The 576,716-nt window shown below is 37.2% G+C and overlaps 1 protein-coding gene across 18 annotated transcripts; it reads right to left on the reverse strand.

Moving 5' to 3' along the window:
• Positions 1-10,493: 10,493 nt before the first annotated feature.
• LOC108719201 (receptor-type tyrosine-protein phosphatase mu) lies at positions 10,494-480,930 on the reverse strand. Of its 18 annotated transcripts, none has more exons than XM_041566367.1 (36): positions 480,470-480,930; positions 350,347-350,469; positions 325,802-326,073; positions 303,235-303,313; positions 301,005-301,120; positions 285,887-286,064; positions 278,377-278,670; positions 238,171-238,479; positions 233,468-233,577; positions 229,586-229,787; positions 224,142-224,244; positions 188,480-188,753; positions 186,601-186,637; positions 179,338-179,412; positions 172,421-172,553; positions 165,887-165,916; positions 116,643-116,794; positions 112,177-112,251; positions 111,965-111,991; positions 105,666-105,743; positions 105,015-105,026; positions 104,176-104,360; positions 87,130-87,217; positions 83,417-83,493; positions 70,855-70,891; positions 44,544-44,641; positions 37,215-37,331; positions 34,645-34,799; positions 33,808-33,943; positions 33,040-33,189; positions 31,934-32,107; positions 30,342-30,473; positions 27,912-28,037; positions 26,616-26,779; positions 20,603-20,738; positions 10,494-11,247 (listed from the first exon to the last, which is right to left on the reverse strand). In XM_041566367.1, exons 1-36 carry the CDS (start codon positions 480,543-480,545, stop codon positions 11,194-11,196), a joined length of 4,584 nt encoding a protein of 1,527 aa, XP_041422301.1. In that variant the 5' UTR covers positions 480,546-480,930; the 3' UTR covers positions 10,494-11,193. The 18 variants fall into 18 exon arrangements, with proteins under 18 accessions (XP_041422301.1, XP_041422300.1, XP_041422303.1 ...); XM_041566366.1 differs by having other exon boundaries at positions 34,645-34,802; XM_041566369.1 differs by lacking the exon at positions 179,338-179,412 and having other exon boundaries at positions 34,645-34,802.
• Between the last annotated feature and the right edge of the window lie 95,786 nt (positions 480,931-576,716).

A 576,716-nucleotide genomic window follows, 5' to 3' on the forward strand; every position in this document is an offset into this window, starting at 1 on the left:
TTGAATTCGAATTTACCATTTGAACCTTAATAAATCTACCTCTTAAAGTTAACAATGCAGTTCCTTACATCTGATAAGCAGGGCACAGACTGGTTGAATTACCCATAGTGCTTTTTACAGTTAATTCCTAAAATGTACGGCACTTTCAATTAATCAAACCTGTACTTTAGGCATTTCCATGTTATCTGTGCCTTTCTTGCACAATGGGCGATTTCCTATTCACTATTTTTGAACAGAAACATCCCAAGGTTGAGTTGTTCCTTTGTTTCCTATAACCAATAAGAAGAAGATGACTCATGCCTTTTATAAAATGAGACCTGAATAATGTATAACTAGGCAAGTGTAAGGCCCATCATTTACACTCTAATACTATTGTGGAAATATATTGCCCTTTGAATGTATTATACGGCAAATCATAAATTTCAGAAATGTACATTTTTAAAAGATTCTCCACCATTAGCAATAGTGTATTGAATACATGAATCTATCAATGCAGCCGCTGTTCGGCATTTATCAGACTACTAACCATTTTCCAGCGGGCTTATTTTCTCTATCAGGTACACCTTGCAAAATATCATTTTTCAAACTTTCATTACATTGTAAATTATGTTCACATAGTGTATATTACAATTTTCATAGCTCCCAAGTTCAATTCTTCAAGAGACTTAGCAGTATTTAGGAAAGTGTGTTTAAGATTCATTGTTATTCAGCATGTGCCGGCTTCTGGTTTGAAGCAGAACATATTTATTGGTAATGCAATTGATTGTCATCTCATCCTGTAACAAATGTGACGGACCCTGCATTTCATTCAGAGGAGCTCAGCCATGCTCAAATGTATTAAAAGAGAACTTTAGATGCTTATAAGTTAACAGCTTTTTCCTGGTTTTTATATCACATGTGGTACTCTTAGTTATTATACAACCAGAAAGTCGCAAGGCAACCCATTTGATATTGTACTTTAAATTTGCTGTATTTCCATGATTTCAGCTCAACATGGGACACAGCTGTTGAAAGACTGGGAAAAAGCCAAAGTATGTTTACAATGTATGTTTTCCACAAATATTTGACTGATATGATAAATATTTGACTTATGAATGATAAATTCGAATGCAATGTGCCAGTTACTAACGTGTACAAGTGAGTGTAACATTTTGACTCTTTATGAGGCCTTATGCAGCCACACCTTGGACATATATACAGTAGAACCCCTCCATTTTATGTTATTCTGGGGACCAGGAAAAAATGGTGCAAAATTTGGTAAAATGTAAAATCAGACATATGTTGGTGGGACCACAAAAAAAACTGTTTAAAAAGAGGAAAAACCTCGAGGCCTATTTATTAAAGGTCGAATTTTAGGGGGGTATTTACTAAACTCCGAATGAAAAAATCATGAAAAATTAGTTTTTTTTTCTATAAAATCAGACTTTTTAAAAAAAAATCAAAATTTTTTTGGAATTTATTAAACCCAGAAGATGGAAAATTCAGAATCTGAAAATCCAGCATCTCAGACCTGTCGAGGTTGCATATAAGTCAATGGGAGGAGTCACAACGATTTCTTGATGTGCACTGGGTTACCTGCAATACTCTGAAGTTTTCAGAGTTTTCAGGTGGAAAATCAGGAAAATTTGTGAAAACCGGATGACAAAATCTGAAAAAATTGTGAAAATCTGATTTTTTTCGCTCAAAGCAAATTTTCATGAAAATGTAATAATAAATAAGCGTAAATGACCAGAGCGAATTTGATCAGAGTTTTTACCAGAAAATATTAAGATCAATTTGGACTTTGATAAATAACCCCCTACGTGTTTAAATGTTTTTGAAACCATGACTAAACTCTAAAACCACGAATATCATGATATTTATTAAAAGATCCAGAAAAAAAAATACTAATAGAAAATTACCCTGAACAATCTGGAAAAAAAATACAAATACCTCTAAAAATTTGAGCTTTTTGGACAATCAATTCCTGATGAAAAAAATTCAGAAAACCTCTAAAAGTCTGAATTGGTTTAAAAGGGTGCAAAAGGATCAGCGCAGCTCCCATTGACTTCTATAGAACCTTGACTACTTTTACCTGGCAAAGATTTGCATTAATACGAATCTTTAGTGGAAAAAAAAATCAAAATTAGATGGTAAATGTGCCCCTCAGTGTGTTATTTATCAATGTTCGAATTCAAAGTTTTGCCACAATTCAAATTTATTATACAAAAACTCACAAATTCGAATTATATTTTAAAAACTTGAAAATCTCAAATTAAAAAAATGGCTTGAATTTTGTCCTAGGAAAACTCCCATTGACTTCTAAATGAACTTGCAATCTTTTAGATGCTGAAATTTTACATTCAAGTTCTTTTTTGCTTAATAAATACCAACATAGATTCAACATAAATTCATTGCAATTTTTCAGTAGTTTTAAAATGTTCTAAAAAACAATATTAGCCTAGAACAGTGGAGCAGAAATCTAATTAGTATACCAGAAAAGAAGACCAGAAAGCATTGTTGTAAATGGAGTCATGTTTGGAGGAAAGCTAACTTCTACTACATTCCTTCAAAGTCAGGACCAGCTTTCAATTGCAATTACATTTTCAAACAACTTAAAAAAAAGATCCTTTTTAAAGAATGAATATCGCAAATTTGCTTGGAGTCACTTTTACTTTATAATTGTATTTCTGGATTTACATCCTATATAAGTATGAACCTACCAAGAAACATATCACAGTGTATTTTACCTATTCTTTATATAGCCTTCAAACACACGTAATGGACTACTGTGAGCTGCACTGTCTGTTAGTTGTACCCCGATAAGAAGAAGCATCAACTTGTTCTAAGAAAATGTAGTGATAATCTGACTTTCCATTGTGAGTCTAGTTTAATTTTACTTTACTGCTATATAAAGTTAATCTACAATCGAATCAATGAAAGATGTATGTTCTACTCCTGGCCTATTTGATGTCTCAGTAGATGACCATATAGGACCAATTTATGATATGTTAATTGCATTGTTTTATCCATTTGCTCCCTGCCTCTGCTCATGGGCATTAAAATACTTTCCTAAACTTGATGTTATACATTAATTTCCCAAGTAACTAGAATATCTGCCCCGACAGGGCTTGAATATTCCATTCAAACAGCAAATGTCTAATAAAGCAACACTGGTAACATTCATTGATTTATATTATCCATTAGACTAATTGCTTTTATTTCCCATTCAGACTCCTAAATGTTTGAACATATTACTAGATCACATACATACTCACTGTCTTCAAAGTAAACTCTATTCTTTCCATTTAAATTCATATTAAATTCTCATTAGTTGTTGTTCCTGTTTCAGGACCTTGGTCCATAGGGAACACTGCCCCCCATTGACTTTGTCATAAAAAGCCCTGTGCTTTGCAGGAAGTAGGGAAGATGTACTGTTTTTAAAGTAGATTTTTAAGCACTTTCTGTCCCCCAAAGGTACAATATTAGAATATGTTGCTACTTAAAGACCAGAAAGTATATTAAGAGCACTTTACCCAAATATTCCCAAAACAATTTAAATTTTCAAGGTAAGAGATAAAAATATCTGGCTATGACCTTGAATGTTTGTGGTTTAAATGGGGACTGGTGAAAAAGTGGGCATGGCCAATTTGTTTTAAGGCTGCTACTCATCTTTGGATTTGGATCTTTGGATTGGTCTGCGTTTGGTATCACTGGGATTGACTGGCAATGTTCAGTCCAAGCAGTGTGCTTTTTTTAATAAAATGGTATTTAAGGAAATTAAAGGAGAAGGAGCACATCACCCCAACCTCCAGCCCCCCCCCCCCCCGACCAAGGGGCATATTTATCAAGGGTCAAATTTCAATTTGAAAAAACTTAGAAATTTGAATTCAAACAGACCAAACGAAATTAGGTTGAAGTTTTTTTTGGCCGAATAGGTCCGTTTTCAGCCAAATTAGAATAGTATGAATCGAAGTAATATCGCATATGATCGTATTCGAATGGAAGTTTTTTCCAAAAAAATCCTTCGATTTTTCAGAGTCCTCCAGTTGACTCCAAACAGGTTCTAGGAGGTCCACCATAGGCTAAAACAGCAATTCGGCAGGTCTTAGATGGCGAATGGTCGGTCTAATTTTTAAATAGACAGTACATGATTCGATATTCGAATTTTCACATTTTTTTCAAATTCATATCGAATTTGGACCATTCCCTAGTCGAAGTACATAAAAAAAAATTGCTCGAAATTTTAATTTTTTTCATTGGAAAAGTCACCTCAACCTTTGATAAATCTGCCCCAAATGTATTTGCTTTAAAAATGGAGAGTTACAAAGCAGGGTTGGCAGGCGCCATATTGAGCTGCTTGAAATACTCTTCTGTTGAACTTCTGGCAAGGCGCATGCTCAGTTGATGCCAGGTCTGAATTGGCATTTATTCACTGTCCCACTGTCTTCCTCACCCCAGATGCATCTTCTGTTCAAAGGAAAAATCAAAGATTACTATGCGTTCCACAGTGGAATGCATGGCCATCTTTTATTTTTTACAGGCAGATTTTTCACAAGCAGGCAGACAGAGAATGTGCTTAGCAGTGCGGAGCTCAAGGAAAGAAGAACATGTCACTACTGGTATTCTGCTTGTGCAGGTAAAGTGTAGGTAATGTTTTCAATCTATCCTCTGGCATGTGTTGAATTGAATGCTCATTGACTTTTTTCCAGTGATCTTACTGGACTTAATGGAATGTTAATTGGCCATTTTTTTGTAATGTTACTGGTTACTATGTGAAATACCTAGCATTTTACTGAGCCGCATGTAATAACAAACATGCATTCTGACATTGTGATTAGTTCATTATTGCGTTAGTAGCCTGCTGTCACAAGCAACCCATAGTGGACATATGATACCCGCCAATTATTTGAGTGTAAGTGCAGTGATTGACTTTTGGTTTATAGAAGAATATTTCAGATATCTGTATAGACCAGAATACATGAGATACAGTATTTGGTTTGTATGCTTTTCAACTGCCAGGAGGGTCAGTTATTTGATGCAAATAACTTCTGGTATTAATAAAACCAAAGAATGTCTAAAGAGTGCCAAAACAGATAAAATAGAGGTTGGGAAAGTGGCAACACTTTACAAAAATATTGAAATTGTTAAGATTATGATTCCCTGCTGTTTCATCTGAAACTGATGCTAATGTATCATTTTAGCAATAGCATATGACCTTTTAATGCCTTTTGGAGACAGCTGCCATTTATTGGTCAGTGGGCTAAGATCCAGATGGAGCTCTCTGTTTCATATACTGTTAATCAGTGACGGGCCAGGTCTGTCAGTTGCCCCAGGCAACCCAGTTGGCCATTGGCAACTATGTCCCCGCCGCAGCTGTGCGCAAAGGCGCCCAACCGAGGACTCGCGTGCGTAACCGCGCGCAACCGATGACGCGCATGCACAATCATGCGTAACCGAGGACGCGTGTGCGTAACCGTGCGTAACCAAGGACTCGCGTGCGTAACCGTGCGCAACAGAGGATGCGCATGCGTAATCATGCGTAAGCGAGGACGCGCGTGCGTAACCGTGCGCAACAGAGGACGCGCGTGCGCAACGGCGCGCAGCCAAGGGCGCGCGTGTGTGGTCGTGCACAAGGCACTTCGACTTCACAGAGCGAAACTACTTTTCAATTTCCGGACTAGGGGTAGGCTGCATATATAGTAAGTGCCTGGCGCCCCGGAGCTTTGCACCCTTGGCACTTGCCTCTTGTGCCAACCCCTAGTTCCGGCCCTGTTGTAAATGGAACACATTTCTGGTGGAAAAAATGCCCTTTTGCTTTCCAGCACACAGTAATGTAGTCAAATGTAAAGTTTAGTCTATGTCTATGTTGCTATAAGGCCAGTGACTTCAGAAAATACTCCATTCAGCATTTAAATTCTGCATCATTTCTAAATATTTTTGCTTTTACAATGGGGTAGAAATCATCACTCCTACACCTAAAACTCTTGATTCCCAAAATGCCTTACCCACTTTTGTGACTCCTTCTCTCATGTTTTTTAATGACAGAACATGCAAAGCATCTAGTCCCCCAGAGAACACTGTCCTAATGTTTTGCCTATGCACAACAAAGTACATCATTCAGGGAAAGGGTGTAATTTTGGACCTCATTGCCACCCATACGAATGGGCTCCAGCCCCCACTCCAGCCAATGTTAATTTGGGGGTACAGGGGATTTTGTTACTTGAATTATACTTAAATGTATTTTTTGATAAAAGCTTTGACTAATAAAATAATGGTTAAGATGAAACACCCGTCTTTCCAGCATAACTAAATGAGAATACTTTCTTAAATGCCAAGCTGTACAATTCTCCCCTGAAATTAGCTCTGTAGGAGGCATTAATCTTTTGAAAGAGAAATTAAGATATCATATGTGGTGACCTCTGTTGTCTTGAAATAAATTTGACAGTGTCTTCAGAGAATGATACATTTGTCACTAAGGCAATGGTTACCAAGACAGGGCAAATTTAATATAAATGCAAATAACTTTGCAGATCAGTGTCCTATTTTGAACTTTAGAAATATATGTATTTCATTGATAAATACCACATTTCATTCACAATAACATTTACTTGCATGGTGCCCAAGCCTCTGAAATCATCTTGATTTGTGACATCAGTCTTGATTTCTGTGATTGTATCCACTACAGGCTGCGTCTGCTGAATATCTGCAGACCTTTACTGATTTGTAATGTGGTGTTTAAAGGTGTTCAGCTTTCCTCCAACCTAGGAGGTCACCAAACTAGCAAATTCAATTCAGTGAGAAAAAGTTATCTCACGGTTTAACACGTGAAAACTCATGAACGAGATTCAATTTGAGATGGAATTAAATTTAGAAAAACTTATCTCACTGTTTACAATGTGAAAAAAATCAATTGAATTCTATGGGAAAAAAACTGGAAGTAAACTAGGAGAAAGTTTTTTTCTCCTCTTGTCCATGAGTTTTCATGTGATAAGCCAAGAGATACCTTTTTCTCTCTGAACTGAATCTGGTCAATTGTGTCTCAAAACAAATTCCAATGAACTGAGAGCTCAGCACAAAGCAAGGCAGATGCTCTTACTGCCAGAGCAATGATAATAATGATATCATAGTAAGTTTGTCTTGGGGTATCTGTTATATCTTATTCTAGGGTGGCTGTTGTGCTATTCAGTGCTGGCAGTCACCTTCCACTTTATGCTGTGGGCCACTGTGCCAATTAATGATATGAGTTTCTATACCATTTTATGCTCTTATTGATTTACAGTATTTAATACTTGGGTTATTTAATCATTATACTGTACTGTTTTATTGTAGCCATTTAATTCTATCCATCTATCCATTTAATTCTATCCATTACTGGGCCATTTAATTTTGGGGGATTCTGTACAATTTTATGTATATTATATATGTTTTGTAATATGTAATAAATGCACTATACAAGAATAATAAAAAAAAGCTCTTTATAGATGTTCTCAGTGAATGGACTGCTTTGAGAAAATCGAAAAATCGTTTTGGGGGTCGTAGAAAATTAAAAGTTGAGTAATCAGCCTATGGAGTATTTTGAATCAGTATATTATGAAATTCTGCCACTGCATCTCATTTTATTATGGTTTATAGATGATATTTTAATGGGATTCTTCTCCAAAAATTTGTAAAGGAATCTACATTTATTAATAACAGCTGTAGATGGATCTCTCTTAAAAAAAAGGCAGTGCCTCCACTGCTATGAGTTTTGCAGCTTCTGTAGTTTAAGATGGAGAACTCTGCTGAGGTATCTTCTTGTAATGTGTGAGGATGGGAAGGCGTATTATAGATGATCCCACTCCATGAATGCACTGGTTAACAAAGGAGGCTTTCCATTTCTTGTGGAGATTCCCCACAATAATGATTAATACTTATATAATACTCATTATGCATATTGGATTCAATGGAAACTGGGAAATATGGTCTAGGTTACTTTTGTAAGGGTGACTGGGCCTTTTTGATCACAGTAAATACAGTTCCTCTTTTCTTGCCCATTGCTTTAGGTAGTTTAAGGCCTATGGCTAGGATGTTGATGCATAAACTCAAGACAATAAGTATAAAAGACTATTCTCAACCACCTAGGTGTTTTTTTTCCAAAAGTCCTAGTGTACATATCTGTGCATTACTGTTAAATGCACCCTGTGAATTTCACATGCATTCAAATCCATTGTCCTTTATTGTTTCTGAAAGTGATACGTGGGATTATTTATTGGTGATTGTCTAGTAGGAAATAATAAGGCATATTTACTTACACCTCAGGGTGCCAAGTGCAATTTTCCAGTGCAAAAATATTGCACACAATTCCAGCATCTGGGGCATTGATAGGCATGTAGTATCATTTATACAAACCCATTGACCATGGGGTGAGGTTTGCGGGAAGTAATGGCTCCTGTCCCTCCTGGTCACACTTGGAATGCGATTAAAGAAAATTAAACCCTCCTTGGTCCCTTGCTCCTGTTTTATATCATTTACACCATGACCCCTTTGTGCATAGACTGAAGAAAGTTGGGGACTAAGAGCACGGTTAGGGTTGATATATGGTCCAATTCTTGGGTTTATACCTTTTGCATGAATTAAATGACTTCAGCATTCGCTTGCTGACGATTCAGTAGCATCATTGCAGTCTTACCTCAGCCACAGTGTCAGACTGGGACACCAGGGGCCCACCCAAAGACCTTAGACCAGGGGCCCATCATAAAACCTTAGACCAGGGGCCCACTCTCTCTACTAGTACTATTATTCTTCCTCTCCTCGCCCAACCTCTATTCTCCTAGTCTGTTTTCTTTATACTATAATAGATTATTCATCTATTTAGCCTCTTTGTTCTCATAGAAATAGGGAATGGCCATGAAATAGGCCAAAAGTATAGCAGCATGAGGGCCCACTGACAGGTGGGCCAACTGGGAGTTTTCCTGGTATCCCGTTGGGCCAGTCCGACACTGCTCAGCCATCTGTATTTGCAAAGACAAGGCCTAACATATTGAACTGAAAACAAATTCCTCTGTAAGGTTCATATTTTGGCCAAAAATGTTCTCATTGGACTCAATTGGCCCCATTATCCTGTGGATATCCACTACAAGAGAACAGTTTCCATCCCTTTATCTGTGTGTATACTTACCATGAAGGTATTCTAAATATGCCACAAATATATATACTGTATAGCATGTCATTTATAGCTAAATGAGAGCAGAGAAAGCTTGAAGAAGGCATTTAGTGAAGCAGGGAAATCATAGCTGAGTAAATATAAACTTCACCTCTGCTTATGCTGAACATTATGTAACAATACAGAGGGAAATGCATTTTTCTGCACCAGAATCAGATGATGAATTATACTTTGGTCCCAATGACCTTATAAGAGATTTCCTTAGCCCCAACTTCTTAGTGGATGAGAATCAAATGACCTCTTTATTTGACTTTTTGCCATAGCAAAATACCCAGCCATGGTCCACTCTACTTGAATTTTGAATGCACACTCAATAACCTGAAAATGTGTGCCCAGGCCCCTGTAGACAGCCTCAACCAGAGGGCAGTACAAAAAGGAAGGCATCTTCCACTTGAGTGTACAATGGGTTGTCTGGATTCTGGTTTGTATTATCACAAAAAAATCTTATTTTACACCTGCTAATTCAGTTCTGAACACCATGTCACTTTTTTGAATGAGGAAGTCACATGTCAAAGGGAAGGTGCAGTCCCAAAAGGGTGGTGATGAGTATCAAATACAATAGTCAATGGGTGTTGTAAAAGGTCACACCAGTGTACATGCACGATCTTTAAATTTGGTTGTTTAGTAAATAAAGCCCAGTGCCTGCATGGAGTTCACATTAACTCTCAAGATGATGTACCAATTTGCTTTTCACAATGTTTTTCTCATTATTCATTGATTTGTTTTCCTGCAGTGCTTAGAGCCTGTCCCATCATCAAGATGTTTGCCTAAAAAGAAAGACCCTTAAGGCTAACATGTTATAGAATAATAAATGTGTAAGTATTTATTTATCTCACTGTAGATCACTTGAGGTGAAAGACAGGGTTTATTTGACACAAGCTCCATGGGTTGACGAAGAGTCAGAACCCAGAACGAAGGAATCACAGAGTTTTTATAGACTTGGGAACGTATTACATGAGAACATTCGATTATGGGAGTTAGAAATGGGAATGCATAGAGATATTTCTTCACAGCACATCAAAAGAATAAACTGCTCTTACAGTTAAACAGGTGGCTCTGCCCTCAAGGCCAGGGTAGTAGTAACCAAGGCTAGCTTGAAAACAGAATCCATCCAAGACAGGGGGGTTCACGGGAGAATCTGCATAAAAAGAATTGTATTCTCTATCAAAAGTAACCAAATGCTTTCACTGCCAATGACAGTACCCTAGTCGCTCAGCCCTAGAGAGGATTCAAATATTCCCCAAATATTCCCAGCCTCCTTCTTCTGAAGCAGCAGTGTAAAAAAATGATTGTCAATTTCACGCACATAAAAAATATTCAAAGTTTAATAAATAAACTGTTTCCTATAATATACAACGTAAACACATGAGCAAATTTTGGATAGGCTTTTTATTTATCCTGCACTTTTTTTTGCAAATTAATTATCTTAGTTCCTCTGAAATAATACAAATAAAGTAATTGTAATAAAAAAGGTGGCCTGTTAAAATGCAGTTTGAAACAGATAAAATACATATATCATGATTCGTTTAGACCATATCAGGGTACAAATATAACCAAACTTTTGTCATAGTGCTGGACTGCATTTTTTTTCACAGAACAAAATGTAACACTACTGCAGTTATGACAACAACAAAAAAACAAACAAACCGACAACTGAAGAGTACAAATTCCTTCAGAAGAACGTAATTGTGCTCTTTCTTTTGCCACCTGAATATGCTGCTCCTCTCTGGCTTCTTGCTATTTCTGGATATGGAATCCATAAACTTCAAGATGCATCCGGGTCAGAAAAGAAAAAGCAGCATGACTGTGGGAAAAAGGCAGTGCAAGCAGTTTCCAAAACACTTCTCTTCAGCTCCTAAAAGAGCCAATTATACAAAAGCAAAATAAGCAGAACACTGAAGTCTCATTTTATATACACAAAAATCAAGGAACAATTTGCATTGTTCCGCACAGAGATGGAGGTGAAAGTTTTTTTTACCAAATGATTTTTATTGGTATCATCAGTGCATTCATCCAGAATTTAAATATTCCAGCGCCACTTCATAGCAGAACTTGTATTGATCCTGCAAGACACAAAAGAAGAAAAGATATCCTGATTAGAAGTCTAGCTTCACATTTTAGCAGCAGGAGGAACTCTGCTTATTTCTGTCCTCATATAACAGTCAGTTCTACTATTGAAATGCAAATGATTTTGCTTTAAATAACAGGGCCCTCTGTCTCTTATACGGGTTTGGATTAGTAAGTAATACAAGTATAGGATCCATTATCCGGAAACCTTTTATCCAGAAAGCTCTCAATTATGGGAAGGCCATCTCATATAGACTCCATCTAAATCAAACCATTCGAATTTTCAAAAAAGATTTTCTTTTTTGTTGAAATAATAAAAGAGTACGTTGTACTTGATCCCAACTAAGATATAAGAAATCCATATCAGCAGCAAAAGAATCCTATTATTTAATGTTATATAATGTTATATTGTTTAGCAGATTTGTCATGGAAATATCTCTTATTTGGAAAACCCAAGGTCCCAAGCATTCTGGTTAAAAGGTCCCATACCTGTATTCATAATAGTTCACTCTTGTTGTATGGAAGAGCAGAATATGTCACTTTATGAAATACAAATAAGAGTAAAAGAGGATAGATAATAGGGGTCATTCATGACCACTGGGGGTGCAAGTTGAAGAGCACTAAGGGTTGCAACAGGAGCAAGAGCCTAACACAGGTAGCGCTCCTAGAAATAACCCAGGGGGCCCTTGCCCTCCTGGGCCCTGCTTACCCGATTGTGGCCGCAACAAGATAAAATATGGTATGTGGGGGATGGTGGGGTGGAGTGGGTTGGAGGTTCCAGAGGTGAAGGGGGAATGTGGCTTGGGTGGGGGTGTACGAGCCCCTGAGGAGGCAGCTCCAGTGGGCCCTGAACCCCCTAGTTCGAAGCTAGGAGCCATAAACATGTCTCTGCACGCTAAAACGGAGCTATTAGCTGGAATGTTAATGTATGTCTTATTGCTTAATGATGTTCAGCAAACCTATTTTCAGAGTTCCTGCAACAAGTCCAATGACCAAAAAATAAATGATCTGCTCATGCTGGAATGTTTCCTTACTCTGCAATTTTTTCTGCAGTAAGTAAGCACCATCATCAGAATATTTATATTCTTATTATAGCTGGAATAGGATAGTATACAGGTGTTATTATATTCACTTCATGTTCTGAACTCATATGGACTAAGCCTTATGACTACACTTTTCATTTAGGAATGCACTCTGATGCAATAACATTGCTGATTGTTTCATTCTATTTTTGGCTGATGAGGCTGTTCAGCAGGTGTATGAGGTTCTCAGCCAACCAGGCACTGGATTGGGAAACACACAATTCTGAGTGGAAAGTCAGAACTTCAGAGTTATGAAAATGCTTGATTTCAGGTCTGACTGGCTTTGAAAATATTCAAATGCAATGGCTACAGATTGCCATAAAAGTGGTGCCTCCTTGTCTCTTTTGGATCTTCAGCCTGATTATACAGCAATCGTTTTATAGCAAGCTTTAGGCTTAAGAAAATGGGATTTTTTTTAATGTTTAGGCACATATGGTCCAACCCCTAAAACTGCCACCCTAGGAACAGTCTCTTGGGTGCCTATATAGAAAATATAACTTTACATACCCAACGTTTTTTACTTTTACACTTACTTTAAATAAGGTACAAAGTATTTAACATCCTATATTGATACTATGGATGTGACAGATGCTAGCCATTAATTTGCTGCAATACAAATCCACCAAGAACATATGATTATAAACACATTTTAAGGACATTTTTTTGTCTGGCAGAGAAGCCTTAAAGGACAAGGAAAGTCTAAAATAGAATAAGGCTAGAAATGTTGTATTTTGTATACTAAACATAAGCATGAACTTACTGTACCAGAAGACTAATCAAACAAATGATTTATGCTTTCAAAGTCGGCCACAGGGGTCTGTCATCTTGTAACTTTGTTAAACATCTTTGCCTGACCCTGACCCTGCACGTGCTCAGTGTGGTCTGGGCTGCTTAGGGATTGTCCTAAACAAAGCTGCTTGAATTTTGCATGGCTGGGAAGTAAGGCGGGGGCTCCCCCTGCTGTTCATAAGTAGGATTGTTTCCCTGTTCAGCAGTTAGGGACCATCTGACAATTCCTATCCACAGCAGTAAATGAAGGGAGAATTTCTTATAAAAACGGTACACATTTTTTAAAGTATATTGGAGATGGGTTTCTTTTTCATTAAAGAAAGTAAAAATGGGATTTTATTTTTTTGCCTTTGCTTGTCCTTTAATTCATCTGGAAAAAGAAATGAGTTGCAGCTCTGTGTAGCTGCAAAGTGGCAAAATCCAATTATAACACATTGCACAGAACACAGTGATACAGTAACAGGACCAAGCTGCCTTGTTGTGTCACTTTTATGTGATTTTCATTTTTGTGTGTCTGTGTGTCAGGTATGATGGAGTTTATAATTGTATAGGATTCAATTGATGTTTACAACATATAACATTTTTTAGTTTTCCTTTAATATATGAGTTTACAATCTCGTTCCAGAGAAATCAATTTCAGCATATACCGATTCATCCATATTTTGCAGTGCAATTTATTTTTTGATTTTCTTCTGCAGGTAAAAAAATACCGAACAGTATTTGATGGTTCCCATCTTGCTGGGAAAATCTAAAACTGAACATATTCATGTAGAACTAAATTTCCAATAAAATAAACTTCTTATCTTTAAGTTATCCTTCTGAAAAGGCTGGATCAGGACATATACGTATATAGATACATATTGATATAGATATATATATATATATATATATATTGTATATTTGCCTCTAAAATGTTTGGGGGTGTGCACATCTATCTATTTTTTTATTATACAGAGCAGTGGCCAGCTCCATGTTGTAGCTCCCACTATTCCTAACTCAGGTGAACTCCATGGTGTCCAATATTTAGGCAACCATTTGACAGTTTTAATGTTGTTTATTAAAGTTGCAGGCAAAACTCAACCCCAGCATTAGACCCACCAGGGCTGCCATCTCCCAGGGCCCCACACTCCCCTGGGCCCCCCACCCCAGTCGTGAGGTCACTGTCATGTCAAGAATACCCGATGATACCCAACGCTGCAACCCCCCACCACCATGTATAACTTGTAAACTCTGATGTGGCTGTGATCAGGAGGGGAGGTCTGAGGGGAGCAGGTCTGGGTTGGCAGGGCCCACAAGGGCTGGAGCCCACCATGTTCTTTCCCGGTGTCCTGCTGGCCCATTTTGACACTGCTTAGCACTCACTGAAATGCATAGTGAGAATTCTTAATGAATTCGATGAAAGTGAATGTAGGACTGGCCATGCCAGAGATGACTTGGACATAGCTGACCAGCTTGAATATTTTTCAATTTATGGACAAATAAATCCCTGTTTTGTTTAAAAGGGAGCATATACGAAAAGAAGTGTGCAGAGGAAATCTTTTTCTGTCTATATACATATACATACAGGTGGGGCCATCTTTATATAGACAATGAGCTCTGATGACCATGGTACTACAATTTAAATCAATTCTGTGACATGTGTTGTATGTTAGAGTAAGGAGATGCTAATCTCCTCTTGAGATAATTCCCATAAAGGAAGGCCCTTGCTAGGGAGCCAGTCCTAGATTGGAGATTGTGGTTCCTACCCAGATAGAGATGCCTTGGGTGGGTGAGGGGTTTCTGCAGGACATCCCTATAGAAGGGGGTGAAAAGACATCTTTGGTAGTGAATTGGCGAATTTCTCCCGTTTCGCCGGAAAATTTGCGAATTTACAGTTCCTACGCTGGCGACAATTCTGACGCCCATTTAAAGGAGACGGAAAGGTTAAAACTAAGTAAGCCTTATCAGAAAGGTCCATCTAAATATACCAATAAACCCCCAAAGTAGTGCTGCTCTGAGTTCCCTGTCAAAAGAAACACTGCATTTCTTTCCTTCTATTATGTTCACATGGGCTTCTGTATCAGACTTCCTGCCTTCAGCTTAAACCTCATTGCCCTGGGCAAGAGCATGCTCAGTTTGCTCCTCTTCCCCCCCCTTCTACTGCAATCTGAGCCCAGAGCAGGGAGAAACGCAGGCAGGAAGTGATGTCACACCACAATAATACTGCAGCTCCTATCCTAAACAAACAGAGAGTTTCTAGAGCTTTTTACTCAGGTATGGTAAAACATTCAACAGAATAAATATAGCATTCTAGCTTGCACTATTGCAGCTAATCTATTGGCAATAAAATGCCTCCATAGCTTTCCCTCTCCTTTAAGTCAATGGGCGCCTAGAATTGTCGCTGGCGTCGGAATAGCTGCAGGCATCAGAATTTTCGCATGTGTCAAATATATTTTGCAGCAATTTCGCAAATTTATTCACTGGCTGCGAAACGAGGAAATTCGCTGCAAATTCGCACCTGGTGAATAAATACGCCTATCACTAATCTTTGGTCTACACCAAGTTGACAGAAGAGTTGTAGTGTTTAGTTCTCGGGGTGCATTTAGGTAGAAACAGTGCTCAACCTGTTGCCATTCCTCCCCTGCACTCCTACAGGGTGTAAGTGATCACTAGCATAGAGTGCACCTGTATTCTCCTCCACTAAAACAGCACAAAGCACTATAAGGAATTGAGCTTCTTCTGTAGTGAGGTGCAATTTCTAAGAGCAGCATCCATAATTTGACAACAGAATGGTTGATGAAGCCTTTGTTTGGGTTGGTGTAGCATTCTCACTTAAATGGAATGTTCAAATACATTTAGATAACCTTGTGTCCTTAATGGAAATGACCCTGCATCTCTAAGTTCTAGCTTGATACAATTAAAATAATCAATATGAAAAAAAAGTTAAAATATGTAAAGGTAAAAATAATAAAACAAAAACTCTGTACACCAGAATGTTTATCCTGAAATTAAGGATGACAAACAGGTGGCAGATTCAGGGATGCATTGTATTACAGTGAATCAGCCATTGTCTGCCGGGCTAGCTATTAGAATCTGAATGACTACATTAGTGGAGAACTGCCAAGAAATTAAAACACTCTGGTACTTGACAGTACTGTTGCTGCCTGTTCCTTTCTAGTTTTAAAGTTTGAGCAAAAAAAAAAAAACCTTAAAAATTGGCACATGATAATGGAATACAAAATATCTATTCTTTACAGAAGTAGATATTGAAAATGTGTATTTACATGAGAAAAAAATGATTTTCTTTCAGGCTGGCGACTGTACGGCTGCTGGATTATTATATTGAAATAATTGCATCCTCATTTAGACAAACTAATGATCTTGGCTTTTTGTTCCAAACAATACTATTTAATTTCCTGCATTAAGGTACTGGATTAAGCTCTGTCATAGAAGGTCAATTTAACACTGAAGCAAACAACAGGCCTGTTATAGCAGACTGGCTAAATGTACTTGAACAAATGATAACTATAATGATTTAGAGTAATGGGATTATAATGAATATAGCATGGTGTGCGGTAGGATATTACATATGCAGAGCCAGAGCTTACAGTCTAGTGATGAAACACTGGGAAGGGCACAGAGGCAAGACTTTCATTTCTCCTTAGTGAATGGAGTGACTTTTTAAAGTATCTACCACTTTAGATAAAATAAAACAACATTTATTTTGTGTTTCTTCAATGGAAGCACAGGGTAAACGTTTGCACAAACACACATTTTATACTGATCTATAAGAAAACTTATTCCAGTTACAGGTATAGGACCCTGTTATCCAGAATGCTCAGAACCTGGGGTGTTCAGGTTTAGGGGTCTTTCTGTAATTTGGATCAACATACCTTCTAATCTACTAAAAAATCATTTAAACATTCATTAAATCTAAAAGGATTGTTTTGGCCCAATAAAGATTAAAGGAACAGTAACATCAAAAAATTTAATTGTTTAATGTAATACAAATATAATGCAGTGTTACCCTGCACTGGTAAAACTGGTGTGTTTGCTTCAGAAACACTACTATTGTTTATATAAATAAGCTGCTGTGTAGCAATGGGGGCAGCCATTCAAAGGAGAAAAGACTCAGGTTATACAGCAGATAAACTCTGTAGAACATAATGGTATTATCTGTTATCCACAATTTAACCTGGGCCATAAAGCCTTTTTTCAATTTCCGCCAATGCTACACAGCAGCTTGTTTATATGAACTATAGTAGTGTTTCTGAAGCAAACACATCAGTTTTACCAGTGCAGGGAAACACTACATGATATTTTCATTACTTTAAAACAGTTTCATCATTTGCGCTCCTCTTCAGAAAAGCCGACAGGGCGACGATCCATCGTGCAGCGCTCTATTTCTCCTCCCTAGCTTTCTCCTATAGAAGGCAGGGAGGAGAAATCAAGCTCTGCACGATGGCTCAGCGCCCTGTCGCCTTTTCTGAAGAGGAGCGCAAGCAGAGTTTCAGTAAGTTATTTTAATAAAGACTTTGCGATTTTAAAGTTACATATGTCTTGGTGGTTTTTTTTCATTCTATACAAACTAACTTTTCTTTTTTTTTTAAATTGACGTTACTGGTCCTTTAAGTATATCTTAGTTGGGATGCAGAACAAGGTATTGTTTTCTCTAGGAATGCATCTAATCCACTAGATTAGTATTCGGCTGCATCCCGAATCCTTTGTGAAAGATTCGGCTGAATACCGAACCAAACTCTAATTTGAATATGTAAATGAGGTAAACAAGGGGAGGAAGAGAACCGTATGTGCAGCATGATTTCATTGTTTGTTTGATGAAAAGATTTTTGGGATTCTCATTTGGCTTAGCCAGGCACTTGAATTCAGACAAATCCAAATCCTGTTGAAAAAGGCTGAATCTTGGACGAATCCTAAACCGAATCCGGGATAAGGTGCATCCCTACTCTTCTCATTACAGAGAAAAAGGAAATCCTTTTTAAAAATGTTAATTATTTGATTAAAATGGAGTCTAAGGGAGACAGCCATCCTGTAATTTGGAGCTTTCTGTATAACGGATCCCACACCTGTATTAAATCAGATTTATCTCTGTGGGTTCTCAAGTTATTCTTAGTGTTTGTCTTTTATTAGTGGCACACTATTGTCCCAAACTTACTAGGGGTAATTTGCAATTTAAAAAGAAACACGGCCTTGCTTGTTTATGGGCAGAGACACGCGCTCAGATTTGGGGAGTTTAGTCTCACCAGCGACAAATCTCCTCTTCTTTGGGGGGGCGAATCTCCCCGAACTGCCTCCCGCTGGCTAGAATGTAAATCGCTGGCAGGATGGCAATCCGTGCGCTTCGTTTACCAAATTTGCCTGACTTCGGAAAACAAATCGATCCGAGTGCCATCCCACCCGTGAGTCAGATTCTAGCCGGTGGGAGGCAGTTGGAGGAGATTAGCCCCGAAGAAGAGGCGGGCGATTAAATCTCCCCGAATCTGAGTGGCCGCAGGTCTCTGCCCTCTGTTTCAAAGCACAAAGACCCAAGGCTACTGCCACAAACTAACTGTGTTTAGTGATACTGTATTTATAAGGAGCAGGCCTAGAGCAGCCCCAAAATACAGCCCTGACACCGGACATCCAAAGTCATTATTCTGTATGAGAGTTAGCAATGCTTACTCAGGGCGGCTTATATAGTAAGGGATTCTCTTGCACCTGAATACAGTGACTTTGACAAAACACAGAACCATCCTCATGACATTAAAACTTTCAAATGGGGTGCCAGTATACTATAGGATTAGCCAGTGTATGGCCACCTAAAGGCTATGATAGACTCATGCATCACTGGCAGAAATTTACATTTAATTGATATTTTCTGCTTTTCTGCCTTTGTTTATTTTCATTACCTTTGCTACACTTGACCTAGTGACTCCCTTGGTGAATGAATTGCATCGCTCATTGGAAATGATTTCCTTATTGATCTTCATTTCTGTCAATATTCACCTGTATCCTTTCTAATTATTTTGTTTTTATTTCTGTCTTGCCTTGCCTGCTTAAAAGGCATTTAGGTCCAAGATCTCAGACTTGTTATGTTCAGACCCACCTTTGCTGTCCAGAATTTTAACACCTGTCCTTTAACATTCACAGATACAGGTATGGGATCTGGTATGTGGATTACTTGGGACCTGGCATTTTCCAAATAGCAGGTCTTTCCCTAATAAGGAAAGCCACGCTCCCTTCTCAGGATAATAAAAGCATTCAATTATTATGAACAGCAAATAAAAAAGCAAATAATTCAAACATGAATAATTAAATAAGGCACTATAAGAAATGACTGTGAGGTATTACAGAGCATTCAGTATAATAGGTTTATGGGCAGTATAGAAGTATGGGACATGTTATCCAGAATGCTCAGAACCTGAGGTTTTCAGGACAACAGATCTTTCTGTAATTTGGATCTTCATACCTTAAGTCAACTAGAAAATGATGTAAACATTAAATAAACCAAATAGGCTGATTTTGCCTCCAATAGGGATTAATTATATCTTTGTTAGAATCAAGTACAAGTTACTTTTTTATTATTACAGAGAAAAAGGAAATCACTTTTAAAAATTTGGATTGATCTGATAAAATAGAGCCGATGGGAGTGAGCTTCCTGTAGATCGGAGCTTTCTGGATAATGGGTTTCCAGATAACGGATCCCATACCTGTATTCCACACCTGTATATATTATAACAGTAATTCCCCTATGTATATCCACAACTGTAAAAATTCGGTTTACTAAGGTCCTTGTTGGTTCTGCTTTGGAAAATGACCAGGTAACAGAACAAACTGTATTAAAACCATAGTATAATTCCATTAACCTTTTTTTTTAATTTAGTGGGGTCCATGGTCAGAGGAAAAAGAGCTACAAAAAGAAAATTGATTCCTTTAGTTAATAATCTCTGAGGACTTCTTTATCCACAAGCAATTTTAATTTTCAGTAATATGATCCCATTAAACGAGTGACAAACAGTCTCTTAGCCGTGGTAATGGAGCATTTTTTAAGACTGCATGATACAAAGAAATGGCTCTGCGTGATACAGAGGACTGATTTAAATAAAAATAAATGTCGCCTGGCTGCTGCTCACCTTTCTGATTGCAATTACAGAACACAGAGAGTGTTGATTTCCCTTTTACCCAACAACATCCTCATCGCCGTCAACCACTTTGCCACAATAGTGCCTTTTTATATGTAATAACATTACGGGATCAGGAATAATAGTTTGGTAGGACTGAAATAATTTTATAGTGATTAAGAACTATTTTTAAAAAAATAAAAAGTTACATTGACAATAATCCTGCTGCCAGTAAGTTCCATTGAATTCAAACAGGCACTCGGATGTTGCTTTTAGCCTGAATATTTTTGATTGCTTTGTAAAGCATTTTTCTTCTATTCATGACTGGAAGCTGTTATGATAACAAAGCATGAATAATTTTTTAGAGAATTAGAAAGTCATACCAAAAGATCCACCATGTTAGGTTTATTGTTCCTTAGAGTCTTCACAGCATGGAACACATCAACTGCCCTCTGGTGGTGAAGCATTTCGCATACAATACTGATTGCACAGAATGTACCACTGCGGCCTCCTCCGTTTCTATTAAAAAAAAAAAAAAGCAAAATTTGGACTTTTCACTCTGTATCTTTCAGAGGGGCATCAATTAAAAGCCACACAAACAAAATAATTGACTTTACATTTTTTTATTAGTTGATGCTACCTCTGTAATTACAAAAGTATTAATCAGCCATACCAAGAACAATATCAGGATTTAGTCTGAACAATGAATGCTAGAACATATTCTTACCCATAAACTCTTTTAACAAAAACATGTATTGCTGGTGTTATTAACTTGGTTTAGGCTTGGATGTACATTCTGGGCAGGATTCATTCCTATGATAAACACATATCTTCTAATTCCATTCCAAATTTCCCCATAGACTTCAATGTGTTTTCATAAAATAAACCATAACCAAAACATAAATTATTCTCAATCTGGCCCTAAATGTCCAAAATTATGTGGACACCTGTCTATACAACTACCTGTCTATACAACTACTCAACTACTCAATTGTTAGAAATGAAGTAGGTCCTCACTTCGCTGTTAAAACAGTCTTTAACCTCTGCTCTTCTGATAAGGCTTTCCACTTGAAGCAGGAACATAGTCAGTGGGATTTACCTCCATTTCTATGTAAGATGTTGGGGAGTTATGCTTGGGTTGAGGTCAGGACTCTGTGCAAGTCAAATTATTTCACCCCATCTCAGCACAGCCATCCTGTATGGATCTTGCCATAAGGAAAATTATGGTGTCAAAACAGTATAGAGCCCCAACTGTTGCCACAAACTAGGAAACAACTGTCAAGAGTGTAAATCTGTTTTGTAAAGGCCACTTTGTCAGCAATGATCAGTGTGTTGTGACACACACAGGGAGCCAGTGTCAGACTGGGAGGTGGATGGCTGATGGGTCTCACCATGGAGACAGCCAGCTCGGTTAGTGGGGTACAGTAGGTTGTCGGCAGTGTTCAGTGGGCCCACATGGAGGGTGGTAGTGGTGGTCCCAACACAGTAGCGATCAGTCAGGGGGCCCTATAGAGTAGAGAACAGTTGGGGGACTCAGCACAATAGTGATCAGTCAAGGGCCTTGCACAATAGCAATCAGTCAGTGGGGCCTGCAGGACTGAGGCTCACCAGGTTTTTTCCTGGTTTTGCAGGGAGCATAGGGCAGGCAGAGTATGGCACCCATGTGTAGCATAGGGCTGGCAGAGTATGGCACACACAGGGAGCATAGGGCAGGCAGAGTATGGCATACACAAGATGCATAGGGCAGGCAGAGTATGGCACACACGTGTAGCATAGGGCTGGCAGAGTACGGCACACACAGGGAGCATAGGGCAGGCAGGGTATGAACCACAAAGGTAGCATAGGCAGGATCAGACTGGGCCGGCAGGACAACAGGAAAAAAAACGGTCTGGATCCGCACCCCAATTGTTCGATTGGCCTCTTCTTCGTGCCTCAAAAGTCCGAAGTACATAGTGCACTCCTGTGCGGTGGGGATGCGGCGAGGCCGGAGGGGGGGGGGGCACTGGACAGCAGCCCCTGTGGGCCCCGGGCCCCCCAGCCTGACCCTGAGCATAGGACAGGCATAGTATGGCACACAGGCAGTTTAGGGCAGGCAGAGTATGGCACACAAAGAGAACATAGAAAAGGCAGAGTATGGCACACACAGGGAGCATAGGGCAGGCAGAATATGACACACACAGGCAGTATAGGGAAGGCAGAGTATGGCACACACAGGGAAATAGGAAAGGCAAAATACAGCAGGAGACAGGGAAAACTATCAGGATCACTCTAAGATGAACAGTTCATACTGTACTACATGAAGTGACACAATGCTGCTGCCCCTCCAGCAGTTTATATGAGATGTGAACAGTTGAACAATGTGGGTACTTTCAGTCTGGTTCTGAGTGTGAACATTATAGCACTTTATGGGTGTGAACAATAGAGGTGTCACAAGAGTGAACAATGCAGGGGGGAATTACAAGTGTGCGCAATGCAGGAGATTACAGTCTGAATTTGAGTGTGAACAATGCAGGGGTTAATCTCAGTATTGATACTTTTTAAAGATTACACAAGGTAATCAGTCACAGCAAGCAGACTTTTATGTAGGGGCCACAGAAGGGAAGGGGGTCGTGGGCCAGATGCAGTTGGACAGCACTGTGTTAGACCATTCTTTTAGTTTAGATAAACTATTAGAAATGTCACATATACTCTAGGGTAGCATGACCTGGGTTACAGACTTACTTTCAGGAGCAGAAAAAAAAAATCAAACTATTAAAAACAAAGGATCAGAAATACCGGGAAATAAAATGGATTTAGAAATTAAATCCAAAATATTTTTTGGTGGTGAGGGGGGATGCGTCAGGAAATAATTATGTATTATCTAAGCTTTGCCTAAATATAATACAGTGGGCGGGGTTTTCATTATTCAAGTCAATGATCAGATGGCACCATGGGCCCCATGCTGAGCCTTCAATCTAAGAACATGTCCATGACCCACAGCAGTTATCTGCCCTATCTGCCCAGAATCTGAATATGCCCATACAAAAGTAAAGTAGCTGCCATTTTGGTTAAGAAAGGTCAAATTGAATGTAGGTGTCTGCTTTTCTTTCTTAATCATATTTTCTATAATATGCTATGATATTCACATAATATGCCAAAATTACATAATGCACCACTGTCTGCATTCAGACCCCACCCATAACAGACCTCTCAATAATAAAAGTGAATGCCGAGCCATTGCCCAGTAATACTGTACATATTATGATTACCTTAATCATCCAAAGCAAAACCTTGGTAGAATAACTGTAGTGAAATTTTGGGGCAGATTTGTCAAATAGTAAAGTTCAATATCATCCCCATGTATTAACACTTAACTGTCAGAAATAGTTTCCTGGAAGACACAAAAGTGTTTCAACGAACCAAAACATTTATAAAAAAAAAAGTGTCAGAATGTTTTTGGCTGTCTTCAGTGTGTTAGAGCTCAGCAGCAGTGCTCAAATTTAACACCCCACAATTAAATTGAACACTTTTCTCATCAACACTGAACCCTTCCAAAATGAAAATTAAATTAAGTATAAATAAAAATACCTGGTGTTTTTTTTCACCCTCTGATAAATATTGCTACCGCATGGTAAAAAATACAGGCCGATAATAAATCCGTCTCAGTGATTTTAACAATGGAATTTAAATATGAATGTTAAGTAAAAAAAAGCAGGTCAAACATCAGTCCTGGCTCTGTGGCTGTGGATTTTAAATTTAAAGCCTTTTTGAAAAGGTTATTTCAGTCATCCTCAGCACACCAGAACATTCTTCAATCTAACTGCAATGTTAGGCACTTACATGAAGGATTTCAGGAATGTTCACTGTTCATTCCAATGCTTTCAATACAACTGAAAGGTCATATTTGACCGTAAGGGATACAAACTTGATGGAGCCTTCTCAAATTTAACATCACTTCTATAATCCAAGAGATTTACTCGGATTAATGGAAGATGCTGAGAAAGCTCTCTCCTTGTCAGGCCGAATGTGTGTGCATATTCATCTCAGATTATATTTTTATGAAATAATTAGCAGCAGCGACCAATCTATTGCATAAAGAGATGGCACATGAATGGGACCTGGAGTTTTCTGGATATGGGATCCTTCCCATAGAACTGTTTGCATTAATTATATCTTAGTTAGAATCAAGTACAAGGTACTGTTTTGTTATTACAGAGAAAAGGGAGATATGTTTTAAAAATTTGAATTACTTGATTATTAATAAATACACACTCCAACTGTGGTTGGGATGCAAGTCCTTATACACTAGCAATAACACAAACATCTCCTGCCTATAGCTGTTAGGGTTTACATGACAGGCTGGACATGCCTAATGCTGCTTAGCAATTTTTTATGTATTTTGTAAATGCACAGGTTCAGTTGAAAGAAGGAACAGACATGAAAAATACGGTATGAAGGAAGATAATGAAAGGGACAGGCAGAACCTTGCAGATGGGAATGGGCATGAGAGAGGGAACAGACGTGAAACGGATGTGCTGGAGGGAGCAACGGGGTAAGGAATGGGAAGGAATGAACAAATGTGAAATGGAAGGGATGGAGGAAGCAGAGGTGAAAGGAATAGGAAGAAAGGAACATATGTGAAATGGAAGGGATGGAGGGAGCAGCAGTGGAAGGAATGGGAATGAGGGAACACATGAAATGGAAGGGAGAGAGGAAGCAGAGGTGAAAGGGACCTGCAGAAGGCATTATAGGGTAATGAAGAAGCATGAGGGAACAGAGGTGCATAGTGAGACCGACCTGACTGCAGGGACTATAGGTGGAACTTGATATCAGTAGTTACTGAAATAGCCCAGATGGAAGAACTAACTGCACTAGCCAATAATAAGTATTTTTATAAATACCCATTGTTATTATTAGGATAGTGATCTATATGGTTGAAATAAGGAAAAGATGGAATTAAAAGTGAATTGAATAAAATGCAACATATCAACTGCTCATTGACATCTAATATAACTGATAATTAAAGTAGGGGGTACGTTATCAACTATACTGTATATTGAACACACTAGGGTAGGGTTGCTTCCTGTACACTGCCCAGTTTGAAGGGGCTGTCTGGTTCAAATCTTTCTGCCCAGTTTTCAACATTCTGGAAATCATACAGAAATCAACATAATTGTGTCCTAGTGATGCATTACCTCTGCCCCCAATGTCATAGTCCTGCCCCTTATGTCATCACATCTGCCCCCAATGACATAGCTCTCTCCCTCATATCATCACACCTGCCCCTGATGTCATCAACCCCCAGAACTGTACAAGGTGAAATGAACCAAAAAAATATCTTTGGAGACTTTTAATATATAGTTATATTAAGGTAAATATGCAGAAGAGGAATGCTCTGTTAAAGGGGCAGCATACCCCTTTTCAGCACAAATTCAGTGAATATGGCTTGTGCTTTTAGAAATGAATTAATGATCTTTCAAACCCTTATGTGTTCTGTGTGTTTGAGCAAAGGGTACTGAATGTGTCAAAAGTACCCCAAATACACAAAGCCACGAGTTACACATAGAGATTAGCAGGTTTTAGTTTCTACCAAGCACATTTGCCCTTTAAGGCAGCCATAGTTGACACAATACAAGAGAATGAAGTAAGAAAATTTTAATATCCATGGTTATGCACAAACACTGTCAAATTTAGGACTACCCCTAGAAGTCCTAATGTTATTATTTTCTGATGCATGTAGAATAATGAAATTAAAATCAAAAAGGCTGGCAGTTGTCTAAAGCATTTTCTCCTGTGTTTGTACAAAACCCAGATGGAGTTTATTGCAGAGATAGGTTGGACTGTTACTGTTTTCCAAATAAAGGTAATTTCAAACAGATTCAACTGATTTTTGCAATCTGTAACTATATTGTAACTACAATGTATAACTTCCCCATCTCATTACTGGAGTGAACCCTTTAGTGATGGGAACACCAATAGTTTGAAGAACCTGAAAATTGCTTGAAAATTGATGTATTTTTACAAGCAGTGGACTTTTCTTTCTATGGTTACGAGATAATTGTAAGGCCACAGTGCACCATATAACAGCAATGAATTATTGAAGTTATACAGCTCAGCAATGTTTTCAGCCATTTATCAAGTCCTAGCTTGATAAGATAAATAGCTTCTTGCTTGATGGCTTGATATATTGCCAGTAATGCAATAAAAAGTCACTTTATTATATCCACACACTTTCCTCCATTCTCATGTAACTTTTTTAACAGAAATTGTAGAATCCAATTACTCCTGTATTTTTGGAATAAATAAACCCCCATTGCTGAAGAATTAAGTCCTTTCCCTGAAGAGGAAGCTTTAGCAAGTTTCGATCTCTTTATTTAACTGAATGATTGTTCCCAGCATGTTAAATGAATTACTTACAAGCAGTGAACAACAGTTCGACCTTCTCCACCATTGTACTCTTCCTGCCATTTGTCCACTTGCCGTATAAGTTTGAGGAAAGACCTTTTTGACACTGGGGTGTCCCTGTACATAGGCCAGCCTAGGAACTGGAACTGCTGCACCATACGGTATCCATCCTGTGGCTAAAAACAAAATCAGAAAAGCAATATAGTTTGCCATTGATGTATGAAGTCTTGAATGATTCAAAATTTATATTTGAACTTTAAGTATCTGTGTTTATTATTCATAAGCCCAGCTGGCTGGCCATGGCAGTCATAGTTGTCCTGTACTTACAGGTTTTTTTTTTTTATTAAAGTCAGAATGCAAACATTTAAAAAAAATCTAGTTTTTTTTTTATTATAAAATCTGAATATTTAGTGGGGAAAAAACCCTCAAACTTTTTGAGATTTATTATCCCCCGAGGATGGAAAAAGTTCAAATCAGAAAATCCTCCATCTCAGACCTACCGAGGTTGTGTATAAGTCAATGGGAGAGGTCCCTATCCTATTTGGAAGTTTATGTGGTCTGCTCTGGAATTAGCCTGAAAATCCAACTATTTCGGGCTTTACGGGGAAAAAATCCCAAAAATTCAGACTTTTCCGAAGAAAGTCCAAAAAAAAACGGAGCAATTTGCGTTAAAAATCCAAAAAAAACGCACGGTTCAGATTTTCACTTGTTTTATCGAGTTTTCATCCGATTATATTGTGCTTTTTTAATAATAATTAAGGTCAAATCGTGGATTCTAGTTTGCTTTGCTTTTTATAAATAAAATTATCAGAAAAATTCAGATTTTGATAAATAACCCCTTAGTGTCCAAGCCTACCAATTCATGTCTGATGGGGGTCTACTTGACTATGATGTTCTGATTTCTACACTACCTGTCCGCAACCTCATAAGGCTACAGTAGTGCCTACACTAACTGACTAGGGAGGGGTGTCAGACCAACATTACCACCACTGTCATACTAGGAACCTCAAGCTTGTCAACTAGCAAAGGAGAGTACAGTGATCAATAGTCATTATTGGTCAGTCTCAGCTCTATCTTCTGTATGGCTTTCCTCTTGTACAACCAACAATAAGGAGGGAGTAGGAGATGGCCATCCAAATGTCAGGATTCTTTAAAAGAGTAAATGCTTTAGGGTGACATAATAAATATTGACCTAAACACATATACAAACCTAAACTCATATACAAACCTTAGATCCAGACTTAGACACAATATACTGATACTATGGGCCATGGGTAATAACAAGGTTAAGTAGAATGTCATCCTTACTCTTGAGGCATTGTAGATTCTAAATATTCGACTTATGATGTCCTCTTCTAAGTCTGCAGATACAAACTCCACTTGGATGGGACCATGTCGATGTACTCCATTTTCTGGCCAGTACTGAGGACACAACTGCAATAAACACATTTAATATAGCATGCAAAGCATAAAGATATATTCTTACCATTACGAATATATTAGCTGTTTTAATTGATACAGTGATACCCGCAGCATGCTTTGTCTCTGTTATATAACAGTATAAAATAGACAAGGTACTACAGACTTTCTGTATTACTTATTAATGTAGTAATTTCACTTTTCATACCTTTTAAACACACACACACTATTTTTAAAAAACGTACTATTTTTTTTTTTTTGTAACTTATAATTTTATTAAAGAAAGAGCAGAAAAAAAAAATACAGTCGTACATGTAAAATGCATTGATCATCAACATAGTCAAGGATAAGCATATATCATGTCATACCAAAGAATAGTCAACATCTTCATAAAACAGAGTAACTGTGTGTACAGCTAATAAAAAACGTACTATTATACACTATATACGTCACTATATCATTCAGTAGAATTAGGTTTGTTAAAGGAAAACTATACCCCCCAAATAATGTAGGTCTTAAATTGCATAAAACAACTCATATGTGCAACCCTGCTTCATGTAAATAAACCATTTTCATAATAATATACTTTTCTAGTAGTATGTGCCATTGGGTAATCCTAAATAGAAAATTGCCATTTTAAGAAATGAGGGCCACCTTATTTCCGGATACTAGGATTCACGGTGCACACAAACAAACTAAACAAACCATACATGCTAGGTCACATGAGCCAATTAACATACAGAGTTCTGTCTTTTGCTTACACACTTCTTTATGTTACAAATAGGGTCAGATTTATCAAGGGTCGAATTCATCAACTCGAAATTCCAATAAATAAAAGAACAACCAAAATTTATTAAAAAAAAAAAAATAGAATTTTTTAAATTGTCCAAATCTAATTTGTTGAATTCGATTCAAAGTATTTTTAAAAAAATAATTAGGTTTTTCAAAAGTCCACCAAATGACTAAAACAGCAATTCGGCAGGTTTTGGATGGCGAATAGTCAAAGTCGAATTTTTAAAGAGACAGTACATGATACATTTTAACATTCGAGTTTTTGATTTTTTGTACAAATTCGAATCGAGTTTGGACTATTCCCTAGTCAAAGTAGACTAAAATTAGCTCGAAATCGAATTTGAAAATGTAATAATGTCGCCTTATAACTTTTCAGCTACAGTCGACCCATCAATTTATGTTTTCCAGGGGACCAAAAAAACCCCCATAAAATCTGGGAAACCGTAAAATGGAAGGAAAGTAAAATCAGGGTTTGACATTAAAAAAAATGTAAATAAATAAATACATTTAAAACAAGTTGGTAAATTTTCCCATTGAAATGCGTTAGAACAGCCTCATGCAATCTGGGAATACTGGAATTTGACTGCATGTGCTGATAATTCAAACAAAGAACATTAATGCACTTGAGGGGTGGTCCTCATTCAGGTTATATTTTAGTATGTTATAGAATGGCCTATTCTTAGCAACTTTTCAAATAGTCTTTATTGTTATTGTTACTTTGTATTACTCATCTTTCTATTTGTTCCTCTATTTGTATTCCTGTTTCTCTTTCAAACCACTGCCTGGTTGCTATGTTAAATTGGACCTTAGCAACCAGATAGTTGCTGAAATAACAAAGTGGAGAGCTGCTGGACAAAAAGCTAAACAATTAAAAAAATTATAAAAATTGAAGACCAATTGCAAACTGTCTCAGAAAAGCACTCTCTTCTTCATACTTAGGGGCTGATTCACTAAGGGTCGAATATCGAGGGTTAATTAACCCTCGATATTCGACTGGGAATTGAAATCCTTCGACTTCGAATTTCGAAGTTGAATGATTTAGCACAGATAGTACGATCGTACGATCGAAGGATTATTCCTTCGATCGAACAATAAAATCCTTCGAATCGAACGATTCTAAGGATTTAAATCTAACGATCGAAGGAATATCCTTCAATCAAAAAAAGTTAGGCAAGCCTATGGGGACCTTCCCCATAGGCTAACATTGACTTCGGTAGCTTTTAGATGGCGAACTAGGGGGTCGAAGTTTTTTTTAAAGAGACAGTACTTCGACTATCGAATGGTCGAATAGTCGAACGATTTTTACTTCGAATCCTTCGATTCGAAGTCGTAGTCGAAGGTCGAAGTAGCCCATTCGATGGTCGAAGTAGCCCAAAAAAACTTCGAAATTCGAAGTTTTTTTTACTTCGAATCCTTCACTTGAAGTTAGTGAATCGGCCTCCTAAAGTTAATTTAAAGGCGAACAACCCCTTTGCAATAGAAGTAAAGCAATACATGAAATCGTTTTCCTTTAATGTGCAGACTCACCTGTGCCGGATCTACATCATTAAGCATTACTATGGATGTGCAGTGATAGTCAAGGACCAGTCTCCAGAAGTCCTTCACTGTGTTTGGCAAGGGATGTTGTGTGACTATGAAGGCAGATGGCTGCACATAGCTCTGAGGAAATAAAAAATGAATTGTAAGGATTTGGAGGAAATTGGAAAAGGCAGCAAAGATATTTAGGAGCAGAATGACAAAATTGAAAACATTGTTAGGATTAAAAAACGCCCGAAGATGTCTTCTAAGACATTCTGAATAAATGTCACCTATGAGCCTTTCTACGGTATCAGACTTCAGAGACTGCAATTCTACTCCACAGAAAATATCTTTGTCACTTTGGAACATTTAATAAAATACAGTATGTTCTTTTCTGCAGAACTAGAAGAGAAACTGAATTGTCAGGTCCTTATTGTACTCCACAGATATTGTCTTTTATTCCTCGCAAAGGCATTTGGTATTTTGTATTTCTCACACCTTAAAAATAAGGCCTAGGTTAATTGCTAGCATATAAAAATGCAACCTATTATCAGGCTCTCTAACTTAGTTCTTAAGCAAGTGACAAAACAAATGACGTTTGTGTTAAGGGACATGGACCCCTTTATATGATTAGTATAGTCTGCTCAGTGCTGTTCTCTGTAAAGAATAAGTTATTATTATTGAACTGTGGCTAATGCCATAAGCCAGATGAAGCTTTACAAGAAGAAGCACTTTTTAAATAATGAGCATAAATTTCCTATTTAGTAAAGTATAGGGCCAGTAACAGGGACCTTCAGTTTTGTCTCTTCTTCCTACCAGTGCTTTGGGGTAAAAGGTATTAAACCCCCAGAAGAAACAGGAGTTTGCAAGGGGTGGTTCACCTTTATTTTAACTTTTAGTATGCTATAGAATTCCGAGCAACTTTTCACTTGGTCTGTTATGTTTTTTTAATTATTTGCCTGACTCATTCCAGCTTTTAAATGGGGGTCGCTGCTTTTTATTACTCATCTTTCTATTTGGGCCCTCTCTTATTTATATTCCAGTCTCATATTCAAATCAGTGCATGGATGCTAGGGTCATTTGGAAATAGCAATCTGCAGAGCTGCTGAATAAAAAGCTAAATAAAGCAATAAAAAATCAAAACCAGTTATAAATTGTCTCAGAATATCACTCCCTACATCATACTAAGTTATCTCAAAGGTGAACAACTCCTTTAAATGATGTTTTTTCACAAGTCAGCTGAGGATCAAGGACTTCAGCCCTCTATATAGGACATGCCCAACAGGTAAATGGAAAACCTCTGTTTCCACGACAGTTGTTGTTTTGGTCATTTAATATTGGGCTGTGGGTTCCTTACTGTCATTACCCCATCAAAGTTGGGTTCTGTGGGTTTTGGTTGTAGTTTAAGACCTGCTAATTGTTCCACAAAGACTATATGGTATTTCAGAAAATGAAATACTTTGTCATGCTTGTTATTGATTACAGATTCACCCTGGTGACATTTTGTGCCGGAGGCTGTTTTATTAACAAGGTTTCTCATTTTGTTGAATTACAGATTATTGTCTCGTCATCATGAACCAGGAATGATAAAACAATCTTACATCCATCAGTGCTGCATTGATGTAGTTACTGCTCTCTCCATCGATTGTAATGAGAAATGGGAGACATCTATCTGGCGGTAATACATCCATGCAACGGTTCTTCTCGTGATTTCTGGGTAAGAGGGCTATACTGCAGTCTTCCACTCTCAAAGTTGGAGTCACCATATTTAATGTCTAAAAACAACAACAACAACAACAAAGTTACAGTTATTAATAAGGACCCAAAATTAGCTGCTTTAGCAGTAATAATGCAAAAACATATAATTCAAGAACAGGATAAAGCACATACAAAATCTTGTAGAAGTTATCTGCTGATCTCTTCATCTATTAAAGTAAAGAATAACATTTTTATGTGTAGGGGGTAAAGTTTTGCCAATCTTAATTTCTTTAGTCCTGTGCTGCTGCAGCTAGATTGGGCCTATATTAAAGTTGAGAGGGGAGTAGACTCCTGGGCATTATTTAACTAGCCAGATGTATTATGTTTACCCTAGGTTATATAAAGGGAAGAACACATGTGCTCAGTCTCATTTGGTTCCTCCATCTGCTGGAGGAGGTGTGGTATACTCCATAGGCCTGGCATAGAAGTAGGTTCCAGTAGGAGAAGTGCTAGGTTAGATTTGTAATAGTTCACTCTAGGAGTGAGAAGTAGGATCAGGATAGTCAGTAGAGCAGTTAAGAGGCTCCAACAAAGAGTCTAGAAAGGTTTAGTTACCTGCGGTATCAATGATTAAAGTGGTAAGGCTCAGGGATAGAGAGATCCTTGGAGTGAGGGACCACTGTGAGCTTTGCCTAGCGCTGGGGATTGTTCACCAAGGCAGGCAATACTACATGTTGGGAATGCTACATCTGTTATTGTGTAAGTATTTTAAAGTCTATATTAAATCATCTAAATTCAGATTCTTAGATACTGTATCTCAGTGCATTCTTTGTCATTATCTATCATTCTGCCAAAAACTATTCAAACAACAAGACTCTCTTAGACTCAATATTAGCAGCTCCATGAATTTGGTATAGAACGCTGAATAATAAGTAATATCAAAAGTGTTAATGCTTTACATTTCCATTGTAAATAATGTTCATGTAATATGGATTGCTGTAGCACTTACCCTAAATTCTTCTTTAATTTGGCTAGAATTAGTCTGTGGGTCCACTTTGTTCATTTCATAATAAACAGATCTGACCTGAGATGCCAAGATTGCTGTATCTCCACAAAGACAAGCTTCCAAAATGGCATCATGAATGAACACATACTGCTCCTGCAGAATTAAAGAAATATTCATCATGCCTGATCAGTTAGAAATAATTTCTGCCTCATTAGTATGAGATAAAAAGGCATCTTGCTATACAATGCTGTACTGTGGGATTCTGTGGGGCTGCATAAGAAGTAGGTAGCAGCCCATGGGTGTCCTCTTGAACATGAGATAAGGAATGCTTTGTGACATAGGGAATTAGGGTGCCCTGTATCTACCACATGCCTATACCCACCCCCTCTTGGATATAGAGCTGCCTAATGCACTCTATTCAAGGGGCAAGTCACAAGTCTCTGCATTCCAAAAAGGAGAGCAGAGACCTGTATTAATACAGAAAATGTTGAACACAGTGAAGTGCAAATAAATGCCAGCTAGTGACCTTTTGTGCACTTTACACACTTTGTTCTTTATTTTAAATGATGCCTTATTGGGGATGTCCTTCGCTTAATTCTAAGATTTCTGAATTTTGGTTTTCCAGATTAGAGATCCCATACCTGTAATAGCCTTGAATTGAAAAGCAGAGACTGAATAACATAACTAAATCAATCTCTAAATACTAATATATGCAGATTGACAGTTTCAGTTATTTTGCTTTAAGAAATTGAGTTGAACTCAGAACAGTACCTCAGTCTGTACCATATTAACTCTACGGGAACGCAGTTCCCTGACGCAGTTGTAGATATCTACCACGCCTTCTCTTTCTGCCATATCCAGCATGATGTCAATGACAATAAAGCAGCCAGTCCTTCCTGCCCCCGCACTGGAATCAAAGAAAACTGTTATTACAGAGGGAAGGGGACATTTGACATTTCATTCAAATAAATGTTGCAATATATATATATCCATGTATTTTATTCTATAAGATGACTCTGTATGAGTGCCCTCTATAGTCCTGTTCTTGATCCACACCCCTTTGATTCTTGTAAATAAATATACTTTAAAATTGGGACATTGCACAGCAAGCTGCCGATTTGGGTCCTTTAGACTGATTCGGCAGTTTATCTGCCCTTGCATGGTGCCTCTGATGATCGATATCTGGCCAAAAATTGGGCAGATGTTGATCGAACAGGTTTGATTTTCACATTGATCAAGGACCACATCAACTAACTGATGCAGTCCTCAATCAGATTGTATAATCTGTGCCTATTCCAGTCATTGTAATCTGATTGCTTGGCCCTAGGGCCTGCGTTTGGTGGACATATTGAAGGGAAAATCCACCTGTTTTGCGACCTCACCAGATGAGCAAATCTTATCGTGTATGACCTTAACTCATTTACAAATATCTTCAAAACCCATTAAATATTTTTTTGGGTTCAATTTCAAGTGTAATGAACAACACTGCATAAACATCCAGGTACAGCATTACGGTATATACATTTTATGAACAAGCTTTTTCCTTATTAAGTAGCAACATCTGTGTTGCTAAGTATTCTGAGTTCTGAGAAAGAGTAATGTAATTACCTGCAGTGCACAACCAATGGACCAGAATTGGGTGGATTCTTTGATTTAACTTGTCGTACAAATCCCAGAAGCCCTGTTGCATGATATGGTACTCCATGGTCTGGCCAACCTGTGAAGTGGAACTGGCGAATTTCTCGGATTTCATGGACGCCTTTCTGCTTAGGGAACACATACAATAATAATAAAAATAATTATAAAAACCAAATAGAAAATGGTTATTGTTAAGAAATAGTGAAAGTCGAAATTAGTGAAACGGCGAAAAATGTGAAACGTATTGAAGTCAACGGGCGGCAAATTAATTTAGCTGCGCGTCATTTTTGAATTTTTATATGAGCGACTATTAGGTCCAAATGCTAAAAGTCAATGGGCATCAAAATAATTTTGATGTAAGACAATTTTTCACGGGTGAATTGTCGCTGCAGTTTTACGAATTAATTCGTTTCCGAGAAAATGTGGAAATTTCTGTCTGCCGAATTTATTCACCCATCACTATAAAGAAAGGCTAAAACCTTTGTTTTGCTGCCTAGAATATTTGAAAGTTAATACTCATATATACAAATAGAAATCATAAAAAGATTATGGTTATCCAGAAATAGTACCATTTTGGTAACAGCGACCAATCAAGAATTAAGTTTACATAATGAACGATGAATCAATGTTGCCTGATTTATGTAAGTTCCTGCACTAAGAAAGTCTGCACCATATTTATTATTACATCTTACTGGGGGTGACTCCAGAAACAAGCAAACAAGTGTTGCTTTGTAACAGAAAATAAATTATAGAAATGTGCACAAGTTATGGATACAGATAATTGCACATCCATGCACATGTGAACTTATTCTTGAGCAGCATGTGTGGTCTGGACTCCTGGTCTCTTTGCATTCTTTAAAACATTAATAAGTTACATTATTTTTTCATTTATTCATAGGGAGTTGTCACAGAGCACGTACTGGAAGTACAATCCACATATTGAAGCTTAAATACTGTTAAATAAATAAAGCTTGTTCCAGCCAAAAAGGAACATATGAATATCAACTAAAATCTCACTGTCTCTGGCAATATCTTGCTCCCTGCCAAAAAGACAATATTCCAGGAAGCCATCATAAATCTCAGCAAATAAGACATCTTAATATATTACTATTATATATAATCAGATTGGATGGAGCTCCATCTGTTTAACAGATGAACTGAAACTAGGCAGCATTTAATAAGCAACATCTCCAACTGGAATCCTTCACACGTCTCTAATCAATACAAACATATGCTACTCAAGGCAATTTGCAAACTTGTGAAGGTTGTACTTTCTGCTAAAGTTTATTTTTAAGTTGGAATAGTCTGTTAGGTGTTTGATGAACGTCAAGATAAAACGTCGTCACTTGAAAAGAAGTAACAACTGATTGGTTACTCAAATGCTCAAGAAAAACCAACCTGTTTCAGAGGTGCAAGTAAAGGTGAGCAGACAGAGCTTTAGTAAGGACTTAGTAAGGATGTTATGTTTTTGAAATGTACTTTATGTATTGACTACATTGTAAATCTAATCTTGTTACAATTAACAGAACAGGGTGCATTTCAATCCGTTAGTGGAGTGATCTGTAATTGTGAGTGGCAGAGCCCACGACCAGAAGCAGATTTGAGCAACAGATGGTCTTGCTGATGGGCCTTCTGCTTAAACACAATCTTTCTAAGTTCTTGCCACATACCATTTCAATTCTAGCATTTAGCTTTGTCACCAAACTGTGATTAGTTGAGGACAGTGAGATCTATACCTGTAGTTCATAAGAGCTCTAAGTTTGCAGGCTGTCCCTGAGACACCCCAATCCATTTGATTCATAAACATTTAAAAGTTCCATGTTGCCACATTATCAGATTTTTCCATATACTGTGGATTCTGAATCCTTTTCACAAATGTTCGCAAAAGTTCTTTTGACAGAGAAGCTATAAATAGTATATTGTGGATACTATGCCAGGAAAGGTTCCTATTCCTTATTTATGTTGACTATAGGCTCAGCAGGCTCTAATCTGCTGCTTCTTTCAATAAACCAAGATGATCCTGTTTGTGCTTATGCACTAGGAAGTGTCATCACATATTCAGCCTATAATAACATTGACTGCAATTCTAATTCTGAAGCAGTGCATTTGATTTCAGCCAAGTAAAACTCATACTTTGTAAGGGTTTAGGGCAATCTATTAAAGTGTATGTTCATTTATTCCCTGTCTATCATGTGGATGTTAACCTTCCTGCAGCCAACGATCTTCCTATACCCAGTTAGTTCACTTGCTAGCAGACATGAGATGAGCAACCACCAAGCCCAGACAGACCACTGCAGCACATCTTCCATTTTTTGTTTTTGTTACCTACCAAGAAACCATCTGCTGTTCAAGTGGAATTTATCAGACACGTAGTATGATTAAAATGAGATTTGATTGAATTCAAATGAGATCAAGCGTATTTGATGTTTAAATGGGTGCTATGTAACTTGATATAACAATAAAAGACAAGTTCTCAATTATCTTTAACATCAGACAGAGTTGGAGAAAACAAGTGAAATTCCAGACATTTGATGTCATACCTTTTCCACAGCAAATGTTCTTATTACGTATTCTGCAAGCAGTTCAGTTTCAATAAGAGTCACTTTAATGTCTTTATAGATTTCGGTATCATCTGGCCAATATTTACAGCACTTCACCTGTTTCAGGAAAGACAAGGCAGCAAATAAAAATTGTGTGAAACTTCCCATAAAAACCGATCACTTAGAAGAGCCAAATTGTATCTGGGAGCCATGGGGTTAATAGCAAAGATAATACAATATCTTTTTACCCTGCCAGGAAATTCAGCATTAGGGGTAAAAATAAAAGAGTTATTTTTAGAATAACCTATTAAAATACCTGTCCTGGGCCCATATAAGTTATAGCCACCTCAATCCTGCATCACAAAATTTGTATGTGTATAACAGTTTTTTTGGGAACTATACAGATTTCAAGGGAAAACAAGGGAAGAGTTCTCACCTAACCACTTTTGCAATTTACATGAATTTACATGAATTATTTTTTCCTAGTTTTAAAGATATTGTCAGTTTTTACACTGTTAAAATAATAAAACTGAAAAACAGCACCACCTGATGGTCAGTTCTGCTAAATGGCATGGCAGTTAGTAGAAATAAAAAAAAGGAAAGGAAACTCTTGAGATATTGATTTGGTTATAAGAGCCTATAATATGCTGTAAATTATATTTTTATAAATCGTGCTTAGTGATGTCATCATTTATACTTTGTGCTTAGTGATGTATGTTTTATAAAAAATAATGTCCCCCCTAGATAAAAATTGAGCATATTGGAAATCATGTCTGAATTCCATTACTTGCATAAAAGTTCTTGGGCTTTGGCCTCAAGCTTATAGTCATGGAACTTCTCCGTCACTTATAATATCCTTATATTTTACAAATATAATATCCTTATATTTTACAACAGGGGGTAAATTATTCACCATATGAACAGGCCAGGAGATGTTGTCATTTAGGCAATAGGTAAATTGATTTCAGTGTTTAAGGAATACACTCTCTTGTTTGGGCATAAGTCCCAATGTACTAAAATAAAAATAAAACTAATATAAGTGACACAGGAGATTCCCAAATAGGCTACATTTAAAAATGAATATACAAATTATGGGAAAAACATTTCAAGCAGCAACTAGGGTCATTTTGTTGGTAATCTAGTTAGTACATCTGTAGGTGCAGTTAAACCAGTTTTTCTCATATTATAAATGTGTCAGTAGTACAACTGCAGTCATCATGGTTATTATATATCCAAAGCACCCATGTAATTCCCAAAAACAAGTGCCACTGAAAGCAGCTTCTCTGTAAAATGATTCAGCAACACGCTGATCACCCCAGCAAGCAGCTGATTCTGTATTTTCTCTGAAAATGATTTCTTCAGCAGTTGCTTTATTGAGCATCTATTCTTGTTTAATTAAAACACAGTGCGGTAATTCCCACCGCAGTCTAATGGGAAGACCCACGAGTTTCAATTGTCACTGTATGAACGTGATCTACATATCTGCCATTCATTTACGAGCGCAGCCTATTTTTTGTGTGTTGGTGTTGTTGTGTTCAGCTATTAGCTATAAAATAAAATCTGTTTGGAGAATGTAAGAAGGAGCAGCTGCACAAGAGCAAGGGACAAATTGGACCTACAACAAAGCTGTCTGGGAAGATATCTCGCCAAGTGGGGACTTTTAAGTGTTGGCACCATACAATATGGCTGCGCATATTATCCTCATTTCTTCTTTTGGCTAACATATAGCAATGATTACTGTTTTGCATTATGGAACCATATGGTGCTATAAGGTATTAACAAATTGTGCAAGAAAATATGCATGCAATATACCAATTCATTTTTTCAAAAATGCAGATAACTAAATAATATAAATGAAACAAACAAAGTTACAGCAGTTTGATTTACTCTATCATTCATTTTCTTTATATTAGTATAGTGGTGTACAGGGAGTTTGAGATGCAGTGGTACAACATCAACACAGGACCGTATTAGCTCATAACATTCTTTAAAAGGGATATAGTTATGAGATCACGAACGTGGACACAGACCTGGAGATAATTTTACAGCTCTTTCCTCGCTATCTCAGCGGAGGGGTAGCTGTTTAACTGTAAATTACATTGTGCATCTGAAAAGAGCACAGATTTGCATAATAAATTTATTTCCTACAACTCTAAACTCTACACCAAGGGGCATATTTATTAACATTGGAGACAAACATCACCGGTAATGTTGCTCATAGCAATTACAGTCACCTACGAGTCAGAAAACAAAAGCAAAGGTCTGATTGGTTGCTATGGGCAACATCACCGGTGATGGTTAAATACTCCCCTTGATGTTTTTTTCATTCTTTGGATGAATTCCCCCTTTAACTTGATGCAGCATTATTCTAAAATAATCTAGAGTTATATGGGGTGCCGTTTGTCCCAAATACATTCTGTATACAAAACTATCCCTAATACACAGAATTAATGTATCTCATGGTATATAAGTATTTGTGACCATACACAGATAAAAAAATATACAAAAGACTTATTTCTATTAGGGATGCACCGAATCCACTATTTTGAATTCGGCCGAACTCCCGAATCCTTAGTGAAAGATTCAGCCTAATACCGAACCAAATCCGAATCCTAATTTGCATATGCCCAGGAGATATAGGGGCCCCATGAGACCCTAATTCATATACAGTTTCAATAAATAACTAAGAGTGAGTTCAGAATTTTTGTGCTGCTGAACTCCATCTGCCAGTGGGTCATTCAGCTGTCTTACTGAGCCACATATGCCAGATTAATCAGTATGGGAAACAATGACACATGGGTAGTCTCTGCTCACTCACAAACTGTTACACTGCTTTTGACAAAGTTGCCATAGTGATAAAATATGGTTTAATGGATTGGTATATAATCTGGTATATGTGGCTATACAAAACTTATAAATGAGAGTTTGTCAGACATTATTGAAGGGATATTAGACCAATTATAATGATGAATTAAGCTGCTGTGTGATGTCTGATAAACTGGCTGGTAGTGGATTAAATGATTCTGCTGTGTTAGTTCAAGCAAAACAGCCAGACAAGCACGGGAACTTCTGGACTCAGTGGTGTAACTGGATATTACTGGGCCCCACAGCAAATTATTTTCCAGGCCCCCAAAATGTTTAGAGGTTGACTTGTTTTACCAATATTTATGGAAACTGTATATGAATTAGGGGCTCATGGGGCCCGTATACCTCCTGGTCCCCCCTATAGCCGCAGGGTCTGCTTCCTCTGTAGTTACACCCCTGCATCTGGTACATTTATTACAACATGGCAGGTAGGTGTGGCCTGTCCCATTATTGCTCTCAGCTTAGACAGGAAGAGGGAAACAGGAACAGTAGTGAATCATAAGATAATGGCAAAAATGGCCACACAAGCCCGTTACTACAATAAGAATAGCCATATCACCTAAAATTATCATATTTTTGTTTTGCATACTTTTCTTTCTCTACAATCATTATAAGTGCAGCATTATATTTCTCAGCCATTTGTAAACATTATGAACCTGTAGGGGCAAATCCACTAAGGCGCGAAGCGCCGAACGCTATCGTTAATTCGCTAGCGTTTGGCATTTTCGCTACTGCGCAAATTCACTAACGAACGCTGGCGTAGTTTCGCTAGTGTTACTTCGCAACCTTACGCCAGGCGAATCTTCGCTAGCGACGAAACTACGCAAATTCACTAACTTGCGCAGTGTAGTGAACGCTACCTTTTATGCTAGACTTCCTTCGCCACCTCAGACCTGGCGAAGCGCAATAGAGTAGATAGGGATTGTTTAAAAAAAAGTCAACATTTTTTCTAAGTCCCAAAAAACGCTGGCGTGTTTTCTACATGATGGCTGATAGGCTGAAAAAGATCGAAAATTTTTTGGGGCTCCCCTTCCTCCCCCCTACATTTCCTGACTCATGGCAACTTACCTAGACAGTGGGCACATGTGTAGGGCAAAATAAAATTTTTATTTGCAGATTTGAAGGTTTTCTAGGCATTTGTAGTGCAGATACGTGTTCCTCCATTGAAATTTGAATTCCGCGCCGTATGCAAATTAGCCTTCGCTAGCGCAACTTCGCTTTATATAGCGAAACAACGCTAGCGCAACTTACACTACCCCTGTGCGCAACTTCGGATTTTAGTGAATTTGCGAAGCACTGGCGAAACTACGCCTGGCGAAGTGCGGTCGAAGCGCGGCGAAGTTGCGCCTGGCCAACTTCGCATCTTAGTGAATTTGCCCCGTAGTGTTTAACAGCAGTCCTTTTAGGAAATGTTTGTTACTATGCAGCAGAGGGGACATTAGAGAGCGCTCTCTATAGCAGGTCAGATACTATGCCTTAGGGATGATGCAGCCATGTGGAGCAGAGCTGGCAACTTCTCATCTTGTTTGTTATATGGCAATAAGCTTTGTTCTTATTGGTTCAGGAATGTGATTGACAGTATTGCTTCACAGAATGGATATTTTATCTGTTTTGTGAAACTGAGCTTTCATTTTGTGGAAAGAATGAATCCTGTACTATAAAATCACAAATATCTATTTTGTTATTCAAATCTAGCATGACATGCACTAGTTACTTACACTATTATATATTATTTCCACGTTTTTTTTAAATAATTTATTCTGTAAATTACTTTGCACATAAGTGTGTCTGTTACATGGAGATTATACATTTGTGAGACAGATTGCTTGTTAAAATGTACAGAATAGAGTTTGTGATATAATGACATCCTTTTGTGCACTAACCAGATTTTGTTTTCATTCTTTAATAGAAATAAGTCTTTTGTAAAAATTTTTTATCTGTGTATGGTCACAAATACTTATATACCATAACAGACATTAATTCTGTGTATTGGGGATAGTTTTGTATACAGAATGTATTAGGGACAAACGGCACCCCATAGAGTTAGTCTTCATCTTCTGCTTTTTGTGGTTTTTGAATTTTTTTTACATTATTTGTCTGCAAATCTCATGCTCAGAATGTAAACTGCTATCTGAAAGTAGAGGTTTAATTACCAGAGACGACCTAAAAAAAAAACCAGGCAGGCAACCATAAACAAGATTAATAATTAATCTGAAACCTGAATGAATTTGTTTTGTGGTTGTATGCAGCATCCATACAACATTTCCAGCAGCAGGATTTAAAATAGGTAGAATAGGAATGCTAACAAAAAAAAAACATACAAAGTATTTTATGAAGGCTAATTGAAATGTTTATTAGAATATGTCCATCTAAAACATACTAGATAAGGTTCCATTTAACTGTAAAAAACACTCCCTACCACACAGAACACATTTATCCTGAAGAGGAAGCTTTCAGGATGCATTTTATGTAACCCCCAATAAGCACAGGAATGGCCTATCTTGGGTGGGCTTCCTTTAGATATACATTTTATATGTGAATGTAGTCTAAATCATTTATGGGGGTTATTTATCATGGTCCGAATTTATCTCAGTATTTCTAATATCAAACTTCGAGCAAATCCGAACTCCTGAATAGACCTTATTTATGAAGAAAAAAGCCCCAAAAAATAGGGTCGGGCACACTTTGGAGCTTTCCCTAAAAACTCCAAATTGTTCGGTGTTTTCTGCAAAAACTAAAAAAAAATTCTGAGTTTTCTGCCCCTAAACCCTGAAATCATCGGATATCGATACGGACATCAGTGCAGACACTGGAACCTTCCCCATTGACTTATACAGGACCTTGAGTGTTTTTAGATGCTGGGGTTTCGGATTCAGAGTTTTTAGACCATCGGACTTTAATAAATCTCGTAGTTTTTTTTTTTTCTCCGAAAACTATGAATTATTCGGAGTTCGGATATTCGGAGCTTGTTAAATAACCCCCATACTGTATAAAATCAGATGAAAGGGCTCATAAGGACACTAGAAACAAAATGTGAGCAGTCATTTCGCCAACACTTGGAATTCAGTTGTAGCAGTGCAAGAGACGCCTTTAGCAAGAATGAATTGATTTTACCAGCCATCATGAAGGCTGTGCAAGGCAAGGTAAGTGTGGGTTAATGCTGGAAATGCTTCATTAAAGTTGTTAATAAACAGTCACAGTCTAATGAGGCCTTTTCAAAACTGACATAACATGTTTAGGAATCATTAGCTTAAATTAACAGTGCAGAGGCTCCTTTGAGAGTCATGCAGATAACATTGCATGGTTGATGACAGATGGGTTAGCAGAACATTACAAAAGGCATTAATACGGCCTAAACATGAAAGTTGGGAAATAAATAAAACAAATGCATTAGCAAATTTTAAACCAGTAGTTATAAGTCAGGCAAGCTAGCTTAGATTTTTTTAGGGGGCATTCACTTGCCAATTGAAAAGAAAACCAAGAGCAACTGTCCCTGTAGATGCCAGCAAACTGACAGGGGTCCCTTGTAGCAACATACAGGGATATACAAGACCTGTCATTGTAACAATTGCTTCAGACAGTGACAGGCAGTGGCAGCGGTACTTTGCCGCAGGGAAAATCTAAGGCACCCGGAACCAGTGCTTATTTGTTTAAGGGGAATCTGTAAATTAAACCCTATAGACAGCTAAAATAGGGATATTCAGTCTGTAGCCTTCCTCTGTTTCTGAACTACAGTTCCCAGCATCCATCTAGTAGGAGCAAAGAGGGAAATGTCTATGCTAAAAAGAAACAGCATTGTTTTTGTTGTTTAAAGTGAAACAGGTATGGGATTTGTTATTTGGAAGCCCTTTAAGCAAAAGGTCATCTCCTTCATGAATCCATCTTCATCTCTTGCATGAATCCATATTGGTGGCAAAATCATATTGGTTTTATTTAATGCTTAAATGATTTTTCAGACTTAAGATATGGAGATCCAAATTATGTAAAGATCCCTAATCTGGAAAACCCCATATATATTTCATATATATTAAAGAAGAAGGAAAGGCATATTTAATTGGAGGTGCCAATTTAATTGTGGGTTCTTCCAGCGAGCACCACAGAAGATCAGCATCCTTCTTCTTCTTTCTTCAAATTTTCTGGGGCAAATGCATGTGCAGTAGAATGAAATAGCCAACTTCTTTGTCAAAGTTCGGCCTTTCGCGCTGCTGCAAATACATGCCCGCGCAAAGAAAAAAGAAGCTGGAAGCCAATCACTGGAAGAACCCCGGACCAGTGCAGCTTTCTGCTGATAGGAGCACTGGCCCAGGGTGTGAGGTAAGTATATACAATCACTTGGAGGTGCCTAACTTTTTTAATGTCTTTTTTTACATAGTGGTAACCATCATTCCTACTCCTTCTTCAGTCTGTTTGTATGTTTCACTATGTCATCTCTTATTTAGTTTTACAAATAAAAATATTGCTTACCCTGCCCACTTCAACCAGGTTGGTCACCATGACTATACTGGCTGTGTTTTCATGCCATACCATCCTCCAGAAATCATATACTGTTTCTTGCATTGGGCCTGCAAATGTATAAAAATATAGTAAATTATTCCATTAATCTAGAAAAACATAAATTGAACATTTGGATTTCTGTAGTTCACTTTGTTTAATATCACCCTTAGAGCAAGTAATTCTGAAGTTCAAAGAAGAGCAATGTAAGACTAAGTACAGGTTAAATTTATAAAGTGTATCATGCCTGTTTTATTACAAACAATAGTACTGATTTGTTTCCATTCAAGTTTACACATAGGGGATTATTTACTAAAATCCGAATTCATCAATTTTTTTTTTATTAAACAAAGCTAAACTCCCATCCACGATCTTTATCATTACAATAACTCGAAAATATTGGATCATGGAAAAACTCGATAAAATCGAGGGAAAACCAGAATCGTATGATTTTTTTCAGACTTTATTCCCAAATTATTATTTTTTTTCAGGTTATCGCCCAAAACCCCCAAATTTTTCAGATTATCAGGCTAAACCCAGCACAGACCACAATATCTTCAAATTGGGATAGGGACATCTGCCATTGACTTATAGGAGAAGGAAAGCTACGGAGGCATTTTATTGCCAAATGATTAGCTGCAATAGTGCAAGCTTGAATGCTATATTTATTCTGTAGAATGTTTTACCATACCTGAGTAAAAAGCTCTAGAAACTCTCTGTTTGTTTAGGATAGGAGCTGCAGTATTAACATGGTGTGACATCACTTCCTGCCTGAGTCTCTCCCTGCTCTGGGCTCAGATTACAGCAGAGAAGGGAGGGGTGGGGGGAAGGCAGGAAGTCTGATACAGAAGCCCATGAGTACACAATAGAAGGAAAGAAATGCAGTGTTTCTTTTGACAGGGGACTCAGAGCAGCACTACTTTGGGGGTTTACTGGTATATTTAGATGGACCTTTCTGATAAGGCTTACTTAGTTTTAACCTTTCCTTCTCCTTTAAACATGACCTCGACAGGTTTGAGATGCTGGGTTTTTGGATTCTGGCTTTTTGCAACATCAGGGTATAATATATCTCGAAAAATTTTAATACTTCCCCAACCCGACAGGAAAAAATCGAGGTTTAGTAAATAACCCCCATAGATTGCAACATTTCCTTTTGAATATAGACTCATGGCAGTTGGATGCATGAAAGCCTAAAAGTTGTAGGGAAATTAATCTGCATTTCTCTGTGACACAGACAATGATAAGCTTTATCAAGTTCACTTATTACTTTCCCCTGTCTTCTTAAGTATACTAAATGATCAGTCAGTCAAGTGGAAGGTAATTATGGTGAAAATTGTCCGTGTTCAATGAGTACAGTTGCAATTTAACTATAATTCTTATTCATTTGGTTAAGGGGGATAATTCTACAGCATGTTATGCCTTAAACATGATTAAAAAGTCTATAAGGTGGCGTATGTCTCAAGGAGACTGAACTGTAGCACTCACAAAATGTCCATGAGTTGAGCAGTAGTGTGTCACTCTGCAACAATCTAGGTCTCCACCAAAAATGTCATTGTTCAGTATCCTTCTTGATATAAAAGTTCAATGCAGACCTCCCCCAGGACAATAGTTCCAGAAATTTTTCATTTTAAGCACAATATATCTCTTCAGCTTTTGATGAGCTGCAACAGTAACTCGCTTCACCAACCAGATATAGAGCTATTATTATTTATTGATTTGAAACCATTTTCCCCACTGTTTTCCATTTCCCATGTAAATACTGTACTACATCGTAAAAATTAGAATGGTTTTACCCGGAGAAAGTTGAAAATATAGGATTGGTCAGTTTTTAACCCAATGTAACCATGAAACATCTCATAAGGTTATTCTGTATGTGTGGCTCCTACCAAATGGTCCAGCTTTATTTAAAAGGGTGAACAAAATTAACTTTACAACTACTTTAGAGCAAAACTATTATACCTTCTCATTTAGTATCCAGAATAAATAAATAAACAGAACCACAACATTTGCATGAGTTGACATTTCCATCTAGAAATGAATGTACATCCTTATGCTACCTTGAGGAGTGCTACACTTTCTGGTGAATAAGTGATAAAAATTACAATTTTACCAGTGGGCCCCAGGGTTCTGTGACTAGGTCCTATTACTAGGTCCTATTACTTTTATTTATAAGGGGAAGGAGCACATGACTCACTCTCTTTTATAACAAAGAGACAAATGGGACATGGGGTGGATTGACGATTGAGCAGGGGCCCGTGGACAAGGTAAAAGTGCAGGTAGCCAGCGTTTGCCATAGCACACCCATATGAGTTGTGAGATAGACAGAGCAGTATAGTAAGAGCAGTAAGTAGTGTAGAGTCAGTACTCTCTGGCCTAGTGTAAGGACCACAGCTGGAAAGGTTTTTATTCCTGATAGGCCTCCACAAGGGAAGACCCATGTTACTGAGGTGTACTCAGAAAAGAACCTCACTTTAATTACCGTTATTTAATAAAATTATCTCTATGGTTAAGAACAGCTGGTATCTAAGTTTAAGGGCTTGACCAACACCCCTGCGAGGGTCCAGCTGAGAAAGAGTGTTGCAATTTAATGGAACTGGCTGGTAAGGGACCATTTGCCTATATCCTGTCAATATGATGCTAGTTAAATAATCAATCACACTTTTTGTTATCAAGCACCATCTGTTCTACACTGTATGCACAAAGACCTCATTTCAGTTTGCTAAGATAAAAGATTTCTTTTCTTAGGCATTATTAGACTTGAATTATGGTCACTTTGCTAAGTTACAAAACCAATAGGAGCCTACTGTTGCCATCAGCTCAACTGTTTCTAAGATGTCTCATTTTTTTCGCTTCTAGAGCAAATCTGTGCCCTATACAGTCATAAATGATGTTGAGTAAATCACTCCGTTTATATCACTATATCACTTTTGTGTAGCTTTATGCTCCTTATTGTTTAACAAACAGACAAGTTTGCAGTCACCTTCATACCTCAGCAACTTCGACAGACATTGATAAGGCACCTACAGCCACCATGACACTGATTTCTCAAATGCTATTGACTTTTTATGATTACATTTCAAGACAAGCTAATGTACATTTCCATCAAACTCCAGTTTGACTGCAATTCCCTTCACTCTAGAATTGGTCTTTGTAAGAGAATGAAACTTAAACTGAATGGTTGTCAAGGCTAATCAATGAGGGCGGAAAGAGAACTGTAATAGACACAATGCATCATATTATGAGCTCTGTATTTTGGGCAAATGAGTAGCTAGGCCAAAACTGTTCTTGACAAATGTTAAAACTTTAAGAACAGTGTTTTAAAGGTTATTTGTATTTTAGCAGCATCATAGAAAGGTTTATTTATGCTTTTGTAGTTTGTCTTATAACTTAAATTACATTTAGATGGGAGGACAGAAGATAAAAGGCAGTTCTGTGAAATGTACATTTAATTTAAAGTTTTTAAAAGGAGAACGTTCTCCTTCATTTATAAAGGTAAAGAGTGATTGAAAATTATGTTATTTAAATGTAAACTTTCTTAAAATTATTGGTATGCCATTCCTCAACTCAATTTCCTTAGGAAAGTGATTGTCAAACCTTTTTATTTCAAGCCCCACTTAAAGGTCTAACCTTTGGCCAGGGCCCCCCCCCCAAGGGTATTAAACGAGTACAGATATAGGAAGATATAGGTTTATCAGTCATCCATTTAGCCAATTGTATCCAAATCTCACCCTAACGATCTGTCAAGCTGGGCTTTCAGGTGTATCTAGAAAAGCAAATGGCCTTCAAGCTGAGCCCCCTTAGGTTAGCCTGCCCTACAGTTTAGGGACTTCACTCCTAGGATGACTTATTTATTTCCAAACATTCTACTTTTAGTGGGAAAGCCCACAACGATCTTAGGAAGTGTGCAGCATCCCATCATCCTAAAGTTCACCTTAGCAACTCAGGTTTCCACATTTCCAGAAAGAAATATTGCCCTTTCATGTAAGGTAAAATGTTTGCCTATTGCAATGAATTGAGACACTTTATTACTTCAATACATGTATGTGATTGGTTATCCAGAAACCTATTATACAGGAAGGTCTAAATTACGGAAAAAACATCTCCCAAAGATTCATTTTATACCAAATTATGCAAAACGTGAAAAATTATGTCCTTTTTAATAAAACAATACCTTGTACTTGATCCAAACTAAGATATAATTGATCCTTATTGAAAGCAAAGCATGTTGGGTTTATTTATTGTTTCTACATGATTTTCTATGCGCCGAAGCGCCTAACGCTAGCGTCAATTCGCTAGCGTCGGGCATTTTTGTTACTTCGCAAATTCACTAACGGACGCTGGCATAACTTCGCTAGTGTAACTTCGCACCCTTACCCCTGGCGAATTTGCGCAACGGACGTAACTACGCAAATTCACTAATGCGCACATTGTTCTGAACGCTACCTTTTACGCTAAACTTCCTTCGCCACCTCAGACCAGGCGAAGCGCAATAGAGTAGATAGGGATTTCTTCAAAAAAAGTTAACATTTTTTCTAAGTCCCAAAAAAAGCTGGCGTTTTTTCTATATTATGGGTGATAGGCTGAAAAAGATCTACAATTTTTTTGGTGCTCCCCTCCTTCCCCCCTACATTTCCTAACTCATGGCAACTTAACTACAGTGGGCACATGTGTAGGGCAAAATAAAAATTTTATTTGATGTTTTGAAGGTTTCCCAGGCATTTGTAGTGCTGCTACATATTCCTCCATTGAAATTTGAGTTTGGCGCCGTATGCAAATTAACCATCGCTAGCTGCGCTTCGCTTAGTGAATCAATGCTAGTGTAACTTCGCAACCTTACGCTACGCTTCGGATTTTAGTGAATTTGCGAAGCGCTGCGAAACTACGCCTGGCGAAGTGCGGCGAAAGTTACGCCTGGCGCAACTACGAATCTTAGTGAATGTCCCACAAGGTATGAAGATCCAAATTACAGAAAGAAAAACCCATGGTCTTGAGCATTCTGGATTCAGGTTCTATACCTGTACATTACACACAGCTGGTCACACAAGAGTCAATTGTGCTGTTATTCACAAACTGGTATTGTGAAAAAACCAAAACTCACTTTTCTGTGCCCCAATCAGTTAAAAGGTTTTTCATTAAAATATTATTGAATCTCAGCCGCTAATATGCTGCCTAAATGTTAAAAATTCTCATATAGGCTGTCATGTGCAGTATAAAAAACATAAAGCCTCTACAAGAAGAATCATGAAACATCAGAGCAATATGTCATTCTGAGAGGCTTAAAATTGAACTGTAAAATAGGATGAATATCCTGTAGCAGCACATTTCGAAGAATGGACACACTGGATTCAGCCTTAAGGCACGAGTGTGGTAACAGAGCAGATCAGATTAGCACCAACAGGAGGGGAACACAAGTGGCTACTGAAAAAAACTTATCGGAATTTTGTAATGAACACAATAAATCAAGCATCACTCTGTTCTGGCCGTATCCAGGTTCAGAGCAACACACAACAGACTGTGAAAAAGCAGCTAATGGGAGGCTTCAGTTTTAAACTTGGAAGTTTTTGGTTAATTCTTGTGCCCACAACAATGCAATAGAAATGCCCATGTATATTAGCAATGGAAAATATTCACATTATAGGGCTCAATGTGGATATACAGTAAGGACAGAATCTGTCTGATTATTATTTGTCTGTACAAAAGCCAATAACATTAATCATGAACAGTGATGAGCAAAATCTTTCGCAGTATTTCTCCCGCAAAAATGACGTCCATATACTCACACCACATCAAGAAAAGCCCATAGACTCCAATGAATTTTGGCGAATTTTGACCATTTCGCAAATATTTGGTGAAGCTGAACGGGTCAGATTAAACCATCACTAATTCATAAACAGTATGACTTTTTTTACATAATATTATTTAGCTCAACTGTATAAGATACTGTACAGATAAGATCTATCTCCTCTAAATATCTGTCGGGAATTGAATAAATTATGTAATTAAATATGCCTAGACAGTAATTAGGTACAATATGTTTATGTTGATGTACCAATACACAATCAGATAATCATTGCTGATTCAGTCTCCCCACTAAATTGGACCAAACTAATCAATATCATACTGTTTCTGTAGTACTGTATATTTTATCTTAAATTAGGATTTTGTATTTGTTCGCTTATCTTCGTTAAATATAAAAATAAAAAAAGACTGGACCTGACAATGACCACAGTGGACCATGTATGTGGGCCATGACCAACTCTACTGATGAAGACCTTGTGTCATCCAGTTATAGGCCTACCTTCCTACAAACACTTGTCAAACAATTGCTAAATAAGCAGAGCAAATATTTTTTTCTCTAAGCAACACTACCCTTTTGTAAGGCCTGGTCTGAAGCAGACTTTTTTTAAATTATGCTCCTTCAGTTGTTGTTGAAACAGAACTCTTAAGTTGAAGATGGTCCACAAGAAGGCAGAAGCACCACAAGTTGGCCAATATTGAAATAAAATGTTACTCTTGCCCTTGTGCTCTTATACCTCCTATCTACCTGACTTTCTGTAGGAGGTCCAGGCCAGACACCTCTCTTTGCACAGCCCTTTTCACCACGATTCTAGAATCTAAAAAGCTGGAGAGCTTGGCTGGTCACCAAATCTTGAAATGTACAACAGATATATCTACATACCGCCATTGTACATGCATGGGCAGGGCTACCATCAGAAATCACGGGGCCCCATACGGCAACATTTTCTGGACCCCCCTGGTCCCCGCCCACCCCAGATCCTGCCCCCAAGCCTCACCCCCTAAAAAACATGTGTGGTCAGGGCCCCCCCATAAGTTAAAAAATAATAATTGGTAGTCAGGGACCCCCCCATAAGTTAAAAAAATCATTGGTGGTCAGGGACCCCCCTATAAGTTAAAAAAAAATCTTAATGATCAGGGCCCCCCAATAAATTAAAAAAAACAGTGATGACAGAGAGCCCCCATAAAATTTTTACTAAAACTTAGGTGGTCAGGGGCCCCCGTAGAATATAATAAAAAAAATCATTGGTGGCCAGGGGTTCAATAAACTAAAAAAAAACAAAAACTTTAAGTTCCCCCCTCCCTGCTCTCAGTGAGCTGCAGAATCGGGTAGGGTGGGCGGAGCTATAGTGCTTAGTAGTCCCGGTAGATCTACACATGGATTGGATAGGCTTATCCAATCACCATGCGCTCTAGGGAAACTACCAATAATTTAGAAGTTGGGGAGGGGAAAGACGTGTAGAAGAAGCTTCGCCCTCCCCACACGATTCGGCAGCTTCCTGAAAGCAGTGGGGGCCCGGCTACAGCGTGAGTACAGTGGCCAGGCCCCGCTAAGACCTAAAAATCACGGGGTCCCGGACAACTCTCCCCCTAGTCCCCCCCTGACGGCGGCCCTGTGCATGGGAATTACTTTTAATGTAATGTGTTAAATGCCTACAGACCCAAACTTACATTTACGCTAAATTCCCTTAAAATTTACCACTATGTGAGGTTCACTATTCCCCAAAGCCATAGTTGCACACATAAGGAACATATTAATGCTTGTGCTTCTAATTTGAGAGAAAACAACTGAAGGAAGTTATATAACAGGGGAACTGCCATCAAGAGGAGAAATAGGAGGACAGTTCCGGAACTGTAATAACACAGAGAAAAATTATGCAAAAGATGGCTTTTGTTAAATCTGCCACGTTTATTGAGTCAGTCCAAGGCATGGGAACCTACAATTTAAATTAAGAGGACAAGGAGGAATAAAAGAGAATGTATGCCAGTATGTACAGTATGTGCATTTTGCCTACTAATTATCCAAAAGAGTCGCTTTTAAGCCCCCCCATTTCTCTTGCAGAGAAACGGCTTTTCTTTCTGTCATATTTACAATTTCAGAACAATGCTGCAAACAACAGGCAAATCATATATACCAATTTCAATCACAAGAAAGAATATCTCTATAACCATACACCACTCCTTATGGGTCTTTTCATTGTAAAGACTGCCTAGAACTGCAATTACACTCAAAGCGATGTGCGTCAATCTGTTTCACACAAAAAAAAGAAAAAACATTGGGATCAAATCAATTGTTGTGCAGAAAGCATTGCTTTTTATTTAAACTGCCCTAGATCATGCAATCTGCGCTGGCTGTTAGACGAGTGTTGAGTATTTGTAAGGCTAAATAAAGGTCTTGCTACTTTATAAAAGCATATGTATTCCCTCAGTGGCTTTTCTTTTCAAGCATTTCTTGAACCATTCACACTGACTATTCTCACATTCCGGCTTGTCATTGGAATAAGTGATTACAGCATCGTTTGTCTTCTGTGTGAATTAAAATGCAATAAAGTCTCAAGGCCAGCGTAGGATTTACAGCTCATGCAAGTCCTGGTTCCAGCAGGCTTCTAATTCAAGCATTATAGGGAGCAATATGATTATAGATAAAATATTTCAGCGATGACACATATTTAATTCCAATATATGTAATATTCTAGCTTGGAGAGCTTGTTCCAATCTTGCTGCACTGAATGTTAAGTTTTGCACTAAATCTTTCTCATTTCACTTCACTTTTAAATTTTACATAAGCAAACTGCTGCTAAGGCTAATCATGCCTGGATTTGTTTATTAGATTATTTGTGCATTATTATTACAGATTAATGGGAAACAGAAAAATATGAAAACTTGTTTTTTTTAACATAGCAACAAGATTTGTAATAATTGATTGCAACAGGTCATTCATACATTGCCTTCTATATAATATAAACAAAAGCTTAAAAAATGCCTGCTCCATTGACAACTAACTAGAGAGGCCCCTTTCAGGGGAATCAGAAGCAGTGCAAAGCTGAATACACAAGATGTTTCCACACTTAGGGGCCTCTTCATAAAATTATTTTGTGAAATTATATGGGGAAAATTGTGGGTTATAACGGTGCAAAATGAACAGAAAATGTATAAAGCTGTGTGTTTGTGACTTTACTAGTAATGAGCGAATTTATTCGCCAGCCATGGATTTGCGGCAAAATTCCAAATTTCACCATGTGCAAATTTTTTTTGCAAAACTGCAGAGAAAATTCTCTTCAGAAAAATTTGCAGAAAAAAATTCCCATAAGAAAAAAAAACCCATTAACTTTAATGCATTATGACAAAAATCCGCCATAAGAAAAAACGCCAATGACTTTAATGCATTAGGACAAAAAAAGTCACCATAAGAAAAAACGCCAATGACTTTAATGTATTAGGACAGAAAAAGTTGCCATTAAAAAAAACGCCAATGACTTTAACGCATTAGGTCAAAAAAAGTCGCCATAAGAAAAAACGCCCATTGACTTGAATGCATTTGGACAAAAAAAAGTCTCCATAATGTAATGCATTTGGAGCGAGAAAATTTGTTGCGCACAAAAACGCCCATTGACTTCAATGTGTTTCACAAAATTTTCCCCATTTCGCAAATTTTTGCAGAAGCGAAACGGAACAGATTCGCTCATCACTAGACATTACAACTTGCTTTCATACCTTGTGGCAAAGTCCCTAAAAGAGTAGTTAACGATAACTTTCAGTTAGAATGACATTCTGAAACAATTTGCAATTGGTTTTCATTTTATATTGTTTGTAGTTTCTGAACAATTTCACTCTGGGTTCAGCAGCTCTCCAGTTTGGAATTTCAGCCACTCTCTCTGGTCACTAGGGTTTACTTTATCCTAGTTACCAGGTAGAGGTTAAAATGAGAGACTGGAATATGAATAGAAGAAAGTCAGTACAGAAAGATAAATGTTAAAAAGTAACAATCTTAATAAAACTGTAGTGTCAGCAGGCAATAGTTTATTTCTCTGCCAGGGTCAGTATAAGTTCAGCATAAGCTCATATCTCATGTTTTCCTGTTAGCTAAGTTATCCATGATTGTGAGAGTCAGACTGTGCCAACAGAACACTTGGAAAAAATCTGGTGGACTCCATTGACCAGACTTGTTCCCTGGGTGCTGCCCCCCTACCATCCCCCAGCCTTGTTCCCTGGGTGCAGCACCCTTACCATCCCCCAGCCTTGTTCCCTGGGTGCTGCACCCTTACCATCCCCCAGCCTTGATCATGGCTGCAACAAGATAAACTAAATTATGCAGGCAGAGGGTATACCTCCCAACTGTCCAGTTTTCAGCGGGACAGTCCCAATTTTGACAGCTCATCCCGCAGTCACGGGTTCGTACTGTAAAATCCCAATTTTCTCTGCACTGAACAGATAAAAAAAGATACAATGTTTCAAACTTAATTGGCTTTTGGCAGAGAGCCCAGAACAGCCAGGAGGTGCAGATAAGATACTTTGTAACAATTTTGAGATACGCAAATAAGTAATTGTAACAAGATAACAGGTCCCTTGGGAAATGTTAGACTCACAGCTTAAAGGGCAATTCACCTTTCATTAGCAAAACTTGAAAAAACCCACAGGAATATGTTGAAACTTTCATAACCTGGCAAATTTTGTAAAATGAACACCCCCTAATTTTGTAATCAGGGGGTGTGGGCAAAAATGGGCGTGGTCAAAAAATTAGCCGTGCCATTTGCTGCAAATTTTTTATCCCTCTTTTTATTTCCAAGGTATGGGAGGTATGGAGGAGGGGGGGTTTGATGCTGGAGGCCCAGGGACGTGGTGGAACCCCTGTCCCTGCAATACATAGTGGCTATAATACGTTAACAATTTAAGAAAATCAGATTTGAAAATAAAAAAAAAAACGTTTTTCATACTATTGAATTAATAGTGCAAAACTTCCTTTAATTGATCAATATTAAGATTAAGTCCTTTGCAAGAATTAGGAAGGAAAGTAAAGCAGAATAAAAAAATGAAATAATAAAGAAAAAGCGAGAAATTATTGAATCCATGACCACGGCTACTTTTCCTGAGATAGCCTGATATCTCTGCCAGCCTGTTCTGTTCTACACTGTATTAGCAATTCAAAGCTTTCTGTACTCATCTGTTTTATAACTACAGGCAAAATGTGCACACATTCAAAAGACACAGGGGTGTCAGAACTTGGCAAATTCCGGCTTTAAAAAATGTGAAGGTAAAATTTCATTTTAATCAAAGGATTTTGAGCCACAGCTTGTGGTGTGCAGTACATTTAATATGAAGGTAAACACATATAATATTGATGCATATGTCCCCAATACAGTATCTATATATAAATGTAATAAATATATATCTAAAGTAATTACAGCAGATAGAATGCGTATTCTGCTTCTGCCAGACAGAAAAATATCAAAACAGAGTTAAATATATCATTGTCCTGCACATTTAATAATGATTTTTGACAAATAGGAATCTTTTTGTCCCTTTTTGAAATATAAATGGTCTATATTCCATTGTCTAATATTTTTTCCTACTGCAAAAACTCCAATCTGTTCCTCAGTAGCGCTTTGCATATTGCTGACTAATGCTGAAATCAGCCAATTAGAGCTGCTCGGAAAAAAAAGTCAGGTTTGGGCAAAAAAATTGTAAAGTATGGAAGTAAATATTGATTTAAAAATACTGGTATGTGATTTCCAGAATGCTCGAGATCTGGAATTTTCCCAATAACAGATCTTTTTGTAATTTGGATCTCCATACATTAAGGGGCAGATTTACTAAGCCCGAGTGAATGGTTCGAATGTCAAAAAGTTCGAATTTTGAAGTAAATTTTTGGGTACATCGAATAGGCTATATTTGACCATTCGAACGATTCAAAGTAAAAATCGTTCAACTATTTGACCATTCGAAAATCGAAGTACTGTCTCTTTAAAAAAACCTTCGACTTCATACTTCGCCAAATTAAAGCTACCGAAGTGCAATGTTAGCCTATGTGGACCTACGTTTTTTTGGGTCGAATAGAAATCCTTCGATCGATCACTAAAAATCTTTCTAATCGATTTGAACAATTTCTATTCGACCGTCCGATAGAATACGCTAAAAGTCCTTCGATTTCGACTATCGAGGGTCGAATTTCGAAGTTTTTTTAACTTTGAAATTCGACCCTTAGTAAATCTGACCCTAAGGGGCCGATTCACTAAATTCGAGTGAAGGATTCGAAGTAAAAAAACTTCGAATTTCGAAGTATTTTTTGGGCTACTTCGACCATCGAATGGGCTACTTCGACCTACGACTACAACTTCGAATCGAAGGATTCGAACTAAAAATCGTTCGACTATTCGACCATTCGACCATTCGATAGTCGAAGTACTGTCTCTTTGAAAAAAACTTCGACCCCCTAGTTCGGCAGCTAAAAGCTACCGAAGTCAATGTTAGCCTATGGGGAAGGTCCCCCATAGGCTTTCCTAAGTTTTTTTGATCGAAGGATATTCCTTCGATCGTTGGATTAAAATCCTTCGAATTGTTCGGTTCGAAGGATTTAATCGTTCGATCGAAGGAATAATCCTTCGATCGTACGATCGCAGTATTTGCGCTAAATCCTAGTCGAATATCGAGGGTTAATTAACCCTCGATATTCGACCCTTAATGAATCAGCCCCTTTGTCTACTAGAAAATCATGTAAACACTAAACAAACCCAATAGGTTGGTTTTGCTTCCAATAAGGATTAATTATATTTTAGTTGGATTAATTACAAGGTACTGTTTCTTTATTTCAGAGAAAAAGGAAATCATTTTTAAAAATTTGGATAATTTGGATAAAATGGAGTCTAACGGAGATGGCCTTTCCGCAATTCAGAGTTTTCTAGATAAGGGGTTTTTGGATATCAGATCCCATACCTGTATTTATGAAACAGGTTTATTAAACATTGGCTACAATTCAGAGGATTTTTTTAAAACACATTCGGGGGAATGTAATAAAAGTCGGTAATGGAAAAACTATTCGCAATGCGAAAAGTTATGTCTTTGTGCGAACAAATTTTGCTTTGTGCGAATTTATTATAGCTTGTGCGAAACCGGAAACTGTTTAGCAACCACTTCCGATAGTGGAAGACCGTTTGCGAATTTTATAGTTTGCGCTAATTCACAGTCAATGTAATAACTGAAAAAGTGGTTATGTTTGCTCCACAAGATTATGACACCTTCAAGCACTTCTTAATAGTGATGGGCGGATTCATTTGCCAGGCGGGAATTTGCGGCGAATTCCCGTAATTCGCGAAACCGCCACAAAAATTCAACAGCGTAAAAAAAAAGGACAACGGACGCCGCCGCATTTTCGCCAGCAAATTTTTCGACATTTTGAGAATTTCGTGGGAAATTTGTGAAGTTTTTCAGCAAAACGCACCAAATTCACCCATCACTACGTCTTAAGAGTGCGCAATTACAATTCGCAATGCAATAACAGTTTAAGGAACAATATTACATTGCGAGATGTGGATTTTTATTGGTGCGAATTGTTTTATGCTTTGCGACTTTAATTACATTCCCCCGATTGTGTCCCCTTTAACACTGGACTGTGGTTGAAGGTTTTCATTATGCTTTACTTTTGCAAACTCTTCATATTGGGGTATATTCTGGGACAATAACTAATGTGTCAGAGGAGTGCCGACCTCTTGAAGTCCTTAAAGCGAATATATTTTGTAAAAAAAACAAGAATGTGTCAGTTCATTATACTGCTCTAAATATAAAAAATTAATGTGCCAAAAAAAAAGTTGTGTTCGGGGCAGCTTTTTTGAAAACTCTACTGGTCCATCTGCCAGTTCCACCTCCTGCTGGAACGGAAACCTGTTATCCAAGCTCCGAAATATGGGAAGGCCATTTTCCATAGACTCAAGAATGTGTCAGTTCATTATACTGCTCTAAATATAAAAAATTAATGTGCCAAAAAAAAGTTGTGTTCGGGGCAGCTTTTTTGAAAACTCTACTGGTCCATCTGCCAGTTCCACCTCCTGCTGGAACGGAAACCTGTTATCCAAGCTCCGAAATATGGGAAGGCCATTTTCCATAGACTCAATTTTAATAAAATAATTCACATTTTTAAAAATGGATTTCCGTTTTCTCACTAATAATAAAACAGTACCTTGTACTTGATTCCCAACTAAGATATAATTAATCCTTATTAACAACACTGCAAAACAATTCTGTTGGGCTTCATGCATGTTAAGTAGTGATGAGTGAATCTGTCCTGGTTCGCTTTGTCAAAAAATTAGCAAAACTGCAAAAAAATTAACGAAACGGTAAAAAATGCGCATTGAAGTCAATGGGTGTCAAAATTTATTTTACGCATGACAATTTTTTATGTGCACAACAATTTTTCTCACTCAAAATGCATTAAAGTCAATGGGAATTTTTTCTTGTCGCAACTATTTTTGTCTCTGCAACTTTTTTGTCTAAATACTTTAAAGGTAAAGGGTGTGTTTTCTTATGGCAACCTTTTGGTCTCTGCGACATTTTGGTCGCTGCAAATTTTTTCGTGGCAAATTTTTGCAACAGGTTCACAAACAATATTTGCAGTTTCACAGAGAATCCATGGCTGGCGAAAAAATTTACTCATCACTAATGTTAATCAGACTGACGGTATGGAGATCCAAATTACATAAAGACCATTTATCTGGAAAACCCCAGGTCCTGAGCATTCAGGATAACAGGTCACATACCTGTATCTTGAATGACGCATCTGATTATTTTCATTATACTATTAACAGCCAAGTGAGTAAGGTCTGGATTCTTTAAAGCAGGGATCCCCAACCTTTTGAACCTGTGAGCAACATTCAGAAGTAAAAGGAGTTGGGGAGCAACACTAGCATGAAATATGTTCTCGGGGTGCCAAATAAGTGCTGTGATTGGCCATTTGGTAGCCCCTATGTAGATTATCAACCTACATTGAGACTCTGTTTGGCAGTGCACCTGGTTTTTTTACACCCAAAACTTGCCTTCAAGCCTGGAATTCAAAAATAATCACCTGCTTTGAGGCCACTGGGAGCAACATCCAAGGGGTTGGAGAGCAACATGTTGCTCACGAGCTACTGGTTGGGGATCACTGCTTTATAGGCTATGGTTCCTTTGTGCAGGACTACAGTTTGATTCCCCTCTGTCTCAGGGCAACATTCAAATGAAACATATTTGTAAATGCATTAGTTTGATTATTTTTGTTTAACAAGTATCTCTATAAAGGCAAGATCTATTTAAAAGCACCACCTGGACAATACATGAAATGCGCATTCCCAACTGGCAACCCTGAGCTAGATGTCTCTAATGATTAAATGGAGTAACAACGAATAAAAGCTAAATCAGTAATTCCTAATAGTAGTATCTTGTTTTTAGCATAGCCATAGTATGACAAGGATTAAAAAGTAAAACAATAATAACCCATAACTAGCACAAGGGACATCACAAGTGCAAGCTAAATAAAAAATAGCAAAGTGAGCTTATAAGCAGTGCTCCATCCGTGGACCTTTATTTTGCCATGACAGCATGAAAAGTGAAGTAAAGTAGATAAGTGGCCGGCTATTTCACAGCTGATAAGACGTGACCATTGTTGCGGAGAAGATGACCTGAATTTAATGTTTCTTCACCTGCCCTTTTTAGATTTTTACTTCCATAAACTATTCCACTTGCATTACATGCTCTCGCATCATTCAGCTACTGACTCATCACTGTTTTCTGCCAACTCTGACCCACCCTTTCCCTTGGTAGAAGCAGAGCACTCCCCTAGCACTAAAAACAGTCCCAAGCAGTTTACAACTATTAATTCAATACAGCGCCACAGTTTCAGAAATGGGAACGGAGGAAATGCTTTTATTTATTTTTTTAATGTTCTTACACAATGGGAAATAATATCTGCAGATAGAACTAGAGCTGTTTGGTCACGACCTTTAGAGTGCCCAGCATTTTGCTGAATATGTCTTTTTAACTACCAGATATCTTTGAGCAACAATTTCTCTTAGTAGACTCCAGTAATCCGTGTCTATCTGTAGCCACAAAATGACTGCTGTGCTCTGTGCCAGTGTATGCTTTATGGAAGTGCTATTATTTGCTTTTATCTGTATATCTAACTATCCAGTCCTCACACTAGTCCCCAGCAACAATGAGCCTCTATCCCTTGGTATTAAATAGCTATTATTAAACACTGTTCATCCTCAGTATCCCTCCAACAATGCCATTTAACAATGAACATGCTGCAGAGACTAAGCACTGATTCAACCGCATAAAGGCATTTCCCTTTAGAAAACTGGACATTATTAAAAGTCCATTTTAGAATGAACCGGCTCACTCCAGTGCCAGAACTTGAGCAATTGTCCCCAGGACACAAAAGAGTTTGCCCTCCAGTAATCATCCCCAAGATACTAGCTACTCTAAGCAATAGCTACTGTATATTCCTGCTGGGTGAAATGTATAGCCCATTATTAAGTAGCATTATGTTACTGTATTTTCCCCTTAAATGGAAAATAAAGTATGATCGCATTGCTTACTATGTTGCTTTTGGAATATTTTCCTTTATACATGAATGGGGACTGACTTTTTTATACAACTAGGGGCAGATTTATCAAGGGTCAAATTTCGAGGGTTGAAAAACCCTCGAATTCGACCCTCGAAGTAAAATCATTTGAATTCGAATATCAAATTCGAAGGATGTTAGCGCAAAAGGTTCGATCAAACGATTTTAAGCGATCGATCGAAGGATTTTTATTTGACCAAAAAAAAAGTGCTGTGGAAGGTCACCATAGGCTAACATTGGACTTGGTTACTTTAATTTGGCGAAGTATGAAGTTGAAGTTTTTTTAAAAAGGAGAGTACTTCTATTATCGAATGGTCGAATAGTCGAACAATTTTTACTTCGAATGGTTCGAATCATTTGATTCAATCGAATTCGATCGAATTTGACCAATTCGATGGTCAAAGTACCCAAAAAATTACTTCGAAATTGGAATATTTTTTGATTCGAACTATTCACTCAAGCTTAGTAAAGAGTAGAGTTTGTAAAGGAGGAGTGGTGCAGGGTTCCACCCATTGGGAAAAGACACCAAAAGCTGCACTTCAAAATCAGTGAGCTCCCATTTGCTTCCATGTAAGCAAATAATTCACATTTTTAAAAATCATTTCATTTTTCTCTCTAATAATAAAACAGTACCCTGTACTTGATCCCAGCAAAATAATTCTGTCGGGTTTAACTAGACTTAAGGTATAGAAATACAAATTACAGAAGGATCACTTTTCTGGAAAACCCCATGTCACAAAAGGTCTGATACCTGTATTCTATTCTACTACATTTCCAAAAGGGGTCTCCTATGCTCAGCATTCCAATGGCCTTCTAGAAACATTAGTTTTGATAGCTTGCCTTACCCACATGCATATTTATTATATATTTGGTTCAACACATGTTGTACCAACACATGTTTAGTTTATGCATAGTGAGTTGGCAGTATTACCCCAAGTGGCAAGATAAAACCTCAACATTGTTTATATTTAATTATGTGTCAGTGAATAAATAGAATTCTGAATTGTCCTTGGGAAATGAATCATCAGCACATTGTAGGGTAGGGTTTCTAATAATTTCTTTAGAAATGTTTGCCCAAAAAGTTAAAAATATGTCATATCATTAACAACAGGGTAAGACTTATTCATCTGCAAACATATCATTTATAAGGATTTCTGCAATGGCTGTGTATCAATTACGTTGATAAAGAGAGAGCCATTCCCAGGTGAGACCTGCTTGCTGTTGTGGGGGCTAAAGGCCAAATGACACCTTTGAAAAATGACTCAACAGTATTGCTGAATGTCAGAAGTTTCATAAAAGTTTTTTTTTTTTCAGAACAACAGATAAAACCCCCTCAGTTCAGATATGTCACATTACTGGGGTTATTTACTAAACTATGAATGCAAAAATCATGAAAAATTTGTGGATTTTTTTTTTATATAAAATCTGACTCAGAATCTGAAAATCTGGCATCTCAGACCGTTTGAGGTTGCATATAAATCAATGGGAGAAGTCCCAATGATTTTTTGATGTGCGCTGGGTTTCGTGCAATACCCCGAAGATTTCAGAGTTTTTGGGTGATTTCATCAGAGTTTATAGCTTATTTTAGACAGACAAGTCATTCATAGCTTTATATGGATGAATAATTCCCCACTGCACTTGTCGTTATGATCCCTGGCCCATTCAGTTTTCTAAATAAACCTTTGGTAGAGGTGAAAATCACTGAGGAACTCATCTGTAGAACATATGCACTTAATATTCCCACAGATAATAATCACCTCTAAAACCTACAATTCATTTTAGGCATTTTTTGTCAGGGTTGGGGGGGGAAATTTCAAAACTTATAATAACTTCTAAATGTGTTAAATGTATCTAAGCCCATTTAAATAATCTTAAACATATAAATTGCAAGTAACTGGCAAAATCCACAATATCTTCCTTGCACCATGTAGAAATGGAATTGGCATAATTATTAAACTAAAACAGGATGCCATTTAGCTCTGTGCTGAACCTACATCAATGTAGGTTGATGCTTGTGGAGCTGGAAACTGAGCAAGCTTGTCATTCCTTAGGTGAACGTCAGTTGCATTTGTAGGTGTAACTTGCAAAGGGATTCCTGGAAGTAACATCTCCTCAACGCAGACTCCTTTGTATCTGGGCACCCTGTGCTTTGTACCTTATGAAAGTATAATGTAGCATGAAATTACTTTTTGAATGGAAGCAATTTTGTACTTTGCACTGTACCTTGAATGGGCCCGCAGAATGTTGTGATTGAGCGTTGCCAGTATTTCCAAGGATTTCTTTGGGTTGTGTTCATTATATAATAAACGTTAAACTGATTGTGTGCGTTTCCACTGTGACTTAAAAGATAAGATGCAATAACTGGTTCCTTGTTAAATATGGGGGCAGATTTTTTATGCATTAGCATGCACTTACCATGCTATTTAAAGAAGCCACTCTTAGGGGGTTATTTATTAAAGGTCATATTGTGAAATCTCAAAAAAAATCGAGTTCTTTTCACTAAAACTTGAATTGAGGGGGGAAAAACGCAATTTATTTGAGATGTATTATATACCCTAATGCTGCAAAAAGTCAGTATTCGAAAATTACCCATCTTTAACCTATTGCGGTCCTGTATAAGTTAATGGGAGAGGCCTATCCCAATTAGAAATTATCATGGTCTGCTATCATGGTCAGGTTTTGGGGAAAAATCTAGAAAAAATCTAGCGATTCGGGAAAAACTAGAAAAATTGGTACGATTTTCGAGTTTTTTAAATAAAAAGCTACAGAAGCTAAAATCAGCCATGGGAGTTTGGTCATTTTTAATGTTTATGTCCTGTGGGATTGCCACTTAACTTCTGAGAATGACCTATTGGTCTGCCTTGCCATTAAAATATTGCTTTCTAAATTAATTTCTTTAATGCATTGCTAAAACTATAAATATATGACACAATCATACAGTACACAATACACATCGGACATTTTAACAAGTTTGACATTTTGGTTTACATATTTTTTCCAGCCTTCTTAAGGTATATGGAGGTTACGGGTTGACAAGTGTCTCTGTATGATGACAAATTATAGTTATTTTATATAGCATTAGATTGTGTTGTTATTTAGTTTCTAAAGCACACTATCGGTCATACAGTATATTGGAGATGACTGCTAGAAAGTTACTAGAAAGTGAGATATTTTTTGCATATGTAGATTTTCTGGTGCCACCACAAAAATCCTCCTGGCACTGGAGCACACCACCATAGTCTAATCAAGCAAGCAAGATTCCTATTCTCACATCAAAAGTGCCCGTATAAATTATTTAAACTTTTCTAAAATGGTGTTTGGTCATCAAAGTGTTTGTGTCTTCATATATATTGCCCTACCCTGTTGTTCTCTAACAAGTTCCAGCAACGTATATGCCACTACAGAGCTAAACAAAAACACCTTAACTGCAACATAATTTATCTTTTCCATTGACTAAAATGCATTAATTTTGGCATTTTTTCTAATTTTTCATCAAAACAAAATGGGTCAATTTCGCTCATTGCTCATGTAGGTGTTAGTTAAAATAAAAGAATATAATGGATTGAATTATATGATAAGTTTTAAACAATCCCTCAATTAAATCTTTGATCCCCTGCCCAAATATTACGACTAATAAGGCAATGGGAAGCATTTGCAGTCACATGATAAACACTGGAAGGGGGGAGTAAATCATTTAGAAACGTTTTACTTGCTCTGTCATTTTAAACTGGTATATACATTTGAAGCAATCACAAAGATGCCATTCTAGTTTGATTCAAAACATGAGATAATATAATTGGTCCCATGTTAAATTCAGTATACATATCAATCAATAGATCTATATGAAGCTTTTATTCCAATGAGTAAGCGTTATTTAGAGAAGTGACTACTCTTCACTTGCCTCTTGAGACTGCAACTCTACCCTAGAGCTTGACCTATTGGTTTGGCTTTGAATCATACGTTTGTAACATTAATTTGATATAGCTGTGGAACGTAGGAATCAAATACAGTCTGCTTGGATCCTGAGCAGATGTTGGATTATCAGTTTAGTATCTTTAGCGCATGTGGCTTGGCAACTTATCTAGTTGTTTCATCTTAACCAGTGTCCACCAACAGCATCTAAAGGCTATTTATAAGCAAAAAAATCCAAAAACCTGTTAAAGGAACAGTGACATCAAAAAATGAAAGTGTTTTAAAGTAATACCAATATAATGCAGCACTGTCCTGCACTGGTAAAATTGCTTCAGAAACACTACTATTGTTTACATAAAAAAGATGCTGTGTAGCAATAGGGGCAGCCATTCAAATAAGAAATGGCTCAGGTTACACAGCAGATAAGCTCTGTAGAACATAATGTTATCTGTTATCCACTATTCAACCTGTGCCATAAAGCCTTTTTTCAATTTCCACAATTGCTACACAGCAGCTTGTTTATATGAACTATAGTAGTGTTTCTGAAGCAAACAGATCCATTTTACCAAGGCAAGGCAACAGTACATGATATTTTCATTACTATAAAACACTTTCATTTTTTGGTGTTACTGTTTGTTTAAGGTTGCCTCAAGATGTTGGGAAGCTAACCTCTTTTAGAAAAGAAATATCATTGTGTGTTGCCCAGTAGCCACTTGGTCTTCTGCCCATGTTATTATACCCATGGTACAGTGCCATATCTTTGACTGCAAATACCATCTGCCGCTAATAAACTGTGTTAAAATACAACATATAAGTAATGAAGAGCACAACATTCCATATGTTTATAAAAACAGGAAAACTATTTTGAAATATTTCCAAGAAATACAAGAAAAACATGTGTTATATGGGGTTACAGCATACAGCTGCAATTTAAAATCAGGATTGGGAATTTTGAAGGTTACATGTACAATAGCCTGTGCTGTTGTAGAGTATCACTTTTCTAGATGAGTCTTATAAAAGCTTAAAAATTCACTTATAATGCTGTTCAGTATATGTCAAGTAAATACAGTAAAAACCATACAGCAATTTTCCAAAAATCAAGCAAATGTGCTCAAACCATATTTGTTGTCTATTACAAAATCATTACACTTGCCACGTCTTGGCTGCCTTCAATTACATTTGCTAATTAACACTTGATAGCTCGCATGCAGCTGAAGAAGACTATGTGAACAATTAAATCTCAATCATTCTAATTCTGCAGAGCTTAAAAAACTGACTGCTCAAATGTGATTTTCATGCAAAGAATAATTATCTTTTTTGGCTCGTGCAGATTGCTTAAAGATGGATGCGTGGCATTTCCAAAGTAGTAACATCAAGTTAAACAGAGATATATTATTATGAAATGTTTTCTTTCTTTCTCGGTGGAAATTAAGCTTTGCTGGAGACACATAAAGCCGTCAGAACATTGAATTTTGTTGCCACATGAGCACAGGGAAGTTGAACTGAGAACAGAATCCTAAGGTGCAAATTACTCTGCATACAAAGTGTACCGGAATCACTAGTGCGTGAAAAGGTTTAACAAATGTGATTTATACCAACCAGATATCAATATACACGCAAGGTATGATGTAAAAAGTTCAACTTATTCATTGATGAAAGGGGCATCATTATTATTTCCAGATGTGCTGCCTAAATAAATGCTCCTGATTATTTAAAGCACTTTTTTTTCAATTTGATTCACCCTGGACATGCTCTGTGCTGCTGTCACTTACTGAGCTTAGGGACTCACAATATACAGTACACATAGAATAGAAATGTCACAATATAAGGCCGATTAGTAATTAATACAGATAATGACTACATGGCAGCACAGAAACCAGTGCAATTAGCATCAGAATTTAATAATCAGCCCTGTAGCATCAGCTTATATTACAGACCAACCTCATTTTCTGCTTGATCATTTGTGACGACCCCTAAGCTTAGCTTCTCAACAGCTGCTCAGAGCCCACTGAGCATGTGAGTGTCACAGACACTTTCCAAGATGGTGACCCCCTGTGACAAGTTTGAAGTCCTGGATCATTGCTGCTATTGACAAGCTGAAACTTTAGGCTGGTGCAATAGGTTCAGTATATAAAATATGCTATCTTAAGCCACATTCATTTTTAGGGTTTAGTTCTCCTTTAAAGGGAGTTATTCTGGAAAGAAAAAATTCAATAATATGTATAAAGTCTAATTCAAGCCACATTAGTTGCATGTATGTAGTGCAAATTGCACCATACTGCTCTGATCATGTAAAACAAATATTATATCATCATTATATAGTGAATTAAGTAAAATATAAGGATTTTATAAGTTACTGAGGAGTTCTATGACCACTTAAAAACTCAAGGCCGAAGGCCGAAGCACCTTTATAAGGATATAATTTACAGGATATTCATGGCTCTTGTGTATTATATCTAATAACTTCTTATTTCTAAATGCATTGCATGATCTATGTTCATGATGCAATATCACATTCAGTTTATTTGATGGACTCTGAATTGGTCTACAATCAGGTAGTCAATGTCAGCAGTGTTAACTAGACTGGAGAACAGCTGCTTTATACTTGCTACTAGTTGGTTTTATTGTTTTCTGTGGGGGATATTAGACTGCTTATCCAAAAGCCAATGGCAAGTAGCAGCTCCTTATCCCTCTACGTCATATAATATTTATAATCCTGATCTGGCAATCTATTGTTAGCCACATAGCCATGGAAATGTGTTACAATGAAACTGGATCATGCAGCAAAAAAGAAGTTGATAATGAAAATGTCTACATTTTATATCTAAATTTTATCCAAATCTCAGAATAGTCCCCTTTTGAACAGAGGAGCTTCACAACAATACATATAGAAAATAAAAAATGGCAAAACAAGGTAAAAATACCTATTCATGAATTATGCAAATAAGCAATGCTCTTGCAGTTCTATACAGCTCATTAGCAACACAAAGTGACAGGCGCATTAAAATATGTGACTGAAATAAGACAGAGAAAAGATATATGGCAATACAATATGCAGCATCATCGAATGTTCCAAGCTCTTTCTTAATTTGGTGCTTTTAGATTTAAGCACATGTTTTTTTAATAAACTAAAAATGTTTTAAGATAATGAATACAGAGGTACTATTTATCTTGGCTTTTAAAGGACTGGTTAACCTTTCAGTTAACTTATAGAACACAGATGGCTAACTCTAAGCAACTTTTCAATTGGTCTTCATTTTTTATTCTTAATAGTTTTTGCATCATTTTCCTTCTTCTTCTCACTCTCATAAGAGGGGTCACTGTCCCCTCTAAAAAGAAAATGTTCTGTGAGGCTACAAATGTATTGTTATGGCTACATTATATCTTTGGATTTTTATTTTTCAAAAACTCCATTTTTTTTAGATTTATTATACACCGAAATTGGAAATACTGTAGCTCGAATCAGCTAACACCTGCCGAGGTCATATAGAAGTCAATGGCAGAGGTCCCTTATCTGAAGACTTTAATAGCCTTTATTGTGTTGGGTTTTCTCGGTGGGTTTCACTCAAAAGCTTGATTAATTTAGAGCGATTCAAGGTCTTTTTCTTCGAAAACTCGATTGATTCGAGTTTTCAGGGATTTCACCCCAAATTCACTCATTTGAGTTTTTTCTTAAATCAGAAAACATTCGAGTTATAAGTTCATTCAAGGTATAAAAAATCCTCACAAACCTCTAAAACTCGACCTTTAAATAAACCCCTAAGTTAGTACAGTAATTTTGTTAAATGTCGATACCCTCGCCAATTAACTTTTGACTAGACTAGGACACTACAGGGCAGATTTATCAAGGGTCGAATTTCGAGGGTTTAGAAACCCTCGAATTCGACCCTCGAAGTAAAATCCTTCGAATTTGAATATCGATTCGAACGATTTTAAGCGATCAATCGAAGGATTTTTATTCAACCAAAAAAACGTAGAAAAGTGCTGGGGAAGGTCCCTGTAGGCTAACATTGGACTTCGGTAGCTTTAATCTGGCGAAGTATGAAGTCAAAGTTTTTTTTTTAAAGAGACAGAACTTCGATTATCAAATGGTCGAACGATTTTTACTTCAAATCGCCCCTACAAGTTAACATGATACTGACTCATGTAAACTAATTGGGTTATTGAAAAAAAAAGTCAGCTCACAGGATTATATTTCTAACATAAAATAAGACACTGTATATATATATACTTAGTTTGAAAATAATAGGTAGAGTTGAAAAACACTAAAAAAAAAGAGAGAATGCTATACCTACAGGCAGAAATATTAGATGGAGTGATCTATAAAATAAGCCTTGATATTTTATTATTTCATTTTTGCTTCCAAGTGGAAAGTATATGGCCCAAATGCCAAAGGAATCCGTGCAAATTGGGTTGGTCTAGGTTCTTGATGAACATTTGCCCTGGAAAAATGCATGCCTGACTTTCCATTGACTGGCTTGTTTGGTAGCCATTAATGACAGTGCATGTGGTTATTTGGCAAGCATTTCTATTTTCACACAAGTCAGAAGGCTACATCACGTTTTTCATGGTTTATCTTTCCTGCAGGCATACTGATGCTTTCATATTATGGAGCAATCTAAGAATAATCCTCTCCTGCAGTGATAGGATAATCACATTTTATACATTTTCAATCTTGCTGCCTCTTCTTAGCAATGACTGCGTTCTGTCAACATCCCTGCATACAGTAAATAATCCTCTTGCACTCTGGGTATCGCTTTCTGCCAAAATGAAATTATAAACATGCCAGCGGAGACATCACTTTGAAATATACTTTACTTAATAAAGTGTGCGTTTTAAATTCAAAAGTGCAAGTACATAAAATCTGCGTTAATATGCGGCAGAACATGAATGTTTTAACTTGTGACCTCCCAGTAGCCGTTAGACAGCAACTCTCATTACCCAATAGCTAAGCAACCAAAGACATGAAGGTCTGTCAAAGTATCTCCATTACTGACATGGTTGTTCACTTTCAACTGCAATTCAAAATAATTGACAATCCATTTTAAAAGCCTTTAAACAACACTGGTTTGATTTAGACATATCTCAAAATGAAAATATTGATACAGATATGGGACCTGTTGCTCGGGACTTGGGGGTTTTCTGGATAACGGATCTTTCTGTAGTTTGGATCTTCATACCGTAAGTCTACTAGAAAATCATTTAAACATTAAATAAACCCAATAGGCTGGTTTTGCGTCCAATAAGGATTAATTATATATTAGTTTAGCTCAAGTACAAGGTACTGTTTTATTATTACACAGAAAATGGGTCTATGGGAGGCGGCCTTTCCGTAATTCGGAGATTTGTGGATAATGGGTTTCTAGATATTGGATCCCATATCTGTACATGCATTTTATACAATAATCACTAATGTATAAAAAAAGCAAACACACTTATGTTGAAGTGACGCTCAGGGCATCATCACTAACAACGAAAAAGACCATGGTGCTATTTCCATGCAGAAGGCTAATTTGGAATCAACTGTTATAGGAATTATATATAGGAATGTACAGTACTTGTGTATAAGCATACTGTACATCTGAAGGTAGGTTGGGGGTTGGGTGCAAATTAAGAAGAGCTCACGAGTTACTGAAACTATTATAAAAGATGAATCTTTGTAATACTAAGGATTTAGCTTCTTGAAAAGATGAATTGATAAATGGCAGGGCATGATTTAGATTCAAAACATCTACTTATATATATGGGGTGGCATTGATTACAACTGACATCACTCTGCAGATCAGGGGTGTCTTTATGAACTGTATGAATTGGGAGAGCTCAAATGCATGTACCTATGCACCTCAAAAGTGGTCAATTCCTCCACCGTTTTATAGCAACTGAAGAAGAGAGTAGAATCCATTGTTGCAGGGTGCAGATAGGGTAATATTTCAGCGGAATCATTAACACTTTCAATGCTGGTAGGATAGGATAGAATAATTGACTTACCTTGGGTAGCAATATAGTAATTTGGCCTATGATAACCCTAAAACCAGAAAAAAAGTGAAACAGAATCAGCAAGATATATTCTGTAAGTATAACCCTTGTATCCCCCAACAATTATTTGTATCACATTCAACTCGTTCCGGTGGCACACATTGCTATCTGACATCATGAGACAATCTAAAGTGGAATTACAGAGCTGCAGGCGAATGGATTTCTCATCTTTAGAGGCTTAGAGAAGCTTAGGAAGTGAGAAAATTGGGAAAAAGGTATCAGCTAGAAAAAAAGACACCGGAACATGACACAATTGAACCCAATTTGTTAAACTAGACACAACAGCAGTGAAATCTTTGAGGAATCAGAGCATTAGACACTAATACAGCTAATAAGCAAGGATCAGTCGATTGGATGGATTGCTTAAATGTAACCATCTACCTACAGATGTCATTGGTTCTTGTAGTTGAGCAACAGGTAGTGGATGACTATAGTAAGAGCAATCTGAATTTCCCTTACAATAGCTCATCATGTCACTTCATTTAACACAGTTGTGCTGTGAACTGTGTGATGTCGAAATAAAGTTTTCTCTATCTGTAGTTGGAGATCCCTGGCCTAAAGCCCAGGTTATCAAGGCATCATTAAACAGGAGCTGTAGCCAATAATAGGAATAGAATGTAAAAGTCAGCTTTTTGCAGGAAGATTGATGATGCTAAATCTCTGTGTGACTCATGGAAGATCAGGAAGAGCTGACAAGTCGGCAGCCACAGAAGAACTTGTCGTAGCGGGAGACACTAGAGGGAGAGAGACTGTGCATTCTCTGTCGGTTTCATGCTTCCCTCTCGCTCTGTGAGATCTCAGCCAAGCAATGGGGACATGAGAGGAATGTTAAGTGTTCAGCATCCTTTAGAGACACAACACACTGCTAATTTTTGTATTCTTAAAAGCGATTCACCACCTGCTGTCCTAAAGATACCCGCTCATTTGTAGTACGAAGCTTTGCTGCTAATTAACCACATGCAGTATATCAATATGCAAACTAATGCACACAAATATTAATAACTCTGGAACAAATAAAGTAAGTAGTCCCACGTGAACACAGGAAAAAAGGCATCTGATTTGAGAGCCAAAAACAATAGCTAAATATGATAAACTATATCCAGTAGCCCAAATCTACATACTATGACTTATTTTCAGAATAACTGCAGTGTGTAAGATACACAATTTGCATGCAATCTACAATGGCTTTTACCCAAGATGCAGCATTATGTCCCAGAATTCCAGTTGCAATTCATGTGCAATATACTAACGAGGATGCAAATTAGCATTGTGACCATGTTTAAGGGCTCTTACAGATGAGCGTTTTTACCTGCGCTCCCCTGCGTTCCGTTTTTCTGCGTTCAGCCGCAGGGGAGCGCAGGGATAGACGCATTACATTTTTTCCAATGGGGCTGTACTCACACAGGCGCGTGTAGGCGCCGAACGCAGGAAAAATGCAGCATGTTGCGTCTCAACCTGCGTTCGGCGCCTACACGCGTCTGTGTGAGTAAGAGCCCTTAGTATGGATGTGAATTAAATAAGATCTCACAGTGATGCACATGGTAGATGTGTGGTTGAGTATATAGGTGCAAAATGCACCTAGTGTATATGCCCAACTTGCTTCTGTGACCTGTACTTTTAACCTCGTGACTCATGTACAGTATGCAGTGAAATGGAAGTAACCAACATTTTGGTGCAAGTACAGGTATGAGACCTGTTATCCAGAATACTCGATACCTGGGGGTTTTCCGGATAATGGATATTTTTGTAATTTGGATCTCCATATCTTAAGTCTACTATAAAATCATGTAAACATTAAATAAACCCAATAGGCTGGTTTTGCTTCCAATAAGGATTAATTATATCTTAATTTGGATCAAGTACAAGCTTCTGTTTTATTCTATTGGAAACACCCTTTCCGTAATTTGAAGCTTTCTAGATAATGGGTTTCCAGATAACGGATCCCATACCTGTACAGGAAAGATTGGAATAGGGCACTATTTGATGGAATTATGAGTTCATGCTAGTGATTGTAAATGATTCCTGTTGTTTGGCCAGATTCAGTTCAATGACAAAATATTATCTCATGGTTTATCAGGTGAAAGCTTCATGGAAGTCTATAGGAATATCTGCAATATTGAATTAAGAGGAAGAGTTGTCTTCTAGAATTGAATCTGGGACTATTGATGGACGATTTTGTCCCGTTCCTCTGAAATATGTACGCATTGCCCATGTAATTCGCAAATTGATGTTAAATACGCAAAACAGTTTTCATGCGGGCCTCATGACGCTGGACACAATTCCGACGCTGGCGACAATTTAACACACATTAAAATCAATGGGCGTGCTTTAAATGTCGGAATTGTCGCGGCATTGGAAATTGTCGCCGGCATCAAAAAAAAGTTGCAGGGAGTTTTTGCACCAATTTCGCTAATTTATTCGCCGACGATGAAAGACGGAAGTTTCACACCTGGCAAATAAATGTGCCCATCACTATCTGGAACCACTTGGTAAAGTACAAACTATTACAAACCATTAGGGTCACATTTACCATTTAGTCACGCAAGGCCCTTGTCTAGAGCAAGAGCTTTAAATTTGCTGAAAAAAATCCCTCCCCCGCTGGAAACTTGCAGATTAATTCTACAGAGCTTGGGAGGGTACAGGTATGGGATCCATTATCTGGAAACCCATTATCCAGAAAGCTCCGAATTATGGAATGTCCGTCTACCAAAGACTCCATTATATCCAAATAATCCAGATTTTTAAAAATGATTTTCTTTTTGTCTGCAATTATAAAACAGTACATTGTACTTGATCCAAACTAAGATATAATTAATCCTTATTGGAGGGAAACCAGCCTATTGGGTTTATTTCATTTTTAAATGATTTTCTTGTAGACTTAATGTATTAAGATCCAAATTACGAACAGATGAATATAAGCTAATTGTAGGCTCTGCTTTATAAAGGTGTAATGTGTGCATATAAGAAAATGCGATGTAAAAATTACAGTTAAATATATGGATGTTTGGCTGTATAATAATGATGTGCCTTAAACCTTCCCTTCAGGGGCGTAACTATAGAGGAAGCAGACCCTGCGGCTGCAGGGGGGCCCAGGAGGTATAGGGGCCTGTGAGGTCCTAATTGATATATAATTTAAATAAATATAGGTAAAACTGGTCAACCTGGGAACCTGAGAAATAATCTGCTGTGGGGCCCAGTAATATCTAGTTACGCCACTGCTTCCCTTTTTCTTTTCTGTACCCCCTCCTTTATTTTTTTACTGAAAAAGCTTCAATAAAAATTTATGATTTAAAAAAAAAAAATCCAAATTACTGAAAGTATCCGGAAAGTCCAAGTTCCCGAGCATTCTGGATTACAGGTCTCATACCTGTACCTGAATGTCTGTGCTGTCAGATACACAGTAGGATACCAATATGTGCACATGTTCCAATTGGACTGCATGGTGATATGCTGAGCTTTGGTGTCTAGGCACCAGACTATAATACAGGGCTGCAAACTATATATTATATTGTTTAACAATTTAACATAGATATTAAGGGCTCTTACTCACTGGCGTTCTGACTTGCGCAGGAATAGACGCATGTCATTATTTCAAATGGGGTTGTACTCACTCAGGTGCGTGTAGGCGCCGAACGCAGGAAAAATGCAGCATGTTGCGTCTCAACCTGCGTTCGGCGCCTACACGCGCCTGAGTGAGTACAGCCCCATTTGAAATAATGACATGCGTCTATTCCTGCGCTCCCCTGCGGCTAAACGCCAAAAAACGGAACGCAGGGGAGCGCAGGTCAGAACGCCAGTGAGTAAGAGCCCTTAATATATATTCATCAGGGATGTGCAACCTCAAACTGACAGCTCTAGGTGGAGGCCCTAACTTTCCTGGCTGCCAGGGGCCCGTCTCATTATGCACATTCTGATCGATGTGAGGCTCCACAATAGATGCATGCAGGCACTTAAACAGCCATCATAAAGATGTTTACAGCAATGAAAAAAAGAATTGCATTAATTACAGCTCTCCTTATCATGAGGCTTTCCAAAATTACTCCAAAAGTGTGAAAATGAAAAACCGATCCAACAATTAAACATAATTGAAACAAGTACAAATTAGCTTAGGGGCTGTGTGCACAAGTGATGTGCCTGGAATACTTTGTGAGCATTCAATGACTGCACGTGCATTTTAACAGACTGCAATTAAGCTGCTGCTGGTTTTTTTTTTTTAAAGGATCCTGTTTGCTGAGAAAGAAGTCATGGGATACACCAGGCATAGCTCGTGTGCTATATCATTTTGTATGAGCTCCATCAAATGTGAAATGTTTTATGATTCTGCATCGCAATTTAAATGTGCATCTGAAAAACAATAATGCAAACTTAGGGGCAGATTTATGAAGGGTCAAAGTAAATTTGAGGGAATTTTCGAAGTAAAGAAATTCGAAATTCAAAGTAATTTTTTAGATACTTCGACCATCGAATAGGATACTACGACTTCGAATTTACTTTGAATTCGGTTTGAAGTAAAAATCGTTTGAATATTCGACCATTCGACCAATCTATGTACTGTCTCTTTAAAAAAACTTTGACTTCAATACTTTGCCAAATGAAACCTGCCGAAGTGCTATGTTAGCCTATGGGGACCTTCTACATAATTTTTCTAAGTTTTTGGAAGTCAAAGTAAAATCGTTCGATCATATGATAAAATAGTTCAAATCATTCAATTCGAAGGATTTAATCGTTCGATCAAACTATTTTACTTTGACCGTAGAATACCCAAATTCAATGGAAAAAAAAAGTTTGAATTCGATATCCAAATTCGAAGTATTTTAATTGAATGGTCGAATTTCGAAGTATTTTTTACTTTGGAATACGACGACCCTTGATAAATCTGCCCCTTGATATTGCTCTACTACTTTTGTCTACATAACTGAATTCTGTTCTAAAAAAATGACCATGATGATATTTAAAGGGGTTGTTCACCTTTGAATTAATTTTTGGTATGATGTAGAGAGTGATATTCTGAGACAATTTGCAATTGGCTATAATTTTTTATTATTTGTGGTTTTTGAGTTATTTAGCTTTTCATAGCTTTGCATCCAGCAGCTCTCCAGTTGGCAATTTCAGCAATCTGGTTGCTAGGGTCCAAATTAACCTAGCAACCAAGCATTGATTTGAATAAGAGAATAAAATATAAATAGGGGAGGGCCTGAATAGAAAGATGAGTAATAAAAAGTAGCAATAACAAAACATTTGTAGCTTTATAGAGCATTTGTTTTTTAGATGGGGGCCAGTGACCCTTATTTGAAAGCTGGAGGAAGGTGGAAAATAATTCAAAAAATAAAAAAATGAAGGCGAATAAAAAAAAGTCTAGGGGCAGATTTATCAAGGGTCAAATTTCGAGGTTAAAAATACTTTGAAATTCGACCATCGAATTGAAATACTTCTACTTCGAATATCAAATTCGAAGTTTTTTTCAGCGAATTTGAGTATCCTGCGGTCGAAGTAAAATCGAATCGGACAATTCGAAGGATTTCAGCGATTGATCGAATGATTTTACTTCAACTTCCAAAAACTTTGGAAAATGCTCTAGAAGGTTCCCATAGACTAACATAGCACTTGGACAGGTTTAATTTGGTAAATTATTGAAATCAAAGTTTTTTTTAAAGAGACAGTACTTTGATTATCGAATGGTCGAATATTTGAACAATTTTACTTCGAGCACATTTACTAAGGGTCGAATATCGAATTAAAAGGATTTACCGCAAATCCTACGATCGATTGAAGGAAAAATGAAATGAAATTCGAAGGATTTTTCCTCAATCAAAAAAACTGATGGGGAAGGTCCCCATAGGCTAACATTGTACCTTGATAGGTTTAAACTGCTGCAGTATGTAGTCGAAGTTTTTTTTAAAGAGACAGTACTTCGACTATCGAATGGTCGAATAGTTGAACGATTTTTAGTTCGAACCGAAGTCGTAGTCGAAGGTCGTAGTAGCCTATTCGATGGTCGAAGTACCCAAAAAAATACTTCGAAATTCAAAGTTTTTTTACTTTGAATCCTTCACTCGAGCTTAGTAAATGTGCCCCGTAGTATCCTATTCGATGGTCGAAGTATCCAAAAAATTACTAATTTTTTTACTTCGAAAATTCCCTCTAATTCACTTCGACCCTTGATAAATCTGCCCCCTAGAATTGGCCATTCTATAATATAAAAAGTGTAAAGGTGAACCACCCCTTTAAATTACTTTGAGAAACTAGTTTTTCATATGATATGTGTAGATTATCTTAAATAATAGCTAAAGAAGTTTTTTGAAGCTTTTGAGCAAACCGTGGGCCATAAAAATTCATTTGAGGGCCAGATCCAGCCTTTAAATCCTCCATTTAAATAATGCTCTGGTAAAACATTTCAGGGGCTGTAAATCAACAACACTTGCTCTTTCGTTCTGTATATAACCAGGAGCTTAATCTAAAATGTCAAAAGAATAAAATGTAAAGTGCAATATCCTATGACTCCTTTTTACTAAGTAGCTGAAAGAAATCTGAATATTTATATCTCTAGAGCATCAGAGCAGCTTTTAGTATGGTTTCCTGCAGTTAAGAGTCAGACAATATACTGGGATTGCTGGTTATCTTGCTCTACCCCATCTAGCCAAGAAGTAGAAAAATATTTCAGTCTAAAAAGTCAGTTCCTTTTTGTTTTTTTTACCTGAGATGAATAAATATGGTTGCCATATCAAAGAGAGTTGCTTGGCACTTTGTCAGAGAAACCAATGAGGTGTGCAGCATGTCTTTGATCTTTTCATGCAGAGCATTTCTACTGGACTTCAGTTTAAAGGTAATGACACATGCAATGGTTTTGCTATATTTGTTTTTATTGTTTGTGGGTGTCATAAGCAGAATAAGGGTAAACTTTATTTGAAGGTAATAATCAGTGATTTCAACAGTTTGAAGTTCCAAGATCAGACATCTCAAAGAACTCTTGCTCCAGTGTATTGGAAATTAAGTTTATGCTTAAGATACGTTGTACAGTGGATCAGTAATCAGTTCAGAAGAATGGTGAAGTGATTTCTTTATGACCATTTAATAAGCAAGTAAAGTTAATGGCTAATCAGACCAAGAACATGGGAATATTAAAAAGTTCCTAGCATTAAAATGCTATGTTGGCCGTTCCCTAATTAAAAGTAAATGGTTGTTCCAGTTCATGACTTTTACTTCCAGGTTTCTATTAGTGTGTTGCGCCTACACAACCTACTGATTTGGATTCACATAGGGTCCATTGGCATGCCAGAACAGGGTTTTCCAGATAAGGGATCCCTCTTTAATTTGAATCCTTATGACTTAAATCTGCTAAAAATCATTTAAACGTTAAATAAAACTAATAGGATTGTTTTGCCTCCAATAAGGAGGCATTACATCTTAGCTGGGATCACATACAAAGTACTGTTTTATTATTACAGACAAAAAAAGAAATCATGTTCTAACATTTTCATTATTTGTTCAAAATGGAGTCTATGGAAGATGGCCTTCCTGTAATTCAGAGCTTTCTGGATAATGGATCCCATATCTGTAGTGGCAAGAAAAACTTGCATTGCACCTGCATTGGGAAAACTCTTGCAAGTTGCAGCACAAAGTTTTAGAAAGCACCTGCCATTACAATGGAATAATGGTGGGAAATGCTGCACAGTGGGTGAAAAATTATATTTTTGTACCTATCACAGTGTATTTGAATTCATACATGACAAAGTGTTATTTTTTCAACTTTATATGCTTTAAATGTGAAAAAAACACAAGTCATAACTGTACAGAAAACTTTACACAAAACTTCCTATACCATCTTTGTTTAAAAGCTATAGCAATGCTATGGACCAATTTTTATTTGCACATGCTGTGTAAAAATTGCTTTGTATATATCATTTTAACAGTGCCTAGTTTGAAAGCATCCTTTAAATACCACACAGCATTAAAACATTTAGAGACAACATAACAATGGTATGGTAATTATATAATGATTCTGTGGGGACTACTACATTTTCTTTCAATATTTGATTTGCCAAGTACATATTATCCTGAGCTCCTGCAGAATTATAATATAGCCAAACTAAGCCATCATTGCTACAGTTTTAATTCTTGCATAATAATCATAGAAATCACTGCCGGTTTTAAAATTAGAGAAATAAAACCTGTCCTGAAATAAAATCTTAATAACTTGCTTATAAAATAAATACACAAATAAATGGCATGTATTCTAATAATGCACTCATCTAATAGGAAATAGAGGATTGATGCATAATTCTTCATGTAGTGCCAAAATTATTATAATGAGCAATGAGTTATAGGCAGCTTTAACAAACTTTATGTAAATGGACGCCACAGTGTCTTCAGGCTAAATTCAGTACAGGTATGGGATCTGTTATCCGGAAACCCATTATCTAGAAAGCTCTGAATTAAGGAAAGGCTGTATCCCATAGAATCTATTTTATCCAAATAATTCACATTTTAAATAATGATTTCCTTTTTCTCTGTAATAATAAAACAGTAGCTTGTACTTGATCCAAACTTAGATATAATTAATCCTTATTGGAAGCAGAACCAGCCTATTGGGGTTATTTAGGGGCAGATTTATCAAGGGTCAATTTTGAAGTGGAAAAAAATTCGACCATCGAATTGGATAACTTCAACTTCGAATGTCGAAGTTTTTTTATCGAATTTGGCCGTTTTTGGTCGAACTAAAAACGTTGATCGTACAATGAAGTCCTTCGAATCGAACAATGAAGTCCTTCGAATCGAACAATGAAATCCTTCTAATCGAACGATTTTCATCGATCGATCGCACGAACGATTTTCCTTCGACTTCTAAAGACTTAGCCAAATGTTGGCTATGGGTTCTAGGAGGTCCCCATACGCTAACATAGCAATTCGGCAGGTTTAAGATGGCGAAGTGTCGAAGTTGAACTTTTTTAAAGAGATAGAATTTCGATTTTCGAAGTCGAACTTTTTTATTTCGAATCAAAGTCGAATTTAGGCCTATTCGATGGACGAAGTACCCAAAAATTAGTTCAAAATTCGAACTTTTTAAATTTGCAAATTTACTTCGACCCTTAGTAAATCTGCCCCTTAATGGTACATGATATTCTAGCAGACTAATATATGAAGATCCAAATTACAGAAAGATACCTTATCAGGAAAGCCCCAGGTCCCATACCCCAGGTCCCATAGCTGTATAGTGCAAAGGGATTATACATTTAAATTAAGGAAAATATGATATTTTTGGAAAAGTTGGTTTTGTTCATATCCTTTAAAGTAAGCTGATGATATCACCCCCAGTTACCATGAACACAGAGAGTAAGGGTCACTCATATGTATGCAGATACATTTTTCTAACAGATTATTTAATTTTCCTAAGTGTTACTGATTAAATGAGTGATGTGATCATTTTATACACAGGAGACTATTATAATTTAATCTGTATATTTTTACTTGGATGTATTAATTTTTATTGTATTGTTTTTTTATATTTGGTTTCTTGACCCTAAACTCTAGGGTCTTTACAGCTGGGAGGGCAGGGGAAACATATATCTCTTATACTCTTTGGCTTGTCTTTATACTAGCCTGTATAACAACATAGAGCTCAGGTCACTCAGTAGCTGGATAGACCAGTGTTTCAGAACTGTTCCTGATTTGCTCTTCTGTGCTTATCCAGAAAATATGCATTGGGGGGTGAATCAGTTTGGAAACCAGTGGGTTGTCCCTCAGAGAGACTAGCCAATGAATGTTAATAGACACTATAGGACTAATTTATAAGCACTGGGCGAATTTTCACCTGAACAGTATGTTATTGTAAATAATCAGCCCAGGGTTTGGGGAAAGGCTGCAATGGGCTAGGGTGGCAGAATTTTAGGGGCTGAATGCCACCCTACTGCATCACAATGGGTTCAGAAACACTGGGGACATGCAGGAGATTTGCTAGCTCTTTAAATCTCCTCTGCACCAATCCCCAATCCCCATGCTCCAGACCCAACGAGATAAGACTTGCACATGCGTACGTGCACATATGAATGGAGGAGGTGGGAAGGGAGGAAGGGGGGTCGATGACTGGTCCTGGCCAAGAGCACCCTGTGTATAAATCTGGCCCTGCAAATAATCATTAACCTGTTTTAGATAGTTGTAAGTAGAAAAAAGAATCTAACATCTGATTGGTTGCCATGTGTTACGGTCATGGTACAAATTTGCTTTTTTGTTTATATATGACCTCAAGCCATGAAACAACCATGTGTCATAGAAATATCCCTGTTGTACATTATATGTCAAAATAGTGGATAAATACTGTAAGTCACTGTGTAAAATTAAATAGTTGAAGATAACACAATAAACACATTGGCACTCATGGGTGTCCACAGAAAAGTTTCCAGTGGGGGGAAATTTGGCCAATATAGCATCCCACTGAAAAGGAATCCTTTCATGATAATGCAGTAGATAACCTAAATAACACTTACCTTGGAGTGAGAAATGTAAAGAAAACGGTTTGTGTTGTTGGGATTTAAATTTACAAACAATTTCTTGGAACTAGCTGGAGAAGTCAGGGTGGGGGAATTGAATCCTTGTTCCCTTCTGCAGACACCCATTTTACTGTTATCCAACATACTAATACATGTGTAGGAGCCCTTATCTACAAACCGGTCATCCAGAAAACTCCAAATTATAAGAAGGGCATCTCCTATAGATTCCTTTTTAAGCAAATCATTTTAATACTGTTTTATTACTACAGAGAAAAGGAGTTATTTTATTAAAATGATGTCTATGTGAGATGGCCTTCCTGAATTTCAGAGCTTCCTGTTTAACGACTTTTTGGATAACAGATCCTATACCTGCACATCTCATTTATGTAAAAACTTATCTTTTCCCTATAATGTGAATTTTTATGAAAAACCAGAACTGGATATCTTAATGCATCAGAATTATTAATAACTGCCTGATGAATTAAAATACCCAATAAATGTATACACATTCTACAACACATTATTTTCAATTACACTTTAAAAAGCTTATCCACAAACGAATCCTATGTAAAATGGCTCATTCTAATGTAAAACATTAAGTTAACATGATGCAGTATGAACAAAGGAGTGCTATTCAATAATTAAATGCATATTGCATATTTAATGAAATGGCTTACTTGCATTAAAAGCACTGGTTAACAGCTGCACTCTCCTTTGAAGGGAACTTAAAAGTGCAGAAATGACAAGAGATTGCAAATCACAGCACTAGAAATTGAATAGTTTTGTCACATTAATATGCAAGCAGCTTTCTGTTTAATGAATCATTATGGCAAACTGTTGACAGGAAAAGGAAATAACATTTACTTGATCCACTGAATCATCAGGAGTCAAATAAACTTAAAACATTTGTGCTCCTAAAATCGTCTGCAACTTGTTCATAAAGATATCTAACACTGATTCACCCAGTGTGCTCATTGGTTTGTATCTGTACAATGACAAGCAACTGTCAGACGCCAAGCTGTAGAGGAACTTCAACTTATGTTATCGCCCTGCAGGCTGTGTTGGCAGGGAGACGGTAGAATTGCAACAACTGGAACAGAGAAGTTTGTCTATCCCTGCATGGAATGTGATACTGCCATCAAAGAAGCCACTCCTTTCATTACAAACAATAGTATCAGTGTTTAGATCTATATTTATATGAGTTTAGAGTTGATTGGGTTGTCCTGGTGCTCTCAGAGAAAACTCTGACACAGTCAAGATAACCCTGCCTTCGTTTTAAGGAATGGGAGATGTTCTATCTGTGGTAGATGTGGTGGAGACAGTGACCTTTTGGGAACACTAGCTTTTTCCAGTCACTACCAGCATCTGCTGTTGGCAAAGTCTTTCCCATCCTTCTAAACAGGGATGGATCAAAGGTAGGTAGCAAAGGTACTTGCCTCAGATGCAAAATAAGTAGTAACCATTTGCCGGGAAAAATTGTTGAGAATAGGAGCCATTGCTAAGTAAGCAGTGGTGGGGGAGAGGGCCAGTAGTTAATAAGTGCCAGGGAAGGGGCACATGGCTATGAGGTCAATCAATTCCGTTTGTTCTAAACATACTTTTGCCTATTGTTTTAATCAGGAAAAATCTTTAATTATTATTTCCTCAGGGCAAGTGGAGCTTTTCTATGTTTGGTCCTTGCTTGGTCGATATTTAGATTACCAGAACACAGATAATCCTGCATAATGGACTCCCCATAACATAACATAAAGGGGAAGGGAAGGTGTTGTATATTGATAATCTTATTATCTGACTCACAAGAACCAAACATGGAGTAGCTTAAATTTTCCAGGTTTCCTGTTTAACTCAAAAATCACATTTTTTTCTTGATTAAAACAAGAAGCATATAGAATTTTTAGCACAATCCCTATTCATTGAACTCATGTTGAACATGCCCCTTTCTTTAGCTAGAAGGAAACACATTTTATGACAACATGCATTTAAATACAAACAGCTAAGTGTGCAAAGTCTGCTTCAAGAAGTGTACATACGTCAACAAAGTTTCCATTGATATAGTCTGAGCTGGCTTCTTCTTCAGTGCTTTGGAGTCTCACACGAGAATGGTCATCTGAAACACAGTTGAGTTTGCAAAATTTAATAAAAAGGGCAGCTTATGTTAAATACAATGTATTTTAGTGCAAGCTAAATCAGAGGTAATTATAAACTGTTAAGTATTTAAAGTTTGGTCTGATGTAGTATTTAAAAGCCCTGAAGATGGGTATCAACAGTCACGCAATAGTTAGATTATGTTAACACAGTAGGGGGCATTTACTATTCCCTGGAATAAGAACAGAGGTCAGAAGAACAAGAACTTTAAGGGGCATACTAAAAACACTAAGGGGCATAGAGGATATCTCTGCAGTTAGAGAACACTTTCCCAATGGGATTTCCTGGTTACACTTGAAAGGTCAGCAATTAGGGTAAATACCATCCTATACATTTTTTTAACAATGGCCAATGTTTTCCTATACGTTATCTATAACGTTGTTAGGACCTAAGGGCACCCAACCATAGGCTTTACCATCAATGGTTTGGCTTGAACTTAAAGGGATACTGTCATGGGAAAAAACATTTTTTCAAAATATATCAGTTAATAGTGCTGCTCCAGCAGAATTCTGCACTGAAATCCATTTCTCAAAAGAACAGATTTTTTTATATTCAATTTTGAAATTTGACATGGGGCTAGACATATTGTCAATTTCCCAGCTGCCCCAAGTCATGTGACTTGTGCTCTGATAAACTTCAATCACTCTTTACTGCTGTACTGCAAGTTGGAGTAATTCACCCCCTCCCTTTTCCCCCCAGCAGCCAAACAAAAGAACAATAGGAAGGTAACCAGATAACAGCTCCCTAACACAAGATAACAGCTGCCTGGTAGATGTAACAACAGCACTCAATAGTAAAAACCCATGTCCCACTGAGACACATTCAGTTACAATGAAAAGGAAAAACAGCCGCCTGCCAGAAAGCATTTCTCTCCTAAAGTGCAGGCACAAGTCATATGACTGGGGGCAGCTGGGAAATTGACAAAATGTCTAGCCCCATGTCAGATTTCAAAATTGAATATAAAAAAATCTGTTTGCTCTTTTGAGAAATGGATTTCAGTGCAGAATTCTGCTTGAGTAGCTCTATTAACTGATGCGTTTTGAAAAAAACATGTTTTCCCATGACAGTATCCCTTTAAAGATTCTGACAGCTACTGAGTTAAAGGGAGAGTGAAAGTATTTTCCTATGCACGTAGCAACTAACTGTAATGTAAATACCTGTAAGCACAGGAAAAAGAAATTAGTCTAATGCACAGATGGAAATTCCCAATCCCAACCCTACTAGGCGTTTGATCAAAGCTTCCCTCACATGTCACTTGAAATAGGATGAATTATTTAGTATTAACATGTATGCGATCTGTGTGCCCTTAATGTTTTTAAAACATGTTTAATTCAAATAAAGTAGAAGGTTTTAAAATCACACAAATGAAGACTGTTGTATTCTAACTAAATTAGCAACATCCTTGGCTGCTGTGTATGCCACAAACAAAATTTAGCTTTGGCAGCTTCTTTGTACTGGTGTCATGATTGATAAGGGTGCATAGTTCTCCATTAAATATTGTTTAAATGTTATGTAACTGTCACATGAACTCACTTGGGAAACAGAATGTAAACTAGAAGTTGGCAATATTGCACAGCAAAAGCCTTACTTAAAAAAAAACAAATCAATATATAAGACTACTTCCTGGTAAATCCCTATTAGAACAGAAGCTCTTCATGGTGTTGTAAACAAAATTATTCTTGTGACTAAAGTTGAGTTCAGGAGCTTTGTTGGCGAAAATTTAAAAATGTTTGTGTAAACAAGTAAAAGAAAATTGTATTAAATGTGTATTCTAAATCTCCATTCCACAAAGATTTCATTTGCAAATTTAGATGTAAATCCAACAAGGAAACAGTAAAACAATTGTGATTGCTCTTCATCAGTAGTCCAATTACAGAGAAATTGAGAAGGGAATTAGCTAAATCATAACTGCATGAAATCCCAAAAGATTTGTCTGCTTGCTGATTATTACAAAATGCACCTTTCTGGAACCAATTTGGGATAGCACCTCTTTTCTTTGCTTAAAAAAATAAAAAGCTAATTAAATGTAATTCCGTTGACAAAGGTGGCATCAGAAGCCTGACTGAAATATCTCATAGTGACAATGCACAGCAAACTAAACAGTCTTATTTGTATTTATCAGCAGCATTCCTATAAGGCAGTGATCCCCAAACTCATGAGCAACATGTTGCTCACCAACCTATTGGAAGTTGCTCCCAATGGCTTCAAATCGGGTACTTAATTTGAATTCCAACTAAGTTTAATTGCATAAAAATCAGAACTTTCTGTAGGCTGTCAGTCTACATAGAGACCACCAACAGCCAATCACAGCCCATATTTGGCACCCAAGGAACTTTTTGCATACTTATGTTGTTCTCCAACCTTTTTTACATCTGAAAGTTTCTCAAGTGTTAAAAAGGTTCAGGAACCCTGCTATAAAGTGCTTCCTGAATGGTTTATTGCATCAAATCCTCATTCAGTTAATGGCCAATCATTAGGTGGGGTGGCTGCAAAAAAGTCATAATTATTTGTCCAAATATACTCAAGTTTAAGAGTGAAATGTGACCAATGAGGCAATAGCCCAGACTGCTAATTAGAGGAATGTATGTATATATATATATATATATATATATACACACACCGTAAAACTCCGCACACTTCGTTATGTAATCATTCACCGGGGGCTGTGTATAGATTGCCAAATCCATAAAGTATGGCATCTTGAGAAAGGTTCTAAACTATGAACCGAAACGTTGATGTAATGTTAATTACCTTTTCTAAAAAAATTATGACGAAAGAAACGGTGTGCGATTTCTATATATATATATATATATATATATATATATATATATATATATATATCAGTTTAGCTTGTATATGATCTGACGTGTTGGAATTCCCATGCTATTTAGTGAAAATTGTTTCAGCCAATGAAAAATATCAAATAAACAATAAAGACAATATAAAGCTGCCCATGCCTGCTATTTCATTCACTGCACCTTAGGTGTGTTTGTTATGGATTCAGAAAGCATTCCGCTGGTGCTTTACTTGACTTACTGGAGATTTTTTTCCTTAACTGATTATCTGCAGAAAGCTGGAAATTAGCTCAATGTGCAAGCTGGGGGTATAGCCGACTGCAAAAGGCAGCTGTTTTAAAAATACACCTGCTCTTTGGGCTTCGATGATTTATTTAACAGGTGAAAAATATGTAACCTTTTCTACTTGAACGATCTACTGATGTTTCACATTTATAAAGGTTATGAATTTGCCTGTGTAAATGAAATCTTTAATTTCAAGCTTAAATCTCTCAGAGACGAAAGTTCTCAACCTAAGATAAATGTGTGGATAATTATTCGCTGTTCAGTACATTTGTAGACAGCAAAATTAGCAGCAATAGCTCCGCAGAGGCCAAGTGCATTCTGCATCCGGATTTAAAAGGGTTAATCTGGATCTAATTTGCAGGCTTCAGTATTCATTATGCAAACACAATGTTGCTTGTGGGATTTAAACCATAATTGTCCTCCAAATGCATGCTGAAAGAATTTCATGGTCAATTTTATCTTAGTAGCTACTGTAAAAGAATGTTATGTAGAGCCACTATCATACTGTCAACACTTACAGGCAATGATATTCCCATATCTGTTCTTCATTCTGTTCTCATCTTTCTTTGCCGACTCCCATGGTGCCGACTGTCCTTCAAAGAAAGTCTGAAAAAAGGATAGATAGACTAAACGATGTGGCACATAGAAAAAGAGAGCACTAATTTCAAGGTTGCAAGCAAATTGTTGTGACTTCTTTGTTTTAAATAATAGAAAGAGATGATTGGTTAGCAGTTGATCTTCCACTTGTCTTCCATATGCGCTAAACTTAACGGTAGAATCTTTTAAAAGAAGAATCAAACAATAACTATTAGTTGATAATTTCACTTTGGGGCAGCCAAGAAGCTTCTTCTTTTCTTCAACAATAATGGGTTTTAATATTTCATTGCCCTTAAATACCCCTTAGGGCCCATACACAGAGCCCTTATGTCTGTACCAATGGAAGGTGCAAGCTGTTCTCTATGCCTATGTGCAGAACAAAACTCACACATGAACATGTGAAAATAACAGTGGACGAGGTTCTGTTCTATTACACCTTGCCCCTTCAGTTGTTGTTGAAGTACAATCCTGACTAATTAAGGGCAGCTATAAAGGGCATACTGGACAAAATTCCCTAGAGAATCTTGTACATTCTTCCTGTGACTCAGGCTACCCCCATGCATAACACATATCCATGTATAGATCGCTATACAATCAGTGTCTAAGAATAACAATTATAATTGATGATAAAACTGCACATTTTTAATGGAAACACTTGAAAAGTCTTATAGTAGAGAACTTAACACACAAAATCAGAAATCCGGATCCTAATTTACATATGCAAATTAGGGGCAGGGAGGGAAATTGCGTGACCTTTTGTCTCAAAACAAGGAAGTACAATTTTCCCCTTCCCATCCCTAATTTGCATATGCAAATTAGGATTCGATTTTGGTTCGGTATTCAGCTGAATCTTTCGCGAAGAAAAAGGGGCAGATCTATCAAGGGTTGAACTGAAAATTCGAATTTTTAAATTCGAATTTTGAGTTTATTTTGTGTAGTTCGACTAGGGAATAGTCCAAATTTGATTTGAGTTAAAAAAAAAAAAATCAAAATTCGAATTTCGAAATTTATCATGTACTCTCCCTTGAATTCCTTGAATTCAAATTTGACTATTCGCCATCTAAAACCTGCCGAATTGGTGTTATAGTCTATGGAGTCGTTTGTTGGACTTTTTTTTTGTGAACAAACTCAAATCAAATTCGATTCAAATTCAAGTCAAGTTTGCAGGTTGATCCTATTAATCCGAATGTAAAATATTCAAATTTTTTAATAAATTTCTATTGGTAATTTTTTTGGAGTTTTTTTAAACTCCCATAAACTCTAAATTTGACCCTTGATAACTATGCCCCTTAGTATGGAGATTCAAATTATGGAAAGACTTTTTTTCTAGACAGTGGCTGCAGTGAGTGCTAATGCAACTGACATGCAATTGGCATCTATTAGATAAAATATACTTGTAAAACAAGTACAGTATTAATCAACATAATGTATTTTGTACTTGGCCCATGGCAAATGCTCATTACACACTTAGGGGCTGATTCACTAACTTCGAGTGAAGGATTCGAAGTAAAAAAACTTCGAATTTCGAAGGTTTTTTTGGGCTACTTCGACCTTCGACTACGACTTCGAATCGAAGGATTTGAACTAAAAATCGTTTGACTATTCGACCATTCGATAGTCGAAGTATAGTCTCTTTAAAAAAAACTTCGACCCCCTACTTCGGCAGCTAAAAGCTACCGAAGTCAATGTTAGCCTATGGGGAAGGTCCCCATAGGCTTGCCTACCTTTTTTTGATCGAAGGATATTCCTTCCATCGTTGGATTTAAATCCTTCGAATCGTTCGGTTCGAAGGAATTTATCGTTCGATCGAAGGAATTATCCTTCGATCATACGATCGCAGAATTTGCGCTAAATCCTTCGACTTCGATATTCGAAGTCGAAGGATTTCAATTCCTAGTCGAATATCGAGGGTTAATTAACCCTCGATATTCGACCCATAGTGAATCAGCCCCTTAGTAAACCTAGACTTGAATGCCAAGTTTCTTCCGCAGTAAAATCAAAGGAATCTAGGGTGGCTAAATGCAAGGGCTTCATCAAGATTCACACTTTGCTAATAGTCTTGAGATGAGGCCAAAACCTCGGTACATTATGTGAAACACCTTAACGGTTTATGTTCCATATGGGTATTACACTGTACACCCAGGGAGCCATATGCACATTCATGCTCCAACTACAAATATTTAAACCTCTTTCTCGTCAGTAGTAATAAATTGGCTTAATCCAAGAGTTAAAAAGATCGGAACTGACAAGATAGTCTTAGTTGATTTAAGAAAAAAAAGCCAACTACCACTATTAACATATAATCTTATCATACCAAAGATTTATATCTCCAATCTGTGAATGTGTATTAAACAAAGGAGTCCATTTATCCTGTTGGACTGTGAGAATACACATGGTATCTACTAAACACGGCAGTAAACTAAAGACCCTGTCTATGTGCAAGTAAACAGACAAGAATTATAGTTTGTCTCATGAAGCTGGCAATGAGCATGAATGCTTAATTATTCAAATGGCATAAATACGATCTATATGAAAATAAAGGCTGTATTTATAATTAACAACGGGTGCATTATAATTACATTCAAAGGCATTTGCATAATTTAAGATGCTACAGAATGAAGAAAGGTTTTTCATGTCCGCTTAATGGGAAATAATAAAATATACAACAATTGAAGAGGTTACTTAAAGTGACGCCTAATTTTTTTCTCACTCACTGCTCTTAACAATGTTAAAATGAAGAAGTGGTTAGATAAATAAAAAGCCACAACACAGACCAGACTGTACAGGAATCAAATCTGTAAATACATAATTATATCCTTTTTTCTGCATATACAGAGAGATTTTTTTTTCGGTTTGTTGGTATGGGTTCCGTTATCCGGAAACCCAATATCCAAAAAGCTCTGAATTAAGCAAAGAGTCTCCCAAAGACTCTATTTTATCGAAATATATAAATACATTTTTAAAAAAACTATTGATTTTCTCTGTAATAAAAACATATTGATGTGGTTTCCATGAGAACAAACATCACCAACTTTAATTCTCCAAGGGATTCCTTGCTGAATTTCCCGAGAAACGGTCGGAAAATTTGCGAAACCCGCATTTTGACACCTGTGTCAGTTTCGACATCCGCGTTAAAGTCAATGGGCGTCCAAATATTGTTGACTTGCGACAGTTTTGACGTGAGCGACTATTCCGATGCACGTCCATATTTTGTTGACGCTGCAGATTTTTGCTGGTGAATTTTTGCTGCATTTCCGCAAATTTATTCACCCATCACTAATATTTATATATTACAGGTATGGGACCTGTTATCTGGAATTCTTGTACCTTGGGGTTTCCCAATAAGGGATCTTTCCATAATTTGAATCTACTAAAAATAATAGAAACATTAATTAAACCCAACAGCATTGTTTTGCTTCCAGTAAGGATTAATGATATCTTAGTTGGGATCAAGTACAAGCTACTGTTATTATTACAGAGAAAAAGGAAATTGCTTTTTAAAGTTTGAATCATTTAATTAAAATGGAGTCTATAGGAGATGGCCATCCCCTAACTTGGAGCTTTCTGGACAATAGGTTTTCAAATAATGGATCTTATACCTGTAATATTTATTAAAAGTGGGTAATTCAATGATGAGAGTATCCTTATAAAATAAAATGGTTCTCTATAAAATGGTATAGTCTTGCCTAATTAGATTTACACTATACCAATGCTCATTTTTTTTTGAAGTGATTAGTTTAGTAAGTGATGTATTTTACACTTTTCGAATTCATTTTGAAAGGTAATTTTACCTGAGAGAGAAATCAAGTTTTATTCCTTCATAACAACACTTGGAGGTAAAATTCATGACTGTGATTGAAGATAGATGACAGTTAAGATGGTTTATATGCAAAATTCAGCACAGGTTTCATATAACCTCAAATGCTTTCTTCTCAAATTGGAAATAATAATCTCTGTAATCTTATATTACACATATCCTATTTTGCTCAGCTCAGTACACTGAGGCCCTTCCTCACACATAAACAATGGGATATGGGATGACTTTGACGTAGTTGGCCAGCTTAAATATATTGCAATATATGGACAAACAATCCCTGTTTTGTTTAAAGGGTAAGGCATTTTTCAGTAGCAGTATGCACAAAATGTCGCTGTCTTAAATATATTGATAATGGGTTTTTTGTGGTCACACCCTCATTGCACCCCCGCCTAATGTTTTTAAAAACTAGTGGTGAGCACAACTTTCCCTTGTTTGTTATAGTTTATACAGGAGCAGTGACCAGCTCCATGTTGTAGCTCCCACCCTTCCCAGTTATAGTCAGGTGATCCCACTGGTGTCTAATAAAAGGGCAGCCAAGTAAAGGGATACTGTCATGGGAAAAAATGTTTTTTTCAAAATGAATCAGTTAATAGTGCTGCTCCAGTAGAATTCTGCACTGAAATCCATTTCTCAAAAGAGCAAACAGATTTTTTTATATTCAATTTTGAAATCTGACATGGGGCTAGACATTTTGTCAATTTCCCAGCTGCCCCTGGTCATGTGACTTGTGCCTGCACTTTAGCAGAGAAATGCTTTCTGGCAGGCTGCTGTTTTTCCTTCTCAATGTAACTGAATGTGTCTCAGTGGGACATGGGTTTTTACTATTGAGTGCTGTTCTTAGATCTACCAGGCAGCTGTTATCTTGTGTTAGGGAGCTGCTATCTGGTTACCTTCCCATTGTTCTTTTGTTTGGCTGCTGGGGGAGAAAAGGGAGGGGGTGATATCACTCCAACTTGCAGTACAGCAGTAAAGAGCGATTGAAGTTCATCAGAGCACAAGTCACATGACTTGGGGCAGCTGGGAAATTGACAATATGTCTAGCCCCATGTCAGATTTCAAAATTGAATATAAAAAAATCTGTTTGCTCTTTTGAGAAATGGATTTCAGTGCAGAATTCTGCTGGAGCAGGACTATTAACTGATTTATTTTGAAAAAATGTTTTTTTCCCATGACAGTATCCCTTTAAACCATAGAATTCTTAATGAATCAGATGAAAATTGAGCATAGGACTGGCCAGATATGGGATGACTTTGACGTAGTTGGCCAGCTTAAATATATTGCAATATATGGACAAACAATCCCTGTTTTGTTTAAAGGGTAAGGCATTTTTCAGTAGCAGTATGCACAAAATGTCTCTGTCTTAAATATATTGATAATGGGTTGAGTGCAGAGGAATCTTGTATTTGCCTTCCTCACACATGACATACTGTAGGCTAATATTGTTTTTTTTTTATAGAAACAGAGAAAGGGGCACATGTATAGTCACTTATTTTACCCTTAAGCCTTCAATAAAGTTGTCTATAAAAAATAGCTTCCCTATAAAGGGTGCATGCATCAGCTGCAGCTTAAAAGAATATATTTATAGGAGCAGATGTTTGCCTCATTAGGTCACCCATTTCAAATAACTTTTGTGAATTTGAAGCTCAAAATTATTTACCCTCATAAGTAGGTGGAACAGGTCAATGATACTTGATATCAAACAGCAGGCCTATTTACTGCTGCTTTATTGAAGTCTAAAACCCTGGGCAAATGCCTGTTTTGCAGTTTGCTAAGATGGCCCTGATTCCATGTGTTCATCTGGTATAGTGTGTATTTAGATTAGTATTTAGATTTTTTTCCAGAATAACCTATAATACAGTTAGGGATCCATTATCCGGAAACCCTTTATCCAGAAAGCTCGGAATTATGGAAAGGCCGTCTCTCATTTTATCTCTATAATCCAAATTTTTAAAAATGATTTCCGTTATCTCTGTAATAATAAAAAGGGTCCTTGTACTCGATCCAAACTGAGATACTGTATAATTAATAGACGCAAAACCAGCCTATTGGGTTTATTTAATGTTTACATGATTTTCTAGTAAACTTAAGGTATGAAGATCCAAATTACGGAAAGATCCATTATCCGGAAAACCCCAGGTCCCGAGCATTCTGGATAACATGTCCCATACCTGTACTAACAGTGATCCTCATTACTGTTTTATCTTTGTACACAAGTATTTGGAATTCTGCTTTTGACTTATTTTTCACAAGTGAACTGCATACAGAAAAAAAAAATCAAATGGTGCCAGGGTAAGAATATATCTTCAACTCCTGGCAAACTTTTGCTTTGACAGTTTTGTCTCTAATCCTACCTTATCTCTATTCCACTACAATGGTCCATGCAAGATCAAAAGACAAAAAAAGCAAAAGTAAATCATTTATTCTGTAAATGCCTGGGGCTTAATTCATTAGTGCTTAGAAATATCTCCTTAGATTCAGCTCCGCTTCCTTAAAGAATGATAATGGAACAGGTGTTTTAAGCTCACTTGCAGTGAACACTTCAATCATTGACAAAAGGAATATCACGATAATTATGACAAAGGAGTCATATCCTTATTTGTTCAATTCTACATATAAATCCAATGGGGCAAATTCCCTAACCGGTGAAAATTCAGCAGCGACGGCTTCGCAGCCATCACAACACTTCGCCAGGCGTAAATTCCCTAGGACAACACTAATTTACTAAAGTACGAAGTTGCGTCCAGGGCGTCAAACACTGGTAAATTTTTGCTAGCATTACTTTGGCAACCAAATCGAAGATGCGCTAGCGTTGCCTAATTTGCATACAGCGGGAAATGATAAAGTTACATGGACGTATATGTTGCAGCAAATACATTACATTACACAAGTCCAGGGAACCTTAATAAATAAAATAGAGTTGTTATAATGTCCTACACATGAGCCCACTGTATAGTTTATGTTCCATATGTTAGAAAATTGAGGGGGGAACTCGGTTACCCAAAAAGTTTTTACGGACCTTTGTTGGCTATCACTCTGCGCCTGTTAGGAAATCGGTGTAATTCCGAAAGGACGCCACGCTGGCGAATTTTCATTAGCGTTAATCACTTCTTCTTTTATGGAATCTGCCCCTATATTCCTATTCCCCTCATCAACAGAAAACTTCTGCCATTTTAAAGACACTAGACCTTACTTTGCAGAACAATGTGTTATATTAACTATCTATAAATTATTGACATTAGCACTTTAACAAATATACACTACTCTGATGAAGCCCACGCCACAGAACAAACAAACGGGATTTATACTTGTAGCACATGATGAATTAAAACAAAGATCTATTCCTATAATCTTCTTCAAAGGGCGTTCATCCTTTAAAAAACGATATCACCCAATTGTTTACATGAATACTAAGTAAAATGATGTTCTTGTGTTCATATTCTTCAAAGAAGCAAGGCATTAATCACATAACTAGATGGATCAAAGGTTGAGATCTCTCTGCATTCTGACTGACCAACTGTCAACACCATTACCCCTTAAAAGGGAAAATATATCTTCCCTTTCTAACATGAGATAATTCAAAAGGTATATGGACACTATCTATTTTGTTTCTTACACAGACTTAAGGGAAACCATGATGATGTGCCTCTGCTTGCAGGGACATTTTTCTTCACCTATAGGACATCTCCCTCTCCTTAAGCTGGCCATACACGGAGAGATCCGCTCGTTTGGCGATGTCACCAAATGAGCGGATCTCTCCCTGATATGCCCACCTTGAGGTGAGCAATATCAGGCTGATCCGATCATGGGCCCTAGGGCCCAACGATCGGATCCTAACGAATGGGAACGGGTGGTCCCATCCGATCGAGATCTGGCCGACTTTCGGCCAGATCACGATCGGGGAAGCCCCTCGGGGGGCCCCATACACAGGCCAATAACCTGCCGACTCGGTCTGTCGGCAGCTTTTATCAGCCCGTGTATGGCCACCTTAAGTCCTCTGTGAAATTTTGTATTCTGGGACTTGAAGCCTCTCTATGTTCCACAGTGGGTGGTTTACAGGTTCTCTGGAAAGCATTGGGAATTCACGTTCCATAATCCATCACTTCATATTGGAAGATAGTGAGGGTGGGGTTGCTTTACTCTGCCAGCCAAAAGAAGGTTGAAAATGGTTCTTGAATGTCATATTTTTTTATTTTTGGAAGGGGGTTATATTTTCCTGTTAGGGATAAAGCATATTTAGCGATGCTTTGGACTACTGAACAATATTCTTGCTATAGAGTAAATGACAGCACCATGGTTCTTGAGGTTTTATGTAAAATTACTCAGAGATGATTCACTAATATTACCATGCAACATTTAAAACAAAGTATTTAAGCACTATTTAGAAAAGGAGATTTCATTATTAATGGGAATAGTTTATTGTCTACCAACCAATGGCTTTTAGTGACGGTCAAATATAGATTCTGAGCAGGACAGGGATCCCTTTCATCTTATCTCTTTAACAGAGATAAACTTGACGACTGTGATATTCTACTTTATGGCACAAGTAGCCATTTATACGATATATATTAATAAATGCATGCATACATGCATACAAGTAATTACAAAATAATGAAGTAAGTAAATGTTAATTTATAAAACCTTATGTTATGCTAGGATTGGGCTCACTCTGCTGCTCATAAATAATATAACAGCAATTAATGGCTTTTCTGAAAACAGATTAATCAGATCCATTTTATCTGACCCCAATCTCACATTCCTTAGCCAAAACAGAGAAGATGCCAATCCTCTGCGTTTTCGCATGCATTTTCAACCTGCAATTTAAATTTAGGAATACATAATTCAAATTAATTTGCTCAGCATTCTTATAGTTAATCATTTAGTGCTATTACCACACACAATTAATAGTTTTACATTTTTTATCATCTTAGATTTTTAATTTTTTTTTTAAAAAGGTTTTTATTTTGCATTTTATAACAAGAAACAAACAGACATTATATCATGCGTGGTTTCGTCTTTTTGTAGTTATGACAGTACAGCATAAGCATTTAGTATGTTTGAGTCCTGTTTTTAACAAGTTCAACCAGCCATTAAAAGTGGGGGATTGGGGAGACATCCAATTCAGGAGGATACATTTCCTGGCATAGAATAGTAATGTACGGAAAAGTATTCTTCTGACCGTCCTCGGGGTGACGTCATCTATCACACATAGAATGCATACCTGAGGGGGCGTACCACTCCTTCCCTAACCAAGTCCCCAAGTGTACGTAAACCCCATTGTGGCCATATTTTGTACTCCGCTATGTGCTGCAGATGCGGGAGGAAGGAATTCCCCCATAGAGGTAACTGAGGCGACAGGAGAGGTGATGCTAGGTGGCAAACTTTGAGTGCTGCCATCCACGCTTTGTATGGGGTGATTATAACTGAGTGGGTTACGTGTAGATCAGGAGATTTGCGAAATGTGATATATGAAAGTGACTCTGTTGAGCTTGCCAAAGTGGATTAAACCACCAATGTATATAGTAGATCTGAGCTGCTAATGAATAAAAATACCAATTTGGGAGTCCCAATCCCCCTTCGGCAACAGAAGCCCCCAGTTTGGCTCTAGCAAACCTAGGGGGCTTGTTTGCCCAGAGAAACGGTTTGGGCGGTATCAAGAGAGGCAAAGAAGGAGCGGGGGTGGGAACAGGAGAATTGTGAAAGATGTAGAGGAATTTAGGGAGAAATATAATTTTTAGAAGATTGATTCTGCCCCAGATAGAGATAGGTAGGTTAGCGCACACTTTCAGTTTATCTTTCATAGTGGAAAGGATCGGTTCAAGATTCGAGGGTATATAGGCATCTAAATTCCTATGTACCACAATGTCAAGGTATTTGAACGAGTCCACCCAGACTAGCGGGGTGGGAGGAAATAAGTCGGGGTTGATATTGGTGTCAATTGATTTTTCCCAATTGATTTTTAGCCCTGAGAATCTTAGATGTAATTTAATCAATATTTTATTATGGTCATGTAATTTGAAAACAACCCTGTTTTCAAAAAAAACCTTGGGACACTGTGTACAACGTAAATGAAAGGTGAATGGGATGCTTTGCAAATCATCTAAATTATATTATATTTAATTGCAAATATTACATAGACAACATAGCAAATGTTAAAACTGAGAAACTTTACTGTTTTCTGAAAAATATATGCCAGCAACACATTTCAAAAAAGCTGGTGCAACAAAAGTTGCGTAATGCATAAAAAACCCAGTTGAAGATCTCAACAATTGGCAATAGGTCAGAAACATGATTGGGTATAAAAAGAGTGGATTTCAGAGAGAAGGGAAGATAGAGAGGGATACACCACTCAATGACTGCAAGTAAAACATTCTTCAATGTAAAATGTAAGAATTTGGGGATTTCCTCACTTACAGTAGATAAGATCATTAAAATATTTGAAGAATCAGGAGAAATCTCTGTACACAAAGGGCAAGCCAATAATGGATGGCTGCAATCTTTGAATCCTCGGGCAGTCCTGCATTTCAAACAGACTCTATTCTGTAGGGGAAATTTCTGCATGGGCTCAGGAATACTTGACAACTAGGAAGGCACTATTAATGCTGAATGATAAATACAGGTTTAGGAGCAACAGATGCTGTAATCCAGAGTACTACTTTTTAAGGGAAGGTCTTGGTTTTTTCAGCAAGACCAAGTCAAACCTCACTCTACACCTATTACAACAGCTTGGCTCCATAGTAAAATAATGGCCTGTCTGCAGTCCAGAACTTTCACCCACTGAAAACATTTGTTACTTTAAGAAATGTAAAATGCTACAAAGGAGACCCCAAACTGAAAAGCTGAAATCCTGGTAAGAATGGGACAGCATTTCTCTTTCAAAGCTACAGCAACTGCTCTCCTCAGTTCCCAAATGTTTACAGAGTGTTATTAAAAGAAGAGGTGATGCAACCCAGTAGGAAACATTGTACTATTTGCAGTTACATATATGATTTAACTGATTTGCAAATTATTGCATTCCTTTTTACTTTATTTCTCACCCTTTTAAAAACAAAATTATATTTTTGTAGTGATCTGTAATGTTGTTCCATCCATTACTGTGAAAATGTTAAATGTTCATTTTAATAGCCACTGGGGGGAGTAATAGGAAACTTTATGGACACAGATATAAAGGGGAGGAGCAGAGAACATCTAGGAATATAGCTGACTTCTACCCTGTAGTCTGGCATCTATTTGTGCAATCTTCTAGTTCTGCAACACCCTGCACTGGGTTAGCACATGATCATACTGTTGAGGTGTCTGAATGCAATTGTACATTTGCATACCTCCCAACTGTCCAGTTTTCCGCGGGACAGTCTCGATTTTGACAGCTTAAAATGCATTCCTAGATTGTTATTGAAATCTCCTGCACTGAAGTGCCAGAAAAAAGATACAACGTTTCAAAAACTTTTAGCAGGTAGCCCAGAATAAGTGTCAGGTGCACTTCGATACATTTGTAACAATTTTAAAGTTTAAATTTTAACAAGTTAAGCAAAGAAGCAATTGTAATAATTTAAGATACGCAGGTCTCTTGGGGAAACTGTGACTTGCAGCTTAAAGGGCATTTCACCTTCATTAGCAAAACTGTAATAACACATAAAAACCTCAGAAATGTGTTCAAACTTTCATAACCTGCCAAATTTTCTAAAATGAACATGGTAATTAGGAAGTGTGGCCACAAAATGGGCAAATATTTTTGTCCCTCTTTCTATTTCCAAAATGTTGGGAGGTATGCATTTAAACAACATTTTGAAAAAAAAAGTAATTTTCATTTTTGAGCAATTTAATGTAACAGCAGCATGTTACAAACTGGAAATAACTGTTATGCTGGCCTATTTACATCACATACTATCACTGTGCCTGCTACTCCCTTCTGAGCTGCTTATTTGTATTGCTGGATAAAGGACAGTGCAATAGGTAGGACTGTGTGGGTGGAAATCTTCAGGCACTAGCAAGTAGCATTATTATTTTTTTTTTTGTAACTTCTCTTTATTAGAGGATATCAGTGAAAAACAGAATAACACAGTACACATGTATTAGACCTTATACACACTCTGAAAAGTAAGGTCACCATAGTAAGTAGATACAGTATTCTGTAGTTCAAGGTGCAGATACACTCATAAGAAGAGACCTCTATTGGCATTAACAACAAAAATAGAAAGAATAATGTAAGAAAAGAAAAAGAAAGTAGATCCAAAAAAAAGGCATTCAGATAAAAAAGTATAAAATTATACAAATATAATTAGAGCCTAACCCAGACAGCATTCAGTCACAATGTAGTATTGAAGGGTCAAGACCAGAAGTGAATACAGATATCATAATATAGTGACAATATCACAGGGTGGAAGTTTGCCCTTGCCTGTAGGATAGCCATGGTGACCAGATTTCCTCATATTTTGACATTCTGTGTTCATTACGAGCCGCCATGTGTTCCATAGCCGCTCTAACATCAACAGCAGCAATAAGTTGTTCTAATTGGATGGGGCCCCCTGGCTTCCAATATCTAGCTATTAAAGTCGTGGCAGAGTTAAATAAATGAAAGAGCAATTTCTTAGTAGGTCTGGGGATTTGATCTGGAAACAGCAGTAGGAGTGCCACCTGTGGCTCAAAAGGAATAATTATGTGGAGGTCTTTAGATATTAAACGGAATACCGACTTCCATAATTGTTGGGAGAGTGTACAGTCCCACCATAAATGTAGTAAGGTTCCAGTGTCCCCACAGTTTCTCCAACATAACTGCGAGTGAGTAGGCGATATCTTGTGTAGTCGCATTGGGGTCATATGCCATCTGTATAGCAATTTCTTATAAGATTCAATATGGTTCGTACACCTGGTTGTCCCAGATAATATCTGCATTGCTTCGTGCCACTGATCCACAGTGAAGGATAAGTTTAGGTCTCGTTCCCATTTTAACATGTAGGGATATTTGTAGTCCGGAGGGTCCATGACCAAAAGTTTGTAGGCGTTAGAAAGAGTTCCTCTTGAGGACCATCCTGAGGCCGTAAGTCGCTCAAAGTTGGATTGTAGCGGGCAACTTTTATAGTTAGGTATGTGTGATAGCAACAGGTGTGTTATTCTCGTGTGGGTATATCTATCAGTGTCTGCAAGTTGGTATTTAGTCTGGAGTTCTTGAAATGGCATGTATTTGGTTATACTATAAAAATCTCTAACTAGATGCAGTCCTTTAGTCGCCCACGATTGTATAGGTAAGTCCTGCAAAAAAAATTGAAGACTCAATAATGGAGTCCTGGGAGAGATAACTTTACCAGGGTCCAACTTTGCTCTTTCCTTGTCCCAAGTTCTCATTATCAACTCAGTCGTGGGCAGGGCTAAAGTTCGCTTAGGCCTAAGATTCGGTGGAGTCCACAATAGAAGGGGGATAGTAGTAGCGAGTGATTCTGCTGTTTCCAGATCTAATCATTGTCTGCAAAAGGCTGGACTATGCATTTTCATGGCCGTGTCCAGTAATGCCGCTCTGTAATAGCTATTGATATTTGGAAGCCCCAATCCCCCCGCTGCAGCCGGTTGTTGTAATACTTTAGCCGCAGTACGCGGTTTCTTTCCTGCCCATATGAACACATTCATCTGTTTTTGCAATGATTTAATATAGTACGAAGGGAGGGCAATCTGTATAGTCCGAAAGAAATACAACATTTTTGGTAGGATAGACATTTTGGCAGCATTTATTCTACCCACCCAAGAAATGTACAGAGGTGTCCACTTAGAGTAGCTCTCTTGAATAGACTTCTGGAGAGGGACATAGTTATACTTGAATAGCAGTTCAGGGTCTTTAGTAAGAGCAATTCCTAAATACTTAAGGTAAGTGTCTCTCCATTCAAATGAGTAATTACTTTGGAGTTGGTGCTTTACCTGCGTAGGGATATTAATGGGTAATGCCTGAGTTTTTTGGGAGTTTATTTTATACCAGGATATTAAATAAAAGGAATGTAGCTCACGCAGGACATTAGGTAGAGTGATATGTGGATTGGTCAAGGTTAATATAATATCATCTGCGAACAGACCGATGGTGTGACATCCAGACAGTGTGGGGACCCCTCGAATGTCTTGATTTTGCCGTATCTTGATGGCTAAAGGCTCTACCATTAAGGCAAAGATTAAAGGGGACAACGGACACCCCTGTCTAGTGCCGTTAGAAACAGTGAAGGCGTCTGACAGAATCCCCGAAGCTAAGACCTTAGCAGACGGGTTAGAATAAAGCAGAGTTATGGCTCTCAAATAATTTTGCCCTAGACCAAATTTAGTGAGGGTGTTCATCATGTATCCCCAGTGGATCCTGTCAAACGCCTTCTCCGCATCAAGTGAGAGGATTAAAGCTGGAATCTTTCCCCTTTTAATTATATGTAGGAGGTTATGAAGCCGTCTGGTATTGTCCGGAGCCTGTCGTCCAGGCACAAATCCCACCTGATCGTATTGTATAAGATACGGTAAAACTTTATTCAGACGGAGTGCTAGGATTTTGGAATAAAGTTTGAGGTCTGTATTCAACAGGGCATAGGCCTGTAGTTTTGACATTGATCTGGTGCTTTACCTGGTTTGGGAATGGTGGAGATATGTGCCTGGAGAAATTCTGGTTTAATTTGACCTGTGTCCATAATAGACCGAAATAAACGCAATAAATGGGGAGTTAGAATGTCAGCGTAAACTTTATAGTAGGAATTAGTGTAGCCGTCTGGCCCCGGGGCTTTACCGAGCTTTAATAATTTTATAGAGTGGGTGACTTCCTCTTTGGTGATAGGGGCGTTAAGTTGTTCACATTGAATCTCCGAGGGCCGTGGGATCGGTAAAGAATCCAAATACGTTAGTATTGCATCCCGTGTGGGTTGGGGTTCTTCCCGTGAGTGGGATAAATTATACAGAGAGGAGTAATAAGAGGCAAAATGATTGGCTATTTTACGTGGATCCGTAATTTTATGCTGTTGGTCCTTTAAAAATTGTATTCTGGTGTGGGCTTGTCTTTGTCTTAATTGGGAAGCCAGTAATTTGTCAGCTTTATTACTTTTCGTGTAGTAGAAATGTTTGAGGAGCTTTAACCGAAATTCCGTTTTGATAAGGAGCAATTTTTGTAACTCCGCTTTTTGTGTTTGAATTTTGTTGGCCAATTCTAAGGTGGGTTGAGAATAATAAGCATGTTCTAAATCTGTAATGACCTGCTGAATCATGCGAATTTTGCCGTCTCGCTGCTTCCGAAGGTTGGCAGCTTGAGATATAATTTCTCCCCTCATTGTAGCTTTATGAGCAAGCCATATTGTTTGACAATCAACATCTGGAGTCACATTTGTCTGAAAATACGAGTTCAGAGAAGATTTTAGGTGTTCCGAAATGTCCGGGTGGGTTAAAAGGGAGTCATTCAACCTCCAAGGAGTTAGAGTTCTCCTAGAAGGAAAAAATCCTATATCAATTCCAAGTGGAGCATGGTCGGACCAGGACTGGATTCCTATCCAAGATTTAGTGGTTTGTGCCGTGGTCTGGGGATCTAGGAGAAAAAGATCAATTCTCGTGTGGGTTAAAAATCTGGGGGAGTGATACATAAAATCCTTTTCTAACGGATGCTGAGCTCTCCATACATCAATAAGGGCGAAACTATGAAGCAGGTCCCTGAATTTTTTGGCTTGTGTCAATTGTTGCCTATTTACAGATTGGGAGGTAGTTCTATAGATATCTATAGAGGGGTCCGGGGCAAGGTTAAAGTCCCATGCCACAACACATTTGCCCTTCCTAAATTGCAGAAGATGTGTCAGTGTTTTACGTAGGAATTGCAACTGGTTTTCATTAGGGGCATAGATGTTAATCAGTGTGTACAATTGGTTATCAAGCAAGCAAACTATCAGTAAGTATCTCCCCAAGGGATCAGCCACCATGCAAAGTAGCATTATTTTCAGAACTACAATCCCACTTTCATGTTGGTTTCAAAGCCCTGACAATCAGCAACCTGATTTTACAAGTAACTGATTATTATTTTATTGGCAAGTTAAATGATACACTGCAATCCTCAATTCCACTCCTCCTATTCCAACTCGTTACTGGTTAGTCACAGGAGTGTCACAGTGAGTTTGATAACCTCACACCTGTCAACTGATAAGGCCTACCCAACCATCTCCATCCAAAGCAGAGGCATAGCTAAAGGGGTTAGACTGTCTCAATCACAAATGGGCCCTGAAAAACACAGTGTGGAATGTCCAGGGCATATGTTCGAGGGATGTAGGGTGGATGGGGTATAAAGTGGGAATAGAGATTTTAATTTGGGGAAGCAAGGTGTGAGTCCCATCACTTGCTTTCAGATACAGAAACACTGACACCTAAGGAGCAACACAATCGGATGACAAAAAATACAAAAAAGTCAAATAGAGAGACCTGCAGACATCACAATCATTGCATATAAGAAGGTCAGTGTTTATGGAGAAAGGGCCACACTATCTCCTCAGAACTTTGATGTCCCTGTAATAATACAAAAGGATCACTGTAACTCTGACCCTTAAATCTTGGTTTGCATGCAATATTCCTTGCATCCAATAGATCTTCATTGAAAACTAGGACTTACCCTTGCAAAACAAACAGGTATACAGGTGTATGCTGTTCTTTTTTTTACATAAACATATGTTTTCATACCCTTAGTCATTTACCTACGTTTCAGGTTTGTGAAACAAGTGGTTGTATCTTTACTGTATATTTTCTTACTTAAAGTGGTATTTTGCAGACACCTCTGTAAAACAGATTATTTGTTATTTACTATTTATTTTGGTAGCACAAAGGCAACGTGACTACCATACCATAAAACTAGTTGTCCAATGAATAAGCAAAGAACAATACAGAAAAAATAAAAATTACGTTTTATACATCTTCAAAGTTCATAACCTGTCAGTTGGAAATGAGATGAAAGGTGGTGGTGTCAAGTCTTCAAACCTGTTATGTAGCTGTGTAGCTAAAGCTAAAATATTAATAATGAATGTTCAAAATAAAATATTGAAAGTTCTATTTGGAAATTGCAGGAGATGAAAAAGACATTTGAAGTTCCTATTGCATTATACCTTTCGCGGCAGCTGTCTCTCTACTGCCAGCATACTGTGCTCTGCTTTCAGGTCCCTCATATCATACTCACTTCATATTCTTCTTTGAATCCATAGCCTTCAGCGCATTTCATCTGTGTGATGTGCTGCAGTAAGTCAGCTACACGGATGGCTGGATGAAGCTGCCCTGTTTGGTATGGAATATCAACTGGATCCCGCTTCTTGTACGTGTGAGGCTGGGCTAGACTGCTTGTTTCACTGTTCGTGTGGTTTTCGTCTATATGAAATCAAAATGAGCAGCAGGTTATATATATATATATATATATATGAGTCATTAAAGCGTAAGTGAATCAAACATAAATGAAAAAAGGAACTGGTTTGGGCATAAAATAACAGAGAAGAAGAAAAAATGGAAAACTGAATGAAAATAAAAAATTGTGATTATTATTCAAAACAATGCATCTTAGGGAATTATTTCAAATCAGGAATTATTTTAAGAAGGTATAGCTTTCTACTGGAAAAGAAACCTTTCCACGGCCAGTGAGGAACAAATGAACAATTCTTGACTTTTTTTGTGAACAAACCATCTAATACAAATATGATAGGTGGAAAAACACAGCGGATATTTAGGTTACATGCAGTACTTTGCACAGGGAATGAAGATTATGGTTTATGATGTAAGTTCAATCAATTGCACGCAGAGAACCAGAACTGGACAGTTTACAGCAAATGCTAAACAGGATACAAAATGGAACAAAAATGACATGCAAACCAAGACAAAACTGAACCAACAGAGCTTGCGGAAACTAGTGTGACACCCATAATCCTTCACTCTTTTAGAGAGCTTAAATAATGCATTGGGTGCAAGTCTTACTAGACCTCCCCCCCTCCCCACAGATTGCCTCTTCAGAGGGTGAGAAGGGAAACTTACCATTAATTGGCACTTTTAAGAAGATACAAATCAGGAGGGAAAAGAGTAGGAAAAAAATGAGACAGGGCATAACAATTAAAATGTATTCATTATCAACACTGTGGCTCCTGATTGAGGTCAAAATCAAAAAAAGAGAGGCCAGGCTACACAATCAAATGTAAACAAAGGCAGTGTGTTTCTGATTGGTCATAAAGTTAGATGTATTTCAGAACACGTGTCCACTAATAATCTGCCAAGTATATATATTGAAAATTTAGTTTTAATGGGAAAATATTACAATTTGATTGCTTATTATTGTATATAGCAGTGCAAGTGAGAACTGTTTAACAAGCTCTATACTATTTCATACTATCTGTACTATTTGATAATATTTTATGTACTCAAGACTTACACATTACAGTTCTAATGTATTTTGAATTATCAAAGAAGATGATAATATGGTTTAAAGACAACTTCAGATAAAGTCTTATCAAGGGATTCCATGCACATTCGTGTAAAGTGAAAATCTAGATCTATGAAGCGTTAATTAAGTTTATATGCTATGTAGTAAAAGCTCAAGACACAAAGGACAAAAATACATCATGTAATTTTATCTGTTTATTTTTAATTGTCAAATGATCCATCAAATATTTGTATCACAGTATATCCAACCTAACTCCATATCCTCATGAGATTCTGGTCCAGTCCTGGTTTTCAAACTCCCATTCTGGTCCTGGTATTCCAGATTTTCTACAGAAAATTAAAAATGCCATGACCAGAATGCATCGAAAAACAGAACATTCCAATAAAAAAATAAAAAATAAAATAAGTAACATAAAAATGGATCCCCAGAAAACCCTTCTATACAAAATGTTAACAATTAAAGTACATTTTAAAATGTATAAAAATCAAAAAATCAGTGGAAATATTCAGAAATAAGTAACATGCAACATTTGAAATAAATGTCTAACATCTGCACATAAATTATATACATAAATAACATTATTTTACATTGATAAATATTGAAAGTCAGTATAGAAAAATATTAAATTCAGAGCCTTTTCCGTCATTGAAAATGTGGCTTATCAGGGCCTTGCCCATTTGTGGTTATCCATCCAACCGATACAATTATGGGATACAATTTGCTTATTTTGAAATCTCTCTTATTTAACCATATTTTCAGGAGATAGCATCTTTTTTAAAAATTATTTAATACTTTGATAACATTAGCACTTCAGATGTCTTTTTCTGCTATGAAGAATATTAATTACAATACAAAAATATGGTATATTAGTATAGAAAATATGAAAAGCAACTGTGCACATATGTCTTCATCTGTACAATGCCATAAAAGAAACTAGATACTACAATAAAAAGGAAAATATTGTAAAAATATTGTAATAGAATACAACCACTAGCAGACGATGGCCCTGCCCCTTAGCGCTTTGGGACGATGTGGGAGCCATTACAGAAAATGTAACAACATCAACCATACATGCCAAAACAGAGTAACTATAGACCCTGATTAAGTAATATGGGGCACCTGTATATTAAAGATTACCTGTTACCTTAGAAATAATTCCAAATCTTATTTTATTATGTCAGTCAATCAAAATAAACTTTACTTACATTATATACATGTTTAAACCCTTGTTTCCTTCATTCTTTTCAAATCCACAAGTAGAGCTATATGGATACTGTTATCAAGGCAAGCTCTGCATTATCTCCAAATCTAATGTCTGTGCCAGAAAGAAGGAGTTGATGCACATGCCCATACACAGGCTATGCATTTATAGACAGTGGGGTGGAAGGGGGCATGTGAGGAGGGCAGTGACATCTAGGAAGTGCAGAAATGAAAGTGAAAGTAAGGACTGTGCCTAGGGTTGCAACCGGCCTTCCTATATATTTATCTTTTTTCCCCCTTTAATAACATTGGAATAAACCATAATTTTTAGTAGCCGGGCCGGTAAAATACCGGCCAGATGACAAGCCTAACGGTGGCTGAGGCATAAAGGCAGGAAAGGCAATATATGATTGACAGGTGAAATGTTTAAATGAGTTTATAACAGTTGTGGAAGTTTTAATTTAAAAAATCGTTTTATGTTTAATTTGAAAAGGACTTTTAGGGGCAGATGTATTAAGGGTCGAATATCGAGGGTTAATTAATCCTTCGACTTTGAATATCGAAGTTGAAGTAGAAGTCTTCGAATCGAACGATTCTAAGGATTTTAATCCATCGATCGAAGGATTATCCTTCGATCAGAAAAAACTTGGAACTTCCCCATAGGCTAACATTGACTTCAGTAGCTTTTAGGTGACGAACTAGGGGGTCGAAGTTTTTTCTTAAAGAGACAGTACTTTGACTATCGAATGGTCGAACGATTTTTAGTTCGAATCATTCGATTCAAAGTCGAAGGTCGTAGTCAAAGGTCGAAGTAGCCAATTCCATGGTCGAAGTAGCCAAAAAAAACATTCGAAAATCGAACTATTTTTCCTCTATTCTCACTCGAACTGTGAGAATGTGAATGGGCCCTAACTATACAGCTTTGTATGTTTGGATGAAAGGTTCATTTTAATATATCCTAGCTACTGTACATCAAGAAATTAATAAGATAGAACTCGTCTCAATGAGAACACTGTGAACCTTTTAAAGCAGATTATGTCCTACCAATTCTCCCAGAGAAAAATGTTTGGTGTGGATTTTTGGTAACAATATTTGGCCAATCAGTAGAACTCAGAGAAATGGCATGTGGGGGTTTTTTGAGTTTGCCTTTAAGGAATGTGTATGACCATAGCTAAGGGACATATAGGTGATTATCCCATCATAATCATAGCTGGCTATTCTGAAAAGCCTTCTTTCAGCACTGTCTCAGTAACTATTCCTTGAGAAAGGTCAAGACAAAATGCCAAAGTCCAATGAGGGAGTATTATTACCCATAGTTCTTTTCCAGCAGTATTTCCCAATATGGACAGATCACTTATAAATACATAACTTCATAATTTGCATTTGAGTCACCTGGCAACAAAAGGGGTCACTCTAAGACTGATTAAAGTAAAATAAAGCATGAACATTTTGGGGTATAACAATCCTTTTGGCTTAAGCTAGACTGCCATTTTATATACACAGAATTATGCATGGGTTTTAATGAACACATAAGGCAAGGGATCAAAGAACAGATGCTGTTTTTAATAGCAATTATATGGCAAAATTGCATACGGCTACATTTTATTTCAATATAATAAGAAACATTAGTTTGAGTATTTGGATCCCTTTTAAAATGGTAGCAAGGAAATTATGTAACTGGTTCTGTGGGAGTTTATAGTATGAAATATCATCAGCTCTAAAGACTTTGTATAACCCAATATCTTCTTAGGGCTAGTCCACACGGGGAGATAGCCACGCGTTTGCGGTCGCGGCGACAAAGCGCCGCGCCAGTCGCCGCGACCGGCGCAGGCGACAGTTTTGTATGGGCGCCTATGTAAAAACGCCTGTGCTAACCACACGAGGCGATGCGCTTTTCAACAGTCGCCTGAAAAAGCCTGGCGAGGCATTTTCAGGCGACTGTTGAAAAGCGCATCGCCTCGTGTGGTTAGCACAGGCGTTTTTACATAGGCGCCCATACAAAACTGTCGCCTGCGCCGGTCGCGGCGACTGGCGCGGCGCTTTGTCGCCGCGACCGCAAACGCGTGGCTATCTCCCCGTGTGCAATAGCCCTTATATTCTATAATCTTATCTGAACCTCTCCACTGCAGTGAGGAAGCTTCTTATGACTCTCTTAATCAACATTTATGGCAATCTTATTTTCAATGTGTTCAATAATGAACAGTGATAAAAGGGGGACTAAATAAAACCTGTGGTTTCATCTAAAAGCTTTACTATAATCCTTAAATTAAATCTCAAAAATGTACAGTACAGTTTATCTGTGGCTCTTCATTCCACAAGGGTTACTCCTATGTCTGCTTGATATGGAAAACTCATGTACAAACAATAATGGCATGGTTGAATTAAGAGAATGTGAAGAACAATATTTATTTTTCAGTGTTTTCTTATTTGTAACGGACATGGCATAAAAGCAAATTTGTTTAAAATGGCTAAATAGGAGCCTAATTCTATAATAATTTATATATAATAATTCTGTTAAAAATAGAATCAAAATACAAAGACTTTCTTTGCTATTTAAACATTTTGTTCCTTAAAGGGTCACTATACCTTATTTTCTATTTTCATATTTGAAATGAAAAATATTAGACATTGAATGCATATTTATTTACCTTTTGTTAAAAGCCCCATTTCTCCTATTCCCAATTTTTACTTTAGACTGCCTGAACAGTCAAAACCTCTCAGACTGACTACCATAGCATACGTGCCAACATTTTAAAATGTTTTAGGTCCCTACTTAGTACCTGCTTGCGGATACTATCCCAGCAAATCCCAGACAGTTAGCATAGATTGCTAAAAAAGAGTATATAATATCTGTGTTTCTTGTAGTTTAAGGAATATGTTTAATCCTTTAAAGGGGCAGTTTACCTTTACCTTCACTTTTAGTATGTTATACAATGAGAAATTCTTAGCCACTTTTCAACTGATCTTCATTTTGTTATAGTTGTTATAGTTTTTTAATTATTAACCTTTCTTTTATGACTCATTCCCGATTTCAAATGGGGCTACAATTTTATATTTATTGCTACATTTCTTACATCTTTCTATTTAAGCCTTTCCTATTCATATTCCAGTCTTTAAGGGTAGGACTACATGGAGGTTTTCGGCGCGATCCGGCATTCTGCGACAAAATTCCAGCATCAAATTGCATGCAACGGAAATAAGGTAAGTGAATGCATTGTCGGATTAAGTCGCAGCGTTGATCCGACGCGACGTGACTGTCAGAGGCAGACGATGCACGTTGCAACTCTATCCGACATTTCTATCTCTTACCTTATTTCCGTCGCATGTGATTTGACGCTGAAAACATCCGTGTAGTCCTACCCTTACTACCACAACTGCTTGGTTACTAGGCTGATTTGGACCCTAGAAACCAGATAATAAAATATGAAGTCCAATTGCTTCATACTTAATTTAAAGATGAACAACCCATTTAATTGATGATGAATAGACAAGACAAGAAGAAAGATTGTCCATGGGGGAGTCAGCCAGGGACTGGGAAATGACAGGGCCAGGAAGTTATTGTTAAATGTTGGATGTAGTGTTTTCAATGGCCCTACACTTTATGGATGTTAATGTTCATATATTGGTTATTCTCGTTAATTCTTTTAATAAAAAAACTGTGCTCTTTTGTCACAAAAAATGTATGTAGTCCAGTGTGTTATTTTAATAAAGGGGGGGGGGAGACATTTGGTATTGTTGGGAGGGGCCTCAACTTGACTGCCAAGTAAAATGATAACGCAGTGCTTAACATGATTATAATTAGGGGTATTTAAAAGCAATGTATCAATATCAATTTAAATTGATAACAAAACTCCTTGAATTTATGGAGCAAGTAAATATTATTTTATAAAAGCAACACCAAGAACAGAAAGTATAAAAATTCACTCAATGTATATGTAATTCAGTCCAGGGCCAGCACTTCCGTATATCAAATAAACAATATACAAGAAAAAAACCCAATATGAACAGGTACTGTATGGGAACTCTTATTCTGAAACCCATTATCCAGAAAGCTCTGAATAGCTCTAAAAGCTTTCAAAATGATTTCCTGTTTCCCTACAGTAATAAAACAGTACCTTATACTTGATGGTAACTAAGCCACATGAATCCATATTGGTGGCAAAATAATCCTGTTGGTTTTATTTCATGTTTATTATTTTTTTTAGTAAAGCGATTAGCTCTTTTGCAATGTCACTAACTGCACCAACAAACACCCACATAGGTCTTTTATAGTGTGATTTTAAAATGAGGTTATTTCTAAATATTTATTTACAAGAAAGGTGTTTTGGGCCACAAATAACATTGTCCCAGCTACAATGACACATTTAAGAAGGTTCTTCATAGCAGAAACTCATGCTATTCCCTTACCATCTAAATGGAATTATTCAATTATATATGCCAACTTGGTTACATAGTATTTTGCTAGTTTTTACAATTTTTAAAGTCCTGATGGCAAAAAAACTAGACAGAAAATCAATCTGTTAAATACATATTCAGCTACACAGCTATAAATGGTGTCAGGTTCATACTCAATAAAATATTCCATCAGTTGTGCCAGAGGGGTGAGATTACCTCAGTTACACATAGGTAGTTTATAGTCAAATATAGTGTATTTCCAACAGACTGTATTCTGTATTTTTGTTTGTTTTGTTTTTACATTTTATATATTATGAATGCATCTCCATTGAAGACCAAACGTGAATAATATTAGAAAATATAATAATTTTCAATGAGGAAGAAAGCACTCATTATGTAATGCTTTTGTCATATGAATTGTATTTATCACACACACTATTATGCAAGTTTAAAAGGGAAAAAAAAAACATCATTCCTTTAACTCTTTCACCCATACCATTAGGGCACAGAGAGCTCCCCCCATTCTACAGAGACGGTTCTGGAATTCTCTGGCCAACACACATTTAGCTTGCAAATTAAAAGACAGCATTATGAAGTTTAGACACACGTATTTACACACAAATAATTTGAAGATACTATTTTTGTATTGTGACATGCAATCACAGTGCAAACAACCACCCCACAAACAGTTTTTAGAATACGGTTCTGAGGACAATAGTGGCCAAATGCTCGGTAAAGTTATGCAACTCCCACCAAAATACAAAACAATCCCAGTAGCACCAGTTAATGAACATGGCAATACGTTCTTCAATAATTGTCATCTCTTAGCATGTATAAGACTACAGTCACTGTTTTGTGAAGAACACAGGATGAATGGGGGAAGTTTCTTCGGCTATCACTGACTATTCTATTCATTTGTACAGTAAACTTTTATGAAGGGAAATGATCTCACCTAAGATTGCAGTTGGCACAAATGGATCTGCCATGCATCATTAGCAGGTCCCATCAGAAAAAAGACAAAGAGAGAGAACATAAAAGATAAATGACACAAGCATTTCACAACTTGCTCTATTGTTAACTCTACATATAATACTTTAGGCATGTCATTTAAACACATGTGATCTCATCGGTAGGCCACATACATATGAGTAGGAATTAACTGACCTGGATAGTAGGAGTTGGGCACTGTTGTACTTAGTGTATTCGTTTTCATTGTGAAGGAGGATGGTGAAGATACAGCTGTAAATGAAACAAAACATGGAATTGGGTTTGCAATTAAAGACTGTATTTGTAAAGACTGAGATTATGTTGGGGGGGGGGAAGCCAAGTTGAAAATATTGCACAGAATGCACATTCCAGAATTCTCCATTCCACCTGTAGAATATATTGCTTCCATTACAATAAAGGATTGCACCAAGTACAATAAAAATGAAATAAATAAAGCCAAGCTATGTACACTAAAAATACAATTTTGACGGTACAAACACTCTAAAACAATTATTTTTGCCCAAGGCAATATACTAAAAAACTATGCCTTGTTAATACACTACACTGCTGCATGGTGGGGGCCCCATCCTTTCCAACATAAATAACACTTACACATGCATAGTTTTGCTTGTCGGATATATCAAGAATAGATGACAAAAAAAACCTGCAAACAGATTACACTACACATATTCTTGAAGTATTGGCACTTTTGCAAATAAAGTGCCCCATCATCCCATCATATATTCACAAGCGGTCAGGCGGAATTGAAGAAAATTGTTCATTGTGAACTATGATTTGTAGCAGTCACATTTTCCATTTTTTAATGCATCACTAATCTAGAATATTTTTGGCAGATGGGTGGGCAAGATGCAAGTGGGCAAGATGCAAGTTGGCAGGCAACCCGCCTACATTGTCTGCACAGTGCCTCAGAAGACAGGAGTTGTGTAGCTGAAGTATGGCTAGATCTATGGCAGTCTATCAGAACATTTTATATTGCCACAACAATTTACCCAGACCTAATCAACCCTATTTGTGACTCGTTAACACTCCAACACTTTGCATGTCTCTACTTAACAATTAATGCATTTAATGAATGCAAGTATTAGCAATTAATGAGCCTTACTGTATTTGTCTTATTTATCTAATGGAGCAATGCACTAAGATGTCACTAACTCAGCTGGTAGTTTAGCTGCCACTGGATAGTCTTCTCCATCATCTCCTACCCTATTATGCCGTCAACTCATCTTACACCCTAATGTGCCATGAACACCACTCATCATGTAACTGGGGCCATTTCCATTCAGACATAGCCAAAGATTGCATATATACTGTACATGCTTTCATAAAACAATGCAAGAATTACTCATATTGAGGCCCTATAAGTAGTATTGATGAAATTAGCGATGACCGGCACTCCATGAATACTTGGCTGCATTGTCTAAGTGCTCTTAGTACCAATATTGAAGGAAAATAAGACTTATCTGTTGTCTTAAATAAGTTTGGAAGAGCCAGTTGCTCGATCAAAACATTGTAAATGAGTGACAGAAGCATTTTAAGCACTGCGTATCTTGACAGCGCTATATAAATAAATGATGATAAATGATGATGATTTTCCATGCGCAGAAGCAAGGCAGGAATGTGTTAAGGATATCATGAAAAGAATAGTGTTAGTCTAGATTAAATGGTTTTTGTATACGTTTTAAACAATGCAGCCAGAGGCCAATGTGTAGAAGTGGAACAAGTTTACTGGTATTCACCACAATTGTTTTGACAAGTATTTTGAGAAGTGAGTGTAAACAGTAGTGATGTCACTCGCAAAGGACAAAACAAAACATGCCCAGTTGCAACAATTTGTCTACTGAAATAATGTAAAATTATGGACTATATAAATGGAAGATGTCTTGGGCATTGCATATTTTGCACTACTAAATAACTGTTGCTGCTGGGATTTTGAGCAGCTCCGGTGCTGTGTGCAGAGGATTGCCATAATAGGAGTCCAATCTGACACAACTAAAAGGGATGGTACCTAGATTAGAAGTTCTAAACCCATTAAAACCTTTAGGTACAATTTTGATTGTTACTATTATTACACAGACTATTATTGTTCCTATGTTATATAGTATATCTGTATTCATTCTGCAATAAAAAGCCCTGTAACAGCCTATAAGACATAGAGGGCATCTCTATAACAAGGAGGTGGCAATGACGTGATATCAATAGTGGAATAAAAGACACTGCATTATGATCACACCACTTTGAAAATGAATTTAATGCCTGCTCTTTAAAAGGAATATACCCACTGACCTGACATACCCCTGGTTCACTGGTTCTCTGGCTATTGTAAATTATGAAGATAACCCCTGCTCCTTGCAAGATTATGTCTTATCTGCTACAACTAATGTAGTCTTCCTTTGATTCTGATTCACTTGTCAGTCTCTATAATTTAATTATGTCCTCTGCCATTGACTTTTATGTTCCTTTATAAACCCAGTGAAGTCATGATCATTACCCCATGATAGGCTTAATCTTCAAGCACAGTTCCTGTACTCTCTCCTCAATCTCCAAGATTTTTATGGAGGAAATCCTGTACATAACTAACTTTCTCCCCTATAAACTTCTCCTGAGTCTAAATCCTGCCCTCTTCCAGGCTAAGCAAGATAACTATGGTACATCCATACACATTTACAAATCACATCCATTATGCTTTTATTCCAAAATTAACCATGTACCTACTAGCTGGATGGCTTTATATGACAAACCGAAACATATATATTTAGAAAATATGTGGCAATTACTTAAAGCCCTTTCCTGGCTGTCAGGAAATGTTTCCCTGACAGTCAGGGGAGTGTTGATAAATTTGGGAAACCTTCAGGATTCAACAGCCTGACAAATGATAAATCTGCCATGTAAATTCCATCCACTGGCAGGTTGCCATCTCTCTGGGCATTAACTCAATCTCAGTCTTCCTAAACCAGTTCCCAACTTCATAGATTTCTGTGATCTTGTAGCTGAATCTGAAATTGCTCATCTTCTCTTGTCCTTGTTCTCTTGTGTCTATGTTCCACTTATTACTTAAACACTGTGTTTCTCCCACTATACCAGCTCTTATTCAATTCAAGGGCCTTTGGGAGAATTCATGCATTTATTTGGCAGTAAATATATTTGCAGACAATATACAGATATATTCAGACAACAAGGTAGATATTCAGACCAGGATCTTTAACTACCTCCTAGCTATCCCATCATGGATGGAGCAATGTCATTTTAAACCGAACCTCTACTAAAATGCAACTAAAAGTCTTTGCACACAACACACAGCTGATTCTTCCCCTTTTATTGACTGTCTGTACATTTATATCTCAAGTATCTAATAAAGCACTTATTCATACCCTTTCCTATCCTGTTTATACTATTACAAACTGCCACTAAATGGTTTCCCAGTGCTTCCTCCTACATTCTGCCTTATACTCTGCATCTTATATTCTCCTGCTCTCAGCTACATCTGTTTATCTCCATGTTCCTTCCTGTGTAAATCATACCCTTCCTTGATCCATATGGAACAAGTAAGGAACTCACACAGTCTCTTTAAAACTATTTCTACCTCTTGGAGTACTAGAACAATATCTGGTCCAGTCTATACACTGATAAGCCAATGCCCAGCCATCATGAATATAATTATTTATTTAATTATTAATTGTGCCAGCAAATTACCTCCCTCCTCCTGCATCTCTCAAAATCTGGCATTAATCTGTGCAACTGTTTATATTTAGTATGGCAATGCATATTACCTTCTGTTTGTTCTACTGCATTGTAAAACTTTTACAGCACAACATATAAAAGTATCCATCTATAAAGATATACATACATACTAGCCATTCTTCATTAAGAAGAATCCCTTGCACCTGACAGGCTTTTCTCAATGCTCCACACATTATTTACATACTGTTCTTGGCATTCATCCACAAATAACTATAGTGCAGAATGAAAACAACTGAGCTCAGGCATGCTCACAAATGCCCACAGTTGCATACTTTTATGAACACAGTAAATAGTTCATAAACGGTGGAATTGGGCTGCACACCATTATTCTCCCTGTTTCTTGACTGAGGCAGCTAAGCATAATATCCTGTTTGCGGATGACAACTTTGCTGCTTCAGGCCAAACTTTAAAAAGCACAGACTAAAGGCAATCATGCATTGTTTACTTTCTGAAATATATATATATATTCAAGATTAAATCAAATAAAGGCTAACAATAAAGGAAGTGTCACATATTTCTAAGGCTTTATAAAGGCAAATGCCACCAAAGTTGAGAAGAATTATTCAGTCTCTGTGATGGAATAAAAGTGCTTCTAGCTCCCAGCTGTATTCTGTGGCATGACAAAGAAGAAAGGAAAGCTTGTTCTGGCTATTTAGAGAATGCATTGGCTGCATCAGTAGCTGCTCATTACAATATGCAATGTGATTTAAAGCACAGCACGGTACACACTGATTTTTCGTAAGTGACTACTTTGTCCATTAAATTGATTGGTTAATGAGATGGAAAAATCTTTAAAGTCACTCTGAGTCACTTCGAATGCTTCTTCCACCACACATTAGTAAAAAGAAAACAGAGGGCTGAGTCTTAAATCATTTTGAACTTACATCTGCCATTTAGATTGTGTGTGTCCATGAAGGAAAAAGCTTCATCACAGTTGGTGCCTTGCTCAGTATAGCTTTTATCCATTGAATTCACCATCACTGTCATTTCCTGCCGCGTATTGCTCAAAGTTTCTTTCCGCTTCTTTGCTAATTTCCTTAAGCAGAAAAAGACAACAAATATCAGGCATGTCACAAACCCATATTTTCTGAATAATAAATGATTTCTCCATACAAATGTCTGACATTGATGATTTCTATTGTACAAAACAATATTTTGTGTACCAATATTTGGACCATGAAACAGAAAAAACTTATAGAATGCTTATAAGTTTTATTTTATTTTTATGATTGGACATTATTGGCATGATGAGCATGTATATATATATATATACATATAACTTCCTACTAAACACTCTCACCCAAAAAGATAGAGGAGGTCTCCATAATATAAAGAGACTATGTAGGAATGGGCAGTGAACTGCTTCTTAGTTTCATCTCCAGCAAAATGTCATATATGGAAGACAAAAAAAAGGGGTTGTGGGTGCACTCCTGAGGATACATTATATGTTTAAATACAACGGATGAGCTACTGACCTGGCCAGTTAATCAAAGCACATTCCTTGGTCCCATATCAAAGTAATTCAATAAAATATGCAAGTGCATGTATTTTAAACTGAAGCATGGCCAAATCAGATGGATATCCCAAAAATCAACCTATGATTGGCCAGCTTGAGACTTTTTGGATAATTTTTTGCTTTAAATATTTTTTTTCATACAATGATAGCATTTAGATTCTACAATAAGGTGCAGATTTTTTTAATATTCAAGTTTTTACTACCATTCACCATAATAAAAAAAGATAAGCTTGATTGTGATTCATGAAATTTAGGGGTTGTGGAAGCACTCTTAAGGCTAAATCCAGGTATATTTAAGTATAAGGGAAGTGCTACTTACAATGCACTTCCCTGGGCCCCTGTCTCATAAGTAATTCAGTATAAATGCAAGTGCATGTGTTTACAAAACAGGGGTTTTTAGTTACAAAGTTATGATCATAAAGTTGAAAAGCCACCATACCACATCAAGGTAAACCCCATATGGCGGTCCCTAACTTATTTATCTCAGGTCATAGTATAAAAAGGCTTGGTTCTCTGCATAATAGCATTACCTGTATTCAATGTGTGTTGAATATTGGTTTCAGTCTGAAGGCTAAATCCTCCCCCGCCCATAAGGGCTTTTAAGAGAGAGAGATTGCACAAACCAACGCCCATATTTAAAAGCATAGGACCACCATTAGTATAAAGGGGGTGGGTATGGGGTGCTATTAAAAACCACAGGAAGCTAAGCCACAGCTTCAGGGCTAATACAATATACGAAATTTAGGGGTTGTGGAAGCACTCTTAAGGCTAAATCCAGTTGATTGTGATTCATGATTCAAATGGAAAATTGAAGATTTTAGATGCCACAGAAGTCAATGAGAGGTGTATCTTCAGCATGCAAGCAAGTTCATGTTTCTATTTTTAGAAATTTATGAGAAAATGCAAATTTATTTGCGATGGAGTTTTTATTTTTTACCAGAGACTGCAGTTTAGTTTTGTTTTATCTAGCTCAAAAGGAAATTTTTAAATCAATATTTGTGCAGTTGTAAAAAAAATGCTTGTGTTGTGCGAATGTTAGCAATTTCTTTTGCAATTGTGCAAATTAGACTACATCTGCCCCTAAGAATTTTGCTCAGGAAGTAACACATTTCCTCACTGGAACTGTTCACACGAACGCTAGAATTGCATATTGCCTCCATTTCCAAGTATCTTTCCTATTTTCTACTAGCTGAAATTAATCTACTGCTGAAATGGAATCATCTGAGTGCTCTTTGTAAAATATAATAAAGGCTTTATATCTTCGTCAATGATTAATTTCTCCAGGAACTGTTAAATTAGAGCAAATACATGATATATGTGGGAGTTCTCAGCTGTAATTATCAATCTGTTATACTCTTCATATCATTAACTGTTTGCCAACTCTTTCATTGAAACGTATCCATAATCTACTTCTCTGGAATAAAAACAATTTATCTGTACTATGTCAAGTTGCTGTCACTATAACTAGGATTAGACTGAATCCAGGATGTCACACCTGAATGACAGTTGTTTAAAAACACAACCAGCCACCTTTTTATGTGACGGCTGGGCAGATGTGCCATACTCACTGTGTTTTCCATTTTGTGCAGCCGTACAATATCCAATGCAATCCTTGCAATTTGCCACTGCTCCCTTTTGGATCAGTGGAATGGCTTAAATGGGGTTTATAATGAAAATATAAGGCACCACATTGAGTCTGTCATTATATCAATAGTAGGCTAGATCTGAGTAAAAGTGGCCCTCTCATTGCTTATTTCATGAATAAAAGGCATTTCTTTGAGCAAAGAGCTATTTAAAGGAATATTATACCCCCAAATGAATACTTGATACAGTTTATATCAAATTAAGTGGCATATTAAAGAATCTTGCCATACCGATATATGTATATTTAAGTAAATATTGACCTTTTTCATCTCTTGCCTTGAACCACCATTTCTTGATGGTCTCTGTGCTTTCTCAGAGATCACCTGACCAGACATACTACAACTGTAACTGTAACAGGAAGAAGTGTGGAAGCAAAACACAGAACTCTGTCTGTTAATTGGCTCATGTGACCTAACAAGTATAGTTTGCTTGGTATGTTTGTGTGCATGGTGAATCATACAATCCCACGGGGCTGTCCTTATTTTTTAAAATGGCAATTTTCTTTTTATGACCACCCGATGGCACATACTACTAAAAAAGTATATTATTATGAAAATAGTTTATTTACATGAAGTAGGGTTTTACATATGAGCTGTTTTAAGCAATATATCTTTATAGAGACCTACATTGTTTGAGGGGTATAGTTTTCCTTTAAACTGAGTATCAGAAGGGCCTGTATCTTACATGTAATGTATGGCTGTTAAAATAAATGTCACTAACTGTACCTATTTCATCATTAGGAAACTGTAGCCTCCTGTGACAAATTATCCCACATGGAAGTCTTTTTATTCCGCTCCTTTGTACTGTTGACACAGATTATGCTATCATACAATTAAAAATGGTACAGCTACATTTACCACTCCCTGTGATGTGATGCTGTGTAATGTATTGCAGGTCTCTATGACTTGGAGGGGGTTAGTCTGTTGTTTATTCAAAGAAATGAGCAGAAGTTAATAGACAGTTATAAACTAATTGTCTGTGTCTGTAGTAGTATCTCCCCATTCATCTAGCTAATTCCGTTTAGCTCTGCCAGTCTTCCATATGGTGCAGAACCCCACTGATAAAACAGCCTTACAGTGAAGTGAAAGGAAAAGTCTAGCACCAGGAAGCTAATAGTTTAACTCTTCTTCTAGATGTGTTTGACAATACTGATATTAGCACCATTGTGTTGCTTTGTGAGTCATTTGCAATTATAGTAAGATATTTTTCCAAATCTGAGGGTGTCTGTTGTATAACAATCACTCTTTTCCAGATAAGCACTATTAACGCTTTGGCAAAACTTCAACATTATAGTTTATAGAATAATATAGATATTTAGAAGCAATACGTTGATAGCAGACAAAAGACATATCATATTCAATTAATGGTCAGACTCAATATATCTGCACAAGATCTTCTGGGTGCATTAAGGGCAATGTCACATGTGGCGTTTTTAAAAATGCGTGGTCGTGCATAAATACGCCAATGAAACCAGGCACGAATGATAATATGTGTTTTTCAGCCTGTAGTGTTCTTTTCCCAATAAGCACTTCTGTTTTTTCTCATTCCCCACAATGCCACTCCACAATTCCAGAATTTTAGTAAAGTTTTGCGAAAAAAAGCAAAGTGTAAAACAATTTACATGCAGAATGTAGCTGTGCTGCTCTTCAATATGCAACATAATTATGTCACATAAATACGTATATGCGAAATCCATCTTGCGACAGTTTGCTCGCAATGTTGAAAATATGCAGTGTATAGTTCAGCAAAGAGTATTTCCAAACCTGTGGATCCCATAGAGTTCAATAATATGGGGTTTCTTTGGCGTATTGGCGTTTCTGCTAAAAATTGCAAATACTGGCATCTTGTATCAAATGTTGGCACACAAGCGCCCTGTGGGAATTGCTATAGTGCATATTCCATTGTTTTCAATAGGGCTTCGTTTTGTGCGTATTTACACTTGGCTATACGTTTTTAAAAATGCAACGTAAAAACACCACGTCTGACCCTGCCCTAAGGTCAAGTCCTACTCACTCACTAAAATGAGTTTTAAACATCCTACAGCATCTCTAGCTTAATGCTAACTCATAGGGTTCTATTTTATCTTTCTGCCTTACCATTGACTAAGCCTTTCTACAATCTGTTGGGTGTGCAAAGTAGTTGGTTGGTTCGCTGTAAAAGTAGTAGCCATTTCTGCTTTCTAGGGGGAGCAAGAAATCCACTTGGACCTTACGTGATTTGGAAGTTGCCTAACGCTGGAAGTTTTAATAGATCCATATAAGCCTTTTATTATATATATCAAGTTGAACAAATGTAATTAGAAAGCTGTCGTTTTTGTATAATAATCATACACACATGAATATATTAGGAATACAAATGTAGCTGATTTGATCTCTGTTACACCCCTTTTCCAACTAAAAGGAATGGTAAACCATAAACATCAAATGCACATAAGGTAATGGTTTACTCCATCTCTACTGTATCTACATAGTGCTAGCCAATATTTAACTCAACAAAAGTATTTTTTACAGACAGAAAGTTTTGCATAAACTTGGTAAGTACCAAATCTACAAGTACAGTAAATGTGAAACCTATTATTTCTCAATATTACAGGTTTGTTTGTACTGATAAAGATACATCATTATTGCAAAGGAAATAATAGAGGCTAATATACACATTACTTCCTATGCTCACTAATAGAATAGAATAGAGCGTAGACTGATGAGGATGATGGCAGAACTAGTTAAGAAGAAAATGAATAATGGAATCATGGTATCTCAGTAAGACAACCAATGTTCTTAAAGTTGTTTTTCTTTGCTACATACCACCTACATACCACAAGAACTATGTTTTTTCTTTAACTTTAGATCATGATCATTCCTACCTAAAAGTATACTGCTGGTCATTTTGGGAGATTGGAAAAGTTAATAAAGATTTATAAAGTATAAATAAATACATTATTATTGTTGTTGCTCTCTCTCTCTCTCTTTGTAGCACATGCTGTGTGGCAACCCACTGACTTACTTGACTCCTTCAGAAGACTTCATTAGTCACTGCCAGCTTCAATCTGCTTTAGTTATGTTACACTTGGATCCCAGAGGAAAGAAGCTCTCCTCAGTGATTGCAAGCTACACTAAAGATAAACTGGCTCATTTTACAACACATCAGACCAGCACGTCTATTCTCCCAACAGCATCTCAAAACACAGGAAAATCTATAAATGCTATTAACCTTGCCAAGGTATTAAGTGAAAGAGATGTATTCTTGCACGGCAAGGAGCAGTTCCAGAAATGGCTGTCTAGTTCTTGGTATACATAATTTACATAGGTAAAGAGTAACATGCTACAATAAAACTGATACAAACATGCACCTAAACTTAGTGGCTGGATAATAATAATACCAGGTTTTAGTATTAAACTTCTCTTTTTGAGATACAAATGGTTTAGTTAGATATGCTTCTCTAACCTAACATTTTTTTTCCACTGAAAACAACCCAACCATACTGTTTGTCAGTAGTGACTTGAAAATTGCTGAACCATTCTGGAATCAGGCAGTTAGAGCAGATGAAATCTGTCAGTGACTCACAGCATGAGTGTGTCGTTTGTAGCCAGAAAAAAATGGTAGGCTGAGGATCTCACAAATAAATCATTAAATACACGAGCAACTGTAAGAAGAATAATACAAAGTCAATGGATTTCTAAAACATCCACTCATAGTTACTAGAATTTTATAATTTCAATGGTTCTCTTTTGCTTCCAGTTAAGTTACTACAAGGTATACTTTCTAAATTTCTCTTATAGTATCAAAAATAAAGAGTTAATTTAATAGTAGAATGTCAGTGTTTTTCTATGAAAAAGGTCACTCTTCTTCACAGAACATGACTACCGGTTGATACCATGCTGCAGCTTGCAGAAATTAAACAAAAGCCAAATTAAATGACATCTGGTCTCTTCTGAATCCTGTTCACACAATGCCATAGCTTGCTCCAAAAATATCAAGATCAGTTTTCATAAAAACAATAGAAGACACGTATGTCATTTACAACAAATGTGCAGTGTGCAAAATGCAATTTTAGACATTAATCACGTGTTTTTTTTCCACATAATATAAAAATGTTCTCATATCTTCAGCATAATTGCCACCATGCACTGAGTCAACATGGACACATGTCCATGTTGAACTTGCATTTTGATTCAAATTGTGTGCAACTTTAGAGCGGAGGTTGAATAACGTCTGCAGAGCACAGATGGTGCAAATGGTGTTCCACCCAGAGGCAGTGATGGAAGATATAAATAAGCGACCTCTCAAGGGGAGTATGTTGGTTGTAAGACTGGAAAAGTTAAAACATGACAAAGTGTAATTCGGCCACCTAACAGGTTTGTGCCCTATCCGACCCTCTCACATGGGCAGTCAAGTTGCACTGGTCTGATCTGCCATGAAAACTCATACAGCAATGGATAAGGAAGTCATTAAAGACCCATATCACTTCAGTCCAGTCAATGATTTCTCCATGGCCAATGAAAGGCCTCAAGTAAAAAGATTTTTATCTCAGACAAAAAAAAACACAACCCTGTAAGATAAAACAACAGTCATAAAGGGCATTTGATAAGCTTATTTTAAACAACTACTATCTAGAATTAAAAAAAACATAGAATCATTAGACATTAATTTTGATTTAATAGCATTCTATTGTCAGATGCTACACATTTAATTTTCCCTACCATTCACCATGTGGCAGATTCCACATCAGTGATAAATTTACAGCTACCATGATGGCCCTAAAGCATGGGTCCAATTTTCCCCATGTGAAGCCTCATTAATATATGACATCTCTGTCTCCATTTGTCTTAGTATATTCTTAGTGTTCCCTCAGTGGAGAACATATTTTATCCCTCAAGCTAGTGAGATTTTCTAATTGGCAAGCAAATTACTTGAACTTGAATTATTTAGGAAGGTTGTATTTCATTTAGAAAAAAGGAAAATACTGCTATGTAGCCAAGAACTAGTTATATTAGGTACTAGGTACCAATATATAAGATAGCTAGAAAGATTTTACATTTTAAATCTAAATTGGGCCCTTAGTAGTGAACATCATGTTATCTCATTTAATGGTTGTTGCAAAAAATCTAATTTACACTGGGGCATTAAAGATTTTACATTTCAGAAAAGCAAATTTTAGTTCCTTAAAGGGATAATGTCATGGGAAATGACCTTTTAGGTTACCTATACTAGTCACGGGAAAACTTGCCTTTTTCAATTGCATCGGTTAATAATGCTGCGTCATCAGAATTCTGGTTTTCCTGCTTTGGCGCTATTCTCATGTCTACCACTAGTTGGGGCTAACAATGCAAGCAAATCCTTCAGCATTGGTGTCAGGTAGCTGCTATTGGGTTAGCTACACCAATATTACAGCTAAATAAAATACATTTGTTGGTTAAAGAATTACATTTTAAATGGTTCAGTGAATGATTTGCAATGTAAAGAGTGTAATTTAGAAATAAAACGTAAACCATAAAAATCATGTCACAATCCCTTTAAGATCAACACTTCAGAGCATAGATTGGGGTGGTTTCCGCTAAATAAACAGAACAGAAAGTTGTCTCAAAAGTTGTTTAAACAAAAAGTTGTTTAAAAAGATATTAAACAATTCCTGTTCTCAGTTGACTCCCTTAAAAAGTAAATGCAGGAGTGTTAGGCGTAAGTTAGTTAATAGGAAAGAAGTGGAAGGCATTTAAAACTACAAGTCAGAGGGGACAGAGCTACATGGGGAGGCACATTTATCAAGGGTCGAATTATAAATTCATGTGAGTTTTTTTCAACTCACATGAATTCGATTGTACAGTACTTGAAATTGAATATTTAAAACTCGGATGAACTTTACAGACTCGAAAACTTGAATAGAATTCGACCAAACTCGATTCGAGTTTTTTCTCTGAAAAAAACTCGAAATGTCAGGAAGGCTACAAACATCACCAAATTGATCCCTGGACCTCTCCCCTTGACTTATATAGTAATTCTGCAGGTTTCAGGTGGCAAATAGTCAAATGCAAATTCTTAGAGGCCAGAGTATGATAAATCTCGGAAATTTAATTTGAATTTTCAATCAAGTGAGTGTCTGACAGAAGATTTGGTACATAAAGGTTTACTCAAAAATAATGTGAACAAGGCACCAGGGCCAAATGGAATACACCCGTATGTAATTAGAGAGCTTAGTTCCGTTTTAACAAGGTCTCTATTTCTGATTTTCTCAGACTTTTTATAATGAAGTAATGATTATAGAAATTAAAGGTTGATGGAGATGTGTCTTTCTTTCATTAATTAAAAGACACAAATTATTCTTGCAAGGAAAATTCTGATCCTGCAGCTACTTATCTGTCTCCACCCAAGTGCCACTTTTCCAGTGTAAACAAATCCATTGTTCCACAAATCAATGCCCTTTATTTATTACTTTATTTGCCTTACTAGACACTGAATAAATGCTGCCCAGAGCTGCAAATGATACTATCCACAATAACCCTCACATTAGGAGGAATCACCACAGTTTCATGTAGAATAACTAGGCCAAGTTCATAACCTTACATTTTTCAACATTGAACCTCATTTACACCCAGTCCCTAAATGTATTCAAGTCAGTTTATTCCACAAAGTCAAAATGACGTTCATGGAGCAATTCAGTATCTTCAGCAGAAACAGAGACAGTACCTTACCAACTGTATGGCAATTACGTTTGCAGGGCCAACTTATCACGAGATAAATCTGTATGAGTATTTTTATCAGGGCTTAATGGTTCGAATCGGTGTTAGCACTTAGCACTGATGCTAAGCTGACAAGAGCACTGATATCCATTTAAAGCAAATGAAATTGTTGAACAGATACCGATAAACTGACGCATGTATCCACTCCGACAAATGTGGAGTTAAATTGGGATCCATTTTCTATTCCACTTTCTCATATGCAGCTGGCAGCTTACACAGCTGTCATGTTCTCATATAGACAGAGGCCTCTCTACATCTTCCACGATTTACCAAGATGGCTTCCAGTCCTGTACAGGTCTGCCAGTATAGATTACCTTCTCTCCAATGTATGTCACATCTAAACAGCTAAACGTTTCTTAGAATTGCCTAAGTGGTGGAGGACACCTTTAACCAGAAGCTATATATCATTTGTGAATGAATGTCTGTACATAGTAGGTAGAACATATTTTAACCAAACTCCAATTAAATATATGTGATTACCGTAGGCTAATTGTACTTGACAAAATATTCCACTAATTAGAAGTGTGCATAAAGTATATTATACATTTAGAATGTTGTAGGATGCAAATGTAGAATTCCATTGTCCATAAAACTTATATTCATGCAATTAATTTGCATTATTATTTGTATTATCTCCTCTCTATACTTGGAATGCCAGGCCTAGTTTGACTCCCAGTCCAGACCTGATCTAATGGAGTATAATCAAGAGTTAAAATGTGTCGGTACCTTGTCTAGTGCAGTAGGTTAATTGGTGAAAGAGCTTCTTTTACGTTAGCTATAATAAAGATTAATTCCTCCATTGAAAATGGCAGAATAGAGAGAGATAGAACACATAGTGATAAGACAGGCAGGTCATTGCAACAGCCACTATCTGTTGAGTTAATTAGCACAATATTATTCCTCAGACTGAGAAGATAAACGCAAACATTTTAAGTGCTTATGCCACTGAACGGCACATCTTTTAATGAGATGAGTCAGATAAGTTGCCTAGTATATCTTCCATTATTAAAACCATATGTTGCAAAATTAAGAATGACATGGCAAGAATCTTTATGGATTCAGGCAATACCATATCCTGTATAAGGGAAATCAATATTGTATTTATTAGCTTGTTAGTTCTTTGCTGAAGGAAACATTAAATGAAAAAAAATAATAATGGGAAGTGACAAAAATATTAGTAGGATCAAATACCTTTTCTGAAAGCCTCGTATTATTTTTTCCCTTTACCTTATTTAAGAAAAAGCATACTCTTTTTTAGCTTCATTATATAATGAGTCAAAGCAAGGTTGAAGCTTTTTCGAAGTGTCCACGGCCAACTGAATTTACAAAATCGCAAACCGCTAGTCATAGAAACAACCAATCAAAAGATTAACATGCTCACATTTATTTCAACATCTATACAATATCACCCTTCTCCTGATCCCAATTTTCTCTATTCACCAGGCCACTCCACAACCCTTCCACAGCCCTGAATCATTTCTCTACAACAGGCCCACTCTTCTGTCCATAATGCTGCCAGTGCACCTATACCTTTCCTTGTCCTCTTCCTTGTCCAATTCCATAATGCTAACAAACTCATTAAAATCTCTACTCTGATCCCCGTCTCATCCACAGCAACATATAAACATTATAACATTGCCCTCCCTCCAGTTCTTTACTCAAACACACCATTTTCATTCTCTGTTCTCCTTCCATAGCTACTCCATCCCATTGTTCCTAGTTTGTGTGAAAGTCCCGGGCCTGCAATCCCAAATAGAGCTGAGCTAAATAACCCTATCCATCCATGTTCTGATATAAATGTTGAATGCTGAAATGTAGCAATATAAGTGACAATGATCTACAGAGAGTGATAGGAGATTAAGTGAAATAATTTGTAACTGCTGGGTGAGTAAGAACTGTTGGGCGAGTAAGGAGGGTGAAAGATATTGGGAAAAAGTCATGGAGTAATGTGGTTTACAAAATCTATGTTAAACTTCTAACCAGAAAGCTTGAGGCAGTTGTGAGATGTATCACTAAATAAGTGAACTCGATCACATGAACATATTATTTACTAAAGGAACGCTATATCCCCAGAATGAATACTTAGACAACTGATATGGATAACTGGAATATATATCTAAGTAAATATTGCCCTTTTACACCTCTTCCTTTAAGCCACCATTTCTTGATGGTCTATGTGCCGCATCAGAGATCACCTGACCAGAAATAATGCAGATGCAAATTTAACAGGAGGTTTGGAAGCAGAAAGATCCTATTTAGGGCTGCCCAATGGCACATGCCGCTATAAATGATCATTTATTTAAATAAAGCAGGGTTTTACATATGAACTGTTTATATTTATAACGACTTGTTTGAGGGTACCGTTTTCTACTTAAAGGAAAACTGTACCCTCAAACACGGCGTTATACATATAAACAGTCCATATTTAAAACCCTGTTTTATTTAAAGAAATGATCATTTACAATTAGGGGCCAATTCATTAACTTCGAGTGAAGGATACGAAGTAAAAAAACTTCGAATTTTGAAGTGTTTTTTTGGCTACTTCGACCATCGAATGGGCTACTTCGACCTTCGACTACGACTTCGAATCAAATGATTCGAACTAAAAATCGTTCGACTATTCGACCATTCGATAGTCAAAGTACTGTCTCTTTAAGAAAAAACTTCGACCCCTCCCTAGTTCGCCACCTAAAAGCTACCGAACCCAATGTTAGCCTATGGGGAAGGTCCCCATAGGCTTGGCTAAGTTTTTTTGGTCGAAGGATAATCCTTCTATCGTTGGATTGAAATCCTTCGAATCGTTCGATTCGAAGGATTTAATCGTTCGGTCGAACGATTATTCCTTCGATCGTTCGATCGCAGTATTTGCGCAAAATCCTTCGACTTCGATATTCGAAGTTGAAGGATTTTCATTCCCAGTCGAATATTGAGGGTTAATTAACCCTCGATATTCGACCCTTGATGAATTTGCCCCTTAATGTCTCTGCTCATCTGTTCCATGTAAGTTGTTCTTCCTATTACAGTAAAACTAACACAGGTTTACAGGTGGTTATTGTACCTTTTTCAGATTTCTATTCATTAAAATTTTTTTAGAAAGCTTTAAATGATTTCAGGGTACAATTTTTCGTTACTCTTAGTGCTGGTGTGTCTTCAAACTAATGCTACCATTTATATATATTTATTTGCTACCATTTATATATATAGCCACTATAGTATTTTACTAAACAACTACAGGGATTTGGAAAAGAAAACAAGCCTATTTCACTTTAAATGTCAAGATGCAATTCACCTCAGCATGCTATTCAGTACATACAAAGAAATGGATGAATGCCTCCAAAAATGTTGAGAGGGCCTACCAATCAAAGATGTCAGATTTAGGTAGATTGCTATTGACAAAACTGTAAAGAACAGTAAGAGGTGGGCTGTAATGATAGTTATTCTGCTAGGGGGGTAGAAACTGAACAGCAAAGAAAAGTCACAAAGGCAGGAATAAACAGTTACACAACAAAGCCAATTGTAACAGCAGTTTAAAATAAGACAAAGGAGTCTGAAATCACCTCAACAGAGAAAAGCTACTTTCATTTCACTTCCAGCAAAGAAGATGATTCATTTTGAGTATATCAAAAACAGCTCATGCACGGTTTTATTACAGTTTGTCATTAAGTTTTGATACCATGAGCTGACATAGACAGCTTATTCCAAGGTTATAATGTAGAGCAGATGTTGGTGCTTCCCTCTGGCAATTGTTTTAGTTGACCTTCTCTACCTAATATTAATCCTCTAACGTGCATAGGAATCAGTGCCCACAGGGACATCACAAGAGGTGGACCAGCCGCGTAGATTCAGTTCAAGACTGAGGACATCTGATAATGATATTTAACTACTGTATAAGTTAAGTTGGATGTTTAATAATAGGAATCTGGTTGTAGGATAGACACCATTGTTTTCTAAATAAAGCTATGTTTAATAAACGCTGAACAGTAAATCGATTGACCCCATATTCCATGGAATACTGGACTCCCCTCAATGGGCTTACTTTTTTTGTACAAAATTTCTTTCTGATGAAGTGTCAAGTCTTTTTACACGAAACACGTTAGATGTAAATCCCCTCCTCTGTAACTTTTAAAGCGCAAGAATAAAGGCGAAAAATTGATATTAAATATGCCAGACTCCTGAATGCCTTGATCAGCACTCCGCAGCGGTAAATGTGATTGGGGTAAGTGCCCTGCATTGAAGAAAACACCAAAACATACCGTCTACACTTGTGTCTGTAGAGCGTGATATGAATGGCATCTGCCTGTTATGTGAACCTGGAGAGAATTTTGGCCCCAAAATTTTAAGTGCTCAATTACGGGTCGAAAATAGTGATGTATAGGTTGACCTGAAACCAGTGTGTTGGGAGTGGGTCAGACTGGAGATGTACACTTCTCAACTGTTACTGAAGATTGCCTGTCTTTTAACCAGAGGTGTACACAAAAGTAGAGTACAGAGCAAGAAGACACAGGTTAGGGTTGGGTGTGGGTCGAACAATGACAGGATTTTGAGGGTTAGGTGTGGGTGTGGCTTAGGGTCGGGTGTGGGTTGAGTTTTTCCTAATCTGCACATCACAAGTAAAAATTTGCCTATGGGAGTAGCTACAGGTGGATGCCATTTATGTCACTCACTGCAGGCATGGGAGGATTTGGGTGATTTTGGTAAGTGACATTGGATAAATAAGGGAGTTAGAGCATCAATTAGTGACGTACAGTGGTTGCGTGGCCCGCAGGTTTGAATATATATACAGAAACAAGAGAAAATGGAGGAAAGGAGTTTTGAGGTTTAATTTGCAGTCAACCCCTCCTCCCTCCCTTATGCAAACCAGTTCGGGCAGAGCTATAAAGTCTAATATGAGTAAATGGCTAGTGAAACATTTAAAACTTCACCTTTAATGGTATCGATTAAAACTAATAATCAAAACATTGGGCCATGCCTACACAGCAAACCAAAGAAAAGAAAATTACTACAGACTCACTGCTCCACATTCCTGTGGGCAGTGCAGGACCTTTGCCTTAAAAACATGAAGGTGGAAGATGAAGGAATCGTCAGGCAAATATTGCTTAATGCTAGAGTGTGCCCGAGTGTGCATACAAGTTTGCACTAGTAGCTATGGGTTATACAGGTAAGTGCCCTTTTCCCTTTCAGCCAGCCCCACCCCCCTGTGCCCTATTCTGCCTGTCTACGCGGGGAGCGGACAGGGGCTAGGTCCCCCACCGTCCACCTATGCTGCCCTACGCGTTTCTCTGTGACAACATCTTCTTCAGGGGCAATGTCAAGTGACATTGGACTTAGAAGTTGTCCAGATGTGTCTCCACATTGTATATAAATGGTTATTGTTCAACTAAAAAGCTGAGTTGGCAAGGAATACCAAAAATGCAACTGCAAATTGTTTTTACGCCATACAAAAATCCATGTAAAGTTCTGGTAGCAATTAGGGGAAATTGTGGAATAGTTCCTGTACTTCACCAAGCAAAAACTTATCTCACAGTAGTTCTCAAAGATCAGTGCTGTTTGTATTCGGCAAATGAAAATATTTTTTTAATTGTTTTCAATGTCCCCATAATACAATGATCATTACTCTGAACTGCAAACCCCTGCATGCTATTGGTGAATATACATTTTAGTTCATATTTCATGCAACACAAGGCACATTGTTTTAATAAATGCAAACAGAAAATTTGCCTATGAATTATAAGAAAGAAAAAACACAATAATTATACAAAAGTTCTGCTGTTTATTCCTGTCAATTATAATTGTTAGAAAACTTTTCCAGTGGATGCGAGAACTTCCAGTATGCCACATTTCTTTTTGAAAAGAAAAAAAAAACTGGTAGAAGTGAAAAATATAAGCCTGTAAATTTTCTTGCAGAGAAAATTTCTTCCTGACAATCTTCTTAAAATTTTGCAGATGCTAGGACTTTTAGAGCTTAGTCTGTAAACTTTATAGCATCAAACATTCATAGGCTCTTGTTAATAAGCCTCAATTGAAAAATAAGAATCATCATTTCTACCTGTTTTTTTTATAAATGACGTCTGATTAAAACATAATGAACAGAGAGTCCCTTAATATTATTTAAGAGAAAATATAATGGAAAGTGTAGAAGTAAACTGCACATGCCAAAAAAGATAGCCAATCATTTTCAGTATACTACAGTGGCGTAACTACAGGGGGAGCAGGGAGTGCGATTGGGCCAGGGCCCGCACCCCCTCAGGCCCCCCCGGCAGCTCGCGCACCATTGTGTTTTTGCCTAAATGCGGCTGTAAATGCAGCCGTTTCCGGGTGTACGGAGGGGGCGGGGCCCAGCTGCACGTCCCGCGCCAGGGCCCGCCCCCCTCTAGTTATGCTGCTGGTATAATAAATAAATAATAATTCAGACTTATGTATAACATATTGTTTGTTATCAATGTCATGCCAAAATTAATATGTGACATATAGATGAATGGGATGTTATAATGAATGCATCATTAAAGGGATACTGTCATGGAAAAAAAAAAATTCTAAATGAATCAGTTAATAATGCTGCTCCAGCAGAATTCTTCACTGAAATCCGTTTCTCAAAAGAGCAAACAGATTTTTTTATATTCAATTTTGAAATCTGACATGGGGCTCGACATATTGTCAATTTCCCAGCTGCCCCAAGTCATGTGACTTGTGCTCTGATAAACTTCAATCACTCTTTACTGCTGTTTCGCTCCAAATTACTGATGCAATGAGGCTGTGGTTTGACTGACTTCTAGCAAAATTAATAGGAGAGGGCCTTACCAGAAAGAGAAGTAATAAAATAAAATTGTAGCCTCACAGAGATTTGGAAAAAGAGCTAGAACTATTAAAAAGTTGGAAAACATGAAGGTAAATACTTTATATGAAGTATGAAAAAGAATAGGTCATTGTATAATATCATTGTATAATATGCTTAAAGTTAACTTAAAGGTGAACTACACCTTTAAGGTTCTGCTGAGAAGGTATATTATATCTTTACAATGGAAGTTCGCCAGTCTGAATCTGGAGAAAATGTACTTGTGCTCTTGGAATGTGAATTGGAGATTTTTCACTGGAGAAAGTTCACCTGGAGAAGAGAGGTGAATTTACACCAATGCAAAGAGGATTTTCGTCACTGCGAAGTTAAAGGAGAACTAATGCATAACTAAAGAAGTAGCTAGAAATGTTGTACATTATGTGTAGTACGTTAATGTGTTGTACATTTGTGCTTCTGTACCAGCCCAAGGCAACCACAGCCCTTTAGCAGTAAAGATCTGATGCCCCAGTAGCTCCCCATCTTTCTGCTGATTCACTGCACATGCTCTGTGCTGCTGTCACTTACTGAGCTTAGGGACCCACTCACAATAAACAGTACACATAGAATAGAAATGTCACAATATAAGGCTGATTAGTAATTAATACAGATAATTACTACATGGCAGCACAGAAACCAGTGCAACTAGCATCAGAATTAGGGTTGCCACCTTTTCTGGAAAAAAATACCGGCCTTCCTATATATTTATCTTTTTTTCCTATTAATAACATTGGGCTCAAGCATAATTTTTACTGGCCAGGACGGTAAAATACCGGCCAGGTGGCAACCCTAAACAGAATTTTATTCAGCCCTGTAGCATCAGCTTCTATTACAGGCCAACCTAATTTTCTGCATAATAATTTGCGACAACCCCTAAGTTTAGCTTCTCAACAGCTGCTCAGAGCCCACTGAGCATGTGAGTGTCACAGACACTTTCCAAGATGGTGACCCCCTGTGACAAGTTTGAAGTCCTGGATCATTGCTGCTATTGACAAGCTGAAACTTTAGGCTGGTGCAATAAGTTCAGTATATAAAATATGGCATTTTAAACCATATTAATTTTTAGGGTTTAGTTCTCCTTTAATTCTCCAAAACTTGGTGTATTCTCCTTTTAGTAAATTACCAATGTTGGCAATGTGGAAATCTTCATTTTTGGTGAAAATACACCAAATTTTCACCTTCACCCTTTAGTAAATGTGCCCCAGAGTGTGCCAGTGCATTATACTTTTTTAAATATAGAAAGAATGTGGTTAAAAAAGTAGTGTTTTTACACTGAACAATCCCTTTAAACACTTGACTAGTAAGTGCTACCTGCTACAGGTTAGTGCATGGGCAAACTGGGTGTCTTTAATTACCAAGCATGGAAACACAGTGAAATTAAAAATGTTGCCATTGCAATTTTTTCTCGATAATGCAGCGAAAGCTTTATGTGAAAAAAACACCAGAGAAAAATGAGGTTAGAAAAAAACATGTCCATTGACTTAAGTGCGTAGGATTTTATAAGGCTGATATGAATAAGCCGGAAACATATCAAAATGCAACAACACATAGCAACACATCACAAAAATGAATATTGTCTTTAGATTCAAAACGCAAAATACAGAGAAAGGGAATACATATTAATACTTAGAACCTATAAATACTGTTACCAAGGGTACAAACATAACAGTTCAAGCTTGTGAATCTCTGTGACCACAAGTGCACAATATACTGTATGTTGCTCTTTCATACACTTCCATAACTAATTGCTAATTATGTGCATCAATGATTGCAACATAGGTTCTAAATTAGAAGGTTGATGTTGCACTAAATTAATATGAAAACATTATTTTTAACTAATTTGATTAATATTCAAATAATGTATTATTATAATATTTAAACTATTTTAAAAGGACTCTTGTACTGTATAGTGGGCATTTTAGTATTAGGTATGGGATCCATTATCCGGAAACCCATTTCCAAATTATGGGAAGGCCATCTCCCATATACTCCATTTTAAACAAATCATTCAGATTCTATTTATTAAAACAGTACCTTGTACTTGCTCCAAACTAAGATATAATTCATCCTTACAGGAGGTAAATCAATCCTGTTGGGTTTAATGTATGTTTAAATTACTTTTTAGTAGATTTAAGGTATATAGATCTAAATTACGGAAAGATCCCTTTTCCAGAAAACCCCTGACGCCGAACATTCTGGATAACAGGTTCCATACCTTTACTACTTTAGACTAAAATGAAGATATCTAGAAGTCACAAATAATGTGCCAGATATCTTCAGGGAATCATAACCAGCACTATGTAAAAAATATGATGTGAAATGTGATAAGTCAAATATGAGAAAGTCCAACCACCCTGCTGCCCCAACTCATGTTACTAGTACTTTCATAATAGTTTCAAGAAAATAAAGGGAGTGTGCGCATAGTGTGCGCATAAATATTCGCAATTTGCGATTTTTGACATATTTAAAAAGCTCTTATAGACATTCGCATTGTGAAAAAAAAAATCGCCATTCCGTTTGCACCACACTTATTCAGCTTTATAAATATAACCATGCACAGGGCAAATATATTCACTTTCTGAACCAATCTGCCGTGCGCGAAGCTTATAAATGACCCCCAGTGGGTGTAATTTATAAGGTTTGCTCGTCGTATATTATTTGCAAATGGTTGTATTGCCCATGCTTTTTCCTGAACGCTAATATATTGCTCTTTCCGATTTTTGTGAACTCACATTGGGAATAAATTTTCGCAAATGAGATGGGTGGTTGCGTAAGTGCGCCCACTGTGCGAGGTTGCTGTGCGTGAAAATAGCGTTGACAGTAACTTAAATTTGCAATTTGCAAAACTGATTATTTTCTCCACCACCAAAGTTGTGGCATAATTCAAACGCAGAGTGTGCACATAAATATTCGCAGTTTGCGATTTTTGACATATTTAAAAAGCTCTTATAGACGTTCGCATTGTGAAAAAAATTTCACAATTCTTTTTGCACACTCTTAGGGCTCTTACAGACGAGCATTTTTACCTGCGCTCCCCTGCGTTCCGTTTTTCTGCGTTCAGCCGCAGGGGAGCGCAGGGATAGACACATTACATTTTTTCCAATGGGGCTGTACTCACACAGGTGCGTGTAGGCGCCGAACGCAGTAAAAATGCAGTATGTTGCGTCTCAACCTGCGTTCGGCGCCTACACGCGCCTATGTGAGTACAGCCCCATTGGAAAAAATGTAATGCGTCTATCCCTGCGCTCCCCTGCGGCTGAACGCAGAAAAACGGAACGCAGGGGAGCACAGGTAAAAACGCTCGTCTGTAAGAGCCCTTATTCAGCTATATAAATGTGCAGGGCAAATATATTCACTGTGCAAACCAATCTGCCCGAAGTTTATAAATGACCTCCAGTGAATGCAAATCGTAGGAGTAACCAGGATATTATTTTATCTTTCAGACAAGTCAAGCATTAACAATATGGAGACTGTGCAATAATATTATTAAAAAAAACAACAGAACCTTGACTATTAACCAAAGCTGACTTGAAGGAACAATTTCTAAAATCCTGTTAGCCAGTGATTAATTAGAAGTTAATTGTTTCTGAAGTGCTAGCATGGATAGCAGCCCTTTTTCATTACTGAAGTTCATTTGTATTTTAAAGGGATCAATGCAGTTTCCATATTTCTTGACAGGACACTAAATATATTTGTGACAATCAAAATGAACAATTAAAAATAGAACTTAGGAGACAGGAGGTTCTTTTTTATTAGGAAAAAACGAATGCTTTTCATTAGAATCCAATCAGCGATAAAGTATATGTTCAAATATATCTTCTACATTGCTTCAGTGTAGAAGCATATTCTTACATATATACAGGTATGGGACATATTATGCGGAATGCCCAGGGCCTGGCGTTATCCGGATAACAGATCTTTTTGTAATTTGATCTTCATACCTTAAGTCTACTAAAAAATCTTTTAAATATTACATAAACCCAATAGTCTGGCTTTGCTTCCAATACTTATTATTATTTCTAAGTTGGGATCAAGTACAAGGTACTGTTTTATTTATTACAGAAAATTGAATTATTTGATTACAATGGAGTTTATAAGTGATGGCTTTGCAGTAATTTGGAACTTTCCACATAACGGATTCTGTATGTATACAGAACAAGCACAAGCTATCCAAATATTATCCACTTCCGGGTGTTGTGTCAAGGTTGAATTGTAGAAGTAAGCTGTAACGACACGGTTCTTTTCTTTCACGGTCAATAGACATTGAAATAAAAGAACCGGAGTGTGTGTCATTACAGCTTACTTTTTTTGCCATTTTGCGGGAAATTCGCTAATTTTTAGACGTAGTGAAACTCCACCAATTCGCCCATCACTAATTACTGTTTATAACATTTCAGAAAGCAATCTATCCTTTCTCAAAGTGATAAGATGTCTGACTTTCGGACAGATATCGATCAGGGAAGCCCATTGGTCTGTCGGTAGCTTTTATCGGCCCAGGTATGGCCAACTTTAGGTGGTATTAATGACCACAAGAAGGCTTAGAAGATCATTGTGTTATGCCTCTTGCATGACCTGTCAATTCAAAGTGTACCAACAGCTAAAGAACTAGTACAGTAACTTTAGTACATCAAAGTGGGGAGACCCAATTATTAAAGGTCGAATTTTAGTGGTATTAACATTTTTTGAAACCGCAATTAAACTTTGTTTCTCTTAAACCACAAATGCCATGAAAGTTATTAAACATCCGAATAAAAAAAGTACGAACGGAAAAACCACTGAATGATGTGTTAAAAATACGAATATCCTTATACCTCTAAAAATTGAAGTTTTCAGACAATTACTAGTGAAAAACTTCGGAATGGTTAAAAAAAAAGGTGCAATAGGATCAGCACAGCTCCCATTGACTTCTATGGGACCGCGACTGCTTTTACTTGCCGAAGTTTTGTATTACAGTTTTTAGAGTTTTATAGAAATAAATTAATTTTTCAAGGAAAATACAATTCAGGAAAAAAATTTAAATCCGAATGTTAGTAAATAGGCCCCTTAGAGTCATAAATATGTCTTATTGTGTATGTGTATCATGCACATATGTGAGGAAAATAAGCTTTGATAAGCAGGTGGGTATTGTTTTATCTTTGGGGGGTAAAAAACATACCTTTTTGCCTATTTTGCATAAATTCTGCCCTATCTGAAGTAGGGATGCACCGAATCCAGGATTCGGTTCGGGATTCGGCCAGGATTCGGCCTTTTTCAGCAGGATTCAGATTCGACCGAATCCTTCTGCCCGGCCGAACCGAATTCGAACCCTAATTTGCATATGCAAATTAGGAGTGGGGAGGGAAATCGCTTTTTGTCACAAAACAAGGAAGTACAATTTTTTTCCCCTTCCCACCCTTAATTTGCATATGCAAATTAGGGTTCGGATTCGGTTCGGTATTCGGCCGAATCTTTCACAAAGGATTCGGGGGTTTGGTCGAATCCAAAATAATGGATTCGGTGCAACCCTAATCTGAAGCATACAGTACATACGTCACCTATATTAAAATGTAATCTGTTTATTTAATAGTAATATACCGAATGATCAATGATACATAAAAAAAAGTAAAGCGCTATTTCTGATATGATTTTAGTTTGATTTGTATTATAAATAGCAGTGATTGAATGAGCAACTTATGCCATGAAACTGTTTTCAATCATATGATTTTTTTCAAAGTAGTCTAGATATTCTGAAGCCATTTTGCAATTTTTATATCAGGTTACAGCATACGTCTTTTGCAGTTCTCCCCGAGCAATCAAAGGAAAGTAATTTGTTTCTATGTGGTCTCGCCGGAACTAACAAGTAACAATCAAGCAAGAAAAATGTTGAATCAGACAGTGGGAGGCGCAGCACTAAGCATGGGGTTTAACTGCTTAGTATGGAATTGTGAAGTACATCTACACTGACAGGTATAACAAAAAGTGTAGAAAAATATGCAGATTTGAGTATGTAACAACTGCATTACGTTGCCTGCAATTGTTCTAAGCGGTATACAGTTGCTAAACATCATTCTGTATAACAATTGCAAGGGAACCATGTGTTCTACATTGTATCTGAACATCTCTTATCAATTCTGGTATTAAATATTCTGAGAATCTGAATACGGGCAAACTGGTTTCATGAGGCTAAGGTGACATGAAGAAAATGTTCTGTAATTTATGCGAGAAGTCAGAAAATACATCCCAATATAGGAGCACAAGGTCTTATGCCAGTTTTGGTGTGGGTCTAAATGCAAAATATTCTCAAATGCAAATTTGTGTTTCAGTAAACAGTGACTGATCGTAAGAAGAAGGTTCTTTGATTATTTAAAAGATATCTCACTCTCTCAACTCAAAGGGTGCCCTGTGATGATTCTGAGACGTTCTGATCTAGATTAATTAGATCATGTTGTCTTAAGCTATCTTATATTTTGCCTGTATATATTTTATTGTCATAGAAACTGTGTTTTATTGGATAAGTGGTCTTTCAGTAACATGTATCACCGTGCCTTAATGCTGGGGTCTCCAACATTTTTTCCACTGAGCCACATTGAGATAAAAAAGCAAGCAACACAAGCATAAAAATGTTCCTGTGTGGTGCAAAAAAAAGTGCTGTGATTGGCCATTTGTTAACTGTCAGACAACAGGAGGCTTTGTTTGGCAGTACACCTGGTTTTTATGCAACCAAAACTTGTCTCTAAATCAGAAATTCAAAAATAAACACCTGCTTTAATGCCACTGGGAGCAGCATCCGATGGGTTGGTGAGCAACATGTTGCTTATGTCTTTGTTTTCAATAAATTTTTATTATTTTTCCAAAAAGAAAAAAAGAAAAGAAGTTGTCGTTTGTTACAGACAAAAGAATATCAGAAAATGATAGACATGTACATCTTATAGCATGTTACAATACATAATGAACAGATGGAACATGTATTATATTAATTCATATAATATGTAACAATTGACCAGTATGTTCAACACAAAAATCAAGCTCAAATCATACATATTGATTAATAACAAAAGGGAAAATAACTGAAGCGAGAAGGTGGTTTACTACATCATCATATCTTTCCCGTTGGTGGCGTAACAGAACAACTAGACGTTATATCTGGATGGTCAGAGTGTCCATGTTGCTTATGTCTTAAAGGAGAATTCAACCGTAAAGTTAAAAAAAAAAACATTCCCCCCTACCCCTACAATTCCAGACCCCCCTCCCTCCTCCCTCCAGACTAAGTGTTACCCCGGGCAAATTACCCTAATGTTTTACTTGCCCCTCAGTGCAGATTCAGGCATCGGAGTTTACAGGCGCCATCTTCAGACACTTCTGGTCTATGTAGGGTAGGGAGTAGGGTTTTTTTAACTTTAGGTTGAATTCTCCTTTAAAGCTACATAAACCATTTGAACACCAATTGCAATGTACTGTTTTATTACAGCACAGCTAAAAGCTAATTGGTCAAGAAGTTGATTTACACTGGCCTTTATAGGGGGAATGGCACTGTTGGAGCTTCTCTACAACACAATGTCTGAAAATATCCCTAAGTTTTCTGCAAGGAGGAATGGGTTGTCACTTTACTAATAACAGCAATCATGCATTTTCTATAGTCTATTAAAAGAATCATGCACAGAAGCCACTTTGATCAATGCCATTTCTTAACAGCTTTAGCCTCCATGCTGTTCACTTCAGGAAAGCTAGTGCATTATTTATCATTATTTGCTTTTTCCAGAATCTGCATTAATTATGCCACCATGTGATTATGACAGCAAACTGCCCTAGCCAAAATAACTCGAGCCACAATAATGAAACAATTTACATACAAATACTGTCAGGCTGGAGATAAATGGCACTGACCTATATTTCTAATGGAAAGTGATTCTGGATTTACTAATTCACAAAGAGGCGCCAAGATTGCCTTTCCTCCAAAGTCTGTCTCAAAAACAAATGCTCGCCTTTATTTGCAATCAATTTGATTCTGTTCCTTTCAAATAGCTACATATAACCTTAATTAAAACCTCAAGTTAGCAGGCATGCTGTGGAAGCAAAGTCTTGTTTTTGAAAAGCAACAGTAAAAGTTTACTTGGCATAAAAATAGACTTGAACAATATTGTTCTGAAACTTGCCATCGTCTCCTTTTTGAAAATGCAAGTCTGATTTTAATGATGTAATGTTTACCATTAAAATGGCTGGGAGGGATAACAGGAAGGCACAGTTGGATCATCAGACTATTGAAATGGGGGGATTCATCCTATGGTCGAAGAATTTATTATCCACTCATTCCGCTCTGTACCATTTATTATTTTTGCATTGTTGATAGATCCAGAAACCTGATATCCAGAAAGCTTCAAAATATAGGACAACCATCTCCCATAGACTCCATTGTTATAATGAAACAGTACCTTAAACTTGATGGTAATTAAGATACCATAAATACATTTCAGTGGCAAATATATATATATCTTGACAAAGGCTCTAGACAGCAGCCGAAACGTTCATTAACATGATTAATATGGAATAAAAATTTGAATTTTTAAAAATCCCAGGAGTGCTTTATCCGATCCTACATTTTTATGTATATTAAATATACAACAGTTTATGTCTTTCCTATTTTATTGCACCTATTACTATACTGATAAAAAAAATCTTTGTTCTCATTCTCCAGAATTTAACTGAATTGAATCACCAAGATTAGATGACAACGCCCTCATCTAGAAGTATGCCTCATTCTGGATGTCTGCTTAGTACTTTGTCTTTTCTCTCTACATTTGCATTTTACATTTCATTATAATCTCCTGTACAAATTACCTTGTTTTTCATTATGGTACTGACTTTTTTTTACTTCCCTTTAGCGATCAGAAATGTTTGCATTACCTAATCTAAAATCAGAGGATTGCCCACACTCATGCGTTGTTTATTGTCTATGTAACAAATGGGTTGTTACTCATCCGTTATAAATTATTTTAACTGAGCCTTTTTCTATGTCTGAGCACTGACAAAGACAAACTGTCTCCTGTTAAGAATTTATGTATTCTTAAATAGCAAAGTAATAAGAATGAATTTTCATTTGAGAATTCCAGAATATTCATCAATTCTTAATCAAGACCCATATATCAGTGTCATTATATAAGCCTAGAAAGAACTCCGGGCCATGCAAAATCTGGAATCCCAGTGTTAATATATATTCTGGAATTTGCTGCTCTGTGAGTGTAAAAATGCATTCAATGGATTATTATAATACAAGTGGATTGCAGATCCAGCACAAAGCACAGCGTGCACCACTCTCAGGCATATGGAAAACCTGTAATGAATGGCTGCCATAAATGACTTGAAAGCTAGAAGCATAACAAGAGGTGCAAAGCTTTAGTAGAAGTTCTCTTAAACAATGACGTGTTTACATGTAATGACTTTGCCTAAAGTTGCATGACAACAACTGCACTTGCAGGTCATAAATTACCCCTTTTATCTCTAGCACTTATGTAGGTGAGCATTCATGGAAAAGTGATCAAAATCTGGTCTATTTTAAGACTGTGATGCATAAATACGGAAGTGATTATGACACTGCATTTTAAATGAGCAAACTATGCCAATATAAGGGCTTTTCTGCATGAGTGCTTGTGAGTGGATGAGTGCTATGTTGTTTTAACTATTTATATCTGTAACATTTTACTAAGCAGTTTATGGTCTTGAAAATGGTCTTAGATACAGACCGAAACGTCGACCTGCTTTTTTAAATGTACTAAATAAAATGTAAGTTTTTTAACTTTTTGATGGAACACCTGTGTGCATCCTAATTTTTGGATTTTCTATATATATATATATATATATATATATATATATAAACAGCAAAAAGGGTCCGCACTCTCAGGTCTTAAAAATGTAAAAAAGTTTTATTGTTAATGCCAGACTAACGTTTCGGCCTCCTCCGAGGCCTTTCTCAAAGGGAAAAGGCCTCGGAGGAGGCCGAAACGTTAGTCTGGCATTAACAATAAAACTTTTTTACATTTTTAAGACCTGAGAGTGCGGACCCTTTTTGCTGTTTGTACATTGAAAGTTTGGACACTGCACCCAGGCAATTTAAACCATTTATCGAGAGTGCTGGCTTTTCCGTTGACTATATATATATATATATATATATATATATATATATATATATATATATATATATATATATATATATATATATATATATATATATAAAAAGACAGAGTGGGTCTCTCGCACACCTTCAAAAAATCAAATACCAGGTGCTGCTGCCATGTCAAATATTCAGAAATCCATCCATAGAGAGCAGCGCACACTGGAATTTTTTAAAAAGATTTAATTTATTTATCAAATATTAAAAATGTATATTACATGTATCGACGTTTCGGTCCTGGTCTGGGACCGTTCTCAAGATACCACATGTGTATAAGACTAGGGTATTTATACCCTCCTCTTTCCCCAAACAGGAAGTGAAATCACCAACACACATCACAAATGACATAGGAAATGGCAAACAATTTGTAAAGTGCTGTTCATTCATAATTCGCAACAAAGTTGCTCATCTGTCTCACCTTACTTTTAGGGACAGTGATAAAGAAACATATTTACACATTTGTATCAAATCGCACCTCGTGTTGCTGAAACAGCTATCAAACATTGTAGTATTTGTCATTCTAATGTCATATCAACAAAAAAGCAAAAAACATGGCAAAGTCGTATTGATTATAAATATCATCTCTGGTTAAGAAAACAGGTCAGGGACAACTGTTCATTAAGACCGTTTGGTGCCATAGTATTCAGTTTTTTTATCCAAAAACATTCTCTTTGCAAGAGTAGTTTAGACCTATCTCCACCTCTCCGAGGAGGGGGTATATGGTCGATGCCAATATATTTAAAAGTAGGTAACCGATGTCCCATCTCCAAAAAATGTTTGGCAACAGGTTTAGTAGTACAGTTGTCCCTGAAAGCCGTGCTAATGGCCGAACGATGGCCATCCATCCGGAGCCTCAGAGTCAGATCAGTCTTGCCCACATATGAAAGACCGCACGGACAGGTAATTAAGTAAATAACGTGAGTTGTAGTGCAAGTAATATGTGATCTGATAGCAAAGCGTCTCCCCGTGTGGGGGTGTGTGAAGCTATGACTCGGACTCATATACCGACAGGATGTGCAGGTTGGACATCTAAAGCATCCCATCTTCCTGTTGGCCAACCATCCCTTCTGTACCTGTTGATAACTCAAAATAGGATCAGTCTTAACTAAGAGATTGTGCAAGTTCACACCTTTCTTATAAGCCATCAGAGGGGGACTGTTGATAACTGATTTCAATCCATTGTCAGCCTGTAAGATATTCCAATTTCGATGTACCACTTTTTTGATTTGTCCAGAAACCCCAGAGAAATGTGAGGAAAAGACAACCCTATTGACAACTGGATCTTTCTTAGCACTTACCAATACCTTCCTTTTGGCCTTAAAGAGAGCCTGTTTGAGCAATCTACGGGGATACCCCCTAACCAGAAATCTGTCCTCCATTTCTTTAAGTTGGACAGCTCTGGTGTCATCAGATGAATTGTTTCGTAAAACTCTACAAAATTGCGAAATAGGGAGAGAGATTTTCATGGTTTCAGGATGTTGACTATTAAACTGTAACAAAGTATTGCGATCAGTGACTTTTCTATACAAGGAATATTCAAACTTGTCCCCATTACGCCTGATTTTCACATCCAAAAATTGTACACTATCAGAGCTGGTGGTGGCCGTAAATTTCACAGGTCCGCACAAAGAATTTAAATGGGTAACCATGGACATGAAGGATACTTCACTGCCCTTCCAAAATATCAATATATCGTCTATATAGCGTCTGAAAAATAAAAGACTGGTCCCATAGTCAGGCATGATGTTGTTTTGCTCAAATTGATGCATAAAAAGATTAGCATATGCAGGTGCCATGGCAGCACCCATTGCGGTACCTGACACCTGCATATAAAAATTGTGTTCGAATCTGAAATAGTTTAATGTAAGGCACATGTGTAGTAGCTGCATAACACATTCAATATTTGGTCCTGTGTATGGATCATATTGTATAATTGATCGCCGGACAGCCTCCTCCCCCAAACCATGGGGAATGCAAGTGTATAAATTAACAACGTCCATACTGGCCAACGTGATGGTTTCGTCCGGATCAACCCTGAAAACATCTATAAGACTTAATAAATGTGGGGTATCCCTCAAATAAGTAGGGGTGGCTTGGACTATAGGTTGCAATACATTGTCTATAAATATCCCGACAGGGTGGAGGAGACTGTCTCTACTAGAAACGATCGGACGTCCAGGGGGAGCTACAGCATTTTTATGCACCTTGGGCAAGGTGTATAAAACCGGACACTTTGGAAAATCCATGGTTAAAAAAGATCTAAGCTCCTCAGATATATAACCGCTCTCAAAAGAGAATTTAATGTATTGATCCACCTGTTTTTTAAATTGATTCACAGGATCCCCATTGAGTAACCTATACACATGACCATCAGAGAGTTGTCGTGCAATTTCATTGCGGTAATCCACATAATTGAGTAATACAATACCCCCGCCTTTATCAGCGGGGCGTATCACAATATTATTATCACTAGACAAGGATTTGATAGCCGCATTTTCAGCTTTAGTTAAGTTACTCGAGGATACCTGTGAAGCGATTATCGGTCCCACCTCATTATCAACACTTTGCTTAAACAGTCTAATAGCCTGATTGGTCACTGGCGGATTGAATAAACTCTTTAGTTTCAAATTAGTCATGGGAGCTACAGACGAACAATCCCTATAAATATCCTTCAAACTTAACAATCTGCAAAATTTGAAAAAGTCAATGTCCCAGTCGAACTGTTTCTGGGCAGAAGTCGGAACAAAAGTCAGACCCTTCTTTAGGAGGCTGATTTCCCCCTCAGATAAAGAATGTTGGGACAGGTTAAAAATTGGAATTTCTAGATCTTGCGATTTTTTCCTTTTTTGGCCTCTCCTCGTACGGCACTTCTTGTATTGCCCCGTCCTATAGGTGGTCTGCCCGAATCCACCGGGGTATTGGCCAAAACAGGAGGATCATCATGCATATCAATCGCTTCCCGTGTAGTAGATATAGAATGTACATTACCCACTGCTGTTTCATCCGGTTCGCTTTTGAAATTCAACATGGAGTAGCAGCGCAGTCTGCCGAGACGCGTGAACCTTTCACTCGCGCTAGGATGCAGGTGGAGAAATATAAACAGGAGCTATTACGCTTCAAGAGGGAGAAGCTTCGTCGCATGAACGAAGACTATACCGGCTTTCGAGTTTATCGGTGGCTTACAGGTGAGAAGGACGGGGCCTTTGGAAGCCAGCGTCCACGATGGCGCAAACGAGTTAAACTTACACGTCCTTTAAACTCCGTTGATGCCAGTTCAGGCGACTCCGAACCGAACGAAACAGCAGTGGGTAATGTACATTCTATATCTACTACACGGGAAGCGATTGATATGCATGATGATCCTCCTTTTTTGGCCAATACCCCGGTGGATTCGGGCAGACGACCTATAGGACGGGGCAATACAAGAAGTGCCGTACGAGGAGAGGCCAAAAAAGGAAAAAATCGCAAGATCTAGAAATTCCAATTTTTAACCTGTCCCAACATTCTTTATCTGAGGGGGAAATCAGCCTCCTAAAGAAGGGTCTGACTTTTGTTCCGACTTCTGCCCAGAAACAGTTCGACTGGGACATTGACTTTTTCAAATTTTGCAGATTGTTAAGTGTGAAGGATATTTATAGGGATTGTTCGTCTGTAGCTCCCATGACTAATTTGAAACTAAAGAGTTTATTCAATCCGCCAGTGACCAATCAGGCTATTAGACTGTTTAAGCAAAGTGTTGATAATGAGGTGGGACCGATAATCGCTTCACAGGTATCCTCGAGTAACTTAACTAAAGCTGAAAATGCGGCTATCAAATCCTTGTCTAGTGATAATAATATTGTGATACGCCCCGCTGATAAAGGCGGGGGTATTGTATTACTCAATTATGTGGATTACCGCAATGAAATTGCACGACAACTCTCTGATGGTCATGTGTATAGGTTACTCAATGGGGATCCTGTGAATCAATTTAAAAAACAGGTGGATCAATACATTAAATTCTCTTTTGAGAGCGGTTATATATCTGAGGAGCTTAGATCTTTTTTAACCATGGATTTTCCAAAGTGTCCGGTTTTATACACCTTGCCCAAGGTGCATAAAAATCCTGTAGCTCCCCCTGGACGTCCGATCGTTTCTAGTAGAGACAGTCTCCTCCACCCTGTCGGGATATTTATAGACAATGTATTGCAACCTATAGTCCAAGCCACCCCTACTTATTTGAGGGATACCCCACATTTATTAAGTCTTATAGATGTTTTCAGGGTTGATCCGGACGAAACCATCACGTTGGCCAGTATGGACGTTGTTAATTTATACACTTGCATTCCCCATGGTTTGGGGGAGGAGGCTGTCCGGCGATCAATTATACAATATGATCCATACACAGGACCAAATATTGAATGTGTTATGCAGCTACTACACATGTGCCTTACATTAAACTATTTCAGATTCGAACACAATTTTTATATGCAGGTGTCAGGTACCGCAATGGGTGCTGCCATGGCACCTGCATATGCTAATCTTTTTATGCATCAATTTGAGCAAAACAACATCATGCCTGACTATGGGACCAGTCTTTTATTTTTCAGACGCTATATAGACGATATATTGATATTTTGGAAGGGCAGTGAAGTACTGTATCCTTCATGTCCATGGTTACCCATTTAAATTCTTTGTGCGGACCTGTGAAATTTACGGCCACCACCAGCTCTGATAGTGTACAATTTTTGGATGTGAAAATCAGGCGTAATGGGGACAAGTTTGAATATTCCTTGTATAGAAAAGTCACTGATCGCAATACTTTGTTACAGTTTAATAGTCAACATCCTGAAACCATGAAAATCTCTCTCCCTATTTCGCAATTTTGTAGAGTTTTACGAAACAATTCATCTGATGACACCAGAGCTGTCCAACTTAAAGAAATGGAGGACAGATTTCTGGTTAGGGGGTATCCCCGTAGATTGCTCAAACAGGCTCTCTTTAAGGCCAAAAGGAAGGTATTGGTAAGTGCTAAGAAAGATCCAGTTGTCAATAGGGTTGTCTTTTCCTCACATTTCTCTGGGGTTTCTGGACAAATCAAAAAAGTGGTACATCGAAATTGGAATATCTTACAGGCTGACAATGGATTGAAATCAGTTATCAACAGTCCCCCTCTGATGGCTTATAAGAAAGGTGTGAACTTGCACAATCTCTTAGTTAAGACTGATCCTATTTTGAGTTATCAACAGGTACAGAAGGGATGGTTGGCCAACAGGAAGATGGGATGCTTTAGATGTCCAACCTGCACATCCTGTCGGTATATGAGTCCGAGTCATAGCTTCACACACCCCCACACGGGGAGACGCTTTGCTATCAGATCACATATTACTTGCACTACAACTCACGTTATTTACTTAATTACCTGTCCGTGCGGTCTTTCATATGTGGGCAAGACTGATCTGACTCTGAGGCTCCGGATGGATGGCCATCGTTCGGCCATTAGCACGGCTTTCAGGGACAACTGTACTACTAAACCTGTTGCCAAACATTTTTTGGAGATGGGACATCGGTTACCTACTTTTAAATATATTGGCATCGACCATATACCCCCTCCTCGGAGAGGTGGAGATAGGTCTAAACTACTCTTGCAAAGAGAATGTTTTTGGATAAAAAAACTGAATACTATGGCACCAAACGGTCTTAATGAACAGTTGTCCCTGACCTGTTTTCTTAACCAGAGATGATATTTATAATCAATACGACTTTGCCATGTTTTTTGCTTTTTTGCTTTTTTGTTGATATGACATTAGAATGACAAATACTACAATGTTTGATAGCTGTTTCAGCAACACGAGGTGTGATTTGATACAAATGTGTAAATATGTTTCTTTATCACTGTCCCTAAAAGTAAGGTGAGACAGATTTCCTATGTCATTTGTGATGTGTGTTGGTGATTTCACTTCCTGTTTGGGGAAAGAGGAGGGTATAAATACCCTAGTCTTATACACATGTGGTATCTTGAGAACGGTCCCAGACCAGGACCGAAACGTCGATACATGTAATATACATTTTTAATATTTGATAAATAAATTAAATCTTTTTAAAAAATTCCAGTGTGCGCTGCTCTCTATGGATGGATTTCTATATATATATATATATATATATATATATATATATATATATATATATATATATATATATATATATATATATATATATATATATATATATATATATATATATATATAAATAAAATTGGGATTTTTTTCACAGGGTTAAATACAGAAGGCAAATGCAACGGCTAAAAAGCCATTTAACAAATATACTTCTCTGCATATTACAGTTACAAGCAAGGAATGACGTAGCAAACAAAACCATTATGTTCTGATAAAAAGGTTAGCCTTGAGGTTACAAATAAAAAATGTCCATTTAAGGCATTCAAGTTAGCTGGGTCAGCTGAAACTTCTATTGGGTACTAGGAGGCAACAGAGCATACAAAAAAGCATGTGTTCATTGAAAATGAAAAATGCATGGCAAGAGTAAAACAAATCTAGGTATAAACAAAATGGAAATATCTCAGGGCCCTACTTAGTTAAGAAGGATTTAGGTTTTTTACAGATAACAGACTTTGCAGCATTAGGCAATGTCAGTCAGTGTATTCTAAAGCAAATAAAGTACTTGCTTAAATAAAAAAGGGTATGACTTGAGCAAATAAAAAAATAATGTTGCCTGGATTATTGCCTTAATGAGGGGCTTCTTGGTCAGGAAAAAACTCCATTTGGAGGCCCATTTATTTAGAGGTTTAATTTTAGTGGTATTAGAGCTTTTTGAAACCATTATTAAACTCTATTTCTCTAAAACCACGAATGCCATGAAAGTTATTATTGAAAGATCCAAAGAAAAAAGTACAAATGGAAAGAACACTAAGGGGGTTATTTAGAAAAATCCAAATGTTAAAATCTCAAAAAATTTGAGTTTGTATTTTACTAGAAAGTTGGATTTTTAGAGGAAAAAAAACTCGATTTTTTGGAGATTTATTATCCCCTGGAATGACGGAGCAAAAAAAAGCCAGAATCCGAAAATCCACCATCTCAGAACTGTCTAGGTCCTGTATAAGTCAATAGGAGAAGCACCTATCTCAATTTGAAGTTTTCGTAGTCTGATCAGGGATTAGCCCAAAAATCTGACTTTTTCAGGCAAAAACTTGAAAAATTCAAGCAATTTGTGTTATTTTATTAATAAATAAGCTACAATTGGGTACGGATATCTTTAAAACCTCTAAAATTTCTATTTTTTTCAGACAAAATCTGAAAACCTCTAAAAGTCTAAATGGCTAAAAAAAATCCAATAGGATCAGTGCAGCTCCCCCTGACTTCTATAGGACCTTGGGGCACATGTATAGTGCAAAATAAATAGGGCAAAATAACAACAACTTTATGAAGTTTTCCCAGGCTTGTGTAGTGTAATATATTTGCTGCTACATATACGTCCATTGTACTTTAACTTGGCGCCGTATGCAAATTAGGCATCGCTAGCGCAACTTCACTTTCCTTGACGAATTAACTCTAGCGCAACTTCGCTACCTTTCACCTCCCTGGTCGCAACTTCGGATTTTAGTGAATTTGAGCAACCCTGGCGAAACTACACCTGGCAAAGTACGGCGAAGCCGTCACTACGGCATTTTTAGAGGAAAAGGCGATTTGTGAAAAAAAAGAAATCTGAATGGTAGTAAATTGGCCACTTTATTTGTTAATTTGTGCTAGGGGATCATTCGTATGGGTTGAAAGGGATGAACAGCTGCCTTTATTTAAGCCCAAATTAAATATGTTATTGTGTAACTATGACTAATCATGGAGTGCAAACAGTTGCTCCGCTAGGGTTAGGCATACATTCATTGGTTCAAAATACATGAGGAAATTTGGAATTGAGTTAGGAGATTCATTTTTCATTGAACTATACAGGCAGTCCTAGGGTTACATACGAGATAGGGTCTGTATGTTTGTTCTTAATGAATTTGTATAATAGTTGAAACATATACATTTACTTATTAAATACAAGATAGATGTTTGTCTTAACATATTATTTATTTTTACCTTTCTGTGCTCTGCAGTAGACAACACACACCAGAGTGGAATGGGGCAGGTGGTTTATTAAAGATAAATGTTAATAAAAGTCTAGAAAACCACAGTATGTTACTTAGCCACTGTTTGTAAGTGTGAGTTGTATGTAAGTTGTTTGTATGCTATAAGTGCCATATTTTTAGGCATGGTCTGGATCTTCGTCCATTTCTTTAACCAGATTATTGGGTTACATCAAACTTTACAGTTCAACCGCTCTCTCAGTTCAAATCTGTTTGCTAATAACTCTCAGCATTCACCGGACCATCACACATTTCAGGCACCCAATGCGACCGTGGGAGCTTTTCCACTAGATATAGTTTATTATAGTTATTTAATAAATACGATTCATTCCAATGTACTGTTAAATACTAATATTGACAAAATAGGCGTAATCGTGAAACTATGTCTTCCATAATTACATATGGTGTGCCTTAAATGCCTCAAGCTCTCATTTGTGCACAGCTATTTTACTATATCACCTCTAGATTGCAAGCTCACATGAGAGGCTCTCCAGTTGCTGCAATCTATTTCTATGTATTTGTTGTTGCTACTTTTAGAGTGTGCTGTGGAAAAATGTGGGGCATTAAATAATTGATAACTTTATACTAAGCCAAATACTATCGCAATGTAATACAGACAGCGATCAAAATAAGGTTTAACAATAAAAATATGAAGCAAGATATTGTAAAAAAAAAAAAAATCCCATAGAGCTGAAAAGAAAAATGTAGTATGGGAGACAATGAATAATTGAAAAGAAGACAATGTAAACACAGAATAATAATGAATTTAATAAAAATAAACTTTTTTTAACCCACTTCAAGGATCCCAATGATGGGATAGGATATAAATATTTAACAGCACTGAAAGGCCCTAAACATGCAGTGAATTGGAAATGCTGCTATCAAACAAATGAATCTTCAGGGAGCAATACTTAGTATGAGCTAAAGAAGGAGTCCCTACACACTAAACAAACAAAAAAGCAGCAAAACAACTACAAAAGAATTATTGAAATGTATTCATAATTATAATACCTAATCACGTACACGCCCAAAATCTCTACTATCCAAATACCTTGTAGCATTTAACAGACAGAATAAAATAACTATCAACATAACTTGAAGGAAAGTAATAAAAAGTTCCAAGCTCTGCTAGTGTTATTTGTCCACCCATCCAAAGAAAACATGCTCATACCATAATATGTAGCTAATTTAAAATTAGCAGTAGTAATGAGCGAATCTGACCCCTTTCACTTTGCTGAAAATTCACCAAAATGCATTGAAGTCTGTGGGTAACTGTGTGCATTTTATTTTTGGTATTCAGTTATAGACATGCCTTACTACTAAGGTATTTCTTGATGTACTATGCAAATTAGGAGTTGGATTCTAACAATACAGCATTCTATCATTTTGAGACAAGTGCTGTGAATTTAAAAATAAGGGTCATTCGAAATTAAACCAGCCAATAAAATGCTTTGTTTGTGTGGGTGCCAGTAAAACAAGAGGCTGTGTTAAACCCCATATTGTCTGAATGTCGAGCTTTAAGGGCTCAAATTAATTTTTAAAATGTGTTTTAGGCCTAATTTACTTTAGCATGTGGAAGAACCATATGAGCAGTTCATAAAGAGGGTCAAAGTAGTGCCTCTAAGAGTATTCCTTTAAACAGAGGAACAAAGTTGACTACACTTCACTTATAGCAACCAATCATCAGGTAGCATTTACTGGCCATCTGTTTAATAACAAACATCTTATTGGTTGCTATGGGTTTCTGCTGCTGTGCAAATGTTGTGCCATTTACTACATATGCGGGGATTGAGCCCTGTTCTTAAATACATCTTTGCCTGTAGTATCTAATGAATAAAGTGAAATAAGGAGCCTCAGCCTCAGTCTGAAAAAATATAAATTGCCCCTTTTCTTTAACATAAGGTTCCAGTAGAAAAGTTCCCATTATATCCCAGTTCTGCAACATTACCAAGGATATGTTAATATTAAGGGTCATGTTACCTCTGTAGAAATGGGCCTAAAACAGTGAGAGTAGGACATGCTGGTGATGGTTGGAAAGCTTTTCCTTTATTGATTGTCATAATTCACTACCCTATTTTATAAACCTATATTTGACTTGTACATAGTTATATATCTTGCTAGCTTACACTCTAACCCCCATATGCAATTAAAGGGGAAGGAAACCTCCTCGGCGCTAACCCCCCACCCCCCCTCCCGTGTATTGCCCCCCCTCCCTCCTCCCCCCTGGCCTACCCCTCCCGCTGGGCAAATGCCCCTAACTTGTTACTTACCCTTCTGCGCAGGTCCAGTCCAGGGAGTTCACAGGCGACATCTTCTTCCACGCGATCTTCTTCCTCCTTTGACCGGCGCATGTGCAGTATGATCATTTCGCCGGTACGATCTACTGCGCATGCGCGTGACTTTTGGTGCATGCGCAGTAGATCCGTACCGGCGAAATGCTCCTACTGCGCATGCGCCAAAACGCCGGTCAAAGGAGGAAGAAGATCGCGTGGAAGAAGATGTCGCCTGTGAACTCCCTGGACTGGACCTGCGCAGAAGGGTAAGTAACAAGTTAGGGGCATTTGCCCAGCGGGAGGGGTAGGCCAGGGGGGAGGAGGGAGGGGGGGCAATACATGGGAGGGGGGAGGGGGGTTAGCGCCGACGAGGTTTCCTGCCCCTTTAAAGACACTAAGTTTGCCCAGGTGCAGTAACCCATAGCAACCAATAGAATCTTTGCCTTGAAACAGGTGACCGGTAAATGCTACCTGCTAATTGGTTGTTATGGGTTAATGCTCCTGGGCACACTTAGTGGGGCTCATTTATAAACTCTGCGCAGGGCAGATTGGTCAGCACAGTCAATATATTTGTCCTGCACATGGTTATATTTATAAAGCTGAATAAGAGTGTGCAAACAGTATTTCAATATTTTTTTCACACGCGAATGTCTATAAGAGCTTTTTAAATATGGCAAAAATCACAAATTGCGAATATTATGTGCATTTCTATGTACAAGAATGTGTAAGAATGAAAAACTCCTAGCTTTTGCACTTTGTTGTTTCATGGTTCAGGATTACATTTTTGTTTCAAAGTAAATCTTACAAGAATTTCTCCATGCAGAAAAAAGGTAGAACTATTTTAAATGGCCAATCCCAGTAAAGGGATAGCGCCTTTGCGTATTCACGTATGGAATCAATTTCACAGTTCTATAACACATCACTCAGAGTATTAACAATGATAGATGTCCCCCTAAATATTCTAATGACCGGGAGAGCTCCAGAGTAAAGAGGTGAAAGGTTAACTACCAAGGCATGAAAAAACTTAGTGTTCAGGCAAGATGTGGAAAAAATAAATTTCAGGCAATAATGAAACATGTTTATATATTGTCCAATGGGACATCTAAAACTTGCTACTACTGAAATCACCACCAGCCTGAATTGTGTAAAAGAGTAAATACCAAGGATCTGATTCAATATTGAAAAACGAATAAATGAAGACATGAAGAGAAACAAGATAGCAAAACAAGGCAAACAAGATTTAGGGAGGAATGAAGGCAGATGTTTCTATAAAGCAGATTAACTGTAATCTAGAAAGAACAATTCTCTTTAGGTAAATAATAATACTCAGGTCTGGATATCATTAGGTGCACAGGGGATTAAGGATTAGAGAGTTTCATTAAAATACTTAGCCATGCTAATACAATGCTAATACTGTACTTAGCAATTCATTAATATTATACTGTCTATGTTATCCAAGGCTAGTAACTTCAAATATTTTATATCTAAAAATTATTATTTTTACTTCAAAAAAGCATGCTAATGTATTAGTAGCCTAAAATACTAAATATGGCTATCTGTACTACGGACAGAAGAGCAACTATCATAGTTACATAGTTACATAGTTCAATCGGGTTGAAAAAAGACAAAGTCCATCAAGTCCAACCCCTCCAAATGAAAACCCAGCATCCATACACACACCCCTCACTACTTTCATACAAATTCTATATACCATACCTATATTAACTATAGAGTTTAGTATCACAATAGCCTTTGATATTATGTCTTTCCAAAAAATCATCCAAGCCATTCTTAAATGCATTAACTGAATCAGCCATCACAACATCACCCGGCAGTGCATTCCACAACCTCACTGACCTGACTGTGAAGAACCCCCTACGTTGCTTCAAATGAAAGTTCTTTTCTTCTAGTCTAAAGGGGTTGAGTTAGGTTGAGAAGGGCTAAATGGTGCAAAAGAGCAAGACATGCAGTGACATTGTTCTTAAAACAGAGGGAATTCACATGCCTCATGTTATATGCATAGAATTGCCTTAAAACCAAAAATGAGAGGCCTTAACCTTCAATCAGAGGTGTAAATATACAGGAAGCAGACCCTGTGGCTGCAGGGGGCCCAGAAGATATAGGGGCCCCATGAGGCCCTAATTCATATACAGTTTCAATAAATATTGGTAAAACAAGTCAACCTCTAAACATTTTGGCGGCCTAAAAAAATAATTTGCTGTGGGCCCAGTAATATCTAGTTATGCCACTGACTTCAATTATTGAATTAAAGCCAGTTGATCCATGAAATGACTCCTTAATGTGCCACTAGCATATCCCACTAGCATATCTCAGCTCATTACACCCTTTAAATACTTATGAATATACTGTCTCTGATGGTCTCTATTGATTGGGCTAAAGCTAAAGTTGTAATGCGGCAGTTAGCAAAACAGTCATTTAAAAAAATCACGGATGCCAATGTTAATAATATATAAATTACTGATGCTACTTATCTTGAAAAGGGGTACATCTCTTAAGTATTGATTTAAAAAGCCTTTTTGTCCAGGGTTTGGTTGCGAAGAAATATGACACAAGGTGCAGAGCTCAATGTTGGTGGGCACAGCGTAGCCCTGTTCTTGCTGCCTGCCATACAACTAATTTACAATCACAACCACAGTTGTAGTCGCATAAACAGTGGGTGCAGTTATGAACTGATGTCATTCATTAAAGGTACTTGCATACAATGGCGCTACTTGAACTTCCCAACAGTTAAGGTGGCCATAGACGTAGCAATTACGTTCTTTCTTGTAAAAGATCTTTCCAAGAAAGATTGTTAGTTTCAATACACACACATGTAGAGCTGAATCATCATATATAAAGGTAGAAACAATAGAATTCCAACTGTATCTGATGATTCAGCACAACAATGGCCGATGTGTGGATGACTTCAAAATCTCTGTCCATCCCGATCGATGAGCCGACTGATATCCAAGTTTTCTGCTATCGGTCGGCTCTTTTCCCACCATACATGAATCGAATATCGTACGAAAATTTGCTTCGTATGATATTATCTGTGCATCTTAGGCCAACTTTAGTAGCATATTCAGGTCTGGCGCTGCCCTAGGCACTGGACCTGCAGGTATCCCACATGACAACCTTAAATTTATCGGGTCGGGTTTTTTGGGGCAAAAACTCTCATTTTTCATGGAAAAAAAACCTCAGATTTTTCGAGATTTATTATACCATGATACTGCAAAAAGCCTGAATCTGAAAATCCGCTATCTCAGACCTGTCGTAGTCCTGTATACTGTAAGTCAATGGTAGAGGCACCTCAATTTGAAGTTATTGTGGTCTGCGCTGGGTTTAACCCAAAAATTTGAAAAAATCAAGCAAAAGGGAAAAAAGCCCAGAAAATTTGATTACATTAATCCAATTAATTTGGGTTATTTTATCAATAAATAAGTCAAGCATGGGAGTTTACTATTAGAATCAAATTGGGAGCAGAATCAATATATATTACTGGTAAGCATGCCGGAGACCTCTAGTGACCAAACAGAGGTAAAACCATAAACTCAATAATTTCTCCAAGGCATGCTAGTAGGTAAAAAAATATATTTTATTCACATCAATAGTTAAAAGACATGGATAGTATCCCCTCTAACGCGTTTCATGCTTACCCAGCACTTAGTCATAGGCAGAATCCAACTAGTCTCTCTTGCTCTGTTCCTTAAGTACTAGCACATGTAGTCCCTCCCCTTAGTAAAACCAATCACAAGCATATGTTACAATTGCCATATATCATCCAATGGACTACTGGCTTTGTTCAGATACAATGATCAATAAATAAGTCAAGCATGGGAGTTTAGTCATGGTTTTTTAATAAAATATGAGATAAATTTGGATTTTGTTAAAACCTCCTCAGTGATGTCATGGTAGTGATGGTAGATGGACCCCCACCTCTGCTACTGGATTTAACAGGAAAGCATCTGCAGCAGGGGAAGTAGGGTTTTTACTCTGGAAAGTTTTTTTTTACCATATAAGCATCTAAGCTGCCGCCATAGGCACAGGCCCTATATGGTAAATAGGCCTCTGTCTAAAGTTGTGCTTGGTAACACTCTACAGAACCTATAGACACATGCAACCCTGCAGCTACACCACAAACTTGACAGTAATTCTAGAGTTCCCTTTATGAGCTGTGTCAAAAGGTTCAGCAGATTTCTAAAGAATCGCTTTTACACAAAGTGCAGGAAATTGCACAAATCTGGCCAATTTGTACCATGTTTTGACACATTAGCCTCAATTGCGTCAGATGCAACTCCACCGTGCGATTGCAATTACATTGGAATTGTGGGGGAAAATGCTGCTTTGTGGGAAAAAAATCATGCTGCATTGTCGAAAATTGCATCCTGCTGCAAGTTGACTAATAATGTGTTTGGGGCTGTTGGGCTGTTATATTGTCCTTTTTATGTGTCATCACCATCATAACAAGCTCATGTGGCAACCACACATAGACCTTAGACAAAACGGGCATGGAACGATCTGCTTGTCCAAGTGTGGCCAGTAAAAATAAAAATGTAACTCTATTTTTATGGCAATTCAGTGCTCTAACTGTTTTTCCTGTAATATGAAAAGCAAACATAAACTCGGGTCCCTGTCTGAGCCTTAATATTTGTTTATAAGGAACATTAAATTCCTTTCTCGCAGTAACCAGCTTCATCAGGCAGCCAACTTACTTGGTTCAATATTTCATTAAACTTCACTGAGAAAGCATAACTCAATCTATTTAAAAAACGGCAGGCTTTAAAAAAATAAAATCTAAATTGCCACACAAGCAATGCATGTATTATACTACACAGGTAGCTAGATGAATGGCTCTTTGAATCGTTTCTGAAATCAGCTGGGAAAAATATTCATTTAAAAGCATACCTATTCTTTGTTTTAGGAGACTGCCTGATTTGGTATATACATTGATGATCACTAAAAGTTGTAAACAGCTATTCTAATACTAATGTTATAAGGAAAATTGTAGATGTATGGAAGAATGATACAATTTGAGCATATAATCTTTATTCTACAGTTTTTTTTTGGGTTGGCTATAAAATCAGCCTATGCATAATAATGTAATGTGACTGGTATGCTAAGCATTTTGAAGAATGTGATTGCAAAAATGTTTACAATGTCATTAACAACTAAATACATGTTCCCATCATAGTGTTTGAAAAGAAAGCAGTTTGAAGGCAGTAGAGGGATAGTGTAAGGTAAAGTGCTCTACATAGTGTTTCCAATACACTATAATATGACGTAAATGCCATAAGTATAGAAACATTATAGCTAAATGAATAAAAATGGTGTCACTATTGAGATGCTGCTTTGGATGACTTTTGATGACTCAATTTATCAATAATGGGTCTTTATAAGCCTGTTCCCTGCAACTCACAGTTGATTGATCATCAAAGCTTCTGAGCCTCATTTAGTATATATTTCTGCGATTCCTATGTCCCTACCTGATACATACCTGATTCCTTGTTCCCTGCCCGGTTCTTTGTTTCTGTTCCCCAGTCCTCATCCATTGCCTGATTCACTTCCCTGTGGATTCCCTTGTTTGACTGGCGACTTGTTCCTTGACTTTGCTTACCTGCCATCTATCCAGACCCTCTGCCTGTCTTTCTCCAGCCCTAATCATCCAGCCTGTTACGGGACTCTGCTTTTGCCTGACTCTAGCCTCAACACAGGCCTGTATTTGGACTACTGTTTTTTGATTTGCACTTCTTTCAATTTTGTTATTTACCTTATCTGCCCATTAAAGCTATTTTCACCTAAAAATGTCTTCCAGTTATTACCTAGCCAGTAATGGGTGTAACCCAGGTTACTGAGCATACAGGCTCCTACCTGCCAGTCACTCACCAATGGCCAGACCTGACATCCTTATACACGGCAATAGATGCCAATTTTGGACAATCTAAGGTCAAGAGGAAAAATAGTAGAGAGAATACCAGAAATCTCCCTGCGAGCCACTACCCTAAAATTAGTTTCTGTTTTTGTGTTGATCATGCTGTCATCCATAGATTGATAGATTAATTGATCCAGTGGTTTTGCTTGTCTACACAACCAAATCCAGAAAATAAAAGCTGTAAAAATGATAAAACATCCAATTCCACTTTGATTCCAATTGCATCTATGACCATTAATTTTGAATGAGCTGTAGGGTGCAACTGAGTCAAGAGAAAAAACACAAGAAGGGCCTTTGAAAGAATGACAATTAATAGGGTTAATTTTCTTGCTTGAGTCTCTGCGCCTAGGAGCTTGTGCCACATACATCTAAGCTGGCTAACCAACAAACTGGCATGCCATGCAAATGAAAAGAAGAGTGTAGACACCTTTGTGAAATGTTGTACCCTGCAGTAAAAGAGCACACAATTTTTCTCTCAAAACCCTTTCAAATGCACTTCCAAGTTATTACTGTACCTCTGCTCAGGTAGAAGCTGCAAATGTTCTTTAAGATTACTATAATATATTTTTTTTGCAGACGCCAAAAAAACTTCTATCTTTTTCTACATTTCTTTTGCTACTTGGCCTACTTTTAAGTCAGCTGAAATAATGTCTCTGGTCTAATTTCAACATTGCCGCTGACATTTTTATACTTTACCTGCTGATGTATGACAAAATTGTTTTCACAAAGAATATGTAATATATTTATGGTGTCTTTTAAAGGACATTTCAGCAGTCTTAAGAGCTTCTGTAAGAGCATGTGTGCTTCTATTGTACAGAAATGTTTATGTTTGCCATGGGTGTTTTCACTCCATTAAGCTAGAAATGGTACCCAAGACTGCAAGCAACTCATAGAAAATAGAAAAATAGACGCTATTATTTTTAAGTGAATTTCACAAGTTTAGTTCCCTGTACATGAGAAAATATTACTTTAAGTGCAGCAAATATGAATTTTACAGCTTTATTTTTAAAAAAAAGATTTATTTGTTTCCATTTCTGCATCAAGGGAAATTTCACATACGGCCATTTAACACATTTTATAGATCCTCAAGAGGGCACACTCATCTCATTAGGCCTAAGGCTGAGGAAGCTGGGAATAAAGAAATCACCCTTAGTGGGAAATACTTTCAGTATTTTTGTCAATGGAAACTGGTCAAAATATGGTATATTTTCTTTTTGTTCAGCATTATTTACCATTGATACTTTTTTATTTGGATCTATTAATAACAGTCATGACATTCATAGCTTTAGAGAAAGTGAGTTTAGTTGGGTCCAAAAACCTCTAAAACCACTAAAATTCGAACCTTAATAAATAGGCCTCCACTATTTAAAGTTTGACCTAAATTATGAAAGAGGTTCATCAAGTGAAACACAGTTGTCTCTCTTTATAGCTTACTTTCTCTTTTTGCTTCTCTACTATCATTGTCAAAAGTGTCGTAAATCAATATTATATTTATTATCATAATATATAATAGTATTATAATTTTATAATAATATATATTATATATATAATTATATATTAATATATAATAAATAATTATATTATATATATATATATTTGACCTTCGGATTGCAAAAATGTCATGATAATCACAATGTGTTGGGTAACAACAAGAGGGACTGAATTAGCATTTCTATGGATGATTCGCCATAGATGGACAGATAAAAGATGCTATCCCCTCCCAACCAAGTTAGTATCTTATAAACTCATGTATGGTGACCTCAGATGAGCCTGCCCAACTGATATGTGGCTGAAAATTAATTCAGGCAATGACTGCATCAGTTGTGGTACTCTCTTGTTGTATCTTTATAGGCCCTGATGATCTGCTAGTTGCAGTAACTAGAGGGGGGCTGACCCTGGCGCGGGACATGCAGCCGGCCCCGCCCCCCTCCGTACGCCCGGAAACACTGAAGAAGTCAGTGGCATGCAAGCTGCCGGGGGGTCCTGAGGGGGTGCGGGCCCTGGCCAAATCGCACCCCCTGCTCCCCCGGTAGTTACGCCAGTGGCTAGTTGGTATGGGGTGACCAAATAAATATGCACATGTAATTAAGTTCTGAATGCCCATACTGCAGAGCTATGATGAGCAAAACGGACTGTTTTAGGGAGTGTTACAATGGTGATGAGTTTTTAGTAAAATGTTTTAGTAAATGTTCCCTACATTTAAGTAGACCCAACAGCCTAAATCAGTAAATCTTATAACTGCATGAAATGATAATTAAACTAGAATAACAAATAACAATCTTAATGTGAAGGCAGGTAGGGATTTTATAAATACGAAAGGTTCTACGAAAATACAATACTTCCACATTCATTGCCTATGCTTTTAATCTAGTAAAATAGAAGGAGAAAATTACTTTGGTATATTTTTATACAGTTCTTAAAATGTGGTTTATGATGTAATTAGAATAAATCAAGAAGAGCCTTGGGTTTAAAGATTGTAATACGAAAACAGAAAATGTGTGTCTGAAAGAATAGTGAGAACGGTCTCAAAGTAATTTCTACATAAATTAGAATGATACTGAAATTCACTGACGTTATCAAGGCTCTGCTCTCCCCCAGTCCAAAGTAATTACATTGAGATCAAATAAACGAAACAAAAGTGTAAAATATACCGGCTGTTTATTAGTAAATAAGTTAAGCTTGCATGGATTTACATAAACAAGAATTTCCATGCTACAATTTTTTCATCCCCAGTCACTTCTGACAACTTAAAAAAAAGATTCAGAGGAACTGATAGCAACTAAGGAAATGCAGATATGACTACCAGTACTGCATAATTATGTATTTAACCAGATGCATCCAATCACAGCATTGTATGAATATCCGACTGCAACTAAGCTGCCTGTCTGTATATATTAGAGAACCTGCAGCTGCATCTAACATCATTGAATTAGGATAACACAGTAGGTGGTTCGAATAAAAATTGGAAGGAGTCAGGGCAGTACTGACTTCAAACACTACTACGCATGCACCATCTCTTACTCGTGCATTTGCATAGCTTTAATCCTACTGGCTTGATGTTGTGCTGCCTGACTCTGCTTAGCTTTACTCTTGCTACTTTGCATAAGTGTAGTGAAGGGAATGTTTAACAACTGCCTCCTCAACAGATATTCTACTGAACCCAATAATTGGATAGGCATAGGTAAATATTACAAAAATGCAAGATTTTGTAATATGAATCAACACTACAAAATGATCATTCTGGCAGGGGCCTAACAAGAGCGTACTGGGTCCCCCGGCTGAAAAATTTTCAGAGGGCCTGGCACGCATAGGTGATCCCGATTGCGCCTGCCTGCAACCCCCTTGCATGCTCGCTCTTCTTAAAAGAAGAAAGCGGTGGAGAATTTGAGCGCTATGGAGGAAAAAGACCCTGCGATCTGGGCACACCTCTTCCCTGCCCCCCCCCCCACAACCTGCTGGGTCCTCTATAGTTATGCCAGTGCATCATGGGAAAACTTTTTTTAAAAAATGAATCAGTTAATATTGCTACTACAGCGGACTTATGATCTGAAATCTGCTTTTCAAAAGAGCCAACTGATTTTTTTTAATAATTAATTTTGAAATCTGACATGGGGCTACACATTTTGTTAGTTTCCCAGGTGCCCCCAGTCACATGTTCTTCAGTCACTCTTTACTGCTGCACTGCCCCCCCCAGCAGCCCATCAGCAGAACAATGGGAAGGTAACCAGATACCAGCACCCTGGCACATAAAATGTAAGAACAGCACTCAATAGAAAACATGGCCAGGCAAAATGAACTGAGATGGCTGCTTACACACCAATATTACAACTAAAAAAAATACACTTGTTGGGTTAGGAATTACATTTTACATGAGTGAATTATTTGCAGTATAAACAGTGTAATTTAGAAATAAAAACTACACCATAGAAATCATGACAGAATCGGTTTAAAAACGAAAAGGTAGTAGACCCTTACTTTTTCCTATACTTCAATCGATAGGATAAATAGGGTTTGCAGTGAATATATGTATTATCTACATTTTATGTTAGTACTTCATCTACAGGATTTATAATTAATAGTAATTAACACTGCATATGTTGTAGTGTACATTTGAAGTTTAATGATGCGTTCTTGATCAAAGCAACTTTAAATCAAACCAAACACTTGATAGGCACTGCCTTCTCTAAGGTATTCTTAAAAGGTTTTAAAGTCATCCAGTCATGACATGTTCTAAACTCCCAAATGCATGTTGCAAAGAAGAATTTGCCCTTTAATAAAATCCATAGGTGTTTTGGGAATACTGTGTATGCAATCCAGCTACACTGTGGTCCAGGACAGCTGCATAAATGCACCAATGAGGAAAATGGCTTTGCATCTTGGTTGCACCAACATCTGAGGATTACTGAAAAGTGACTTTCTTTTATACTGTGTGGCTTACATTGACTAGTTGTTTTGAGAAAATCTAAAGGCATTAAGGTTTAGCATTATAATTTTTACAGCCAATTCAAGCAGTTGGATCAAAAATCTTCTACAGTTTATTGTTTGGAAGTAGAAATTAAAAGGATAATTTTGGTGACCCATAGAAATGTAAGTTACACATTGAGAAAGGGCCTTTGCAGCCCGAAACATGTCGTGTGGACATAAAATAAAAACTTATTTGCAGTTATTCTGCCTGCTGTATGTTTTCCCACCTTCTCTGATACTAATAGCCTTCTAATCAAAGATTAACAACTGACAGTGTGCACCTTCCACTGAATGTAAGTTAGGCTCATGATATACTGTATCTAATGGAAGGCAAGGGATACCATTCTCTTGGCTCTTTAAAGTTAAGAGAATTACAAATATGTTCATGTATACCCTTCCCTACTATATAAACTTTAGGTACATCAAGAACTGGAGCGACCAACTTGCTATTGACAAGGGCTCATTTCCTTTACAGTTTACAAGTCTAAAAACACATTACAAATTGCCCTGATATAAGAATATGCATTACAATTAAATGTTAGTACTCCCAGAACATTTTTTTTATATATCCAATATGTTTGATTGCTATCACTAGCACAACCTCCGGTGGCCCAATATATAAATGGATTTTAAAAAATGCCAATGTCTGGCTTCATCATTAGTAATAATAAGTTGTTATTTGTGCTACTTATTTCAATTGTGCAATATAGAAAAAATCAGATAGCATTAAAAGGGCAAAAAAATTGAATCTAGGTGCTGATATTGATAGACAAACAATTATAACCTGCAATAGAAGTTAGCACACTATCAGGACTTATCAAAGATAGGGATGAAGAAGCTAGACCAGCATTGTAATATTATAGGAGTATATATATTACTATACATTTTTGCTATCTAAATATGTGATATTTTCCTGTACAGCCTATTCTACCTATAGTTTATTCAGTTAAAGCTAGAGAAAGTTTAGCAGACAAGTTGCAAAATCAGGGCCACTTCAAATAAATGCAAGTTACCAGGCTGAGTTAAAAAGAATCAGCACAACCCTTGTAGATTGATTTTACATATTTTGTTCACATGATCTCATACGAGGAGTTAAGGCAGCACATTGGAATATAAAGGAGCAAATAAGGAGTGTGGCTAAAGCAATTGCAATGCATAGCCACCAAACCTTTTTATCTTTATAGATACAAGTGCAGCTACACATTTATAAACAGAAGACAATGATATGTTTGGTGTTAAAATAGTAATACGGGCACACTGTAGTAATTATGCTAATTTCCAAACGAGATCATTCTCCAGTAACACCTACGGAAATAAGTGGCAATTGTGTTGCAGGCATTAAAGATGAATAATTCACAGCTTCAAGCATGTAAATCTTAGAAAAATGTTCTTTTTTTACACACGGTGCATTAATTTGAATTCATTTGAGCACAGGATTAAATAATAGAGAAACTACTGAACTGGTGAACATGGAAATGAATCATGTAAATAATACACACTCTCCTTGAGATCTACCGATGAACTGCGTGAAATGCACATGTACATTCATACGCTTCCATAGAGCCATTAGTACGGACTGTTAATGAAATGCTCAGTGGTAATCTGATGCTATAATTGCCAGAGAGAACAACGTTTACATCTACCATTAATTCTCCTTTGTTTTCTAGTTAAATGTTCCTAGTGTAATGCTTGACATATTTTTACTGGGAGCTGATTTTAATCTTGCACATTTCCACAAGGCCACTCTCTTTGGTTTATGTCTCAGATGACAGCATATGTTTTGGACAGCAGACATAAGTCAAGATGAGAGTTTCGGATTCATCTTGATCCTTGCTATGATTAATTCAATCATCTGAACAGCTCAGATCTGCTTGGCACATTGAATCAGTGCTCAGATCAGAATACACCATTGTCATACAATGAAAATGGTCCCAGTCAAAATTATTTTCGCTCAACTGGGACATAAAACCTAATCTCTGGGACCTTAAAAAATAATAGAAGCAAATCCTATAATAAGGGAATTTTCATTTATTATGGTAAATGTAGCAGCACTGGCATTATCTTCATTAAACAATGAAATATATATATATATATTATATATATATATATATATATATATATATATATATATATATATATATATATATATATATATATATATATATATATAAATTAGAGCAGGGCTTTTTCAAGACTACTACTCCCAGTAATCCACCTCCCCAGAATGCTGCGAGTTGTTATTCTGCAGGAGCATACAATGTTCCCTATGCTTGATTTAAGCCTTTTTATATTTTATTGTAACATTCCATTTTTGTGACAGAAGAGGCATAAAATAAAGGCTATTATTACTTGCACACAATTCACTCAAATCCAGCATGAAAGTAAACATACAGACGGGCATTACTGGCATTCAATACTCATGCATGGAAAATATGGCAGAAAGCATGTTACTACTTAGGCACAAAGAATTACTTACAGGTAGTAAGTGTAGGAGTTATAGCTTCTTCTGTCATGATGAAGCAAGGGTTTAGGCAGTGGTAGAAAAAAGATGAAATGGAAGGAAAGAAAAGCCAGATATTAATGTATGAAAAATCAAGATGAACGAGAACAGATCAGGTGGCATGAATGACAGATTCGGAAAGCAAATTACTTCTAAGACATAACATGCACCACATCACATTAATGACCATATACAGTACATTGACAATGTAATGGTTACAGCTTTCCATCAAAGGGGAAAAGGTCCTAAAGATTTGCTTTCTATTACACACTAATATCAAGTGTATCAAGTTAATGGCTGTGGCATTGTCTCATCCTATATTTTAGGTTAGGGTCACAATGACAATGGACCTATTGTAGCTAGCAAAGAGGGGAGACAGTTGTAAATCAATAAGCATTAAAGTCAGTGAAAGATAAATAACTCATGACTTTGTGCGCAAATATTGGAAGAGAACATGCACCACTGACCTAACACTTATGAGTATCACTATAGTGACATGTTAAATATCCTTTTTTCATAGTCAATGGGATTTCCTGTAGGTTTGACCAATGGTACTACTGCTATTCATAAGTGTGACCGTCTACAATTTGAGCAATAACGATGTAGGGGCGAATTCACTAAAGCGCGAATCAGCTAACGCTAGCGCAAATTCGTCAGTGTGACGTCATTTTGTTACTTTGCCTATTTACTAACGGGTATTCAGGTTACTTACATGTGGTTGGTTTGCATCTACCCTCGTGGTGGCCTCCCGCCGACTGGACTCCGCTCCAGACACAATGATAACGTCCAAAGTGATAATAGATAGACGGGAGCCTTTAACAACCACGGGTAGTGTTTGAATAAAAAAAGTCTTTATTGCCAAGCATCTTTAAAAGCACAAACAGGTATCTTCCTGGAGCTCTTTAACTAAACCATGACGTGTCTAGTCACTAACAGGTGCTGGCTGAATTCGCTAGAGAAATCGACCAACTCTAGCGCTACTTTGCACCATTACGCCTGGCGAATTTGCGCTATGGCGAAGGGACGTAACTACGCTAATTCACTAACTTGCGCATTTTACTGAACGTTACCTCTTGCGCTAGACTTGCCTTCGTCAGCTCAGACCAGACAAAGTGCAATAGAGTAGATAGGACTTGCTTCAAATGAAGTTGAAATTTTTTCTAAGTCCCAAAAAACGCTGGCGTCTTTTACTTTTTGAGGGTGATAGGCTGAAAAAGATCGTAAATTTTTTTGGGGTACCCTCCTTCCCCTACATTTCCTAACATATGGCACCTAAACTATACAGTGGGCACATGTGTAGGGAAAAATAACAACTTTATTTTATTTTATGAAGCTTTCCCAGGCTTGTGTATTGTAATGTATTTGCTGCTACATATACGACCATTGTACTTTAAGTTAGCGCCGTATGCAAATTAGGCATCGCTATCTTAACTTTGCTTTGCTTGATGAATTAACGCTAGCGCAACTTCGCTACCTTTTGCCTCCTTGAGTGCAACTTCGGATTTTAGTGAATAGTGATGAGCGAATTTCTCCCGTTTCGCTTTTCCGAAAAGTTAGCGAATTTCCCGCAAAAAATCGTGAAATTTGAAGGTTTTCACTAAAAAAAATAGTGAAATTTGAAGGATTTCACAAAAAAATTATGAATGTTAAGGATTTCACTCAAAAATCGTGAAATTTAAAGGCTTTCACTCAAAAATCGTGAAATTTGAAGGTTTTCACTAAAAAAATCGTGAAATTTGAAGGATTTCACTTAAAAATCGTGAAATTTGAAGGATTTCATGCAAAAATCGTGAAATTTTAATGTTTTCACTAAAAAACGTTGAAATTCGAACATTTCCATGAAAAAATCATGAAAATTGAATATTGACGCAGGAAAATTTTCACGGGAGATTCGCAAATTTTTTCGATGGCGGCGAAACGCGGAAATTTGCTGCAAATTCGTGCCATTAGTGAATTAGTGGCGCCCTGGCGAAACTATTTTCGGCGCTTCATGAATTTGCCCCGTAGTGTTTAAACCAACTATGACTCCAATAAAATGGGAAGAGATCTGCAATACTATCTCATATTTGCCAGTATGGGTGTAATAAACAATAAAATGCTGGAGAAAAACAGAACCTATTTGCACTCTACAATGCCAAGGCTGCCAATGTGTAGAGAAATCCTTTGGGGGCTGGTTCACTAGATTAATATTCAGGGGATGCTTCTACAGAAGTGCAACCCATTGTGCACAAGTGAGGAATTTTATTCTCAATATTCAGGGCAAATTGTTTTATATACAGGTAAAAAGTGTTACTTTGTACTAGAGCTATGCTCAAAGTACCTGATGCTCCATTAATAAAAGAGTGCCACTGAGTTTTGTCAAATACAGAATTGACAGAACTCCTAAAATTCTCAGATGCCAAATTTCCATTCTTGAATTTACAATAAGTTTTCTGTTTATGTGTAACTGTTACAGTCCAAGCATAGGTTGCAGTCTGGCCTAAAACGTTATCTTATGTGCTTATATCAGTCAAGGGACTGAGATGAGGAAATTCTAATATTTTTATAATTAAGTTTACCATAAATGGATTTCAGTTGATGCACTGGTTCTTTTAAATAAACTAAAGGTGCTCACAGGGAGATCATATTGACCCTTTACTATATAACAAACTACTAGATAATAGGATCTGTAAATGACAACAATTTAAATTCATTGGTCCCTGAGGATTAATATCATACCTAGATTAAGGCCATAATTGCATGTTTTGTGCCAATGCGAGTTTAGGGAAAAACATGCACCAATGGACCCATATCATCATTCAGGCTGGTCTATGTGGCCTTGTAATTGTGGGATTCGATGGGTGGACTAAAATCCTTTATAAAAACACAAGGCAAATGCATGCCAATGATTCAATCACAGAATATTTGTCCCACAATTACTAGGGGACAACCAATGTGTTTAACGTGTCCCTACCAATGTGTTTAATGTGTCCCTACCCTAGCACCAGTCAGACCTCCCCATTAGTTCTTCCACCGCTCCATTGAATGGGTTTTGCCAAATACCAGCCAAACAGGCATGACTTTTTCTAATCTTTTTTTTCTTCCTTAGGATTCTAATGAATCTCAGTCTTGCTAATGAAATTTTGGATTTGAAATGCTGAAAAAAATGTTTCCATTAATAATCAGCATTGTAAAAGAAAATGCACGGGTTTAACTGGAAATACTAAGGAAAAGAGCAAACAGTTCTAATTAATACCTTTTCATGTTGAAATGTATTTTATCTCTTTCCATGACAATAACTATATGACAGTTTCAAAGCATGTATTGATGCCAAGTTTATCCTTATGCTATAGTTGGCTAAATAATTTGGTTGGCTGCTTTTGGTGCCTGTCTTCAAAAGCAGAGATGGCTTTAGATCTGCCATTTACTAAACAAGCCCACAGCTTTAAGCTGCTTTGAATGTTGAGTGCCAAATCCATCTCAACAATTTAAAAACACGCACACTGGATTATTATTTTCAACACTGCTGCTGTTTTTTTCATATGAAGTGCATGTTCAGTATTTGTTAGTAGCAATAAATGATAAATATATCAGCTTTTTTTACTGCAACTAAAAGAGATGAGAAATTATGCAAAATATCTAAACAGAAGGGAAATAAATTGATCTAGTTGAATAAATATGAATGCCTTGGTCCCTACAGTCTATCTACCCTGTTATTTTTGCCACAATAATTGATTTATATCCTGTATTTAGCCCTAAACCCAGCTGTCAGGTTTTTTTTCTTTCTACTAACTAATTTTTTAAATTTTCCACTTTCCTGTTTTCCTGACATTCACCTGTTGTAGTTATATGAGATAAATTGCATCAATCAAATCTACACAGCCAACATGAAAATGAAAAGGTCAGCAAAGCAATTCAAGTTAGAAAATGCTATTCCTCTAATTAGTACAAATGCTTTTGCAATATATGTATGAAAATATAGTAATTCAGGATGCTATATTAAATATCATTTATCAAAACAACTTGTTTGGGGGGGAGGATTATATTAAGTGCTACATAAATGGTAATTGAGATAAATAGGTGTAGGAAAACTGATGAAAAAGCACATAACGCACACCGGAAAGATTTATCATAGAGTTCAAAGCAACATGTAATGTACTAAACAGATTTTATTCTTAGGATATGGATTAAATGTCTTAATTGAAATAACTTAATACAGATGAAAAGTCTGCAAAAAATGTAACCTTTTGTTTGCCCATCAGCATATTCATGTAAGATGTAAAATATTAAAGAAGATATAACCAGCCATTGATTAAAAGTAGGTGTAACACTAGGCACAATGATGGGCGCAATACTATATAGGACTCCTAGAATGTTACACCCCAAATTCATTGCTCTTGTTGTATAGACTTATTGTGTTTATTTTGAAAATAGCAGGGCTGTTTATACCTATATTTGATAAATCACTGCACTCCACACTAACATAAATGCAATTGTGTTTATTGGGAGTGCATTTATAAAAAATGTCATAGTGCCACAAAAAATCAGCTGTGCTCCATCTGTAGGGTATGTGGTACTGCCTATCCATGTATAACCATCAAAGAGGTGTAGAAGAATGTAGCAATAAAAACTATCGGACAAATTATAAAACAAAGCCTTTGTTCAAGCAAACAAGCAAACACAACTGATCATGTAAGTATTGTAAATTAATATAGTGAATGTTCTTGGCACAGACTTTGATCAAGGAATGACTGAAGCTTCAAGAGCTTTTCAATTATAAACACAACTGCGCCACAACTGGGAAAATATGGTGACTTTACATTTATTAGATATACCTCCATATTTATCTATATTTATTTGGTACATGCCTTTGCAGTCAGTGGCTCTCCTAGATGACATAGTTTCCTTAAAAATAGAAAAGTTGCAGCACAAATTAAGTAAAAAAGTCCTACTAGGAAGATAAGAAGCCAAGATTTTCTGGAGCAGAATCTTTTCCCACATTAGTCCCATGCCAAGTGTATCTATAACATAACTGTAGATTACAGGTCAATGGCCAGGGGATGCAAGGCACAGGAGAGTAATTTTATTGCCACAGGCAACCATTTACTGCACCTTGCAACAGATTTATATTCTGGCAGAGCAGAACTAATTTAGTGCACCAGATACAAGGGCAGTTTTGCACGTAGTGCTCTTGTAGTTCTGTGTGGGGCAACAATAAATGAATCCAATGATGTTCCATTGCGAGGAAAAAAGATAATTTTTATATACTTTGTACCCTATAGATGACTTCCATAATCTTGAAATGGCTGAGAACACCAATCTTTGCTTCTTGAAAAGGCTAATTTTCAATTGACCTGAGCCAAGTGTAACCCAGAAGGCGCAAGAATGCAGAGGATGAGTCAAAACGACTCCCCAACCATTAACAGTACTGTAATAGAATAGCTTTTCACAATTCATCTTCCCTGCCTCTGCCTCCTGCAATGGACCATAACACTCCTGTTATGGATTAGAACATGAACTCCCCAACTCCACCCTGTAATTTATCAATACTTTTCTTCTCCCTGGGATATCTTCCCTGTAAAACTTCTCTTTCCTGCAATAGTTTAACCTTCTCTTCCTCAACAGCCAATTGTAATTAGCTTGCACATGTTTTTTACTGATTGGCTTCAGTAAAGAGATTCAAGAAGCAAAGTAGGAGCAGCAAGCACTGCACTTCTCGAATGTATGTAAAATATTTTTACTGTTAAAAAAATATATTTAAAAATAATAACTTTGCCATGGGTGAAAACTGAGGCCATTAAAGCATGCTTCAAGCTGTCATTCAGTCATATTGAGCTGGAGTCTTAGGTCCCATTTACCCCTATTCCAAAAATATACAGGAACGTTAAAGACAAAGATAAGATAAAACTGAGAATAGTTTGTCTCTGTGTGTGATAGGGCCCTTAGTGATCTACTGACACTTATCAATGTAAAGAACTGCAAAATATGTTAATACTATATAAATAGTCTAATAATAATAATGCTCCAAAGGTCAGCCATCTATATTCAGGTCAAAGCACAACATATGTTTACTGTTTTGAATTAACATATGAAAACACAAAGTTCAACTTATTTAGCAAATTCCTATAATGTTCATTGAGAAGTTAAAGACACATCTGATACAGGAAAAACTGACATACAGAACATCATCAAACGCCAAAATCACTGTTTTTGTACTTCATTAAATGCCAGCTTGTGGCCCTGACCAAGATAGAGCAATATATAAGCAACAGCAGGATATAGTTCTCTGTTAAGAGAAATTTGTGAAATTAAGCTTGACATGTAGTCCTATATGAATCTGTCTGGCCACCATATTGTTTTCCTCTGGCCATTGTTTCATAGTTTGCTTAGCTCATAATTCACTTTATGCTGCTTTTACTACATTTGACTCTTTTCAAAGTTTATTGAGATTAGATGATTCTGTATGTGTGCTTGGCCTTGATTCTACAGTTCTGCATTGTAAGTGTTCAAAGGTCAACACCCCTCACTCACCTCTTCTTCATGACTAAGACGACTCCAAGGAATATTATGACAAACAGGAGGATTCCCGCTATTCCTCCAGTGATTTTGACTGTGTGGTCAGATTGGCTTTCTGGTTCTGCATCCGGTTTGCTTGTTGCCGCTCCTAAAGGGTAAATGACACACATATAAGAAAAAAAGCACACATCTCTTAAAATGTCTATCTTTTCATACTTAAATAGCCACCACGCACATTTCCGATATATTTAACAATGGCCTCCATGTTAAACAGTAAAGTTCTACCACATTTAAGCCCTATCTATAAGATACCACTTATATTAAAAAGCTTTTATGTGCAATGACAGAAAAGTGATTACACTTATTTTTCTTCAAATCTATGTAAGGTATAGTAAGTGGTTGTGTATAAAACATACATAATTTAACCATTTTAAGAGTACTGTATGATATATCTTCCAGTACATTTCATTATTCTCTGTTCTTTCTTTTGTAATGGGAACAAATCCTTGCTCACAACATAATAACTACCCTATGCCTTTACCCAAACTTGATTTGCTGCAGTGTTATCCTTAATTATGTTTCTTAAGTGAAGCAGTAATTCCATAACATATTAACTCAAACACCTGGAAAACTCTGATAAGCTCATTCACCATGCATTTTACTAGCGATTGTTTTTCAACACAATAGCCTATTTTTTGCCTTTGGAAATTTAAATCTAGGTCACATCTGGTAGTCAAAAGACTCCTTCTAAGCAATTTATTCACAAAGTGGGAAGCAGCTGATGATCACACCATTGGCACCCACATTTAATATCTGTTTAAATGAGATAACTGGTGCCTTGCAGCAGCAACTGTCTTAGCTCCCTGAGATTCCTTATTTTTCTAATGCTCTGTTTATAATGTTTACTGTATAATGTGATGGAATGTCAAATCGATGTCTGATGAAATATCCATTTCCTCCCCTAAATGAGTTCAAGATGAAGAATATACGAAACTCAATGTTCAATTCACTAAACCCAATCCCTCCTCGGACCTGTTTTATTCCTACGCTTCCAATTTTTTTTAATCAGAATGTGACAGTACTCATCATGTGGGATGCCATTAAGCAGACAGATGGTTTCAGAAACACGATTTTATTTTGAAAATCCCAATTACCTCTTTTTAGTGCCTTTCCATGCTTCCTACCAACAACCTTATATCATAAACATAAACATGGATTAAGCTCTATAACCAAAATGTTACTATTTAACAAGTGAAGTGCAGTTTGTATAGTTATACAAAACTTAATTTCCATTTGTTTTCTATTTATCTGTCTAGCTATCTCTACTACAGTGTACCATTTGACCATTCTATCATTACTCTTCAAATCTCAAAGGCTACCCACACATGGAAGACATTTTTGGATGCCTAACTGATGGTCCCACAGGCTATTTGCTTGACAACTTTATTATTTGAAGATAAATGTGAATGTCCAAAATGAACAGAACTAACTGAATGGACCACTGACTAGTTGGACAGATAGCTATGAAGAACAGGGTTATATATATTTTCAGACAAGCCAAAAACACCATACCAATGCTAGCCCAGTTGTCCATCAGGCCAGACAATTAAGTATCTTACCAGAGAAACCACTTGATTCAGTTCACATTGCATTGTATTTATTAATATAGCACTACAGTTAATTAAACAAAACAATGATAATAGATGTAAATGCACATGGAATTGTAGCTGGAATAGGTCTCTGTCCTGATGAATGTAAATCTATGATGAAGAGGAGGCAAGCAAGAAAAAAAAGGATGGGGACTTCCATTATGACAGGGAGGAGAGTGGTTTAGAAGCAGGTAATTTAGATAAAGAGGTAGCAGCAAAAAAGATGGATATGGGAGACCGGGTATGTACACGTACTGAGCATAACAGAATTTCTCCTGAAGCTATAGTAACCATATGAGAAATTGGTGCTTGACAGCCAAACTAAAAACTGAAGGTGGAATCCCTATTTATATAATAGTATTAAATCAAACTTTCCCCTTAAGCAATAAGCTCACCCTTCTTCATTAAAGAAGGCTCTTCTTTTCTAATTTCTCTCCAAAACTGTGCACCAACAACACACGTAGAGCTTTATGGCTTTGTGGTGACATCAAACATGTTTCGACAAAGAAGCCCAAGTTGCACTTCAGTGTTCTGCTGTGCACTGACAAGAGTTTGTGCTATGAAATGTATCATGTTGTGCCATAAATATGATCATGCAACTAAGTCTCTATTGATAAATACTTTTCTCACTAATGTATAGTTTTTGTAAGCATAGCAAATCAATTGTTTCTGTGAGCTAAATCCAAGTTTAATATTTCCTCACTTTGCACAATAAAATAGTAGGCAGTTAATATCATCTACTGACACAAATATCTGTCAAAGGCAGTATGTTTCCTGTTAGATAGAATAATATGTGGCTCTTCTTCAGAGGACTATGCCAGACAAAACCTCCCATGTGCTACTGCCCTGAACAACTACAGATAAATGTAAGTTATGAAGAACAACCATGAATAACTGCGTGCTTGACTCACTACTGTACTAATGGATATAAAAGGCAGGTCTATATTTTGATGTTAGTTTATTTGTCAATTGGCAGTTTTATTTTGATGAAGCCTAATCTGTTGTTGTTGCTAGTTTGTGGCATTTAATGCTCTTCATTGGTTTACCCACTAAATGCCCTATGCTTTGTCATGATGTAAAATAAGACTTTTTGTAAAATAAGTCTTGACTACAGTAGATATTTGTTGTGTCATTGTTTTAGCATTAGCACACCTCTGTCATGTTCTATACCATTAATCAAGATCCTTACCACTCTCAGCACTCTTTCTCCTCTTCAGCCCTAGCTATCTCAGTTTCATCACAATCAATACTTGTCATGACCTATCTGATATTAGTTCTGTCTATTCCTTCTCTGCCAACTTACTCTATTGCAGTTTGATCAAGTCTTTCAAAATCTTAGTCCCTACTCCCTTTTTGATCTTCCATAAAAGCTGAAGAAAATCCAAGACCTGCTACACCCTCCAGTTTTGGTAAAGTATATATTCCAAGTCTAGGGAGCAATAAACTTTCTTAAGGAAACACGTTAACAGAAAACTTTTGTTTGAGAGTATACAATGGGTTTCTTGATTACATATTCAAAAGAGTGTTTGTTATAAGTATGAAGTGTTTTGCAGTTATTAGATAACAATTTCATGGTTCAAACAATAAAAGAGAAAATATGTTTTATCCCTACTTGGCTAGTATTTGTTTACAGTGAGACAGTAAGTGGCATTTTGTAGAAGTCACCTTCAAGTTATGAAAAACATACTCGATTGCCTGTAATAAAAGCCATCTGTCCCACAGCTAGAAAAAAAATAAGAAGACTCAAAATGCACCTATAGAGTAACCCTGCATGATTTGTTACTGTACTTATAATGGATCCAGCAACTATAATACTCTTCGAATGCAACACCTCTAAGCACAGTTTAGAGCCATAATCTATATTTACTGTCTTTTTCCTTGTTGATAAGAAACACACTCTTTCTTGCTCTAAAATCTTCAAGTTGTCTTTTCACCTCCTTTACTACTGAAATGCTATGATTTAAAAATGTAATTGTTTAGCCCTGAGGAAATATCTGTGAGGCCTTAGGTAATAATCATACTACATAAAGTACAAATGACAACAGTAAAAAAAAAAATTAAAGATCTTTCTGGACTCGGGAGATTAGGGGCAAAATTCAAAAAGGAAAAGGCCATGTAAGGGTTTCTGATATAACTTTCGTTTATCATTGGGAGGCGGCTTTACTTATCATTGGGTAAGCAGGATGCTGTTATTATACAGTATATATTAGAACAGTATGAGGAATCATTGTTTAACTGGGAGATCAGGAGCAGGTAGGAAAGTAACAAAGAAATCGAATGATGCTGGAAACTAAGAAAACAGCAGCTGAGTAATAAAGTAATCAAAATCATTTTAGAAGCAATCTCATGCAAAATATGCCCATGTCCTATATATTATCATATCAAAACCATTCACCCTTTGTTGTGACTGTTTCATTAACAGGCATTAACAGGGGCTTATCTGTGCACTGGTATGTAATTATATACCTCACTAGAATCAACATTCCCTGTTTAGGTCAAGAAATAACAAAAAACATTATGCCTATGTGCAGCACATGTCCTAATTATTGAACACATGTTGAGCAAGGGCGTTAACGCTAGTTTTCTTAAGAGGAAGCTTTTGATAATTGGAGTGATTTTTTATTATTGTGCTTAGCCAAAATCAGTAAAATGGTGCCATTATTGTGTGTATATAAACAACGCTATGATCAACAGCCTCCCCATGGTGTGGGATCATATATGTATCCTGATACAGGTAAATCCATCTTTATAGCTGTTGTACTGTACCAAAAATGTTACACTGTAAGATGATGTTATCAATTCAGGAAAAAGAATACATTGAAATGCATTATACATTTGTAAATTGCTGAAAATGTGTGGGATAGAACAGTGGAAATTGACTGTTGAGAATATGTGTAGAAATGCTATGGTGCAAATGAGTGGCAAAGCATATACGAAATGTGTGGGACAGATTGGAGAGAGATTCTGTAAAAGTGCAATTTTGAAACATAATAAAAGCGCCTTTACATTTTAATCAAGACTGAAACAACCACAAAATAGACACAACAAAAGGTTGGCATATTCAAAGTGCAATCAACACAACAAGCACATCTTTGAGCTGGCAACACTTTTGTCATCATTCATTTACTGGCTGCCAATTTGTTTCCTTTTAAGGGGAACTGTAGAAAAATTTAATTAAAACTAAATTTCTTTTTAACAGGAAATTATCATGCTTTATTTTATATATATTTTAATATTATATATTTTTTTAATTTGCAGTCCTTTTAAAGATAATGAGAGAATTAGCCCCTTCATCCTCAGCAGGCACATTTTAACACACAGCAGAAGGGTTTGGGTAAAGCCTCTAGCTACAACCAAAATAGGCAATGGTGTCAAACAACCAAAGAAGCAGAACGAAAAAGGACCTGACAGATTTTTAGACACATATTTATTAAATAAAGAAAAATAGTAAAAACCCCTTCTCTCCACCGCTTACCCCAATGTTAGCATTGCTCACTGATCAACTGCTGGAAGCAACTATTATTCCATTCACATTTATTTGCTTCCAGCAGTTGATAAGTGAGCAACACTAACATTGGGGTAAGCGGTGGAGAGAAGGGGTTTTCTTTATTTAATAAATCTCAGTTGAGTAAATAATACCTCTTCATCTCCAGGAAGTGAAATTTTAATAAGTGAATAAGGGTCCTGTATCCTCTTTCCTTTCAAGATTTACAGACACGTTTATGTTCATTTACACTGAATTTCAATCTTTAAGGATATGACAACTTCAGGGGAGGCGACGGCCCCAGTCAGGTATTTAATTCAGCAAAGATCAGTTAGCAATATTAGCAGTAGATTACCCCTTACAGACTGGTATTACAGTGCCACATCATCACAAGATAGTAAAAGTACTTCCTGGAACTACATGCACCCAAATAAAAAATACATTACGTATAGAGAGCTGAAAGTGGTTGGGTAGATGCATTATTTCTAATAACAAATGTGCATAGTTCTCTACCTCAAAGGTCTGTGCAACCCAGTCCTACATTTCCTAGCCAAATTCAACATAAATAAAACTAAATCATTATATTATAGTATATGTATAACATAAATATGTAACATAAAGTAGTCCTTAAGGGGAATGCAGTAGCATCACCAGCATGAGAACCAATACATAATCATGATCTCCCAATACCTGTTTTACTTTCTACGTTTTGCACTTGTACTGATTTGTAACTAAAGCTCACTGACGATATAAATTAAATTAACTGTTGAATCTTGGGAAATGCTGAGACAGTTAAATTCCAAGAATCCGGATATTTTTCCATATCATATCACATACAGTGACCAACTCCCAAATTATTTGTCACTGTCCAAACACGTTGTCTGCAAAAGGCAGATAATGAATTGTTTTCACAAGAAATATATTTCTTGCGTTCTGTGAGCTCTGCAATGGAAATATGTCCAAAATGCAGACTGATTTGGATGACATTACAAGCCCAATTTCATAGGAATTCATTGCTTTAATTCTACATTCATTTTATGGTGCCTAATTTGTGAAATTAGAGGAATAAAATAAAAGTTCACTGCACACTGCAGAAACATTTGGAGAGTTGGAGAGCTTTGCAATTAAATGGGACATAACACAACAATGCACCAGACATGTGCCACCCATTATGACATTTGGGTTAAGAGTATAACCTATTCAAGAAAACAGTCCCTGAAGAGCTAACATCAACTCATGCATCCAATGGATTGTATTTTTTTTATTCCGTTATGAAATATTATACATGTAATCTACACTCACTACTTAAGTCCAACTTTAAGGAGGTCTTCCAGATGAGCAAGACTCTATTCATGCTTTCTTAAAAGAAGATATATACACTAGACAACAGGTAAGTATCTTGTAGTGTGTAATATGGGGAATTCGTGTTGCTCAGTAAGGATTATACATAATGAAACACTAGATGGTATTTAGAATAGACTAACTAAAGTCTTCCCATCTATCCAAAATAAATATTAAACAGCAGATCAACTAGGGGACAACCATTTCCCTAAAAGGATAAAAAGAGCAGCTGAAAAAAAATGAAACATCCCACACTGTTCACAAAGGGTACATGCAGTGAGTTACACTGATATCTATGGAATGAATGTGCAGCACTTAACCTATAAAATATAAAGGCCATGAAAATGTAAAAAGGACACACCCACATAGCAATAAACTAGCAAGTGTTGGGATGAAGGATGAGAGTGATATGAGAGAGGAGGAAATGGAAATGGCTTGTGTGTAGTTGAATGTCTGACCTGTTAGTTGGTCGTCGCCTGCAGCAGGGGCGATGCGAATGTATGGTGTTGTAAGCTGAGTCACGATTATCGCAGCTAAGGCAAAGGAAGATGTCCAGGTCAGCATGCATGAGGAGAAGAAAAGCCAGACTGAAGCAAGGCGGACAAGAAGACTGTCAGTGTTTACCATCTCAAGCAAAACACCACCCATTCCATCATTACAAAGGTATACCTTTCATGCTTGCTCATATATGTAAGACAATGGGGGTGGGGGGGATAAAATAATATATTTGGCAACGGTAACCTATACTTTGCCATTGATCTGCAGAATGGAGCAAATGTTTTTGAAACTACTGTATTACCCACATTTTTTTTCAATTTTTGTTTGAACTGTCCCTTTTAATGTGTTAACACTGTTAAATACTTTCTCCCCTCACTATCTCTTTCATTAGTATTAAGTTGGGCTACACCTTTGACCTTAGGTTATAAAGCTTAATCAATTAACCGAATGACTATTGCATCATGTGTTGAGCTTCTGAATAATCACTATGTATGATTTAATGATGGTGTCATAACACCATAGTTAATTGACCAAATTATAATTCATGTCGTGTGATAAACCCTATAGCATATTGTGGGGTCTTAAACATATTTGGGTCTATACCTTTTAATGGTCATCCATTCAACTAGCCCATTGACTGATAGGTAAGATTAGTGCAAATGACCATTTATAGGCATGGCTATATTGCACAATATATTTTCAAATAGCCCACTTGACATTTGCTTAGAGAGCTTAAAATGTTGCCAGCGTGATTAATATCTTCCTCTGAAAACAGAACGAGGCCATAGCCTAACTGGTGAAATGGATCCTGGTCCCAACTGGTCCCAAAAGAGAAGGAACAAAGACATGACAGAGAATAGTGATGAAATGACAGACAAGTACTTCTCAGCAAGTTGGTTTATAGTCGAGAGAGCATATATAACGACATCTAAGAAAAATAACATAATAAAATAACATTGAGCCTCTCTCTCTTTCACTCTCTCTCTATAGTATATATATATATATATATATATATATCAGCACTCACATACAACATACAACTGGCTTGTGTCTATTGACATACTAATGCTGTTATTCAATCTACATTTAAATAAATGCAAATAGATTAACAAAGTGGTTTGTAATTTGTGCCTGCATTGTCAAACAGCATGCATCTACTATTAGGGGAAAGAAACCCTGCATTGTGGGTAAAAATTTGTATAAATAAATGTTTATGAGCTGTTTACTTTACACTTTTGTGTAATAAGCCATTTTGACCTAGCAAAGCCAACTCTGTTACTTATTCCTAGTATTTACGCAAATCTATGCCCACTTTACAGCAAAACGTATTCTACTAGCTCTCACATCAGGACTGTACTGATTAAAAACAACAATAAAAATGGGAGCATTTTTGTAGATTGTAACACGAAACACGTAAGGTTATATACAGTATATGTGACATAATAAACATTTTTACTTAATTTTATTGCCTGGAGGAAAATTGCCTTCATTTGTCTGCTCTATAAGTTCCTGGTTTGAACATAAAGTAAGCGTCACAATAACTTCCCTGTCCACTAGTTTTCCTAAGAAATGGGCTTAAAATTCCCTTTAGCTCTAAGAGTTAACTCTAGAATCATGTGATAGCAGCTGCCATTGTTTGCTTTAGGAATAAATAGTAATAATCATCAAAAAGGTCAGATATAACATCTGGGAAGTGATGCAGTTAAGATGCACAAGAACATTAAGGACAGACTTCTCCAGAAAGACTCTTCATTTACATAGAACAGCCTGGGTGCTATTAGAAATGTGGCAACAAGCGAGGGAAATAGATCATCTACCATCTGTAGACAATTAAACTCAAAACTGCTGCTGCATAATATTTTGAAATATCCCTCTGCAATGTTCAAATAAAGTGATGCTACCGGATGCCTTTGAGTTACCACTAAGTGATCTAAATATCTTAATGGCATTTTACTCTTTGTTGAAATAAATATTTATGATGTGCAAAGTCAGTGCAAGGGCATGGGGTTCTACGTCCAGATCAAGTGGGTGAGTTCCATTTTGTTTGGTCTGTGCCAGGCAAAGAAAAGCAACACTTTTGATAGGGATAAATAATTGGGGGGGGGGGGAGCACATAGCTTTGATATCTGAATGCTGTGATTTGTATTCTGGGACAAGTCATGACACAATAAACGTTTGCCTTGCTGTTGCTTTTTAATCTCATCTATGTAATACATTATACATTTCAAATTAATTCAGTTCTATTCCCAAAGTTGCCTCTTGGGGCTTCTGTAACACAAATGGAAGCTCATCCTACCAATCGTGCTGCAATGAACAGCATCTGAACGACCAGCCTGGAACAGATTGAGGGAGAGCACTTTTCATCAGCTCTCACATACCACACCAGAAAAAGAAAAGAAAGAAAACTAGCCATTTATTTCAAAGACAAAAGTACTTTTTTTTTTTTTCCATTCAGGTAGATTTTAGCTGCGTGCCCATGATAGTCACGCTCAAGCAGATTATTCTCTTGATTGAAATAAAATGCAAATAAACAAACTATACTGCTGCTACATTCAAACACAAATGAATTTAGATATTTATCAAAAGGGATTTTTATTAATTATCTTCACAGGTAAGTAATTAATGGGATGATTGTCTTGAAGGGAGCATAAAGGATAGAAATATAATACAGGTATAGGATCTGTTATCCGGACACCCATTATCCAGAATTACATCAAGGCTGTCTTCCGTAGACACCATTTTATCTAAATAATCAAATTTTTTAAGTTATTTCCTCTCTCTCTGTAATAATAAAATAGTATCTTGTACTTGAACCAAACTAAGATATAATTAATTCTTACTGGAAGCAAAAATGGTCTATTGGACCATTAAGGTCCTTATTGGAGACAAAACAATCCAATTGGGTTGAATGTTTACATGATTTTTAGCAGTATGACGATCCAAATTACAGAAACACCCCCTTATTAAGAAAACCCCAGGTCCTCAGCATTCTGAATAACAGGACAGATATCTGTATGGAAATGTATTGCAATCATTGCTTTTAGGAGTTCTGCAACACGTTTCAGTTCTTCCTTTTGTATCACTGCTGCCTTAAGTTTGTAGTTCCCTATCAAGGGGCAAATTCACTAAGTGAAAATACGATAGGGACGCCTTCGCCGCACTTCACCAGGCGAATTTTGGCCAGGGTGCCGCTAATTCTCTTAAATCTGAAGTTGCGCTCAGGGAGGCGAAAGGTAGCGAAGTTGCGCTAGCGTTAATTTGTCAATCAAAGCGACGATGCCTAATTTGCATACGGTGCCAAGTTAAAGTACAATGGACGTATATGTAGCAACAAATACATTACACTACACAAGCCTGGGAAAGCTTCATAAAATAAAATAGAGTTGTTATTTTGCCCTATACATGTGCCCACTGTATAGTTTAGGTGCCATATGTTAGGAAATGTAGGGGGGGGATGAGGGTACCCTCAAAAAAATTGTTGATCTTTTTCAGCCTATCATCCATAAAAAAGTAAAAGACCCAGCAATTTTTGGGACTTATTTTGAAGCAAGCCCTATCTACTCTATTGCACTTTGCCTGGTCTGAGGTGGCGAAGGCAAGTCTGGTGCAAGAGGTAACGCTCAGTAAAATGCGCAAGTTAGTGAATTAGTGTAGTAACGTCCCTTCGCCATAGCGCAACTTCGCCTGGCGTAAGGGTGTAAAGTAGCGCTAGAGTAGGTCCACTTCGCTAGCGGATTTATGCCAGCACCCGTTAGTAAATCAGCGAAGTAACAAAATGACTTCACACTGGCGAATTTGCGCTAGCGTTAGATGCTTAGTGAATTTGCCCCCAAGTGTGTACTGGAGATTTCCTGCACTCACTATGCAAAAGGCAACCACCAATCTCAGCGATGAACACTCGATTGCAAATAGGCAGCAGCTACAGCAAATTGAATCCATCTAATGCAAAAACATCAATTAACTCCATATCATCTAGGTGTTAATGAGCTTTTTAAAGACCAGAGTTAAGTTCAATAAAATCTATTGATCATTATAACCATAATAAGAAGTGCTTTATTGATATCACAGTTAGGTGATGTATTAAGGGTTGAATTGATAATTCAAATTCAAATTTTTAATTTTTTTTATGGTCAAAACTCTCAAATTCGAATTGTGAATTGTCCAAAATTGATCCAAGTTTTTTGCACCTCTCCCATTGACTTATACAGTAATTCGGCAGGTTTTAGGTGGTGTATAGTTGAATCTTTTGGAGCAAAACATAACTTTTTCAGTAAGAAGTTTTATACCATTCACTGGGCATTGTCGCAAACTATAAAATTCGCAAACCTTCTTCCCCTGTCGGAAGTGGTTTCTAAACAGTTTCTGGGTTCGCAAAAGCTATATTAAATTCAAAAAGGCAAATTTGTTTGCACAAAGGCATAACTTTTCGTATTGCACATATTGTATCAATTAATATCTTAAACCATTGTTAAAAGTTGGCACCTTATTTAAACAGTGGTTGCTTTTGCCTTTTTTCAATCCACTTCCATGCATTTATTATGTCAAGCCCAACACACATAAGCATGGATGGGATGGATGGTGGTCACACTCACATGCCATTTCACCCACTGTTTTTTTTTACTTCTCCCCCTTTAAAAATATTATTACATTGTTTTGTCATTAGTGATGCCATTTCAATTGATGGAACTCTTTGCAGTGTCAATAAAACAATACATCTCCAAACCATCCACTACTGTATAATCACAGATAGAGTAGCTAATGTCACTTCAAGACAGGTAATGGATGTAGGCTGTGTTTTGGTACACTGATGCTCTAAACATTTTCCAAAATGCCAGATAAGTGAGTTTAAGCAGCTTAATTACAAATTGGTTAGCCAGTGACAAGCTGCTAAAAATAAGAATCATTTCAGGACCCACCCAATTATTTTAATGTGATCTCCCCATTATATTTTATAAGTCCTGCATGCTTTCAAGCATGTGTTAATTTTACCAGATCAGGAATAACCCTTTTTCCTCCAAAACTAACAGCCTCTCACAATCCATTTGCCTTCAAAAACATCCATACAAATCAACAGATGGAGCACATTTTATATGAATGCCTTTTCAAGCACAACCCCATCATGGGTCTTGTGAAAGATACTGCCCATGTTTATTGTCTTGTATTAAATTAAGCTGGTCACTGGGTTTATATCTGCATCAATCATTGTGTGCTTAATGGTCTTTCATACTTTTCCTCTTACTTCCTGTTCCAGCCTCCTAATCAGCCTGCCTCTCTGCTGTAAAGGTACACTGCAACTAAAACATGCAGATATTACAATTGGACTATCATAAAGTGAAGCCTTTTCTCCCTTCTGCTACACAGTGTGCCTTGAAAGATAAGTTTCCAACCCAGTCACAAACTAAAGGCCACTAAAGGGCTAAATAATATTGTTTAGAAGTGTCCGGGAGATTTTTGCACTAAAATAATACAAAAATGTAAAAAAAATATTTTATGACTGGAAATATGAAAACGCCCATTAGACAGTTTATATTTGCATACTTGTGCAATCAATAACATCCTGCAGAGCAAAGACACACAACAGTTACTTATCCTGTTAGAGGTTTGCCTTTTTTTTTCTTTACTCTCCCCAAGCAGTACATAAATAAAATGATTCATGGAAAAACGTGCTTATAATTTACATTTTTATTTCCCAGTCTGTGACTTAAGATATGAGCAAAAATTGTTATATGTGATCAGAAAACCCATTAATGTCTCTATGTTAAAAATAATGGACAACTTTCATGACAACTTTTGCACAGCTCTTCCCTATGTAAATCCTTAAGAAATTCTAAACCTGAGAAACAGCTGTGATGTGCCCATAGGTATTAGTGAACTTCATTAAAAATATGTATTTATTAGCTATTGTGAGTTTGCCTCCCATGTCAAGTGTTTTTAAGCGTTGAGAGCGCAATCTGGTATCTGTGACCTGTAGCATCTGCCTCAGGCCTCATCAGCCTGCTTAGAAAATAGTAATAACCTAAATCCTGCCCATGTCACTGGTTATTAAGTTGTATTTCAGCAACTGTCACATACTGGATCAACCCTGCCTAAATTCTTGTATTATCTGCTCTCAGATGTTCCAGATTTCCTTTACTTTGTGTCTATACATTGGCTTATTTATAACCTTATTTTCAATAGACATTCCATCGGGTATCACATCTCTTTTTATCTTAGAAATAAGAATTCCCTTGTTCATCTTCTATCTCTATCATGTAGCACATTCATAGATAATTCCTTTTTAAACTGCACACAAAGCACGGATATGCTATTGCAGTGGCAAAGAGGCCAGCTGCAACTTTCCTTAAGTATTGTGCACACTTACAATGATTTGAGATGTAATAGACTTGGACACGGCAGGTCAAAAGCTAAGCACAGAAGGGAACTTTGAAGTGAATCCCCAAAACAAAAAGTAAAGTATGCTTCATAAGGATAAGTAAACTTCAAACACAATTCCCTTGTCAAGATGGATTACCCCTGCCAGAAATGCAGAGAAATTAGCTAAAGGGATGTGTTCAGGGGGAAAATTGCTATTACAATGCTGCACAAACAGGTATCAGTATAATATTACGAATTAGCTAATTGGTTTTCCATAAGATTTGTGTATTGACTGGGAATTTAAAATGTTATCTTAGACTTTCTGTAAATAAACACATTAATGTGAATTTATGAATCAGAGTAAATAAAATAAGCATGTACTATACTCCATAATGATTGTACCCTATATGGTCTTAATTCAGTAAACCAAATAAATGTATTGGATGAAGAACATGAACAAATAGCACAATGCTAAATTGCATTTGCTACATTTTGTCTCAACCCAGATTTATAAATATCAGCGATAAAGGTTTAGAAAGCTCAGTTTCTTAAAGAAAGTGACACAATCTGAAAAAGCATTTTGACATGAGTTAAAGTGTTGTCCGCGGAGCCTGTATCTTTATATCCGCCTAACAAATCAGATCTATAAAGGAAATGTGGTTGAATTTAAAGCAGGAGCTCTCCTTTATGGGGCATCATGCTGACAAATGCATTAAATGAGGGCTCACACTGAGCATTCTGGCCTCTTTACACTTAAAAAAAAGCACTTTGTATATGAATTTATTTAAAAATAAAGCACAAGTGCATAAACAATATGGTATAGGACATTAATGTAAAATACTCAGAATTAACAGTTGTTTTAAGCATACCTTTGGTGGCTATCCTGACACAGTCTATCTTGGTTTCCTGGTACAGAGAAAGAAAATTAGGTTAGTTATTTGCAATCCATTATGTGGAACTATAATTACAACATGCAAAACTCACTGCTTCAGAATGCCCTTACATTATTTTTGGACTCTATTATCCAGAATATTTTAAAAGCTGACAATTGCCTGTAGTAAAACTATTTCAATTAATAATTGATTTGGGCTTATTGTCTGTGCCTTGTACTTGAGTCCATGTTGATGGCAAACTATTTGCTTTTTGTATTAATAATCTTTATATGTTTTCTTGTAAAGGCATGGCTCAAGCATTCAGGATGGTTGATGCCCTTCCATGGACAATACTACTTTGAAGCATAACATAAAACCTTCCTTATGTATAAGCATGGATGTTAGTTTATTGAACTGAAATGTAGGGCTGTGCAAGCTATGGCTGCCTTTCAACTCAACAATCCATTGCATAAGGATATTAGTCAGGATTGGTGGGCTTCCATACATGTAGAGAATATCATAGAAAACTGTATTTCTTATGATGTTATCTGTGCATATCAGTTGTAATTAAAAAAGAAAGAAAGCTACGGAGGCATTTTATTACCAATAGATTAGCTGCAATAGTAATTTTTACTTGGTGAGTGTATCAACAATAGTTATTTGTGGCATCTTTTCAATTTTGATCATAATACAGTTAGGAAAGTGGGAATAAATGTGGACAAGTTTGGACTTCTGTGAATATATATGGTTTCCACATTTCAAATTGTAGTAAATCAGCCCCTAAGAGTATTTATATGTTTTTATGGTCAGCTGGTACATTTTATGTTAAACTATAACAACATACAATGTCAAAATAAAACCAAGTATCCCCTATAAATACAGACCCAATGGCTTATTTGTGCTGCTCCATGCTTGAACACAATGGTGAAACAGACCGACCTTGAAAAACTTTATTTTTTAAAATCAATGAGTGAATTACAATGCAAAATACATGTCAGAGAAATGAAGTAAAGTTAAATCAATGGGGTTTCGGAATCCTTCATTGTCAGTATGCTGCGCAGTAAGAGCCATTATGGAATCTGGCAGAAACATTTCCAAGCTGTCAGCAAACAGCCATACCTTATCAGGATCTGTAGTGCGCCTGAGAAACTGGAATGAGTTAGCGGCTGCTAAACTACATTTGCTAGATGTCCTGTGAATTTTGTAATTATCTCTGATTAAATGTGGACAATAAGTAAAAAGGTCATTTAAGGTAAGAGCTAGGTGTAGAAAGTAGATGCAATACACAAGTGTTCCCTATAATGTTTTATGATTATTTTAATGTTGTCCCATTGAGATTTAGAGATTTACTTTAGACGCTCTAAGGACAAATCAATTCAATTCACTGACTCCCTTTTGATTCATTGGGGGATCGCAGCCAATTTGAATTGATTTGTAGCCACATCAGTGTGATTCCCAAATCTGTAAATCAATGCAAACTAAACTGGCCATGAATTGCTTTCACCAGTCTGCACCACTGAATTACACGTATTGCAACAAACACATTGGAAATGAAAAGGCCTATTTATATGTTTACCCTTTAAGAAAATCTAGAAAAGATGCCGAAAACATGACTCTCTGAACACGTTTTAATTAAATTAGCAGAAAGGAATCGACAATCTCATCATTTGGCTCCCTCTGTGTCTTGGTTAGATTGTTTCTGTAGGAAAATAACACCAATTCACAACTCAGTAGGTGACAAAGTCTGCTAATTTCAACCTTTGCTTATTATCCTGTGAGCAAACTAACACATACATGGTGCCCAGCAGAGAACATCATTTAACTTTACTCACTACTGTCTGGAACTGACAAAAGCAACACCTGTTAGAAGTCTTACCCCATTTGCTCTGCTAGCTGCTTGATAATAAATACTGTAGCTTTTATGCGGAAGAAGCGGAGTGTTCCAGTAACCGTTGTAGGTTTTATTATCACCGATGGTGAATAACAGGGAGTACAACAGGCTGCTGGGTAGGAATTCTGCAGCAAAATAGTATTGGGAGTTCAGCAGTGAAGAGTTGTGATAGTGGATGGGGATCGGATAACACTTTGACATTTCTGTCGTCTTTTTGGTTCTTCGAGGGCGTTCTTCTTCAACCACGATCTGATAAACACTGAAAGAAATGACAAAAAAGTTATATTTTCATACTTTACAGAAACACATCTCTGCACTAATCAGTCACATCCAGATGAAAGTAAACACATAGCTTTTCCAGAGTATTTTTTAATGAGTGGTAGGGCTACAGTACATGGGATGTGTTTTGCCAGAACTACATTCAGTGCAGAGAGTACATGACCCCTATATAAAGATGGTGCTCCCTCTTTTTGCCAATACTTGCAGCACTTCTTTAAGTGGAATAATCACAAGTATCTTCTGCATACCAGGGGGCCTGCCACTATTGCTTCTATGAAATAGTATCCAGTCACCTTTTGTCTAAGGCTGATTATGATTGGCTCTATTAGCTAGTTAGGGGGGTTCTCAGATATTCTAGCAGCCAAATGACCCAAAAGAATTTGTAATTTATAAAGGAGGATTATTCAGGGCACTGCATTGCACTTTAAAATCAATATGTTTTTATTTAGCAGAAAACACCCTTTAATAGTTTATCACAGATTAGGATATCCAGCCTGTTCCTACAAGCATTTACAACACTTTAATGTAATTTATCATCCCATACTGAAATATCTTGTGCCGGGAGGGTGAGCACAAATATTTGGGCAGTGGCAGGCTATGCTTAAAAAATGATAATGGACTTAAAAAGAATGCCTATATAAGTGAGCCCTTTTAACATATGTGTTTTTTTCTTGCGGTCAACAAGATGCATATACTGTATATTCATATATCCATTTATGTTGGATGAAGTACATAGGGCCCACTGTGAACCTGGTTCAAGGGTCCACCACCCAGCCACTGAAGGCCCACCAGCCACTCGCCTCTCCCCCAGCCAAAGCTTCTCCTGCTCCCTGCGCTACTAACTTTGCTCCTAATAATTAAAAATGGACGTTCCACAGTAGAACACACGGCAGCAGAGCAGGGAGCAGTGCTGGCTGAATTACAGGTTCTGCATTACAGGTTAAAAATCATGGTAATTTTAATCCAAGAATTGCACTTTGCACACTGTAATGCATTGATAATTGATCCTAAACTTTGCTGTATATCAGTAAAGAAGGTTTTGGAATACCATGCTTAATGATTTGAGGCAGAACATAAGCATAGTGCTATGGTACTCTTTCTGCCCCAGGTTTGGAAGAGTTAAAATGCTATTATGATGTGTGAGCATATGTATCACATGGGTAGGAAAGGTGGGGGCAGAGTTGAGGAACGTGGTACTGCAAGTGCTCATGCCATAACTACTGGATTAATTCTCTGATTTCATTCCATTTTCTGCATTTTGGTTCTCACCCAAAAAGCCTAAGATATGAGTGGGGGACATTTCCCATGTGCATCTATTGGCATATAATGGTACTGTATCCCTGTTCTAATGACATAAAGGGTCTGTGAATCGGTACACATAGGACAAAAGAAAAATTATTTCTAAAGCTGAAAGGCTAAAATAATTAGAAGTCAGAAGGAATTCCATGCTGAACACAAGGCCCAAGCTGAAGCTCATTTTCTACAGGTTATACGGTTTAACTCTGAGATGATGTCTAATACCTTTTATATTTTATGATTATTTTTGTACCATTTCTTATATTAAGCAAATAATAAATCTCACAGAAATTATTCAGTTAAATGGTTGTTCAATAAACTATTTTTTAAAGTGATTTAATTCATTCTATTAGAAATATACGTTTGAACAATGTATGTAAGATATGAATAAATAATCTACTATAGCAGTCTATAACGTATAGCGAGAGACTGCCGTAGTTAAGTGGACACAAAATAAACACAGTGCATCTTTGGTTTGTTATTATACATCTCATTAGGTTATTGTAGCCAACTTTGGAAGAGCCTTAAAAGAACAATACAGATGCAGAATGTCTCTTGGAAACTATTTCAGGTGAAAAGTAATTATCTTAGGTACTTGCACAGGGGGAAAAGTAATTATCCTAGGTACTCGAACAGGAAAAAAAATTAAATTGAAAACGCTGCTCGGGAAATGCATTAAATCATGTAATGCATGTTTCAAATGAACATTTAATCAGGTTTTACAATCCAGTATTAGGAGAGAAATTGTTCTCTTCAGACAAGAAACACTTTAACATTTCAGTCCAACATGATGAAGCTCTTTATTTATTTTCCTACAAAAAGGCCATAAAACAACTTAGGATCTAAAAAGTCATTCTTGAGTTGCCCTGGTGACTTCAAGCAGCCACGTAAGTAATAATTTGTAGTAGAAGAAATAAAAGGCAGAGCATGGAGAAAGCTATATTAACAGCTGAGCATACCTGGTCTTGCAAGTTAAAAAGATATGATGATCACCTAATTTAACTTTCTTTTTAACATTTTGTTTAAAGGGGAAGTAAAGTCTAAAATAGAATAAGGCTAAAAATGCTCTATTTTGTATACTAAACATGAACTTACTGCACAACAAGCCTAATCAAATAAATGATGTATGCTTTCAAAGTTGGCCACAGGGGGTCACCATCTTGTAACTTTGTTCAACATCTATGCCAAGACTGTGCACATGCTCAGTGTGGTCTGGGTCCTGTGTTGTCATGTAATCTTATGTCGACTTTATAGTTTTTGTATTGTTTAATACAAACTTTCTCCAACTCTGCAGAACCAGTGGCTGCAGCAAAATAATCCTCCAAATAGAATCCCAGTTTATCTGTTTAAATCTGGCTCCATGATCTTTGTCCCGATGTAAAGGCAAAAATAAAATCAGTACATAGTCGCTGACTGCTCTACAGGGAAACAAACAAAGCTGCTTGGGTTCTGCAAGGCTGGGAAGTAAGGTGAGGGCTCCCCCTGCTGTTCATAAGTATGATTGTTTCCCTGCAGAGCATTTAGGGACCGTCTGACAATTCCTATCCACAGCAGTAAATGAAGGGATAAGTTCACTGCATACAGTCAGGTTTCTTATAAAAACTGTACACAATGGTACACATTTTTTAAAGAAAGTATATTGGAGATAGGTTTCTTTTTCATAAAAAAAAAAGTAAAAACCGGATTTTATTTTTTGACTTTACATGCCCTTTAAAAAAAGGACTGATAAGAGCTGTACTGTTTTCTGTTGCATAAGAAGTGAACCCTCATTTGAAAAAAAGGCACTAGGTTTGCCCAGGTGCGATAACATAGCAACCAATAAGATGAATATCTGCTGATTGGCTGCTATGTATTACTGCATCCAGACAAACTTAGGTGCCTATTTGACTTTGGAATGCATTGCTACCTGGTTGGTAATCTACCAGCATAGTCAATAAATCACCAGCTAGGGCAGGTGCCAGTATTACAGGGATGGAGAACATCTTAATTCCACCTCTTTCTTTCACAGACCAAAGTGACAAAATCCTCCAAAGTTTAGTTTACCCAAACAAGGGCCTTTTAGGGCAACATTGGATGTTACAGAATTTTTTTTTTCTCCATAACAACAAAACAATACAAAATCCAAGTAGCAGGTACCTGGGTTCAAAAATTGGCCAAATCTCGATCAGGGAGACTTGATTTTTCTGTCGGGTCGAGGACCACAACGACCCATTGATGCAGTCCTCGGTCCAACTTTTCGTATACACTTCATTGTATTACCACAAAATCGCCCACCCAAGGAGGGCCAGTCGTAGGGAAGATTCCCTTGTTTGGCAACCTAGCCAAATCTTACAGTGTATGGCCACCTTTAATCAATGAATATTTTATGCACTTGAATTTCTACATACATTCACACCACCCAAACAAACATCTGCACATCACAATGGACTAATTCAAATTGAGCATTCTGTAATGTAGGTTGGGAAAAACCTGTGTGTTACAATTCACCAAACACCAATGTAGCCATATGATGTTTATACGGAACAGAGCGCTTCATTAGATTCAAGGAACATACCTACCTTAGTTATTCAAATTTAAATTAACTAGTTTTGACATAATACTATAGGCCTAAAACTATAAAGACATGCCAAAAAGACATTTATTTCATGGTATTAAAAGCCTAAGAAATGCAAGCACATTTGATAGCACAGTTAGCTTCAAAATGTATTTAAGTTCCAATTTGTGCTTGAACAGAACCTGCATTTCTTCTGGGTATAATTTATAATTATTAAAAAAACCCAGAAGAAATGCAGGTTCTTTATAACATAGGGGCTGATTTATTATCTATCATGAACTTTTTATGAGAGGTACCGATGTGTATTGTTCGTAAAAATAAGTTAACAACAGTTATTTATATCCTGTGTGGGGAACAAATTGTTCCAGCACAGAAAACAATTGTATGAATAGTTACTCCTTGCAAAAGGTTTGCATTGGGTGTTAACAATTTGGAAAGATGTTTGCCGACACCCACTGGAAATGAATATGATAAAAAGCAAACACACTCCTTAAACGCATCAGTGTGAATAGGCATATCAGTTTTGATAAATAAAATTTTTCTATCATGAAAGTGAATCTTTTTTTGATTTTGAGAGGGATACAGAATTAAACTCTTTGTCTCCAAATGTTTACAGGGAATCTAACAGAGGAGTAGTCCAATATGTTAACGGCTTCAAATATGGGTACTGTAAGACTCATTAACACTAAATAAATAACGAAGACCACTTGAAAAGTTGCTTACAATATATAATACTATAACATACTAAACGTTAACCTTAAGGTGAAACAACCCTTTAATATGGGCACTTTAGGGTATTTCATCAGTAAAGACTTAGTGGGCACATCAGCACTCCCTGTAAGTACTGTATGTGCAAGTGTACCTATCCTCATCAATATATGTTAAAGGGATCCTGTCATTGGAAAACATGTTTTTTTCAAAACGCACCAGTTAATAGTGCTACTCCAGCAGACTTCTGCACTGAAATCCATTTCTCAAAAGAACAAACAGATTTTTTTATATTCAATTTTGAAATCTGACATGGGGCTAGACATTTTGTCAATTTCCCAGCTGCCCCCAGTCATGTGACTTGTGCCTGCACTTTAGGAGAGAAATGCTTTCCGGCAGGCTGCTGTTTTTCCTTCTCAATGTAACTGAAGGAGTCTCAGTGGGACATGGGTTTTTACTATTGAGTGTTATTCATAGATCTACCAGGCAGCTGTAATCTTGTGTTAGGGAGCTGTTATCTGGTTACCTTCCCATTGTTCTTTTGTTTGGCTGTTGGGGGGAAAAGGGAGGGGGGGTGATATCACTCCAACTTGCAGTAAAGCAGTAAAGAGTGATTGAAGTTTATCAGAGCACAAGTCATGTGACTTGGGGCAGCTGGGAAATTGACAATATGTCTAGTCCCATGTCAGATTTCAAAATTGAATATAAAAAAATCTGTTTGCTCTTTTGAGAAATGGATTTCAGTGCAGAATTCTGCTGGAGCAGCACTATTAACTGATTCATTTTGAAAAAAATGTTTTTTCCCATGACAGTATCCCTTTAAGGGAAGTGATGAACATGAAATGGAAAGATAAATGGAAGAACCAAACACACTTTGAAAACTAAGCTCTGTCCCAAAAACAAGTGCTGCTTATGGGGCAGAGCTCAGCGTATTACACTGATAATACACAACTTTATGGCAATAAGCACACTAATTAAGCCCTATAAAAACTGGTGAATTCATCTTAGATTTGAGCAATAGATAAATAACCTGGAGCACAGACAAGATGCTTTACATTTACCAGGTTACAATAGTTTTTTTTCTTGTTTGATTTAATATATTTGCATTCTCCTTCAAATGTACAAACTGAATATTACAGTTAAAACACCAGCCATTTATTTGCCTTGAGATACATCTGTGCAGAAAGTTGACCGGAGCAATTTCAAACCCAAAAAGTCTTTTCATCTTTTCACCACAAGACAAATTAGATTTGCAAGTAACCAGACCTCAAATCTATTTGCTCTTTAATAATTTAAGCACTTAAAGGTCAAGCAGCTCTTTTCTGTTCTCCTTTATCAAAGTCCAAGTGCTAATGAAAAATAACTAAATCCCATCGTCTGTCTAATTTCCTCCCATTGCTGTCTACCTGATGTAAATTAACACATTATTACTTTCCGAGTCAGGGCTACTTGCAGAGAATCTTGAATTTTATTGGGTTGTAAATTGAAAATGTTATATGAGTAAATGACTGTTATCTTTTGACTAAAATATTTAACCAGTTTACCCTGCATCTAATAATCAGTATAAGCATAACACATCACACATCTCCACAATAAATGATATATTTTTTATGTAGCACCAGACTTTGCTTTGGAGATATGCAGATATTAGTGTTGCCATCTAGACATTATTTTACCAGTTTAGCTGATAGAAATGATGCTTGATGTCAATGTTAGTAATTGAGAAGGAAGCTAAAGAACCAGTATTTTTTTCCAGAAATAATGGTCTGACTGATTATTTCAGACAATTTTAATAACCAGGATGGAAGTTCAAAAGGAAAAAATAAATAAAATGGAAAGCTGATTTTTTTTTTTTTTTACATAAAATGTGTCAACCCAAGACGATATTTAAAATTGGCCACTTGCATTCAGCAAAACTAAAGACCAGCACAAAAAGGCTAAAGAACTCAGAGCCAAATAATTCAAACTGTATTTCTATTTCTCAAACACCTCTATCTTCACTTTCAGCTTTCCTGTTATCATTTATTGATATGATGTGAAATTGTACAAAAAGTAGAATGAATTGAAAGGGCTCTCTTATTTAGTGTTGGCATTTATTTTATCCCCTTATACTTCACCTGCCTTTATGCTACTTAGTCCCTGATGAGTAGTAACGGGCCTCTCTCAATCTGGTTCTGCTTGAAATGTCACCCACATGATCAAATCAACATGTATAGGATGAATATTCTAGCTAGGTCACAGTCAACTAAATAAAAATATCTTCTGGTAGGCATGGGTACTGCTCTTTTGTGCTGTATTTTTGACTTCATGTCTAGTAGTCATGGTTAAGATTACCTGGTTACCCTTTAGGCAATGCTAATAAAACAAACTAGGTTGCAAGGTTGACTTTTTATTCAATTCAAAGAGGTTTGGTCAAATTATACAAGATGTGTAAAGACAGAGCTGATGCAGGCATGCAAATATGCCCTTTACTTGGCATATGCAATGACCTACTAATCCATGTAACTTGAGTGTGATAATGTTATTAAATGCCACCCAAGATATAAAAGGTTGGGAATGTAGTATAATTTAACAAGAGTTACAGGGAAAAGAATTGCCAGCTCAGCTAAGGATGACAAAGTCTGCTGGTAGAAGCCAAGAAGATTGGTGAGATGGAGAGTTGGGAGGGTTAGTGAACATTGAAACACTTAGCAACCCAAATTCCTTTAAAATGAAAACAACTATATGTATGGTCAGTGTAATTTCTATGTGGTCAGATATGTCTTTGGAGTCATGTACAGTTCTCAGGAAGCCCAAGAACAGACTGAAAATAGTAGAAAACAGGCAAGTAAGGAACAGAAAGCAAGAAGCAAGGGCAGGAGTATCGCAAAAACAGCAAGCAAAGTTTGCAACTGCAACTGCTTGGAAAATCTGACTTTTGAGAATAACAGACCGGCACTAGCCAAGAAGATAATGAGATATGATGCTACTGTCCACAATATACACAAAACACCATTATGAAGTGACTATACAAAAACAGGTGGTATAATAAAAGCATATTGTCTTCAAAGCCCTAGACTTAGGGCATAAACATTTAGGGGCAGATCTATCAAGGGTCGAAGTGAAAATTTAAAGTAAAAAATTCAAATTTCGAGCTATTTTTGTGTACTTCGACTAAGGAATAGTCCAAATTCAAATATCGAAATTTAACATGTACTGTCTCTTTAAAACTTCGACCTTTTGCCATCTAAAACCTGCCAAATTGAGGGACCCCCTATAACCTATATGGAGTCAATTGGTGGACTTCCCCCCAAAAAAAGTCAACGTTTTTTATTTTTATTTTTTTTAAATACTTCGAATCGAATTCAAACTTCGATTTGAATGATCTAATACAGTCTAATCACCCCCCAAAAAACCTTTTTAAATAAATTTTGGTTGGTCTTTTTTGATTTATTTGAATTTCGAAGTTATGGGGGTTCAAAAAAACTCCCATTACTTCGAAATTCGACCCCTGATCTGCCCATTAAAGTCACAAGGATTAATAGCCCTAGTCTATTAATCCACAATTTCCACTGGGGGTCATAGTTCTGCTTAATAATCTCGCTATATTGCTTTCAAATATAGCCTCAGAGCAGTGTATGGTACAGAGAGGAAAAGTGTAATTTATTTAAAGATGGCAATGGTAAAGAGAACTGAAGCTTGCTACTCTAGTATAATGGATGGCCACTGCTGAGTGTGTTGTTATCCAACAGAGTAGAGAAGATTACCGAGTTTTAGAGGCATCAGAAGGGAACCCAGGCTGCCTCTGTTGTTACTCTTTAAAGCCATTTATACCTCTTAATGGTTCTGAAACACATTGTGGTCATGCAGGGAAAGTAGTTTGGCCCTGTGCTCAATACAATAAATAGTTTTTGCAAAAATCAATTCAAATAGTTCCTATAATCTTGGCCTTTTTTAAAAAAGTGTTGTGTGTCAGATTTCTTTTAAGAAAAATATCTAAGAAGCCAACATTTCAGCAGCACTGATAATGTTCTATTCACTAAAAGCCTATAGAAGAGCGTGTCAAAGAATTAAAACTTTCTATTAAATTCTCATACGCCTCTACATTTTCATCACTGCTATTATCATGTATTTATGATATGAATTTGTACATGAAGGTGGATCATTCGAAAGATCTGTATTATTCTACACTGGCATCTATTCTATTCCTTTTAACGTCACCACCTTTTCTCCTACTCAGCTCCTGATTAACACTCTAAGAGGCCCATTTATCAAGGGTCGATTTTTATGGGGGAATGTAATATTTTTTTGTTGGACAAAAAACCTGCGCAGAGATGCTTGCAAATGTTGGCGACTGTGTCAATAGGATATTTCCAGAAAATACATTATACAGTATTATATATAAAACTGCAACATGAAACCTATTTAACTTCTAGTTGATCCAGAGAAAGGCAAAAAAAGCCCATAACGATCAGAGTTGGGTATATTAATGTAATATAAAGCAATGTTGTAGAATAAATACAGGAAACGTGAATCATTTCTAATTTTTGCAAAATTGTTTCCTTTAAATAATAAAATAGTAGTATAATTTTTCTTTAAAAATGTAATATAGCTTTTGCGATAAAGTATTTAGCAAACTATATCCACTTCTAGAAGAGAAACGATTGTGCATGCTATAGTGCAAATTGCACTGAAAAAGTAATAGTATTATGTTACCTTTAAGTAGGTTTTTAAAACTGCTATAGGTGCGGTTAAAATTCACAATGTAATAAAGGATGAAGAACACTATAGTGTGAAATACAAATTTTTGTTCATATTTATGCAAATGTTTCTCCATATATGACTTTATTTCATTTCCCCAAAAGAGCTTATTTTATGGTCCTCTTATATTTATACATTGTTATCATATTCTCCCACCAAGCATCTCTTTTCCAGCGTTAACAATCGGAACTTGGTCAGACTTCCTTCATGACTGAGACCCTCCTTTCCCTTTATCAGCTTAATCACCCTTTTCTCTATTTCAATAATTTCCCTTCCGAGCACAGGGGACAAGCGCTGCCTATTCTTTAAATCATCTTTTGTGATCAATATCACCAAATCACTGTTAGTTAATAAGCCCCAGTTATCCAGTCTTGATTAGAATAGCTAACATGATAATTTAATTGCATGCATTTTTTAATTGTTTTTTTGGTTCCAAGACCATCAACAAACACTTTCAACTTTACTTTGCATATTACTTTCATTTCATTTGCCATCACACAAACTAACCCTTGATCACTAACATTCAATGAGGTACAAAAAACATGAAAGCTGACGTTTTTGGGATTGTAAGTTGATTGGTATAGTCATTTAATGCTATTACTTGGGGATCTGCAAAATGAAAGTCGTAGATCAAAATGTCACTGGAAGGAACAAGTCTCTTTCAATTAGATATGTGTTTAATAGAGAAATTTACTAAAGTTTTGCTTTTTTCCCCTCACATTTTCAGAAACTGACGTTGCCAAACTCCTGTCTTGTGTAAATAAATGCAACTAATTTGAAATCTCTATTAGAAATAGTGTGGGATACAAAACAAGATAAAGTGCTTCTCCCAAGGATGTACAAAAACATCTTTATGTGCAAAACTGTTAATTCAATTTAAAGAATGGGCTCCAAAATATTGTTCTCATTCTTTTTAACCATTAAGCCGCTGCTCTAATTTGGTTAAAATATCTATCCTATAGTTTATAAATGATCAAGAAGATTCATCTATTAGATCACCCAATACAGATCATAGAAAATGGACTACAGGAACATCCCATTAAACTCTTGCACCAAGTAATAACAATGAAGAGAAACAAAGAAAATAGGCAGAATTTACCCTAGCTTGAAATATTATCACTTTCTTTTCCCTGGGGCAAAAGGGCTAGAACACTAAGGGGCGCAAGAAAACGTTGAGTTAAAGCAACAGTAACACCAACACAGCAGATAACAGATTATCTCTGTAGTATACAATGGGATTCTTTATCTGTTATCTACTATGTATCCTGTGCTTGAATGGCTGCCCCCATAGCTACACAACACCTTGTTTATATAAACTATAGTTTTGTTTCTATAGTAAACACATCAGTTGTACTAGCACAGAGCAACAGTAAATTATATTTTCATTACTTTAAGACATTTTCATTTTTTGGTGTTACTGTTCCTTTAAGCGACACAGACAAGTCCCATCCTTATTGCCTGCCATAGGGCTGGCAGTACAGACAGGGCCTCTACTGACTCACAAGTTAGGGGATGGGTAGGGAGCGGGAGATGCCTATATAAATTCCCCCTCCTGGTCCTCATCTTACATTTGTGAATAAAGAGCTAATTAGATGCCCCCTCATATCAATATGTATGCCTATGTTCAAAAGACAGCACCTAAACATTTGTGAGAGTCAAGCCATATATAATGGCATCTATCAGTATATTCCATGGTTTTGGCAATTTTATGGGAACTAATCATAAGGGGTTATTTATCAAAGTCCAAATTTATCTCAATATTTTCACAAATCTGCTCGGGTTTTTTATGCTTATTTATTATTACATTTTCCCGAAAATTTGCTTTACGGGGAAAAAAAATCAAATTTTCAAGATTTTTTTTGGATTTTTCCATCCGATTTTCACGTTTTTTTCTGGATTTTTCACCCAAAAACTCTGAAAACTTCGGGGTATTGCACGAAACCCACCACACATCAAAAAATCATTGGACTTCTCCCATTGATTTATACGCAACCTCGACAGGTCTGAGATGCCGGATTTTCAGATTCGGACTTTTCCATCCTCAGGGTTTAATAAATTCTGAAAAATTTGTGATTTTTTTAAAAGTCGGATTCTATAAAAAAATTACTAATTTTTTGGGATTTTTGCATTCGGAGTTTAGTAGATAACACCCATACTGTATACAGCAGAGCTTCACTCTGGCTCACTTGTTATAACTCCATCCATAAGAAAAAAATTAGGAGTAATTTACACTGGACTTGGCCAGCGGGACACTAGGAAATAATATGGTGGGCCCCACCAACCCAGGTCCACTCCCTGTCAGTACCTGTGGGCACTGCCACCCCAATCCCTGATCTGCCAACAAGTGCACAGGGTAGTGTGATGTCGGCTTTGCCATACTGAGGACCTTGCAGGTGGGGGGCACCCAAAAGTGGCAGCCCTGGTGGGCCCCGGACACCCCAGTTCAATACTGGAGAGATGTCTACTTGCCCCACTTTCCTGTTTTGAACAAAGTGCTGCCAAGCAACAGACAACACTCTATCTAAGGAGGAAGTTGCAAGGCTGAAGCACAGAAATCTGCAGCAGTTCTGAAATAGCAGAATGTACTGTGCAAAGTACAAAAAACAGGCACATTGCACCCATTTTTTTGCACATTGCACAGAGCCCATATGGTCATAAATTACACCTATTGTGTTACAAGTAATACAATTTACCACTGAGCTTTTTTCCATAACATTATTCTTACAAATATTCACTAAAAAAGCACATTTATCCTTTAATTTCACCTTAACTGGCCATATATGTATTGCTATATACCATAAACAGTTGGTCAGTATTACATGTTTAATTTTAGAAACATTCATTTCTATACATGCCTTGCATTGACAGAAATTAGATCAGTCATAAATTGCTTTGGCATATTAGCTGGGTACAGTAAATGTATTTTGTGTTCTGCCAACCATAACTTATTACAAAGAACTAGCACTGCATCGATATGTTGCAATTGCTCATTTTTCTGTGGCTCAATACACCACTACTGTGCTGTTTAGTCCTGAGAATTCAATGCAATAAAATATTAATTATGGCTGGAAGGCTTGGAGAAAAATATGAACTCAATTACAGGTCTATATTGTGAGCAAAGTGCATGGTAGATAAAAAACTTTAGTGATGGACACTTGCAACAATAAAGGCATAACATTCAAATCTCCATGTAAGGCCCCCTGTTATTAATCTTCCCAGCAGCATGAAGCCCTAAATGAATTAACTTTAAATAACATTTCTATTGCTGAAGGCTTTCTTGCTTAATTAATTTAAAGATTGCTGTGTCCATGCATTCTCAAAATATTCTCAATGGGAAATCTACCTTTAAATATTAAAGTTATATAATATACACATGTGGACACAACATAACATAATATGATTTATACTCAGAATATGTAGACTGTGAAATATGTTTTCAGCAGTGCCATGCTGGCCCACCAGACCAGGAAAACTTCAGGTGGACCCCAGTGTTGCCCTCCTGCTCACCCATCCATTTTGCCTTGTGTGCCTACACTTGGTCATTTCTCTTTTCTGCATGAGAACAAAGAGGAGTCATGGAGACAAGACTAAATGATAGCATAGAGAAATATGCTAAAGAAAAGATACTACAAGAATATGAATGCTGAGTAAGGAGTAAAAGGAAAATAATTAGGAGAATGGTCTAAGGTTTTCTGGTAGACCTCTGGCAGGGGTGTAACTATATAGGTCCAGCCCCCCCTGTGATCCCACAGGGGGGGCTGGACCACAGGGTCTGATTCCTCTATGAGTCTAAGAATTACCTTCTTCCCAGCCATGCTCCCACCAAGTCTTGCAAGAGTGGCCGGGAGGAGGAGGTCGCAAGCGAGTAGGTGGGTGTCTTTGTGGGAGGGCAGGTAGGGGCTGCTGTCCGAATATTTTTTTTTTTATTGTACAGGTTGCAAAAGCAGAGAAAGTAAGGTGGCAAAATTGCACTTGTGACAGGGGCAGTGCCTCGTTCTGCAACTACTGTGGATTAAAGATATGGAATGAGGTGAAGATCGAGGCACCTGTATTTGCAAGGCCTTTGATGCCTTCCATAGTGCAAGGCTCATTTGCGACTTGCTCCTGCTGCTTCCTAACTTTCAGTCTTGAACATTATGCAAGTTGAGGGACTGATAATGGCAGGAGAAGAGGAGGCTATGGGGGAGATTCCCTAATGGGCGAATTTTCCCCAACGTCAGCTTCGCACCCATTGCACCAATTCGCCAGGTGCAAATGCGATATGAATAAACCAATACACTAAAATGTGTCGAATGCTGGCAACTTTTCGATATCGTTACTTCGGCTTTGTGAGCATTTCACAGTGAAGATGCGCTAGCATTCATTTGTGCCTAGTGAAACTTACCCAAAAAAGTAAGTTAGGACTTTTGCAGGCAATCCCGTTTGAAAAAGGAAAAGTCGCCAGCGTTTTTGGAACTTGAATCCATTTTCGGCTCACACAGGATATGATGTAAGTGACTGAGGAAGAACTAGCAATGGGATTTAAAGAATTTAAGCACTTCGCCTGGTCTGAGGTGGCAAAGTCAACTCTGGCGAAAAGGTAACGTTCAGTAAAATCCGCACTTTAGTGAATTGGCAGAGTAGCGACCCTTCGCCAGAGTGCAAATGAACGCTACTGACAGTTTATTTAGGGGTGATTTAGGTACAATCATCCCTTAGAGAGCAACTTAAATAATTAAAAGCAATTATGAGGGATCACTTCTTTCTTAAATTGGTTATTTTTGCAGAAATGAGAATCAAATGTTCTAGGATTGCCACCATCCAAAGTACTTGTTGGTTGAAGAGCAAACTATGTAAATAATTTGCTTTGAAAGTCCCAGAATTGTCAAAAATATTTGACCTCAAAATGGAAATCCAGTTCAACCCTTACGGTAAAGAAAACCTTTCTACTGTATATAGATGGTGAAACTTAGTACATGTACATGTCTCAGTACATGCTTTATTTTGCCCTCTATCATTCTAGTAATGGAATAGTGTAACCCATAATTACATGAGGTTTCTACAGTGCAGGTTACTGAAATGCAAGTTCCGTGCCTAAATCTTATACTTTGCCTGACCAGCCTATCAACTGTTTATACCACTGTTAAGTGCAAGGGACAGAAAAGGTGCAAAGGGACTGAGAGTCATTTCAGATTACCATAAGAGTATTATCCATCAAATACCACATTGCACCTGATGGATTTGCCTTAATGCAAGGCTTGTGCTTTTGTCTCCAATTTCTGTTTTAATGGCTGTTCCATATCCTGGTTAAATCATTTTTGAGTTGCAGCAGACGAATACAAATGCATCCATAGTGCATTACTTTCCTCCAAGTTTGACAGTTCCATAACATACTTCAAAATTTATTATATGAAAAATCTAACTTATAGCACAAAATACATAGATGAAATGGCTTTGATTGATATTAAACTTATCTGCAGGAAAAGGAAGAAAGTAAGGAGAAACTCTTAAATATTTTTCTCCATTGTAGTACAAATTAACTATGCCAATGGGTTTTTTTTTACAAATAATTGTCACATATTTAACATATTTAACATATATTAAATATACATACAACACATATTAAATATACACAGTTCTTGCCTTGTGACTATTTGCAGATTGTCAACGGTGGAATTTTCTCTATTGATTTATGTAAAATTGATATGATAGGTTCAATTAGTTATAAAAAAGAGTCCTCCCAACTAGTACCTAAACAAAAAGAAATGCATGTGTTTTAGGCAACCACACCTACTCTTCAGCTATTTGAGCTATCCTGAGCAAAGGCATTTTGAGCCAGGTCTTTTTTTCTGAAAACATGGACACTATTGTATGCTATGATGCTAAGGATCTCTAAGAGGTCCTCAGCACCCAGTTATTTCACAAGTTAGTGCAATGCAGACCATTGGCCTGTTTTGAGGTGCTCTCCTCTGAAATTTGAACAAGTCTTATTATATTACATAATTCATATATAACTTATTTTCATATCACAAATATTTTTTGGTTATTTCAACCAAATACCTTGAAATTATAAATTCAATAAAATGTATACTACTAAAATATGACACTTCTGAGTCCTGGTTTGATCTTCTAAATGTTTCAGTTTTCATTTGTTCATGTAGCACTCAAGTACATCATTGAATGGTGGTGGTTTTAATTCAAGCAATTCTTGATGATAAAGTGCCTTAATAACAATATTATAAGAACAAGTTAGAATATGTAACTTTGTCTGACTCAAGCATAGCTTTGATTAAGATGTAATAAACAGTACATTGTGGACTGCAAATTTGGAGCAAGGAGATGTTCTTGTATCACTAGAGAACATAATGAAACCACAAAACTTTTTATATTCAAAATTGGAAAAGTGACAAAACCTTAATTCCAGCCAACACAAGGGCAATTCAATTCTCCTGAGTTCATGCCGCTTAAGCATTCTAGTGGTAGAGGAAAAAATGCACAGAAACATAACATTTGACAGCAAACATAACCATCATGTTTGTGTGGTTTCTATTTTTGTGTAGTGGGGGGGAGAAAAAAAAAACAAGTTGTTTAACCATTACAGTGTCAATCTCTGGACATGGGTGAAAAATCTATTATCTTGAGTCAAAGAAGTCTGATAGACGCATTACCAGCATACACAAAGAAATAATTAAAAATAGCATAAAATCATTAACGTGCACAAGGAACACACACACAAGTGCCATGCTTTATCAACAAAATTAATTAAAAATGCTATAACAGGAAGCAGGTTTTACCCAATAATGAAACCTTAATCCTACTGTAGGTGGGTCAGATGCCTGAATAATCCAGCCTGGGACTTGGAATATATATCTTATGTTAGAGTACTGGGTTGCTCAACAAGTCTAAAACTGTTTAAGATAGTTAGAAGAAGAGCAAGCTATAGATATTACTGCATTTATGTGTAATCTCAGTGTAATCCCCTGAACTTCACAAGGCCTACCATGTACTGTAATCTGTCCCAAACAACCTTTTCCTCCAACATCCATCAATGGTTGAAGGGTCCTATTGTACAAAGAGTTAAAGGGATTTTGATCATCAGTATGGTCCACTACATGACCAACCCCCACCCTGGCTTCTCCAAACTTTTTTTAATACTGACTTTTAAGATGATCACCCGACCATAACAAGCTCAGTATTTTTTGGATGTTATTGATCATTTCTAGCACTAGCATATTATTTACAATTACTATTATAATGCGCAGAATTTGTTTGAAACAGTAACACTTTTAAAATCTGTTTCCCCTTGTAAAGTTGTTAGTCCAAAAATTCCAATTCGACAGGAAATGAGTTATCATCTGACCTTTCCAACTATTCAGTTACTGACTTACTGGATGTATTCAGTTCTTGTTGCCTTCTTCTATTTAAAGCCTTGGAACTGGCAATTCAAATTGACCTTTAAATAGACACATATCCATCTTACCAGTAAAACAATGCTCTTTCTTAAGCAATATATCACTCCTAGAGTACCTATTGAATCTTTTCATCCTTTAACTTAATGCTGATATTTCATGACTAACAATTTATGTAGGCTTTTCCCACAAGAAAATGCTACATAAAATTGTGAGTTCCTTTAGCACATCCATAATACCAGTCTCTTAATTTATTTGCACATTTGAGCCTCTGCAATGTCTATGGAGGTCTTACCTAATTTTGCATGCAAATACAGCAATCCTATAAAGCATATATGATAGGGAAGGTGACCACTTCAGGCTGAACATAGTGGAACCACAAGCTTTGAGTGAGCACTTTTTATTGACTCATACATCATAATGCTTTACTGGAATCTTCTTCTAAGGATGCAGATATACATCTGTGAAACCATGATAAAAATGTCCTTTGTTATAAAGTGAACTATTTCAGGAGTGCAGCAGATGTTTTACTTTTACATCTGATTCTACTGATTCAGGAACCATGTCAATTTCCCTGTTGGAAAAATCAAGCTACTGTAGGTGCAACAGGAGCACATTTCATACAATCTTGTTGATTGACTTGATGCTGCATTTTCTTGTTGACTCTTTTTCTTGTGCATATACAGACATTATACAAGTTAAACTGGATTCAGTGATGGTTTGGGAGATGTGGGTTTTGAATTGGGTGGGTCAGAGGTGCCCAAAATATTGCCTAAGACCAGTCAGTAGTACTGGCAGGAACGGGCATATGCATGATATTAGACTTCTAACAAAGTATTTATAGAAATACACATACAGTATAAAGTATGCTTACTATTTATCTCAACCAACTTGTATCATATGTATTAGTTTGACCATACTTGTTATGTAACTGAGCCAGCTGGCAAACATATTCACTGCAAATATATTCACCTGATATCTGCTACACAGTCTTTCTGTAAACTACATGAAAAAATTAAAAATGAGACTGATATATGACTTGACATTTGACTTGAGATGGAATCTTCTTGGGTGCCTCTTCTATATTTATGTTTATTTTTGGAATTTTTCACTGCACTCACCATTCCAATATACTGAAATCTAGCAAAAAAGAAATATCCAGCAAATCAGAAACCAGTCACATATTAATAGGTATTTGGAAGATTCAACATAAAGGACCAGATTCCATTCAGTGAGAAAAGGGTTTATCAATTGAAAAGTCATGGACGAGATTCAATTTGAGGTGTAGTTCAATTCAGAAAAAACGTATCTATCTCATGAAAACACTATTGAAGTCTATGGTTAAAAATTGGTACTTAATTTGGAGGGAGGTGTTTTTCTCCTTGAACTGAATCTCATCCATGAGTTTTCACGTCATAAACCATGAGATCATTTTTTCTCACTGAATTGAATCTGGCCCAAAATCTGAAACAACAGAAGACCATTCTCATGTCAACTGTATCATAAATATACAGTATATTGTTTTTGAGTAACCAACTTTGCCTTTGGTTCTAGCATGAACTAGGTCATATAGGGTAAGTGTCACCAACTTTCCATTTGAACCAAGAACTGTGATTCTCTATCTAGGAAAAGCTATCTGTAAAAATGATTTACTGTATAATTCTTTGGCACAGTGTGGCTTTAGTACAAAATTGCAAAGTCAATAAAGTAATAGTGGCAAGTAATACAGAGAGAAAATAATCATTCATTGTACACACACACACACACACACATATATATAATCGTGTTCCAAGGAATGACGCACTCCAGGACTTCATAATGAGATCAAGCACAGTGAAGTTTATTATCATGTCTTGAGAAAGGTCCAGACTGGACCGAAACATTGACTTTGCTTGATCTCATTATGAAGTCCTGGAGTGCGTCATTCCTTGGAACACAATTATCTGCACTGTATATGACAGCACCAGGCAGTAAAACTCTGCTGGATTGGAGTGCACCACAGCCTGAACTGTATATATATATATATATGCTGTGACATATTCCATCCTATGAAGGTTTACATTTACATCTAAATTCAGCTTCTAACAGCCCCAAAGACACCATGTCACACTTTGGACTTTTTTGTCTTCTTGTAATATAATAGAATTACCATAAGAGGTGATGAAAACGTTACTAGCCGCACAGCTTGTGAGGCAATGAGTGATTACAAAAGAAACTTGCAATGTTACAGATACCTTCAAAGAAGCAAGCAAAAATTAAAAAGGCAGTTTTTAATATTACCTTTTTTTTAAGGGAAAATAAGAATGAAGTTATAATGGCCCTTTAGAGTGCATACATTTTTTTAACTTGCTAATCAAAAAAGGGAAGTAATGGAATTACCCTTTAATATTTCTATCAGTGAATCATCGGATACAAAGCTTGGTTATTACAACATGACCTGAATAGAGACATGAAAGCATTTGGGAACAACATTCTTATTGGAAATAACTGGAGTCTTCCCAGCTTGAATGATCTTTTTATTTCACGCCACACGGACATAATCAATAAGATGGTTGTTTTCTGAGGTCAGTTGAAATAATTGGGAAGCCACGTGGCCTCTCTGTAGCTGATCCTATCAATAACCTCAAATGGCAAATCAGAAGAAAGCCAAAGAGCGGCTCGTTATAGCATCAAGCAAATAATAGGAGTTCCATGTAATCTCTTCATTTGTACTCTCTGTTGATTAAGCATATGTTACTAAGCTGATTTTTTGGTGTCAATGCTTCCCTTAATATAGCCTTAACAATATTATTATGCATATAACTATCATTGCTTCATTTCTAGCATACACACAAAGGTATTTTTGTTAAATGCTTTAATTGAATTTGACCATCCACCCTTCCAATGTACACAGCAGCTTAACAATGTTGGACATGCCAAATTACTGCTCTTCCAACATGGCAGCTAACGTTTGCCCATGGACAGCTTCAATAGAGACATAAGACTAAAACATCAGTTCTAGCTATGTTGTGGTGGAAGAATTCTATTCACGTTCTGTTCTTTGCCACTTAATTTGCGCCTTTGTTTTGTACTTTTTAATATGTAACCCCAAGTTAAATATATGACCTATATTTATTCAGAGGCCTTTTTCATACTTGTATTTTATAGGTAATTTTATCAACTTTTAACAATTCTGGGTCTCCAGTGTGGCTCAACTTTTACCAACCCCTAAGTTTCCATCTGCATTGATTCTATTTTAGGAATATCTGAAGTATGATCCTGAAACAAAGCCTTTTTATTCATGTGTACACATGTTATCCGTTATCTGGAAACCCATTATCCAGAAAGCTCTAAATTACTGGAATGCCATTTCACATAGACTCCATTTTTCCAATGTATCCATATTTTTGAAAAGAATTTCCTTTTTCCCTGTAATAATAAAACAGTAGCTGGTACTAGATCCCAATTAAGTTATAAGTAATCTTTACTGGAATTTAAAACCAGCCTTTTGGGTTTATTTAATGTTTAAATTATTTCCTAGTAGACTTAAGGTATTTCCAAATTAAGGAAAGATCCATTATCCAACATGCCCCGTGTCCAGAGCATTCTTTTTATACAGTATAGTGCTGACTTTTTTCCTTAATTATCAGAATAATGCCTACATTTTAGTCCAATTTCACTTGCAGCTACTTTCTAAACCCTTATTGTTTTTTTAAAAGTTAGTAACTCTCTTATGCTCCCAGCATGCGAGCGCTTCAACTGAAAATAACGGGTCATTACTGAGCTAAAAGTGTTTCTCAGACTACATTTTTGTTACAGCTAACAGCCTAAATTACCCTGTTCTTGTTAACACTTGGTGGACCAACAAAGCCCCCAAAAGTGGATTTTCATAGGATGGTCTTCCTTGAGTGCATCATGTTAGAGCTTTAAATACAGATCAAATGGTGATCTATAGGGATTATACATATTCACTGCCTATTGAAAAACCACTAGAGAATTTTAGGGACTTGTTTTACTGGATAAAAAGTAGAAGTAAAGATTGTGTATTACCCAAGGATTGTATGATTCCAAGCTAATTATTCAGGGGCAAAAGCAAATAGGAGCCTATAGATTTCCTATTTTAAAGCAAAGTGGCTGCAGGTTACAAAAACAGAAGACATCTAACCCCTAGCATCTACCAGCCCCCTGGGAACTACGATTCTGTTATATTCAATGGGAAAAACCAGAATGGAACAGATGGTACAGTATTGTTATAAGTGTAATGCTGTTCATTCACGTTTTATCAGGAATATGCCTATTTAATAAAAGTACTAATTGTTTAAATGATCTTTCAGAAGGTTAGAAGGCTAAAATGGTAGAAGGTTTTAAAAAACATAAATTTATGTCTACCAAGTAACAGATAATAATAACACCATCCCACACATAAAATATTGCATAATGGATGAAGGTCTAAACATTTAAAGGAACATATTGAACATTTTCTGTTTCTTTGCTACATTTATTGGGTAAGTTTGTAGTACATAGCAAAGCCAACAAAAATCAAATGATCTGTAAAAGTGACACATTAGCTATACTAGAGATGCTTCAGGGAAGGAATCATTTTACAATGTAGCATATTGACCAATATAAGCTTTGCAAATTCCCTCAGTGTAACAATTCTAAAGCTGAACCCTTAGGGGCTGATTAATTGAGGGTTGGCATCAGAAAAACAAAGGCTGAGATGAAGAATGTAGCTTAACATCAAAGAAATATCCTGTTTTTCATGCATGAGATGCACCAAGAAAAATCTAGAATTTAGAATCTAATCTCATCAACCACAGACTCCTAAACTGAGAGTTTGTCCAGCTCCCTTTGCCTGTGGCAACATATCTTGTATGTTTTCAACATTATTTTATTTAATCTGCAAATACAGTTATAGTTTCCATGCCATAAACATATGTAACTAAAAGTGGCCCCCAATGCAGAAGCCTGTGGCACACCACTTCAGTCCAATTACAGGATGCGTCACTGGCAACTTCTGTACACAATACTTCAAGAAATTTCCCTAGACTTCTAGACAGAAGTTTATATAGTACTTCAAATATTTCTAGAATAATATTTTTGTGCAAAAGATGCCGATATAAACATGCGTGATCTGTCATGTCTGTTCTTGAGTCCTGACATTGCTGATCGCCGTGGGCTGCAGCCTATGGAAACAGCGGAATGAAGTTTTGTTTTCTGGCAGAGCTTTAAATGAGGATTCTGATTTCCGACACATGCTGTCAGACATATGCTCAGCTTTGAGAATATAATGCTTTCTTGCAAGAAATATATACACTATATATATAAAAAGATCAGTACACATACACACAGACTTGTTTTCTCCTTAAATAAAGTTTTTGGGAGTGTTGTCCTAAACAAGAACAATCTAACCATCAATCAAATGCCTCCTGATCATTTGCATTGATAGCACTTGGTATACTTTATTTTACAGCAGGACTCAAGATGATGTAAGATAAGTAAATATTCAGCTTAAAAAATATATAGCTAGAAGAATTGATATATTTTATATGCTAAACTTACTGTACCAGCCCAGAGGTAAAGCAGCCCTTGAACAGTAATTATTCATGCCTTCAAATTTGTTCACAGCAGTTCTCTATCTCCTGACCTTCTAAGGCCATACTTTGAGGACAATAAGGTGCTATACAGACAGAGATGATATCTAATTATATAGGGGTTTAAACAATGCAAATAACTACAACATAGTTCTAAGGCCATATTTTGAGGACAATAAGGGGCTATAAAGACAGAGATGATATCTAATTATATAGGGGTTTAAACAATGCAAATAACTACAACATATTTCTAAGGCCATATTTTGAGGACAAAAAGGGGAAATATATTTTTAATTTGCACAGGCTTATCAAGCAAACACACAACCTCCAGTGGGTATACTGAATAACTAGCCCAAGGCATACACAACATGATTGGTTCATAGAAACCTAGTTGCCAACTGTCCATAATTTCCTGGAACAGACCCTGTTTTTTTTGTTCCTCCTGGAAATATCCAAAGTGGGGTGCTCTGTGAGCACTGCTCACATTTCAGATGGCTGAAACAACCTGATTGAAAAGCATCCCTTGACATAAACCTTAAAGGGCTTCTGAGACATGTTTAGACATGTTTATACAACGATGCTTTTACAGTGCAACAACCACCAAAGGAAGTTATATGGCAGGTCTTAACAATGCAGCAGATAAAAGAAAAATAAAGCCCAGACAAGCATAGGGTTCACATTCACTTTATATTTTTTATGATTCATTCTAGTGTAGAAAAATTTTATCGTATTCCATTGTCTCTACATGCAGTATCCACTGGTCCTTTCTGAATACGGGATCTTTCTGCAATTTGGATCTCCATACCTAAAGTCTACAAAAACAATTAAACCATTAAATAAATGCAATAGGATTGTTTTACTACCAACATGCGTTCATGGATTACTATCAAGTACAAGGTACTGTTGTATTATTACAGAGAAAAGGGAATTTTATTTGCTTAAAGTTGAGTCTATAGGACATGGCCTTTCCGTAATTCTGAGCTATTTAGATAATGGATCCCATACCTGTATAACTAGAACTACTACAGTCATTTACTATATTTAGAAATGATTTGGCTGCCCAGTGTCGGTTGTTTTTATAGGAATTTTCTGCACCATTTAGAATGTGTGGGAGAAAATAAATGGCGTGTTCCACTTCTCATTGCTTGCTCCTGAGGATATTGCAAATTACTGAACAGAGACCATGCACTGCAGTCAAGTTAAAGCAGAAAACACAGGTAAAAATAAAGCTGTGGGCTGAGACCTCAATAAATGATTGCGCTTAACTACTGGGAGAGATAAATACAAAAGGGGCTGGGGAACTGAGAGCTGCACCCAGTGTTGGTAAAAACTAAATTGTAGTCATAAACCCAAAGCTGTCTCTAGTAATCCAAATATGTAGTGACCTCTCAGGGCTCCACACATAGTGGGTCTCACAGAGCAGCAGCTGTAGGAAGAAAGACTGGCAACAATAGGTATGAAGGGGCAAGATAGTGAGTAATGCCAGTGGCACGTGGGGCATTTAATCTGTAGCTGGTTTGAGAAAGATGACAGGAGTGGACATGATGTACCATGTGCCAGCATATTGCTTCACCATACCTACTGTGCCATTCTTCTTACATACAGCCACTGTTTGCCTATCACTGATTATGATACTACAGTTATAGGATCTGTTATCTGGAAACCCGTTATCCAGACGCGATTTTATCGAAAAAATCCAAATTTAAAAAAAATTTATAAAATTATTTCCTTCTGTAATCATAAAACAGTACCTCCTATTAGATCCCAACTAAGATAAAATTAATCATTATCGGAGGCAAAACCAGCCTATTGGGTTTATTTAATGTTGACATAATGACTTAAAGGGGTGGTTCACCTTTGAGATAACTTTTAGTATGATGTAGAGAATTCTAATCTGAGACAATTTGCAATTGGTTTTCATTTTTTATTATTTGTGGATTTTGAGTTATTTAGCTTTTTATTCAGCAGCTCTACAGTTTGCAATTTCAGCAATCTGGTTGCTATGGTGCAAATTACCCTAGCAACCATGCATTGTTTTGAATAAGAGACTGGAATATGAATACGAGAGGACCTTACTAAAAAAGATGAGAAATACAAATTAGCAATAACAACAAATTTGTAGCCTCACAGAGCATTTGCTTTTTTAGATGGAAAGCTGTAACGAGTCAGAAGAAAAAGGCATACAATTATAAAAAATAAATAATGAAAACCAATGGAAAAGTTGCTTAGAATTAGTCATTCTATAACATACTAAAAGTTTACTTAAAGGTGAACCACGTCTTTAAGGTATGATTAAATTATGGAAAAATCCATTATCCGGAAAACAACAGGTCCTGAGTGTTCTGGATAACAGGTCCCATATCTGTACTAAAATGCCATTTCTGCCACACACACCGGGGTGACAGATGGACAGGGGTGTTTTGTTGCTCATCCTATGCTCCTTCAACTATTATCTCACACTAGACAATAAGGTCTTCTTCTTTTGGTTTTTCTCAGCATGGGTTACTTTCACGTTTAATCATTTATTGTTTATTTCTTTTTGTTCAAGGTTTTTACACAAAAGGACCTGGCGCATAGCATACAGGTAGGGATCTGTAGAGGCATGGGCAATGATTTAAGTGCATGACGCAAGCAGCGATTTCGGAGAGGATGATTCATCCGAAAACTCTTTCAGCCATTTGCTCCATTTTGTTTGCAGCAGTGTTATTTCTGAAACATGTCATTTGTCTTAAATCACAGTTTGTCGCCTTACAAAAAGCCAGCAAAGAAAGGTTTTCTTGTCCATGAATGACATTACTGTTTTTCAGTAAAAGCGAATGCATCTTGTAAAGCTATGTGTAACAATGCCTCCGTGCTGTGGTATAAGGAGTTCTGTTAATAAGAAAAATAAGTATGGAGCAGAAGGTCCTTGCAGCAAAATGCCAAGGATTTTATTTTCATTTAATACATTTTTTCCCTTTGCATTTTAATCTAAAATGACCTCTAACATAGGCAGAGAATAGAACATTTACTAGATAAAAAGTGAGCCTTACAGAACACAATAGCTTTTGACTGTGATATACGAAAACTATGAATATTCTATAATGGCCGAGTCAAAGCCCTGACCTCAATTCAATAAGGATCTTGTGGCACTTTTTGAAAGCTGAGGTGCACCAGCGTTACCTGAATAACCTGAATAACAGTTTTTTACACATGGTTCATAGGTCAAAATTGCTTCAGAACAGGCAGTATAGCTGGTGCATAGTTACCCCCTGTTACTTCTCAATAGACTTTTGAGATTTATGGGGCAGATTTATCAAAATGTGAGAAAAATCACACCCATTTTCTTCTTTGATAAATGTGCCCCTTGGGGCAGCTTTTAGGTGCCAAACCTTTTCTTATTTAAGAAAGTCTGCTTTGAGAAAAATACCTCAGCTAATGAAAAATGTTCCCCTGACCCTCACATGACAGTCTGTACTCAAGTGAGGTTTCTTTTCAGCTCGAGGAGTCTTAAATAAACCCCTTAGGGGCTGATTTACTAACATTTGGATTTCATATTTTTTATTTCATGTTTTTTTAAAAATCTCTCTAAAACTATAAAAATGTAAGATTTATTAAGTGTAAAAACCACAAAAAAATCAATGCAAAACTTCTCCAAGTAAAAGCTGTCAAGGTCCCATAGAAGTCAATGGGAGCTGTGCAGATCCTATTGGACATTTTTTTAGCCATTTAGACTTTTATGGGGTTATTTACTAAACCTCAATTTTTTCTGGTCGAGTTTTTTTGGGCAAAAAAAGATTTGAGCATCAAATCCCAAAAATGTGAACTATTCAAGTTTTCGCTCGATGTTTTCAAGTATTTTCCTGACCAGACTTTTTAGAGTTATTATATTGATAAATAAGATAAAAATTGTGGATGGGAGTTTGGTCGAGCTTGGTTTAATAAAAAGATTTGAGTTTTAGTAAATAACCAGATTTTTTTCTGCTAGTAATTGTCCGAAAACTCAAATTTTTAGAGATATTCATATTGTTTTGCACATCTTTCATTGTTTTTTTTATTATTCATACTTTTTTATTCAGATCTTTCATGGCATTTGTGGTTTTAAAGAAGTGGAGGCCTACTTATTAAAGTTCAAATTTTAGTGGTTTTAGAGGTTTTTGAAACCAAGACTAAACTCACTTTAAACCACAAATGTCATGACATTTATTAGAAGATCCGAATAAAAAGAGTATGAATGGGAAATGACGCCGAGCAGTCCAAAAATAATACAAATACCTCTAAAACCACTGGATTCAATACATAATCAGTTTTTCAGACAATTACTAGTGAAAAAAATCTGAAAACCTGGCAAAGTTTTGTATTAGAGGCTTTCATGGTTTTTAAACTTACTAAATCTCAAATTTTTAGAGCTTTTAAAAAAATAGGAAATAAGAATTTTTAGAGATTCGTGGACAAAATCGAAATTCGATTTATTAAATGGGCCCCAGAGAGTTTAATTGTGGTTTCAAAAAGCTCTAATACCACTTAAATTCACAGAAACATGAAAGAACTAGTCCAAAGGTTGAATACATGGGCAAGGCAATATACAGACACTGAAATTCTATTTGTAAATATTTTAAATATCAATAATGTTGATTTCTTGATAAACATATACAGTGCCAAGGTCAAACACAAATGCATACACAACAAGAACACCTATCTGATTACCTGTGTTCAAAGCAAATTGGTTAAACCAGGTGATCCTGGCCTTCCGTGGAAATCACAAAGCACTTTTAAATCTTTTCCCAATACGTCTTCTTGCTGCCGATATCCTCAGAATTATAACAGCATCTTTATTATTTGCAAGAAACGCAGAAGGGTTTTGCAGTCTGCTGGAATACGTTTCTCACGTCCTGCCAACTCTACAGATCAATGCTCTTCTAAATCCCTTTTTCCGTTTCCACAATTGCTGATCTTGTGTGCTTGAAACTATAAATTTAGCACTTATATGATAGGAAAAACTGTTGTTCATTCCCCGTGCTGTCATTTTTTACTAATAACAAATGCTCGAGAACTTTAGGTTCTCTGTATTATTTACAGTTTCAACCTAGCAATTTGCTATTTCTCACCGCAATCAATAGGTTATATTATAAGAGAGTCAAAGGGTTAATCACTGGGCAGAACCAATTTGATAATAATTTAGCTCAGATGCCTTCACCGGTTACAATCCTAGCATGCAACATGCCCCATCTTCCTCCTATCTCCAGGATATTTGCTATGGCCCTGGGTTGTCCCCATGAGCAGTAAATATTTCGCCTTTTTTACACCAAGTTCCGATTTTACTGTACTATACATAAGCACATATATGGCCATGTTGGCCACTAGGGATCCCAGAAGAAAAGATGGTGGCAAAATACTCACTAGAATAATCACAGGTTGGTCCCTTTTTCAATTAAAAGAAGAGTGTTGGCCTTATGTCTGAGGGAAGCAATTATAATTCGGGTGAAACTGGGCCGACGGGACACTGGGGAAAAACCTGGTGGGTTGCAGCTGGGGAGGGGGGCCTGGGGGTGTGCAGGCTCCTGAAATGCAAGCCCAGGTGGTCCTTGGAACCCCCAGTAACTGGTACTGCCCCATCCATTGATGTAGCGCCACAGATGCCTTTACCCTAAAGGATGTCTATGCCCTAAAGGGAAAAACTACTAAGGAATTCTAAATGCATCATTATATTTTGCAAAAGCAATCTAGCAATTGAGATTTTAAGAAAGGGACTAAATTTAGTGAGGATTAATTAATTAATTAATTAATTAATTAATTTAATCTTACCGGTTGTTTTTCTTTACATTTGGGTAGCACAGCGCAAAACAATTTTCATCTGATTGTGTTGTATTAAATATTTATCAGTCTAACCTCATTACTCCCCTTAAGTATAAAAAGATTTAAAAAGATTCAAAACAAAAATGGTGCAGAAAGGCTGGAAATATGTATTTTAAATTGAAGTGATGTTTATTTTTGCCAAGTTAGAAGAATTAGAATGTCATTAAGAACAAGCCCTGAAAGGAAAATGTAAGAACAGAACTTCTGCCAGCATATTTGATGTAAATAAGTACATATTTGTGTTAACTAAAGTTATTTAGGAAAGCATGAAATGCAAAGCAAATTGTAAAACATAGCCAACAAGTGCTACAAACCTGGGTCTATTAGTGGTACCCATGGAAACCACATTAGATGCTGTTAGTTTTACATAAATTCTAATTTAATCCAGAAAAAATTTGAATAAATTCTTATACATTTTGTCTGAAAACATATTCTTAACTATTATTCTCTAGACAGTCTCCTGAAATCAGTTATGTGATATAATTTAATCATGCGTTTTTTTTTGGTACTCAACCTACAAAATGGGATTTTTTTGTTATCAAAGTAATCACAGGGCAGCCCTTTCTCTCTAACAGATCTATAGAGAACCCACATACCCATGTATGTGAATGACGGTTAATTGTGTAAAATGCTGTGGCGTATGTCAGCATTTTGTAAAGAAAAAATGTAATATTAACAGTTTTCAAAAAGTTCTTCCGCTGTATTCAATGCATAATCAGTATCAACTGAATCTACTTTTTGGAAGTGGATTTGTTATAGCTTAGTTATTTATTATTTATTTATAGATCAATGTGAACTAATTGTTCCATAATAATCTACAGTAAATCAGCATCTTGTAGGAGGAAGAGTTTAGATGGTTTGGTGAATCAAGAGATGTGGTTGTTAGCCAACTTCTAACAATGACTGAAGCTGCCTTACGTGATGGCAAATACAGGACTAACAATGACTATTTTTATTAGAATTCTGTATTGGTCTTGTCTCAGGAACAACATACAAACTCATAGAGGGGTTATTTATCTCAGTATTTCTAATATCCAATTTTGAGCAATAACTTTAATAAATCTCGAATAATTCGTAGGTCTTTTTTTTGAAAGCAAGAGAGATTCAGTTACAAAAGACCAACAATTTGGTGAAGTTTTACTACAACCTCATTTTGCATTTGTTCGACATTTTTACCTGCTATGACTTTTAAATGACTTTTTAAACCCACAAACAGCAGTCCAACCTGCATAAATAGTTCTATAATACAAGTAATGCACTGCGTGTCAGGGACACGTGGGAATTAAGACAACAAACCTGGCAGAAAAGGACTGTAACTAGGCAGTGAGTAGAGAAACATGTATCTAAACCAGAGCTATCCAACTGTGTAATTATGGAGGACCCTATGTTTTACCACATGCAGAGATAAAACTGTTCAATGTTGATCATGTTTCCAGTTTCAACTTATCAAACATATTAGTGAAAAGGGACGGCTCTCTTCTTAAGACAATGGTCTGAAAGACTGGGCTCTGGTGCAATACCTGTGTAATTTCTTTGTGATCTTGGCCAGGACACCTAATGCCTTCTCAGAAGAGTAAATTATAAACTTGGCTGGACACATTGTGCTTATTTTAATCTCCATATAATTCCTTTCCAATTTCCAGTAGGCCCAAGAAGACAGTGTACCTTCCTTTTGTTTTATTAAGGAGCTTTTTTTACATATCTTTTTCTATTCTCTCACACTGATAAATGAAATGAGTCAGAAGAGAGATTTTTTTAAACACCGTTCATTTGATTTCCTGCCTCAATGCATGATTATATAGAAATATGAGCTTTATCAGACAAAGACATGGTATTACAGCTGCAGGAAATGTAATTTTATGATATAGACTTTAATCTTGATCCGATGACACAACAATGGAACACAACACAAAGGCTATTCTAAATTACAAAGTAAACTTGTAATAGTAGATAATAATGCGTGATTAAATGGAGAATGATAAAACGAACGTAAAAAAATGGGAAATACGATGACTGTTTTGAGAGATACTAACATGCAATGCACTTCTTAACGGTTAAAAAAATATAGCCTTGCATCTACACAATCTACTATCAAATCAGATTATTTGGCACTGAACCACTCAACCATACGGGACTGTGTACTTAGGGGCAGATTTATCAAAGGTTATGGTGAAGTTTTGAATTGAAAAACTTTCATACTTCGATTCGAATTTGAAAAAACATCGAAATTCAAAGGTCAAATATTTTTTCTTTCAATAGTTTTTTATTGATTTTCCAAGAAAAGAAAATGGTTTTACAAGCAAGCAGTGTCGTCAGGTATTTCCAAACAGAGGAAAACAGAGAAGAGAGAAAGATAATGAAATGAACTCATCCTCCCCCCTCCAGACATTCTGTCAGAAGTGGGAGAGAGAGACGAGCTACAACAATGATAGTAATAACTTTAGATGACATGTTACAGTTGACATAGGTGTAACTTTATATATAAAGCATAGATGCTGGCGACTTCAGCGGGGTCCCTTGACTATTTAGAATATCTCGACGAGATGGATTCATTTGCATCGGCTCTCGGCTCAGGAAAATAACTAATGCTTATCTACACAATAGTATCAAGTGTCCATTACCTCAGATTACACCAGGTTCTGTCCAATGATTGTAAACTCTATACATTCAGAGGGGATTACCAGAGAATAGAAGGGGTTTCTGCCAATGGAAAGGAATATCTATACCACGGTTCCCAGATTTCCTTGAATTTTTGATAGTTGTCCACAAGTATACTGGTTAACCTTTCATTGACCATGATCCAATTTAGTTTCTCTTTAAAATGCAGTATTGGGATTCGAGACGATTTCCAATGTTTGGCTATTGTAATTTTCGCAGCTAGGAACATAAAAGTAATTAGGGACCTTGTGTTATTACGAACATTGGAAATCTTCTGGTTCAATAAAGCCTGTATCGGATCTTTCTTAAGATTAACCTGTGTCACTGAATATATAATAGAATAGATCCGAATCCAAAATCTACGAACATTTGGACAGGTCCACCAAATATGCATGACGGTTCCACTCTGCCCGCAACCCCTAAAACAATCCTGGCTAAATTGAGGATTAATTTTATGTAAACGCGTTGGGACCATGTACCATCGTGTAAGGACTTTATAGGCAGTTTCTAGTAACGAGACATTTCTGGAACAATGGGCTGTAATTTCCCATATCTTGTCCCAGGTTTCCTTGTCAATGGTAACATTGAGATCTTTATCCCAAGCTGTAGTATATGACAAGGGAACCTGAGAGTCCATATCTAGCAGGATACGATATAGATAGGAAATTAATCCTCGTGAGTATGGATATTTAATACATGCATTTTCAAAGAGGTCAAATATTTTTTGAAGTACTGTCTCTTAAAAAATTCGAATTCGACCATTCACCACCTAAAAGCCACTGAAGTGCTGTTTTAGCCTGTAGAGGACCTCCTAGAACCTGCATGGAGGCAATTGGGGGAGTTTGGGAGATCGAAGTTCGAAGTTAAAAAAAACTTTGAATTGAAGAATGATCGAAGTACGATCATATGATTCGAAGTAGGCCGAATTCGACCCCTTTGACCTCCATTCCGTTGGTCTTTTTGTGTTCAAAGTTTTTTTAACTTCGACTTTCGACCTTTGAAAAATATGCCCCTTAGGGGCCGATTCACTAAGGGTCGAATTTCGAATTTGAAATCCTTCGACTTCGAATATCGAAGTCGAAGGATTTAGCGCTAATCCTGCGAACGATTAAATCCTTCGAATCGAACGATTCGAAGGATTTTAATCCAACGATCGAAGGAAAATCCTTCGATCAAAAAATCACAGGCAAGCCTATGGGGACCTTCCCCATAGGCTAACATTGACTTCGGTAGCTTTTAGCTGCCGAAGTAGGGGGTCGAAGTTTTTTTTAAAGGGGAAGTACTTCGACTATCGAATGGTCGAATAGTCGAACGATTTTTCCTTCGATACGTTCGATTTCGTTCGAATTCGAACGAATTTAACCAATTCGATGGTCGAAGTACCCAAAAAATACTTCGAAATTCGAAGTATTTTTCATTCGAATCCTTCACTCGAGCTTAGTGAATCAGCCCCTTAATGTATAAATATTATTGTCTGGCAATTTTTTTCCCTTATGGAACTAGTCAAATGGACATTTAGGGTCCCGGTGCCAAAAACTCAAGAAATCAGAGTTTTTTACTATAAAATCCAAATTTTTAGTGGAAAAAAAACCTAATTTTTTTTAGAGATTTATTATACCCCGAGGATGAAAAAAGTCTGAATCTGAAAATCCTCCATCTCAGACCTGCTGATGTTGTATATAAGTCAATGGAAGAAGTCCCTATCCTATTTTGAAGTTTGTATGGTCTGCGATTTCTGGCTTTTCACCAGGCAAAAAATTCAGGCTTTTCCGCCAAAAATCTGAAATTTTTTAACTTTTCAGGAAAAATCCAGAAAAAATAAAGCGATTCGAGAAAAAAATCTGAAAGAATAGTATGATTCCAATTTTAGCTATATTTTATCGAGGTTTTTTATATAATAAATAAGGTCCAATAGTGGATTCTAGTTTGGTCTGACTTTTTTATTTAAATTCAAACTTTGATAAATAAGGCCCCCTATCTTAAAGGGATCCTGTCATCGGAAAACATGTTTTTTTCACATCAGTTAATAGTGCTACTCTAGTGCTACTCTTCTGCACTGACATGCATTTCTCAAAAGAGCAAACAGATTTTTTTTTTATATTCAATTTTGAAATCTGAGATGGGGCTAGACATTTTGTCAATTTCTCAGCTGCCCCATGTCATGTGACTTGTGCCGGCACTTTAGGAGAGAAATGCTTTCTGGCAGGCTGCTGTTTTTCCTTCTTAATGTAACTGAATGTGTCTCAATGGGACATGGGTTTTTACTATTGAGTGTTGTTCTTAGAGCTACCAGGCAGCTGTTATCTTGCATTAGGGAGCTGCTATCTGGTTACCTTCCCATTGTTCTTTTGTTTGGCTGCTGGGGGGGGGAAGAGAGGGGGTGATATCACTCCAACTTGCAGTAGAGCAGTAAAGAGTGATTGAAGTTTATCAGAGCACAAGTCACATAACTTGGGGCAGCTGGGAAATTGACAATATGTCTAGCCCCATGTCAGATTTCAAAATTGAATATAAAAAAATCTGTTTGCTCTTTTGAGAAATGGATTTCAGTGCAGAATTCTGCTGGAGCAGCACTATTAACTGATTCATTTTGAAAAAATGTTTTTTCCCATGACAGTATCCCTTTAAGTCTGTTTGCTAGAGGCTTATATGATATGCTGAGATTAAATCTTGTGAAAATCAAGCAAATACTTTAATTTCTCTGATTTTGTTGTGGTGTAAAATAGAAATAAATTAGAACATATTTGCCATATGTTCTTACCCACAGTTCAAACATTTGCCCTGGCCTTATAAGGTAATTGTGAACTGCCATCATCTGATGCAAACATTGGGTAAAACTACAGGCTATTAAGCAATACTCCCAACTTTATGCGCACAAAGAATTTTTTTATTCTAAGGCAAACCTCTCTGTCATGACTAAAAATAAATTAAACAAGACATTGCCTGCAAGTTTCATTGAACATGTCAAAAGAATATCATGGAAAAACTCTATGGGTGACCCTCTAAAAAACCCTAATCTTGACTATAAATATATCAATAATCTCGCCGTGCTGTGAAAGCAAACAACACAATTATCTTCCCTTTCCAGTTCCATTAGCAATGAGCATTCTTAAATTCTCTGTTGTTGCTGAGATCTGGATCCTGGGATTTTATATATGGGCTTTACAAGGAAAGAGAGACTTGGAGTTTGTTTACATGCTGTAACTTTATAAATATGCCATAGATTTTGCCGTTTTGTGTGTGTGTGTATTTTATTGTATAATTAAATTAGCTTCCTTATAAATAAAGCCATTTATTGGAAGGGTGTACATTGGGGTTGATTCGGATTTGTTTCCAATGAGGCTGGAATCATTTGTACATGGCCAGTGTGAAAATAAATTAAAATCTCATTTGTGCAAAGAACAGGGGAAGCAGAAGGACTTCTGGGAGGGGGACAGATTTATACTGAGAGGAGGGAGCAAGGGCTTGTGCATGTAGTGGATATTTTATCTTTCTAGAGAGACCCAAACAGGTCATATTATGCTCCTGATTATAGTACATGAATGATAGCTTGTGCCACACAAATAAACTTGATCTGTATCAGTCTATCTATCTGTCTAGACAGAGAGAGAATTTAAATATCATGGCAATGCATAATGTCAAAAAAACAGCATGCCTTGTGCGAGGATCGATAGGATATAGTGGTGTCCTGTTCCGGAATTCTGGTCCTGGAATACTGCCACAAACCTCATTACATATGCATAGCAGCGATTCATACAGGCTAGTATTACTACAAGCTTGACTGGGGATTCCCCCTTTATGTATGAGAAAATCTCTGTCTTATTTTGCAACTGCACAGGATAATTAACAAGGAAAAGGGTCTGTTATCTATTATCTCCACATCTGCACATAAGCGTTACCTTATTCTTAAACTTATGCAGACTTGTAAAGGCCGACGGTAAAATCCCACGTGAGATACTTTCATTTTTCCTGCACCTGCTTCCATATTTATTGCTTTCGCTCAGAAGCAAAATCAATACACATTTTAAAAAACATGGCAAAGAGATCAATGAATAACTGCGGCAGAATTACTCAAACATAACTTTTATGAAATCAATATTTAGTAAATAAATCCATGATGAGAAATGTTATAGAAGGACATGTTTCTGTCCTAATGATGTGTTTAGGGTTGTCTCCAGTTACATTGGTTTGCTTCCAGCTGGACTTTTCAGTCTGTAGACAAATTGTTGGTTTCTAGTTACACAACAGGTGGATAAGCTGCGGTCCACAGTTTAGTTAGGCAGAAAGCATCATGTTCTACCCCTGAGTTCCTAAAGGTTTCAGCCAGCAATTCCTTACAGAAGTACAGTAGCCACCCACACAACCGAGTGCTGACTTTGTTCTCTGCCATCAAAGGACAAGCTTCTTGCATCTGGATCAAATACTTTAAACAATACTCAGACACTCATCATCAAAGTGATATTCTATCTGTCGCTCTTTAATTTAATTAGCTCAAACACAATTTTACACACTGTTTACTGCGTTGAGAGTAATCCCCAGAAACATATTAAAGTAGTTAATATCATTTTTTAAAGCAGTTTCTTTCCATATTTCCCATCCCTTTCCGCACATTGTACCTGACAGGAGCTCCTCTGCTTTGCGCTGGCTTCAGCATAACTGTCACTGTGCTGTCAGTCTGATTCAAAGGTGTTTCAAGTTCATACGCGGGCATGGAAGGTGCTGGGGAAAAACAAACAAGATTAAACACATTGATTTAAGACACAAGCTTATATTAGCTAAACCTACAGGTATACAGTAGGAGCCTTTCATACAGCCAGAATAAAAGTGAGGTTTTTTTTGGATCAGCACAAAACTAACCACAATAGTCTTACTGTGTTAGGAAAAGGTATTTACTGTTGCATTATACACCTCTAAAAATAAATGTGCTTTCAGTTGTTGCTTTTTGTGCTACTATACTGAACATTTCCCAAAGCACCTCCCAGCCATTGCACTCCCTGTTGGATACATTCCCAGGCTGCATATTATAGTCTGCTCTCTAGTCCACTCTTAGCACTTTGCTCTGTAGGACGCAGTCCCGGATTTGTGGAAAGGCCACAAAGGCCCAGGCCTAGGGGCAGCAAGCAGAGCATAGTATATGTAATTTAATTGCATCTCTGCAGCTACACAGCATTGCCCTTGCTGGCCATAAGAAGGGATGATATCCTCAATCAATTCTTGCAGGATCAACTGCTAAACAGCTGCTTGAGTGTTTTACAGCCCCCCCCCCGCAGCACCCACACTTTCTGCTTTGGGAATTCATACTCCATCCATGCCAGTGGCCCTCCTGCTACAATCTTGGCAAAGCTATGTAATTTGAAGTGGAAAGACATGCAATGCAAGCAGTAAGCTTTGTTTGCAAAAACTGAATAAGAACAATTTTGATTTTGGTCCCTACATGTCACATGGTTATGCTTACCTTTTGGAAGTAAAAAGAGGGACAACAATTTTTTTCGCACATAGCACAGCACATTTTTGACCACACCCCTTTCGGCGGCCACACCCCCTAATTACCATGTTCGTTTTACAAAATTTGGCAGGTTATGAAAGTTTGAAAATATCTCTCCTTATATAAGCTGTATTTATTTGTGTCTCACAATTGTTACAAGGTATCTTATTTGCACCTGTTAGCTGTTCTGGGCTCTCTTCTAAAAGCCAATTAAGTTAGAAACTTTGTTTCTTTTTCTGGCTGTTTAGTGCAGAGAAAATAGGGACTTTCCAGTACAAATGAGGGACTGCGGGTTGAGCTGTCAAAAGAGGGACTGTCCTCCGAAAAAGGGACAGTTGGAAGGTGTGAGTTATGTAATCCTATGCACGATCAAACTGTTCAGAAGACGCCTGCATATTTAGGATGTTTTATCCTGAGGGAGATAAGACACTACAAATTGAAATATCTGAGCACATTCTCAGAAAGAAATGTAGAATCAGATAGAATCTGAAAGAGAGATGTTAAAACCAATACCTGTATAAAAAAGAGAAGGAATATGAAGATGCAATCTTCTAGAAAAATAATGAGCTAACAGGCTCATTTATCAATTATTGAGCCAATAAATCCTGAAGGAATCCTCACAGTTTGATACTGTCCCTACTCCACAAACTTTCCTGACAGTCAGGGACATTTTTTTGTTTTTAATGAACTGCTCCCTGCGTCAGATCATCAGAACACTTTTTAATATATTGCTCCTATTCTTTATAACCTATGCAGTTCCCCGATGGACATCATACGCAATTATTTTCATGCCAGAACAAATTGCCTATCATTGCAGTGAAACCTTATTTTTTAAAGGAGAAGGAAAGGTACATTTCATACACTACCTCCCTCTATAGTACTTACATTGTTGTCCTTAATCGCTATATTTTCTCTTCACCAATGTGCATACAAAAGCAGAAAATTATGGTTGATCTTCTGCTCTGCTGTAGAACTGTAGAACGCAGCGGCCATCTTACTAAAGGATTTGAGACAGTATTGCGAATGTGCGAAAAAAACTTCCCCTGAGCGCACCACATGTGACGTAGCGCTCATTAGCAATAGCAGCACGAGCAGCAAGAGAGCGCAATAACTGTTAGCATAGCTAAATTTGCATGCACGTCATCTGGGGAGAAAGGCTGCCCCTCTGAGACATGCGCATTAAACTATAATTGAGCCCAACGCGCCTCAAGGCTGCCTCCGGCAGCAGGGAGGAAGCTGCATTGAAAATTTGTGATGTCACCCGAGTCCACTGCTACATTCTCTGCAGATCGCTGTTCCTTCTTCTAGACACCACGGAGAAAGCATCAACTACGCTTTGTAAGTTCTGAGTGCACCAGTCTTATGATGATTTTGAACACTGAAGTGATTATAAATATTTGCATATGGACTGAAAAGATGGACATTTACACACACCTCCTTGGGTTTCCTGAGTCCAATCACTGACTGTGGGGGGCTGGTTGGGGTGTTTTAAGAAGCCTGCACGTTCTGTTTGTTTGTTACACTTGATAAAGGGCATATAGGCCCGAAACATGTCGTGTACAAGTAGTCGCCTAATAAAAGGATAACCACAGCATTAATTTCTTGCAGAGTGCTCTCCTCATTTCCTTATAAATTGAGTTATAGATATCAGGATATCGGTGACCTGATTGAGGAAAGTTGCACCCTTTTCCTGAACCAAGCGGGCAGAGCGTTTTTGGATAATATATTTCCTAGGTATGGGGAATCATTATGTAGAAACCCATTATCCAAAAAGCTTTGAATTACTGAAGGTCATCTCCCATAGACATTTTATCCAAATAATCCACATTTATAAAAATGATTTGTTTTTCTCTTTAATTATAAAAACAGTACCTTGTACTTGATCCAAACTAAGATTTAATTCAATGGGTGGTTCACTTTAAGTTAACTTTTAGTATGTTATAGATGGCCCGTTCTAAGCAACTTTTCAATTGATTGTCATTATTTATTTTTTCTTATAGGTTTTTAATGATTTGCCTTATCCTTCTGACTCTTTCCAGCTTTCAAATGGGGGTCACTGACCCCACCTAAAAACAAATACTCTGTAAGGCTTCAATTGCCATTCTTTATTATTTATCTTATTGCTCTTAGTTGGGCCCTCTCCTATTCATATCCCAGGCTCTTATTCAAATCAGTGCCTGGTTGCTATTGTAATTTGGACCCTAGCAACCCGATTGCTTAAATTACAAACTGGATAGCTGCTTAATAAAAATAACTCAAAAACCATAAATAATAAAAAATGAAAACCAATTGCAAATTGTCTCAGAATATGTACATACAGAATATCTCTACATACAGAAACCTTGGTGCAAGGGCTATGGCACTTTAGATGCCTACCCTATTCCCAGCTCAATGTGCAACAACTGGCCACAACTTAACACATTACATGCAATTGCGCTGAATGCAAATCCACTGTCTGCAATTATGATGTCATTATGGAAAAAATGCTGCATTCTAGGTAAACAACATGATTGCACTTGCATTTGTATATGAGCCCTATAATGTCCAGGTGTTAACACATTAGATACAGGCTTTACAGAACATGAGGAATTTGTGTGGAAATTCTCACAATATTTTACTGTCCTTAGGCAGAGCAAAGCTGGCCCATAGTGTATGTATAGAACAAAGAGTCAGGCCAGTGCATCAATAGATTAGTGAGACAGTATGAGGGGCATGTACAAACTTGAAGGCCAGGTGCACAGAGCAAAAACAGGTGCAACCACTTTCAAACACTTGTGTGTGCAATGGGGGACAGAGGTGTGCGCACAGGGGGGGCGGAGGTGTGAGCAGCAGAATGGTGAGCACTTTGAATTGAAATCTGACCCTGGTAGGATGCCAACCTAGGCAGCAAGGAGGACCTAAGTTAAGGAAGAACTGTGATTGGCTATCCACAACCTACTGTGCTGCTGGGCAAGGTTTGTTTTGCCATGTCCACCACTCAATTACTACACGCCTAAGGAAACCTTCATATTGAACCCAGATTGAAACCAGATATCATTATTCATCCGTGCCAAGATGGAGGAGGGGGATTTTCAGAAACACTGAAAAAGTGCTCTACAGCTTTTTAGCAATTTGAATTAATTGGATAAAAGACATAATACAGTGAACCAGTTTTTACACTGCAAATATTAAGAATTTGGAACAACAGTACCACCTGCTGTTCATTTCAGCTGACCAGAAACAGTCAGCAGAAAATTAAGTTAGTGAGAAAAGGAAAATCTTTTGATGTTGCACTGCTCATAAAACCAATTTAGTGAGCAGGGAAGAGTTCTGATGGTTCTCTGGTCATTTCTAAGCACAGCAACATCAATTTCCATATATCATTAACTTAAATTTCTATTGACTGTGTTTAGGGCAGAGACACACGTGACAATTCGGGGAGATTAGTCGCCAGACGACAAATCTCCTCTTCTTCGAGGCGACTAATCTCCCTGAACTGCCTACCTTGCCGGCGATTTCCATTCTAGCCGACGGGATGGCAATCGTAGCACTTCATTTTCCGAGTCGCCTGAAGTTTCCTCGTGAGGCAACTTCGGGCGACTTCTGAAAACAAATTGTTCCAAGTGCCAACCCGCCAGCGATTTACATTTTAGCCGGCGGGAAGGCAGGGGAGGCAGTTGGGGGAGATTAGTTGCCCCGAAGAAGAGGAGATTTGTCGCCAGGCGACTAATCCCCCAAAGTCTTCACTGTAATGAACAGTGAATGGCACTGTTGTTTTACAAGCATAATATTAGAAGTTTAAAAACTGCTAATATCTTGAAAACTACGAGAAATTAATGAAAGAAGATTCTGAATGTACACTCAATGCAATTTTCAATTCATTTGTTTTGAGGGTTTACATTTCCTTTAAAGATACATCACCGGGATTGTTATATTTTATTTATTATGGACTGGAGCTCTGTGCTTTGCTTGCAAGCTGTTATTGATTAAACAATTTAACATCAAACAGATCTTAAGCTGAAGCGTAGACGTTAAAGAAATGGAACATACTCCATATTGTATGTATAATTACGCCTGTAAACTCAGTGGACCTCAATTACTTTTTTATGCATTTACTTAACAGAAATTTGTAAAAATATGTTAAAATATTCTCAGGCACAAATAACAGCTGCTATACTGGCAAACAAAAAATATAGAATTCCTGGTGTCTGCTAAAGGGTGAATAATTATTCTTGGCTTTTGTATTCTTCTAACAGAAATACATTTTCCCCCTTATATTTCACTTCCCCCAGCAGAAAGCAGAAAGATGGTGTATCTTTCTGTTTTAGTTCTGCCCAAAGGGGACAGTGCTACGCAATATGTTGGCGCTATATAAATACATGTTAATAATAATATGACACCGTTAGGGACCTTACAGCTGAGCAATACAATAAAATTGTAAAAATCAATACCTTGTAATGATCATAATTTAGCTGGAAATGCAGTGGTCCTTTAAGATAATTTCAGAATAAGTAACACAATTTGTTCATTTCTGTGTAAGTTAGCTCTATTTGCAAGATTAGCCCAAAAGATACAGCCCCATATTAAAAATAATACCTGAGATCCTTGTTGTAAATTGACTTGTAATCGCAGGACCAAAGCCCTTGGCTGTGCTAGCCTTTATTGTGAAGGAATACGTGGTGCCGGGGTACAAGCCAAAGAAAAGGTAGTGTGTTTCATTTCCTTGCTTTACATCATGGCCACTTTGATTGGATAAATCTATTTCTGGGTCAAACGAGCTGACTGCCTTGTAGGTGATCTGAAAGAAAAGAATGAGTGATAATAAAACATCTGTAGACAGCACTGTGAGATTGTATCTTTATCCAGTAAACCCTTCTTGTCAGATACTTTATGATAAGGTATCATATTCCCCTATACTCTTTAAAACCTGAATTCAATGAAGTGGCAGAGCAAAGCAGTCAAAATGGTTCAAAGTTATGGGTGGTTTAGATACAGGATGTTTCCATCCGCACATTATACATATAGCCTATGCTCTGGTGTGACCTTATCAACCAAGAACCAGATTAAAGGGATTATGTCATGTATTTTATAAAATATATCAGTTAACAGCCCTCTTCCAGCAGAATCCTGCATTTAATTTAATTAAATATTTAATTTCATTTTGAAATTTGATGTGGGACCAAGACAAGTTTTAGTTTCCCAGGTGCCCTCAGCCATGTGACTTGTGTTCTATAAACTTCAGTCACTCTTTGCTGCTGCACTGCAAGTTGGAATGATATCACCCTTGCTTCCCCCCAACAATGTTTCAACAGAACCAGGAAAGTAGGGAACAACTCACTGACACCTGCATTGCTGAAAATACTCCCATACCCACCTATTGGTAGATATGAGAATAGCACTCAATAGTAAAACACCCAAGTCTAACCATGACTCCTCCAGTTACATTAGGTAAAATAACTGTTTATCTGAAAGCAGATAGAACAGTTGCAATTAACTGAATCTAATAAAATGGCTCCAAAATGTTAGGTCTGGCTTCTTTTGGTGAGACTGTAGCAAGGTAGGGAGGCTTCTTCAAGTTCAATGACAGTGTGATTTGGGGAAAAAGACGTATTGGCTCTCCTAAACAATCTTGGAACTATGGCTGAGTAACAGATACACCTTATGTTTGTAATCTTGTTTATGTGTGGACCCTGAACAAAGGGTAAACTTCCAATGGTGGCGTGAGCTGAAACAACCACTGAAAGTGGTACTAACACTAAAAAATGTATTTTCAAAATATCAGTAAAAAAGGTAATGTAAAAGCATCAGGCAAATATTTTTATGGCAAAATTATGAATAGCATTCAAAGACAATGTTATGATAGATAATAAAAAAGGTTACTTTCTTATGTCAGTATCTCTTTAAAGGGATACTGTTGCGGGAAAACATCTGGAATCTGGAGGAAAACCCTCTACAACTGTTGAAGTGGCAAAGATTTCTCAGTACAGTGGTAAAATGTACAATGCAGCTGCACTGTAGATTCTAAGATTCATAGCAGTTATCAATGGAAACAGCCATTGCAACTACACATGCAGAACACTAAAAACCAGGGTAGGAAACCGAGGTAGGAAATTAAACACAGTTTTCACGCTAGTGATTTATACCCCTACTTGTTCCTTCTACTCTGTTTCACTCTCGCCACTCAAAAAAACCTGGAAGAAAAGCCTAAAACTATTAGCATAAAAAAAATTTAAAATGATGAACCCGAACACATATTTTAATATATATTTTCAGATTCACAGACTTGATATGGCACTTTCCTGGTGAATTTTTCACAAGTGGCAAACTAAGCTCCTATACAAAATGAACCCTAGCTGGGGATATGAAGAATTACTGGACAGCTATTTGAAAACAAATCAGGAAAACGTGGAGCTCATTCAAGACATTGTATTTGATCATCATTTTGCCACTTTTGAAGCAATCACCGTAGAATAAATGGCGGTTATTATTTTCATCCAAGCAATCATGGAGGAATCATATATTGTTTATCTCTCACAAAGTAAAATGTAATTGGAACTTGGTTCTCAGAAATCCATGTTCCAAATGCACATCAGTACCCAATTATTTTGGATATTATGCAAGAATTATGCAAAATGCAAACATATTAGGTTCTCAGAATATTCTTGTTCTGAAAAAAAAATTGAAAATTCAAATGCAAACTTGGCTGAAATAATCTAAGTTGAAGGAAATGTAAACCATCAAAATCAAATAATATAAAATAGCTCTTCTAAACATTTTTGCAATTTGCATTTCTCATTTTCAATATGCTTGCCATTTTTAAATAGCTAATGTAATGAATTTGAAACAACAGCTCCACCTGCCAGTCATTTCTTGCCAACAGGCTATGGTCAGCTGAAAATAATTTCCGAAGAAAAGAAACATCTAGTGATGTTGTTCTTCTTAGAGCTGACCAGAGAAATGGCAGATGACTCTTTTAAGCACACTAACTTCATATTAGCAAAACAACCTCACAAAATGCTTCTTTTCTCAGGAAATCAATTTTCAGCCAACTGGTATTTTTCATACAATCTAAATTAAGCATTTCATTTCCAGCGAGTACATTTTTGGCACATGACAACAGAACAGAGATGGGCTGTTCTCAGCCTATAACTCTCCCCAGTGTGGCCTTCATTTGTCAGTGGATGCCAAAAGTTTGAGATGAGCAAAAGCTCTAGCACCATAGTTTGGCAGTCTATGTACAGTTATCTTATTCTTAACTTAAGAAAAGCAAACACTTTCTAGCAGGGTTTCTCAAAAGTCTGACTGACAAGGATAATAATAAGTTAAAAAATGTATGGGTAAGGGTGATAGTTATACTATTTTACATATCATACAAACCTCTGGTGCCAGCACAAAACTCAGCCAATGTCTCTTTCCATCAAACTCAATTATTCAAAGGACATTAGTCTCTTTATTTTTTTTGTGCATTTAATTCCCAAATTGCACTCATTAAGGGCAAAGACCTTAACATTGAAATATGATTGCCAGCTTACTTGTTGATGGTTTCTGCCAATGAAAAGGAATGAAAAGAATTTTTATCTTTTTATGGTTTTGGAATTCTTTCTGGAATACAATGTGCCTACTGTAGGGCAGGGAAACAAATGCGCTTTTCGATAGGTGTGGTGAGGGGGCTCAATCGTGATTACTGCTTGACAGCTGAGCAGGTTCAATCCACTATCAGGCGGCATATGATTTACTCAGGTGAGAGGAGAAAATAATTTTAGAAAGAGTATATAATTTGTTCAAATTTGCATTAAAATAAATGCTAACTCACTTTTTTTTAAATTGCACCTGCTTGTTTTGATTTCAATGGGCTTTCCGATAAGAAATACTAGAGCGAACGATGAGAGTGACAATCATGTTATTTCTCATTAACAACTCACTCCACTCTACCCTCCTCACTTCTCCATTTAAGAGGTGCCACACAATGAAAGGAACTGACACAGTTACATTTATGGGAGGCAACAAAGAGAAATTGTTATTTAATTCTTTGTTTTATGCATCAACTCTTGGAAATGATTTGTACAGCTAGTACCATTTACATTCAATTGAATTTCTCTCTAACTTTTCTTGCTTTACAACTGCAAAGGCCCCTTTTCCTTCTTTAGCTTCATCCAAGAACGTAATTTTACATTTTTATAAACAGACTTTTTTATGAGACCCATGAAAAGAAATGTATTTATTGGTGAATTTTACATTTTCAAACTGGACAAGTTACATGTCTTAGACGTTCTATGGCCCATTTATCAATGGCAGTTGCAACATTATGGAAAAGAGTTTCACCAGTGAGCTCCAGGCACAACTCAGGGGTTGGCAAATCACATTTTGGGTACAAACCTTGTCTTTTTTGTGTCTGGTAAAAGTAACTAAAGAACTAAACATCTTTCAAAGAATACAGGTCGGGCATTGAACTACAGAACACATGGCCTGTTCTTTTACCTCATATGAAGTAATTATGCCATATGTTTGAGCAGGCTCTCTCCACTGCAAGACGATCTTCTCTTCATAGGTGCTACTTTGAATTGACTCCAGAGGCACCGCACCTGGAACTGGAAGACAAAACAGAACACTATTCAGAATTATAAAAGTGAGATGCTAGGTGCAGCAATGTTTTAGCCAATACCTATAAATATTACCCTGTATTTGCTGATCAATAGCATGTTAATAAATAATACATTTTCTGAAGAAAAAAAATATTTTGAAGGCTGTATCAAATAGTAAATGAGAGTTTTGATGGGCGATGTCTTCAAATGCCAAGTAACGTAGTGTTGGTATAAATATAGGTGGTAGACAAATCAAATCATCATGAAGGAACAATGGCTAATTTCTTTTATATTTATGATAATGGGGCCATTTTAACCAAAGTAAACATCTGTTCATCTGTTTTTATTTAGATTTACTGGTAGACTTTAGTACATAGGTCAAACGCCCTGAGGCACTAAAGTTAATGGGCCTTATTCAATTCAGTGAGAAAAAGTAATCTCATGGTTTATCACATGAAAACTCATGGACAAGATTTAATTCGAGGGGGGAAAAAACTTTTTTCCTAATTCAGTTCCAGGTTTTTCCAATAGACTTCAATAGAGTTTTCACATGATAGACAGAGAGATAAGTTTTTCTAAATTGAATTGCATCTCCAGATAAATCTCGTCCAGGAGTTTTCATGTGATAAATCTTTTTCTCACTAAACTGAATCTGACCCAATGTGCCTTTAGGGCAGAGAAAATCCTGGGAGATTTAGTCGCCCAACGACAAATCGCCTCTTCTTCGGGCAAGTAATCTCCCCGAACTGCCTTCCAGCCTCACGAGGAAACTTCGGGTGACTTTGGAAAACTAAGCACTCTGAGTGCCATCCCACTGGAGATTTACATTCTAGCCGGCGGGAAGGATTTTCTGGGAGATTAGTCGCCCGAAGAAGAGCCGATTTGTCGCTGGGCGGCTAAATCTCACCGAATCTTCGTGTGTCTCTAAAATTTACCCACTTCTCCCTTCAATATGAGACTGTATGGGAATGCTGCTCTGTGCTGCTGTTGGATTGTATATGGAAACTAGTAACTTATAATTTTCATTGAAGAGGAGAACAGTTATGCATAAGCATCAGGATTTTTTACTTACATCTACAGACAACTGATGAAAGCTATTTTAGTTATGCTTATCTGTTATCTGCAATAGAAGACACAATTTTGAGCACCTCCATGTTGCCTGAATATTTTTTTAAATTCAGAAAGCTTTTAATTGTTTGCCATAGCTTCTATTGTGCAGCAAAGCTATACATTTCTGCAATGGCTGGCAGAGCACAGAGGATTCCAAAAAGAGATTGATATGTCTATGCTTTGCTTTTCTCTGAGGACTTTTTCTCCATGAGGGCATATGCTATTAGCTTAAATAATAAATCTAAGACCTAAGGATGTTTTCCCAGAAACAGAACTGCATAGGAAGGTCACTAAAAGGCAATGATCATATTCATGCAGTATATTTTTGAATAGAAATCTCTGTTATCTGTATTTTGTGACAAGAACATTGAAAGTCATGATTACCTGGTACATACCTTCTTCAACTTCTGATAGGATGTGTCGACTCTACTGGAACTTAAAGGAATAGTTCAGTGTGAAAATAAAAACTGGGTAAAGAGATAGGCTGTGCAAAATAAAAAATGTTTCTAATATAGTTAGTTAGCCAAAAATGTAATGTATAAAGGCTGGAGTGAACAGATGTCTAATAAAACAGCCAGAATCCAACTTCCTGCTTTTCAGCTCTATAACTCTGAGTTAGTCAGCGACTTGAAGGGGGGCCACATGGTACATTTCTGTTCAGTGAGTTTGTAATTGATCCTCAGCATTCAGCTCAGATTCAAAAGCAACAGATATGACCCATGTGGCCCCCCCTCAAGTCTCTGATTGGTTACTGCCTGGTAACCAGGGTAACCAGTCAGTGTAAACCAAGAGAGCTGAAAAGCAGCAAGTAGTGTCCTGACTGACTGATGTTACACATCAAATCACTCCAGCCTTTATACATTAAATTTTTGACTAACTAACTATATTAGAAACATTTTTTATTTTGCACAGCCTATCTATTTACACAGTTTTTATTTTTACACTGAACAATTCCTTTAAGAAAAGCATATGATTTCCCCCATGGTACCTAAGCACAATATGCTACCAAACAATATGAATGTGTAAATGACATGTTTTATGTTCATTTTTGGTATACAGGTATGTGGCCTGTTATGCAGAATGATTGGGGCCTGGGTTTTTCCAGATAAGGTATCTTTCCGTAATTTATATCACTATACCTTAAATCTGCTAAAAAAATTCATTAATTAAACCCAATAGGATTTGTTTGCCTCCAATAAGGATTAAGCATATCTTAGTTGAGATCAATTACAAGGTACTGTTTTATTATTACAGAGAAAAAGGAAATCAATTGATGGCCTTCCCATAATTCAGAGCTTTCTGGATTATGGGTTTCTGGACAACGGATCACATACCTGTACTTTGATAATGTTATTATATCACCCCATTAGGTTTCCCTGCATAGGCTTTATCTGGCAAGTGGCAAATTCCAATTACAGCACATTATGGAGCAGATTTATCAAGGCTCGAATTTCGAAGTCCAAAAAACGTCGAAATTCGACCATCGATTTAAAAAACTTTTAAAAAACTTTTTCAGCAAATTTGGCAATCCTGTGGTCTAATAAAAATCGAATGATTCTAAGGATTTCATCGATCGATCGAACGATTTTTATTCGATGTGTGAAGACTTAGAAAATGGTTGTAGAAGGTCCCCATAGGCTAATATAGCACTTCGGCAGGTTTAACTTGGCGAGGTATTGAAGTCGAAGTGTTTTTTAAAGAGACAGTATTTCGATTATCGAATGGTCGAATATTCGAACGATTTTACTTTGAATCTAATTCGAAGTCGAAGTCGTAGTATCCAATTCGATGGTCGAAGTATCCAAAAAATTACTTTGAATTTTGAATTTTTTTACTTCGAAAATTCCCTCGAATTCACTTCGACCCTTGATAAATCTGCCCCTAGATATGCATTCCCGTTGTGCAATATTCCCTATTTTCCTCACTTGCTTAGAATTGCATAGGTTTATTTATTAAATATAATTTGAGATATATTGAATAATGGAGTGCTTTTGCTGAGCAATACAACATAGAATATATATATATATATATATATATATATATATATATATATATATATATATATATATATATATATATTCATAAGAAGTGAGCTCAAGGGCCCTTCTAATAAACTCAGGAACTGGATGTTTTATAGAACATCTGCTGTTATTTCAGTTTTTTGTATCTGGTATATGCTTTCACATGAACTCATTAGAATCAGTACTTTAGTTGGTGCGATGGCAAAGCTTTCAGTTGCTTTATAACGAGTTTTCTTGTGTTGCATATACTATATTAGCAAAATGATTCTGGCACTGAAGCACAAAATTATTTTATGTGACTAGCAGCTCTGTGCAGAAAGAATAATTTACTCTGCAGTTGGTGGGATGCTGAGAGTTGTAGTTAAACAACAGCTGGAGGTTGAACATCCCCGCTGTCTGACCTGCAATATGCTAAACAATGACTTCTAGCTTCCCACAGAATTGTCGTCCCTATACTATAATAACAATATAGTATATTCCTATTAACCAGCTGTTAGACATCACTATTCGGCAATGTATGGGAATACCTTTCACAGTGTTGAAAACAACTTCTTCATTTATCTCTGGGCTACACAGAAGGAAACTAAAACTAACTTTTTCATTGCTTTTTTGTAAACTTTTATTCAAACTACTTTTTAACTAATACAGTATCTGAGATTTGGATCAATTGGAATTGCCTTTATGCGTCCTTCAATATATTCCTCATTTCATATAGGCTGCATGTATACCTTGTACATTATCAACAAAATACCAGCAAGTAATTAAGGCATAGGATTGTTATCCAGAAAGCTCTGAATTACATGAAGACCATCTGCCATAGATTCCCTTTTAACAAAATCATTCTAATTCCTCTTTATTAATAAAACAACAGCTTGTACTTGATCCAAACTAAGATACAATTAATCCTTATTGGAGGCAAAAAAAATCCTATTGGGTTTGATCAATATTTAAATCATTTTTTAGTAGACAAGGTATGAAGATCCAAATTACAGAGAAACCCATTATCCAGAGCATTCCCAAGCATTCTGGATAACAGGTTCCATACCTGTAATAATAGTCTCTGTGTGGCTTGCAAGTTGTAGAATAACTACAGGGCCATAAAAACTATATGTGAATAAAAGAGTTGCTCTGTTACAGAATCTTGGATTCCATTACTCCCAGTTAGAGATAAATACCTGGATATGTAAATACGTATCATGCTTATACATGAAGTAAGAAATTGTTTTGTGCATTCTGTATAATGATGTGGGGACTCCTCCACAGCTTGATTCTTCTGAATCAATCTAAATTCCATGTTTTGAATCAATTGAATTTAAACTGTTGATTCGCTCATCACTAGACGCTGTTGGGTCCATTTATACAGTAAATATGGTTATATGAGGATAATTGCTCCTTGCTTTTAATTTTTAGCCAAGTACTGAAAGTAAAGGACATTTCCATAAAGACCTCTTTTCCCTCATACACTTACCATCTTCATCAGTTTGTACAATAAGCTCTTGGCTTTCTTTTCTTCCCTCTGGATTCATGAGAACGAGCTTGACACTGACATTGGTAAAAGGGGTGAGATTTGTAATTGTATGCTGAGGGTGTGAACTTTCCGTATCCCAGCTCACTTCCTCTCTCACTTGCTCCTGACCCCCCACTTGGTATTTGTAGAGAATAGTAAGGTTGTAACGGTGACAGCGAGTGACGTTGTATCCAAAGGGTTCCCAGCGGATAGTGATTTGCCTTGACTTCATTTCCACAACTTGTAATTTACGTGGACCGTGCATAGGATCTGTACATAATAAAAGGACAGATAAATACACTGAATTTGTAGATACAAACCAGGCTTATTCTATATAGGTGCATAAATGAAAATATATAGCAGAAAAGAATGACTTCATAGTTAGAATTTGTCCATATTATATCCAGCTACAACAGAAACCAAATAAAGGGATTGGTCACTAATTTTAGTATGATATAGAGCAGTGATCCCCAAGCAATGGCTCGCGAGAAACATGTTGATCACCAACCCCTTGAATGCTGCTCTCAGTGCCCTCAATGAGGGTGCTTATTTTTGAATTCCTGGTTTGCAGGCAAGTTTAAATTACATTAAAACAGGTGTACTGCCAAACAGAGCCTCCTATAGGCTGCCAGTCCATATAGGGGCTATCAAATGGCCAATCACGCTTGTGTTACTCTCCAACTCTTTTTACATTTGAATGTGACTCACAGGTAAAAAAGGTTGAAGACCTCTTATTTAGAGAGTGATGTTCTGGGACAATACGCAATTGGTCTTAATATTTGTGGGTTTTGAGTTATTTAGCATTTTATTCACCAGCTCTCCATTTTGCATTTTCAGCAATCTGGTTGCTAGAGCTTAAAATAACCTAGCAATCATGCTTTCATTTAAATGAGATACTGGAATATGAATAGGAGAGAGCTTGGATGGAAAAATGAGTAATACAAAGTAGTAATAACAATACATTTTAAGCCTTACAGAGCATTTGTTTTTAGATGGGGCCAGTGACTCCCATTTAAAAGCTGGAAAGAGTCAGAAGAAGGAGGCAAATAATTCAAAAAAAGAAAAAATGAAGGTCAATTGAAAAGTTGGTTAGAATTAGTCATTCTATAAAATACTAAAAGTTAACATAAAGGTGAACCACCCCTGGCCTCTACACCATAATATACAGTATGCATGTAGGTGAACAGCAAAAAAGCAAAACATTATGGCTGTATAATTTAATTAAAACCACAAGCACATAATATTACAAAAACTGAGCACCCATGGGCAGAGATATAGACACTCCCAACTTCCCTTAAACAAGAGATACATATGCAAACTGGAAAAGGTCAAATCATCTGCACAAGTTGAAGTCATACAAACCAACATTGGGCATTGTAAAGCCAAAAGCAAGTGTACATACTGTATCATATCCCAGAAATTGCCATTTTCAATCTTGCTTGAATTTAAAACTTTGAAACCTAAAATGCCAATGCAGAAATTCAATAGACATTGGATAATGATATTGCAGAATACCTGACCCACAACTAATTATCTGCAGCATGATTATTGCTAATTAGTAACTCTTCATCAGGCAAAGCCCCTGGAATATATTACTCCGGGGGCTACAATTTTACATACAAATGCAGCCACTAGACCTTTAATTACATGGCTGATGTTTTATATTTGGCAAACAATTAACCTGAAAGAATAAAAGTCGTCCCATCAGAGTGTGCCCTATGGTGTAACAAGACGAACAGCATCCGTGTAAATAATGTAGCTGTTAGCAATTAAGTTTAGGTGAGAAAAAGTAAGTTTTCATGAAAATGTTCTTTATAAATAGTGGTGTGCCAGGAGGAATATATTTCTCGTTTTTGTTACTGGAAGCTACAAAGCTATTTTACAGTCCTCGGGTTCCCTTGATAAACTAGCTATGTCTACATCGGAATTATCACCATTTATGATAGGCCCCACTGACATGAATCATGAGGTCAGCTGAGACACCCTGAGTCCACTGATTCATGATAAGGGAACAGGATTGTTTCCCTGCAGACTGCAATATTTGTCAAGCTTGAAGTTTAGTCAGGTAATACCTATCAATTCCCCTGCCTTCGCCTGTAGCCTTCGACATACACCAGTGCTCTTCACCTGCCAGCTTAAGCTGGGTATAAAGCAGTGAAGGCTGACAGTTGGTATTCTGACCCGAGGGAGTCACTAGCCTATTACTTGCCTCTGGCTTTTTAGAATCCTGTTTAATCAGAGATCCTAGCTGCTTCTGCCTCGAATTTTTTGCCTTGCAAAAGGTCCAGGAACTGACTGCTGGAATCAATTTCCATGGCTAGATCAGTTCATAGCGTATATCTGTTAAATTTACACTTTTAGCTTCTCTTGCAACGATGGTGTTCTCCTCCTCCAACTCAATTTCAGCATCTCTGAAACATTTAAGGTGTAATTCTAGGTTACTGCCAATGATAATCAAAACCTGGCTTGGAAATAAGAGATCTGGCTGCAGGGGCTAGGTTTCTACTCTGTGTACTGTCTGCATATGAATATAAATATGCAAATGAGGAACATTTTGCATTTTGCTTTGCTTTTGCACTGAATATCTTTAATTCAGTTCCAAAACACAAATTTAATGACAGAGAAAGAGACATCTCCATCTCTCCAGCAATGACTAAATTACTAATGAGTCTAAAGCTGTGAAAGGAAATGAAATTCGATCTTTTTTCCATTGCCAAAAAAAAGGCAAAATTACCCTCTGCTTCCCACTCCTCGATAGTGCATATTTATTTTCTCACATAACAAATTTTTAAGCATGCCATGAAGTTGGGCACAGCTGGGGAAGTTTACAAAATTGTAATAAAGTAAAAAAAAAGAAAGAGAGAATTAAAGGAATTGTTCACTGTAAAATTAAACTGGCTAAAAAGATAGTCTGTCAAAAATAAAAAACATGTTTAATATAGTTATCCAAAAATCTAGTCTAAAAAAGCTGGAGTGTGCGAATTTCTAACATAATAGCCAGAACCCAATTTCTTCCTTACATAGTTACATAGTTACATAGTTACATAGTTAAATTGGTTTGAAAAAAGACAAAGCCCATCAAGTTCAACCCCTCCAAATGAAAACCCAGCATCCATACACACACCCCTCCATACCTTTTACATAAATTCTATATACCCATACCTATACTAACTATAGAGTTTAGTATCACAATAGTCTTTGATATTATGTCTGTCCAAAAAATCATTCAAGCCATTCTTAAAGGCATTAACTGAATCAGCCATCACAACATCATTCGGAAGTGCATTCCACAACCTCACTGTCCTGACTGTGAAGAACCCCCTACGTTGCTTCAAAGTTCTTTTCTTCTAGTCTAAAGGGGTGGCCTCTGGTACGGTGATCCACTTTATGGGTAAAAAGGTCCCCTGCTATTTGTCTATAATGTCCTCTGATGTACTTGTAAAGTGTAATCATGTCCCCTTACAAGTGCCTTTTTTCCAGAGAAAACAACCCCAACCTTGACAGTCTACCCTCATAATTTATGTCTTCCATCCCTCTAAACAATTTAGTTGCATGCACTCTCTCCAGCTCATTTATATCCCTCTTAAGGATTGGAGTCCAAAACTGCACTGCATACTCCAGATGAGGCCTTACCAGGGACCTATAAAGTGGCATAATTATGTTTTCATACCTTGAGTTTATGCCCTTTTTTATGCAAGACAGAAATTTATTTGCTTTAGTAGCCACAGAATGACACTGCCCAGAATTAGACAACTTGCTATCTACAAAAACCCCTAGATCCTTCTCATTTAAGGAAACTCCCAACACACTGCCATTTAGTGTATAACTTGCATTTATATTATTTTTGCCAAAGTGCATAACCTTGCATTTATCAACATTGAACCTCATTTTCCAGTTTGCTGCCCAGTTTTCCAACTTAGACAAATCACTCTGTAAAGTGGCAGCATCCTGCATGGAACCTATAGTTCTGCACAATTTAGTATCATCTGCAAAAATAGAAAAAGTACTTTCAATGCCCACCTCCAGGTCATTAATAAACAAGTTGAAAAGCAAGGGACCTAGTACAGAGCCCTGCGGTACTCCACTAACAACACTGGTCCAATTAGAAAATGTTCCATTTACCACCACTCTTTGTAGTCTATCTTTTAGCCAATTCTCTATCCAGGTACAAATACTATGTTCCAGGCCAACATTCCTTAATTTAACCAGTAACCTTCTGTGTGGCACTGTATCAAATGCTTTAGCAAAGTCTAAGTAAATCACATCCACTGCCATTCCAGAATCCAGGTCCCTACTTACCTTCTCATAAAAATAAATTAAGTTAGTCTGGCAAGATCTATTACACATAAAACCATGCTGGCACAAACTCATAGTATTGTGATTTACTATGAAGTCCAGTATCTTATCCTTTATTAACCCTTCAAAAAGCTTTCCTACCACTGATGTCAGACTAACTGGCCTATAATTTTGAGGCTGAGAACAGGATCCCTTTTTGAACAGAGGCACCAAATTAGCAATTCACCAGTCTCTCTGCACTATGCTAGAAATCAATGAATCCTGAAAAATGTTGTTGTTGTATTCCTAGAATTGGAACTACTAAGAAGGAAACCTTCATTAACTGGTTCCTCATTTGTGTAGACAGATGAAAAATATGAGTTCAGCATCTGCGCTTTTATTTTGTTTTCATCAACCAACTGACCCCCCTCTGATAATAAAGGTCCCACCCCTTCCTGCTTCATTTTTTTACTATTAACATATTTAAAAAATAATTTTGGATTTTTTTACTGCTTGCTGCAATATCCTTTTCCATATCAATTTTAGCTTGCCTTATAGCTTCTTTGCATGATTTATTGGCCTCCTTGTACCTTATAAATGATTCGGCTGTCCCAGCTAACTTGAAAGTCTTAAAAGCACGTCTTTTCTTACCCACCTCAACAGCAACACTTCTATTGAACCAAAAAGGTTTTGCTTTGCAATGACATTCCTTGCTTAAAAGTGGAATATATCAAGCAGCATTTTAAAGACTTCACATTTTTGTTCGGTGTTTAACCCTGTGAAAAGCATTTCCCACTTAATATGTTGAAGAGATGCCCTTATACTGTCAAAGTTTGCATGTCTAAAGTTTAGTGTTTTAGTTACTCAGTTATAGAATTGCTTCTACAACAGAATCTCAAAGGAGACCATGTTATGATCGCTATTCCCTAAATGCTCACCTACACTAATGTTAGAGATGATTGGTTACCAGTCAGTAATGGAGGCCATATGGGACAAACAGTAACTCTTCAGTTAGTTTTTGCATTTTGAATCTGACCTGTATGCTAAGAATCAATAGCAAACTAACTGTTTTTCTGTCCCACATGCCCCCCCTTTCAAGAGGTTAGAAAGTCATAAAGGAGGAAGTAGTTTTCTTACTATTATGTTAGACATTTATTCACTCCAGCCTTTATAGTTTACATTATTGTCTAACTAACTGAAGTTTATTTTTATTTCGCACAGCCTATTTACCCAGTTTACATTTTACTCTAAAGGGAAAATGTACTTTAAAAATATCAGAATACATTTATAAAGGACTGCAGTACTCTGGCCTGGAATTTCTTAGGTTTAAATCTGAACCTTACATTTAAAGAAGGGATCAGTATAGTTCATGAGGGACCCGTGATACCCAAATTATATGGGGTACCAAAAGAATGTAAACATATATTTACCTCTTCTTCCTAATTAAAAAAACATGAATTTAGTATCAGTACTTCCTGTATGGTACAATATGCCAGAGGTGTCAATTTGGGATGGTCTTCTATTGCCTTCAGGAGTACTACTACTTGTAGTAGTGATGAAGGACAGGATCCCATTAAAAGAAATATAAAACAAATGAACATAAAATTGATCAGAGTGCTCTTCTGAACACTTTTGCAATTTACATTAATTTCTACTTTTCAAAATATAAGCTGTTTTTTTACTGCAATTTTAAATAAAATTGAAATAGTGCCATACACTGGTCAGATCTGCACACCGACCTGACAGTTTGGAGAAATTTCAGAAGAAGAAACGTCTTCTATTCTTGCTCTGCTTAGAAAAGAGTTCAGAAGTCAGATGACTCTAATCTTCTCTAGGCAAAGTAGCATCAGAGGACTTTTCAACTGTCAAACAGATAGTCATGTTGTTTCAGTAAAGACATAAAAATATAAGGTTTTAGGTGGCAAGCTTTATATTTCTGTAAAAAAAAAACGGTAGTATAAAAAAAAATATATATTATATATATATATTTTTTTTTCAGACATCAGTCTCCAGCAATCTTAAGTAATCTTGTGCCAGTAATCTAAAGCCAGTGAGTTCAGGAAATCCCTTTTTTCTGTACCTGATAGACCTGACTACGCACACACTATACTCAGAGCTCCAAATGTACTGTGAGTAAAAAGTTATATATGGTCAATGGGTGGAAATAAAATCATGCATACACAAAGCACCAAATTACACCAATGGATAAAAAGTGGTGGCTTTGCGATAAAGGAACGGATATAGTTATGAGGCAATGTAGCAATTAAAGTAAGGGGTACTAGGCAAATAAAATGTTATGATATGACCTATGGCGTACAATCACTTCTTATCTTAGGGGCTTTCCTTCTAAATCCTACCCAATGTCTGGCTTATTCAGAGGAAGGCATTGGTTGCTTTATTCTAGTGTTCAAGAAGCAATTATTAAGAAATGCAACTTTATTTTATGCTAGTTCTATTTTCAATTGGCATGGGGAATTCAAATGCTTTCAAAATCATTCAAAGATGGCCCTCTATTTCATTCTACAGATCAACTGTTTATTATGCTAACTAGCGTTACCAGAAGTTGAGAAAGCTGATAATACTGTGGCGGAGGTCAATGGAAAATACTCTTTTTAAATGTTGCTATTTTCAGCTACAAATGACCCAATATTCTAGCAGGGTTTATTAAAGCCTAGCGACAGAAATGAAATAATAGGTTGAATACACTGCCCCGTACTGCATCAGGTACTTGATCACTTTGCAATCAAAATCATACAATAAAATGAACTAAAAGAACACAAACCTGCCTATATGAAAAGTAATGAGATTCTTGGTAAAAATGACATGCTTCTGTGAGCTGTAATCTTTTTATAATAACCCCTTTTATTTTCAAATCTACTTAGCCATCAGCCTGCAGCAGAGAAATGTTGGCAGTAGTCTCTGCAACTACACATTAGTTGTGCATTTCTTGACAGGCTAATTCTATAGAGTTTGAAGACAGACAACCATGTGCGCTAGTAATTTTCTTCTTTTTTGCATGGAGAAAGCATGTTTCTGACTGATAAATGGAAAGTGGAGGAGTGCAGGAATATATTTTCATTCTACCCATCTGCTAGCAACAGTTTCTTTAAACTACAGTCCAGGTGCCATCTGAAGCCATTTAAAGATTTGCAAATCAATATAGCAGGAAAATAGGGGTTCCACTTTTCATTTAATTTGAATTCTCTTTTGCTATGTTAAGAGGGCACAAATCTATTCCATTACCTTCTGCACAATAGCAAGGTAAGGTGCATAAGGTCTATTGAAAGGCATTATATATAGACCTAGACCTTGGTAAATGTGTTAACTAAAACTCAAAATAAAATAAATTGCTAGTGCTAATCATCCAGTTAAATCCTATATTTTCCTATAATGTAAATTTACCAGATGCTGATGAAGGGAGGTTAAACCCCCCAAAACATTGATCTTACTGGTGGTATAACAACAAAAAAGAGGGGCCACTTCCCCGACTGCAGAAATAGTGTGCGTGCGGATCCGTGAATTCACTACAAAATTTACCAGACAAGCCGGTTCATCATTCTACCCTACTGTATGGGTAAGTAATACTTTTTCTAGGAGTTTCAGTAATTTAGGATCAGAAAGATCAGTGTATAAGAACCTCTAGGCACATGACACTCCAACTACAAATTACAAATTAAGTATGGATAGAAATGAAAGAACACATATAGTAATTGAGCTAGTTAAATTGATAGAGACGTGCTGGATGACTTTGCTCTTACCATAGAGCTGATGTCACTCCTTGGAAACTTCTAATGGTCATATAACTTACATTAGGGGGTAGGTTAATTATTTAAAAGTTCTCCAATAGAAAGCCTCCCCAAATCAAAATGTCACCCTCCTGGAGGTTACAATGTAGGCCTTTCAAACAAAGAAACAAGCAGACCAATGAATTTCCCAAGCAGATCATCAATACCAGACATAACCAGTGAATTTCCCAAGCAGATCGTCAATACCAGGCATATAAAATCAGAAACACCAAATCCAACAGCAGAAAAGAACCAGTTGAAATCTTATACTGTACCACACATCATTTCTATAAAACCCCACGCCATACTGTCATTCAAATTTTTATGTTTAATATTGGCTCATAAATGACATGGTTTGTATAACCGCTCAACATATGTGAATTATTTTCATTTAATAGCACAATTTATCTTTCAATGCAAAACCTGCTCTATGCTGGAAAAAGGCATACTGTAGCTTGTGAATACTGATAAATTCCCTTCATAAACAAACCTGAAACTAGACTGATGTTTCAAGAGGGCTATCCGAGCTGGATTGTGAGTGTAATAAGTCAATAACAGCCGAGGAAATGTTTTCATCTTCTCTGAAAGTTTTCTCCAAATGAATTTTTTCATGTTGAGTGTGTAATTACAAACAAACATTTTGCCAACAGTATATTGTTCTCGGGAAGGGTAGTCATATTAAAGCAATATAAAAGACTCACCTTGTAAACTCTATTGCTGCCAACAGATAAGAACCTAATGGGAATGTGGAAGGGAGGGAGTTCTGAGATATTCATTGCTACTGCAATGCACAAACCTGCACAGTGTACCAAACTACACAAAAATTTTCATGTAAATGCATTAGAGATAAGAAAACTGGGGGTCTTCATATACTGTGGAACTACAGGTATGGGATTTGTTTTCCAGAATGCTCAGGACCTGGGGTTTTCTGTATAAGGGTTTTTCAATAATTTGGATCTCTGTACCTTGTCTACTAAAAAATGATTTAAACATTTAGGGGCCGATTCAGCAAGGGTCGAATATCGAGGGTTGATTAACCCTCGATATTCGACTGGGAATTAAAATCCTTCGACTTCGAATATCGAAGTCGAAGGATTTTAGCGCAAATAGTTTGATCGTACGATCGAAGGATTATTCCTTCGATCGAACGATTAAATCCTTCGAATCTAACGATTCGAAGGATTTAAATCCAACGATCGAAGGAATATCCTTCGATCAAAAAAACGTAGGAAGCTTTTAAATGGAGGTTCGATAGCTTTTAGATGGCGAACTAGGGGGTCAAAGTTTTTTCTTAAAGAGACAGTACTTCGACTATCGAATGGTCTCATAGTCGAACGATTTTAAGTTCGAATCCTTCGATTCGAAGTCGTAGTCGAAGGTCGAAGTAGCCCATTCGATGGTCGAAGTAGCCCAAAAAACACTTCGAAATTCGAAGTTTTTTTACTTCGAATCCTTCACTCGAAGTTAGTGAATCGGCTCCTAAATATACCCAACAGGATCCAATATGGATTATTAATATTTTAGTTGACATCAACAAGGTACTGTTTTATTATTACAGAGAAAAAAAGAAAATATTTTGAAAAATGTGAATAATTTCATTAAAATCTATGAGAGATGGCCATCCTGTAATTTTGAGTTTCCTGCATAATGGATCACATACCTGTACAACTTTTATACCGACTATATATATATATATATATATATATGTATATATAACAAATATAGGAGAAACATGACTGATCAGTGCATGAAAATGTACAACACTTACACTGTACATAAGGCTATGATTACATGTTATTTTTCTTTGGCTATACAGTAGTTAAGACTGTCTATGCTAGAATAGAGAACTAGAGAACTAGTGATATATTTTTCTCTTCTATCCAATGTAGATGCTGGTCCCAGCAAAAGGCTTCTCCCGTAAGTGCACTACATAGAACAATGTGCAAGCCTCTTTCCTTAACACATACACATACAGTTACAGACATTTCCCTAATTGTCATGGATGTTTTTGTGACATAGGATTTAATGAATTGATACCAGATCTGTATGTCAATTTGTCAGAACTGAATCAAATTTAATTCTTCCCTATTTGAAGTAGAAAGGGGACCTTGGGAAACAAGCCAAAGGGTTAAGTGACAGGGTCATGACTAGGGGGGGATGAATAGGGCCCTGTAGTGATAGGCTGCTGGATTATTGGGATTGGAGTTGAAGCAGTTGAGCAGAAACAGAGGTTATAATAAGTTGGGTCTAGTAGAGTGGGCAGACATTTTACCTAGACGGTGGAGACAACTTCCCTCCCACCCATGGGTCATTGGGTACAGGGGGGTGGAGTGGACAGTGTGATTGTTTTGTTGCAGTAATGGGTAGGGCATGGTGGTATGCCCTATGGGGTAGCCAAAAAGGGAAGAAGAAAACAGAAGGGGATAGTCGAGTGTGAGAGATAGTCCTGGGGCTAGGTTCCAGTTAGGTGCCACAGTATGTGGGTCTGTTGGGAAAGTTAAGCAGATGAGGCCAAGCCTCAGGTTTGAAAATCAAACTTGTTTATGCAATTTTTTATTAAACAATGGAAGAAAGGAGCAGAAGCGCTCTAATCCCCTGCCGTATAATTCGTTTGTTAAACAATCTTTTCTATAGCGGTCAATGTTAAAGTCTAAAAAAACGCTCACCGCTGTTATAGTTTGGCTCGGGTGCGCTTGCCCCGAACCCTCCACTAATAACACTCCTCCATAATCAGAAACATGGGTCACTCACCGCTCCCGTTTGGTGGCCCAGGTGCTGTGCCCTGAACCCTCAGCATAGGGGAGACATTGATTCATGAAAACCAGCAGATTGACACGCACTCAGCAGGACTCCAGACAGTGGTAAAGTCACTCCACTTTATTACACAAATATCCTATGCAATTTTTTTATGTATTTGTTTCTGAATATTGTTATAGGTGGTTAATAATGTGTATGTTTATAATTTGTATGTTTGTTGTTATGTACAGTAACATGTGTAATAAACTAAGCTCCGGCCTTTCCAACCAGATGTATTTGGTTTCAGTGGCGGTTATTGGGGAAGAAAAGGGGTCCCGGGTATTGAGGGTCTACAATTCAAATTCTAACATACAACCTATTGGGAAGGTTCCCGAAAAAGATGATTTCAATTCAAAACAATGCTCTTCTTTAGGCTCTTACTGAATTTGATAAAAAAAATAATCATTTTTTCCGGGTAACTACAGATATAGGATCCAGAAACCCATTATACAGAAAGTTCTAAATTATGGGAAAGTCAAAATGAGTCATTTAGCTGCTATTTTAACAAGTACCCTCTATACATATCTTCACTTTGCTATGTTGCTATTCTACAAAATTCTAAAACTTGAATAGTTTAGTGTCATCTAAAATATAGGCCAGTGTCAGTGAAAGACTGAAATTAAATATGTTTTTAATTTGCCACCTCAAAGGTGACAAAGATTGATGTTTTTTTGTACTGTACTGTATAATATACGAGAACATAGAAAACAAGGAAGCAATAAAAAGTCCCTATTGTATCTGAATTTCCAGCACAATCATCAGAATAAGGTAGTATTGGAGGTTTTTTCCCCCCTATCCTCACTGCCATATTTACAAGTCCCAGAATGTTGTATGCGGGAGATTTCATGGCTTTGACTACTGTTACATTTTTAGTACTGCTGAACAGGAGGAGGCAAGCAAAATCCCTGCTAGGATCAGACAGCTATGACAGATCAGGACTAGGACAATTCTCTACAGGCTGTCTCATAATGATGTTCAGGAGATGTATTTATTTATTTATTATTGAATAGTATATGCATTCCACTAATATTTAACAAAAGTTCACACTTTGTGAGCAACACTTTTCTGATATTTCGAATAAATAAGTAAACTTGTTTTTTAGAATGATCAAACTAGAACTTTGCATATTCTGCTGATAAAGGTATAAGATCCATTATCCGGAAACCAGTTATCCAGAAAGCTCCGAATTACAGGAAGGCCATATCCCATCACTCCATTTTAATCAAATATTTCTATTTTTTATGAAATGATTTCCTTTTTCTCTGTAATAATAAAACAGTACCCTGGACTTGATCCCAAGTAAGATATAATCAATCCTTATTGGAAGCAAAACAATCCTACTGGGTCTATTGGGAAGCCCATTTACAAAAGGTTGAATTTTTTAAAATTTGAATATACTCACAATTCAACTGGAAGGTTATTTAAGAAAAAATTTGAATGACTAATATTCAATCGCATTATTCTGACCCGAAGATTTGAATTGTATTCGAATCGTATTCGGTTCGTATTCGATTCGTACTAATCAAATTTTTCTCCCGAGAAAAAAAACCCTTGAATGTCAGGAAGGCTATTAACATCTCAGCTGGCCTCTGCCATTGGTGAATATTCATATTAGAACTGTTTCCATGGTCTAGGTGTGATAAATCTCACATATACATTCAAATAGGGGGATTAAAATTTGAATGTGTGGATTTTTAAACTCAAAAATTCGAATTGACAATTCGACCGTTGTTAAATTTGCCCCTTAATATTTAAATGTTTTTTACTACTGAATTATGGAGATCCAAATTATGGAAAGACCCCTTATCCTGCAAACCCCAGGCATTCTGGATAACAGGTACCATACCTGTAAAAGTAACGCCTAAATGAAGCACCCTGCAGTCTTGGGATATTGGGAAACTAAACCAATTAAAAAGCACATTCGTTCCCTTATTTAATGTTGCAGAGAAAATTATATATAATTTAGGCAGCTGGGCAAGTTTCTTTTTTTGCTCTACATTTCTTTAGGGATTGCAGTGTAGAACACATTTCCAACCACTGAATCTTTTTCTTCTCGTGAGACGTAAGTTAAACTCATGTGACTAAAAGAAAGTAGATAGGCCCGTGGGGGGGACCAGCATGAAATACAGAAAAGCTATAAAATCAGATTTAACAGTGCTACTCTCATTTAAAAAAACATTTTTATTTTGATTATCTATTATATTCTTTTTCTATTTTATACTATTGCACTTGATAATATATTAGAACACAGCATGGTGCTACAATCACATTTACTAAAGCAATATAAATTAATTTAGTACTTTAGCACATGGAAAGCTAAGTCAGCAGTCTAAGAGCAAAGTGCATTGCGACCCATGAAGGCCTCTTTGGTGTCTAAACAGTTAAGCAACATGTATCACAGCAAAGGGTCCACTGTTTTGCCATTATTTCTATGCATATCATACCTGACAGTGTAACTCATCCATCTGCAGCAAGTACACCACAGCCTCCAAACATCAAAGTCTCATGAAGCCCCCGTCGAGCTTGACACTTGTTTTTCATTTCCAGGCATTGATTTTTCTCAGTCTAGTCAACATATTTCATTGGAGTAAACTGTTAGCACTATCAGCAGCAAGTATTGATTACTGAAACTCAAAGATCCCCACCTGAGAATATGTAACCTTAATTTCCAGCAGGTTACATTGGTTATCTCCAGCCAGCTGGAGATGCAATGGAAAAATCATTATATAGTCCAAAATGATCCCAGTCACACAAGTACTGGTGCACACAGTGACAGTAAAACAAAATAAAGTAGGCTTAGGCCTTAGGTGATAATTTTCGTTAGCCGACTCGTGTTTATTTAAGAATTATACAAAATATCTAATATGAACACGTTCATCAAGTCATCATTGTAAACTCATATACGAGTCGTATTTAGCCAGTAAATTTGGATGTGTATAGAGGGTGTGTGAGCAGTAAGGCAAGTGTTGCATGATCAATGTGTGGTACATGTGAAGGTAGGGTTTAAAACAAATGGATATTCATTCAGGTAGGAACCAAAACTTTGCACTCAGTGTAAGTTAGTGTAAGCAACTGGTATTATGATATTAATGAATTTGTTGGTATCTTTTTGTCAGATGTATGACATTTTGAAACAGCTATTCCAGGAACTTTTAGCCATATTCATTTTTTTAGGGTTTAGTTCTCCTTTAAAGTTTAAATATAAGTAAAAATATAAGGTCTGTATCACAGTCACATATAATTATCTGTTTGCCTGTAGCTTGATTTTATCATAATGGAACAAGTGGGTGGATTACACATTGGCACCTCTAAAATTAGAGGTCCTCAAAATTATTTGACAAACTAGGTGGAAAGTGGAAGGTGAGGACTTCCTGGGTAGATAGGTCACAGATGACCAGTGCTACATTATAGAAGTGGGTCAAGATTAATGCTGGCTAAGAAATTAGATTAGGGAGCAGGTTTATGCAGGGTTATAATAGAATACAATGGATCTTTATGTCAGCTCTTTTCGGAATGGGTTGCACCTCGATGATGATGGTGGAACCACCAGGATATCTAGAAGAGGTGGAAATGATAAAATAGACATGATGGAGCAACAAGTACTGATACATATTAAAAATAGTTTAGATAGGGACCTTGACATAGAAGTAGTGGTAAGAGGTGTATGCCATTATCCCACATGAATGGGAGGACCAGAGCCTAAGGCTGCAGGATTGATACATACTTGGTATATACTTGGTATATATAAACAGTGTGACAAACTGATGAACAAATGATAACAATATCTGAAAATTTATTAAAATGGTTGTTAATGCAGGTGCTTCAGCTTATTGAACACAACAAAGAATATTACGTCAATGGTTAGAAGTACATCTTTTCAAAAGGAAAAGCAAAGTTTCCCTTTAAATAGCCTATCTCTCATGATTACTATTCCCTTAGCCCTTTCACAGAGCACAAGTAGAAAATCAGGCACCACATAAGCATTTGGTTCTATATTTTACCAAATGCATTGAAGTCAGTGGGAAAGTGTCTGTGTTACAGTATTTGTGTGTTTTTTCCAGCACAAAAAAACATGTTTTTTTCTGCACTTGGTTGAATGCAAATTTGCTGTGAATTTCCACGTTTCACCCCCGGCAAATACATTTGCGAAACTGCAGAGGAAATTCGCTGGTGTCAAAGAATTTGACACCAGCCATTTTTTACAGTACAACCTTTTTGCCACTGGTGAAACCACAAATTTTCTGCCGAAAAAAGTTTGCTCACCCATAATTAGGAAATTTGCACTTAGCCTCTAATACACAAAAACATGACTAGAGTTATGAACAGCTTGCCTGTAGTGATGGGGGAATATGTTCTGTTTCGCTGAAAAATTCTCGAATGGCCTGCGAAATTTGCGAAACGGTGAAAAATACGTGAAACTCAAATTTTGACTCCCACGTCAATTCTGCAGCTCCCATCAATTTTGACGCTGGCGTTAAAGCCAATGAGTGTCCGAATAATGTTGATGCATGACGGAGCGTATCCAAAATTCTTTGACACCAGCGAATTTCCTCTGCAGTTTCGCAAATGTATTTGCCGGGGGTGAAACGTGGAAATTCACAGCAAATTTGCTCCTGGCGAATTTATTCACCCATCACTTGCCTGCACTACCTAACATACACAACTGTTGACAACAATTGGAAATTACAGCTCTCCTTGCTTGTACACAAATATAATCATCATGGATATACCTTAACATTGAGTCACAGGAAAACAGACATTATGGCCTAATAATCAAACACATCCTGCGACTATTCTTCCATAACACCAGTGATACAGGGAAAATAATGATGTAATTTAGAAGACAGTTTCATGTGTTCGCTACAAGTGGCCAAGAGAAGCAGATGCCAGCTTTTGCCTTGAGGAAAAAAAAGCTTAATGTACTGTAACAAATAGAGGCAAATGAAATAAAGCTACACTTCTTTATAACCTGCAAATGATTTCTCATTCTTTCTAGCTTGAATTGTTCACCTCTTCATGGAATGCACATTGGAACCTGAAAATATAGCCGAGCATTAAGCTGACAGCAAAAAAACTATACATCTTAATGATTAGCAAGTTATTTTATATACATATTGATTGAGGCATAAGCAGGCTTTGCACATCAAACAGCTACTCTATGTAATCAGAAGGAAATGCATATTAAATGGAAGTGAGGAAGTGTATAGGGGTTTTAAAAAAAGCATACTAATGCCACTCCTATCTGTCCAAGGCCTGGATGCTCAATGTACGTACTTGTAAGCTGTGTATAATATTACTACTTTGACATACAGTATATACTAAATTTGGCACAAATGAGTTCCGTGCAGGATGCTTTTACTTTGCAGGGTGATTTGAACTCAGAGACTGGCCAACCTACTGGCAAATGAGGTTCAACATTGATAAATGCAAAGTGTAACTATGCCAGTGTGTTACTATGTGAACTAGTTATGTGTTGACCTGAAACCCCTGGTGACCCACAAGTTGGCCATCGGTTGGTCAGGCCTGGGTTGAAATTTGGCCAACCATTGTGGGTTAAGGTCGGGTGCGGCTAAGACTGGGAAAGTACACTCCTTTACTAATCACAAAGATTCCATGTCTTGAAACCAGAGGCGTGCACAGAAGTAGCCTACAGAACAAGGTGACCTGGGTACGGGTCAAGTGTGGATCCTACCATGGCAAAATTTTGCTAGTTAGGGTCAGGTGCGGGTTAAGGTTTTGCAGCTTAGGGTCGGTGAGTTTATCCTGAACCGCACATCACTAGTGTGAACGTGTCATTAAGATGTCTATAGAAATTGGGGTATATTTATCAAAAAGTGAAGTTAAAGATCTCCATAGTCCACTAGAGTGAAATTCCACCTCTCTCCATTAATTTCTATGGCATATTTATCAAAGGGTGAACTTTCACTCATTGATAAATACTCTTTTAAAATTCCCATTGAAATGAATGGAGACTGGCGTAATTTCACTCTAGAGGGCTGTGGCGTTCTCAGACTTCACTCTTTTATAAATATACCCCATTGTGTTTTGCCGTAATGTAAAGCATGTTACAACAAAAACATTACAGAAATGGGAATTATTATGGGGGCAAATATGTTCTTCAGATACACATGAAGCCACTTGGATTTGTGAGTTAAATGCGTCATGACTCAGGGTTAATTGAAGAAACTGTATTATCTAAAGTAATTTTAACTCATTTAATGCATTTAACCTTTTCATTAGCATACCAAAGCACCGTTGTTCACAATGGTGAATGCTTTAATTAGATGGGATGTTGTGACGCAGTTTTCTGTGTTAAATGAGATAAATGGGATATCTGGGTTTAGCTATTCTGTGTCAAACACACAAACCAAAGTGGCTGCATCTGTAACTCTCAAAAACAGGAATGCAATTTTCAATGTGGCTTTCTCTGTGTAAAGACAGTACATTATACTCAATGGTAACAAAGTTAGTATATATTCATATTTGGTACCCTTAAAACATGAATTGACGTCATTTGCTACAAATTACTGAAAGATCCCTTGTCTGTAAAACATTGTGGATACTACATAATAATGTATGCATTTACTGATATTAAATTGATCCTGACACTAAAAAAAGTACTTTTTAAGATATGAATGTACATTAAGGGGCTTTACTAAGGTTTGAGTGAATTTCCGAAGTACAAAAAGTTCAAATTTCGAAGTAATTTTTTGTATACTTTGACCATCGAATAGGATACTACGACTTTGAATTTACTTCGACTTCGATTCAAAGTAAAAATCATTCAAATATTCGACCATTAGATAGTCTAAGTACTGTCTCTTTAAAAAAACTGGACTTCAATACTTCGCCAACTTAAACCTGCCGAAGTGCTATGTTAGCCTATGGGGACCTGCCAGAGCATATTTCTAAGTTTTTGGGTATCGAAGGAAAATCGTACAATCGTACGATAAAAACGTTCAAATCGCACGATCAGAGTACGATCGTACTACGTTCGGAATAAGATCGTACAATGAATAAAATCCTCTGACTTCAAATTCGAATATCGTTGGATTCTATTCTATGGTCGAATTTTGAAGTGTTTTCTACCCTTTTAGTAGTTACCTATAGGCCATGTTGACCATTTTTTGCTGAAATGTCTGTTTTGTATGTAAGTGTTAGTTGAAGTTCCTAAACCGGACTGTTTTGCCAACCTGACTGTCCCATCTCAGCCTGTCAGTTAAAGTTTCTAATGCTAATGGACTCCTGCTGCACAAATATGGCAGCCCCCTCTTAGATGAACACGGAGAGTCAGAAAGGTAATTTAAAAGCTTTGAGCAAATACTTTATGGCAAAATTATAAGAAGCAAACAATATTATGCAATATTATGATAGATGTAAAAATGGTGTCAGTATCTATATAATGGCCATTAAAGACATGGCATGTGTATATTATTTTAGCACCCTGTGTGTGTATATAGCACATCTAGCACATATAGATGCAGACCAGCAAAACCTATTTTTGAGGATTCAGGTAAGAACCTACTAATCATTCCTATCATTAAACTACATATTTTCTGTAACGTGTTAAAAAATAAAAACTTCTCAATATTCAGCCAGTTTGAATTCCTGTGCCTAGACCGAAGGGGGTCAAAACCAGTAATATAATTTATGATCATGTAGCATTAAATTGTAATATATTGGTATATGTTGCTTTTAAATTAGGTAGTTGACTCCTACAGACAGTACTGTCTTTTTAGCAAGTTAGGAAACAATTGTTGTAGTGAGTGGTGACTTGCTGCAAAATTTCTGAACATACTGACAGTGATTGAGGCTACTGCAGAAGGAACATTATGTGCTACATAATGTCCTACTATTTATATCAACCATGAATTTTATTTATTTTTTGTCAGCGATTTCAGCAGCCATGGCCACATAATGAATAAGCCTGGATATGCTCAAATGGGGCCATTTCCACAGCTCGTTGAGCTCAACCAAGTGAATCCACCGCATGTAAACTAAAACTATAAATGCTGAAATGAATTGGAAACACAGAGATGAGCATGAGTATTTTTTTTTTCTGTACCCAGAAGTGCTTGGCTAGTCGAGCATGTGTGTGAATTAATTTGAATTTCATCTGCAGAGAGAAATGTAAGTAAAAGGTGAATCGTCAGTACTCTTCTTGCTTTACGCAGTCACAAGAATCATTGTAAATGAGAAAAAAAAATGGTACAATGAGTCCAGAACACACACATACAAGAAAATCACAATAAATTGCTACTACTTGAGTATAGCTTGGTAAATGTTCATGTTACCTCATTCTTGGAATGCTGTCTTAAGTCTTTACATTTCATTCACTTCATATAAACACAATGTCTAAGCAGGAAGCATTTATATGTACGTTCCTAATTATCTCTGAAGATAGGGCAACATTATTTATTTTTGTTTTCCTATGAGAAGGATGTCAGATAAATGTTTTCTTTCTTTCTCTATAATAAATGGAAGGTTGATGTTGATGTTAGATGTTCCATTAATTCATTAGTGTTTCATTGCAGCCTCCATCCTAAAGTCACAAAGCATACATAAAAGATACCCAGCAACAACAACTCCATTAAGTTCTGCAAATAGCTCATACAAGCGTCTAAGTGGAGAGATTTTTGGTGGATTGTATATAGAAATGGAACAAATAAAAAGCAGGTCTTAAATTATGGCTTGCTGTGTTTCAAAATGATTAATGTAATTTGATTGCAGAAGCCTTTACAGTTTAATTTTAAATGCTCAGTCCTCTGGGGAGAGCAAGCTTCTTAAAATGTTCATAAGAAAATCATAGGTGGGAACGGAACATTAAATGGAAGGAGTCACACTTCCGCTACAAAAATGCAATATAAATGTATTTGCCACAAACATCCAACAACATTTCTTATTCAGTTGTACATTTACAGCAGTTATTTAGAATTTTATTTGCACCATGTTTCGATTAGTACATTTCCTTATGTAGAAGCCTTAAAGGTGAGGTTAAACTACAGGTGTAAGAAGCGTCAATCGAATTCAATTGAAACATACCAACAGCATTGCATGTTTTATGAATTTATACTAGTTTAGGAAGATACTGCCTTATTATTACAGATAAAGTGTAAATTGGTCAATACTCACAAAATCAGATATGATTAATTTTAGCTGAACACTGCTAAACACAAGTATGGATAAGTACATCCCTAGCAGCTACATGGCTACTGCTGAAAGATGTACTCTTTAGTGTTAGACATCTCTGTTATTGATATAGGGACAACTCAGATTAGTTGAGAAACAGTTCTCTTTTTCAGTTTCCCATCTGAGCAAACCATGTTTACTATAGTATTAACAAAGAGTAGGGCAGCTGGTACAATTTACCCTACACCAACATATGAGCTAAAAGTACTCTTGCCGCAGATAAATTTAGTGAGGACCATAGCCTAGTCAAGTGTTGAAACTAGGTTTGTGCATTCACACAGCTTCAGGTTAGCCGCTTCCCTTCACATATGCCTTTAGGGACACTTTCCACTGTTCTACTGTACCTGTATAAAGTGCCCTATTATTAAATTATTATTAATAATTTATTAAAATTATCTGATATTAAATATATATGCAGTGCCATTGAACTGATAATTTTATGGCAATCACTATTTGTAGTATACGGTTTTATAATACGTTCCTGAGATTCCATGTATCAAGGCTATCCTGTTTAGAAGTATGCTATGTTATCCATTACTAGGGTGTTATATAGAAGTTCTATATAGAAGTCATTATAGTGCAAACCCAATGCTTTGGCAAAGTCACATATTATACATGTCTTGGCACCGTGTTGAATTCTTCATTATACAGTGTCCTCTGTTACACCTATGCTTCTCTCTTGCTTCTGTAATTATATACACATTTCCTATACAACCTATATGGTAGTAAATGTAACTTAAAGCTCTGGTGGCACTACCAAGCTGCCCATGTGTGAATACTTTATGAACCCATTCTCAGATATTGTTAAAATTGTCATGGTTTAAAAAGTGAGACCGTAGCGAAACAAACAGAGCAGTTAAAAATGACATTACTACTATAAAGGCTTTAAAATGTTGTTTACTACAGCAATTCCACCTAAATTCTTTATGCCCGATTTGTGCATTTCAGCAAAACTAAAATGCAGTTGTGTTCAAATTAGTCTTGTGCCGCAAATTCCGTACATTAAAATAAAATATTGCATGTGTCGTTAAAATGAGACTTGGTGAGAAATTACTTGGAAGAAAAGTATAAAGAATAAAAAAGTGAACTAGCACTGAACAGACATAAGCACAAGATGAGTCTCCAATTACAGAGAATACTGGACCTCATAAAATGGACATGTATATTTATTTTAAATCTGAAAAGAATTCACAGGCAGTGGTGTAAATATTATGACGCTACCAAGGGAACAACACTTCTAATGGCTTTTGCCTGCAAATACAGATGGTAGCAGTAAAAGGCAACATAATAGATTTAAAGAAGTCAACCCCCTGCACATTTATTTTCCAAATCCGTAAATCCGTGATATTAAAACGCTGAGGCACTAGGATAGAATATGAGACACCTAAAGCTTGTAATTGACATATTAGCAAAAAGCCATAGTATGGAGAAATAGTGTGAATTCAATTTTAGACATCCAAATCAATTTTGTTTCAGTTTTCTTTTTGTAATGTAGACTACTAATATCCCTATTTTCTAAATGTATTGATATTATTACAAGGCATGAACTGAGGCAGATCTACACAAAGCATTTCTAAATGTAATTATGTAACCCCTCAGATAATTAAGGATGGGGAGATTCGTAGGTCACCGGTAGCTGACCCTGGTCTAAGGCATATTATATTGATTCTTTGCAAAAAATTTTAAACTATACAAAGTTTAACTGTGGCATACACAACTACTGAAAATGTTAAAGGGACGCAGTTAAGATTTAAAAATTAAGAGTTTTTAATAAACTGACACATTTATCAATGCATATACTTAGGGCACAATATGGTAGACTGCTACTTGTATACAAATATATTCTTTGTTCTTGTTTGGCTAAGCTCCACTGTGTCTGTCTTGCCTCTTTTGCTATTCTTGAAATTATTTTGCCCATTGACACTGGGGAATCCTGGAGGTACTGCCATCCTTAATGTTGCATAGTGGGTTGCATCAACAGACACAGCAGATTTGCGCCAAGACAAACGCTAAAGGCAAAAGGTATTGGGCACAGTAGGTAAAAATATGGCAATTTGTGAATGAGAATTGTAGTTTGCACACACTGAGATGCTTTTGTAACAGAACTTTTCTGTATAATATCAGTGAAAACAGATGCAGACAAGTATGGGTTTAATGTCATTTTTTCTAAATACTTGCAGCCTTACCAAACATGCTAATTTAGTATTTATTAGCATTTATTAGCGCTTTATACTTTTACCAAATTGTTACTATGAGTATGGTTTGGTAAAAAGAAATAACAGTGGTATTTATTAAACAATGTGTGTGTTTCAATTGCTCATACCTGTTTGTAATCTGAATTGATAATTAATGACTGGAAGGGGTATTAGAGCTCAGCACTTGCAGCCAAACACCGATTAATGAAATGTGTACCTTGCTATGATTAATGTGTCACTTTATTAAAACACTTTCCTATCTTTTAGGAAATTTTTACTGATAAGTCAGGAAAGTGTTAATAAATGGGGAAAATTTTGGATTCCACAGATTTTTTTAAAAACCTGTATTTGGGCCTAGGACTGCACATTTTCAAAGATATTGCCTACCACTTGTAGAACATATGCTTGTAAACATATGCTTATAATCAGGGTCAGATTTGGGGGGCTCAGGCCCATCGGCGTTGCTTCCTCAGGGCCCCCCTTCGCACCACGAACGAATGCATGTGCACAGTGTTTTTGCCGCAACTGGCTGGTCGCAGCAGGATGAGAAAAAGGCACAGGGTGTGGATCTGGGCTTATAATTTCTTATAATTGTCTGTGAATGTAGGCTTATTATTACATAAACTGCTGTAACATAACAAACAGCTAAACTGAGTTAGCTATAGAAGAATGAAAATATAGAAATGTGTACTGGAAACCAAGAAATTGAGACCTATGAGCTGATAATCAGTGCCCACTATTAAAACATTTTCATCTGTCATTCTTTAACCACTTATTTCCCAGTCCAAATGGGCATCATTTTATTTTCTTTTCCTGAAAACAACATAAGACTTGATTAAATTGTCCTCTGTGATGCAGCTTTCTCCTGCGAGAAGGATCAGTGGAAGCTCTGTGCTTGAACTACTGGGGGTAAGACCAGGAGCAAATAAAGAGAAAAGCTCTATTAATACAACTGCTATAATCCAAGGAAGCCTCTCAAAAGACTGCACTATACTATTGAAGTGTCAGTTGTAGTTCAACCATTGTCCATGTCTATCCTTTGGTCATTACTATGCAGTAAGGTTTATTGTGATACTATCTTGTGTGGCTGCAGCCTTCTGCAGGTACAGAGAGCTCTTTGTCCCATTTTCATACAGAAATCAAGGGCAGAGCAAAAGTAGCCCTCCTTGCTCTACTCTAATGGCATTTAAAAATGCAAATGTCTTATACCTCTGAACATGTTATATTATCTGGGATAACCCTGATAATATTCAGTTTGCATTAAATATTTTTCAATAGTTACTTCTTTCCTATATGTCTGAGGATTCATAAATGTTATTATTACTTTAAGCCGTAAGCTCATAGTTTCATCTATTAAATTGCAGGTATTCATTGTTAATGGCTGCAACAACATGTTCAGCCATTAACAATGGCAGAGCATTCCATTACTAGGCATGATCCTTGTTTTATGTCTATAATTTATATATGTTTAATGTACATTTGTCAATTAAGTGTGTCTTATCTGGCTTGTTTAATTTTACAATCCAATTTTAGATGATGTGTCTCCATATGAACGCCAATGCCTCAATATTTCATTTGTAAGCTAATAAAAAATAAAACTTAGAAAAGAAACAGGGATAACGGAGAGCAAAATAATACTATGTAATGCTAATTAATTGTCAAAATAAATCACCTCTATACAAATTAATATAGGCGAGCAGATTATAAATTATAAAAAGAAGAAAGAACTACAATCAAAATGAATCTGAGGCTGGCACTTAAAGGAGGCCTGTCACCCAGACATAAAAAGCTGTATATAAAATGTCCTTTTTTAAAATTAAACATGAAATCCAAATTCTTTTTTTTATTAAAGCATTCATAGCTTTTACCTCATTTAAAAATCTCAGCTGTCAATTAAATCTTGTCTGCCCATCCTCTATGACTTAGGCATAGAGGCGGGGCAGGCAATTACTTTCACTTTCCATTCAGCACTTAGTAGGTGTCACTGCTCTCAACACATTCCCCCGTTCTCTTCACCATTTACTGGTGTAACCAGTGCTTGGGGATGGACATCAGGTCCCCAGTTTGGTGCACAAACAAGATTTTGATGCAAGGCTTGTCTTAATAACACTTCACATCACAATACTTCCGCAGGCGTAGATTCGCCAGGACAACACTAATTCACTAAAATCGGAAGTAGCACTAGTGTTACTGCGGCAAGCGAACCGAAGTTGTGCTAGCGTTGCCTAATTTGCATACGGCGGGAAGTTAAAGTTCAATGGACGTTTATGTTGTAGCCAATACATTACACTACACAAGCCCAGGAAACCTTAATAAGATAAAATAGAGTTATTATATTGCCCTACACATGAGCCCACTGTATAGTTTATGTGCCATATGTTAGGAAATGTAGGGGGGAAGCCTGGTACCCCAGAAAAAATGTACGATCTTTTGCAGCCTGAAAAATGTAAAAATTTTCACTACTGTTGCCCTTTAGAAAATCTGCCCCATAGTGAGTGGGAAGGGAACTAGAAAGACAGATACATACATTACATGACTAAAAAAGCAATAGAAATTGACATAATTGGAAAGCACTTCTCGTTTGGAATGGAATTACATAGCAAAGAGCTTAATAATACGTTGAATTGGCAGCATTGCTGGGAAGCACCAATTATGGATATAACAATCTTTTCAGGTCAGTAAAATGCCAATAGATGTCACTGTCTTTAAAGCATAGTCAAATGTCAATAGATTATAACATTGAATGTAATGTTTTGTCATCTGCGCAGTTCAGTAGTAATGAGTGACATATTAAAAAATGTCTCATCGGGGACTGTGTATTTGAACCAGGCAATGGAGCAAAGGAATAACTAATATAGTGACAAAATGTGTGGGAAAGGCTATGCATGCCTTATTAATAAAAATATAATAATCAGCCAATTAAAAGCACATAAAGGCCTATTAAGAAAAACGGGAAACAAATGGTCCAGCATTTAAAGTGCTTGGAGAATAAAAATTTAATGTGAGTACAGTTGTAATACAATTTGCTCTTATGTGGAACAGGGCAGAAACACTTTAAAGGTTATTATTACTAGTATTTACTAAAGTTGTTACAGTGGTTTTCATGATGGTATTTTCTAGTTCCTAAATATAGACTTGTGCAATGCTTGCAGCATATTGAGCAAGTATTCCTTCAGATTTGATGAGCAGCAAATTCTTGTTGGCTACAATGATGATCAAAGAGACAGACAACGTTTTTTAAGATTCACCATATTTTTTTGGGAAACAGTGACAGCCAAGGTCACTCAGGATAACAAATAAGTGTTGTTGAGAGATTTACATTTCAAGGCATGAAGATTGCTATCTGATATAGTGCAGAGACGTGCAACTAAATTTGTTAGGGGGATGGAAGACTTAAATTATGAGGGGAGACTGTCAAGGTTGGGGTTGTTTTCTCTGGAAAAAAGGCGCTTGCGAGGGGACATGATTACACTTTACAAGCACATTAGAGGACATTATAGACAAATGGCAGGGGACCTTTTTACCCATAAAGTGGATCACCGTACCAGAGGACACCCATTTAGACTAGAAGAAAAGAACTTTCATTTGAAGCAACGTAGGGGGTTCTTCACAGTCAGGACAGTGAGGTTGTGGAATGCACTGCCGGGTGATGTTGTGATGGCTGATTCAGTTAATGCCTTTAAGAATGGCTTGGATGATTTTTTGGACAGACATAATATCAAAGGCTATTGTGATACTAAGCTCTATAGTTAGTATAGGTATGGGTATATAGAATTTAATTAAAAGTAGGGATGGGTGTATGTATGGATGCTGGGTTTTCATTTGGAGGGGTTGAACTTGATGGACTTTGTCTTTTTTCAACCCAATTTAACTATGTAACTAACTAACTATGTAACTATAGGAAGGATAATGTTGCTGCTCAGGAATGGCAGGCTGTAGAAGACTTATCTATGGGTTAGACATCTAGGCCATCCAGAAAGCCCTAGACATCTAACCCTTCCATTCTATAATTTAACTAATTTACAGTTTACTAACTATTGTCAAATACAGTCTAGTCACGCAACTGCCACCCACGTTTCCCATCACACACCAGTTTTTTAGAGGAACTCAAAAAGTAAAAGGAGTAAAAAAAACAATAGATTATGTCTTGGTTACTGATCATGATTGGACAAGACAAATAAACCCCACCCCCTTTATATTATATTTCCAAAGTTAATTATATTCCTTTTCATTCACATGTTGTTGGCACAAGTTCCTTTAATGGAAGGGGTTTAAGATGCAACTCACTGCAAGGAAGTGTGGGAGCTCAACTGCTATTGCGGACACAAATAATCTTGGACAAATTCCCATCTGGCAGCCTGCTGGACATATTGGATTATAATGATACCAGTATCACTGCCTGTCTTAATGAATAATGCTTGCCATAATGTTTGGTGGAGAAGCTCTAATGTTCTGGGGTTATTTTTTTGGATTTGGCTAGGGACTCTAGTTTCAGTGAAAGCAAACCTCAAACCTGCAGAGTACAAAGAATTTATATTCCAGATACTTTGGGTGAAAGGGTGTATGTGAAATATGATTTCTGGTCCCACAGAATTTAATGGAAATTTCCAAGGTGATATGTTTTTTTAAAGGCTTTATTATTCTCCCCCCCCCCACACACACACACAATGTAATCCTTGGGATGCTTTAAAACATTATAATATACTGAAAACATAACTGTTCCTTTGAAGACAGAAAAATCTTAAACGCATATGACTTGAGCTAGAAATGATAGCTCTGCAATTCTGTGCCTTCATAAAAAGCGATTCTTTAGAACTGGCATTTCATTTGTCAAGAATCGAGGCAGAAGTTTTCTAATGGAAACGTAATTGTAGTGCCATTTTAAACAGTTGTCATTTTGCAGCGCTGCTAATGATGCACGGGTCATGGAAAAGAATTTTTTTGTCATTCGCTTGGTCAAACATGCCAGTTATAATAAAGGAGAAGGTCAGTCTATAAAATGAAACACTACAGGGGGAATTCATCAAACTTTGTTTCACAGTTTGCTGCCTGTAGAATTCATTCATGGTAATTTTACACTCAGAAGATATTTAATTACCTATGAAGAAGAGAACAATGAGATGGGTAGTGGAACAACGGAGGAAGAAATGAGAGTGTTGCCTGGTTTATGAAAATGCCTTTTCTTATTTAAAACATGAAAAATTGTCAGAGTGTTTATTTACACAATAACTTGTTGGTAAATCTTCCTATCGGATTTTATTTTATAACCTCATTAGGCAATGGAGGAACAAGATCTCATTGGTGGGCTTACTGCATCGTCCAGCTCATCTAATTATTACATACACATGGGTAAATGATAATAGTGGGGCAGGTTGTATATATTAGCTCTTTTCATCACAAAATCTTGGTGTTAGAGAGATCCCAGATGCAACTCTGCTTGTTTTTAATTTGATTTTAATTAGTACTTCATGGCATGGTTGTGAATAATAGAGTGTTTGGATTATTTTACTGCAATATGCAAGGGTTTAAGATTGGAGGTTAAGTCCCAATTTGGTACATATATGTAAACCTTTGGGATACTTTTCAACATGCAAAAGTCCTGTAACTTTAAAGCTCTGAACAACATAGGGGCAGATTTATCAAGGGTCGAAGTGAATTCGAGGGAATTTTCGAAGTAAAAAAATTCGAAATTCAAAGTAATTTTTTGGATACTTTGACCATCGAATAGAATACTACGATTTCGAATTGTCTTCGGCTTTGATTCATAGTATAATCGTTCGAATATTCGACCATTCTATAATCAAAGTACTGTCTCTTTAAAAAAACTTCGACTTTCAATACTTCGCCAAATTAAACCTGCTGAAGTGCTATGTTAGCCTATGGGGACCTTCTAGACCATTTTTCTAAGTCTTCACATATCGAAGTAAAATCGTTCGATCGTATGCTAAAATAGTTTGAATAGTTCGATCCGGACGATTTAATCGGTCGATCGAACGATTTTACTTTCGACATTTCCTTTATGACATTTATAAATGAATGGGGAAATGTTATATGTTTCGTTAGCGCAAAAAAAGTTTGCGAAGGCTATCGCGAAAATTAGAGAACAAGATATCCATGGTTTGATTCCTTTTTGACCGATTGGAGACTTCAACGATTACCTTGCAAAGTTTGTGACCGAATGGCTTTTGCTAACATGTGCAGTGTATATAATAACATTTTTTTACCAAAAGCTTCAGAGCAGGCGTTAACAACCTTTGCTTAGCAATGTAATATTCGCCTGTGAATGATTTTACATTAAACATTTGCGAAAATGTGATTTTAAACATTGCTGGAGATTTAAATTACATTCTCCCTTAAATGTGCTAAACGTACTCAATGAACTTCAGGTCCTAACATATCAGGAATAGGATGCAGATTTTTTTTAAATGATGGGTGACATCATCCATGATTCAGGTACAGGCATGGGACCTGTTATCCTGAATACTGGGATCTGGGGTTTTCCAGATGACAGATCTTTCTGTATTATTATCATTTGGATATTCAAAACTTAAAGGAACAGTAACGTCAAAAAATAAGTGTTTTAAAGTAATGAAAATATAATGCAGTGTTGCCCTGCACTGGTAAAACTTCTGTGTTTGCTTAAGATTATAACCGATGACATCATCAAGCACCGTTTATAAGGATATAATTTACAGGATGTTCATGGCTCTTGTGTATTATAAGGATATATCTTTAAAAGGTAATTGGTTGGTTTTTGATTGGATTGCTGGGATGCAATCATGGGATGAAATGAGTGCATGTATAGATAAAAACGTATGTTTCAGCTATTCTATTTTCAGAATTGTTCCTGACCATTTCAAAGCCATGGCCCATACTTTTGAGTTCAGAATGCAATTTATTACCTTCACTGTTTTAGAGTCTTCGCTATTTTTCTATTTTAAGTTAGACATGATCTGCTGTAATGTGAAACAGTGAAGTTTGTTCCAGTTCTCTCCACGAAGGGATTATGGGTTATGTTAAGCCTTTTCTGACACTAGGGTATTATTTCAACTAATTCCCCAGGCATAAAAATACTTCCATAATAAGTTCATTTTTTTTAAATATCTGTAGCTTTAACCCTGTATCCTTGGTGCTTTCCTGCAGAGTAGAGACGTTATGCTTTGTAGTAAGGAGTTAACTACAGTATGGTAAATAAATATTATTTTAAATGATAAACATTAGACAATGTCTGTAACTCACATTTTTAAAAACGTATAAGCTTGCTTATACTGAAGAAGAAAAGAAAGAAAGAAAGAAAGAAAGAAAGAAAGAAAGAAAGAAAGAAAGAAAGAAAGAAAGAAAGAAAGAAAGAAAGAAAGAAAGAAAGAAAGAAAGAGAAAGAAAGAAAGAAAGAAAGACTTAACTAAACTGGCTTTTAAGTTGGAAGAATAGGCTAAAAAGTTTTGGGATACGGAAATCTCCAAATTCTGGGAAGGTCATCTTCCTTAGACTTTATTTTAATCAAATAATTCAAATTTGAATACATTATTTTCTTTTTCTCTGTAATAATAAATCAGTTCCTTGTACTTGATCCCAACTAAGATATAATTAATCACTATTGGTGTAAAACAATCCTATTGGGATTGTTAATTTAATTTTTACATGATTTTTAGTAGACATAGGGGGTTATTTACTAAACTCTGAATGCAAAAATCACGAAAAATTCTTGATTTTTTTTATAAAATCGAACTTTTAAAAAAAATCACAAATCTTTTCAGAATTTATTAAACCTCAAGGATGGGAAAAGTCAGAATCTGAAAATCTGGCATCTGTCGAGTTTGCGTATAAGTCAATGGGAGAAGTTCCAATGATTTTTTGACGTGCGCTGGGTTTTTGGCAATACCCCGAAGTTTTCTCCGTTTTTGGGCAAAATTCCGAGTTTTTGGGTGAAAAACCCGAAAAAATCGTGAAAATCAGATGAAAGATCCGGAAAATTCGTGAAAATTGGATTGTTCGCGATTTTCTTGATTTTTTCCTGCGAACAAAAGTGTAAATTAGTGGGAAAGTGTATTAATAAATAAGCCCAAAAAAAGTGCGGATTTGGTCGTTGTTTTTTTCAGAAAATATTGAGATAAATTCGGACTTTGATAAATAACCCACATAAAGTATGGAGATTCAAATTATGGAAACCAGGTCCCAAAACATTCTTTAGCTCTCATACCTGCATTTACAATCCTTTTCTAAACTGTATTTTTTTTATGCTTTTATAATGTCAAATGTATATGGCAACAAATGGAGATAGAGAAATAAAATGAAAACATAAGACCATGATACTTGTGCATATTTAGTCTTAATATTGATAGAAACATAACTTGCAGTCCAGCACCTACAATTAGTGATGGGCGAAACAGCGCAGTTTTTTATTCCGGCGTCAGTTTTTTCTGACGCGGGCGAAAAAATCTTTTGATTTTCGCGGACGTTTTGCAAATTTATTCGCTGGCCACGAATTTGCGCCTGGCGAATAAATTCGCCCATCACTACCTACAATCAGTTCTTGTGTTAGCAATGAACACGAGCACTAACAGAGACATCTAGCCTGTATTATCTTGCATTACTTTTTTCCCTCCAAGTAGCGTGAGAGTCTTTATATGTAAGTGTCTACAGGGCAAGGAGTTATTGATTCTCAAAGTTGAGAAATGATTGCGAGAACGATATTTTTCTCTTTCCTGTTTGGAATTTTTCCATGTTTTGGTGATATACACGCTGGCAGAGCGTCTGAACAATGTAATGAGAAATGCCACACAGAAGCTGAATTTGTGGTACAGGAGCAATGACAAAAGAGTAAGCTCAAGGTCACGTCTGTAGTTATGCAGACTTTCCAAGTGATGTGTTACTTTAGACAAGAGCGTACAGGGCTAGATGGATCCAATATACAGCTGTTTTGATGATAGAATTCACACTTAACTCAGCGTCTCTATATGGGAGAGACATGGTAATTACTGTAATATGTTCAGTGGTTAAAAAGAATAAAAAAGAACTAATGGGCAGTAAATGATCATATGTACAGCATGTTGAATAACAACTAACAAATAATATTTTCTCAGGCGCGCACTACAACTGAATAATTAATGTATATAAGAAATGGTCTTTTTTTAAGGTATTAAGATTATGAAGTAACTATGGTAACACATATAATTTTTATGTGGCTTTAAGTGGATATAATGTTTTTATCCTTAATTTAACAGGAAATCTATATTAATGTGCAAGTTATGCGCGTTGCTTTAATGTGCTCTAAAGTAGACAGTAATGTGTGATGATACAGGCTATATGGCATGCATTGAAATTCCTTCCGTAGGCTTGAACATTCTCCTACTAAATGAAATGCAGGCCACAGATCATGTCAGTAACTTGACTTGAAGGATACAGCAGGTACAGACAGCTGTTATATGGTTTCAGATTGGACAGCGTTGATTTAGGCTGTTTTTATTTTGCCTTGCAGTTCCAGCCAGCCATTCTGCAATGTCGCATAAGCTTGAACAAATAAAGGTTAATTAACAAATGTGTCCCCGCTATTGTATAAGTAGTATCTGTAGTAAAAATGTCTTGGTTCAGTTTCACATGTCTTTGAAGCATCTATGTCTCCAAAATATTTTACAGGTAGGGGTCCAGCAATACAGAATGCTTGGGAACTGGGGTTTTACAGATACAGGATTTTTCTGTAATTGGGTCTTCATACCTTAAAGGAGAAACAAACCCCTTATTAAAAAAAAACCCTCCCCCCACCCCACATAGACCCCCCTCCCTCCTCCCCCCCCCAGCCTAGCTGCTATTCCGGGAAAATGCCCCTAACCTTTTACTTACCCCTCGGTGTAGATTCAGGGATCGGAGTTCAATGCAGCCATCTTCTGGGTCTTCGGTAATTTGAGAATGAGACCGGCAAATCGGCACATGCTAAGCTGGAGCAATTTTCCGGTATGCGACAACTGCGCATGCGCCGAAATGGACGGAAATTGCCGAAGCAATGGAAGAAGACACAAAGACCAGAAGATGGCTGCCGTGAACTCCAATCCCTGAAGGGAGGGGGTCTATGTGGGGTAGGGGGGAAGATTTTTTTTAATAAGGAGTTTGTTGCTCCTTCAAGTCTACTAGAAAATTATTTAAACATTAAATAACCCCAATAGGCTTGTTTTGCCTCCAATATGGATTAATTATATCTTAGTTTGTGACCCAGTGGTCTGCCCATTAGGTGTGATTGACAACATACTACCCACCAATGCAGCCAGAATTTGCCTGCATTCCCCCATGTTTTAGACCAAAGAGGTGGTGATCATGCATTGGATGTGGAATACCCCACTCCTTACCTTTCTGGAGGCAGTTAGCAGACAACGGTCTCCCACTAATCAAACTGACATACAAAACAAGGAGGGCCACCGACAAGCTCGACAAGGTGTGGGGGGGCCTGGTGTAATCCAGACTCCATGGAATATACTTGACCTACACTTCTCTGATACTAATCCTCCCCATCCACTTATGCATCAGCAATCACCAGTGACAACAACCTGTTATATTGAAGAGACTATTCTTGAACCAGCACCAATCTACGCCACTGTATCCAACCACAACTTTCAATTGTTCTTCTCTACTTTGTTTTGTAGAGGGGTACTATCGAGCGGTACTATCACGCAATTGAAAATGTCATCAAAATGAAAATTTCATCATACTGACATAAGAAACTTTTTTAAATACAATCAATAAATATTCTGCATCGTTTCTGAAATAATCAAGTTCATCTTCACTCTTCCTCTCTCAGCATCTGTTTCTCTTCATTCTGTCTTCATGCAGCAGTTGGGTGTCAGATATTCATTGACAGTTAGATCAAATATATCTTATAGGGGGGCCTCCTTTCCTATCAGATATATTAGAGTTTATTCATACTGAAGAAAAAGAAAATAATTTTTAAAAATTGGAATTATTTGGATAAAATGGAGTCATTCTTTCTGGATAATGGGTTTTTGGATAACAGATCCCCTACCTGTATATGACACATACCATAAACATATAAAATAGGGAACGTAGAAACAAAACATCAGATATAAATGTATCTGTATCATGAAATAATAGATAGGCCATTTTGATTTTCAGAGATTTTCTATGATGGGTTGTTGGGAGTCATAGTGCTCTTCATACACTTTAATGAAGGGGTGTGCTCTTTTGCCCATTGCCCCTCTGCTGCTGGAAATTCCTAAATGAATTTAATTTGCAGAGATAGCATGTGCACAATTTCATCTACCAAATAATGTCTGGATTTAAATATGGCATTAGTATTTGTTAAAACAGCCATGGCAAAAGTGGGCACAGCTAAAATGCTTGCGCACCACATAATGCCCATCCACTGTTTATGAAGTCGGTTCAACCACTGATATACAGTACATTGCTTTTTCCTTTTGACCCAGCTATAATAATTTTGCTATGACCAAAGCACATGAGGAAAGCAAACCAAGGAAAACACCTACTACTTCATATAAAAAAAAGAATATTTTACACAGAACCAAATTAGGAGAAATGTATATAGACAGTATTAAATATTATATGAAATACGGTATAATTTAAGATCTATTTTTCTTTTAAACTATTGGTAATGCTTTGCATCTCATTAAATATCTGAATTTGCCTTTTCAAGTCAAAGGGGTTTGCCAGTCCCCATAGATTCATGACTGAAGCTTACAATTATCACTCCCATTAAACAGGTGCAGAGACTCTTCCCTTAAATGACTCCTGTTGTTAACTGAAAGGAATCCATTTGAAAATGACAGAGTTGTACTCGTACCATGCCTAATTGGTTCGTCATTAGTTTATCAGCATCCACTAACCCCATTAGCCAGTGATTTGTATGTCGTTTGAAGACTCCAAACCACCAATTAGAGCATTTAAAGTACATTGTCGCAAAGTAATAAAGTGATGTTTTTGATAAACACAAAATCTTTTACATTCGCTTTTGCTAAATTTTGAAATGTAGAATAGACTGTGAAAACTGATACTTTTAAATATGGGCTCTGCTTTGTTGTTTCTCCAATATGGCTTTAATAACAAAAAAGAAAGCAGATATGAAAAGGGACCCCCTGACCCCGTACCCCCAGGTTCAAGCCAACGTCAGGGTAATTCTCCACTTTCTGGCTCATAAATTGTTGCATTAGATGGTACTGTATGTATATGCTCTTTTTTGTGAAAATGATTTACTTGTATCTTATGTAAATGTGATTTAATATGTTCCTTATCCAAAATTGTTTTAAGATTTTTCTGTTTTTTCAATACCACCCTTGATTTTATGATTTTTGCAATGTGCGAGATCTATTTACTTTTTTTGGGAAGAGCTTCTTGATCTTATGTATGTTTGCATCTATGCTTTAGACTTTATACAGGAAACGTTTTGTTTCCCTCCATTATCTTTGCTGCTAATAAATACTATAAATTAACAGTGTCCTAACATCCATGGATATATTACTGTGTCTTATGCAGAAGCTGCCAAATAAGTGCACCCTCCAAAATGTAACTCTAAAAAAATGATTCTAACCCCATTTTGAACAAAAACTCCACTCACAAAACTCTCTCCCAACCCAACTTTCCATCAATTGATGCTTTTCAAGTACTTAAAAATTATATTGTGCTTCAAATTTCAATTTTCTTACAGCAGTTGTGGTCATAAATGACCTTTATATGTGTGGGAATGCACCTCAATACTGGGTTGACTATTAACCAATCTCTGAGGAAGAAAAAAGATGTCTAAATACTTGGCGAATAAGCAAGAGGAATAAAAGCTACAGAATAAATTCCCAAACCTGCAGTTCAACAAGCAAGCTTCCCGGAAAGCAGAGAAGGGGCATGGAGAACTTAGAGACCCAAATGTGTACTTTTTAAATAGCCCAAACTGTTAAACAGTTGAGATGTTGATGTAAAATGTAGCAGTATTCCATAATACCGAAATGTTTCACTTTACATTCCAAAGAGAGAGAGAGAATATTTTAAATATTCACAAAGAAAGAAATTCTCAGACAGTAGTACCCAGTTATTAGCATTGCAAGAAAGCCAAAAAAAGATTATCTAGATTCCAGAACGGGGATAATTACATCCACAAGTGCTAGCTTTAATTAACCATAAAAAGAGCTCTGTTATATTATTGTTATTAGCAGCAACACAGTTTTCATGCATCTTCTGTTCAATTAATAGCCCAATAGTAAGCTATTTTTACAGCATGTATTGTTGGCTCTGAGGAAAGAGCCCATGTGCTGAATGTGAGGTTGGAAAACAACCATTTTCTGGGAAAGAAATAATATCCTTGCTTGCTCACTCCAGCTATGTTCAACTATGTAAAAGGACTTCCCACTCCAGTATATCATGTATTACTGCATGCAAGACTAAACGAAAAACACTAAACCTAAAATATTAGTAACTATATATGGCTAATTTTACTTTTCACAGTAGATCTTAGGAAAGTATTTGTACACCTGACAATGCTGTTGTTAATCTTTGGTTCGCCTGTGGGACAAAAGTTTGGACGATTTGGCCATCCTGGATAAACAAATACACTGATCCTTTAGGCAGAGAAGATCTGAAGAAATGGCAGGGAGCTGGACATCATTAAGGTGGCCATTCATGTGCATATCCGCTCATTTGGAGATGTCTCCAAACGAGAGGATCTTGCCCCGATATGGCCAGCTTAAGTTGGCGATATCGGGCTGATGCAATTATTGGGCCCTTTGGCTCACAAGCTCAGTGCCGGGGATGCAGGCAGTGGTGTGAGGATCTCTCCAACAAACAGATAAACCTGCCCGATCAGCATCCTGACTATTTCAGCCAGATATGCTGGTATCCAAAGCAGAATAGTCTGTGAACAAAGCCACTATGTTGTTGTGTCTGTGCATGTATGACTTCTTGGGCAGTGTCGGACTGGGGAACCCAGGGTCTAGCAGGCCTGCTGCCTTTGGGCCCCCAAACCACTCTCTGCCTCACCAGTCGCAACTCCCCTTTGGTCCCCCCATCCCATCCCAGCCGAAATCCCCTTGGGGCAACTGGGGCCAAGGAGAAAGGTTGGGTACCGTCCTGAGCCAGGGAGGGAGGTAGGTAGAGCTGCGGTGCTTTAAGTAGGGAGCGTGTCTGGAGCCCACAAGAGCTGGGACCCACCAAGTTTTTTTACAGGTGCCCGAAGTCCGACTCTGTTCTTGGCCTATACATGTACATACTGTATAGGGCCTGAAAATAGACTACCAATCTCCTGCCACACAGGACTAAACACTGTCCTACCTACATCAGATATTGCCATAATGCCAATCTGGTTACGTTTATTGTAGTTGTCTAATACTCACAGAGCCTAAAATCCCTGACACCAAATGGCATTAGCTTACAGTGAAACAGATACCAAGGTTGAATGCATTGTCAAACAACATCTAGAACATATTACAATATAGCTAATGTCTGTTTTACAGAATATACAGTATGTGCAAAGGGAATGGATTTCCAATAGCGCTTTTCTCCTGTGGGACTCAAAAACTTTACAGGCAAACTCAAGTATGCTGAATGATAACACCAAGCGATTAAGTGGTTACAAGGAATTGCTACAGGGAATTGAACCAGGGTCACTAGCGTGAGTCCACATCAAATGGTTGATCATTTAACCTCTTGGACAACTCCTCCCCAAACTGTGTGAATGTTACAAAATAAAATTTTAATGCATCAAGTTGCATTTTTGGAAAAAAAGAGTTTTTTAGATTTCCAAGGGGAAAGTAAAACCTATGTGTCTTACATCAGTTACCTATGTGGATTAAAAAAATGTTATGCACTTTGGCAGATACTGTATATGATTCCATCAATTAAAGAGTAACTGCAATATATTTTATTATTTAGGTGCCTTCATAACCTATCCATGATAGATTTACAAGTGGCAAAGAACTTGTGCTTGGGTGCCGATATAATATACTGTAGCTTGTGAATCAACTACAAAAAGAAACTGCATTACATTTCTTTTAAAATCCAGCCATGTTATTTTCACAGTTTAATGCTGTTGTCTGCCACATTTTTTTCACTTAAACGAGGAGTGGTAGTGTACTTGGGGACTACTATTTCTTTGTTTCCCCTGTGAAAAGTCACTGGCTGTAATGGAAATGTTGGGTTACTAGGTAAATACAGCTTTTTTGCCTTTATCAAGGCATGCTGAGTATTGTGCTTTGGACTATGTATGGGTGTGCTTATCTCAGCAGACTTCCTTCTGCTTCCTCTTCCAAATTTCTTGCACCTATAGATGTAGGCCCTTGTATCACCAACTCTAAATCAGGCTGTAGCTCCACCTATTACATAAATAAATGCAGAGAAGATGCAGCAAAAGAGTTGGGCATGTACATCACTCTCACGCCGGAAAAGGACTTAAGACGTTTCATCACACTTGAATTTGAACATTCCCAACTATTTCAGGCGCATCAACCCTTGAAACTGCAATTAGCCTAGAGTCATGGGAAAAAACTGTGAATTGCGGTTAAAAAAACTGTGAATTATGGTAAAAAAACCACAATGATTGCAATTGTGTCAGGCATATCACCCCTGAATACTGCAATTAGCCTGGAGTAATAGGAAAAGGTAAATGACCCCTATAATCTAGGAGGTCTGCGTTTTGCTAATTTAAGTATGGGAAAATGATTGACCATTAAAAGCTAATAACAAAGCTAACCTCAGTTTTACCTCTTCCAGAACAATATATGAAGAAATTTAGCAACCCGAGCATTAAATTGATTTAGGATCTCCTCTGAATGAGATTCATTTGGATGACAACTCCTTCCTGTAAGGCATCTTTGCATTTCTGTCTTTGCTCCCTCCCTCTGGATTCCAGTAAAGTTGAGTTGTAACACAGATTTACATGGGGCTTTTACTGAGTGAATTATGCACAGTGTGATCTCTTGTGCCTACATTAGTTATTGGGAGTTATGTTTTGTTGGTTATTGGTCATTGGTTTAGTTTATTACATCACAAAAAACATGCCAGCCTATACTTCTTTCACAAGGGATTAACACATTTTCTACCGTACAACTGGATTTGTTTACAAAGAACCTGAACAGGAAGGCAAAATCTGCACCTGTTCTTGATTATTCAGAGATCACTGCTGTCTGCAGTCTGGGTATACTGTACCTTATGCTAGATGAAAATAAAATCTGGTGCAAAACAAGTGTAGTTGGATGCAAGTCAGCTCCAAACTACAGAGCCTGAGCCTCCTGTCCCTTGTAAATATAGAACTGCCGAATGCAAACAGCAATGTATTCATGGGGTGTTGCAAGTCTCTGTGCTCCAAAACAGAGTGCAGAGACCTGCAGCAATTCATTTATCATAAGAAGATTCCAAGCAAACCGCACTTACTTTATAGTTTACTTTTCGAAAGTATGGGTGCACGTCAAATATCCTGTTCACCACGGTTATAATTTGAACACATTTCTCTCCACAGACAGCGCTCCAAGTTCTTAATTAAAATTCGCCTTTATTTATTCCATTTTGGGGCAGCATAAGCATGCTTATGCTACCCCAAGATGGAATAAATAAAGGCAAATTTTAATTAAGAACTTGGAGTGCTGTCTGTGGAGAGAAATGCAATTCATTTATCATGCAGGGCAGGGTGCAAAGTGCAAAAGCCTGGTGAATTGCACCTGTGTTTTGTTGCACTTTGTACCTTGCCTTGACCATTTTAAATTACCCCTTACATTTCATAACAAAGGATCTGGTCAAAAACTGAATCCAATCCTGAATCCAAATTGTGATATGCGAACAGTTGTCCTAAATAATAAAAATATCAGCTTATTCTAGAAAACTGTATACTGAAGTAAACCATGGATTTGCTGCATTCTTCATTTTTTCAACAGAAAAAAAATAAAAATCACCTAAACACATGGAGAAGGTAGGAGGCAAGGTTGGATGAATCTACATCAAGTCTATATTCAATTTTGATTTTTGTCATAAAATCACACAACTTATTGCACGATTATGCTTGTGTAAAATATATAACAGTTGCACCACTCTACATTCCCAAGTGGTTGAACTATACTATATAATTCCTCATCTGATAAAGCTAAAACAGTGGTATTAGATATTTAAACATAGGAATGATAAGATAAAATGGATCAGCCAGAGTAAACACTAAATTAATCACTTTGCTTTAAGTTTTTTCCATTCTCTTGTAAATACATTGCTAATTTATGCCATGCTGTATTGTATAGGAAGTTGCTTTTTTAGTGTTTAGGGTGGCACTTCATCTGACTGATGTTTTTTCTGACCATGTCTCATTTGTATCAGGGCGTTTGCTCAGGCCCCATGGCCTCTACATGTAAAAAATATCAGACTGACATGAGGTCCATGACATCCATAGAGAGTTTCTAAACTATATGAAGAGCAAAAAAGGAATGATGGAGAAAGTAGAAAACCATGCCGAAGACATGACTCTAAGGGGTAGATTTATTAAGGGTTGAATTGGAAATTCAAATTTTTGAATGTTTTTTTGTTCAAAACTCACTAATTCGAATTAGGAAAAATCAATACTCGATTCGAATTTCAAGATTTATAAAACCTTTATTCTGGGAATGATTCGCCGGCGCCTCTACCCACGTGGCGGCCATGGGCGCCGCCATTTTGGAAGGACGCCGGCAGGGAAGGACGTGACAGTCAGTCACAGAGTCCTGATGCGCTATGGGAGAGGGAGGTGAGGGATCCGGTGAGGGATTGGCGTATATACGGAGTATATATGGGAGAGGGAGGTGAGGGATCCGGTGAGGGATTGGCGTATGACCCGCGTATAAGCCGAGGTCGAGTTTTTCAGCACATTTTGGGTGCTGAAAAACTCGGCTTATACGCGAGTATATACGGTATACAAATGTTGCCTGTGGTTGGCTGTAAGTCAGTTTGCTTTACTATCTTCAACTCACCAGCACACTTTGTCCGAGTTCTCAATGCAGGGCCGGGAGATCCTCTTCCTCCTTCTCCTGGTCTGGTCAACAAGACACTAATCTCATATTCTGTGTCGGGATCCAGATGACCTATCTTATATATATTGGAATCCACCATCTGTATGTCATACCAGCTCCTACTAACTGTGTGATATTCCACTTCTTTAAGCGTGATCGGGCCATCCCCATTGATAGAGTTAGTATTCAGCTGTATCCACATATACGTAGCTCCAACTGATGAAAGCTGGGGTGGAGCTATTGGAACAGGTGGCTCTAAAAGTAATGCAAAATATATTATTTACAATATTGCTTTCTGTATTGATTTATTTATCACAGGTAAATAAACACATTGTTAACTAAGATTTAATACGATCTAATAATGCAGATGACACCCCAAAGGTTGGTTTGACACACGTGTGTATGGGGCGTCACTACCCAGGAGTGTAGGCGGCCCAGTGAGGCCATAAATAATGAGCAATTTTAATATATCTTGGTAGAATAGGCCAATTTATCAATATTTTGGGGCCCAATAACATCTAGTTATATCGGCTGTGGTAAGTCTTATATACTGACTGACATTTGATTTGCTGTTCATGATAATACAAAAAAAAATACTTATGTTTGGAGAAAAAAAATTAATAAATTAGGATTGGGCTCACAGGGGGTACTCTTGTACCATGCCCGGGCCTAAAGGGGGGGCCCAGATATGCTGCACTTTTCAAAATAGCTAGGCCCCCCTTGACAGGACCAAAGCCATGCCACAACTGCTGAAATCCCGACCTGCCGAAGCCCTGAAGAGCTGAATTCCCAAATAGCTGAAGTCCCGAAGCTGTGAAAAGACCCGAAGTCACGAAGTTGAAGTCATGAAGCCATGAGTTCAGTTCTACTGAACACCAATGTGTTTTTTTTATTTTATTAAACCGCTGGCCACCAATGTATTATTTTAATACTCTATAGGCCCCTGCCACCAATGTTTTTTAATAAATTATTCTCTGGGGCTCAAATGTTTCTTTTTAACTTGTAAGGGAGGGCCCTTCCGCCAATGCTTTTAATAAAAACTTTAATGGGGGCCCTGGCGCCAATGTTTTTTTTTTTAACTTATAGGGGGGTCCCGGTGACCAATTTTTTTTTTAACTTGTAGGGGGCCCTCACCACCAATGTTTTTTTTAAAAAAACTTTTATGGGGGCCCTGGTGCCACAGTTTCTTTTTAATTTATAGGGGGCCCTGGCCACCAATTATTATTTTTAACTTGAAGGGGGCCCTCACCACCAATGTTTTTTAAAAAAAAACTTTTATGGGTGGCCCTGGTGCCACAGTTATAAGGGGGCCCTCACTATCAATGGCTTTTTATAACTTGTTGGGTTACCATGTTTAGCTCTGATGTCTATGTGGTCTTTTAACTGAGGGGTGGGTGGGGCCGGCCCAGGTGGGGCCCAGATTTCTAATGGTGGCCCTGATTAGGTCTTCTGGATAACTCAGGGTGGCCATTGTGTTTGTACCAACTGTACCAGCTGAGCACAGAACAAAACTTGTGTAATTGCAGTTATATCAATTAATACAAGGTCCCTTTACATATTGACATCCCACTATGACCTGTTTCACTAAATGTACACAAATAGTGGGCAGTTTGTTATTATTTACATATTGGCACTTATGTGAACTGGCAGCCAAAAGGAGTGTCTGTAGTTGAACATAGGGATATTAGCTTTCTAAACAATTCATTGCAATTTATTCACTTATATATGTAAACTCCTAATTATGATTATAACATTAAATCTAACGGGTACATTCATGTGTTTAATAGAAATATTCCTCTGATTCTGTGCCAAATATATGGTTTATTTTCTCAGGATCTTTCTGATATTGTTTTGATTGTACCCAAACCCAAATACATTGCTGCTTTTCTTTTTATGACATGTGATTTGAAGTGGTATGGTATAGGTTGTACAAAAAGTGATTATTGTTAGACATGCTTTAATGTGCAAAGATATGCAAAATCCCATCTGCATAGGAATGGGATAACTACAGAGAGACTTGTTGTGTGCTGGAAATCTCGCTTGGTACCGTATATACCCGAGTATAAGCCGAGTTTTTCAACATCCAAAATGTGCTGAAAAAGTCTACCTCGGCTTATACTCGGGTCAGCGGTACCCGACCCGAGTAGCTGAGATTGCAGTCACTTTTAATCATTCCTATACCAACAGTTCACTTGGGGAGAGACTGCAATATCCCACAATGCCCTCTGTTGGTTATATGAAAGAATAACAGTGCGCCCTCTGTTGGTTATATGAAAGAATAACAGTGACTGCAATATCACACAGCACCCTCTGTTGGTTATATGAAAATAACAGTGACTGCAATATCACACGGCTTATACTCGGGTTGGCTTATACTCGAGTATATACGGTAAATGCTTGTTACTGCCTGTTAGCAAAGGCTCCTTGGAATGATTGAGTTAATCCTACACACAAAAGCCATGCACTGTAAACACTTCCGACACAGCTCAAAATCATTTAACATCAGTTTAAGTGATTAAGCTATTTCATGAAGCAGGGCGTGCTACAATGTCTACATGAGGAATCCTAAGGCAATTGTGTAGCCAAGCTGAAAGAACAATTAATTACTTTCAAGTTTCCCTCTTCGTTTAGCATCATTTAACTGAAATGCAAACTCCAGAGCAAGGTCAAAGGGGTTGTTACTGGATACACCAGTTTATTGTGTTGCACTTATTAGAAATCCACTTTGGTTTATTACTTTGTGTAATCCCTAAGATTATTTGGATAAATTTGCAAAAAGTCAAGCTAAATGCAGCACTGGCGTGACCCTGAAGGCTAAGAGAAGAAAATCCTGATTTTAAAATAATAAAAAATATATATATATTGTATTTCCCAGTACAACCAGATGGACACATAGGAGCAAATTCACTAACCTCAGAAAATTCGCCAGCGACGGCTTCGCTCACAGCCCAAGACTTCGCCAGGCATAGATTCGCTAGGACAAAGCTAATTCACTAAAATCTGAAGTTGTGTCCAGGGTGCCGAATGATGGCGAAGGTGTGCTAGCGTTACTGCGGCAAGCAAAGCGAAGTTGCGCTAGCGCTGGCTAATTTGCATACGGCAGGAAGTTAAATCTCAATGGATGTACTGTATATGTCGCAGCAAATACATTACACTACACAAGCCCAGGGAAGCCTAATAAAATAAAGTTGTTATATTGCCCTACACATGAGCCCAGTGTATAGTTTATGTGCCATATGTTAGGAAATGTAGGGGGGAAGCCGAGTACCCCAGAAAAAATTTACACTCTTTTGCAGCCTATCACAGCATTTTCAACTATTTTTTGAGGAAGTCCTATCTACTCTATTGCACTTCACCTGGTCTGAGGTGACAAAGGCAAGTCTGGCGCAAGAGGTAACGTTCAGTAAGTCCATTCGCCAGAGTGCAAATTCGCCAGGCTTAGGGAGCGAAGTACAGCTAGAGTCTATCTCCTTAACTTGCAAAGTTACGCCATCGACCATTAGTTAATCGGCGAAGTACCGAAATGACGTCATGCTGGGAATTTTCACTGCGTTAGTCATTTCACCCTTTAGTAAATCTTCCCCATAAAATCCAGAAAAATAAAAATAAAGCTGGGAATTTAGTAGTGTAATTTACTACAGTGTAGTAGCCTATAATAACAACAATTAGACTTGGTTGGTCAGGCAAAATTAAAATACTTTAAGCATGTTTAACTAGATCACCAGCACATGGACATTTAGAATGGTGACACTATTCTGGGTGACCCAGTGACCCTACCCTACTCTACTCTAATTAAGTGAGTAAAAAGCTAATGGTAAAAAAAAGTAGAAAAAAGCTATACATTTAAACATCCTTCAATTGCTTGCAAACTATAGGACCAGAACTAGGAGTAAGCAACTGGGGCAGCTGCATTTGGGTGCACTAGGGTGTAGAGAAGTGAGCAAATGACCAGCAGGGGACATGAGTGAGCCATCACCAGGGAGGTAGAAGGATACAAGTGAGTAGTGGAAGGGGACCAGGATGGCAGGATTCTGGACCTTGGGCACCAATACAACTTGACCCACCACAAGTCAGCTGTCACAAAGGTGTAGTTATTCAGGTCAAGTCCCTTTTAAGGCCCAACATTTTACCAAACGTATGAAAACATTGCTAAAATAACATCAGACCTTGTTCTAACGAACCTCCAAAATGTGGTTTCAATGTGCCTAGGACTACCTAGGGCAACAAATAGGCCTTATCCTGTCCCTCCCCAATCAACGCTCTGGGCAGCCATATGGGGTAAGTCCCACATCTTGTGAAACACTGGGGTAAAGGCTACCTTGCCCACAACATGCTGTGAGTCTTAAGTTTCACAGTAGGTGGAACAGCCACACAGTTCTGGCATCTATGAACACACTAATGTGTATTGTGTATGGCATTTTAACGGCCTCAGTTCTGTGCTCATTCAGAACCTTGTGCTGTGATCACAAATGAGCTCTCAGGTGTGAGAATTAGTTTAATAGATTAAAAGTGTTAAAATACAGAAAACAAATTCAGTCAATGGTTTAGACAGATTTCATTTGTGCCCACAAATTTGGAAAGGCCACAGATATTTATCTGCTCTGTGAGGCAATCAATAACGGCTGCCGAGCTGAAATAAAGGAGAAGCCTACCCTCTATTCCGTAAATTTTAGCTATTTATTTACAAAGAACAAACTGACTCACATTGTGCAAGTGGGTTAATAACAGATGCAAACACAATAAAAATCTATTAAAACAAAGAAACGGAACCAGATATTATGCAAAATATAACCCAGTAATGTCTAATGTCATTTTGGAAAATATAACTCAATTTAGAAGATATGCAGATTAACCTAATTAAAACTGAAGTAAATTAAACCAGTTGTCAGCATCCAAATCTGTAGCATTCCAGCCACAAAAATAAACTTTTAAGTAACTTTTATGGATCAAAACCCACAGGGTGCCATAAGCTTAAGTAAAAAAATAAATGGGCCATTGATTAATATAATATTTGTATACAAAGGAGAAATTCTTTCATTTAATGCTCTTATAGGACAATTTAACTGACATTTACTTAATACTGCTGGAGAACTGCAGATATAATATAGCAGCAGTTTTTGCGAGTTTTATCTTTTAATGTCATAATATTTTTCATGTTTGTGATAAGTAAAACATTTTATCGCCAAAGAGAGCTTACTCAGTGTCTTTAGCAAACACAAAGAATACATTTAGTCGCTTTCTTTTCAAAAACACAAAGACTGCGGCAGATCTTAGTATTTCAAAGAAGGCCAATATTTCAATAAATGGCTTTACTGCTTTAAAAAGGGGGAGTCCTGATATCATCTCAAATCCTACTGCAGGCTTAAAATGAAAATGATTTAGCTGCAGAATATGTTTTTTCTTTCTTTCTTCTCTCATAAGCACTAAAGTTATGTTTCTGCTAAAGGAACTAAGCTGTGAATAGAAATAGGTCACCGCAACTACAGATGGCTTCCCCTATTTGCCCTCAGCTAAAGACCAAAAACCAAGCTCTTTCAAAAGCCGCCAGGCACCTAAGTTTCCTTGCTTGAACTCAATAAGTAGGCTGAACCCTGTAATAATCGGATGCTTTTCCAGACACTGCTATTCATTCAGGGGTCCTTTGTCTAGTAAATAAAGCACCTGTGACCAGGCCACTATAAGAGAACTTAAGTCAGTGAACCGTATGTAGGAGGCTAATATGCTTCTCCAAATGCATTAAATCAATACTGCCCTGCTGCCTTCTTTTGTCCAATATGTATTTTAATAACACCCAGAAAGAAAAGAAGTGCAGCCGTACTGATACACTTCTAGTGATTACCTATGTGCTTTTGTAGGCTTTGCATTGAAAAATAAAGAGACATGTTCCCAGTTCCAAATAATAGGCGAGATTCAATACAGTTAATATAAAAGTTTTATCACATGAAAAGTCATGGATGCAATTCAATTCAGAAAAACGTATCTCACAGTTTATCATGTGAAAACTCCTTTGAAGTCTATGGAAAAAACTGAAACTGAATTTGGGGTGAAGTATTCTCTCCTCTAATTGAATCCTGTCCATGGGGCAGATTCACTAAAGGACAAAGTGGCTAACGCTAGCGACAATTCGCCTGCGTTGCCACCCACAGGGACATCGGCAATTCACTAATCGGCAATTCACAGGTGGCAATTCGCTAGCGAAAGAGACCGTCGCTAGCGTTCGTTCACACTCTAGCGAAAGGTCGTTACTCCACAAATTCAGTAAAGTGCAGATTTTACTGAATTTGTGGAGTAACGACCACCTCAGACCAGGTGAAGTGCTAAAAAGAAGCTAGATCTTCCTCAATCTTCTGTCACTTACATCATTTCCTGTGTGCCGAAAATGCAATAAAGTTCCAAAAAATGCTGGCGACTTTTCCTTTTTTGAAGCGGGATTGCCTGTAAAAGTCCTAACAAACTTTTTTTTTTGGGGAACCAGTTTTCTCCAACATTTCCTAACATATGGAACATTCATTTACAGTGAGCTCATGTGTAGGGCATTATATGTACTCTCTTGTCTTTATTAAGGTTCTCTGGGCATTTGTAATAAAAAATGGTAACTTCAAGCATTTGCACCAACATTTATAATAAAGACCTCCATGCAACTTTAAATTACCCGCCCTATGCAAATTGACCTAAGAGCAAGATCACTAGCGTATCTTCACTAAGAAATGCTCCGACTGCTGAAGTAATGCTAGTGAAAAGTCGCCAATGTTAGGCGCTCAGAACGAAACTCTGCATATTAGCATATTACATTTTGTCTGGTCATGTGCTTTCAGAAAGAGCCAGCACTTAAGGATGGAACTGCCTTCTAACTGTAACTGGGTGTGTCATACTGAGACCTGGATTTTACTATTGAGTGCAGTCCTTAGATCTACCAGGCAGCTGTTATCTTGTGTTAGACAGCTGCTATCTGGTTACCTTTCCATTGTTCTGTTGTTAGGCTGCTGGTGGGAGGGAGGGGGTGATATCACTCCAACTTGCAGTACAGTAGTAAAGAGTAACTGTAGTTTATCACATGACTGGGGGCAGCTGGGAAATTGACAATATATGTGAGACTTCAAAACTAAATATAAAAAAATCTTTTTTTTGCTGTTTTGAGAAAAAGATTTCAGTGCAGAATTCTCCTGGAGCAGCACTATTAACTGATTCATTTTGAGAATTATTTTCCCCATGACAGTATCCCTTTATGCAGAGTATGTGTACTCAATATTTGCTCACAATGAAATGTCTGCAATCAGTCGCTAATGTAGAGTCTAATGCCGACAACAGAAGCCATCTAATTAAAACTGGAACCAGAAAATAATGACTTTTAACATGTGCACCAGGGGGTACAGTGAAGCAATAAAAGCTTCTTAGCATTAGAATTAACATAGAAATAGTATACAAATGATCTGTAATTTCCTCTTTGCTAACATAAAAAGGTGAAATCTACCTTTGACAATCAATTCTGCATAGTTTGATACTCCAACTCCAGCTTCTGTACGGACCATGCAGCGATAATTGCCAGCATCCTTCTTCGTTGTGTTCACTACATTAAACGTAGCCACAAATCGATTACGGATATTTTGCACTTTTATATCCTTTAATGGAGCAACCCTCCCATTGGCACCCTGAAAAGAAACAAAACAAATTTATTTTTCTCCGTAGCCGTGCACTGAATAATCATTCTTCTATTCCCTGAAACAGATGTTTCTTCAGGAAAGTCTGCCTGATTGATTGCATTGTTAGAATGTTGGGCCAGACATCCAGCTGGCACTTCCTTCAAAACAAGGTTCATGTTAATGAAATACTTTACTGTAGTTGTAATACTTTTTCCTTGTTACTGGTACCTGAGGCACATTGGCTGGTTTTCGTTTTTTCTTAATGACAAATTAAGTTCCATAAAATATTATCAGTCACGCTCACTGTTTCATTTAAGGACAAACACCAAAATGTGGAACCCCCTCTCCAAGAAGCTCCATTAGGCCAGGAAAAAGTGGCTTCCTTGGTGCTCCTAAGCATTTGTTGAAGCATTTCATAAGCATTTGCCCAGTTTTTCATGGAAAACTGCAACACTCATTTTAAAATGATATACAAAAATGAAAATGGCCTATATATATATTTAAAGCTTCATGTACTGGACAAAATATTTCAGTTCTCACGTAATGCTCCTGCTCCTTTGATTTGAATTTGATCAGCCTGCATGCACACACACAGCGGAGTTGAAGCTGAGCTCAGCCCAAATATGCAAAAGGAGGCATCTCCGGGATGACCTTAGCTTCAGCTCCACTGTGTGTATGTGTGCACACACAGGCTTATTGAATTCAAATCGATGGAGCAGGGGCAGGGAGCAGATCTGCTTCTCTCAGTCTGCAAAATACGCAGGCAGACAACAACTGAAGCATTCAGCCTGTGTGCCCATAGTCTAAATTGTTTAACTTCAAAATAATGCATGGCATAATATATTTTTCATTGGAAAACATATTTTTAATTTACTATATAGGTTTTAACAAAATGCCACAGATTCAAACAGTTTCTAAACGTGTGATGATTATCAGCAGAAATTCCGGGTATGATACTGAATGTTAAAGGGATACTGTCATGGGAAAAACATTTTTTTTCAAAACACATCAGTTAATAGTGCTGCTCCAGCAGAATTCTGCGCTGAAATCCATTTCTCAAAAGAGCAAACCGATTTTTTTATATTCAATTTTGAAATCTGACATGGGGCTAGACATTTTGTCAATTTCCCAGCTGCCCCTGGTCATGTGACTTGTGCCTGCACTTTAGGAGAGAAATGCTTTCTGGCAGGCTGCTGTTTTTCCAACTCAATGTAACTGAATGTGTCTCAGTGGGACATGGGTTTTTACTATTGAGTGCTGTTCTTAGATCTACCAGGCAGCTGTTATCTTGTGTTAGGGAGCTGTTATCTGGTTACCTTCCCATTGTTCTTTTGTTTGGCTGCTGGGCTGGAAAAGGGAGGGGGGCGATATCACTCCAACTTGCAGTACAGCAGTAAAGAGTGATTGAAGTTTAGCAGAGCACAAGTCACATGACTTGGGGTAGCTGGGAAATTGACAATATGTCTAGCCCCATGTCAGATTTCAAAATTGAATATAAAAAAATCTATTTGCTCTTTTGAGAAATAGATTTCAGTGCAGAATTCTGCTGGAGCAGCACTATTAACTGATTCATTTTGAAAAATTATTTTTCCCATGACAGTATCCCTTTAAGCTAATAGTTTTGTTGCAAAACAGTCATTAGTATGTACTATAAATGTATTGTTATCTGACAGAAGTTGAAAAATATGTGGGTTTACAGACAAACTAAAAGCATTGTTAATATGATACACTAAGAACAATGACCAAATCATAAGAAACCACTGCCAGATTTGAGGTTATGGCACATGCAATTTCATTCAACACGAAGGGGGCTATTTATTAAGCTCCAAATAACCTAAATCTGAAAAATTCAGATTTTTCGGACCTTAAAAAACTCTAAATCCAAAAACCCGGCATCTCAAAGCTTTCGGGGTCCTGTATTAGTCAATGGGGAAGGTCCCAGGGTCTACGCTGCTGTCAGTACCAATATACGATTTTAGGCTAAAAAGTCGAAAAATTTGTGTTTTTTGCGGAAAAGTCTGAAAACTTCGGACTTTTCTGGTAATTCGGAGTTGCTCGCATTTTTATCTTAGAAATACTAAGAAAAATTCAACCCTTGATAAATCTGCCCCAAGTATATTTGAACACTGGTGTGTCAGGCAGCAGAACTCCCACAGATTAACTTTAAAGGCTCCCTGTAGTTCAAGGCATTCTGACCTCAAAGAAATGGGGAATATGCAGCATTGCCCCACACTACCTATTATTTCTTTCTAATAAATTCATATCTTTTTTACAGTTCATTGCATATGATGTTGAATGGCAGAGCCAGGCCGACAGATTATGGCACCAAGGCCAGCTCCATCTCTGCCACCCTCCCCATCTGCCTGTTAAGAGTCAATGAATGTTTTTTCTTATGGTAACTCAGTGACAATTTAGTTTTGGGGACTTTTTTTGTCCTGGCAAAATTTTTCACTGCAGATTTTTGCTGCAGTTTCATGAAAAAAAATTGCAGATGGTGAAGTGCGGAATTTTGCCACAAGTCCATGCAAAAAATTTGCTCATCACTAGTCAGCCGCTGGCAAACCTTTCCCCTACAACCAGCTGCCAGACCTAATCCCCCTTTCCCCCACAGATAGCCACCAAAAACAATCCTCCGCAACCAATCACCAGATCTGATCTCCCTTTCTCCCCGTAATTAGACACCAGAAACCCGATTCCCCCTCTCCCCACAAGCAGCCGGTAGACCCAATACCACATTCCTCCAACAACAAGTAGCTAGACCTGATTCCCCATTCCCCAACAAGCTGCTAGACCCTACTTTCACCCACCCACTGTTTCCCGCAGCAGCCGCTCCCCTATGCCAAGTGCTCTGTGCAGAAAGGGTGCAGACAAAATTGGAGGAACTTTGCCATTTTCTCCACCAAAATTGTGCTCCCTGAAGCTGCACCCTAGGCATCTGCCTACCCCTAGTTCTGGCCCTGTTGATTGGTCATATGTCCATTTCCTACTTTTTAAAGCTCCGAAGCATTGATATAGGTACAGAGAATGAAAAGGACAATGAAATCAGTGAAAATGATATCAAATGGATATCAGTGCTTAGAAAGAACCAAGTGCCAGATTTAGGTTTGGTGAATTCTAAGTGTTATGCTAAAAAGAGAATTAAACCTACAGTATGTTGTGACAATGGAATATAGATTTGGTTCAGTATTCTGCCAGATTTTTCTTGGAAGACTGTTTTTTAGCAACGAAATTAACTAGAGTGCACACTGCATATTTATACAAGGAATGAGGCATGTAGCAGGCCTGGACTGGGAGTCAAAATAGGCCCTGCCATTCCAAGTACACAGAGGCCCAAACAGCCCTCTACCAGCCCACTATATGGTAACTTTCTATTGAACCATACAGCAGCCCCTCTGGCATTTGCCAGAACCCACAGATTGCCAGTCCGGGCCTGGCATGTAGACACCCTGGTTTATTTCCAACATTAGCAACATTATTTTTTTTCATCTACAGTAGTTTTTTCTTCTTTTGCATTCCTCTTAAGTTATATGAACCTTTGTATTTAGGTATGGAGCCATTCAGATCTTCCAGCACCATGGAGATCTCCTAGAATCAATGTGCATTAAGGTTTCTCGGTTTTCTAACTAAATTCGAAATAAACACAGACTTTTTTTTCTCTTTTGTTTTGTATGTCTAATACTAGAACTTTAACGTTTTGGACCATATTTCTCTCTATTTTGTTTGCTATTGCCAGTCTAACATTTTCAAGTGGTAGCAGAATTTAAAGAGACTGAAATAGACACTAATGAAAAGTATCAATGTGTTAAACTTTACTGTTATGAACAATGTCTCTTAATTTGCTCTCCCTGGGAAATGAAAGCAGCTATTGTTATGGAAATGAGTGTACACCTTCACAGCTCAATATAGAAAGCCTTTCAGTTCTGTAGTTGGATCTCAAGCTAGAGATGAAATAAAGAAAAAACTTTGGTAGCCTTTACAAATGTTTATGCATGTATATCCAACTGGTTAGGGATAAAAAGTTACCAGTTTTAACTTTAATATTAGTGTTTTTGCAAAGTTAGAGAGTCACTAATAGTGATGTGCAAATCTGTGGCACTTCGCTTCGGCGGAAAATTAGCGAATTTACTGAAAAATGCACAAAACGGCGAAAAATTCACAAAACACATTTAAGTCAATCGGCGTCCAAATAATTTTGACACACGACAATTTTTTTTTGTCACAGTGAATTTTTTGCGGGCAAATTTTTGCCACAGCTTGCAAATTTATTCACAGGCGGCGAAATGCGGAAATTCACTGCAAATCCATGCCTGCCAAAATTATACACCCATCACTAGTCAATAATATTAAAATCCCAGCACATAAAGGTAAAATATTCCCTGCATTGTGATATTTACATTATGGTCTTCTATTTTTTCCTTACGTATCTTACATATACAGGTATGAAATCTCTTATACGGAAGCCCATTATGCTCGAAAATTACTTAAAGGCCATTTCCCATAGACTCCATTTTAAACAAATAATTCATAATTGAAAACATGGTTTACTTTCTCCGCCCATAATTAATATAACAGTACCTTCTGCGTGATCCCAACTAAGACAACGATTTTTAGCAAATGTAAGTTATGGGGATTTATATTGCAGAAAGGTCCAGGTCCCGATCATTCTAGATAGGGCCGATATCTATATATAGATGATAGCCATGCACTATGCATCCCTGTACATAATACTATTGTAATTATATGGCTGGCAAATGCCATCTGCAAAATTAGAACCAGACATACGTAAGCCCTTCTGACTTGCCTTTTCCAATCTACTTTGTTCTGTTCTGTTTCGATGTATTGTGCCTTGCCTTGTTGTACAGAATGATATCCTGCTTTTTTTCCAGTACAGGGACCTATTTATAAAGTTGTGTAAAATGATTTATGGTGTATTATAAAGTGCAGTAAAATAAATGGAGTATTTCATCCATTAAATAGAACTACTTGCAGTCTTTATAAAGTTTAGAAAGTTATGTATTTTCTTATATACACCTCAAACCTGGTATAGCCAATTTAATTCAACAGAAAAAAAAATCAGGCATCAGGAAAATTCTGGCATAAGAAATGGTGAGCTGCTTTTTTTCATTGCACTGAGTTTATACTGTAATAGGCCTAAAATGGCCTTAATGTCAATTATGAAATAACATTTATATACTGTATATTAATATATATAATTTTTTATTATATTTTTTTTTACAGTTTCTGACAGCAGAACTCTGCCAGAGTTAGCTGGTAGAAAATTGCATTTATAATTAAAAATATGCAGGCAAACCACATTATTAATATCAAGATTTGGAACAAATTCTCTTATTCTACAAATCTACACGCCCAATTTAAAAGTAAATGTTTTGTTATTTGGAGATCTATGAAATCAATGAATATGGAATTCTTCTGAAGAACATTTTGTGCAAGAAATGAGCATGTATTTCCCAAATCCCTGTCTTCTGCCCATGCCTATTATTCTTATTACCTATGGAATTCCTATATTTCAATATCTTTCTAAACATAATCCTCTGGAGTAAATCTTTACATTACATGAAATTGCCAGCTGTTAGATATCTCTCCGAATGCGAATACTCTAGTATGTGCAATTTACAAAATGGCACAATGGCATCACAAGAAGGAATCTGGACGAGATATTCAATTACATTGAAATTCGGCTGATGCCAACGGCTTAAATAAAATTACGTCAAAATTGTTCAGTCTTTCTGCAGCACAAACTACACAATGATTTAGAAATGCTTTTTTTATATATATAAAAGTGGGGTTGTGTCACCTATTAGAAAATTGAAAGGTTATATAATCTATCAGGGAGAGGAGATGATCCAAATTTCACATAAAGCATTGGTTGCAGCTCTGGAGAGTAGTACAATAGCCTGAGATTGATTTACTTACTGAAAAGGCTGCTTCTGAAGTCTTAATATATTCAAATTATGAGTCTGATTACTGCTGCAACTATAGCTGAAACTGCATAATAAGTATTTTTTTTTTTTTTCAAATAAATTACGGTTTGTGTGTTAAGATCTTAAGAGTTAGCACATTGTACAAAAGCAGCTGTAAGACGAATTTGCATAAGAATAAACTCATTTAAGTTTCAGACTGCAAAAATTAAGATAATGTAATACATTAAAGCAACAGAGTCTTACACAGCAATTTGTTCATAACCCTCTTGCTGAGAGTTAGCTGTCACCTAGTAAAGCCAGGGCACGTTTGCAAATCCTATTAAATTGAGGATTTTATGTTTCTATATACCAATGAATGAATACAAGAGATTCCAATCAGCAACAAGCGCTGATAAAGAGAATATATAGGAGCCAATCTGCAATTAATGATACATTCAAGCTGCTCTCATGTTTACAAATTTGATAAACTTGTGTTGCGATAACTGACAGTTTTTACACAACCGTAAGGGGGTTATTTTCTAAACCTCAAATTTATTTGGTCAGGGTTTTTTGGGCAAAAACTCGAATTTTTCATGGAAATAAAAACTTGAATTTTTCAAGGTTTATTTATACCCCAAATCAAAAATCTGCCATCTCAGACCTGTCAAGATCCTGTATAAGTCAATCTCAATTTGAAGTTATCGTGCTTTGCTCTGGATTTAGCCGAAAATTTGGGGGTTCTGGGCAATTTAGGAAAAAAAGTCCAAACAAATCGATTTTATTAGTTTTTTTTCCCCAATCCAATTACTTCAAGTTTTTAAATCGTGGTGCTAGGCTTTATTAAATAAGGATGTGATAATAAGCAATGATATATGTTTGCCAGAAAAATCCACAATAACAGAAAAGGTCACAGTTCATTAAGCCTGCTCTGACAATTCTTTCTGGCATTTATATGGTGCAAGTCACAGTGTTAAAGCTCAGCACTGCAGCTCTAACACTCTGCTTTACTGAGTAATGAGAGAATTATGTGCTTTGATAAATACGCCAATTTATCTGACATTCCTTAGTTGTGTATTGCAATGGCAAATTATTTCTCTTGACACTTTTCTGACAGTAAGGGGCAGATTTATCAAGGGTTGAATTTCAAAAAAATTGGATTTTTTTTAACTCCCATAACTTCAAAATTAGATTAAAAGACCAATCGAAATTTATTAAAAAAAATCACAGTTTTTAACTTCGGATGAACAGGCTGTATTCGAATCGTTCGAATTGAAGTTTTAGCGCATTCGATCGAATTACAATTGAAGGATTTGCCCCAAAAAACTTCGATTTTTCAAAGTCCACCAAATGACTCCAAATAGGTTCTAAGAGGTCCCCCATAGGCTAAAACAGCAATTTAGATGGCGAATGCTCCAAGTAGAAGTTTTAAAGAGACAGTACATGATACATTTCGATATTCGAATAGTCTAATTTTTTTCAAATTCAAATCAAATTTTGACCTATTCGATAGTCGAAGTATACAAAAATAGCTCGAAATTCTAATTTTTTTACTTCGAATTTTCACTTCGACCCTTGATAAATCTGCCCCTAAATGTAATAAAATTCCTGAGATCTATGCCCAGTTATATTTTTGGTAAATCTGCCACATAGATTCAAGAAAAAGTATTTGACATTGCTATACACAAGTAAAGAATGTGAAATGTTGCATTTCCATCCCAAACACTGGTCAGTTTTAGTCTTGAATGACATAAAAAAAAAGAATAAAGTAGAACAGATATTTTGGAAAAAAAAACAACTTAAGTAGCTATTATTGTAAATAACCTTGCAGCTATGAACGCAGACATGCCAGTGCTATTTATAAAACCAAATTAGTAGGCGCAAAATGTCAAAATTAAAAGCTGCATAAAATTCAAAATTTATAGTCTGCTCTGTCTGATAAATGGGCAGCTTTGTTGTTGTTTTCTACTCTAAAGATCACCAAAAAAATGTACATTTGCCAATTTTTTGCCAATCCGTTAAATAACCCTTGCACTTGTGGTAAGCAATCAATACCACGTTATACAGAGGATGGGTGTGAGCAATTATCAGTGTCAGAAATAAGAAAAATATTTAACAGACACGTGGAGGGTCTAATTGAAATGACTGGAGTAGAAGCAAGCATTTTGCAAGATAGTACAAATTGTGGCTTGTCAACAGGGTAAAAACTCACAAGTATATCCCAAGAGCTATTCAGTGTCACAACAGGGGTAGAATTTCAGCATGGTTAAAATACGCAGGCCTGTAAGGTGGTGAAATAAAGATTTATTTAATATTTAAACGGTTTAGGCAATATTACAGTTCAACCAGCAGGTGGCGCCAACCCTTAAAATTGGCTTAGAGGGGAATTCCCCCTTCTGGAGCCTATATAAGGAAGTGCAGTAGCCAGGCCAAAAAAGAACCAATGACAGTACAGGCAAGTCCAAACAAAAAGGGGGTGCACTTAGATAGGACTGGGGGGAGTAGGAGTTTGGTGTGCCAGAATCATCCCAGGGTGACTAGGTAGCTGTTTAGGTAGCAAGAGCGGTCTATGACCCCAACAAAAATGTAAAGATTGGGATTAGCATTCTGCACGACTGTGCGCCAGTTAGGGATGGAAGTGTTAAGGGAGTAGGTTAGAGGAGCTACAGGCTTTAGTGAGAGCTGGTTGAAGCTTGCACACTGTATGTGGACACGACAAAGATGGGTGATTAGTAGTATAAAGGAGAGGAGCCGCGGAATGGTCACAACACTTTGCTAGCACTTTTTCCTAGGACAGGGCTACGGAGAATTCTGAGAGAGAACACAGTGAGAGTATATAAAGATATAATGGCTCTAATAATAAATGTTTGTACTTTTCCATCCCCTGTGTTGGAGCTGCTGAAAAAAAACCTGCGTTGGTTTATCATAACCTTGAGTCAGCTTCACATAGTAAAGGTCTTCCCTACTCCCATTTCCCTGGAAGTGGTGTACCAATTATGCAGAGCTGTCAACTTTGTGAAGGCACTTATAGGGGGACAGTTTCCATGTTTATGATGTTACGTCATGCACAAAATCTTTTCTGAAGCCGCCGAAAACAAGATATGCACTTGACTCGACTGATGCCACTGAAATGCTCTGCGCATGCACACAATTTGTTAGAAATTGTCTGAGATCATCAGAATTTGGGGAATCCATCAGAGTGACAGGAGACAGAGGGACAGAGCGGAAAATCTGTTAACTCCTGTTAAAAAAACGGGGGAGTTGACAGATCTGATTATGGGTAACCACTTCACAGGCCACTTGTGCTGGGGGACCTAAATGTGACTGTAGGGTTACAGGTAAAACTAGATTATGACTGGATGTAGGGACCCATAACTGCATCTCAACTAGTAATACTATGACAATCAGCTATAGATGCAATTGGCATAAAAACTGCTACTATCTTGAAAACTAGGGGAAAATAATTAATATAAATAAGAGCACTGTGAGTAATTTTACTTTTTATTTTTGGTGGTCAATCAGTTCCCCTTTAAGGATAGCATTTGAGTTGGTTGCATTTGGGCATTGTTTGCTTTAGTCCTAGACATGTTTCTATAGACACCTTCCCGTCTGACACCAATCACAAACAAGGAAAGAACACCGAGGAATTAGCATACAGTACCAATCAAATGCCAAGCAAACCTGCAAAAACACCTAATAAACCAAGTCTACAGATGTATAATCCCCTGCAATTTATTAATTACTTTTTGGTTTGGTAATAACAAACATCTAATGGTGGAGAAAAATAAATTCTGCAGACTAAATTTCCATGGTTACAAGCTTTTTTCCTAAAACCTCTTTATTCTTTTCTTTGCAAAGAGCATAATTGTGCATGGCAAGTGAAATAAACACCTCAACCAACAACTGCATTAGAATGAGTTTTCTTGTTTAGTCAGTCAATACAAAAGAAATATTATCCCCAATTCAGAGCAAGCTTGTGTTGTCAGCAGATGTGACAAAGAAAATCGTAGCAGATGGTATACATCTGTTAATCATAAACATCCTTTCATTAGTGTCATCATCCTATTTAGTTGGTTCTATGTTTATTCTTTAGCTCAGAAGCTAATAAGAATCTTATAGTCACTGTACAGACAATCAAGCAAACGCATTTGCTCCCTAAAAGGGGTGGTTCACCTTTAAGTTAACTTTTAAGTTATTTATCAAAGTCCGAATTTTTTCTCAATGTTTTCTGAAAAATACTCCGACCAAATCCACACAGGTTTTTTGGGCTTATTTATTAATACACTTTCGGGAAAAATTTGTTTGCTGGAAAAAAAATCACGATTTTTTCTGACTTTTCATCCGATTTTCACGATTTTTTCGGATATTTCACCCGAAAACTCAGAATTTTGCCCAAACACTCCAAAAACTTTGTGGTATTGCCAAACACCCAGCGCACATCAAAAAATCATTGGGACTTCTCCCATTGACTTATATGCAACCTCTACAGGTCTGAGATGCCAGATTTTCAGATTCTGACTTTTTCCATCCTTGGGATTTAATAAATTCCGAATAATTTGTGATTTTTTTTAAAGTCTGATTTTATAAAAAAAAAATTACAAATTTTTCATGATTTTTGCATTCAGAATTTAGTAAATAACCCCCAGTATGTTATAGAATGGCTAATTTTTAGCAACTTTTCAATTGGTCTTTTCATCTGTCATCTTTCTAAACAAGCCCTCTCCTATTCACATTCCAGTCTCTTATTCAAACCAATGCATGGTTGATAGGGTAATTTGGACCCTGGCAACAAGATTGCTCAAACTGCAAACTGGAGAGCTGCTGAATAAAAAGCTAAATAACTCAAAAACCACAAATAATAAAAAATTAAAACCAATTGCAAATTGTCTAGGAATATCACTCTCTACACCATACTAAAGTTATTTTAAAGGTAAACAGCCCCTTTAAAGAAGAATTATACCACCCCATAAGTGAATTTGAACTTCTAGTGGCTAAAGAGTAGTTTTGTAGGAAATAATGGAAGGTGCAGAGACTCCCTTGTTGTGATCGCTGATCAGGAGAATGTACACTTGAAGCTGGGACCAGATTGCTATATAGGTGCTCTTGCTTGGAGATCAGTACCAGGGAGACACAGCACCATCAGGACAAGGTGGCTGCTCATCCACTGTGCTACTTTGTGTTTAAAGTCCTAGTATAGGGAAGGGAGTAGCCACTGGGGAATTGCAATGTGAAGTTGGATAGGTTTGGAGGTTTCTTTCTCAGGGCACAGCTTAATGCATCTACAAAATGTTTCTTCTCTACTTTTTGCAACATATCTCTTCATGTAACACAACCCTATGATATTATCTATTCTCATTATATTAAATATAACAATTTTATTAAGTATTTTCATTATAATGTGAGTAGAGTATGAGCTGTAGCAGGCAGGGACCTTCTGTTTTTATTTTTACAACATATTTATTAGTGATTAAAATGCTCAGCAAAAGATTTTGCCAACTGATAAATTCATCCAATCAATGCTTGTTCTTTCTCCACGACTTTATGAATACGTTCCTTGGTTGGATGCTGTGAAGCCCTGCAAGATTTCTGTCCATAGCAATAGGATATAAATGTTTTAAGTTAAAAAAAACACTTTCTGATGAAAGAAGTACATCTGTAAACAGTCAGCAAAATGTTAATAAATAAGTTCAATTTCAAACTGCTGAAAAACTGCCAGGGAACATTCAGGAAATCCCAATTGGACCACTGATAAATGTGTGATTGATCTTTGTAACAGTTCATATATATTATTTATTGCACTGTGTAGACTACTGTCTGCTCTGTAAAAACATATAATGCTATGTACAGTATAAAATCCGCAAGAACCAGCAACCACAGGGTATTTGCTTAAAAATTAAAAACGTGTATTGAGTAAAGCATGTATAGCCAACGTGAGGTTTTGGTCCAATTGGGACCTTACTCAAGGCAACCACACCCTCCAAACATATATATTTTTGAATGTGTGGATACTTGTTTGTTGTAATTGCCTGGTTGGCTACATATATAGCACATTGTTTGGAGGGTATGGTTGCCAATGGGGACCGAAACGTATACATGCTTTATCTAATACACGGTTTTTGATTTTTAAACAAATACTATGTGGTTGCTGGTTCTTTCTTGCAGATGTACATTAATACTTAACCATGCAACTGGGTGCAACTTGGAAGTGTGCCGTCCACTATATATATATATATATATATATAGATATATATAGATATATATATATATATATATATATATATATATATATATATATATATATATATATATATATATATATATATATATATATACAAAGTTAGTAAGTATGCCTGGGTGCAGAAACGACAACATTTCCACAATACCTCCAAAAGAAACCGCACTCTCAGGACTTATTGATGAATTAAATTGGTCTTTATTTACAGAACTTCAGTCTACTGAAGAGACTGAAGTTCTGTAAATAAAGACCAATTTTATTCATCTATAAGTCTTCTTATCCCACCAAACACCCATACTCCCAGACACAGTTTCTTTACCCACTGTCTCTATTTAAGGATATCCCAATACCTTTTTTTGTTTGCGTGGTACCTTCACACTGCAGTTTTCTTTTTTGAAAATGTTAAATGTTTGGCCCTTCCTCTGGAGTGGGGCTCAGCCCTCTGTACCCACTGTAGTTATGACCCTACAATTTTTCCTGGTAAATGACTACTTCATGAACAGGAACAGAAATAGATCATGTTCTAATTGTACCTCAATACAAATATTATGCAAGCAGTTAGCCTTCATAAATGTTTAGAAATGTGCTTTATGCAACACATTTTAACAGTGATTTCCAAACAGTGGGGTGCGAGGCTGAGTTTCAGATGCAAATCAAATTGGAATTATAATACTCTACAGGAGTAACAAGCTCTAACTATGGAAACAGATTTTTATGGATTGAAGGCAAATTCACAGCTGTGTAACAGATTTGAGGCTGATAACTATAAAATAGATGGATGAACAAAGGGAATACCAGGACAACAGATAATAGATTAAAGTAAATAGGCATAATCTGGGACCTATAGGAGCAGCACTAGCTGGTTATCTGTCTGGATATTAGGATAATTAAAGGTCACGGTAGGATACATTTTGCAGGCAATTGTTAGAACCCTTCTGCTTCACTAAGGTACTGACTTGCACAGGGAAACAAATGTGCACAATTCTATAATCTGTATTGAATATTCAACTGTTTTTAATCTTAGCATTAGCATTCACACTAAATAATAATTCTCAGATAAAGCCTGGTGACCCACTAGGCCTCATTAGTAATGTGGATGCAATGATCTGGCACAAAAATGCATGCAAGTTTGCATGAATTAACTATACTCAAATTACCTTGTGCCTTGCCCAGTAAAATACTACAGGTATGGGAGCTGTTATCCAGAATGCTTGGGACCTGGGGCTTTCCTGATAATGGATCTTTCTGTAATCTAGATATTCATAAATTAGGTTTGCTAGAAAATCACCTAAACATTAAATAGACCCAACATGCTGGTTTTGCCTCCGGTAAGGATTAGTTCGGATCAAGTACAAGGTACTGTTTTATTATTACAGAGAAAAATCAAATACTTTTTAAAAAATTGGATAATTTGGGTAAAATGTAGCCTATTGGAGACAGCCTCTTTGCTTCCAATAAGGATTCGTTATATGTTAGCTTGGGTTAAGTACAAGGTACTGTTTTATTATTCCAGAAAAAAAGGAAATCATTTTTAAAAATTTGGATGAAATGGAATCTATGGGAGACGTTCTTCCCGTATTTTGGAATTTTCAGGATAATGGGTTTTCGGATAAAGGATCCCATACCTGTTTTCATGTACAGGAGTGGAGCATTAGGGAGTCTTGCACCTGCCACTGACAGTTAAAATGTAGAGGGTTCACTTTGCTTATTGCATCTATTTACTCACTTCAGTTGCATCTCTAAGGGTAAGGACACACTGGACGATTTGTCGCCAACGTTTTTAAAAAGCAAATCGCAGCGACATATCGCTCGTTTTGTCTCTGAACAAAACCAAATGAAAGACGCCAGCTCCTGTGCCCACAGCGCATTTGTGAATCGCCTGTAGCTCCAAAACGCACTGAGACCCTTTTCCGAGCGATTTATCAGAAATAGCATGTACTAAGAAAAGCACTGAAATCTCCTAGACACGCACACACATACAGATAAGTAGCAGCAATTGTATTCAAATTACAATGCGAACGCAATGACGCAAGAACGCAAGCACGTAAAGACGCCAGGTTACAGCGGGAAGCGCAAACCGTTTCCGGTTTGGGTGGAGCACGTACCGCACAGAGTAATGGGATACAAATCGCTCTGTGCCAATAGTCGCTGTGAATCGTCTGTTCAAAAAAGACGATCGTCTTGTCGCCGCGATTTACTTTTTTAAAACGTTGGCGACAAATCGTCCAGTGTGTCCTTACCCTAAGAGTTGTAGGAAGTAATACTTAGTTGAAATAAGTTTACAGCCATGACCTTCCCATGTGATACCCAAGAAGTACAAATTGCAAGCCATTTACAGGTTCAAACTTAGCACCCATGCAGACACATAACTGTCCCAGTTATCCATAGATTAAAATATGATTTACTCTGTGTTTTTGCACTTTGTCCTGTTGTGTTAAAGACTATGGCAAGTCAGAAAAACCAAACTGAATGCCCTTCAGTTACCAATATCTGTAGTATCTGGGATATTCAGTTAGAGTAAGTAGAGATTACAGTTTCGAGGACCCACTTACAGCCATCTGGTGACTACAGTTCCCTGCTTTCCTTACTTTTTCCTTTACTTTTTAATTTTACTTCTATGCAAACAAAGTCTAATGTTGAACTAAGCAACTTGTCAGTGGATAGCTGAACTGGAAAAGTGTAATAATTAGTTATTCGGCTTGGCTCATTCTCACTTGCACAAACAGCACATTAGCATGAGATTTAAGAGAACAATTCACTAATCATTCAAATATTTGTCTGGAGCAAGTTAGTTACCTGCAACCAAAGTCTGTCCGTCGCAGATGTTTTTCCATTTGCTGTGCACTGAAATGTGGCGGACTGGCCGGCGTTGACGTCAACATTCTGAACATGCACAAAATGGGGGGTCTTGGCTGAAATTGGGGAAAAAGCGAGAGAAACGGTTAAATCTAGGGAAAAGGTCAGAATTTTTTTTTTAAAAATGTATATACAAATGATTGCTAAACATTTTAGACATTTATTTATGTTATCTTTGTTTGCAGGGCTAAACTGTTTGTCTTTGACCTGAGTTATTCTTTTTACTAAATCCAGGCTTTCACATTCATTGCGCAACACTGGCTTCACTTGCTGTTTATGTAATATCTCCAAGGCTGTGTTCCAGAACCTTATTTGAATGACTAAAGCTACATCAATAGCTTCCCAATACTATTTGGGATTCATTCCTAGATGTGCAATTGCATGCCACAACTACACACTATTGGTTGGTCACAGTAGGTTACTGAACTGAGACTGCATGCTCCAATTATATCTGTATACTTTTGGGTCTAATATCAGTTGGTGTTATTACTATTGGGGTTATCTAGTAACCAATAACAACCAGTCAGCAGGCAGTGTGTCCTGGTCTTCTATTTTCAAGAAAACATTTGATTTTCTGCTATAGGCCACTAGGCTCTGGGCTGAATTTGTGCTTGTTATCACATTCTCACTTGAAAACAGTTTTTTTGGGTTTATGTTGCCAAGTTCTGTCATCATTTTAGCTTAGTATAATTCCCACAGCACTGCAACCCTGGAGAGAGTTTTCAATGAACCTGGAATTGCCCATAAATAACATGCAGTCAAGATGTTTATGACAGCAACATATAATGCTGTGCTCCTGTCCATGGTTGTTGGGTCAATACTACAAATGAAAAGACATTTTTTTGTGTTTGTTTTGTTTCAGGTGCTAGGTATACAGGAAAAAAAACAAGAAAGGCTTCTGTTTAATGAAATATAAAAAATTATCTTTGCACCTGAATTATCTTTTAAAAAATACAATTATTTGTAAAATATACTGTTCAGTTCGGTAAAAAGTTATGCATACTCAGACAAATCCATTTTTTTTGCTAGAGGCTTGTCAGTTCTAGACATAAAATGAAAAGCTCTATTAAGGCAAATGCATTTTTTATGGCATTGCACCTTAAACGGAAAGTGTGCTGAAATGTGGTTGCATAAAGCAAGCTTAGCCAATTGCTTGGGATCACATCAGGCAGCCATGAAAGGTCTAACTTGCACTCATGTTTCTTAAAATACAGGGATACTTTCTGTCCTGAGCTCTGCTGATCTCCAAAGAAAAAATACATATTCGTATAAATGTACACCAGAAATGAAAAGAACACACTAGGGGGCCCATTTACTTAGCTCAAGTGAAGGAATAGAATAAAAAAAAACTTCGAATTTCGAATGATTTTTTTGGCTACTTCGACCATCAAATTGGCTACTTCGACCTTCGACTACGACTTTGAATCGAACGATTCGAACTGAAAATCGTTCGACTATTCGACCATTCGATAGTCGAAGTACTGTCTCTTTAAAAAAAACTTCAACCCCCTAGTTCGCCACCTAAAACCTACCGAGGTGCCATGTTAGCCTATGGGCAAGGTCCCCATAGGCTTGCATCAAAGAAAAATCGCTCGATCGATGGATTAAAATCCTTCGAATCGAACGAGGATTTACATTCGGCAGTCGAATATCGAGGGTTAATTAACCCTCGACACTATGTAAATCCCTAGATGAGCGATTTGGTCTTAGCTTATATTTGGTGATTCCAATATAGAGTATTGAAATAAGTAAAGTCACATTCCGCTGTAACTGAAACCAGAAATGTCAATTTCCTCCTAATTGTTTTATAGAGCTCAATACAATGACTATGAACCCAGATATCTTTCTATATAAAATATGTCATTTTTAGCCATATTCATTTTTAGGGCTTAGTTCTCCTTTAAGGAGTGGTAGTATACTAATTGAAGCTCATCATTATTATACATATGTTTCCATTTGTCTTCTATATTACTTGGACTTCTAGGATCACTGTAAAGTGCAGCTCTTGCCATTTGTGGATTCTTTAAAACAGAGGAATACCGGTGGGAGCAGTGTTACCCATAATAGACAAAACCTATATTCTTTAAAGAACAATAATAAGTAATAAATAACAATCATAATAAGAAAACTAAAATCTTACTCAAGTCAATTAAAATACCATGGCACTTACAGCAAGGATGTCCAAGAACCTTCACTTCATCAATAGCCAGATATCCATGCTGGTCTGATGTGAGGACTTCAAAATAAACCTGAAATGTTCCAAACAAAAGTAAAAATGAACTTAAGTACTGCCTGTAGCTTCAGGAGCAAAATAAATAGGGATACATGAAAAATATGGAGCATGTTACGCTGCTACTTAGACGTTTAGTAGAGATTATAGTGTCTGTGACTTTACATTTATATTAAAAATGCATCTTTGTTTTGACATATTCTTCTAATCTTGTTGGCGACTGTTGGATATTTAAGTGCCTTTAAAAGAAAGTCTGTTTATTTTAAGATAGTGGTCATAGAATATGAAAACATTTTTTTTTCTTTGAAAGATTGCTTTCTTTCTACAGTATCCTTGGTCCAGCTGCAAATATTATCACTGCTATAAGGATTCAGTGTACTGTGAGAAGCAAAGGTTTCAGTGTCAACTATCAAACACGAACTGTTGTTAACCCACAAACTATTGGTACCCACAAATTATGTTTCATAATAATGCAATTTACAGCAACTCAAACTAAAAATGATTAATGAAGAAAAAAGAGAGGATGTGCCCAAAAAATATCTTGCTGATTCCCATCTAGATATCAATTGAGTAGGTCTTATTTTGGGCCCAAACATAGGGCAATAACACCTACGTATGGTGTATTGGCAGCTTCAGAGTCAAAAGATTGTGATCAGACTATGTTTACTAGTGTCTTAGGGAGAGAATGTTTTCCTTTACTTCTGAAAAAGTAGGCCAGAGTATTTCCTAGCAATTTCATTATCCACTCAGATCACAGACAACACACTGTGGACTCAACCCCTTTGTATGAAAGCATTTACATTTACCATTTATCTGGAAGCATTAAGATTTACTACACAGTTGACTGGAGATGTCTTTGTCTAAACAAGCTATAAAGGTGGACAAGATAAATTCTTAGCTGAAGCAGAGTAAGGGCAGAGACACATGTGGAGATTCGGGGAGATTTAGTCACCCGGGGACAAATCGCCTGTTCTTCAGACGACTAATCTCCCCAAACTGCCTTCCTGCCAGCTAGAATCTAATCACCTGCGTGATGGCGCTAGGATCGTTTTCCGAAGTCTCACGAGGAAACTTCGGGCGTCTTTGGAAAATGAATCACTCCAAAGTGCTAGAATCTAAATTGCCGGCTGGAAGGCAGTCGGGAAGATTAGTCGCCCGAAGAAGAGGCGATTTGACGCAGAGTGATTTATTAATTTAACAAAAAAAAGTTTTACAAAGTAAGATTAGGATTAGAGAGCCCTACTCGCAAGAGTTTATAAACCAAGTAAACATTTACAGCTATGTTATCCAGAATGCTTGGGACCTGGGTTTTTCCGGATTAGGGGTCTTTCCATAATTTGGACCTCCATACATAAATCTGATAAAAAATAATTTAAACAATAAGAAAACATTATAAAATTGTTTTGCCTGTAATAAGGATTCATTATATTTTAGTTTTGATAAAGTTACAGTTTTATTATTACAGAGAAAGGGAAATCATTAAAATTCTGAATTATTTGTTTAAAATGGGAGTTTATGGGAGATGGCGATCCCATAATTTGGAGCTTTCTGGATTACTGTTGTCCAGATAAGGATCCTATACCTGTAATTTAATTGAATATGCAATTGTTATAGAACGCAGAAGATCAATATATAATCAATACCATTTTCACTGCTTATAAAGTCATCTGTAAAAGTAATTATTATTGAAAGCAGTGTTTGTCTTTTTCCATCCTATGCCCTGGTGTTTCTGACTTTTGAATAATGTAGCAGGAGCCAGACTTGTGAATAAGCATGCAAACATGCATTGTTTTAGAAGATCGAACCAACAGTGCAGAAAGGGGCAGAAAACAACGCTTTCATCTGCAAATACATTTATAATTAATAGATTTAGGATTCTGTCATGATTTTTTTGGTTAACTTTTTATTTCTAAATTATACTGTATACATTGCAAATAATTCACTCTACCATTTAAAATTTTATTCTTGAAACCAACAAATGCATTTTTTTTTATCTGTAATAGTGGTGTCAAGCCATCTCAGTGCATAGTGCCTGATTCTGAGATTTGAGAAGGAGACAGCCCTTCAGGATGGAACTAGTTTGAAACAGCTATTGATTCTCCCCTTCTCATTGTATTTCACCATAAACCAAGTCGTTCTTTTTTAGTGGTAGACATTAAAATAGCACCCAAGCAGGGATCACTTTTAGCAATGCAAACAAACCCTTCAGCAGAGGTGTCAGGTAGCTGCTGGTCTGCTGGGGTGGGGGGGGGTTGATCTCACTCCAACTTGCAGTGTAGCAGTAGAGTGACTGAAGGTTATCAGCGCAAAAGTCACCAGGTTGTGGGCACCTGGGAAACTGACATGTCTAGCCCTATGCCTAATTTCAAAATTAAATATAAAAAAAATCTGTTTGACCTTTTAAAAAGCAGATTTCAGTGCAGAATTCTGCTGGAGCAGCACTATTAACTGATGCATTTTGAAAAAAACACATTTTCCCGGGACAGTATCCCTTTAAAACCACAGCAAACATTTAAGTAATGGATGTAGGAAAGTTTGCATAGAATATCATTTTCTTGGATTAGGCAAACTGTTTTTTTTTTTTCGTTTATATTTCCTTTAATAACAGCAGTTTTGTAAAAAATGAATAAGGAAACACTGTTCAAATCCCCATATTAACTCTACTGAATTTATGTATACAAAAAGTCTGAGGTTTCTTTCCTTTGGCCGCGATACATTCTTGGAAGTCTGTGTCATGTTGAGGATGTTTTGCAATGTTCCTTTAGCTACTGTTTACTCAAACTCAAAATGGAAAAAAAAATGATGGAGTTGGAAGGAGAGAAAAGGAGTTTCTGTCCCTTTTTTTGGTTAAAGGACCACCTGCACATTGCCCACATATCATGAACGAAACCATTCGCACACTCATTCACGCACACAACATCTTGCCTTTGAATAAATCTTTCCATACAGTTATATTCTGAGCCACAGTAGCACAACAATCAATTTTATATAGTAAAGCTCGTTAATATGCTGCTTCAGCAAGCCAAGCCTATGAGAGACAGATTTATTAAAAAGTAATTTCCAGACTACTTCTTTATAGTAAATAATGTGAGAGATTGGATGATGCTTTGTGTGAGAGGTGGATGATTTCACAAATCTATTATACTGTCATTTCAAATTTGAATTATACAGCCCAATACATTATTAAAGGCCTACAATTATTACAGCATTCTGCTTTTTTCCCAGCCATAATGGCAATTCATAGAGATAAGGGTGCATTCATCTCACCATGCCAAACGTTTTAGAGAAGATGCTGCATTTAGAGTGGTGGCAGACGAAGCTACCGGGGGAGATTAGTCCCCCAGCGACAAATTGACTCTTCTTCGGCCGACTAATCTGCCCTAAATGCCTTCCCGTTGGCTCGAATGTAAACCGTTGGCAGGATGGCACTCGGAACAATTCGATTTCCTCACGAGGCGACTTCAGAAAGCTGAAGTGATTAGTCGCCCGAAGAAGAGGAGATTTGGCGCTGGGCGACTAATCTCCCCCAGTAACCTAGTTTGCCACCACCCTTAGGAACAAAACATTGATACAGATGTATAATTCTGACTTGCAAGATACAAAAATGGTATTGGATGGGCGAATTTTTCAAATTGTTTCGCTGCGGAAATGACGCCCATAGGTATGGTGTATGGTGCTGTGCGTCAAAAAAAAATTGTATGGTGCTGTGCGTCAAAAAAAATTTTTTGACGCCCATAGACTTTAATGGGCGTCTGGAAATTTCACCGGCGGCGAACTTTTGGCGAAATGAAACGTGTCAAATTCGCCCATCCCTAACAAAAGATCCAGGGTATATGCCCACAATAACAGTCAGGAGCAATCCTTACTCCTCTGCTGCCCTAAGGTAGCTTTTGTGTTGCCACTCCCCCTTTCCTCCCCCCACACTCACATTTTCAGCAGCAAAGGGGTCCAAGGCGGTCCATGTCGCAAGTGCAGACAGGGTCAGACTGGGCCCCCGTGACACTGGGAAAAAACCTGGTGGGCCCTTGGCTCTTGTGGGCCCCGCCGGCCCAGATTGGCACCCAGATCCTTCAATTTACAGCTCCTTCCTACCTCGACCTCATGAAAAACCTGGCCATTTTGCCACCCGAGGCGACCTTAGTTCTGCCACCCCCCCCCCCTTCCTCATGGCACTCACATTTTCAGTACCGGAGGGCTTCGGGGCCGTCCTTGTCGCAGCAACGGGGGGCGGCTACCACCTTTGGCGTGTTTCTCAACTCGCCTCATTGGCGGAGCACCCCTGTATGGGATCCATTATCCGGAAACCTGTTATCCAGAAAGTTCTGAATTACAAGAAAGGCTGTCTCCCATAGATTACATTTTATCCAAATTATTAAATTTCTCTGCAATAATAAAACATTACCTTGTACTTGATCAAAACTAAGATGAAATTAATCATTATTGGAACCAGTCTATTGGGTTTATTTAATGTTTACATGATTTTCTAGTAGACTTAAAGTATGAAGATCCAAATTAAAGAAAGACCAGTTTTCCAAAAAGCCACAGGTCCTCAGCATTGTGCATAACAGATCCCATACCTATATATGATAATACAGTTGTTTGTGCAAATGAAGGAAAAAATACTAATTACTTTTATTTTCCCCCAAATTTATATTACTTTAATATTTCAGAAAATAATTACTTACAAAAAGCTATTAGGGTATAGGTATAAGATCTATTATCCAGAATGTTTTGGACCAGATGTTTGCTGGATAAGGGATCTTTCTGTAAGTTTGATCTCCATACATTAAGATACTGTTTTATTAACACAGAGGAAAAGGAAATTAATTTGAAAACATTTGAATTGTTTTCTTGGAGTCCATGTGCGATGGGCCTTCTTTAATTTGGAGCTTTCTGGATAATGATTTTTCCGCATAAAGGATCCTGTACTTGTACGAAAGGCCTCAATTATAACAATGATAACGTTATAAGAAACTTTTTCTTTTCCATTTTCATTGCATATTTCACCCCAATACAATAGTTATTTTGTCTGCTTAGTTAAACTCGTCAAGTCAATAATTTCTTATCACAGACACAATGTGTAATTAAATGTTTGTAACAAAACCAGAGTCTCCATGGGGGAAGCTTTGCCTCAAAGCAGAATGACAGCCACAGTTACTAAGAAAGAAACATTCCAGTTCAGGCAGAAGAGAACAGAACAAGATTTAGTGGAACAATCAGCATTATTACTCTCTGCTTCCTTTTATAAAAAATTTACAACTGAAACCCCATTTCTATGATATTTCTGCTCAAAACAAATATGGTATTTGTCAAATATGTGAGCGGCTGTATATAAAACAGTATGTGAGCTGAACAAGCTGAAATATATTATGGAATCTCATAAAATAAGAGTGAACTTGTAAAATTACTGGTGGAAGAGAATAATCTCTTTACTGTTGATTCAGTTTTCATATATTAGAAATCATGAAAGAAATATGACACTCATTAGTCTGGCAAAGGCAACGAATGTCTCTAAAACAAAAGTGATACCTCTAATATATCTCTGCTTAGAAAATGTGAGAAACAAGGGTTATGTTTTTCATCATTTATGGTTAATAACTTAGAGAAACCGAGATATTTTATTTCCTCATTAGTATGCATTTCATCATATTAGGCCCAAATTCCATAGGTACAGAAACATAAAACCTGCTGACTTTTTTTAGACAAAGAAATAGATCTATTTAAGTGATACTGCCAGGGGAATTTAACACCTCACTGTGCTGCTCAAGAGACAAAAGGATTATTATAAGGGACATGTACTGTAAGTACAAGATGTAAATTATGCCCAAGTCTAGTGAGCGATAGAAACGAATCATGTGTTTGCTTTATAACAGGAGAACAGCAACAGACCCCTACTGATGCTATGGGTTACTAGACCAGTAGCAAACTATACATATTTAACTTGGTAGTATACTGTAATGCAGAAATCTTAACACACAATGTGGATGGAGTGGGCTTAGGTAGAAGTTTGCTCTACTTTTATGGCCACATATGGCCATAACACAGAGGGCTGCATAACTATCTGAACACTAATGGACGTTAACCAGAAGAATGATTTTATATTATTACTGGCTGAACAACTACACTATTTGTGGTTTTTGAGTTATTTGGCTTTTTATTCAGCAGCTCTCCAGTTAGCAGTTTCAGCAATCTGGTTACCCTAGTAACCATGCATTGGTTTAAATAAGAGACTCGAATATGAAAAGGAGAGGCCTGATTAGAAAGACGAGTAATAAAAAGTAGCAATACCAATATAATTGTAGCCTTACAGGGCATTTACTTTTTAGAGGGGGTCAATGACCCCCATTTGAAAGCTGTAAAGAGTCAGAAGAAGAAGGCAAATAATTAAAAAACTAAATAAAAAATGAAGGGCAATTGAAAAGTTGCTTAGAATTAGCCATTCTATAACATTCTAAGAGTGAACTTAAAGTGAGCCACCCCTTTAATGACTATTAATGACTCTTACCTTTTTGCCCCCCATCTTTACCTTAGTTGTATTTTAATTTGTAATTGTATAGTATATCATTCATTTGTATCTTAACACAATACTTGAATTGCAAAGACCCTAGGAAGCTGTAAAATGCTGTTTGACTTTGTGACAAATGTGTTCTGTTATACTCTGTGAACTGAAAATTCTAAATAAATGGTTAAAAACAATATAAGGGCATCTAGAGTTAAGTATTGTTTTTATGAGTGTACACATAGACACGTGGATGTGATTGGGTCTTTTAATATGTTGCTGTTTTTTGTTCTTTTTCCCATAATACAAACCTCTGTCCTTATGTGCTTCAGGTTCCTCTGACTTGCTCAGGTTTGCAGCCAATCATTGGAGATGATAGTAATCACATAGAAAAGGTGGCAGAGAAGTCTCTAGTTTAGGTATCCAATGCTGATAACTTAATCAGGGTTATAGCAAGTCATTTCCATGACATGGGCAGCCGTCAATCCTTACTGTTCTTGCCCCCTTCTGCTTTGGGTTGAAAAGGTCACATCCAATTTCATTAACCATAAAATTTGCTTATAACCGTAACAAGACCATTGGTGTATTTGCCACACTCTCCAATCACCTGAACATAGCCTTCCCCAAATAGCTAGCCTCCAGTCTAAAATGCTGTTGCCCTACAAGGCTACCTTCCTTTTCCTAACACCCAAAGTCTTGGCTGTGACATCAAAAGTGACCCACCAACCAGTTCCAAATCTGTCCTACAAAGGGAGGGTGGGTGGAAGCTGTGAATATAAGATCCACAACTCACGTACAAGGTAAAGGACTTGTGTTTCTCCCTCTTTACAGACCCAAGTCCTAAACAACAACCTCAATAATCCCTAAATCCCCATCCAGTTGGGTGTACTCCTAACCTTGTCATGGCCCCTTTCCTCCACTCTGGGAGTGGAGTGATTCCTGGGGCCCCCTATAAACAAAATCCAAAATAGTCTAATGCTAGTCTGAGATAGTGACCTCATTATATCTATACAATGTTCAATTGTATTCATTTCATGCCAAAGTGTGTCTGCTTATGTTTGTGTAATTTTTTCCTCCTTTATAGAGGGCTATTGTAAATTGTGGGCAATGTACACCTTCAGAGCAGCATGCCTAAAGTCTTACTCCTTATCTCTGCTCACAAATATCACATATATTACTTTTTAATGTGCACTGTTTCATCATACTTATTTTTAAAGGAGTTTGTGATATCGATGACGAGGAAGTACTTGATTTTAGTGACAGTGGGTTAGCATGGCTGGCTGCATGAGCGAAGCGTTTAGTCGAGGTTATACATCAGATGAGCATCAAACAGAAAACAGTGAATCAACTTACCATTGCTCTTGCACTGCCTGCACCACTGAAGAGCAAAATTAGCTTTTCGCCTTTCCATTCAGCTACTCTGGCCAACACTGAATGTTATCTTTACTAGACAAAACATCTGCATTCAAAACAACATGTCCCTTCAAGAATAATTGGGATGTGATGTTGTTTTGCCAGCTCACAAACAAAATATGTATATATATATATATATATATATATATATATATATATATATATATATATATATATATATATATATATATATACACAAATCAATCAAAGTGAAAGGATGTGACAATGCATTTGTTGTAGTTTTTCCAACTTTAATTCATTTGTCTCAATTTGTTATAGGTTAAATATGAGAATTTCAAACTCATGACCTTTCAGCTTTAACAAATTACAGTGTTCTGCTGCTTCCGACTGCCTAACCAGCGCTGGAGAAAGAAGCTCCCGAGGCAGACACCCCAGCTTACCTTTCACGTTTCCTGGTTTATCTGAGAGTAGCAGAAGCAGGTACATAAAGCTCCATCTCTGAGGCATATGGCAAAGAATAAATGATTTGCAGTCATTGCTATACAACACCACATGTCTGCAGACAGTGTTTGAGGGAAGGCTAAAAACAAATAATATCAACAGAAAATACATGTACAGACTGCAAAGAAATCAGAATTGTACTTGAAGGGAAAATGAAAATGCTGCATAATTAGTTACATAAATATTCAATGCAATAACTCACAATTTGTTTGTTAAAGGCAAAATTATATTTTTTTGGATCAACAAAGAGTGATTTATTTTTACACCCTGGTGCATATTTCACGGAGGCCACAGTTGTCAGTGGAGTAATTGTCAGTGGAGTAGGCATAGACTGGCACAGAAGCCTTCAAACCCCCCTCCCCCGACCAAAAATTAGCAAGATGGCAAAAAAAATGCCAAATGCATTGAAGTCAATGGCCATTTTTTTGTGCTGCATTTTTCAAACCATGCAATATTATGTTTCACTATACATTAGAGTCTATGGACGTTTTTTCGTGGCAAAACCAGGCAAAATATTTTGCTCATGCCTAGTTACCAACTAGTAGATTTAGCCCCAAATATTTAATTTAGGGCACTAAGTTTGCCAAGGAGCAGTAACCCATAGCAACCCATACGATGATTGTTTTTAAACAGGTGACCAGTAAATTATACCTCTTAAATGGTTACTATGGGTTACTACTGAGAAATTTAGTGCCTTTCCTTACATACAATAAACTGCCATCTGTTGTGTGAATGACCCCCCCAAATATGTAGAAGGGAGTAAAAATAGAAAACTTAAAAGTAATGGTTATTTGGCCTTTAATAAATACATTGAAAGTTATTGCACTGTTTGTCCATCGCTTACTGGACTATAATATTAGATCTAACCAATAATCAGTTTGGTCAGAACCTTTATGTGGGTAAGGGGTGCAAAATACTGCTGCTTCTGATTGTTGAATCTTCAATGGAAAAAAACAAGTACTGTATGTGTTCCTTCTTGAAATATAAGACACTGATAAACCTATGCCTGTGGTGCCATGGGCTTGCATATATTAAAATGGGCTTTACATATTGGACACCAGCTTGGGGAAACAGAGCTATTTTGTCTATAGACTGTGCACAAGTTTGAGCTAATAAGGGCAATATTAAGTCATTTTCCAGGAGCTCAGTCTTAAAGCTCATTACCTTTTACTTAATACAAACTAAAATGTAATTAATCCAGCTTTTGGGTTTATTTATTTATTATGTTTAAATGATTTTGTAGTAAATGTAAGGTATGAAGATCCAAATTACAGAATGATCTGTTATCCGGAAAACCCAGGCCAGCGCATTCTGGATCACAGGTCCCATACCTATATCATATGGCATAAAAACACAAATCCTAATGTTAACTCTGTTACAATGGATATGGTCCCTTAGCTGAGAGTTTTTTTTCTGTCCTAGTTACCATTGCATTAAGGAGCAATTTCCACTAACTGCAGTCATGCTACGTACATGCTGCTGCTTCTGAGCCTTAAGGGCTTAAGCTCACACAGAACTGGCAAAAAAAGAATTATTTTATGTGCTTTTGAGCTGTATATTTTTTATGTATTAACTGATTAGAATGCTGTTTTTAAACTGGTGTGAATGTAATGCTGAAAAGCATTGTTCAGTAAAATAATATCATTTATTTTTTATCCATTTGTAATGTGTCAAAAGGGACATTGTCATAACAAGTGCAAATTTCCAGTAATCCATAACAATCAGCAGGCAGCACTAATGGACTGCAAACATCTATGGGTTATTATGGGTTACTAGACCTGGAGGAAAGTCTGCCTAATCCTTTGCAAATTCTATATGCCAAGAGGCCTACATGCTTTTACTTACATAATGCTGCAAGACTTCAATAAATACCATTTTCCTACACACCGAAATAATTTGCAAATACAGGTGCTTGTGTTGAAAGCAAGTTTCTGCTTTAATAGCTATAAACCAAAAGCTGCCCTCTGGTAGTATTCTACAAAAGTATTCAGGATACAATGTAGCTTTAGCTACCAAGCCATGTTGGTACCGTGGGGAATATTTGGTGGGGCTTGCGAAGAGCGTTTCTAACCTACTGCCCTCCGTGTGTGGGGGATGCTGGGAGTTGTTGTGCTGAGACTTGAACTCTAGTCCTAGCATTGCAATGAAATGATGTGAGTATATATTTTGACAGTTTACCTCTACAGTTAAGAATGAACTTGGCAACCATAAACCTATCTGTGTGAATCTATTAGTATACCCAAAAACAAAAGTGCTTTTATAATAGATGAATATAATAGATGAAACAGATTTTTAGGATACACATGCGTCAAGAAAATGCCAAGTGCCTCTTTCTTTTCCTTTGGGCTGCACGATACACTTTTTAAGTCATATCTAATTAAACCTGGTGCAGGCTGCATATCATTTGCAACGGATCTGATACAGTAAGACAGGGGGATTGTCTTGTTTTTCCATATGTTTTCCTCGGAGCTGGACCTTTCAGCACTAGCTCGTGCAACTCTCAGATAAGCAAGGAAGGCTGAAAGGTTGGCTGTACTCTTTGCCTCTAGAGACCACTAAGCAAATGTAGAAACAAATCAGGAGAATATCAGGCAAAGCCTATAACTCACAATTGATATTATGCTATCTGTGCTTTATTTTTGCTGTGGGAAAATCCACTGTCTATCTTGATTAAGTCTTGCCTGTTGGCTTCTTTTACTCATTATACAATAGAACTCTATTCTACTATGTTGGGTGCTGTTTCTCCTTTATTTGCAATATACAGTAGTTCTGGCAGAATTGCATGATGCATAATATTACTGCCATCTCCCACTGTTGCAATTGCTCATTCTGCATAGGTGTGCCCATGTCATTACATAAGTTCTCAAGACTCCCAACTGATAAACCATGACATATTATCTCATTCTCCCAATCTACCCCACGCACCCATTTCTGGTAAACACACACCCTTTTTAGAACCACCAGTGGTAATAAGCGATAAGGCAGTATCTATCTAGCAGTAGTAATGACCAATAATACACTGATTACATCACCAGTCCAATCAGGGAATGTGACACCCACCTTGATATTAAATTTGGTGCACATATCCATAAATTGCCACCACCAGAATATCAATTGCTTTATGCCTGCAACTCACGTGTTTATATATTTTTATAACCTACAGTCTTCTTTAGAGACCTATGCGGTACATTATATCCTTATAAATGTCACATTCTGATGTAAGAACTTTAAAATGTAAATGCCATCCCTAAAAGAATCTCAATTACAATCAAAGCTATCCCTTGCCTCATAGCGCTCACAAACCTCACTCCCTTCCCACAAGGTCTACAGTGAAGGAGAATTAACTGCCGTTAATGATAGGAAAAGTTGATCTCTGTATGCTTCACTCTACTGAATGGTCTACTGGTATTCTTCACCCAGAAAATAACGATATAAGTACACTATACAAAAACAAAGCTAACTATAATGTAGCAAATGTCAGCGTCTGTAGGAAACAACATGAACTGAACATGCCCCAGTCTTTATGTATGTGCAATATCTGTTAACTTTAAATTAGGCTTCAAACCAGAATTACCTTTATTTAGAGAGTGGTTGTAGCAGAGGACTTATTACCACTGCCTGTCATACTGATAACTATACAACTATAGAAAAAAAAACCACAGCAACTCAATTTGGCTGGATCTATACTGCTTTATTCCCTATATACTTCATTTAAAGGAAAGGTCTCATAATGGTAAAGGTCAGCCTGTTTCATAAGCTGCAGGTGTCTCAAATAAGAGACTGTGCTTACTGGAACACCAGGATGATTAGATCCATGGCTGTGCATGAAACAACAACAAACCAAAAAAAAATTATTATAGAGAAATTATTGAGGAACAATGATGTTAACGTGTAAAGGATAAGTAAGCAATTAATTAAAACAACCATTTATAATTATAAAACGCTATATATAATTAAATCTGTCATTTGTATGCATCGTGTTTAATTCAAGATAGACCTGGCATTGTATGTTCCTAAGGTAATTACAGAGTATACATAGAACTGGGGATGTGAATGCTGAGGAGTATGTGAGTTGAAAAGGTAATGATGTTTAAGAATAGGCTTCAATTTAAATACACAGTAATATAAATACACTTTAATTAGTACTTGACTAAATATATGCAAGATATATTTGGATTTAACAGGGCTCATTTACAAGAGTAAATGCAGTGTGCCAAGTACAATTGTGGGTGCAAGTCCTATGTATTTTACCCACAATGCAGCTTTTTTGTGTGCATGTGTTTTGGCACATAGGACGGAACTGTGATCAAAATGTTCTACTTTGACGGTGTTGATGTATGGAGTAGCCATGTAGTGATGTAGAGGTCAGGAAAAACTCAACCCGCACCCAGCCCTCGCAAAATGTTGCCATTGTAGGAACAGTACCCAACCTGTACCCGCGCATCTCTCTATTTATTCTACTTCTATGCAAGTCTCTAGTTCGGAGGCAGGAAATCTTCAGGAGCAAAGTAGGCATGTACATCTACAGCCTGACCCGCACCCAACCCTAATCCACAATGGTTGACCAAATTTAAATCCGAACCCGCCCAACTGGTGGTCAATTTGCATATCACTATAGCCATAGACACAAGTACTTTTAATGAATGTGGCCATTTTTGCATGATTGCAATTGCACTTGGGGGGCAATGTTCCCTCTAATTTCTTTTTGACTATATGTGCAAAAAAATTCTTTTATGCTCACATTTTGAACTTGTGTGCATATTTTTAAAAAAAATGCTCAGGTCAAATAAATTGCAATAAATGCAATTTTGTGTTTTCACACAACATTCTTTGTACGTACCACAATTTATTGTGTGCACTGGCCTCAAAATGTATGTGCAAGGGAACATTGTTTGGGGGGGCTCTATAGTATGCAGAAGGGAGATGCTTTTAGGGGGCCTAAATTGGACTGCGTAGGGTCACAGAGAATAGAAGTTGTAAGGTAAAAGAATGGATTGCTGGCATTTAAAAGCAAGATGGTGACAAGGTGGTAAAGGTTACGTGGTTTATCTGTGTTGGCCAACATGCAGCCTTTTCACTGTTATCACAGGATAATTTCCAACATTTTAGTTGTGATAAGATGAAGAGGGGGTCTCCATAAAGTAGAATATTTATTCACCACATTAGGAAAGTGGCCCAAGCGCACCGCCCTGAGCCCTCAGCATAGGGAGTGGACAACCGTGAATGAATCTGGAGCAGGCACTCAATTAAAGGGAATCTTCCATCAAATAGTTGAAATCAAGTAGAAAAGATTTATTGTGTTCTCTGCCTTAGGCGTTTCATGTTACAAATACTTAATCATAGGCTGACAACATTTTAGTTAGACAGTCTTACCATTCTACCATTGCTCTCTGTACTAGAAATGGGGGAAAGTGCCGTGGCCAACATCTGAGAGCAAAAGTTTTCATTCTGCACCTTGCCCTTACTAGATCTATCTGTTTCTCCCTGATGTGCAACTAGAATGGCAGATGGCTGAAATTATTGTTGTAGTGGGGTTATTGACAAAAGGCTAGCTATTGGAGAATTATTCTACATGAATATATAGTAGCAGGTCTCTTTTTTGGGTGGCTAATCTCACTTACTCAAAGAGTTCACACTGTACCAAGGGATTGCCAGCACTCCATTCAAAAATGGTACATGTAAGAGAAAAGGCTAAAACTTTAAACATACCCTGTGGCCAGTGGCAGTATAAAAATATTTTGTACCACACAGACAGTATAAAAGTCCCTGTCATTAGGCTCTGCAGCAAGGAGCTCACCAACTCAACCCAGACAATCACTTGTTCATTAGTCCCACATTCTGGCAGTGGTTACTTGTACACTCTTACACAAAAAGACTTCCATTACAACACATTCTCTCCAGGATTGTATTAAAATGTACAATTCTTTTATTTATATGAATACATAAAAAGCTGTTAGCATTGGATCAATGCAATAAACAACTACTGAAGCGTATCATGCCCCATTTCTTGGCACTGAATAAAAGAGAAGTGTGGTGGACATTTACTTTAGAAACAGAGTAACCAGTAGGTCTTAATTGGGAAATAAAATATTATATAGAGTAAGAGGGGTACAGAATATAAGAGGGTATAGCTGAGTGAGATTAAACAAAATGAAAATGGAATCATGTGCTATATAACCATTATGTATTTTTGGTACATGTGTTTCAACCAGCTTTATAGGTATGGTTCGTTATTGCATTTACATTTTTAATAGTAAAATAAAAATGTATAAGATAGAGTTTAGTTGTAATATACCTTTAAGGAATCCCTTTAAGTGATCCCTTTAAGGATATGTTTGAGGGTAGGGGTACCAATAAAGTTGCAAATTGTGAATGTTGTGTCATACTCTGAGGACGTGCCAAGAAATGGGGCATGAAATGCATCAGTAATTGTTTATTGCACTGAGCCAATGCTGGCAGCTTTTAATGTATTTATATAAATAAAAGAAATGAAGATTTTAATATGATCCTGGAGACAATGTGTTGTAATGGAAGTCTTTTTAGGTAAGACTGCAGCAAGGTAATTTGATCAATTATACAGGAGCCAGTTAACCTACTGTTACTGCTATAGTTGTGGACTGCAAAGGAAACCCATGAACCTGAAGGACAACAATGCAAACACACAAACTCCATGCATCAAAGTTAGCCCAGGGCCCCAGTGCTGCACTACTGACAACTGTGATGCCACGTTACCCATACAATATTGAGTTGCATTAGCGAAAGTTATTTTCTTTCAACTTTCTAAATGGCCAAGTCCTAGCAAATAGCTGGATAATTTGAAGAATATACATTTATGCTCAAAATGTAGTTTTGCATTTATTTTATGTCTTAGAAAATCAAGTGATTGATCTAATACCGTCAGCTCTCAAAAGCAATACTGGTAAATGAAAACAATATTAAACATCAAATAAAAAAGCCACCCTGAACAGTACAATATATTCATAAGTGACTATAAGTAAAATATGAATTTTAAAATTAGATTAAGAAAAAAATGTAATTCGTTACCAGATTTTGCTGTGGAAGGCGAGAAATGATAGCTTGAACAACTGCAAACTCTGAGTGAACCCGGCTGATCGCAGAGATAAAACTGAATGAATTAAAGTAAATGTACCTTTCAAATGCAAGATGTAACAGTGAAGATATAGTTCCAGTCATGCTATGTGTTGAAAGGTAACATCCAAAAAGAAATCTACAGTTCAACACAGCAGGAATTAAGCAACAGGGCCCTACAGGTGGGCATGATCTTCCCATTCTTCCCTATATATATATATATATATATATATATATATATATATATATATATATATATATATATATATATATATATATATATATATATATAGTCTGTGTGAAACGACCGCACTCTGTAGACCGGACTTAGTGTAATTCCTGTGGGTGCAGGGTCCAAAAATTCATATATAGATTTGCTCATAAGGATCCGCACACCAAAATTCTTTCATCAAAATTCAGTGCTTTATTCAGTACATAGATCCGACGTTTCGGCCCACATTAGGGCCTTTTTGAAAAAGGCCCTAATGTGGGCCGAAACGTCGGATCTATGTACTGAATAAAGCACTGAATTTTGATGAAAGAATTTTGGTGTGCGGATCCTTATGAGCAAATCTATATATATATATATATATATATACATACAGTATATGGTTTCTACAAATACATAGAGATGCTAAACTGTTTAGATGCTGTTGTCAGTGATGTAACTATAAAGGAAGCAGACCCTGTGGTTGCATGGGGCATGGACTGTGGGGTAGGCTTCCTTTATAGCAGTGATTTCCAACCAGTAGCTCGTGAGTAACATGTTGCTCTCCACCTCTTGGATGTTGCGCCCAGTGGCCTCAAAGCAGGAGCTCATTTTTGAATTCCAGACTTGGAGGCAAGTTTTAGTTGTATAAAAGATATTTGTGCCCCTGAGCCCCTTTGAAGTTTTTTTTTTTTGTGGGAGGGACTGGCAATCTCATGTTATGCCACTGGCTGTTGTTCAAGGGTGCAAGGCAGTTAGTAAGGAAGGTGTTCCATTGTACCCTGTGCCCATCAGGGGTGAGATTAGTAAAGTTGAGATCTAGCTGCACCCCTAACTTTCTTGTCAGAGGTGTATTCTTCTGGAAACTGCAAGTGTTGTGTTCCATTCTAAAACGCAAGGACCTGCATCCACGAGTGGACATGGTGGGGAAAACATGTTGGTTTCAGCTGCCTTTTGCTCTCTTCTTCTCTCTTTCTTCTCTAAATGAGCGCTACGTTCTACATAATAATGAATAACACAACAATTAACAGCATGGCCTTGCATCTTTAATGAGCTTGAAACAAATTTAGTTAAAACCCCAAAGAACGCCTAAGCTTTGTCCAATTGTCTCAGTGATATATTCTTGATCTTGTTTCTGGTTTTTGCTGCCTGCCCTGCCTGTGCTTTTTGCTTAATCCTTCTAGTACCTAACAACCTGTACTAGACATTATCCTGCAACTCCCAGTACCCTTCTTCCCCCTTTCTCACACCCACTGGTCCAGATGGCCTTGTTGCCCTTACAGGCTTTTTACACAATGTCTCTGTGGGTGCTTAAGATCTGGGCTTATTGGCTAAAAAACAGGTTTTTGTATATATCTATATATATCTATCTATATATATATATATATATATATATATTGACTTTGCCAAGAAAACTACAGGTATGGGACATGTTATCCAGAATGCTTGGGACCTAGGGTTTTCCGGATAATGGATCTTTCCGTAATTTGGGTCTTCATGCCTTAAGTCTATTATAAATTGATTTAAACATTAAATAACCCCAATAGGCTGGTTTTGCTTCCAATAAGGATTAATTATATCTTAGTTGGGATCAAGTACAAGCTACTGTTTTATTATTACAGAGAAAAAGGAAATAATTGTTAAAAATTTGGATTATGTGGATTAAATTGAGTCTATGGGAGACAGCCATTCCGTAATTCGGAGCTTTCTGGATATCGGGTTTCCAGATAAGGGATCCTATACCTGTTGTAGACATACCGTACTAAAATTATTATTATTAGTAGTATTATTATTTGAATGGAAATAATTAAATGTAGCCACTATATGCAGAAACTTTCAAACTCTGAGTAATACAAACTGATCTCAGACACAAATAAGAATTCCTTTACCACTTGCCTATTCTCATTGTAGAAACTGCATGCAACAGAACAAAAGCTGGCTGGAAGAAGCTCAATGGATAATTACAGTTCTTAAAATAAACAGTTTTCATACCGCCTGTCCTTAAAGTTAATTTAGCTTGGGGTTCATACCAGCTGTTCCAAAAGTTTTATAGTTAAATAGTTTGAGCGGACATATAGTTTATATTTCTCTCCATCTTCCCCAGTTCTGCTGGATGAAGCTAGTAAATATGTTATTTCTAATTGTCCTGCAAATGGGGGCCCTGATCAGCAATTTTCTTCTCATTAGGGACCTCCTGAAGGATTTTGGTTGTATATATTTTGCTTGATTGGAATTTCTACTGTGTTAACCAGAAAACAATCTTTCCCACTAACCACACTAAACGACAGTACAACTACAAAAGTGTGCCCTGGCATTTAAAGGTGTCACAAAGGAACGTGATGGTTCAAAAAAGAATTACTTGACAACAATATTCATTTAAACATAACACAGATAATATTTCTGCTGGGCTTGGCATGCTCCTTTCCCACCAGGTGACAGTGATCAGTGACAGTGTTACATAGGACATTTGTTTCAGATAACATTATCAGTGATTAACGTTTCAGGCAAAAAGGTCATCAAACAGAATAAAATGGCATCATCACAATCTTTTATTTATATTAATAAAAAGAACATATTCTACAGCTCAATACAAGAGTAGACTATTATGGATAAAACATAAATTGGAAAAAGTCAATTGAGTTATCATTGACAAATGCATTGTGCACAGCTCAAAAAGAAATACATCTTGTATCTTGTATTCATAAACATGGTTCAAATTCATTTAGTATGTATACCTTATTGATATTCTCTGGATATTGCAGAAGGTTATTACGCAGAAGAACTGTATATTTGTGTTCATTCTTCCAAAAGCTGCCATATTGTTCCTTCACTGTAACTAGTTAAACCTGATCTCTAAGGTGTCCATACAGGCACAAATACCGGACCCACATACTAAACCCCACTGAAGGGTTAATCTTAACCCTCTATTTACCTACTGTCAATTACAAAAAGAAAATAAGGAATTTAAACCCACTGGCGTTATTGTTTGCACAATACTGATCCAAAAACATTCACACTGTATCACTGACTGTCAGGAACTTCCTGACTTAGAACCAGGGACCTGAGGTATACTGGCTGCTATTCCTCCAGACTGAGCCACAGGAGGCAATGTTTTTGCCTGCCAGTTTATCTAAATGTCTTTCCGTCTGTGTTCCCTGTTAACCTGCTACGTGCCAGCTACATGCAATAGCCCAATTAAGGGGCTATTTAAGCTTGCCTCCTCCAGCAACCTGTGCTCGATCATTATGCTATTGCCATAGCCAAGCCTGCCAAATATTATGTCCAAGGCTCCTGTCCAAGTAATTTCATGCTCTAGCCTTGTTGTTGATTTCCCAGTTTTGGCCTTTTATTTTGATTCCTGATTGTCTGCCTCCAGCCCCAATCCTGTGCCTGTTTAAGACTGCGTTTTGATTGCCGCCTGCCTAGACCAATTGCTTGTTTTTTGTCTGTTTTGTTCAGTTTTTTGTTATTAATTATTTTGTTAAACACACAGTTCATGTCTAGGATATATTTTGAAAATGGTTTAACAGCATGTTGGCTCTTTACAAAAGTACAACCAGCTATTCATGACATTTTCATGGTCTCTGCCACGTTTCAGTAGAAGAATATGATCAATTACTCTTGTTCTCAAATCACAAATATTGTGATGCTTTCCAGTTATATTGACTTTTATTTTCCCATCCCTATTTTTTTCATTGGTCAATAAATTATGTAACTTGTGTCCTTTGTATCTAAACATCTACCACATAATCGTAATTATTTTACGTATAGGTAAAAAATTAATTGTAAGAAAGTTATATCATCCCAGCATCATATGACATGGCCTTTTGTCCCCATGTCAGAGTCTCCAATTTAAAGGTAAACTATACTCCTGAACAACGTAGGTCTCTATAAAAATATAGTGCATAGGACAGCTCATATGTAAATCCCTGCTTCATTATAATATACATTTTAGTAGTATATTGGGTAGTCCTACATAGAAAAGTGCAATTTTAAGTAATAAGGTCCACCCCCTGGGATGTGTCAATATGGTCCTGCAATGGTTGAAATGGTAGACAACCACACAGTTACTTCACTGACCTATTAAATGGCCCAATTTCAGGAGAATATGGGAGAACTTGTATAGTTATTCTTTCTGCTGCCCAAAGCCTTTAGATTTTCTGCAACTGTGCTTTCCTACTGAATGGATATTAAATAGCACTTACTACTAATCATTTAGTCCTCCCATACAGTTATATTTAATACAATATACCCATTTGCATAAGCCATCTTTCTGCGATGGCTCATTTACTAACTGCTTGAGAGATGCCCCAAACTGTGTCCATAATTTAACTGCTTGGCGCTACACACTTTAAAAAGGTTGAATAATACACTATTTTGCATCATGCATGATGAGAATGAAATGAAAGAGCAGTGACTGATTTATGATAAATGATAAATTGCAAGAATAAAACTCCTGTTATGCCCCCAACAGCTAAGCTGGAGATATAGGGCACCAACATGTGAACAGACAAAGGTCAGCTATTGTATATTTTGGAATTCACTATATATTTAGATATTTACAAACTTAATTTTTTTTTTATTATACTGTATGCCTGGTCATGCAAAAAGACTTTGCTAAGCTAGAGGACATTGCATTATATCTAAGAAATAAATGGATGCCATTTTACTTGGGATGTCCTAGAATGCAAAGGGCAGACTGCAATCATTAGCCCAGAAGGGGAATATGCTATGTAAGTATGTGAGACGAAGTACAGATGGATTCCATTTAGTTGAAAGGCTATTATTTCTGGGCTTGAAGCCTACAAGGTAACAGATCATCACCTCTAGTTTATTATGTTTGCATGACACCTCTTGCTGATTTCCACATGCAAGAGAATAAACGGTGATGTTTTATTCAAGATTCAATTAAAACTCTTAATTGTTCATCTCAGTAACCGTCTTGGTGCCCTTTTATCAGCATATTAGTGGAACTTCCTATTAATTTAGAGTAGCAAAAAATGGTCACTTTTAAAAGGAGCTGGAAACCATCAATTTTAATGGTATCATGCAAGGGGATTTTTTTTAGTTGTAAACACTTGAGTTTGCCAAAACCAAATGTGCTGCTTGTAAGAGAATGCCAATAACTGGCTTACCTTATCTCAACAAACACAAATCCTATAGCGAGCATTTCAGCGAGTGAAAATTGTTTTGGGGTGATTTTAAAGTCTGGTCTGTGAGCCACTGTTAATTGATTGATCAAATAATGGACCAAAAATATGAAGCCTCATTTAAAACCGGGCAGGATGCAAAGTGCTAAAAAAAATAGGGCAACTTGGCATGTATAATGCATATTTGTGTTCTTTGCAGTATAGGCATACCGTTTTGTGCCATAAATACAGCACTGCCTGCATTCAGCAAAGTTGTATTCATGCATGGCAGTGTCACCCTCCTGTTTCATACCCATACCATATATTCAGGTGTGTAAGTTAGGGAATATCTGACTGCTCCATGAGTATTATCCAGGGTAAGGTGCAAAAAAAAAAAAATGCCCAATTACGATGGCATAACTAGAGTGCTCTGGGCCCCCCTGCAAAAATTTTTTTGAGTGCCCGATGCACTATGATCCCCAACTGATCTCCCAACACTCACTCCCCTCCCTGCTTCCGTCCAATCCCCGCTCCACGCCGAAGTCTCCAGGGTCTCCTGTGTCCCCCTTCCCCATCCGCAGGTAACAGAGTGGCTGGGAAGGGGGTATTCTTTTCAGTTATAGAGAAACCAGACCCACAGTTCGGGCCCCCTGCGACTGGGTGGTCTGCTTCCTCTATACTTACGCCACAGTCCAATTATGTTTTATCTCTCAACTTATAGCAGAATCAGTTACCTATTTAATGACTTGATAACTTCAGAAGGTACAGTGGCATGTGTCAATAACTGAAACTACACAATAAAAGTAAAATACATACATTTATTTTAAAATGAAATATAATGTATGATTCTTAAAAAGACCCCCTAACCAGAAAGTGTAAACCTTCCAGGGAGGATAACATAAAAGTACCATTTAGCCAACACACAATGAGTTGTCCAACAAGATCAAAGAGATTTAGCTCAGGGAAAAGCCTATTTATCAAGAATAAATGATATGCAAGGTGACTTACTCAAAGAATGTATTGGTGCAAAACAATCACAGCAAACAACAGCAAAAAGCATTGTATTATATGAAACATACCACACGGTAGTGTCATCCCTCGATCAGCATACCACATGTCAGCCACTCATTCCTGACACATTTCGCACCAGAGCAACAGAGGAGTTATTTATCCACTATACCTCATTTTACACAGGCACAAACACACACACCTATAAATAAATCTTTTCCCATGTGACCTTTGATTTAAATGACTTTATAGGACAAAAGACATACAATAAGCTTGAAGATGAAGCATTAAGTATAAACATTTGCTCAATCAATTTGTATTTCATCTAGAAAATCAGTTTAATAGGGTTTTTCTAATCACAGTCTAGTGATGTCTTCACAAAAAAAAATGACATAATTATATATCTATATTTGCAATACACATTATTTACAAACGTGTAAGGGCTTGTAGCTGCCATTCACGTGAGATGGTGTGTGTATTGTATTTGGCACCCTGTGTTAAGAATCTCTGTGCGACAAAAATGGCCAAAGTTGGTGAGAAGTAGTGACAGAGCTAGTGTTCAATAAATCTATACTTATATAAATCTATATAAAGCATCTCCCAGAAATAGCAGACATTTTTATCAGATGTTTATTATTTATAAATTGACAAAATATATTTTTTTCAGTCAATGTTTAATAAATAAAAAAAGTGTCATACCTGATAAAATCTTGGCCAGAAGATGCTAATAGCCAGTTCTGCTCGGTTCCAGGTGCCTGTAGCACTCCCTGAAATATTCCAGACTGGGTTCCCCATAGGGCCATTATTTACTGTGACATAAATATTCATTGAGCCAGGAAGGGCCCCGCTCTTGCTTGATACAAAATAGTGGAAATCGATACAGTGTGTGTCGTTCTCTTTCAGCTGCGGTAAATATAGCACAGACCTTTGCCCAGCAAATCTTCCAGTTGTATTCACCATCATAAAGGAACCTGAAAGGCAACACAACACAACATTAAACTTTCTTTCAACACTTCTGCCATAAGCTATGGGACATTTTACCAGACAGATTTCTTACTTACATGCAGCAGGCTAGAGACACTTGCTTAAAGTTGCTAATTATGCACTATAACTTGTTTTCATTTCCTTGTGCACACTGTAGAATATTCGCTTTATTAATTTATTGGCAATTTCAGCATATAAAACAATTATCATTCTGCTCCATATATACCTTATATATAGTTTAGTACTAGATTAAACTTTTTAGTACTAGCTTTTACATCTCCTGATTTAGTTTTCCCTCATTCTACAGTTTTATTCGTGGTTACACTTATACAAGTATGGCATCCGTTATCCAGAAACCCATTATCCAGAAAGCGCTGAATTGTATCCAAATAATACAGATTTTAATTTTTTTTATATATATTTTCTCTGTAATCATAAAACAGTACCATGTACTTGATTCAAACTAAGATATCATTAATCCTTATTGAAAGCAAAACCAGCCTATTGGGTTTATTTAATATTTATATGATTTTCTTGTAGACTTAAGGTATAAAGATCCAAATTACAGAAAGAGCCATTATACGGAAAACCCCAAGTCCTGCTCATTCTGGATAACAGGTCCCATACCTGAAAATATTATGCATACTACATTTCCCTGATTTTAGACCCTTATCTGTAAAACCCCAGGTCCCAGTCATTTTGGATTTAAGGTCCCATACCTGTATAAACATACACCTGTGATATGTAGAGAATATAAAAAGATATAAAGTAAGAAGTGCTGTATCATTTTTATTTTTTCTACACATAATGATGGGCACTGATTTAATTCCATTTCCAAGCAAGGTAGCCCAGGAATTAACATCTCCCTTGATATGATCTTACTTCCAGTACTGATTTTGTGTGCTGCATCTATACATGTACCGTATATACTCGAGTATAAGCTGAGTTTTTCAGCACCCAAAATGTGCTGAAAAAGTCTACCTCGGCTTATACTCGAGTCAGTATATGTCAGCATGCGCGCCACCCGCACTTCTACTGTGCTACTGAGTCCCATGCCCCTGCACCCTGGATAGGGCCCGCAACCCATCCATGGGGCCCCCGATCCTGAGGAGCCAATGGGTAACACCCCCCTCCCAGCCAGAAACAATGGTGCTTATCCACTGCGCAGGAGGAGCAGCAGCGCGTAACTTTTGCGCAAGGAGTGTGGAGCGATACGGCTGAAGTGCGGGTGGCGCGCACGCTGACATTACAGATCATGTGGCTTTTGATGTAGATTCCCCACTGATCACGCTGCTGCTCCCACCGTTGCGCTGTTTGTTTGAGGGATGCGAGATCGAATGTGTTGCTGCAAGTCTCCGGGTTCTGTCCCATTTATAGTCACAAAGAGAAACCTTCCCAGCGTTTCCCGGCAGGTAAAAAACTTCCCACAGAGGAGAGGAAAGCGTACTTGGAGCTTTGGCGTAATGTGTACTGCTGGATGACAGGGGGCAGCATTTCTTCAGTTTGTGATGTGCAGCCAATGGGAATCATTTTTTATTTTACATTTTTGGAGGTAACAACTCGGTGGAAAAAAGGGTTGAATTTCATTAAATGATTGTGGTACCTTCTTGTCTAATGGTCTTAGTTGTGTCTAGGCTTATACTCGAGTCAATAAGTTTCCCCAGTTTTCGTAAGGTAAATTATGTACCTCGGGTTATACTCAGGTCGGCTTATAATCGAGTACATACGGTAACTGACTTGACCTAATGAATCTCAAGCTAACACATTTTTCGGTGCCTTGTGACAGAAATGTTGCATTTTGCATAAACGTTGATGGCAACAAAATGCAAATGCGTAAGTTCTGGATTTCTGAGAACAATTCTGCATTGTGGATAAAAAAAAAAAATGGTGTGATACATTTGTTTTTGTGCCCCCATTTGTAAATAAGCACTATAGTCCTTAGCTGACAGCATACCGTTGAGTGCAGTAATATGCCCCTGAGGATAAAATTAAATAAATGATCAAGATGAATGACTTACACTGTGTGCAACCTCCATATCTTCCATCTTAATTAATAATTATATTCTCTTTATAGATGTATATTTTTTATGTTTTAATGTTAAGCAGGCAGGGCTGAAATGTGTGCTTGTCTTCTGTGTGTCGGGAGATCTGACAGAAAAGACTGATAGTGTTGTTTAGGGAGTAAGAAGGGATTAAGATTGGGCTTGAAACACACAGGGTTCAGTAAAGCTTGAAAGGTCATAAAACCATGTTCATGGTGGCTCATGGCATGACGCATTTATCTGCAGGGCTAATGACTTGCACGCAGGCTATTGCTTTTCCTTTAAAACCGCAAAGCATTGCAAACAAAGAGAAAAACAACATGGCCTAGATTTATCAAGCTGTGACCAATTTTCCCAGTCAGGTCCAAGTTCCAGCTATTCTTCCAAGAAAAGCTACCATTATACCTAGTCAGCAATCTTCCATATTCTAGAGCTTCAAAGGGGACCCGTCACCCAAAAAAATTATTTCAAATCCTATTTTATCATGTTAGTCAAGCAAAATGAACTTTAATTACATTATATAAATTATTTGAATCTTGTTTCCATCAGCAGGAAGGAGCCATTTTGTGCACACTGTTATTAAGACAAGCCTTGCATCATCTCAGAATCTTGTTTGTGCACCAGAATGGGGGACCCGATGTCCATCCCCATGCCCTGACTACACAATTAAATGGTTAAGAGAACTGGGGGAATGTGAGGAGAGCAGTGACATCTAGTAAGTGCTGCATGGAAAGTGAAAGTAATTGCTTGCCCCACCTCTATGCCTAGGCATAGAGGAGGGACAGGCAATATTTGATTGACAGCTGATATTTTTAAATGAGTTTACAACAGCTATGAACGCTTTAATAAAAAAAAAAGAAATTGGATTTCATATTTAATTTGAAAAGGACTTTTATTATACAGATTTTTATGTCTGGGTGACGGGTCCACTTTAACGGGTGCAGTAAGAATAGAGGAACACATATGGAGAGAGATATTAGGAAGTGGTTCAACCAAAAATTTATATTTTCCTTCCTGATTCAAGCAATAAATTAAGCATGTTAGCATAATGATATATCGGCATTTTTTTTATACAATAATGACCTTTCTGCATCACTTACAAATTATAATACTTTTAACTAGTAGTTTTAGGGTAAGTCCACACTGGACGTTTTGGGGAGATTTGGAGACTAATCGCCTCTCCTTTGCGGCGACCAATCTCCCCAAACGCCTTCCCTCACTCTGCGCCGGCTAAAATGAAAAAATGCTGGCGCTAATCACACGCGGTGATTCGTTTTCCCAAGTCGCCCGAAGTTGCATCACGAGGAAACTTCGGGCAACTTCGGAAAACGAATCGCTGCGTGTGATTAGTGCCGGCGTTTTTTTAATTTTAGCTGGCGCAGAGTGAGGGAAGGCGTTTGGGGAGATAGGTCGCGGCAAAAACGAGGCGATTAGTTGCCAGGTGACCAAATCTACCCAAAACGCCCAGTGTGGCCTGACCCTTAAGGTTTGAAATTAAGCTTTTCTTTAAACATAATTTAAGGATCATAACTACAGGACTGTCTTGGTACTGTGCATCTTGTATAGCCTCTATATTTCTTATTTTAAGATAGGAAGCTGAATTCTGTAGAATTTAACCTAACAGGGACAAAGTGAAACATCTGTAACATCAACAAATCAAGTAAGATTATGACACAAGAACACTTGAATTCTATACATTAAGATACACAGTCATGACACAAGAGAAGTATTCCAGATGAATTGGATTAAGAAAGTATAATATTTTGCATATTAAATTTAGAAATCCATATATACTGTATAAACTTACTATGCATGTTAATGTAGCTTTTTCCGTTATTAAAGGAAGAATACATTGGGGTTCAGTGTAGTTTATTTTTGCTTAAATGAACTGTAATGTATGAGAAGTAGCTTACTCAGAGCATGAAACGTAAATATACTGTATGTGGCTAGGCAAGTATTTCTGGGAAAGCACTTCCCCAGTGATGTTTTATATTTCTTCCACAGTAAAGGTCGGGCAGGTGGCATCAGGATATTGTAGGCTGTGGCTGCAGCTGCCCACCTGGGCAAATGAATACTAGTTGGGTAAAGGTAGACCAGGGCAGACAAGGATGCATCTTAAAAACCTAAGTACATATGCCATGAAGACCACAATGGTCACTTGGAGAAATGGTAAAAAAAACATCCATAAAAAGGGGGTTCTACTATGTGTTGGGGTCCCTGAATTACCAAATGGAAGCACAGAAAAGAGAGGACACCAAATCAAGCCCTGCCACATTTATTTGCTACTTTTCAATAGACGTGCTTGCCCCAGAATCCATCTGCTGCAGTTTTGGAAAGAAAAAATGGAAATAGGACTGCAACCCTCATAAACATTTAAAACATGTGTATTAACAACTCTTTATCAAGATACATAAGAGCTTACCCCATAAAAGTATAGGGCAGATGGTAGAACCCAAATGAAAAACTTGATAAGTAGGGCAAGTGGACTAGCATGAAGTCCTGAATATACTCTTTTAGTTAGGTAGGTACCACCCTAGTAGCCTGGTCAGGTTTAAGATTTACTCTTTAGGTAGAATAACAGTCCATATCCTAAGTATGCAGTATGTGGCAGGCCCCATGTAAAATCATATGCTATTTTCTCTTGTTAGTTGGTGCCCTCTATTTTGATTACAAACACTTTGAATTTATTGCCTTTCCACAAGATCTGGAGTGCAAGATACAATAGAAGTGTTGCACCATATAAGTACTATAATTCTTTATCTCTTGAAGTTGATGCTATAAAAAACATTTCTTTTTTTGCACAGTTCCAATTCTGCTCGGTGTTGTTAAATATTTTTTTCTGCACTGCATGGTTGTTTAAATTATTTAAAACAGTTAGGGGTTACATATCAAAGTCCAAATTTATCTTAATATTTTGTGCTACAAACTCCGGTCAAATCCGCTCGGGTTTTTTGTGCTTATTTATTATTACATTTTCCAGAAAATTTGCTTTGCGGAAAAAAAATCAGATTTTCACGATTTTTCCGGATGTTTTATCCGATTTTCATGTTTTTTTTCGGATTTTTCACTCGAAAACTTCGGGGTATTGCAAGAAACCCAGTGCACATCAAAAAATCATTGAGACTTCTCCCCTTGACTTATATGCAGCCTTGAAAGGTCTGAGATGCCGGATTTTCAGATTCTGACTTTTCCATCCTCACGGTTTAATAAATTCCGAAAAATTAATTATTTTTTAAAAGTCTGATTTTATATATATATATATGAAAAAAAAGACCTGAGAGTGCAGGCATTGTTGTTCGATTATATATATATATATATATATATATATATATATATATATATATATATATACATCACAAGGCCACTGCACACGCTTGTCGATCTGTTCTTTTAATTTATAACAATAAAAGTAATGTTTTTTAAGTCCCAGTGTGCATCTTTGTTATATACGAATTTTTATATAACAAAGGCAAGTAGATAGCACCTGGGCCATTCATTTAATACAGCATTGGAGTGCTTGAACATTTCGAATATATATATATAAATATATATATATATATATATATATATAAAACTATCTTCAAAACAATGTGGCACCACAAAGTATAATATAAAATATAAATAATATGCAGCGGATTTCAGTTTTAGCATAAATGAAAATGCACCGGATGGAAGTCTCTGCATTTCATAAATATTTCCCTTAATAAACAATTTGATTTGCAGTAGACTTACACAGTGGTCATCAATCACTCACAGCAGTACTAACATAAACAGATTTGCCCTTTCTTAATGGTGTGAAGTCTATTTCAATCAAGCAAGTGATCCAGCCAAGCAGACAGCCAATCAGCATTAATGAAGGCGCATCATCCTATCAAGACACATTGGAAACAATCTCTTGTCGACTAGATAAACACAGTCTGTCAATCACTAAAGCATTAAAGGTGTTTCTGTGACTTAAAGGAAGAAAACACAAAAGCAAAGGCGTATATAAATGAAATGTAAGTTTGAAAAAGAAATGAATGTCTTGATGAATAAATGTCAATACTAAATGGTTAGCAGTACAAATTTCAGACCTGCACTTTAAAGGAAATGTGCAGTATCGAAATAAAAGCTGGGTAAATAGATAGGCTTTGCAAAAATGTTTCTGATATAGTAAGTTAGCCAAAAATGTAATGTATAAAGGCTGGAGTGACTGGATGTCAATAATATAATAGACAGAACACTACTTCCTGCTTTTCAGCTCTCTTGGTTTCCCCTGATTGGTTACCAGGCAGTAACCAATCAGTGACTTGAGGGGGGGCACATGGGTCATAACTGTTGCTTTTGAATCTGAGCTGAATGCTAATGATCAATTGCAAACTCATTAATCAGTTATGTCCCATGTGGCCCCCCACTGACTAACTAACTAACTCAGAGTTAGAGAGCTGAAAAGCAGGAAGCAGTGTTCTGTTTTGTTAGACATCCAGTCACTCCAGCCTTTATACATTACATTTTTGGCTAACTATATTAGAAACATGTTTTATTTTGCACAGCCTATCTATTTACCCAGTTTTTTTTTCTATACAGAACTGTTTCTTTACGTTAAAGAGATATTTTAATCATTCAGCAGTTGTCCCATACGTAATATAAAAGGTTTTACAGCTTATATGATCCAGTTATACTAAAGAAGTTGGGTGTCACATCTACATTATATCTAAGAATATAATAATTATCTTCATAAAGTCAAGATTCCTTCTGCTTCTCAGAAAGCCAAAGACATTGGTTAGACATGCCGGCATAATGTCACAAGCAATTATGTGAACTGAAAGATACACCATTTAATGTAAAAAAAAAAAAAAATTCAAATGTTTAAGGAGACTTGCTCAGGGCAGTTCTGAGCATGGATGAGCAATCATGCCCAAATGAAAGCCTTCAAATAGCTGCTAACAAATAAAACCATCCACAGCAGCTGGCATTTAGCCCTGTCAACCTAAGTGTGGTGTTGATGGAAGTTCTCAGTCGCTATCTCCGTTAGCAGGCTATGGAAATGGGTCTTGTATATATCGGGTCCTTTCTCTTCATCATATCATTATCATCCATAATGAGCTCTAGACACCAAAACAATTGTAGAGAAGGCCCAATTTTATGATGGCTGGAAAGTGAAAAGCAACAGGAGTGGGATGATGCATTATCCTGTAGCCTAAATGGAAAGGTGGCAAGAATTATATTAAAATGTGCATGTGCAAAGTTGGGAAGAGAAAAAACATGTGAAATGAGCAGTGAGAATGGAAATGGCTGAATAGAAATGTTAAATCGGACACAGTAAAAATGGCTGAAAGGAAACTAATAATGCTTTGTGTTAAAAAAAAACGTCCAGTAGATTTAATGAATTACTACAATGACATTATATTCATATATTACAGTTAAATCTAGATGGTGGTAAGATTCCTTGCAATCCCCTATCCCACTCATATGCACCTACCACTTCGCTCACACACATATTCAATGTCTTAAAAATCGACTAGATCATTGTGCCAGCAAGATTATTTATAAAATCATGCACATTTGCCTGCTTGTGCACAATAACCTGTACCTTATTTCTTGCAGAAATGGAAAATGCTGGTTATTAAACAGAAATGTTACCTAACATATAGGCAAGTATGCAGGATTCAGTGAGAGCCCATAATCTTAATTGTACCATTATCCAGTCCATTCTAGATTAAAACAGGTTTTGTAGCAATTTATAAAATAGTCAACAGCATCTCTGATACTCAATCAGAGATAAAAAATACCAGCTGGAGACATTCCCTGAATCGCTCCACAGCTGGAGATTACATCCTGCATATTAGATGATGCCTTGCATTAAAATCAATGATCTATTATATTTTCAGTATGCTATAATAAGTAAGGAACTACAGGTCAGTTTCAGAATATTAAATGAGTAAAGCCTGAAATTTCTCATTGAGACATGAAATCCGTAGTAAAATAAGTTGCCATTAAACCGGTAAAATCTTTTAAATGCCAGGTTATTTGTCTCCTGTAAATCCATTTTTTTCCATTGAACCCACACTATTTAATATTTTCATATTGTAAAAATATATTATAGGAAGAAGGATCACTAAAAAAATGTAACTAAAAATAAGTGTTTGATACTGAATCATGAAAACCAGTGTCTTCGCAGTGCTTCTTCCAAAATCCAGTGTGGATCCAATAGTACTATGTAAACCGTGCCACCTACACATTCCTTAGCTTGAATATATGAACAGAAAGTCATAACAGACACACTGTAGGGGCTCATTTATCAACACTTGGCCAATTTGCCCATGGGCAGTTACCCATAGCAACCAATAAGTGATTAGCATTTTAAAATCAGCTGCAAGTAGAACAATAAATGCAACAATCTGATTGGTTCCCATGGGTTATTGAGAAAGAAGTTTTTTGTACAGCACCGGTAGAATAAAATGCCTTTGTTGATACATTACATGGCAAACAGCCTGGTCCGCCATGGGTTATTGCCCATAGACAAATTTGTCCATTATTGATAAATGACCCTCAGTGCTGTTTTGTTGGTGCCACCCTGTATCAGTGAGTTTTTTATTTTTTGGCCTGATATCTAATTAACTTTTAGTTATGATGTATGTGGAGAGTGATATTCTGAGACAATTTGCAATTTGTTTTAATTTTATTATTGAAGGTTTTTGAGTTATTTAGCTTTTTATTTAGCAGCTCTTCAATTTGCATCTTAAGCAATCTGGTAACTAGGGTCCAAATTACCCTAGCAACCATGCATTGATTTGAATAAGAGACTGGAATATGAATAGGAGAGGCCTTGAATAGAAGGATCAGTAATAAAAATTAGCAATAACAATACATTTGTAGCCTTAAATAACATTTGTTTTTTAGAAGGGAGCCAGCGACGCCCATTTGAAAGCTACAAAGAGTCAGAAGGAAAAGGCAAATAACAAAACTATAAAAAATAAACAATGAAGTCCAATTGAAAAGTTGCTTAGAAATGGCTGTTCTATAACATAATAACAGTTAGTGATGGGCGAATTTGCGCAGTTTAATTCGCGAAACGGCTAAAAATTCGCGAACGGCGCCGGCGTCTCGTTTTTGACGATAGCTGAAAAAGCAGAAGATGGCGATTAGTGAATTCATCTAATAATAAAAGATCTTAAATATAATTATCTAGTTCTGTTGATGTCATGTGCATTTAGTGGTTGGTAAACATGAATTATAAGTTATGTCCATGAATTCCAACCCAAGAGCAAATTCACATTATTTGTAAAATTACTAGGCAAGCTAATTCTTTTGTGTTAACGGAGGGCAGAATATCAGGTCAGAAATCCCCTCTCCTTCCCACTAATCCTCTGTCACCAATTCATGTATGCTAGTAATAAGAATCACACAGGTCACACAGAGAAAGAGAAAAATTAATGACTGGAAAATGTCAATGCCAGGTATGGTCTTATTACTTTTTTTACAGCTTAGAATCCTATTAGCTGCAGGGGTTAGTAAGTAATGTAAAATCATTTAACTTTCTTATTGCTGGTAGGCAGAGGATTGGAAATATAACAAGATTAGTGCTGCATGGCTGAAAACCACTTGAGCCATGTTACTAAAAGTGTATGACACCCACAGAGCTTCCTTGGTTGGAAATACATGAACAGAGCTGAGGAAAAAGGACATATATGGCCACCCAAAAACTAACTAAGGGATCAAACAAATAAAAATGCATCCATGTTTTCTGGGGTTGGTGTGAAATGACTATTGGGTATCAGTGGGAGCAAACCATGGCCATATATGAAGCTTCCTTTTGGTCTACAGATCTTCTTTACTGTAAAAAGGTCAACCAAGGCAAGAATATTTCCTGATATCATTAGACAATTGTATCTTGTTTTGAATAGGACCTTTTTTTGTACAGTATACAGGTATGGGACCTATTATCCAGAATGCTCGGGACCTGGGGCTTTCCGGATAAGGGGTCTTTCCGTAATTTGGATCCTCACACCTTAAGACTATTAGAAAATCATGTAAACATTAAATAAACCCAATAGACTGGTTTTGCTTTCAATACGGATTAATTATATCTTAGTTTGGATCAAATACAAGCTACTGTTTTATTATTACAGAGAAAAAGGAAATCATTTTTAAAAATATAGATTATTTGATTATAATGGAGTCTATGGGAGACGGCCTTTCCGTAATTCTGAACTTTCTGGATAACGAGTTTCCGGATAACGGATCCCATACCTGTACTATATAGCCGTTGGGGAAACTTCAAATAGGGGTCTAAGATTAAAAAGGTCCTATGAGAAATGTGGTGCTAGGTTTAAGTTATTGGGGTTCCTCAAACAAAAGCTTTTAAAATATATATTTTTTGTCTCTTACACATGACATCAGGTAACATGTAGTTTCCTGTGCCTGAAATGTTACCATCTTAATGATTGATTAATAAGCACTCAAGTGCATTGCCACTAGCTACTGAAAGTAGGACAATTTAGGGAATTTTTTGTTGAATATGCCAATTTCACCTATATTGATATTTATAAAACTACTTTCAACAAAAATGTCACTCTGTCCTTTTTACCAGCCCAAAAATAATTTTCTAACCTAATATTTTACATAGAAAAAGAGATACATAAGAAAATAACTGGGGCACTGGCTGCTGGGGAGCACTGTTATTTCAGCTCTGTGGTGTTTAAACTTATGTAGCTTCACACACGCTGCATTTATAAAGTACATTTTGGAACTTGCTAGCTTCTTTTTATCAAGGTTTTCCAATTAAGGGGGCAATGACCTGAATACTTGGTTTGTTTATTTAAATCCCAGAACTCAATATTGAATGTCTTAAAAGTGATTGGAATGTGTTTTAATTACTAAAGGTTTTACTTGTTCTGTTCCATTTACTATTCTGAAAAAAACAAGGTAAACTTTGTTCCCATTATCAACTGTAATTTTTTCCATTTTTAATGATGCTAAAAATTAGCGAGCTCAGTCAAGTTTTGTCAAGTGATAAAACTGATATAGCTTGCTACTGTGTTGCTCCCATTTCATGCAGGAGATAGTCCTACAGATGTCCTATGGGGGTTTATTTTATAAATTGAACATGAACAAGGTAATGTAAAAACTTGTGTTCCATAAATAGAGTCATAATGATATGAGAATAGTGTTGAGGAAATGCAGGTAAATATTATTATTATCATGTATTTATATAGCGCCAACATATTTCGCAGTTCTGTAAAGTAATGTGCTTATACAACTAAAAAACATGAATTACATACATAGAACATATGGAGTTACATACAGCACAACTAATACTGGTACAAAAGGTGAGGAAGCCCCTGTGCAAAAGAGCTAAAGGGAAGGGAGTAAGACACAAGGAGCACATTTACTAAGGGTCGAATATCGAGGGTTAATCAACCCTCGATATTCGACCATCGAAGTAAAATCCTTCGAAGTAGAAGGATTTACCACAAATACTTCGATCGAACGATAGAAGGAAAAATTGTTCGATCGAACAATTAAATCCTTCGAATCGAACGATTCGAAGGATTTTAATCTATCGATCGAAGGATTTTCCTTTGATAAAAAAAAAAGCTTAGAAAGCTTATGGGGAAGGTCCCCATAGGCTAACATTGTAGCTCGGTAGGTTTAAAGTAGGTAGTCGAAGTTTTTTTAAAGAGACAGTACTTCGACTATCGAATGGTCAAATAGTCAAACAATTTTTAGTTCGAATCGTTCGATTCAAAGTCGAAGTAGTAGTCGAAGGTCGAAGTAGCCTATTCGATGGTCGAAGTACCCAAAACAAAACTTTGAAAGTTTTTTTACTTCGAATCCTTCACTCGAGCTTAGTAAATGTACCCCCAGGTGTGGGAGTGGGCAAGATCATAATGAAGTGGGTGAGAGATGTAGTAATGTATGTGGTATTGCATTTGGTAGTTAAAGGGATACTGTCATGGGAAAACATGGTTTTTTTTTTCAAAATGCATCAGTTAATAGTGCTGCTCCAGCAGAATTCTGCACTGAAATCCAATTCCCAATCCAATTTTTATATTCAATTTTTCAATCTGACATGGGGCTAGACATATTGTCAGTTTCCCCGCTGCCCCAGTCATGTGACTTGTGCCTGCACTTTAGGATAGAACTACTTTCTGGCAGGCTGTTATTTCTCCTACTTAATGTAACTGAATGTGTCTCAGTGGGACCTGGATTTTACTATTGAGTGTTGCTTTTAGATCTACCAGGGATCTGTTATCTTGTATTAGGGAGCTACTATTTGTTTACCTTCCCATTGTTCTGTTGTTAGGCTGCTGGGGGGGGGAGGGGGGTGATATCACTCCAACTTGCAGTACAGCAGTAAAGAGTGACTGAAGTTTATCAGAGCACAAGTCACATGACTGGGGGCAGCTGGGAGGATGGGAGGATGTAATCAGAGAAGAGTTGAGTAGCAGGTCAGTAGAGGAGTGTAGAAAACGGTTGGGAGTATATAGAGATAAGTTCAGTAGGGAGGGGAAGAGTTATGAAGTGCTATGAATGTCAAGGTCATTAATTTGAATTTTATTCTGAAAGGTAGTGGAAGCCAGTGCAGGGATTGGCAGAGTGGCATGGCAGAGGAGGAGCGGTTTCTGAGGTGTATAACCTGGCGGCAGTGTTCATTATGGACTGGAGAGGTGACAGTCTCTGGCTGGGAAGGCCAATTAAAAGAGAGTTACAATAGTCTAGACGTGATATGATGAGAGAGTGAATAAGAATTTTGGCGGCATTTTGGGTGATAAATGATCTAATTTTTGATATGTTTCGCAGGTGGAAGTGACATGATTTAATAAGTGACTGGAAATAAGGAGTGAAGGACAGGGTGGAATCTAGGATAACCCCAAGGCACCGGGTCTGGGGAGATGGGGTAATAGTGGAATTGTTAGCTATGATGGATACTTCTGGGATGTTATGTGTGTTAGTTGGAGGAAAGAGAACCATTTCCATTTAAGAGAGGTTTCATTTGAAGTAGCATTGTGACATCCAAGTAGAGATAGTGGACAGGCAGAAGGAGACACGAGTTAGGAGTTCTGTTTTGAGATCAGGAGAGGAGAGACAGATCTGAGTATTTTCAGCATAGAGGTGGTAGTGGAAACTATACGAGTTGATTAGTTTTTCACGAGGGAAGAAGAATAGAGGGAGAAAAATACTTATAATAGTGTCAAGTTTGTTTTTAAAGTGCTCAGTAAATCTTGAGCAGTGACAGATGTGCACGGAGGGTATGGAGAAGGGGAAAGAAGAGTGTTAAAGGTTTTTTTAGAAAGAGAATTAATGAGTGAAGTAAAGTATGTTTGTTTGGCTTGGGAAAGGCTGGTGTTATAGGAGCACAGGGCAGATGTGTAGCTCCAAAAGCCGGATTCCCCACCTGTAGCAATTCAAAATCTATTTTATCAGGCAAAATGTTGGAATGCATTTTTACATTTACAGCAGTAAAAGCTAGGCATGGGTTCTCTTGAGTATTCACAGTAAACTATACATGTATTTACTGTGTTCACCTTTCTGCATTAATAAGGCACTTATAAGCTTAAAATGCTTATTTCACATTATGTTGCTTTACCAGCAATAACGACTAATATTTCCTTATCTAATAATTGGCAGTCTTTTACTATTGAATTGAAAAACCTCAGCTTCCCATGGAGTCATTCACAGTACATTATTTTTAATGTATAATTACATACTCATTTCTTGAGTTCTTTTAATGTTTTCACACTGGAGAGCTATGTGCATTGACTGATTGGTAAGTTTTGAGCAGAACCAGCATATTATTAAATCCTATAATTCATCCATTACTGCTGTATTCAGGAGGTATATGGAAAACAACATTTTTCAAACACTATATTTATTGAATTACACTCGCAGTGATTTAGTAGTATAAGAACTATACAGGTAATGTCATACGGCAACAATAGGAGCTCTTTATGTAAATCAATAAAATTAAAATTAAATTTTAAACACTGAGTTGTTTGACATAAGTGAACCGGAACTTGTAGGAACCACTTAAAGGAGTATCCTGGGCAGAAGCAGCTGTGCGCTACAATGTTCTAGCACAAGAATAGAACTGTTTTGGGCTGCTCAGTCTATTGTAGGCTTTAGGTTTGGCTTGTGTGGAAAGGTAGATATTATCGACCATTGCTGCTCTTAAATTGGCCATAGACGCAAAGATCCGATCATACGAATCATCGAACGATCGGACTTTCCCATCTCCCGACCTGCCACTAACCATTCTGATCAAATAAAGTAGAAAAGAACAGATCAGCCGATCTTCTGCCCTGACAGCAATCGTCTTGTCCGACAAAAGCTAGTGACAGTCTACCACTGAAAATCGTACGATCGGCAATACATGCAGAGATATTATCAGCAGCCGACAGAAATCTTTTAACCTGTCTGATTGGCGAAACGACCGATCTCCGCCGGATGAAAAATGTTGGGACTCTCCACACACGGTCCGAAAATCGTACAAACCCTCGATTTGTACGATCAGATCTTTGCGTCCATGGCCAGCTTTAGATATTTGTTACTAAGAACCCTTTGCCTGTCTTGTGCACCTTTGTTTTAAGCTACAGGGAAGATTTATGTTTAGCTGTTTCGGTACAATTATCATTTCAAATTTGTTCTAGGGATAAAACATGTTTTTCTTCTTCTTTCCCAGGTATTGTTACTGATGATAACAATATCACAAGGTAGTGATTAGACCATACTGCAATAGCAAAAGTCATTATAAGTAATAAAAATAAAAAAGTGAAATAGAATGTAGCATTTAGCTGGGTAAAATTTCCCAAGCCAGGATCTTCAGACACAAATGTCTATGAGCTATTGTGTTTACAGGATGGCTTGTTTACATACTCTTAAAATCTTTAAACAGATTTCCCTAACTGGTCTTTAAAACTGTCTAATAAGGCCAATTAAGTGGATTAAAGACAATTATTGATCTTCTGTCCATCACACATGGCCACTGTGACGATAAAGACACCTAACAGATTATATGCATAAGAAAAGAACGTGTAGCTTTCTTTTACAAGTTTCATAATCGCATCATGCAGTCTTGTAATACACACAATATGCTTTATTCCAACATTCCCATGTTTCAGTTGTCAACAAACTGCATTTCAAATAGATTTGATTTATAATAAGCTTAGTCCTCAGCTATATCTTGCAGATGACTATCAATTAAGCAGATAAAGATTCTTATCTTAATACAAACTTGTGGTCTTGTTGTAGACATGTACATAGAATGGGATCGCTGAATTAAAATTCTGTATAATTTGCTTGATTACATATAATTGTGGGCTATGATTAACAAACAGCATGGATGGCCTACAGAAAATACTAATGCTCAAAATTAAAACAATGAAAAAAAAAACAACTATGCACAAACCAAACTGGAAATGCTAGCACACAAAATGAACATACAAAGTATATGGATAGATAATAACCGATACGTTCTCTAACAAGGTGTTTTCATTTGAATCTACTCTACCTAATTATATCTTGTTTACCCAATGTTGCCCTGATAGATAAAAAAGGTTGAACGTGTCCATACCATTTAAAGGTTAAGATAAATGCTTTGACACTAAGTGGTATTTTACATGATCTTGTGCTAGAAAGGAGCTGCTTTCTACATGACATTTTAATGGCAGAAGAATATGCATGACCTTAGTTTCTAGACAGGTGTCACATGGGCAGAACAAGTTATACCTTTTAAATTTTTGTTCAGATAATATTTATTAAAATATCAGTCAGTGCGGCTAATGAACCACAGCTATCCAATTTCATTTTATAGTGGACTGTTGAGTTAAATTGGCACATGAAATTAAAGCTAGAGGGCAAACATCAATTTTAGAAAAAATGCACAAATTTATATATATATGGAGCTAGATTAAGGGGTCTATTTATGAAGCCTCAATTTTTTCTGATCAAGACTCTGATAAGTCCAAATCTGAAAATACTCCAGCTAAAACCTGTCGAGGTCATATAGAAGTCAATAATCGAGATTATAGGCAGAGAACTGGAAAAAGTTATATGCTTAGAGCGTCAAATTATAATTAAAAAATATTTTCTGATAAACTAGGTAAATTCATGGATAGGAGTTAGGTTGACTTTGTTTTAATTAAAAAATTGGAAAAAATGTGGTTTTAAGTAAATACCACACTAAGGGGCACATTTAGTGAAAATTCTAATTTGATTTTTTTTTGGTCAAAACTCTCAAATTCGAATTGTGAATTAACCAAACTCGATTCAAATTTTAATTTAAACTTGAATTTCGAGATTTATCATACTCTGGCCCTTTAAGAACTCGAATTTGACTATTCGCCACCTAGAACCTGCCAAATTACTGTATATGTCAATGGGAGAGGTTCAGGGATCAATTTGGTGATGTTTGTATCCTTCCTGACATTCACGGTTTTTTTTTTGGAGAAAAAACACTCAAATAGAGTTTTTTAAATTCAAATCAAGTTTTTATCATTTGAATTGAATATGGTTCATGTTTTTGGGTCATTAAAATTAGTTTGAGTTTACAAAATTCGATTTTATTAATACATTTTAAATAGTCAAATTTCGAATTTCTGGGAGTATAGGGGAGTTTAAAAAAACCTCACATGAACTCAAAATTCAACCCGGGATAAATGTGCCTCCCCATGTTGAAGATACACATTTTAGTTGCACAATTTTAATTGAAATTTTAGAAACTTTTTAAATTATAAAATACTCAAATTTGAGAAGAAACATGCAAAGGGTTAAATACTATGGGAAATGGCATTGGTGCATGTCTAGATAATGGATTTCCATTAATGAATTTCCATATAATTCCTCACCTAGCCAAAATATGCTTTACACACCATAAAAGAATTAAGGGAAGGTTCATCGTTTATTGTAATGATTGCTGTGTGTGCGCCTTGATTTTAACATTCCCAGTTCCTTAATTATCTCAGAATACAAATAAAAACAAGCCTGCGCCAATTAGCCATTTAGTATGAGCCAATTAATCATCCTTTCACAGTTACACTACCTGCAACATCTTAATATTCTGAAATAAATGAAAACAACAAGACTGGAATGGCTCATTTAATAAGTATCGTCCGGAAGAAAACCTGAATTGCACATCCAGTTAATGACCTGCAAAGTGTTTAAATGCTCAGGAGGGTTTTTAATATCTAAGATGGTGTTTATCAAAAATATCTGAATTTCCAATTAAGTCTGTTGTAAAGAGATCTGCCAAACAAAAGGAAATTATTTGATACAACAAATCTGACATTAAGGAGAGACAATTTACTGTGAATAATATTACTGGACACAGGTTAGTCATCTCCAGTATTAGGAGAGCAATTAAATCTAAAATACCTTTTACGCCAGCACTGTTTTCCCATATAGTGGGTCAGTTAACAGACAAATAGACTACATGTTTGTGGGTTGGATTATATCAAAATGATGATGTCTTAAGCAGGAGCCTATACAGGGGTGTTTCTGGGCCCCAGGCTGCCTTGGATTTTTAGCACATATAATGCATGGCGATCCAAATTACAGAAACACCTAGGTCCTGAGCATTCTAGATAATAGGTCCTACACCTGTACTAAAATCTCCTAGAGAATGCTGAAAGTTTTTATCACATCTAACACAGGGTACTAATACAAGCGCATGGTTACATACTCAATAAAAAGCCACAAGGTGTGTGACATTCAATGGTCTTCTCTTAACCATATAAATGTCCATTTTTATTAATGGCTGAAACCATCAATAATATGTGGGCCAAGAGGTGAGAAAAGTCATGAAGCTGCAATAGGTAGAAAATACAGCACATGAGTTTCTAGGGCTCATGCACAAAGCCCCAAATGGTGTGCAAAGTGCAAAAACAAAGGCCTCTATGTGCCTTTTTGGAGTGCAGAAATCTGTGGGCTGCTCATTGAGAGTGCCTTGCATTAGGCTGCTCTTGATTCAAGCAGATGAGGGGAGGCATGTTGTCATCACTTCTATCTTTCAAATTTAATTGTATAAAAGTGAGGCTTTTTTTGCATTCCAAATCTGGAGATTATCACAAAATATGTACTGCATGCACACACTTGCTATACTATGGGGTATGCGGGGCACGAAGCAGTGGATAAGAGTAAATAACAAAGAAGATACATTTGCAATATTTTCAGCAACTGACTCATATATGTACAAGATATTTCCTTAAATTGTTATCTGTCTTGACACATAACAAAGATGTATAACAAAGTGATGTTAGAAATATGATGTAGACACACAAGCAATCACATTTTTTTGTCGGTCTCTGCTGTTCCAAACACTGAGGTTAAGGAAAACAATATCATGCAGAGGCCTCAGCTCATTAATCAGACAATAATTTGACAAGCTAATAGAAGTGATTGCGAACAAGCCATTGTTATTATCTCAGCTAAGTGTCAGTTTCATCCATGGGATTCAATCCACTATCCCTCAACCAGGTGCTGTTTTTCTGTGATTAAGGGAAATGAGATTAAGCTCATCTAAAAGCGAAATTATCAAAATACTAATCACAGAATAGATTATATACATTCCCTTCTTTAATTACTAAAGCAATAACTGTTTTGCTTTCCTCTGTTTGACAAATAAAAATATTGTACATGAAGAAAGTGTTTCTACATAGAATTTGTTGATGAAAAATATATCTGGCAACTTTCTGAATATACTAGAATTTCTGAATTCTAGTATATTCACAGTATGCCCACTCTATGCCAAACTGCAGGTAAGGCTTTATGAATAATCCATAGGATATATGCCTCATTGAGCTGCATCGTACATAATGCCAGGGATTTATCATGCTATACTGAATCAGAACAAACGTGTAATGTATAAATCTAATTCTGATGGATCAGTTAGGATGCCTAGGGAATTATATAGGGTGAAAAGTTTTTTTTATTCACCAATATAGGTGTTTAGAAATAGAGAGCTCCTCCTATCTTTGATGAGGTACACATAGCAATTTAGGATATATGTCAGCTGGTGCACCTGGCAATCCTACACCAACTTGGATAAAGTATGGACTCCATGGATCATTTTAAATGGACGAACTAGGTAGAGTGCTCTTTGGGCCTACATAGCCAAATCAAGTCTCCAATTGAGATAATCTCTCTCTCTCTCTCTCTCTCTCTGATATGAGAGAGAGATAGATAGAGATTATCTCAGTTAGATTCTTAATTTGTCAGATTAGTCTGACATTTATAGAAATTAAACCAATGTTAGTTTGGTAGGCAATTTAATAGTTAATGACTTTCCCCCCAGGCACAGATTACTATGAATAATGTATTTTCTGCGCTTATTATTTAATTTATACACCTTAAAAAGTAAATAATCAAAGAAAAAAAATAAAAAGTAAAAAAAATGGCAGTCTAGACCTTTGCTCTAGTAGTTAGTTCATTACTCCTATCCATCACTCTACTGCCATGGTATAATTCTGGTAATCTTTGGGACATGTTTTTAAGTCTAGTGTCTCTTTTAACTCATTGGTGGAGGTTCAATGCTCCCTGGATAAGACATACTGAAGCTACAACTTGGAAGTATCAGCAATATATCCATATAGGATGTTGGACGTGGGTATCTTACCCATGTTACTTGCAGATAAAAACATTGGCATTTCAATTTTTTAAAAAAAAAAAAAAAATAATGTGTAATAACGTTATGGGAAGAAATCTAATTTATGCAGAACACTTTCTGTTCCTCTTGAATGTAAAAACACTCTAAGGGGGTTTCAACAGTGCATTCGAGCAGAACTAAAGGCAATTAACCTTCAATCTTTAAACTGGTTTAATTTGTCCTTTAAAAGCAGCTTTTTTTCTCTGTTCAATAAAATGAGAAGGGGGAGTGGGGAGCTTAGACAAACAGATGCAATCAATAGAACAATATTTGAACTTTATATATGAGGTATCTGCTAAAAATAGCAAATTTATTACATATAAAATGTCAGAGTTTTATTTTATAAACCCTTGCTGCAATTCAGGAAACAAATAATAATATAAATATCGAAAACATTTCGTTGGAACTATTCATTTCTAACTTCCTGAGCAATCATTGATACATACAGGGGGAATTAATCCCAAAGGTGAATAATGCAAAATTAGTCTGCAATTAAAACACATTCCATATTTTACTGATTACCTTACAATGTAATGTTAGATTAATTTCATAATTTTGTACTATAACCAGGCACCTGTAGTGGGTAGTGGGTGAGTAAGAAAAAAGTGGGCAATGAAAGCGTAAAAGGACATACAGTAAGACAGACTTTTAAGATACCCAAACAGATGAAAGTGAAATGAAAAAAATTAAATACAGAATGTCTGTAACAGAGGACACTAACACCTTATATGTTTTTGCTACTAGATTAACAAATTTTAAGAGGGACAGGACAACACCAAAGCTCTTTGTGTGGTCATGTATTCATTATTCATTTTTAATCCTGGTAAGTGTTTTGAATTTCATTTTAAACTTGGTGCTTTCTCTACCACTCATTTATTCCATATACAGTATCTATCATATGCCAAACTCAATAGGTGTAGAGTAACTGTTAACTGTAATATTTTCTCTCAATTTAGTGTTTCGGCATAGTAAACATTTATATGATCTACTGTTTGGTCATTTTTCTATGAGATCCAAGTGCAAACGATATCCTTATAAACAGTATGCTCCTACATCATTATAAAAGTGCTATTTATAACCTATGGTGATCTCTTCTAGAACTTTTTCACCATGCACACTGCCTGTCCCTTGTCTAAAAGCCTAATACAAGCATTTATTATATTGTAAAAGAAAAAAAAAAAAATGCTGGAAAATCATACCCTATGCCACATATGTACCACCCATTTTTCTGCAACAAAGAGAGAAAGATCTTGACTAACCTTTATACAATTAACTGTAGATTATAATAAATAATTATAATAAATAATGTTTAAGATTTAAGTGACCTGTATAAATCACTCCTCTGTCACTTCTAATATCTTAATAAATTACAGTAGAGGGTACATTATCCACCATATATTTTTTAGTACTTTATAATCTTCTAATTCTGCAACAACAGTATAATGTGTCTGTATTTACACATCCAATTAAAAACATAGCAAAATAGAATAAGGGAATCATTCCATATTTGTTCATATGGTAATTAAATTAGCAATTAAGTCTTCCACAATTTTTATTAAATGTACAGGTATAACGAAATGAAAAGTCATTTTATGCAACTTTCCAACATATATTAATAAATAAAAATATTTAGTGGTAATTTGTAAATATAATTGAAAGCAACCTTCTTCTGGCTATTTACAATCAATGCACTTCCGGATCTTCGAAAAAACTATTGTTAATTTAGTTTGAACTGAGAATAATTGTCAACAAAATAAATAAATACAATTAAATTAGAGATGAAGCTGACTTACTGACTTAGAGAAGTAAAGCTAAATTTGCCTCACTCTTGCAGCTGTTGGCATTTGTTGAGCCCTAACCACTTTTAAATGTCTGAATTGTCACACAGTATTGACAAAGAACCCCAAACTGATTAAAACCTGTGCTAAGCCTTTTGAAAATCAATTGCAGTAAACTTCAATGACAAGAACATTTTCTTAGAGGAGAAGCATTTTACACATGCCTCAGGATACCTGGGTGTTTGGTGCACAAACAAATGTCCTTATAAAGAAGATGGCCTACATAGTTTATGTTGTAAGGGACAAACTGTGAATTGCCTCTATGCCATATTTGATGTAGGTTTAACACTGAGAAAATGTCATACTTCAAAGTCAGAGTCACTTTATATCATACCCCCTTACAGACACAATTTGTTTTGCACTCAGAATTTTTTTTATTTTACCAATAGCAGCCACTGCCTTTTAGGGACAGCCATGTTTTTGCCATGCCCTTTAGGGCCAAGATTAATTTCTGTACTGACAGGCCATGCATGAAACATGCTATCCGGGAATTGAAAGGACAATTGTTTGATATTCCAAACATATCCAGATTAACATATGGAAGACTTTCACATACATCAAGAGTTGCCACCTTTGCCTGCAGTTAAAACTGGACATCAGAGGCAGAACCAGTGAAGTTGTGGGTGGGGTAACTGCAATGCTTGAACGCAATTGCCATAATTTCTGCTTGGTTTTTAGGATGGTGAAAATCGGCAGAAAGTTTTGAACCAGACAGCCCCCTGTAAACATGTATGGGTGGCAATCCTATGAATATATTAAAGAGTACAGTTATGGGACCTGTTATCCTGAATACTCGAGATCTGGCGCTTTCCAGATAAGGGGTCTTCTGGTTATCTGGATCTCCATACCTTAAGCCTACTAAAAAATTATTTAAACATTAAATAAACCTATACGATTGTTTTGCCTCCAATAAGATTAATTATATTTTAGATGGGATTAAGTAAAAGGAACTGTTTTATTATTACAGAAATAAAGGAAATCATTTTTATAATATGTAATTATTTTATTAAAATGGAGCCTATGGGAGATGGCCTTCCTGTATTTTGGAGTTTTTGGATACCTGGTTTACGGATAATTGATTTCATACCTGCACTCTATTCTTTTACAGCTGAACTGTCCACCCTTTTTCCTTAAATGAAATGATACTGCATCGTGTATGTCAGCAGAGCATTGGATGGTTTGAGGGACAGTAGAAGTCATCAGGTAGTTCTTCCACCTCCTCAGAAACATATACATAATTATAATGCACATAAATGATCATTCTGGGCAGCAACCGTCTCCCGCAAGTAATGCTTTTCAGTTTTTGAGATGCTGTGTAGTAATTGAGACAAGCTGATGAAGTGGCATCTATCTGAGTGACAGATGGTTGTGCCAAAGGGGTGTGCTGACATTTCCTTATGCAATGACTGTTGTCAGACATAAATTACTTACAGATTTAATATGTTCCCTTGTTTTCTTTGGTATACTGAAGTTTGCTTCTTCTTTAAATAAATATAACGTAATTACAATTAGAAATAAATGCTAAATGTTAATGTCTAAGTCCAAGGAGATGCAACCTGTCAGTCATCAACAAGTATAAGTGATGACAGTAATATTTTGATTTTCTATAAAGCGCTATTTCTGTTGATGGTCTGAAAATAAATTATTTTCACCTTATCCAGAAATAAATATGATAATTATAATAGAAGAGGAAAGTTATCCAGACTATAAGGGGATCTATAGCAGTATGGTGTATCCTATAAAAAGTATGTAGGGTAAGAGAGATATCAGTTAAAGCATCCATATACTTTGCACATGACTTGGCTGGTAACTAACTGATCAACCCATAGGCCATAGGCTGAAAGATTGACTGTTAATTTGATTGTATAATTTGGCCAGCTGCAGCCCATACCATCCAGATCTCAATGTCAGAGTGTGAGTGAGAGAGTCCATTGAGAAAAAATCCAGACTTCAAAATCTAGGGGCTGATTTACTATCTATTGATATTTTTTTTGAGTGTTAACAATGGTAAACCTATTACAACATGGAAAAAAGGAATTGTTCGGTAAAAAACTAAAAACTGGGAAAATAGATAGGCTATGCAAAATAAACATGTTTTCAATATAGTTAGTTAGCCAAAAATGTAATGTATAAAGGCTGGAGTGACAGGATGTCCAACATTATAGCCAGAACACTACTTCCTGCTTCTCTTGGTTTCCACTGATTGGTTACCAGGCAGTAACCAATCACCGACTTGAGGGGGCACATGGGTCATAACTGTTGCTTTTGAATCTGAGCTGCATTCTAAGGATTCGATTGCAAACTCACTGAACAGTTATGTCCCATGTGGCCCCCCCTTCAAGTCGCTGACTAACTCAGAGTTTGAGAGCTGCAAATCAGGAAGTAGTGTTCTGTTCTGATATGTTAGACATCCAGTCACTCCAGACTTTATACATTGCATTTTTGGCTAACTAACTATATTAGAAACATTTTTTATTTTGCACAGCCTATTTACTCAGTTTTTATTTTTATACTGAACTGTTCCTTTAAGGTCCTCTATTACATTACATGGTGTTTATTTTAATGCATTGGGTTGTTAGAGCTCAGTGGTGCCTCTTGGATCCAGAGAACAGAATAGGTTGAACTGCTGACGTGGTTCAAAGCTATCAATGCTCTAATACATTTTTCAGTTCATTAAACATTCTCAAAATTTTTTAAAGCTGCCCCTTTCTATTGATGCTACTTCACCAGCTTATGAATGAACATAGAATCACAAACCTGATGGCATCCATGGATCCGATGTTGGCTTCAGAAGTGTGTTCACCTGCTCCCAGTTAAGATCATTATGTTCAGCTTGACTGTATCCGCATGACTGGAAAGGTTCATCAAAGGAGCAGCTTCCTAAAACAAGGGTGAAACAAGATATTAAACTTCAAAATACCCCTAGTTTAAATCAAGAAAAAATCTATTAGTACCGCTCCCATGTTTCCTTAGGTAACCGAATCCTCTAGCATAGTGAGGAATTAATATTTTCTGTAGAAAGAAAAAATTGTAGTAGGTTGGAGAAAACTCTGATAGATCTGTCTCAAGTATTATCATGGTATAAACAAATTGTGTCATTTATCTTACATAAAAAGCTCTAAATAAATATTGCAATGCAATTTCCAAGCTTACAGAGGTTTAGATTCTACAGGAAGGTGTGAGTTCAAAGACATTCTACAGGAGAATTCAAAGGCAGAATTATAAGCCTTATTGTAGTTCTTGATTGCACAAATGGCCCCACAATAGTTTCTGTGTCTTTGGGAAAATTATAGTTCAAGACTGCACAACCTGTGCCACACAGTAGATGAAAGCGGTGTTTGTGAAGTATCTCCTGATAAGTGTACGGACACTGACAGATGTCATGAATAATGGGTTTCAGACAGCAAGCTAAGTGAAATTAATTTCCTCTTTCCACTTTCTGTACATTCTGCTGCATAAATCTATCATTTTGTGAGGTCTCTGAAATGACACAAAAGTGATACTTAATGCACCCAGAAAGCACAGGGAAACCAATGTTGCTAATTTAATTATGGGTTCCCAACATCAGTGGCCATTGTGAAAGAGCTAGCTACATTTGGAGGTAGAATGGAAATAATTCTTCTTTATAACATTTACCATTGTGACAGCTGAACATGTTTTTATCCAAAGTGATTTTAAAATACATTTAAATTGCAGTCTAAAAGTGAATAACATTTAACAGGCACAATGAGAATTGCAAAATAATAAATACCATAAATGAACTAAGGCGACACATATTCACTGAAAAAAAAGAATTAAATATAATGGGCAATTATGACCTAGAGGTTTATCAGCTGCTTTAATGTAACACAGAGCTCAAACACTGTGTCTTATTAGGACTCAGCTTTATCAGAAGAGTGACGCCTACAGGACCTTGAAATGGCTAACCAGAGCTTTTTGTATAATGTGAATATGAAACAAAACTGCTAAACCGCTGAATTTCTTTTGTGGTTTTAAATTTGTGTACATCATGGGGCACATTCAGGGGCGTAACTATAGAGGAAGCAGACCCTGCGGTTGCAGGGGGGCCCAGGAGTGTAGGGGGCCCAGTGAGACCCTAATTAATTAGCAATTTTAATATATCTTGGTAAAATAGGCCAACTTATAAATATTTTAGGGCCCTAAATTGAATTTGCTATGGGGCCCAGTAACAACTAGTTACGCCACTGGGCACATTTTCTATTGGTCGAATATCGAGGGTTAATTAACCCGATATTTGACCGTCGAAGTAAAATCCTTCGACTTCGAAGGATTTACCGCAATTCGAACGATCGTAGGAAAAATTGGTCGATCGAATGATTCGAAGGATTTTAATTCATCGATCGAACAATTTTCCTTCGCTAAAAAAATACTTTGAAACCCTATGGGGACCTTCCCCATAGGCTAACATTGGTGCTTGGTAGGTTTTAGGTGGCGAAGTAGGTGGTCGAAGCTTTTTTTAAAGAGACAGTACTTCGACTATCGAATGGTTGAACAGTCGAACGATTTTTAGTTCAAATCGTTCGATTCGAAGTCGTAGTCGAAGGTCGAAGTAGCCAATTCGATGGTCGAAGTAGCCAAAAAAAACCTTCGAAATTCAAAGTTTTTTTCCTTCTAATCCTTCACTCGAGCTAAGTAAACGGGCCCCTAAATGTATGTATATTTTTACGTATACACCCAATACCATGCAGTAGTATTCTATATAATTTGGCATGTTGTTACGCACAATGCAACATGCCCAACATAACAGTGTAACTGAGTATGCTGCAAAATTTGCACCCACCACTTCTTGCACCTGATGTCAATCCTAAAAGGTGTCTCCATTTGTAACTGAGGCACAAGCTGTTTTGGTGTCAGCATCAAGAACATCATTTTTCTCCCGATATAGCTGGCGTGACTACAGTACAAAATGCAAAAGGAACCCTTACATGCTCAAGTCACCTTACTCCTTTTGCATCAAACACAATTTGCAAATCATCACCCAGTGCATATAAGTAATGCATATAGGCTCAATCTCCATAGTGCATAGCAATCAGACAGGTGCCTAGCAATATGAGCTTTAGTATGTCTTAAACTCTAGAACAGGTGTGTCAGCCTGAACTGGGAGTGGTGATTCCCAAAAGATGGCGCATCCATCAGTTCAACATATAGAAAAAAATAGATAGTGTATACTGTACATTTAATAAGAAACTGAATTTTCTAGTTGCTGTCGTACAGGTTTGTGACCTCACAACTTGGTAGCTACAATCATTAAAATGAATGCTAACACCCAGCTGAAAAGTCCAGACTCTTCATAGTCCAGACCCCCATTCTAAACTCTATACCCCCCCAACATATTCAGCTAAACAGCAACTCTAGCTGTTTAAAGGAGAAGTAAAGCTTAACTAAAGAAATAGGCTAGAAATATTGTACATTAGTTTTGTGCTTCTGTTCCAACCTTAGCAACCACAGCCCTTTAGCAGGGAAGATCTGTGTCTTTGTCTGCAAAGATGCCCCAATAGCTCCCCATCTTCTTTTCTGCTGATTCACTGCACATGCTCTGTGCTGTTGTCACTTACTGAGCTTACACTCACAATATACAGTACACATAAAATATAAATGTCACAATATAAGGCTGATTAGCAATTTATACAGATAATTACTACATGGCAGCACAGAAACCAGTGCAACTACTATCAGAAATTAATAATCAGCCCTGTAGCATCAGTTTATATTACAGGCCAACTTCATTTTCTGCTTCATAATTTGTGATGACCCCTAAGCTTAGCTTCTCAACAGCTGCTCAGAGCCCACTGGGCATGTGCGTGTCATAGACACTTTCCAAGATGGTGACCCCCTGTGACAAGTTTGAAATCCTGGATCATTGCTGCTATTGAGAGGCTGAAACTTCAGGCTGGTGCACTAAGTTTAGTAGATAAAATATTGCATTTTTAGCCATATTCCTTTTAAGGGTTTAGTTCTCCCTTAAAGGAACAGCAACATCAAAAAATAAAAGTGTTTTAAAGTAATGAAAATATAATGCAGTGTTGCCCTGCACTGGTGAAACTGCTGTGTTTGCTTCAGAAACGCTACTATTGTTTATATAAATAAGCTGCTGTGTAGCAATGGGGGCAGCCATTCAAAGGAGAAAAGGCTCAGGTTACACATCAGATAGCAGGTAAGCTATGTCTGTCTAATGGTGTTATCTTTTATTCATTAGTTATCCTGTGCCATATAGCCTTTTTTCAATTTTCCCCATTGCCCCCCAGCAGCTTGTTTATATGAACTATAGTAGAGTTTCTGAAGCAAACACATCAGTTTTACCAGTGCAGGGCAACAGTACTTGACATTTTCATTACTTTAAAACACTTAAATTTTTTGTTGTTACTGTTCCTTTAAATGTTAAACACATTTTCACATTGCTTATGTTTAAGCTTCTCTTTGATATCCAGCATTTGGTCAGGCTCAAAATAAGGTTACAGATATTTTCATAACAGCAATTTTTCCAGTAACAGCTGGCTCAGCAAATATGCATTCACCTACAAATATTTGTCAATGAAAAAGCAAATATCCAGAGCCCAGTCCAAAGCAATGATTAAGTCTGTTCTTTTAGGATTTCATCTGTAGTTCCTATATGTCCTTTGGGAAGTTTGTGCACAATACTTAACATACTGGGCTGTATTCCAGTTAGAGTTCTTAGTTATGCTAATGTTTTTATGGTTACATAATATATCTTCACTGGACCAGTTTCTTGTGTTTTTCTTGCTGCGCTCCACTGTTTGTTCAACAGACACACAGTACTTCACTTCTTGGGAGGAAGGCTTAAGGTGGCCATACACGGAGAGATCCGCTCGTTGTCGCGAAACGAGCGGATCTCTCCCCGATATGCCCACCTTGAAGTGGGCAATATCGGGCTGATCTGATCGTGGGCCCTAGGGCCCAACGATCGGATCCTAACGATGGCTAATGGGTGGTCGGATCGCAGGACCGCATCAACGAACAGATGCGGCCGCGATCCAACAGGATTTTTAGTCCCGTCCAATCAACATCTGGCCAACTTTCAGCCAGATATCGATCAGGGAAGCCCGTCGGGCCAATAAGCTGCCGACTCGGTCTGTCTGCAGCTTTTATCAGCCCATGTATGGCCACCGTTAGAGGCCTATTTATCAACAGTGTAGTTTTAGTGGTTTTTGAAACTACGACTAAACTCACTTTCTCTAAAACCACGAATGTCATGGAATTTATTAAAAAGATCCAAATTTAAAAAGCATGAATAAAAAAAGAGCTGAACAATCAAAAAAAAATACTTATAAAATATCTAATATTTTGAGTTTTTCAGACAATTCCTATCCAAAAAATAAGAGAAATCCTCTAAAAGCCAGAATTGATGAAAAATGGTCCAATAGGATCAGTGCAGTTCCCATTGACTTCTACAGGACCGTGACAACGGAGTTTTTCATGGTTTTTATACTAAGGGGCAGATTTATCAAGGGTCGAAGTGAATTAGAGGGAATTTTCGAAGTAAAAAAATTCGAAATTCAAAGTAACTTTTTGGATACTACTACGACTTTGAATTTACTTTGACTTCGATTCAAAGTAAAAATCGTTCGACTATTAGACCATTCGATAATCAAAGTACTGTCTCTTTAAAAAACTTCGACTTCAATACTTTGCCAACTTAAACCTGCCAAAGTGCTATGTTAGCCTATAGGGACCAGCCAGAGCATATTTCTAAGTTTTTGGGTTTCAAAGGAAAATTGTACAATCGTAAGATAAAATCGTTCGAAACTTACTATTCGTACTGATCGGAGTACGATCATACGATGAATAAAATCCTCCGACTTCGAATTTAAATGTCGGAGGATTCTATTCGATGGTGGAATTTCAAAGTATTTTCCACTTCGAAATTCGACCCTTGATAAATCTGCCCCATAATAAATCTTGACTTTTACAGCAAAATAGAAAAAACACATTTGTTCAGATTTGTGGAAAAAATATAAATTTGATTATTAGTAAATAGGCCCTTAAAGAAGGTTAGTGTTTTCATACAGTATAAGGTGACTTCAATGGCTATCATTCCTCTGTGCTTCTATAAGTTGTATATTTGGGACCTATATAGTAGATATAGTTCTTTTTGGTGGTGTCATGATACTCTTTAGTTTAGAGGATTTGGAAAACAAAGTGGTTGCTAGATAACAGCACAATTTTGTGAATAAAATACTGTTAGGGGTATGATAGGACGATGCGTTGGATTTTATTGTAGACTGATATGTATGGCAAAAAGTGGTCTCACCGTGACTACAAACCCACAAGAGCTTTGTTTGACATTATTTTTTTCCTTTTCTGTTTTATTCACTATTTCTTTCATTAATTTGTATATTTTTTAAATAATGTTAAAATAACTTCAGTCTTCGCTTTTCTGGTCCCCACTTTTGGGGTACCCCCACCTATGAGGAGCTAAGAGTCTTTGTACACATCCCTCTATACATAGAATTTGTTCAAATAAATAAATATCAGCCAGAGAAATGTCCCTGTTATTTCAAAATGCAATGTTTGAGTTTGAAAAATAGCGATACAGCCATGCTATTAAAATAACTATAAAGGATACAGAGGAGTGGGTAATAAAAGGCAATATTTAATCCTTTGTATAGAAATGAGCTGCGGTATTAATGGTCTTTTTGATTAAGAATTAATAACAAACTAGAGTTCTTAAACAAAGAACAAATTATCTAGTCTACTTTTATTCCCAATGACTCTGCAATTTGATAGCTCAATTGCACATAATCTTTGCACTTGACAGTTCTATCACACTCTATTATATTCTTTGCTATTACAACAACTCTGTTACAGAGAAGGAGCAAAGTGCCGATAACCCCAGTAAAGCTTTTCTGGTGTCTGACCCTCAAATTGAGTGTCATAAGTTGCAAAAGACAGAGCTATCCAAGTACCTTCTAACAAAGTAATCTCAGCACAACGTGAAAAATGCCAAATGAGTAAGCCAGTGTCTGACATCAACTCATTGTTGTTGCTCCAATTGCTCCAATTATATTAATGACTAAAGCTTTTTAAAAACTTCAACGTTAAGTTACATTATTAAAAAGTTGTCAATGCAAATAAAAGGAAAAGTGTATTTTGGAGCAATAACCGTATGAAATGTGTTTTTGCCTGCTTGCAAGGGATTGTATAATAGAAGCTTTAGTTAGTTCATGAGTGTCATAAATTTTCTTTTTTAAAAAAAAGTCAGCTGTTAACATATGAAACATTATGTAGTAATAGTCCTGGACATATATTTGCAAGTTTCAAACTTGACACAACCAAACATAATTATATTGCACTTGGTGACATGGCAGAGCAATTAACTCTCCATCATGGCTAGGAGTCAGCTAGGTGAGCTTTTAGCCAAGTAGAAAGAGTTGAGAAAATAAACTGGTCACACTAACTCTCTTATTTAAATCATATGCCTGTCAGTGGCGCTGAACATATAAGAGAATTCCAATGCATTTTTCAATGAATTTGCAACTCGCATTAAAAAATCACGCAAAAGACAACTCAACTTGAATGTTGCAGATACATTTCTCACTGATCTCTATGACAACTCTGAGGTTTTGAGTTGTTTAAAGTAAAGTTTTTTTCAACTGCAGAAAAATGTCGACTGCCATTGTTAATAAATTTGCCCCTAAAATAAACAAATATGTATTTAATGTGGGTGTGAGCATAGTTTCTTGGCCTGTATTTTCCTTTGTGTTTAAGTGTTCAGTGTCCTATAAATAGTATTTCAACAGGAGGTGTGAAAATTGGGCAGTACATGGGTATCCCTGACATACCACTAGCTTTCATTTTTTTGTAGGACAAAAAAAGATTATAAGGGATGTTTCTTTTAAAAGGTGTCATATATAGCAAACAGTTTTTATTCTATGGTGTCCTGGGCAAAGTGGGTTCTCCATAAAGAACAAGGGCTCAGTTACTATTGTCCTACATTCAAGAGCATTAAGGGGTGCAAAAAAAGTGACTGTCAAGTGATTAGAAAGTAAGTCTATATAAGATTTCACTGAGGAATCTTACCACCTTTATGTGGTGGTGGGACTCCTCGGTGACATAAAATATGATTTATTTACAAGGGGTTCATTATTCCTTATGAATCTTATAACACACTCAGACATTTCTATACTTCTACTTTTTCTTTCCTGTTGTTTTTACAGCCTGGATAAAATGCACCATTTAGTACAAGTACATATTATTATGTGTGTCCCTCATCCTACATAGTTTATAGCGAAGCATACAGCAGATAACAAAATGTGTTAAAAATTCTGTTTTCGACTGAATTCTCTGCTGGGAGCACTCACTGTCAGAACAACAATTTTATTGCCCATTAAAACACCTTTCTAGAGAAGCACGCTGTTACAAAATGGAAGAGGAGATTATAAGAAAAGAAAAGAGGCATAATTATTAGAAAGTTCCCACAAAGCTTGCAGATCTCACAGGAGTACAAACAGTGAAAAAATGTTCTGGAGCTTGATTTTTCTAATTGCTTAGAGCAGTTTGTACAATATTTTTTAGTTGAGCTTTTGGTTTTCAAACATTTTCCTTATAACAAAGGGTCAGTTTAGAATAAACTCTATCTTGTAAACTCATGGCACTTCCAGTATTAATTACTGTACAACTAGCACTGTAACAAAGTTACAAAGTTGAGGTGGAAGATGGGTATCCCAAGTTCAAGGATTGGAGTTGATTAGAGGTGGGGTGGGTAGAGGTCCAGTGCCCCTATTCCTCATTTTGCTCCTATTCCTCATTTTGCTCCTATTCCTCATTTTGCTCCTATTCCTCATTTTGCTCCTATTCCTCATTTTGCTCCTATTCAGCCCCTGTTGGCATTTACAAGAGTTAACTGTGCTATATCATGCAGAATGGAACTCAGCCCGGCAGCCAAGTGCAATTTGTTCAAGTCGATGCAAGCAGTCCAATGTTTTGGCATGTGGGCTGACCTATTATTATCCTATTCCTAGGTTGTATGCAACCCACCATTGATATATTTTATTTTGATGATGAGCAAAGCAGTTCACCCAAGACCATAGGCACAGTCTGTAAAGATTCATAACAAATCAGCTTCAAATTGGTCATGAAGTTCAGGGGAAAATGTAGCAATTGTTCTGTACACAAATGGACTAAGTGAGGGCAAATTAAGATTTATATGAATTTGTCTGAGCAACTTACTGAAATAAAAATGACAGCTAAAAATAAAATGGTTCTATATCTATTTTTTGGCTAATAGAGGAATCAAGTTAATTAAATGTATCATTTGCAAAAACAGGACAAGGTGTAAAGTGCAAAACAACTTGCTCATTAGTCATGTCGGTCAGTTAGTAAAGAGACAATCGCAATGCTACACAAAACTAACTAAGCTAGTAACTTGCAGTGTTCCAGATGAGTAGATTTGAAGTTGGCAACATTATTGTGTGTGAAATAACAAGAGTAAAAGAGAAGTCTGTTTTGAATAGAAACCATATAGTCCAGCAAATATCATTCCGTCAGTGTACGCAATGCAATCAGAATGGTCACTAAAAGCAACCATCATTTCCAAGGCTTATTCTAGGCCTTCATTTTCTACTAGAACAGTTGCTCCTTAAGGTGTTATCTTGCGGCTCCTTTACCAGCACTAAGTACAAGTTAAGGTATGGTACCTGGGGCTACTTCGGGAACTTTAAGTGACATGCTTTAGTAGCCAATAAATGCAGTGCCAATGTGTCAGAAGCAGCAACCTACAGACTTGAATGTACAGCACCAGAGTCACTACTTGTCAAACAATAGTAATCTGGAAACCCGTCACAAACTTTTTCCAGGATAATATTCCTAAACAAGTGCTCAGCTGAGATAGTGTGCCATTGCCCTTAAGCAGGTTAGTTCCATACTTTCTTTCCCCTGGCATAGGGGCTATAGAAAATAATCAGTGCCACTGCTTCTGGGCAATGAGCAAAAACATAGGGAATGAGAGGACCATTGCAGAGTTAGAAATAAGGAATTGAATAGGTTAAGGGATAGGGATTGTAGGGGTTGTAGTATGGGCTGGTATGAAGGGAGGAGGCACAAAGGGTTTAAAGATTATCACAAAAGTATCTGTATCCATTTGGCTGAAACTCAAGTTACTTAGAGGAAGGGGCTGAGGGAATGAATGATGTCTTTGCTCTAGGACAGCCAATGCCAAAGGTTTTTGCTGATTCTAATATTAATACTGCCTTCCATTGCAAAGCAAGCCCAACCTGGACATTTAGAAAGCCATAGCCCACATAAATACAGTTCTTTGGAATAAAGTGCCATCTTATGCATATCCCAAGGTTGGCACTGCAGAACTTCCCTTTACTTTCCTTACTAAACTAAACACCTGCTTAGTGGTGTAACTACCTATACCTGCTGTATCATAGTTCCCCTCCCCAGCCCGTCTGTTACCTTTAAATTAGTGGCACCGTCTGGGCCAGGAAGGTGCAGTGTGATGGGATCATGGGGTGGGGGGCAGGGGAGGATGGATTGTTTGCACCTGGCCCTCTCAGTAGATTTTTTGGCAGGGGACCTGACTCTTACAAGTTATGCCACTGCACCAGCTGACTAACTATTAAGGTAATTATAAAAGCAAGCTGGAAATAATATGTTGGTAGCACTGGCTAGGACTGCAACCCAGATTTACTGTACATACCAACTAAGTTAGCAAATACCATTAGCAAGTAGGTTTAGAGCCCTGAAGGAATTCATTTGCCTTCTTCGCTCCACTTTTTCCCTTGAAGCTGTTAAAGCATGAAGGCAAACACAGCCTTCCCTTACATATTGCTACCGTTTAACTCCTCAGTCTGGAAACACACAAGTGCACTTGAAGCTCAATCATTGTCTATGGTGAATTCTCATATTTAACGAGCATCTTGGCCTCTCAGAAGACTAGCTGCACAAAGCAATTTCAGGTAATTTAAAAACCAGCGTCTGATGCCTCCCCTAACTACTGTCTTTTTGAGCTGAAATCTTCCTGTTAAGTCCATGTGGGACTGCTGGACCATTTCAGTCAAACCCAATTTCACTTATTTATCACAAGCCCCCACTAAGAGTAAAGTCCGCTGTGAATTGCTTGTACATACTGTGTGTTCCAGGCTTTGAACTACAGAAAGGAGTTTTAAAAAAGGAGCCAATCTCAATAACATTAGAAATGCAAGAGCTTTCCCATTGATTGTGAAAAAATAAAAAGTACAAGGCTTTATTTATTGGCTAATGCTTTCCATTTACTTGATGGGAACTGCATATGCTGAACACGAATTGCCCATTGCATTAGACAGCAAGTCCAAGGTATTTAAGTCACGGTGTGCCCATTTAATATTTTAGAAGGTAATAATAGCAGTAATGCATTGGTATATTCAGCTTTATTGTAAAGAAGAACTGACATAGGCACTGTGAAAACAACTGCTACAGGTAGGGGGTGGCACAGGTTGGGCATCTCTGACTTGAACACAAAGAAGAATAAACAGAACAGTAATTAGCCCTTTCACCAATTACATTTTCGGATCCCTTTCAAGTTGCCCTAATAAAAGACCTAATATAACACCTGCCCTAACTATTTATTCAGAACAATTCTGGTCTTTGTCCATGCAACATGTATGACACCTGAAGCACAATGCTTTTTAATTCAGGCAAATTCACTGCACGTGAAGTTAAGTTTACCCTTTCCAGAAGGCTTTTAAAGATAAGTTTGATACAATTCACATTTTTTATTATTTGAGTTTTTTTTTTTGCTTTATGTTTGCCACCTTTCCAATTTTGAATTTCAGCAGCTATCTGGTTACTAGGGTCAATTTTAACCTAGCAACCAGGCAGTGGTTTTAAGGAGAGACAGGAATATAAATGGACGAGGGCCCTAAATAGAAAGACACATAGACACATAATAAAATGCAATAATAAAATTGTAGCCTCACAAGGCAATATTTTTAAAAGAATTTAAAAACAGGTATTGGTGTAAAAGAAAGTGAGGAACCAAGACATAAATAATATGCTGTAGCCTGAAATAAGTATGCTGGCCTCAATAAAAATATAAAACACACTCTTAATTGTCAGGGTATTCTGCAGTCAGCCAGCATGACATTCTGTCTGAGCCTACAAATAGGATTCATTGTTAGACTTGGCAGGGGAAATCTGGCATACCCACAGAACTCTGGATGGTTGCTTAGGTTTCAGAGCTCTTAAGTCAATTAATGACTGATTAACTTTATGTGTTTCTTGTACTGAAGCGCTTAATGAGGAGTAAAACTACAGCGGCAGCCTGGTGTTCAAAATTTTCTAATAATTTTACAGCTTAATTGGTTGGTAAGTAAATACAAATGGGTGAGATGAAGAAAAAAATATCATCCTGTCTCTTTGCCTTGGTTCTTTGGTCAATAGCAGAAGAATTGAATGGATTGTAGCTTGAGAAGTGATGTGCCACCTAACTGTAAATATATGGTCTTATTCTTAAAATATGATTGTGCTGGAGCCATGTAAAGTATGTTGTGTGGTATGTATAGCCTATGAAGACATTGTCAAGCAACTCACAAGCAGGTATATATAGAGATAAGAAATGAGGTCAGCTCCAGCAGAAACTACACTATCCTGATGCCCCCTGTCCGATGTTAATTGCTTGCAGCAGGAGGCAAATATTTTTGGACTATAGCAGCTATAGTGGAAGCTGACCCAGCAGTCTAGGCCCCCTTGTTCCCTGGAACTCACCACGACTGCGGGATCTGCTTCCTCTATAGTTAAACCACTGAATCCCAGCTAAAAATGAAAAACCATTGAGTCTCTGGTCCCTGAGAAGTTTTTGTTTTTTTGGTCCTACCACGTCCAAACACAAACAGTAAAGCCGGAAACAGAGAAACACAAAGTAGAAAACATATTGCTTATGTTTTGTCTTATTTACTCCCCTTCGATCTAGACAAATACTATAAATAACTTTATACAATAGCTGAGCCAATAAGTGCAAGTACGTGGTAGACGATATTTCTGTGGCTAACGTTGGAAGTGGATACTGTTAACATATAATTACCTCCTTTTAGTTCTAATAAAGTTTAGTTCTTTATATACAAGCTTTAATAGTGTTTTATTGCCATTGTAGTGCTCAGATTTCATATATTTGTTTGTATACTTTGCCTCAAGCATCTCAGGCATCTCCAAAATGCAAATGGTTATGAACCATTCAGATTATATTATTAAAAGTATCCAGCCATCTACCTCTCCAACATCTCATTCCCAAACCACGGGTAACTATTCATATGAAGTTTGTCCTCCTGGGAAAGATTTCTGATTGGATGGTCATTAGGGTTTGACTGGAATTCATCATCTCATAATGATCATAAAATTAATTGGCCCCCTTAATAATCTGAATAAAAAAATTCAGAGCTCAAGCTATAATGGCCATTTCACATCAGTGCTTTAATAAAAGCATCAGTCTTTGCTGACAAGTGATTCTAAATATTACATAAACTCAGACAGAGACCTTGTCATGGGAAGGAGATTCTACAACTCTAGTCAACAAAAGCATAATAGTCATTCTATCATCGTAGAAAAGGATTAATTAAGGTCCAATAAAGCCAGCAATGCCTGGTTTGAAAGGCAACGATCACCCTGACAATCTGCTATTATTTCAAGCACTTGCTATCATTTAAACAGTGCAGGGAGGACTTTTTTTATTAGCAGGATATAAATGATCCCGTATACTGTACTTACCTTTGTACAGTATATTACTTGTCAAACCCAGAAAAGTGAAGCAAGTAAAGCTAGTGAAAAGCCACCATTTTCCATTTAAATAAGAATCGTCTACTGACTCCGGATGACCCAACTAGACAACAAACATATACATAGAAACATGTGCTTTACGGAAAATAAAGATGTTAGAAATCAGTCACCAAGAGTTCGAACACCATGTAACTGCCAAAGGTTTTTTATAGAGGTCATGGAGCTCTAAGGTGAGTTCTAATATCCTCAGATGTAACAGCAGGGCCATGTTTGCTGCAGTTGTTGCAGAAAAATCTTTTTTATTACTTGCATGTAAAGCAACTCCTTGCACTTCCGCTAAGTTGCAATCAGTGCGAGTACTTCTGTCCCGTCTTCTCTGGCTATTTATGTCTAGTGCATCTATTGAGGCAGAGGAACCCGGAGTTACAAAGATGATGGTAATTCTAGGATTCCTACAGCAACCTCTGTCCATTGACACAGTGCACTTGCCCAGAAGTTAACTGATTTTTAGCACAATCACATCAAATGTGTGTTGAAGAGCACACACAACTACATTTGTTTTAACGCATCTGCTGCAATTGCTTCAGAAACTTTGCCCCTTCAAAGAATAATAACATTAAACAGTACAGGTATGGGACCTGTTATCCAGAATGATCTGGACCTGGGGTTTTACAGATAACGGAACTTTCCTTAATTTAGATCTTCAAACCTTAAGTCTACTAGAAAATCATGTAAACATTAAATAAACCCAATAGGCTGGTTTAGCCTCCAATAAGGATTCATTTTGGTCTGAATCAAGTACAAGGTGCTGTTTTATTATTACAGAGAAAAAGGAATAATTTTTAAAAATTTGTATTGCTTGATTATAATGGAGTCAGGTCCGAACTGAGAATTAAAATAGGCCCTGACATTTCAGGTACACAGAGGCCCACTCAGCCCACACAGAGGCCCAAACAGTCCCCCACCAGCCCACTAGATACTGACTTTCTATGGCACATTATAGCAGCCCTTCTGGCATTTGCCAGAACCCACAGACTGTCAGTCCGGGCCTAAATGGAGTCTATGGGAGATGTTCATTCCTTAATTTGGAATTTTGGATTACTTGATTATAATGAAGTCTATGGGAGATGTTCATTCCATAATCTGGAACTTTCTGGATAACGGATTTTCAGATTTAATTAATCCTTATTGGAAGCAAAACTAGCCTAATGGGTTTATTTAATGTTTACATGATTTTCTAGTAGACGTAAGGTACAAATTATGGAAAGATCTGTTAGCCGGAAATCCCCAGTTCCAGAGCACTCTGGATAACAGATCCCATATCGGTATATCCAACACAGAAAGCACACATTCAGCCCAAATCTAACCTTCACTGGCCTTCTGCAGCCACCCTCTTCTACACTGAGGGGCCGATTCACTAACTTCGAGTGAAGGATTCGAAGTAAAAAAACTTCGAATTTCAAAGTGTTTTTTGGGCTACTTCGGATATCGAATGGGCAACTTCGAAGGATTTTAATTCCCAGTCGAATATTGAGGGTTAATTAACCCTCCATATTCAACCCTTTGTGAATCGGCCCCTGAGTGCTCTAAAACAATTTGGGATACTTGGGGGTAAATTTATCAAAGAGTGAAGTTCCGCCACTAGAGTGAAATTCCGCAGCTCTCAATTCATTTCTATGGGATTTTGAAAGGCGTATTTATGAATGGGTGAAGTGAAAGTTCACCCTTTGATAAATACGCCTTTAAAAATCCCATAGAAATGAATGGAGAGTGGCGGAATTTCACTCTAGTGGCAGAACTTCACTATTAACTTCAATCTTTGATAAATATACCCCTATGTCCTAAATAATTATCAGCTGAGGCAAAGGCTCACTATTGTGTCTTGTCATTATTCACTTATAAATATAAAACCATGTCTAACTGCTTGATTGCCACATTGATTCCCTGTAACCAAATACAAATAATGACCCACTGTATTTGAGGCTCACACTTTACTAATTTTTACCAATTACACTTCAAAGCAATGCTATTCAATCTCTTAATGTGATCGGGGAAACACTTGGAAACAAAAGGTACATTTACACAATGTCAGATGGGCTCTCCATGTCTTCCTAGAAACATGTACTTAAATTTGCACATCATCTTTTTAAAAAAAATAAGTGATGTTATAAGTTTAAATCGGTGCTTAGTGATGTAATTTCAGTTGCATGACTCACTAAAACGTATGTATTAAATTACTCCCTATTGTAAAATATGAGGATATTAGGAGTGACCTCGGAGTTACATGCCCTGTAGACCTTCAGCCTTGTGCTTTTCTTTGGTCATGAAATTCCTCAATGATTATATCCTTCTATTTTACAACATTTCACTACATGTTATACTTAAGTGTGTTATAATCATAAGAGTCAGGAATGGCCCAGCAATCATGATAGCTTGGTGTAAAATCATTAGCGGTATGACCTGAACCAGCTAGGTTGTAAATGGAGTTCTCTGTGCCCTCTCCTAGAATTCTCCATGTTTTCTCAAAGCCTCCACAGAGAGGGTATGTCACCCTGTCATCATTTCATATAACGCTCTACAGAGAAGACTAATATGACAATAAAGTATGTGCAGCAGTAACAAAATGATCACAGGAGTCTGCCTGTAAAAGCTTAAAATTTGAAGGAATACAGGTATGGGACCTGTTATGCAGAATGCTCAGGACCTGAGGCTTTCCACATAAGGGGTCTTTCCATAATTTTTCATACCTTAGGTCTACTAAAAAATCATTTAAATATTATTTAAACCCAATTTTATTGCTTTCCCTCAAATAAGGATTAATCTTAGCTGGGATCAATTACAAGGTACTGTCTTCTTATTTCAGGGAAAAAAGGAAAACACTTTTAAAAAAGGTAACTATGTAAGTATAATGGAGTTTATGGGAGATGTCGTTTCTGTAATTCATAGTCTTCTGACAAGTGTATTGCAGTTTCCTTATGCTTAGCTATGGAACAGCATATATCTTATGCAGATTACAGCTGATGTCATAAGGACACAACCACTTCCTCTAAGGAAAACAACTTCCTTTCTAAAATATATTCTGTTTTTTCCATAATTAAGGGAAGCAATCACATTCATACTACAGAAACTGCCTATTTAGTACTGTTGGGAAATACTTTGGTGTCCAGTAAAAGGCATTTCCATTTTAATTACATATTAATCTGTAACTACTGTACATTGCTAGGCCTGTGTTTTATTAGGGTTGCTTATACTTTTACATATATTTTGTATTAGCAATGTGACCCAGTTGCTGGTCACTGTGATGTTTTAATAGATTTAAAACTGGTAGTTTACAAGGGTGTTGAAGTTAATTAACTGATAACTTACAGTTAGGTCCATAAATATTTGGACAGCGGCAACTATTTTTCTAACTTTGGTTCTGTATGTTACCACAATGAATTTTAAATGAAACTACTCAGATGCAGTTGAACTGCAGACTTTCAGCTTTAATTCAGTGGGTTGAACAAAAAGATTTCATAAAAATGTGAGGAACTAAAAGCTTTTTTTTTAACAGAATCACTTAATTTCAGGGGCTCAAAAGCAATTGGACAGTTGACTCAGATGTGGGCAATTTCTTCATTATGTCATTATCAATGAAGCAGATAAAAGCCCTGGAGTTGATTTGAGGGGAGGGCTTGTACGTGGAAGATTTTTGCTGTGAATAGACAACATGCGGTCAAAGGAGCTCTCCATTCAGGTGAAACAAGCCATCCTTAAGCTGCAAAAACAGAAAAAACCTTTCCAAGAAATTGCTTCAATATTAGAAGTGGCAAAATCTTCAGTTTGGTACATCCTGAGAAAGAAAGAAAGCACTGGTGAACTCAGCAACGCAAAAAAAACAGGAAGTTCATGGAAAACAACAGTGGTGGATGATCACAGAATCATTTCCATGATGAAGAGAAACCGCTTCACAACAGCCAAATAAGGGAACAACACTCTCCAGGAGGTAGGCGTATCGATATCCAAGTCTACCATAAAAAGAAGACTGAATGAAAGTAAATACAGAGGGTGAACTGCAAGATGCAAGCAACTCATAAGCCTCAAGAATAGAAAGGCTAGATTGGACTTTGCTAAAAAAAAAACATCTAAAAAAGCCACCATAGTTCTGGAAAAACATTCTTTGGACAGATGAAACCAAGATCAACCTCTATCGGAATGATGGAAAGAAATGGAGAAGGCTTGGAACAGCTCATGATTCAAAGCATACCACGTCATTTGTAAAACATGGCGGAGGCAGTGTGATGGCTTGGGCGTGCATGGCTGCCAGTGGCACTGGGACACTAGTGTTTATCCATGATGTGACACAGGACAGAAGCAGCCGAATGAATTCTTAGGTGTTCAGAGACATACTGCCTGCTCAAATCCAGCTAAATGCAGTCAAAATGATTGGGAGGCGTTTCATAATACAGATGGACAATGACCCAAAAACCTTAAGCCAAAGCAACCCAGGAGTTTATTAAAGCAGAGAAGTGGAATATTCTTAAACAGCCAAGTCAGTCACCTGATCTGAACCCAATTGAGACTAAACTTCGGACAGAAATTCGCTGCAGTAAAGGCCTGGCAGAGCATTAAAAAGAAGGAAACCCAGAATCTGGTGATGTCCATGAGTTCAAGACTTCAGGCTGTCATTGCCAGCAAAGGGTTTTCAACCAAGTATTAGAAATGAACATTTTATTTTGCCCAATTACTTTTGAGCCCCTGAAATTAAGTGATTGTGTTAAAAAAGGCTTTAGTTCGTGACATTTTTAAGCAAACTTTTTGGTCAACCCGCTGAATAAAAGCTGAAAGTCTGCAGTTCAACTGCATCTGAGTTGTTTCATTTAAAATTCATTGTGGTAATGTACAGAACCAAAATTAGAAAAAAGTTGTCTCTTTCCAAATATTTATGGACCTAACTGTAACTCTGGATAAACCACTGATGGTAAGTAGTAAATACCATCTGGCCCTAAGCTGCTGCCCATGTGTAATAGTATATAAAGTGTATTTTCTGCTTTCAGTATAAAAACAGTTGTTGCCTGTCCCTATTTGTTATATACCAAAAATATAAATACAGATAATAATGTATTCATCTGTAACAAATGTGAAGAGACATGGACATTAGAGCTCATGCTGCTTTGGCATGGATGGATGTTGCATTATTTAAAAATATGCATGAGCAAATTTCCCTGATGAGCCAGTAATTAAGTAAATAAGATACAGCATGCAATCCCATGAGCTGTTCTGTTATTATTATATTATTATAGTTTATAAATTGTTGGCATTTTCTCCAGCGCTGTATAATATATTATGCAAACAACAAAACAAACAAAAAAAATTCCCAGGCGGTAGATTATTTTACACTATTATTAGACCTGAGGATAAAAAAATGTTTTGCAAAAAACCCCAAAAATTAAGAAACAATCCAAACATTAGTATTTATACCAAGCCTAATCTGAATTTTAATGTTTTTATTAGGGATGCACCGAATCCACTATTTTGGATACGGCCGAACCCCCGAATGCTTTGTGAAAGATTTGGCCGAGTACGAACCCTAATTTGCATATGCAAATAAGGGGTGGTAAGGGGAAACCATTTTTTACTTCCTTGTCTTCTGACAAAAAGTCACGTGATTTGCCTCCCACACCTAATTTGCGTATGCAAATTAGGATTCGGTTCAGCCAGGCACTAGGATTCGGCTAAATCCAAATCCTGCTGAAAAAGGCCGAATCCCAAACCAAATCCTGGATTCGGGGCATCCCTAGTTTTTATTGTATTTGGAGGGCAGCCAGTGTGATTTTGTCATGGGACAGACACTATGCAACCTTGAGACACAGGAAAAAAGCCAGTGGGTGCCTAGTAAGTGGTACATGTACAATAATGCCTGTGTAGCTCATTAGTTCATTCTAACATTATACATTCCAATGGTCCCATTTTTTCACAGTTTTCGTAGTGTGTAATGGGATTGGGTTTCAGGTGGATCAGGGGCATAAATGGGTGTGGTTAGTGCAGAGCAGGGTTGTATTTGGGATTTCAGATATTGGGAGGTATGTAACATGAACTTCAACTCCAATGTGACGGTGCACGGTCAGGGCCGGATTTATATAGTGGGCGCCCCTAGGCCCACTGCCGTTCATCGCCCCTGTCCCCTCCAGGAGGACAGGAGCAATGGGCGCATGGGAAATGTAAAAAAAACTATTGTATCTCCAGTGCATCCCCAGTGTTTTTGAACCAATGCAGGTGTGGTTGGGAAGCATGCCGCACCCATAAAATCCTGCCGCCCTAGGCCCAGGCCTAGGTGGCTTTTCCACAAACCAGGGCCTGTGCGCGGTGATTCTGGAAGAAGAAAGAACACTTATACAACAATATTTAAGTACTAAGCATTTATTATGTCAATTATTATGTATAATGAAACAAATGTTTTTTTGGAATGGATGGTAGGCTAAGAGCCTTAAAAAGGTTTGGTCAGTCCTCCCAACTGAACAGCCAGTGCAGCTAAGCAAATCTGCATACTCATAGAGACACAACTAATATAAAAGTGCCAACAGAAACACCGCCCACTTCTACCCAGAAAAGGTATGGCTACTTGCACTAAAGTATGTTTTCTTGCATGCCGCAGATGCACTGCTATGTTCAGTAAAAATCAATCGAATAAGCCTACAATTTAAACTAAATAAGCTCTAAATGCACCTATGAATTCTCCACCACTGGTTGGGTGTTGCATTAAGGATGTAGGGATTGTACAGAAAAACTTGGGCTCATAGACTAAAGGCAAATTTTCCCACGTGCAGTAAATCATAGCAACCAATCAGAGATTTGATTTTATAATTCTGTTCATATTGGCCAAGTCAAAGCTACTTGCTGATTAGTTGCTACATGTGCAAACGTGTCCATTGTTTATCAATGGTCAATGGCTCTGAAGCACCACTTTTCAAAGAATACAACAATGGATTGACGTGGCAATGAGAACTGGTCTGTTGAGAAGATTATCAGTCTTAAGAACCAGAGAGTTCTCCAGGGACTTATATGCCTGGGACAGGTGGGAGCTGCTCTACTCTAGGCTAGCACAGAATAAAAAGCTGAAATGAAACTGGCTTCCACAATAACACTTCCTCAACCTTAACCTTCACCTATATGAACATATGAACTTTTCCTTTAACTTGCAGTAATTTTTGGGATTGGATACCAAATGCAAAAAACTGTTTCAGGTTAGGACAAACATGATCATTATTCCTGGGTCCCCAGAAGACCCAATTGATGGGAGATACAAATGTTAAACAATAATGAGCAAGAGTTTTTAGATATTTTAAGTATATACATTATCAGCAATGTCCAACCTGTGGCTCTCCATCCAGTTGTTGAACTAGAGCTGAAGCTGGGACACAAGCTGGATAACCCTTTGGTTTTGGTGTATTACCAGATGCCCACTTTGTTTCCTTTTTGTCAATACAGCATGCGTCGCTTATTTCAACGGGAGTTAATGTCATTCAAATCTACCATTGACCTTAATATAACAGAAATAAACATAGACCTTTCCCCATGTATTCCCCATATGATTCCCCATATAATTCCGTGACCATATGATTTAATGAACGCCCAACAAAACATAATATAAAGCAAGCATAATTATACTTTATAAAACTTCTACTAGTAATTAATATAGAAAATTGTTTGTCTGGTCCATGGGATGTAGAAAAGCAACCGGAGGAAATAAAAAGCTAATGAAACAGCCAGCGGCATGAAGCCAATTAAATCCTTTCTCTATTTTTCTTGCCGCCTGTACCTGGAGGTGCTAAAACAAGTGCACTTTCTGTTCCGTCATGCTTCTAGTCTGTAATCAGTCACATGAAAACAATAAGTTTAGCAGGAATACATGTTTTCGCTGATATGATTTTTCTTGCTAACATGCCAAAGATAAAGGTTGTTAAATACAATTTAATTCACTCTGGATTGCAGTTAAATAGATATGACGGATGGCAGCTTGTCTGAGCCCTTTCCTTTTGTTAAATGATGATGGATGAGTGATGTACATTACTGAATTTCAATGCACTATCTCTGTCGTTCATTCTCCCTGTTTTCATAAAGAACTCGCAATCAACAATTGTTCTAAATCTATCTCCATCAGAACAATGTGACACTCTGCAATTATGATAAAGAAGTGGAAAGCCTAAAATGCTCCAGAATTGGTCCCTTGATGATATAGTATGTGTGATGTGAATAGCATTGCCAGTGTCAGTGTGGTGTGACTGCTTCAGCAAATCGGCAACACTTTCAGCTTTCAATTAAGCAGCTCGCAGGGTTCTCAGAATAAATGTGTCGTATCCAGGCGTCATGACTCACAATGAATTAAAAGACAGTTAGGGGCAGCAAAGTAATTAGTGATGAATCCTTATTCTCTCTGCACAGGAAATCCTGAAAGGAGACTTCATTATATTGTACAGCTTGTAAATGTTCTTTCAAACAAAACACGCCTTTCAAATGCCGTCACTGATAAACTTAAGGCAGAACAAGTGCTAACCAAGTGTTTCTCTGGGGAATAGCAGGGTTAGAAACAGACTTCACTAGGCAAGACGAAGAATATTGCCTTTATGAGAGATCTCATATCTGTTGTGGACTGGCACATACCTGCTTTGAAAACAGGGGGAAAAAGGACATATATTTTCTACCTTTGATGTAATTAGTAACAAAGGCAACTCAAAAAGGCAAAATTGTTAACTTAAAGCTGACCATTTTGGTAATTATTTCAAATGCATCTGGAGGGAAAACTAACAGTTCAATGATTGACAGAGAGGGCAATTCGATACACATTTAATAGGTGAGTGGAACTGTGCAAACCCCAAGACGCGAGGTCAGTGTAACTGAACAGAATCCAAGACTTTAGCTTTTAAAGAAGTGAAACGTACTCAGGAGGGAGAAGAATCTATCTGGGTGGAAAGTGATAAGTGGTTGAGAAACCCATGGCATTAAAAAAAAGTGCTGCAGAAAGTATACAGTATAAGTAAGAGAAGGGGAAGCCATTATAGTATTCTGTTTAGATAAAAGGTCCCAGCTGACTGACTTTTAAAGTACAAACAATATAAAAAGAAAAAAAAATAGGGCTAAATTAAGAACAGGAAAAAATATGTGTCGAATCAATTTTTATGTGATGTGCACCTTCTTAATATTTTTTGTTTCCAATTAGAATACCAAAAGTAACCCTTTTCACTTGCTTTCTGTATTTTTGTATGTTTTTTTTAAAGTAATTTATTTCTTTCACCCGTCTCTCTAAGTAGTGGTTGAGTAAGTCATGATGCCGACTTGCTAAATCGAGCACATCAAGTTCTTCTAATTTGTGGCACCAAGACCTCTCATACTTTCACTTGAAGATGGCCCCATATCTTATACTGTTCTCTGTTTCATATATTTCCTGGGATGTTTTCTGAAGTTATGAATTTTGACAATGCAGAATATAGAACAGAATGGGTGGTGTCCTATTTGTAAACAAAAAGTATAGTGTAGGAGAACTACATTTACCTAGGTTAAAGGAAATATCAGAAAAAGAAATGGTCATAATGTCCCTACTGCTCATCCTTCTTCTTTAGTTGCTGTAGTTGTAGAGAAAAGGCTTTGGTGTAGGGAAGAGATTACAAGGGGTTATCTAATAAGGCCCCTAACAAATCTAGTACAAGGTGCAGCAAAGTGCAGTGTTGGTGGGTGCAGGCCCAAAAACCTGTGGCATTTCATTTAGACTTGAAGATAGGGTGCCAGGTACAAAAAAATGGTGTATGCTTTCCACTTTGCACCCTAGGGTTCATTAATGATCCTTTCCATGGACATCTTTGCAGTGTTCCTGAGCCCTGCATAAGAGCCTTAGCACCTACAGGAGTGGACTCAGGTAAGTATGTTTAGTTTTATCACTATAATTAGTGTCATGTAGGTTTTTAAAGTGATACTGAGATCATTATTATTATTAATAATAAAAATAATAACATATAAACAAATAAATGGGTTTATTAAAGAACATACATAATAACATACATAGCAACCAATAACCGATACAAAGGTGACCTTCCCAAAAGAGCTTACAATCTAAAAGATTGTAAATATTCACATAAAAAGCCAGTGTCTCTTTAAATGTAGAGGGGGATGTTTTGAAATGGGAAAATATGTTATGCAGGCAAGATATGTTAGTGTAAGGCACAACACAGTCAAGAGTATACGGCTATTCTCCTGTCTGGAGTTGTGGGGCCCAGCTGCCCCACTGTCTAGCTACCCAGATTTACCCTAGGTTTGAGGGCATGAAATCTCCGTAGTAAAACAAAACCAGACTGCCTGTCCTCCAATAGTATGGCCATACTTCCATGTTAAAATGGAAGGTTTAGCTCTTAAAAAGACTCTATGGGACTGAACATAAATTCCCATGGGACCAACTTTTTAGTGAGCACAGGACCCAGTTGAAATACACCCACAAGACCTTATACTAGATGAATAATATACTGAGCCACAAGGAAGCATGCAAATACAAGAAAATACAAGAAAAGAAAAATGTCCTTAAACAGAAATATTTGGGCACAACAATGCAAAAACCCAAAATGCTGGAAGTGAAAAGCTAATTTGTTAACAATTCTAGCAATCATGTGCAGTAAAATAAACAATAAAGTAAGGGCAAGGTAAAAATGTTACTGCCTTTTTAAATGAACTAGTCCTGATCATATTCCTTTCTTAGCTGGAATTCCTGACATCCAAATTCAACGCTTAATAGACATTTATGATTCTGAAAAGGGCAGGCTGAACATCTGACAATAACTACTCTGTGCTCTCTTCTGTGAGCCCATTCTAACAAGGAATGTTTTCATCTTTGTAGACTATGCCAAATGAAATTACATTTTGGAAAAGAATATATTAATAAGAAATAGCTCCAGATATTCTTAGTTCCAACTCTGTACGACAGTCATGAAAAATCATAAAAAGAGGATTATTTCAGAAATAAGCAATTATCAACAATTAAAGAGACAGCATATGTGGAATACATGGGCTTGTTTATAAACAGTGATGATTAAATCTATTCCATTTCTCTTAGCTGAAAAATTAGCAAAACCTCTGAAAAATCCACAAGTCAAGTCAATAGATGTTTGTTCGCTACTTTTTTGCTGGGTTTTTTTTTCAGGCAAATGGGGTGTTTTTTGCCATTCAAGTCAGTGACTGTTATGAATGGTTTATAGTGGAATATTGCAACATTCTTTAAAAGGGCAACATTAGTTCAATTAACATTGTTTGGACTATTATTTTAATATATATATATATATATATATATATTTATTTTTTTAAATAGAAACGTTGGATACATGAGTGATGTAACAATAAACTATTCAATTGGAAATATTTGGAGTGCTGGTCTATTTTGAAAAAAACAACAAAAAACATGACATTTGACCAAGCACCTACCAATGGATTGAGGAGTAAGAGTGCGGGTACCATCAGAAATACTATATATATATATATATATATATATATATATATATATATATATATATATATATATATATATATATATATATTGATAGATAGATAAAGGTCTCTGTTGAGATCGAAATGTCGGTTCAATAAACATATATTTCTTTGTTCATCACCAAAGACCTGTGAGTGCAATGTAATATGATGTTTTATAATCTACAAAGTTCTGCAAACAGGCCATGTAACCTTGTTTAATGGAGTAATATATATTGTTTTTATCTCTTGCACTTAGGGTAAAATCTGAAATTGAAAGTGAAGTCATATTCTACTTCAGGTTCTTCTGAGCACAATCAAAATATATCAGCAATTCAATCAGAAGCCCGTTACAGTGCAAGTGGGTAGGATGCCTACATGCTTCTCCTCCATTTACAATGATGAATACATTGCTGGCAAGAGCTGTCTCCATTCTGTAGTTTAGAGACCTGCTGCAATTGCATGTATGTATGTACAGTATATATTTTTTTATAGTGCTACTGATGTAAGCAGTGCTGTATGGCACAACAATAACTTAATGGAATAAACAGGGGTCAATACAAATAAATGATATGTACAGTTACAAGACAAGAGGCAGGAGGTCCCTGCCCTGTAGAGCTTACACTTTAAGTGGTTGGGTAAGTTTCAAACACAAATAGAAGCATAATATGTCCGTTCAGTGTTCTTTTGTAAATCTTAGTCATAACTATGTGGTTTCATTAACTATTCTGTTAGGTGTTCATCTCAGTGGGCTTCAAATTGCTGTTTTTTTTTAACTCTTCCCCTTGGCACATTAAATAATTTTTCCAGTTTTGTGACTGATGCACCTGCTACTTAGTGCCAACTATTAGCTTTTTTTGTAGCTGCCTCCCGTTGCTTTGAAAAGTCACACATGCAAGCTCTGTCTGATTGTCAGATCGCTTTTATAGCTGACACATACTGCTATTTGGCACTCAACCTAATATAACTCACAAGTGTAGCTGCCATTTTAACTGCTTTTTAGTTATTTCAAGTCTTTTTTCTGTCTTGGTTGAGTTATTTTGTCCATTCTATTTATAATCAGTTATTGTTTTTAAAATGCACATGTAATAATTATAGTAATATGAAAGTAATCCCGTGGCTCTCCAGCTGCTGTTCTGTTGTTCTACAGGTATGGGACCTGTTATCCAGAATGCTCGGGACCTGGGGGTTTCCAGATACTGGATCTTTCTGTAATTTGGATCTTCATCCCTTAATTCTACTAGAAAATCGTGTAAACTTTAACATTTAAAACTTTGGATTATTAGGATAAAATGGAAAATGGCCTTTCCATAATTCAGAGCTTTCTGGATAACTGGTTTCTGGAAAATGGATCCCATGCCTGTACTGCAATTCCCAGAATCCTCTGGCAGCCAGAGTTTTAGATCTCTGTTTGCTAAGTTTAGTAAGCAACTTCTTTGTGCTGACACTTTTGTTGTGATTACCCAAGGAAGTCATTAAACACCTTTAGGATATGGCCACACGAGCAGAATTTGGGAGATTAGTCGCCTGGGGGAAGGCACACGTGGCGCTTCGTTTTCCGTCTCCGCCTCACAAGGAAACTTTGGGCGACTTCGGAAATCGAAGTGCCACAAGTGCATTGGCACAGGTGATTTTCATTTTAGCTGGCGGAAGGCAGGGGGAAAGCAGTTTGGGGAGATTGTCGCCCCAAAGAAGAGGGGATTTGTCGCTGGGGCGACTAATCTCCCCGAATCTGCTCGTGTGGCCAGACCCTTAGTGTCACTGTAACCATGAGAAACGTCCCACTCTATGTAAGAGCAAAAGCAAAGCTCAAGCTATTCCCTTTCTGTACACGCTGATGGGGACGAAAGGGATACATGCCACTTAATGTCTTGAAATAGGGAAAAAAATATTTGTTTCTGTTTTAGGTGTTTGTTTTACCGTGCAAGTAGTTAAACATCTCTTATTATGTATCTTATCTCTTATTATTTATGATGTTTATTTTCTATACATAACAGTCCTCAACTGTGTGTGGTAATCTGATAAACTGTGATCTGCAGCATGCAATTACACTCACTTAACAGCTGTTAAGCAGCATAATTGCCTGCTGTTAAACTCATGTAGAATTGATTGAAATCTTAATTGCATTATCGTTACTCATTATGGCCGCCACCGCCCACAACCACCAGGGATGCACAAGGCAGGAGGGATTGAGTTGCATAACCAAAGTTAAGCACAAGCTTCATGTTTCCAAGCTAACTTTGCAGACGTAAAACTGTAGGCAGTTTAATGATACACTTAAAGCCCATTTGTACAAGCATGCATTTTATGCCATTGTTTTCAGTCCCGCCAATTTCAGTCATTAAGCACTTTTTCCATTTTGTCTCAGTTTTTCCTTAAAAAGCCTTTTTTTGTCCTCCGGGAATGTAATTTTCAGTGAAATTAAGCGGTTTAAAATGCTAACCATATGTTTAGCTTGCCCTGGGTCTTTTTGTCAATAGACTGTACGAGTGATGTGACTTAAGGTGGCCATACATGGATAGATCCGCTCGTTTGGCGATGTCGCCAAACGAGCGGATCTCCCTCCGATATGCCCACCTTGAGGTGGGCAATATCGGGCAGATCCGATTGTGGGCCCTAGGGCCCAACGATCGGATCCTAGCATTCGGTAAACGGGCGGTCGGATCGCGGGACCGCATCAACGAACAGATGCGGCCGCGATCCGACGGGATTTTCTGTCCCATCAGATCGAGATCTGGCCGACTTTCGGCCAGATCTCGATCGGGGAAGCATGTCGGGGGCCCCCATACACGGGCCAATAAGCTGCCGACACAGTCTGTCGGCAGCTTTTATCGGCCCGTGTATGGCCACCTTTAGGGTAACACTACAGGGACGATTTCCGTGCGCTTCTGTCGGATCCGATGCTTGGCGACAAAATGCCAGTGTCAAGTCGGATGTGTTGGACGAACGCTGCAACACCATCCGATTTTTGTATTACTTACCTTGTTTCCTGTCGCATCCGACTTGACGCTGTCGTTTTGTCGCCCAGCGTTGGGTCCGACAGAAGCGCACGTGTAGTGCAACCCATAGAGTACATTAATGCTTTGCTGTTTATACATAACCATTAGCACATTAAAGTACAGGTATAGGATCTATTATTCAGCATAATGTTTTTCCAGATGAGCACACTTTGCATAATTTGGATTTAGTCTACTAAAAAGCATTGACAAATTGGGAAAAAAACATTAGGATTATTTTACCTCACATAAATATATATACAACAGAGACCGAAACGTTGGTTAAAATAAACTTGTACTTTTTTGTTCATCATCAAAGACCTGTGAGTGCAGTGTAAAAATTATGTTTTATAATCTACAGACCCCAGGCATGTAACCTTGTTTAATGGCATACACACTTTTAGCTGTTATATATATATATATATATATATATATATATATATATATATATATATATATATATATATATATCCATCACGTGCTTATTTTCTTTGAGCATATAAACTCAAGTTGCATGAAAAGCTGGCCATTTTCCATTATCTGGAAACCCACTATCCAGAAGACTCATCTCCCATAGACTCCATTTTATTCAAACAATCCAAATTTATAAAAATGATCTCCTTTTTCTCTGTAATAATATAATAGTACCTTGTACTTGATCCAAGCTATGATATAATTAATCTTCATTGGAACCAAAAGCAGCCTATTGGCTTAATTTAATGCTTACAATGATTTTGTAGTAGATTTAAGGTATGAAGATCAAAATTTTACTGTGGGGCCCAGTAATATCTAGATATGCCACTGTCCACAAGCAACCACTCTACAACCCCAGCTGGGAATTCCATCATCAATAAATGTCGCCAGCTGAGGAGCAATATGATTAGCAGGCCTCATGCTGTCAAACGCTGCAGTGGGTTGCAGTCCAACAACATCTGAAGGCCTGCAGATTGACTATCAATGGTATTCCATAACACATCTCGATTTCAAAAACTTCAGATGACATTGTGCTGAATTTAGAATAGCTGCTGTAGATTAGAAATGTCTCTTCTGAAATCCTGAAATTCTGAAATAAACATCAACGCTAACTTTAAATGAGCATAATATTAGAGTTTAATGCTTAGATATTTCTGTGTTATTAGGCAATCTATAAAATAAGATATTCAGCAGCATGCAGACAGACGAGAACCGCTACCCTGTAATGTGTCATTTAGGCAAACACATTTAAACTTCTGCACTAAAATGTCATACTTGAAGTTTTGAGCAATACATTCTTTTGGCTAGTACAGCTTTTTTAATGATGCATTTAGCTTCAGTTAGAGGAAATACTTTTTTTTTTATTTCCCAAGGACAAAGATAGCATGCTAATGGCATTAATTTTCTAGTACAACTGTGTATTTTCCATATTTGCAAACATATATTGGTATTTTAAAGCATGGCGCCTGCAGGCTTTTTGAGAACTATTGTGTGTCTGTCTTATATAAATGGTACTAAATTGTTTTTTGTAAGAAAGCATGTTATTTAGGTAAAGCAATAATATCTAGTAAATTATACAGAGAGAATGTGAAATTATTATTTGCCTTGTGGTGCTGTAGATGTCATATATAAGTCAGAAAAAAGGACAAGTACAGTTTTCTTGCTTAACAATAAAAGCTCAATAGCAAAGAAAGGGAAGATGCTGGTCAGTGTGAAATTGCACCAACTGCTCTAAGATGCTTCAGATGGATTGTCTCTTATTCTCATGCACAATTGGAACCAAACATGTGCTGATCTTGCAATGAATTGATGGGGGCGGGACACAAAACTCTGTCTAGCCTGTCATACATAAATTACACTTGGGTTTGTGGCTTGAAATAACACCATTGTTTCCATATTAAAATAAGGACAATTTCAAGACACGTATCTGGGGAAGTTTGAACTGCATAGGAAAGCAACAGCAAAGATGTGCTATCTATTCTGAGTCTGAGAAGGTCAAGAGAAAAGGTGGCATTGAGATAGGTTTATTAATTGCAAAACGTTTCTGAACTTATAGGGAACAGTGATAGCATAACTTTAGGGTATATGGAGGAAGGAAGAGTATGCTACACAGCTTTTAATTTCGAATACAATTCTACATGTACAATGGTTCGCTGTGCCTGTTGGAGAATAATATTATCTCTATATACTGAACATATATATATATATATATATATATATATATATATATATATATATATAAATAGATGTTTGTACAGGAGAGGGCCTGATTAGAAAGCTGAGTAATAAAAAGTAGTAATTACAATAAAAGCGTAGCCTTACAGAGAAAATAATTTTTGAAGGCTGGAAAAAGTGAAAAAAAGAGGGCAATTAATTAAAAAACTATAAAAAAAAATAAATACTGAAAACCAATTAAAAAGTTGCTTAGAACTGGCCATACTATAACAAAAAGTCTAAACTAGAAGTTAAAGTAAAGGTGAACTGTCCCTTTAAATTTAATAAATAAAAACTCCTATAACACTTATATACAATGTACCTGTTTTGTCAGAATTTCTGTACCATCATGCTGTTCATGGTTTAACTTTGCTATACACAGTAAATGCCTAATGTTTAGAAAACATTTACACATTACAATAAAAAACACACTGAAATGCTAAAATAACAAAAATTACTGAGCAAAAATTATCGGCTATATTAGAGGATGCCACTGCTTAAATTACCATATATAAAACAAAAAACACAATAGGACTTCATCCCCAAAAGCCAAATAATAAGATACTTAATTGGTAATATTGAATATAATTAAAATGGCGATGTGTATTAGTCAACCATGCCAACACATACGTATTAAAAACACATTAAAAAATTAAAAGATCCTGCAAAAAGAGGGGCCCCTCTTTTCTGTGACACACTGAAATACAATATATCTAATACAATATAATTGTGGGACATGTTTACTGAAGATCACAAAGGTCATCAGTAAAGTAGACTTCAATTGAAAAAGTGAAAGAAGAACGCATTTATCTAAACGGTAAAGAGCACTTAAACCAAAGGCGGAAAATGTTCTCAATTTATCACTAAAGTAAATATCAATGCATCATTAAAAATGTACATTTGAATCCTTGCGCTTTGCATTACTTTCTGTAATCATGTTAATACGTAACTTGTGAACAAACCTTGGCTGACAATATGGAATCAGTGATCAAGGAACTCAAGGAACTGGATGTAATCATGGCATGGAAGTCAATAAACCTGTGCATCACAAACCCTTCGGAGCTCAATAATCCACAATATACGGTAATACAGTCTATGGAAAATGGCCAGAAGAAAGTCAAAAACTTGATTGGTCATGAATGGACCCAGTCTGGGACTCTCCAAAACTCTACCAAACATGTAGGCGATAGCAAAGATATTGTCAGACATATTACTGCCAAAAGGCAGAACATTACTTATAGAGACATCTACAGTATATGGTCAATGGTGTAACTACCAGAGATGCAACTGCACATGGGCCTGACCCCCATGGGGGTGGGGGTTCACTACCTATACCCCAAGATGAACCAAATTTTGACATTAGAATTTCATAAAAAAGATTGTAAATAAGGTTGCAACTATGTCATTCCCTATTACTTCATATTATGTGGAGGAAACAAAATACAGGTGAGGGAGTCATGCATATCCTCAATTGCGATTGGATACGGTTGTACCTCAAAGCACATGAATGAGTGGTGTAGTATGGCAAGTCTAAAGGTGACCATACATGGGCAGATTTTTTACTTCCAAACAACCGATTCCAGAGCATTTCAATAATATTGGTAACTGATCGGATGGTTGATGGTGTACGAACGATCGTCGGATGAACGATCGGCTCGACATTATCGTCGCAAATTTGATTGGATGAGTATAAAAATTTTGTTTGTTCAGGGATAAAATCAGCCAGTGGGTGTGAATTACAGACATTTGTAGAACCATCGCTCTTTGCGCATGTCAGCATTGTAGCACAAGCCAAAGAACATCTACAGAAGCACCCGAACGTTCTTTGCTGAAAGCTTCATTTGTAACCATATGAACTATGTAAAAAAATAAATTGGTGCTGACGGCAGGAATATCCCCCTATCACCTCATATGTGAAAGAAGTTTATTATTCCATAGCATAAATCCATATGTCTGCATGGAGCAGGGAAGGAGAAACTGACTATATACTATAGAAAGTGACACAATGTTGGCACCATTCCTACTGTCTGATGAGGCGAAAACACTGCTACAAGTGTGAAAGTGCAGGGTATACAGTCTGCCTGAGTGTTAAAAATGCAGTTGCAACTTTATCTGTTCATATAATCGTTCTCCGTGGATGCCATATCGTATGGTAAAACAATCGGCAGACGATCATAACGATATGATCGTTCATCGCAGATCGATAAAAGTATGCCCATGTATTTGCAATAGATCTTTTTTTATTCTCTTTGGTATTTTTGAATCATTTAACTTTTGCAGAGATGGGCTCTATTTCAAGAATGAAATAGTAGCAAAATAGAAACGAAACAAGACCAACTACAGATCATATGAGAATATCAAGTTCTAGATGATGCTTAAAGGTGAGCCGGCCCTTTAACTCGACTAAGACAAATGTATCCCTTTTGCCTTTTTTTTTTTTGCCTTGTCTGCAAGAGAACTGAAAACAGGCTTGACAAAGGAGAAAATGGGATTAAACACTGTTCTAAGACAAGCAAGGAGATTAACAATGAAAGTTCCGCATGGCTCCTGCATCATCCTTGACATGTGAGTGACAGATGAATGTCTGTTTACTTTGGTAATATCAGCATGATTGACTGGATCTAAATGATTTAATTTCACATTTCAGTTTTTTTTTTTAAGAAAAAATAATTTCATCCACTGAAATATGCAAAAAATAAAGTTCCCAGGCTGAATCCAGCTGCACAGGTAGTTATTACAGGTATGGGAATTCATTATCCGGAAACCCATTATCCAGAATGCTCCAAATTATGGAATGCCCGTCTGCCACAGACTCCATTTTATCCAAATATTTAAAAATGATTTCCTTTTTCACTGTTGTAATTAATCCTTATTGGAAGCAAAACCAGCCTATTGGGTTATCCGGAAACCCCCAGGTCCCAAGCATTCTGGATAACAGGTCCCACCTGTACTTTGTTTGTTCTGCACTACTTGTGAGGCAGAGTTAACCCCAAATGAACTGTCACAAGCATCATCATTATTCATTTATATAGCGCTAGCAAGTTACATTGGGGTTTATAATATTTCTATAACAAGATGGTGTCTTAAAATATTTTAACAGACAAGGGTCACAGAATAAAAATATGTATGGCCCTGCTCATACAAAAAAGTGATTGAAAATAAGGGGCTGTGTTTATTCCTGCATTCCCTGTTGCTGAACGTATGAATGCTCCAAGGGACCACTGGACCAAACACCCTGTTTAAGAGCCCTATCAGATATCATACTTGTATTTAATTATAAATGATTATAGCAGAAGTGGGTTGTATACACTGTATCTAGAACAGTGACTTAAAATGGCATAGCGATGACACAATGGGTGGTTGTGGGTGGATTCTGGTTGGATTGGGGCAGAAAAGGGGTAATTTGTACCTAAACTGGGGTGGATCTATAGGGGCCATGGGCGGAACAAGCAGGTAATACTAATTTACTGGCAAGTACCTTAGGGACTCCATCCCTTGCAAGTGTTTTAACTTCTTCTTTTTTACTCTGATACCCTCTACTGAGAATTTATTGAAGTAGTTGAAAGTCATCTCTTCCTTGCCATGGGCAAGGCACTTTACCAGTGCCTCCAGTGGCCCCTTACAGCACAAGTATAGGATATATCATCTGGAATGCTTGGACCTGGATGAGTTTTTTACCTGTAATTTAGCTCAACACACCTTAAATACAGCTTAGTAAGGATCAAGTACAGGTATGGGATCTGTTATCCAGAATGCTCGGGACCTGGCTTTTTCTGGATAAGGGATCTTTCCGTAATGTGGATCTCCATGCTTTAAGTCTGCTAAAAATCATTTAAAGATGAAATATATGCACAAGGATTGTTTTGACACCGGTATGGATTAATGCAGTTTAGTTACCATCAAGTTCAATTAACTGTTTTTTGTAATTACACAGAAAAAGGAAATCATTTTTTGGAAATGTTTTGGTTCAGGATAAGAAATCCCATATAAAAGGAGGGGATGTTTACTAAGGGGCTGTTTTCATGCCTTTAGGAAACAGTTTACTGTGTTGTATATATTGTGGGGAAATGAATCCAAAATTTCAGCACCTTCATGCTCTGCTGAACCTATTGCAATGGTCATAAACATCTGACTACAAATTACAAAAACTACAAATGTATTATTAAACAAACAGGAAAACACTTTTGGGAGATTAATATGGTACTGTTTAATGCCACCATTACCCATTAAACAGATTAAACACTTCTAAAGGTGCCGCTGACAGAGTTTGCCTTATGATTAATTACATACTGGCAGAATTGGGAAAATCATTTGCGTGACAGCTTTGCATTTGGAAATGTAGCTAGGTTTTTTTACGTACCTCCTTCCAATACATTCATGTCAATATCTCTGTCAACATAATTTTTGCCTCATTAAAGATGTCAAATTGTGAGGATTTAGTGTCGATGTGAAATGAAATCTGTTCTAATTAGATTGATGATGACATTACACCCCATTATTATCTATTGACTTTAAGAAATGATAGACTAATATTTAAGATATGTGAATGAACAAAGGATAGGTTTTAAAGAGCAAGAAACCTCAATCCTCAAATGGTTAGGAGAATGTCAGCCAGATGATCATGGATAAAACATTCAGGAGTGGGCAAAAAATAAAATATGGAGTTATAATCTTGTGCAGTTCCCAGAATTAAACAAAAAAGTATTTGAATCTCTTAGTTATCTAGGTATTATGCGCTTTAACTCCCATGAAAGAGCAGTACAGGTCTGGGATCCATTATCCGGTAACCCACTTTCCAGAAAGCTCTTAATTTTTGGAAGGCCATCTCCCATAGACTCCATTTTAATACAATAATTTAAATTTTTAAAAATTACTTCTTTTTCTTGTATTTATTCCAAATTTAGATATAATTAATCCTTACTGGAAGCAAAACAACCCTATTGGGTTTTACTGATGTTTAAGGTATAAGGAATGGGGATTCAAATTACAGAAAGACCCCTTATTCATAAAACCCCAGGTCCTGGATAACAGGTCTCATAACTGTAATACATTTGTGTAGGGAAGAGATACCAGTGCATTATAATCTGGATTACAAGCAGTGAAATGAGGGAAAATGTATCCAAAGGACAAATGAACAATGTGATGCACATTGAAGTTGACAAAAAAGTTTGCTACTCTTAACTATGCACAAGCTCACCATTGCAAACTATAACTGTATAACTACTCCTTGATTATTGAATAGGACAAGGTTTCCTTTTCTGTTCACCTGTTTAGTGTACTGCCTCTGTATTATTTGAAATTGATCTCTTAATAAAAATGCTGGCGACTTTTCCTTTTTTTAAGCGGGATTGCCTGCAAAAGTTCTAACAAACTTATTTTTGGGTAACCGGTGACATTTGGAACATTCATTTTACAGTGGGCACCTTTAGGGCATTATATTAACACTCTTGTCTTTATTAAGTTTTCCTGGACATTTGAAATAAAAACTTCAAGCATTTGCACCAACATTTATAATAAAGACCTCCATACAACTTCGCCGTTAGTGAATTTACCCCCTAATGTTACAAGGTGATTGACCACTGGCTTTATCATGGCACATTACAATATATGACATTTGCTGGGAATACCTAATGAGTTAGACAAAGAAGAGGACATATAAACACATGGGTTGATTCTGATTGTACAGGTAAAGGACCTGTTATCCAGAATGCTTGGGAACTGGGGTTTTCAGGATAAGGGATGTCTCAGTAATTTGGATCCTCATACCTTAAATCTGCTAAAAATAATTTAAACATTAAGGGGCAGATTTATCAAAAGTCGATGTGAATTTTCGAATGAAAAAAATTCAAATTTCAAGCTATTTTTTGTGTACTTCGACTAGGGAATAGTTCAAATTTGATTTGGATTTGAAAAAAATTCGAAAATTTGAATATCGAAATATATCTTGTACTGTCTCTTTAAAAATTCAACTTCGACCATTAGCCATCTAAAACCTGCCTAATTGCTGTTTTAGTACGATTCAACCTATTCAATCGAAAATGGACCTATTCGACCAAAAAAAATACTTTGATTTAATTTAGGTTGGTCTTTTTGAATTTGAATTTTTTGAAGTTTTTTCAATTCAAAATTTGACCCTTGATAAATATGCCCCTAAGGGTCTGATTTACTAAAACTTTAATTAATCTCAATTTTTTATTAAAAAACAAAGTCTAGTGAAGTCCCTTCCGCAGATTTTACACATTTATCAATCATTTTTCTCGAAAAAATTGGAGCGTCAAAACGTTGCGTCAAAATCGAGTGTCAATTAGCTCATTAGCCATTATCCACCCCCTTATCACAAATTACACAGCTGTCTTTCATTCTTGCTGCCATTATTTCTTGATATATGATACAAAAAATCTTCTGAATGATTTAAATCACATTTATATAAATGGAAAATGAAAGATGATTATGTATAAAGAAATGAATAGGAAGACTCTGCCTGACAATTATTTTCCATTTTTTAATTTTCCTTAAAAAACACAGCTAGACGTGAATCTTCTCCAGCAGACACACCATCTAGTCTTACACATTTTATATTCAATAGCTTTTCTTACCAACGATTATATTAGCTACCTTATAATAAACTCAGTGGGGTTGGCTATGCTTTTTTCACACTGAAATTTAGCCGAATTATTATAATTTTAAACTATGCCAGGGTAATTTTACTTTTATATTACATCTGTGCTGCATAAATGGAAATGATCATGAAAGGACTGTATTTGTTTCCAAAAGCTACATTCAAGGCATAATTATTGCACTCTAATTGTACTACCATAACCTTTACATCTGCAGCGGATTGCAGCAAGACGATATCATTGTAGCTGCAGACAGAGCTGAGCCAGAATCTCCATCAAAATCAAATAGTTGAACAAAAGCTGCTTGCACAATGCTTGCCTCTGAAAGATGCCAATGGGAATAATGCAAAACAAAGAAAATGGCCCCAGAGATAGGCCACCAATATTTTAAGTCTAACCTCAATATGAAACTGATAAAAATATCAACTTGAAGAGAAACAGCAGTTATTAAATTGGAATGCACCCTAAAGTTGGTTAACATAAAAGTCTCTATGACAGTTAAAGTTAATGTGCAATACAATCTTGGCTCAGCAGTCGGTCTCTGAGAGTAGTTTTATGAAAGCGTTTTGTTAAATGCGTGGGTAGTTAAAACAAGCTTTGAAATCGCAGTCCATGCAGTAGCATCAATACGATACCCTTGGTACATATCCAACAAGTCAACCTGTACTTGGATATGACATGACAAACTTCACAGAAAGTATGTAATGGGGAGACGAGAACAAGACACTAATGTTTCATAATAGAAAGTACAACAATTTCAGTATGTTACTTTAGTTCATATCAACTGGTTATCCAAGCATGGGACTTTTTAGCTGAAGCAATTAGGTTAGAATCGAAAATGTTCATAAAAAACATTTAGTACAATTCTATTTATTTATAATATTAATGTTACTGTAGACTGTGAGCCCTATGGGCTAGGGTCCTCCATTGTTTTGTCTCCTTGACACTGAGCACTTAATCTGTAGTGAAATTATATTGTATATTTATGTGGATTGTATTTTTAATAATACACTTATTGTTATTGTTACTACTAATTTATTGTTTTGCTGTACAAATAAAAATATACATACATACTGTACATGCATTTTAATATTGCTTGCACAATAAGACTGTATTGAAAGGGGACTGTATTTTATTTAGGAAACCAATAGATTATTTTGTTTGGAATCTCAGAACTGTCTGCTGATCTGAACAGCATACTGCATGGCCTCTTGTGGCATTTTTTAGAAATATTTTTTTATGGGTAGCCAAGATATCGCTAATGTAAAACAAGAATGCTATGAGGATACAAATAGATGTACATCAGAAACAGATTGAGTCCTACCATCAGTTGCCATCTTGTTTTTCTGCCCACATACAGAATGACTAAATCTAGAGCCATTTGGTTAAAAGAGGATGGGCCTTAGAAGTGTTTAGAATGAAAGGAAGATGTGGAATGGAGATTCCTGCCATATTCAAAATTGAAATAGTTTACAATTACCCAAACATGCAGCTATGGTAAATGGACAGGGACTAAATTGCCCAACCATACCAGTCTTTGTGTGACCAAAGTTAAATCTCTCTTAAGATACTTCAGAAATTAAATTTGAAAAGATTCAATAGTAAAACCTGATATATATATATATATATATATATATATATATATATATATAATTTTTTTTCCCCTAGGATATTCTGTGCTAGAGACCCATTAACTGAGTTACTATTTAACACAATAGTTTGATTACTTGGGGACTACTAGACATGTAGTAACTGTATTAACGGTTTATTAAACAAGAGTTTATCATAATCCACACATTTATAAAGCTGAAAATATCCATAATGCAAAAAGGAAAGGTTGTGGGAGCACTCCATGGCTTAATAAAAATGTACTAAAATACAATGCAAATGCTACTGATCTGGCCAAATTAACTACAGACATAGAAAAAAGAAGAAAAATTGATCAATGCACATTCCCTGGTCCCGTCATGTCAGTAATCTATGCAGATGCATGTATTTACAAAGACGTAGTTACAAAATTATGATCATAAGATTGAAAACCAATGCCCAGGTCGGGAGACCTTTTATTTCAGGTAATGCGCTTATGCCGGGAGGCTTTAGCATTTGAAATTATGACCAGAGGTAAATAGTTAGGGACCGCCATATGGGTTTTACCTTGACGTGGTATGGTGGATTATCAATTTTATGATCATAATTTTGAAACTTAAAAACTGAAAATATACATACTAAATGATGTTTTTCAAAAAATCACTTAATTGATTAATTCGGACATTGTGCACTGATTGGTTAGTTCAAATGAACAATGGTATTTTAAGTTTGTTGAAATTGCATTGTATCATCCTTGAAAAAGGTCCTAATGAGGACCAAAACGTTGGACTATGATATGATAAAAATAAAGAGGTGAACAATTTTTTTTACATGGGTGTGCCGGTTTTCTGATATTCGTGGCTGTATACATATTTTAACCATGCACCCCATTACATGTTCTGGCCTTAAAGTGCGGATACTCATTGCACTATATATATTTATATATATATCCATGAGGGCACATGAAGTGGTGGAGTAGAGCCCAAAATGCAGTCATTAGAAAGATGTGACAGCACAGCATTTTCAGGCTGTCAGCTCATGTGTCTCTACTTCAAGTCAATGGAAGTACCAGTGGCTATTTCTGATGCTTCTCCATCAACTGATATATGCTGGTGTAGAATATGTCTTGTGTTCTACAGGCATAAAAGCAGGCCTTATGGTAGTTTTTTTAAGTTTTACTTAAAATATACCTACAGTACATTCCTCCATGTCTTCCTATTGTAAATATACAGTGACTGCGTTACTGAGAACTTTTCAACGGGGAAATAAATAAAAGACGCAATGTTTGAAACAGTGAAACTAGTAAACAATAGAAAACCAAGCAGAAGATAGCATTTATTGGTACTGTTTAAAATTAGAAATGATTGGCTGATATGGGTAACTAGACAAACGTTGCCCTTTTAATTAATTTTGCTACTAATCCTAACCCTTCTGCTTTACTACCATTATTTTGTGCTCACGTTATTCAAGGGTTGTCTAGAAAAATGTTGCTTTATATAAATGACTTTCTTTCTTGCTTGCTTATAAACTTTGCCAATCTGTTATTTGACATTGGAATTATACCTAACAGTTGTTTTCTGTAGATGTCATTAAATTTGCCCTGTTCCTTATCTTCAGTCTGAAGTTAATTCCCAGGGTGGCTTGTTTCTTGCCTGTTTCGGGGATTAAATGGAGGAGTTTATGAAGAAAAGCCGATTTTTGTACAATGTTATTACACCATGATAGTTTACTCATAAATTGTAAGCTCTGAGATGTGCCATCCAGCACACACAGCAAGCTAAACAATATGATAGTGCAGCTAAAAAAAAAATTACAATTGCTTTTGGCATGAATCGCTCAGTATTGTGCAAGCTTTCTAATGACACAAAGGTTAATGGATATAAAACACACATTTATATATTTCTATTTTAAAGACAAAGTCAGAAAACGACTATTTTCCAGAATGCACATGACCTGGGGTTTTACATGATCTTTCCATAATTTGGATCTCCATACATTGTCTGCTTAAAATTTAACAATAACAAAATTAAGTCTGCTTGAAATTAACTTTACAACAAATAAACCCCATAGGATTGTTTTACTTCTAATAAGGATGATTTATAAATTAGTTGGGATCAAGTACAAGGTACTGTTTTATTATTACAGAGAAAAATACATTTTAAAAACTTGAATTATTTAATTAAAATGGAGTCTATGGGACACCTTAGTCTATTCGACCCTTAGTAAATGTGCCCCCAAGACTCAGAAAAATAAAATCACTTTAAAAAATGTGTAATTATTTGGATAAAATGTCTATGGGAGATGGCCTTCCCGTAATTCTGAGCTTTTCCGGATAACGGATCCCATACCTGGCACAGCTGATATGCTGTGCCAGTAACTATCTAGCAGTTATGGAACTACAACTTCCAGCATTCACTGACAGTCAGAGGAAAGAATGCAACCTTGAACTATGTTCCATACCAAATTCTGGCCCTACCCAGCACAAATGGGATACCGTTTGCAAAACATGTTAACTTACGAAATAGGATATTCGCTATATTCTTCATTTCAAATATTTAAGATTACTATGACGATGATTGTCTGTATTTCACACTTTGTTAGCTCTGTATACGCAAAACATAGAAGAAAATAAGCATTGAAGCTTTGTTAGAATTTGACAGGTGACGGGCTTCATTTCCAGCTATAAATGCAAATGTATATTTAGCGGGTATTTCTAGGATTTTGGTCTGGAAATGTGGAAACTTTCATTACGATAAGAAGCTACTCTTGATGAAAACATAGGAGCCAGTTCTTCCCTATGTAGCCTGTACCCACTGCACCAGGATAAACCGCCAAATGCAGGCAAAACATTGCATCTGCCTTTGGCAATTCAGGAATTGCTTGGCAGGAGTTGCTTGGCTCCTATGCATGCTTCATGTGGTTTTGTTAAGTCACTAAGGGGTAAATTTACTAAACAATGAAAATTTGCCAGTGACGGCTTCGCAGCCATTGCAACACTTCACCAGGCGTAAATTCGCTAAGACAACACTAATTTAATAAAATGCAAAGTTGTGTCCAGGGTGACGAACACTGGCGAATTTTTGCTAGCATTATTTAGGCAATCAAAGCGAAGATGCGCTAGCGGTCAATTCTGCCTAGCGCAACTTCATTAGATTTCTTTGTTCAGGCTGATTTAAAGTTGAATGAATGTATATATTGCAGCAAATACATTACATTACACAAGTCCAGGGAACCTTAATAAAGATAATAGAGTTGTTCTAATGCCCTACACATGAGCCCAGTGTATAGTTAATGTTCCATATGTTAGAAAATGTATGGGGGAACCTGGTTACCCAAAAAAACTTTAAGGACTTTGGCAGGCTATCACTCTGAAAAAAGGAAAAGATGCCGGCGTATTTTGGACTTAGAAATTTTTTCCACTAAAAAATATGATGTAAGTAACAGAAGAATGAGAAAGATCTATGTACTCCAGTGCACTTCTCCTGGTCTGAGCTGTCTGGCGAAAGAGGTAACATTTAGTAAAATCCGCATCTTCGTGAATTTGCGGAGTAATGTCCATTCGCCAGAGTGAAAATTCGACCTGGTGAAAGAGTGCGAATGAGTGCTAGAGTCTGTCTCTTTCGCTAGCGAAGTTACGTTAGTAAATCGTCGAAGTGCCTAAAAACGCTAACACTCGCGAATCGTGGCCAGCGTTAGTCACTTCGCCCTTTAGTAAGTTTACCCCTATATCTCACCGCACCTCCAGCGAAAAAAAAATCTAGATTGTAAGCTCCACAGTGCTGGAAATTAATGTACATGAACAGTGGTCAATAAACAAAAAATAATCGGAACAAGAAAACACAAAAGTTAAGTAAATAAACAAAAGCACAAAAAATAAAACTAGCTTATACTAGCATATTTTACAGTTCTGAATTGTTTCTGAGAATAAAGAAGCCTGGTCTTGGTGTTGGTTCCTGTGCTACACAATAGGATGGAAAGCCTTCCATTTTTATAGCAGAGAGGCAGATGCTGAGAAATCTGATGAAAAGAGCGGCTTGACACCACTCTTCCTCACATTTCATTTCTTATCCTCTTTGAAGCGATATCCATGGAGCCCTTACAACAAAACAAACAGCATTTTTGTTCCTGCATGATTCTAATTTGTACTTTTTCTTGAATGCTATATCTTACAGTGCTTATATCATGTAGTTATCGTTTGTTATGCCCAACAGAAACAAAATGACTGCATTTTACAGCACTGTAAACATTGTCCCAACTGTGCATTTATGCACTTAAAAAATAACTATTGTAGATGGATTAAGAGGGGGTAAAAACAGTAGTAAAGTTTTCTCCATTTCAAGTAATCCATAGCAACTAATCATTCCAGTGGCATTTACCGGTTAGCTCCTGGAAAGAAAATATCTGGTTTATATGTGTTATTAGATTCTGAGCCTACTACACTGGTTATTAAGAGCCCTTAGATAAATATAAATGAATCCATGTACATATCAAGTAAAAGTATGTGAAAGCATAAGGCAAGAAAATGACATTTGCAAAACATGCATGTTGCCTGCAGGGTTCATTCACCGCAACCCTGGAACATAAGGAAGTGCAAAAGTACACCCTTTACTGTTCATTCTAAAAGCACTCTGCACCTAGAACCGATTGCATTGGAAGAATGGAAAACCAGTGGTAAGTGCAAAACTGGGTGCCCGTCAGCCCTGTCCTTATTGTCAATACAGGACTGCATTGCACCCAGCTTTATTCATCGGAGGCAATGCAGGTCTTTTGTCTTCAAAAAATCACCTCTTCACACAAAGATTGAGTAACTTTTATGTGATTAAGAGTTGGAGATGACAGCTGAATGAGAGTATCACTTGAAAGGTAGTGAGCCGTTTATCTATTAAGAGCAGAAATATTAAAAAGAATGGGAGAAATTCAGTATTTCATAAGGGCTATATAACACACGACATTCTGAGTTCCGCTGTAATCAGGCAGAAATGTCACCACTTCTCCAAATAGGGGTATTTTGAAGATTATGATTAAGGCATCATAAGGCCCCATGAGCCCTTAGCCTAACATCTCGACTACATTCAGTTTAGTAATAACAAACCAGACTTTATTTCCAGTCTTAACTAAAAGTTTCTTTTATAAGATCCGTTTCTAGAAGCTTATTGTAAAAGAGAAATCTTTTCTCTTAATTTGTGGCCATTTTTGGAATAAATTCAATGCAACATTGCTGAGATTAAAGGAAAACTATACCCCCAAAATGAATACTTAAGCAACAGATAGTTTATATCAAATTGAATGACATATTAAAGAATCTTACCAAACTGGAATATATATTTACATAAATATTGCCCTTTTACATCTCTTGCCTTGAACCACCATTTCGTGACTCTATCTGTGCTGCCTCAGAGATCACCTGACCAGAAATACTACAACACTAACTGTAACAGGAAGAAGTGAGGAAGCAAAAGGCAGAACTCTCTCTGTTAATTGGCTCATGTGACCTTACATGGGGTTTGTATGTGTGCACAGTGAATCTTACAATCTCAGGGGCGGCCCTTATTTTTTAAAATGGCAATTTTCTATTTATGATTACCCAATGGCACATACTACTAAAAAAGTATATTATTATGATAATGGTTCATTTACATGATGTAGGGTTTTACATATGAGCTGTTTTACTCAGTATCTTTTAATAGAGACCTACATTGTTTGGGGGGTATAGTTTTCCTTTAAAGGAAAACTATACCCCCAAAATGAATACTTAAGCAACAGTTTATATCAAATTGAATGACATATTAAAGAATCTTACCAAACTGAAATATATATTTACATAAATATTGCCCTTTTACATCTCTTGCCTTGAACCACCATTTCGTGACTCTATCTATGCTGCCTCAGAGATCACCTGACCAGAAATACTACAACACTAACTGTAACAGGAAGAAGTGAGGAAGCAAAAGGCAGAACTCTATCTGTTAATTGGTTAATGTGACCTTACATGTGGTTTGTATGTGTGCACAGTGAATCTTACGATCTCAGGGGGCGGCCCTTATTTTTTAAAATGGCAATTTTCTATTTATGATTACCCAATGGCACATACTACTAAAAAAGTATATTATTATGATAATGGTTCATTTACATGAAGCAGGGTTTTACATATGAGTTGTTTTATGCAATATCTTTTAATATAGACCTACATTGTTTGGGGGGTATAGTTTTCCTTTAAAAACAAATAAGAGTTTTTTGGTTGGTGACAGCATGATGAATAGCAGTTCGATGCAAAGAACTTCTTTCTATGAAATAATTAAAATACTTGCTTTTGCTTTGCCTGGGCCAAAGGACAACATATTTTGATATAAAAATACGGGTGTAGCAGCAGCACTGCAATTAAAATCATGGAAACATGGAACCGAAGACAAGCAAGCAGAACTACAAAATGTAGGTGTAAAAAGTGGTATTACGTAAAGGGAGTACTCATAAAGGTCTGCTGTTGTCCTTATATGAAATTTGAGCATTTGTCTCAGTGATTTTATATTACACTTATGTATGTCAGGTGTCTCACACTTTGTTTTACCTATTTAAGGCAAAAGGACCAATTTTGGCAACAAATAAAGTATGTAGTACAAATAGGGATGCCATCTTTCCCAATATATTATATTAATTTGCATGTGAGGGGGCAAAGTAGTGATTGAATGAGGTGACATTATGGTGGTGGGGACTGGACAGATAGGGTGCAGGGACTGAGCAGATTGGTGTGCAGAAGGTCTGCTGTCACAGTACTTACCAGTAGTGGAAAGTCAGGGAGTTAAAAATGTATTAGCAAGTACATTGTAATACCAGCTCCAGCCATGCCTGATGAGTAAAATATAGTGAAAAGTGGACTCAGCCCGAACTAGGGGTAGGCAAAAGAGGCATGTGCCTAGAGTACAATGCTGAGGGGGATTTTAAACACTTACCTCCTCTGTCTGCCCAGGAGCACTGCGTCAATAAATTAAGTTAAGCCCGTAAATTAACAGCGGTAGCAAAAAGCCGCTCCTGATCACTTTAAGAGCAGAATTTCTAATTGCACTCTTTGCACTAGTGACTTGGACCCCTTGGACCCCCTCATGGGGAAAAGAGTGGTATGGCAGCAGGAATGCCCCCTCAGGATCACCCCTGTATCTGCCCACTCCTAGTTCAGACCCTGTCTGAAAGGAAGGAGTCTGGACCCTTTGTTAAATTATAGCAGGCATTTATTGTGATGGTGATCAGTGTGTGTGGGTTATCTAGGGGACCTTGAAATGAAGGCAGACACACCTCTTATCAAGCTTGAAGTTAACTAGACACTTCAGGTAGTCTTGTGCTTCAGAAGTCTTTTGACTTGATTGCTAGCTCAATTGAGCAAGCCCCTTTTTAACGCCACCTCTTCTATTGTACAGAGTTGCAGAACATGCTGGTGCATTATAAATATGTGTTAATAATTATTAATAATAACAATAACACTGGTTATGGTAGCAGTCCTGATTTCCTGACAGCTGTTCTGAAGGCTAATAACATTTTAGGAATTGATCTAGGGGGAGACTGATTATTGAACATATCTTTAAATCATGGGTCAGGTCACAACTTGTTCATTTTGGCTCAGATAAGGTCTTTTAAAACTTGCCAAAATATGTTTATATTGGTTTCCCTGCAAAAATCCTTGTGTATATTTCCATGCAAGAAAATGTGCCATGATAAAGGTTTGTGTACAAAACCCCCCCCAAATTATTTCATTTGGTCAGCATTTACATAGTTGCAAGAGCGATTAACCACAATGCTTTGCTAGTCCTTTTTTCCCTCTGCACTCCTGAATCACAAGGATGAATGCAGCACAGTACAAGAGGATCTAGGCAGCTTGTTCAAATTTGAATTGAATTTATTTCAGAGAGATTTTGCTCAGTGACATTCTGTAGTTACTTTAGACCGAAGCATCAGGAAATAAGTAATTGCTTCCTCACATGTGGGTACAACTTTCAGAAGTGCCTTGAAGAGCGATTCATCTTCAGAGGATCTGAAATTCAAAAAGTTTAGCAACTGACTAAGCAGAATGTATTGAATGAACAGAGGATTCACTGACATATGGAAACAATGAATCCTGATCAAGGCACATTTTTTCTAGCCCTGTTTAAAATCTGAGCTGTTGGAATACATTTAAATGTGAACTCCTTTTCAGGCCAAGAATAACTAAACAGTTGAAAGTATAGCACAGTGTTCTAAGAATCCATAAGACTGAATGATAGAATTCTTACAATAAGTTAGTATTTTTTTCTTTCTATAATGTCTGTCACATTGCAAGTAGCAGTTCTGGTTAGTATTATAGTACATTAAACATATTGCTTCACATTTGCTGAAATAAAGCAAATTTATATCCCACCCTGCTTAGGGTAATGAATACAAATGCTTGGCAAGACTAATTTGGCTACCCTGAAAGAGACCTTTTGGAAGCAGAGCAAGTGAACTTAATAATTATTTTCAGATCTTATACTGAAATTTAGACTTGAAAGTACAGTTATGGGATCCGTTATCCAGAAACCCATTATACATAAAGCTCAGAATTATGGCAAGGTCATCTCCCATAGAGTAAATTTTAATCAAATAATTGAAAAAAAGAACTATTTACTTTTTCTCTGTAAAACAGTATATTGTACTTGATCGATATATAAGATATAATCAATAGCGATGGGAGAATTTCTCCACTTTCACTTCACAGAAATTCGCGAAAAAACAAAAAATTTGTGAAACTCGAATATTGACATCCGCCTCAATTTTGCCGCCCGACTTAATTTTGCCGCCAGTGGCAATTTCAACGCTGGTGTTAATGTGTGACGTGTGGCGATTTTGACGCACGTCCAAAATGTTTCAATGCTAGGGAATTTTTGTGTTTTGTGTTTTGGAGTTTCGCGAATTTATTTGCCTACGGCAAAACGCGCAAGTTCAATGCGCATTCACAGAAGGCGATTTTATTCGCCCATCTCTAATAATCAATTCATAGTTGAGGCAAAACAATCCTACTGGGTTTAAATTATTCTTATTTATCTAAATATTTTATTAAATTATTATTAGTAGAGGGCATGGATATCCAAATTACAGAAAGACCCCTTATTAGGAAAACCCCAGGACCCAAGCATTCTGGATAACAGGTCCCATACCTGTACCTCTTACAATATTTCATTGGTCTAGCTCCTATGAGATCTTCTGCTTCACATAAAGGGCTTTCTTCTCTCACTTCTTGCCAAGAAAGTTTCAAGACATATTCTGCAATGATTGGGGATAGTAGAAATTACTGATAAGAGGAATGTTTACTAAAATATGCCACCTCTTTACCTTTATTTTGAGCTAACTTACTCTTTATTTTGAGCTAACTAACTATTACTAAACAACAGTAAGCTGAATATCTCCTTCAGCCTGGAAAAGACAATACTAGTCAAGAAAGACAAGTGAAGTCTGTGGTTATCCAGCTATTTTTATCTGAAGACTACCTCCATTCTGTAATATAGCAGTGCAGCAGCAAGTGTGGTGACAACATAGAAGTTATATGTTACATTGGGAAAGCAGTTACCCAATCCAATCTGATTCAATATATACAGTTTTTTAAGACACCTTAAGTCTATAAATAAGAGTAGCTTGGGGAAACAGGGGGTTCTTTAAATGAAAACAAGGTATTTCTAAAACTGAAAAGAACAAAGGTTAAAGGATGGATATTGGCTGAGAAATTGAGAAAATGGAAACTTGATATCATCTGGACTTGGAGAAAAAAAACCCTGATTTATTAGTTAGTGTTTCAGGTCAGCTTCTCCAATACTTAATGTAGCATTCTAAAGAGACCATATAAATACACCAGAGGTATTAAGACAAGCAATTTGTATTTGTTTCTCTTTTACCTGGCACCTAATGATCCCTGACATACACAATGGTGGACTTAATTGTCATCCTAGTTTCAGTAGCAGAGTCAGAAATGCGTTGCCAATGTCACTGACCCCTTTGTACCAGGAGGCAAAATAGATTGGATTAGAAAATAAATTGAGTTTCTTGTAAATACATTTTCTTACCAAGATCACAAGCGAAAGGTCAAAGCACAGCATGATTATAAATCAGTCAATCAGTCTGGCATTCCTGATGTGCTAGGTGCAAAAATATGCCATGAGAAAACTTTTCCGGGTGTGGGAGAGGCAAGGTTCTGCGAATTAAGATAAGTGTCACTGCAAATAATTGATTAACTGTGACACTACAATAGTCAATAGAATATCCCTTATAGAAAGACTCATCCCCAAGGACTGAAATGCACATCCTTCTAATGGGAGAAGTTGTAGTAAATCCAATCTGACAACTATTCATAGACCGAAGCGATGTTCCATCAAATATTTTTATATTCACTTCTGTAAAAGCTATCCTAGATATGCCTGAGGATTTATAGGACATTTAGCTGGTGTACATGGGATCTTTTGTTATTACAATGGGAATGCATGAAAAATAACTAAAATGAATACAAAACAGAAAAGAAAAGATATTGAATGACTGGTTTGGCATAAAAGTAAATTTAAAAACTCAGAATTATAATTTTTATTTGCATATACTATACATTCTCAGTTCACTATATATATACACACACTCACATATATATTTAATTCACATTTTTAAAAATAATTTCCTTTTATCTATAATAATAAAAAAGAAGTACCTTCTACTTTATCTAATTAATCCTTGTTGGTGGCAAAACAATCTTTTTGATTTTATTTAATATTTAAATGATTTTTTAGTAGACTTAAAGGGATACTGTCATGGGAAAAAAAAATTTCTTCAAAATGAATCAGTTAATAGTGCTGCTCCAGCAGAATTCTGCTCTGAAATCCATTTCTCAAGAGAGCAAACAGATTTTTTTATATTCAATTTTGAAATTTGACATGGGGCTAGACATATTGTCAATTTCCCAGCTGCCCCAAGTCATGTGACTTGTGCTCTGATAAACTTCAATCATTCTTTACTGCTGTACTGCAAGTTAGAGTATCACCCCCTCCCTCCCCCCCAGCAGCCAAACAAAAGAACAATGGGAAGATAACACAAGATAACAGCTGCCTCGTAGATCTAAGAACAACACTCAATAGTAAAACCCATGTCTCACTGAGACACATTCAGTTACATTGAGAAGGAAAACAACAGCCTGCCAGAAAGCATTTCTCTCCTAAAGTGCAGGCACAAGTCACATGAACAGGGGCAGCTGGGAAATTGACAAAATGTCTAGCCCCATGTCAGATTTCAAAATTGAATATAAAAAAAATCTGTTTGCTCTTTTGAGAAATGGATTTCAGTGCAGAATTCTGCTGGAGCAGCACTATTAACTGATTCATTTTGAAAAGGAATGGAGATCCAAATGATCAAAATACCCCTTAAATGGATAGCCCCAGGTCCCAAGCATTCTAGATAACAGGTCCCATATCTGTATGTGTACATTTTTATGGGCTACTTGTGTTCGTACTGCTATACATTAAAACAATACATTGATAGAACAGACAGCAATCAATACATTAATAGAATTTAATAATAATAAATACTAACCGTTTATTAATAAGAAGAAGGAGATTCCTGCCCTCTAGAGCTTACAATCTAAGTGGAGGGGGTAATTTATGGACTCAAATATCACTTAGCACTTAAACATGAATGTAACTGTATTTTGTATTCATATATTTATTATAGTATTGATTCCTATCTATTGATAGAGGCACCCACTGTTGACGGGTTCTGTCTGCATAAAGGCACATATGATATGATAGCTGGTAGCCCCCAACTGGTCCCCTATAAAGGCAAAAAGCATAAAGCTAGGTGGGAGGAGACATTTTAGTACTGATATAATAAAGTGATATTAGATCCTGGTATCAGAAGTCAAAAGGTTATCCTAAATAACTGAATGAGACAGGACAAATAACACATACTCCCTTGTCTGCAAATGTAGACCATAATGCTTGCATGACACAATCAAATAATGGTTCTCTACAGAGGAACACAGGAATGGAATTCCAGAGGTAAGGAACAGCAATAAAGGAAGGTTTAAGGTAGGAAACAACATATTGAATGAGTGTTGAGAGCAATTGGTGGTAAGTAATGTATGGCGGGAGAGAAGAGATGTAGTGAGCTGCAGAGGAATGAGGAGAAGTCATAAGAACGATTATAGCAGTGGAGGGATGAGTTATCTCTTTGGTGAGAAGAGATGGATTGTAGAAGCAAAATTTGAGCTACTATGCAGCAGGAGGTGTGAGTTGGGGAGGCAAGTTAATAATTAGTATCAGTAGTTTAGGCAGGTATAAGATGGGAGCTTAGATGAGTGTCTTAACTGTTGCTTGTATAAAAATGTCTGGATTTGGGCAATATTAAGTAGGAAGACGTAAAGGAATATGACTTTAGTGACTGTGGAGTTAACATCATCAGAGAACCAGAAAGCAAATTAATTTCGTTTAATATCTTAAAATAGTATTCCAAACTAAATCAGTTTGAGCTGGACAAATCTTCAAGGCTGGATTTGTGGCAAGGCCACAAAGGCTGGGGCCTAAGATGGCATGATTTTAGGGTGGCACGCCACCAAGCCATAATGCAATATTATCAGAAGCACTGGAGGACACGCTGCTGCACATCTCATTACCAGACCTAATGACCAGTGCTACAGGCCCCCACACAGAAATCTTGGCCTGCAAGTCTTCCAGTATACAGAGGAAAGTATGGCTCTCTATTCTGAATACCAGAAGTAACAGCCTCATTGATCTGTACCCGTATTATATCACCTGCTGTGGCTGAGAGTTCATGCAGATATCACAGATCCAGTGATTACTGAATCTGCTACCTGTGGGATCCTACCAAGCTGTAATTCCTTACACTGTACAAGAGCCAAGGAGGCTTTGTAGTTCATCATAGTCAATAAGACATGTCACAGATCCCTGCACTAGTCAAAGAAAGAGCTTTAATAAGGTGTCATGTAAATAAGCAGAACTAAATATTCACAGTCTGCCCTTTAACCACTTGAGTATTAACCCACTGCCTATTTGTATTGGTTTTATTTAATAATACATTCATTCCAAGCACAAGTAAAGAGCAGGAAAAGGGAGATGTAAATAAAGCAAACAGATACAAACTCACTACACCCCAGGCAACAATATCACAAGATGATTGGAATTTTGTACCTTTTATTCTTCAGTCTGAATTATTTATTAATGAATTACAATATTTACATGTTACTAATGTGAACCTTGTGATTTAAGCAGAACAGATCATTCCTGCACTACCGGAATGTAAAACACTTGCCCGACAAAGCCTGTTTAATTCTGCATATCGTATCGTTCATTCTTTACATTTCTACAATACTCAGTTCAAAGCACCCAGACAGATGTTTAACACAAGTTTCCAGACTACCAGCCTATCCAAACATTAAATGCACTTACTGGGTATATTTATAAAGCTGTGTCAAAAAAACTGACATATACTGTACTGAACATAACCATCTTAGCACCATGGCACGCTGTGTATATATTTTATGTAAATGCGTATTTTGGTATAAAATTCTAGAGTAAAAGGGGTTGTAACCTTGAAAAATGTTTTGAGTGCCAACACAAGATTTAATACTACTTTACATGCCAGAAATTTGCAGCCAAGGGCAGCCAAGTTTGGGAGTTTTACTTTGAAAGCAGCTAGTAAGTTGCAGGTAAAACTTAGTCCCTTTGTAAATGTATAATGAAGCAATAGAATTCTTAATGAATCAGATAAAATTGAGCATAGGACTGGCCAGATATGGGATGACTTTGACGTAGTTGGCCAGCTTAAATATATTGCAATATATGGACAAACAATCCCTGTTTTGTTTAAAGGGTAAGGCATTTTTTCAGTAGCAGTATGCACAAAATGTCTCTGTCTTAAATATATTGATAATGGGTTGAGTGCAGAGGAATCTTGTATTTGTCTATATGTATTTTGTGGTCACAGCCTCATTGCACCCCCGCCTAATGGTTTTAAAAATTAGTGGTGAGCACAACTTTCCCTTGTTTGTTATAGTTATACAGGAGCAGTGACCAGCTCCATGTTGTAGCTCCTACCCCCTCCAACTAAAGTCAGGTGATCCCACTGGTGTCTAATAAAAGGGCAGCCAAGTTTTAGAGTTTTACTTTGAAAGCAGCAAGTAAGTTGCAGGTAAAACTTAGTCCCTTTGTAAAATGTATAATGAAGCAATAGAATTCTTAATGAATCAGATGAAAATTGAGCATAGGACTGGCCAGATATGGGATGACTTTGACGTAGTTGGCCAGCTTAAATATATTATATTATAATATATATGCACAAAATGTCTCTGTCTCAAATATATTGATAATGGGTTGAGTGCAGAGGAATCTTGTATTTGTCTATATATATATATATATATATATATATATATATATATATATATATATATATATATATATATATATATATATATATATATATATATATAGCACCATAGAAAGCCAGCACTCTCGAATAAAAAGTTCATATGCCTGGGTGCAGTATCAAAAATATTATCCACAGAAATCCAAAGGATCCGCACTCACAGGTCTTATGCGTAAAAAAAGTTTTTATTGCAAAGCTTACAGCCTAACGTTTCGGCCTCCTCCGAGGCCTTTCTCAAAGTGTCTTGGTCACATACAGGAAAGCATTGTATACATAAATTGGCGGGAAACTACAATGATGATGTCATGTCATGATTAACATAACGAGATAATTAATGTTCATACGTGAAATCCCACTATATACATATTATACCATTGATGTATTAATATATTCTCATTATCACTTCCGAAATTCATTTGGCCCAACAGCTCATAGGTAAAGATAAAAACAGGTTAAAAACAAAACACAATGTAACCCATATATATATCCCAAGTTAAATTACTTTTTATACCCTGTTACAATGGTTTTAAGGGTTACTATGTTTCAAAATCTTTGAGGATGTAACTATAAATATTACATCGCTATGGGAAGATAATACTGTCCAAAATAAGGGGGCGAGGTGAACAAGACCCTGGGATTATAATACCGCTACATATAGACCGACTGAAGAGTAGGCAAATTTAGTGCATTGGGCTTTCTATTGAGCTTGTTACAAGTGAAATGTGACCATGGGTAAAAGTTACATCCTCAAAGATTTTGAAACATAGTAACCCTTAAAACCATTGTAACAGGGTATAAAAAGTAATTTAACTTGGGATATATATATGGGTTACATTGTGTTTTGTTTTTAAGCTGTTTTTATCTTTACCTATGAGCTGTTGGGCCAAATGAATTTCGGAAGTGATAATGAGAATATATTAATACATCAATGGTATAATATGTATATAGTGGGATTTCACGTATGAACATTAATTATCTCGTTATGTTAATCATGACATGACATCATCATTGTAGTTTCCCGCCAATTTATGTATACAATGCTTTCCTGTATGTGACCAAGACACTTTGAGAAAGGCCTCGGAGGAGGCCGAAACGTTAGGCTGTAAGCTTTGCAATAAAAACTTTTTTTACGCATAAGACCTGTGAGTGCGGATCCTTTGGATTTCTGTGGATAATATTTTTGATACTGCACCCAGGCATATGAACTTTTTATTCGAGAGTGCTGGCTTTCTATGGTGCTGTTTGTGGAAAAAATTTAAGCCTTGCACCTATGTTAGTAAGGACGGTGAGCATATATCATATCTAACGATGGGAAAAGCAACATCAAACGATGTTATTGCCATTCCCGTGATCAACATCCATGGTCTACTGTATGATTGAGCCAGATTGTGCTCAATAAAGATTGCCGATGAAAAGCCTCACTATACGCCGCAGAGCCATCCATGATTGGGAGAAAATTGGCTGGTCGCATACATCTGCTGGGTAGCGGTAAATGGAACCCTCCCTCCTCAAGTGTCTGCCTATTATTCACATCGGCGGAGCACCTTCCCTGCACAAGTGACTTCCCCTGATCCACATGGTGGAGAACCCTCCCTACACAAGTGATCACCCATTATCCACACCGGCGGAGAATCTTCCCTGCACAAGTGACTACCAATTATCCATACTGGCGGTGAGCAAGTGATCTTCGGCCCCGCAATGGGGAGCGCTTCGGGGTTTGCCATATTGTCGGGCCCTGACGCTCGCTGTGTAACTCGGGGTTAGCCGGAGACGCGCCATGTGTGTGGAGCGAGAAGTTTGCAAGAACTGGGTGAGGATAGCTGAAGCGCCACTTTGATAGGGCGCTATTGTGTTCTTTGCTCCTTCATGTCTGCAGATTCAGGGAAATGCCGCCGGTTGGTGTCTAAATTGTCGAACCGATATGGGAGCCGTTTGGAGAGGGTCCGGTCCTGTAAGGGATCATTTAATGCATTAATTTAAGATGGATGCAGGTGAGCCGATTGTAGGGATCGCAGAGTCTTCCTCGTATATGAACATGCTTGTTTCAACATACTACCTGTTTGTTCTAGAGACGGATCATGGATCTCGCAGTACCTAGGTTACTTGGACCCGTGCAATGAACCTTGAAATATGGGTTATACGCATTGATTACCTCAAGTCTTAGAGGATTTTTGCACAATATGAACTTGAATTTTGATTTATAGAATTTTTTATATATGAATTAATACTTGTATGTTTTATCACGGAATGCAGCTCACGTAAATGTATGTTTATTTTTTGATCCTTACATTTAGTATTTTTATACATAAGTGTATTTATTTCTTATATCTATTCACATAATAATGGGATTTATTTATGGGCACCTGTATATTATTATTTGAATGAACTTTATTATTTATTTAAATCTACAATATCACCACATCAGTTAGATTTATGTATGGAAATTTATATCCTACTATATCACTGGGAAGTAACACATGGGCTAGTACTGAGGGGGTTAAAGCCAAAGAAACGAGGAAACTAATTTTGTATATACATCACATGGGCTAGTACTGAGGGGGTTAAAGCCAAAGAAACGAGGAAACTATTTTTGTATATACATCCTTTACAAATATAAGTATACTTGACACTGATAGTGATCGTGACACGGGCGGTTTTGGGAGGTCCCTAGGGGAATAGTAGATAATATAGACAATAAATATTACATCGCTATGGGAAGATAATACTGTCCAAAATAAGGGGGCGAGGTGAACAAGACCCTGGGATTATAATACCGCTACATATAGACCGACTGAAGAGTAGGCAAATTAAGTGCATTGGGCTTTCTATTGAGCTTGTTACAAGTGAAATGTGACCATGGGTAAAAGTTACATCCTCAAAGATTTTGAAACATAGTAACCCTTAAAACCATTGTAACAGGGTATAAAAAGTAATTTAACTTGGGATATATATATGGGTTACATTGTGTTTTGTTTTTAACCTGTTTTTATCTTTACCTATGAGCTGTTGGGCCAAATGAATTTCGGAAGTGATAATGAGAATATATTAATACATCAATGGTATAATATGTATATAGTGGGATTTCACGTATGAACATTAATTATCTCGTTATGTTAATCATGACATGACATCATCATTGTAGTTTCCCGCCAATTTATGTATACAATGCTTTCCTGTATGTGACCAAGACACTTTGAGAAAGGCCTCGGAGGAGGCCGAAACGTTAGGCTGTAAGCTTTGCAATAAAAACTTTTTTTACGCATAAGACCTGTGAGTGCGGATCCTTTGGATTTCTATATATATATATATATATATATATATATATATATATATATATATATATATATATATATATATATATATATATATATATGTGTATATATATATATATATATATATATATATATATATATATATATATATATATATATGACAATTAATTTTTTGTAATGGATTATTACCTTATAATACACAAAAGTCATGAATATCTTGTAAATTATATCCTTATAAACGGTGAGTTCTGATGTCATCAGTTATAAACGGTGAGTAGTATGTCATTTCTGTCACATGACTCACTGAAACTTGTGTATTATAATAAATAAAGTACCCCCTCTTGTAAAATATGAGGATATTATAAGTTACCTCGGAGTTCCATGACCTGTATAAAAACACTCGGCCTTCGGCCACGTGTTTTTATATGGTCATAAAACTCCTCGGTAACTTATAATATCCTTATATTTTACAAGAGGGGGTACTTTATCCACTATATTTCTGATACCTGCTATTGATTTGTGTGACAGATTACAATAGAGCTTTAGTTTATTTTCATTTAGTTTACACCAGCATTAACACAACATGCCCCATTATTTAGCTAATGTCAAGACCACAAAGCTATCTTAGGCAGAAAATAAGGACTTGGGTGGACGCATGGTATTGGGGGCAAGAAGAAACCTAAATCAGCAAGGTATCAGAGCAGTGACACATAAGTATAATACACATATACATGTAATATACAAGTCAAGCTCAGTTTAAGGCAGGGCATAAGCAAACATAGTCCAACAGAGATATGTTCCTGGGGGTACAAAGTATGGCCTGCAACTGGCTATTTGGTGGTATGTGGACTTGCAGTCTACAGGAAGCGCTTTTTGGCAGAACACCTTTTTTTATGCAAATAATTCAAAAATAAGCACCTGCTTTAAAGTCACTGAGAGCAACATCCAAGGGGTTGGAGAGCAACATGTTGCTTGTGAGCCACTGGCTGGGGATAACTGGCCTAGAGAATAAGAAATCAGAAATGGAGACCTGGAGACAGTCTGAGCCTTTGTAGCCAAAGTTGGAACAGCACAACATGGAATAAATCTGATCTCTGCAGGCAAAATGTGGGCCACTTATGCACCACTACTATGGCATAATGGCAAACAGTTGTGATGTGCAGCCACCATTGTCTGGGCTGCTAACATGGTGAGGGGTTTTATACACAACACCCATACGATTTTATATGCAACACCAGGTTTTATTTATCCTCCATCTTGATCTTTTTATACATTCAACCTTTGCTCATACATGTTGTCACTAAGCTATCTCTCTGTAGTGTATGCTATACTGAGACACAGTATTTATACAAGTGAATACTGAGGCTGCTCTTATCATGGTGACCAATAGTCGATATCAGTGATCTGTGTCAGACGGGTGCAGGTGCATTTTGGTACATGAATCCTTGTAGGCACCAATTCCAAACATCACAGATCAAAAGATACAGATGCCATTCTGCAACTATCAACAAGCTCATAGCTTGTTCAGGGGTATCATAAGCATTTGTTTCAAAATGAGTTCAAAAACATTGCTTGTGCTGAACATGACTTTTGGTTATTGCTTTAAATCACAAAAAATATATGTTTTGTTATTTCTTGAGCTAAACTGGGTAAACAGATTTACTGCAAAATGGACCTTTGCTAATCTGTGCACTGGTTAATATAATTGTCATATAAGGACCAAACATGGAGTAGTTTCAGTTTCCCTGTTCAGCTCAAAGTATTTACGCACCACTGTAAGGCTACCTACCAGGTAGGTGACGCTTTTTCCAGTGGGAAGGCGATCAGCGTATTTGTAGGCAAGCTCATGTCCGTGCACGTCAAGGAATATTTTTGCCAGCACTGGCAAAGGGCTGCGTCCTCACGTTTGCACCGATCCTGATGCAGTGGAGTGTACATGTGTCAGTCCGGAAACAAGACGCCATAGTTTTGGTGCCCTTTGCTCCCTATTTAAGGGTGTTCTGCCAATGCTGCAGTGCTTGGGTGTCTTGAGCTATCTCTACATGCTGGTGTATTATTCTGATAGAATTCTTCATTGTGACCCAGTTTGTTTTCTGTTTTTTGCTTGTTTGCTGCCTGACCTGACCATTCTGCTCATGCTGAACCATGGCTGCCTGTCCCGAGCCAAATCTGACTACGGGTTTTGCATATTCCCTGGATACCGTCTCTCTGGCTTCTCTCCACTTCTTGACTTCCTATCCCAATTTCAGGTGTCCCCAGTGTTAGTGAGAGCTGCATTGCACTAGTGCATTGCAGTTGGGGGGTTCCTTCAAAGACAATATCCAAAACTGAAATTTAATTTTATAAGTAGAATAAAATACATACATTTTAGGCACATCAATTAAAAAAGTCAGTAAAAGGACTCTCTTACTAATGTTGAATCTAAATTCTGTTAATATTCTATTAGAATATGCCTAATGTATAAATGTATAATGACATAATTAATGTCTGTGACAGGGAGGTGATTTCATATAATTGGCATTATAACTTATATCAGGATATGAGCTACAAACGCACGCAAAAAATTCTCAATCATGTCCAACAAATATTAATAAGGAACTAATTTTTTTTAGTTACCACTTCAATGAATAATTATACCTCTGGGCCACATATAAATAATGTATTAGATGGCATGCAGATAGTATGTATCCCTACAGGTCTCTGCATATATTATATCAGTCTAAATCATTGCCAAGCACAAGATGACTTGGAAGTGACTTTTATGCAAATGTGCCGTTTCTTCTCCAGCCTGGGGAAGAGGCAATGAGAGGCTCTATCAGTTAGCAAACGTTAAAGTTAAAGACAAATATTTTTTTTCTAATCTGACTCCCTTTATACCATGAAGTATTCAATAATTCATGTTTGTTCAAAAAATTCCAAACAGCCTTTAAGCTATTGACTAGATATTAAGCATAAGGCTCTGTAAAATGAACTTGCTTATGAAAGATAGCTGCACTACTCTCTTCCTCTTCTCTTGGATAAAAAAACTAAAATAAAATACATTTGTAGAAAAAAAAAATCTCTAAATAGAATTAAATACTTGAAAATGTGTACTTCATTAAAATGCAGATTGCTTATTACAAAGCATTGTTTCTAGCTAATGAGCGAAAAAGTAATGTAGCGTCTTATATAAAAATAAGGAATATTAAATGCACAGTTTCATTATTAACTAGTTAAAGACTAAAACATTCAATAAACTATAACAACAGAGCTAGGATGGAAGGTTCTTTTAAAGGACCAGTAACACAACAAAATGAAAATGATTCATTTATATGGAAATGCCATTTGTTTCCATCAAGAACATGGCAACATGGTTTATTTGAAGCAAAAATCTTGATTTATGGCATTGCCTAAATGTATCTGCTCTCTCGTGGCAGACATCTTTCATCTGCTGTATAAATAAACACCCATCTATTCAAGTTAAGGTCACATTGTTTTGAGTGGTAAATTATTTAATCTATATTCATGACTCTGACCATAAATCCCAACAAATTAAAAGGAAAGGCATTATAAAATGCAAACTCATACTCTTTAGAATTATGGCAATATCCCGACTTATTTTCCAGCAAAGTTTATATTATAAAGATAGGGAGGGGATAGTGAGAGGGAGACTGCGGGGGACAAATCTCCCACAAATCTGAAAATGGTTTTACCACCAGCGATATCAATTATTGCTGGCACAAAACAAAATTAATTTCTATTAGTGGGTTATGTATGGTACGGCAGACATGCTGATCTGTGGCCATCCAGCAACTCCCTAAAATAGATAAATTGCTTTGTATGCAGTCCACTGTATATCACTTTTTAAAGGAGAACTAAACCCTAAAAATTAATATGGCTAAAAATGCCATATTTTATATACTGAACTTATTGCACCAGTCTAAAGTCTCAGCTTCTCAATAGCAGCAATGATCCAGGACTTCAAACATGTCACTTTGGATCACCATCTTGGAAAGTGTCTGCGACGCTCACATGCTCAGTGGGCTCTGAGCAGCTGTTGAGAAGCTAAGCTTAGGGGTCGTCACAAATTATCCAGCAGGAAATGAAGATGGTCTGTGATATAAGCTGATGCTGCACGGCTGGTTATTAAATTCTGATGCTAGTTGCACTGGTTTCTGTGCTGTCATGTAGTAATTATCTGTATTAATTACTAATCAGCTTTATATTGTGACATTTATATTCTATGTGTACTGTATATTGTGAGTGGGTCCCTAAGCTCAGTAAGTGACAGCAGCACAGAGCATGTGCAGTGAATCAGTAAAAAAGAACATGGGGAGCTACTGGGGCATCTTTGCTGACACATATCTTTACTGCTAAAGTGCTGTGGTTGTCGTGGGCTGGTATAAAAGCCCAAAATTGAATGTACAACATTTCTAGCTACTTCTTTAGTTAAGCTTTATTTGCACTGGCTCACCTGCTAATATGTGTGTGTCTAAGGCATGGATTTACTTGCATAGTGAATAAAGATGGCTACATTGGTTGAGTTATGAGTCAGTGTAGCTTGTAACCTCCCCACTCACTATTATATAATTTCCTCTGCACAGCATTTCTTTTTGCCATCAGGCTAGTTAAAGGGTTGGTTCACCTTTAAGTTACCTTTTAGTATGTCATAGAATGGCCAATTCTAAGCAACTTTTCAATTGGTCTTCAATATTTATTATTTTTTATAGTTTTTGAATTGTTGGCCCTTTTCTGCTGACTCTTTCCAGCTTTCAAATGGGGGTCATTGACCCCATCTTAAAACAAATGCTCTGTAAGGCTACAAATGTATAGTTATTGCGTTAATTTTGGACGCCAGCATTAAAGTCAGTGGGCGTCGGAATAGTGTTGACACGCAACGATTTTGACGCGAGCGACTTTTCAGACACATATCCAAAATGTTTTGATGCAGGCGAATTTTCACAAATGTATTTAAATGTGGAAATTCGCCGCAAATTTGCTCCAGGATAATTTATTCACCCATCACTAAATATCAGGCCTTGATACTTAAGTCGGTCATAGACGCAAAGATACCATCATATGAAACAAAGATTTGTACAATATTTGGACCGTGTGTGGATTGTCCCGACATTTTACGTGCCATGGTGATCAGTCGTTAAGTCGATCGAACAGGTTAAAAGATTTATTTTGGCTAACGATAATTTCTCTGCATGTATTGCCTGTCTGACTATATCAATGGGATACTGTCACTATTATTTTTTGGACATATCTTCTGTACGATTGCTGTCTGTCAATTAATGGCCCGAGCATCGTGTGATTTGTTCTATTTACTGCTTTATTTTAATTTGAATGGTTAATTGCAGGTTGAAATATTGGCACTAATCTGCACATCTATGAGCAGCTTTACTGAAAGAGGCTTGATATTGAAGAATCATTAACAAAGATGCTTGTTAAACTATTATTATTTTTTCTATAGTTTCATTGTTTCCCACAGTGCTTTATAGAGTACAGAGATACAATTACATGACCTAACACTGTACATACTGTATACAGACAACCATTTCACCAGAATAGATGCAGATTACAATTGCATATTGTTAGCAGACAATTGATGCTTGATCTCTTTAAATGCTTATGGCCATGAAAGCGAATGTTGGAAAGCCTTCAAGTAAGAGGACAGATGTCCATATAGGCAATTTGCAGATAGTTTAGTGCAGATTTACCTTCAGCTTTTCATTCACATTACAAAAACCTATTTGCAATAAGTATATGCAATAAATGTCTTTTAGTCAAGTTTTATATTACAAGAAAAGTATAAATAAAAAGAACATGTCATTGGTCCTCTCTGGATCAATAAGGTTCAGTAATAAAAACATTTGCATAGGGACAACCTAAAGCAACATCAAGACTCAGAAAAATAAAATCACTTTAAAAAATGTGTAATTATTTGGATAAAATGTCTATGGGAGATGGCCTTTCCATAATTCAGAGCTGTCTGAATAATGGGTTTACAGATAAAGGATCCCATACCTGTACTTCAAGATAACTTAGAAGTAACCCTTTAAGAATTGCATTTCAGTGATCATTAAGGGTTTCAGGATTAATATCAATAGAAAAAAAGCAGAAATTAGATATGTGTAGTGTGTTCTGTTCTGCTATGCCCAAGATAAGAGTTTAGTATTGAAATGGTAATAATAACAATGGGAATTCTCACAGCAGCAATTATACAAAATGTCTACATTCAATACAACAGGGTATACTAAATGTCTCATTTACGCTATACATATACAGCAATAACTTACCATTTGAATGGATGCAATTATAAAAAAAAAAAAAACATGATTTCTGGCAAAAAAAATCCGAATGAAGCCATGATTTTAGTATGCTGGAAATCTATTTCTGAGACTTTTCTGTGCGTATGTGTGTGACTAATACACTGCCAGAATAAACTGAAATGATTGAAACAATATCAGATAAATACACGCATCAACTTTTTTTTTTACTTGGGGTATGGAAATGTAACAGCTGCATTTCTATTTTATGTTGCGAAGTGTATACGAAAGCATGACTGCACGCCGTTCAATCAGCAGTTTACAAGTTTTCTTCATGCTTTTCTGTAAGAATAAGAAGTGCCAAGAGCCATGAACAGATAAGGCTAAAGCCAGGTGGCTGCTATAACAGCTGAAGATAAGAGAGTGTCAGTGTCTGCCATGTTGTTCAGCTTGAGAAGAAAAGCCTCTTTTTTTTTTCAACCTATTTGTACCGTATTGCTGGCCGCTGTAGAAATAACAGGTTCAACACTTGTTCGGTTTAGTTCAGAGGAGTGACATGTCAGTACCTTCTCAATACAGTATATGATTTACTAGTTACCAGCACTGTCCAATTTGAGGCATTGCATTTGTGACTCTTAAAACAGGTGATTTTCTTTGGTGTTATTGGTAGTACGGTTGCTTTTGTTGGTAGAAGTAATAGCTTCCACTTAACTGATTCAGCAGAAGCTCATCTCTGGGGTGAACAAGATATCACTTAGCTTAAGCAAGACACATTCTGATTTTTAGCAAATGTTTGGACCACATCAGCAGATGCAATGAGCTTGACTACAGTGAAGTGTTTATGTGTAGACAATGGCAAACTCATAGCAGGTTACAATGGGCAGAAAGGTGCAGACTGGATAAACACTGGTTGACCCCATGGAGGTCTGTAGAATACAGATATTGAACTTGATGTCTTTATGGTGTTCTTAATCTTCAGCTTTTGGAAACCTCCAACAGTGATTGGTATTTATATTTCCTCAATAGGTGCAGAAAAGAAAAGCTAAGGACTCATTTACAAAAGGGGCAACTGACACCAGACACCTGGGGGTCACATTTACCAAAGGGCAAATTGTGTTATTTTTTTGGTGAAATTCACCAAATATGACAATTCCCAGCAAATTCGGCAGTTTACTAAAAGGCGAAGTGGACAATTCACTAGCAAAAAACCTCAGCACTAGAGAATTTTCCCACTACTATTGTATGGAGAAAATTCCCCACATTTCTTTTAAAAAAGTGAACTTACATTGTTTTAGTAAATATGGAGATGTGTTGTGAAAATACACCTGGCGAAGTGCTGCAAACTGTGGTGAAGTTAGGAGAAAATTCACACTTTAGTAAAAGTGCACCAAGGACCTGCAGTTGCTCCACACTAGTGCACACACTATGTGCATTGCAAGCTGACAAATTGAATGTTGCACCCAATAGCAGGCATAGCCCTTGTACATGCCATTAGTGTATGATGTCAGGGTTTATCCCTATATATCCTGTTTATTCCATATATGCTATTAAGTGACAAATTGTGCTGTACTTTAATTTATCTGTTTAGACTGATGGATGGTGGCCATTATGGTACCTGTACTCTAGTGAAGAATGTTTTAGCAGGTGCTGAATATTTACTTTAACTATGAGTCAAGTAGGCCTGTTACAGATGAGCCTTTAAACGTTTAGCAAGAAGAGATTTTCAAATCCTTTCACAACATTCCCAAGTCCTTTTAAATATTTTCAGTAATTATACAATAGGAAGCTGGTACACTTGCCTTGAATCTACTGTGCCAATTGGCCTCTATTCCGCACTTGGCCCTTTTAGCTACTGTAGACCAGCCATTGCCCTGCCTTGTTTTCTGTCATTCCCCAGCCACTAAGGCCGTGTTTGCTAATTGATGTCTAGTAACCATAGGTTTTTGTGCCAATTAAATAAAACATCCTGTCCCTTTTTTGTCTGTTGCTCAGTGTGCCCTGATTTATTTGGCTGCTCTCTTCCTCTTCTGTCACTTACCACTACTTGTTATGTTTGTTTTGTATGCAGGCCAGTGTCTACTTTATAAAGTATTATTGCCTTGAGAAAAACTTTAGGTATAAGGGCAAGGCCAGACGAGGCGTTTTTGCAGCGTTTTTACGTTGCGTTTTAAAAAAAGAACAGCCAGGTGTAAATATGCCACTGAAACCACATGTGACCGTCAACATGCATTTTTCAGCTCGTAGGATTCTTTTCCCATTGAGAATTTGGACGCCATATTTAAAATACGCTGTGTATTTATGCAATTGTGGTTTCAAACATGCAGATCCCATAGAGTCTATTGATTTGGTAGTTCTTGACGTATTGGCGTTTCTGCTAAAAAATGCCAATACTGGCGTCCTGGGTGGATTTCAGCTTGCAATAGCCCTGTGTTAATTGACATAGTGCATTTTCCATTAGTTTCAGTGGTAGTGCAGATTATGTGTATTTACGCCTGGCTGTTTTTGTTTTTTTTTTTAACATAAAAACGCCGCAAAAACGCCACGTCTGGTCTTGCCCTAAGGGTCTCAATTGGACATATGCTGTACTTAGATAAAGTAGCCAAGGCAATTTTTTTGTAGAGTATCCAGAAGGCCAAATTATTGCATGAAGTGGGCAGGAAAGTGATAAATTGCTCAGAATGATGGATATACTGGTGGAAACTCTAGATGAGACACAATTACTAATACTGAAATAATATGTCCAGAAATATGACTGTTGCTCTCTAGGTATGGTTACAGCTAGAAGTCGGTCCCAATGGTCTATGACAAACTTCCAAGTGATACTTCCTTTCTGGCATGTCCTGGCAGTCTATATAATAATGAATATAAAAGATACACTGACAGTGAATGCTGACTGCTTTATTTCTCTAACAAGCAGTTCTACCTGCTTATGCCACTAAAGATCCTGTTTTTCTTGTTGTATACTGAAAACAGAAGCTGCAATTATTCCTCATATTGGAAGACTCATGCCTGATATTGAGCCGTGGTAGGAAATCCTGTCTGAGTCCCTTGGCTCTATGTGGGCATCACAAATGCAAGTGAAAGGGAAGAAGGGTGTTTATGACTAAGTGTGAAACGTGTCAGACTTTTATTTCCCAACTGTAAAAGCCGCAGCAAAAAAAAAAAAAGAACATTGTTGAACAGCTGTGTTATATATGTTTTTATTTTTACACTAAACAGTGATTCTCATAGTGGTACAAAAATAATACATAAACGATGTTTAAAAATTCCAATAAAAATCAATTAAAAGTTCCCTCATAAAACAAAAATGAACAAAGAAGGTTTAAAGTGGTTTAATTTGTCTCCTTTTTTATGCCTTTCCTTTTCATGGAGCTGTACATGTGGCGCAGATTAAGCATCTCACTCTGAAAGAGGAATGTAGGATCAATGAGATGAATCCACGAGAACCTCCTAGATTGATCACCTCTTAAAGCATTGAACCCAACTTGCTACTCTGGTTCAATAACATTCCTCCTGAATAAGGATAGCAAACCCAAGTCACACATCAGTTAGACCTCAAATCATGGAATGGGCAGCACATTCCATGTCAAACTTCACTTTTATTCCAAGTAGATTAAAACCATCAGATATACATCATAAGGTCAGGGTGCACCTCCTGACACGTTTCGGTCCTTAATCATAGGCTGGTGTCTAATCACAATACAAGGTTTAAAATACAGATCATCATAGTCATGTGTTAAATTACAACCAATGGTATCAAGAACATCTAAAACAAACAATATGTTGCATAAAATCCCCAAAAGCAATCCACATCCTACCTTTTATTTAACCCATAAGATATTTTGGTCTGTAATGTAAAAATCCTAAAAAAAACTTCTCTACAATTCAATAGAGCCAGTAAATCCCCCCTCTCACCAGAGGATTACATTTTCATATGACCTGTGCTTTCAAACAGATTCTATTGCTCCAACCCCCCTACAAACTGAAAAATGTCTACCAAGAGGGGTAACCACATTATTTATGGGTAGAACTTGATCCCTAACCTGTTCCTTGGACCTAAGCACAGTTCTACCAACATAATGTATCCTGTATTTTTTACACTCCGATAAATAATCCACCGAGTGGTATTATAAGTGTAATTACACAGATCAGCTAGAACTGATAGAAGGGCATTGTATTTCTGTTCAAGACTGTTGGGTTATATAGCCAGTACTAAATATACATATATATGTTTTTTTTGTCATATCAGACACGCAAGCTTGGAAGTTAGCTCTTGCTTTCCTACCAACAACAAACAAAGGCTGCCACTCTCTTTTCACTGTTCCCCCATCACTGTCAAAAATTCTGCAATCTGAATACAGCTTAGAGAGTGAGTATAGGAGCATGTCTATCCAGCCTGTCTTAAAGTATTAGCATAGTGCGTGCAGAACAGGATACAAATAGCTAATGATTAGGAAGGTGAAGGGGGGGATAGAAATGTCAAAAGAAGATTTCTGCTAAATGGCACCAAATGCCTGGGTGAGGTGTTTGCCTACCCATGTGCTGCTTGTCTCTCTACATCTATCAACAGAAAGGACATGGAACCTCGGGAGGATGAATGTCCTATGTCACAAGGAAGGAGTGGGCTATACTGCTGATTGCCTAAAGCAATAGCACGCTTGCTGTAAGCTGTCATGCTATGGAATTTACTGCAATCTGCCTTCTGTCAAACTTGCCGGAGAAACATGGCTTTGTTTGGCATTTGTGACCTGTACAAGGTGACATTTATCTCCTTTCCCGATTGGAGGTCACTAATAAATTACCCCGAGAATAAGGTTAACTAATGTTAACCTTACCTTGGTGAAAGAAACAAATACATTTAAATGATAACGCGATTAAGGGAATCTAAGGAAACCCTGTTGCCTTATGTATAATTAGAGCTCACAGAAGACTCAAGGTGCAAGCACACACACACAACCTCGGCACACCATCCACATCGATTTTGTTTTAACTTCTATTCCTCATTAAACCAATGGCAACCAGAAAGCTAATTTCTAATTGCAGCTGACAGCACATGGAGTATAGCCTGTGTCCCTCAGGTCTTCAACTTTTAAACAGCATCACTAGCACTTATGCTGATAAATTCCATCATCCTTAGTGTGAAATTCAAAAAATCCCAAAAGATGCATTGATATGAGAGTCTGACTCATGAAGACAGTTAGATGCTTCACTGCATGGGAAATAGAAATATTCCTATTCGTTTGCTATTAAAGGTTTTTAGATGACTATGAGAACAAGGAAGGGCGCTAATCTAATCACTTATATATATATATATATATATATATATATATATATATATATATATATATCTGAGGAGGGAGGGATTTTAGAACTATAGAGGCAGTGGACCCGATGATTCAGGCCCCCTGCAGCCGGAGGGTCTGCTTCCTCTATAGTTACACCACTAAGTAAGGCAAATGATGCCTATCTGATTCTGCATTATGAGGGACAGATGTGTACATAAGCTTTCCCCAGCCATGTTCTACCCCCTGCAATTTAAAAACAGGCACACGTCTAAATAAATGTCCAATTATCTTATAGTCAGACATTCAAGTTTCTAAAGTTAATTTTCTTTAAGATATGTCAGAAATGTAACATTTATTCAAACTTAGCTGCTTTAAACATTTCTCGAAATTCTTCAGGTAGACGTATTTGCATGATCCAGCTGACAGCATTTATTGTACTGTGCTATCTGTCATTAGCTTCAGTCACAGTAGCTTTAGGGGACTTTAAATTATATTGCTTGTCTACTTAGGTTGCCACCTGGCTCCACATAAAAGGGACAGTTTCAAGCGGTGTTGATTTTGAAGTTGTGATTATGATTTAAATAAAATAACCCAACTGTCGTGACATCCTCTGCATAATAAAAAAAAAAAGACTTTCAGCCAATTCAAATGTTAAAATCTTATGACCCAATTCAAAAGCCATCTCTAAATGAAGCAGATTTTTTTTTTATTCTTTTGCCAAGTGAAAATTCTCCCTTGCTCCCACGCCTAACATTTCTTCTTAACAGAAGGGATATGATTTTAAAGTGAAAATAAAAATAGCCTAGGGACAAAGGCAGTATAATTAAGCATATTTTTGGTATATCATGGGATGTTTGGCATCATTACATTACAGGTATGGGATCCGTTATCTGGAAACCCATATCCAGAAGGCTCAGAATGGTTGTCTCCCATAAACTCCATTTTATTGAAATAATCCCATTTTAAAAAATGATTTCCTTTTTCTCTGTAATAATAAAACAGTACCTTGTACTTAATCCAACTAACTAACAAAGATATAAGAACCAATTAAGATATAATTAATCTGTATAGGAAGCAAAACAATCCAATTGGGTTTAGGAAATGTTTACATGAATGTCTAATAGACTTAAGGTATGAAGATCCAAATTATCCGTTACCTGGAAAACTCCAGATCCCGAGAATTCTGGGTAACAGGTCAAATACCTGTATTTGGTTAATTAACTTGGTTCCTGCCCCTAATATGTGACCAGAGGGAAACTATATATAGAAGGAGTATAGTTATTTATACTCCTTCTTTATATAGAAGGAGTATAGTTATTTATAATCAAATGCATTCAAGGATATAGTATGTGTTATAGAATTCCACTGTAGTAACAAAAGACAAGAATGAAACAGCCAGATCCCCATGCCATGAATGTCATGCTCATGCATGTGATCCCCACTGCTTCTATTTTTCCCCAGTCTCGACTATCAAAACACAGGGGAATCACTAAGTGCTCCATTACCCGTAATTGGAAAGAAAATAAATTCGCAGTAATAGATCAGATTAAAGATAATTTAAAAAAAAGAAATAAAACTAACAACTCAAACAATTAGAAGTAATATGGATATAACTTACACAAATTAAATGGCAAGGCTCCTAATGCTTTTAATTTGAAAACTGAGAGCTTTTCTTTATAATGATATGTGCTATACTCTCTTTTATTTCCTTTTTTTTATTACAAATACTGCAGGGTGGCATATACCACTGCTTATGATACTAAATCATCATTTGTAAACCTGATGACATAGTTGAGCATTTAATTGTTTCTCTATCATATTTTATCGCTGCAGGCAAGAGACTTGGTAACTATCGCTTATGCCTCATTAACAAAAGAAAGGGCAGTGTGCAATGTGCAGTTTTTGGATGCAATTTGCCGTGTTTTTCATTCATGATGCAGCTGCTTTCCTATTCCAGAGTCATTGGGGCTCATTTATCAACACTGGGCAAATTTACCTGTGGGCAGTAACCCATGGTAGCCAATCAAATTGTTGCATTCATTGTTCTACTTGCAGCTGGTTTAAAGTTAATCACTTATTGGTTGCTATGGTTAACTGCCCATGGGCAAATTTGCCCAGTGTTGATAATTGAGCCCCATTGTGTCTGAGTGGTGCATTTTGTTTGCCACAATTATGCCTGATGCGTCAAAGTGAATACAACTGCAGGTATATGCTTTGATGAATCTGACACAATTTCTTCCAAAGTTTGTCATTCTAGCCCTTATCCTGTCTCACCAAAACTACTGCATCCAAACCAACCTTCCTGACTCAACTTTCAATGTGTCTTCAGCTCTGCTGATATAATCTTTCTGACGTTTCTGTTGTCACATAAGAGAAAAAAATGGCTGAAGAAGAACGTCTTCATCAAAATGGATGTAATCCTGTTATCAGTGGCGTATTTAAGTCAGTCTCTTTCTCCTGCTCATTTTTGGATCATCAACCCTTTTCACTATGCTCTTGCTCCCTGTTAACCTGAGATCCTGGGTAAGTACCTCTTCCCTGAGCCTTCATCTTCCATACTCCAGTCTCCGGGTTTTAAACTCAGCCTTATTTGATACTTGTTTGTCTGTTTTCTGGCTCAACCACTGGCCTGTTATATGGACTCCCAGTTTGTACCTTGTTCTGAATCTTTAATTATTTGCCACCATAATATAGTTTCCAGTACTCATCAAGCCAAGAACATGTGTACACCAGGTTACCAAGCACATAGGCTCCTACCCTCCAGTCTCACACGTGGTCCTGACATACTTATACACCATACGAATGCAGGTAATTCTGCCTGTGGGTGGCTTTTTGCTATACCAAGAAAAATGCCTCAGTGCATGGTAGAATAAATCATAGTTGTAAAATTGGAGAAATTTAAATATTTTGACAAAACGTACTACGTAAAAGCTTTATAAATATATATTTACCCCCTTTGACACTGTTATATACTGATTTCTACCTTTATGGGAAAGTAAAGACCCGGGAGTATTGTCGTGGTATCTCTACTGAAGCAGCAAATTTCCAGCACCTGACTATAGCAAGTAAAATCATAGCATGCTACCAAAACATTCTGTTCCTTTCAGCAGGGGAAACCAGCCACAGAATGCAGTTGTTAACACAAATTTCAGAGATGGAACATCAGTAGGTTGCAAGTCATGCAGGTAATTGAGTGGAGGGAAAGTGCGCATAGACACTGACACAGTCAAGATAGCGTCCTGGATTCAGATCATCTAGGCACTGTACTGTATCTAACGTGAATGGCTCAGAATCAACAGTTTACACTGTGAAAGTAAGTGTAACACACTAGTTTGGCAGGCATCCCAGACTGACAATATAAATAACGTGCTGAGCTTACTTACAAGCTGTTCAGTGCATGAGGTTCATAAACAGACAGATCGTAAATGTTACCTGTTTCTAAACAAAGTCTATTACAACATAATAACGATATAGAGCATCTCATTTTTCAACAGGCATTTTACATTTCTTAAGCCAACATAGCAAGAATCAACTTTTATTAAAAAAAAAAGTATTTGTAGTGGTCAATGCATTTAATATGGAACAATTCTATTAATAATTACTGAAAGCACATTTGTAACGATCAAATAACATAAGTAGGCATCTAATGTATTGTCAGCAATACTAAGGGTCAGGGCACACGCTCAGATTCGGCGAGATTAGTCGCCCGACTACAAATCTCCTCTTCTTAGGGGCTACTAATCTCCCTGAACTGCCTCCCACCGGCTAGAATGTAAATCGCCGGCAGGATGGCACTCGGAGCGCTTCGTTTTCCGAAGTCGCCCAAAGTTTCCTCGTGAGGCAACTTCAGAAAATGAAGCGCTACGAGTGCCATCCCCATTTTCATTCTAGCCGGTGGGAAGGCAGGGGAGGCAGTTCGGGGAGATGAGTCGCCCCGAAGAAGTGGAGATTTGTTGCCAGGTGACTAATCTCCCAGAATTGCAGTGTGTGTCTCTGCCCTTAATGGGCTTTAATGTCCAATTACAACCACTTTGCATTGAGAAAGTTTCCCTCTGTTGCACAGTGATATGACACTATAGATTCAGCATCTAGAAAGACCAATGCAACTTTTGTCCACACCATTAATCCTCCTGGCTGACTATTTATACATGCATTGTAGACAACAGATACCCTTGTATCATTTAAAGTTTACCAAAAGTTAAATCTGAAATGAATGTATATTTTCTGCTTGATGTCATTTTTAACTCAATAACAATATCTCTCATTTCCCAGCAAATAGTCCTGAAAACAGAAGCACTGCTCTGTTAATTTCTAGACCCCCTATTGACAAGATGAAAAATTGAAAGTTCGCTCTCTACATGCTTAATCTTTTCTGTAGCATTTCATATTGTAATTTACTCAGCATAGGGGTGCCCACAAAGATCATAGTGGTAAATATCTACGGCTGTTCTGCACTTACTATAGCTCAGATAAAATATTACATGAAAGGGTTACACAATATATTAACAAGTTTGGAGACCACTTGTGTTCTTTTTAGAACCATCAAGTACAAAACATCTGCTTGCTAACATGCTGCAGCTGCAACTAAACTGCTATTATTCCCAGACAAACATTGCGTTAAAGAGAAATGCTTCCTAAAATGCAAATTTAGAGTCATTTGGTCCATTTAAAGATATGTATGAAAACATTTCCATGCCTGCACAGATCTATAACCATTAAAATCTTGTTTCAGCATTGCACAACTTCTTTGTTCAGCTATAAGTGGAATAGGTAAACACTGTAAGATCTATGGCATATATATTGTGTAATGCCAGTTCTATGAAATCAAGGCCCATTGCACTGGGGACTACACCAGTTTCCAAATCTCCTGTCTCCAATGTGACTCCTATTTCATCCTGTAAAGCGACTTGTGGGTTCTTTCTTGGGGGTGTTTAGTGTATGCATATGTAGCAGGGGAGGGAGCAGCAGGATGGGTATGTCATTGCTGTCCTAGGGGCATGTAACTTTGAAATCTGGGCCTGACTGGGTCTTTTCCTGGTGTCCTACTAACTGAGTCCAACCCTGCTGACAGGTTTCCGTAGCCAAACAGTATGATCTCATCAGTTCGATTTGGGTTAGCATGGCATTAGCCAGATTGGGCAGATATTCACCCATGTAGGGGCCTTGCTAAAAAAATATTTGCATGGCCAGCTTTGCTCTTATGAGAAACACTGTTTATAAGGCAGCAAAAGCTAATGTCTAGTAGCTTATAAGACTACAGCAAACTTTTATATGTGGGCTGAACTGTGTCAGAATATTCATTTTTTGGGCCACTAAACAATGCGAGTTTTTTATTTTACGCCTTTTAGGATATCTGAGTCAGTATATGCTGGAAGCTGCATTTACCCTTTGAATAGAGCAAATCTACTTAACGGTTGCCAACTAAATTGCTCATGCAGATGCAGTCTGTATAGCTTCTTTGGTGTGTGTGCTTTGCATATTCAGTGGCCTGAATCCACGCAGACAAAAAGGACAAATGCAGGTACGGAGTTGTAAGGATTTCGGCATGGCAGCCAGCACTGTGTGTTTCCAGGGAAGCGGTTCCAAACATACAGCAAAGACAAACAATGGACTGGGCTACATCATCTGCCAAAATAGCCTGTGACTTGTTTCCTGGCGTCTGAACATACAACTGCAGGAAATGATGGCAGCCCATTATAAGACAGGCAAACTGCTTTTCTGCGGAGGAAGAAACCAGTGCAGAAGTTTCACTTAATTACTTTGGGTAGAACAAATTTATGACAAAGCAATATTTATGCACATGGAAAAACTCCCATTCCCATCCTCTGCTTCTTTTATCTCAAACCATACAGTATGCTTTACTATACAGTAGGTTTATTGTAATGTTACAGAGGTATCTGTCTCACAGAGATACTGCATGTCTTAAAGAGCACAATATACATTGCTAAGTTATAAACAGTATCTTGTATTCCTATTATGCTTCTAAGGCTAGGGCCAGATGAGTTGAATCTCGGCATATGGAGAAACGTAAGCCAAGAATCCGCACCTCGGCTGCTGTCCTTCTGTCTGCCTGCACTACCTCGGGTGCAGGCAGAAGCGGAGGATTTCCACTCTGAAACATGAGATTTAGCATTTTGTGTGAAAATCTGCCATGTCTGCCTGAACCCGAGTGGAGGTGGAGGCACTTCGGGCAGTGGATTCTTGGCTTACGTTTCTCTGAATGCTGAGAACAGACTCATCTGACCCTAAAATAAAGCCAAAGCCTGGCCATAAATAAGGCTTTGAAGAAGAAACTTCAACTCATAGGACTTCCTAAAAATTAGGAATCAGAACAGTTTAAATGATACAATGGTGTCCTTTTCAGAGGAGTCCTTGAAAGGGCCCTAAGTTCAAGAGGGACCCTTAGTAAGTGGACAGAGAAGATAAGATATAATGGTATTGAGTAATAATTATCTCTCAGCACTCTGCAACAAACAAAGCTAACTAAGGTTGCTGGGAGTCATAGTTCAATAACATCTGGATGGTTGAGGGCTGGTAATTTCTTATAGTTTTATCACAGCACTGCGCTTGGTCCCTGTTCCATACAGTGTGCTCAGAGATGATGCTGAGGGGTAGGCCACCTCTATACTGTACATACATACTTAAACATGCAGCTAATTACTGCAATGTCTTCCAGATCATTCAGCGTAAGTACCTCATTTGCTTTCTATCCTGTGCCATTAATAAAATGTCATTTCTTCCTTGTCCACTTGCTGACAAGCCGAAAGCCTTTAACCAATGCAATCAGAGCGCAAAAGAGATGCAGGATTAGAGAAGGAAATTACTGCCACAAATGAAGAATTAGAGTGCAAAGCCAGCACTCGGCCTAAGATTGAAATCTCCCACCTGTAAAATGAGCTAGGTATGAATCATCTCACACCATGCCGCTGTCAAAGGGATCTAAATGTAATCAAATCATCAGTATAACTCCAAATTAGATTGTCCGCTGCTTTGTGCATAGCAGATTCTGACACAGACAAGGGTCTGATAGCAAAGAACACATTTTATTGCAGGCAACAGCATGTCTAATACGGTATTATTAACAGTCTAATCTTCCCTACAGATCAACAACATGCGTTTCTGCAATGTGTAATCGCTGGATTTATTTAAGGCTGAACGGCTTTCGGAAGATAAATAGCATATTAAAGGAGCAGTCCGAAGTGACAGGCCAAAAAGCAAGAATAATTGCCTATCTATGAAATATTAATTGTCCTCATATAGGAACAAACTTGCTTTGTACCCCTGGTGATTGTCTGCATCATTTTCCATAACAATAAACAATTACCTGTCCTTCAAGCTCAAAACAGATACAGTATGTTGCATTTTAAATATTTACAAATCATAAAATCATTTGATCATATTATGGAAAGTTTTTGTTGCAGTCTAATTAAAAAATGTTGGCAGATAAATGTATTCATTTCACCTATTTTTAAATAATATAAAGAGCTCCCACTATCTCCCTCTCCATTCTGGAAGTGGGACTTTCTTCAAAGGGGTCGTAAGATTCTTTTCCTGTTTAGGGGCAGTGTGCAGAGTAGCAGATTATTTAACAGCAAAGTACATCCCCATGTTCCTGTGCTTGTTACTAGCATTATTCCCAGCATTATTATCAATGCTTTGAAATTGAAGACCCAAACAATCCCCTGTGTTTTGTCCCCAGAAACAATGTTTGAAGGATGGTGTCATCCCTGGCACTCACTTTAGTTTATATACTGTTTGCCAAGTTTTTGTTTTAGTGATTTCCCCTTACAGAGTGCTGGACTTGGGTGCCAGGGGCCTACCAGAAAATCTTAGACCACAGACCCACACTATTTTTTCTTCCTTATCTCATCTTCTTTATTCTTCTAGTTTCTTCTCTGTGCATACTCTATATAGGGGCCCATTCATTAAGTTCGAGTGAAGGAATAGAAGAAAAAATGCTTTGAATTTCGAAGTGTTTTTTTGGCTACTTCGACCATCGAATGGGCTACTGCGACCTTCGACTACGACTTCGAATCAAACGATTCGAACTAAAAATCGTTCGACTATTCGACCATTCGATAGTCAAAGTACTGTCTCTTTAAGAAAAAACTTCGACCCCCTAGTTCACCACCTAAAAGCTACCGAACTCATTGTTAGGGAAGGTCCCCATAGGCTTGGCTAACTTTTTTTGGTTGAAGGATAATCCTTCGATCGTTGGATTAAAATCCTTCGAATCGTTCGATTCGAAGGATTTAATCATTCTATCGAACGACTATTCCTTCGATCGTTCGATCAAAGTATTTGCGCAAAATCCTTTGACTTCGATATTCGAAGTCGAAGGATTTTCATTCCCCAGTCGAATATCGAGGGTTAATTAACCTTTGATGAATTTGCCCCTATGTATCGGTTCCTCAGTGTCTCCTCTGAGAGTATGAGAGACAACACTCTCTAACAACATCTCTTGGTTTATTTCTGTTTGCAATTGGTTTGATGCTTTGTTTTTGGAGTGCTCTTACCAAATATAGACTGACCAACAATAGGAACATTAATAATAAGAGTAAAGGAACCTTTTGAATTTAAAGGGAAGGGTGTTTTGCAACTAAGGTTCTAAAAGAAAAGTGCCACAACCTTGGCCAGTCCTGCTGTAAGGCAATGTAACAGTGCTGCAGTTTTATGTACATTTTATCTTATCTTTCAATCACATACATCACTGGAAGATCATTTCAAAATATAGATTTATTTTGTAATTATAAGATTTTCTAAGTTCTTCTATTGAAAAGAGACAGAGCTTGGAAGCGCTTCTCAAAATTGGATTCAGAGGTGAGCAAAGTGCTTTCTTTTCCAAAGTATAATTCATTAAATACCTACTAAATTATTAATATCATTATTTTTGTGTGCATTCATTAATAAGGGAAAACAAACTGAAGAGCCAAGAGAGAAAGAACTACTTAACAGCTTCTGCCACAGGAGTAATAAAAAAGGGCCAAATAAAGCTTCAAACTATTTTGCCAGAAGAAATTTCCAGAGCTGTGTATTTATCAAACCAAGGAAATTACAATTCTGAATTATTATCTAATTATGGCACAGTTAAGGGATATAAATCACATTCTGACTGGGAAGTAACAGAGCCTAGCCAATCAACCAGCAGCTTCCAAATGATAAAGTTAGTTATATGTGTCAATTTTACCTGATGCTCCATTTATATTGGTCCTGCACAGAATAGGAATTAATGGCTTTATATCAAGTGGATTGTATGAAGGATCCCTGCTAAACAATAGGGTTCATTTACATCTACAAGTACAGTAAGCAAAGTGCAATTTTGAGAGCTATCACCATGTTTTTTCCCCATAATGCAGCATAATGTTTTTCATAGAATTCCAGCATTGCTGTGGTTGCAAGACACAAGTACATCAGATTCCCTAAAATTAACATCACTGCATGCACATTTTGTCACAAATCAGATGCAATTTTGCAAAGGTCTATCTTGTATTTGATGTCTGCTCCAAATCTTTAGATTTCTGCAAAGCCACCTATTAACAATGGGTCTGAAGGGAACCCTGGTGGCTCCAGGGTTCTCCCACGGCAATAGACACTGCATCGCTGAATTTAGAAGGACTGAGTAGGGCTTGAAGTCATAAATATGCTAGGCAATTTATATGTGTACTGTAAAGCTAATGGGGCAGGTGGGTTGTTGTTAGCCATGCTCTTGTATGCAATATGAACCTGGCTCTTGCACACCCTTATCAATAATTGTTGCCGGACCTCTACCATTGTGCACCAGACAGTGCTGTCTGGTGCACAATGGTAGAGGTCCGGCAACCCCAAATCCAATATCTAGAAACAAATTATCCAAAGGCACACATAGCTGATGCAAGCAAGGAACACCTTGCATGTTTAATGCGGAAGTGCAGTGAACGCCTTGGGGGCGTGACCCCAAAATGTTGCACTGCACTTCCGGATTAAATGTGCAAGGTGTTCCTTGCTTGCATCAGCTATGTGTGCCTTTGGATAATTTGTTTCTAGATGTTAGCCATGCTCTTCCCACCCGAGGGGGACTGCTGATGATTGCTTCCTATCATTATCAAAGAGAGTGAACTTGGCTTATGGTTCACTAACTAAAAGAGAATAACATTTTCTCTCCTAAAACCTGACCTGGGATTTACTTTAGGGAGTCCCAGATCCTAGGGGCAGAATCTGTACACAATACCCCCTATTAAGGAACTAAGGAAAGTAGAAAAGAAGAAAGAACACTTCCTGAAGACGCCCAGATTCATATTGCTTCTCACAGAATGACAACAATGTAATTTGAGTTTTAATACGTCAGTCAAGTAAATAGGCAATGAATACACATGGGTAGGGATCGGAAACAATATATATATGCTCTTTGTAAAGTTATAAAATGAAGATGGTTTAACTGTATTCACTAATACCATACAAGCATACAATATAAAAACAAGAAAGGTTTAATAAACATAGTAGCTTACAAAGTAAGTACAATCTAAAATATGATTCCATTGCTAATACCCCCTCACCCCTCCATCTGTTCTTTAAATGACCCCATGTGATTCATGATCTAAGTGGAAGCGTTCTAGAATGTGGGTTGTACCTGTATAAAACTCTAAATTGTCTGAATCCTTGATAACAGCCACCATACTTTAACACCATCATGTGATGCTAATACCAGAGTGGAAGAGCAGTTGGCCTGCAGCCTTTACATAAGAAATGTACAAAGCAGCAACATTTCCATCAAAAATAAATACAAATGACAGCACATGCACCTTGAGGCTTGGCACAACTGTCAGGCCATAAAGCTAGCCCAGGGAGAGGGCATAACTTTTAATTTTCTGTCATTCAGCAGTTATCAAATATAACAAAACTATTTATAAAAATAAATATATAGAAACAATATACACTTCTTATGGTTATGCAACCTGTTTCTCAGCAAGGAGTGTTTTTAAAGAATAATATCCCAGAAATAAGACTCTGATGTCATTCTTGAATACAGTAAGCTGTTAAAGGTATCTCGGTTATGCCATTCATTCCCCTCTTTTACCTCGCACTTCCTATCAGGACACTTTAAAATACTAATACATAAAATTCATTGTAAAAAAAAGATAAGGGTAAGGAATATTCATTTTATCTATACAGGTATGGGACCTGTTATTCAGAGTGCTCGGGACCTGGGGTTTTCCGGATAAGGAATCTTTCCTTAATTTGGATCTTGATACCTTAAGTCTATTAGAAAGTCATGTAAACATTAAATAAACCCAATAGGCTGGTTTTGCTTCCAATAAGGATTAATCATATATTAGTTTGGATCAAGTAAAATGTACTGTTTTATTATCACCGAGAAACAGGTAATCATTTAAAAAAATTGGATTAAATGGAGTCTATAGGAGACAGCCTTTCTGGATAACCGGTTTCTGGATAACGGATCCCATACATGTATTATAGCACAAAATAATTTAAAACAAAGAATAAATACATGCTAATATTGTAGAATTTTAAATGAATTGCAGTTACTGTTATCAGACCCTAATATTGTCTGAATGGTTTCATGGTATAATGTATGTATTGAAACCAACCCTTAGCTCCTATAGGTTATCCTGTAGCAGCTCAGTACGTCTGCTCACCAGCTATCTGAGCGCTTACAATTTAATACATCAGTTGATATGTGGCATTATCAGGCCCTAGGGATCCCATTCTTGAAGCTTTTCCAGCAACATGTGTATCAAATTGCACCAGCTGTGCTGATACAGACTTAAGCAGAGTTTAAGAAAAATGCCAGCAACTAATGACCCAAATTATAACAATTTATAAAATCAGCAACAATGCTTGTTCAGCTAGTACTGGGACAAAAAAAGCTGGGGGATAGATGAACTTTTATTATGGTGTGGATATTATTATTCTAAGACCATGCAAAATGTGTCTGGGGAAAAAATAATAAAAGTCATAAAACTGGAAAAATTGCGTAAATAAGAACATTTCTCAATGTAATATTCCTCATTCGATATTTATTGCACTGTAAAGTTTTATTATGCCTAGTGCATTGTTAAGACCAGCTTAAAGGTGGCGTCGTTTATTGGTGGAAAAAACAACTTTTTCAGTAAGTATTATTACTTAGACTGAGCACAGGTGCCAACAATAAAATTTGCAATCTTTCTTAAACTGACAGATGAGGTTCTTAAATACTTTTGCAAAAGCTATGTAAAATTCACATAAAGGTCAACATTGTTCACGCAAAGCAGTACGGCTCATCTGATGATTCAATCATTGCAGTATCTGAGCTGTAACAAAGTCATTACTATGTTTTTAAAATTTACTGTATATTAGGTATAAATTACTTGCCTCTATCCTCATTTAGAATCTTCTAGCCACAACTATGCCTAAACCAAAAATCTCTGAAAACCACCCTCTTCGCATTCATGTGATTGCCTCAGTGTCCTAAATACTCTTGTGTCAGCAATTAGCAGGAGCATTGTTTAATTAATCCTTTGGAGTTCTGATATGGCACATTCTAAGACCAAGAGATAATAGTAAATCATTTGTTTAAAACTTCAGGATTAGCTTGTGTGCATCTCTCTACTGGATGCATTTCATAGCACAAATGGCACAAAACATACATAAAGCACAGGAAACAGCATGTATTGTATATAACTGCATGATTCTCAAATATTATGCACTAGAGAATAAAACAGAAATGCTCTCATTTAGACAATTGGCTAAAACACATATACTGTAAAAATGTATCCAGTAGACAACATCCCAATCTGAAACTTACGTATATTCCAATTACTTTTCATACCCATGTGTTCTGCTGAATAATAAGGCTATCAACTAATGCTGCATTTTGACGCAGAATAAAGTTCCTCCACTAAACATAATAGGATTAATAACCCCTTTTCTCTAGTACTTTTATTAGGGGCTTAACCTTGTTGAGCATGTTGGTAAATCACAAGTTGTTTTCACTTGGGTACTCTTACATTCATTCATTCATTTGCTTGTGATTTAGGCAATGCAAAAATAGCATGCAGGTCCAGAATGCAATTGGAGTCCTGGACTTTGTGCCTGGCCAATGTCAGGGTTAATAATGCCTTATTTCCGTTCATTTTTGCAGCTAGAGCAGGGTCAGACTGGACCGGCAGGGTAAAAACCCCTGGCCCTCATAGGCCCTGCCAGCCTATTTCCTCTCCACTCATTTGCCGCCAGAGTTAAGGCTACAAATGGAATATGGCATCTGGGGGTGGGAGTCAGGAGGGGGGCCCTATTGGCTGCAAGTAGGGCCCTTGTTGTCAAAGCCCCAATGAGCCCCCAATGCCCCAGTCCAACACTATGCCTTATATCCCATTGTTCTAGTGTATCTATTATAGTAAGTCCCACTAGCCCACCAGTCTCAGGCCATTTTACTCTTTATGCAACACAATCTTGAGGACTACTGCCCTGTTTAAATATTCAGATGGGTCATTAACTGGGAAGTATGTGTCCAGAACCTGTTTTGCTTAGTGTTCAAGTTCAATACCAATGTCCATTGTATAGCGAGGAATTAAAAAATAAGCACCAGCTTTGAGGCCACTGGGAGCAACATCCAAGGATTTGGCAATAAACATGTTGCTCATGAGCCACTATTTGGGTATCACTGTTGTAAACTCTGGGCACTAAGCAGTGCGGTTTGGGTTCATCTGAACTACTGTATATACCGAGTCATTCAACTCAGTATATAGAACTTAGAGCAGGATCTCTCCCACCCCCCTCCCCACTAAATTTGACAAAACTAGTTGCTAAGAAAATGTCATGTCATGGTAAAATTCAGTACCAAACCTTACAAAAGCAACAGATATTACAAAAAAAATAACTAGTTAACTAAATTGACTAAATTCTATATTAGAACTACTTTTCATGTAAACACCATTCTCTGGACAATTTGCATTAACAAAAAACAGAAGAAGGAAAAAGAAAACACTGGCAAACAGATTTGACAATAGACTAAAGCCTCAGGGTAAATATATTGATGCACTTGGTAGGTGAGACATATTTGTGAATAATAACTTTCATAAAGCTTGTTACTACTGGGCTAACTTCACTTTGCTGGAAATTAAATTAGACTGAAATGACTAGTAGTTGTGTTAGATTTTACATTATCAAGCATGTACATCTCACAAGAAAGTAATTGTATTAATCACATTACAATAGATCAGAGATATCAGACTTCCAAACCTGCAGCTGCTCACTGTGAACTACAACTCACAGAATCCCCAAATAGCCTACTGGTAGCACAACTTGCAAGGTGTTGTGGACCCGGGTGCTTATCATGCAACACTTGGAAATTATTCCCAAAGTCCCCACAGACTTTCATAGTCAACCAACTTGTTCTCAATCCTGCTTTTTTGCACACATTTTCACCAATTGTATTTTTTGACTACATTTTTCTAAATGAAATTATAAAAAATAAATGTAATATTAAAATAGAAATCTCAAAACCTAAAACAGTACTAAATGCAGTCTTTAAAAAAAAACTTTGAGACAGAATATACGTATTCTCCCAGATTTTATACACCTATATGTTTTTCTCTACATGACTGAACCCCCAGCTTAAAGCTCATTTAGGGTGAGGATAGGATAGAGGGCCCCCATTATCTCTAATAACAAGAGTACATATACAAGTGCATTTGCTGTCCTAGATATTCATGGGACTATGGCTACATAGAATATACATAAACAATTTCCTGTATATATACCCTTGTTATAAGAGATAATGGGGGCCCTGAACAGAGGCTGGTCCTCCAAGGATGGCTTGAACCAATAATTCCAACAACGACTGCCCTATTGTCATCAACTTTCTTTGCTATACCAGCTATAGCCATATATAACTGTTTCTGGCCCACTGTTCTGAAGAACAAAAACAGATGACCCGATTTAAAGTCACCATGGAAGCTTAAAGGAAAACTAAAGTTTAACTAAAGAAGTAGGACAGAAATGTTGTACATTATGGGTTGGGCACCTATGCCAGGCCAAGTCATTTAGCAGTAAAGATCTGTGCCTCCAAAGATGTCCTTGTAGCTCCCCATCTTCTTTTCTGCTAATTCACTGCACATGCTCAGTGATGCTGTCAGTTAGGTAATGACGCACAATATACTGAAAATATATATATATATATATATATATATATATATATATATATATATATATATATATATATATATATATAGTCATAATATAAGGCTGATTAGTAAATAATTCATATGATTGATTAGCACATGGCAGTTTAGAAGCATCAGAATTTAATAATCAGCCCCGTAGCATCAGCTTAGCAAACCTCAATTTCTGTTGAAATATCGATTATTGCTGCTATAAAGATGCCGAACCTTTAGGCTAGTGCCATAACTTCAGTATATAAAATATGGCATTTCTGAAGATGTTTTAGGGTGTAGCTGTATTTTAATACCAGAAGAACTAAATCCAAAAGAAAATGGGAATATATAATTTATCAGAATGGCTGGTTAGTACATAAAATGGAACACCCAAACTAAGGGTTTTGGGTTAATGAAAACAAAATACCTGAAACCCCAGAAATAAAATAACAAGAGTAGCATATTCTGAAAATCAAACCTTTCTTGATCTGGCCAAAGAGATACGGGTATGTGCATTGACCAGGCTTGTTAGTGTTACTAGATAAAACTGAATATTCTAGCAGTAACAGATTTTTAAATGCATGTGATCAGTGTTCTTGGCATGAGCCTATACACACAAGATACTGTCAGTCACAAGGGAGGATGTGCTGTCAGTTTACACAGGTAGATAATAAGATTGTGACAGCCATTAAAGTGAATGCATGATACACTTCTTTTTAATATATGCTAGTCTAGTGGGAACCAGTGAAGGTGTTTTACTATTACAACTATTAAAATTAATAAACTCAGGCAGCTGTTGTGCTTTATGCTCTTGGTTATATAACTTCTATAGAAGTGGTACCAATTAAAAAATATAATTACTGGTTTAAAAACAATTACTTGTACAAAATGGCAATTACTTGTTTATTATACTTTTCTATTGCTATATAATTGCTTCATAGAAACAGATGTAAACCCTTTCCTATTCCAGAAAGGAAAATTATAGTCCATCTCAGGTATCTTTAAATTCCACCATGTCTTTTGCGCCACCATCTTTCAATGCCAATTTGTAACTTCAATCAAGTATGGTTTTTGTATGTAGCGCAAGGAGAAGATCAATCTGATACAAGGGAGCCTTGTACCTTACACATGTCTTTACCCTGTCATGTTACACCCTGTTGCACCAGATGATAATATGAACTTTAAGGGCATGTAAGTGGATGTCCATGTCCTGCCCCTCGTCTTGCACCCATATGTGGCATTTTCTGGGCCTTGTGCCTAATTTTATGCATTTTTGGCTGAAACAATTACAAGACATATTGCATTGTGGGTAAAACCATGATGAATTGCAATGATTATTTTTGGTGAACTGCAAAGTCAAAGTCAATCAACTTGTCCACCATCAAGTAAGGTGGTTTTTCCCCTGAACCCTAAAATTATATTAGGAGACAGGCTTAAATGGATGCTAGATAAGTTGGCAAAGACCTTGCTTGGTTTGTGGAGGTGCTGATCCCTGTCCAGTGCTCTCAAAAAAGCACTGTCATTACTCATATACAGAGGGACTGTAAAGATTCCAGCTATATTAATGCTAGTACATTAATTAAAAAATGGGAGCTGCTAATACAGGGAGATAATGCTAATAACTGTTAAGATTCTCAAGAGATATTTGCTACTTTGTGCTATGCTGTGCCACTCCAATTCAGCTGAATGACAAGAGATTGCTAGCAGTTTAAGTACCAAAAAAAGTCAAAGAACTGCTATCGTCAACGTCAACATATCCCTTAAAGAAGAGAAAAACATAGCATTCCATTTTTATGCTTGATAATTACAGTATGGGTGCTGGATGTTCAAGAAGATTTCCAAGAGAGACTAATACAGAAGGGGGAGTTTATAACTACGTTACTTGAGCATGTAAGAAGGTCATTCATGACATGTTATAAGTCTGAGGTTTTGAAGCAGATAAAGCATGTGTGGGTTAGCTGGTCCAATTAGGTGTTATCTGCTGTCAAATCCAGGGTTTTTATGTTAGATCTGTGACAGAAAAGAAGGCTAACTTGCTGCTTGACAAACAGATCTATCTTGGGTGGACAATTGTTTCATCTCCTGAAATAAAACTCTTTATGAGCACCATCCATAACATCAGTACATGATACATGAAAGGTATGGCATTCAGAGCTCTACCATTCATTGCACATATATTTATGAGGACAGAGGCATGGATTTATTAACTTGGAAAAATACTTTATATGATTCAGTTGACAGAAATAATACTTTGGATTACAGCGAGTATAACTGCATTAGCTACCACGTCTAATGTTTTATTGTTTGGGATATTCATTAAGCCTTTACTTGATTTCTTCTTGGATTCTGGTATAGCACAGGCATGTGTTTCTTGATGATATGATACTAATGATGCAAAAGCATGCTCTGAAGCCAGGATGCTTTGACACATCGAGTCAAAACTGGCAAATACCATTTGCGGCAGTTTGCAGTTTTAACACCAGGAACTGGGCTGGTTAATATTTTTATGATCTCTGGTAAGCTGAAATTCACAGAGGTAAGTGACAAAGACCAAATTTGTTACAGGGAGGAAAAGTCCTAAGCTCACAGCAAATAGATTCACTGGATACACAAATGGTAAAGGTTTCTATATAAACATACAGAGGAAATAAGGATAGGCTAATGGTAATTGTCCTAGGCTTGGGCATTTTTTTGTATTCTGGTAGGCATGTCTGACCCTTGTTACTACATAAGCTCCAGTAAATCAACTTTTTGCATTTATATTAACATTGTCAAGGCAAGCATGAACTTTTAACTACCACACATTGATGGTTTGTAGATTTACCTGAAACTCATAGCAGATATGAATTTTTAGGACTACACGGCAACTTTGCATTTGCAGTTTGTACCTACGCAGATGCATTATAACTCCTTACTCTACTAGGGATGCACCGAATCCACTGTTTTGGGATTTAGCCCCGTATCCTTTGTGAGCGTTTTGCCCGAAAACTCAACTGAGTCCTAATTTGCATATGCAAATCAGGGTCGGGATAGGAAAAAGATAACCATGTGCATAGCATGCGGTTTAAACAAAATTTACTTCCTTATTTTGTGATGAACAGTCAAGTATTTTTAAGGATTCGGATTCCGTTCAGCCAGGCACAAGGATTCAACCGAATCCAAATCCTGCTGAAAAGGGCCTAATTCTGGCTGAACCCAAACCAAATCCTGGATTCGTTATATCCCTAATCTCTACCAAATCTCCTCGATGTTATAGACTAGCAGTCTCCTATAGACACGCCCATCATGGTCTAATTGCCAACTGGGAATTCAGACCACAACTGTTTCCAATACATTGATGACACCAACCAAAATTTCTCACCACTGCCATTTAAAATGGGTGTCCACTGAAAACAGTTTTAAATGTTATTTATAAGAAAATAAACTTTACATATGCCTTGATTAAATATATTCCGAGGTTTTAACGTTATTTGCAAAAGTTACTGCTATTAAAAACAGTATCTGTCTGCAATGATCATATTCTCTGCTCTACGGGTTCTGAAACAATGGAACAAGAATGGAAGAGCTATAGGAGAGGGCCTGAAAAGAAAGATAAACAATTAAATAACAATAAATTGTACTCTCACAGTGAGTCTGTTTTTAGTTGCCAAAAACAAGGGATGCACCGAATCCACTATTTTGGATTCGGCCAAATCCCCGAATCCTTTGTGAAAGATTCGGCCGAATAACGAACGGAATCCTAATTTGCATATGCAAATTATGGGTGGGAAGGGAAAACATTTTTTACTTCCTTGTTTTGTGACAAAAAGTCATGTGATTTTCCTCCCCTCCCCTAATATGCATATACAAATTAGGATTCGGATTCAGTTCAGCTGGGCAGAAGGATTCGGCCGAATCCGAATCCTGCTGAAAAAGGCAAAATCTTGGCTGAATCCCAAACCTAATCCTGGATTCGGTGCATCCCTACCAAAAACCAAATACATATTTTAAGGATGCAAGGTCAAAGAGGCAGAAAACTAACACTTATTATAAAAAAAAACACAAAACAAAAAAAATAATTGAAAAATTGTTTAGAATAGACCTGTCTTTAACAAAAAACTATAATCAAAAGGTGAGCATATCCTTTAATTGTTTTATCTGCTTATAATTACATTTTCTATCATTATGCAAAAAACTATTTTTGGGTTTTTTAAGATGCCCGTTATTACTAAGAAATATCTGCCTGTTAAACATCAGGTCATAAATAAGGATATATAATACTGTATATATATATAGTGATCATTTAATCTGTTACTCCCAAATTGCAATGTCATTTTTATTGACTTTAAAAAATACTTTAGAGTTGTTAGACAGCAACTATGATGTAAATTAAATGTAAGGACCACAGAGCAGGATAAATTGTCAGAGGTTGGTTGGGCCTCGGGCTTGAATGGAGGGAGCCTTGGGCTAGGTCACATGCTCTCTTTTCCCTAACCATGATGGGCGATTGGGATTCTCCAGGTACAGCCTGAAGCATTGAGACCTAAGAGCCTGTAACTGCTATGCGCCAAAGCTGCACATGTGTGACATGTAACAGAACAAGAGAAGCTTCTATATGACCATACTGTGTAGGAAATTAAAGCATCATTATGGATATACTGTATACTTAAACCTAACAGACACAGCCCACGTATATTTATATCCATGCCACGTATTTGTTTCATTTGTGACTGCACTATTATGTATCACAGACTACAACAACCCCCACATATTGCTTCTAGTTGTACAAGAAGGGATAATTAGGCTTGTACAACTACTGTGGCTATGATATTGGAAAAGGCAAACAAAAACTCTGCTGAAGAATAACTACTTTTTACAGTACTCCTATAAACAAAAATAATAAATGTATATATTAATATGCAGGGCTTCTACATGCATGGAGAAGTTTAAATGTGCAAATCAGCCCAGCATACTATGCTGTGATATATTTTTTTGTCACATAATAATAGAATAATGTTTCTGTTGTTACATTAAAAGCAAGCTAACATCACTCACCTTACTTTTATTAACGCAATAAAACACTTATGCATGTTTCCATGAATGTAATAGAAAAACAATGTATTTTTCACCAGAAGCACAGAACTGAATTGAGATTAGTACAATATACAGTAACCCTGTGTCTAAAACATTAAGTAAATAGTCTGCTATGGGTTAGGCTTTAACCTGAGTCCAAATCACATGGGTATGATACACCAAACAGGCAAAACTATAGGACACCTGCCTCCCCAACACCTCATTCCCCAACAAAGAATGGAAGCAATATCACAAGAACTATTCGAGGGAGGGTGGGGTTTTAGGAGAGGTCAGTTTAGAGGCATACAATCTTAACATCACGCAAAGTCTTCACATTGCAGCAGTGGAACCATCCTCGAGTCATGAATAGCATTTTATGACCTGGCCATCTGAGCCAAAAGTCTGGTTTTAGCAGATACCAAAAGATCAATACTTCCAGTAATTGAATATATAATGTGAATGGTAACATTTGGTGGAGGAGGAATAATGTTCGGGCTGTTTTCCATGGTTTAAACTAGGGCAGAGGGTTTAATTGAAAGCAAACCTTAGTGTACAATGACATTTCTACGGATACAATTAGTCCTACTTGGTTGCAAAAGTTTGAGGAGGCTTTGTCCTGTTTCAGCACAAAAATTTCCCTCGCCCAAAGTACTGTATGAGACCCAGAGCCCCAACTTGACCCTGACTGAACACCTGTGCGATAAGCTGGAACACAGAATCGGAGCCAGTCCTGATCGTCAACATCAATACCCAACCTCACTAATGTTCTTGTGCCTAAATAGAAATGTGCCTATCCACAATGTTCCAAAATATAGTGGAAACCTTCACAGTAGAGTGGAGGTTGTTATAACAGCAAAGAGAGGACAAACTTAATATTAATACCCTTGATTTGGGAATGAGGAGTTGGGAAGGCAGGTGTCCCAATAGTTGTGTCCATACAGTGTATCTAGTATATCTGACAGTCAGACTCTTAGTAAGTCTGTATTTCTTTAGAAGCCATTCTCTGTGCTTTGATCTCATAATCCTCCTTACTTAGTTTTCTCATTGAGAATTGTGATATTTCTTCCACACTATCTATTACATACAATGCCCAATACAAGTGTTTCTCAAAAAACTTAAATGCTACCACAGTGTGAGGCTTCTGTTGAGGCCCAAGTGGACTCCCTGCTCATCTTACATGGCTTCTGAATATAGATTTTGTATTAGAATTTTGAGTCAAAAGGAATTTATGTTGCATTTTAACCCAATTAAGCAAAGAAGAAGAGGCTTAATCACTGGGGCGCCATTTTGTTAGGCACATTCATTATAATCACTGACCCTGCCCATTGCTCCTCTACATTAAAATATGCACCAGTCTGGGGTACAATTGGAGCGGTCATGCCACTATCTTTCACAAACCGTGATTATCTACCTTAGGAAACCATTTACCACAAGCCAGACAAACATGTCTACATATTTTAAATGTTTGAAAAATTACATTGCCAAGAAGAAGCCATACAGGATCGACTTAGTTCATCAATCAACAAGCTATTATATGTGTTTTGAAATAGAGGCAATGGGCAGCATTTTTTGTTAATTTTTCCATTAGAACTTAATGTCTGTGAATGTTCTCTTTCATCCAGGTCAGGCCCAGACTGGAAATCTGTGGGTTCTGGCAAATGCCAGAGAGGCTGCTGTAAGTTACCATATACAGTAACTGTATATTGGGCTGGTGGGAAGCTGTTTGGGCTGCTATGTGGCCTGTTTGGGCCTCTGTGTACCTGAAATGCCTGGCCTGATCCAGGTTATGTTATATCTATAGCAGGGGTCCCCAACCTTTTTTTACCCATGAGCCACATTCAAAAATGTAAACAGTTGGGGAGCAACACAGGTATGCAAAAAGTTCCTGGGGTGCCACATAGGGCTGTGATTGGCAATTTAGTGGCCCCTATGTGGACTGACAGCCTACAGGAGATTCTGTGTGGCAGTACACCTGGTTTTTATGCAACCAAAAATTAACTCCAAGTCTGGAATTCAAAAATAAGCACCTGCTTTGAGGCCACTGGGAGCAACATCCAAGGGGTTGGAGAGCAACATGTCGCTCGCAAGCTACTGGTTTGGGATCACTGATCTATAGTAATAAGTCAAATCAACTGGACTTGCTGAATTTTTTTCTCTTGAAGATGTTTTGCTAGTCACCTGACCATGAATTCAGAATTCAGGATTCAGAATTCTGAATTGAGAAAGCCAGTCAGGTGACTAGTGAAACGTCTTCAAGAGAAAAAAATACAGCAAGTTGGTTTGATTTATTACTATAGATACACTAGAACTTAACCTGATAAAGGGAATCAACCATCCGCCATTCAGCAAGACACAATCATAAGGCTAGTGGTACATGCTGCGGTTTCTCTACTGGCAGAGAAAAAAAACGTATACCATACACACATGGGGCATCTGTGTTTTCTCCTCTAGCATTTTCCAGCTGGTAGAGAAAACACAATGTGTACTGTTAGATTTTCTGTTTACATATGTAAATGATCCCTGGAATAAAGATTCATCTAATAACAGGAAAAAAAAACATCTCTTATTGGGTAATGGTCTATGAATCAAGCGGTTATATTATGTTTAATTAACTGGAATCAGAATGCAATCTGAATTATTCATTCCTCAATGTTTTCACCACTCCCAATACATTAGTGCAATCAATATGTTTTCATCTATTTACTGTTCTGTCTTTTTAAGTAACTAAAGAGACTGAAAAGCACCCCATTGCTTACGCCTGACATCCCCACACCATTAGCCCTGAAGACTTCCCTTTTCTTGCCACGAAATAAATCCTTGGAGATACTCAGAACTGTTTCATGCTTGAAAGCAACTGTTAAGAATTTGACAACAGTCAAACGGTTCCTATTTAATCTTTCTCCCAAGGTAAAAAGAATTATAGGTAAACATATGCCTTGATTATTTGCCTTGCTGCTTTTCAATACCCAATCCCACACACAATTGGAAGAGCGGGATTAAATGCATGTTTCAGAGCTCTTCCTTTGCAGGACGGCAAACCCTTAATAAGAGTGACAGAGCGTGATAGCAAGTGACTGTGCTTTAGAAAACTGTCAAGGCCTTTTCATTAAGATGACTTTGACTTAAATTACAGTAGCTTTAATTTGAACATCAGGATTCATTAAGCAACAGAATCGAAGTTCCCCTGGGAAGTAATCCTGATACCATACAAGCTCACTTAGGACTTTAGATTTGCAGCATCCAGGACAGCATTTGTGGCTGCAAATATACATGTGCAGATAGATTTTTGAAACAGAAAGTGGAATTGCTTTGCCTTGGGGGATCAACAAATTCAATCACGTTTAGCAGCCCCATCACTACCAGGATATAATGATTTGTGGGTGTGTAGGTATTAACTTTACTGTATTTGAATTCAACAGTACTTGTTTGATCTTGTGTTTTATACAAAATGTTGAAATGATATGGTCATTTGTGAGATCAGAAAATCTCTGTTTCTGTTTCTTTTTTAAAGTTTGAGATTTGCCTTAGCATCTTATAATGAGACACTTGATCTGAGCATTCGAAAACATTGTCAATTAAAAATCCAGGATAGAGGGTTGAACTGGCAGCCGCAGAAAGTCTTGTACTTAATAACTGTCCTGAGGGCTCCCTTGAGCCCCCTGAAGCTTCTACCTTGTGTGTTCTAAATGACACGCAAGGTAGGAACATGTCAAGAGGCTTCCACATCGTGCCCCTCCAGTATGCAACAATGGCAATCACAGAATAGAGAGATATGCACAACTTTCCCTGCTTTATTTTAGGAGCGAAAAGAGCTACACCCAAGGGCATCAACTTAGAGTAGTTCCCAAACTGTGAGGCTGTCCCTCTGGTGAGCATGGGGTAGTGGGGACTACTGGCGGACTGACAGAGTGAGAATTGGAGAGACAGGTCAGACCTTCGATGGGATGTTGAACCAAACATATTGGACAATCATTGCTCTAAATTATCCTTGGCCATTTATACCCTCATAGTACAATCAAAGTTTAAATAAAATAGAACAACATTGCAAACTGTGAGTTTGCAGTAGAGAAGTCAGGATTCGTTTTTATCAAGTTGTAAAAATAAAATATTGCTTTAAATATTCCTTTCTTGTACCTTTCCGTCACTTAGTAAATAAGTCCTACTATGTACGGTATAGGCACAGGTAGACAAGTATATCACTCTGATGTCATTAAGGTCAGCTCTTGTCAGACCTATGCTGTAAACACATTACAAAAAGGAAATCCAACATAAGGGAATCCAGTTATTGTGGAGCCTCGTGATACAGGATGCTTTGCCAGCCAAAAGCTGCTGGGAGATGCAGTGCCACAGGTTAAACATCTATGATCCATGCCTGACAGACAACAAAGTCTTGTGCAAGATGTTTAAGTGATTACAAAGTTTCAGCTAATTGCTTAAAGATGTATTAAGAAAGTTAAATCTGGTAAATCTGATCTATTTAGGGCTCTTGAGACTGACACAATCCTCCCTGCCTTTTATATGTACTGCAAGATGACATTCGCTCCAGTAACATGAGGTTGCAATGCATTACAGCAGATTTCTCTCAAGCTAAACTGCTCCTGTGTGAAAGTTCACAGGGTTATATTCCCAGATATGCAAGTTACTGTTCCTTGCCAACACTTGGGATCTATGGCATGATCTAAGATGTGTTTAGAGGGCCAGTGAAAATATTTCTTCCCACAAATCTTTCTTCCTAGATCATCAGGTTTAGATTAAGCCCTGTTTGTTTCTTTTTATTATACAACAAAACAAAAATATTTTTCGTATGGCAAAACAGCCCAGTAACTAAGAGATGATATAGGAAGAAGAAGACAGGGATGCACAATGTGAGTTTTTTTAAAACTCCTATAAACTCCCATAATTTCAAATTCAACCAATCGTATTAATAAAATAGAATTTTTCCAACCTGGACCAATTGAAAAGGCCCGAAAACTCAAATTCCTGCATTCGATCAAACTCAATTCAAGCTTTTACTCTGAAAAAAACTTGCATGTCAGGAAGGCTGTGAACATCTGCAAATTGATCCCTGGACCTCTCCCATTGACTTAAACATCAATTTGGCAGGTTTTAGGTGGCGAGTAGTCAAATTCAAATTCTTAAAGGGATACTGTCATGGGAAAATTTCTTTTTTTTTCAAAACGCATCAGTGAATAGTGCTGCTCCAGCAGACTTCTGCACTGAAATACAATTCTCAAAAGAGCAAACAGATTTTTTTATATTCAATTTTGAATTATTTTGGCATATTTTCAGTTTCCCAGCTGCCCCTAGCCATGTGACTTGTGCCTGCACTTTAGGATGGAAATACTTTCTGGCAGGCTGCTATCTCTCCTACTTAATGTAACTGAGTTCTCAGTCTCAGTGGGACTTGGCTTTTACTATTGAGTGTTGTTCTTAGATCTACCAGGGAGCTGTTTTCTTGTGTCAGGGAGCTGCTATCTGGTTACCTTCCCATTGTTCTTTTTTTAGGCTGCTGGGGGGGTGAAAGGGAGGGGTGATATCACTCCAACTTGCAGTACAGCAGTAAAGAGTGACTGAAGTTTATCAGAGCACAAGTCACATGACTGGGGGCAGCTGGGAAACTGACAATATGTCTAGCCCATGTCAGATTTCAAAATCGAATATAAAAAAATCTGTTTTCTCTTTGGAAAAATGGATTTCAGTGCAGAATTCCTCTGGAGCAGCACTATTAACTGGTGTGTTTTGAAAAAAATGTGTTTTCCCATGACAGTATCCCTTTAAAGGGCCAGCGTATGATAAATCTCGAAAAATCAAATTCAAATTTTTTTTTAAAAAAACTCGAATCGAGTTTGGATAACTCCCTAGACGAATTTGACAGTTTTGACCATAAAATTTGAATTTTCAAGTTGACCCTTAATAAATCTGCCCTTTATAGTAGGGCATTTGCCCAAGGCGACCCCAACAACAACAACAGAAAGGCCCCTTCTGATTGAATTGTCTGGGTAAGCCGTTATGTAGGCATGTGGTGTTGAGGGGTTCCAGTCACATAGGTCATTGCAAGCCCTTGAGTTCCACATGGCCCTTACACCTAGAAATTGGCAGGGGGTCTTGTTTTGGATGTGGGATATTCTGGAATCGTAAAGCTATCTTGTCCCCTCATTAAATGCCCCTAGCCCATGGGGCGGGTAAATGTTAAGTCATGGGGGGTAAATGTCAAGTTAAGTGCTTTATAGAATATTATATCAAATAATATAAAATGATTCTGTTACTGTATAAGATGTGCAGAAAGTATTGATGCAAATAAAAATCGCAGTATTCACTATACAAAGTCTATTCCATTTTTCTCTTGCTTCTTCTATCCCACAACCCTCTTATATGTAAACAAACTCCAGCCATGGCAGATTATACCATTTGTTTGTATATACTATACTGTATATATTTTTTTAAATTCCTTCTGGGGTCAAGTACCTGTTATCTATTATATTGCAAATTTCTGTAAACCTTTAAAAATCCAAGATTTACTCAGCTTTGTGCAACCAATATATATGTTAATTTTAGTTCCAGGTATAGATATATAATACATCTCATGAGCCAAAGGTTGTTCCGCAGTCAAATCCCCAGTTAACACATTTCCTGCTATCAGACACCGGGAATCATTTTAGAACAAAGTTTCCCATAATGATGTAGGTCTTACAGAGATAAACCCTCCTGTGAGCTTTAAAGGCTTTGAAAAGTGATAAATGACTTATTAGTTCCCAGGTATGTAAAATCAAATCATATGAGAAGACAACCAGAGCTCAACAGCAATGATCACTATAATAATTACAATAGAAGGGTGCTCTGAAATATAGTACATGGGCAGTAATACTGTACATAAGTTTTTCCTAGTAACTTTATTACATTTCTTGTATAGTTCTTCTATGCATATTTCTTGTATATCATTCACAATTATTCCTTATATAATTAAAATAAATAAAATAAATTGAGATTATTACACTACTATTTATAAAGATTGCTTTATTCAAGGATACCATGACTTTCAACATATGCTGGAGCATCTATGTTATTTGCTTTAGGGGAGCCATCATAGACTATAGGGGTCATTTACTCAAGTGCTAGAGCACTAAGAGATGCAAAAGCAGACCCTATTTTAAAAGCAGTTTTGTCCAGGATCTGGCTACAGTTTGCAAAAATGGAAGATAACATAAAGGATGGAACATGGAACATGCCATAAAGCAGTGGTCCCCAACCAGTCGCACATAAGCAACATGTTTCTCACCAACCCATTGGATGTTGATCCCAGTGGCATCAAAGCAGGAGCTTATTTTTTCATTCCTGGCTTGAAGGCAACTTTAGTTACATAAAACCATGTGTACTGCCAAGCCTGCCAGTCCACATAGGGGTTACCAATAGCCAATCACAGCCCATTCTTGGCACCCCAGGAACTTTTTGCAAGTTTATGTTGCTCTCCAACCTTTTTTACATCTAAATATGGTTCATGGATGAAAAAGGTTGGGAACCCCTGCCATACAGGAATAATTTTAGGTTTCAATGATATTATTTATGTGAGATAATAAAATGGTAGTGCATTGAAGTAGGAGTCAATACAATATGGCAATTGAACAAGTAAACCACTTCCTATATTAGCATGCTTCCATTTAAAAAAAAAAAGGAAACAGAACTGTTCTCCTCTTGCAAACTGTTATGAACTTTCTATTCCCCCCTTTATAAATATTCCACCAGGAGCATCAAGGAAAAAAGAGAGAGAGAGAAAAGTGATAATGCTCATTTCCATTGATTTTATGGTATAATGTCAACAGTAACACAAAGTGCTAATAAAATACTTCATGCTACTTACAGTATGTCTTACGTGGTTTTCTGCTGCCACAAAGAACTATGAAAAGAGATTAACATGTAATGCTTGGTTGATCCATTTTACTTCCAGTGCTCCCATATGGTCAGAGAACCTTAATGAAATTTTGCTACATCCCTTTCCTTGGATTGTTTTCTCTAGCATTTCATTTATCCTACACTGTTGTAGCAATTTAGAACCTCAGATTATAAAAGGGCCATTAAAACCACAAATTGAAAAATTATTTTTTTTGTGGTATTCATTCATCCAGCACCTACAAATAAATTATGTCTTGACAAAAAACTTTTTCTTTTGTATGAGAAACCTTTTCATTCTATAACTCTCCACCTGTGCAAGAACTAAAACCATTGTATTCTATATAGATTATCTGTTATTTGCTATGTAAATTTAAATCCTACAGTACAGTTTCTGTTTGAATTGCACTGCCCTCCATGGCTACACAGCAGTTTATTCATATATATTGTAGTAGTACTTCCAAACACATAATTATCACCACAGCAGGGTAACAGACATTATATTTAAATGCATTCAAATACACTGTACATACACACACATATATACATATACAGTGGAACCCCACTTTTACACAGTAGCAGTATTGAAAACCCTTTTGGAAAATGATCCCCACTTTGTAAGGTTTTAAGTATTATTGCCATTGTTTCTTTCACTGTAAAATAGAGTTAAAACTAACCAGAAATGCAGGTGCTGTTAAGACCATCCTGATTTGGTATGAGCAATGTTTTTCTGCACATTGTTACTTATTAATCCTTGAACTTTAGGTTGTGGGTCTGGCTCAAAATGTGCTTGCATCATAGAAACTCATTTGCTTTCCCACAATCCCGCAGCTCTATTCCAAACTGCCCAGTGTCTGAATAAGAAATGTAACGGCTTGGCTAATTCTAAAATGGATTATTTTAGTATCCTGAAATGCAAATGATCTTGGCCCTGGACTTTATCTACAGTATCTTGGTTTTATTATAATATTTTCTGACTCCAAAGATGACAGCCATAATATTTTATACTGGATATTATAGTGGTTTTCCCCAGATAGCTACAACAAGCCTTTCACATGGTCGGACACTTCTAACAGCTTCTTTAAAACAGTGACTGTCAGAATTTTTCAGTTCAAGCTCCACTTTGAGGCCCTAAATTCGGCCTGAGGCCTATTTATCTCATAACATATAAAGCTAAAGTTCCAAAGTGTTCAACAAATATCTGTCTCTAACTGACCACAAGATGCACTTCCAGTAGCATATATTAGAGCAAATAGGTACTCTACTCAAATACAACTCTAACTGAGCCCCCCTAACAAGTCTCTGAGCAACCCCCCCCCCCCAAGGTGAGCAGCCTCAAAGGTTGGAAACTACTGAACTCTTTTAGAAGTTTCACAAACCATTAGCTGAATGTTTTGGTTAAGGACATGTCACCTCTGGACAAAGACCCAAAGCCATGTGAATTCCAACCAGTCCAGCTCATGCTGGGTAAAAATAGTATCATGCCAGAGCAATACATGTAAGGCTGAAACAAATCACTACTTTTGCATTGTACCAATATGATGAATGACTCCCCCATCACATATCCTTTCCTCCAGTGACAATTCTGCAGTCCTAGTCAATCCTTAAGGTCTGATATCTTTTCCACAGCATATTGCCCTGATTCTTCTGTAAAACCATTCATTTTTAATTAGGGGAAATATCTGACAAAGCAGAACTCCAACTGAGTGTGTATGGCCAAATGACTTGACTTGCCTGCAATAACGGTAGCTGAGTAATCACTATCATTATGGACATGAGCAGCCCATGTTTATTTTATATAGGAGGCTGAATAGGTATCTGTTATTTATTATAATGATTAGCAGTAATCAGTGTTATCTCCCCTCCAAAATCTCATGCAGCGAATCCTGAGTTAAATTTCCCTGTAAAAAGACATAGAGGAGTAATGGGAGTGCTAAATCATTCCGAGGAAGCAATTATGCACAAGATACTAGCATTTATCACACAAGCAATTTGTGACCTGGGGAGCCAATGCATCATTACAAAGCCATAACACCCAAGTCTCTGTTACCAGGACAAAAAACCTTAACTAATGCTCATTATTTCCTACAGAATAAAACTCAGCATGCTCAAAATAGGCTGCAAGTGCATATATTTATATATTTTTCTATGCATAAACGCTAACTAATAATAAAATAAATGCAGACAAAATCAGTGTTGGATAAAGAGTGAACTGAATCCGCAGAGCAACTATAGGCAGAAAGCATTTATTCCCTGCAAGATGATTAGGCCTATACTTCTTATTTTGCTTCCCTTGGGTTTTAATCACATTTTGCTCATGAAAGCTCTGGCAACACGATGCTGAAGTTCAGCAGAATCCTTCCGATGCTGATAAAGCATTCATCAGTGAGGCAAATCTACTACATTAGGGTAGGCAATATATTTCTATCAATGTTTTTTGTAGAGTCATAATTTAATCAGAAGCATTCTCTGTTTAACTTGTTCAGTTTACAGAATCAGCACCCAAACCCTGGAACTAAAAGCTGCGGCACATAATGCACCGATATCGCATATTGCTATTACAAACAATTTTTGGGGTAATCTCACGGTTTTTAGTGCACTTTAAAACCAAACCCTTTAGGTCACCCACTCACTTAGAATTTGTAATAGTTTTCTTGGAGTAGTTTCAGAACTTAATTCCAAAAAATGACTAATGTTGGGGAAAGTTATATTACATTTTGAAAAAAATACGCTAACACTATTGCTTGAGCACTTTGTTCCCAAAATGTCTGCAAAATTGCTGCCCACAAATAGAACATGGGTTACACTTCTGAGCCATTCAAGGTCCTAGGATAGAATGGAGATTATTTTTATGAAGGTATTGTGCATTTACCTTCATGGAAAATATTCATGGAGCTTCGGCAGGAACTTATTAAATAGCATAGCAACAGATACCACAGTAGAAATCAGTAAATGGAGACCCTGATAGCAGTGACAATAGAGAAAGCTTCCTCTATAGCTTGAAAATTTTCCCCAGCTGCCTCTTCTTGAAATTTTTGTGTGTGACTGTGCCAGTAGGAGGGGTGTGTGGTCTGGAGTGGGCAGGAGCAGCTTGTGTGTGCCAGTGTTATGCCGCAGCCTGATAGCACATTGTACTGTTATTTTAAAGTTTACATTCTCAATCGAAATACTTTTTGATTGTACTTTGCTCGGTGGAGACAGAAAAAGAAGAAGCTCTCCTAATTTAACAGGATACTAACTAGATACAAACTAATGCCTTACAGGATTTACATTAAATGCCCAAGCAGCCCCTTTCCTTGGTGACAGCAATTCCGGGCATCAAATTTAAATACAGTACCCCCACCTACTGACATAAGCTGCATAAACATTGCCCCTACATTGCTGAGATACCACAGTGGAGACTACACAGGGGAGGTCCAAATTCAAAGATCAAATCAGAAGTAGTCGCACTAATACTGATTTCTCAGTTCATAAACAAAATTATTTCTACTAACATAAGGAAGCAGGGACTGTTACCTGTAAACCGATCCTACTCAAGGGTGTATTATGTTGATGGTTCTGTTGTGCCTAGCATACAATTCAGAAAGCCCTAGATCCCTTGTACTTTCGGGTCTGTGATTAACTGTGATTATCTGAGAATTATACTAGATTTACCAGTGTCAGGAGATTAGAGCTGAAAGTTATGCAATTTATGGCAAGTCAGTGGACTTTATGGCAAGTCAGCTGGCAACCATCTTTGGGTTGCCTATCCTGTCAAATTAATGACTTCATACAGTTAAATCCCAAAGCACATGTATAAAAGAGAAACTAAAATTGTAAATAAAAATGAGCCAATTAAGTATTTTGACCTGAACATTTCCTTTGGCAGCTATACACTACTCCATTTAACATTTAATACTCCCAATGTCTCTGCATATGTGCAGCTTTAGCCTTTGAAGTTTTTGACGTTCAGACCTGTTTAAAATCCCCTGCTTTATAACCCACTGGTAGACAATCCACCAGACAATAACATAGGGATTTAATCATGTATTTATTGAAATATATAATACGGATCTTTCTGTAATTTAGATCTTCATACCTTAAAATTACTTGAAAATCATTTAAACATTATCTCTTTGCAATTGATTAATTAAAGGATTAAAGCTTCTTGTTGCAGTTTAAAATTTGGTAATTTGACATCTTCATGCAGAATAGGGTTACAGCTATAAAACACCAAGTTATAGGCCCAGATTACCCACAAGCTTAAAGTGCCTTCTGTCAGGATGAGATTTTATTGGCTGGTGTCCAGCTAGGAATGGTAGCTAAAAAATGGAAATACACGTGTGTATGATTTGTATTCATTTAGGTTTTTGTGTCTTAAAAAGTGTACAACAGCTCAAATATAAGCCATGTTTAATGTAGCAAGTTATCATATTATCATAAGCAAATGCCCAGGAATGTTGCCCTCAACTAATAAGCATCCTCTATAGTCTACTCAGCATATGTAAACATGTTCTTCTCTTAAAGCAATTCTTGTACAATAACAGAGCCAACATTTATATACTTTAGGAGCCATGTATATTGGCATAATTACAATTATTGCAAGTGTGCAGCTAGCGGAACATAAATCACTACTTTCCTAACATCAGCATTATATACTAACAGAAATAAGTGCAGGAAAGTCCAAGGTGAAACGTCTGTAATTTAAAACTGCAGCTTACACTTTCTCTTTTTTCATGGTCCCTCTTTTTTTTTTTTTGTCAAGCCCCCAAGTTAAAAAATAAAAATTGCATAGGAATTGATTCGAAGCAGAAACATGCATTAATGACAGGTGTGTGGCAGCAGAACAGAGCTACACAAGATGTGGGCTGACGTTAATGGAGAAATTTGCCTGTGGTCATGCTCATGTAGAAAAAAAAAGTAAGACCCACCTGCTTGGTGCCTTTAACCTGGGTATAAAATGGGATGTCAGACAAGATTAATTAGATGCCTGCAGTTTGATTCTGTTCTTTTGATAGGGAACACACATTTCCATAATGCAAGGAAGCATTTATGTGGGCAGAAAAATCATCTTGACATTGAGGAAAGGTCTGTTGTATAGTGAATGCTGGCTGTGTGGCACTTGTCACTGCAATTACTTTCCACTCAAGTGCTTTGCTTCTTTTCACATTTTATTATCTATACAACAAACCCCAGAAGCAATAATTATTTATTATGCTAATGGAATTAAATTTTATTTTACATGTTAAGCCACGCATTAAATACTTTCCATGTGTTAGATACAGTACTCATAAATGGATTCAGTTTATCCAGTGAAAATGCATATAGTGTAAGAAATTACTGTGTTGATAAGAGCTTAAGGCCTAGTACATATCTGCATTTTATATGCAATAGCATTCCTGGGGGCTCGCAGGGGTACACATTTGTTTCAATCCACAGACTAGCCTTGAAATTGCACAGAGCATCCATACGCAGCAATTTCCAAATGTAGATAGAAGCAAGACTTTAAGAAGTATGAACAGGCATTGCATCGTAGAACACAAGTACAACTCTAGCACTGTCAGCTCTTGTTGGGTCTACAACTTCCAACTGAGCCAACACCCAATGAGAGATGCAGAGGTCCTTCATCTAACATAACTTTGTAATTGTAGAAGCAGGGCCCCATCAGTGGACTCTTCAAGTGAAAGCAGTGTCGGACTGGGACACCAGGGGCCCACCCAAAAACCTTAGACCAGGGGCCCACCAAAGAACCATAGACCAGGGGCCCACTCTCAGTACTATTATTCTTCTTCTCCTCACTCAACCTCTATTCTCCTAGTCTCTATTCTTTACATACTATAATCTATGTTTCCATCTATTTAGCCTCTTTGTTCTCAAAGAAATAGGGAATAACCATGAAATAGGCCAAATATTTTGCAGCACAAGGGCCCACAGACACCTGGGCCCACCGGGAGTTTTCCTGGTATCCCGGTGGGCCAGTCCGACACTGAGTGAAAGGTAATGTTGAATATGTAAAGTAGAACAGTCATTCAAGATCTCTGTAGGTTAAGAGGATAAGAGGGGGATTTAGCAAATCCCTAGCTTGACAATCAGAATTTCCCTGCCCCTGAAGGGTTCTTCCTCTTGCAGTTCCCCTCTCCAACCTAGCCCTCTAAAACTGTAAGGAAAATTTAAATACATTTAAATAAATTTAAATAAAAAAATAACTAAAACGGTTCAAAAAGGTAGTGCAGTAATACCAACAAAGCTGGTGATCACATGACTTCTATGACTTTTGCTTTCTTTTTTTAGCTAAGCCACACATGGCCCAGTTCCAAAAAAAATCCATCTGGACTACCCAACATGTTGTGATGCAAGGGAGTATTGTGCTTTGTAATTGAGTAAGGGCTCAAGTTGCACCATCTTACTCAAGTTGAAGCTCATGCACATTGAATGGCTAGTTGAATCAACACATTCCAAATTGCACAAATTGGAACCTCAAGCAAATGTGCTTAACTTTAGCACCAGGATCGACACATTGATGGTCATTTGTCAACTCTGGGCAAGTTTGACTGTAGGCAGTAACCCATGGCAACCAATCAAATGGCTGCATGTGTTGTTCTACCTGCAACTGGCTGGAAAAAGACAATCACTGATTGGTTGCTATGGATTACTGTCCACAGGCAAATTTGCCCAGAGTTGATAAATGACCCTCAATGTGTCAATCCTGGTGCTAAAGTTAACTCTCCATTGTGCAAGTTGTGATCTGTGCAAAATTTGCAGAGAGCACAATTGCAGTGGAATTCTGGGGAAATTTAGGTAAAAACATGAAGAATTGTTACTGTTTGTTCCCCCACTCTTTAAATAGCCCTTATATATTAAAGGTAATGTGATTTGACCCTAACAAATTTGACTGCAGTTCGGCTTTTGCTTCTGGAAAATATTACATAGGCTTTACTGATTGTGTTTTAGTACTTTTGTGAAATTGCTTTGTTAGCTAAGAAATCAATGAATGTTTCCGTAAAGAGTCCATTGTAACAATTATACAGTACAAAATGCCTGAAGCCCTTGAACACAAACTAGAATAGAAACATACTGGAACCCAGTACAGTCAATTTCAGGTATTATTGTTCTGTCACACATGGCAAACATTTCAAAATACAAAGGGTGGGCAGTTAAATGTACCAGCTTGTGTGTCTAATCCCGGATGTGTAGCAGTTCCCTAGTTGCCCCATGCCTACTGATACAATAGTTAATAAATTTGATTTGGCTGTACCTTCCGGCAGGACAGTCACTGTTCTAGGCCTGTGGCATGTTATTACGCAGGAACTTAATAAATCACCAACGCATAACAAATTGGCAGAAAGAAATTAGAATTACAATGATAGATTCCTTCAGGTGAGCAATTTAAAAGAGCTGTTGCCTTTCAGTTATCCACAATCAATATATCAGCTTTCTGTACAACACAAATTGTTTTGTGAAACTCATTAATTTAGGTTTCCTCATGCATTCTTCTCAGCTTTAAAGCTTGCCGACCTCTGACCAGCCGATACTCTCTGTGAGTCTCTAATTTGTACACAAAGGTTTAGGCCTAATGCAATTAGTAATGAATCTGCCAAATTATCAATCCATAAACCCTGCAGATCCCCAGCAATCCCAGTACCAGCCAAACATGTAAAGGAAAAGCAAAGGAGAATATATGAAACATATTTGGATGTTTTTTGTTAGCTTGTTCATTGCTACTAAAATATATTAAGGTTACAGTATTTTCCTTGCCAAGATTGTGGCCATACACTATACGATTCGCTCGTTTGTCAAGATTGCCAAACGAGCGGATCTTTGGCTGATATGCCCATCAAAGGCAGGGCAATTTCGTGCCCTAGAGCCAAACGATTGATTACAACGATGGGAATAGGCACCGACTAGATGAGGACCACATTAACTAGTCCAATTGATATCTGCCCCATTTTTGGAAAGATTTCGTTCAGGGAGGCCCATTGGAAGGCCCCATACACTAGCAGGTAAGCTGCAGAATTGGTCTAAAGGACCCAAATCGGCTGCTAAAATATGTCGGTGTATGGCCACGCGACAACAGATCATGATAAGGACCTATTTACAGCTACTCTTTTTTTATAGAATGAATCTGTACAGTATTTTGTTATTTATATTTTATTATTTTCCCTAATCCTAGGCCTTATATTCTTAACTTTAGACAGTACAGGAATGGGATACATTATCTGGAAATGCATTATCCAGAAAGCTCCTAACTAAAGGGAGATTGTCTCCTATAGACTCCAATTTATCCAAATCTTTTGATTATTTTTGGATTATTTGGATAAAATGGAGTCTATGGGAGATGGCTTTCCCATAATTACCCATTTTTAGTTGATATTCAACATGACAATGCAACCCAAGAAGCATGTGGAAAACAAATCAAACTGAATGCTATTTATGAATCCTAAATGCTAATTGGATATCATTTATATTACATAATGTATGTGAGTGATATCATGGAACATCAAAAGACAGCATGGTAATAAATAAGTGGAATGGAGTGTAAGGCTGCTCATGTATCCTTGCAGTGCTCACCCATCATGAGAATAATAGATTGATTCGCTCATTATGCTGCTGCTCAGATTTAAAAGATTATTACCAATATTTATGAAGCACTTGCAGTTTGAAGTACCTGTGTTCATGGAGTGGCACACACAGAATGAGTCTTGCGATTTGCCAAACTCATTCTCTATCAATTGTTATCAGAAAGCAATTTCTTAGGCAAGATTTAAAAGAATGAGAAACTCCATTTCTATATTTTACAAGAAAATGATCATTCCACGGATGCAGTTCAGGGAAAAGATTTGATGAAGCCCTTTGGGTGACTTAGTTTTATAGAAATGTGAGATGATTCCCTGAGCTTCTAGTAATGTGTACTAATTTAGGGCCATAATTGTAGAGAACTGAATTGGAGACATGGCCAAATTGGTCAAAGACGTACAACAACATTATTCAGTATGCGTTCTACTTTTTGACAGTTTTTTTCTTAGTCACGCTGTTTGTATAGCATTTGGACAAAAATATTGAGAAAATGTGTTCTTCTAATGGGAGAATAAAGGACTTCATGCAAAAACTGCCATCAAGATAATTGGACTTCAATTACACTCTCTATATTTCCATACCTACATCAATATTTACCTTAATTCCCCCTGACTTTGCTGGAAACTTTTGAGACTTTATAGACAGTAGCAACATTGACCATTGATTAAGAGACTCCTGGAAGCATATGGCTACTAAAAGATGCTATAAGCAGAATGTTATCTATAAATGGATATGGGATGAATGTCTGTATCTGAGACAAATGTCAGATTGCTGCAAAAAAAGTTGCTGGAATTTTACTGGCTGTAAGAAGATCAAAGAGGTCCCATGATCAAAGATGATAAATGGATGATGGCGTCTTAAGATTGATGATATAACGAAGCCTTTGGTGTAAATGTTTACTGTTGCCTATGGCACAAACCCCAAATGAATATAATTGACTGATGGTGGAGGGTGGAAGATGCTATACCCTTGGATCCATAAAGGTGTAACTGACTGTAGGATGATGATTGTTGTGGAATGTATTTCTGGAAGAAGACAGAGGGAGGTTCCTTTTGGAAGTAAGAACATACAGATAAGATCCTGCTGATCCATGAGGCTGAATGTGGGCATAAATGTTGATTGTTATATAGAATAGAATATAGAAAAAAGCTACTGCTATGTCTAGGAAGCTGCGAGTGGATGACTTGGTGACTAGAAGTATGTTGCTTGCTTTTAAGAGGATGCTGAAAGGATGCCATTGATAACTATGAGTACTCTTGAATACAACTTCCAGAAGCATATGGCTACTAAAAGATGATATGAGTAGAACATTCTCTATATGTGCATAAGTGGAGAATGTGGATATAAAAATATGTTGTAAGCTGCAATAAATATATTGGTTATAGAAAAGGTCTTAATATGATATTTGCTTCATGTGAAAATGTATATGGGCCTTTATCTACACGTTACTTTTGATGAGTATTTTTTTTTTACATGTAAGTTACATCTAAATCACTGGCCTGCACTGTAATGTGAGGGATTAGACTATATACTGGAAAGCATTGGGCTTACTTAATAAGACACAGTGACCTTTAAGTTGTGCATATATTTTCATACACCATAAAGAAACAATATTCCTCAAGCTTTCTTGTGAAAGAGAATCAATAGACAGGAGGCATGTGGCCCAAAAGTAATAATATGGGAATTGAGCAATATGAAATATATTCTAATGAAAGGTACCACAAATCACTGTGTTTCCTATAATTTACATATATTCAATAAACGGAACCTGCGGCCTCCTTTGTTAACTCCTTTAGTGCCTCACTGTACCTCACTGAGAAGAAACTGTGATGAAAGGTGGGGGTTATAACAAATTAAATACAGTCCCTTTAAATGCTAACCTTTTGTAATACAAGAGTTTTGGGTTAGAGAGATTGGTGCACATTAGTGCAAAAAGGCTTTGCACAGAACAAATTTAGCAAATTAGAATAAAGACAAATTCATTATTAAATTCTGTGACCATGTAAGCGCATTGCTCTTGAGGAAGGGTCAGAAATATCCCCAAAAATTTAAAAGTTCTGTTTACATATATATAATAAACCCCCATTTGCCAGTAAAAGCTCTGGAATTGCTGCAAGAGCTACAGTATTTGCGATTGAAAGCAGCATTGTCTGATGTGTTCAGATTCCCTGAACTACTGGCTCTGACTCCTGAAACAATGTTGCCTGGAGAGGAACTGGCTTCTACTATGTAGTTTGAAAAATTCAAAAACAAAGAACAGAAAGGGATTAATATTGCTTTCAATTGTAATTACATTGACATAAAACTGTAAAACCATTGAAAATGAATGCATATAGTAAAGCTGCTTAGCATGACTTTTTTTCATTAGGCAAAAAAACTGTTTTGGGTGGAGAGATCCCCATTAACAGTCCTTTACTGTAACAATATACCCAACTGAACCAAGTAAAGACAAGGGCATACGAAGAAGAACTTTAGCTGTCAACTTTTCTTCAGCAAATGTGAGACTAAATAGCTGGTGCCTTTATTTATAGACTTCCCTCGATCATTCAGCTTCTAAGTCCTCCTTATCCCATTTCGAGATGGCGTGTTTTTTTGCCAAGAAGATTTTATATTTAGTCCCATCTGTCATGTGGAACATGAGACGCTTGGAAATAGACACATCATTCTTGCTTTCACAGGATTCAGAGCAACTCACCTTTTTATGATTTTCTCCAATGGCGTAAAGCAGTTTATTATAGAAAATGTAACACTATGACTGAATCATGGACTATACTTCCGAACTTCCGAATGTACTTACTACTTAAATCAAAATTATAGAACGGGGATGTCTAAACTATGGCAGGGCCTAGAGCTTAAATCCAAGGGAAAACTTTATATGAATCAGGGTTATGAATACAGGGATAAAATAAAACAATACAATTAAAAATATAATTGCTGACAACCTATAACACTACTGGAAGGAGGCCCCTGTCTGAAAAGGTGCATTGTTTGCTTGTGAAAAACAAACAAATATAAAACTCTCAACAGTGTTTGTGTGTATGTATATATATATATATATTTTTTTTTTGTTGATAAAAAATTATGAGAAAATGTAAAATCAGGGAAATTTGTTAAAGTAACTTTTACTTCATGTATTGAAAAGATAGAAGCACAGTTAGTATTACTTTGATATACAATATTTACTATGTTAATTACAAGTGTTAAGCATTGCAGTGTTAATGTTACACTATGGGGGCATGTGCAAGGCTGCAGGACTGTATAATGGGCAGACTAATTGGAATTGAATTTACAGGCAGAACCATGGCAAAATATACTGTACATCTGGTTTGTATTTTAAACCTCTTTATTCCACAAATAATAAGATTCATAGAGGAAAAAAAGCAGTTTTTGGGAAAATCAGGACAAAATTTTGATGTAAGATCCAGGAAAACTTTACTTAAAATCAGGGAAATACATCCATTGAAATGTATTATATATTGGTGGGACCACAAAAAAAATGTAAATTGCGGGAAAACTTAAAATTAGGGTACGATGTTTTCACTGTATATATAAAACTTTATTTGTAAATCGCTGTAAGGACCCACATTACTGTACTATATATATATATATATATATATATATATATATATATATATATATATATATATATAAATAAGATATATATATATATAAATAAGTACAATATATAAAAGTACACACAGGGAGGACAAATAACATAATAAATACAATAAATACACACATCTTATATAAGGACACAGAGCTTAAGTGCCATGTGGTAAGAAAGACAGATGGAAGGAGGTCCCTTCCCCATAGAGCTTACAATCTACGTGGGAATGTGTTACCTATATTTGATAGCATGTTCTATCCAAAAGGAGCATTTACAGAAAACGATTGCTCACATTCAATTTTATCCGACTGTTTCTTTTATCATTTGTAACTATTTAACTGGGTAATGAGTGCCTCTGGGGTACATTTAAAGAAGTTATTAAAATGTGATCACTAAAGCTAAATATTACTATGCGTTACCAGCTGCACGTGTACCAGCTTGAGCAGTAAGCAGGAGGTCAGCAGCAGTGGATTTGGAGATGCAGCTACACCTAGTGATCAGCAGTAGAGCACAGCAGGCTCATTTCCCCAGCTCAAGCTGCATTTCTAGCTAACATAAGGCATTGTGTTTATGTAAAGAAGCTTTCATTCAGTCACAGGCATGCAAACTGGATGTAATAGGATACTGTATTAAAAAGAGCATGATAATAGTAATAATATTAGTACAAACACTGCTGAGTTTAGATGTTCTCTCTATCATTTCAAAAATAATGAAATTGTATGGTAGTAGGCATATGGCTGGCCACACATGCCACAATTCTGGCTAGAATAACCATATTATGTGCAATGTATTTTTTCTTGAGTTCAGTTTATTTCTTCTGTTCTCCGCTCATGGGCTTATAAAACAATATCATATCCAGCGCTCACAAAAATCAAAACCATAAAAAGAGCACTAAAGCCTGTCCCCTGTTAAAATGGCCAGACCAATGTCGTTACCTGTTTATTATAAGGCACACTTTTTGCTTCACATACTGTACCACAGGGTTTAATGGAACAAACAATAAAGTGTAATTTAAGGTATTTAATTTACTGTACAAGCGGTGACAGGATGCTTTCATAAAAATACAGGTATGGGACCTGTTATCCAGAATGCTCGGGACCTGGGGTTTTCCGGATAACAGATTTTTCTGTAATTTGGACCTTCATACCTTAAGTCTACTAGAAAATCATGTAAACATTCAATAAACCCAATAGGCTGGTTTTGCTTCCAATAAGGATTGATTATATCTCAGTTTGGATCAAGTACAAGGTACTGTTTTATTATTACAGAGAAAAAGGAAGTCATTTTTAAAAATCTGGATTATTTGGATATAATGGAGTCTATGGGAGACAGCCTTTCTGTAATTCTGAGTTTTCTGGATAATGGGTTTCTGGATAATGGATCCCATACCTGTACAATAAACTGTGGCACAAGTAGTGTCTCCACCAGCAGAAATAACATGAGTGGAGCAACCACTGTATTGATTGTAAAGATACTTTAATACCCAATGTTGAAAGGTGAGGAATGCAATAATTGTGCTGCAGGCCCATAAACCACATGCCACATAATATTACATGGGCTTAATGCTTGCCATATTGTACTTTATGCGAATCAGTGGCATAACTACAGAAGAATCAGACCTCATAGTCGTGGGGAGCCCAGGTTGGCTTCCTCTTTAAGGGGACCACACAGGTGACCTGCGACGCATAAAGAAATCACTGGTCAACCGTAATTTTTTGAGTGTTGCGGGTGGCCCCTGATTTTTTTCACACAGTGCGTGACCCATGATTTCGGCAGGGGTTAGGGCCCAGAAAAAAATTTGCGGGGGTCTCAGGCCCCCAAAGTTACACAAAACAATGTTATTATTCCTGACAGCTACTGTAGATACTAGATATATCTTTAGCTTGGAACAGACAGTAAATGCTAATTGGTAGCTCTCAGTGACTAGTCATGGAGTAAGATTTCCACTTATTATTTCATTATCCTTATAGCTATTTTCTGGACATTAAGAGCGAGTAAGGTCACACATGTCACTTCAATCCTCCTTAAGACTTTATTAACAGTTGTTATAATTTCCCTGAGATGAGTATGCTATGAATAATTCAAGGGATCTGATTGCAAACAAGTATTCACACTAAAACGCATTAAACACAGGACAGATTAAATGCACTCACTTTTCTTACTTGCAGTTTCGCAGGTGGTTACTTTCTCCAAATTAGTTGCACATTATTATTTAAATTTAAAAATGTTAAAGTGACAATGAGGTCGTACAAGGCTCCAGGCTTTAGGTCAATGGCATATGGGGGCTTAATTCAGCCAGCAGAGTAGCATGGCCAAGCAGATTGACATTTACACAAATGGAATACAGCTAAACATTTACAGATCTTAGCCACCTGTTAGCAATTGTGATTCCAGATTCAATTTAAAGGGGTAGTTCACCTTGAAGCTAACTTTTAATATGTTATAGAATGATCAATTTTAAACAACTTTTCATGTTTTTGTTATAGTTTTTGAATGATTTGCCATCTTTTTTTTGACTCCAAGTTTTTAGATGAAGGGTCACAGACTCCAGCAGCCCATAAACGATTGCTTTTCGAGGCTAAAATGTTATTGTTGTCGTTATGTTTTATTACTTATTTTTCTATTAAGGCCCTCTCTTATACATTTTCATTCAAACCACTGCGTGGTTGCTAAGGTGAACAAGACCCTACGAACCAGATAGCTGCTGAAATTGCAAACTGGAGAGCTGTTGTAAATAATTAAAAAAACACAAATAATAAAAAATTAACACCAATTGGAAATTGTCTCAAAATATCTACACCAAACTAAAAGTTAATTTAAAGGTGAACAACCCCTTTAAGTAAATAGCAGAGGCAAGTTCAGGTGTTTCTCTGCCGGCTGGAAAACGCTGGAGGACCACGCACTCTCTGACAGGTAGAAAAGCTAAGGTTATTAAATGACTAATTAAGCCCCAGCCATACTTTGAAAACATCTCCTGTTGCACAGGGATGCTTTACAAGCTCAAAAGTTTGCTTGCGTCTTTTCATGACTGTTGAGAATTATAACAAAAAAATGCAACTTTTTTCAGAGGAATCTCAATCTGAAATCAGCTAATTGTTCTGGGCCTTTAGTTTCCAGGGATATAGCAGGTTTATAAAAAAAATACAGTAAATTTAAGAAAATTAAAGGTTTGTGCTAAAAGGAGCAAACTTTGCTCAATTTAATAACCCATAGCAACCAATGCGACTAGCATTTACTGAATATTTGCTATGGGTTACTAGTACAGAAGCAAAACTAATACATCTTCGGATGTGCATTAGGACCTCAGAAGACACACTAGAGTAATTTGGCCTTATACTGGAATGGAGATGCAAATCAAATGCTTTAGTATTTACAAAGGATTAGGGAAGTTATTAGTGAAATTCCGAGGCTGTTTGCTCAATCTTATACATCTGACTAGACATATGCACTCTGCACAATTAATTGGTAGGGAAGTACCAATACTTGCCTCAGTACAAGATTATCAGGATTCATAAAGCATTTCTAGAGGCGATACTGGCAAAATGCAAAGTCCTTTATGATTAAACTGCTCCGTGACACTGGCAACAGCATGGCTAAAATACAATCAGAAAGGACAACAGATTGATTTCAGGCAATTTCTGGAATTTAGAGATAGTCCTCTTGAGGTAGAACAAAGTGCAAAGAAATATTAAAGGATTGTCTGAATGAATTTGCATCATTCCACTACCCCAAAGGGAACACATTATTTCCCCTATTATAATATTAACAGCGTTCCTTTAATCAGTGACTCAAAGGAACGCTTTATGTTTTTGACTAAGTAGCGATGAAAAAAAGCAAGGCAACTGTTAGGCTCTGATAGCAAGTTTTTTACAATAGATCCAGTACAATAGCTCCATGGATAATTACTGTGTTTGTAATAAATGGCAGAAAATGGTGCTGCAAAAGTAACTCAGCAGAATATTCCCATCAAAAATAGTACTCCATTATCCAGAAAACCCGTTATCGGAAAGGCCGTCTCCCATAGACTCCATTTTATCCATATAATCCACATTTTTAAAAAAACAAATTCATTTTTCTCTGTGATAATAAAACAGTACTTGTACTTGATCAAACTAAGATATAATTAAACCTTATTGGAAGCAAAACCAGCCTATTATCTATTATTTCTGTGTAAATTGAACACCTTAACTGAGGCATTATTCTTAGAATCCATTAGAAACAAGACCCCTATAGCTACAGATCTGTTATCCAGAATGTTCAAGACCTGGGGTTTCCAGATAAGGGATTGTACAATAATTTGGATCACAATATCTTGAGTCTGCTAAAAACAACATTTAAACATTAAATTAACCCAATAGGATTGTTTGGCCACCAATATGGATTAATACAGATTATTTTCCATCAAGTATAAGGTACTGTTTTATAATTATAGAGATAAAATCATTTTTAAAAATTAGAATAATATTAGCTTAAAATTTACTCTATAGGAGATGGCCTTTCCATAAATTAGAGCTTTCTGGATAATGGGTTTCCGAATAAGAGATCCTATACCTGTACAGGTATGGGACCTGTTATCCAGAATGGGGATGGACTGGACAAGGGGTCACTATACTTTAAGTCTACTAAAAATCATTAAAGTATTAATTATTTCAAATAGGATTGTTTTGCCTCCAATAAGAATTAATTATATCTTACGATCAAGTACAAGGTACTGTTATTACAGAGAAAAAGGAAATCAGCTGAGTCACTAGGATTTTTATCCCTTTGCTAATGCAAGTAAGCTTTTGTTTAAGAAGGATGTGTAATTTTATACAGGATACAAAAAAAAATGGTCGATAAATGTATCAATGAAAGGAAAAGCTAACAGGATATTTAAATTAATATTTAATGAGTGTTACCCTTCAGATCTGCTCCTCCTATTCCTGTCTGTATACCAGATATTGTAGTGCTGGGAAGTTGATTAGGCCTACATACGCTGTCTCTGCTTTCTGCCAAATTTCACAATTATATAAATTTGAGGTATTCATAAGACAAGCATTAAATAGTACTGAAATGAGTGTATGTGTAGGAAATGAGCCATGCTAATTAAAGTTAAGTCACAGCCCATAAAAAATGTGAAATATTTTATATAAAAGGAACAGGAGTCCATAGTAATAATCTATTAATTTTGCAGTACAGGCATGGGACCTGTTATCCAGAATGCTCAGGAATTGGAGCTTTCCGCATAAGGGGCCTTTCTTGTCCTCCTAACTGTCCTGCTTTTTGTGGGACAGCAATGATTTTGAAGCAAGATTTTGTATCCTGGATTGTTTGACTGAATGTCACATTTCTTCCAATTTCAATCTCAATTTCCCCTTTAAGTGCTATTTGGCAGTTGCATCAAAGCTTGTATTGCCCTGTAACTCAGAGAGAATTCATTGTTCTAACGAATGTTTAGAACTTCATGGAATGCTTAAGGCCACAATATGCCCCGAAATGGCAGGGGACATTGTAACTTTCTTAATCTATGCCTTGTGCATCTGATGCTGTCATTCCAGTCAAGAAGGGCTGGTTTTTGTAAAATGGGCATGGTATTTGGGGGCATGAGCACAAAGTAGGCAGATGTTTTTGTCACTCTTTCTGATTTTTAGATGTTCTGCAAAATTTTACAATTATATCAACTTGAGGTATTAATAAGACAAGTATCAAATAGTACGGAAAGGATTGTATGTGTAGGAAATGATATGTGCTAATTAAAGTTAAGTTACAGCTTGTAAAAAAAATTTGAAATATTTTATATAAAAGGAACAGGAGTCCATAGCAATAATCTGTTAATTTTGCAGATAAGGCCTTTCTGTAATTTGGATCTCCATACCTTAATATATATATATATATATATATATATATATATATATATATATATATATATATATATATATATATATAACAAACAAGGGAAAGTTGTGCTCACCACTAGTTTTTAAAACCATTAGGCGGGGGTGCAATGAGGCTGTGACCACAAAATACATATAGACAAATACAAGATTCCTCTGCACTCAACCCATTATCAATATATTTAAGACAGACATTTTGTGCATACTGCTACTGAAAAATGCCTTACCCTTTAAACAAAACAGGGATTGTTTGTCCATATATTGCAATATATTTAAACTGGCCAACTACGTCAAAGTCATCCCATCTCTGGCCAGTCCTATGCTCAATTTTCATCTAATTCATTAAGAATTCTATGGTTTAATTATACATTTTATAAAAGGGACGAATACGTTTTACCTGCAACTTACTAGCTGCTTTCAAAGTAAAACTCCCAAACTTGGCTGCCCTTTTATTAGACACCAGTGGGATCACCTGACTATAGTTGGAGGGGGTGGGAGCTACAACATGGAGCTGGTCACTGCTCCTGTATAACTATAACAAACAAGGGAAAGTTGTGCTCACCACTAGTTTTTAAAACCATTAGGCGGGGGTGCAATGAGGCTGTGACCACAAAAAACATATAGACAAATACAAGATTCCTCTGCACTCAACCCATTATCAATATATTTAAGACAGCGACATTTTGTGCATACTGCTACTGAAAAATGCCTTACCCTTTAAACAAAACAGGGATTGTTTGTCTTTGGGAGTTTTACTTTGAAAGCAGCTAGTAAGTTGCAGGTAAAACGTATTCGTCCCTTTTATAAAATGTATAATTAAACCATAGAATTCTTAATGAATTAGATGAAAATTGAGCATAGGACTGGCCAGATATGGGATGGCTTTGACGTAGTTGGCCAGCTTAAATATATTGCAATATATGGACAAACAATCCCTGTTTTGTTTAAAGGGTAAGGCATTTTTCAGTAGCAGTATGCACAAAATGTCGCTGTCTTAAATATATTGATAATGGGTTGAGTGCAGAGGAATCTTGTATTTGTCTATATATATATATATATATATATATATATATATATATATATATATATATATATATATATATATATATATAAATATATATATATACATACACACATCTAGGGTTAGGCAGCATTGTCTAAGGAAGGGCAGCTGTGTCCCTCCAAAAAAAATTTTATGGCCCACAATCTGTTTAGAGGCTCCATAAATTTCATTGTATGTGTCTTCATTTAATCCGGCACTCAAATATGCTGTATGAGAAATATTCACTCCATTATACATATATATATATATATATATATATATATATATATATATATATATATATATATATATATACACACATAGTACATTGGAGAGCACTGCCCTATATTATTTATACTTTCTCTCAATTTCCAGCAACTAGACTAGTTAGCAAATGAGCTGCAGCTCAGAGACACTATTAGAGAAACAGCAGTGTAAACATTAGTGCACAAAGCTCTAGACTGCCTGGTTGTGCCTGACTTTAGCATCTCTAACCCCATCTCTGTGTGGTTATAGGAATAGGCACATTATACAAATTACTTGGTATATGCTAGAAACTCCCCAATTCTGCCCACTATATTACTGAAATCAGTAAGATCCAAGTGGAACATACCCAATCTATAATTTGCAATTATTCCATGTATCCTCCCATTCTTTGCCGGCAAATATACAACTATATATATAGGAGCCTAATGTTTGACCTTAAGCATGGTGGGATAATAAAGGGTAACTCATATAAAAATCATACTTTACAAATATCCTCTCTTAATATGCTGCTACAGTTGGTGCAAAAAAATGTGACCCACTTAATACTTCAATAGTCACAAAATGCAAATATTTTCAGGGCAGGAAATCAAAGTGACCAACCAACAGTTGGAAAAACAAATAATCTAACATTTGTTTAGCCGCTATGAGTTATTAAACCAGACAAATACAGTATGTAGCTTTCTAAGTAAATAAGCCAATGGGATAAAGACAAAAGCTCTTCCTGTCTGTGAAATCGTAACCAATATAAAAATACATTTCTTACAGACATATCATCTAGCAAACCAAGTTTTACACCAGATCTAGAAAAATAAATCCTGCACAGGGTCATATTTTCTCAGATTATTTTTAAATCATTTAGCCTCTATTTGATGAATGTTAAAAAAGAAAAAAACTGTCTGGCTTTTCCTCTCAGGAAAACTCACACAATGAACTCCTATCAGTGTTCGCCAACCTGTTTCCTGAGCATTAAAACAAAGTACATATCCATCTGCTTTTACCCTCTCCATACAAAAATGCATAAAATAACCTCCCAGTGATTTTGCAAGTTTATAAATTAGCTGCTTTTAAAAGTTAGGACTTAGTAAGTTAATTGCTAATAGTTAATAGGTACAAATTATTCATTGCATATTCACGGCATAATCAGTATTTTATGGTTCCATCTATTGGCATTTCATAAGCAAATTACTAAATAACAGGGGTATATTATGTTGCAGAACATTTGCTTGCAAAGTGCAAGAAAACTCTGAAATTGACTGTTTTGGCACGCAGACATAAGGCTAGCCTCTGGACTAAAGTGCATTGTCACAACAGGGCTCACCTGTGCCCAGTAGCCCACTACTCGCCCTTCACCAGCCCACTCCCCATCCCCTGCACCCATCTGTGTCCTCCCTCACTATTCACAGGCTGGGTGGAGGAGTTCTTTACAGCTACAGAAGAAGCAGACCCCACTACATTGTAGCCCAAAGTGAAAGTGCTTGTTAGATGAGCATTAAGGCCAGTGATCTCCAACTAGTTGCTCACAAACAATGTGTTGCTCACCAACCCCTTGGAAGTTGCTCTCAGTGGCCTTAAAGCAGGTGCTTATCTTTGAATTTCAGGCTTGAAGGCAAGTTTTATTTGCATAAAAACAAAAGAAAAAAAGGCATACTGCAAAACAGAGCCTCCTGTAGGCTGCCAGTACACAAAGGGGTAACCAAATGGCCAATAACAGCCAATATTTGACATCTTCAGGAACCTTTTTTTCATGCATGTGTTGCTCCCCAACTCTTTTTATATTTGAATGTGACTCTTGAGTAAAAAAGATTGGGAACGCACCTATAAAACTGTTATAAAACAGCAGATACCTTAACTGGCAGTATTCCCTACCTGGTGCCAGGCCAGGCTTTTTCTTATTAAACCTTTTTGTGGAGGCCAAGAAGGCCTAGAACTAGTATCCCCCTTTTTTACCCATGAGCCACATTTAGATGTAAAAAGAGTTGGGGAGCAACACAAGCATGAAAAACATCCCTGGGTTACGAAATAAGGGCTAGCCCATATGTGGACTGGCAGCCTACAGGAGGCTCTGTTTGACATTATACCTGTTTTTTATGCAACCAAAGCTTGCCTCCCAGCTGGAAATTAAAAAGCTCCAACTTTGAGGTCACTGAGAGCAACACCCTGGGGTAGGTGAACAACATGTTGCTCATGGGCCACAGGTTGGGGATCACTGCAATAGGGAGTTCCACCCCTGGACCAATAGAAACGTCTCACCAACTACATGGCATGCCTGGAAATGAAGGTTAACAATTCTTTACGCCAAGTGCTCTCCTGCACATTGTGGATTCCTATTATCCACTTATAAGACATCGTTAAGCACTTATTATAACTGAAGACATTGCTAGGCACTGTTAAAAATGATATATTTATGGGTCATCAATGGATCTTGTGTAACATATATATCACACTCTATGCAGCTTGTTAACGCCATATGAACAATTTATTCATTGGAGATTAGTCTAACTGCAACAAGCCCATCGCCGATAACAATTACATAATTACATGCAACCTCGGCTGTTAGTGACTACAATAAAATCCAGATCTAGCAGAAATGAGTAAAAAAGCTAAATAATGGTGCAATAGTTACAGAAAAAATTGTACATGCCTGGTATGATACAACCTAACATATGTACAAGTTAAAAATTAGCATTTCTGACTGAGAATGTTAGTATAGGTTAAAGCTGGCTATACATGTGAAGATTATAGTCTACTGTCAGATGAACAATCGTCCGTGCTAATCTTCTGACCTGCTACTAACCTTTCAGATTAATATAAAGTAGTAGAGAACAAATCACACAATGCTCGGGCCAGTGACAGGCAGCAATCATATGAAACTCTTGTCCAACAAATAGTAGTGACAGTCTCCCATTGATATCGTCATATAGGCAATACATGCAGAGATATTATCGTTAGCCAATGTAAATCTTCTACCCTGTCCGATTGACTGAACGACTGATCGCCATGGTACATAAATTTTCACGATACTCCACATATGATGCGAAAATGTAAGAACCATCGTTGCATTCAATAGTATCTTTGCAACTATGGGCAGCTTAATGCTTTTAGGAGATATATTATAGGAGAAAGATTTTGAGCATACTTATTTTCTAAGAACACAGAAATTCATGTAACAAAAATGACCTGTTATATAAAACAAATATTGGAAGAGCCCCATGTAATACAAAATGACACAAAAGCCCGGTCTATCTTTATTTACTGATTCTCTTGCAAGCCTATATTGTTCCCTGGATCTCTTACATACGCTCTAAAGCAAATCCATTGCCCAACATTGTGACGATGTGAGACCCAAACATTATTGCTACGATATTACTATTTTCAATGTAGGAATGTAAAGTAAAAAAACGTCTTGTTCTAGCTGTACCCCTGAGAATGGCTATTGTTTCATATTTTTCTATTCAGAACAAACCACAGAATGCCAGTTTGACCTCTATAAAGCATAGGCTATACTTAGGAGATTAGTTTTGCAATACATGGCTGACATCCATTGGTAAAGTGTCTGCATGTTGTTGAAAAACGACAGGCCAGCGCATACATCATTTTAATTTTGAGAATGGTTAAGGCCTGCAAAGGTCATAACAGATATTATTTTTCCAATAGGTACCAGAGTGGATCATACCAATGTTACCCATGGGATTTGTGGCTTTATATACAAATGAACAACACACAAAGTGGATGTTTTTCAGAAGCCCTTTTAAGAATTCCTTTTTCCTCCATTTCTGCAGAGAGATTCCTTATTACATATATAAGTTTGACTCTATAGGCATGTGAAAGTCCATGTGCACAGACAGGGAAAAGAAATGGACTTATTATTTATCTCAGAAGGTGTAAAAAAAAAAAAAAAAAGTACAGTATATAAAAATAAGTCGAGTTTGGTTCACTTCACACAACCTAAACTCCTGTTTTGTTCTATTTTTCTGCAGTCATCTGCTTTCTATTAGCCAAAACAAAATTGTTTGTGAAAGCTACTATTCATTATTCCAAAAGTCTAAATTAGCAAGTGGTGTAAAAATGCAGGGAACTGCTCATAAACATATTGCTATTTAAAGGAAATTGATTCCATTTTATTTTTAACCCCAAGTATTTTTTTATTATATATTTACAAATCTTTCTACCTATCAACATCTTTACACTTATCTCCAAACTATAGAAGCAGCAGGATGGATTGTCCATTTAAAATTCTATGTGCTTAGTCTGTATTCCAACTGCTTGCACTTCATTTTTTTGGTCTGTGCCAAAAGGGTTAAATTGTTTATTTTAGAACATTAAAAAGCACTAATACATTGACTTCTGTTTGAATGTTTACTGGGTTATTACTCTCTTTGTGATCACAATATAGAATCCAGTCTTGCTGACATGATAAAGATAAAGGGGTAGTTCACTATCAAATTAACTGTTAATATGATGTAGACAATGATAACCTGCAACAATTTGCAGTTGGTCTTCCTTTTGTGTTTTTTTAATTTTTTTTCCATTATGTTCAGCTGATCTCTACTTTGGAATTTCAGCAGATATCTTGTTGCTAGGAATCAAATTACCCTAGCAACCAGGCAGTGGATTGAATGACAGACTGGAAAATAAACAGGATAGGGCCTAAGTATATAGATAAGATAACAAAATATATAGCCTAACAGAGCAATAGGTTTTAGGTTGCAAGCTTCAGATTAATGAATTAATTATCAATCAATTAATTAAGCTATAAAAATAAACACCAGTTGAAAGCTGCTAGGAATAGAACATTCAGTGAATGTTAACATAAAGCTAAGTTATACCTTAAAAGATTATTAGACTTTAACGCATATGCTCATTTCAATTAATGTAAATTGCAAAAGTGCTAAAAAAATGCTTTTATTAATTTATCTTAATGTTACACTATATGGTGTGGGTGGGCCTATGTCCCCTGTATAAATTATTTAATCTAATAACAAGGTATAAATGGGTATTACATGATACAACTATTTATGTAGGCCAGAGGCAGAAAATATCCAAGAGCTTCCCCTGTATATAAATTCTCTATGTAAAGCTCCCATTGCCCTATTTATAAAAGTCATTATGAACACGTTTGTCCACCATCATTAGCATATAAAGCACCAAGAATGCAGGAGTTGCACCCAAGTTTTCAAACAAATTCCAACTTTTTTAGGCAACCTTTCTGCAAGCCAAGGGTATTGCTTCTGAGGTTCTCTGCAGTTAAACATTGCAATAGATGGTTACATGCCTCAGAAGGAGCATTCTCCAACCTAGAACACCAGGGTTTTACTTGCTTCCCAGTGTACAGGTTCTCCCATCGGGTCAGGACCTAATTTGATCCTAATTTGTCTATTCTTTAAACTATGGTTTAAGAAAACCCCCTCTTATATGTATTAAAATCTAAAGTTCTATTCACTTAAAGGAACAGCTACATCAAAAATAAAAGTGTTTTAAAGTGATACAATTATAATGTACTGGTGCCCTGCACTGGTAAACTGCTGTGTTTGCTTCAGAAACACTAATAAGCTGCTGTTTAGCAATGAGGCAGCCATTCAAAGGAGAAAGGCTCAGGTTACACAGCAGATAAACTCTGTAGCACATAATGGTGTTATCTGTTATCCACTATTTAACCTGTGCCATATAGTCTTTTTTCAATTTCCACCATTGCTACACAAACAGCTTGTTTATATGAACTGTAGTAGTGTTGCTGAAGCAAACACACCTGTTTTACCAGTGTAGGACAACAATACAAGATATTTGCATTACTTTAAAACACTTTAATTTTTTGGTGTTACTGTTTTTCTTATAAGCGATGCCTCCATATTCTACTTTCTTTCCCACTTTTACATTCCAGTATAACCATAACCTAAATATATGGGATAAGCAGTTTTTTTCAGTAGACTATTATCTTGTTTGTTAGATGTTTTTTTTCTTTTCTCTTTATGTAATTTGGCTTATTTATATAAAGACCTCTAAAGGGCAGGTCAGCATAACAAAGGTGTCTCATTCATTCCTTCGATGTATACAATTGTTCCGTATGCTTCTGTATCTCCGACTTAATTTAAGTCCCAAAAAAATCTGGTTTCATTCAGAATTGCACTTGCTTAGATACAAATAGGATTACATGTTATTTACTGGGAAATATCACACAGAGAGCATTGGCTGAACCAACGCCGTACACCTGTTTTCACGCCGCTATACTGCGAGATGGTGGAACATGTGTTCATTTACAGCACCAAAGGAATTAAGAGACAGCACAAATTATATATATACATCAGTTTCATGTTGCCTCTCTGCTACAGAATGTTTCACGAACTTCCAACTACTTATAAATAAGGTAATATGTGTTCAGGATTTGTACAGCTCTTTTTTCTATACGGTTTTTTATTTCATACGTAGTATTTACTACATTACCAAGCAGATCAAGCATTTCCAAGCTGGAAATACCATGCCTTACTAAATGTCAGATTCTAGTATCCTCAGTAGTTGTAACTGAGAGCTTCTCCATGTACCCAACCAACATTCAGCTATCTGATGCTTATTGAAGCTCTACAATAACAATAGCAATCTTATATCTACTTGATATATTGCTTGTTGCTTGCAACTAGACCTATAGCAGTAATTAGTCAATGTTAAATACCTAGTAGGTACAAATGGCAGCAAATTGCACCTAAGTACACATGTAGTACATGAAGTAATGATCCCAGGAAGACACTAGAGAGCCAACCTGAACATTAGTTCTGCTACAACAAAAATATATAGTTGCAAACTTCAATAGGACATCTAGAACAACTACCGATACATTACGATTCTTTTCCTATTGGGATTCTTTTCCAATTGTAACAAATAACTATACAATGAATTGGAAAGTTGTGTTAAAGGGGTTGTTCACCTTTGAATGAACTTTTAGCATGATGTAGAGCAGGGATCCCCAACCTTTTTTACCCACGAGCCATATTAAAATGCAAAAAGAGTTGGGGAGCAACACAAGCATGAAAAGGTCCCTTGGGGTGCCAAAAAAGGGCTGTGATTGGCTATTTATTGGCCCCTATGTGAACTGACAGCCTTACAGGAGGCTCTATTAGGTACTATACTTAGTTTTTATGCAATTAAAACTTGCTTCCAAGCCTGGAATTCAAAAATAAGCACCTGCTTTGAGGACACTGAGAGCAACTTCCAAGCTGTTGGAGAGCAACATGTTGCTCACGAGCTACTGGTTGGGGATCCCTGATGTAGAGAGTGACAATTTGTACTTGGTTTTCATTTTTTATTATTTGTGGTTTTTAAGTTATTCAGTGTTTTATTCAGCAGTGCTCCAGTTTGCAGTTTTAGCAATCTGGTTGCTAGGGTCGAGACTACCCTAGAAACCATGCGTTGATTTGAATAAGAGACTGTAATACGAATCGGAGAGGAACTGAATAGAAAGATGAGTAATAAGAAGTAGCAATAACAATAAATGTGTAGCCTTACACAGTAGTGATGTGCGGGCAGACCCGATACCTGCGGGACCTGCGGGTTTACCCGCGGGTCGGGCAGGTTTGGGTCAACCTCGCACTGCTCCTCGCGGGTGGCGGGCGGGTGCGGGTTCAGCTCTTCTCCTGCTCTCCCTGTCCGCCACCTTCAAATGCCAGCATCCGACTTCCGGGTTCCGGTTTTATAGGCTCGCGTCTGCTCGCCCCGCCCCTTTTGTGATGTTATTATGCCGTCATCAGCGGGGCGGGCGCTGCGGGCTGCAGCAGGGCGGGTAAGGGTCTGGTGCAGGTCAGGAAAACCCTGACCCGCACATCACTATTACACAGCATTTGTTTTTAGATGGGGCCAGTGACCCCCATTTGACGAAAAAGGCAATCATTAAAAAACTATAAAGAATAAATAATGAAGCGCAATTAAAAGGCTGCTTAGAATTGGCCATTCTATATAACATACTAAAAGTTAACTTAAAGATGAACTACCCCTCTTAGGTTATAGCAGCAGAGGTCTGTTCCATATTGAAAAAATATTTATCTGTGTTTAACTAAATCATTTAATTTAACCGATAGCTAAGGTTTCATCTGGACACATCCTTAATTCTGTGGTCCAGAACTTACAGCTGCTGTGTCAGATTTCTTTAAAGGTGCAAACTGTAAATATTATTATATTTTAATGTTACTGACCCCTGTCAATTTAAATAAAAGCGAGTCAAGCCAACTCAGCACACTCGCATGTACACTCACACATAAACACAAACACACACACCGTTGCAATGTATTTCTCAGATTTTGTTCTCCTAGTGAAGGGCCATTCAGTAGTTATGCTGAGCTTTGCGAAATTTAATTTTAAATGAAGGAAACTACAGTGTTTGGCTATTCTAATAAATTTGACTTTCCTTCTCCTTCTACGTTAAAATTTTTACAGTCTGGCTTATTTCAGCTTGTAAAGAATGTCTCGTGGAGCTCTTCTCCGTGCAATGGAAAATTGGAAGGCAGCACACAGTGTGTCTGCCATGTATTCAACAGACAGACTATTATGAAAGAGGGGAATTTAGGACTTTCCCCAGTGTAGCTCAGACACTCTCAGCACAGAAGCACACTGCAGACAGGATGGAGATACTGTAGTTAGATAAAGGTACAGTGTAGCTGCTGCTGAACAAAAAATTTGTAAGTTTCTATGTTCTTCACACAAGGGGTCTAAGGTTGTTCATTGTGCTTGTTCAGGCAATGTAGGCTTCAATATTATTTTTTTTTTTTGTAACTTAAAATTTTTATTGTTTTCTCAGTACAGTACAAGTAAAGTAATCGATACATTATGTTGCTTGTCTTCGTACAACAGTCACAGCAGTTATTAAAACAATACAGCCGGAGACTATTATCACAATACTGTAACAGTAATGAGAGAAAAGATAGGAAAGAACCATAAAGAGATCAAAGGAAAAAGAAAAAAGAAGAGAAAAGGAAAGGAAACAAAACAAAATAAAATAAAATAAAATATGGAGACCAGTAATGGAATAACCATGCCCAGTGGAAAAAACCAAGAGCGGGGAAACTAGGTCACATCAGCTATTGTGGTTTTGTAGTACTCCCAGTTCCCCCAGACATCATTGTGTTGTTGCAGGGTATCGGTTATCCGAGCTGTCATTTCCTCGAACTTCCTATTTATATCGAGTCTGGAGATGACCTCCTGAATCGTAGGGACCGTTGGCGATTTCCATTTGGAAGTAATAGCCAACCGTGCTACAGTGGCTACTTGGTTGATCCATTTTGGACCGCATTCGACAATTTCGGAACTGGGAGTGCTAACAATAAATTGGGCATCTCAATAGTAATGGGAGTTCTCATGACCGAGGATATTAACCCGGAAACCGCCACCCAAAATTCAGACAGTTTCGGGCAAGTCCACATAATATGGTGAAGTGTGCCCCTAAATTGACAATCTCTCCAGCACATAGGACTGGATTGTGGATAGATTCTGGAGAGTCTGTCAGGTGTAAGATACCACTTCATCATAGTCTTGTATACACTCTCTTTTTGTTGAGTGCAAACTACTATTTTACGTGCATTCTCCCAAATTTTACCCCATTGATTCAGGGACAGTTCCCTATCCCATTCAGATTCCCAGTACCGCATATAAGAATGTTTGGGAAAAGGGTCCTCCGGCAGCATATTCATTAATCCGTATAATTGAGAGATGAGACCTTTACAGGGGAAATCCCCCCCTAACACCCTCTCAAATGGGGTCAACTGAAGGTTTGGTGTCTGCCCAAGTAGCGTCGTTATGTAATGTTTAACTTGCAGATAGGCCATCGTTTTATCTAGGCCCCAGTTACATCTCGATTGAAGTTCGTCATACGTAGACAGTTTTTTCCCCACAGGGCTAAAAAAATCTTTAACTCTAATTAGAGAATAAGAATTCCAATCTTTATGGAAAGCTTTACGTTGTCCCGGGGGAAAATCCGGATTAGCGGAAAGTATAGTTAAAATAGAAGGGAATTTACAAATCCGATATAGTTTAAGACAACGTCTCCAAATAAATTGAGTGAATTGTATTGGTTTCGGCGCCATGGCCGGTATTTGTAGTTTAGGCTTAGTGCTCAAAATCAGATTACTGATATGGAAAGGAGCCAACCATTCAGATTCTAGCGTGGCCCACCTAGTGGGAGGATTCGGTTGCAGCCAAGCTAGCGTTTGGCGTAAATGAGATGCCTCATAATATTTCCGAATATTCGGCACTGCTAGGCCCCCCTGGCTTCTTCCCGCTAACAGCACGGAGCGAGGTAATCTAGCCTTAGTGGATCCCCAGATATAACTAAATATCGTTTTTTGAATCTGGTCTAGAGTGGAAGAGGGAATTTGAACTGGAATAGTTTCAAAGAGATACAGCAGTTTGGGAAGAACAGACATCTTAACCGCAGTTATACGGCCCAACCATGAGATGTTATATTGTTTCCAATCTGACATATCTGACGTGATCTGTTTCACTACAGGGGTAAAATTTGTTCGGTAAAGTTGATGATAGTGCGGAGTTAGTTTAATTCCCAGATATTGTATGTGAGAAGTCTGCCATTTATAATGAAAATCGGCTTGCAGGGCTGTTTTAGAAGACCCTTCTAAGTGAAAGGAGAGGGCCTCAGACTTTGCCCAATTAATTTTATATCCAGCCACTGTACTATAAAGTCGTAGAAGACCATGTAAGTTGGGCAGGGAAATAAAAGGGTTACTAAGAGTCAACAAAATGTCGTCTGCGAAAAGTGAAATTTTATATTCCTCCCTGCCAACGGTTATACCTGAAATATCTGGGTGCGCTCTAATTTTAGCAGCTAAAGGCTCTATGCTGAGAGCGTAGAGCAGGGGAGAAAGAGGGCAGCCCTGTCTCGTACCATTTCTAATGTGTATTGGGGTTCCACCATCTCCATTCATCTTCAAGTAGGCTGACGGGGTCGTATATAACAATTTGATAGCTTGTAGGAAGGGGCCCTGAAAACCCATATGCTGAAGTAGTTGAGTCATATAGGTCCAGTCTAACCGGTCGAAGGCTTTCTCAGCGTCTAGGCTCAACAGCACTGAGGGGGTACCTTTTGATTGAATCATGTCAATAAGATCTATTGCCCTACGAGTGTTATCTCCTGCCTGCCGTCCTGTAATGAAGCCCACCTGATCTGAATGGATCAGCTTAGGCAATAGCGGGGTCAGTCGTTGCGCCAACAATTTGGTAAATATCTTTAAGTCACTATTAAGTAGTGCTATGGGCCTATAATTTCCACACAATGAAGGGTCCTTACCCTCTTTAGGAAGGACAGTTATATAAGAAGATAGCATGGAATCCGGAATAGTTTCCTTCCCCAAGAGAAAAAGATTAAACAATTCCGTTAGAATTGGGGAAAGAATTGTTTGGAACGTCTTATAATAAGAGTTGGAGAACCCGTCAGGACCTGGAGATTTGTGGAGCGGAAGGGACCCCAATACACTAAGAACCTCCTCGTTAGTCACCTCACCATTGAGAATTTCCAAATCTTCCTCTGAGAGGACAGGCAGACCACAGTTTTCTAAAAATTGGGCTATCTGTGTAGATTTGGATTCAGCCATATGGGAATCTACCGGGAACAAATTATATAATGCAGAATAGTAGGAGTGGAAAGCTTTTGAGATCTGTGCGGGATTGTGCACGACGTCTCCAGTATGAGATTGTATAGATAAAATCTGAGAGAGTCTGGAGCGTTTCCTCAACTGGTTTGCTAAGATTGTGTGGGCTTTATTCCCCATCTGGTAATATTTTCTTCTTGACCAAATTAAGGTTTTTTCCGCATCTAAAATAGCCATTTGTTTAAGCGAGGAACGCAAGGCTTGGATATCTAAAGCCGTTTTTGGGTTCGGATGTAGGCTTCAATATTATTAATGTGTGTTATTATCATAGACTATTCACTTACTGACATGCAGAACTTTCCATCAAATTTTGGGAGGCATGGGTAAATAAAATTACTTGATTGGATTTGCAAAGTAATGCATCACAGACATCTCTGATTTTAGCTGTGTGTGTTCAATAACTCTACCAAGTAACAGTTTCACATTCATACACAATGGTGGGCTATTAATTCCCAAATAATATTTTGCAGACACAGTGTAGGGTTTAACCACAGGGGCTACTTACAGTCTTTGCACTCTGGGAAATGAAGTGGAACTACTTATAGTTTCCCTGACATTGACATTAACCTCTCTCTTGCTTACAGGCAACTGACATATAGCAGACGGATATATAAAGGTGCTAGCAAGGAATTAAAATACGACAGAAATATAATTTGCTCTGGAAAGAAAATATTCCTTCTGGGGAAGTTGGATCTGTAAAACGGATGGGCAGACAGCAGCAATTTTAGTCTACTCTTCCCCCCTGTAAAAGTTAATTAGCTTTAAAGCCATGTGGGAGATAGTCCAGAAAACACAGAAGCAAAGATTCACAATCAGGATAAAATGGTCATGAAAGTTTTATGAAATAAAATGATTTTATTTTGAATGTGTTTCTAATCCAGGACTTCTCTACCACTCCCCTAAGATCTGGTTGATTCTTATATGGACGGGGCTGACGTCTACAGCTAAATATTGATTTCATTAAACAAGTGCGGCTTTAACTTTAAACACTAAACCTTACCATAAGCTGATCAATGGCTGAGCCAGATGAACCAATTCAAGAAATTGCACAAAGTCAATAACAGTCAAAGCAATATAGATATCAGACATAACTTGAATGCAAACACTTCAATTAACACACAGGGCAGTGTAAATAAAACAACACTTGAATATAGAAATACTAACCTTAATTAAAGTCACTAAAGTCAGTCTGTGGCATGGAGCATTAGGTTATCAGTGACTTTAGTAAAGGTTTGTATTACTTTGTTCCAGTGGTGCTATTTACGGTATAGAATATTGATTACTTTGATGATAAGTAACATAGGGCTATCTTGTAAGCAAAGAGATTAATATAGGACCAAGCATTGCAAAGCAAGTTCTGATACTGACCCATATAGCACAGACACCAATATACAGGTAATATTCTAAACTAAAACAAAGAAATCACAATAAAATATTTAAAGGTCTGAATTTCACTGAATGCAAGTATAGCTCACTGGCACTTTATGAACTGCAATTCCCACAATCCTCTACATATATATATATATATATATATATATATATATGTATATATATAGGTATGGGACCTATTATCCAGAATGCTCGGGACCTGGGGTATTCCGGAGGGATCTTTCCATAATTTTGATCTTCATACCTTAAGTATACTAGAAAATAATGTAAACATTAAATAAACCCAAAAAGCTGGTTTTGCTTCAAATAAGGACTCATTAGTTTGGATCAAGTACAAGGTACTGTTTATTATTACAGAGAAAAATCTAATCATTTTAAAACTTTGGATCACTTGGATAAAATGGAGTCTAAGGAAGACGGCCTTTCCATAATTCAGAGTTTTTTGAATAATGGGTACCCGGATAACGGATCTCATACCAGTATATATATATATATATTTACTTTTTTTTAAAAAAACAAGTGCAACCTAAGGGGTAATCTACAATTTTAAAAGACATATTTATATAAGAACCAGCTCTACAAATATTCTTTCTGGTTTTTAGCTCTCAGCATAATACTCGATGAAGAATAAACCAACATTGTTTGTGCTGGGATAGAGATCTGTCTCATAAGTTAACCAAAACTCAATTGAAAATCAGGATCGTTGGTGCCCTTTGGTATATATTTATGCATTTCTATAGATGGAACTGTGATTGTGTCCCTGCTGCTGCACCTACACAAAACTTTATTTTCCCAAACGTTTCCAAGTAAACATTGGAAATTGTGTATTGGAGTAAACTGCACAGATGTGTGAGGGAAAGTGAAGCAGACAGTGCACCTGGTCCCCTACAATAGTTTCTGGGATCCAAAGTGCATTGTTCTCGGGGCTTCCATGGCTGGACAGGACATGACAGAAGCACAAGGAAATTACAGTGTTTACTCTAATTGAGGGGGGACAGGAAAGCAGCTGAGAAGATAAGAACCAGAGGAAATAGGGTGGGAATAAGGAGGCACAATTGAGAATAGAGAGGGAATGATATAAGGGAAGTCTGAGGGAAAAGCAAACACATTCTGTACCGCCAGATACTGAATAGAAACTGTCATTAGTTATTATTATTAGATTTCAAGCTGGACTTGAGAGCTGGCCGGCACTGATAACTTGCTACTTTCTCCTTGCAATAGAAAGAGGGGAAACAACATACTGTATCTACCTTTTCCAATTTTTACTGTACTTGGATTTTTGGGCCAAATACAGCAAATATGAACACAGCCTTTAGCTACAGGCAGGAGAAGCTCTGATATTAGAGGCAAACCAAAGTCCTTGGCTCTGAAATGTGCACTGCTCACACAGATAGGCGTGTATATATGGAATGCCTAGCAACCAGCAATATTTTATACAAGTCTGGAAAAACTTCTGTAGGGGGAATTAGGGATTTGTAAACGGAGATGCTGGTGGAAAAGGGATGTCAAGGCTGAGATGTCCAGTGTTTTAGAACTACAATGCTCTGCAAACTCATCACTGACACTCCTGTTAGACATCCTTAGTTGAAAGCATCACCTACTGCTCTTCAGTATTAATGTCTTAGTAGGGGATGCTGTAAGTTGTACATCATTATCATCAAATGAGTAGCAAGTTGAGGATCCCTTGCCAGGCAAATTCCTGATTTCTATTTGGTCATTTATATCTCACACTTGCCCAAATATCCTTGCCCAAGGAAGTGAGAATCAGATCTAGGCATAAGCAGCTCCAGACTTGGCATCCCTCTCCCCCACAACCAGATCCCACGTGTGCCAGCTAACTGACTCGGTGCCAGGCAGCTGGCTGTGCAGTGGAAAGCAATGAAATGTGGGTTACACATAATAGTGTTACATATGTAGAGCGGAGTGTAGTAGGGCACAAGGGAGCACTCAACTCTATGGAACCTTTTCATGGGCTGGGCAGAATGATCCAACACTAGCCCTGCATGCATAACATAGTTACATACAGTAGCTAATATGGGTTGAAAAAAGAAAAGTGCACATAAATCATACTGATTTGGGATTGTATTTATCCTCCTGTTGCAGAACCACTGGCACAGTATAGTGAGAAAGAGAGAAGCTTTGTTGGCAGAGAATGGTACCCTGTGCTACTATAATACTGAGCTGTGCAGGAGAGAGAAATTAGCCGACCTGGGAAGTATTGGGCCGATATATTAATGAATAGCCATTATATAATAGGTTGTAAACACTTGCAGTAACCTGGGATATATCCTGACTTCTTTCTATTCTCCTGCCTGTGTCCTTCCTTCATTCCATTCCCCTGCTTGTTTCCTGACTTCTGTTCCCTTGTCTTCATGATCCTTAGGGGCTGAAAGTTGCCAAACTCTGCTGCACAGTCCCGGTGGGTTCATTGCTCACATGGGAAATCCCGATCCCGAAATGCCCGAGTTTAGGAGCAGAGCGGGAGCGCCTGGCCCTGTTACTGCTGAACACTAGTAGTTAGCACAGGCTTGACAGCTCGCCGCTTGCACGGTTCTAACTGTCAGACCCCCTCCCCGCTCTGCCTGACAGCTGTCCCATCAGTGACTGTCACATGATCCCCAACACTCACCTGAGTACGACTGAATCGCTGTCGCGGGCAGAAGTGCAGCCAAAGTCAGCAGGCAACTTGCGAACACTTTCCCCATCGCTACTCCTGCGCTTTCCAACCAGCGCTGACAAATCTCGTCCGAGTTTCTAAATCACATAGAAATGTTACAATCACAGACTGGGGAGAGAATAAAGCGAGAAAGTCTCCCAAGATCTCAGCGTCTTCTCCCCACTGCCCCCGGCCGATGGGCTGCGAGACTGAAGTTTGGATGTTCTTGTTTTAATTTCCCAATTGGCTGTGATCGCTCCGTGTGGAGGGGAGTGTCACTGGCTCCAGCCCGATCCCTGCATATAGCAATGCGAGTGTGTCTCCGCTGCAGCTTCTCTATCTAGCGGTGCCAGCGCCTCCTCTTTCTCCCTCTCTCTCTCTCTCTCTAGCTCCGCTTCGCCTTCTGAATTTGGAATTGTGGCGCTGAGTAAGTTCTGAGCCTTCCCGGCATATACATACTATTCACCAGCAGGCGGCAGCAGCGGCCTCTTTACGTCACGCCATGTAGAGCCGGTCCGGTAATGCCACAGTCTCTGTCCCACTGAGAGGCACATATGCGCCCTGTCACTGCCAACAGCTTAACATGTCACTGCGCGCTGTGGTGATTACGCGTGTGTGTGAGGGCAATGAAGCGATCTTCTCGAGTTAACCTATTACAACTCACTTTTTTTAGTTCATTTTTCCTCTGTTTCTCATATGTTTACAAAATATGTCACTTGTACATCTTTTGTTACTTAACTTGTAATATGTCACCATAAAGGACATTGTTTCTGCGCCTTTATACACTGACCTTCACTTTACTGCTATTATCAGATATATTAAAGGATAAAGTATAGCAAAAATAGAATCTTCTTCATTCGACCTGATATAGGGGCTCAGTGATACACAGAGGCAAAGAGACACACTTGTTTTTCCTATGTAGGCAGATTTGTGGAGGTTCCCCCAAGGCCCGGGCCTAGGGCGGCAGGATTTTAGGGACGTCATGCTGCCCAACCACACCTGCATTGGTTCAGAAACACCGGGGAAGCGCAGGAGATTAGATCGTTTTTTTCATTTTCCTGTGCGCCAATGCCCTTTGCTCTAGTCCTGATGATGATAATTTGATTGAATAAAAGGGAAGGGATGGGGTGACAAACGACAGTGGGCCTAGGGGCGCCTGCTATGTAAATCCGGCCCTGCCTGTAGGGAACTGTAATTGCACCTGCAGTCGGGGTCAGAGTGCAAAGATGTGTTCTTGAATAGCCGGTTGATGCACGCCATGTAATATTCCTGTCATTTAGTCGGACTGTGGGCATATTCCACAACTTTTACATGACACTCAAAGCATTTGAGAATGTGGCGTCCATCTGGCGCCCTCTACTTAAACCTGTCTAAAGCTGGCTGTACATTTGTCAGCACATCGGCAATGTCTCCAAACAAGTAGATCTTTTACCAATACACTCAGCTTGAGGTGGGCTATATTAGGGTGATCCCATTGGGACAGGCCTGGACAGGGAGATACAATAGGCCCTGGCATTTCAAGTACACAGAGGCCCAAAATGTACCCACCAGCCCAGTAAATAGTGACTGCCTATGACATTGTACAGCAGCCCCTGCATTGGGATCACAATGATAGTAAATGCCGGCTGCCAGGACATGAATGAGGTGATGCAGTCCCCACCCTCCGGGCTAGATTTTAAGAAGCAGCACCCCTAGGCCCACCCCACCCCACTCACACCTGGTCCCCTGCTCTTACACACCCCCTCGCCCTCCCACCGCTCCTTGTACAAACCTGCTTCCCTACAGTGGGGACGGAGTGGGTAGTAGATGTCAAAATCTCCTGTTCAGTCCCCTTTGGTGATGTGATCAGCTGGCAGCATGCCACCCCACCAGGCCTGACATCAGTACCACCAGGGCTGTCACCTCAAGGGCCCCCACATACTCCTAGGGCCCCGCCTGAGAGTGGTAAGGTAGAGCATCAATCTGGCAGGAGCAGTTCTGGGTCAGTCCCTGCCTGAAGGGATGTTTAAACCTGCCTGAATGATATCAGTGTGTTAATCCATTCAGAGGGCCCTACACTCTGGCTAATCAGCTGGCAATTTAGCCCGTGTATGGCCACCTTAAGGGGCTCTTTAAGAACAGGGAAGTTGGGCACAGAGTTTTTCTCTTTCAAAGTTGTCACTTTCGCAAGGGCTCATAGCACAGCAGCTCTGCAGCTTGAACAGGTTCAAGTGCTCTATTCATTGTATGTTGATAGGTATTAAAGTTGCCATTTGTGAGAGGTGGATGATCAATTCCCTCTAAATGCTTTACTTGGGGTGGTACCTGCAGTGCATCAGGCATTACACTGTATACAAAGTGTACAGGCCCAGACTGGGATTCAAAATAGCCCTGGCATTTCTAGTAGACAGAGGCCCAAATATCCTCCCACCAGTCCAAAAATAGTGACTGTTTACTGCATCTTACAGTAGCTCCTGTGTCATTTGCCAGAATTCACAGATTTCCAGTCTGACCTGAGAATGTGTTTAGTATAGGCCGGGCAATTTCCTTATTGTAGGTTTCGCGTTCCCTTCAATGGCAAGGACATACATGGCATCAATCTGCTCTCCCTTCAGCTAAGTGCAAGGCATTGGAACTACTGCCAACATGTTGGCAAGGACAGTCTCTCCATAAGGATATCCACCCCTGGGCATCAATGGAAGGGAGGAGAGGAACCTAAGTTGGCACAGGGACATTTATGTATAGCAAACAAGGGAAAGTTGTGCTCACCACTATTTTTTAAAAACATTAGGTGGGGGTGCAATGAGGGTGTGACCACAAAATACATATAGTCAAATACAAGAGTCCTCTGCACTCAACCCATTATCAATATATTTAAGACAGCGACATTTTGTGCATACTGCTACTAAAAAATGCCTTACCCTTTAAACAAAACAGGGATTGTTTGTCCATATATTGCCAGCTTAAATATATTGCAATATATGGACAAACAATCCCTGTTTTGTTTAAAGGGTAAGGCATTTTTTAGTAGCAGTATGCACAAAATGTCGCTGTCTTAAATATATTGATAATGGGTTGAGTGCAGAGGACTCTTGTATTTGACATTTATGTATAGCCCTGTGTCAGCAGTGTATGGCAGAAACCGGGTCAAGGTCCGACCTTCTTTCCCCATTTAAGAGGTAGAAAATAACCCTTCAAAAAAAGTTGTAATAGAATATTTTTTATCAGCCAGCCTACGTTACCTGAACATCAGAATGTAACAGCAAAGAGTCTTTTTATCTCCCAAGCTCATTCAGCGTGAATGCTTGCTAACATGTCGGAATGCTACACCCTTGGGGCTTATTAAATGGTTATGGAAATTTATTGAACTCAGCACCTAGGAAATTATCCCAGCACATTGAGAAAGATTATTAGCTTTAATTCAATCAAGCCCAATGTCGTTTCTTTTCAGGACATTTTTTATTATTGAGTTAGATTTTGCAACTTCCAGACACAAAGGTAAACTATAAAGCTGGCCATAGACGCAAAGATCCGATCGTACGAATCAACGTACGATCGGACTTTCCCATCTCCCGACCCTCCACTAACCATTCAGATCAAAGTCTTTACCATTCCGATCAAATAGAACAGATCACCCAATGTTCTGCCCCTGACAGCAATCGTACGATACTTATGTCTGACAACACTAGTGACAGTCTCCCTCTGAAAATCGTACGATCGGCAATACACGCAGAAATATTATCGGCAGCCGACAGAAATTTTCTAACCTGTCCGATCGACCAAATGACCGATCTCCGACGGACGAAAAATGTCGGGACTCTCCACACATGGTCCGAAAATCGTACGAATCCACGATTCGTACGATCGGATCTTTGCGTCTATGGCCAGCTTTAGACAAAGAAAGCACTTGTTGGAGAACCTCTCTATAAAAAAAACTAGTGATTCTGTGAGTTTGGTGTGTTTAAATGAGAACTAAAACGTAACAAAGGATTAGGCTACAAATGCTACACACTATGTTTTTTTTGTTTTTTTACCAGCCCAGAGCAGCCATACCCCTTTAGCAGTAAAATCTGTGACTCATTTATGTATTTCATCTTATTTTCTTCTGATTTACAGCACATGCCTTGGGCTACTGCCAGTGGTCTGTGCTTATGGAGTGACTCAAAATATACATTAATATAAAAATGAATTCAAATTTACATTTAAAGCTGTCATGTGCAGTGTCGCATGATACACAAAAGTTGGCCTAACAAGATCCAAGATGGTGAGCTCCTGAGGTGGACTTTGAGGGCATGGATCATTACCGTTATAGGCTTGCTGAATCTCTGAGCTGGTTGGTATACAGTATGTACCAATATTTTAAACCTTTCCACTCCAACCCATATTAATTTTATAGGCTTTAGTTATCCTTTAAAGGGTAAACCTAAAAACAGGCATCAATTATTCTTTTTTTGTATTTTTACCAATCTTAATGCTATGTGAGAATGCTCTTGCTGCATCTTCTGGGGGTAGAATTAAGGGTAATTTCATCTCACATCAGGACATTTTAGCAGCAAAGAGGACTTGCGCTTATGCAAGAAGCTTTTATTTAAAAAATATATATATTTTATGGAAACCAGATGCCGAGAAAAAATAGCCTGGAAGCACTTGCCAAAAATACAACAAAGCGGTGTGTGGCGTGCCTATTCTGTTGGCAGTTTTCTGGATTTTAGAAATTCTAAAATGTATAGTTTTTCTGCCAAGATAGGGGAACATATTCTTGCTACCTGCACCGTCAGCTTATTGCAACTGGGTTAGCTATAAAACAGAGAATAGGGTCAAGCTATAACCCCATAACTATTAGAGGGGTTGCTGAGTTTCTAACTTCTTATTTACTAATCTTATTAATTAGTTTCTAAATTCTAATTAACTTGTCTTCAAGTCATATCCTCTCTGTCCACAGGAGACACTCGTCCATTACTACATACAGTATATTTTTTATAGTAATTTGAAAGATTTCCTACGGTTTTCACTTGTCATTTGTAGTGACCTTACCAGCCTGTCTGTGCTAATAATGGTGATGTTTTTGATGTATGAGTTTGAACAAATCTGCCCCAGATTGTTTTAATTAACTTTAACAAAAAAAAAACTGCAATTAGGCACTCTAAAATAAAATGGTATGAAATTCAACAAAGAACTTTCTGATTTTTTATATAATACATTCATTCATTACAAAATTTAGGGTGTAATGTAATAAAAGTCACCAAGTTTACACCAGGCCTAGTATCCCATGCCAGCTAATCCGCAGATAGTATTTGGCTGCTTATTTGTTTGAAAGCAAATATTGCCATGGTTCTATGGGTTACAAAACCTGGTGCAAACTTTGCACTTTGTTATTAAATATCCCCTTTGGTGGCTATGTATTAACACAAGCAAAGTTGGCCCTGGTCCATTAACCAGGGCAGTGGCTTAACTATAGAGGAAGCAGACCTTACAGCCACGTGGAGGAAGGGCTTTCTCTATAGTTCTGCTTGCCTACTTTTGTGCAAGGACTCTGGGAGGATGCAGAGAGGTTTCAGAATTGGCAGGCGATGGGCATGGAGTTGGCATGTGGGGGGGGCAGGGGCAATGACTTTTTTTGCAGGGGGACCTGGCTCACCATAAGGTCCTATTAGTCATCTTTCTAGCACCGTATAGGACAGCAATACTTTAAAACTTACTTTTAAACCAAAATCAATACTGTAGTATATCCTTATGTTCAATGTGTGCTCAACAAATAGGGCCTATTGTTTTTATATTAAAAATCTACAGCTTTTGCTGTTTGCTACGCTTATTTATACAAAGCAGTCAAACCGAAAGTACTTTCACTTTACATTTAATCCCACCTCTTTGATCCTCCCAAAAAGTTAGTTAATTACTTTACCCCTCTCAGTTAACTCCTATATTCTTATCTGAAAACCTGAGACATAGACTGGAGCTAAGGGAAGAGAGGGGCTTATGTATACCAAGCTCATAATTACTCTTTAAAGTAACTCTATGATTCTGTGGGGTAAGATTAAAAAGACAATGAACTATAATAATAATAATATTAATTTTCACTTTTTACCAGTGGGACTCAAGAAGCTTAAAGGAAAATGAAAGGCAGTGTCCATGAAGGCACCCCTCTTGAAGCCACACGAGCTTGCACTCCCAATAATGCCTTATTCACATTACTTGCTGGGACAAAGCAGAGTAGTGCAATGGGATTCACAGGCACCATCTCTTTCAGCTTAATCCTGGGTGTGGATAGGATGAATCAGAAGTTCATCTAGATAAACAAGGCATTGATTATTTGCAGATTTAGAAAATCCTCCATTTAACTGGAGGTCAATGTAGGGAACAAAGAACTGGATTTGTGTAACATTGGCAGTGCTGATGGGTGAGGAGCCTCACTGCCGTTTATTGAACCAGCTGTAACTGGTGTAGTTCTTTTTCTGATAGACCATAATACAGGGCGTTGTCTTGAATTACACCCAAGCAGTGCACTTGGTCTGATAAATCTAGACTTCTCTGAAGTTTTAACTTTTCAAAGATAAATCTTTTTAAAAATTTAAAGTTTTAAAAGTATTTTACTGTTGCAATCTCGCTGAAAAACTTTCAATTAACTATGCTGCATTGTTTCTGAAAAAAATCAAGTTTATCTTCACTATTCCTCTCTCAAAATCTGTTTCTCTTCGTTCTGTCTTCATGCAGCAGTTGGGTGTCCGATGAATGATCGAATATATCTTATAGGGAGGGGCTCCCTTTCCTAGCAGATGCATTAGAGCTCACTCAAATAACTGATTCCAGTACAAACAACATCAAACAAAATTGCTGCCTTTTGCAAAAATCCTGCATGTAGAGAGACAGGATTTCTGGTGATTTTAATAGAGTGAGCTCTAATACATCTTCTAGACAAAAGGAGCACCTTATAAGATATACTGGATCATTCATCTGACACCCAACTCCTGAATGAAGACAGAATGAGGAGAAACAGATGATGAGAGAAGAATAGTGAAGATAAAAGTGATAATTTCGGAAATGGGACAGAATTTTTAATTGATTGTATTTAGAAAGTTTCTTATTTCAGTATGCTGAAGCTTATATTAAATTTTTGCGGTAGTTCCCCTTAAAAGAATAGGTAGATTCCATTTTTGAACCATTCCTATTTATTTGGATCATGTTAAGTATAGGTATATATTACCCTTTTAAAGACCAGGACACCTCCAGCTAATTATTCCAATATCAAATGTCTTGCAGCAGATCTTAAGGATCACAATGAAGGTCCCCTTATTGAATGCATGACATGGCAGTAAATCTGAGGTTCTGGTTTAAAACAAGAAGTATTGTTCTTTACTATGCTCTATTGTGCTCTATCGTAGCGATCTTTGTGTGTGATAGAACACATTCATACTGCTCCTCTGTTTTAAACTACATTATATATAGTACTCAACTCTGCTTTATGGCAGGGTCATTGCTGCAAAAAACAAATGCACAATCTTTATCATATACTTTATGATAAAAGAATGAATATCTTTATTGGTTCAAGCTTTTAGAGATGCTGATTTCAGCATTAGTTATGCAATGGCCACAAATACTGCCATGAAAAGCAGCCATCTAGATACAATGGTCCTCTACACAAGAGTGATTTCTTCCCTTCTCCAAACTGCATCTCACAGTAAACTCAATAGTTGTAAATGGTAAAGCAGGATGTTTGGCAAGTCACAAGTCTACCTCTGAGAATTCAATAATATCCATATGGCTTCTTTAATGTTATTGACATGCCTACCAGCTAAGTAGAACTTTAATTCGCTGACATAAGAGGAGATGTAAACAAAATAAATCAGAAATGTCCTCAGTCCAATAATTAAAATAGCCATGTTGTCTAATGCATCTGAAATCTAGTCACGGTGAGGCTATCTTGTATCAAAAAAGTAAAAGGCCTTTTAAAACTAGAGGAATCATTTTTCTGGCCATGTTTAATGAGAGCATAAAATAGCAGTAGGCATGAGAAAATGTTTTAGCTCGGCACAGTTTAGTGGTGAAAGTTACTTTTTTTTTCCAGCTGCTAACATTTTTGCAAGTCTGCTCTGGAACTCTGGAATGTGTTTTGTTTGGCCAGAAAAAAACTATTTAAACAACTGTACAGGTGCTCTGTTTGTTAGAAGCTGGCAACATGGGAGCCTATTTCTTTCTATGTAGAACAGTTGGAGCATAGTCAGGGCCACCATCAATCATGGGGCCCATACCACAAATATTTTTTGGCCCCCTGGGCTCTATCCGACAACACAGGCCCCGCCCCTGACCCCATGCACCCCCACACAACAGTAAAAAAGCCACACAAGCCAACATGGGCAGCATGAAGCATGAATGCTAAAAACCCACTGGTGGCCAGGGTCTCGCCTACAAGTTAAAAAATAACAATTGGTGGTCAGGGGCCCTCCATAAAAGTTTTTAAAAAAACTGCACTGGTGGCGAGGGCTACACCATACAAGTTAAAAAAAACCCATTGGAGGTCAGGGTCCCCCCTACAAGTTGAAAAAAAAACAATTGGTGATCACGGACCCCCCATAAAAGTTAAAAAATGGTCAGGGCTGCCCTGACAAGATAAATAAAACAATTGGTGGTCAGACCCTCCCCCATAGAAGTAAAAAAAAACACACTGCTGGCCAGGGACCCCCTACAAGGTAAAAAAACGTACTGTAGGTTCTTCTTCCCTTCCTCGGCATCAGCAGCGGCAGGTTCTTTGTTTGTTTTTTTTCGATGACTCTGGCTCCTTTCGTGGCTTCTGGTCTTTTTGCGGCTTTGGCTCTGTTCATGTCTTCGGGTCTTTTCACAGCTTCGAGTCTTTTTGCAGCTTCGTGTTTTTTTGCAGCTTCAGATCTTAGATGTCCTGCATGCTCTTAAACGACAAGTAAAGTTAAACTAAAAGAAGTAGGCTAGAAATGTTGTAAATTATGTGTTGGGCTTCTATGCCAGCCCCATGCAACCACAGCCCTTTAGCAGTAAAGATCTGTGTTTCCAAAGATGCCCCAGTAGCTCCCCATCTTCTTTTCTGCTGATTCACTGCACATGCTCTGAGCTGCTGTCACTTACTGAGCTTAGGGACCCACTCACAATATACAGTACATATAGAATATAAATATCACAGTATAAGGCTGATTAATATGGATAATTACTACATGGCAGCACAGAAACCAGCAGTGCAACTAGCATCAGAATTTAATAATCAGAATTGTAGCATCAGCTTTTATGACAGGCCAACCTATTTTCTGCTTGATAATTTGCAACAACCCTAAGCTTAGCTTCTCAACAGCTGTTCTGAGCCCACTGAGCATGTGAGTGTCGCAGACACTTTCCAAGATGGTGACCCCCTGTGACACGTTTGAAGACCTGGATCATTGCTGCTATTGACAAGCTGAAACTTTAGGCTGGTGCAATAAGTTGAGTATATAAAACATGGCATTTTTAGCCCTATTCATTTTTAAGGTTTAGTTCTCATTTAAGGGGGGCCTGGCTAATCCAGAAAGTGCAGCAAAGCCGGGCCCCACTTTAAACTTAAATTCTGCCCAGGACAATTGTTTCCCCCTACTATAGAGGCTTCTCTAACATGGTAGGGTAATGTATATGCTACTGCTGAGCTAAAAACACCTTAACTGCAACGTTAAAAAACAATTAATGTTAATGTCAGGTGCTCTTCCGAAATGTACATTCTTTTTTTCTAGTTGTCAAGATATTATCAGTTTTTTGCACCTCTATTTAAACCAAATGGAAACAACAGCATTGTCTGCTGGTTAGATCTGGTGCTGTTGTTTCAAACACTCTAAGCTATTTTACATTTGCTTTTAGGATTTAATTATTTTTAACAATGCCATCAGAATCTTTTCTGGCTCAATACTTTTGAGACTTTTGAATGAATAACTTACCAAGAGCACCTTATAAGGGGTCAGTTTATAAAGAACCAAGGCAGAAAAGAAAAACACTAAGGGGTTCAAGAGCATTGTCAGGTTTGTACTGGGTCAGCAGGACACCTGGAAAAAAACTGTGGGCCCCAACAACTCAGTACCACTCCTCTGCTGAAATCTTATACACTGCCCCCTGACCTCCCACCTGGCACCGAGAAGAGAAAATAAGGTATGTGCTGGTGGGGGATTGAGGAGGGTTGCGGTTGTGCCATTGGGGCGCAGTGGGTTTGCAGTTGGTCCAGGGGGGCTTACAGCTGGGGTTTGGTGCCCCGGGTTGTGGCTGGGGGAAGTGGCAGCTCTAGTGGGTCAAAGACCCCCAGTCCAATGCTGAGTATGGCCCTTTATGTAGAGAATACTTCAAGGTCTAGCTGTAGAAAAATCTGGTGTGAGGTGCAGAATGCAGTGTTGGTACATGAAGGCCAGCCCTATCCATATCACCTTTATATCCCCACTGTAGTTCTATCCGGTTGGAACACACAGCTTGATTGAATCACCTGAATGGAATGGACAGTATGAACTCTAACATAAGAGTGTGTTTTCCAAAAGGATGAGTGAACTGCATGACATACAGCAATATTTTAATAAAGACCTACAATCAGATGATGTGGTCTAATCATTACAGGTATGGGATCCGTAATCTGGAAATCCATTATCCAGAAAGCTCTGAATTATGGGTAGGCCTCCTATATACTCCATTTTAATCTTATATTTAAACCTCCAGGTCCTGCACATTCTTGATAACAGGTGCCATACCTGTTCAAGAAGACACTAATGCTAACAATTTGCTGTGTTCCTACAGTCAAAAACCTCTCCTGCCTTATTTACTAATCAGCATCCTCAGAGTGGTTTAGGTTGTCTTCTTGTGCATGGCCTTAATCTGCTACAACTTCATGCCACAACACATTCTAAATAAAAAATAGTACCTATAAATAAAATTAAATATCTGCATTTTATTTTAGCGTCTAATAAAATTTGCCATTTGGCATACATAATGAACACAATAAGAGAGAGACTTTCAATCAGGCAACTATTTCATTTCCCTGCTTTGATTTACAGCTCAGAGTATTGCAACCTTCAAATCGCTGTAGCATCTGTTTCAGTTATGTATGAGTTGCAAAGAACAATATTTACAGAACAATGGATGGAATCTGTTTTGTGATTCTTGGGTTCTTGCCATGAGCTATACTTGATGATTAAAAATATCTTGAATTATAAAGCTAACAATGTAGCAACTCTGGAATAAATTGCTAAGTGCTTCCCTTAACGGATAATTTCAATGTAATATTTTACCTTTTGAAAATTCCATTAATGTTTTCACCTCTCCGTTCAGTTGCTGTAGATCCCTGTGTGAATAGGTATGTACTTTGATGATGTTTATACAAATAGCAGTAAATCAGCAAGCGAGAAATAAGACATTGTTGCTCTAAGTACCTGACTTCACCAACACAATCTGAAGCAAGAAAATCATTATAATTGGTGAAGCATCCTCCAACCCCTAAATATCAATATTGTATAAATCACAGTGGCCACATCTTCATGCCTTTGACTCTTATTTGACTCAAGCTCACTCAAGGCACATGTTAAAAAGGGATTTTGGAGTTGGTTTTAAATATGGTCAGATATTTTAGGCTTAGTGCAAAAAACTGAGTTTCTGATGAAGTGGCGGGGAGCCACGAAACATGTTAAGCGGGCAGCCTAGACCTGAGGCATGCTGCTGTCATTTGTCATTTTTAATGATCACCAAATAAATGTTGACTTTTTACCTTTTTATACTGGCTTCCTCGGTGCTCTGTTTTTTGCACTATGTCTGACATGAATTTACTGCGTGGGATTGCGGTGGACGTTTAGCATGCTGGAGCCAAGTTTTTGTCCAGTAAGTGCTCCCACTGAAATATTTTGTGCTGGATTTCAGATATTTTAGGCTACCATTTTTGTCTGTCTTTTGATATAGGTGCTCTACACATATCATTCACCGGTTTCAATTTTAAAATCAATGGTAAACTTTGTTTGATTATAGCAAAATCACCGTGTATAATGTATTGGCTTGAAAGGAATCTTAGCCAGTGATTCCCAACCAGTAGCTCAGGAGCAACATGTTGCTCACCAACCTCTTGAATGTTGATTCCAGTGACTTTAAAGCAGGTGTTTATTTTTGAATTCCTAGTATGGAGGCACGTTTTAGTTGCATAAAAAACAGATGTACTGCCAAACAGAGCCTCCTGTAGGCTGCCAGTCCACATAGGGCCTACCAAATAGCCAATCACAGCCTTATTTGACATTTTTTATGGTTGTGTTGCTCCTCAACTTCATTCACATTTGAATGTGGCTCACAGGTAAAAACAGCCTTAGGTTACTGGATATTGCTCTGATAATTTTTTGTTGACTCTAATTTTTGTCAGTTGGATGAACTGTGCATTTCCACCGAATTCAGAAATCCATGTGTTCTTGCAGCAGCCACTCTTGTTTACCTTAAAGGGATGATTCACCTTTAAGGTAACTTTAATTAATTTACAGAACAGCCAATTCTAAGCAACTTTTCAATTGGTTTTCGTTATTTTTTTTTTTTATAGTTTTATAGTTATTTGACTCTTTGCAGCTTTCAAATTGCCTTCGCTGACTCCTTTCTGAAAAAACAAATGCTCTGCAAGGCTACAAATGTATTGTTATTGCTACTTTTTATTACTGATCATTCTATTCAGGCCCTCTCTTATACATATTCCAGTCTCTTATTCAAATCAATGCATGATTGCTAGGGTAATTTAGACCCTAGTTACCAGATTGGTTAAAATGCAAATTGAAGAGCTGCTGAATAAAAAGCTAAATAACTCAAAAAACACAAAAAAAAATTAAAATGAAAAATGAAATTGTCAGAATATAACTCTCTACACAATTCTAAAAGTTAAAACCCATTTAAAGAGGACCCGTCACCCAAAAAAATTATTCAAAATCCTATTACACTACATAAATTATTTGAATCTTGTTTCCTTCAGTCTGGGATTTCATAATTATAGCAAGCAGGCAGCAGCCATTTTGTGGACACTGTTATTAAGACAAGCCTTGTATCATCTCAGAATCTTGTTTGTGCACCAGAATGGGGGACCCCACATCCATCCCCATGTCCTGGCTACACAATTATATGGTAAAGAGCACTGGGGGAATGTGGGGAGAGCAGTGACATCTAAAGCTGGCCATAGATGCAAAGATCCGATCGTATGAATCATCGTACGATCGGACTTTCCCATCTCCCGACCTGCCACTAACCATTCAGATCAAAGTCTTACCAGTCAGATTAGTTAAAGAACAGATCAGAAATTTTCTGCCCCTGACAGCAATCGTACGATATCTATGTCCAACCAAAGCTAGTGACAGTCTCCCACTGAAAATCGTACGATCGGCAATACATGCAGAGATATTATCGGCAGCCGACAGAAATTTTCTAACCTGTCCGATCGACCAAACGACCGATCTCCGCCGGACGAAAAATGTCGGGACTCTCCACACACGTTCCGAAAATCATACGAATCCTCGATTCGTACGATCAGATCTTTGCGTCTATGGCCAGCTTAAGAAGTGCTGAATTCTTCCTTACCCAACTTAATCCATTTATTAGACACATTTGGGAAGATTTCCGGACTCACAATAAACCATACTAAATCAGAGGCCCTTAATATCTCATTACCCCATCATACAGTTAAGTTACTACAGCTTAACTTCGATTTCAAATGGCAAGACGTAGCCATCCATTACCTAGGAGTAGATATCCCTCGAGACACCAGCAGGTTGTATCGCCAGAACTACCCTAGATTATGGACAATGACAGAGGAAACCTTACAAAGATGGTCGAAAATGGACCTCTCATGGTTCGGTCGGATCCAGGCATTTAAAATGACACTTTTACCTAAAATTCTCTACTACTTTAGGGCACTACCCGTTCCCGTACCAGAAAATGTCCTTCGAACTATACAAAGGAAGGTTTTCCAATTTATCTGGGCAGACAAACACCCCAGGATTCCTCGACGAACCATGTACAGCCCCAAAACTCAAGGAGGCCTAAATGTCCCCAATCTGCGCTATTATTATGCAGCAGCTCAACTGGTGCCACTTATCCATATGCATGCTACCATACCACCCAAATGGGCTACAATGTTGAAACATCAATTAAACCCGGTCACCCCACAGGCGTTGGTATGGTGTCCCCCTGTATTACGTCCTGACGCCATTGACCCTTCCTTGGCCCACTCCCTCAAAGTTTGGGACAGATATAAACATCCAGCTAAACTTATTTCATCTACACTCCCAGCAGCCCCTATATTGGGGAATCCATCCTTCCCCCCTGGCTTATCGGCTAAACCATTCCACAGGTGGTCATCCAACGGCTTCCGATATATATATCATTTCTATTCCATCTCGGGACTCAAAAGTTGGTCCTCTATACAGGAATCTTTCCATTTCCCATTGTCTGAACAGTTCAGATACCGGCAGATATGCCATTTTCTCCATTCGCACAACAAAGAAAAAATATCCTTGACTACTACCTACTTTGAAAATGCCTGTATTAAATATCCATACTCACGAGGATTGATTTCCTATCTATATCGTCTCCTGCTAGATATGGACTCCCAGGTCCCCTTGTCATATACGACAGCTTGGGATAAAGATCTCAATGTTACCATTGACAAGGAAACCTGGGACAAGATTTGGGAAACTACAGCCCACTGTTCCAGAAATGTCTCGTTACTAGAAACTGCCTATAAAGTCCTTACTCGATGGTACATGGTCCCGACTCGTTTACATAAAATTAATCCTCAACTTAGCCAGGATTGTTTTAGGGGCTGTGGTCAGAGTGGGACCGTCATGCATATTTGGTGGACCTGCCCTCATGTTCATAGATTCTGGATTCGGATCTATACTATTATATATTCAGTGACACGGGTTAATCTTAAGAAAGATCCGATTCAGGCTTTATTGAACCAGAAGATCTCCAATGTTCATAGTAATACAAAGTCCCTAATTACTTTTATGTTCCTTGCTGCGAAAATTACAATAGCCAAACATTGGAAATCGTCTCAGATCCCAATACTGCATTTTAAAGAGAAACTAAATTGGATCATGGTCAATGAAAGGTTAACTAGCATACTTGTGGACAAATATCAAAAATTCAAGGAAATCTGGGAACCATGGTACAGATATTCCTTTCCATTGGCAGAAACCCCTTCTATTCTCTGGTAATCCCCTCTGAATGTAAAGTGTTTATAATCATTAGACAGTACCTGACGTGACCTGAGGTAATGGGCACTTGATACTATTGTTTGGATAAGCATTGGTTTTTTCCTGAGCCGTGAGCCAACGAAAATGAATCCATCTCATCAAGATATTCTACATAGTCAAGGGACCCCGCTGAAGTCGCCAACATCTCTGCTTCACATATACAGTTAAGCATACGTCAACTGTACCATGTCATCTAAAGTTAGTACTATCATTGTTGTAGCTCGTCTCTTTCCCACTTCTGACAGAGTGTCTGGAGGGGGGGAGGATGAGCTCGTTTCATTATCTTTCTCTCTTCTCTGTTTTCCTCTGTTTGAAAATACCTGACGACACTGCTTGATTGTATAACCTTTTTCTTTTCTTGGAAAATCAATAAAAAACTATTGAAAAGAAGTGCTGAATTGAAAGTGAAAGTAATTGTCTACAATATTTAATTGACAGCTGAGATTTTTAAATGAGTTTACAACAGCTATGAATGCTTAAATAAAAAATAGAAATTGGATTTCATGTTTAATTTGAAAAGGACTTTTATTATACAGATTTTTGTGTCTGGGTGACAAGTCCACTTTAACTTTACTGTTTTTCGTTGATATCAACAGAAGGATATTAATATTGCTTCCACCACTATTTTCATTTTTTTTTTAAATGTGAAAAGGTATCACTTTGACCTGATGTGTGTTTTTATTTTTTAAATCTGCACACGCTCAGACAAATCTCCACTTATTTTGGGCAACTAATCTCCCCAAACTGCCTCCTGCCTGCTAGAATGTAAATCGCCAGCGGTATGGCAATCGATTCGCTTTGTTTTCCGAAGTTGCCTCACGAGAAAACTTCCGAAAACTAATTGCTCCGAGTGCCATCGCGCCGGAGATTTGCATTCTAGCTGGCAGGAGGCAGTTCGGGGAGCTTAGTCGCCCCCCAAGAAGATGCGACTATATCTCCCAAATCTGAGCGTGTGTCTCTGCCTTATTAGACTGATGTTTATGTACGTCTTTGATAAAGTGGAGTTGCTGTTTACATTAACAATTAAGCTCAACCTATGAGAACTTAGCATTTCAACCTGCAAAATGTGTTACTATATTATATACAATCTTGGGACAAGGGGACAATGAGTCAGAAGTAATGATCTTGTGGGGAGGGAGAATAGAGGTTTGTAGCACCTTTCCTCCTTAGCAATTATTATATAATGTTATTACTATGATTTTTTAAAATTATATAAGTGCAAACATATTCCTAGTATATACTGAAGGAAAATTGTCACTCTGATAAACACCTTTCCCTATAGAACTTCAGAGATCAGTACGCCAGTGTATGGATAGCTTGCTGCTCATATCCTAGGAGAATGTGGATACCTCTTTCTCTCATAATACATGTTTTCTGTTCTTCCATGATTTTTACCTTATACCTTGGTTTTCCCTGAGAAGACTGCAGTGATAAAAACACTGCATGTGCCACTGCATTTAATCTGCTGCTCGGTAATCAGGATAGCTGCAATTCGTCTCCTTGCGTTTGACAGGACTGTTGCTCTTTTTCCTGACAGAAAGGAGTCACAGGAACAGAACATCTTTGAATGAAAAAGTTCTACCCAACATGATGCCTTGTTATCAGGCTCCACTAAAAAGCATTGTTAATGACAGCGTTACTCTGCAGAGAATAGATAAAAAAAGGCCACAGATATTGCGCAGAATGGCTTAAAGTCGAGTGAAAGTACAGGGTTTTAAACTCTTAAAATATAATTATACTTCTAGTAATAATACTAGTAACATTAAATTGCTGTTCAAATGTTAATTACAAATAAAGATCCAGTGTTAACTTACCCTTATGTTAAAATTTTTTTAATCATGTTCCCATTCCTTCCCTTTACTTCCATGTAAAATATATCTTAACTGGGAATATATTAAAATTAAAGTTTTAAAGAATCTTGACAATACATAAAGCTGCCCCGTAATCCTTTCCATGTAATTGTGCTTTTTAACTTGGTGTCTGCTGCCACCTCTGGCTGAGAGAGGTAATTGCTAAATTACTAAATTGCTATCAGAGGATTTTTATTTTTGCTATCAAAAAATTGTGATTTCTTTAGTTGTTTTAGTTCCTCGGTGGATTTTTTTTTAAAAGATCATACAGGATAAAATACAGAAACACTTTCCTTGTATGGGGGTCCTTGTATGGCTGTATATTTATATTGTGGCCAAGCAATTTACCTCTAGCTTTTCTGGCTTGCAGTTTATATTATGACATAGTGTAACAATGCATTCATTTTGTTATACTCTCCCTTTTGTTGCAATTATTTTTATCATATTTCATTTGGACTTTCTTTAGTGACTCAGTATTATGTTTTCTCTATTTACTTTACCTAAATTACCTGCTTCTAAACCTACAAATGAACCAAAGAGAGAAAAGTGCTGTATAAGTTTAGACTTTCAACATGATATTGTAAAAATTAAATTTTTAAGGAATCATGTAAAAGCTGGGCTTTCCAATAGGAGGCCTGTGGGCCTTAAAACTGCAAAAAAAGCTCATGCTTGTGTGCCACTTAAGGCAAAATATAAGGTATCCAGGTATAGAACCTGTTATGCAGAATGCTCAGGACCTGAGACTTTGTGGATAAAGGGTCTTGCCAGAATTTGGATTTTCATACCTTGTCAGCTAAAAAAACATTTAAACATGAAATAAGTACAATAGTATTATTTTTCCTCCAATAAGGCTTATTATATCTTAGTTGGGATCAAGTACAATGCACTGTGTTATTATTACAGAGAAAAAGGAAATCATTTAAAAAAAATATATTTTTGATTAAAATTGAGTCTATGGCAGAAGGCCTTCCTGTATTTCAGAGGTTTATGGATAATGGGTTTCTGGATAATGGATTCCACACCTGTATTGAATCTATTATGCAGAATGTATTCTTCAAATAAAGCGTTTTACCATTGTTTGGATCACAATACCTATTAAAAACATTAAAAAAAAACAATTTATGATTTATAGTTACCATCAAGTACAATGTACTGGATTATTATTACAGAGGAAAAGGAAAGTATTAAAAAACATCAGAATTATTTGTTTAAAATGGCCTTCCTGGAGCTTTCTGGATATCAGGTTTCCAGGTAAGAGGTCCCATATCTGTCTACTTAGTCACTTCAGAGTTGTATCACCTATATAAAATACTTACTAACCTACAGGTATGGGGTCCATTATCTGGAAACCTGTTATCCAGAAAGCTCCGAATTACAGAAAAGGCCATCTCGGATAGACCCAATTTTAACCAAATAATCCAGATTTTGAAAAATTATTTTCTTTTTCTCTGTAATAATAGCACAATACATTTTACTTGATCCATACTAAGATGTAATTTATCGTTATTGTAAACAACCCCAGCTTATTGGGTTTATTTCATGTTTACATGATTTTTAGCAGGCTTAAGGTATGAAGTTCCAAATTACAGAAAGATCCATTATCCAGAAATCACGAGATACTAAACTTTCTGAATAACAGGTCCCATACTTGTACTACTAATATAATTATTTAGATTGCAGAGTAGGGAGTACATTGTCCCTTATGTGTCAACACCCAGACATCAGACACACACACACATACTTGTTGTAGGTCTATTATTTATCCAAGCTCTATCAGTTATTTAAGGTGTACCCTTAATTATTGTACCATGCTATTAAAATACAGTTGAGAACATTTCTCACAGCTTTCTAATAATGCCTTCCATTTTTTAATGGCTAGAGTGGAATGTAAGCATTTCATTATTTACAGCAAAATAAAATCAATTGTTCCACTACAAGTGTACATTATTTTTATACAGACTTTTTTTTTAATTTAAGATTAGATGGTTAAGGAAAGATTGCTTACTAATCTCTTCAAAGGTAGGAATCCGGTAAATGTCAGGCTGATTTATGTATGCATCAAACTAATTCAGATAGAGGTTTTTCATGGCAAAAACAAAACTTCTATTCACTTCTGTGAGCACCGTTTGTTCCCAATCTCTGTCAAAGATGTATTCAAGTTCATTTTGCTTCAGTTTAATTGTAAGAATTTTTTTGTAATATAAGCTGCCCTGCAGAGATGAATGATTTTTTTCCTTTCTTTACACATACATTACATTTTTATAATTATATACAATCAAGGTACTGTAAGACGTTTTAAATAGAAATGAAGGGGTTTATTTATCAAGGTCCAAATTTATCTCAGTATTTCTAATATCAAACTTCGAGCAACCCCCGAATTCCCGAATGGACCTTAAAAAAGCCCAAAAAATAGGGTCGGGTAAAAAACTACGATGTTTTCCAAGTTTTTTTGTGCCAAAACCTCGAAATCCTCGGATATCGGTACAGACATCAGCGCAGACACTGGGACCTTCCCCATTGACTTATACAGGACCTCGAGAGCTTTTAGATGCCGGGCTTTCGGAGTTTTTAGACCATCAAATAAATAAATCTCGAAAAATCATACTTTTTTTTCTCCGAAAAGTGTCTGGGTATTTGAAGAAAATAGTGAATTTCTGGTGGTAAATTGGCCTTAAATGGTTATTGATTTGAAAATACATTTTATTTCTGTACAAAAAAAAGCAAAAGGTAAGCTTCTTGGCTCATATTCTTAAAGGAGAACTAAACCCTAAAAATTAATATGGCTATATTATTTTTACTTAATATACTGCATTTATTGCACCAGCCTACAGTTTCAGCTTCTCAATAGAAGCAATGATCCAGGACTTCCAACTTCCAGCAGGGGGGTCACCATCTTGGAAAGTGTCTGCGACACTCACATGCTCAGTGGGCTCTGAGCAGCTGTTGAGAAGCAAAGCTTAGGGTTGTTACAAATTATCAAGCAGAAAATGAGGTTGGCCTGTCATATAAGCTGATGCTACAGGGCTAATTATTAAATTCTGGTGCTGGTTGCATTGGTTTATGTGATACCATATAGTAATTATCTGTATTAATTACTAATCAGCCTTATATTTTGACATTTATATTCTATGTGTACTGTATATTATGAGTGGGTCCCTAAGCTCAGTAAGTGACAGCAGCACAGAGCATGTGCGGCGAATCAGCAGAAAAGAAGATGGGGAGCTATTGGGAGATCTTTGGAGACAGTTCTTTAAAGGGCTGTGGTTGCCTTGGGCTGGTACCAAAGTCCAAAACATAATGTACAACATTTATAGCCTACTTCTTTAGCAGAGCCGTAACTAGAGGGGGGCGGGCCCTGGCGCAGGATGTGGAGCCGGGCCCCGCCCCCCTCCGTACGGCCAGAAACGGCTGCATTAGAACAGTGGCGGGAGCTGCCGGGGGGCCCTGGTTCCCCCGGTAGTTACTCCACTGTTCTTTAGTTTAACTTCCCTTGTCCTTTAAGTCTAATAGAAAACAAGAAGATATAATATTACACCATACAGGAATGTAAAGTGGTAGTAGCATTGTGTTGTACTTCTACTTTTGCATCGCTGTGCAAAATAGAGAAAATGTTGCAAAAACTCACCTGTTTCAGTCTGCTAAAAGCTGATTTTTGTTAGAAAGGCCAAAGTTACACTGAAGGTAAATGGCCATAAATGGCCCAATCAAGGACCTGATCTCAATACATCTTTAATTTATTAAAATATAGAGAAAAACAACAATTATCTGATTAACCTGAACAAAATGAAGAAAAGCTGCCTTATAGAATGTGGCTAAATCATTCCAGAGGAGTGTGCAAAGCTGATATTTGTTAAGCCCCAAAGATATACAGCATTAATGGAGAACCAAACCCTAAAATGAATCAGGCTAGAAATGCCATATTTTATATAATCTAAGCATCCACAAGTTTGGATGCATGTGTGAGACAGTTCCAAACTGATCCTAAACACTTCAGAGGATTTAGACACCTTCATGTGAACAGAGGCATAATTTGACAAAATTTCATGAGGATTTGATGAGAATAATTAATGAGAATGTTATGAATTGAAAATAGATACATTCTAGAGAATCTAGGACCACCAAAGAATGAAAAAGTGGAAGAAGATTGCCATGTGTTGCTCAATGCGAAGTACCCGACATTGGTGCAGTTTTTGGCTGACAGGAGCACCAATGGATAAAATTCAACTTCCCAATATTTAATTACTTCTTCATCAACGGGAGGATATGTGCAAGGCTGAAAAAAAGCTCAGAATCAGGACCTTTTTTTAAGTGTTGGTGACTCATTCAGCTCACACGGTGAGCTCTCTGGAACTTATCTGATAAAAATATGACATTACAGTTGACACTGAAAGATTTTTCACCACGGAGAGTGACATCAGTTGAAGAGACATATGGGGAAAACACTTTTGGCTACAATGAAGATTCTCATTCCTTTGTCTAGACCTATAGTTCACAATCCCCTGGGCACAAGTGCAAAGCACCGAGGGATGCAGAAAGATCTGGGTTTTACTGATCTTTGCATGTGCACCGGATCAAAAATCCAGCGCTTGGTGCAGAGAGTAGCACCAGGAGGCGCAACTATAGTGCTATAGTGCTTGCCATAGGGCAGGTAGTAAGGACAGAGCCCCAATGTGGGCTGCACCTCCTCCTGACACTCCATAACTTGCGCATCTAAATGACCAGCCCTCTTGGATAGAGTACTGCCCAATGCAAACAGGAGCACAAATAAAAAATGTGTTCCCAAAAGAGAAAATATCAGTGGAAGCCATGTGTTCCTTGAGAGATGTTTTAGCAATTCAATATGAGATTTTAAACTTAAAGAAGCAGTTCACCTTCTAAACACGTTTTTTTCCATTCAACTGTTTTCCCACCCAAGCTGCGCTAGAAAGATGAGAAGGGGATAAAGAAAAGTAGAAAGCAATTTAAAAATTCTTTAGTTTGTGTGAACTATCCAAAACCAACTGGTGAGCTATCTGAGCCAAAAAATGTCTTAATTGCATTTTCTTAGTTTGTACTATCTAGGTTCTATTCTACCATAAATTTAAGACTAAGAATAAATGGCGTGCAAGGCAAGGGGGAGGGGTGGAAGCCCTAGTGGGCTTCAGACCCTCCAGCCTGATGCTAGAAGGGGGTTTTGGCCTTCCTCTGGATCAAATAGCAGTTAGGCAGGTTTTATATAGAGATAAAAGTTGAACTTGATGGACATGTGCCTTTTTTCAGCTTAATGCGCTCTGTTCCTATGCCCATTTATAAAAACACACACTTTTCCATGCTTGGAATGGCAGCATTAGAATTGGCACATTGGTCCCAATCATTTCATGAGGCACCTGCATTTTATGCCAGTAAGTTCACTGCAGAAATGGCCAATGAGAACTCATTAACCATATCCACGAGAATACCATTAACCCCAGACATGTCAGCAAGATTACTGCATAAATGGCCAATGAGTACTCCATTAACCCCAGACTTGCAGGTAAGATCACTGCAGAAAATGGCCAATGAACACTTCATTAACCCCAGGCTTGCCAGTAGGATCACTGCAGAAATGGCCAATGAGTACTCCATTAACCCCAGACTTGTAAGTACGATCAAATACGATCACTGCACTGCAAAACTCCATTAACAAGCTTTTATTATTTCCCAATGCTGTTTGTTTATGTGCCTTTTCTGCACAGCTGTCATATGAGTAAAATAAAATCAAAGATGACCATGCATTCCACAGAGGAACACACCTCCTGTTTTATTTATTTCATTTGACCGGGGAGCTGCAAGAAGCATCAGCTTGCAGGTGGGGCAGGTGCTGTAAGGTTCCTAGTGCCTAGGGTACTTAGTGGGTAACTGAGCCCTGCTCACCAGTAATATTCATAGCTTATTCTTCACTTGGCATTACATGAAGCAACCACTTAAACCACAGAATATGAAGCACATCTCATTTCCACCCCACTTGCATTTTTCTATTATACTGCCTCACCATTATTCCTAGCTAGATGTACGCTAAAACATTTCAATCACTATAATTCCATGCCCTGTTACCCTCCCATATTTATTGTGCAATGTAAGAAATCCATGAGTCTATTGTGTTATATGTGTGTGGCTTATGCTATACATATTGTGGTAATGAGGGTTAGGGGACAGAAGCAAAAACACTATAACATTTTATCACTGCCAAGTTTAGACAGTGATAAAATGTTATCTTGTGTAGATCTGTCCAGTCAATAGGTATACTAAGGACAAAGCAACATGAAATCAAGTTATTTTTAATATTTGCATTTTCAATCTCTGTTCTATTTATTCTCCTATATTGAGAGTGCTTTACAATCATTTGTGTATATATATATATATATATATATATATATATATATATATATATATATTCCCAATAAAAATCACATATGTATATACACATCTTAAACAACACTCAACAATAAGTGTGCAGCATCAGCCCAATTTGTGACATCAGAGATCCCACCCATCAGTACTACAAAGGGGAACCTTGCCAGCACGGTTGATACATGGGTGTTATCTTTACAAACACAATAAGATAACACACACACACACTATAATATTTAATAATTGGTGCTGGAAATCACAGTTAAAAGCATGATTATCTGAGTGCCAAGTTTAGACAGTGATAAAATGTTATCTTGTGTAGATCTGTCCAGTCAATAGGTATACTAAGGACAAAGCAACATGAAATCAAGTTATTTTTAATATTTGCATTTTCAATCTCTGTTCTATTTAGTTTTAAACGATATTTGCAGATAATACTACTAGAATATGAATGATTGTTATTGCGGTGCATGCAAAGGATTAGACCTGCTGCAATATGTAAAAATGATGTGCAGCCATTGATTGTATAATAGATACACAAAAAAGAAAATGGTGAACAATGCTGAAAATTGGTTTGATGAGTAACAATAATAACATTACTGGAGAATAAAATAGAGCTTTTCGAGTGCAGAATCTTTCCTTATTATCATTCGCATTTTCTCTTTTAAAAAGGAAAAGGGTGGAGGGAAGAGAGAGAGAGAGAGAGAGACAGTAATGGGCTAAGTTATGATTTCAGTTAGAAAGGATTCTCACTACAATATTAAAAAAATATGTGCCCAAGCATTTAAGTTGCGGAATGGATGGGCTATTATATTTGTAAGCCCTAGTGCAAATAAAAGACAGGGGATATGGGCTTCATATCAGTGGGTGGGAGAGGGTTATGGCTTTGTTTCTAAGGGGACAACAAGCGATAACAAGATAAGAGTAAGGTTTCCATCACCAGATATAATTGTGCACATAGGGAAATAAGCAAATCAATTAGAAGGAGCTGACAAGACATTTTATTGACAGACTCAATACCTGAGCTCCCCCCAGCAGAATTAAGAAGTACACACAGTATTTAAGCCAGAGAAAAAAGAGATAAAGGGCTATGTCTATGGAGACAGATAGAAATGCATGGAAAAGTTTGACTTCATGCGTGAAGGGGGAAACACCAGTGGCTAGCATTCAGCAGACCCCCAGTTGCACGGGTCATCATTGCAAATATTACAGTCATAGAGTATTTCAAAAGTGTTTCACCTGATAATCATGTGTAGAGCATGTGAAAATGTATAGAGTGCATTAAAAACAAAATGGCCAAGAAGCAGAAAAAAAGGAACAAAAAGATAGTGGAAATAATACAATGACCTGTGTCATTATTCTGCAATATGAAGCCAGCTCACTTGACACTCTTCACAACTGACTCAACTCAGCCATCTTCCCTTTTTACAGTGATGATCGATCCATGTCTGCTTTTCATTTCCTTGCTAATTGATGCTATAAGGTTTCCTCTATCTTTTTGTTTCTTTTTTCTGCTTTTTGCCCATTTTGTTTTTAATGCACTTTTATCTCCGTTCATTTTGTAGGGGCACACGCATACTCTACACATAATTATCAAGTGAAACACTAATGCAATTCTCTATATGTGATGCAATACTCTCTGATCATGATGATATCACAGGGAGTGGTTTGGACACCAATTTAAATAATCAAACGGCTACTTTAGGTTGTGGGATTCTGGTGTGTTTGGGATTTCTTGTAAAAGGTCCTCTTAGCAGGACTGAAACAACTAAATAAATGTTGCACTCATTCATAAGTCCCATGTTTGTCCCATTTTTTCATATGGATATTCATTTCACTGGCACTCATTACCAGGTCCCAGGAGAAGCTACTTTCACTTGCACTTGGGCATTTTCTCCTATATTGAGAGTGTTTTAGAATCATTTGTATATATATATATACTTGCAGGTAAAACCAAGTCCCTTTGTAAAATGTATAATGAAGCAATAGAATTCTTAATGAATCAGATGAAATTGAGCAGGACTGGCCAGATATGGGATGACTTTGACGTAGTTGGCCAGCTTAAATATATTGCAATATATGGACAAACAATCCCTGTTTTGTTTAAAGGGTAAGGCATTTTTTAGTAGCAGTATGCACAAAATGTCGCTGTCTTAAATATATTGATAATGGGTTGAGTGCAGAGGACTCTTGTATTTGACTATATATATATATATATATATATATATATATATATATATATATATATATATATATATATATATATATTTTCAATAAAACCACATATGTATGTACACATCTTAAACAACACTCAACAATACGGGGCAGATTTACATAGGGTCAAATATCCAGGGTTAATTAACCCTCGATATTCGACCATCGAAGTTAAAAAGGTAACCTTCCTGTTCTATGCCCTGCTCAGGAGACCTTCCTAACACTCACTCTACAACAGAGGCAGGCCAGACAGGCCGGTCAGGTGCCCTAGGCAACCCAGCCAGCCAGCTGGCCCCTCCCTCCTTCCATCTCATTTGCATGGAATGGATTGCCTGTTCCTTCCAGAACACTATAGCTTACCCTTTGATAACCAGCTCTTATGAAATGTGAGCCTAGCTTAGTTCTTAGTCTTTTAGCATTTCAGGGGCATAAAGATGGAGTGGCAGATAAATTACTAGTAATAGTAGTATGGGACCCGTTATCTGTAAACTCGTTATCCAGAAAGCTCAAAATTTACGAAAAGGCCATCTCCCATAGACTCCATTTTATATAAATAATCCCCAGTTTTAAAAATAATTTCCTTTTCCTCTGTAATAATAAAACAGTACTCTGTACTTGATCCAAACTAAGATATAATTAATCCTCATTGTAAGCAAAACAAGCCTAGAGGGGTTATTTAATATTTACATGATTTTCTAGTAGACTTAAAGGGGACCTGTCATCCTAAAAAAATAATTCCAAACCCTGTTTTATGATGTCAGTCAAGCAAAATAAACGTTTCTTACATTATATAAATAATTTAACTCTTGTTTCTTTTAGTCTTGGAATTCACAATCACATGATCATGCAATATATGATTGACAGGTGAGAGATTTAAATGAGTTTATAACCAGTATGGTTGTTTTAATAAAAATAAAATTGGGGTTCATGACACATTTTAAAAGGACTGTTATTATATATATATATATTATATTATTTTCCGGAGTGGGTGGCAGGTCCCCTTTAAGGTATGAAGATCCAAATTATAGAACGATCCCGAGCATTCTGGATAACAGGTAGTAGTAGTCCTATCTTCGCATGTGTGGGGCCACATGTGTGCCTTTTTGTTCCAGTTACATGATGGAGTTATATGTCATAGACAAGAGAGGTTCTCCAGTACATCATTTGCAAAAGATTGTAGCAAAGTGTGTAATCTATGATGTATTTTGAAGTCAATAGACCAGGTATGTCACCCTCAAATACACGTTGAGTCAAAGTGTAAAAAATGCTCCAAGTCGAGGGCCGGACAGGTTCAGTGTTTATTAAAAACAAATTGAAATGACCTTATTGTATACATTGAACCTGGAAGTAACACAGCACAGAGGTTATTTCCTATAAAACAACATAAATCTAAATTTTCAACTCTTCTACCTTCTGGAGCCTTTGTTTCATGTCCAGATCCTTGTAACTGTAACAGTGTTTAATTTTGTAGTGTCTTCTTATGTTATATTCTTTCATTACAGCCACACTACAGTCTCTGCACAGAAGACAAACAGCTTTTCCCTTCATATCCATGAACATATACTCTACCTCATACCTTCTTTGAAAACCCCTGTTTTCAAAGTCCACCTTCTGTTAAGCCACCATTTTTCAGGGAGAGGGGTAATGCTAGCTCCACACAAGTCGCTTGTGACAAGCGGAACAGGGACTCGCGAGCCTTTATTCGACATTTCATTGCACTAGCATTGCATTGTGGGGCTTGCAGTTCTAATAGTGTGGACTCCCTGTTCCGCTTGTCACAATCAATTTGTGCATCAGTAGCTTACACTGTAGAGGCAATATACCGGCAGGCCAGATCTAATAATAATTATAAATTATCATGTCTGCCAAAGATAATCCCTTTGTGGGCCGGCATCCATAGATTTGGGATCTGGTGCATGGCAGACTAACCATGTTCTGTTTTTTCAATCTGTGCCCATACTGGGGGAAGGGTTAGTACATGGAGAGGCAGGGCAAAGCAACATGACAATATTGCACACTGTACGTCATTAAAAAAATTAATTCAAATACATTTTAGATATAAAAAGTCAATTTGGAGGTGGAGGTAACATAATCGTTGTTTAAATGGCCTAGCTGTACCTGAAATAATAAACAGTACCACCTTGTGGCGAGACTGGGAATCACTGAATTCCAACCCCATGGAATTTGTGACAAGCTGGTCTTTCTTTGCCCCCTCATGGTAGTCGGAATGGGATGTAGAAATATATTTGATTCCATAGTAAGGCAATAAGATGGTGGGGGATTTCTTCTTATGTCCTTATGATATAGTATGGAGGTGTTTTAAGTGATTGCTCATTATTCACATATGAATGATGTGTCTCTTCTATTAGAGCAAGCTTAGAGCATATATTAATATCTCCCTATTACAGTCTATACCACAACTGTTATTTTTGTTGTTTTTTTTATTTTGAAAATCTCTATTTGTCTATCATTTCATGGAAACTTAAAAGCAACACCAGATTTCTTAGGATGCTTACTCACTGCTCTCCTATCGGGATCTTCCCTCCTCTCATATGGGGTTTTTCTATATTTGAATTATAATGGTTTGGAATATATATATATAATACATCGTCAGTGAATCAAACCTTAGGGTGGAGTACGTAAGATCAGTCCAATGGTCCGGATATACAAATACTATTTGGCAAACATTATATATATATATATATATATATATATATATATATATATATATATATATATATATATATATATTTATATATATATATATATATATATATATATATATATATATATGCATGTTGCCAGAACCAAAATGAGTAAATGCTACTTTTGAATACTTGTCATGTGCAGCTTTATATTTATAATGTATACAAGTTAAGGATAAAGTTATGTAATAATTTTTTATTTTTACGTGCAAATTAGAATTCACTTTTAAGACTTATGATATTAGCTACTTACATCTAAAATGCAGAAACATCAGATTGTTGTGTTCATTTATACATGAATTCAATAAAATTATAGCTTTCTATAATAAACATGCTTTACAAAATATATCTGAAAATTGAAAAATATGTGAAAATGATTGTGCTTCTCTGTAGCCTTCCCCTAAGGGAAAATATCAGCCTTCAGTTTGCAACTGAAATAGACTTTGCATAAATATTATAAGATGTATATATTACTGATAGTACGTGGAATGGCGTTTGTCATATTTACACCCTTCCTTATGCATGTACAAAGGGTACTTTTGCTGTCCTATTCTTAGATTATGCAAATATGCTTTTTAAGATGCACATTGTAAATATATTTCTTAATCTTGTTTGCCTGTATATATCTCCAGTTAAGTAATAGCATGGTCACAACTTTTCTTGTTAAGAGTAGTAAGTTATACAGAATTATACTGAGGTTAATAATACTCAGTGTGGTTTTTACTCACTTTGGGATCTCAGTAACATGGCATAATGATCATGTTTTAACAAGCTAATAAACAGTTCAAAAGTACTGTCCAACTGTTCCAAGTTGTTGACTAATTATCTACTCTAACAACAGTGGCATAACTAGATACAGTATTACTGGGTCCCACAGCAAATTATTTTTCAGGCCCCTAAAATGTCTAGAGGATGACCTGTTTTACCAATATTTTTTGAAATAGTATATGAATTAGGGCCTCATTGGGCCTCTATACCTCCTGGGACCCCTGTTACACCCCTGCCTAACACATGTTTTTAGAACAGACTGCAGTCCATCTAACCCTTTATCACACAGGGGACCATACTAATCTCTTGGAGGGCTGCATCTGGCCTCTTGTTGGTTAACCCTGACTTATAGTACTCTCTTTTTTGTCAAATCTCATCTATGTTGAATGCTACAATCTTTTTAATATAGATCGCAATCAAACAATAAACTGCTCTTGCTAACAAGATAAGGAATGGAAGTGCCATTTGATAGTTAACCAAAAAGTGCCATTTTTTGAATGGACTAGGCATCTGCACTAGACGAATACCACAAGACTGGAATATTCAGTATAAAGCACCTGCTGCCATGAACATACTTGGAGGCCAAACTAATGGCTATGTCCATGTTATCCCAGCTTGTACCAGCCATGTCACATAGACTCCCATCTGTCATCCATTCCTAAATTCTGTCAGCAAGGCCTGTCATCTGCCAAGCTAATGAAGTTTCAGATTCCTTTGGAAAGGCCAGGAGAAAAAGAAATATGAAGGTTACGAAAGAGAAAATTGAAATTGGGAAAGAAAATAATATTTAACAGAGAGAAATGGTTAATGCATAGTGAAATGGAGACAAGCGCCGAGAGACATGCACAGGCAGAAATAGAAAATGAGAAATTCCTCTGTTTGAAAGAGTTATGTAAAAATATTTGACACTGCAGTTCAATAATAGCTATCTTTTACTGTGATACCTGATTGCTGGCTGTTCAACGACCAAAGAGACCTTTGAGACTGAAAGTATTAAAAAGCTCTTCCTTATTTCGTATGTCAAACAATCTTGCAAGCACAGCCTGTGACTATCTGAACAGTGGTGGGTATTTAGACACTGCCTTAATTTGTTGCTGGGATATATAAATATGTACTATTATATTGTCATGCAAAATATTTTTCATCACATAAAAAACACTGGAAAATAAAATATATACAGTCCATGTTAACACAGATGATATCAGATTTGCGCATTATTATAGGGATCGGATTGCAAAATATATGCAGTTAAAACTGCTTTGAAGTGTTCTAATCTATCCAGGGCTAATTTTGAGTATTTGGCTTTATCTAATTCAGAGCTGAAAGGCGGGTAGCGGGATTTATTTATATGCATGAGTTGGGATTTATATCTCAGTTGGCTCCTAAACTGAAAAACACACTTTGTATAATAAATATTTTAAACAGACTGTTTAGAATCCTAATAAAAAATCATTAAGGGGGACAAGTCATTGATGTATTAAGATTTAAACAGAGTTTAAAGCTCAAAATGTTGCCTGATCAGACTTGGGAATGAACCTAGGCCTCCTTGAGAACAAGAGATGCTGCCAACTGACCAGGCTGATGGAAATTTGCACATCAAATAGGTTTTATTTGTACACTTATGTCTCATTAATCTAATATGCCAATTGAGTTTGAAAGGGAACACTTGTTTTGATCAGACGCATGCACATCCTCTTCAGATTGGACAGCAATTTCATCAAATATGTTTTCTTTTATGTCAGATTTCAAGAAGGCGAACAAATGTGTAAAGCTGCACCTGAATGGCTGAGCCCCAACATTGTGTTACAGGATTAGAGTTCCTTCAAAGCAAAAGGACGTTTATCAAAAATTAGCTATTTTGGTTATTGATAAAAAGGAAAGTGTTGTTTTATTACAGTCCCTCTAAAAAATAGAAATATTACACTCAAACATGTAGCACAACTGGTTTTATGGCTTTACCTTTATTTCTATATATTATAACCTGTGTGTGATTCTCTTTATGGCCTTCCAAAGACTTTTCACACAACGTAGCCATAAATCATTTTTGAGCACAGCCCCATGGTTCCATAATTCCCCCTTTTTGTAAGCCTATTTAATATTTCACACAAACGCATATATATACCTGTATTTCCCTTCACTTTGGTGATTCAGATCTCATACATTTATGCATTATAAAAAGTCAGTGGCTTTGTTTGCTCTGCCTGAGCTAAGATTTCTTATCCTTGTCAATATTGATTAATGTTTTCTCTTCAGAAAGAATTATTCAACATACACTAACAGCACAGCAAATGAAATGTTGATCACATTGCAGATGGTATTAGAAGCAATTCAATTAATCACAATTGGATATCTTCATACTACAGAATTTGATGATAACTGTATATCTCCACTGACTGAATGAAAACACCTGAAAGTGCCAGTACTGAGGCTTTTCAGGTGCAGTCATTAGTGCATGTATTTATTTAAAATTAAATACTGTATTCCTCTGACCTGTAATATAGAGCTGAGTTGGTTACATTATTAAAGTCAGGATTAAAGCTTGGCCGTTCTAATCTGTGCATACTCTATCATTCCATCTGTGACTACTCATGTTTCTAAGATACTGTTTAATTGACAGTGACAATGACACCAGCAGGAACCATAGTGCATGAAGCTGCAATGCAAGTCAATTTCCAGACACCTTATTTCCCACCGTTATCTGCAGTCAACCATTCAAATCCTGACAAAGGTCCAATACTGATATTCACAAACAGTTATGAGAGTGGGGCTTTATGCATGGGTTACCGGAACATAAAATCAAGTAACCAATTCACATATTAAGATCATTTTAGTTGCTGACATTTTAAACCAGCTATTTCATAAGACCTTTTGCATTTGTACTGCATGTTTTAAAGTGTTTCAAAGCAATTTAGATCCCAGAGCAAACCTGGCATAATAAATTGTGATAAAGACAAGGGAAGTGTGGGGGGAGGTAGTGATACTAGCCATTATTTTAAACATAGTCTAAGAAGTTAATTAACCATGTAGGAGGCAGAGTAGACTGAAATGTAGCTGATTGCTATAATGCTCTTTACACAGAATCTTTGTCTGTGCACGGAATAGACACCACTATTCCCCTTAGTCCAACCTGCCCCCCAAAAACAGTAATGTACAGTGATGGGGCTTACCCTTCATAGTTCAACAGTAGCAGGCGCAGCTGCTCAACAACAGGGCTGTCATCATTCACTGATTGTGGCACATACTCATGTATGGGGTACCTCCTGAGTTGCAGGCATAAACAACATTTTGTTTCACCAAATCAAGAATGCTTAGCAAATGTCCAGTTATGCAGTCACTGAGTAGCTGGTTACTCTGATCCTGGTTCTTGACCTACCTGCCCCTACCTAAAATCTACATTCTACTACTGCCCAGCAAAATGGCACCAGCCCACCTCCTTCCCTTATAGTAATAATATATAACAATACTGTGCCTTTCCAGTATTTACAGTTTTCCAGGACCAATAAATGCCTCTATTCCCACTTTTCCAGTATATCCAGCTGAGACACACTTTCTATACACAATTTGGGGGTTACAACATCTAGATAGTAGTAAACTGAGTAATGGAATTTCTAACCAAAGTAAACCCCCCAAAGGCAACCTCTCAACTATAATGCATGTTGAAGCTTTACCAAAAATCTCCCTTAAATATCATGCATACCAATTGGAGGAGAAACATTGCAAACCTGGATGATGAGGACTGGGATGAAATAACTATAAATCTATATACCTATCTTATCTCTATAAAGGACAGCCTCATCTGGTTTAAGTTTATATATCAATTGAACCTAAACCCATTTATATTGGTTAAAATAGGGTAAAACCTGAGGTATTCCTGCTGGCTATGAGTTTTGGGGCTGTCCATTAGTCAGCCAATACTAGTACTGTATATTATAACTTCTTTGCTTAAGAAAGAATATGCCTTGCTGGGCCTGGTCAACAGTATACTGTAATTCCACAAAACACATCCTTTGATACTGTTTCGCACACCGAGAAAAATAGCCTGCTTAATTGGAAATGTCAGCCCCATCATGTCCCTCCTGACTTACAGAAAATAAAAAATAAACTTTTTTTAATATCTATCATAACATTATCCTTGAATGCTATTTATAATTTTTCCATAAACATATCTGCCAGATGCTTTTACATTACCTTTCTTACCCCCTTTTTCCCCTATGAGGGGGCTGCCATATCTGTGCAGCAGTAGTCTGTTAGAATAAGAAGCTCTATCTAACAAGTTTAGAAGGGACAGTCAGGTTGGCAAAACAGTCAGGTTTTGGGAACTTCAAGTACAGTGACGGAACTAGGTGGGGGTGGGCCCTGGTGCTGGCCGTGCAGCCGGGCCTTGCCCCCCACCCCCACCATCGTCCGTGCGGCTACAGCCGAATCCAGTGGGCGCGTGACTGCCGGGGGGGCCTGCGGGGTGCGGGCCCTGGCCCAATTGCATCCCCTGCTCCCCTGGTAGTTACGCCACTGTTCAAGTAACAATTACTTACAAAAGCAGACCTATCAGTGAAAAAAAAATGTTAGTGTCAGTATCACTTTAAACAAGTGGACACTGCCCTTGTGCCCAGTCTAGGGCTCCCTAAAATCTGAGACTATTCAATGTGTGGCTAGGAAATTTATATCTCCGTCCAGTCCATATGAAATTAAGGTCTGGCCTCTGATAAGATTGTACAATTTTGGGGGGATCTCAATTGCCAAGGCATTAATCTGGGCAGGTGATTTGTCTTCACTGCTGCTATTTTTCCTAGCTAAAATACATTACACGACTGCCAGGTCTGAAGTTAATTTTCAAAGTAAGGAGAAGAGTGTAAGGTAGTTACTTTAAATAATGTCTAGTAGGATTTATTCAGATGGACCCCTAAATATATTATTGGTCTCTCCATAGGGGAAAGTAAGTTTCAGGAGTTTCGATTTTAGAGGAGGAATATTTAGGGGAAGGGGGTTTGACTTGTTGTTGTTTATTTTATAACCAGACTAGATTTCATAGTCTGATATTATATAATAGAGGTTGGGTAAGGAGGTTTGAGGGCGAGTTAATGTTAATATTATGTTGTCTGCGTAGAGTCCTATATTATTTTGATAATTTCCATTTTGAATTCTCTGTACCTTAGGGGAGTTCTTAATAACTGGTGCTAACAGTTCAATAGAGCTGGCAAATAAAAGGGGAGATTGGGGACATCCCTGACATGTACCACGGGATAGGGGAAACTTTACATTTCCAAATGGGTCCTTGCAGCCCATTATTTCAAGTGTTTTGACCATAAGCAATCAAAGGCGGTCCAGTAAAATGGGTGTTTAAGTCATTAATATTGATTATATATTCTCTCTCTCTCTCTCTCTCTCTCTCTCTCTCTCTCTCTCTCTCTCTCTCTCTCTCTCTCTCTCTCTCTATATATATATAGTAAGTGTTGCTGCAGCTATGAGACAGTCCAGCAGAGGCTGTGCCCCAGGGAGAACCCACTCACAAATCAATGCTTAAAAAATATTACTAGCACATTCGCATTATCCTTGGAGATCAATTTCACTTGTTTGAGTATTGACTGCCATGATTCTGTCTTTTGTCACTATGAGGAGGAAAGGGAAGCTGCAGCAATATGGTGGGCTTTGCTGCCCTTAGAGCAGCACTGATCATTTTGAAGTAAAGCAGCAACTTTCTACTAAAGAAGAATTCATGCAGGCTGAGGTCTGTTCGAGTGGAGAGAAGGGGTAACAGGAATGCAGAAGATCATGTTTTTTATGAAAACTGTACAGAATTTTTTATTATTTTATTTATTATTATATATGAAAGATAAGTTTATTTTTAGGCAGCAGACCTGATAAACAAATTTTATTTTTTATTTTTTACTTTAATTGAGTCAGTGATTTATCACGCAGGCTTTTTAGCAGGGTAGTTAATTCTAACATTGTTACAGGGGCAGGTGGAGTATACTGCAAGGTAGCAGGTTAAGGTGTAGGGGGGCTGTCTACTTGTTGTATTATAACATGTCCCCTGATCCTGTACCGAAGATACTATGATATCACAGACAAGGCAGAGGAGTGAGTACCTGAAATCATAATCCATCTTGGATTTGATCCGCTCTCTGGTCTGATATCTATATACTGTAAATAAGGAGTTAGCATAATGCCAAGTTTTTTCTGCTTTATTTTCCCCCCTATTGGGTTGTTCCTTCACTTGTTACTAAGCCACCTGTGATGTTTGCTGTCACGGCCGGCACCCAATATCAGAACAAGTGCCAAACACCCTGGTCTCGGCTCGGCTTCACCAGTAGTGTGACCACCGTTGGGCTTCGGGAGGAGCCCTCAGCTTACTTGGGTGCCACCTGGACTTAACGAGGGGTACAAGTTGAGATGTTCTGGCTGGCAAAGGGGCACGGCTGGAAGCAGAGGCGCATGGCGCAGCGGGCGACCCCGCCGCACAGGTATTTTTCTTACATTTGCACTATTATGCAGCAATCTTGTCGGGTCAGGAATGGAGCTCCTCTATCTTCCAGCATTCTGTGCATTCGTACGGTCGTACCCCTCAAATAATTTACATTTTTCTCTGGCTTAAGTACCTTTTACTTGATCCCAACTAAGATATAATTATTGAAGGTGAACCAATCTTATTGGGTTGATAGTAGACTATAGTAGACTCACTGTTGTAACTATAGAGGCAGCAGACCTCTAGAAGTTTCCTCTATAGTATTGAAATCCCCCCCTGCCGCTTACTTTTTGCTTAAATTGGCTCGCTAGCCCCTCAGCAAGCGTGGGGGGGGGCAGGTTTGTGCTGGAGTCCCTATGTTGTTGTTATGCCCCTGAGTAGAATTATGGTATGGGGATCCAAATTACAGAAAGACCCCCTTATCTGGAAAATGCCCAGTTCTGAGTATTCTGGATAACAGGTCCCACACCTGTACAAGCTACTGCACATAGAACAGAACAATTTCCAAAGTGCAATGCAAAGTTTTCACAAAGCTCCATGTTCTGATAAGTTAAAATATACCTTCTACTTTACAGTTTCTCCCCATAATGCCTTGATCTGTCATAAATAATTAATTCCTCAAACTGCTGGTATGATTTTTCTTGGCTTCTAAGTGTATGTCCCTTTAAGCAAAGATTTTTTTAGCTCTGATTATATCAAACATTTTCTTAAAAAGTGTTGAGTCATAAATCTCTACTTTTCAAAGAAAACTGTTTTATCTGCATAAACACAATTAACTATTCTGTTATCCAAGCAGCCTGAAGTGCTTTACACAGAAACTCATTTGTTAAACTATTGAAGCATATTATTTTCTGGAATAAATAGTTTGTGATGTTACAAATCATTACATCTAAAATATAATTATTTAAAGCCTGAGATAAGCATGTCAAACAAGTAGAGGGTATATAATTAAATAAGCTGGTCTAAATGTATGACTTGTTCCCGCTCTGGACTGTCTGCTATGTAATGCAATTTTTTTTTGCTGTGTCAGCAGAATGCTACAAATATTTATAGAAAAATGCACGTAGGTGATACCTGTTTGCACTTCCAATCTGCAGTGATGTTAGATGCTGACACTGAAACCCTTTGCAACAGCGACTGAGCTTCTAAAACTACAACCCCCCCACCAGAAATCATTGCTAAATAAATTATATACAAGCCAATGGCCAAAGCCCATTTATTTTTAAGTCATACCATCTCCCATAATTACAAATCTTGTGCCTTTATGAGTGCTTGCCAATAAATAGATCACCCTGCTTGTAAGGAGGCAAAATGTGAATTGTTAAATAGTTGTATAATTAGTTTGGCCACAAGGTGACAGTGCTTCTTAAGTTGAACTGTGAAAGTTGTTGGTACTAAAAAGTGAAAAAAGAGAACAGGAAAAGGAAATACTGTGGCCATTCTGGCAGTGAAAGCGGAAGGGACAGCAGTCTTTGTTAGGGAGAGGCGAGGAGAAAAGGGTGTGCCCCGTCTAACTGTTATAAAGTCACAGCAATAAACTTCAACTGTTTAAGAGAAAGTCTTCCATACCTCGTGTCTTAAAGAGATACTGACACCAGAAAATAACCTTTTATTTGTCATAACATTGTTTTTAATGCTATTTATAATTTTGCCATAAAAGTATGTGTGTGATGCTTTTACATTACTTTTCTTACCCCTCGTGTTCCTCTAGGGGGGGCTGCCATATTTGTACAGTAATAGTCCCTTAGCATTACAATCTCTAACTTACAGGATTAGGCTCTTTGCAGCCCCGAGTGCATGCCGTACCCCCTGCCAGGGCAAAGTATACATGTAGCGAATAAAGCAGCAGCACTCCGGTATTTTTGAAAAATTTGCAAAACTTTACTCAAATGCCATAGGCCTTTGGCTTGACAAAGGGCCTGCGTAGCCCGAAACGTTGCCTATGGCATTTGAGTAAAATTTTGCAAACATTCAAGTAGCAATTACTTACAAAATCAGAACTATCAGCCAAAAACGATTAACATGACTCGTAGACAACTTTTAATGTAGATTCATATTTTGAAAAGAAAATTTTTTGTGTCAGTATCACTTTAAGGTTACATACTTGACATGTCAGCCACCCTGCAACTACTACCTGGGTGGTTAAATAGTTCCATGCTCAATGTCAAAAGCAATTAATGGCTTACCTTAACCCAAAAGGAATCACCCCATAAGCAAGCTGTAGTAAGCTGTGGCCTTTGCGCCTAAAGAATTAGGGCACAGACGTCAATAGCATACTGAACACCTGAAATGACGCCTCATAGACTTCTAAAATATTCACTGCAACTGTGCTCAAAGAAGCACACACACACAGTTGCATATATTTTGATGAATTGGATGCACTTGCGTCAGACGCAGCACACAAGCGTTACACATTGCGCTATTGCATCCGATTCAACAGCTGTATTGTGCACACAATGCCAAATTAATTCTGGGAAAAATGGTGCACTGTAGGAAAAAAACAAGCAGATTGTGTCTGAAATCACACTTTGTTTGGGTAAGTGAATGTCTGCTATTGGGCCCTTCCTCACCACAGCCAACAGCTACTTATTTAAAGGAAAACTATGACCTCTGAACAATGTAGGTCTCTATAAAAATATGCGTAAAACCTGTTTCACGTTAATAGACTATTTTCATTATATAGTGGATAATGTACCCCCTACTGTAATTTATAAAGATATTATGTCACCGAGGAGTTATGTGACCATATAAAAGCATGAGGCCGAAGGTCACATAACTCCGAGGGGACTTACTTAATATCTTTATGAATTACAGTAGGGGGTACATTATTCATTATAATCTACATTTTGTGTGAAATGTCAGGAGGGGGATGGGGGGGGTCGGAGTCCAATTCTGGTCGCCAATTTGAACACATCTGCGTCAAATTTGGACAAGCAGCGTCAAGTTTACAGTCTGGTCCCATAGGGAAATGACCAGAGGGTAGATTATAAAAATATAATTTTTTAGTTGTATTGGGTAATGGAAATAAAAAAAATTGCCATCCTATAACTCATGGAACACACAAACAAACCATACATGTTAGGTCACACAAGTCAATTATGGGACAAAGTTCTGTCTTTTGCTTCCACATTTATTCCTATCACAGTCAGCTCTGCATTATTTCTGGTGAAGTGATCTCTGAGGCAGCACAAAGAACATCACTTGAGTATTTATTTTGGGGTAAAGTTTTCCTTTAAAAGGAGCTGCATATCCACGGAAAATGGTTCAGCTGCATAGGTGTTCCTTTTTGCACTGGTTGCTTTTTGCACTCCTACAGTACTCAACACGTGGACCACTTATGTTTGGTGCATTGCCTATAAATGTCAATGGAGATGGACAATTGCATAATTGGCAATGAAGCTGAACATTGCACTCACAGTTAAGTTGTCAAAGCTGGGTGAAACTCCAACTAGGGCATGTGCCACTTAGAGCTATTACCCAACAAATACAATATTAGCAGCACATTATCAGTGTCTTTTATCTGCCTGTTTATTGTGTTTTTTGTGCATGGGTATGTATGCACTGAACGTTCGTAAGGGTAGGTACACACTGAATATACAGGTAAGAGGTTTCAAACCTGTGGTGCTCTAACAGGTAACCAACACTAGTGTCTTGATATACCACATGTTTGGTGGCAGATTAAACAATGATTATGTGATACAAAAAAGTAGTGATGAGCGAATCTGTCCCGATTCACTTCGCTGAAAAATTTGTGAAATGGCGAAAAACTTTTTTTGTCACACATATATTGTCATGCGTCATTTTTGCCACAAACGACATTAATGTCAGTTTCTATTGCCATTTGTTTGTGGCACCTTGTTTCTGCTTTAGGAGGGCAAAATCACATTTTTTGTTGCAGTTTCTTTTTTTTGTCACACTTTTCTTTTTGTACATAATTTTTGATTTGTTGTGCAAAGCAAAACGAGCCGCGGGGTGAATTTTTTACACAGAGGTTTGCGACAAATCTGTACCATTATAAATAAGTCAATATGCTCCTTTGTTAGGCTGCAGGCCACACAATTGCTTTGAAGGACAATATTAGGTTTGCAGACCTTCAGCTGGAGGACATTCCTGTTATAATCTAAATTGGAGGTTATGGTAGATTGCCTTATTCTACACAGTTATTCGAAAGTGAAAATTTAGGGTAGAACCAAAGGGCTTTGAACAGGGTTTTTTGATCAATTGGTGGCAATATTATTTGACCACCCTTTATACATTTAACCTGCAATAGAGCATTCCAGTCGGAACCCCTTTAAACAGATTCAGCGCTCCTTTTCATTTTCATGGCTGTTTATATTCTCCAAATGTTTTCTTTTATTTTTGGCATTTCAGCTTTGTTTTCCATCAAATAATCTGCCTGCCCCATAGAAAAATGTGGGTAGAACTGACCCACAAATATAAAACATCTCTGTAAGTTCCCTGAATTTTTAAAATATCTGGCAAGCCTAATCAAGAACCTTTATAATAGTTCTGTTTGTTTTTTCAACTGATCTTAAATTTAAAAAAAAAAAGAGTCTCTAAAATTCCAAAAGAGCAATTTTCACAAACACAGGTGATGCTTCAAAGTAATTCCTTCTGGCAGTGCAATGCCAGCCACATTATATGCCTTCACTCTGCATCAACGCCTCTCAGTGAAACCTTCCATCTTTGTATATGGGCACCAAGTGATCAGCTGAATGCCTGCCAGTGGATTTGTTCCATGTAATCTGCAAGGCTTACTTTATTCATTTTTTAAAAAATAAAATAAAGCCATATAACCAGCTCAAATAAGCAGCACATTATAAATATACAAAAATGTTTATTTGCTATTGTAGTCGTGCCTTGGAGATAGAGAATGTATAGCACTTTGACCTTATAAACATGCCCAGCAAAACCAGAGACATTAGAAATAGTCATCAGGGTGTATTTTGCTATGTAACGGGACAACAACATTTTGTTTTGCTGCTTAACTCAAGTTCAGCCACATTAAATAGGTGGATATTTTCCCAGTGCACACATTGTGTAACAGATGGCAGGCATGTCTGCAGTCGTAAAATCTTAAATTTGTGAATTTGTTTTCTTTGGAGACTAGGGTTATAACCCAGATTGTCAAACATAACAAACAATAAAACACCAAGTCCCTGAATATCCATCTATATATGCATTGTGGCTCCCAATCTGAAAATTTCTTCAGTGTTTGGCTGCATTTGATAACAGAAGCACAGATGAGAAACAAAAGATAATTTCAGCGGCTGATCGAGATGCGTAGAAAGCTAGTGGTTCACATAGCCATTCTTTTACTAAATAGTCTGATAATAATACATATCATTTCACATTAAATGTTATCCATTAGAAGTCCAGATTGTTGGAACATGTTAATAGATCCATTCCAGGATGTATACTAAAATCTTCAGGAAAATAAAAAAAAAGAAAATACAAGCAATTTCCATTTATGGTCCTCTTTAATTTGATGTGAAACCCATGCCAATAAACAAAAATAACCTCTCTGGCCACTATGTGAGCATTATGATCTTTTTATATCTGTTAGCAAATTGAAACTACAGCCTCCCTTGTTCAAATAGATCTTAAAATGAAACTGTGCATACTAACATTTTTAAATCTAATAACTGATGAACAATGTCACATCGCACAATGGAAATGGTTGCATTATGTTAAAACATTTATTTTGGTTTCAACTGACTCAACTCTCTGTTACCCCTGAGAAAATAATTCCCACTGAACACTTTTTGTCTCTCACTCTTTGACAGATTATAAAATGGAACCCTAGGGTGGAAGCCCCATACCTGGAGCTACAGATGATCTGGTCACCATCCATCTTAAATGGGCACTGATTTTGGAGACTCAACCAAGTAACACAATGGCCCCTCTTGGCCATTCACCACTATAGGATATATAGTGGAGATCCTGAATAGCACAGTCATATGTACAAAACTATTGCTGGAAGAAAAACAGTGAACATATTTTTCTTGATACTACCTGAAAGGGATTGCAAGGGGCTAATGTCTTTTCCTGCCTGAACACTTGATTGCACAAGTATGCTTCTTATCAAATACACACAAGTTGTAGACTGTGTAAACCTACTATAGCCACTCAGGTGTTCAAACATTACCAAATATAGGGTAATCACATTGTGTATGACATCACAATGGAATCTCTTTGTTTACTATGCTATATAAGTTGTAGTACTACCCATAATAAATCGGAACTTGCTTTGTAACACACGAGCCTACTGTGTCGTTCTTTGCAAGACCCCTACGCAGTGTATCTGGAGGGTGTAATCAGATGGTTTCTGCCGTGCCAAGACGAACCGGTTCACACAGGGATAGCACAAAGATAGCACAGTGAAAGCCTGGGATTTCTCCTGTTCCTTTCACTACCCCCATGTGTAGTAAAATACATAATGTTTGCCTCCTGAGAGGGAAAATTCTCACTGAACACACTTTGTCCATCACTCTGTGACAGATTATAAAATAGAACCATAGAACAGGACCTAGGACCTAGAGCTACAGGAGGACCCTGACAGATGATCTGCTCACCATCCATCGTAAAGGAACAGGTCAGTGTAAAGATAAAGACTGGGTAAATTAAAAAATGTCTTTCATATAGTTAGCCAAAAATGTCATCTGTAAAGGCTGGAGTGACTGGATGTCTAAGAACAGAAAACTATTTCCTGCTTTTCAGCGCTCTAACTCTAAGTTAGTCATCGACTATAAGGGGGGCCACATGGGACATAACTGTTTAGTGAGTTTGCAATTGATCCTTAGCATGCAGATCCGATTCAAAAGCAACAGTTTTGACCCATGTGCCCCCCCCCAAAGTCACTGATTGGTTACTGCCTGGTAACCAATCATTGGAAACCAAGAGAGCTGCAAAGCAGGAAGTACTGTTCTGGCTATTATGTTAGACATCCAGTCACTCCAGCCTTTATACATTACATTGTTGACTAACTAACTATATTGAAAACATTTTCTGTTTTGCACAGCCTATCTATTTACCCAGTTTTTATTTTTGTACTGAACAATTCCTTTAAGGGAAACCAAGCTCGACTAAACTCTCATCCATGATTTATCTAATTTATCAATAAAATAACTCGAAAAAGTCGGGCTGGGAAAAAACTCAATAAAATCGAGCGAAACACAGAATCGCAAGATTTTTTCTGGTTAGTGCCCAAAATCCCTGAATTTTTATGGATTATCAGAAGAAATCCAGCACAGATCACAATAACTTCAAATTGTAAAATGGAGATTTGCCATTGACTTCTACATGACCTCGGCAGGTTTGAGATTTGAGATGTTATATCTTCCCATTCCTTGTACCCTTTTTGTAATAATTGTTTACTGAGCTGCCATGTAGTATTTATCTGTATTAATTATTAATCAGCCTTATATTTTTATGTTTATATTCTATGTGTACTGTATATTGTTCATCGGTCCCTAAGCTCAGTAAGTGCCTGTAGAACAGAGCATGTGTAGTGAATAAGTAGACAAGAAGATGACTAGCTACTGGGGTATCTTCAGAGATACAGATATTTATAGCTAAAGGGCTGTGGGTACCTTGAACAAAATGTACAACATTTATAGCCTACTTGTTTAGTTAAACTAAATTCTCCTTTAAACAGACTAGATTTGGATTAAGCCTAATTTTGCAAAATCCTGACCATTAGTACAGTATCTCTACTTCCTAGCCAGTCAAATTGAACTTGCTTCTCCCTACATCCTTGCCTCCTCTAACAAAGCCTCTAGATCTGGAATATTGTGTATTGAGACCTGGCATAACCACAAAGCCATGGATCAGACCTTGAAAGCCCCCTGCATTTGGGTTTCCATATTTGACACTGTTGCTGCCCACATGTCCTTCCTTCATAGAGATCTCGCTCATATAATGCCTTTTGCCAAGGACTTATTTTTTTTAATCAATTTTTAATGTATAATAATATCACTTACTTACTGTATATCAGATTTAATTTTGGTAATATCTGTAGTTTCTTAATTATAATTTTAAAATAAAAAAGGACTAAATTATATTACTGCATATAGAAATTCAACTGACTACCTGTTTTTTCCTCTGCTATTGCGGCATGAATCATCTTCCCATGAAGTAGCAGCATCTTACATCTTTGCACTAACAATAAAAAGAAAGCAGTGCTATAAAGTTGTGCAGGTCATTCTATAAACCAAACAAATAACTCTTTGCCATGAACTTACAGAGACTCTCTGAAGCCTGCAGGATTGTGTTAAAACAAGCCAGGTTACTCGATTGTGCCTCTGAAGGAGACCGTGCCTATTACTCAGCGTTGAGAAATGTTGCCATGCTAACAATTGTCAATGTATAATGCCGATTTTCTAAAAAAGTGCACTCTCCTAAAAGAAGCAATTTGTATATGAACAACAAAAGAAACATAATCCATTTTAAGGTAACAAATATTCTATTCACAGATGTTTTCTGAGCAAGCTCTAAGCAAAGATTAGAGGGAAAATAAATGATAGATTAGGTTTAAAAAAGAACACATTTTTTTTGGCACTCACAAATGTAATTGTTGTTTACACAAAAAAACCTTACTGCCGTAAGTACAAAATAGTTATATATACTTCTAAATTGTGCGGTTTCACAGCTACCATCTTGAAAAGAGCTTGACGATTTTTTATGGATTTCATTATGTTGAGTCTGATATTGAAGGTGATGAATTTTGCTAGACTACTACTTTAGTGTAATTTGATTTACTGTGGTTTTTTTTATAACAAGCAATCGATACAAACATCAACAAACCAACATTCTGTTGGGAGAGTTAAAAAAGAACACATGAAAAGCAAGCATATTTTTCATCAACCTTCACTGTTTGTTAAGCAAAATACAGAGATGTTAAAATCAATCTCACATTTTGTTTCTGTGGTTACAGCAGATTTGGAAAAAGGACACAAATGTACCTATCATTTTTACAAAATTGTATATACATAAAAGAGGTTTAATAATCAAGCAACAAGACATTGCCTTTACTATCCTATCATGTTAGAAGCTCTTCAGGGGTGGATCCAAGTAGTGTAATTATGATTGGTTAGTGCTCCCAAAAATTCTTCAGGGGGGCACCATCACAGTGGACATATAGCAACTCTCCAAACATGTGCCCCACCTCCTCACCCTGTCTGGCCCTTGTTCACACCCCTTCCCCCAGGCACTTGAATTTAGCAAATTTAACTGTGGCCTGGGCCCCCTGTTCCTCAGGCCCCCCTAAAGCCATGGAATCTGCTCTATTGTAGTTTCACAATGATGGATCCCATTTATTAGCCATATGTTTTAATTCTACCATAATGATCTGCTAGAAGTTTTGCAGTGCATTAGCATTACCAAAATTGTCAGAATAAGGGGACAGATTTATTATGTGGTGTAAAACACAGTGGAACAATTCACCAAACATCGTTGTGTAAAAATGGCGTCATTTTTTAACTCGATTTTTCTTTGAGCAACTTCCACTGGAACTTAGTTACAGAAGTCAGAAGCAGTGTAAAATAATGGCGGTAAATCTGGCGTTCAAATGGCATAAAATAAAACACACCATGATAAATTCTCCATTTATTTTACACAGCTTTTTACACCCTTTTTTGATGAATTTAGTTTAACACAGCATACTCAATAGGCCTCTAAGGGGCAGTTTTATCAAGGGTCAATCAAGGTTTAAAAAAACTCCTATAAACTCAGATGAACTCGAAATTCGACCAAAATTCAACCAACTGCAATTTATGAAAAAATTAAAAATTTTCAAACTTGGGTGAACGGGATCGTCCCGTAAACTTGAATCAAATTTGAATACAATTCAATTTGCGTTTTTTTTTCTCTGAAAAAAACCCTAATTTTCAGGAAGGCTGCAAACAACTCCAAATTGATCCCAGGACGTCCCCCATAGGCTAAAACAGCAATTCGGCAGGTTTAAGGTGGCGAATAGTCGAATTAGAATTCCTAAAGGTAAAGGTAAAGATAAATTTAGAAAATCAAATTCAAAATTTTTAAAAACTCTAATCAAATTATAACTATTCCCTAGTCGAATTTCCCTTCATCAAATTTTAAATTAGAATTTTCACTTCGACCCTTGATAAATCTGCCCCTAAGTGTGAGGAAGTTGAGGGAAATAACTTTGGAAGTGGCAGATGGATGCTTAATATTTCAGGTTGATGCAAAATAGCAGCAGTTTATTGATACCAGTTGAAAAGAATCCCATATACAAATTATAGATACACATTTCTTTATGTATTAATGTGCTTTTGAACATTCTGGAATTAAAGTACCGTAAACAACACCAACCAGTTACACTTACTGCTCTTCCAGGAGAGGTCTACTTGGGATGTTTAGAGAATGAAAAAAAATACTCTTCTGGTCTAGTCCAGAAAACCAATGTTTAAAGGACACCCGCCACCCTCAAATTATTTCTCCCACTGGAGGAAAGAATAGTTTGTTTTCTTTTTAAAAATGACTACCCCCAAAACGCTAAGCAGAGAATTTGTGCTTGTTATGCACATGCGTGTAATGTTGCACTTATGTGTATAATGAATGAGCTTGGAGAATTGCTCAGTATAACATACAACATAACCTTCCGCACTGGGAGCACTTTTTTAAGAATTTTTTTCCCCCCCAACTGGAGTCCTGGCTCTATCAGCTTGCTGGGTGAAACAAGGTGATAGGTGCCCTTTAATATTTAAAAGTCTGAGTTAGATATTAAGATATTACCCAGAAATATTTAAAGGAAAATGTCAATCTCAATTCTTAATTGACACAGAAAAATGAAAGGTGAACTTTAGTTTTTATTGTTCATATATAGGATATTAAAGAATCTCGTCATTGTCCCCTAAAAACTGTTTGAATTTTTGGTTTGGTTTCATACTTGAGTTTCTGGATGAAAGACTTATAACCTACAAATTACTAGGTCCATTTACAAACAATCACACATATTCACAAAATTGAGCAAGCATTGATGTTTTGTACCAAGGAACTTGCAGTAACGTAACTAATGAGGGCCAAGGACAGGTGCAGGCCACAGTTTTCTGTGCGCCTTCGCATCAGCATGATTTTCCGGAGAGCCCCAAGGGGGTGCGGCCGTGTGCGATCGCACCCCCTGCACCCCCCGTAGTTACGCCCCATGGGTACTTCGGTGACCAAGATACTTGTGCAGTGTACCACCTCTGCTCTGATGAATTGCTGTTTAAAGAAGAAAACCTTGGAGATGCTAGAAGCTTTGACCTGTCAGTAATTCCAGGGTTTCTTTATAGCCACAAATAACTTGTGCCAAATGAATTGGTTGCTGATGCCATATTGATGTAATCTCAACCCTAAAAATGCAGAAACCAGTTAATGAATTGCCTTAACATTGCACTGTATTTGTATTATTATTCATATATAGGATATTAAAGAATCTCGTCATTGTCCCCTAAAAACTGTTTGAATTTTTGGTTTGATTTCATACTTGAGTTTCTGGCTACTTCTGGCTACTGATCAGGGGTTAGTCATTATCCCTGGCCATAGGAACAGTAGGTTTTATGTACTGTTACTTAAACCTCATCACATAAACTCACTACACTCATAAACTTTACCTTTGATTTGTCTGTAAGAAAGACTTTTTGTCTGAGTCTACAGCAATGGAATATGCCATTCTTTGCTCTGACCTTGAATCTTGCATGCAGCTATTGTCACTTACCTCAACTGGAGTACAGGGTAATACTGGGGCTAGATTTTCATTATTATTTTTATCCCTTTTTACTCAGACCTTCTAGTATTCATCTTCTGAACAGCCAGACAGAATTGTCTGGTTGCTAGGATAAGGCAGACCAAATATTGTTTGAATTGCAAACTGGAGAACTACAAAACAAAATTTGAAAACCATAGAAAAAGATTATTTCAGTTAATATCATCCTATAGGCTGGTCACTTGCTGTTCCGTGAGTTTTCAATGGAACTGTATGATCCTTGGTGAGTTATCTTCTTATCAGCTTTCAGTTTAGTAACTAATGGACGACAGATATCTGTCAAGGTATATATGCTCTAAGGGTAGATTCGGGGAGATTTAGTTGCCCGATGACTAATCGCCTCTTCTTTGGGGGGGCGACTAATTTCCCCGAACTGCTTCCCCCAGTATTCCGCCCCAAGGAAGAGGCAATTAGTCGCCGGGCAACTAAATCTCCCCGGATCTCCAGGCATGACCTTACCCTAATTTATCCCACTTTTTTATTAAACCAAGTTCGACTAAACTCCCATCCACGAAAACCATGTGATCTGAAACTGTACTAACATTACTGCATAGACTGCAACTATGTGTATGTTTCTGCTTATGAAATAATTCCACTTTTTATATTTAATCAACAGAGATTAGTATTCTTAAAAATGGAGGGTTTATTCCCTAAAAATGTTAAGCGTTTGCCACGGGAACAAAGATACTGAAAATTATTTATTACTGAAAAAAGTACATGCCATTCTTATTTTTTAAATTTGCTGTTGGATGGTACAACCCAAGTGTCCGGGGAACTATAAAACCCCAAGGAGTTTTTGAAGGGTGTGAAGGAGGTGTACTATAGAACTACATCACAGGAACAGATGAAAGACTTATAACCTACAAATTACTAGGTCCATTTACAAACAATCACACATATTCACAAAATTGAGCAAGCATTGATGTTTTGTACCAAGGAACTTGCAGTAACGTAACTAATGAAGGCCAGGTGCAGGCCACAGTTTTCTGTGCGCCTTTGCATCAGCATGATTTTCTGGAGAGCCCCGAGGGGGTGCTGCCCGTGAGCGATCGCACCCCCTTCACCCCCCGAAGTTACGCCCCAGAGCTGGAGTGTACCAGCTCTGCTCTGATGAATTTCTGTTTAAAGAAGAAAACCTTGGAGATGCTAGAAGCTTTGACCTGTCAGTAATTCCAGGGTTTCTTTATAGCCACAAATGACTTGTGCCAAATGAATTGGTTGCTGATGCCATATTGATGTAATCTCAACCCTAAAAATGCAGAAACCAGTTAATGAATTGCACTGTATTTGTAAAGCCCAAACATCCAAAAACATATAACTACTGATACATAGTGATATGTCATATCAAAATACAGAAAGGCTATCTCCCATATAGTCTATTTTTTAGCAAATAATTCTGTTTTCTTTTTATTTTCTTCCAATACCTTGTACTTGACGGTAGTTAAACTACATGAATCCATACTGGTAGCAAAACAATCCTTTTGGGGTTCATTAGGGACCTTAATGAATCCTTCATGGAGTTCATTAGGGACCTTAGAATGTACCCCGCCTCCAAGGAGACAGGGACTGATATATATGATGTATATTCTCTGTAAAGAATAATAATAATATGTAAACACTGTAATGCTCCATATAAATCTTGGGATTTTATAGTGTTGATACATGGGGTGGGAATGATATATTGCTCCTATGAGACATGCATAAATACACCAGTTGGTGTACTGTAAAGGGATACTTTCATTTAAAAAAATGTTTACTTGTGCCTGAAATATTGTGTAAAGTATAGTGAAAGTCTATGTTGTTCCAGAAAAAAAGACCTTCCTGCTGGAAAAGCTACGGGCACTTTGAATGCTTGGATGGATAGCTACATTTGCTGGTTTCCTTTCTAGCGTACAACAGAAGCCCTGCTTTGCCGAATGGCAGGGATTCCAGATTTACTGTCAGAATCAGAGCCAGTGTCCCACAACACAAACAAGATCACTTACTCTTTATTTTAATGGCTCAAAAATATTTACTACATTGCTGCTTGGAATGCCTGCGGCCAGTATTACAATGAGAGTGAAAGAGATAGGAAGGCTTAACTGAGGCAAAGTAAACAGATGTGCTGAACTATGGAAATAAATGAATAAAATAGCAGAACATTTATAAAGCCTATGGAAAAAAAATTACATTGGATTTTAATTGAAGGGGTCCTCCATCCAAAAACTTTATTTTGCATAGCACAAGAAAATTTAACAATTTCTAAATTCCTAAATGATTTCAGTGGTTTTTAAGTTATTTGTAAATTTAATTGCTATTGAAAGCAGAGCTGCCTGGCTGTTTATAATTTCTGCACTCCTGGCTCTGACTCCTGAAACAATGTTGCATGCTGGCTGATTAACAGATCTGGAGGATAATTGGCTCCTGTTATACTTTTTTACTATTGTGACTCAAAAAACAGAGAGGGATACTCAAATACTGCTTTTAAAGGGGTTGTCACCTTCCAACACTTTTTCCATTTCAGTTGGTTTCAGATAGTTCACCAGAAATAAAGAATTTTTCCAATTACTATTTATTTTCTATGTGTGACTGCTATTTCTGGTGTAATTCTGGTGTAAAGTGTAATTTTTCACCTTCTGAAGCCGCTCTGGGAGGGGGGTCACCGACCCTGTAAACTGTTATAAATTGATACATTTAGTTGATACATTTCTTATCTTTGTCCCTGTTGAGCAGAATCCCTTCGTTTTATTAAAGGCAGCTGTTAGAATTGATACAATAGTTGCTAATACTCCAGAGATGCTGCTGAGAAATGTTGCAAATTTTAACAGTTTAGAATCTGCACCTGAATTACTGAGCAGCCAGACTGAAACACCAGAGACAGGAACGTTCAACTTTAAACTTAGATTTAAAAAAAAAAAAAATACGGTAAAAAAAAAATGGAATGCAATTGAAAAAAGTCTTTATTTCTGGGAAACAATCTGAAAACAACGCCTTTAATTGCAATTATATTTACAAACAACATTCACTCAATTGCACTTTTATAATTAATGCTTTCGGAAAGTGGCTTACATTTTCTTTTATTGTGCAAAAAAACTGATTTGGATGGAGGAACGGGGCAATTGTGATTAATTTACTAATGGGGTAGGTGCAAAATGGACACAAATATCCATGCTTTTTAAATACGATGCATTATTTTTTCCCCAATACCAGCATACTAGGGTACATCCAGAAAATAGCAGGCAGTATAAATTGAATGTTTTTTTTCAACTGTTGTACAAGAAGCCACTAATCTGAAAAGAATCACCTAAGGGCAGCATGGTCTTAGTCAATGCATTAATGGCTTCAATTCCCAGTGAGGTTTGCAGCATCAAAAACAGCATTAACATGCAAATTACTTGTAATTCTGTTACATATTTATAGAGACCCTTAAAACTCCTTGTGGCAGGTGGTAGTTCCAGAGGTACCTTCTACCCACACACCCTGTACATTGCATATTTTGCACAATTGCATGAAATTCTTAAAGCAGGTTAAAATGGCACTTTGGTGCGTGATGCAGGTCACAAAGATTGTGCACAAGCACAACTGCACTTGCAGGGTCAGACTGGCCCGGTGGGACACCGGGAAAAAACCCGGTGGGCCCTGGCCCTCATGGGCCCCCGCTGGGCCAGACCCCCTCTTCCGATATCCTGGCCCTACAAAAAAAAAAAAACACATCGCTGCAACGTTCACACATCCGTGTGGCTCCTTTCACGCATGCATATGGCGCAGCTCCTGTCGTGCCTGTGCGGCGTCGCAGTTGTGGGTCCAGAAGGCCCTGGACAGTGGCCCTGGACAAGAGTCTCAGTGGGTCCTGGGCCAGTCCGACCCCAGTCCGACCCTGTGTAGTTGTACTTGAACCCTCTCAACCCTTTAAAGATTGACTGCCATGTTTACTGTCAACATCTGTAAGCCTGACAGAACTTCAATAGTTCTTTTATTTACTAAAAGCATTTTACAGTATAACACAGTGGTCCCCAACCTTTTTTTCACTACTGACCAGTTTCAAGCCAGACAATTTTTACGGTGGGGAGGGGGATGTAGATGTGTGGGTGCATTTCAGGCTTACCAACAAAACTTTCCAAACAGTATTTTGGTCCTTATCGCGATCAGTAGAAAGCTTCTTGGACTTCACACAGCTGTTGCCATGGCAATGGTGTGTCAAGGAGCTGGGAATGCATATAATTAGGGACTTTTTCACTGTTTTTGTAACAATTATAGACTGCAGCTGAGTCAGTTTGGCACAGCCCACGGCCTGCCAATGATCCGCAGCCTGGTGGTTGGGGACCCCTATATAACAGTATAATCAAAGCAATGAATCGGCATATATTTAGTATTTAGTGGTCACCTATGTAAAAAGAAAACCTCTTTTATTACATTATCCCCATAGAATTTAATGAGTCCCATGGCCTGCCAAGATGTGGGGAAATTGAGGCTGAGGAAAAGGTGCATTTGAAAAAATGTTTGTGTTGCTTGTATTTCTGTGTATGTTTTGTATACCATTCAGTTGCAAGGTACATTTTATATTAAATCTCTTACCTCAGATTTAGGGAAAATCATTTTGACAGCCGGCAACAGCTTTTGTCACCTGCGGCAACTCACTTTATCACTGCATGCCTTAGGTACCTCCATTTATATTGCTATCTTAAACACTCCCGGCAAACAAAATAAAAAACTACATTTCCTGGCTTGTTAAGGGGATAAGGAAAGACTTTGGCTTCCAGAAAACAAAATAAAAAGTGGTTTAAAGGGATTCTAAAGTGAAAAAGTTGCCCGCTGTAATGCAGCCTCTCGTACCTGACACTGTCGTAGCCGTTTGAAAAAAAGTTTACACCGTTGAACAGATAAATAAATATTACATCTGTTAAAATGAATTTATTCCTAATGATTTGCTTATACTGTCACTTAGGATTGTCACATTTCCTGGAAAAAATATTGGCCTCCTTATGTTACTTTTGTTTACTTGTTTTTGTTGCTAACAAGAACACTGGTATTTGACTGTTTTGTGCTGCCGTACTAGTTTTGACTATAAATATATATACAGAATACACATATACTCGTTCACATGCCTCAATATTACCGTATTCCTGATACTTCTTCAAGAAGACATCTAAGCCACGATAAAATCATTAAGGAGAGTGTTAATTTGTGTCCACAACCTCACCAGGAGGAGAACAGAACAGTCTTGATTTACAGTGAAGAACTATTTGATTTGCTACAAGAGAAAACACATCACTTGGGCATCGTCAGTGGGGTGAAAGGGGACTGTGTATCACGTTCTAGTGACGACGGGCGAATAAATTCTCCAGGCGTGAATTCGATGAGAATTTCCGTGTTTCCAAAAAGATTTTAGATGCGCGTCGGAAAAGTCGCTCACGTCAAAACTGCCATGCGTCAATAATATTCAGATGCCAATTGACTTTAATGCAGGCGTCAAAATTGACGCGCACGGCAATTTTAGAGTTTCGCAAATATTTTGCAGTTTTGCGAATTTTGCTGGAAATTCTCTATTTTTTGGCGAAGCGATACTGAAGAAATTCACCCATCACTAGTTCTTACCTCTGCGCATACTATGGCCTTTTCCTTGCCCGCTATGTTAGGTAAATTATCATCTTAACAAGAACACCAGATTTGGAATTGAAAGTCCACAGCTTTAATAAACAGTAACATACATAGTAACATAGTTAGGTTGAAAAAAAACATCCATCAAGTTCAACCTTTTAACTATTTTAACATGCCTGATTGCTAGTTGATCCAGAGGAAGGCAAAAAAAAACCCCATTTGAAGTCTCTCCAATTTGCCTCAGAGGGGGAAAAAATTCCATCCTGACTCCAAAATGGCAATCGGACTGGTCCCTTGATTAATTTGGGACTAGTCGTACGAATTATATTGTACAATGTGCAATTAAATACATTTATATGACAAATAACTTCACTAACCACAGCCTGGAATACTTGCTGCTATCATAGACAGACTTACCTGTCACTCCAGCCACCTAAGGGAAGGAGTCAGGTGGGCAAGTAGGAAGTGGAAACCAGTTATCATCTCCTTGTGGGACGTATGCCCTCTGGAAGTGTATTCTATGCTAGTCGGCTAGCTTGCCGTAAATACATCCGGGCCTCAGAACCCGAACTGGTGAGCATCCCTTCTTGCTGTGACGGATCAACTTTATACCTAAAACTAAAATGAAACATCCCACAACCCTTCACTACTTGAGGGCGGGAGGTAGGGACTCTGCTGCTACTGAAGGAAAATGGTTCCAGCACACATCACTTCCCACATGACGAAATTTACTACCAGATGTACTGTGCCACTGCCCCCCCATCCAAGTCCCCCTACCTGCACACTGCACCATCTGTCTGGGGGTGTCCCATTTCCTCCAGTCTAAAAGTATGGCCTTTGATTTTGTTCATTTTTGTATTAAAGAAGATCCCCACTATTCTTCTATCATGCTCTCTAACATAGTTTTAAAGAGTAAACATTTGCCCGCACAAGCACATCTGCATAGAAAACAAAACCAACTTGTCTTCTTTTTATAGTTGAATTGTTCTGCTCACTTTGCCAGTTTACTTGCACGTCTTCCAGCTCATTCAAGGCACCCAAATGTGCACTGCATAGCGCTAGTACTGGATCTTATGAAAAACGTTTCTAACAAAAATTATTTTCTATACTATGGGTCCTGCCATGATAGAGAAATATGATTATACAGGTATGGGATCTGTTATCCGGAAACCTGTTATCTAGAAAGCTCTGAATTATGGGAAGGCCTTCTTCCATAGACTCCATTTTATCCAAATAATCCCAATTTTGAAAAATATTTTCTTTGTCTTTGTAATAATAAAACAGTGCTTTGTACTTGATGGCAGCTAAGATATAAGCTAATCCGCATTGGAAGCATAACCAGCCTATTGGGTTTATTTAATGTTTAAATGATTTTCTAGTAGATTTAGGGGCCCATTCACTAACCTCGAGTGAAGGAATAGAAGAAAATAGAGGAAAAAAACTTCGATTTTCAATTGTTTTTTTTGGCTACTTCGACCATCGAATTGGCTACTTCGACCTTCGACTACTACCTTCGACTTCGAATCAAACGATTCCAACTAAAAATCATTCGAATATTCGACCATTCGATAATCGAAGTACTGTCTCTTTAAAAAAAACTTCAACCCCCTAGTTCACCACCTAAAACCTACTGAGGCCAATGCTAGCCTATGGGGAAGGTCCCCATAGGCTTTCCAAGGTTTTTCTGATCGAAGGATAATCGTTCGATCGATGGGTTAAAATCCTTTGAATAGTTCGATTTGAAGGATTTAATCGTTCGATCGAACGATTATTCCTTCGATCGAACGAATTGCGCAAAATCCTTCGACTTCGATATTCGAAGTTGAAGGATTTTAATTCGGCAGTCGAATATCAAGGGTTAATTAACCCTCGATATTCGACCCTAGGTAAATGTGTCCCTTAATGTATAAAGATCCAAATTACAGAAATCCATTATCTGCAAAACCCCAGGTCTGGAGCATTCTGTATAACAGGTGCCATACCTGTACCACTAGAGAAGTAATGTTTTCCATGCCATGGGTCAGTTGTCTGCTATTTAAGAGGTCAGTGTATGATAAAACAATAAAGCTATAGAAACAGGGCAATGTAGAATTTGATCGGGGCCAAAAATCTCTTGAAAGGCCGGATACTACAAGTAATTTCAATTGATGATTACATATAGCATAACTGAGACAAAAGCACAAATGCAAGTAATACTATACTAATATATTCTTGCTGCTCTTAAAGTGGACCTGTCACCCAGACACACAAAGCTGTATAGCTGTATAATAAAAGTCCTTTTCAAATTAAACATGAAATCCAATTTTTTTTTATTAAAGCATGCATAGCTTTTGTAAGCACATTTACCTCCTCTATGTAGATTCAAAGAACGGAGCACAGAGGAAGCCAGTTGTTAAAAAATCTTTAAAAAGCTTCAGAAGCTTCTGATGTCAGGGAGCCACGAAAAGCGTCAAGCGGGCAGCCTACATGTGTGTTTCGCTGCTGTAATTATGGAGATTTTAAATGAATTTTTTAATAAATTTTGACTTTTTAAAGATTTTTTAACAATTGGCCTCCTCAGTGCTCTGTTCTTTGAATCTATTATGGACAAGACTTCACTGCAGGGGATGGCGGTGCACGTGCAGCACACTGAAGCCAGTTAAAGTCCGGTAAGTGCTCCCACTTAAGCTATTTGTTCTGCCCCTCCTCTATGCCTTATGCATAGAGGTGGGAGAGCCAATTACTTTCACTTTCTATTCAGCACTTCCTAGATGTCACTGCTCTCCACACATTCCCCCGTTCTCTTCACCGTTTAATTGTGTAGCCAGGGCATGGGGATGGACATCAGGTCCCCCATTCTGGTGCACAGACAAGATTCTGAGATGATGCAAGGCTTGTCTTAATAACAGTTTCCACAACATGGCTCCTGCCTGCTTGCTATAACTATTCCTAGTTCCCAAACCAAAGGAAACAAGATTCAAATAATTTATACAGTGTAATTAAAGCTCAATTTGCTTGACTTATGTGATAAAACAGTATTTTGAATCATTTTTTTGGGCGACGGGTCCCCTTTAATGCGAAATAAAGCTGCACGCCTAACAGACCTGTTTTGAAGGGGATCTGAAATTGGCCCCGTTGTCAGTCTGCCCCCTGTGTATGTCTATGTATTTTTAGAGTGCCCAGCAATTACTTGTTGAATCTCAACGATCATTACACAGATATCAATTTATATGCCATGTGCTTGTGCTCCCACACACAACTTTAAAGCCCAAAACACACTTAAATGTGGTGCACACAGAGAATTTTGTGTGAAGACACATATCATTTAGTACTAATTCATACTCACCATGCCTCTGTACACACTTCTTTATGACAATACATATGAGCTCATATGTCTGAAAGAAATTAGAGGAAACTGGGTATTTTAACATTTTCTATAACCATAAGGTGGACTAGGAAAAAACATCTCCCATCTCCCTACAAACACTTCAAGTTAAATGATCAACATGAGAAAGTCCAAATAATCTCATGAGCACTTCATCTTTAAATGAGCACCATTTAAAATTCGCTGACTCCTGGACGTACTCCAGTGACTAAGCATACACATTTTATGTTGTGCAGCATTTTCTACCAGCCTGCAAGAGCTTTATGAAGAAATTATGCCTTGTGTTTTACTTTGTACTTTTTTTTTTTTCATTCATAGCATTAAGTTCTGCTGATCCCAGCTATTCGGAAATTAGTTTCTGCTTAATCGTGACATTTCAAAAACTACATAAATATGTTATGCTTACATGCAGTTATCCAGAATGCTGTTTACTGACTTGATAATTTAGCAATCACAAAGTTAAATTAAGCTGGTTTTGCTAATAGTGCATTTATTGTGATAAAGTAATCTTTAAAAATTTTAAATAATACAAAAGCAGAACAATATTAACATTAATGACTAAAAAAGGTGCATAAATCAGATTGGAGATCTGAGTTTTATCCTGCAAGCCCAGCAGCATTGCTTTGCCCCCTTATTTCTGTACTACTACTGAGGGGCAGATTTATTAAGGTTCGAGTTGTTTTTTCTACGAAAATATGAGTTTATGAGGCATATTTATCAAGGGTCGAATTTCGAGTTCATGGGAGTTTCTAAAAACTCCCATCAACTCCCATAAACTCGAAAATCTGAAAAAATTACCAATCGAAATGTATTAAAAAAATCACATTATCTAAATTCGGGTGAATAGGATTGACCCCCAAACTTGAATCTAATTTAATTTGAGTTTTTTTTTTTTTTTAAAAAATGTAATTTTCAAAAGTCCACCAAATGACTCCAAATTGGTTGTAGGAGGTCCCCAATAGGCTAAAACACCAATTCGGCAGGTTTTAGATGGTGAATTGTCAAATTTGAATGAGACAGTACATTATAAATATCGAAAATTCTCATTTAGATTTTTTTTTTAAAGGAACAGTAAAAATAAGAACTAGATAAATAGATAGGCTGTGCAAAATAAAAAATGTTTCTAATATAGTTAGTTAGGCAAAAATGTAATGTATAAAGGCTGGAGTGACTGGATGTCTAACATAATAGCCAGAACACTACTTCCTGCTTTTCAGCTCTATAACTCTGACTTAGTGCGTGACTTTAAATGGATCCTGTCATGGGAAAACATGTTTTTTTTCAAAACGCATCGTTTAGCAGTGCTACTCCAGCATTCTGCACTGATATCCATTTCTCAAAAGAGCAAACAGATTTTTTTATATTCACTTTTGAAATCTGACATGGGGCTAGACATTTTGTCAATTTCCCAGCTGCCCCTGGTCATGTGACTTGTGCCTGCACTATAGCAGAGAAATGCTTTCTGGCAGGCTGCTGTTTTTCCATCTCAATGTAATTGAAGGAGTCTTAGTGGGACATGCGTTTTTACTATTGAGTGTTGTTCTTAGATCTACCAGGCAGCTGTTATCTGGTTACCTTCCCTTTGTTCTTTTGCTTGGCTGCTGGGGGGGGGGGGAGGGAGGGGGTGATATCACTCCAAATTGCAGTACAGCAGTAAAGAGATTGGAAGATTGAAGTTTATCAGAGCACAAGTCACATGACTTGGGGCAGCTGGGACATTGACAATATGCCAAGCCCCATGTCAGATTTCAAAATTGAATATAAAAAAATCTGTTTGCTCTTTTGAGAAACAAATTTCAGTGCAGAACTCTGCTGGAGCAGCACTGTTAATTGATTCATTTTGAAAATTTTTTTTTCCCATGGCAGTATCCCTTCAAGGGGGATCATATGGGACATAACTGTTCAGTGAGTTTGCAATTGATCCTCAGCATTCAGCTCAGATTCAAAAGCAAACATTTATGACCCATGTGCCCCCCCTCAAATCACTGATTGGTTACTGCTTGGTCACCAGGGTAACCAGTCAGTGGAATCCAAGAGAGCTGCAAAGCAGGAAGTAGTGTTCTGTTCTGTTATGTTAGACATCCAGTCACTCCAGCCTTTATACATTACATTTTTGCCTAACTAACTATATTAGAAATATTTTTTATTTTGCAGAGCCTATCTATTTACCCAGTTTTTATTTTTATACTGAACTATACCCTAGTTGAATTACACTAAAATAAACTTGAAATTTGAAATTTGAATTGACAAATTCGAAATTTTAATTCGACCCTTGATAAATCTGCCCCTTAGAGTAGTATTTTTTTAGTAAAAACTCAAATTTCCGGGTCAAAAAAAACTAAATTTTTTTTTAAAAAAACATTGAATAATCAAGATTTAGTATACCCTTAACCCTGGAAATAGCTTGAATCCTAAAACACATAATCCAAAACCTGTCAAGGTCATACAGAGGTCAGTGGCAGAGGTCCCTTCAACCATTTGAAGATGCTTGTAATCTTCATGATGTTCAGGTTTTTTTCAGTGGGTTTTGCTTGTATTTTTGGATTTGAGCGATTTGGGGTATAATATAGTTTATAATATGTTTTCTACTGTGAGGGGAAAGCTGTGATTGTCTAATAACCACATCATGCTATGCTTGTGAGTGCTTGAGAGTTTTAGAAGACAAATGTAAATCAGCTTCAATATATTACTTATTATGGACTATGTGATGAGCAAGGTTTTAAAATAAGCTTTTATTGTAAAATTGGGGAAGCCCTACAAAAGCTATCATTATACATGTATATCTTAATATTTTGATCACATGCACATACAAAGGGAAAGTATAGAAGACATGAACGTGACGACAAATGTTAGATTGGAGCTGTTTCTGCAACAAATGTTTCCAAAAATGAAGAAAATTACAAATATGGAAATCTTCACCTTGCCATTTACTTTTGAATGTACCTACTGCAGCTACTTGGGAACTAGTCTTTGCCTATAGATGCCTTAGCAACAAAGCTGACAGATGTGGAATTGGTTTCCAATTCCCTGTGTGCTGATTTCCTACATTTGTTTTGCTTGCAGAATCCAATTTCTGAAATGTGACAATAGATTTCACAAAGAGAGCCAGCTGAACTCAGTGGAGACCTCTTAAATGTGCTGCTCAGATTTCCCATAGTGTCATTTGTTTTGGATAGATTCACTATAGGTTAAGCATTTACATAGATTTCAGTGTTCCCCTTTCATATGATGAACAGTTTATTGTTTCTCATTTGACAAGTCATGTTATCATTGCATTGCACACACTGCTGCTTTCACTATGGAGGTTAATGCTTTTGTTTCAAGTTCATTTATAGCACATTTGAGGGTAGAAAAATATTTTCTGATGAACGGTTTGCTTAAAAAACAACCAACATGTTTCAGTTTATGTAAAATATAATTGAAATGGAAAATATCCAGACACTTAAAGATTACATTTTTACTTGAAACTTAACTAACATGGCAGAAAAAGGGTTGTTGCCTAATTATACCATTGGCTGAAGTGCATCAAATTAACTAACTTGGGCTTGTTTACAAGATCATGTCTTTCTAATAAACTATTGCTTGTAGGCAGCAATGTTCATTAGTATATATAGATATATAAAATATGTACATAATATTTATTAGTAACTGATGTTTGATTTAGATGGGTTCAACATGCAGCAACAAATATAATCACTCGTTATTTGTGAAGGGGCATGCTATTTAAATATAAGATGGAAAATGAATCACCACTGATTTTAATGTATATAAAAACTAAATTTTAATAAATATAGAGCTGAAATATTTTTTATGTTAAGCAGGATTAAACTGGCAAATTGAGCATCTGATTATTCTATAATTTGTCAGTATTTTTTTCTGGTATTGGAACATGGCTTGGTTATAATGTGAAACTAAGAATATCAAATAAGTAATAAAATGCCCAATGGTAGTAACCAGCTGATTGATTGCTATCGGTTACATCACCTGGCCAGATTAAGGTCCCCATAGACGCAAAGATTTCTCTTGCTGAACTACTGATTTTAGCGAAGTCCGACCAATCCTTTGAAATTATCGTGCGATCGAACATCTTACGATTTTTGGGCTGACATCTGTCAGGAAATTAATCAGCCAGGTTAAAAAATCTTTGTCGGTTCAAGTGCAAACTATCTATGTTTGCAGGGCCAAGCAGGCAGCTACCCTTTGTTTTCCTGGCAAATTGGTCTTTTTAGTTGATGGACAATTCGTACGATCGTTCCGAGGTAATCGTGGTCTCACGATGACGATCGGATCTTTTAAAAAATCTCAACATCTATTGCCAGCTTTAGTAATTACATAATCCCATTAGTGTATTTTGTGGAATGTGAACCACATTACACCGGCCAGTATAATATTTGGTATATTATTAGTTGTCCCCTGGTTTTATTTTGTAGTCATTTCAGTGTTTTATACATGTGAATCACTGAAATAATCTGTAGATAAAACAAGAACTGGTATTGTGTTTATTTTTTCAATTTGTAAAGATACACTAGGTACTTAGAGAAAATTCACTTTTAAAAATAAAGTTTTTGCAAAGTTAACTGCAAGCGGTTTACTTGTCTCCTTAAGCATTTTGGTACAGTTATCACAGAGCAATCTGTGTTTATTATGCTTATTATTGCTACTAACCCTATTGCTACTACTACCTTTATTAATAATAATAATAATCATAATAATAATAAAAAAAACACCATCATATTCCATGGCACTGTACAATAGAAGGATGTTAATCTGCAGATGCTGCTTCCATGTGTATTTGAATATACACCTAAATAAACCTACAATATTTTATTTTTGTAGCGATGACCCTCCAGACCCCACATAAAAATTACTAAGAGTGGGAGATTCCATCTAGAAGTTCAAGCAGCCTCTCCTAAGATGTGTCTATTCAATTTTTATTTCCTTGATAACTGCTCCTAAGAGCCAGTGCAAGGCTTAACATAATATATAGACAGTTTTGTGTCATTACAATTGTGCATATTTATTATGTGTCAGATTAGGCAACCAAATATCCTGCTATTTCACTAAGCCTTATTGCTAAATGACTGCTATAGTCCTCCTCAGTTTCTAATAAATATTTATTAGGAAAATAAGTGAGAGAATACCTATAGATAAAATCAAAGTGGTGTCATTTTATGTGATGATAGGAATCTGACAGCTGAAAACATCTCTTTTCATTAAAATAGTCATTACAAAATAACAGGCTGGCCACAGACCCAGAAACTATTTGAATCCAATGAACTCAATAATAGTTTCTGTATGTCATTTAAAGCTGCAGGAGCCTCTCTGCTTTAAAGGCCAGTAGGAGCTGTCAAAATACATGGTGACACCTGCAAGGTTTATACAGCCAACATTGGTCCAATTCAAGTTCCCTACAAACTTTTTGTTTTTTAAAGTATCTTGGAAATGTTTAAATAAATTATGAACCATTCATAGCAAAGAATATGATTTTAGACTTCATCACCACACCAGCAGCAAATAACAGAAGCAGAGAGAGAACTAGTCATCCATCAGCAACACTTGTGGAACACAGAGTCCCCTGCTGGGAGCTTCCTAGACAGACGGTGATAGCAAATACTATAATCCGCACTACAGAAACAACAGCTATAAAAACTCAAGAACTGATTTGTGCCATGTAGAAAAACATCTGTACTATTCTGTGTGTAGTCCTCTGAAAACGGAACTTATAGTCGAGCAAGAGCATCCATTAACCTTCATGAAGGCAATTGCTGACAGTGTAATGTAACACATTGTACAAGGTAAAACAATACAAAAAAACAAGGAACTGTAACGAGTGTAAATAGTGGATAGGGAGGTTTAATTGAGGCCTACCAAGTGATATACCATGGAACCTTCCAGTTTGTCAGTTGTTTATACCTTGAGGAGAGTAGTGTTGTGTATGCAGATAAAATGATTTAGAAGTTGGTGGGGTTGACAAACACCTTAACCCACTAGGTTTCAAGAGATACCAATGTGGGATTAGCATGACCATTACAAATGATCCCATGTTTAACTCACATTTCAAACAGGACCATGATTAAATAAACACTGGCTAGTAACTCAGTACTCATAATTGTAAACACTTTTAGGGAAGTGTTTATTTAAAAATACATTCACCAGGAGAAACACAACGGAGGGACCGCAAGTAATGCTGCATTAGGGATCCACGTGTATAAAGGATCCATCAATAACAGATAATCGTCTGCAAGATTTTGTTGTAGGACCCATCAACTTCTACTGCTACTACAGTTTTGAGGTCGGTTTATAACGAATGCTTGGGTGCTGGAGTTTTCCGGATAATGGATCTTTCCAGATAATTTGGATTCCTTAAATGAGAACCAAACCCTTTCTATTACAATCCCCTAACCTACATAGACCACTCTCCCTGCTCCCCCCCCCCCAGCCTAGTTGTTACCCTCGGTAAATGCCCCTAACTCTTTACTTACCCCTTGTTGCAGATTCAGATCATCGGAGTTCGCGGGCGCCATCTTCTTCTCTTCGTTAACCTCTTGAAGTCAGCGGTGTTTTGGTGAATGCGCAGTTGGAGCAGTCTGCCAGTTTTTTAACAAATGCGCATGCGTCGAATGTCACGGTAATTGCAGAGGCACCAGAAGACCCGAAGATTACCGAAGAGAAGAAGATGGCTCCTGTGAACTTCGATGCACTCAATCTACTAAGTAAAGCGTTAGGGGCATTTACAGAGGGTAACACCTAGGCTGGGGGGAAGCAGGGAGGGGGTCTATGTAGGGAAGATGGTGGGGTATTTTAATATAAATGGTTTGGCTCTCCTTTAAGTGTACTAGAAAACCATGTAAACATTAAATTAACCAAATAAGCTGGTTTTGCTTTCAATGGGGATTCATTTGGATCAAGTACAAGGTACTGTTTACAGAAATTGGAATTGCAGGAGTAAATTATAAAAGTGTCCTAAATTAGATTATATACTATATATACTATTCCAGACTGATAGTGAGCAGATAGAAGGGGGGAGGAAGAGGCTGAACAAGTATGATAAAATAGAGGGATATTATTATTCTAGTTGAAATAATTGTATTTTCTTTTTCTGTTACAAAGATAATCATGTCTTTAGTAAGAAATACACCCCTCTTTAGAAACAATGTTTGAAGGGACTGATAAAACCTTTCATTTCATAGGGGCAAATGTAAGCCATTTGAAACATGCCTCACATAATATTACCTGGATTTAGTTTTTAAGGTTTCACATGCATTTCGTTTACGAAATAGGAACACTTTTTTACAAAGATACACCCATCAGTAGGTAAAAGTGTATGCTAAATGCTAACTGAAAAGTTGGGATGACATGATAAAATTCAAACCAAAAAGCTCATTTATTCCTAGGAATCAATAACGATCTTTAAGTACACGAATAGCTAAAAATGCAGAAAGTATCAGGTCATTACATTAAGAGACTTGTGGAGCCATCAGTGGAGACAAAGGAAAGTGATGTACTGGATAAATTCTTTCTTCAGTATTCACCAGGGAGGATCCCCTGACAGACTATTTACATTGTATTAATAATTCAGTAGCACCTGCATTCTTGGCTAGCACTGGGAGAAGTAGGAAATGGTTATATGAGGTTAAAATAAATACGGCATGGTAGATTATATCTCTTATTTTCATTTTATCCACACAGATATTAATACCCTTAGCTTTGGAGCTAAGTGAGTGTTGTAAAGCAGTTGTGGTAGTACTATAGGTATGGGATTCATTATCTGGAAACTTGTGATCCAGAAAGCTCCAAGTTATGGGAAGGCAATCTCACATAGGGGTAAATTCAATAAAGGGCAAAGTGACTAACACTAGCGCTAACAAAGGAGATAGACTCTAGTGCTATTTTGCACTCTTACGCCAGGCGAAGTTTCGCTCTGGTGAAATAGCGTTACTTCGCAAAAAGATGCGCCTTTTACTGAACATTACCTGTTCCGCCAGACTTGCCTTCGCCTGCTCAGACCAGGCGAAGTGCAAAGGAATGTATAAGGCTTCTTAAATTTTTAGTCCCAAAAAACGCTTTCGACTTTTACTTTTTTAGGGTGAAAGGCTGCAAAAATACGTAAAACATTTTTTGGGTACCCAGGCTCCCCCATACATTTCCTAACATATGGCACATAAACTATACACTGGGCACATGTGTAGGGCAATATAACAACTCTATTTTATTAAGGTTACCTGGGCTTGTGTAGTGTATGCTGCAACATATACGCCCAACTTTAACTTCCTGCCGTATGCAAATTAGCCAACGCTAGCGCAACTTCGCCAGAATTCGGCGCAACTTTGGATTTTATGCATTGTCCTGGCGAATCTACGCCTGGCGAAGTGTTGCGGTGTGAGCGAAGCCGGTGCTGGCAAATTTTCTGAGGGTAGTGGATTTGCCCCATAGACTGCATTGACTACTGGAAAACCAGCAAGTCTGACATTCATTGTCAGGAAGGAGTTTTGATGGATATTAAGATGTTACAACTGGAATTGTTAAATTGGGGACAATTTGTGGTGCAGCTTTGGTGCCAAGTGACAGTGTAATGCAGCAGAAGTTGTACTGTTTAAAAAAGATGATGCTGGTAATTCTAACATGCACAATAGAAAAGTAATCTTACGGTAAAAGTGAAAAAAATCTTTATTTCTTCTACAGTTGTTATGTCTTCTACAGTACCTTGGGCTTATTATACAGATATAGTTATCTGATATTGGGGGATAGTAAGGATTAAAAAAAGTATCCATTAGAATGTAATAATAAAAAAAATAAGGAAATATGAAGGCAAAACACATTCAATGCATCCTAATAGTGGCTTATGTTAAATTAACTGTAAACTTAAATCTGCTGTACAAAATTTGGTATAAAGAAAGCCTAAAGAACTCTCCTAGATACATTAAATACAATATATACTGCCTAGCTGAATGGATTTTTTGGCTACTTCGACCATCGAATGGGCTATTTTGACCTTCGACTACGACTTTGACACGAACGATTCCAACTAAAAATCGTTCGACTATTCGACCATTCGATAGTCGAAGAACTGTCTCTTTAAGAAAAAACTTCGACCCCCTAGTTCGCCACCTAAAAGCTACCGACGTCAATGTTAGCCTATTGGGAAGGTCCCCATAGGCTTCCTAGGCATTTTTTGGTCGAACAAAAATTGTTTGTTCGATGGATTTTTCGTTCGATCATTCGAACGAACGAATAGTGATAAATCCTTCGATTTCGAAATTTGAAGTCGAAGGATTTAACTTAACCCTCGATATTCGACCTTAAGTAAATTTGCCCCTAAGTCTTGTCTACAAGCCTATAGCATAGTTGTATATTGCCCCTTCTTGTTCCTCATTGTCACTAATATCCCATCACAGCTGACATTGCCTATGGCCCAGTATCTCATGTGGGTATACTTCACACTGTTCCCAACTTATTTCTGTCCGCTCCCTGTTGGTGGACACTGATAATTCTTCTTGATTTATGTTTGGGGAATAAGCTGAAACCGCTGTATCCATAGTAACTATTTTTCTTGGTAGATGGAAGATTTATTGTTTTTAGACCTGTCCTGCTATTTTACAGTGAATTAACAGACACAGGAGAATTAGGCACACAAAGAGAACATGTTTTTTTCAGATGAAGCACGAGCCCAACATCTTATATTTTCAACATTTGTACCTACTTAAATGTTTAAATGTTTAATTAATTAATTAATTAATTAATTAATTAATAAAGAAAAGCAGCCCACCAAATAACAGACAAGTGCCTGGTCACTAAGAAGGGGAAAAATGTACGGTGCATCTGTATACTGATACTGGTGCCTATTTTATACAGTATTGTTATAAATTAGCTTTCAGACATTAAAGGGGATGTAAACCCCCAAAATGAAAATGTCCCTAATAAAAAAAAAAAATTCTAATATTTTTTAATATATATTAATATTCATTTTTAATAAATAAATATTCAATATCAATTCAATGTTCTTTAAGTTATTTGCTACTGAAAGCAGTATCTATCTCTCCCTTTCTATTCTTTGCCTTGGTGGCTGTGACTTTTGAAACAGTCAAGAGACTTGTAAAGAAGCACACCAACATGACTTTTGCTACATTTTTTTCACAAAATCTGACACGAAGAAAGCCACAGAAAAATATGTTTTAATTGTCGTTATATTTACAAATAACCTTAAAACCATTGAGAGTATTAATGAATGTAATGGTATGGGACCCTTTGTGCAGGGTTTTTCTGGATAACAGATCTTTCTATAATTTGGATCTTTATACCTTAAGTCTACTAGGAAATCATGTAAACATTAAATAAACCCAATATGCTGGGTTTGCTTCCAATAAGGATTAATTATATCTTCATTTAGATCAAGTACAATGTGCTGTTTTATTATTACAGAGAAAATGGAAACAATTTTTAAGGGGTTGATTTACTAAACCTTGAATTTTTCTGGTGGGGCATTTTGGGGTAAAAAACCCTTGATTATCCCAGATTTATTATACCCCAATGCTACAAAATGCAGGAATCCGAAAATCCACCATCTCTGATCTGTCATACATAGTAAGTAAGTAAGGTTGAAAAAAGACACATGTCCATCGAGTTCAACCTTTTTTTTTTTTTTTGTTTATTAACTACCTATCTGCCAGTTGATCCAGAGGAAGGCAAAAAAAACCCATCTGAAGCCTCTCCAATTTGCCTTAGAGGGGGAAAAATTCCTTCCTGACTCCAAAATGGCAATCGGACTAGTCCCTGGATCAACTTGTACTATGAGCTATTTCCCATAACCCTGTATTCCCTCACTTGCTAAAAAGCCATCCAACCCCTTCTTAAAGCTATCTAATGTATCAGCCAGTACAACTGATTCAGGGAGAGAATTCCACATCTTCACAGCTCTCACTGTAAAAAACCCCTTCCGAATATTTAGGCGGAACCTCTTTTCTTCTAATCGGAATGGGTGACCTCGTGTCAGCTGGAAAGACCTACTGGTAAATAAAGCATTAGAGAGATTATTATATGATCCCCTTATATATTTATACATAGTCATCATATCACCCCTTAAGTGCCTCTTCTCCAGCGTGAACATCCCCAATTTGGCCAGTCTTTCCTCATAGCTAAGATTTTCAATACCTTTTACCAGCTTAGTTGCCCTTCTCTGTACCCTCTCTAATACAATAATGTCCTGTTTGAGTGATGGAGACCAAAACTGTACGGCATATTCTAGATGGGGCCTTACAAGTGCTCTATACAGTGGAAGAATGACCCCCTCCTCCCGTGACTCTATGCCCCTTTTAATACAGCTCAAGACCTTATTTGCCCTTCAAAGTCCTGTATAAGTTAAAGGGAGATCAGGGATGGGAGTTTGGTCGAGCTTTATTTTATTGAAACAATGAGATGAAATCTGATTTTAGTAAATAACCCCCAAAATGTGTGAATTATTTGGATAAAATGGAGTCTATAGGAGATGGCCTTTCCATAATTTGGAGCTCTCTGGATAATGGGTTTCTGGATAATGGATCCTATACCTGTATATAATAAGGAATGTTATTGAGCTGTGAGATATGTGCAGACAAAATAACTTTATACCCTTAAGCTATAATTGTTTTCCTATGTGAGTGATGAAGAACAAAGCCCATTGTTTAGAGATGACCAGTTATTAACGATCAGTGCATAATGAATGTCATTAGTGGAGGGATACACTTTTTATTTCACAAATTAATCTCCACTAAATTCAGTTTAACGACTAGACAAGATCAGTAACACCTGATATATTGCCCCATTAGGTATGTGTGCTGTGTTGCTATGTCAGCTAAGCATGCATGATTCATAACTCCAAGCTGATGTACACAGAAACCTTATTAAATTCAGAAGACTAAATAAATACTTAAACAAATGACTGTATCAATAGTAGTGACTATATTCTTTCCTTAGATGGAGAAAAAGCTGCTCTGCTATTCCAAAAATAAACCCCATTAGCAGAGTGAAACTGCTACTTTATGTTTAGTTTGCAATTCAGTTAACATACGGGTTAAAAATTCTCTACAGCAATCTTTTAGGTCTGAACTGTATGTGTCCAAATGTGCTCAAGGCAACAGCAAGGCACTTTCGGCCAATTTTGTAGTATGACCTGTAGCTATCTGTAAATAATCCCTTAGACTCTCTAAAATAAATCTTTCTGAAATACTGAGGAACATATTGAACCCTCCGGAATAGATTAGAATTTGGCTTCCTGCATTGCTGCATGTAAATCAAATATTCTATGGGTGAACATGTACTTACTATTCAATTTATGGCTATGGGTTTGCTGTGTGAAAACATTGATCATTCTTCTGAAAGTCCAGTTGGTTGGCACTAATCTCACCAAAGAATATAACTGCAGGAGAACTGAACAACAGAGTAATACATTTAAAAGTAAATTCTTTAGTGCACTTAGTCCAGCGGAAACGACAACCAAATACTAAATATAAGGCAATTCTCTTTGATCTCAGAGTGAAAAATATGACCTAAAATTAGGAACAAATTTTTTTTCTGTTCTTATTCCCCCATTGAGAAGCCATTTGTATTAATACTTCCCCAGGTGCAGCCTGTTAGGCTGTGAGATCTGTCTTTTACTTCTACGTGTTTTTGATTGGTTTTAGCTGGAGTAATTTCGCATTTGGAATTGTCGTAGTTTTGTCGCATAACAAATCCTGAAAAAAGGCTCACTTTTTTCCCACGATTTTTTCAGATTTTTGTCGTCAACACGCCAGACCCAAACAATTCAGAACTAAGAGGCCAATTTTTTAAAGGTTGGATTTTAGAGGTTTTTGAAACCACGATTAAACTCAATTTCTCTAAAACCACAAATATGACATTTATTTTAAAAATCCGAACTGAAAAAGCACAAATGGAAAAAGTCACAGAAAAGTCACAAAAACTGTGACTTTTTCGTATTGTTGCTCAACAGCCAGCGTCAAAAAAAATCTGAAAACCTCTAAAACCAGGAATCGAAGATATTCTAGTTGTTAAAGGGGCATCTGCCTTTTACTTCTACATGATTACGATGGGTTTTTGCTGGAGTATTTTCGTATTCGAATTGTCACAGTTTTGGCGCTTAAAAAATCCTGAAAAAGTCGCACTTTTTTCCAGCAACTTTTTTTTTTTTTTGTGTCAAAAAGCCCGATCTGAAAAGGTTGCAAAAAGCCAGATTCGAGAAAAAGTCTTGGCTTAATAAATCTGCCTTTAACAGTCTTTCAGTTCTTGTTGTAGGAGTCTTCTTGAGCCAGTGCCTTTTATGCTTAACATCTACATAGTGTGTTACATGTACAGTTTAGATACTGTTAAAATTAGTGATGGGCGAATTTATTCAGCAGGTGCAAATTCGCTGTGAATTTTTACGTTTCACTGCTCGCGAATAAATTCACAAATTTGCGGCGAAAATTCACGAAATTCGTGGCTAAGTGAAATGGGAACAATTAGTCCATCACTAGTTAAAATGCTTTATTTTAACTTTTAGCATTGTCTGTACTTCATACCACACAATAAATCCAGTATTAATACAAGAATAACTGTAACATCGTAGTTCGAATACTAATTTAAAATAAAATGTCACTTTGATGTACAATCTGCTTTCTAATGCTAGCCATATATAGTTTAATGAGAAAAACGATAAATACTATAGCAACAAATTCTATACATCACACAGTTGGGGAATTCAATATTGTTTAGTAGAGTAATTTTACACATATCATATTGTTAGTCAGTTTCAATGTGTTAACTTCCTTGAAAGCCATCAAATACCTGAATAATAAATCTATAGCTCATTTTAATAATTACATCTTAAACCTGAAACTTCCCTCAAAGACCGATCATTGACAGATCAATTTATCATGCCATTGTTGTAATGCAAATTGATTAGTAGGAACAAATGTATATTGGGAATCAACTGCAAATAAGATAAAAGTCACTACAGTAGTGCAGTGAAAAAAAATCTATTAAGCAATTCCTGTAGGGGATACAATTTATCTGCTAAAATAATTTAATCAGTGAGCGAAAGAACTGACAATATGGCTGACTAGAAGATGGAGCAGCTCTATTTAAATTTGAATTTAATGCAAAAATAAAGCAAACCCATAAAAAACATCAGTATACACAGAGGTAGTACAGACCTGAAACAATGGTTGAGAAACATTCGTCATTCTCCACATTGCAAGCTTGGGATAAGGCAATGATAATGTAGTTTTAAACCTTCAAAAGACTGAACTTGATGGATGTATTTTCAACTTCACAACCTACAGGTATAGGATCCGTTATCTGGAAACCTGTTATCCAGAAAGATCCGATTTACAGGGTGACTGGCACTCCCCCCTAGACTCAATTTTAAACAAATAAAATTCAGAACTTTATGGGGCACATTTACTAAGGGTCGAATATCGAGGGTTAATTAACCCTCGATATTCGACCATCAAAGTTAAATCCTTCAACTTCGAAAATTGAAGTTGAAGGATTTACAGCAATTCGTTCGATCGAACGATTCAAAGGATTTTAATCCATCGATCGAACGATTTTCCTTCGATCAAAAATTGCCTAGAAAGCCTATGGGGACCTTCGACTATCGAATGGTCGATTAGTCAAATGATTTTTTAGTTCGATTCGATTCGAAGTCGTAGTCAAAGGTCGAAGTAGCCAATTCGATGGTCGAAGTAGCCAAAAAATTTGAAGTATTTTTCATTTTAATCCTTCACTCGAGCTAAGTAAATGTGCCCCTCAATGTGATTTATTATTTCTCTGTAATAATAACAGTACCTTCTACTTGATCCAAGCTAAGATGTAATTCATTTATAATTAATTCTTATTATAGGCAAAACAATCTTATTAAGTTTATTTAATGTTTAAATGATTTCTAGAAGTATGGAGATGCAAATTACAGAAAGATCTCTCATCTGGGAAACACCAGGTCTCAAATGAAGCCCTATTATGCTACTGCATGAAATCTAGCACTGATTTCTTTGCTTGTGTTGCTGAAGGAGTCCTGTGTTTGCGCTACCGGGGAGAGCAGGTACACTATGATTTGGAATGCCTCTATGCAGGGTCAGGGGGTCAGGACAGATTGGGCTTTGATACCTTTACCTGGGAACTTCTTTGATCCACACACAGGGATAAAGTTGAAAGGTTTATTTGCAGAACAATGTAACATTAAATTACGTGCAGAATATGGATCTCTTTACCGTCTCTCTTCCATGGGTGCTGTTTGTAGTCACACAAATGATCAGTAAGTGTTTCCAAGAAATAATCGTCTAGTGTATACTCACAACTTTCAGGATGAGTATTCACAGCACCCCAGAGGTATTATTGCTTGCCTTTTTTCACCATCTTTCTATTCCTGAGCCTAACCCCTTGAGTCCCTAACCTGGCAGCCTTGTCACCGTAGGGTACTAACTTTGTTGGAGCCTCTGGCTGCTCACTAATTAACTCCTGATCCTGTCTTTTACTCCTTTCACAGTGACTATAACAGGACTACCCTTGCACTTACTTCATGTATTCTGGAACCTTCCTTTGTTCCAGGACCAATGGAACACCACAGTACTTTCCCCAGCAAGTGTGCAGACCCAAAGAGACTAAGCACATGGGATCTTCTACTTTTATAAAATAGAATATCTACTAAAAGTATACATCTACTGGCCAGTCATTGAATTGCCAGCAGAGTACTTTCATACTCGAAAAGGAAACAGTTTCCCTTCTGGAACTAAGAAACCTGTCTAGCTGACTAAATTATGCTCAGGGGACCAAAGGACCTAAAGGTTGGCAAAACCTTTACCCTCCTACACAAGCATTCTGTATAACAGGTCCCATACCTGTACTATAACGCCATTTGCTGTATACACACACACCTATTTATGTATTCAAGTGATTTTCAGAATTAATGCTATAAGAATGTTGTTAAACATTTTAATTATCTATTATAAATTAAAGAAACCCCACAATTTTATTTTGCTAAATTTATATAATATATATATTCATATATACTTGTTGACAAAATGTAAATCTTGCCATGTTGCGAGCTTTTAATAGCCAGTTAGAATGTTTTATTCTTTACCATTTTCTTCAATAATGTGTGCAGAAGAGGTGCATAATGCTTTTGTAGTTTTCAGCTACAGATGGCCAAAAATCTCAGATCCTTCCAGATCAATATGTAATTGGAGCCCAGTCCGATAAATGGGAAGGCTAAAAAAACTGGTCAGACAAGCACTGCATCAAATATTTATACCCTCACTATAGATTTGTATGAAGCTACTGTGTATTCCAGCCATTGGTCTAGGATTGATAATTTGGATGCCCATATTTGGCAAACAGTCCTAGGTTACTAAAGCCTGGATTTAGTGTGTAAAATCTTTAGGAAGGCAAGAGGACATCCCTAATGTAAAGAATAAATTAACCACATCACCCAATGTACTTACCAGAACTTCCCAATACTTTGCTTTAAATCCCTGAATAACAAAATATGATGAATGCTGTAGCTTCAAGAATTCACAACAATTTACATTATAAACATTAATAACAAAACCCCAGATAATTTCTTTAGACCAAATAAGTTTTGGAACTATACCCAAAACACTCCCAATGAATATTTGATACAAGCACCACCATCACATATCTTTTGGTCTACCTATCATGACAGCCATCCAACTCCAAGGAGGCAAATGGGATCTTTGCCCAAAGAGCATATAACACATGGCATTCTGCTATATAGCAGTAATAAATCTTGACATAAACCCCACAGCAAGCATTCTTCCTCTAGCTATGACAGTTAAATAAAATACATACTTACCTATCATTGTACACACATAGGGGGTTATTTGTCAAAGTCCGAATTTATCTCAATATTTTCTGCTACAAACTCCGATAAAATCCACTCGGGTTTTTTACGATTATTTATTACTACATTTTCCCGAAAATTTTCAGTAAAAAATTAGATTTTCATGATTTGTTTGGATTTTTTCATCCGATTTTCAAGATTTTCAAAAAAAAAACTGAATTTTCACCCAAAAACTACGAAAACGTTGGGTATTGCACGAAACCCATTGCACATTAAAAAATCATTGGGACTTCTCCCATTGACTTATATGCAACCTCGACAGTTCTGAGATGCCAAATTTTCAGATTCAGACTTTTCCATCCTCGGGGTTTGATAAAAAATCACAAATTTTTCATGATTTTTGCATTCAGAGTTTAGTAAATAACCCCCATAGGAAGGGGGTGAGTGACTTTCATTGGAGAGAACCATTACCCTCGTATATATAACTTCCAAAACTTCTTTCTGCTTCTCTTTATATGAGATATAAATATGCTAATGATAAGAGGTGCTCAGTGTTAGCTATGCTGCAAAAAAGAGCTTTTGTGACAAGCTATCCAAAAAAAGAACAGTTCTCTGAGATGTCATAAGAAACATCAACAGATGTTGGAGCACACTGGTGCTGGAAAGGGAGGAGAGCCGCAGGTAGGGTAATGGTTCTGGATCCAAAATAAGAACAAAGGCACACTCTTTTAAGGGCTTCTGCAAAAAAATGGTTTTCTTTTATTCACGGTGAGATTCTAGCAAACGTTTTGGGGCCAAGCCCCTTCATCAAGTGCTACTTACAAAGTATGTGCTTGCAAATATTTAATTTGCCCCACCATATGCAAATCAGTGGAAGGGGCTTGGCCCCGAAAAGGGGCCATCAATAGACTCCTCATAACTCTATCGATGCTTCACTATACTACCATAGCCTGCCCTCTGAGGAGCCAATTCTAGGAGAGGTCTAGCTCTAGGGATTATTAGCGACCATAATAAGTTGTAATGGTTTACTACTGATTATAGTGGCAATCTACAGAAGTCCTGGCTAGGGGGCAACTTTCAATATACTTTTAGTAATTCTGTTTTCAAATCCTTTCCTATGATTATTGCTTAAAAAAAATCTTCTATTTCTTTCTTGATATTTTAAGATGTGAAAAAGTTAAATCTGAATTAATCAGGCCACATTGTCACATTGCTTCTTCACTGCTTATTATATAAGCCAGGAAATGTTTCCATTTTGATATATTGCTGATATGGTGAATCAATGCATTAGCATGCTTAAATGTGCTAGGGAAGCTACTAACTGCTAAATTAAGATCCCAGTATTACACTGAGGGCATTTGGAAAGCCATACATAAGAATGCAGAAATTAATCTTTGCTCACGGTGTTTCCACTGAATAAACCCCAAATTGTGTAATTATTTAATCCTTCTAACTAGAGGCCTAGAGTGTTTCTTGCAATTCAGACCGACTTATTGAATAACATGCTGTTAAATCCCTTCTGGCCTTTGACTTGCAACCAACTATATAAATATTAATCTTTCTTGAATAAAAAAAGATATGCTTTTCATCTGCATTAATTCAAGTTCCCATTTCACATCAACATACAAATATATGTATAATTAAGTTATAATTATTGATATACGGTTTTATTCTTTTTTATTGTAATCCAACGATTTATAATGGTCTCGTAAATTTGTATTTCCATAAATTATATCTTCAATTTATATTTCACAGTTTTTTATATTTTTAACAAAGAATCATACAACTTATAATTATTTACACAATGATAATACAATCATCATTGAAAAAAACATGCTTCCAAACTGTTGTTTACAAATAGGATGTATAATTTTAGTTACCGGTAGACACTTTGATATATACAGTATACAGTAAATGGCTTTTAAGCCTGAAGCATGCTTGCTTGCTCATTTATTACTTGTTCAAGTGAATAAAATAATAAAGAAACATTTAGCAGGTATGGGTACAAGTTTTTTTTTTCTATTTTTTTTGCCCACACGTCTTCTTTCTTCTCACCCTATACTTTAGCTAATTTGCTTTTTTAGCACAGCCTTCATGAGTTACCTTTCTAAATAAATACAGAAAAAGGCCAATGGCACAGGGGACATATTCTTTGCAAGTGATTTTTAAAACGTGCCCAACTGTAGCTGTACAGTTTGTCATTTACAAAAACCACCTTTAACTAGTTTCTCTAATACTTAAAGGGGTTGTTCACCTTTCAATTAACTTTTCTTATGATGTAGAGAGTAATATTCTGAGCCAATTTGCAATTGGTTTTCATTTTTTATTAAATGTGGTTTTTGAGTTAGTTTTTTATCCAGCAGCTCTCCAATCCAGTTGCTAAGATCCAAATTACCCTAGCAACAATGCATTGATTTGAATGAGAAACTGGGATATGAATAGAAGAGGCCTGAATAGAAAGATGAGTAATAAAAAGTAGCAATAACAATACATTTGTAGCCTTACAGAGTATTTGTTTTTAGATGCGGTTAGTGTCCCCCATTTGAAATCTGGAAAGAGTCAGAAGAAAAAGGCAAATAATTAAAAAAACTATAAAAAATAAATAATGAAGTCCAGTTGAGACGTTGCTTAGAATTAGCCATTCTATGTTCTATAACATACTAAAAGTAAATTGAAAGGTGAACCACCCCTGTAAAGGAGAACCCAACAACCCTTTAAGAAATAAACCCATACCCCCCACCCCACGTAGACCTCCCACCTTCCTCCCCCCAGCCTAACTCCCGCATACGCCAAAACTCACGAAAATCGCAGAAGCGCCGGAAGAGGACGAAGACCCGGAAGATGGCTGCATGGAACTCTGATGCCAAAAAATGCACCATGGGGTAAGTATAAAGTATGGGGGCATTTCCCCGGGGGGCAGTTAGTCTGGGGGAGGGGGGTACAGGTTGATTTTTGAAAGGGTTGAATTCTCCTTTAAGGTGTCCATACACAGCCTGAGGAAAACTTCTGACTCAATCCTTCCAGGCTGAGTTGGCAGCTTATTGGCCCATGTATGTGGTCCACCTGCCCAAATCATATCTGTCTATTTGGCACTCCTCATGTGACAGGATTGTAGGCTTCTCGATTTGATCGTTGTTCCCCAGGCCAACCCCCCCCAACAAATGGCATTTAGAATTATATCAAGTATAAAAGACACCAACACAAAGGGGCACATTTACTAAGCTCGAGTGAAGGATTCGAATATAAAAAACTTTTTTTGGGTACTTCGACAGTTCGACTATTCGACCATTTGATAGTCGAAGTACTGTCTCTTTAAAAAAACTTCGACTACATACTTCGCCACTTTAAACCTACCGAGCTACAATGTTAGCCTATGGGGACCTTCCCCATAAGTTTTCTAAGATTTTTCTGATTGAAGAAAAATCGTTCCAATCGTTCGGTTCGAAGGATTTAATCGTTCGACCGAACGATTTTTACTTCGATCGATCGCTCGAAGTATTTGCTGTAAATCCTTCGACTTCGATATTAACCCTCGATATTAAACTCTTAGTAAATGTGCCCCAAAAAGTCAAGTCTGGGTGAAAATCCCAGGTTTGATTTACCCATTTGATGAGGACCGCATTGGTTTTTTAATGCAATCTTCATCCAATGGGTCTGTATGTTGGCCAGCAGGACAAAGTAAATAATGATCATTGACACGAAGGACAACGTAAATAAAATGGCTTTGCAGTGCCTTCTTTACTGTGCAAGGAAACAAGTCAGTTTGGTGAGAACTTCTGGTTCAATCTGATATGAATTTCTTCATAGACTTCTACTGAGTTTTATGTTATAAAGGATGTTTTTCTCTTTAAATTGCATCTGGCCCAGTGTGAAATATATTTTTCTTGTCGAATTGAATCTGGCCCAAAGTCCCCAAAAGGATACTCTCTATAAGTGCCATTAAACAAACACTCAATACAACATAGTACATTTTTTCTATGGAAAACAGAATTTCACACAGGCTGAACTAGAGTGCTGGCAGTTATATATTGTATTGTTTTAGCAGGTGGTTGTCTCCAAAGTGTAGGTCAGTCTGAGAGCTACAAAAAAATGGCAACTGGTCAACGCTAGTGTTGGTTACACTGAGCACTGTTTTCCTTCTTCGTTTTGAGGCAACAATACCTCACCCTGATATAGACTTCAAACTCTCAACCCCCATTTATTATTTATAACATTGTTACACATTCTGACACTCATTATTGCCCATCTGTGTAACAGCTCTTTATACTTTTGCATAGAGATAATTTTTTCTTTTTGTTCTTGGTAAAAAGCTTTAATATTCATTTTACAAAATACAAATACATGGAGCTAACTTATTATTAAGAAGAAATAAAAGTACACTTCTCAGCAGGTTCTTGTAGTCTTCTTATTTTGGAACATACTGTATAGCACAATGATAATGCAGATCCCTAGAGTACTTTTAACAGGAATTTACACATTGAATAATGTAGTATTAATATTAGGCAATGGTTTGAAAGGACAGATGCCAAGTTTTTATCCATTCCTAGTTGTTATCTTATATTTATTCATTTTCATCATGACAAAATATTTGCTGCTGAAATTGAAATTCTGGTATTTTATTTAGATATATTTTATATCTCAGTTTCATATTAAGTTCATATTGTGTTATTTAGTATGTACTTTATGAAAATATCAGACTATTTAGACATCTCACGCCACGTGTAGTTTATAGAAATATAATATGATGGATTCTGGATGATGGGTCTTTTCAGGCTTGGAATGGAGCCTTGGGGGCCCACCAGGGCTGCATATGAAGGGCCCTCCTCGCAGTCCCCTGGGGCCCCTCCCGGCTTCCTATTCTCTGGCATGTGCTGAGAATGCAATCAGGGGGAAAAACTTGAATACTTAAATTGATTGTGTAATCGGTGAAAAATACCTTCAATACCTCAAATTGAATGAGTTTTCGAGTGCAAACCACATAGAAAACTCTTAAATCATGAAGGATAAAAACATCTTCAAATGGTTCAAGGGACCCCTGCCATTGACTTCTACATGACCTTGATAGAGTATTTTGGTATTTTAGAGCATATTAAATCTCGAAAAATTCGAGGTTTTTTTTTATCCCGAAAAATGTTTAAACTGAAGCTCCCCTTGAAAAACACAACTCGACCTTTAATAACTAACCCCCTAAATCTAGTTAAAAAAAAAATAATTTAAACATGTTTTGTCTCAAAGAATGCTTAAAGAAAAACTATACCCAGAACCATGTAGGGCTCTAGAAATATATTGACATAAAACAGCTCATATGTAAAACCCTGCTTCATGTAAATAAAACTGTTAAATCTGTTGTTTATGTATTCATTTTGGGGGGTAAAGTGTTCCTTTAATTGTACTTTACCTTAGTTTTGATCAAGTAAAAGCTACTGTTTTAGTATTACAAAGGAAAAGGAAATAATTTTTAAAATGTGAATAATTTGATTTAAATGGCGTCTATGAGAGTTGCCCATCCTGTAGTTTGGAGCTTTCTGGATAAGGAGTTTCTGAGTAATGGATCCCATACCTTTATGTATATATTTTACAGACGCACAATCTCTTCTGCAAGTGTACAAAAAACCATTACATCAGTAAGGGGATAAATACTAGCAGTTCCACCAACACAAACACACCCTCACAACAACACTATAACCCAAATATTTAAAAACTATGGACAACATTAAGGGGTTCACAAAGGGTCGAATATTGAGGGTTAATTAACCCTCGATATTCGACTGGGAATTAAAATCCTTCGACTTCGAATATCGAAGTCGAAGGATTTAGCGCAGATAGTACGATCGAACGATCGAAGGATTATTCCTTTGATCGAACGATTAAATCCTTCGAATCGTTCGATTCGAAAGGATTTTAATCCAACGATCGAAGGAATATCCTTTGATCAAAAAAACTTAGGAAAGCCTATGGGGACCTTCCCCATAGGCTAACATTGAGTTTGGTAGGTTTTAGATGGCGAACTAGGGGGTCTAAGTTTTTTTAAAGAGACAGTACTTCGATTATCGAATGGTCGAATAGTCGAACGATTTTTAGTTCGAATCCTTCGATTCGAAGTCGTAGTCGAAGGTCGAAGTAGCCCATTCGGTGGTCGAAGTAGCCCAAAAAACACTTTGAAATTCAAAGTTTTTTAACTTCGAATCCTTCACTCGAAGTTAGTGAATCGGCCCCTAAGTTTAATGAAAAAAAACTTATCTTGTGGTTTATCCTGTGAAAACTTTATTGACATCTATGGGAAAATCTGGAATTGTATTAGTTTCATTTCAGTGATATGTGCTGTGCGAATGTGATTTCCATCTTTACTGGGGTGAGAACAGGTGTGACTAATGAACAATCTCTGTATTACACTGAAAAACATGTCAATAAAAATAAAAATAAAATAATAATTATACATTATGGACCAGTTTCAATGTGATAAGATAATATTTTTCTCCTAATTCAGTTCAAGATTTTCCCTAGACTTTAATGGAGTTCTCATGTAGTAAACCATAAGGGTAATGGCACGCGGGACGTTTTATCTCTCTCACAGACAACAAAATGTCCCTTGTTTCCTTCCCACCATGTTACATTCAAATTTCCAGTGTTGAAACAGCTTTCCGAAGCAGAGGTAACAGAGGTATTCACAAAGAGGAGGTACAAAATAAAGCTGCTTCATATCCCTTTGCCTTTTGGAGGCCATTGTCTAAACATGGAGCAACAAGGGCGCAAGTTTACTAGCTGTATATAAGCTGTCATAGTTTTGACACCAATACAGGACCCTCTTCCTTATCAGGTTGCCTAGTGTTTGCAGTAGACATGTAGATTTTACTTTGTAGTTTAGGAATACACCAAGTAGCTATTTTACATGGAGGCACTAAGCCAAACGTGTGCGATAAGACTATTTCTCTACAATGAAAAGAAGTTTGCCAGATCCATAACATGTAAGTGCCACTAGTGATGGGCGAATTTATTCGCCAGGCGCGAATTTGCGGCGAATTTGCGGCGAATTTGCGCAATTCACCGCCTGCGAATAAATTTGCGAAACGCCCGCGAAAATTCGCGGCAAAAAAAGTCAAAAACGGGCGCCGGCACCGTTTCGCAAATTTTTCGCCGTTCACTAAGTGCCACGGTATAAGAAGAATATATACCAGCCAGTAGTGTTAAGAGAAGGAATGATTGTTTTTTTTCTCCTTTAGATTTGCAATCTGCACAGAGTTCTATGAAAAATGTGTTGATGAACTAGTTATTTGTAAGCATGACATCATGGAAAGAGAATGTATGATCTGTGGATAAAAGGACTTAAGTGCCACAGATAGTAGATTATACGATCTGCAGCACTTCCACATTGGGGAGCAAAGGAGCGGATTATAAATTTGCTCCCTTCATTCCCTGGGGCACGATTGCTCAGGGGTCCCAAGGCAGCAGGCACATGACAACTCCTGGGACCCCTTGAGACAGATCTGCATATCCTACCCCAGGTTAGTGTTACACATACACACAAACGTATATTGTTTACAATAATACACACTTCTATTAACACTTACACACACTCACATATATTTTTGGGGGTATCACACATGCAAAGCACTCAAACATACATGCACATGCACACATAACACAATTTGCCAAGTGTACACACAATTTTGTGGCTTTTTTTATCGCATCGTCTGGTTTTTTTTTGCCTGAAATACATTTTGAATTCTATTTTGGTGATTCTATTACAATTTGGCGATTGTGGTGCATTTTTAGCCATTTTATAAAAAATGTTTGCCATTTTATTGCATTTTCAGCTCTGCGTGGGTGTTGTTTGAGTTTCTGTCCGTAAAACCTATTTGGCTAAGCTGAAATTCTCAAACTGTGATTGTGACTGCTGATTACACAAGGCAGAAAAAAAGTGTTGAATTTAGTGGTTTTATTGGATTTTAGTGATTCTGCACTGTTCTTGCCCAAGGAAATTGTATCTGCTATATATCCATTAGGGTGCCTCTGTACGCCACATAGTTTGTTAAATCTATGCATATCGGCATCAAACTGTTCAGTAGACCCCTGACATTCATATTTAGGAAGTTTTATGCTGATATTTTAAGAAATGTGGGGCACACAAATTGATAAAATTCAAGCTTTATGCCCATTTTCCGAAATTTCATAAAAACACTACGTTGGTTTTGCAGTTTGTTTGTTTGCAGTAGAAAGACATATTTACCCATTTTTCAGAATGTGTACTTTCTAAAAATATATGGTTTTCTAGGGTCTGTTAGGGGGTCTTATGGCACATACAGTAATACACACCGAGTGCTTATGTTGTAGCAACCAGAGTGTCAACCGAGAAAATGTATGTGCATATTTTCATTTGTGGTTCTCTGTATGCCAGATAAATCTATGCATATTGGGCAATAAAGTTTTCAGTAGATCTCTGACATTCATATTTAGGATGGTATCTAATGCTGTGTGGGAGATAAGAAGCTATAAAGTGGCAGCATTGAGGTGATTTTCAGATATTTCAAAACTGACTATTTTGGGAAAGCATTGTGACTGTAGTCTAGAGTAGAAAGCCATTTTGGATTCAGGTGAATGTGTAATTTACAAATTTAAATGGTTTTGTTGGTCAATGTGTCTTTGTGTTTTTATCCCGCACAAATGCAGTAAATGTATTGATTATTCAGTAGCTGACGTGACTTCTGGGACAATTCGTATGTGCTAACCATTTTGGGGTCTCTAAATGCCAGATACTTTGGTAATCCTATGCACAATGCATAAAACTGTTCAGTAGACTCCTGGCATTCATATTTAGGATGGGTTTTTTTTTACTGATACCTAATACTATGAGGGAGATATGCTAAAAAGTGGAAACTTTGAAGCGATTTTCAAGTTATTTCATCAAAACCGACAATTTTGGAAAAGCATTGCGGAGTAGAAAGACATGGTTACCCATTTTGGATTAATTTAAATGTGTACTTTACAAAAATATATTATTAGATTTTTATGTTTTTACCCTGTAAAAAAATGCAGTAAATGTGATGATTATTCAGTAGCTGAAGGGACTTCCGAGATGTATGCGCTAACTTCATTTTGGGGTCTCTAAACGTAGAAGTGGAAATACACAAAAACAATGTATAGTTTTCCCAGGTTAACTAGAAATCCCCCCAAGAAATGCCCCTAAAATGAGAGAGCACAAAATGTTCAAAAAATGTCTGAAATGCTATATTCTGCTGGCACTTAAAGGAGAAGCAAAGGCTAAAATTAAGTAAGCTTTTTCAGAAAGGTCTATATAAATACACCAGTAACCCCTCAATGTAATGCTGCTCTGAGTCCTCTGTCAAAATAAACACAGCATTGCTTTTATTGTGTACACATGGGCTTCTGTACCAGACTTCCTGTTTTCAGCATAAACCTTCAGGGCAGGGCTTGAGCATGCTTAGTTTGCTGCTCTCCCCTCCTTCCTCCCATCCCTGCTGTAATCTGAGCTCAGAGCTGTAAATGATCAGGGAGAGACAGGCAGGAAGTGATGTCACACCAAGCTTTTATGGCAGCTTCTGTCCTAAACAAACAGAGACAGTGTCTAAAGCTGTTTACTCAGGTATGGTAAAGCATTCTGCAGAATAAATATAGTGTTCTAGCTTGCACTATTGTGGCTAATCTGTTGGCAATAAACTGTCTTGGAGCTTTACTTCTCCTTTAAAGTGTCAAGAGCATCAACATAATCTCAGTTTCAAAGCATTTTATCTGTTGCTAGAAGGATCTGCTTGACTATTGCTGTACATGTAATCACAGTATCCTTCTCTTTTCTACACTGCTACTATACTCATAAACACTCAACCATAATACTGACAAAAACATGTATTATGAACTACTTTACTATTACAGCCCTACTGGTTTCTTTCTGGAATATTGTCTCATGTCACAAATAACTGACATACTGTATTCTCTATATTCTACTTGTCAAACCAGATTGCAGAGGACCCAATCTGAGAAGTAAGCACCACTTTATCTATCACAGCAGTCATAAAAACATAAGGTGGTAAAATAATTACCTGTTACAATAATCCTTGAATTGTAAAATTTAATACACACAGCATTTATTTAGGGAAATGGAAGTCGCTACTCACATTCAAGATGGCGATGGCGTCCAAGATGGCGACGGCGTCCGAAATGGCGACTTCCTGCCTCTCCATGTGGATCCTGCTGGTCGCAGCACTATGACACCAACATCTTCCCGCCTGCTGATTGGTTGCCGGCATCAGAATGGTCGCCGGCGTCAGAACGTGCATCGGCGTCTAGACGCCAGCGTTGAACATCGGCTCCAGGTGCGGGAGGTCTTATCTCGGCTGAGGAAGAATAACCTTTTCGCCAAACTTGAAAAATGCTCCTTTGAAGTTTCTTCTATTCCCTTTCTGGTGTACATTATTTCCCAGCAAGGCTTCAAGATGGATCCAAGATTGGCCCCTCCCCACCAGCACCAAAGCTAAACAGAGGTTTATTGGTTTTGCCAATTATTACAGACAGTTCATCAAAGGTTTCTCGTCTAAGATTTCTCCAATCCTGTCCCTCATCTGGAAAGAAGGAAAACCTCAATGCTGGCCCTCTCAAGCTTTGGAAGCATTCAAGACTCTCAAAGATTCCTTCTCTTCTGCTCCAATCCTTAGACACCCTGACCCTCTTTTATCGTTCTTCATTGAGGTTGATGCTTCTGATTTCAGGGCTGGAGCTGTATTATCCCAAAGATCCTAATGTGATGGGAAATTGCATCCTTGTGCTTTCTTTTCTAAAAAGTTTTCTTCTCCCGTACAGAACTAGGACGCGGGTAACCGTGAGCTGTTGGCTGTCAAATTAGCTCTAGAAGAGTGGAGACATCTGTTGGAAGGTTCCTCTGTGCCAGTGTCTATCTTCAATGATCACAAAAACCTCGAATATATTCAGTCTCTTAAACACCTTAATCCAAGGCAAGCTAGGTGGGCACTCTTCTTCTCACGTTTCAACTTTGTTATCACGTTCCGCCCTGGTTCCAGAAACAAGAAGGCAGATGCTCTTTCCAGAAGCTTCATCCCTGAAGACTCTTGTTCTGAGGATCCTGAACCCATGGTGCCCCCTACCAAGATCATTGCTGCTTTATTTCCCACCACGGCTTCCGAGTTGCTATCTGCACAATCTTCTGCTCCTGGCGATACTCCCTTGGGAGTTGCATTCGTTCCTCCTGAACTTCGTCACTCCATCCTGTCTCAGTTCCATAACTCCAAACAGGCCGGTTATCCTAGAATTAAGAAGACTACTGAACGTTTGTCTCGCCTGGTGTGGTGGCCTTCACTCCGGAAGGACGTTAAGGACTTTATTTCTTCTTGTTCCACTTGTGCAACCTCTAAGTCTGGACATTCCCCTCCTAAGGGACTGCTTCTTCCATTACCTTTTTCCTCTCGACCTTGGACTCATTTGGCAATGGATTTCATTGTGGATTTACCTATCTCCCATGGGCATACGGTCATTTGGGTCGTGATCGACAGGTTCAGCAAGATGGCCCATTTCATTCCTCTTCGCAAGTTGCCTTCTGCTCAAGAACTTTCCAAATTGTTTATTCAGCATATCTTTCGCCTTCATGGATTTCCGGCTGAAGTTGTGTCCGACAGAGGTTCCCAATTCATTTCTAAATTTTGGAGATCTTTGTGTAAAGCACTTCACATCTCTCTACAGTTTTCCTCTGCCTACCACCCACAATCCAATGGAGCTGCTGAGAGGGTCAACCAAGCATTAGAGCAATTTCTTCGTTGCCATGTGTCTTTGTGTCAGGATGACTGGGCAGATCTACTCCCTTGGGCTGAATTTGCTCACAACAATGCTATGCACGCTTCTTCCGAGAGGTCCCCATTCTTTTGTGTCTATGGTCAGAATCCCCTAGCGTTCCCTCAAGATCTCCTTCTCACGAACGTTCCTGCTGCCAATGATCAAGCCTCTCACATGCTCACTATCTGGCAAGTCACTAAAGCCAATTTGGAAAAGAGTTCTCTGTCTCAAAAAAACTTTGCCGATTTCTTCCCCTCAATATAATCTTGGTGACAAAGTCTGGTTATCTACAAGAAACATCCGTCTCAAAGTACCTACTCCCAAACTCAGTCCCAAGTTCATCGGCCCTTTTCCAATTGTCGAAATCATTAATCCTGTGGCGGTTCGTCTGCAGCTCCCCCCGGAGATATGGGTTCCTAATGTCTTCCATGTGTCTCTTTTCAGGCCTGCAATACCTTCTTCTTCATCCACTCCCACTCCTGTTCTTGTTGATGGGCACCAGGAGTTTGAAGTTAAAAGAATTCTGGATTCCTGGATCTCCAGAGGTGTGTTGCAGTACCTGATTGAGTGGAAGGGGTTTGGTCCCGAGGAGTGCTCCTGGGTGAGAGGTTCTGACTTCCATGCTCCCCTCCTTATCCGAAGATTTCCCAAACAGTTTCCATCCAGTCCCAGCCATGGTGGTCCTGAGGCCCCCCTAAGGAAGGGGGTACTGTAATGGAAATGGAAGTCGCTACTCACATTCAAGATGGCGATGGCGTCCAAGATGGCGATGGCGTCCAAAATGGCGACTCCCTGCCTCTCCATGTGGATCCTGCTGGTTGCAGCGCCTGCCGATTGGTCGCCGGCGTCGGAATGCTAGCCGGCATCAGAACGTGCATCGGCGTCTAGACGCCAGCGTTGGGACGCCAGCATCAGCGTCATGATGCCATTGCGCTCAAACTGTGGCACCAAACCTGGCCTATATAAAGCCTTCTGGACATTGAAGACATTGCCCAAGTATAGGTTTAACTTTGTGTATTCCTGGTTGTGTTATTACTGATTGATTCCTGTGTACCAACCTTGCCTGTTATTTCGGATTGACCCTTCTCTGCCTGGATTGAACTATTGCCTGGACTTTTGACTACTCTCTTGCCTAACCCTTCTGATACCGTGAACTTTGGTTTAACTACCTGCCTCCTCCTTGGTCCACACTCCTACTGTGCCTTCGGGCCCTTACAGACACATAAAGTATTTATGCCACTGTGTCATGCTGGCTTCAAGTCACATTCACTATATAAAAAAAGAATTGTTTGCAACATTAGCATAAATTGGCATCTACCCATAACTGTTGCCAAAAACCTAAAGTTAGATGGTTTTGAGAGATTGGTGACTATTAATAAATGCCTCCATGTATCTGCCCAGCAGGGATTAAACTGTACAGGGGGGTAATAGATGTACATAACAAACCCAAATATACTTACACACTAGTACTCGAGTCAACAAAAAGTGCCAAACCCTAACATGCCTGTCCCTAACAAACCCCATCTGATCTGGGTACTGTCTTTAGTAATATACTCAAAAATAAATAAGGGTCCATTAGAACGAGTAGGGAATCGGAAGCAGCTGACTTTGCTTGTCAGGCCAAGGTCAAAGGAGCCACTGGAAAAGCAGTGCACCAGCTAGAACCCATCTGACCTGAGGGTTTCAGCCCACATCTGCATAGCATTAAAGGAACAGTAACACCAAAAAATGAATGTGTTATAAAGTAATAAAAATGTTATGTACTGTTGCCCTGCGATGGTAAAACTTATATGTTTGCTTCAGAAACACTACTATAGTTCATGTAAACAAGCTGTTTGGGTAGCAATGACGGAAATTGAAAAAAGGCTTTATGGCACAGGTTAAATAGTGGATAACAGATAACACCATTATGTTCTACAGAGCTTATCTGCTGTGTAACCTGAGCCTTTTCTCCTTTGAATGGCTGCCCCCATTGCTACACAGCAGCTTATTTATATAAACAATAGTAGAGTTTCTGAAGCAAGCACAGCAGTTTTACCAGTGCATGGCAACACTGCATTATATTTTTATTACTTTAAAACACTTTTATTTTTTATTTTACTTTTCCTTTAACACATCTTACTGAAACAATTTAGAAGACAAAATCGAAGGGTTCTTACATGCAGGTGTTTCTATTCCCATGCAGTGAGTTTTTTTATGCCTTCCACCGCACGGAGACTGCTCTATGGGGCTGTACCAAGAGGAGTGTATGTAAACATCTATACACAACAGGGGCAGTAGCAGGCTATATTGGCAGTTTCTACTGCAGCATCCGTGGAGAAAACTGTGACATTAGCGTAATATAATTAAACTTGCAACATATGCAGCAGGTATAGTGTCTACAGTAACTAATCAAATGTTTGCTTTAAAACCAGTAACTGGTAAATGCCACTTTCTAATTGGTTGCCATGGTGTGAGAAGCCCTAGTCGTCTATAGTCTGTGGGTATGCCCCCTATGGTACACGTGACCACTCACTTCCATGTTTACTCTCCGCTGCCTGTGATGTCATTGTGCTTTGGTTGCGAAGTTTGAATTTTTAAAGGGGCCTTGGGCAGTTACTTACTGCCCAACGTAAAGGTCTATTTCTATAGTTGCTGGGTGTGTTTTCTGTGTGTTCCTGATCTGTTCTTGACCCTGCCTGTCCCTGACCTTGTCTAGTTTGCTGCCTGTCCTACAATACTGTATATTCAATATGCTGGTTTTGCATCTAATAAGGCTGGATCAATTACAGGTATTGTTTTATTATTACAGAGAAAAAGGAAATAATTTAAAAAATTTTTGATTATTTGGATAAAATAGGGTCTATGGGAGACAACCTTTCTGCAGTTCAGAGTTAAATGTATAACAGGTTTCTGGATAATGGATCCCTTACCTGTACAATATGTGGGAAAAAATATGTGTTCGCATTATTCATATATTTTAGTTAATTACTATTATTACATTCCCCATACATGATTATTATATTAATATGAAATTATACATTTTCCCTTTGATTACAGAAGCTCATTATGCATTTTATAGAAATTTATAAATGCAATTTGCTTATTCAATTTATGTCTCTATACTAGTTAGTGGTTTCAAGGTGATACATCTTTCAGGTTGTATTATGGAAGTTCAGTGCCTATTATTGTGTTAATGCAAAATTAGACAAAATTGGCACTAAATAAACTTTAACCTCTGGTTGTCATGGGATTCTGGGAGCCGTAGTTTAACAACAGCTTAAGGGTGGCAGGCTTCAGGTCTAGAAATTAACTAAAATGTGTTTGTAGGAATATGAAGTGTGTTTGAAGGATTTCATACAGTTCTGGTGACCTTCCTTATGAATATATTCCACAACCAAATGTCACTTGTCACAGAAAAGAGGGGCTAAATTAAAGAAAGCCTCTGTGAATGGGTTCCAGGCAGCTATTATTGCTCCCGTGAAGCTCAACACACAAAGTGTATGTATCAGAATTCTAAAGATGTAATGAATATATCCGGTGCTGTCATATCTGTAAGATCCATGGTTACCTTGAATTATCAGATGTTTTTTTCCCTTAATTTGCCCGTTTATAGTCTGCATAAGATGTGAAATAGCCTTCAAATCAATGCAATGATAACTCAGTCTATTAATTTCTAGGCTTTTTTCCCCTTACACTCAGCTATGATTATGATCATAATGATGTGAACAGGAAGGTAATGAGCAGACGTATTTTGGTCTGACATTGACATGAAGGAAAGACAATCTCAATGTCAGACTTAAAATAGTCAGCTGCGGGTCCAGCAAATATTTCATTTGTAGGAAAGAGAATGGAGTCATCTAATATAGCAACGTGAATGACATGTGGTAAATGTGCACTCAAATGAATCATTACAGATGTTCCACACAGCATAGTGTCTCCACTTGGGATTTGTTGCCTGCTGCAACTATCTGACTTTAAATTGCATACAGTTCTATACTGTGTCACTAACCTTATCTAACCCCCTGCTCCATATACAGTTCTGTCCATTTAGGGGTAAAGGACATTTGGCCTCGAGTTGCCAGCTGGTAACCTGACACATACTAAATCTACATCCTGCATGACTATTTAGCAAATAGTTCATTTACATACAACATATGGTGGTGCGGAGTGAGTCTTACCTGCTCCCATTTGCCGATCAGAACATGGCCGTGTCTGGTGATCAGCGGTCTGCTCACTCTTGTAGAGTCAGCAAGCATTCCCAGGGCTGCTGGATAACTATACAGTATATATATATATATATATATATATATATATATATATATATATATATATATATATATATATATATATATATATATATTCAGTGGGAGAAAAGTCAGAACCAGGGGTAGGCATGTACTTGGATGCAATGATGGAGGGGTGCTAGGACCCTAGGCACTTACCTTATCTGCTTACCCTTAGTTCCAGACCTGCAGGTACAACTCATGTTTTCTGCCAGTGGGAGAGTTACTGAGGAGAGAGGTTACAGGCAACACCTTCTTGTGCAAGTTCTTTGCCACCAGCATTTTAGCCCTGCATGCTGGTTCACTACCAGTGGCACTTGTTGACAGGCTTACTAATGGATAGGTGTATGACAGCAGCAGTATTTTGGCCCAGCACTGTTTGGAGTATTAAAGTCTCTTGACTTTGGATACAAAAGACCAAATCATATTCAATGACTCCCTGTGACACAAAAAAAAAAAAAGTTTTCCAATTGTCCGTACACATGGATGTTTATTCATGATTTTTTTTTTATCCATTCCACCCAGGGTTGCAACCTTTAGCCACCATTAACTCAGGTCGGGGACAGGGTGGTGATGTAAGGAGAACGGGGTGCTACAGGCGATCAGACACGGCTGGGAAGATAGCAACTGTAATTCCACCTACAAGTTAGCACAGCCCATTTGTCCTTATGTTGCCTGTGCCCATGGCACTGCTGAACAGAGGTTAGACTCATTTACTTAGGGTCGAATATCGAGGGTTAATTAACCCTCGATATTTGACCGTCAAAGTAAAATCCTTCGACTTCGAATATTGAAGTCGAAGGATTTACCGCATTTCCTACGATCGTACGATCGAAGGATTTTAATCCATTGATTGAACGATTTTCCTTCGATCAGAAAATTGTTAGGAAGCCTGTGGGGACCTTCCCCATAGGCTAACATTGATGTTTGGTAGGTTTTAGGTGGCCAAAGTTTTTTTTTAAAGAGACAGTACTTAGACTATCGAATGGTCGAATAGTCGAACGTTTTTTAGTTTGAATCGTTCGATTCGAAGTCGAAGTAGCCAATTCGATGGTCGAAGTAGCCAAAAAAAACATTTGAAATTCAAAGTATTTTTTCTTCTATTCCTTCACTCGAGCTAAGTAAATGTGCCCCTCAGTGTCTAGTGGAATACATGAAAAAGCCACCACACAGGAACACATGAATACATTATTGAATGAAAGGGATGGCCCCTATTAGAAAATTTCCTATCAAATGGTAGAATTAGCAGTTTAGGAAAGGTGTTAACCCTTTGGGGCAAACAAAACCATTGTAAAAAGTATTCATGATGTATATAACATCATATGATTTACAGCCCACTGTCATGGACTGCCACCTAGAACCTGGCAAACTTTTTATTTTTATCAAAAACCCACTGGTGGAAATAAAATGCTAGTTACTTTTTAACAACCCTTCACCATCATTGGTGTGTTATAATTGAACGCATTAATAAGGAGTGGGAATTCACTCAAATGGTAGCCTTATGCAATAACTTCTTAACGTAGAAATGCAACATCTTTGGGTAGCTTTAACAGAAATCCATGTGATTAGTGATGGGAGGATTTATTCGCCTGGCGCAAATTCACGACGAACTTCCACGTTTCGCTGCCGGCGACAATTTACCGCACGCCCATTGGCTTTAATGCAATTGGATTAAATATGTGCTTGTCAAATTGTCGCCGGCATCAAATCTTGCGTTTCGAGAATTTTTCGCAGTTTCGCAAATTTCGCGGGGAAATAAAAGCACAATCTCTCAATTCTGCTGGCAGATGAGCAGCTAAATAGTTTTATTACTTTATAACTTGTATTCAATATGCACGAAGGGTAAACTGTTCACAATAAGGTATCATTTTTCATGTAGCATTTGCTTTGTGTTAATGATTCTTATACATTCCTCCATGGGATTTAAAAAAGAATTGCTGTCAGAACCAACATCGCTGTGGTTAAAGAGGGAGACTAGAGAGGGATGATGGAATGTTGTTTCAACTATGAGAACCCCCGCCTATGGGACAGTAAAATAAATGTAAAAATAAGCTGCAGTCTTAACCAACCTCCATATTTACATACTGTAATTCAACAGAAAGGATCTGCAACATCCTTGCACAAAAATAGTTGTCGCTCTTTTATATTTTATACACTCCTGTAAATGCCTTTAGGAGCTTTGCTTTAAGTAAGAAAAAAAGTTTTTCCCAAATGTTTGTTTTAAAAGATTTATATTCACGTTGATGTTTTCCCAGCAGCTGCTGTAATGATGCAAGCTTATCCTGAGAGGCAAAAAAATCCTTAAAAGATATTTTACTTGAATATAAATTCACCAACATTAAATGTATACGAAAATAGCTTATCTATAGAACAGCCTCTGATAGCTTGCCTGCATGTGTCCCTTATGATTAATGTAAAGATCACATTCTTTAAGCAGTACAAGGTTTAACTGTAAGCAGGGTTTTATGTGGCAATAAATACAGTATATGTTTTAAGGATTTTGTGCATTGCATTCACTCCCTTTAGGAGAGACCATTAGAGCTGCTCGGGGAACGTTAACATCTGTGAATAGCTTTTTTTATGCATCTTGTGGGCATAGAGGAAGACTTCAGGTGGAAATGTAGAGGATATTATAAGGCTATAGCAAACTAGATTTGTGTCAGTAGTTAGCAACCAGATGGCTGGCAACACTAAAGCATGAATATAAAGCTGACCAATAATTTGACTTACAAGTACTTGGAAATTATATTTGGTCTAACTCGGTAACCACCCACCATGTCCATTAACTAGTCATGGAAGTGTGTTGCCGCATATGTGTATGTAACACAAATCATCACATCAAATCTGTTTTTCACAGGTAGTATATAGAAAAGAGTTTTCCTACTTACAGTGGGTTTTTTTTCCCCCTGTGTCGGCAGATGGGCAGCATAAGTCACTGCAAATACAGGAAGCTCATATTTCACTCTCTTTCATACATTATAAACAATATTTGTGTGGGCTGCTTATATATATAATGATTGTTGTTTATACCCGTGGGAAGATGGGTTTTACATTCTTCTATTCAGCTTTTGTTGTTTTCTATTTGTATTGTTTGTTTCAAACACAAATAACATACTCCCCCTGGATAGTTTACTTTACTCCTGCCTGTAAATTAGCCATTGATCCTCCTTTTATGAAAATGTAATAAAATGAAGTACAGAAAAGACAGTCCTGCAGTACAAAATAGGCCTCTAATAGTGTGCAGTAATACTTGTGTCCAGAAAAGGTGTTAAGGTGGCCATAGACGCAAAGATCCTATCGTATAAATCGAGGATTTGTACGATTTTCGGACCGTGTGTTGAGAGTCCCGATATTTTTCGTCCTGCAGAGATTGGTCGTTTGGTCGATCGGACAGGTTTGATTTTGTTCCGACCGATCCCACCGGAGCTCATTGCGCTTTCATTGTAATCTGATCGTTCGGCCATAGGGTCGAACATTCGGATTACCCCGATATTCTCATTAGTGGCATTTCGGGGAAAGATTGGCTCATTTGGCGATGTCGCCAAAAAAGCGGATCTTTTCGTCTATGGCCACCTTTATACCTACCGTATATATATATATATATACATGTTATTCTTTAGCTGGGATGGACCTATTCTTCTGAAAGAATCTGTTCTGAACCTTGCGTGCCTCTGGCAAGAGACATCTACAGTCTAACACTATAGGGGATGACTTGCCTTGACTGGGTTGCTTGTATCGTCTTTTAGGTATTGACCCACTCCATGTTTCCAATCCTTTCCTTGCCTGCCCAGAGCTTCCCCCTTGGTCCTCTTATGTTAAGTCTGGTGGCATCTGAGAAGCGGAGGGCTCCTCTTGAAGCCAAAGGCAGCTGCTATAGGCAGAAGTGTGAGATGAGACCGGGACCTTGGGGTTTTCTTTTGGTTTTGGAAAAGCATATGTTACACTAAACCTATGGTCAGTTAGGAGGGCCTGTAAGAAAATTGTTTTAAGAAAATGCCCTTGGGGTGTCATGCAAAAGACAGGGAACTCATTTTTTAAAACATTTGTTCCATTGTAATATTAAGTTAAGACATTTTGTTTTATTATTCTAACTGTACAGATCGAACAGCAGTTTTTTTTTTTACGTTACTGCACTAGAGATAATTTAGACCAGGGATGACCCTTCTTAGTCAGAACCTTACCCTTTCTCCACCTAATTAAGGGACCAAATATGAACCCAAAATAGAGATACAGTTGTTCATTGAGGAATCAAGTTGGTCACCAGATGTGCATATTGGAAACATGTGAACAAATCAAGTAAGTCCTGACCTGCTCCCATCTATAATCTCCTATAATGTGACAGGACAGCAACACTCTTTTAGGTGTCAAGATACAATTATAGATCAGGGCTACAGGCTATGGAAAAAAAACAAATAACAAAACCTAGTACAATATTGTTAATATTCAGTGCTGTCAACAAAGTTTTACACTAATCTGTGTGTGTCTTGAACCATAGAAAGTCTATGCACAGATTTTTCGTGTGTGTTCTGAAGTGCTATAGTGATTTCTACAAGGTGCTATCTCCGAAACAAAATGCTTTCTTCAATCAGTAAAACTCATAATGTGACTTCTCCACTCTCTGGTGGATTGGCAACTTACAAGATTCGTGATTTCAAAACAGCATATCAATATCAACTCCAGGGTATTAATTTTTATAAGTCTCACTTCTGACCACATATCAAACAATCCAGTCTTATAGTGCAGATCATTGAGTTGAACTTTTGCAATACAAAGAGATGGGTTCTGCCGGCGTCTCTCCCGTGTGTTCCACCTGTACATCCACTCATTGCTAAGACCGGAAGTGATGCCACACTTGAGGTCAGCTTCTTCAGAGGTCTACTTTTCCTTGCAAATTTTGTTTGTTTTTGCAATTTTATACTCTTTTCGGTGTAGCTGTCAATAGCCCTGTTGATATGTAGAAGGTCTAGAGATGTCTCCATTTAGTTTAAAAGCTATTAATAACTAATAGTGTGTGTGTATAGTTCGTTCACTTTGAATGTTTTTTTATTACATTTGGGTTGTACCACTTCCTATATGAATTAAACTGTATGGATCACTTCACAACTTGTATTGTTGAAGTTGCACAATAAAAAGCTTTTTTTCATTTTTCTTTTTTTAGTCCTCTATATATATATATATATATATATATATATATATATATATATATATATATATATATATATATATATATATATATATATATATATATATATATATATATATATATATATATATATATTTAAGTATTTGTTAAAAAGCTTACCATACGAACATATTATGAACATAATATACAAATTGATGATTTAATCCATAGATTTGGGGAGAGAGGTGATCCCATGCCTGAACTAGTGGACTGCCGGAACAAGGTACTAACACAGGCCTGAGCTGATAAAGCAGCTGCCAGGAACCTGAGAGTCAAAGAAACTAACCAGTTGACATTCTTGACTACATATTCTCCACAAATTACACATTTTACCAGAATCATACATGACCATTGAACAGTACTTCAGGGGGATAAAACACAGCCTCCCATATTCAGGAAACCACCCTGTATTGCTTATAGGAGGGGTCGCAACTTGAGGGATTTATGGGTCAAATCAAATCCAATTTAAAGTTATCAGACTGACTCACAACACACTTGATTAAAAATGACAAAGAAGGGTTGCTACCGCTGCAGTGGTCGTACCGCATGGTCGCACCGCGGATGGGCGCTAGGACTGCAGTGTGTTGTATGTCCAAGTTTATTATGTACATCATAAAATGTCCTTGTGGACTTGTGATGTATATAAGGAGTATAATAAGTGACCATGTACCCACCCCAATTAGCGAATGTGAACAAATACTATCACAAATTTAGTTAAGATGCATACACAGACTGGATACCATCAACTCTAAGGGGCCGATTCACAAAGGGTCGAATATCGAGGGTTAATTAACCCTCGATATTCGACTGGGAATTAAAATCCTTCGACTTCGAATATCGAAGTCGAAGTATTTTAGCGCAAATAGTGCGATCGAACGATCGAAGGATTATTCCTTCGATCGAAGATTCGAAGGATTTTAATCCAACGATCGAAGGAATATCCTTCGATCAAAAAAACTTAGGAAAGCCTATGGGGACCTTCCCCATAGGCTAACATTGAGTTCGGTAGCTTTTAGATGGCGAACTAGAGGGTCAAACTTTTTTCTTAAAGAGACAGTACTTCGACTATCGAATGGTCGAATGGTCGAACGATTTTTAGTTCGAATAGCCGTAGTCGTAGTTGAAGGTCGTAGTAGCCCATTCGATGGTCGAAGTAGCCCAAAAAACACTTTTTTACTTCGAATCCTTCACTCGAAGTTAGTGAATTGGCCCCTAAGGGTCTTAATGAAATGATTTTATTGATTATGTGTCCTCATTTTATATGACAGTGTATGCTTTTCGCTATTAATATGAACAATGGCTGTAATCAAAAAAATGTTATCATAACTGAGGCTGACTTGAGGGTGCAAGCTTTTTTCATTGTACATGATGAGATTTCTTGGGGGTTGCTCTTCTATGTGGTCTTGTGGGCAACTGTTCTTTTCTTTTTACCACTCTAGTGTAGTGTATATTGAGGATTAACCCCACATTTTATGATATAGATCTCATAATGGTCCATATGGGATCTTGCGCACGATATGTGCACAATTAGGGGCACATTTACTTAGCTCGAGTGAAGGATTAGAATAAAAAATACTTTGAATTTTGAAGTATTTTTTTGGCTTCTTCGACCATCGTTCAACTATTCGACCATTCGATAGTCGAAGTACTGTCTCTTTAAAAAAAACTTCGACCACCTACTTCGCCACCTAAAACCTACCGAGCACCAAGGTTAGCCTATGGGGAAGGTCCTAGGCAATTTGGGAATCGAAGGAAAATCGTTCGATCAATGGATTAAAATCCGAAGGATTCGAAGGATTTAATCATTCGATCAAACGATTTTTCCTACAATCATTCGAACGAACGAATTGCGGTAAATCCTCAAAGTCGAAGTATTTT

Source organism: Xenopus laevis, chromosome 6L (genome assembly GCF_017654675.1).
Source record: "Xenopus laevis strain J_2021 chromosome 6L, Xenopus_laevis_v10.1, whole genome shotgun sequence".
In the NCBI taxonomy this organism is placed as follows: Eukaryota; Metazoa; Chordata; class Amphibia; order Anura; family Pipidae; genus Xenopus; species Xenopus laevis.

Coding starts and splice junctions, on each gene's coding strand:
- LOC108719201 (XM_041566366.1), bottom strand. CDS start 480,545: ATGGGGAAAGTGTTCGCAAGTTGCCTGCTGACTTTGGCTGCACTTCTG. Junction 111,992..112,176: donor GCCCAACTCCTACTATCCAG/GTCAGTTAATTC, acceptor GATGCATGGCAG/ATCCATTTGTGCCAACTGCA. Junction 105,744..111,964: donor TGTGCCAACTGCAATCTTAG/GTGAGATCATTT, acceptor AATTTTCTGTAG/AAAATCTGGAATACCAGGAC.